The sequence below is a fragment of the Platalea leucorodia genome (assembly GCF_965183815.1).
Source record: "Platalea leucorodia genome assembly, chromosome: 7".
NCBI lineage: Eukaryota > Metazoa > Chordata > Aves > Pelecaniformes > Threskiornithidae > Platalea > Platalea leucorodia.
In genome coordinates, this window is record NC_138829.1 from 36,644,311 (window position 1) to 37,202,683 (window position 558,373).

Consider the following 558,373-nt stretch of genomic DNA (forward strand, 5'->3'; position numbering starts at 1 on the left):
GCAGAATTAAATAGAGTTCAATTTTTAGAACAATGAACAAAGACAGACTACAAAGTACCAAAATGTATGATGAGATTCTAGACCAAAATTCAAATGTGTTTTTTAAAAAATATGTTTTTTCTGAAGGAATAAATCCAATTTTGATGAATTTGGCTTGATGAAAGTTAACAACATTGCTGCAATAAAAAGCTGTCACATCATTTACAATACAATACAATTATTGGGATTCAGTTGCCTAAATGAATGTTAGATGCTGAAATTAATTTACCCCAGTCCACAAAGGTGTGGATCATTCCAGGTCAGATTTGCCAGCTCTATGCCTTGCCTCAGACACCCTAGGGCATCTAAAACTCTGCTCTTTCCATTCTGCACACTTTTGCATCCATTCCAAAGGTCTTGTGGAATAAGGAGGTAAGAGTAATTCAGAATTCCTTCTTTTCATTTGTGAAATGATCTTACAGGTACTTGCCCAGGGTATTGAAACAGGTGGCAGAGATCATTTCTTGTGAACAATCAAAGTTATGAGCTTTCTTCTTTCAAAAGTTACAGGTAGGAAAGCATAGAGTCACGTGAAGGAGAAAAGTAATAAGAATAAAGCAGAAGTGATGAAGGGGCTGTGGGAGTGTAGTAAGGATGATTGCTCAGTAAGAAAGCAAAGCAGTATGCTATACAGCTGGTTCATAAACACATCACCAAGAGGATGAGTGGAAATATTTCCATGACTATTGAAAGCCATGACTGTTTAAATATTAACATCATTAGATGTTGTTTTTAGCAGCCAAAGCTGCTAAAGCAGACCTGAATTCCAAGAAACCTTTCATTTGTTCTGCTGGAACACCCAGCTGTCAGCCCAATTTGCACATTTAACATCAATTTCAATGAGTGTTACACATAAGAAAACTCAACCCTCTGATGACAGAGCTGCAACTTACTTTACAAAGTTAATTGAACCTGCTTTTATGCTCTGTCTCATTGACCATCCACGTTATTAATGCCCCAAGCCCAGGCTATGTCACAGCCTTGTTTGTAGCCTGAAATCCCCTTTGAGCCTATAGTCACACCTAACCCACATGAAGAAAGCTTAAGGTCTTTGCTCTGTGCCACAAGGGTGGAATGACTGTAACTCATTGGGGTGAGAGAAGCTGTGTTATGCCAGCCCTGCCGTGAAGATTTTGATAGACGTATAAGCTCTGTGCAGACATACTTAGCAACTATAACTACGCAAGAATTGTTCAGGCTCAAGCTACTCTTTGAACTGCATGAGTATCCATCCAGCGAGTATCATAGACCAAACTGGAAAACCAGTGGGTTGCTAGCGTGGACCAGACATGCAACGCCAACACACCCTATGTGACTGCTCTCATACAAAGCATCTACATTACTCTAACTGAAATACGATTATGCAGAGGGGGAAAAAGGTAGGACTTGAAAGTAAATTAGTATGGTCAGAAATACCATGGAAGATAGGAAAAAAACCCTATCTAATTTCATTTTAAAAAAACAGACTTTTGCCTGTTATGGATAAAAAACATTTCATGTTGGAGCTGTTACAGAAGAAAGTAATCTCACTGGACTTAACTATCACAAAGGTAGCTCTTTAACAAAAGAGATAGATACCTCTCACTAAGTTCATGTCATCCTGGAAATCTGAAATAGCTTCAAACTATAGCCCATTTTGTGCTAACCTTTGAACAAAGCTTTTAAACTCAAAGTTCTTACTGGCCACCAAAATCTGAATCGAATGGAAACAAATCTTTTGTCTAGGTTGCAAGGTGAAATAGTTTAAATGTTATTCAACCACTTTGATGAAAAGGACTGCACAAACATTTAACGCCTGATGAGATGAAAAATATGGCTCTTTCGGCTAGTTAGGCTTGGCCTCTTTTGCTGATCCATAGACTGGAGAAAAAACCCTCAGGATGGATTAAGACTGTCAAACTAAGCAACAAAATCAGCAATATCTTTTTTTTCCATGACTTGGAAAAATAGAAGAAAAATATTGAAATGGAACACTGCCTCTCAGATTATAGATTAGATGACAAGATAGAAGACTGAAGGCTAAAAAGTACGAGATTTTTGAAGAAAGTGAAAAACTGAAGAAGTATGTGCTAACATTTTTCTTCCCCGCTTTGGATGACAAACATCTTTCATTTTTGCATAATTAAGTATAACTTGCATAAATAAGTATAAAAGTGGAATACAAATTAATCACAAGAAAGAAAGGTGCAAACCGTTCCTGGAATTTATATGGTGGTATTTATCTTAGTTATAATATTTAAAACTATAGTTTCATTGTGTGTCAGATTTAAAGAATAATCTGTTGTAGTAAACTAGTACAAAAATTATTAAGTCCATATCCCACAAAAGAACCATATGAGAGGAACTTAGGCTACAAAAGCATTATAAATAAATACTTAGGTCTTATAGATTATTCTGCCTATGCAAAAAGATGTATTACCAGTCAAAGCTGGTCTTTTGTTCTTGGTATATTAGCTGCGTTCTATTATTCACCTAGAAAATAATTTTCAGAAGGCTGCTATCTGGCTGATAAAAAAAATACTATTTTTTAAATTTTAATTTTATTTCTATAAAAGCCAGAATTTTCCCAAAAGAAGAAAAAACCTGACTGTCATGAATTAATATAGTTATCAAATATATGCTCAAGTTTAAATTGTAATGGCTATTTAAAATTTATACATAACTGTAACTTCATTTTAATATATACTTATTTAAAAATATATACTCTCCAAAATTGAATTTTTTTCATTTTAATGACATGTTTTCAATATATTTTTCTTACTTAACTACTTCAATTTCTTAAGACAAAACAAATCTCATTTTGAAGAATCAGAAATTAGTAAACATTTGCTCAAATTTACAACATATTGACAACTACATTACTGACAGGAATATATACTCTAGAAGAAACTTAGAGAAGATAACCTCTAGATTTTAATTATTGTGAGATGAAATGGCTCAATGCCAGCAGCTTTACAGGTTATATATACGTCTTAAGTTAAATACAATTAACACAGGAAAGCAAAAATCAAAACTTTTACCCTCTCCAAAGGACTAAACAAAGCTTTAGATTTCACTTTTATAACAACATTAATTATCAGACTCAAGTATATGTTAACAAAATGCTAGTCAAGGGGCTGCAAAAACACTGACTTCAGTACTGCATAAAGTAAAAGAATCCTTTTTTTTAGTAATTGCCCCAAATAACTTGGAATGACTTCTGCTGACTAGTACTCCTAATTTACCATAATATGCTCAAAAAATTCTGCAGCTTTTAGACAAGTCTGCCTTAGTGTCTGTAGTGTTCAGTTTCTCTGGACATGGAAATCAAGCTATTTGTTATAAATACACCAATAATATGAACCAGATCCCATATACGAATTATGTATATGGGGTAAGCGTGATTAACATCTTAGGTCACACAGAAGCACCTGGTATTTTGCAGATAATAACAGCTAAAGCTGTTGGGAGCAGGTTGGGAATGGAGGGTGTGCCCCTCCAGCCGGCAGGGCCTCCTGGGGCTGTCAGGGCTTCTAGCCTAGCTGCTGAAAGATGTGAAGCATTAGGGGTTAAAAGGAATGGGAACAACCAGTTTTAGGCTTTCTGCAACTTACCCCTCAAAAATAGTTAGTAAGTTCATATATTCATAGTAGTAATAACTTGTTATTGGCCAGACTCCCTTGTACTATAGTTTTGTTATTTTTACTGATATTTCCATAACAGAAACACTGAAGCTTAGAGAACAAGAACCAATCATCTACTTCAGTTTGTACACATAATAAGAATTGTTTTCTTTTCTATTCATAAATATTTAGTGGTTTTGGTGAGGTAAGGGGTTCCAGTTCACAGACGATGACAATCAGGAAATATTTTCTACTCATAAGGTAGACACACAAATACAGAAATCACTGAAGAAGTTATAGAATAGAAACACAAAATACCTTTCTCCATAAAGTCAGTCTTTTTAGTACACAAAAAGTTTTTCTGGCTTAATTTTCCAACATACTAAAGAGAAATGAGAGTAAACATGGTAACACGTTAGCTAAACCATTCATCAGTTATACTCTTAATCTTTGTAGTTTTGAATTATCCAAGTCAAAAATCATTAAATTGTGTACTGATAGCAAAGAAATGCTAAGTGATTGCTTAGGACTATTTCAGAGAACTTCATTGTATCCAAAATACAAAAGTGTCCCATATGTCCCTTCATTGTAATAGCAAACCTTATGAAAAAATAGCACTTTTCATTTTAACACTTCCAAAATGTAAAAAAAGGTGGAATATAACGAATCATCAAGATCTTTATCACACAGGACACAACAAGTGGCAGTATCTAGAGAATGTCACTCTGGTGAGGGACTGTGAATTATTTATATTTCCTTCCTTACCTCTTGTTCTGGTAAAGAGTAATTTCACTCAGCATTTAAAAGTCCTCCTGTAAAACACATCTCACAGTTCTTGACTTTTCTCTGTCCTATCTTCACCTCACTGATCCCAGCAACGTAAAACACAACCCTGAAGAGATCTTTGACTATGCTCTGGAAATCCTAAACACTTGGAGTGAATGAGAGGCCGCCATAATGTAAGGGTAGCCATAATCTAATCCCAAAGAAAAATTTCTCTGACACAAACAATTAAATACATCATTAAACCACTAGGTGCAGTATTTTAATGGTATGACTCCTAAATAATATTCACTACTTATAAGTATTATTTAAATGTGTTATTATAGATTTAATGTCACATCTAAATCATGAAATACTATTCATATTTATTTACTGGTACGATATACCACAAACACATAAATTTCACCTTTATTCATTTTCATTGCATGTATTTTAAAGTACATTTTTATCAGGGAATATGCAGAATTTTTTCACCGCTTTTACAAGTTGGATTTGGTGCAATGCCACTTTTTCAGAGACAAAATACCAAAGAGTAGCTACTACATAGCTTTTAAAAATTCCTGTTTACATTATTAATTTATACTTAGAGGTAAATACTTGAATTTGATCTCGGCTTATATATCATCCTGATCCAGCAAGGAAAATGTCAACTGAACCATTTCTATCAGCTTGCTTTAAATGGCCAACAGAATACATACAGATGTAATAAATGACAACTTCCACCTTATGCCAGTATTTTACTTCAAGAAATTCTTTTTATACTGATGCAAAAAGAAGTCCATTTCATTATGGTAAGTCTCTTAAACTGAGTGCACAAACTGTAAACCAGCATGAATGTTTTGGCCTTTTCTCCCTCCCATGAAACAGAAAATTGTTAATCTATGACCAGCATAAAACATTAAGCTGTCTCTGTTTTTTCATTCCAATTTAATTCACTTGGTTTCCCCTCACTGATTGCCTTTGACTGAAGAGTCACATGTTACAAAGAGAGATGAAAATATAACTGTTGCTTAAGTGTGTCATGCTGGGAAGTCATTCAACTAAAACAGGAGCTATTTGTTCACAGCATCTATCAAGGTCAGTCTTCAGAGGGTCTTTTTAACTCAGAGACTTTGTCTTGAACTTCCAGTCCTGTCTACATTCATTTCAAACTGCCATAAATCTACAGTTTCAATGCAGCATTGCCTTATAGTGTTTACACTACTATGAAAAAGATTTTGGCTTCACTGGGAAGAAGTATTAATGATCTTTTATCATTACCATGTGTCATAAAACTCAATAGAAAACATACAATGATGTCCTTGAAGGAAATCATAATAGACTGTACGATGACTAACTGCATTCAATGTAACAGGAAAATAAAGTTCCATTAAAGAGCTATATACTGACTGTGATTTTAGTTGGACGTACTATTAGCAAATTTTGCAAGATTACATATCTAGAAAGGACATGCAGACTTAACTGGAAAATTTTAGATACAGCCTGCAACTGTCTACAGAAGGAGCAATAGAAATTCCTGTCAAAAAGGATATCAATCTTACAGACCTAAGTGGCAGTCAGGATAGTTGTGTTATTCATTATGATTCAGAAAGTCAAAATCTGGAAGGATCTCAGAAACAATTACTTCCATTTTAGCCATGCTGAGTGTTTAGGTAACACAATTCCCATAAGGTATTAGAGACACATCCAGGTTTTAGATTGGGCAAAAAGAAACAAGTTTGAAAAAGAAGTTAATGGTATTGACAACACTGAGATGGTAATTGAAATTTGCAGAGATGATAATCCATAGGAAAAACACTGAGGGAAAATAGAGCTCATGACTGCTACCCCACAAGTGTGTATAGTACTGAATTGTATTGGTTCTATTAAGACACTAACAGATTTAACATAAAATTTCATTATTGTTTATACAGATTCTAATATGCAGAATCATTTAATAGTCAGAAAAGGAAGGCAATAACTTTAAATAATCAAAATAGATTAAAACAGTATCAAGGGCACAAATTAAAATGTATGTAATTCCACCTGAATGTAAGAAAACACTCTTTTACAGTGAGAGTGACCAAGCACTGGCACAGGTTACCTAGAGAGGTTGTTCAGTCACCATCCGTGGAGAAATTCAAAACGCTACTGAATGCAGGCCTGGGCAACCTGTTCTAGGTGACCCTGCTTGAGCAGAGGGTTGGACTAGAGGATCTCAAGAGGTCCCTTCCAACCTGAATGATTCTGAGATTCTGTGATTACTTCTCTTTTCTTTTTTTATGTAATTCTGTTCTTACCCCAGTCTCTTAATTCTTAACTCCTTTATAGCATCTTCAAAGAACATGCACTCTGAATAAGCTGTTTTTAGTGAAGCAACACACTCATGTATACTACTTTAATGTGAATTACCTGTGAGAAACTATGCATCATGTTTCCATGTGATCTATATGCAAATTTACCTCATGAAATGCATACTTGTTATGGACAGAATGCTATAGTGCTTTTAAAATGCTAATTAGCAATTCTCTGAACCACTTCAATTAGAGAAGGTATTTATAAACCCTTCCCTTCCTTATAAAAGGAACATCAAAAACAATATAATATCATCTGTCTCCTGTTAGAAGAGTCTTCAAACAGAGTTTTGTTTATATGAAACATCATTTTCCAAAACCATAGCTCAGGAACACATCATAAGGTCTTGTTATTGAATTTCTCTTAACTGACTTTATTTGTCCCTTTTCAACTTAAAGAGTTAGTTAAGTTAGGAAAAGACAAAATAAAATTCAAATAGTAACTTTATATTCATTATTTTTGCTAACTTCATTATATATCTAGGATAAGACATTGCCTGTATCCCATTTTTCAACTACAAGTATTCTAGCACTGGCACTGCAATAGATTAAATTTTTGTAGTTAATGATAATACACCCAAACAAATTCAAAACTAAGGCTTACTCACATGGATACTTCAACCTGATACTTCAATGCTGGAAATGTAAACAGATGTGTAGAACTAAGACTATATAACTGCTATATTTGTAGAATCAGACTATTCTTGTTCACATGGAAGTAAGCTATGTTTACATTGCAAACACAAAGAACCCAGGAAAACTGGGAAAACCCAGTTTTAACTGGCAGTTAAAAGCCCTAAGGAGTAGGGCAGCCTTCAGAGCACAGTTATGAAAACTGTTCCTCCAGTCACCAGCGAGTGAAATACCTAAATAAAAATATCATTTTGTGCTTTTCATTCTCTTAAAAACCTTTGAGGACTAAAATATGAAGATTCATGATCTTAGACCAATTTAAGAATAATACTTAGCCAAGTATTTATCCATATTATAGTAAACAGACCTTTATAGGTTGAAGTACTTTTATTATATTTTAAGACTGTAAAATGGATCTCCCAGAGATAGCCATTAGCAGTTGGCATGTTTTCAAATGGCAGTGCATAATTTTTGACAACCACACAGAATTACCAGAATGCTTGTTTTCAATTCTTTCTGATGGAAAATGAACAGCTGCCATGAAATTCTCTTTGGCAGCAACAATCAAACACCACATTCTCCATCTAATAATCAGCAGGGATAGGTGTAGCTACAATTATGTCCAGAATATATTACAAGGAACTCTTGGGTATATATCTTACTAGTCAATTAAACAAAATTATTTAAGAAATAATCTGAAGAATTGTATTCACCAACCTCTTCCAGCAGTTAAGACGCCTTCCCTACATCACAATAACCATTATAACTTCTAAGAGTTCAAAACTGAAACCCATTATCTCATCTTTCTTTGTCTTCCTCCCTTCTCTTCCCTGCCTCTCCAAAACTCCGTATGGTATTACACACTGACTTCATGGATCATCAGCAAGACTGTTAGGTTTTCATCCATGGTGTACATTCTAATGGTTACAGATCCTTTTGCACATTTTCCCACAAAAAAATAATTCTCTTAACTCTAATCTGCTGTGCTCCACTTGTTTTGTGATACTCTATTGCTATTCTCCATCCTAGCCAATGCCACAGTCCCTACCCAGTCCACTGGAGTTCCTCTTTCTTGATTCTCCACCCTCTCTTGTTCTTCCTGCTTCACTATTAATACCACCCACCTAAAAGATCACAGTCTCTCCGCATCCTCATCCAACTTCATTCACCTCTTATCTCCCACTCCCAACACCTTTTGTTTTAGCCAGTCCCAGCCAGGCTCCTGGGTTCCAGTTTTGGGATGCAACTGAGGTTTTGGAGGTCTAATGATTCCCTGCTGCCAGCAGGGGTGGTCTTGCTCACTTGTCCTTTCTCCCTCCTGGCAGCACACTTTCATGTCCTCCCTCACCCTAGCTTTGGTTTTCATCAGACCACTAGTGAACTGTTTAGCTCAATAAACTCGCAAAAGCTGCTCACCTCTCTCCTTGCTGGCTCAGTTTTAAACTAGCTTAGTGATCTGACTCAAATTACCAAAAAGCAAGAAAAACACCAAAGTTGTTCCAAAGAAGGGGAAGGATAGTGAGAGAGGAGGACGTTGCTGGGAAAAGGAAAGATAATAAGGAGAGAATGGATCCATCCCTTTCGGTGCCATAGGCTCAGCCATTTTACCTGGCACAAGCCTTAATCATACAGTTCTATCCCACGTTAGTTTCAGTTTCTCTACAGTCCTACTAACTTTGAATTCTGTGTTTGCTGGATATATTCTTCTTTCACTACTACTAGATATCAAAAAAGGAGCAATCTTCATTGCGGTGGGGTAGGGTAACACCATTCCACTCATTTGTTCTTTTTCCTGCTTTCACCGTTCCCCCTTGCCAGTTTTTTATTCTTTTTCCACAGCAGCACTAATATATAAAACAGAAAGTGTGGCGAATGACCCATCCCAGTCTCATCCTGACTCAAAGCACAGTCACCAGTCGCTGTCCTGGAATAATGGGATGTCTTGGCTGACTTGCCATAAGTCATAGAGGCTACATCATAAACAGAGATTTTTATTTTTAATTTTCCTGCTCTGAATCAAATTCACTTCAATAACTGCTAAAAATATCACTAATCTTCCTCTTTCAGATAAGACTTAGTAAAAGAGCATATTGGTGTCATTCCATACTAATTAAATAAAACCACTCTGAAATTTTTCTCCCTGTTTTTTTCTACCACTGTGAACAACTTGAGAGAGAAACACAGTCAGGAACTAAAAGGTCTCAGAAAATCTTTCCCTGAGACAGTTATTCAGATATATTGAGGATCGTTTCAAAAGCAAGCTTGGCTTCTCCAGGGCTATAAAAGCATAATGTATTTTATGTTAGAGTAGGAAGAACTTCCTACAGAAATGCAAGAAGTATGCTTCTGAGGACTTAATGAATTTCTTTTTATGAGAAATTTTAGTGTTTGTACTTTCGTTTTTGCTGCTTGAAGCTGAACAGTTTATTTCTTGAAAGTCTTAATTTATTCTGAAGCTTTTACTTAGAATTTTGATAATTCAAATGGAACTATCACATGCAAATATAGGAATGTTGATTCCCAGTCCCACTTACAGAGAAAATTGCTAATAATTATTGTCAAACTATAAATTCTTGCAAGTTTAAGTATTAACTTGCTAAGATAAAAGCTGTGGCCTGTTCCCATGGCCAGCAGTTGCACTTCAACAGGAAGATCCAGAAAACTGTACTTTCAAGTGAATTACTGATAGAACTTTGTGTAATGAAACTACAAGATTTGTGCCATAAATATTTGCTGTAAAAAAACTGAACTTGCAGCAAAAGTGGAAGTACAGAAATAAAGGCACTCTGCCTTAGCTAAATGTTTGAGTTTTGACTGCAGCAATATTCTCCAATTATCCAGAGAGTGAAGAATCATGATTTAAAACAATCAGAAAGGAGAATTAAAATTATGCATAGAGCTGTATGATGAGTCCAGTTCATTATTTAAACTAATAAATTAAAATATTTTAACGTATTCATGAAGTTTTCCAAATACAAAGTCACACAAGTAATAGAAGGCTCCAAATGTTTTGCAGTATGAAGTAGTACAAAGTGTGACAGCAATGTAACTTTGAAAAGACAGCAATTTTGACCAGCATTTTTGACATAAAATAAATCCTTCAACGAACCTGACTGATAGTCAACCAAAATTCTCCGTAATTCTTAGATTCATTGTAGATACTTACACAATTTAATAACAGACTAGATTTGAAAGAAATCATTTCACAATAGCACCCCATTAAAGACAAATCTGAACAACAGTCTTTAATTTTGCTCTTCACACATGGGAGGAATCTGATAAGGATCAAACCAGGACTGCAAATTTACAGATGTAAATTTTAACATCACTTACATTGCCTAAATTTGGAGATACATCATTTGCCCCACTGCACTATAGTCAGTTAGTTATTACTTATGTCTGTTTACAGAAGAGTGGTACTCGAAATGCTCTGTCAATAAGAATGATTCCACCCCTGGTTCAGAACAAAATGGAAAGTCATGTTATCCCAGATCCAGAGACATACCTACAGTGTTATATATGCCAGCAAGACAGGAAACTTTTCCTTAAAGTTACACATTGTCTGACACACCAGTAATAATACTGGCATGCAGTCATACATGAAAATGAAAAAAAAAACAAAAACCCAAACCCAACCAGAATAGTATTACATCTTTCAGAAAGTTGCAGTGATATTTTCTATCTGTATTAATGTTGCAAGATAACTGTAAATAAGAACTAAGGTCTTGTTTTGTCTGCACTTTGTCCTCTCCACAAAGATGTTTCTGCTTAATAGCCAGGATTTTCAGCCAACAGATGCTATCTCTGTGTATGTGTTGTGTTTTATTTCTTATAGAGCTGTTGTGGGTTAACCCCAGTGGGCAGATAAGCACCACATAGTTGCTCACTCACTTCCTCCCTTCCCCAAGTGGGACGGGGGAAGAGGAAAGGAAAAATAAAAATGAGAAAACTTGGGTGTCAAGATAAAACAAATGATCAAAGTTTGTTTAATAAGTGAAGGATGAGTGGAAGAGGAGGTAAGAAAACAAAACAAAACAAAAGTGATGCAAAAGCAATCACTCACTGGCTCCTGTGTGTAGACCAATGCCCTGCCAGTTCCTGAGCAAAAGATAGCTAACACCCCTAAAGTCCCCTCTTTCCGCTTTTATTCCTGAGCATAACGTTATACGGCAGGGAATATCTCTTTAGTTAGTTTGGATCATCTGCCTGGTTGTGTCCCCTCCCATCCTACTGCACACCCCCCAGTTTATTCACTGGGGGGGGGGGAGCGGGGGGCAGAGTGAGAAACAGAGAAGGGATTGATGCTGTGCAAACACTGCTCAGTACAAACTAGAACGTTAGTCTTACCAACACTTGTTTTCATCACAAATCCAAAACATAGCACCATACAAGCTACCATGAAGAAAATTATCCCAGGCAAAACCAGTACAAGAGCACAGCACAATAGGTACAGTTCCACATCCAACAATCCTAAATGATAAACTAATTAAAAAATACTAATGCAAAGCGGGGAGAAAAAGATTGGCTGTGCTACTTTAGTCATATAAAGGGGTGAAATTTTCTGCTGGTTTCATGAGCTAAACCAGCTCACCAAAAGGTATAAATGAGTACAAGAAGTAATGAGAGAGGCAGGACAACACAGCACAACAGGAACTGAGAAAGGAATGAAAGAACGAAAGCGTAGCACCCATCGTTTTTGCTGCCAATGAGTGTTTGCATCAGCTTTGTCAACTCATCAAACAACACACTAAATTTGATTTAGTCTTGAGTGGAACTAAAGCAACTTCTAGAAGCAGCAGGCATAAATGCAAGCCTCATATGCAGTATTCAGCACCCTTTGGCTAAGGTATTGGTTTCACATCCCTACACACCTCCCATTTTGGAAACCTCCTTTCCTTATGCCCATGTGTTCCTCCCTGGTTTAGACTGCAGAATCTTGTAACTCATCTTGCACTAGCTCTGGCAGTCGCTCATTGGGCCACCCTGTGAAGCAATTTAAGTAACTAAAATGGCAGACTACCCTCTGTCGCCCCCCTACACCCCCAAAAAAGAGAGAGAATATTTTTATGCAATTTTAGTGAGCTGAATCAGCCAAAGGTATGGCAAGAGACCCAAACACACTTTAAAGGGAAGCAGGGGTGGGAGTAGATGTGTCACACAAGAAGCTCAAGTCTAGGTAAATACTAAGAAATACAGATATCAACAGGTTTTTTTCCATTTTTTTTTTTTTTAGTTTCCCTTTTAATTTGAGACTATAGAAAATTATCCTACTTTCCATGAAAAGTGATAAGGCTGCAAATTAGCAACTCTTTCCCTTTTATAGTGAAATCATGTCATTTTGCACTGTCAGTCCTCTCTATAACACATAGGGACCAGTCTACGCCACATCTAGACCACTGTAGAATTAGGTTCTCCAGCCTTCCTGTTCTTTAGAGAAAAAATGAAGGGTAGAGATGTTGATGTTCTAGCTAACAAAGATGTTAGTATGCCATATATTTATGCATTTTTATATTCATAGTATATATTTATAAATAAGTCCATGCACTGTACTCAAATACATTGTAACATGACTCCTGCATGCAATCCTTTTAGAAACAAGCCTTTTGTTGTTACAGAATTTACATCAACCTCTTGTAGCTAAATGGTCAAAGCACCAGTCCTATACTTAAGGCAATGTAAATTACCTTGCCCAGACAATATTCTATCAGTTAAGCCAAACAAACTAAAAAGAACATTTTGGATAATAAATGTTATCATAACATTTTGACAGACTAGAACACAGCACATGAAAAGCAGGAAAATAAGCATGTAAACTTTTTTCATTTTATATAGAAAAATATTTAATTAACTTTGGTTATGAGGTCATTCAGTAACAACAGGACTGAATATAAGCTGACATAAAAAATGCATCTGAAAGGAAATCTTATATAGCTATAACTTTTGTTTAAAAAATTCAACAACTTTTCACTCAATCCTTAAGTAGTGAAAAATACTTTCATTGCAAACATACTATTTATTATCAAAGGCTAGTATTAAAAAAACACTCCAGTTCTTTCATGGTTGGTTGATTCTGTTAGTGTAAAAATGTAGGAAATAGGACTGACCTGGACAGAAATTCTGCTGTGTCTGAGTAGTTAATTTTTCTTGTACAGCACGCTTTTCAAAATGCCCTGTAGTTGCATTCTGATGTAGGCCTGTTTGTCTGGTGGCAAATCCCAGTTCTCCAGGTTCAGAAAACTTCAGATAAAACTGTGGCTCCAAATCACTGAAAGAGAAGTTTATAGCACCATGTCTCCCACTGCCATAGTCAGTGAACATAGATTCGTCCTCGGTGTTCTGTGTTGGTAATGGGAGAATCCGATGATGCAGCTGCGGGCTAGGCAGTCTCGAAGATAACGGAGAAGGAATAGGTGACATTTGTTTGTTTGTATTAGATAGCGGATATGAATTACTAAAAACATTACTCACTGCTACTAACGAGGGTGAATTCAGCCTTTTCTCTTCCAGTTTAAGATTATTACTTGTCTGAGAAATATCAGGATTTTCATTTACAGGCAGGTTCAAAAATAAATGCTTGCTGCTTCCCCGGGATACCGTGGTTCTTTTCTCATATATTGAGCCTGGCAGGTTTCTGTCTACTCTTGTAATTTGTTGCAGTCTCTTCCATTCTGCAGCTTCATCTAAACTGTCGCTCCGTATAACTTTCAGAAGAGCTTTATTGACTGCTCCCACAAGGTTGCATGACTCATCGGTAATGTGCACTCTCTCTGCTTTGTACTGCAAACCAGAGGCGTCTTGCTCCTTTTCCTGCAGCACAGTGTTTTTAGAGTCTCCAGCAGCTTCATCTACGGAGTATACATCAGTTCTTGATATAAACTCATTATGTACTGTTGTGAGAACAGGAGAAATGGTTTCTTTATCTCTGTGAAAATCAGGTAAAGACTCTGCAGGAGGCTTGGCAACTTTTTTAATACAAGCTTCTGAATCCTGTACTTCAGCAACAACTGTGATTCCTGGTTTCTCCTTGCATACTGGCTCGGTATACTTGCTACTTTTCAAGCTTTTAGCAGCTGCAGATTTACTTAATGTCTCAAGTTTGTTAGATCGACTGTCCTGAGATGACTTTAGCAAAGTGATACTCTGTTGTACCTTCGTAACTTCAGGAATGCATTCTCCATTATCCACTAGTTCAGCTGTGACCATGTCATTGTTTTCTTTTGAGCTAGAACGTGGAAAGTCAGCATCCAGTTTCACAGCTTTGTTGCTCTCAAGAAAATACCCCTCTTCTATCCACCTTTCTGGTCGTATACTTTTGTCTACCAGTAAATCATCCTTACCTTTTACTGTTAGCCAACTGGAGGCAGAAAAGGAACTGGGAAAAATCCTGCTAGGAAATCTTGTGGGGAGCACCTTCTTGTTTTCCAGTTTCATGTCTTGCGCACTCAGTGAAGAAAGATGTTGTTCATATACTTTTTTTCCCCCTTTCCGGTGTCCGAACTCCTCAAAGCTCTCTTTCCTTCTGTATTTCCTCATCTTTTTGTGATTCAAATTGTCTCTATTTGTGGAATCCAGAAAGAACTCCTGCTGATGTATAGAACTGCAGTAATCATCTCCTTTAAGTTTCAGGACTCCCGAAACATCCTGTTGCTTTCCCTCCTGATGTCCTGCGTTAAGGCCCAGAATATGATGTGATCTCAAAAGACTGGATAACAATTTTTCCTTTTCAGCAGTTAGTTTGTACAGTTCAATGAGAATGTCTTTAGTGGTAGTTTGCATGAAAATAATATCTCCAGAGTTTTCATATGGCTGTTCTCTCAGCTCCATCTCTAACCTCTCCCTTACTTTATAGCAGCTACAGAAACGTTTACTGGTTCTATCCAGAGTTACACAGCCCTTGTAAGTAAATCCTCTGACTTTTCCCTCTGGAAGATAGAAGCTGATGTAACAAAGCTCCATAATGGGTTTGTGCAATTGAAGGATAGTATGCGTGCCTTCCATTATGCTTGCCAAATTAGTCATTCGTTTAAATTATGTGCTAAGTCTTTCAAAGCTTGCATGACATAGCATGTGAGGCAGGGAATGGACGGAAGGCATCTGACTAATCTTCAACAATAATATTGTCTGCTGGAAAAAATAAAGAGAAGCCTGTCAAACTTGATTATGGCAAATTTAATATGACAAATAACAAGCCTGTAGAAGCACAATCTTCTCTCAGTATTTTCTGATACAAATCTTTTACCTTGAAAAATCTGACACAAAAAGGATGACATTGGTTACACTCATAGTTGGAGTCATAATCCTTCTCTCACACATCATCCCTCTGTCTCCAGAGTTCTCAGTTAATGCTGTTCTATAAGGTCACAAGATGTTCACTAAAACACCCATTTCAAACAGAATTTACTTTTTAATGCTGGAACCTAATGCCCTCTCTCTGTGAAAAGTTAACTTGCTGTTGAACATTTAGTCAAAAGAACCATTCAAGCATGCATGTTGCCTTTTTACTCAGTCAGCACAAACAGCAGCATAACACCATCACAATGTAATTAGCTCTCGCTGCTCTATTTACCAAGAAAACATTTAAAAAATAAAAAGGCCAAACATTTTCTTCTCATATTTATCTGTGAAACCTCCATGACATCAAGAAAACTTGCAAGAAGAAGAGAAAAAAAAAAGTTCTGTTTACTTGGCTAGCATATAGGTATTGTATAAATCTATTTTGAACCACCATGAAATAGTGTAATTGTACTACTACAGGAAGGTTGAGCTTTGTTATTTCCTTTTCTTTGCATCACATTGTATTTTCTTGCTACAGATTGGATATATTTACATTCTTTTGACACATCATGACAGAAGTTGGTTTACTCCTTTTGAGCACCAAATTGGCTTTTTATCCAGAAGGAACTCTGCTACCACAATTAAAGTGGAGAAGTCTGCAGTCACTAGGAGCTGGATAAGCACCAGGGAAAGACCTAAAGCTCAGCAGCAAATCCAGCAGCACGTAAAGCTGGAGAACAGCTGCTCCAAGGCTTTTCTTTGTTGAAAAAAGCAGGAAATTCATTTTTCAACTTTCAAAGCATAAATACAGCAGAACTTTCCATCATTTGAAAATAGTCAAACTTAGCCTCAGGCAACAATAATTAAAAGGAATCTGTCACATTACCATGTCACACATTTCCGTTTTACATATTTTTCAATATACAAGTATTGTATCAGTTTTCATAATGCAGGGAGTCAGATATAAAATGATGCCAATAAGTATCATAAGTAATTAGCGAATCATAATTCTAAGAAGCAAGCAGCATTTATGCAAAATACCCTATCCTACCAGCAAGTAGTCATTTATTGCAGTGATTTTGATCTAAATTTTGTTAAAGCATTGCATCTGCTTATAATGTTCCTTAAATAGTTTCAAACTTTCCATTTACTTTGAGTAGTATCACTCTTCATGCCAGCAAACCTCTTAATATGAACACATAATCCTTGATGACAGAGGAGAGATCTTAAGGAGAGAGACTAACAGTAAGAACAATCTTCCATCACAGCCAAATCAGCTTCTTAATTCTGTTCACCAGCAGTCAATAGTTACATGGTATGATTCAGAATCCCATGCAGGTATAGGAAGGGGTAGGAAAGGTGCAAAACCTTTAGTCAGTACTTCTGTTGAAGACTAGGCAGGGAAATACTTTGAAATTAAATGATATTAAAAGTGAGTTTTAGAGAAAACCAGTAATAGTAACACTAGCAGTAGCAGAAAGGACATTTTGTTAGTATTAGGCCAACAAAATATTCTGTATCAAAGTTTTCATTGATTCAAAAGATAATGTGGTACCATGCACTGCTGCATTGTTTAGTGGTATTTTGAAGCTTATTTCTATTAATAGCTACATTCTCTACTAAGAAAACCTTTTTCTCTTCAGTGCCTTCAGCACCTTATTCAGCCTTTTTATAATTCTCCATCAGAAAACAAAGAAAGAAGTGAACTACCTGCTCTATAAGCAGAAGCATTATAAGAAACTACCAATCAGGAGAATTATATTAAGGAAGGAAACTGGTTAAGGACTTTCGAACTTAATTACAACACTGGTTCCCCAACTCTTCTGTTCACCTTGCAATCTGTTTATAATCCTACTTCCATTTACAAACCTTACTACAAGGAGTGAATTTTTGTAAATTAAAGTCCCATTGAGGCAAACTTTACAGCTTAAGTATAATGCACATTAATCCATGAAAACTTAAAAGTTTAACTACAGAATGTAGAGCATGGAGCAATGAAAGCAATCTTCAGCATCATTCCTAACTGTTTCTCTCATGCAGCTTTCAAATGCATAGTACCAGAGCAGTGGGATTCAGGTTGTGAGAAATACTACTTTAAGGAGAAAAACAGCTACTCAAAGATAGTTAGCTAAAAATTGGAAAGAACAACTGAAATTGTTAAATAGGCGGCTGAGAAGCAAACTTGCTCTGCTGCTGGACTTTTTTTTTTTTACTTTAACAACAACAAAAAATGTCGCAGATTTAGTGCTTCTCAAAGTGTAGGGCCAAAACATCCATCCATTTTGCTCTTCAAAATGTGCTCTTAGAAAGCCAGGTCTCCATTGCTGCAGTTCCTTCTCTCTAGCAGGACACATCATTCACTGCTCAGCATGACAGATGGTCTTCCTCCTTTCCCTGATCTTTAAGTAAGCAAGAATTGGAACTCCTTGCTTTCCCAGCTCTCCCCAATGTCTGATTGTTATTAGGTGGCAATCTGTTCCTGCGTATGCTATGGCTAACTTTCTGTGCTGTGTTATATAGTTAATTAACACACCAAAACAGAAGAAGCATGGTAGAGGAAAGGTAGTAAAAACGTGGACAGAAGAAGGATCTATGTCACAAGCTAGAAAAAACTGAAATGAAACTGCAATAATATTTGTTTATTGAGCACAACTTGTTTGATAGAGACAAACTCCATCATTTTCTTCTCTTGCTTAAACTCTCATGTTTCTCTGAGGTTCTTTCAAACTATCATTTGACTTACAAATGTTATCATTAGAAAGATAAAAAGTGATTATCTCTCTGTGAAGACAAAAGGTTACAGCTCCTTGCAGCAGCTTAGACATAAATAAAAGAATTTCATAACAATAAGAACTTTCCAACTATAAGTCTACATTGTATTTACTGGATTGTGACAAAAAAAAAATCAAAATTAGAGTATTTAATTATTTGCGTAATAGTTTGAACAATACTGCATACTGTTAGCAACAGTAGTTTAAAATACCACTCTTCTCAACTTCACAAGTACTGAACTACACTAGCAAAGAGTTGTTAAGGAATAAGAAACAGAGTCTATGCCAGAAGATAACTGCTTTATTAAATTTCAGATCTCATGCAATGGCACAAGGAAAGTATTAAAGCATATTAGAGTCTTGCCAACAAATTCAGATGAAACATAAAGGGATAACACAGAACATAAGGTTGAAAGTTATTAAGTTAATCCACAATGCAGGGCTTTGTATAGCAAAAACATTTTTTAAGCATAAATGCAAAATGTAATAACTATACAAAAAAACAGATAAATAAAATGGAAATAACCAGAAAAGCATGTTAAAATGCCTTGGATCTTTTACAATCTTTGACTATGTCATTCTGTTCAAATTAATTCAACACAGGACTGAGTCCATGAAACAAAATAATCTGAAACCCAGCTCTGTGAATACACTGTCTTTGTGATCTGAAGATAAGGAAATGTAAACGTTTTGAAAACTAAAACCGTAACAAAAATATAACCTACACATGGCATGTAAAGTTAATTAAAATTGTTCTTAAAAGTTTCTATACAGACTGAACAATATGATGATGTCTCACTAGAAACAAATACATTCTCAGAAGCCAAACTGCCCCATGCTTGTTCCTCGTCCTTTATAGACCACTGTCTCATTTGAAATAGCTGTAAATAAGCATATTACCTTTTTAGTGCACAGGAGATGGAAAAAGTAATGATGATACTTTGGGCTTTAGAACTAATGCTCACCATTTATACTTAAAATTTATATTACATTTGACTAGTCAGGTTGGGAAACAAACATAAAATACATATATTACTCACACCACCTGGTCTCAAAAATTGTTTAAAAAAACCCTAGACCACAAAGCTAGAATTATATGGAAATTACTGACTTCACTAATAGTTTAGTTTCTGAAGTCATAAAAGTATTATTAAAACAGTGACCTTCTTCACTACAAAACATCACAATTCCTGATAAATATTTTCAGTTGTACTCTTACCAAGAAAGTCCCTTTATTCAGATTTTTGCTTCTATGGTTTGATCCAAGTGACCTCCAATACAATTTATCTAAGACAAATGCCTATTACAACCATGTAGTTCTAGTTCCAACTAGTTCCACCCATCTGCGCTAACTTGTTAGTGATCCCTTTGGGGTGGGGAGAAGCTATATAAGCCTTTCAACCAAGGAACAGGGAATTTTAAAAAATAGCTATTGTAAAGGCAGAAAAATTTAAAAAGGACGCCTCACAGGGTAGTAAATATCATAAGGGTATCTTTAGAAACTGTATTTTCAAAGACTTCAGAATGAGATGTATAGAATGTCAATGATATCCTTGAAACTGATCATTCCTCTTCAGGGCATTTCTTAATAATGGTTGCTTATACAATAGCTTAGCTCTCCACAGTATTCCTTCAATAAAAATTCTGACATGCCCTTGTGTTAGTAGCTTCCATTTTACAGTGGATGCATGATCCTAAAAAAGAAAAAAAGGTTTCCAGCACTATGCTTCCTGTAAAGATGTTTCTCCTGGTATTTTGTGTTGCAATCCCTGTTTAAAATCAACTATCTGCTATAAACTAAAAAAAAATATTTAAAATATACTCCTTAAAATCCATGTTTTAATGCTGACTCATTTCCTATATGCTTTTGGATTTGAAAGACAGAATGAGAGAAAATAGAAACTCAAAGGAGAAGACAGAAAAATGAGGAGGGAAGATGTTAAAATGGGCAGCAGAGTGAGGAAAAGAAAACACCCCTTCAAACTTCAAATGCCAGAAGTTAATCCAAGATTTCTGAAGATATAGATATGTGCTTGAAACCTCTCTTCTCAAATACAAAACAGTCAAATCATTATCCCTGTTTTCTATGCCAAGTGACAAAACCAATATTCCATCTAAACAATGTAAGATATTTTCCTGTAAGTGCCCCTCTAGCATGCCCGTCTTTCTGCAAAATTGAAAAAATTCCAGATCCCCAAACCAGAAACTAATTTTAAAGAATATATCTGTTACCATATCAATCTTTGTACCTACTTGCAGCAAAATATTGTGCCAAATAATTCTCCATCTTTCTTCCAACAGTCACAAAAATGAGCCAATACAGCTTTAAGAGAGTAACGCTTCTGTAGCAACATGTGTTAGCTTAAGCGGGACCAGCATGAAGAACTTCCTTCTGCTAGATCAGCCTTGACTGTAGGCAGGAAGGACAGATTTTAATGTTTTGTAAGGAACTTTCCCATTGCTTATGATTAAAAGGTATGCAAATATAAGACTTCATTTCAGATCTGTAGGAAATTATATTAGGCAGAATCTTTTGATTCACAAAGCGTTAAGAAGCTACAGCTAATTAGATGAACTAATGGTGCTCTTGCAACACTAATAGAAACCTCAGGTTATCTGGCACTCCTGATGCGTTAGAGCCAAATACATCTTCCAAGGTATACTTAAATGGCCACTAGCATGGTACAGATGGACCAGGCAGTTTATGCAGCATTTGAAACAACAAAATTTAATCCATAAAGAGGTAAACTATCCTCTTAATCATCCACTAATCAAACCACATTCATGGTTTCTTACTGATTTCCAAAGTACAATATCAACATATGACCAGACCAGGACATTTAAGCTCCACTACTACGAAGTCTCATTTTCACTCCACTGCTTCCTCATAAAAGCGGTATATGTGAAGAAGAACCACAAACAAATGCTTCTGGTTTCTCACAAGGCTGTCTGAGGCCACAAGACAGCCTTGGTAAATCACTTGGTAGCAACAGAAATGGTCTACACAACAGGAATCAAAGAAATGGATGTCGGACAAATTGATCGGACAAAATAACCCTTTCTGTATTACAACCACCATAACATGGATGAGAATAGGTGGAACACATATGAAAAGGAAATATAATCTCCAAGTAACATGCACTTTTACATTTGCTGTTAAATTTTGTCACCTAATCCATCTCAGAGTTCACAGAATGTTTTACCTGTCTTCCAATTAGACTAAGTATCTCACTGAAATCTCTTCTAATAACACACAAATAACATTCCAACTCTTTGCCCATGACATCTACGCCATGAAGACGTATTGGGGTTTTCACAAATTTGCTAATAAAATTATTTTTATCGCTCTCTTCACATTCTATAAGCAACAACTCATCACTGTTTATTAACAAAAGAAGAAACTATACACAAGATTATGGAGAACCATTATCTGGAAATGTGTGGTAACTATAAGCTTTATAATAGCTATATTTTATCTAAAAGGTGATGTACATATTAACAATGACGATGGAATGAAGATCACAGAACAGAAATCTCTCTTAAAATGCTATTTTCTGCTGATGGTTATAGTTGAAACAGAACATTACAATTTCACAGAAATATTAAGATGGTCAAAGTCTTGAACTGAATTTTGCTTGTTAATGCATTATTACAGAAGAGAGCACAGGAACGCGGAAAAAGAAGAACAAAAAAAAGCAGCATGGAGCATATCTAGAAACCTGATATGAAATATGTAAAATGTTATAGGATTATTTCCCTAATTCCTCAAACCCTTTTTCTGACATAGCTAAGTACAAAATTAATAAAAAAAGCTCTCCAGGCTGTTCCTACATTCTAATTGTTCCAAATATTCCCAACTTAAAATTATTATAGAATTTCACTGGATTATGTTTTTGCCATGGATTTTTCAACCCTAGGTAAAAATCGTACAGATAGAAAATAAACAAACAAACAAACAAACAAACAAACAAATTAAAAACCTGGATGGCACTCCTGTCTTTTACAGTAAAAAGGGGGGAAAGAAAGAAAAGAGCATGTAATAATTAAAATGTCTATTTTTTAAAATCCAGATAAGAGTTTAGTTATTATACTGAGCAAGGAATCTAATGTATCATTTCTTTCATACATAACTTTCAAAAGAAAATAATTTCCTGTGAGGTCTAGCTTTGAACTTGGAGTGCAAAGAAAGAAATAACTGCATGGAAGTACTAGTGATTCAAGGAAGACAAATAATTCTGCTTTTAAATAGCTTAGTTAGAGTATGAGTTGATTCTTGGAGAAGAAAACTGTATTATGACTAAGCAAACTGAAAAGGAAATGCACTGGAAGCACAGGCAGATATTAATGGAAACTCTGATAGCAAGTACCGTGTTTGTTTCTTCTACCCACAGTACTTTCTGAATATAACCTGCCATAATTTGGAAATACACAAAACAATTTGTAAAAGTGGATTTTTTTTCTGTTAATATTTTACCTGTGCTAATACATACACCTTTTGCAATTTTAGTGACAGAAAGCAATGAGACCTTTCCCCCCTAAAAGAGACTGACACGAAAGTTCTCATCCTTCTGTAGCTTACTTCAATTTAGCGAAGCAATATGTTGTTTTTTTCTGACACGACTGCATCAGCAAGTTAAAAAAAGAAAAAAAAGATGACACACAACATGTCCTCTTTACTACTGAAACTGTATTGGCAGAGTTCAACCACACCACAGGATGTATTTGTCCAAAATCAGTTTGAGAAAGGTGACTAATTTGCAATAAGTTACCAAATGAGATTTCCATCACAAGCTCCCATTCGACTGTTTAAGAGCTTGCTAATAAAAAATTCTGCAATGGATACTATAACTATGAAAAGTCTTTAATGTAATAAGTAGTAAACCAGCAGTCACTGAAGGAGAGAAAGAGCAAAGGCAATCTGCACACATATCCCGAAATCGCTCTTAACACAGTAACAGTCTATTTGAAACAGAGTATTTCAAGAAGTACAGCATTTAAACAAACAAACAAAATCCCTCTGCACTTCAGTCAGGTTTTTACATTCTCCACCTTGCTCCTGGGCAGGTAAAGAACCAAGAGAACAGATGAGTCAATCATCTTACTTCCAGTTTTTTGGACTGGAAAGGAGTTTTCTGACTGCTTAAGAGGCAAACTGCAAGGGAAGTATCACTAAAAACATTGCATTCCCGATAAAGATACATTCAGCATATAGGATTTGAAGCAAAATGTCATTCCCAAGATTCATAGCCTTATAAATAAGGGAGTTTTTTCTAAGTGATGGCAACAGCAACTCTTATAGAACTTAAAGATACTAAATGAGTTTAATGGATTATAACATGATCAAAATTATATTTGTCATTTCTCGCCCCACTCCTCCGGTTTTACTTACAAAAACAACTGCCTTAGCTTTTTACTGCGATTTTCCTAGGGAAAACATTTCAGGAGGCAACATCTGGCATGGAGAATTGCAGCTGAAATAATTCAAGTGTCACAAAGTTATAACTGAAAAGAGAGCCTGACAATGAAAAATGCCTGAACAACTTCAATATAGATGGTAGTAATCAGTCTTGACAATTTTTTAAATTGAAAAGCAGAAAAACAAGTTTATTTTACATGACAGATGAAACAGGAAGAAGCTCCATTTTGCATGATACATGAAATGCCAGCCAGACTCTGTTTCAAGCACCAACACTGACCCTCAGATCTTCTCTTCTAAAGGAAACTCTTGGAGCTAACAGATATCACAGTACTTCAGAGAATGAGGCTGCCCTCCTGGCCTAGGTCTGCCAGTCCAACCCAGCAACAGTTAATTTCCACCTTCCTCAATGAAGACCAACGACATCTTCACCATACTCCAGACCATCTTTTCTTCATTTCTTACCACATAAGGAAAATTAAAAACCTTTGAGTATATCTATCTAAAATTCAGAAAGGCTAAGGTAGTAGGTACAGTATTATCATAGCAACTTGACTTACTCTCTCACCATATCTAGAGGATACATGCACAAACTGTTATGATTCAAAGGGATTCAAAAGACATAGTTATAAACAAGCAAGCAAACAAATAATACCCCAAAGTCTCCTTGCAGGTAAGAAAAGAGTATTTTGCCAAATCTGGAAATCAAAATGAATGTTAGAATTATTTCATCTATCTTAAAATAAAGACAGGGTTTATTCCTCAACAACAGCATTACATGGTATTCTGTGCTTTAGTAATTACGCATTAATGTAATATATATACCTTATTCAAACAAATAACCCTTCCCCACAACTTTCTGTACCTAAGATGAATACTCACAATAAAATCTTATAACTCAAAACTGAAAACTCTTCCTGGATATGTGTACAGGGGCATGCAGCTAATATTCAGTTGAACTCCTATAGTGATGTAAAAATTAACTACAGGCAAGAAGAAAGATCTTTTGCCTCAGGATCCAGAGGTCTTAATGAAAACCTGTACTAGTTAATAGTCAGCTGATTTTCAAGTAATAAACAAAAACCAAGCCATACGAGACCAAAATAGCTTGTAGAGACCTCCATTCACATGTCTAAAATGTAATCTTTACATATTTCAATAGAAACATACTATATTATCAGGAAAAGTAAAACAAAAAAAATTTGCACTGGTAGTGAACAAAATAATATAAACTTTCAAGATAATATTTGTACATTTTAGACTTGGGTCATGAACTGCACATATGACTTTTTCCCAGTTTTAACCTAGCTAAATAATACCCCATAAAATAAAACATTTTTTATTTAATACTTTATCAATGGGTAAGTTTTACAGGATACACAGTAACTTGTTTCCACTTCTGGCAGCAAGTACAGGATATTTCTACAGAAAAACAACATGAATTAAAAAACTATTTTTTTAAATAAAATAATTGTCATCTTGTTAATCTTTGTCCAAAAGCTTTAATTTTGCTTGTCCGGACAGCAAACTCTTCAGGCAAAAGCTGCATCTTGTTCTGTTTTGTATTGTTTAGCATCTTTATTTTCACTAAACCAAGACATCGGATTTTTATTTATTTACTTATTGCATGTCTATGCTTGTTAGTGTCATGATGATATTTAAATGAAGCATTTAGTACACAGCCTTTCAGATCAAAGGTCTTTCGCCAAACATCACTTTCAGAGACACATCTGGCATACCTCTATATTCTGAACTTTAAACCCAATACAGTATTTAAGGAAAGCAAAGAAGAAAACTAAGAGGCTATGTTACAGCAGATCTTTGAGGTATTTCATGAGCAAGGAAAGTAATTCCAGCTGCAAAAAGTTTGGACCAACTGCAAAAGGAGGTGTAAATGCTAAGGAAGCTTCAGTTGTGGAGACAGAAGAGAAATGGGATTTAAAAGAATAATAACAGCAACTAAAAAACCCTCTCATACCAACATTTCATACCTTTAGAAGCACCCCTCTATAAAATCCAGCAAGCTTTGAATGTATCTTTCTGCAATTAAATGTCAAAGATGCTGTCCCACATTAAGTTCTTAGGGATCAAGAATAATTTTCTGAAATAATGTATTTGGCAAGTTAAAAAACGTATTTTAACTATGTATATTTTAAAATATTTCGAAAAACTATGCAAATTTTGAGAATAAACTCAGAAAGCTTTTTAACTTTTCCCCCTTCCCAGACTTTAGTGATCTTGGAATTACTTTAGCCTTAAGGAATTTTTGGGTTGCTTCAAAAATTATATGTATCATTCAAGTTTTGAAAACCTTGGCTGTACTGGATGAAATGGGATGTAATGACTTGTGATGATCATATTAACACTTTGCATTTCTTTTCTTCAGTGCAACTTTTTGCTAGCAGCATTTCATACATAGCTAAATGTTTTTGATATATGACTACAATTAAAAAATTATAAGCCCAATTGGTATCCATCTGAGAGGAGAGATTATAGGTTTTCCAAAGGCCTGTTAAACAAATAAGTATATTAAGTATTGGCATTTATATATACAACATTTAGTCTGTTTTATCTGTCCTAAGCGCAATTCAATTAACATTAAAAAAAGTCTTGAAAATGGTTAATTGCTTATACATAATTGTGATTTTCTTGGTCTGTGCCCTATCGTGGAAGACTGTACATGGAATTTTTATTAAATTCAGCAAGTCTGTCAACAGGCAAAAGCACTTCTACCAATAATAATGTTTAAAAATAGTTATAAAACTAAAATTGTTTTAAGATTAAACAGGTTGCATAGATCCCCCAAGGGGATTCTATCTTTAGCAACAAGACAACCCTCATAGGAAAAAAGCAAGAAGATTAAAACAAGAACACACAGTATTTCAGTGTAATAAGCTTAAAATACAGCAGGATAAAAAGAATGGCTTTGAGAAAAATATCAACTTAAATCTTGACGTAATAAATACCAATTTTACTTCAAGATTTCAGTAATACCATTTAAAATAATTGATAAGATTTAATGAGTTTTTAAATGGAGGACAGAAGCAATTCAACATTAAGAATTTACAGGTCTTATGTAATTTTCTAAGGGCCCAACCCAACAAAATATATGTGGTCTTGTGGAGATACTAAGCCCTCCATTATCACCACATAGAACTGGATTTAAAATCAAGCTGAATGTCCAAACTAATTATTAGAGGTTCAACCTTCCATGGAAAGGGAAGAAACGGGAGTATCTACATGACTAGGAGACAGTTACTTGGATAAGAATTCATGCAGCATATTTTGTGCACTTTCTTTCCCTGTCCTCAGGCAGAAGTGCTGAGACTTGCTATACATACTGTATCTCTACTCTAGCAACACTTACGGGGAAGTAAAATCACAAACATTAATCTCGAAAGATGTTATGAAATTGCATAAGGCTTTAAATGATCATGGCAAAAAGAAAAAAAAAACAAACAACTCTCCGATTCCCCGTTGCAGGCAGCTCTAGGCTCTACAGGCTCCTCTGTCACAGAGGAAGGCTGAACTAAACAGATCATTAGGCATACAATCAAATAAAAAAAAATCAACAAAAATCACAAGGACTGACTTGTTGTGCTTTGTCATTAAAATACTAATGCAGTCGTTGCTCCTACCGTCTGCAGGTATGTGCAAATAAACATGGATGGTCACAACTAGCAATGATATCAGTGATATGATTATTAATAATAAAAAGAGGGGTTGGGCATAAAGGAATAATGTATAAACGTATAAAACATGCTGAAACAGTAGAAACAATTTATACTCAGTTAAGGTTCAGATTCCATTGAGTTATATCTATTTGATCACTCCACGATGGACAGTTTCCTGCCTTTTTGGTGCTCTTCATGACACCTAAACGCTAATGGAATATACATTCAGATTATATATTTTAAAAGTCATATGAGATCAAAGCTAGAAGAAGAATTTATTTCATGCCAAAATAGCTAAAGCAAAATTAAAAGCTGACAAACATTCTCAGATGCCAGGAAGACTGGGTGGAGAAAGGGATGCAAACTGATTTTTGAAAACAGCAACACAGAGGCACATGAAATTTTTTTTCTCATTCAGTTCTTAAATAGTAAAGAGCAGAAGACTGTCCCACCCTAGAGCCTTAATGAAGACCTCTATGATTGTTCTTGCTTTCCTTTTCCTACTCTTGAGCACTCTAGAGAATATCATTTGGGGTCATTGACAGTGGCTGCCTTTGACTTTTGGTTGCACTTTCAAACATTTTATGTGTGCAAGTTAAAGTAGGATCAAAGCTTCAGAAAGGCTCACCTTGTTAAATGATATTGTAAAGGCCCAAGATTACATGCTTCTTTACATAGACAAATCATCAAGAGTTGTTTTTATATAAAGTGGAAAAAATATCTTTTTTTTTTTCTGCCAGAGAAAAAGTGGGATATTAGTCTTTTCCTAGTTAAAAAAAACCAAAACCAAAAAAAACCACTAAACAAACCTACAAAAAACCCGTAGTTCTTCATATCCCAGACAGAACTGGCTCTTCATCACATTTTTATATCCTGACAAATGTCAGTATAAAGTTGACATTCATTACCTTGGCATTTATTTTGAAAAGCAGCCATTTCTCAATTTTCTATTTGATATTTGCCTATGGCTTCCACAAAAGGAAAAGGTCTTCAGTTTCTAGTTGCTAAGCTTTCTCAGAGTGAGATTTTCTCCAATTTGTTGTCATCTTCTAGTAACACAGTATTTTCTTCTTTGAAAAGTATTTTTATTTTAAATTAAGTGAACAAGGTTTAATAGATGGATCTGTACACTCTACAGATGTGAAAAACTGAAAACAGAAATTGAAAGGAAAATTTCAAATTTTCTGGAAATACCTGTCTATGTAAGAAAACCTCTACAGATATAATATACTTTTACCCATGCCTCTACTTCAGTCTTATGCTAACAGGCTGCAAAATACTAGGGAAACATTCACGTGTTGTTCACTACTTACTACATGATTAAGTCACCTATGCCAATGTAGCTGTACACCTTAGACATACATCTATAAAAAACCACAAAGGAACATGCATGTTCATGACACTTGACTTTTAATGAGATAGGTTGCACTGAAGTCAAAACTGATTTCCATTGTTAAAAAGACACTTCACAAGATGGTTTAATTTCATAGCAAACTGCAACTCTCTATCCCTAGACATTCTGTCTACAGTCCTTCAAATTAAGTTAATGATGTTATGGGTTGACAGTTTCTTTTTTTAGTAATACTAAAAGCATTTCTTCTTTCTCTCTTCCACTCTCCATTTAATCCAAAGTGGCTGAACTGTTTCTGCTGAAACTTACCAACACAAGGTAATTCAACTGCAAGCACAGGCCAAGCTACCTGAAAGGTGAAAGTTTCAGAACATTATGTGTAAGTGATTTACCTGAACTTCATAGTAATACTACTGATATACTTGTAGAAATATCTTTTAATGTGTACATAATGGTTTAATGATAACACTTGCACAAGACATTTCTATAAGTAAAATGATCATTAAACCATCATGAACAATTCAAAGGATGGATGGAAATAAATAACTACAATTAGGAATGTAATCAAAACTTCTCTATAATTTCTCAGCAATTTTTTAATATTGATTAATTTTCTGTGAAGCTCCAAGAAAGTAAGGACCCATTATGATTCCTGCTACACTCTTGGGAAAAAAAATATCACAAGACAAGACAGTGGGACAGCTGGGAGGACTAAGCATATACAGTTCCCAGACCAACTCTCGTGTCAGTCGTATCATAATGTATCATAATTTAATGTTGCAGCTGAAGACAGGAGACTGTGCAAGACAGCAAGAGAAGGGTTTCTCCAGAACGTCAGTATGTGTCCTTTTCCTACGTGTGAAAGATATTTGCAAATGTCATTATACAAATGCATTCTAACTGAGGGTAACAGTTCAGTAGCCTCATCTGCAGTGGTGGCTTCCATAAGCTTTACAATATACAGATTGTCTGAACGCTGTAAATATTAATCACGTGTTTTCCACTCATCTGCCCTCCTGAGTGCATGAAGATATTTGCATCCATCAAATGCTACAGAATTATAACAATCTGCATTCCCCGCTTCACTGTACCTATGCCACACATTAGACTGGAAGAAAAAAAACATACAGTTTTAAGAGTCATTTTGGGGTGGGGGGAAGTAATCCAGTAACAACTTACATTAATAGCGCTGACAGGAAAGGCGGAGGGAGGAAAGCTACGGACTTTCTTAGTTCTGCAAGAGAAACTAAGAGATCCCAGCTTTTGTGATCCCGCAGAAGCTATCTATAAATAAACAGTGAGCGAGCAGACGAGATGCTAATGAGGACTAAATAGATCTCTGCAGTCTTGAGTTAGTGGGGTTTTTTTTAATCTCTTCGATTGCGACAGAAGCCACTGCGGGGAACTGAGCAGATGGGCAGAGCGGTCGACAAGCAAACGAAAGGGTATTACCTTGCGAGAAGCGGAGCCCTGGCTTCAGATGCTCCTGCTGCTGTTTCAGGAGCAGGGGAGGACACAGGATGCCGAGCGGCTGCGGGACCGCCGCCGCCCCGTGCCGTCCCCGGCCGCCTCCGCCTTCGCCTCTCGGCTCATTCCCGGCGCAGGAGCCCCTCGCTGCGCGCCCGCCGCAGCGCTCCCTCCCGGCGGGGGAGGCGACGGGGAAGGACTGACAGGGCGAGCGACCAATCCTCGGGCCGCGCAGCTCCCCGCCGCGGCGGAGCCGGGCGCGCGGCGGCGGAGCGGGGCGCGCGGCCGCCCGGGCGGGAGGGCGGGCGGCGGGGCCGGCGGAGCCCCCCGCAGCAGCGGCCCCCGCGGGCCGGCCGAGGCCGCGGGCGGGCGGGCGGCGTCCCTCGGCTGCCGGCCCCCTGCGGAAGGGTGTCGCTGGGCTGGAGGTGTCTTCTGGCGCTCTGGAAGGGCTGTCGCCGTGCCACTTATTCTTGCCGCCCGATGGGTCAGAAAACAGACTCTCCCGCAAGGTGTGGGTTTCCGGGGAGCTAACGCATCGAGGCTTCAGCCGCCTTATTTTTGTCAGAAACTGCCTTTGCATAATCCATCAAATCTGTTCTCCTCCTGGAAGAGCATCGCTGCCAATCACGCAGCTACCGCTTACCACAGTAATTGCAGTAAGGCCCTTAAGCAAACCAGACGGGACTCCGAACTGCAACATTAGAGGACGAGGAATCCTACCCTTTACTCCTAATGCTGCTTGAAGAGGCAGATCACAACACAAGCTGGTTTCCTAAACTACCTCATAAAATACCTGGCTATTTCAAGGGACAGAATTTTAGACGGAGCAAGAAAAGGACCTCGTTTATTGGTCTGAACGTTATTTTTCTACAAATAATCTTCCTGCTACTCTTCACTGAAAGTACTCTGTTCTGGAAGGCACCATAAAGGAAGCAAAAGGCCTTTGGAACAACTTACTTAGGTGAAAATAATAGAGACAATTCAGAAGTAACAGAGTTAAGGTTAAAATATTTCTAGTAACGGACACAGTTGGGAGAAAGAAATGGTCTTGTGATTCCCATTGGTGTTTAAGACCCTTCTCAATATTGAAACTTTGCAAAGAAATACCTTTTCTCACCATAACTTACAGCCTTCTGAAAATGTCACATTTGGTTCTACTGAGCTTCATTAATACGTGACACATTTATTAAATTCTTTATTAGCTCACTGTGCAGATTTTTCATAAACAAACGTGATCTTACTTCACTTAAACAGAAATCATCCACCTCTGTTTTAAACACTGGGGATCGTCAGAGTCCTATCACTTTAGGCCACTCGCAGCATCATTTCCTTTTGAAATCTTAACAAATTGGGTTTTCTCCTTTTTACCTGAAATTTTCTGGCCATCAACCAATTTCCTATACATAAGTACTAGCTCATACTCTGCATATTGCGGCATGTCTGCAGACTAGGGAATGGAAGAAACCCTGGCTGAAAGTAAGGCTTTCTCTTCTGATGTTTAATATTTTCAAAGAAAGATTAACAATTACTTTGTTAGCAACTTCCCTTTTTGCAAGCACGCGGTTTACATGGAGACAGAGTTCACAAAAAGCAACCAACATGAAACGATTATGTCAGGCTGCAATGTAGGGCACACTGAGAGCAAAACCTAATCTCCGAGAGGTTTCCACTTCATCTGCACTCATCTGCGTAATCAGCTTTTCATCTTGTCATAGGATAAATGCAACCTGCCTTCTGCTTCATTTACCCTATATAGAACACTAGTATAGATTTGTATGAAGCAAACGGTAAGAGCTTATGTAGAAATGTATTTGGAAAGGAACTTGAAACCATTCAGTTTTTAAAGGAACATTAAAGGTCGGAAGTCATCTCTTTGCTAAGTCAATACACTAATTAGAGTTGAAAGCTATTCAGTACATCTAGTATGCAAACTGACCCTGCTTTAGATGAAACAACCCTTACTTTCAGCTACCATTTTTCTCAGTCTGTGACTTTGTGGATGGTAAGCAACGATAGCTGTTGCTTAAACCTTTCAGGAGCTTTTATAAAGTGTTAAATTCCAGTGAATAAGCCAAGCTGTTGAGTGGAACTAGTATGATTATCACTCGATTTAGTCTCAGTTCAACTGAGTGTGGAAGACTCATACAAGTGAAGACCTTCATGGAACAAAGGAATGAGTAAGAGCCTCCTGTTGAGGCTGCTCCTGTATTTGGAAAAGTATGACCAGAAATCATAGCTAATCGTCAAATGAAACACTTCAACAAAAATGTTCTCAGAAGCAATGTCTGAATTGGAAAGGTACTGGCTGACTTTGATGTCTGGAAACCTAAGTCTAAACTAAGTTCTAAGGGCCAACAATGACGATACAGGCTGGCCAAGTGAATGTTTATGATTCTTTGTGATCTTCTCTCAAAGGATGAATATTTTTCTGTACTATTGTCAGAAAAATGTTCATAAAGATGTATGTGTAATCTCCCAGAAGTACATGAGGAAAACATGAACTGTATGATGCAAAAAGGGGAGTAGGAAAGGTATCTCAGCTTGCTGCCAAAGCAGTTGTTACCAGTCTGTTTGAACTTGAAGAACTAAAAAGCAAAAAGCCATCCTGTATAAGCCAGCTCCATTTTCCTTTTTTTTTTTCCATGCCTGAAGCAAATTCTCATCACTGAACAGGTGTTTCCATCTTTTAAAATGTTTATTTTCTTGTCTTAACATTGCACATCAGAGCTGACACTGCAGTATAACAGGGATATAAGAGTTCATATTTTCAACTTAAAATTAATACTTTTGATTTTCAATAAATTCAGGTCCATAATTCAACAATTCATTGTCTACTCATATTTGCATGGCCAGTTTTGAACCCAAAATAATTAAATTCTTTCCTGACTTGTTTAGATACATGAATTGAATAGTTTATGGCATAGTATATATGCCCAGAACTCTGTATTCTTCAATTCCTCCTCCCGTACCCCTTTAAATCCCCCTTGTGTCATCATCCCATATTCTTTAATCCACACCATCCCATGCCTTGGAACAGCAGTATGAGCTATGCTTATTTGCTTCATCATTCCAGGAATTCCATGCACTAACTACTACTTCAGATCGTGATCCTTTTTCTGTCCTCCCTGCCAGTTTTCTTTTCATGTCTAAAACTCAGTAGAGATTCTGCTAACAACACTGAGAATAAATTGTGAAATTTTACAGAGTCCTTAACAGGATCAATTACAATTCTGGCATAATTGATAGACAAAAAAAGAAATCATCTAGTTAAGTGTAAGACACCATCTGTTTTCTTAAAAATTCTTAAAATAAATAAAATTTTACTTGTAGGACCGAGATTACTCTGTATCTTCATACAGAAAAAGCAAGGCAATACCACCATTTATATGAACAACATAAATGCAAATATATTGGAATGCATTTATAAAATGGATTGGATTGATTTTTTTTGAGCAGATTGTTTTGGGTTTTTTTTTGTCTCTGCAACATATATTGTACTGCATTGTGTTAATTTGGTTTATTCATAAATTCTTGACCCCAAAACAGCTAATACAGAAATACTACAGTTTACATTAGCGATCCATTTGTCATGCATCAATATCAAAGATTTTATCCTAATGAGAAATACAGATTTGCCCATTTCAAATTATACCAAATCTAATTTTTCAATTCACCCAAACGATAAAGTTACTTAGGACAAAATGGCTTTCTGTACAATTAATAAATATGGAACTTCAAAAGACAGCAGAGGAGAATCTTTATAATTTTCAAAATCCTGAATGTATAAGACTTTGCAGTACTGCCAACTCTTGCTATTAAATGACCTGATTTTGGACAGGAGGGAAGCCAATCTTACAACAACAGCAAGTGTGTGTTTGCAAATTTCTGAGAGCAGGGTGAAAAATGACTTATCTTTAGGGGAAAGGAACATCATTGGGACTGCCGCAGAAAGCAGACAAGATGTTACAGAAAACTTAATGTGAAGGATCTCTCTGGAAATGAGCACCTATTTAAGTGACTAAACTATTTTAGTAGGACCAGTTTCGTCAGTAAATGGATACTGATGTATTCTCTGCCAGGCTGGAGTACAAGAAGGAAATCAAAGAAACTGTGGCAATTTAAATTTAAAAATAAATGAATAATACCACGAAAAAAAATCACTTCATTCATGTAGTGTAGTCTGAAAACACATGCATGGAAATTTCAAACATTCTCTAATGATTATAAATACAGATTATTTGTCTGTTATGATATTTTAAAAAGGAGGAATTTACTGTTCGGCATATACTACATACTAACAGATTACATAAAGCTATTACACCATCAAATCCTTATGAAATCAATAAAATTGGCATGACTACTTCTCATGCAAACTAAACACTCAGATTGTGAGAAAAGTGTGTGTGTGTATGGTATTAAATACTTTCTGGAAAAGACTAACAGCAACTGTAGATACAGCCATTTATTTAAGTGAGGCTAGTAGGAGAGTGCTGTGCCAAAAAAGAAAAAAAAAGGTAAAGAAGGTAGTATATAATGACATGATATACATATCAGTTATACTGGCTGAAAGATTGTGCAGACAAACTGCCCTCAGAAATGGTCTTAAGGAAAAAAAAGTCTTAGGACAGCAGAAACTGATCAGCACTCCTACCTGTCGCTCCCTCTCCTCCTCTCTTCCAGATACATATGCTACTTTACAGCAACTAGTGAATCGAGAATCAAACATGTAACATTACAGGTACATTTCCTGAAGCAGAAATGGATTCAGTTTGCACAGAGATGTTTAAAAAAAGTTATAACTAAAAGCCCAATTATTGTATACTGAAAGGTTACATTCAAAATAAAGACTAAATGAAAAACAGTGCAGAGCACTGATGGAGAGTCTCTTGGTTTCCACGTCACTCTCAGCACACTAAACTACATACTGATAAAAGCAGCTATAAAGCAGTTCAGACTTCTGTCTCCAGTATGCCACTGTAGCATTTTTTTACTCAATGCATATGCTAAAGTTTAATATTTAAAAAAGTCAGGAGAGAAAAATAAAGAGACTAAAATAATAACAAAAGCTTACTCAACAGATACACTGTCTCTTACAAATGCTTACTTAAGAAAAATACCAAATCCAGTGAACCAATGTTTTTAATACAAAACAGCAGCTGGTTCTGCATAATAAATAAAAATATGGGAAAATAAGCCATATTCTTTCTACCTGTATCAACGCCTTTAAACACATTTTAACCAGATGCAGTTTAGCAACAGTAACAAGTAGAATTAATTGGATGAAAAATTAGAATTTCTCAGGGCTAATAGTCTGAAAGAAAAGGTGGGGGAGAACAAGAAAAGTAATATATGGACAAACAAAAAACAGTTGTGCCTTTTCTAAAACGTGTATGTTCAGCAGAGTTGTAAGAAAATAATTAGGAAATAAATGCAGAACCATACAATGGCTCTTGCAACCTCCCTGAAAATAGCTGAATTTAATTCAAACTGGTTTTAGTAATCTGAAGGTGCATTACAAAATTTAACTAAATTATTACCTTGTGAGAATCTCAGTTTCACACTTTGGAGAATCAAGGAAGACACTAAGGGAAAGTTGGTGGTCTAGGGTCACCGCAAGTAAGTGGCCGAGATGAAAAACATCCAATTCTCTGCATATTTTGCAAAGATGCAGAAAAAAAAATGTTAGTCCAGTGACAGGAGACAATAATACTTCCAGATCACAATTAGCTATGAAGTCTAGAAATTATATTCTTTACAAAAAAGCCTTTATTCCAAACAAATTTCTCCTTATGTCTCTGTTTTGTTCTTTTTCTCAATTTATTCAGATTAAAAAAAAAAATCACACATTCAGCTGCTCTGCAAACACTATAAATATGTGGAAGAAGAAAAACACAGATAACTTTGCATGATTTAGTCACATGAGCTGCTTCATAAATTGATCATGTGAGTTTCACATATTTCTCATAAGAACATTTAGCTTAGAACAAAAGTAGCTTAATTTACTGAAAGTTACTAAGAAATATTTTATTTACAACAAACATTTATGTAATCTCACCAAAACAAAATCCCAGTTCAAATGCTTCAGACATTTAACAACTATATTTCTTAAAATTCTGTCTCTATCTAATTTGAACTTCTTGTAACTGTCTGATGCTGGCCAGACTTGGCATGCACACTGTCTACAAAAAAGCAGAGCATGCCAAGTCTAAGGCAACAGAGAGGAAAGCAATTAATACTCCCAATTATTCCAGGAAGAAGACTGATATGTAGCAGTGGTACTAGAATCAGAAATACTACTTATTTTACCTTCAAATTCTAAGCAGTTGGAAGCTTTGTAATCCTAACATTGATCCTAACAGATTTGAATGCAGTGGTCACAATGTTAAATAGGATAATCAGCTGATCAGTCATCAGACTGACTTTGTTACAAATGTAAATTTCACTTTAGCTTGTTGAATATTTTTGTTTTGCATATGAAAAATATGAATAAATGTAGAAAATAACACTCGGTCATAACTGACTGGTTTGCTTGCTAGTGCTTTTATGAGATATGGTGAGCCCCAGACCTCTGTAAATAGTAAAATCACCAACTGCACATTTCTTTTTTAATATACAGAGATTAATTGATGTTTTTCTTCTTAATTGAATAACTGCTGTAATTTTTACTTGGTCGTGAGAATTTTATTTTAAATTTCTGAAAGCATTATATAGGAGGAAGTTTATTATGGTTTCAGCAGTGAAATAATCTTTAAAGCTGCACCAATACTTACTGCTAGATTTCTAGCATAAACAAAAGCAGAAAAATAGTTTATTCCTTTGCTTCATGAAATTGTCAGCATCAAGGAAGAAAAGGTGGAAAAAAGAAGGCAGGGAAGGAGAACAGGAGAAGAAACGTAAGAAAGCGAGGTCAAAATACTTATTAATAACAAAAAGTAATTTGCTTCTGTGCTGGGAAAAAAATATATACAGCAGTAAGATGATTGGCCCTAAAATCTGGCTTCTCAATACTGAAGAGTCCAAAAGCAAAAATATGAGTGAACTCAGCATATGAAAGCTGCAGAGATAAAAAGTTGCACTTAAAAATTTCCGTAAGGAATTCTTCCATTCAAACTGAAACAAAGCAACAATATATAAAGCTATCACCGCAGATGGATCAGTCATGTCACTTGTGCATAACTTTGCATCTGTTTACACTTACTAGCAAGCAGTTTTTAGAGGAAAAATCTTTGTACTTCTCCAAATCCACAGTTCACTGCCTATTCATCAGCACTGAAAACTTTATCTTTAGAACTGCAAGCTGGAGATACATAGAACTGAGAGACATGACTTTTTACTACAGCCCTTTTGCTGTCATATGGGCTGATACCATATGACCACTTTTCTGCTGATCATGGTAAACCTAGCTTTATTTTTACCATTTTAAATCTAGCTCAGTTTTTAGTTTGCCTCAAGGGAAAAGACCATCACTAGTGTCAAGGCTCAAATTAGTCTTGGCTATGTCATACCACTTTGTTCTGGAGTGCACGCAAAATTTTACACATCCCAAGAACAGACAGCTTCATTTCTATTTTCAAGAAGGAACGTGGTGATACTTTATATTCGCTAAACTTTCTTTGGTAGGCATGGGATTGCTCCTGATTTCAAAACATGCTGATTTTGTCAAGTACTCAACATATTCAATTTTCTGGGACACTTCAAAGCAGTTGATTCTGAATCGGCAAGCTATCCAGATGTTTATCAAGATACCTAAAAAGATGTTGGATGTTTTCCAATAACATTGACTTAAAAGCTACCTAAATTTTTCACTGGCCAGGAAAGGCTATGTCTGAATGAATCAGTTTACAAGAAAGAAAGAAGAATATAATGTCTCAGTAAGCTGCAAAATTTCAGTGTAAATATTCATTACACTCCATACTTTGCTATGGTGTTTTCTTCCTTTTCGGTTTTGTAGAAATTACTCATATCGTAAAGAAGTGGAAAAAGTGTGGATTTTTTTAAGTCAAGGAAATTCATTCCAAAAGAAGAATTCTTAACTATTACTACCTTTAATTACATACTGTTTGCTTGACAAATTTTCTGTCAGTCCATGCTAAAATAAATGCTAGAATCTAAAAGTGATTTGAACTGTTTCACAGTTCAAATGTTTCACAGATTGATTAGTCACTGAAGCTACTAATGAATCTTTTTCCTATAAATTTTTTTAAACACTGCTCTCCAATTGAATAACCCATTTCATTCCATTATATCAGCTACTTCTACAATTCCTTCATCTGTATGCCAAGATGGATGCCAACAGTAGAGCATTTCAATTCAAATGAATATTTCTAATGAAATCTGAATTTGGTGGTGTTAGTACTTTCCTGATTACTACATGGAAGCATACAACTTTGGTAGCATTAATGTTTGGTAGCATTAATTAGAGATTTTAAAAGTAAGAAAATTTCTGATTTCCATTCTTTCAATGTAGACTCATTTTGCAATATGTTTAAAGCTGAATAATATGCAGGTCTATGGCATATTTTCTAGATATTTTATAAGCCCAGAAAAAGACAGCAAGCATATGTCTTCACAATGTCATTATTTCATTATGTTACTGTCAATTAAGTTGATCAAGAACAGACTAGCAGTTTCTTTGTAGCAAGTTCTTTGTATGTGTTGGACTTTTCAGTTTAAAAAGAAAATGGCAAAACTAGATCATTAGCTGACAATAACACACTAACTGCATGAAGATTAAAAGACTGGATACACAAATTGTCTGAACTATTAATATTCTTCTTCCAAAACATCCTCAGTTTTTCCTAAAGTAGTCTGACTTTGCAAACATTGTCACCAGCTCTTTAGTGTCAAAAACATGACAATCTAATATGAAAATTTTACTCTGCTCTCTACGGCCACTTGAGATACTTGTATGTAGATGGAGCAAGGGAAGTCTGCATTGACTTGTGTTTGAACACTACTTTCAAAATATTATCCTTATCCTGTGAAAAACAAAGTTCTGCAGAGATAGTGGTCTGGCTTCTCCATTCCATGGAAAGCTTTCTGTTCCTCAATGGAAACTAAAAAAGTGGATTATCTCGCACTCCCTGTGCTCTTTCATGCTGGACAATCCTAGAAAACTTTTCCACTTTATTATTTTCCATTCTCTTAGTTATTCCTTTACATCTCTCTTTGATGTTTTTCTTAAAAGCTTATGCTATTTCTTACCCCATTATAAATCTCACTTATTATCTGCAACTACTAAGCTGTATCTGCTGTTCTTATTTCAGCTGAAATAACTACTTCAGAATTGTCTTTGTGTAAATACATTGTTTTTCTCATCTTAAACACAGCCTTAGCCATTTCTATGGTTTCCCCAGGGAAAATAATTTAAAATTGGGAATTTAGTGTGATGTTAATATATTTGTTAATACTATACATGATGCCAATGCCTTGATGTTCTATCATTATAAGGAGTTATGATCTGAACTATGTGTCATAATCAGATTTATGGAATTCACCTGCTACTTCTGTTGCATGTGGGACCTTTACTTTCCAACTAGTAGTGAATAAATGAAATAATTTAGTGGAAAACAGAAATGAAAAAATAAGAATTAATTTAAAGTAAATTCCCTTTGAAAAAAGGCTGAGCATATGACTCAGATGATACACTGGGTTGTTAACACTTATTCCCATTCCCCCAGTTTTCTTGTAAGAAATATTTCTACTAAGTAGAAGATATATTGTTAAGTATAACGCATCTTCGAAAAGGAAGGAATAACGCATACATCACAAACCTGCATGTACAAGGGATTTCAGCATTTGCTTAGAAAACTAACCTTAAAGCAGATCTAATCTATAATGGGACAGAAAAAATTCTCGTGGAAGTTATATGTCCAGATGTGACTTCCAATTACTGTTCTTAATATTTCCATGGCCTTAAATGCCATGTTACCTTTCTAACTACCCATTGCCCCATCTATAGACTTGGATAAACCTTGTATCTTTTAGAAGTAATATTAATCTTTGGAGGTAGAAAGCATTGAAAGTGTATAGTTACTATGATTTAAATAACATTCTGATCTTAAAAAAAAGTCGTCTACATTTAAAATGTGAGCTTATAAACAATATTCCACTTGTCTATTCCAACTCTTGCTTATAAAACAAGATACTGACATCCCTTGTAATATGCTCAGTGATCAACAGATCTTTAAAAAAATGATTATTAAAAAGCTAAAAGGTTTATTTACACAATATTTGCATGGGGAAAAATATACTAAGAAGCCTTGCTTTGATGATTAGGGAAAGACAATTAGTGTAGAATTTATTCTCTGCAACAGGATTTAACTGTTGAGCTTTGAGGTAAGCTAAATCTGTAGATGGTTGGTAAGGGTATACTTTGTCTATGAGCAGTTAAAATTGGTTATTAATACCTGATATTTTATCAGAGATGAAATAAAAATTATTTTCTTCTCCCTTCTCTATGCACAAACATATTTTTACATATCAGAACAGAGTCAGTTGTCAAATAATGCTATCTAGAAAAATGACTGAACTAAATAGAGTTGGAACACTAGAATAGACAAGATATGACTGAACATTATCAGAATTCACTTTTTTAAGGTTAGAAGAGGACAATCTTGAAATGAAAGACATCACCAGATCATCTTAGAGACTGAGGAATTGCTCTGTATGGAAACAGACCTGGGAGAACAGAAAGCAAACCAAACTGCATTGAAGTTGGTCAAAATGTATTAAAGGCAAAGCTGGGAATTCCTGTAATACCCCATTTTTTCAGTATAAGAGACCCTTTCATATCAAAGAACACTTTTAGAAATAGAACTCTCAATAAACTTATTAATACTAATATGAGACTGAAATACATTTACCTCACATCACTTTTTTGAAAGAACAAATGGTGCCTTTACCCTCTTCATCAAATGTTGATAAAATAGTGATAACCAATGGACTCTTGTCTTTTTTTTGTTGGGGAGGTTGGTCTCAGTGGGGTGGGGAGCATCAAACACCACCACCACCAGACAGATCTGGAGGGTGGGAAAAAACAGATAATTTTTGCATCATCTCTTGTCTTTCCTTTGGTTTCTTTTTGCAAAGAGAAAAGTTGGGTGTAAAATTAAAGACCAAACTGGAAGTGCTGGAAATTAATTGTCATGAGCAAGTGGTCTCTCATTCAGAAACATTCCCAATACCTGCACTTTATTAAGAATTTGAAAAGTGCATAATGGATCATATGGATAAAAGGCACACACTGAAACAGAAAAAGGACCTATTTTACTTTTACGAGCCAGTTATTTCCTCAAATTTCACAGTGTAATATTTATGTACTCCAAAGCAGATCACAATGAGGGATTGGTCATTAGGTATATCTACTTAGCCGTAGTTTAATCATGTAAAAATACTAGAATGGTAAAATTTTGGGCCAAGATGTTCAACTTAATGGCCATAACATACAACCAGCCTGTGTAATACCAGCAATGTAGCTTCTTATCTGAAGTCACTCTCCAGCATAAAGCACAAACATGTCAAAACTGTGCATGTCATACAATCACTGGAAGACAGATCAAATAGTACTTACGGAGTGACAAAACACATCTTCGGCTATTAAAATCTACTACATAGTAACTTGTTTTCACTAAAGTCAACTTGCCAGGGAATGCCAGGGTTATCTATGGGCAAGCTTCCTAGATTAAGAAACAACTTGGAATATGTCCCCAAAAATGTGCCATAAGCTTTTAGGAGAATAAGCTATTGAAATTTTGAATGTATTTTTTTCTGCTCTAAGACAAATACATGCACAAAAAAAAGTTCTTCATGCATGTTTCAAAATATTTTCATTTATTAATTGCATAGTTGCAGTTTGATATTCTAGAAGATTCCACAAATTTGCCTCTGGGATAAAAATATTCAAATACTCATAGCAGAAGCAGTATGCCAAAGATGGTTATTTCTGTAAACACATTTTATAGATGTAAGATATCACAGTATGCAAGAGAAAGATCTTTACTACAAGGAAGTTCTGCATGGCATGGAATTAGACTGGCTGAATAAATAAGGTCCTTACAATTGACTGTGAGAATGGCACGTGGCAGGAGGGCATGCAAGGAAGATTGCTGAGATGTTATTCATTGGTTTCTTGTTCTACTGACAGTTACACGTTCCCTGAAAACTAGTCAGTCACCATCCAAAGAAAACAGGTACCAATTTGGCTATCAAGTATGTCTCAGTGAATTACATTTTGCAGGCTTTGGACATTGCAGTAAACAAACCACCTAGAAAGCGAGCTACTACTTGGAGGAGACCACTACAAATGACCTTCAAAAAACTCTGACTGGTTGTTTAAAGACAGTGTCGGGAGAAGGAGTATGCCAACAGATTTTAGCAGTATGGTGCTCAATTGCTCTAGTTACTGTTGAAATACACTTCATGGTCAACATAACATCAAACAATTTGGACAGCACCAAATACGACTTTGCTGAGGATGAAGCTACAGCTTGTAGCTTACCTTAGTTAAGAGAGAATAATCAACAATAATGAATGAAGGCTACATATGCTTTCAGTATTTGGTGATTGCTAGTTTTGTTGTGTTTTCCAGAGGTTTTCTGTTATTGAACTTCCTCTGCTGTGTCCTTGATTTTTTTTTTTTTTTTTTGTGGTTTTGAAAACAAAATCAATGGTATTGGCATACTGCATGCATGGATTCTAAGCAGATTCTTTCCAGCAGCTAAGAGTCAGGGGGATACTGTGCAGTGAAACCATCTGGTTGGAGGCAGACACCCCAGACTGGTGTTGCTTGCACCCAGACAATCTACTGGGCAGACTGAACAACCACAGTTTCATTTGGAACAATGGTAAAGACATGCTGTATGCTTTACACACCAGGTAAAAACGAATGGAAAAAATGCACTAATCCACTAATGCAAAATGAGGCAGGCTGTTGACAAGTCTGTATAACAGCTGTACCTAAGTCAAAGGTGCAAAGAATGTAGGAGACTTTCTTTCTTCTTCTAAGTACTCTACACTTGGGGTAATTTTCTTAAATTTTTCCTCACTCTCAGTTCAGATAAATTCCATGCTGGCCAAAGAGTTCGTACTATCTTAAATCACTAAACTTTCCAATTTCTTTTATTACTATTTTGCTTTCTAACCTATCTTTTAGCAGAAGCAAAAACACCAACTAAAGACAAGACCAATTTCATTCCTACAGCTAGTGAAAATAGAAGTGACAGTTGTTTGAATGAAACTGACACAGAGCCATTTTAAAATTATGAAATTCCATCTATCTATTACCAAAAGATGTACAGAATATAATAATTTGGTAGAATCACTGAGAAGATTCTCATGCCTTGTACTTATGCCCAAAAAAGCTAGTCTACTATTGCAAAACCTTCTCTTCATCTAAAAGCATGAAAATCATACTTCAAAAGTTTCTCTTACCTATACTTCTGAAAACTCTATATGGACACACTACAAAATAAGTATTCATCTAATTAACATAGAAACTCTATTCAAATATATTACATAGTACTCTTAATGGGCCTGGTACCTATTAGATGAGCGTGAAGAAAGGCAACTTGCACCCACCTCAAATTACAATATCAACAAAAGACAGAACATGTAGGATAGCAAATGATAGTCATAAAGTACAGAACAGGACATGACTTCAGAAGAGGGCATGACTTCCCTATAGAAAAATCCAACATCTGGTCATTATTAATCAGTTTAAGTAGTTACAAATAAGCTTTATTTTACAGTTTATAGCAATAAATACATAATATCAGGTTACAAATGCTTCTTCCTGCCCCAAATAACAATATGAGATAGCTCTATCCAAGCTACTAGAAACTTTACATGCTCTTTAGTGTATATGGGACACTGGAGGTATTAGGCGCTTACATGCACATTTCATGAGCTACCTCAAAGCTAGAGAAGTTCTCCAAGCTTCATCACTCTCTCTGTAGCGCTTTTAAGTAGCTGGTAACAAACTGCATCTACTTGGTTTCTAGAGATCACACACTATGCCCTTCCCTTTTCTGTCTCCTCTCTTCCTCTTTCTCTCTCTCCCTCCAAAAAGAAAAGAAAAAGAAAAAAAAAAGAAAAAGAAAAAAGAAAAAAAAAAAAGTTTGTCCTTTAATGAAAGTGAAACAACATCGTTTTGTTAAAATTTCAGCTGAAGTATGACAAAGATGAAATATCAGTTTGATTTTGATCATAGGCTTCTTTCATTGCTTCTCTGCAAAGTACTCTGGACTCTACAGTGTCAAGCTAACAGTATTCCTACTCTTCTTGTATATTGCATATAGAAGACAGTATCTATAACTGATCTCAGAAGTGTTACTGTCACATATTAAATCACCAATAGCACTAAATACAGCAGTCTTATCATAGGCCTGCAAGTTAAATGATTCAAATTACATTATTCCATCTTTAGAACATGGTGACTCAAAAGTCATAGCCAGAAGTAGAACAGTGCTTTAAAAAAAAAAAAAAAAAAAAAAAAAAAAAAAAAAATCAATCTTAAAGAAAGCTTTTTATTAGGAAAGAAGAAGAAAGTAAGATTTTTTTCCCCAGCTATTCATTTGAACAGACTTATAAATCTCTTCCCTGTTTGCACAATAGGTAGATTAACTGGATATCATGAAAGAGAAAGAGGATCTGAACACTTAAATTCCTAAATATCCCATTTGAATACAGAGCAAGAAGCATCAGTGAGTCTCAATTTACAGCAGCATACCAGCTGTTGTAAAGGAGGCCAAATCACAACAAAAGAGAGGGTATTTTAAATGTACATGTAATTAAGATTTTGCCAATTTGAAATGGAAGTTCAAGACTAAAATTTTATTCTTGAAGGCTGCAAATGCAGCTGAATTATCTCTTCACCTTATTGCCTCCATTAAGTTGGAGTACCAATACATATAATGAAGACAGAATAGATAGAACTTCAAAATTTAAACCTGCATTATAAAAGAGTTAGCAACTTCATAAAAATAAAGAGCTGAAAAAGATAGGTTCCCTATACTCTTTCAGAAAATAGTATGGTTATTCAGGCTTGTGTGATGTATTTCATCAGAAGTACAGCTGAGACAATCTAAGAAGTGGAATAATTTAAACCTAAAGTTTTCATGCTCCCAGAACCAGTTCTCAACAAGTAGTTGGAGTACCTTCAGATTTATTGTTGAAGACCCATAATAGAACTACTCAAACAAAAATTCACCTTCTGCAGAGAGATGTATGCAAAATTGACAAATATTCAGGACCAAAAAATTTTGGAGCAAAAGGTGTGATTGAATATTTGAAGTTGAATTGTGGCTTAAGGAAGCACATTTCAAGGTTGAATTGATACAAAGTTCTGGAAATAATGCTTATCAATGGTATGAAAATACAGCTAAGAAATAAGAAAAATACACTTATAGCTTCTTCATTCCATGGTGTGGTTCATGGTTATGAAGCTTCAGATCAAGCTGTTTTGTAGCCACATTGAACTACAAATTAGTACTAGGTTTTAACATTATAAATTCCTAAGTCCTTTTCTATTCAAACCACAAAGAATGTATTTACACTTTTCGAAATCAAATGTTACACTAACCTTCTTTCTGACAGTCTTTTTCCTTCATATTCATCCTAACTCAGTATGATTTGTGAATATTAATATGAAATGTAATCTCATTGCCAGAAACAATAATTAAGTTAAACAAACGCACAACACCAGTTTTCATGCTTTCCCATTAGAAACCACTTCCAGCCTACTTGATACTTTACCAAACCCTTTTAAAAGACAGACCCATAATGTATATACAGATTTCTGGGGTGGTGAATGGGAAAGAAGTGTTTTTAATGTGACACTTTGTCCAGAAAAACATTGGCAGGATAATTTAAATACGGTTTTAATAATACTTGTATGTATTAAGACAGAGAAATGTGTCCAGAAAACAAAGTGCTAGGGGGAAAAAAAAAAGAGCAGCTGTATTTTATGACAATACAGTTTAAAGCCATCAAATTATTTACGGAATAAATGGGAATATGGGAAACATAATAATAAATAATAACAATAAATAAATAACAAAATAAATGGGAACACAAGTCAGAACAAATTAAGATAATGTAAGACATTCAAAAATGATATTTAAATGTCTGTAATAGTATGTACATCTTTATGTAATTTAAAATTTGTACACATTCACATTTAATTGTTTTATTTTGTTAATCTTATATTAGAAGTATAACTTCATCTGATATTTCTTTTAATATTTTAAATGTAGCAGAATATGTAGGGAATTAATTTTATGCAATTTGATAACACAAGCGGAGTACTCCTTTCCATTAATTAGAGGAAGATAAAAATGCTCTTAGCTACTCTCTTGGGTTTCTGAGATATGTTAGCCACCTGTTCACTCTTGTAACTCTCAATGTCTATGCCTGCTGGGCTTTTCACCTACTTAACTGTTCCTTTTTCCTTCAAATCATTGACCCTTCTCTTTTCATCTCTTGGTATTTCTATTTCTCTATCTTTGTATGATGTGCAGGTTGTTATTTGTAATCTGCTTAGCAAAAATGGTGTTCCTCATTGTTGTGTGTGCAGCTTGTTCTGAATTTTAGACAATATTATCAGTAATTAGTAAAAAGAGCATAGCGGGGATTACAGTGCATTACTTACAGCACACTATTGATAGACCCTTATTGATGGGAATTGAATAGTACTGAAAAAATAATGTCATTTATTTCAGTTTAAGATACTAGGTCATTATTGTTTTTCATCTGACATGCAAATCTGGATGTTAGACCTTTTACAGCATTGTCCCATATATTAAAAGGAAAAGTTACACAGGAAAAGTATAGAAAGTGTAAGAACCTTCCAGTAGCCTTCTATTATATAAAATATGATGGATCTAATCTGAGTAGCACTGCTAATACTACTGAACAAGAGGTGACCACAAATATCTAGGTCTTCAGTCATTTAGGATTTTATGGATTAAAACTAACTGCATAAACTCAACCATAACCCAAGCAGGAAACAAGTACAGATGGTGTACTACTCAGGCTATAAACCTGTTTGAAAGCGGGTGTTCTACCACAATATCTCTTATTCAAATGATCTACTGAAGGGTATATGTAAAGGAACTAGATCTACAGAGAGATAAATATCATTTAACACTTTCATTCATTGTCGGACAGATTTGTTAATAAATTGTATACTGTAGGTAGAAATGAGGTATCTTGTTCATTTAAATATTTCTAATGATCCATGACCTGGGAAGAACTTAAACATGTGACAAAAGCAATACTAGGCAGGTGGTGTTATCGCTGTCTGAACAGAATAATTACAGTCAGTCAGTCTCTCGCTTTATCTCCTGCATTGCCTGGAAGCTAAAAACAAGGACTTCTGCTGTAATAATGTTTTGCAAATTACCACTATAAATAAGCATTCTAGGGTCAAAGTTAGCAAATTCCAGAAAGTGAGGTGGGTATAGAATATGAGAGAAAGCAAAAGAGAGAAACAGAGAAACAACCATGATAGATTCACATATGGTAGCTCGTGCAACTAACTACATTTTCCCAATTTGTTAATGTAGTATGGAATTTCTTAATAGGTATTTCTTAATAGGTAACCGTGGAATGCAGATATGTTAAAATAATAATATTCATCTGTTAAAATAATTACTCAGTATGTCTTTATTCTTCTCTAAGCTATAAATTTTTCAGTGCTACTGGCTACCAAGATACAGATCCTACAAATAAAGATGTACTATAACAAAAATCTAAAAGACAAAATTATAATTGAAATTGAAACATTTTCAAATAACACTTCAAGAATCCTTGAGAAACACAGGATGCTAACCCTAAGACTTTTGAAGTAACTGATAATATTAAAAAAATATTGCAGTTTAAAAAGGTAATTTGATGGGGCCACAGTAGATTTTTTTGGTTGTTTTTAAATTGGGGGAAGGATATTTTTACTGTAAAAGGGGCTAAAAATTTCAATCTTCTATAAAAATAAATTTGCAATTCTCATACAATATGAATCTAGAAACAGGGATATCAATCTAGAAATTGGGAAATGAAAGCAAATCAGTCTTAACCCCTTGATTAAAAAACACGTGATAATGCTAAAACTGAAATAGATATAAATCTAGCATCAGCGTAACAAAGAAAAACAGCAAATATTAAGATTAGGATATATTAGACAAAGACAAAACAGAAATATAAATGTTATAGAGATCTTAATGTCCAAATTCACAGGGTCAGGTGTACATGACCTTGCATATGTAACTATGGGAACATGCCAAAAGTTCCCAAATGGTTTGTAAATTTAAAGAGAGATGCATACTCAGGTCAAGAAGCAACAAGATAATGTCCACATCTTTGCAAATTCAAGTCTCTTGAACATATATTATTGAAAAAGGAATAATTAAAAACATTAAGACCAATACTGTGTGGCTCACTCTTTGACTGAGGACTTAAGTAGATTCAACATGGCAGTTTACAGTATTTAGCCATGACTTTCATTAACTCAAGAACGCGATTAATGTTTAATGTCTAGGTGAAACATTATCCTTCTTTACTGCTGTTTTTTTCACTCATGAAGAAATCTGCTACTGATTCTCCTTTCTCAACTTTTATCCTTCTGTCACAGTATGTTTTTAAACACCCACCATACTTTAAATGGTATCACAAAACAATCCAACCTAATTGAACTACCATCTTTCTTCCCCATCTATAATTAGTGTGTGTGTGTGGGAAAGGCAATAGAACTAGAAAAAATTTTCCTAATATTTATGAAATAAGTAATTTTTAATAATAGATCTAACTATGCATGCTATCAATTGACTACCATCAGTATCCTAGTTGTTTGATTTTTGTTGTTAACTTCCCTTTCACCAGAAAACAGGATTCTTGTTTGTTACTGCTTCATGAAGCAGTAAAGTGCTAATTGCTTTGGAACTGATTCACAGTTGGGATGAATTTTTTTTTAGAATTTGCAATGACAGCCAGAAACAATAGTTTTTTTGAAAAAGTAGTGATAACATTAATGAAACGTTACATGAATTTCATTGTAACTCCCTTCCTTTGTGAAGCTATACTTTGTTTACACTTGGGATACTTTTTTGTATTTTTATTAGAAGTATTTGTTGGAAACACTGTCTAAGGAAGAAAAGATGTTTATTATAACGTTCTACCTACACTATACAGCATCATGACTCACACACAATTCATGAAAAACCACAAAATTACCTCAGTATCGGTTTTCAGAACTCCGTGAAACTTCAGTACCTGCTAGTTAAGGTACTGAGGAGATAAAAGGTAAACACAGAACTATAAAATTAATTCCTCAATCCAAGTCACTCAATCACTCAACTTAAATACTTTCCTTATTTTGCATATGAAGGAGACCAGTCCATAATAACTTTAAAAAATGCAAACCAAGTTCAATCAAAGTTTAGAATCATATTCTCATCCCTCAAATTCTGATAAGCCTTACCACATTTTCAGGAAAAGAAGTTATAAAATATATTTTTGTTAATGAATGCTGTTATCTGCTATGTATATCCTTTACAAAGACTCTGCTTTGAAGACATATGAACAGCCTTACCGATATTCACAGCTTTACAGAAGTTATCTAAAAAGTGGTAGTTTACCTTTAATTTGCTCTTTCTCCTCAAGGTCCTCCTCTCTAAATGGGCTATTTAGCACTGGAAAATACATTCTTATGCCTCCATCATCCGCCTGTTTTATTTTCATCTAATAACAATAAATATTTATTGTCAGTGTTTAGTGGAACATTGAAGATCTAAGACAGGTCAGCAAGAGCTTGTCATCTTTGGGTTTGTTTTTTTCACTTTCCTAGTAAGAAGACACTCTGTACTAACAAGGTTTAATTCTTAGAGTGACACTTTACAATCACCATTTTCTGGACATGAAGGTCTGTATGAATAGTGGACATGAAGGTTTTATGCTAGCAGAAGGAAACAGTGTTTTTGCTAGTGCAGAGTACAAATATGTTTAGATTTCACAGTGACCAGACACCTTCTGCATATAATCAAGGACCTCACAACAGAAATATGTATTTATATTTTGCTTCTATTGCCTATGATATATTCACATAGAAAATTATTATGTATTTCTCAGTAATAGCACATGTTTCACAACAGGGTTCTTGGCAGGGCAAGACTGAACAAGAACAATTAGGTAAAAAGACCCTTTTTAAGAACAGTTCATACACAATTAGATATTAAAGAGAAGCTTTCAAAACCAGCTGGCTCAGAATTTGTTTTGGTTGTATCCAAAGCAAAGGGCAATTTGGCAAATCAAGTGGGCTACTTAAAACCCATTCATTTTGGAGGAAAAAAACCCAAACAAACCCACAAAACATAAAAAGCTTCTGCAGGATAAAAAAAACCAATCAGACTCATAATGCTTGACAATGATCAATAAAATGTTTTCAGAGACCTCTTATTATAAATGTTTCTAAGATAACCAGCAATAATGTATACTGCCTCTGTGTTTAAACTTGCTGGACTGGGACCTTAATATCGGTAATATTTATAATACACTTCTCTTTTACAATGAAATTTTATATTTCTCGTCTTATTATACCAGCTAGTTGAAGTATTTTCCAGAGGCACAATTACCCTAGGCCTTCTTTTAAATAAAGAAAACCTCTTGCAAATATAATGTATGCTTCCTGCCCTGTAAACATTTATATATTTAATTTATTGACTGTGGATGATCCCACTGTATGAATCTTTGAATGGCTGCCTCCTTTAAGTCATATGACCAGTATAATAATAAGAATTCCATTTTATTTTGAGATCTCTGTGGAATTATCTGGAGGACTGAGATAGAAACAACTAGCGGAGACTAATCCTCCAAGTACCGGTGAGGAATAAATTCACATCAAATATTTATAAATCCATGTGACTATCATACGTTTTTTAACAATTGCTGAATCACAACTTTTTTTTTAATTAAAAACTCCAGTTTCAAGAACTCCATATTTACTGAGAATTGTTTAAATTTTATTTTTGAACAGCACTTTAACTTGGGAGACGTGTTATTTTAAACACTTGTTGTCAATACTAAACTTTCTGTGAGAAGATACATAAGGCCTTTGAGCCTTGGACTGGAGGGTCACTCTGGGAAGCTACTACCCCAGTAGCAACCATAGAATCATAGAATCATTAAGGTTGGAAAAGACCCTTAAGATCATCGCGTCCAACCATTAACCTATCACTGCCAAGTCCACCACTAAACCATGTCCTCGAGCACCACATCTACCCTTCTTTTAAATACCTCCAGGGATGGAGACTCAACCACTTCCCTGGGCAGCCTGTTCCAGTGCCTGACCACCCTTTCAGTGAAGAAGTTTTTCCTAACATCCAACCTAAACTTCCCCTGGCGCAGCTTGAGGCCGTTTCCTCTTGTCCTATCGCTTGTAGGGAGAAGTAGACTGACCCCCACCTCGCTACAACCTCCTTTCAGGTAGTTGTAGAGAGCAATAAGGTCTCCCCTCAGCCTCCTCTTCTCCAGACTAAACAACCCCAGCTCCCTCAGCCGCTCCTCATAAGACTTGTGCTCTAGACCCTTCACCAACTTCACTGTCCTTCTTTGGACACGCTCCAGCACCTCGATGTCCTTCTTGTAGTGAGGGGCCCAAAACTGAACACAGTATTCGAGGTGCAGCCTCACCAGTGCTGAGTACAGGAGCACTATCACCTCTCTGGTCCTGCTGGCCACACTATTCCTGATACAAGCCAGGATGCCATTGGCCCTCTTGGCGACCTGAGCACACTGCTGGCTCATGTTCAGGAGGCTGTCAACCAACACCCCCAGGTCCTTTTCCGCCAGGCAGCTCTCCAGCCACTCCTCCCCAAGCCTGTAGCGTTGCATGGGGTTGTTGTGACCCAAGTGCAGGACCCGGCACTGAGCCTTGTTTATCTCATACAGTTGGTCCCGGCCCAACGATCCAGCCTGTCCAGGTCCCTCTGCAGGGCCTTCCTACCCTCTAGCAGATCAACACTTCTACCCAACTTGGTGTCATCTGCAAACTTACTGAGGGTGCCCTCGATCCCCTCATCCAGATCATCAGTGAAGATATTGAACAGGACCGGCCCCAACACTGAGCCCTGGGGAACACCACTCGTGACTGGCCACCAACCGATTTGACTCCGTTAACCACCACTCTCTGGGCTTGGCCGTTAATGATGAATTAGGGTATTTTAACTCTCCATTGTTATACCCAGTGTGCTAATAGAAAAAGAATACATATGATTAATTGCCAAGGGGAGATAAAGGGCAGTCTTGCACCGATAGCACGTGGTCAGGTTTACCTTTACAGTCTTTTACAGATTACAGCAACTGTCTTTATTTCATCTGCAAAAGCCATAACCTTTGTTTGGCTGCAGAGCTGATTCATGAGAGTCTGGGCCAAAGTTTGTGACATTTTGAAGACTCTTATTTCCCACCAGCCTCTTTTATTTCAGTGTGCAGTGATTTTGAACCTTTCTACACAGAGTTCAGAAGGAGCCTGAACCAAATTTGAGAAGAGTGAGGTCTCCTGTCCACTGAGGCAGCACAGCATCCGCTACCTCAGATTTGCTTCCTCTGTTCCCTCAGGCAGCTCATTGGGGAAGGCGGCATTTAACTACGCTCATAAGCGTCAAGTAACCAAGAATTGACTTATTTTTTTATTATTAAACATTTGTAGATGGCAGGTCAAGCTACCTCCTGTGAAGCCGCAGTGCTCGGAACAGTCTGGCCTGGCGGTCTTTCCCTCAGGAAGCAGGGGGCTGCCCGGATCTGTGGCTGGGTCACCCGCAAAATGGCACCCCCAGCACTGCTGCTGGGTCTCTGACAGCCCGGAACACCATTACTTTGAACATAACAGCAAGATATCTCTGTGCAATTAGGACCAAGTTGCCAAGACCAACGCTGTCTAATAGCACAGAGAGTTCACAAACTTAAGTAAATCTAATTAAGCATATGCTTCTTAAGCGTTTCTTCAGGGACCCGTTCGGACCTGCCTGTGGCCAGCACAGCCACCACTGGCAGCCTCGCCTCATGCTGGGCAGACAGAGCCGGTCCTGTGCCTTCCTCCGGGCCCGCCGGGCGCCCCGCGGGCGGCGGAGCCAGGGGAGAGCGGCGATCCGGCCTCCCTCAGTGCCCCCGCCACTCCGGCTGCCTCAGTGCCCCTGCTGCTCCGGCCTCCCTCAGTGCCCTGCCGCTGCGGCCTGGGAAAGCGCTGCGCTCTCGCTCCTGCGCCCTGCCCTCGAAACCTTTTTGCTTGGGGGAGGGGATGAGATCCCTGTATGCTTGATCTAGGAACTGAAGTGGTTCTGCTTTCCTGGAAAGAAGGGGAGGCGAGGGAAAAAGAGCGGTTTCTTTCACCGGTGCCCCAAAGCTGGTTACTCTGTTCAGATCGCGGGAGCACCCGGGTTCCCTCTGCCCGGTCACCACAAACCCGCTTAGTTACGTTTGCTTGTAACTCACCACGGGATCTGCTGAAGGTGAGGGGGGCCTTAGGAAAGCAGAACAAGGTTCAGCTGTAGAAGCTGGGGGAGTCAAGGGGCTGCACTTTTTAATGTCTTCTTAAAACAAATAAATACTTGTATATATAAGCTCCTTAAAACAGGCTTCCTCAGGGGTCCTGTAAAGCACTATGTGGTTTCATGAAGAGAAACAAAAATGAACTAGAAAATGTAGCAGAGAAAGGTGTGTGCAGTCCTGAAACAGCAACTGCAGTCTTGGGCAGAGCTCAGGGTCTCCAGGAATGCAATGAGTGAAAGGTGGGGGGAAAAGCAAACAAAGTTTGTCTGTACTATTTAGAAAATAGCTTTTTGGTTGTTGATGTTGTTTGTTGTTTTTTTTTTTTTTTCTCTGAGTCACTAGATTTACCTAATAATACTGTAAAGTTAGGTGAGATTATTTAACTTCTAAATAATTATAAAATTACAAACAGTTTTGAGGTGTACCAATTTAAACTAAGAATTAAGAAATAGGAATAAACTTTGGAGACACTTTGAACGTTTTGAATGGTTGAAGTAATCATGGACTGCTGGAATTTTGTGGAACTCTATATGAGACTGGATTGTAATGGGAGTGAGACCCAAAACAAGAGAATATTAGAACGCCCTGTTTTAAAATTAAAACAAACGCAGATCAGAGTGCAAATTTTGCCAGAGATGATGTAATGATAGGTGTCCCTCTGAGAAAATAGACTGATTTGGTTCTAGCAGTTAAGTAATAAAGGAATTTGGAGAGATCTCCCTTTCTTTTGCCTGTATATTGTTTAATCTGTTGTAAAAAAAAAACCAAAAACCAAAAAACTCTGACCTTATTTTATGACCTCTTAATTGGACATTCTTTTTAACTACCATCTAGTATAATGGATCTCGAAACATTCTGTGATCAAGTTGAGATACACTGAACCTAAGGGATTAACTTGACTTGGTAGAATAGCAAACTAATTGAAACAGGTCACAACATTTCTTTATCCTATTTTTTTTCTTTTGTCTCTTTATTAGATGCCTTAACGTACATTTTGAACAGTTTTCTTTGTTGAAGCTAGTTAGACCATCTAATAATCTGAGTGATGGTGGTCTTCTATACCTGGGCTGGTACCTGTTCTTACCTAAGCTCTGGCTTTAGCTAGGCACTGCTTGATCTAGAGGGCAATGTCTCTTTGTAATTGTTCAAGTTAATATATTCCTTTCCTCATATCCAATATATGAATGCAAATGATTAAATTACAAATTTCTAGAACAGCTCTTGAGCCTAAGTTAATCCAAAGTAGTAGATGAAAGCAGATTTTTTTTTTTTTTTCATTTTTAGCATCTTTCAGATTTTGACTCCTGTATCTTGGGAATATTTGGAAGAGTTAATTGTATAATTGGTTTCTACATTTTCCCAAGAGATCATATCTAATACTTTCAGAATCTCGTTACAAAAGTTAATTAAAGCATCTCCAGCACATTTTCATTTGCTGCAACACAAGTAAGATTACTAAATGTAAAATGCCTAAGCTACAAATGAGAAAAAACATTTATTGATAACTTGTGATAAAAGCTTTATATTTACCTATTTAATCACCTATTTAAAGTTGTGGAAAATTAACAACAAAACTTGAAAGTAAAACCCAGTAGACAAAAGAGGCGACATAAATTAGAATATGCGTAAAGGAGAAGTGAGAAAGACTACTTTTTTCTAAAGTACCCAGCAATTACTTATCAATAAGCTCATGCTGCACCAAAAGGCATGCAGTGCAGCACAAGTCACTTTCTCTATGGGAGAAACTTTTTAGGCTTCTTGGTTTTTCATCATTAAGAAGTAAGGGAGCACTTCCGTGAACTCTTTGCAGGAAATATAAGATTTACAATTGAACCAAAGGAAAGTATGAAAGAACCAGAGCAATTTTGGATGAAAATAGTTAGGAAATTTTGTTACAGTGATAGATATTTTTTTAAGGAGAAAGAATGAGAGAAAGTAGAGATAAGGATTAATTTGTGCTTAAAGGAGCTGTAAAACAGAATGTGGCCTTCTAATGGTTATTTAGAAGGGAGTTTAGTAGCTTAGAGAAATTGTTGAGAAGCTACCAGTTGGTAGAAATCTAGTTCAGGATATTCGTATGATGAATATACTGATGAAAAAAGGGCCATTAGCAATTGGTCAAGCGAAGTCTTCTAGGCCATTTCTCACAATATGTCACATGCAGCATTTGTCTTGCATATCTCTATCAGGTTTTCACATTTATTAGCAAATTGTTTCCCTACTACATATTTTCATTTTTTGTGTTTACTGAGCAGAATCTATGAGACTTGCACAGATCACACAGTGTAACTGTTTTTTTAATACAACTGAAGTAATAATAAGAAGAATCTGTGCAGGCAGTTCAAGGCTTGCATGCACTTGTTGAACAAATGTTGCCAGCAGACAGATCCTTTCATATGTAATTATGGAAATACAATTAAAGACAGGTAGAGGAGGAGACCTCTAGCGGAGGAAAAATACTGAAGAACAGGTTTGTTGCACTGGAAAATTAGGAGATGAAAAACAATAATGCAGAAGAAGCTGGATATTTTACAAGGCCTAGATATGGCTCATTTCAAGATACAGCTGTAAATCTTAGCTCCCATTAGCATTCCTTGGACTTACCCCATTTTTGTTGCTCTCTTGAAATAAGGCTGTCAAGATTTCTGATCCTGGAAGTCCAGAACAAGTTGAGACATGGAATAAAAAACATGCCTAGGAGACAAATTTGGTTTAGGTAATGTTACTATAAGGCTTTATAATTCTGAGACCCAAATATGATTTCTCTTTAATTTCTGTGCCAGTATCATATTATTTGCAATTCTTTTTTTTCTCAAATGCCAGGTCAGGTAGTTTGTTACATGGACAGCTGGCAATTTGATCAGTATGGAGATTTGTAACAGAAGTAAATGAAAGTGTTTGAAGGCACCATAAGAAATGGCAAAACAAGGGTTAAAAGAATGTCCTGAAATAATAACAGTAATAATAACAACAATAATAACAACTGTTCCCAGTGGTCCAATGATTTCAGAATAAAATTTTATATCAAGACCAGAAAGCCTGTTCTCTCATAAGAGGATAGCGCTTGTCAGCAGACCCTGCAGTCTAACAAGTGGGGCATGGTAACAAGGTTGCAGAATATGGCATGTGCTCTTCCTTGCCCTGTTTGCCTACCAGGAAAATAGACATTCAAACCTACTGTCTTGGTTTAACCCCAGTCAGCAACTAAGCACCATACAGTCACTTGCTCACTCCCCTCCGGGTGGGATGGGGGAGAGAATCAGAAGGGTAAAAGTGAGAAAACTTGTGGGTTGAGATAAAGACAGATTAATAAGTAAGCAAAAGCCATGCACGCAAGCAAAGCAAAACAAGGAATTCATTCACTACTTCCCATCGGCAGGCAGGTGTTCAGCCATCTCCAGGAAAGCAGGGCTCCATCACGCATAACTGTTACTTGGGAAGACAAACACCATCACTCTGAACGTCTCCTCCTTCCTTCTTCTTCCCCCAGCTTTACATGCTGAGCATGACGTCATATGGTGTGGGACAGCCCTTTGGTCAGTTGGGGTCAGCTGTCCCAGCTGTGTCCCCTCCCAGCTTCTTGTGCACCCCCAGCCTCCTCGCTGGTGGGGTGGGGTGAGAAGCAGAAAAGGCCTTGACTCTGTGTCAGCACTGCTCAGCAGTAACAAAAACATCCCTGTGTTATCAACACTGTTTTCAGCACAAATCCCAAACATAGCCCCATACTAGCTCCTGTGAAGAAAATTAACTCTATCCCAGACAAAACCTGCACACCTACTTTTCAGACAAACAGAAGAAAATACACAATGAACAGCAATCTTGCCTAAAAAGTCTGTTCATAACCTACTGCATTGTTGCTGATTAAGAACTTCAGGGGTGTGATAAAGACTTGATAGCTGGCATCCCTTGTACTCAGCAATATATGTAAGTGATTCTGGCCAGGTTGCTTGGGCACATGTATCTTGGAGCTTGTATGTAAGTGTGAGTGAATGAAATCTACCAGAGAGTAAGTGTGTTTATAAAACAAACTTTAGAGATTTCTGTAAATAAATAATGCTAAGTAAAAACTTAGCACTGAATATTGTTACACAGATTTTTCTGTGAGGAAAACAACCTCAACCCATTAGCAGAAACATAGAAAGAATAGGCAATGATTAAAAAATTATGTATGTCAAAACTAAATTTATTATCAAAGTTTTACGAAACATTACCTTTAGAAGCATTAAAGTTGGTAGGACTACTGAATGATGGTTTGTTGTGAAATTATTGTTAAGATTAATTCACACATAGCCATTTTCATCCTCATACCCGAATGGCCACCGTATTCAGATTCTTCAATTAAGATCTTCCCAGTTAAGGTACAAATAAAAACAAGTTTTCTGTTAAACAAATATGGAAGGAGTGTTGTGCAGAATGCCTAATATTTCTAGCTGCATTTCCAGTCTCTGCTACTGCCTCACAAGCGTGTAGAGTGCATTCCCAGAGTCAGAAAATAGCTTGTGGAAACATAATTCTGTTGAATGATCACGACAACTGGTGGTTGCAAACAGACTTCCACTCTGTAACTATATTTTTAGAATTTATTATGGACACTTTATCTGATTAGCAAAGCCAGTGGGGTGTAATTTCTTTGATGGAAACTGGTCTCTAACTTGTAAAAGTAATTAAGCTAGATGTTTATGCAAAGCTTTATAAAGAAATGCAAAGGTATATGTAAAAATACCCGTTACTTCTAAATGTAAAATTTTTGCAAACAAGCATTAGATCTTCTAGGAGCTATTCTGTAACCTTTGCACAAATACTCCACATGTTCTAAGTGTGAAGTGGGCCTCTAAGTACCCGCAGAATTTTAGCCTAGCTCCCGTAGATAGTACTGGGTCTGTGCATCCAGACCTGCTGCAGCTGGAGACGGGCATTCCCTCAGCTCGAGCGGGTTTGCAGCTGAGCTTTCAGCTACGCTTGTTTGAAAACAGGGGCTTTGCTCAAGGCCTCACACTTCTCCACACAGGTACAAACCCGAGGATGCTCTCAGAAACAAACGCAAGATGAGGGATACCGAAAGTAAGTACTCCTGCAAGACAGCATTGGGGTGGGTTTTTTTGCCTTTCTCCTACGTAGAAGAGCTCGAAAGACACCATACCGAAAACGAGCGCACAAGATGGCGGCCAGCCTTGCAGCGCCTCGCTCCGCCAGCAGGGGCCCTCGGCGCTCCTTGGCCGTAGCACAGGCCGGGGTAGCGGAGGGAGGCCGCTCCGGAGCCGGTGGCGGTGTTGGGACGGGGAGGGAGAGTCGTGGGAAGTCTCCAAACACGATGGGAACTGAATTGGCAAGGAGAGGGAAGGTGCTCCGACGAGGAAGGTGAGCGATAGCTGAGGTGATAGCTGAGGGACGCGAGCAGGGAGACAATACAAAGCAAAGGGGGTGAGGGGAGGGGGCTGCGGCAGCAGAGGCGGGGAGGGAGGCTGAGGGTGGCAAGGGCAAGTGGCAGAGAGAGGTACACAGAAGGGCAGGTTTGCCCCATGAAAGTCACCCTAGCAAAGATGAAGTGTGGAAGGGAAGGGTGGTGCAGGCTCACAGGTGCTGCAAGCTTTCAAGTAGTTTTGGAACATAAAAAAAAAAAAATAGCAAAAGGAGGCTCTAAGCAGTATATGTTAATAATGCCTCAGGAAAGACACCCAGGCTTTCCTTCCCTCTCCTGCCAGTTAGCAGCTAGCAATTCAGTGCATCCTTTGAGAAGAGGACGCAGGACCTGCAAAACAAGGGCCTATGGAAATACAGAGGGAGCAAAAATGAGATTTGTGGTAGAATTGCTGAGGTCTTAGGTAAGCCGGAGTAGGTAGCAAGTGGAAAACCAAACAGGGTATTGGCAGATAGTTGTGTGAAGGTGGGGAGAGGAGAGTGGGTATCGCACCTCAAGCTGGCTTCACACTACTTGTAACACGGGAGGGGCGCAAGGATGGAAAGGTGGTAGTACTCCCTTGTGGGAATTAAGAGGTGAGAAAAAGAAAGTTGTTTGAACCAGGTTGGATCAACAAAGGCTGTGACTGAGTTAATGGGAGCTAAAAGCCTCTGTTGTTCGTGGGCTGGGAAGTTAAGACTGAAAATGGAAAGTAAGCTGCAAGTATTTATGTTAGTATTTATGTTAGTTCACTTATGGGAGGGAATGATACTTGAAAAATTACGGGAAGCTTCCACGTAAATGATGTTGAAGACCTGGTTATGTAAAGGTTGTATAGTACTTTACACTATTTCCTTAGAATGACTTCTGTAGTACTTGAATTTAATTGTCGACCTATAGTAAGATTAAAAATACTGCACCATGGCTTTAGAAGAAAGCATTCACTACATTAAACTTAAAATTGCAGTCCTTTAGTGCCCCATGTTTAAAATGTTTTTTGATGTCACAATGGTGTTGCATAACATTTCCTTCATTTTTTTTATAGGCATTACTATGTATAAATTCTTATTTTTTACAGGTTCTTTTACTAGTGCATGTGAAGGAAAAGATGTGTTTTTTTTTTTAATTTGGTGTCTTAAAAAGTAGAAGTTGGAATTCTTTATTGAATGAAATACAAGTCTTGTTTAATTGATTTTTTTACATCTTTATATTATTAGTAATGCCAAGATCATTTTTAGAAAAGACTGTTTTCTACAACTGAATTGTAGTTACCACATACAACTGTTCAAATACAACTGTGAGGTTTTGAAATCCCATATTTGTTGGTTAGCAGGAGGTGGAAGGTTTTGTGAGGAGACCATTGCAGCAGATTTGCTCTGTTCTATTACTTTTTTTCTGAAGTATTCACAAATGGGCAGTGGCAGAAACAGGCAGCTGGGCTGAACGGGCCTTTATTTTGACTTAGCAGTCCTTATATAACTTTATAATTTTATTTGCAAATCTAATATGAATGTTTATCTACATTTTGAATTTATGTGGCTGTCCAATTTGAGTTAGGTCTACTTAGGACTGGCAAGATAAAGACCATTATGATTTGAATAAATAATGGTTGTATATTTGGTATACCCAGAAATTATACCGGTTTATATGATACACAGTCTAATTACTGTATGTCTAATAAGCTAGAGTAAGGTTATGGACACTTAAACTTTGTAAGACTGTACTGTCAGCATGATATATAAGGCAATTTTGATTGTATAGCAATACTCGGGATCCTTCTGACATGAACAAAGTTCAATATACAGTATATTCAAAATTGTTTTTGACTATTAATCCCTTCTTATGACCTTTCTAAAGAACCGTTGAACCAAGCTGGTAAAATGTCATTTGCAGACATTTTTCTCTTGAACCACATGAGTGATTCTAATTCACTTTGGGACCTGATTCCAGAAAAGTGAATTGATCAGACTTTGGAATAATGGTACTTAGTATGTCAGTGTGGCCTTACTTTTCAATCATTGGTTTTAGCATCTGCTGTATATAAATGAACACTGAGAATGCAGTCCTGCAGCTGGCTGCTTTCTTAAATATGCTAATTCTTTTTTTTTTTTATTACTGACAATTTTTTTTTCATATAATCTCCTTTAATCTTTTATGCATCAATTGCCGTAGTCAGTAGTCATAGACATCAGTACTAGCTCATTATCATCCGAATCTATGATGATTTCATAGAATATGAAAATTATCTAAACAGTAAGAATTCTGTTGTCACTTTTACTGAATTTTACTATTGATATCAAGGTTGTCATTCGTTACAGGAGGTGCTGTGCTTACTGAGTGTATCTGTGGCTTATTTTGGGCTTCTGTGTCTGTTGCACAGTTCTTTGCAATTGTGATGGACTCAACTTCATAAGTGTAAGAGCTGACTTCTCTTTATATTTAAAACAATTTATCTAGCATGGTTTGTGTAACTTATCTGCTGTCATGTATGGTTTCAGAATCTTATGTGTGGGTGGGTAGGTGTGTTTTTTCTTTATTTTACAAGCCCCCCCCCCCATCTTCCCCTCGCAAAATTGACTGAATGTTTTTTCTGTACCAAAAAAAAAAAATCTGGTGAATGCTACTGATGACAAGCTGTATAATTCATATTCTCCTTGTTTTAAAGACTTTCAAGGTAGGTGTTTTTTTTTTTTTTTTTTGATACAAAATGATGTATTCCTTCTAGGCACTCTGGTTCATAGGATAAAGATACTTCTTTTCCATAAAATATCTTAAATTTTTTGTAAAATAAGATATTGTGTATAAGGAATAAACTTTTTGGAGCTGTCTTTCTTTGCAATTCCTGGAAAATTAAAACAGAAAGAGCTTCCGATGCTTTACAAATAACAGCTTGTGCATGTTTTTCTACTGTACATAAGATTTTCTTCAGAAATGCTCTGCTTTAGTGTGTATTGCTATTTAAAAAAAAAAAAAGTGAAAAATTTTGCACTTTATTTTGATTTCATAACTAATGGGAGATTTTTTTCATTCCTTTTGCTTTGTCCTTTATAGGTCTTACTAATTAAGAGCTCTTTGTTCTTTGTATAGTTGTAAAATATATCTAGGAGAATTCATGTTACCACTGTGTCAGTTTAAGTCTTGTGCTTTATGCAAGTATGACATGGCATAAGACAGATCTGGAGTAAAGAGGTTAGAAACTCAGCCATGTATTGAATTGGAGTCAGCTCAGAAAACCAGACCTACTTATGCACGTGGAATTTACAATCTGTAACCATGCATAGAGGGTCTATTCTTTTCCATGTAGTTTCAAAGATTGAATTCGTATGTACTTTTTTTGAACAGAAAGTAGGTTTATATCAAAATATAATTCTATTCCTTTAAAGTCTAATAGATATATTTCATTATTAGCATCTTTTGGGCTAAGCACTTTCCCAAGCATGTGGATTACTCCACATAGTTTGTAAACTTTGTAATCTGAAATTTTTTGATGGTACAGAATAGATTAATAAAAGTGACTGTTGAGAGGTGGTTGAAATAACAGTAGAGACCCATCTGCTTGCATGAATTATTCACGTCCATCTCAGTAGTCACCGCTTGTGAAATTGTACCCCATAATGTCAGATTATATACTATGACATACAAAACTCATGGTTGGCTTTTGGTGAGGGCATGTTCTGAGAAAATTCAAACTAGGCAAGCCAGCAAAGCTACCAAGGCTTGGATCTGAAGCAAGCTGTCAGGGAATCAAGAGGACATTCATGTTGTGCATCCTAAAGTTCATTTTATCATATTAGTAATGTTTATATAACAAGGAAGTGATTGGTGTGTAATTTTGGTCACTGGGACCAACCAACCTAGCGTGGGGCATAGTGCTGCTCACTTCTTAATTATTAATTGAAATACTTCAGGATTGTTAGAAGATATTATTTTAAGTTGCAATATTTGGAAGTGGAACTTAAAGTACATTCTCTGAGGCTCCTTGGAAAACCAAAAGAGAACTACATCGCTGACTATTCTTGTACAATATACAATTCATAAGAAAGCAAGCCAGCCACAAATACAAGCATCAGTTAGTAAAAGGGGAGATGTATGAAATGGGCAGTAGGAGACCCAGAAACACAAGGGGTTAGAATGTAAGCCACAAAACAAAATACTACAGGTAAGTGTTAGTGTTGGGGAGTAGGGTACTATCAACTTACATTGTAAGTTTCTCTGGTTCCTGTCCCAGTCATAGCTGTCCTTTCTTCTGAGCATTTTTCTGGAATTGGTATTTGACTAGGATTAATTTGTGTTACAGTAAAAATTACTTTCAATAGAAACTATGTGTTTCTTACACTCTAATGCTTTCTATGCTACTGTGAGATCTCAAGCTGAACTGGCTTTATGTGGAGTCACGTCAGTGGAAAATACGAAAGGATTAAAGATGTTCAGTATTTTCAACAGGTGACCATAAGTTGTTTTCTCTGACTTACGAGTGTGTATTAACACACTGTTAATTCTCTTTAGAGGAGGAGTGAATATTGAAATATTCCATGGAGTTTAATAATACGGATTAATTTCTATATAATCATTTTATATACGGTAATTAAGCATTTATGTAGAAAAGCTGAGAAAAGGAAGGTAAATCAGAAACCACAGTAAATCCAATGGAGAGTGCTTGCACAATTTTCTCAGTGGAAGTCCAAAAACAGTATTGGGAGACTTATTTTACCAGTCAGAACTGAACAGCACAGGTGAATACAAAGCACTGTATATATAAAATCTATTCATATTTAGCTGTTCAGATTAGGAGAATTATAGTAAATGTATTGACAGCAATTACAATGGTCTTGCAGGTAGTTAGCAGCTACAAAGCATTGAGATTTGTAGCGAAATTAAAGTTAGTTTTATAGTTGCAGCCCTGTAATTAGCTGATACGGTCTTGGCATTTTATGGGGGTAATTCTTTAACTATGTGGTAGATGCAAGAGAAACTAACTACATGCTAACTCTTAATTCTGTCATGTTATACTTTGATAATTTTTCATTTGACTTATGTCAGTACTCTGTGTTTCGGACAGCCAGCTACTCAACATTGCTACTTCAGAACTTTGTTTCTGTCTCAGTTCTTTGGAAATGGTTAGTTGTGCTTTTATTGCAACCAATCTGAATTAGTGCAATTCTCTGATGGGCTGAAAATTTTTTGCATAAACTTCAGGTTGTTCGTAATGTGTTGCCATAGGTACTTCTGTAAAATCATAATTTAGTTTCAGTGAACTCTATTCAAAACATTGAAAATCCCTCATTAAAATTTCCTAATTGATCATTAAAACAGTCTCTATTCATATGCTTATAGAAGATTAATGCTGAAACTGTCATGTTTGATCTGTGCCAGATGGATAAGATTTTGGGAATGCATGGCAGGAAAATGCAGACATTTAAAGAATAAAATAAGCTTAAAAATACAGGTTTGTCCATATTATATATACAAGAAACTTGGTAGTTTGGAGCAGAAAAGTGAAATTTGGTATTGGTGTCATTTTGAGATCAGGAATGGATTTTGTTTTCCCAGAGGTAATCTCATCATATCTTGTAACTTTTTATAAGACACAAAACCAGCATTCATACTTAGTCTAATTAATTAAATTCTTATTCTGCTTAACCAAAATTCACAGTCCTAGTGTTTTACTCTAATGTAAAGTTTTACTCTAGTGTAAGCTCTAATTTATTTCCTATTCCAAGCGTTGGCTTTAAGGACTGTTGTGGTTTAATCCTAGCCAGCAACTAAGCATCACACAGCTGCTCGCTCCTCCCCGCTGGGATGGGGGAGAGAATCAGAAGAGCAAAAGTGAGAAAACTTGTGGGTTGAGATAAGAACAGTTTAATAATTGAAATAAAATAAAATAGTAGTAGTAATAATAATATACAAAGCAAGTGATACACGATGCAATCGCTCACCACCAGCCAACCGATGCCCATCCCATCCCCGAGCAGCGGTCACTGCCCCCTGGCCAACTTCTCACAGCTTATAGACTGAGCATGGTGTCATACGGTATGGAATAACCCTTTGGCTGGTTTGGGTCAGCTGTCCTGGCTGTGCTCCCTCCCAGCTTCTTGTGCACTTCGCACAGCATGGGAACCTGAAAAGTCCTTGACTTAGTGTAAACTCTACTTAGCAACAACTAAAACATCAGTGTGTTATCAACATTATTCTCCTACTAAATCCAAAACACTATACCAGCTACTAGGAAGAAAATTAACTCTATCCCAGCTGAAACCAAGACAAGAACCTAGTCTGAATTAAATCTATCTGTGAAGTTCAAGTGAAATATATTTTCCTGTTCAATCCTTGAGCCCCAGTTTCAAGGGGAAATATACTGAGCTGAATGAGTTTTTTAAAGTCTTGCCGTTTGGTGTGGGAATAGTGCCTTATGTACAAGAATGTGTTGTTGTTATATTGTGATGGGGAACTGAGGTGGAAATTATGGCCAAACAGTGAAGTATGTCTGCTAATGTTTGTGAGCTCTGCTTGGGCCATCTAGAACTGGAGATTTTTGAGAGATGTAGAAAATCTTTGTTTTGGCAGACTTAAGTCAACTGGGATTGAAGTAACTGTGTTTTTGGAAGCAAGAGAAAGTCCTACTCATGTATTGGCACTTTAGGTTTAAGAAGAAACTTGTGAGCATACTTCCCCCCCCCCCCCCCCCCCTTTTTGAAGAAAAATGAAGAAGATGAAATGTCAAAGTTCATAGCACTATAGTCTATAGTAAAAAATGTGTTGCATAATCTATAATAAAATTGGAAATGAGACTCCCAATGTCTTAGGTTAGAATAATGTGAATGGTTACGCTTACCAACTCAAGTCATAGGCAACTTGTTTTTCTTTTACTTTTACCACCAGATGGCAATCTAACATAAACTTTTGATCATTGGTGAAAGCATGAGTTTTGAGCATCTGTTCTGAGACACTGGCCTTTCCTCGTTTTGAATTAAGTAGTGGTGAAGTTGCTTTGAAAGTCACTGAATTAGGCCTTACAAGCAGTACTGATACTATGCTATGGATTCTGTGACACTATAATACACTTTATTCTTTCTGTATTTGTAAAGAATTGCATCAAAGATTGCCTCAACTTTTAAAAACAAAATGAAACTTTGTGTTATATAACAAAGCATTGACATAGGGTACACATAAAGCCCCAACAAAAGTAATTTTAAAAGGACAGGAAAAAATGTAGATGAAGTTTGGAAATACGTGTAAATTAATAAAACCATTCTCTCTTTAAATTACTCAAACTAGTAATCTTCTGATGAAGGTTTTCCTCAACTTGACTAAGATCCTACATTTTCCACTGTACATTGTAACTTACTTCCTCTAGAATAAATAAATATAAAACCCCAAGCAAACTAAAACTTGTTAAGTGCAAATTCACACTAGTTTTCTGTGAATGGAATGTTAACTTGTATTAGGTGCCTAGTGGTTGTGAACTGGACAAGTAGTTGACTGCCTTAATGCATGGGCTGAAAATAGCCAACATAAGGAATTTGAGTACTTTTGTGAAGTTTTTGTAAAGGAAGCAATGTGCTTCTTTTAATGGCTTTCTAAAAACTGTATTTATACATATTTTTGTACTTAATTGAGGCATAAAGAATGCAGAGACATGCCGGTCTTTTAAGCAGCATCTAAATTTTAGCACTTAGGCCTGGAATTATCAGTGAATACCATTTTGACTCCTCACCCAACAGAAACTTAAGTAACTGATATTACCTATTAGCCTGCCAAAAGCTAATGTAGAATCAAGAACTCATGTGAAGAGTCAGTCACTCTGGATCCTTTAGTAAGAGGGAAGAGCTTATGTTGGAGAATAGGCAGGCAGCATGTTTGTGCTGAAAACGGAAAGGAAGTTTTCCTTAAATTTGTTTTGTAGACAAGTTCTTTTGATAGCTTTAAAATACCATAAAGTCTGTCCAGAATGTATTCAGCAGCAAAAGTGCTAAATTATAGATTTACAATTGATTGGCATGAATATGATATCATAAAATACACCGTGGTCCCCATTCAGATTATTTGACCTGTGTGGCTTTCACAGTGGAATGCTGCACCTTACTTACAGTCATCTCCCGTAAAGCAGAGTCACTGTATATATATACACGCTGTGTGTGATATGTGATCATTTTGGATTTATTTACTGCAGTGACCTGATGTCATTTTCTTTCAATCATTACTTCAGTATTTTTTTTTCCAAAAAGAAAGAAAAAGATTTTTCAAGACAAGTTAATGTTAAGAAATTAGAAATGCAAGGCATTATACTTTGTGTAAATGAGACTTCTGATTAAGTGCGGTTCCATAAACAGCCAAATCTCAATCTTGGAGCAGTGGCAAGTCCTGGAAAAAAAACTACCTATGTCTTGAGGAGATGTACATTGCATTATGCTGTAGCAGCTGAATGTTTTTCTCATTAAACATATAGGCATAATATGAAGCAGAACAAAACTCTAAGGAATAGAAGTGCTGTGAAATGGCTTTGCAGTTCACTTGACATTTTTAAAAAGATGAAATCTAACCAAAGTATTTTGCTTACTGGGGCAGGAAATTGTTTCCCAAAACAATGCACAGGCTACTTTGTAAAGCTGAGTATCAAACAAAGAAAAATAGAGGGACTTACAAAGAGAAAAACAACCCTGCTGGTGAAATTTGACATGAGTCAGAATTTTAGATGTCTTATATGATCTCTGTTACAATGCTAGGGGTATTACCGATACTCATTTTTCCATGTGCTTTGTCTGTTGTTTGAAAATGCAAAGTGAGATCCTGGCGTGTTGACATCTGTTTAAAAAAAAATTGGTAACTTCTGTAGCTGTTTTATTAGAAGTTGTGGACGTAGGTGTCTATAGCTATATTAACTGATGTAAACATAATATTTTACTCAAGAAGTGTCTCAAAGTTTCGTAGGAAGTGTTTTGATAGAATACTCCAATACACAAAGAAAACACTTGAAAAGTTACTTCACCCCCGCCTTTCCATTTGATTCAGATGGATTCATCTCAGCTCTGCATGTTCAGAACTTAGTATCTGGAAGTCTTACTGCAGTAACTGAAATAAAACTTGGCCAACAGATGTACTGCATGACATTGATTTCTATTTGTGAAGGAAATAGAGCACTTGTACTTTTTATGAGTCTTATGACTTGCGGTTATTTTCTCAGGCTTTTAGGTATTTCTTGTTTACAATCTGTCAAAGTAAAGTAGTGTGCTTGAAAAGTTGTTTCATATAAGACATTGCAGAAAAGCTGTCCTTACATGTGTAGATTTTTCCATGCAATACATGTATCAGATCCATGCTAAATATAAATGTATGGATAAGCATGTATCATCAGTAGGCCTCTCTACCTGCTCTGTTTTTCAGTAAAAACACTAAGTGGCATGCTTTGACTTCAGGCAAGTTTTCCCCACTCCTCTGATTTTTTATCAGGAATAAGTATATTCCATACGGAAGATCTGTTAAGTTTTGTTCTTTGTATTGATGATTGAAAGAGATAAAACATTCATTCAAAGATGTCTGGAGTAAAAAAAGCCCACAAAACCCAAACACAAAACTGGATGTTCAAGACACCAACCAAATCAGTTTTCTAGCACTTCAGAGAAATATTTTTCTGTCACATTGCCTTTGTCTTGCACAAAGCTATCTTTTCCTTGCTCACAGCGGTGAACAAAAACAGGCCAACCTGTATGACTACGTCAGCTAGAGGCTTCTGAGTTGCTTTTGGCCTGAAATTGCCTGTTGCTGAGTTATGGGATTGTCATTATTTTTTGGACAGTTTCTCAGGGTAGTAAGGAGGAGTGAAATAAAACATTTTTCAAAGCATTTTGCCCTTCAAGGAGAGAAACTATTGGGCATCTCATGGTTTGACTTGTGTCTGTGTTTACTTCAGTTAGTGAAAAATCAGAATACTGTTATTGGGGGTTGGGGGGCGGGGGGGGAGTAGAGGGCAGTGTGCATTGGGTTCCATGCCCAGAGGACAGTTGTGTATAAACGTATTAGCTTGTGCACATAGAGAATCTAGTTTCAGTTTTCACGGTGCTACACTTGTCCTTGTGACCCCAACAAAGTTATTCTTCCCTTACTCTCATGCCTATGTTTCTCATTTGTAAAATAAAAACATGCTTTTACTGAGAAAAAGACTGTATACATGTGGTACTCTGTGAGGGTATATATCGGTGTAGATATGGACAGCACAAACTTTGGGTAATGCTTCTCAGGGGTGGAATGTATGGGTAGGCTGTGGTTGCAGCCTTACCACAAAATGCGAGATCGTATAGTGAATTGGCTGGCTAGAGCCTCCTCAGTGCTCTCCTCTCCTGTTTCCTTGTGTCCTTTCTTTTTTCCTCCCTTCACTCAAGTAAATTTTGTTCTAGAGTTGATCTATTTTTTCATTGCTCATTTGCTAATATTGAAGTAATAACTAGCAATTTTCATTAATTACAAAGTTCTTCATTATTTAACTAGAATTTAAAGTTATTTTATTTTAATATAACTGTGGTTTTTAGGTTTTGAAGTAAATTTGTACTATCCTCTATACTTATTCAGGTGCAGTTCTGAAAAGGTACAAATAAAAACCTTGCAGTCCTTAAGATATGTATAAAAATACCATTTAAAAGGGTAGCACAAATAACTACACATAGTAGGTTCAGATCATTAAGTCATCTTGGAAATCAGGTTTGCAGCTGCTTATGCAGAGAAGCAAGAAACGGAAGTTATTGTAAGCAGGCTGAAAATATCTGCTGTCAAAATCGGCTTGTCCTGTGATCATCTGATTTACATCCTTCTGCTGCACAAATCAGTAGGTTCAGAGTTGCTGAATTTGATACATTTCAGTGCAAAATTGGGTACCTTGATCTGTGAAAATGGAAGCACAAGCTCTCCTTTCATTAACACTTCACCATTATTGCTGTTTTGACCAGACAGTATCTAGGGGAAAAAAAAGCAACACCTAGTGATGCATACAATGCTTCCTGCGATACCTTAACAGTAGGGGGTTTTTACCTCTAGGGTAGAGAGAAAAGGAAAAGAATTGCTTGCTATGAGCTGGGAAGGCAGAGCAGTTGGCTCTGGCAGTGAGGGGGTTGACTGACAGTCTGCACTGCAGTGGAGTTAGCTGAGCTCCCTATATGGCTGTGGATTAGCTATATGCTAATACTGATAGGAGAAGAGGAGCTGTACCGAGTGCAGTGAGCTGACGGTGGAGGCGATCAGAGTCTCAGCAGAGCTGACTCCTCAAGAGCCATGGCTGAAGGGGGTGAAGGAGGGGAAGATGAAATACAGTTCCTACGAACTGTAAGTATCTGCTTTTTATAGGTCATGTAGTACATGATTTTATGTCTCGTGTCTATTCCTTTTCTGTTGTATTAAAAATAAAGTGTTATTTCTGTGCTGGGCTTTGCCAAATGGGAGAATTGATTTAGTCAGTGGAAAAAAATAAAGCAAGAATATGAGCTTTAATAGCATCAGGCAGTCTCAGTGTGTTCTTCCTTGAATCTGCTCAATAGCCAGTTTGGTATAAGGAGACCTATTTCCGCTATAATCCCCTGTGTTTGAGGCGTCCTCGTCAACTTTGTACTTGGGTTTCTAAATGTAGCATGCCAAATATCTGACCTCTGAAACTTCTGTCTGGGTTAGATTTCACTGACATTAACAGAAGCTTTGCAAATAGGAGAGCCTTAAAACGATGAATAAACCAAGCAAGCCCTTGATGACCTCTTCTGATAAACATGCACACAGAAACACACTTGTTTGTAGGGAATACCAACAGATGTTGAAGTTGGGGCTCTGCAAATATTTGGGGTCTTTTCTCTGCTTAAAAGAAGCTTATTTTAAAAGGAGATAAGGATTTCTTTGGGAAGGGGTGTTAATTAGTGAAATAGCCTTCACTTGGTGTAATTTTCTATAAAGAGCCCTCACACCATTCTTTCCTAAAGCTTTACACAAATCTAGTATGACAACCAATTTGGACTTTTAAGCAAGTAGTGTTCATGCACTAATTTTTGGGAGGAGGAGAAGATTCTTTTCATGTGTCATCTTGTGTCTCCCATTATTTTTACCCTGCATGACTAAGAGTGTGTTGTTGTGTAACTAGCATGAAAAAACTGCTATTGATGTGTGTATTCCCTCCTCTTTCCGTACTATCTTTACTTCACATTTATCACAAATAATGTTCCAGAAACAGTCTGCTCTAGAGTTGATACAACTTTAAAGGATGAGTCTCTAAAATAAAACATGCTAAGAGCCCAAAGTAGGAAATGACAATGCTGATTTCTGGGAGGCTGGGAATATTTATTTCTGGCAATTAAAGGTTGGAAAGTGGTGATGGCTGCTGCTGCTTATATAAATTGTTTAGGTGTGATGAAGTGTCATTAGCACTTTTAAGCCTGGGAGAATTTCATGGGGGGAGGGAAATGGATAATCACAATGAAGTATCCTTTCCAACATCCCTTCCCTCCACTCCACTTTTTGGAGGTATCTATATTACATAGTTTAGTAGATTACTCAGCCTTTAGGAGAAGGTGCTTTTATCCAAGACTGGAGCTTTAAATGAATGTCCTTCATCCTTCCACTTTCTAAGATGTTGCCTTGTTCCTCAGTGATGAAGTGAGAAGCTTTGCCTGCTCATAGATAGCCTGTGTGTGCTACATGAGAAAGCAATTTCTGCTGCTGTGACCCGTTCTCATGCTAGTAGAACTCTATTGCACTTCTTTCCAACAGGTAAAATAAAGCGCTAAATAGAGGTGAGGGCCAAAAATGGAAATAGCAAAAGTGAGATTATGCAGAAGTGTTCCTTCTGCTTGGTGTTAGGAGATCTTTTGCAGGGGAAAAAAGGGACTACATTTCTGTCTTGGAAGCTGCAGCTTCTCTTTGCTGTGAACAATCATGTCAGTTGCTGCTGTCTCCTCTCCATTATAACTGCCTTCACCTTTGTGGAGAAGGGATCAATTGTTGTTTTGTAATACACTGAGGAAGGAACCATTTATTAGGCACTGAGTGCTACAGTGATGTAAGCCTTCAGTGCTTATTACTTACAGCTTTTATTGCTGCCTAAGCACTGTTTGTACATACAAACGTGAAGTGCAGTAGCTCTTTAGAACTCTTCCAGTGAAATTGTTGATCAATCAGGATCTTCTCTAGGTCAAAATGTTTTCTGGGAATTTGGATTGCTAGTGAACGTTTTCCAGGCTTGTGAAGCTGAATCTTCCTTTGAAATTGTTGATCTCCGTATTCTTATTTTTGAGTCTGTAGACAGAAGTGCTCTAGGATGTTTTAGGCTCTCTGAGATAACTCTTTCTTGGTGAGATATAAAATAAGATTAGATCTCTTTTGATCTAAAAATATCCTACAGTATTTTTTGAAAGAGCAAAAGAATTAACTCTTAAAAGTATAGTAAGATTAATTTTTGCTTCCTTAAAGGGAAACTTTCCCTTTGTTCCCCATTTTTTGTTGGTATTATGGTTTTTTTTCTTCTGGATCTAAGTTATTGTATGGTTTTGTGCATCGTTTTTAGGCTCTCAGCTCGCATAGAAGGGCTAGAAGCTCAGTAATGCATAAAAACGATACCTGCCTTTGTTTCTAGGGAACAGCAAACTTGTGGGCATATTTATAAACTTTGTTGGAAAGCTTTTCACTATCACTTTCTGTTCCAAGACATTCCTTGTATTTGATTAATTTGGCAGCAATCGGAATAACAAAGACCGTAAGAACAAATTCCGGAGAGGAGAGGACAAGAACACTTTCATTGTCATCGTTGTTGTTGTAGTAGCAGTAGTAGTATGTCTTCAGTACTCGTTTCAAGTAAGTTCCAGTTCTTGTGTGAAGTCTTTATGTGCAATGATAGCATTTAAAGGAAGGCGTTACTAATACAGTGTAATTTCCTTTCTTAATTTTTCCCTGACTTGTAAGTTCATTATGAATATAAATAAACATATAAATACACACAGTTTTTTTCTTACACTGCTACCCTGCTGCTGCATCTGTGTTTTTGTTTCTGTAATAATGCTTGGAATTGTTTCTCTAGTTTTCTAGTTGGTGGCTTTCATCTGGATTTGACTCTGGATATCTGGTCTATGTGTGCCTACTTGTGTGTCGTGTATGGAAGGGAGAAGCAAAGCACTTGTTACATGAGTGTAACATGCAATACTGCTGTCTCTTAGTCCTGCCCTGGTAATGTTTGTTCTTTAGATGACTTCCCCCTATCTCTTTCTTTGTTACCCCTTCCTAAGGTATGAATACATGAGAAATTAATGAAGGTAATGTTTATGCAGCATTAGGTGAGAACAGATATGTTAACCTGTGCTGTTTTGAGATATCATGCTGAGGGATATAGCAGGAACCCTGTTGCCCTTGGCAATGTGGATAAGTGAGTGTAAAGCATTCTCATTCGAGCCTTTACTAGCTACTGGGACTTTACTACTGTGGCAAATTGACAAAGTCCTGTCCTCTCTGGAAATACTCCCAAGTTCTCTGTCATTCCGACTGCTGCCGAATTAATCAAATATGAGGTGATGCCTTGGAGCAGATAGCTTTTGTCTTCCTGCATCAAAAATACCTGTATAGTCACTTGCTAACACAGAGCATGATGCCCAAAGCATAAGGGCAGTTTAAATGTACTTGTAATGAAGCATGTCAAAGTTGTTTGCCATCTTTGAGTCCAAATTATTGTGGTAACTTTAGTTAATAGGTGTATTGCTTTGTTATTTTTCCTGAAATTCATCGTGTTAATGGAAAGTGTTTCCACTTATTTTAATACAAATAATTTTTTTTTTTGAGATGGCTCATAACACGTTAGTCAAGAAAGTTTTGCCTTGTTTTCCGTGTATCTGAACAGAGTGTGTGTTGGTGTATATGGATATTTGTGTGTGTATGCTTTTGTGCATGTCTCTCTGTATGTGTGACTCTTTCCCCAACTAGTTACAAATTCTTCATTTCTCTGAGTGACAAAAGCCTTAACAATTGAGTCTTCTTTGACTTTTCCTCCTTTAACAAATTATCTCAGTGACCTAATTTTACGTGTTCTGGTAAACCTCTCTAATCACTATGTAAAAATTTACAGATGGGAATGGGAAATTGTTTTCTGTCATAGACTGAGTGTAGTTGTCTGTTGTACTTAAATAGCAAAGTACTGTTTTTACAAAGACCTAGAACAGAATATTTGGATTTAATTTTTTTCAAGATCTAGTCCATGTAGATAGATTTACACAATGAGTTCACAGGTTTTTTTCAGGTGTGTTTTTGATTATTTGTATGTTAAATTGCTGCTCAGAATCAAGACAATTGAGTGTCTCATAGACATTTTTATGTGGATGCACTTTCCTATCTATATGGTTTGAAAAGGAGCTCTTCTACTGTTCAGATGTTACAGATGAGATGGGAAGTTATCTCAGTTTTACAATATGAATTGTCAGGTATAGTACAAGTTAGATTTTCTTTTCTTCAATCATTTTCACTGTTGCCAAATATAAATATAAAAAGTTATTTTATCAAGCCTTTTTTTATTATTTTAGGAGTTGTACTAAAGCACTTCAGTTTGCCCGGGATTAGTATGGCATAAAACCAGTTCTTCTTTAGATGCTTTTAATGCATGTTGTTTTATCAAATCTGTGTCCCTAGTGGTGTATCCCTAGTGACATAACGAAGAATGTGTGAAGTGGAAACATTAAAATAATTCATCCTTAGTAATCCAACTTAATATCTAATAGTTATGCTACTAACTGCATGCTGATATTCTCTAGCACAGATCTCTGTGGCTTGATTCAGTAAAATACGAATATCTGCTATATAATGGTCACCAGATAAATACTTGCAAATAAATATATTGGGCAAATGTCCAAATGTCAGACAATAGTGGAAGATATTTCTAGGGAGAAGTTTTTGGCAGTGGTTAATTAAAAACTAGGAAAATATGGAAATTGTTCTCAGTGAGTTGTGTATGAGATTATATAAAAGCGATATAGAAATTTATATATAGTAAAAGTCACAAAGGCTAAGGAATGCCTTAAGATCAAATCAGTGGAATTTTCTTGAAGCCCCTTTTAAGGGAGCTGGTGGAGCATGCTTCTTAAACAGCTGAGTGTGTTCCATGGTATTGTTTTCAAATTAGTTAGGACATTTTGCCTGTTGTCACCAAAATGTACTGCAATTCATGACACAGTAGTTGTCTATTAGTCAATTCGTTTTAGGAAAAGGGTAAAAGGAAAGGAAGAATAATGTTGTGTAAAACTTGAGTTGCTTCTGAGAACTGGTAAGTATTAGGAGCTTAAGTGATTTTTGAATTAAATGTTTATGTATCTGTGTATCTATCTCTGCGCATTAAGTCTCCCCCTTCTGATCCTGTTGCCACAATTTTTAACAATTGTATAGCAGTTCATAATTCTAAGTCTTCTAAGAAGAAGAACAAAAATTGTACAACAAAGAAAAACAAAAACTCCACCATGTCTCTTCCACTCCATTTAAAAAAAAAAAATCTTTCAAATAGATTTCTTTTTGTTTCTTAAACTTCAGGCTATATAGTTGCTTGCAATCACACTTCTTGGCATATTAGCCTTCAGTTTCTACCATGGAAATCATACATAAAAATTTTATTATTTTTTTATTAATTTATCCTGAGTTAAGTTTCTTAGAACTTGTAGTGTCCTTCTTTGTAAATAATGTTGCTCTGTTTATTTTTACCTGTTGAATTGCCACTTTTACTCCCTGCATGTGTCCTCAACTTTGTGAATAGGTTTGCCCAGTTTGTCACTATATGCAAAACAGATAGCTTACGCCCATTCTTTGCTTAGGACTATTTCTGTGCTGAAGGTCTGCATAATATTATAAGATAGATTTACAATACGACAAATTGTCCAGTACATTGTATGCTGTGATACGCTGTGAGCGTTTATTTTTGATGAAATGAAGACAAGGTCTTCTGCAATTAATTGCAACCCCTTTTCAAGGCAGAATTTTAAGCAGATGCTCTACTATACTGTAAACACAACAGTTGTGCCTTCAGACTGTATAGTGTGTCTGGTTTTTAGCTCTGAACACGCTGGAGTAGTGGCTTGATATCTATATCAGAGTTATTCAATTCATTTGTAACAATTTCTCTTTTGGAGTGAAATCATCTCATTTAAGTGGATATTTCAGGATCCTGGTAAGGAATAGTTCTTTGGGAAAATTGCACCATGTTTAGATGAAAAGGGAAACACTTAAGTAGTTTGTTATGTTTAATATAATGGAAGTTCTTCGAAGTTTATTTAATGGTTGGACTATTATAGCTGCTCTTGAGGAAAAGAGGGGTAAGTCATATAGCCACAACTGCATTACAGTTTTGGAGAACTTCGCGTGATTTGTCTTGATATACTTGGGTCTTTCTCATTCTCTGAGTTAGGATCTTGAGGTCTGTTCCCAGCTTGTGGTACAAATGCCGAATGAGTGGAATGTTTATGCCACCAAAAGCTTGCAATTAAAATAAGAGGAAAGATAACAGAGGAAGGCAAAAAGGGAATATGAGAAGGCAATGAAATGATATCCAGCATGTTGCTAGATAGTAATTTATATGTTCTAGTTACAGAAACAATTATAAAGTAGATTTACTTGTGTCATGAGGAAAAAAAAAAACCCACATTAATCAATATTCTGGGGAAAATGCATTTGCTAGGTAATAGTGTATTGAAAGACTATATCAGGTAAAGGAGGGCAGAAAGGAGAAAAGGCAAATAGGGTTTTTGCAGACATAACAGGTGGACAATGAAGACTTGCATTATGATTAGTCAGAGGTGAAGGCTGATTTCTCTCAATCAAATTGAAGGTGGTTGAGTTAGGGACATACTTCTAAAGGTCCCGATGTTACAGGCTGCTGTTGGAGACGCTACATTGTTTAATCTGTTTCCCTGATACCTTTCTTATATTTTGTTTAGTGTGGATCTATAGAATTGACTGTAAACCTAGGTTTTCCTCCAAGGACGTAGAGTAGTAATGTTCAGAGATGCATTGTACAACATTGCAGGTTGTATTATGTGTAATGATAGTACGTGTATGAATGATATATGTATGTATATATATGTCATATGACATACATATATATGGCATATATACACATATATGGGATATATGTAATCATATGTAATGAGTTGTACTTTTGCAAGCTGTTTCATATTGGCCCAGTCTACACCAGGTAAAAACAAAGCAACATCGCACTACATGAACTCAGCATCCTGCTTTACTACTGTTTCTTTCTACAGCTTAAATTAAAAAAAAAAAAAAAAAAAAAAAAAAGCTAATTCAAAAAGAAATCAGTGCATATATTACAATATTATAAATACAGTTTATTGTTACAAAATGCAAGATTGAATATAGTCATGATTGATTTAACTCCTAGGGTAGATCTAACTAACTCCTTGTCAGTTTCTTTTCCTTTTTTTCTTTTTCAGTTTTACTTTTTTTGGGTATCAGTGTCAATGCAGGTGTGCTGAAATAACATCAGATTTGGTACAATCAAGCAAAACTCTTCAGTCTCCCCTCGGAATGTTAGTGAATTAAAAGCCTTTTTGATAGGATTTGTGACCATAATAATCCTAAATTAATACTCCAAGCATATATTTTCCTATTTCCCCCTAACCCCACTGATAGCTGTTGTGGGGATTAGTCTTCTGCTCAAGCTCTGCTTTTTGGTGTCTGAAGGGGGGATTAATATCTTCAGTAATAAACAGTGAGCTTGCTAGTGGTGTTCCCACATTTTTATAGAATGCAGCAAGTGGGTTGCCTGGTCTCTGTGCCTTTTTTCTAATCCCCTGCCATGCTAACTGGGTATGATTCATATTGAAATCCAGCTGTGAATATTGCTTCTTTCTCAGTTCCCATGGCAGTGCTGTGACCACACAGCCTAATGCTGCCAGGTGCATTAGATACAGATTCCAAAAATTAAAACAGAGTTGCGGGCAGGGAGGAGAAGAAAAATAAATTTGGCACGCAGTTATTTAGGGTGTATTGAATTCAATCACAGGACACTAGTTTGAAGTCATGTATTTCTTGCCTTCATTCATAAAATATCTATCTTCCCAAATGGCACAAAACAACAGTGCAGATATATAAAAAGCACAGACCTCTATAGGCAGTAAAATTATCATCTCAATTTAGGAAAACAATTGCTAACATAAACACACTTTAAAAGATTCAGAAAGAAAACATGAGGCATTAATATATGCCTCAATGAATATTTTGGTTTATTTGTTCAGTGTAGAAATTTTAAATTTAACATCCTGTCTTTAATGTCATTAAAAAGTCACCAGACCATTCCTTATGTCTATGAGTTAGTAGGATATAGTGGTTTTGGTGCTGGAAGATTTAAAATTTTGTCCCAGACATTACTTAAAAAGAACGTATGTTATTCTAATTGCAGAAGACTTTTTCCTCCTAAATACTTAATTCGCTTGGGTAACTTTTGGGAACTTGTTTTATGAAAATTACAGCTTGTAATGTTCTGAGGCACAATTGGCAAATATGTGACATCCTCAGAGTGTGTCTAAAGTAGTTCAAGATTTGGGATATGCCTAGAAATTATAAAAACCCACAGGAAAATTGATTCCGCCCCCCCCCCCGATCTGCTTTTGGTAGTGTCTCACCTGCACTATGATGCATACATACATGTGTTTTTCAGCCATTGCACACCTGCTGTCAGTCAACTCTCAGTCTTAACAGATGTGGTTCAGCTGTCAATAGGAGCTAATGGCCAGTCTGTTGATAGGTAACCTCTCTTTTCCAGTTCCCTCTTCTGGCCCATCATGTCTATGGTGAGGAGTGGCAGCTTCAGTCAATAGAAGCAATGGCAGAGACAACAGCAACATAAGGTGAAAGATTCAGTAGTAACATCAGGTTTGTTCCTTCTACTGGGCTTTTATCCAAATAAGCAAGTGCTAGTTCCTCAGTAAGGCGAGTAGTCAGCACACGCCTGAGCTGTTTTTAGTCTGCAGCAAACATCTCTGTCAATCTTGAGCGTTTCAGCTACTTCAGCACTCAACCATGTTCTCCAGTACGTTGTACCAGAAAACCAACTTCCCTTGACCCAATTGCAACAACTTGAATTCTCTCGAATAACAATATAATACAAAAGAACTGCAACTTAAATAAAATCCTTTACAAATTACTTGTACAAACAGTAGAATTTCAACTCGGAGACTTGAAACAGCTGTTTAGCAGCAGACACAGAACTAATTTAAAACACTGAAGATTTAACATGCTTTCAGAGTGCATCAGCAGTACCGTGTACAAACGGGAGTACGAGGATCATCAAGCTTAGAATATATACTAAAATGCCTCAGATGATTCAGTAAAATGCTTAAGGCCAAATGACTTCCATCTCCCAAGACTCCTCTGAAGTTCATTGACTGCACTGTCTCATCTTTTCTGTATGTGGAAAATGCCCAGAAGACATATCCACCTGGTACATATTAAAGATACTTAATGTCAGTAGTTTGTAGAATTCAGAAGCTGTTTGATAATGTATAGAAATGTTGATACAGTCAATGCACAGTCAGTTAACATTTTGATTAAAAAAAAAAAAAATTAAAACCCGCCAAACTGTCAGTATTATACTCCAAGCTACTAGCATAACCTTCTTCTAAAATGCATATCCATTTCTGTTGCACTATGTTCCTATGTAGCCAAAGCTGGGAAAGGTAGACTTTAGAATTTGGAAGACCTCAATCTGATCATGTATGTCATGCCTGCATTTGTTGTTACCAGGTAACCTTTTCATGAAGAACATTCATAGGACAAGAGATTCTTTGCTGCATACATGTTGACCATCGCAGGAAAAAGTGCTAATAGGGATTAATAAGATTTCATTTCCTGATCAGTAACTATCTGTGGGAAGTAAATAGTGATTGTATTAATACTGTGTGCCAAACCTTCATTTAAAACTTTGCATTTTTTCCTTTATTTTATGTGCTGTTTACATACATTAGAATTACTAAGAAGTAAGGTTTTTGAAATGCATAGAACAATAGTAACTTTCTAATTTGTGGACCCTAAACCGTTTCTGTAAGAGCTGTGAGTTACTGTAGACCGAATTTAAGACTCCTTGCTTGCTTTCTTAGTAAAGTTTTGCAGATCTCTTGGAAATAGTCCCGCCTGAATAGTGTGGAATTCAGCCTTCATTATCTTTATTTATTTTAATTACTTTATTACCATGCCTGGAAATAGTTGTAAGTAGTCTGGTATAGGTGAAGTTACAGGGAGTGGCTGATGATAACTAGTACTTTTGATGGCTGAATCACCTGGGTGTTTCAACTGGTGTTTCATGTTAGATGCATTTTTTTTTTTTTTTTTTTTTTAACACAGTGTAACAAAAAATGTGAACTCAAAGCTTTCAAAAATGTCAAGAGTTTTCTTTACTTACTATACTGGATATTAGGTGACTGTCTTTGGTAATATTAAATTGGCCCCGTCTTTAACATAACTCCATCCCATGAGTGGGTAAAATAGTTGTGTGCTTGAATACTGAGTGTTAAATACTAGCACTTAAACAAAACCTTGATTCTAATGGACAGGTATTCTTACTGGAATCAGTGATCATTCATGATTAGTATAAAAGTTCCAATTAAGCCTGTTAAACTGAAATCTAGCAGTTTTAGTGAACCTTCTGCTGTTACAACCCTTTAAAGAAATTCTATCAATCAATATAAATCTGTTCCATCGGTCACTGGGAATGCCGATTATTCATGTTTGCTTTAGCTGTTTGGTTTTATTAATGATTTATTTATTGTATGTATTGTGGTTTTGCTCAAGATATCCATAAACTTTTAAAAATTGCTTCCATGAAATGGAAATAAGGTAAAATTTTGGATCTTGTACAGATCCAAAATCTTTCCACCTGTACAATTAAGTGACATTGCATCTCATACTGTACCAGATAATATGAATGTAGAATATTTGGATTATATGATTATCTTTGAATTTGTATCTAATCAAACCCATAACATTTTTTTTCCTCATATTTTTCTTTATCTTAATAAAGATGTTGATGTATTTTTGGTGTAATAATGACATTGATGTATTTCTTGTAGTGTTTAAGATTTTCTTTTTTAATATTTCGATTTTTATAAAGATGGGAAAAAAATGGTTGCTTTGTACATTTATAATGAAATCAACTATAATAGCACGTACCAAAAAAAGCTTCAATAGTAGAAGTGTGTTAATATAAATCTGTGTTTTACAAGAGAAGGAAAATTCAACAACTACTATAGGACTTTTTCCACCCTTATGGTTTTGAACCAATGATTGTATGCAGCACTGAACAGACAAACTTACTGGTCAAAGTTTGTTTCATAGAAATTAATATAATGATGTTACTGGAGAAGGGTATAGGATTATATTCTTCACCAGTGATGTGAACCTTCTTGCATTGTTACTTCAGTTTAATGTGTGAAATAGTAAGAGCTTAATATATCAAACTTGGCTTGATGAAGAAGTGCTTTGCTTTACTCACGCAAATCAGCCTGAGTTTCAGAACTGCTTCAGTTACGCATTTTACACCTCATCCCCTTTATGCACAAAATTAACTATGCTGTATGGTGTGCTCGTATGACTGTGAAAGTTAAGAGCAGCGTTTACCAGCTACTAAACAAGATAGACATAAACAAATGGTGAGGTCTAGAAGAAGAACTTGGTATGATATGTCATTCATTGTAAACATTGTTTAAACGGCCATATTGTTCTTCCCTTATAGAATATATTCTAATTGCTAAGTTGTTACATAATAATGGGTTTCCTCAAGGAGGAAAAAAGTAGGTTATCGCCTGCATTTAAACTTTGCACTTATGAAAATATATTGATAATGTAAAATAATTTACTTTATTAAGGAAGACAATTCTATCAGAAGATAAAATGTTTTTCTTACTCAGGCTTTTGCTCATTTTTGCTTTGAAATGCCACACTTTGGTGACTCCTTGTGAACGCCCTAGCTAGCCTAACTGCAGATAAGTTACAGAAGCTGTCGTTAATGACCTTTTACTGCTAACCAGAGTGTAGTTCCTATTTCTTGTCGTGCTGCTGCACAAGCAATAGGCTGTAAAGTTGCATCCACTTGTGCCTTGTTATTGAAAGAACACCAACTTTGAGAGAAACTGAATCAGGAAGTACAGACTCTCTGTGATTAATCTGAAATTCAGGAAGCTTGATGGTATGGAAGATTCTACATTCTTTCTGAGCATGTAACTTTCATTTCATGACAGAAGTTTGTTTTTGTCAGAAAGACTTATCCATTTTTATTTGCCAGAGATCTTCCCAAGTCAGCTTCTCTCAAGGTTGACCTTAGGCTTAAATAACATCATTATCTAAATAAGGGCCTGTATATAAGGCTTAACTTGCCAATTAGAGTGGTAAGATGACCTTTCCTATCCTTGCCAATATGAAGAACATTCAGAATCATAAATCACAGCATTCTAAAGGGTGAAATGCATTCACCACAACATAGAAAGTGAGGGACAAAATCTTCAAGGAAAAAAATGATGGCCAAAAGATGATAGTGGTGATGTTATAAGTAATCTGTGACATCAGTAGAATGTTTCTAGCACTGTTGAGAAAATTAAACATGTAATTGCTTAGCTCTGTCTTGTGTTCATGCAATCTAACTTTATTGTAATCCATTTACTACTTTTATCTTTCACATTTGTGTTTCTTTTCTTTGTCTAAACAACCAGACAATGGCAGTAATAACAGAAGTCAGTAACATGGGAGCTGATGGAAGATTATCCTGAGCTCAGGCTACTTCCAGGCAACATCAGTTAACAATATCCAACCTCTTTATTTTTGTGCATACCTTAAATCTCCAGCACCCATTGCTGTAGGGAAACACCCTATCAGCTAGCTGTGTAATTTAGCTATCTCAGAACACCAGATTCAGATACGAACTTCTGTGTACTCTGTTTTCTCTTCCAATTATTTCTTGAGCCAGGTGTTTTCACAGTAAACTGGAGCTTGCAGTTCTTATGATAGAAGTCACTGAGCTGTTCCTCTCAAGTGCAGCTGCAGAGGACAGAGGCAGAGACAGTTGTTATTTACTGAAAAGTAGGTGTATTGTATAAACATGGGAAAAGTAGTGAGCTTTCAGCAATGCTGAGTTAGCCCCCGTCAGACCATGTCACTGTCCAGGTGCTGTTTTCTTTGGTGGTTGAGGTGGTGTCTCAAAGGTAATTTCTGTCTCCTTTTGTTCAAGCAGAGATTTATGTAGTCAGGGTTCTTGGCACATGTGACCATCATTTGTTTTTTTTAAATGGTTGTGGGTTTTGTACTTTTTCATACTGATAGGATGCAAGGTTAGTGGTTAGATTGTAGGATAACTGCTCATTGAGCATGTAAGCATTTTGGGGGGATACACAAGGTGAAGAGTTACAATGTTTGCAGAAACGTCACCTTAGACAATGTTGGGCGATGTGCTGCTGTCCTAAAATAGTGGTCTGAAGCAATGGCAACACCTGCTTCTTCCCAAGTATTTCTTCTCCTGTTACAATATTATATATGTATAGCAATTGCTGTTCACTCTGGTTACTTTTTGTCTAGTACATGCATAGTTTGCATGGCTCTTGTGACTACTAGCTGTGCTTGGATCACTGGCTGTAGGCCTTGGCTTCAGTTGTTTGCAAGTTAGTGTAATGTTCGTATGTAGAACTTGATAAAATGTTACAGCTACGTGTAAGGGTCAGTCCTTGGTTGTTATGTGTGATGAAAGTGAACTGTTGCTGAATAGTAATTAGTTGGAAGGCAAATGTGCTAAACGTGAAAGCGTACAGTTTCATTAAGGGAGATGTAATCTGTATGTCGAACAACCAAAACTAATCAGAAATTTAATTTCTATGTTTATATAAACATTTGCTTGTGAAACAATGATTCAACATTAAACAAGTAGAACAACCACTCCTTATGATACATGGAGCAATAGTAATTTCAGTCCAGTGATCTAATGATGGCCAAACTTGAGAGAATTATCTTAAATCATCTCAAGTGAACCATGATTAAAACCTGGGTTTTAGCCTAATTAATATACTCCAAAGGACTCTATTAATGTTTGCAGCTGTTCTTCTTCAAGCTGTGGCGTTAATGTAAGTAAGGAAAATAATGTCTAGTGCCTGTGATTGAATACAAATATATAAACTATCTTGGCAAGCAATATTTTTTAAATATTTGTGTGGTTCTGATTTAAAAATTGGTAATATTGTTGCATCCAGGTAAGGGCTTGGGTCTACTAGGTGATGTACAAACATAAGAAAACAATACATATTCTGATACAAAGAGCTTACCTTGATCTGTGGATGGACAGGCTGCAGGTGAGTGCACAAGGAAAATGAGACTTTGGTCAGTATGAAAAGGAGTAAATCATAACACAATTGAAATGTTGTTACACTGCAAAATGAAGGTGTTAAATAAAATAAAGGAAAAAAAAAAAAAACACAACAAAAAAGAGGGAAAAGAGGTAGTGGCTTATGTCTGCAGGGAAGTTCCATCTGTGGGAGATGGTAGATGACCCCAAACTTGAATATTTTGTAGATGGGCATTTAGGATTAGTACCACAAATTTATCTGAAAAGTGAATTTGCCTGATTGAAGGGATGGCAGCTAAAGGAGAGACGCATTATAAAAGACTTAATTATTTAAGGTGATAAGAAGGAAAAGTAAAAAGACTAAGGTGCAATTATCCCACAGAGATGGATTTTCTTGGTGTGACAAGAAGGATAGTAATACCATAGTGAACAAAAAAAAAAAGGAAGTATGGGGGTAGACTTGTCTAGGGAGACAAAGAATCTTTATATTCAGTCACTGAGTATGCATTAATAGCGAATAGTCACAAGGAGAAATTGGAAAGAGAGAGAGGCTGAGTCACCAGTTCGTACACATTTCCGCTTCAGCTCTACCTGAGGATGTAAAAATCAGAGTGAGAACAACTGTCCTTTTGTCTCTTGTTGCTTGAGGTCATAAAAAATTCAAGAAATTATAAGAAATGGCAGGCTTTTTATTCATTTTGACATGTGTAGCTTGCCGAAAATGGGAGTCTTAAAAGGAGTTTGCTTGCTCTTAATGGAAAATTACAAATAAGTAGGTATTTTTTGTGGAAAAGAAAAACTTCAAAGTGGAATCTACATTAAAAAATGAGCAAGGCCTCATCTTTCTGAATACAGAAGGAATGCAACAAATAGATAAAGATACTTTGCTGAGAACACTGAAATTCTTCTGTCATTACTCCTCAAAGTTCATCTTCATGGGTTCTTTTTCAGACTTGTAAAGTCACTGAGACTTTCCAGTCTTTCCGTTTGTTTGCTGTCTCTGCCTTATTTTTACCACAGAGCATCCATATGAAGCATCCTTGCTTAGATTATTCTTGCATTTGCTTTCGTTTCATGTAGAAACATTTATTTACGTATCACAGGAACATAGAACTAGAAAGAACTCTTTAAGTCTTTGAATCCATTTTGAACTGTTAAGTTAAATTTTAAAGCTAATTATATCTTTTCCCCTGCTGCTTTTTTCAAGGTACCAATCCATTGATCTAGTAATCTTCCTTCAGTTTTTCAGCTTAAATGTATTTATATATTTATATATTTATAGATTTTTTTCATGTGTGCCAACAATGTCACCTATTAATATATTTATAAAGAAGAATTCTGTTCCCTCTCCAGTTTTACTTTTCTGGAATAAGTAACCTGAGTTTATTTAGCTTACTTTCATATGACTGGATCTTTGGTTTCCTCACAATTTTGTTATCTCTTGTTTATACTCCTGCTGGCTGAGTATTCCTTAAACATAGGTGCCAACCACTTCTTGGACAGTGACATAATACTTTCCTATTTCCTTTCATAGCAAGGTCATATTGACATATTTTAAAGAATATAAATTCAACCTAGAGACCAACTTAAAAAGAGACAAGCTGCACTTTTAACCCTTTTCTGAAGGCTGCAAAGTCTCTGACTATGCTAGTAAATGAAATAGCCACAGTCAATTCTCTAGGCTTGAGGCGAAGTGGAAGCGCACAGCTTACGTGCATACAGCTAAACTAATTCCCCAGGGCGACGTTATCTGTACTGCCTACTGGGAACAGTCCCTGGCCTGTTTGGTATCCCGAGTCATGCTAAGGTATTTTCTGGCAAGGATCTGGTAGGTGCAGGGCAGTATATTTCCCAGGTTCGTGCTGAGTTAAATGTCTGGTCTTGTGTCAGTGCAGTCACTCTCTGTAATGTTTTAGAGAAAGTACTGAAATGTCAGGTACTCAAGTAGTCACTAGTCTGTATATTGGCATCGGTTAAAGAGGAGCTTCATACTGCTTTTGATACACCAAAGGGTATTCTTTTTTGGTTACATTTCTGTTCAGTTTCACATTTTAGTTTTCAAGGAAATTTAACTTTAATTCAGAAAGAAGTAATTCCAGGAATATCCTTTCTCCTTACAGAATCATACGGAAGAATCATAGAGTCATTTAGGTTGGAAAAGACCTTTGAATCATCGAGTCCAACTGTAAACCTAACACTGCCAAGTCCACCACTAAACCATGTCCCTAAGCACCACGTCTACCCGTCTTGTAAATACCTCTGGGGGTGGGGACTCAACCACTTCCCTGGGCAGCCTGTTCCAGTGCTTGACAACCCTTTCAGTGAAGAAGTTTTTCCTAACATCCAATTTAAACCTCTCCTGGTGCAACTTGAGGCCATTTCCTCTCATTCTATCACTTCTTACTTGGCAGAAGAGACCAACCCCCGCCTCGCTACAACCTCCTTTCAGGTAGCTCTAGAGAGCAATAAGGTCTCCCCTCAGCCTTCTCTTCTCCAGGCTAAACAACCCCAGCTCCCTCAGCCACTCCTCATAAGACTTGCTCTCTAGACCGTTCAGCAACTTCGTTGCCCTTTGGACATGCTCCAGCACCTCGATGTCCTTCTTGTAGTGAGGGGCCCAAAACTGAACACAGTACTCAAGGTGCGGCCTCACCAGTGCTGACTGCAGGGGGATGATCACTTCCCTAGTGCTGCTGGCCACACTATTTCCGATACAAGCCAGGATGCCATTGGCCTTCTTGGCCCCCTGAGCACACTGCTGGCTCATATTCAGCCCACTGTTGACCAGCATCTCCAGGTCCTTTTCCGCCGGGTAGCTTTCCAGCCACTCCTCCCCAAGCCTATAGCGCTGCATGGGGTTGTTGTGACCCAAGTGCAGGACTCACACTTAGCCGTGTTGAATCTCATAGAGTTGGCCTTGGTCCATCGATCCAGCCTGTCCAGATCGCTCTGTAGGGCCTTCCTACCCTCCAGCAGATCAACACTCCCGGCCAACTTTGTGTCGTCTGCAAACTTAGTGAGGGTGCACTTGATCCTCTCATCCAAATGATTGATAAAGATATTAAACAGAACTGGCCCCAATACTGAGCCCTGGGGAACACCACTTGTGACCACCCACCAACTGGATTTAACTCCATTCACCACAAGTCTTTGGGCCTGGCCATTCGGCCAGTTTTTTACCCAGCAAAGAGTATGCCTGTCCAAGCTGTGAGCAGCCAGTTTCTGCAGGAGAACGCTGTGGGAAATGGTGTCAAAGGCTTTACTGAAGTCTAGGCAGACAACATTCACAGCCTTTCCCTCACCCACTAAGTGGGTCACCTTGTCAGAAGATGAAGAATTCTATGGATGAAAATCTCTGATGTTTTTTAGGCTGTTTGATAGGTATCCATTTTAGGACAACCACTTTCATAATTCTGTTCAGAAATGCCTGAAATCACATTCTTGAGATGTATAGCCATTTTTCACCATTAGTTATGAACTAATATCTTTTTTGAATATGTGGATAGAATTTCTACAGACCTTCAGATTCTGAAATACTTTGAGGGGAGGTATGCTCTGCTGTCTCTGGCTGTCTTCAGCGCACCCTGTTCGGAGACTTTTCTCATGAGAACCTGTTGCAACAGGTAGAAAGTTTAAAATGGTTGAAATTTCTCCTTGGTTTGAGACAGTGTATGTTTCATCTTTGTTATTTTTCTAATTCTTTACAGAAATAATCCTGGTTCCTGACCTTGGAGGTGTAAGAGTTTTTACTTAAGAGAAAAATGACAGCTTTGGCTTTGGCAAATTATTCTCTGGAACCACTGAGCTGCTTCATAACTCCAATACATATTTCATATGAAATATAAATAATTCTACAATCTCATGTTTTCAGTATAGCGTCTTACTGTTTGCCTTTTCATTGTGATGGTAATAGATAAGAGATGAATAACATGAGAGGCAAAAGTGAGTTAACATGGATGGAGCAGTCTGTTAACAGGTTACTTCTAACCACTGACTGACCTAGTTCTTCTAACAGTGTTTACTCACCCAGCTTTATATTGTACAAGGCACAAGACATTTCTGGAAGTGTACCCCCTGAGACAGAATAAAAAAAAAAGTCTTTAGTGCCAAGTCAGAAGGAAGAATTTAGGAATAGCTCTGTAGGTTATCTATAGGCCAAAACTCTCCCAATCAGGTTTACAGTCTTGGCTGAATTTCTGTCACTGAGAGAACCATCCTCGAGTAGCAGCATGGGCATTTCTGAGCATTGAGTGTTTATGAAGAATACAGTGTTAAAAGAAAATGTAAGCAAGTCTCTCACTTACAGGGATGTCAGTCTTTTAATATGTGTATCCTTGCTATATGAGATAGTGAAATATTTTTGCTCATGTAAAGTGCAGATCAAGGGTAGCCCTAAGTTTAAATGGCTTGTGCTCGTGATACACATGGTGAAAACTTGTATCCAAGCTAGAACAGGCAATCAGGGGGCATCAGGGCAGAACTAGAGCTAACTGCTATACCATCCTTCTCCATGAGTGCATGATAGTTTACTTCTGCAGATTATAGAATAGTTTATGCTAAAAATTTCCCAGAAAAATTGACTATGCCCTTATCACCGTGCCTTTAGAGCTGGCAAATCCTCTTTTCTTGGAGTATGTATTAATGAAGTCTGAGGCAAAAGACAAACACATTTCATGAAAGACAGCGTCTTGCCCAGCTACTGAGAGGTAATTTTTGTAGTTGTAATTCTTTCAGGCATGGGACGCCATTTATATTATCAAATTCAACAGTAGAAATGCAATTCCTAACAAAGAAGGAGAAAGACTGATGTCAGCATTCTTTTGTCCCTTTTTTTTTCCCCCCTTTTACATTCACAGTTAAACCATACCCCTCAGTTTACTTGGAACCATTATTGGCAATAAGTAATTATATTAATATGGTGGAGTCTTGCATTGCACAAGAAACTTATCTGCGGTTCTCAGGCAAAGATTTCTAAATTAGAAAGGCTATGGCTGAAATATTCGGTAAAAGCCTGTAAAAATCCCTCCCCTGAGCTTCCACTTGCAGGTAGAATTTGTGTGACCTAATAAAGCCTGAAAGTGGTGCAGTGTCATTTATTTGGCTGCCTGTGTGCTTCCAACAAATGTTTCAAAATGCTGTAATTTTTTTTCTGTGGGAGTCTTAGCTCCATGGTAACCATATCCAGTTTAACTCTTAAGGAATCTTGTCACTGCAGAGAAACCCTCTTATCTAATGATTAAATCTACTCCAGTCTCCTTTTAACAGTCTGCCTTTCCTTCCTACCTCTTCCCCTAAGCAAGGTTTTGTCAAGTGTGAATGCAATTGATCCTCTGGTTTAGGATGTCATGACTTCAGAATAATTCTTCATGTTTTCCTCCTGAAGAAGCAGAGAAAATCAGGGTAAGGACAAAGGAATGGTAAGATGATGAGTCAGACTGTAGTCTCACAATTTGCAGGAACAGTACCATTGCCACCTTTGAAGTTCAGGAGATGGGGAAAAAAGAGTATGATGACTATGGAAATACTTTTGCATGAAATGATGCTGAAATAATTGTGACCTTTACAAAAGAAACAGTGCAGTGACAGGGATAATCTATAAGTTACATAGGAGTGCCTTTCATTCTGTTTCATAGCATAAGATAAATTTTGAAGGTGAAAGGTAACAAATTCCTTTCTAAAGAATCGTATTGAAATAAAAGTCTCACATTGAGAAAGAATTAAACACGCTAGAGGATATAGGTTTTATAATAAGAAATGTACAAGGGTTTTGCAAGGAGTTCTGCACTCTAGTGCATGAGAAATAAAGTAACCGCTGTACATTTGGAGATTTAGGAGGAAGTTTCCAGAAGAATATTTTAAGATAACTGACTTTTTTCAGATTTGCATGGTAATTTGTGGAGTCTGCAGGGAAAGGGAAGGTTGTGAATATTTTCTACTTTCCTCACAACAGTGTTCACTATGAATCACAGTGGCATGTCAGTAGCTAGACCGCTGATCTGACTGCTTCTGAAATTATTTGATCCAAACCCTAATGATATATATTTTTGTCGATTTCAGTTATTTTCAGTCAGCTGTCTGTGTATAACCAAGGAGAGAAAGTTCTGTCTCATCTTGAAGTCTGATGCCTGGTGCATACTGAATATAGATTGAATTTTTTTTTTTTTTCTTGTTCTCTGAAGCAGGTACCATATAGGCAATCGACAAGGGCATTAAATTCAAATTATATTAGTCCTTCTGCCTACACTTCCATTTTACTATCATTGTACTATTGCTTAGTCGTTATAATGAAGCCATACTGATGACTTGCCTGAGACCTTCACATCATTCTGTGTTGAAATGAATCTGTATGATATTATTCTGATAGGAGTCACAATAGATGGAATTTTTTTACTCTTTTTTTCTAGTAATTATTCAGAATTACTGTTTTTTATACTTAGTAGAAGACATAGCTATAAAAATTTAGCACAGCTTGAAAACTATACACATTTTATTATAGCTGAAATTGTTTTGTTATTTGCTTGTATCGCCGGGGGCTTTAATGATACTACATGTAGTACTCTGGATACAGCGTTTTTAAAAAATGTCTCACTTCCGTGGACCTGAATCTTACTAAAACCAAAAATTTCTTTGAATTATTGGTTGTCTTTGTCCCACGTTGCTTACAAAATACTGTTAGAGAGCATGGAACCCCTTCTAGCTGAAACTCTAAGCTAGGAAAACATAGGATTAAATGCCCTCTAGAATGATAGCACCAACCATTTTGTTAGTAAAGTCAAATCTATTTCAAGTCCTACCAGACAAGCTGCATTAACTGATGAGCTCTCACTCCTCTCACGTCTGTTTGCCAGGAATAACACTTTTGAGGGAAGTTGTGGTTACAGGCCCAGGACCATGTGTATATATTTTTAACACTTAACATGTAAATTCAATTTATTTTATACTCTCTGTGGCCATCACTGATGAAAAATGTGCAGATTAACTTCACAGAATCAAGCCATACTTCTTTATTATTATTTTTTAAAATCTTTTAGGATCTTGCATTTCGAAGCCATGCCCTTATATTAACTAAAATATTTTTGTGCTAAAAACTCAGAGTATAGTCTCTTTTCTAAAACAGGAAAAGGCACAATTTTAAAGGCTGGTAGTAATTGGAAAGAGTCTGTTGTTGGGTGATCCAGGAGAGTCTTTTCCTTATTTTCAATATGCAGTTATATGATAAATGCTGATTGCTTATTTAAATAGTGTATTTTCAAACCAATATACAAATGACAATGAAAGTTTCACAGCTATGATCTTTATATTTTTGATGTGCTAAATTGTTTTTTAAGCCATCCTTTCAGACCTTTTCAAAAACTTGGTCTCTGGATTAAAATTTCAGTGTGACATGAAAAATTAAATTATAAATATTTCCCTGCCTCCTTTAGTCACCCTTACTGTTATTTCTACTGATTATATGCACTAGTTTGAGTTTAGTTTTCTCATTTCCTTTATATTTTTGGTGTAAACTTTTGCTAAGCAGAGCTCATTGGTTAAAAAATGAACATAATCAGAAATTGCTTCTATGCCACTGTGATTAGTCTTTATTCAGTCTTTTAACTGAGAGTGTGATGAGTTCTTAATGTGTGTGACAACACATAACTACTACTGTTCAGTGAGGCAAATTATCTTTTGTAAATATTTTCAGGCTTACAGGGAGAAAACTGAGACCAGCAGTTTTATTACCTCCCTTTTTTGGGGAGCTAACAAGTTGACTTGTTCTTTGTATCCTCAAATTGGGTATCTGTTACATCAGCATAGTAGAATAAATGATAAATGAACATTAGATTTATTGCAGTATTTTCTTACATTTGGTGAATGAAGCATCTTATTTAAAATTAAGATTATTAGAGCCTCAAAGAAGAGGAGGGAAGAAAAGGAGAATATTAAGTCTTCTGAGCAATAATTTTTTAATTCCCTTTAAGAAACCCCAAACATGCCTTTAAGAGATGCTGCTTAAATAAGACAGCTTTGCTGATTTTTTTTCTTTTACAATAGTTGAAGCACTAAGTAAATAATCTATCTAGCTACATCTCTATTTCTATAGAAAGGATTAGAATTAGATGGTTGTTTCTTCTATCTCAGATGACACATAATCCAAAATAGATTTGCAAATCGTATCACTTCCTGCCTCAACCTCAATTCACCAACTTCGTAATTCAGAACAGAAAATTCAGTTCTTATCCATATGTATTTTGTCAGCTGCTTATTTCTTTTTTTTATTTTTGTTTTTCCATGTAATGATGTCAAAGGGTTATAGCCTTGGAACAATATTTGATTATGTTTGCTGTGCTAGAATCTTAGACCACAAAGGTGGCCTTAATTCAAAAAGTCAATAATCTTTCACATCTGTCTGGCAAATAGCTTTTGTAACATTAATCAAACATCCCATGATAAAATTTAATATAATGCAAATACCATTATTATCTTGATTATGAAATCGATTTGAATATTTATCATCAGTTTTGTGCTTTATTTATTGTTAAAAGTTGTCTGTGAAAGGCAAGAGGAGACTGAGGTCTAGGAAATATATTACTTGGAAGGTAGGAAGCAGAAAAGAGTAGAACATTAGCATGCTTGACCAGTTCCAATATAAAAAAGAGCTTTAGTAATAAAAAGCATTGAATAAAATAAAATACTCAAATAAAAGCATTGGAATTAAAATATGAGATTAGCACTTAAACTGTGGAGAGATACAAAATTATGTACTTTCTGTACAAAAAGCAGAAAAGTGCCAACTGAGTCACTGAATTTGTGCTCTTAGAGAAATAAAACAAATTTAAGTAGGATATATTGGGAAGTTTCTCTGCAAGGAAGAAGGCAAAGAAAAACAGAAGCTTGTAGGAACAAGGGATGCAGGAGTCGCTTCAAATGCAGACCAGTACAGGCCTCTATCATTGCCAAGTTTGCTGGTCATATTGAGAACAGCCAGTTCAGTTCTGAGATGCTGAGGTTGAGATATTTAATAAAAACTCTGAAGGGAAGAACTTTATTTGGGAGGTGGGCTTTATTTTAAGTTCTTAGCATATGTTATCCAGTGCAGGGTGAAATCCATCTTTGAACAAAGTGTTTTATACTTTTTTTAAAATGAAGAAAGATTAACATGAAGGCTATCCTATGAAGGCTGCTGAAGTCATGAACAGCTGATCGATCTGAATGTGTTAAGATTCGTGGAATATATGTTTTTCCCAGATGTGGGGTTTAGAATAGGTTTATGTGAACAAATTATCTGTGAACGTTTATCTTAATAATCATATAATGTTCACTAGAGATACATATAATATTCTAGAGATACATATAAATAAAGATACTAGAGATACATATAATGTTCACTAGAGATACATACAGAATACAGAATACTTGAACTGTAGATTGTACTTTTACTGATGGTACTAATCTCCCTGAAGCATGCTACACTGCTCCAGGTGTTTAAATAAAAAGATAGTAAGATCTCTTAAGCAATTTCGGGCTTAGCAAACCTAAACGCCAGTTTTTCGTTATGGTTCTAAACTATCTCCAGTTAATGCAATATATTTAAAAATAAAACCTATTTTAGAAATTTGAGTCAGTTATTTATATAAATGACATATAATCACCATGAAATTATAGTGCTAGCAGTAAAAGATGACTCTGTAGTTACTTAAATATTTTTGTCTTTTAACAATGATGAGAGTTATTCCTTTAAATAGTTTTGTTTGGAGTTATTAAATGATTCTGAAATTATTGTATTCAGAAAATATTCTCTCACAACTCTTCTAGCATGTGGTAGAGCCATCAAAGAGTTTTTTACACTTGATGTTAAACAAGTGACAAGCCAGTCATGTGAAAAGAAACCTGATGTCCCAACTACCATGACATGGAATTGGAAAGTTCAGGAGGTCTCTGTAAGGGAGTTTTCTCAGGCTTGCATTAGAAGATTAGTCCAGATCTTTCCAACATTCACAGCTGTGTTATGTTCATGCTGATTTTACATGTTAATCCATGTCCAACCTTAATGGAATTTAAAGAAATATTTACATATTCTTATTGTCTGGGTGATCATGTAACCCTTTTCAAATTTTTCTGTGTATAAAAAATAGTTTATGTAATTCACTTAGTAAAGCACACTGCATTTTGAATCGCAGTTGGCTGAAAAACTTTAGCAGCAATTTTATGTTAATAGTGATTATTTTCTGCAGTAAAAAACTTCTATTCGTGCTTACCATATATTTTGGAGCTTCATTCACAGAACTGCTGCTTTCTGAACTCTGTTCTGATTTCTCTTGATGGCCTATAAAAACTATTGCTAATAAATTTAGTTTGATATGAAAATAATGTAACAGTGCATTGGCTAATGGATATCCCAGCTACTCTTGCAGCATAACCAGAAACGCTTGGAGGTTTTGCGTATATATGCTGTGTAGGATTTCCACTAAGGGCAAGGGAAAGGCTCAGTTTTGCACCAAGTTATAATCATCAAGCCTGTGATTGGTTTCAGTGTAAGTTAGCAATACCTGTCCTTCGTCACATGATGAAGGTATAGGATGTCAGGTCATCATATACCATTGTGTTTGATGATCATATGGTGTATGGTGCAAAGTTGCTATCTACCATAGTATTTCATAATGTCTCAACTCATCTGTGGAGAAAACACTAGGAACTAGGAGGTTCTAGCATAGTAACCTCTTTAAAGTATTCCTTGTTTATATAAGCTCTACTCTTCACTGTTTTATGTGATTTGGGGAAAAATGTAAATGATATTTTGGGATTTTAATTTAGGTTTTTCAATAAGTTGATCTAATGCTTTTGAGGTAGAATTTTGATACTGCCCCTACAGTGGTTTTCTGTCATATTTCAGTAGTTTTTTCAGTTAGCAAGGTATTGCATATGATATTCTGTAATACGAGAGAAGCATTTTATTCTGTGTGGACCAGAAGACATTAGGAAGGGGTAGTACCTTCTTACCTCTGAAATTAATGCACAGTGTCTTGCAAATATGCTAGAAGCTTTCTCAGGCTTAAGTTTTCACATTAAAAAAGTAAGTATGCTAACCAGTTTATTGTATAGGTGCTGCAAGTGCTTACGTTTTCTGATGTACTTCTTAAACTGGAAAAGAGATCTCAATTTTATCTAAATTATTTGTGCACTGGAAATGCATAGAGTGAAAAAGCTTGGTGATACAAGCCCTTCAAAAGTAGTTGAACCCATTGCTTATCCTATACATTTAATGAAATAACTACTTAAGAATACTTTTGTTTGATCACATTGTGCCTTGCTGCCTGTCAGGTTCTGTTATCTGCCTTTCTGTTTCTTTTTTATTTCTGATAAATTAAGATGGAATTTCATCTTTTTCTTCAATTTTCTTTAGATGGAAGAAATTAGAATCACAGATTGTGTTGAGGCAGGAGCTAATATCTTGGTAAAGGAGGAGAGATAGTAGAAGGGTAGGAAGTGCCAGTGCGAGAAGTGACTCGGTGAGGAATGTGATAGATGCATAACTTTTGAGATACAAAAAAGGGTGCTGCTCTATTGCAAATACATTATATTCACCCATTGGTGCTTCCCATGCACAACTGGGGAGATAAGAGGGGTAGAAATAAAGAGCTTGCTAAGCAGTAAGGGACTATATGATAAGGCAGAAGGAGGCACAGTGACAGAAAAGCAGAGAAAACTGGGACATTCTGTTCCTCTTGGCATTTGGGCTGGAGAAGGGGGTATGGAAGAGGTGGTAAAAGCCACTGTCCCTGACCTTCTTTGTCACTGGTGACCATGAGAATACACAGGCTGTTTGTGTTTAGTTATGTTTGTATGACATAGAGGTCTTTCAATTGGTGTCTGCCTCTTAAACAGATGCTCCCAGACTCTCGTAGACAAACTGAGAAAAGCTTGTGCTAGACAAGTCTCTAACCTGTTACATTTTGCAGATCCTGACAATTGGTGATCAAACAACTGCCTAGCATATGTGAAGTGAGCTTTGAACGGAATATATATGACGGCATACCTCAAAGAACAGACTTAGTGTAGGGATAAAGAGATCTGTGTCTTAGGTTTGGGTCTATTTACAGATAACGAGCAGTTTAATGCAATTCATGGAGCCCTATTAGCACTACCCAATACAGCACATAGTTACATATTTTTCAGTAGAGACTCAGTTTAGTAACAGACAGATCTGCATTTTCTCATGCTTAAAAAAAGTGTTTATAGCTCTGTTGTGTATTAAATTGGGCATATTTGTTTATATGCTCTACTGGGTTTGGCTGGGAGATTTGGCAACTATCAAACCACAAAACTAACAGCGATTTAGAGTTTCCAGCAACTTCTTTGATCGCATACTTTAAAACAATGTGTTTACTATTTTTTTTTTTAGCTGGATATAAAATTATCGCACAAGATGTGTCAGTTTGCATTGTGAAAGACAAGTTTTAAAAACAGTAGTTGGGCATTTGGTATGCACATGAGAAGTAGCCAGAACTCTCCTTTAACTGAAATAGAAACATCAGGTGTGGGGTCGAGAAGGCAGACAGAATACGCAAACAGAGAGAAGCAGTTATAAGATTGACATGGTAAATGAAGAGTGAAGAAAATCAATATATGACAAAGGTGAGGTGAGAGATGATGCAAGGAATGGACATGAGACGTGCAAAACTGAAAAAGAGGAATTGATAGCTAGGCTAGGTAGGTTCAACTTTTTGAAAGCATTCTTTTAGGATCTTCATGTAGAAGAGCAACTGTTAGAAACCCGCCTAAATTCATTAAGATTTTGCTGATTCTGTATAGAGTATAATTTATAATAATCTAGCGTCAGGTACGTTGCTGGGAATCTTTGGAGGCACCTTTTGAGTTCCCATTAAAACAAAGACCACGAGAAAATGATTGGTGTAGGCCTTAAGTTGATGTTCTGTGAACTTTGTAACTAGTGATGCAACCTTTTGAAAGAGAAAGAATGGCTGAAGTTAGTAGTGTTGCGGAAAACTTCATCTAGAAATAGGAGGATACTTCAGGAGTTTTATTGTTCACATAAGCATATTTTCCTTTGGTAGACATGGCTGAAAATACAAGAACAAAATAATTGTGTTGAGTTTCAGATGTCTTTGAGCCCTGTACTAATGAACAGATACAGAACCAAGAATGTAGAACTGGAGGTTTTGCTAAGTTTGGGTGTAGTAGATTTTAAGTTTTCTATTATTCTAGTCAATTTTAGTTTGAACTAATAAAACTGTGCTCTGTTGAAGAAGAAAACTGGATCATGGCAGAAAGCCCTTTTCCACTCTGCCATATAAAACACGATAGTTAACATCATTATTTTCATGCCTGCCTTTCTGCAAGTATATAACTCTCTTCGTACTTTAGCATATGACCTTTTTAGGGGACTAAAACAATTAAGCTTCCAAAAGGTCTGAAATATTTGTCTGTATGTGGGACAGTCAGTCTTATTTGAAATAGATTTTTTTTCTCTTACTATAATTAAAATCATGTCAGCAGTCTCATCTGAACATTTTGAAAAAAGATACTGAGTGGTGTCTTTGCAGTGTAATTGCTTTTTCCACAGTATATGTAAAATTTGTCTGTCTACAAATAATACATTATCTGACTGCATTAATAAACTGTAGATGTACATAAAGTATGAGGAATGAAATCCTGTAATTCCTGTCTTGCTTAGAAGAAATGTTAGTGGGAGACATGACTGATTCCAATCATGTCTCATTGAATCGTGCAGTAAATTTAAAAACTAACTCACCGCCTCACTGTACAATCTGATTTTATAGGTAACAGTATTTGGAAAATACTTAAAAAAAAAATTCTTTTTTGCAGATACAGCTCTAAGTAAAGTCCCCTTTTTTTTTTGAGTTCTCCTACAAAACTGCAGAGAAGTAATCATTAAGGATGGTTAGTATGTTTGTAATCTTTTTCATGAATGAAAGTGCAGAAAGGCTAATTTGTTTCATTCACTTAATTGTCAAAAGTGTCTGTCTTCTAATTGTTTCTTTTGAGATTTTAGCATTCAGCCCTATATACTTATGCATTTGCCTGCTGTGTTTATGATTCAATTATTTGGCTTCTTGTCCCTGTGAAGGAAATATTCCTAGCAATTAACTCAGGCTTATCCTTGGGGTTTTATCATAACAACCACACTCAAGGGATTTCATGCTGCCGAAGGTGACTAAAGATACTGTGTAGCCTACTATGGTGATCTGAAATTTCAGTTTTATTGGTAGATTTTTCTCATCTGAAATCTACTAGCTGACAGCTCGAACAGTCAGCATTTAGTAAATAACTGAAAAGTGAAAAGACTCCTTGTTATTGTATGCTCAATCATAACATGCTTAAGCACTGTATACTTACTTAAACAACTTAACAAAAGGTATGTATGTGGGGACTAAACAGCCCTATGCATACCTGTAATTTTCTTGGTGCATGTAATTATCTTGGTGCGGTCGTTTAAAGAGAACATGTATTTTACATGTTCAATTAATTACTAAACAGTCAAATAAGGTTAGAAGTTTTTCTGTGTCCAGTTATCCTACTGTTTTCTATTTCTGCCTAAAAATCTTGTCTGAGGGGAAAGAGATGTTCCAAAAGATCTTCAACATACATCCAGTTTTCACCACCATGCATACACATATACATATAAAATTTATCTAGAATTTATATGAAGACAAATAGGTTCAATTCTGTCCTTTTGTTGTGGCTTTAAAACAGTTTCTGGTGAATGTTGAAAAAATAATTTGTAAGGCAGAGTGCGTTATTGACTACAGAGAAGGAAGAATAATGTAAGGGTAATGTGGCTTGCTGGTGTTATATCAAATAATTTCTACTTTATTAATATCTCTGTAATGTCTTCTGTGACTGTAGGCAGAATATGCTCTAACATAATTTGGAGTGGGGGTGGGGTGTGTTTTTTTAGGTTTTCTGGTTTGTTTTTTTAACATTCAAATACCCAGCCATTGTTGAGTCATGGTTATAATTTTGGCTGCCAAGAATGGCAGGGCTGTTGCCACTTGCCAAGTATTTTCCACCTGTTGCTGGTGATACTGTAAATCTTTTGTAATGTCCTCTGTATTGTAAGTAATAGTAGAATAAACTAATGCAAATCTTGTCAAATATGAATGAGCTGTGCTTTTCTGAAGGTACTGTTGACATTTAGCAACTTCTCTCTGACTAGCTTTTTGGTTATCAGCCAAAACTTTCACCATTACAAAGAAATATACAGAGCAGTTCTCTGAAGTTCTTGTGTTAGGTGAAGTAAATGTTTACTTTTTGTTTTCCATGGAATATGATGTAAAACAAATTTTGTAACTTCTAGTGAATTTGATAACTACAGGAGCTGCCCTTTGCATTTGCGCTGAGTGGCAACTCATATTTCTTACTGGAGGCCAGGTGACTAAAAATCAAGAAACGTCAGTCTGAAAATATTTGGATTCTCCGTGGTAGTTTAAATTGATATCTCATCTCTTACTTTGTATTCATATTAGATTGAAATATCAGTGTTAACCAGTTAACATGAGATTCTGAATCTGGTTCAAGATCAACTCGGAGCCCACTGGGTCCCCAGATTATATTGAAGTCAAATATTCAACCAAGTTTATCCTTAGGTTAAAATGCATTTTACAGATTTCGCTATGTAAACAGAACTTTAAACTCCAAGTGTTTTCTGTCCAGAAGATTTCCTGCCCACCCCCAAATAATAATAGTAGAAAGTATCATGGCTCATTTTTCCATACAAATGGGCCAGAGGCAGGAAATTTAGATCCAGATTCAGATTTTCAGTAACTTTGTCTCAGGGATACAAGATAAGTGGACCTAAACAAGAGAGTTCAGGCAAGAATCTGTCTTTGCTTCCTAATATTTGTGTCTGACACACATCATGGTGTGTACCTTCAGTCCTGTGTTTTTGAAACTTGAATGAATGAAATCAAGTCCATTAAAGAGTTTGTTTGTATTTTGTAATTTTCAGAAGATGAGTATGACTGTTCAATGAGTGAGACTTTTCTGGAATTTTATTGTGACTTCCAGGTCAAACTACTTGTATTTTCTAGACAAAAGCTACCAAGATGACAGCGTCAGAGAACATGTTAATAATAACTGTTGAAACATCTCTGTATTATTTTACTTAGGAAGTCAAATTTTTGTGCCTTAGCATCAAAGCAAAAAAGTTGTATACTAATTTTGGTTTTGAGACAGTGTGGGGTTTGAAATAAATAAATAAATAAGCCTATATTGTTTATTTAATCATGAATGAGCATCTAAAAAACAGCCGAAAATTCCATGGCTACAAAAATGTGGTGGTAAAGTGTAGGTCAGCATTGAATTGGTAGAACTGAGAACAGAAGGTAGATGTGCAGATGTTATTTAAAAAAAAATAAATCTGATAACCTACTTTTAAAGATCTATGCTTTGTACTTCATTCTAATGATTACTGGACTTTTACAGGAATTACAGTTATTCTTTTCAGCTATATTCGGTGATACCATTTTTATTCATCTTCAACCTCCTGGCGTGTTTATGGCTCCAAGGTGATAATTTGAGATGATGTTTATATGGAGATAATAAAAAGTTTGTAGCAGAACCAGAATATTTTTTAATCCAGGGTAAGGTATGAAAGGAAGTGAGTACCAGATTTTACAGGAGGGAGGAGGTGGTACCAGGTGTGTTAGTTTGAAAAGATTTTTCTCTATACTAGTGTTGTAGAACTGTGTCTTCATTGTTTAAGTCAGTGGCTTGAATTCCTACTAACTTGTTTGTGTTTAGGAAATTGCTGTTGTGTTCTTTCCATACAACTTCTCAACAAATGGATGATTTGTTTGTATTGACGTTTTTGCCCTCAATTCACTGCCATTGAATAAGTTCTATGACTGATATTTTAAAGCACACTAGTCACTATATGAAATAGAAGGCATAGAAATAGAAAAACATAGTATCTGAGTATGTATAGAAACACTGAGGCTATAGCGGCTGTGATTTTTGCAGATTTCTGATCCTAGATTTAGTAACATCTCAGTATTGCAAATGTGAGTCACAAATGATTTGGCACTCACAAGAGTCACACTAGTTGCTCTAGTGGTTGTTTTTTTCCTAGCTTTTGGTCTTGTCTGGAGTCGGCTGTACAAAAGCTGGTTCTCATCCATTCTCTAACTTCAGACATCTGATTTATAACTGAATTAATTTTCAGTCTGATCTGAGTAAAGTCATAATTTCTTCACTAGCTTCCCTGATGTGAGTCTTAAAAAAGACTAGTAACAAAACTGACTGTGCTAGCGTGGCTTTTTTAGAACATACAGTTATTTCCTGAAAACCATCTTTGATAGGCAATGTTTGTTCACAGTTATTTTCTCTTAGGAATGGCTGAGTTGGGACTGGACAGATTGGGAAGGGAAGGATTGTTCCTTTCCTGCTACTGAGCTTGGGAGCAGCAAAGGGTGGGAAGATTCTGCTGTGGTGTAGAGTAACTTGGAAATAACATGCAAGTGGGATGCTACAGCTCAGGTAGCAGCTTCTGAAAGGAACCCGGTGCAGCCATTGAGACCTCAGTGAAGACAGAAAGAACTTTCTTAGCGCTTAGATTTGCAATCAGTCAAAAAAGTAATTGATCTTTGTAAAAGCAAACTTTGAAGCAAGGACCTGTATGCAGGAGCAAAATGGGCAGGCAAAAGTTGTTTATGCTCCTCAGTTTGTTGGGTCTTCCCTACTAATTTTTTTTTTTTTTTTTTTTTTCTATTTAGAACAGAATAGAATAGTTCAGTTGGAAGGGACTTACCAACGATCATCTAGTCCAACTGCCTGACCACTTCAGGGCTGACCGAAAGTTAAAGTATGTTTTTAAGGGCATTGTCCAAATGCCTCTTAAACACTGACAGGCTTGAGGCATCGACCACCTCTATAAGAAGCCTGTTCCAGTGTCTGACCACCCTCTCCATAAAGAAAAGCTTCCTAATGTCCAGTCTAAACCTCCCCTGGTGCAGCTTTGAACCATTCCCACGCGTCCTGTCACTGGGTACCAGGGAGAAGAGATCAGCACCTCCCTCTCCACTTCCTCTCCTCAGGAAGCTGTAGACAGCAATGAGGTCGCCCCTCAGCCTCCTTTTCTCCAAGCTAGACAAACCCAGAGTCCTTAGCCACTCCTCATGGGACATGCCTTCCAGACTTTTCACCAGCTCTGTTGCCCTCCCCTGGATGCATTCAAGTACCTTGACATCCCTTTTATTTTGTGGGACCCACACATTTTTCACTACTTAAATTTTACTATTTAAGATTATTCTGTTAAAATCTGAAATTTTATTTATCTGTCTATGTTTTGCTTTAAAGCCTCTCTGTTTTTCTTGTGAAAGTCACTATAAAGAGAAGGTCTAGCAGATACACTCCAAACCTCTGGCTGTCTCACCTCTACTTCCATTTGTTTTGAAGTATGAGTGGAACTGTTAAAGTAACTTCACTCACTGATCTACCCAGTGGTAATAAAATTAGAACGAGAGGTTTAGATGAAGAAAAAGTTATAGATCCTATATGAAGCAAAATGTGGATCTAGATTTGGGGGGCAAAGTCATAGAATACTTGATTCATAACTCTAAGTAATTTTCTTACCCCAGATGAGTTTCGTATACATTAACATTTTGAAATCATGGATGTCAAGCAGTAATTTCTGTGGCAGAAATCCACAGTGGGAATATAACAGTTCCCCTGCAAGACAGCCTGAAGTGGTGATAGATTTTGTAATTTCCTTTTTCTTCGTATGTCAAGAAAGATATGAATCCAACTTAGCACATGCAAGCATAAAATCAGCCTCAGTATTCCTGATTAGAAAATCTAATTTAGCTCTCCAGTGATAACTAAACTTTCATGGAAACAGACAGCATGATTGTGAATTTTGGAAGTTCAGGCACACAGTAACTTGTAAACTTGAGGAAGAAAATTTGTAACTCTGAAACAGAAGAGTGACTGCATTTGAAATAGGATATCAAAAGTAAAACTTTTTTCTGTTTTATCGCTTACATCTGTGTGCTGCGTTGTATCTGCACCAGCAATCAGTTGAACCAATGGTGTTTATGATGGTGCAGCATTAAAAAATCACTAATGTTCTGTACATCTTGGGTCATGTATTTTGATCATATGTAAAGCAAACATGCTGTGAAGTCTTTAGCTTTTTCTGCTGTAAAAAGTGCTCATCAAGGAGTGCACCTGTTGTAGCTGGTTTTGAAATGACAAATTTCGAGCATTTTATGCAGTCTTTTCCAACTCATTTCCTTCCCCAAGTAGCATTAAAATCTTTGCCGAATCTTTTTCCCTTTCATTCTTAAAACAAGGACTAAGTGGAGAAGAGGGAGTGGAGGGCGGGATTGGTAGATAAACAAAGCCACACAGATACAAACCTAGTAGACATGGGAAAATGGAGGCAATGACAAAGACCAAAGCTCTTCAGCTATTAATTGATGGTCCATTAAGAAGCTACAGCCAGCACTTTGGAGAGGGCCAGTCTGGACTTTGGTAAGAAGGCAAACATGAAGATTTTGAATACTTGAGGGGAGTCTGTAGGACTCTGCAAAACTTAGGAAAAGATGTTTAGGGGAAGGGAATTGGGGAAGAGCAAGGTAATGGTAGGGGATAGAGAGGAGGGGATATAAAAAAGGCTGGTTGTGTGTAAACCATGTCCAGTCAGTATGCTTGCCTGACAGCCCTGTGCCTATTCACTGCAATTTACCTTCCTATTAAATACTTTCTTAACTATCTTGCATGTAATCTCACTCTCTACCCTGTGCATGACTGCTGTAAGGAATGAGTGCTAGCAACTGGGGAAAGTAGAGGGAGTGAATTTGGAGCCAGCAACTGGAGTCAGACCTCAGGTGAAGCAGCCCCTGTGTCTGTGGTGCCAGCAACTCCAGCAACTGGAGTATCTCCATCAGTAGCTGGAGAGGCCATGGATCTTAGAAGGATTGACAGCTACTAGATGGACTGGGGTGAGTGGATTTGAGCCAGCAACTGCAATCAGACTTTGGGTGAAGGGACACTTGTGTCTGTACCAGCAACTGGAGCAAACGAGGGTTTCAGTGTCAGCTGCTGGTGTGGGACCGTGGGTCCTGTGTGTCCTAGGTGCAAGCTTTGGGGGCCTGGGGTGAGTGAAATTAAGTGAGGGTCTTAGCCTGAGCAGCTGGAGTGGGAACCATGGCTCATAGGGCCTATGTGCCTAAGCACCAACTGCTGGGGGGAATTAGAGTTTATATTTTCCCCTAACCTGGGGTACATGGGCACGTGTGTGTAACTTGCCTAGCAAACTACAAACTGGACTAGCTGGCAAGTATGAGGCCCAGGTATTAGACAGGTAGAGGGGTCTGTGCTGGTAGTTGAGGGAACTGCAAATTTTTGTATGCTTGTGAGTTTAGAGTGTTTCACTAACAAACTTCAATCCTGGTCCTGAAAATAAAATAATTTTTGCTATGGTGATGATGGTCAAACACTGGAACAGTCCAGAAAGGCTGTGGAGTCTCTGTCTCAGGAGATCTTCAAAACTTCAGGATACGGTCCTGAGCACCTCACTGCTGTTGACTGTGCTTTGAGCAGAGGGGTAGAGACTAGACAGTCTCTAAAGGTCACTTCCAACTCAACATCATTAGATATGATTCTGTGTGGTTAAAATTTGTAAAGTGCAAAGGATTTAAGTGACTATTAAATAGCAGTATAATTTTATGAGCTTCTCTGCTGAAAACTTATTAAGGTTTGGCTCTCTAATTTGCTAGTGAATGTGATGGCTGGTTTTTGGTAGAACAGATGCTACAGAGTTCGTAAGTGAAGCTTATGAAGTGATTTGCAAGTAAGCAAGCACTACTAACATCTTATCTGGGATAGAAGCAGTGGGAAATACATTGATACTGACTTTTCTATAGGAATCAACTTAATTAAAAAATTAAGTGGACTTTCCTTTGGTAGGGTCCACCATCTAATTTATGAAAAAAACAAAGCAAATTAACATGTCTATTACGCTTTGTAACATCAATTAGGTAGACACTGAGAAATATTTGTCTTAATTTTATGGGAAATCGTTCTATTCCCATTAATTGTAGTTGTTCTCAATTACAGATCCAGTGTAATGAGAGCACGGTTGACATAAGACATCTGTGGCTGAACATGTAGTTAGCTCACATATTTCCACTCTGTTTGCTAGAGAGTATTGATTGGTTGATCACTTTTTTTTTAAACACTGCTACTGCTTGCAGATTTGTAGGTATCTCCTACTGGAGTAGCAATAACTTTAAGACATCTGTAAAATCGCTATGCAGGGAGAACTGCCATGCAGCTGTTTGTTGGCAGTTTAATTTTTTTATTTTTGAGGATATATACGATCGATATGATTCATTTATGCTCTTTCAATATCTTGTCCCTGCCAATTCTGTCTAACCTTGAGTATTCCACTTCTATAGTCTAGCTTGAGTAATATGTGTAAATACTTGACATGGGATGGACAGCAGTTGAATGTACTTCAATTTTCACATTTTATTTTTGTGCCATCTTTTCTACTTTATTCTGTCCTTTTTCATATGTTTTGTACAAAGGCTGTTAAACTATCTGCTGTGTTTTTCAAATCCTGTTTGAAAGATTTCTGTTGGAATTTTGACTGCATCTGATGCCTTTTCTCTTTTAAACTGTAACAGATGTGGATGATTACGGAGTGTAGTGAGGTTTTTGTTTTAAAGAATTGCCAAAAATATCAGAGAGCGCTCTTCTGAAATAAATTTCCAGAAAGTCATCATTCAGGATTGTAACAGATAGTTAAGTTTAAATATACATGACAGTAATTTATGGTTTTCAGAATTTTTTATCGAAATAAGAGTATAATTCATCTTAGCAGACTCTTGTTTGAAAAGTTTTACTGATAGAAAACATGGTAAACTAACACGTATGTGCATATACATAGTGCAGTAGCAGCATAGCGGAGTATGGACTAAGAAATTGAAGATGTAGCTGGATTTCAAAGGCGTTATATCCTCATATTAAGCATATTATTTTAAAATAATTTGTAGGTGCTATAGCTCACTTTAAAAAGATTGTTTTAATTCTGCAGTTTAACATTGGGGAAGTAATTACGATTGATGATGAATAGTGTGTATATAGCCTCTAGGTCCACAGAATAGAATGTGCCATTGAAATATATTAATTTTCTGGTAAATTTTAAAAGCTTTGCCCAGAATTTATTATTTTTTGCTACCTAACATATACTACCGTATATATATGGTGGCATTATGTGCCATTCTGACATTCACTCAGTAAGGATATTATCAGAGAAGTTTAATTGTTTGAAGAGAAGCACTGTGTGTAAAATCTCTTTAATGTTCTTTGCATCTGTTAATATCTGTAGATTAACTGAATATACCCATATGTGGCTGTACCTTAATATACCTGCATATTCACTAGTATAGAATAACCATAGATACTGTAGTTCCTTTAGAATTGTTTCTCTGTATAATTTATGATCCTCCCTGTGCACATGTAAATATTTGAACCTCATTCATACCTATTCCATTCTTACCAACCCATGCAATCCTGGCAGCTTATTTGCTATATATTCACAGCCATATTTCAGTCTTGTCTATAGAAAGTTCAGGAAAGAAGCCTGGGATTTACTCTAAATCTCTGCTTTCATGATTGAAAACTCCTTTAAAACGTGTCATTGTTTTCCCCTAGATATAAAATAGTTACAGTTAAAAAGATGGGCATCAAGTAATTCTAGAGCCTGTGGTCCCCTGCATTTCCACTTCAGACCTATCTTTCCTCATTGTTGGATGTCATTCCATTATTGTGTCCTGGGCAAAAAACATTTTATTTATACAGTGACGTTCCAGCTCACGTGTCTTGTTTTTTTTCTTCCTCCTAAAAATTGGATAAGTAGTATTTAACTATTTATTGGCTATTTGCAGGCTTGCTCTGGTTCTGAGACCTGGTGCAAAGACCTGGGTCTTGTAAACACTCTGTATGTGTTTAAATGCTACTGCCTATTTTTCTGTGGTTCTGCTGCCTACACCTGACAAGGACAGGACTTAAATTCAGGTAACTGTGACACTGTAAAATCCGAATACTATTTGAAAAAAAATATTTAAAAAGGTTTCTCCTAGCTTCATGTTAGAAAGCAGCTAGCCTATAACTTCATATACATACTGAGCAAATGTCTGCTTTTTTTCATCTTTTTGTAGAACCTTTTCCAATTTGTTTTGAGATCTTAAAATTTAAGATAGATAATAGTTTGTCCCACTGTAGGTCCCTGATTTTCAAAGCTGTACCCTAAGTATCCCTGTTGCCAACAGTTGGTATAGACAATGCATAAAACCCTGATTGGTATTGGGTTCTTTAAAAAGATCCACAGGATTTTTGCCTCAAAGTCACCATTTAAGTTTCCTAGCAAAAACCGTTAGTCCAAAAGGGAAAGCATACATTCTTTTACAAACTGTGATGTTAAATAAATATCTGCGATATTTATAGTTGATGGTTTAGAGATAACAGTGATCTTATATACAGAATACATAATTTAAAGTATATGCTAAATACTGTGCACACCCATTCTCATTTGAAATAGATATGACCTAAATGTCTGTTGCTATTGGTATCTTTACTAATCTGGTAGTGGTCATGCACTAAGATTCCAAAAGGCTGACAGCTTCTTTTTGGATTCCTTCTTGCTGTTAGGTGCCAAGTTTTTTAAATTGGTTCATCTGTAATTGAGACAAGACACTGGCTATTCCATTAATATTTCTGATCATCTGTTAAACAGTAAAAATTTATAAGTTAAAACCTGCAGGGTGAGTTTGTTATGCCAAAATTTTTCTCTTATATTTGTGAACTCTGGTTACCAGTTAACTGCTGAAATGAAAATAAATTTGTTGTATATAGATGTCCTATGTTATATCTTTCTGTTGCTAACTGGTTGGTTTGCCAGTATATCACTTGCACCAGATGTAAAAGAAATGGGGGAAATAAACAAAATATGTGCAAGTATGTATGTGCGCAATAATGTTTTTTGCATTCATTTCTTTCTCCAAAAGGATGCTCCAACAAAATGAACTATAGTACCCTCCTTTCCTAATAAATCTTGTCATTTCTTCATTTGCTCATATGATATTATGCCAGAGGTCACGAATGTCAGAGGTGCAAAGCATGCCAATACTGACACCACAATTCATAGAATCATAGAATGTTTTGGGTCGGAAGGGACCTTTAAAGATCATCTTGTCCAGCCCCCTCCCACAGGCAGGGACATTTTTCACTGGATCAGGTTGCTCAGAGCCCCGTCCAACCTGACTTGAACAGTTCCAGTGATGGGGCATCCACAACTTCTCTGGACAATGTGTTCCAGTGTCCTGCCACCCTCATCCTAAAAAAATTCTTCCTTGTGTCCAATCTAAATCTACCCTCTTTCAGTTTACAACTGTTGCCCCTTGTCCCATCACTACAGGCCCTGGTAAAAAGTCTCTCTTCATCTTTCTTATAAGCCCCCTTTAAATATTGAAAGGCCCCAATAAGGTCTCTCTGGAGCCCTCTCTTCTCTAGGCTAAACAGCCCCAACTCTCTCAGCCTTTCTTGATAGCAGAGATGTTCGAATGCTCTGATCATTTCCATGGCCCTCCTTGGGACCCGCTCTAACAGGTCCCTTCAGTAGGTAATGATAAGGTACTTATGCAGGCTACACCTTTCTTGGCTGATTCCACTTCCTTGATCAGCACAGAATAGATCCTGATGCTTTTAGTCAATCTGCCATTCTGAGAATTAACACGCGTACTTAAACTCAATTTCTTAAAGCAAGACAGGACTCTGCCTGATAAGAAAGGACATATTTATTTTGCCACTGATTTGCATCAAGCCAGTCTGCATGGCTAGTTCACCCCAGCTCTGTTAATAAGGCTTCTTTTTCTCCGGCCTTACAGTTTAAAATCAAAGGAGTGATTTTAAAGAATATTTAGTACTCAGCTTTTATGACAGATAATGAATAAATATTTCGGATGTTACTTTTGGTCTTGGTATTTGATGTGGTTGTTCCTTTGTTGTCACTATCTCATGCTGTCTCATTTCTATGAAGAACTGGGCGAAGGGAGAGGTGGGGAAAGCTGTGATACGAAGGACAGCAAACTATGTAAATGCTTCAATAGCAAGTCTACAACCTAGAAGTTGTATTGAAAAAAGAAGCGAAGTGGTCAATACTGAAATACTTAACTTTCTGAAGCACTTTTTCATTCAGAAGGATTAATTTTTGTGAAAAGGACTGACTACGTTTTATTGCTGTCTAATGATTTGCTTACTCTGCCTTGCTGATGACCTGTTATAAGATATGGAAGTATGTTCCAGAGTTGAGATTAGGCTTTGATCCAACCACTGCTGAAGGAGTAGACTGACAACGGAAACCCCAACTCTATTTTTAAAATCTTCTGAGAACTGTCAGATGGTGGTGCGTGAATTTCCATCCAATAACTCTGCTGTCATCATAAGGATCCATTTGCAGTGAACTGGCTGTGTTTATTGGGAGAAATTCGTATACTTACTGGGGAAAGAAAGGCCTTGTTATGTTACTACCAAACAAATTAGGCTTTTAATTTATAAAAAGATGTTAAAACCAACTCATAACAAATAATGGAAGTAAAGCTAAATCTGCTGATAATACACCTCCCCACCACCACCACTGATTTAAGGTCTACTCTGGATATTGGTTTCCTTCATTTGTTTGTGGATTTTGTGATGATTTACAACATGACAGTTGTGTCTAAGCACACTTTTGTTTTAGAAATTAACACATACTGCTTGCCAGAAGATTTATTTATAGACATTTAAAGCAAAGGAAAGCCTAAGATGATATATTCATGTGACCTCTTCCTAATTCAATTGCATGACTCTGATGTCTGTATTTTGGGACCAAAATATTTGAGTAGTATGCACTTCTGTATGGAGGTCCTAAAATAAACTTTATCATATTGCAGCAGAGCTGTGCTGTATAAACTTTTTAAATTACAGGAATGAAAAACATAACTTGAATCTTTTATGAACCTTTTTTAGTTCATAAGCCTACTCTGATATTAAACTTTGATTTGGTACTTGGATACATGCTTTAGTAAACAATATTCCTAATATTAATTTATGTAGTAAGTAAATTAGAATTTATTGAAAAACGGGATCTTCAATAGTGTAAGTGTAAAGTGTGGGGAAAAAAGTGCTCTTGAGAGAAGTACAGAAGAGTCATGTCCTTTTGGCAGAATGGCAGAATGTAACTGTTGTGAGACAAAATTGGGAGTTTTGTAAGCAGGAAACATCTGCTTTACTGGCATGTATGTGAGGCAAAAACCAATACAAATGTTTTCATGACTGGCAATGTAGAATTTTTTAAAAATATTGGTAATAATTTAATTTATCCTGATAACTTGATTATCTTTCTTAGCAGCTTATGGTTGATTTTTAATTTTTTCCATTATTATTTTTGATTTATGTATTTTTTTGATGACCAGTTTGATATTTTTTTTTTTTTTTTCCCCTGCTGCCTGGCAATATGACTGGAACTCTTAAACACAGAAATACTGTATAAAATATGGCAGTGTGCGTGACTGTTATACAGCCTTTGAAGTTGAATAGAAATATAAAGTTACTTATAACAACATTTAAATTAGGTCAATTAAGTAGGTCCAAACATAAGGTTAAAAATAATTATTCAAATTTCAGAACTTTTTAAATGTTCACGCCTTCAATACGGATCATGTGTTGCATATTCCTTCCTTGTTCTGTTTGTTTCTATTTTTATGAGTAAGTATGGGATTAAAGTTCATATTATTTGAACTAACTTCCTTTCTTAAAGTAGCATTTTGTTTTAGCGGTACAAGTGAAGCAGGGAAAGGTCAGCATCAACTAGTTCCTGAAACAAACAAGAAGGACTCTTTACATTCCTTTTCACCGTTATTTATCCTATTTCATGTTCTTTTTTCCCCGAGGAGTTACTTAATGTTTTAATATTAATTGAACTGAGATTTCTTTACGTAGCTTGTCTCTTAATTTCCAAAGGAAACAGACTTCATACAAAATCTCTTTATGCCCATCTGTTTTTCAGTACTGTCTTGAACTTGTAAATGTTTCTGTTCAGTTTAGACTTCAGCCTGTGTAAGCTATATTGGCCAAAGGGGCCAAGAAATGGCAACCCTGATTTAAAAGCAAGGTATCAGGTCAAGACATATTACCAGTTTAAAAAACAAACAACCACTGCCCTTCCCCCATCCACACACGCATGCAAACACACACACAAACTAGGGAAGATAAACTTAGAGTAAACTCGGTCTTCCTTTACCTGAGAATGTATTTGTAAATGAAATTGGGGTTAGTCCTCCTCTAAGGAGGAGAGAAAAAAGAGAGACTTGACTTGTAAGTGAACCGGATGAATTGTCATCATTTTGATCTGAAGAAGGAAAGAGAATAGAAGAATACAAAAAAGAATCTGTCCTGGAAGACATAATAACTTCCTTTCCCTGTGTACATTCTTAGATTATGTCCAAAGAGGAGATTCAGATCACCCCCTCCATTTCTAAGTTGACAGACCAAAGGGTAATGGTTCCTGCTCCTTAACGTAACTATGTCAGTAATGTACCTTTTCTCATGCCCTTTATAAGGGAAAGCTTCTTCTAATAAGTAATCAATATTCAGTGAATCTCAGGATCCCAGGGGCATCTGCGGTCATTTTTGGAGACTGCTGATCAATGTGGAGTCATCGGTAAGGACATACTATACCTCACCAATATGTTGCATTTATAGTGACTACAGCTAAGTCTGTAAGCTTAGTTGGGTGTGGTTATTTTTTGTTTGGTTTTGTGCGTGTGTTTTGGGTTTGTATTTTTTTGAGGCTTAAAAGCCTTTTTTGAGGTTTTATTGGTTTCCTGTTTCTTCTTTTTCATGACTAGTCCAAAAAAAAATAAAATTAGTTTTTTAACTTGACAAAGAGTAAGAAAAGCAAAAAATCCATGTCATGCGCTAGTTTTGTATCCATAATAAACATTTTTTTTAAGTGAGTAATCTACAGTTTCAACAAAAACAATATGCAAAACTTCAATTAGTCAATTGTGTACTGCATACTATACATCAGTATCAATCATAACATTACAATAAACAATGTTTTTGTTTATTAAGAATGGAATTGCCCTTTGCACAATAAATAAATATATAGATAAATAAATACAGCAGAGCTTTTGGAAATTTCCCCAAGGACTTTTTTGTTGAGAGTCAGACCTTGGGGGGATTTGGCAGAGGAAAAGTAATATGACCATGCAGCGAGACTTCTGATGCAGATACATGCTTTGCTCTGAATCTAACTTCTGCATGGACATGTGATACATAATTACCAAACTATTGTTATTAATTACAGGAAAACTCCCTCTTTTCTCAGTACAGGAACCTAAACAAACTGAATTGTTTTAGCTAGATGGCAAGCGAATACATATAAGTTATTTTTCTGCATCATAGCCTCAAAAACAAAACAATCCAAGTAAAATTTAATCAAAGAAGCTTTTCATTTTTATGAGCTAATTAATTAGGAAGCCTAAATAGTTAATACTGTCTTGCCTTAGTAAATAATAAATTCAATAGCCAGAATTTTCCACATCCTTCATCTGAAGTAGAAAGGCAGTAGCAGAAATAAAAAGCCATACCAGACCTGTTTTCTGTAAGTTATATGCAAATTAATTTTTCACAATGTACAAGAGAGAAAGTATACAAATCTTGACTTACCAAGTGTTGCAATAATAATTACTGAAGTAAGAAATCCTCATAGTAATGTATGAGATTATAGGTTTTGAAAAGTTTTGTTCTTTTCAAATGTGGAAGTAATGGAATCTTTTAAAGTAACATTGTATGAAGCTTCTGTTTTAGAATGAGTGGAATGGTTGACTATATCCATTAAGAAGTTAGAAACTAAGTAATCTGATCTGAATTCTCTCAGTGCCAGGAGGCACACAAGGTGCGAACATCGTTCTTCCACTTCGATCGGTCCGCGGCTGCGTGCTCTGGAGTCACCCAAGGGCCACAGCGCAGTCTTCTGTTGGTTTTTTCCTCAAGACATGACCGATCCAGTTCCATCTCCTCCTCCTCACTTCATTACTGATTTTCTCCATCTCAAGTTGATGCTCGTCGTTTCTGCAACTTTTTATTTTTTTTTCCAGGAGGAGGTAGTTGGCCTCCTGCCCAACCCCCATGACTTGGAGGGCCAGTGGTTCTTCTGTCAGGGTGGCCTTCCCTTAGGCTGCGTTGGTTCGCAGCACCTTCTTCAATTTTATCTGGTGCACCCTCCAGAGAGGGTATTTATTTTAAAAATGGATCATTTGTTCGACAGAAACACATAAGTAATTTTATTTTTATACTAGTATTTAGGAAGCCTTGGTATGCTTCATCAGCTTGCTAACTTGAGTTAGCATTTTTCTTCTTTAAAGTAGCAAACTAAGGGATGTGTGTCATAATTTCATATACGTTGTTAGCCTTATACCAGAAGGTGTGAAATTCAACTACAGGAAAGTGATTTATCACTCTAATAAAAAAAAATTACTGTCAGATCAAGTGAAGAAGTACTTTGACTACTCACTTAATTCTATACTTTTCACTATCATCTGGTGATTTAGATTTGCTTCCTGCAAAACACTGTTTAGAAGTTGAGAGGTCTAACATACAAGTTTTATTAAAGCTGGTGTATTACCCATGATGAAGATGGATGTTGACTATATCTGATAAGCTACATGATCTTCCTTTTTCATAAAAGCTGGCTATGATACTTCGGGTTTTTTTGAAAATAATACTTAAATGCTTTATATAATTTTAATAGGCATCATTCATACAATTTTTTAACAGTTGTTTCCTGTATTTAAGTGAATTTGCAGTATATTTTCTAAAAGAAAAAATCTGATTTCTCACATGAATTTTAGCATTTGTTATTCTACTGATTTACTAGTTCTACAAAGTTTACAGTACTATACATGAAAATAGAATTAGACTCAATTTCTGTTTTCCCAACTTTTTAGGGTCATACTAAACCTGTTTGGAATCAAATATATTTTTTAATCACAGTTATGCCTTCTTATACAGCCTTATAGTATAGGTGAAAAGTGCTGGGCAAAAAGTATATGTTTTGCCCTATAGATCTTGAAATCTATAATCAGAAACAGAATTGCAAAAGGGCAAGTACAAAATACTTGCACCTGGGAACACCAGAATTAAGTTATCAGCAAATGTTTTGGCATGGAATGTCTCTATGAACACACATTGTTTTAAAATGCATATTGATTTTACTTTAGTTTAATTGTGGTGTTGCATTTCATTCCCTTGTTGAAATGAACAGTTGTCTTGGTTTATTCTCCCAGTCTTTGTCTTGTTTTTTCTCTTCAAAGAAAAGTCACTGTCAGAGTAGGGCTAGGTTTTGCTGGGAGAACTACCCTATGAGTAACAGAGAAAGAAGAAAGAAAAGGAGTTCTGTTATCAAGATATTCAAACATTAGCGTGACCAAAGTTTTAAAGTAGAAACTTCAGTTCTATATTCACATTTTGTAGTAGAGTAAATAAAGCCAGGATGTTTGTTGTCTGGAATTCAGCAGTAGGAAATTAGTGTGATTTCTGTTTTGTTAGCATCCTGACTGACGGTACATTTGGTAGAGAAGCTAATTGTGAGATGTAGTAGTAATCTTTTTGAGCATATTTATTGTAATTTGATTTATAATACAATGTTCAAATGTTGGTGGATAGAGAACATGAGCACCGATGAGGAAATAAAGCAGTTAGAAATTTAGAGTGCCTTGTTTCTTGCGTGCTCAAGTATTGTGGGAATAAAATCATAAAAATAAAACATATTCCAAATAAGATAGGGAGAAGAGAGAATAATAAAATATATTTGCTGTTCTAATGTCTTCCTTCAGGTTGTGCATTCCTTCTAATGAGACAAGATGAAAACATGTATATGTAGAAAACAGAGGGCAACATTACCTTTTTGAGTCAGGATCAACCCAGCATGAGGGTCTGTTGCAGAATTAAGTTGTGGATACTCTAATGTATATTATAAATCATATTCTGGCATGCACTAGCCATGAAGGATTATGTAGCAATTATGGGATCTTGAAAAAACAGAGCTTTAAAAGATCTCATGGCACATATATTCCCTTACCTGAGAAAAGACTGACTATACCCATGCAACAGCATACCCACAGATGTTAACATAACCTGTTTTTAAAGACCTGTGGTGACACAGGCTCTACAACATACCGAATTTTAGTGCCTTGCTATCCTTATCATGAGGAAAGAAGGAAGCCTTTTTTCTAATACACAGCCTGAATCTTGCTGCAGTTTGATTTATATTACTAGTTCTGTCTGTTACATGTGGGAAACATAATATGCCCTTCCATTTTAGAGCAGCCTCTTATATATGTTTTAAAACTGTTTATCATGGCCCTAATTAGGTGTTTTGTTTGTGGTTTGTTGTTTTGGTTTTTTTTTTTGTTTGTTTGTTTTTTTTTTAATTTATTTCACTAAACCACAGAGTCACTGAGATTGGAAGGGATCTCTGGAGCAGGTTGCTTATGACATTGTCCAGTTGGGTTTTGAGGTATCCAAAGATGGATACTCCACAACTAATCAGTGTGTTTGACCATGCTCATGGTGGGGGGAGTGGGGGTGAGGGACACAGGGATGACACAGGAGGGGAAGGGAAGGGGGGGGGGGCTGGGAAAAGGGATAAAAAGGTAGAGCACTCATGGTAGGAAGTTATTTAGAGTAGCAAGGATGTCAGCAAGCTGTGAACCATTCTAGAAGGACCTTCTGAAATTAAGTAACTGCAGTAAAATGGCAGATGAAATTCAAGCTAAATGTGAAATTACAGACATGAGGAAAAAAAATAGCAATCCAGCTTCATGTTTAAAATGATTGGCTCTGAACTGAAAAGTAAGATTCTGGTGTTACAGTAGCTCAATGAAAACATCAGCTTAATACTTGTTAATGGCCAAAAAAGGCATTCAAATATTAGAAATTACTAAGAACAGAATAAAGAACACAACAGAGATCATCTTTTGCTAAATATGTAAATTTTTCCATACTTTGTATAGTATTTGGAATTCTGGTTACCTCATTTTAAAAAGAAACAGAACTAGAAAATATTCAGGGAAAGGTCAGATGAGGATCAGGATGACTATCAGATGAGGAACAACTTATTAGGAGGCTAGGACTTTTCAGCCTGGAAAAGACAGGCTGGGTGTGACATAATGAGGATGGACAATAATCTTCATTGATTGTTGTGATGTGGGAGCTTGGTGATATTAAATGGAGCTTGTAGGAACCAGGTTCAAAATAAACACAAGAATTTGATTTTCCTGTAGTGGAGCTGTATCACTGCAGAGCGATGGAGGTTGTCAGTTAAAATTTTACGTGGAAGGCATATCCATTTCATGTTCAAAAACTATGTCTGGATCTGGAAATTTCCTGACCTGAGAATAATGGTGCTCAACCACCCTGAATCCTGGATGATTGAGAAGAAATCATAGGCAGCATAAGAAACTTATGTACTCCGAAGTCAAGACCTTTGCAAAACTAAGTTGCCAAACTCTAGCAAATGTAAAATTCTAGCAAGGATTTGTGTGTTCATCTATTGCGATTTCCACCATACTCTCCTCCCCCTCACTTCAAATTCTAATGGGGTCAAATTTAGGAAAGGTTTTTTTCCCTTAGGAAGAGGAAAATCTAGTTCCATATCCTAGGGCAACACTGTTGTTCAAGCTCCAGCTTAAAAGTAGAAATATTCTTCTCCTTCTCAATTAAAAGACTGTAAGATTGTTTTTAAAATGGGCCAAAGACTGTATGTTTCCTGTATGTGTTTTTAGATATGACAAAATATTTTGTGATAGCTGCCATGGACTGAAGCTATGCATTTTGGACAAAGTTCTGCAAAAAAAACGAAGTGCTTGGAGACAGCTTTGCATTGAGACCATTCATCCTTGTGAAAGGAAGTGGTGGGCACCCACAAATTTACCAAATCCGTCTTTGGTTAGAGCATTGTCAACTCTGCCTATAATTCCTTATTTTATTAAGAGTGCAGCCACTGTAGATGGCAGTTTCTGGTGAATTTTACTTGTTCTTCAAGATTATTCCAGAAAATTTGAAAGGAATGCAACCCTGTGGAAGAATCAGTTTGTAGCTAGTGTTGAAATGCTAATCAAGATGTTTGTTTGCTTATATCCTGTGCTTTGTGATACAGTAAGATACATGAGTAGGATGTTGTCTGTCAAAGAGTGAAGGCGGCTGTGGATTTTTACTTTGTACGTTTCTTTGCAACACTGATCTATAATCAGCAAGTGTCACAGTCTTACTGTAATCAGGCCTGTAAAGAGCATCAACTTGATATGCCTACTTGTTTTACAATAGAAAACAGGAGCTCTGAGTTTCTTTCTTTAATGGACATGGGGTTTTTTTCAAAGTAATACACATTTCTTCATGGAAAGGATATATTATCAAATAACACTTTTCCATGGTGTTACAGAAGAATGTACTTTCAAAACAATTCCGTATCTGTTTACATTAGTCATTCATGTGCAAGCACCCACTTGTATGTTTATGTGCAGCAGTGAGTAAAATATAAGCGAAATATGTATGATTTTGAGGAAACAGCTTCTCCTTATTACAATCCACAGGTTTAAGGACAAAGCTGATTCATTTTCTAAAATGGATTAGTTTTCAGTGTCATGTAATTTTATCTTATCAGTTCATTTTCAGTACTGAATATAACAGATAATATAGAGATTTGGTAGATCTTGAATCATTAGGTAACAAACTAAATCTAGGGTGTCATTTTCCATCAAAATTTGAATGTTTTATATGTATATGTAAATGTGCATGTATATATTTAGTGTCTTAATTGTTTTGTGCTTCTTAGTATGAAACATGCGGAAGTGTGTCTGTTGTTGAATACAACCTCTATACAGAATTAAATGTATAGTATAAATGACTATAATTCTGGGATATATATGCAACATAGATGAATAAGGAGTTTCATTAGCTGTTGGAATTTCTTTATTCTCAAATCCTGAGTTTAAAAACTAGTGAACTGAGCAGAAGCAAGGTCATGCCTCCAATACATTGATTCACCTTGACCATTGACTCACTTTGCAGCAAGTCAAGTCATTGACTAATTAAAATCAATTTTGTTTATATTTTGGCTCATTACTCCATCACAGGAATCTCAGTTTAAGTTCACCATCACTTTATTATGAAGCCTGAGGAGGAAGACAGCCTGAAGATCAAGACCAAATACTGTCTGGTAATGAGCCACTGGACTGTGGTTCATTAAAAACTCTCCTTTAAAATTAGATAGTATGCTGCTTAATGCTGTATTGCTGAAGGCTAGGAATCACAGTTTTCAGTTAAAGAAATTGCTTAGTATTAGACATACTTTTGCGAAGAGACAAGTACTATTTTGGTAACTTGTTCCATCTTAAAAGCAGAAGATACTGAGTGAGTGACTCTCATTTAGAAATACCTTTGTTTCTCAGCCTATGCAGACATTACTATGTAGTGCAAATTCAAACTGCAGATTCAGCTCTGGCCAAAGCAAATAGATATTTATGTTTTCAGTACACACAGTTATGCAGTTGCCTAATTTCAGAAAAAAAAGAAAACAAATCTCCAAATCTTTCTTTTTGCAAAAGTCATGCATTTGTGTGAATGGATGAATAATACTGGACAGAATTATGATACATTAGCTACTGGACACTTGGTAGATTCTGCAGGATTTCAGACTACCTGAAATTTATTTTAGCAATATCAATGTGTTTCTATGTATAAACATTCTTAGAATTGGGGTTGGAGTTACTTGATCTGTGTCCTTTTCCTAAAGAACTGATGGATGAATTCTAACCAGATAAGAGATTTCTGGACAGAAGGGGAGAATTTTCACTTCCTCTTCATGCAGAAAAAAGGTTAAAAATTGCTATTCATCTGTAGTTGTGAATAGATGTTAATTATGGTAGCACAAAATGAATCTCATGGTTAATTTCATGTAATTATTGATGATACTACTGGTGGAAACCAGTTATTAGTAATTGACACTTAGAATGTGTGTACTTTTTGAGGAACAATACTGAAGGCATTTTCTTGTGCGAAGCCTAGTGGTATGCAAATGTATTATTTTTACGTGTGCTCAGTAAATCATAGAAGTTTTTTGATCAACCTGAAATTAATCCCCTGATTGCTCACTGAAGCAAAACCTGGAAAAATTTAGAGAACCTTGATATGACTGTTGCATGTTACAGTTTTGATCTGAAGAGGTGTAACATATGGTGGAGAGGTGTGAATCTGTAACAATACTTCAAACTGGTCAGAACTTTGAAGTGGACTTTTTTCTTAAATTAAGCACATTAGATTACCTGAGAAACTTGATCTAAATTAGCCTTTCTCTAGTGAGATGTTGGATCATTGCTTTCAGAGGTCCTTTCCAGTCTGTGATTCCATGTACTCTAGACCTGTTTTATTAAAAAAAAACCAAACAACAAAAAAAACCAAAAAAACCCACCAAAACTAAAAGGCCTAGAAGAAATTAAATTTCTAAAATTAAATTTCTAAACACGGAAGTAAGAGCTGCTAGATGAGAAAGATTGCATTTAAAACACTTATTAAATTTAAAACATTTAAATTTGTTAAATTCTTGGTTGACAAACTGGATCTCAAGGAAGTTGTGTGGGTTTTTTTTTCTTTTGCTTTGCTTTTGGTTATCTTTGAGAATTGGCTGTATCTAACTTAACTAACAACTCATCACTGCTCATCGCATGAGTCTTCGCATCTCATTGGGCATGCAGGCTTCTCCTTGTCATACTGAAAAAGGTATATTGAAGTAAATGGATGAAATTCTGTATAAGAGAAGTGAAGATCAAGGTTAAATGGCTCTGCACCATGTATAGTTAAAAACTAATGGAAGAAGAAAATGAGTGTACCAGGAAAAAAGTTCTAGAATACCAGAATTTGTGTGAGAGAAGACTCAAGAAAACATGATGCTGCTGAGACATGGTCTGCAATTTCATTATAGGATAACAACTCCATAAAACTCATTTCTATTAGCTTCTTCAGGCCAGAAAAGCAATTTCAGACCTCAGCTAAAATGATCTTACCTTAGTAAGTACACTATAATACTGAGTCATCCTAACAGCAGTCATTGTCTTATTTGCAGATTATATAGATTCGACTAATTCCTTATGCTCAGTCCACCTGCACCTGAATGATAAACCCTTTAAAACTCTGCTCCAAAACATTCTGAAGTACACTATTATTGCCAGTTTTTAGAAACACTATTAAAGTTGTTCATCCTATGTAGCAAATAAATAGTTTGTTAACCGTTGTAGCACAAATGAAAGGGTACGTTGGAAATTTAGGGCAATAATGTAAAACATTGATGTTGAATGCTGCGTACAGTCCTTACTTAAGACATTATCGCTGTTTGTATTTTGGGGTTATGGCATGTAATGATTGATAAAGACTTTGTGATGCCAGTGTAAATTCTAAGAAGAAATGCTTATTTTTTCAATTCTAAAAAATTTAAATATTAATTTCATTATGGTAGAAACTCTTGCCCTTTTATATGGATGGATTTAAAAAGAAAATAGTTCATTTATTTGTGTAATTCTCATTTTAACTAAGTTTTTATGTATGTTGTCTGAAGGCATAATTTTATTTTTTAGAAAACTATGAATTACAATAGGTACTATATATATGTGGAATGATGAATAATGTACTAGGGAGAATAAATACAATTTCAGCTATATATAAGTAATTTAACATAATCCACTGATAAGTGCAAGCTAAGTGGCAAATCTCAATTTTATTCTAAATCTTGGTATTTATAAATTAAAGTTTTAGTATTTTATTCTTTTTAAATCTCTGAAATACATATGTTCAAAGATTGATAAAGGAATCAGAGGATGAAAAATATTTTAAATATCTTTCTTTTTATCTTACACATGTTCTGACTTTTGCCTGCAAATAGATATGCTTCTGATGCCAATTTTTAAAAATTCTCGAACAGAGGGATATAGTAATGAGTGCTTAATTGTATTGTTTATGATTTGCAACTTATTACACCAAAGTTTAAAAAGCAGAAATGGTTTTACTAATGAGTTTGAAAGCTGAGAATTTCAGAGAGAGTTTTACAGAAATGGAAGCAAAAGCAGCAGGGGAAAAAGAAAATGAATTTGTTTGGCATTAATTACCTAATTCTGCCTACCTCCTACTTGACTATACGTCTTAGAATTGTTTATAAAAATTTCTTGAATTCCCATTCGGTGCTGCTAAAAATGCTATTGATTGTTATGCAAGCTGGATAAGGAAAACACTGTAACTGCTGATTAGTCTGAAGTATAATAACTGTCCATTTTAGTAGTAGTAAGTAGGCAGTGAAGTGTCACCTAAAAGAAAGCCATATAACTTGCACACCCTTGCAAAATCACACAAGTGAAAAACCTGCTTTTGAATTCCCATTTTAAAGGGCGCGTCACTTAATTCCTTTGGCGAAAATCACTTTGTCACTCCCAGCTTTTATTTCAAGTGCCAGTAGCTGTGCTACTGTCATAGTATTGCAGTTGCATAAGGGGACTGGAAAAAGCAGTGCTGCTTTTAGAACATAATTGTTCAAGTGATCTCTGAGTTCAGTACAGGCGGCTGTTGTGTATCTGCTTTGACAATAATAATTGACACCAGTATAACTTCATAGCTGGATGGGACACTGACATATCATATCGCTCGTGTTTTGTCAGTTTCCACCCCCTTAAAAACTTCTAAGGCAGTGTCTTTTGGTGAACAGTTACATACTCGTATAAAAATAAGTTCTTCTACGTGCTAGTCTGCAAGTGGTGTTTTTCTTGGTTAGTGGACAAGTTTTGGAAAATAAAATTATTTTTAATTTTGTATATACCTTTGGCACAGTTGAACACTAAAAATAATCTGTTTTGGCTCGCTTATATCAGCTTTAGTATCACATGTTAAGAGGTGAATAAGGGCTTGGCACTTTGTAAGTGTGTCTTTGGCATTGCATTATGTAACAATTTGTAAAAGACCTTTTAGAATAATTAGGATAACTAAACAATAGGGATATTTCATGTCACTTTTCCAGAGTGTTCTTGTTCTTGGAAAGTGTCTTTTGAGGAGCGAGTTCTTACAACTTATTTGAACTGTCACTTGAAAAGTGCTTCTTGGATCTTTGGTTGTACTCAGAAGTTTCTAAATTAAATGAGACCTTAAAAGTTATGATTGTGCATTTAGAGGACTTGTGTTGAGGTCTTACTGTGCTAAAAAAATAAATTTGTTTATATTTAGGTTACTGTTCTTTGCAAAATCACAGTAACAGGTTTTTACTGTAAACATTGAACATGTTTTACTGAGTAAAACCGAGTAACAGTGTACTTACAGTTTTTTATGGCACCATAGCAATCCACAGCTAAAGCAACAGAAGGACACAACACTTGTGAAAGCCCTGGAGACAGTATGTAGTCTTTGTCACTTTGATATAGTCTTGAATATAAATCCATACGTAAACATCTGTTGACATACGTATCAAAAGAATCTCTGCATATGTACATGATATCGGTTATAGGAGTATAATGTGTTCATTTTCAACAGATTCCGTGTTCCAGGATTTTTTAGCATTATAATGTGTATGTAACTTCCAAATATTTACTTTTTTCTCCTACCTTGTTTTGTGACAGGATGACGAAGTAGTACTTCAGTGTGTTGCCAGTATTCACAAAGAACAAAGAAAGTTTTGCTTGGCAGCTGAGGGACTTGGGAATCGCCTGTGCTTTTTGGAACCAACATCAGAAGCTAAAGTAAGAAGTCAATACTCTCAACTGGTGTAACTGATCAATGAATGTTAACCTACTTATTATCGGAATACATTTAATCACAGTTTCTTTAATGTGATGGTAGATGCACCTTTTGTAAGCTTTTCTTTCTGTGACTGCAACGTGAGATTCTAACTATACTTTGAGGCATACCTGTTAACAGTCAAAAGCCACTATTTCGCTATCTAAAATAATTCCTGTGACTGAAATACTTCATATTTTCAAGATTAAGTCTTCAGGCTGTTATTAAAATTTAAGTTCACTGAAAAACTTATTCCTATTACTGCTGTAGGTTCAAATATCTTGATATGCTGGATTGATAATTTTAGAAGCATTGTCACCTGCTAGTTATTGGTGTTAAGTGTTGCTTCTAACTGTGTTGATTAATCAGCAAGTTGAGAGTACAGGGAACAGAATTATTAACTAATTGAAAAGTTTTAAAGATAACAAGTGGCAAATGTAAAAACGAAGCTGAAGAGCTGTGAAGAAAAAATAAAAGAAAATAGAGTAGTAAGAAGATCTTGAGAGGAGAAAGAAGAGATGAAACTTTAGACCTGTACTATAGCAGAATCTTAAAAATAAAGGCAAATGGAGGAGGACCTCCTCCCTCTCTTATTTGTTCTCTCTTCATAATTTTCTTTGTTTTGTGTCTTTATTTCTTTTCTCTTCTTCCTGATAATTTATTTCTCCCGTGATTTTTTTTTAGACAGGTCTTTGTATTTTTTCTCTTGAAATGTTCGTATGTGGTCCTATTTTTAGTCTAGGTATTACAACCATGTTACATCCACAGTGTTTATTTATGCAGTATGAGAGGTCCTTGTTCATCTCTAAGGTGAAAAATTGTGCTGCTTCTAAATTTGCATTTCTTTGCATTCCAAGAGTTCAGTCAGATAATTTATCTCCGGTGTCCTTTACAAATCACCAATAATCTTTTCACATGCTTAAGTAAAAGCAGTTAGTTTTCACGTATGTATTTTCAACTATTGTCTTAAAATATTCCACAGTGATCGGGAATTTTTTATTAATGGACAGCTTAACTGCAGTGTGGTCTATCTATTGACCATCTCAATCTGTAAGACAGCATGTTGCTCATCTTATTATAAGAAAAGCAAGAATGGTATGCATTATTGTAGAATGCCATAGATCTACTTTACATTTCATAAGTGTCTTTGTGGCAGATAATACTACAGAAGCTTCTGAAGTTTGTTAAAATTAAGAGGTTCAGAAAACTTGTATGTAACTGCTTTAAAAGAGCTTACTGAGGAGCTTTCTGAACTGCTGGTCTCTCTTCAATGAGAACAGTGAACAATTTTGGAAAGAGGCATGTAAATACATCTGTTGGAAAAATAAGAAGTGTAGAAGGTTGATCTGGATGATCAGAGAGTACAATACTTACCAACCACCCTTAGCAATGACACTTACTTTCCTTTACATTTGGACAAAATTTTGGCTATAAAATAAGAGAAAACCAAAATGGCACACATCCAGTGGATTAAAAAGTAGTTATTGAATAGATATGTTTCTAATCAAATCCTATAGGGTTCTGTTCTCACTGCTATGCAGTTGAGTATTTTTATCAATTAAGACATTATTTAAATCAACATATGCAATTTTTTCAGATGATAAAAACTTTGGGCAACTGGCAATTGATCAAGTCACGTCACACACAGGACGATCTGCAGTGCCTTGTATATTGATAGAAAGTAGAGGTCTGTTTCAGTGCTGCCATTGTAAAGTCTAATAACTGACCATGTAAATATGCTTACAAAATGGGAAACTATTCTTGTCCCCTGTAAGGAATATGAAGGTCATTGTGGATGTTACACAGTCATAAGTTCCTGGAGTGGTGATGTGCTCAAGGGAATCTAGCATAGTCTTTAGAGGTATGATCAAAAGAAACTTCACAGGAGATGGGAAGTTATCTTATCTCTGCAAATTTGGGGTTTTTTTTATTACCTCTGTGGCAATGCTGCTGGAATACAGAGTACAGTCATGGCATTCAAATTCATAAGAATGTCGATAAAATGGAGATTGCTCGAGGAAGTCTATGAGAATCATGATTGGAGGAGGACACAGTCTGTTTGGTTTAAAAAAGGAAAGTATGGACACTGCCCATAAGCTTCTAAAATGGGAACGTTGATAACAGAAGGCCTTTTATTTTAGACAGCAGAAGACTGTCTTCCCTGTTAAAATGGTACTATTTACCTGAGATGGATTCCTTATCCCTTCCTTATCCCTGGAAATTACTTTATAAAGAAGCCAGCATTTTTCTGTGTATTAAGAAATTGCATTATAGAAAGTTCAAGGCATGTGTATCAACAGAAGTCCAGAGCAGAAAATCACAGTGATACCTTCTACTACCTTCTCTTCTTCGACTGACCACTTTACTAGTAGACAGGAAAAAAACTCAGTGTATCTGTTAATTCCAGAATAAAAAGGTGTAACTTCATGATTAATTTTTTAATCTGAGTTGTAGTAAAAGTCAGAAGACAGAAGTACCTAAAAGGAAAGGGAGGCAAGGAAAGAGGAAGTATATTTCTTAAAAAAAAAAAAAAATCTTAGAAACTTAAAGAGGAAAGAAATGAGGTTTATGTGGTTGTGCATCAGCTGTTTTGGTAATTTTTGTGACATGCTGAAGGGAATAACAATTATGAGATACTTCTGTTCAAATTTTACTATAAATCCATAAGCAACTTGCATGTTATTTCTCTACAATTTATTAGTAAAGCTATTACAGTGTTGGTTCACTAATAATTTATATTATGGTGACTGGATTTTAAATGCACTTTTTAAAAGCACTTCTGCATTAATTCAGTAGTATGAAATTATGTTCCTCCTGCCTATATGGCTCCTTTTTAAATTATCAGAAGATGTTTGCCTAAATAATGTCTGATATTTAAAATGTAAGGGGAAAAATTTCGTTAACTAGAGGTGAAAAATTACATTTTTATACTAAACAAGAAATAGCAGAATTGTTGAACGACGTGATCTAAGTATATTACTTCACTGCTGTTTTCCTTGTTTTTAAAGTGATACTTTAAAAGATGATGTATTTCAAAGCTGATAGTCTAGTGCAGCAAGGCTAACTTCTACGAATACCTAAGAAAAATACACTTCAAAAGTAATTGCAATATACTAGCATCTCTTTTAGTAGCAAAATTGTCAAGTAAACTTAAACTCCTGAAGGGAATTGTAATGAATTAAGATTTTTGTTCTAATGACAGAACATAATAGTTTACAGTTCTGGTAAAAGTAAACCTAGTAAATCAGTAACCTGTACCAGCTTATGTCTGTTTTTCACACTGCAGACCAGAAGCTGTGGGAAAGATTTGGTTAGTAAGCATATCACCTGCAAGAATTTAATGTTATGATAGTGCCTGGAGGAATCCAGAAGACTGAATTGAATTCAAAGCATAATGTGGGAGCTGGGTTTTCCTATTAGCTATTTTATGGGCCTCCATTTCCCCCTATGAAACACAGCACAAACTTACCATAATTATATATAAAATGGTTGAAACTGCCCTACAGCTATTTGCACAGCTATTATTTTTATAATAAATAGTAATTATTGCATATGGAAATAATAGTAAGCTGACAAAATAGGCATAAAACTGAAGAGAAACAAATTTAAACTTCAGCATAAAACTTATCTCAGTGCTCCCTCCACTGCCAGTTTGTACTTGCCTAGCTGTGTCTCTCTGATGTAGAAAATATTTCCTTGAAATCTTTTGATATGAAGCTCTATTCATCAGAATGTGCTTGTAAGAATGTTTCAGCCAGCATTAACTATGTGCATTGAGTCAATCTGTTATCCACCCTGGGGTTGTATGTAGAAGCCTGATATTAGAAACTTCATTGCAGTTTACTTTTCACAGAATCACAGAATGGCTGAGGTTGGAAGTGACCTCTGGAGGTCATCTTGCCCAACCCCCCTGCTCAAGCAGGGCCACCTAGAACAGGTTGCCCAGGACTATGTCCAGGTAGCTTTTGAATATCTCCAAGGATGGAGACTCCACAACCTCTCTGGGCAACCTGTGCCAGTGCTCAGGCACCTGACAGTAAAAAAGTGTTTCCTTATGTTCAGATGGACCCTTCTGTGTTTCAGTATGTGCTCATTGCCTCTTGTCCTGTCACTGGGCACCACTGAGAAGAGCCTGGCTCCATCCTCTTTGCACCATCACTTCAGGTATTTATACACAATGATCATCATCTCATCTCTTCCTCTTATGAGAGACCCTTATCATCTTAGTGGCCCTTTACTGGACTCCCTCCAGTAACTTGATACCGCTTTTGTACTGAGGAGCCCAGATCTGGGCAAAGTACTCCAGGTGTGGCCTTACCAGTCGTTATTCTTGTGGCCTTATTTTTTGTCTTGCTGCATTTTGCTGTCTATTCTAAGAAACTACAAGTGAAAATTAGACTGCTGTGTGTTATTGGCTGGCTTAGGATGGGTAGCAATCCTTCACTACTGATAATTAGGTATGCACATACCTTTACAATGTTAATAAATAATAAAAATTGTGAAAATACTATGTTTTATCAGTAAATCACAGTGTACCTTACAGGAGAAAATATTTCTCCGGTGTCTCCCTTTTAAATGGAAAAATAAGATAAGTGTATCTATGGTCAGTCAGAAGTCTGTGAAAATGGTGGCTTGCTGTTCTATTCTGTATTTTCTATAAAGTATTTTGAGCTGTTTGAGAGAGGAATCCTACATACCGATAGATTTTTTTTTTTTTTTTTTAATTTATTACAAAGCGTGGCCCCTTTTCATTTCTGTAGGTCTTCAGTTTTTCTATAACTGCTTGTGTCACTCCTCTCTAGCTACTCTGTAGCTTGTATCTTTTTCTTCACATCACCTCTCCTATCAGCTTTGACCTATTGATATACTTCACCTGCTCTCTGCTCTTCCTCCAGAAATCAATTTAGATGAAAATAAAGTAATTTGACCTGGTCTCCAATTCATTTCTGTGAGAAGATAGAGTTATTTTAAGACTCAAGTTTTTTACAGATCTATTGAACATTTCCAGTTCAGTAGCTAGTTTTATTTATCTTAACACCTCATTCAGAAAAATTAGGTATATTCAGTGTTATGAGTGTGTTAATGGAAAACTGGTAACTCTACATGAAAGACCTGTTTGGAAATAATCTCAGAAATAAACATTTTCTTCTTATAAGAAGAGCAGTTCTCAGGGTAGAACTGTCAATTGTTTCTTTGGATTTACCTTGCAAATTTGTGTATGTTTCCTACATTAAATTTGTCTTTTTGTTTACCTTCCTGTATGTATGGACAAGACTGCGCAGAGATGTGCTGAAAGAACTCCCAAAAACTCTAATTGACTTTGAAGAACTATTTATTCCAAATTCCTGCTTTCTTTTATTGTATGTCTTACCAGTCTACTTATTCTGCTACACAAATTCACTTACAGTAATGCTTGCTGACCATATCTTTTAATGCCTGTAAAATAAAATACTTTATTCACCACTTGAATTTTTTTCTTTATTCATTATTCTTGAAAATGATGTTGTCTTGCTTCTGTATGTACATTCCAACTTCTATAGCCAGAAGGGTGATAAATACCTATGCCTATTGTTACTTTACAGCAGATTTCTAAAACCTTATCGTAGTACCTGAACAGATTTTGAATATTTCCCCATCTTCTACCTGTAGCTCTCACCTCTCAGTATTCTTGTTTCACTGAACATCCCTTATTGGCACTTTTTTTTTGTGAAATTCCATTACAATACAACATTGCTCAGAGTTGGGGGGAAAAAGCATAGATTAGCAGGTGGTCGAGATTTTATTAGACCCTTTATAGCTGTGTAGTTATTAAGAGTGTAAAATGGTCTGCCACACAGAGATTGTTGAATATCAAACTTACGAAACAGTATCATTTGCAAAAAGACCAGAAAACAAATGAGCCTTGACAGACTCAATAGTTAATTTTTTAATAAGTTTTAATTTTTTTTTGGAAGAAAGGAAGCAATCTAGATTAATTAAGGAGGTCAGTTCCTACTTAGGTCATATACCATCCACATAAATTAACTTTTGCTGGTATTTCTCAGGTCAGTGGAATGTAAAAAAGAATTTCTTGCCATCCAACTACAGAATTGGGGTATGTGATACCATGCGTGTGTTAGCTTATTGTGTAACACTGCAAGTTTGAAAGGGGAGTTAGCTGCTCAAGGTCGTGCGTGGAAAAATCATTAATTTCATAATTCTCAGTGTCAATATTCTTAAATAAAACTGAATGCTCCATAAGTTATGAAAAAGAATAAGAAGTGAAAAATTAATTGCGTTAACCTAAGATGTACATTTTGTACAAACTGTGACTAGGAGTACATTGTTTAGAGTGTGTCTTTCATTAATACAGCACTAAAGTAAAGGGCTGCAACAATTTTCAAATCAAAATGCAGCCTATGTTGCACAAGACCAGTGGCCAGAGAAACAGATGGGAGTTCTTTTGTTCAATTGGTCGGTGTTGGATCATACTGGTTATGCCATATTCAGTTTGGAGTGAGATTAAGTGCCAGAGGTAGTCTTATGCTGATTAAAACCATATTACCAGCTATGTTATTTTTTCCCAGAAAAAAATTCCAGTTCAGTTTCTGAATTTAAGTTCCATCTTGCAAATAGAAAGACATTATAAAGATAGTTTTTGGGTTTTTTTTTAAATTCAAATGTACTTCAAGGGCTTAATACGTACTCAGAACGTCTTAATAAAATGATGCTGCATAATCTGAAAGCTGCCACAGGATGACAACAGAAAAATATCTGGGGTTTTTATTTGGGTTTTTTTTTGTTTGTTTTGGGGTTTTTTTTAATAATGATGTGGCTTATTTACTTGCTAGGTGCAATTAAAGGCAGTAAAGTAATGGGTGAAGTATTACTCAAAGGTTTTGTTTACCTGTCTGGTTCATTGGGAAGTAGAGACTACTTAATGTTGTATAGATTTTTATGTTCATAGCAATAAAATATTCTAAGTAAGTCTTTCCAGACTTTTCTAACAAATAAGAGACACAAAAATCTAACCTAGTTTCATTTGTAATTCATTTCTCTGAGAAATGGCGTTATCTTTCTGTTTCTGGTTATATGAGAGGCCTTGAATGTAACCTATTAAAGAGTAAACTTCCAGTTACAATCTGTGTGCATGTGTGCATGTATATGGATGCTACATACACATGCACACACACATATATATGTATAGTATGAGCTTATATAACAGGGTATGTTGTGTGTGTGTGTATAATGAATGCTAAAAAAAATAGTACCCCATAGTGGAGATGAGTGATGACAAGTATTACAGTTTAAATTGTTCCTCTTACGGTTAATGAAATTAATGAACTACTTACTATTTAAAATTATTTAGTCACATAAGAAAAATGCAGGAGTTCACTTTACCTCAATAATATATGTAACAATTATATATGTATCTCTAATGTATGCAATTTCAATGTCAAGTCTTTGGCCTAAATGTCTTTTCCAAAATCTGTTTGAAAACACCCAAAAAAAAAAAAAAAATCAGTCTATAGTAGAGATCAAAAGGTGGGAATTCGAAGACTGTACTTGATCATCTTGCTATGAAGACTTTACTTCAGCAAGTTTAGAAATCTCTTAATTGTACCATTTCCCTTTTCACCACCTTAAAACTGAGCATTATCAAGTATTTTATTCTGTCACACTGATTTAAAAAAGAAAAAGGAGTGTATATCCACTTTAAAGCTCATTCATAGCCATGATATATATCATAAGTCCCAGAATACTGAATCGTTGAGGTTGGAAAGGACCTGCGGAGATCATCAAGTCCAACCCCTCTGCTCAGAGTAGGTTCAGCCAGAGCAGATTGCTCAGGACACCGTCCAGTCAGGGTTTGAATATCTCCAAGGATGGAGACTCCACAACCTCTCTGGGCAACCTGTTCCAGTGTTTACCATGCTCGCAGTAAAAAAGGGTTTTTTTCCTCACATTTAAACAGAATTTCCTGTATTTCAATTCGTGTCAATTTCCTCTTGTCCTCTTTGTACTTTGTACTTTCCTGTCACATATTTATATACATTGATGATTCCCCTTGAGACTTTTTTTCTTGGACACACCTTTCCTTGGACACATCAATGCCAATATATTGAAAAAGTTTGCTGTTCTTGAAGTGAATGTAATTTTCATATTTCAAAACTAGCAGACATATTGATCCAACAATTGAGAAGATCTCCTAAAATAGTTCATATTATTATATCACAAGATTCTGAATCTTTGCCATTTAGTGACAGCTATAAATATCTTCGGAGTTTCAATGTTATACGTCAAATAAGATCATATACCTTCTCTTCTGTTTTGTCAGTGACGTTAGAGAACAAATACAATGTTCATGGTGTCATTCTAAAAGACAGGAAAGCAATAATACATAGAAAAGAACCTTTTGCTTTTGAACCTGAAGATGTTTCATTTTACTGTGACGAATACAGCTCTAGGAAAAGTAGTTACTGCACTGACAAGTTATGAAGAATGGATTTATATTATTTTCATACAGGGAAATAGCATGTATCTCAAAAACAAATTAGTAAACATTAAGTATGGATTTTTAAAGTTAAAATCTATGTGTGTTCAAACACACTTTTCATCCTGTTTCACCTGCTTTGCTGATCTGTTCTTACACTGTTTAATTTGTTTTTACAGTATGTTCCTCCGGACCTTTGCATCTGTAATTTTGTCCTTGAACAGTCCCTATCTGTCAGAGCCCTTCAAGAAATGCTGGCCAACACAGGAGATAATGCTAGTGAAGGGGTAAGTAAATTGACATCAAAGAATATTGAATTTCTGAATATGGATTGTTCTCATGTCTTTCCTTGCTCCAGGATTTTCTGGGAGAGGGGCCTCATGCCATAGCATATTCTTCAGTGTTCCTCTTTTCCTGGGATGTTATTGCTCCACTACTATAATCATATTAATTTCTTTTTAGCATTGAGGAGCAGGTGCAGTTAGTCTTTTGAAAGATTTACAAAAAACAAACATCATCTTCAGAGATCATTTATTATCATCAGTCCAGAACTGGATACTGAAAAAGGAATAAGAGGACCCTTGGACTGAGTCTGGCTTTTATGAACCTGAGGAGAGTATATGAAATAGGTTTTGTCTGAAACATAAATCATTGCCATAAAAGCACTATTGTATTATAGTGCTATTTATTAATGGGGAAAGCAAAATGATTTTCTCATCATGTAAATATTCTATCTCATTTCACTGAGCTAAGAAAGTATTTCAGGTATTTGGATTTAATTTGATTTATCCTCACATGAAGTTAGTAGCTAGAAATTAAGTCCTTTCAATGAAACAAAGTGACAAATTTAAATCTATTTTAGTTCAGATATAAAAATACAATATTTTTCTTTGTAGTTGTGTAACTAAACTGTTTCAGTATAATTTCAAGTTATTTAATCAGTGGTAACAAGCAAGAACTGTTGGATAGAAATAGTTATTTCAGAATTCTCTTCTTTGCATTTCTTAATCTTTTACTATGTTAGCACAAGCATACTTACTGGAATGCTTACAGTATAGTGTAAAGTGACCTTGCAGTCAAACGAAATGTTGTAACTATGCTTGCATTTCATACTACTAAAGTTTCAATTGAATTATCACTTCAAATCTAAGGTATACTAAGAGTGACTGAAAGAGGAGCAATCAGGATGCCAAAAAAACCCCTGCACTTTATTATACATTATTTATTATTGACAAAGTTATTTAAGAACTGTATTTTTCATAGAACTTCTAAGCTATTTGTTTGGCAAAAGGTGATGCTGTTATAAGTAAAAATTAAGCCTAATCCAAACCCCAGGTACAGATTTGCCTGTATTTTCAACGATCTGCATGAACAATAATTTTTCAATGATCAGCTGAACCTCATTGCTAGTTGTTGAGATGAGACAGACTTACCTCTCATCTACGCACTAATATTTCTGGAAGTTTTAGAAGTTACACTTGCTGTTGCATCTGTGAATCACTTGTAAGTAGGTAATTTAGGTAAATTGTCTAGTGCTACGTACTTAGGTAGAGCTTGTACTCTGAAAGTAAATGAAATTGACCTATGGTCTCCACTCGCTTGGTTGCTGCTCTGTTATATGCATGTGTATAAGTTTTAGGAAATTAAAATAAAATGTGACATCACCTTTACTGCTTTCTTCTATTCAGTGAACAACCGAAATGTGAAAAAAACTGGAAATGCCACTTCTTAATGTATGGGGTGAAGTATTATTAACAAACTAATATTAAATAAGACTTTACAGTGTTTATTTGTTATGACAGATTCTGTAATTAAATTCTGGCACCATGAAAACCACAAAACTTGTGTAAATAAAAATCTTCTGCATTTCACTCTCACTTAGAGTTACATTTGGTAGTAGTCACATGTATGTCTCTTAAAGCTGACTAAACTTGAATTTGTGTTCTGCAACCTCAGTGCACTGATGTTTACCATACCTCTCAGATTTTTGCTGCCTGATCAGATCAGCTTGCTGTTATCTTCTATGATGCTGTGCTTTAACTGATTTCCCAGCATAGTCCAGAAGCCTGGGTGGAAGACTTAATTTGATTGCTTTGACCCTAACTCTCCAATTTCGGCTGAATCGAATTGAATTTAACTTTTATTCTCTCATGAACAGAGCATGATAAAACTCTATGGCTTTACTTATTTTATGAGACTAAATGGCAACTAATTACAATGCAAATAATCTGCAGAGCTAGATAGTCTGTCAGTTTTCATTTTTATTTTATGTAGAATGAGAAAACTGATATTTTCGAGTTGTAATTTTTCTTTTATTGTACTTACACACGGAGTTAAGACTGTCACATTAAGTAAAAGGAAAAATGGATGTCTGAGGAAGAAACAAAACATAAAAATACAAGTAATCTCAGTATTATCTAAAGAAGTTTACTTAAAGATAACATTACACTAATTTTTTGTGAAATATAAATTTATGCTGAATTTGTTTCATGATGAGAGATTTTTTTTTTTAATTTTTTTTCTGGGATTCATACTGTGCATGCAGTTTTAGTGTTTTCTTCCTTTTTTAGTACAATCCTAGAAAAGAAAATATGGGGGAGGAGGGGAATTTTATGATTTAAGTAAATATCCTAGAAGGTTGAATTTAAAGGGTGTTTTATTTACTTGAGGCTAATGTTTTGAATGTCATATCCATCTCTGCAGAAGTGATACATTCAAAATGCGTATTATTTTTCTAAAGATGAAAATAGCTATAGAATAACTTTTTGATATTTCTTCTCTTGAATTATAAATTGCCATTCATTCTACAGTCTCTTCATTGTTGTGCAACAATTCACCATTTTAAAACACTTTTCAATTTTATCTATTTGTTAATCAGATGAATCAAAGTGCTACTTAAGCATTTGTTACTCAACAGTGAGTTGTCTTTTTTGCAGGAAATGTAAGTGTAACTCTAGCTATGACTGGCTGTGCAATGATTGCTTATTGAAACTTTTAATGGACTGTATACTCTAGGTAATAAGGAAGGAAAAAAAATTGTTTTTGAAAACATTTTTATTTTTCAAAAAGATAAAAGTAAAGGTGGTCAAATATATATCTTAATTTATAAAATTTTCATTTGAATTAAAACAATTCGCCAAAGCTTTATATCATCCCAAAGAAACTAACACTGATGATGGAACTTGCTTTTTTTAAATTAATTAATTGCTTCAAGCATTCAGGGTGAGCTGTGGAGTCTCTTATTTCTGAAGGAAGAAATTACACCTTTCAAGATGGCTTCTCAGTTATATAAAATTATAAAGATGTTTAGAATGCTTCTGGATTAAAACTCCTCATGATTTCATGCAGATCAGTAAATATTAAATGACTCAAAACTAGGATTTGTTTTTATCTGAATAATGTGGCTGCAGAATTTAAATTTAAAAAAATTAAGGTTGCTATTTAAGAATGATTGACAAGAAAGAGTGAAACTTCACAGTTGCATGCTTTTGCAATTTTATAGTGCCATCTTCATTACCTACCTTTCACTCTATTAAAGAATATTTTTTTTTCTCTGTAAGCTTGTTTCTGTTGTGCTTTATGTGTGGAAATCATATCAGTTCAATTAGGATATATGTATTCAGGACATGTAGCACCAAGGTATGTAAACCATATTCATATAGAAATGTATGTACTGTATGCATAGAGAGAGCATTCTTACTGTATGTTTTATGCTCTTTCAATCCTCTAAGGTAGGGGCAGTTCAGCAGGCTAAAATCATGGCGTACTCATCACTGGTGAGGCCGCACCTGGAATACTGCTTTCAGTTTTGGGCGCCTCACTACAAGAAAGACATTGAGATGCAGGAGCATGCCCAAAGAAGGGCAATGAAGCTGGTGAAGGGTCTAGAGAGCAAGTCTTATGAGGAGCGGCTGAGGGAGCTGGGGTTGTTTAGTCTGGAGAAGAGGAGGCTGAGGGGAGACCTTATTGCTCTCTAGAGCTACCTGAAAGGAGGTTGTAGCGAGGCAGGGGTCGGTCTCTTCTCCCTAGTAACAAGCGACAGGACGAGAGGAAATGGACTCAAGTTGCACCAGAGAAAGTTTAAACTGGATATTAGGAAAAATTTCTTCACTGAAAGGGTAGTCGGGCGCTGGAACAGGCTGCCCAGGGAAGTGGCTGAGTCCCCATCCCTGGAGGTACTGAAAAGATGGGTAGATGTGGTGCTTAGGGACATGGTTTAGTGGTGGACTTGGCAGTGCTAGGTTAACTGTTGGATGTGATGATCTTAAGGGTCTTTTCCAACCTAAACTATTCCATGATTCTATGTTGTATTATAATTAATGGATAGTGGCTATAAGTCTATATGAGTGTAGTTTAGGATAAACTACAGAAAGTGTCTTAAAATGCCCTAAGATATTGTATACATTGTGAACACTGTTTGCGTAGTATACGTGGTGGAATAAAGTAATTTCTAATGAGAAATTTTCTTATGTGTTGAGAGAATTGTTGCAGATTCATACATTTAATACTCAAAACTTCAGTGATAGTCACCCAGTAGGTCTCCATCCGGTTGTTGTTTCATATGCATGAAACCAATGATTTATTGTTTTGTTTACTATTTTAAAAATTTCTTTCATAGTACAGTATTAAAATTAAGCTATGGTAGTAAGCGATACATAAGCATAAATAGCAAAATAGAGTAACTTTGTACAACTTGAACACATTTCAGGAATTAACTCTTTTGTACGAAATTGGGAAAGCATCTAAATAGTGTATAGACTAAATGATATAACCATGAAATTATTGGATACAAATTTTGGCCTTTAATATAATAAATAATTATTATTATAGTTTAGAAATCAAAATCCCTTAAATATTTTCTATCTTTTTATATCTTCCAAATTAAGAGAGAAATATGATAGTGAAATAACAAATATGGATTCTATATCAAAAATATGTCAACCTGAAAAGAGAAAGGGAAATAAATTGATGTCTTATAATCCCTTATTGTATTAATTCCATATTAATTTGTCATTCTTGTAGCCATCTTTCTTGTTTAGATTGCATGGAGATGAGACATATGCTGTAGAAAGATTGTGTATTATATGTACTCATAAAGACTTCAGTATTTCAGTTAACATTTTCTCATCATGTCCTGCTATTTGATTCACAGGTGTTAAATTCTTCCTTCATTTTTACTTTTTGAGGAGTGGAACCACTTTTATTTTTCTCTGTAACTTAGTGGCAGGATAACCACTACCTACTGGCTTATTCTGTACTCCAGATCTTTAACTGGCCCATGGCACAGCTCAGGGAAGCTCTGATCTTGCAATGTCAGCCATTGCATACACGGTTTTCAGACCTCATTGTTATTGACCTCTTGTTTTCCACTCTTTTCTCCAGTTTAAAGTGTAATTTTTGATTTTTGCAATTACATTGCTTTCTAGAAAATGGAACTCTTGATGAAAAAACCATTTGCTTAGGGAAAGTAAGATTCATTTAAACACTTCTTGGACTCCTAAGCAATAACACAATTTTTAGTATTTCAAAAATATTCACCCAAAAACTTAGCCAAAAGATTTAATCTGAGATTACTAGTAATATATGAATATTTATATTTGGGTTTGGCAGTAGAGGACAAATAATCTCTTCAGTAAAAATTATCATACTGTTGCTTTGGGGGCAGTGGACAATAAAAAAAGAACATGTAGTCTGTTGTACCATATTTATCTCAAAACTACCCTGCCCTGCATTTATTTTGAAGCTGGGTGCCATCCATTGGGGAAATTGTAATAGGAAAACAGCAGTTCACATAAATAGCAAGGATGAAATAAAAGAATGAAAGCCTGAACAATAACGCAAGAAACTTTCTTTCTGGACCTCAAGGATTTGTTACATTCAGGGAAGGTGGACTTTTAATTAGCTTCTGTCAACAAGCTCTTGGTAAAATGGATGGGTTATTTTTTAAGTTAAAATTAACTGATTCTGTTTGGAGACATATGTCAAATATTTTGTATTATGAGGCACTATGTTTAGCACCATGAAAGCAAATTGATATGGTAATAAGTAATTTCTAAACTAAATTTCAGAAAAAGCTGGTTTTGAGATGAATAATACAAAATGCTGTCTTTTAGTAGTTGTTATATATGTAGATAAAAATGACAGCATGAAATGTAGGAATGCACATCTTAAAATGTTCATTTACATTCTGTTCTCAATAAAAAGGCATTGCTAAGAATAGAATTTGGCCTCATATGATTAACCTTAATCTTTTATTGGTTCCACCAGTCTTGTCATTCCATTGAATGGTTTGCTTTCCATATTAAATTTAGTTTGGAATAGAGTTCTGCTGTTAGTTTCAGATTTTTCTAGAGGAAGAACATAGCTTATTCAGTTTTGGGGTTTTGTTGTTTTGTTGTGCTTTTCTTTTTTTTTTAATGAGTCAGCCTTAAAATCACAAGTGATTCACTTAAAAGCTTTCAGTAAAAAAAACAGCATGAGGTATTTTATTGCTTTTTCTCAGTATGCATATATTTCTTACAAACTGACTACATGGAATTTTCTTCTGACAACATGTCTGTAATTACAGTTGATTTTGCTGTTAAGATTTTCCTTGTTGATTTTAAAAAAAAAGTTGTAATTTATAAAAGAAGTATTATATACACTGTTACATGATGTTTTTCTGCTTTTCTTCCCCAAGCAGTGATAAGTTCCTGCAGGATATATTGTTAAAACCATTTTTTATGGACAACATATTTTGGAGGAGCTCTTGGAATTTTTTTATTTATTGTTTCTGATCAGCCTTTTATAATGATATCTAAAAATATGCTATGTTCTCTGAATGACCAGCAATAACTGTAATATTTGTCACCAATTTTTTCCAATAATCTAACACATTTTCTATGTGGGTCCAAAAATCATTATCCAGGAGTTTGGGGTTTTTTTAGGTTGCTACTGGGTGTACTGAGAAATTTTACATAATTATATGGATCATATTGTGAAAGAGATTATACATAGTATCCATATAATTCTGAGAAATTTCTCAATAAAATTTACTACATAAAATTACATAAGACTTTCTACTGTCTGTTAACAGCATTAAGTTCCAGTGTAACCAGGTCCCAAATCGCTGTTTGTTAATGTATTTGTTACTAGCTAGAAAAATAGAAGTAGGATTTTTATTTCATTGCAGTTGTAATAAAAGACCTCTGCTGAATTGCTTTTAGATTTTTATTCCTTCTGCTTGGACAAATAATATTTCATTTTTAATCCTTTTAATTAGTTTTAAGTATTCTATATGTTGAGCTACAGAATGTAGTAGTTTCCTTGTCTTCATGTCTTCTAAGTTGGGATTCTGTAGAACACAAGTTGTACATAGCTTGTAAACCTATTGACCTAATTGGTAATTTAACTCATGTATTGTTCATAGAGTGCAAAATCATTTGCCTACACATGTATAACCGTTATTTGAGTTCCTGGAACTACCTTTAATTGTCTTGGTCCCTTCCATGTGAATCCAAGGAAAGGAACTGCCCTTAAAGGGAGTCCTTTCTAGCAATGTGTAACATACTAGAGACGATCCCCGTTCTATTTTGGCAAATCATCTCATATTTAATGATTGCCTAAATACACCTGAAACAAGAAGACTGTAAAGTAAATGCTCTTTTAAATGGAAAAAAAGCTCTGTGTGTGTGTGAAAACATTTTCAAGCAGTTACGTGAGAAGTTAGATATTCTTAAATCAGCAATGTCTAGTTTGTTATCCGAATCCTGATGTTAGACCTTTTGTTATTACTCAAGACTTACCAGGTGCAAATGTTATGATCTGGACTGAGAGAAAAAAAATGAAGTATCATGTTGCCCACCATAATATAATTAGCATTAACATTAATCATGATAGACATAATTCTGCAAAATTTGGAGATCACTTTCCTAAAAAAGTGCTTCATACAATCTGGGATCGAGGATCTAAAAAAAAAAAAATAATTTCTTAGTTTCAGTGGAAAGCACCACAATAAATCAAGAATTTCATTTCTTGGTCATATGATTTATTTAAGTTTGAATAGGCTTGTTATTTATAAATAGCTAGGAAATAAGGTGGTAGATGCAGAAAAAGGCTGAGAGGCAGACTTGAAAACCTATAAAGGCTGTTGTCTGTTGCTCCATATGTAACCTTCTTGTTAAGATTCTTCTCTTGGAATTTATTTTCTTCTGGTCACCAAAAGGAGCTCAAAAGATGTGTATTAAATTCTCTGAAGGAAGCTTATGGAAAATCCAGTTTTGCCTCTCCCTGATCTTGTAATAAATTTCCATATTTGAAATTAATAACTGTGCTTGGTTGAAATTATGAATGCAGTTGCTTTAATGAATCTGGAAAATGCTTAAGATAACATGAATCCTAGCAAGTAGATATCCTTAGTATGTGCTTAAACTATTCTGAGCAATAGCTACATTTTTCCTCTTTCAGATTTCAGTTTGTGTATGTATATATATACTTATTTTATTATTTTTTTTAATGCCTCTGAGAAGTTTATAAGAAAGGTAAGTAGTATCTTATTTAATTTAAAACATTTGTTTTCAAAATGCTGTGTTTTTACTTAATTATAATAAAAATTGGGTTACAATGACTTTTGACCAAGAACAACATTTGTTCCCTTGGCAGATATTTGGTTATTGCTGTAGCTACTTCATTACTATAATTTTTCCCAGCATATACATTTCATAATTTACTTGAATATTTGCACTTATTATTTGAACTGTAGTAGCTCTTCATGTTGTTACGTAATTCTGCTCGTAGTCCGCACAGTGTAGTGGAGTTCTGATCTTCTCTGTCATGTTCTGCAGGCAGCTCAAGGGGGTGGTCACAGAACCCTGCTGTATGGCCATGCTATACTACTTCGACATTCGTTCAGTGAAATGGTAAGTCAAAGACCATTTGCACAGAATGAGTAACATGAAACTCAAATAAACGCCTTTTTATCAAAATAAAAAATATATAAATTTGAAATAATGTTCTAAGTTCTCTTCTCCGCTACATAAAAAATTTGAATAGCTTATGGTGTCTCAACATAATGGAAGTGGCCCTTATATTTTAAATTCAGATTCTTCAATCCATTTCACTCAGAAATGTAGCTGAAAAGCTCCTTTAGCCATGGATTATATCTGTGTCCTTAAGGAATCCATTTTAATGATAATTCCATTAGGAAGTTGCTACTATTGCAGCTGCATTTGTTGTGATACGTGTTATTTTTTCCATCATATTCTATAAGATAAGGTGTTCCTTTTAACATCCCATAGTTCCCAGAGACTATGCCCACAAACATGCTATCTTCAGGCTACCTTGTATAAATTTTGTTTCACTACATTGTACAACTGGAAAATTTTAACTGTTCTGGCTCTTTGACTTATTAAGGCTCATGCAAATATACCTAATAGGAGGCTGAAGAAATGAGAAGTCAAGAAAACATCTTCCTGCCTTTTTCCTGTGCTAGAACACTCTACATTAGGCTTTAAACTCTGTTACTTACGTTTATGAACCATACAAATTGTAGTTGCATTGACATACCAGAGTTGCAAGTATGTTTACTGCCTTTTGGTATGTTTGCTATGTTTTCATGAAGCAAACTTATTAGAGTAACACTGTAATAACATGTTTGCCTGTTCCTATCTGATGACCTAACTGAAACTTTGGAAGGTACGAGGTAAATTGCACAGAGAAATATGTGCTGAAGTGGAAAAGGATTTTGATGTTTTAGTCAGGAAGAGCTTGTATACAAATAACATCATGCTTAACTAATTTAAAAAAAATTAAGCACAAGCTGAGAGTAAGGTGGAGTAATCTGTATGTATTAATTTGGCAGGTATGTTAATGGATACTGTTGGTTTTTTGTTTTCAATAACTTCACTATTTTGCAGTATTTGACATGTTTAACATCATCAAGATCCCAGACAGATAAACTTGCATTTGATGTGGGACTACGAGAAAATGCAGCAGGTATCGCAAGTTATTTTTGAAGGAAAATGTGTTACACATTTCTGGTTTTAAAAGAGGCATTGAGATTAACGACACTGTAAGCTTATGAATGTCATGTTCATGTGTTCATTAGAAATAAGATGGTTGAAAGTAAATGATGACTGTCTATACTGATGACTTTCAGTAAATTTACTGACGTTGTAGAAGAATGTGAGAGTGTCCTGCAATTAAACTGAGTTACCACAACTGCAATAACACTGGTGATAATGGCCAAAGTAAAAAAATCCCATTGAATAAAATAAATTTGATGCATTTGCTTTCTATTTGTATGGCTTGGCACTTTCAATAGAATTAGAGTACAAAAAAGCCATATACTGGTGCATTCACAATATGCATTGTAACAATGCAACAAAAGAAGTATGCAACTTGTAATGCAGGAAAACAGAAAAAATGTAATGAGCACATTGCTAAAAGAGCTTGAGAAACATAAAAGCATAAAATGGAGCAAAATAATAATGCAATAGAGTGGAAGAGATACGACACAAACAAGAAATGACAAGAAAGCTTTAAAATCTGATTAATAGATTTCCAGGGGTACTGCCAGTAACAGTGCTGCTGACAGAAATATAGTAAAGAAAACCTGTGCTTCCGTGAAATCACATATAAATTATGAGATACCACTGGGAGCTATGTTAAAAGAATTTAAAAGCAACTCAGCCACAAAGAGACACAAATAAGTTTACGTGACACTGTACACATAGCGTTAATGGTTCCTGAAAGTGATGCGTACTCATCAGAAAGTAACAGGTGACCCTGTAGTACCCAGACCCAGACATGTACCTTGAAGGGAAAATCTAGGTTCCTATACACACACCTCATTAATGTGAAGCTTCAAATAAAAAAATGCCAGTTGTATTACTATAAACCTGTGCTTTCTATTGTTTTTTCATTATTTTGAAAAGAAATTAAAATGAAAATAGTCTAATTGATGATGGAGAGGAACTGCCAATGTAGATGTTAAAATGTTTGTCGGACATGATCTTTGAAACTTCCTTTTCAGGTGACTCTGCCTACCTGACCTCCTGTTTTGAATGAATGAAGTTTGTCTTTCAGTTGTTTGTAGCCATACAGAAAATGGTCTCAGACAGATATTAGCAACCTGTTACTTGATTATATCTTTGGTTGCTGCCTTAGATGGAGACCATTTTCTTTAGGCATGTTGATAAAAGGAATGTATGTGTTCTATCTCTCTGAAAATAGTTTCAGTGAAATCTGTCTTTATAATCTTATAGGTTTTTTTCAGAGTTGTTGTGCATGTGTCTGCTTGTGCCCATGAGGTTTTGCAATGAATATCTCTAGTTGTCTCATTGGTATTTGCTTAACTGTACATATACAAAAAGACTGTTGTATACATAGGTAAGGTATAAAAAACAACACATAAAAGGAATGCTTAGTTGTATTTCTGCACAGAGGATTTTGGTAACTACTGCATGCTTGTAAACCTCATAAACTCAACACCATAATATCACTTCCCCATGCCCTACTCCCCACCCATGAAACTGTCCTACTGAATCAATTTCAGCTGCAGGAAATATTCTTCACCTAGCAGGTACTGAGTGAAAAGCCACTGGATATTTAAAAGTATTATCTTTTAAAGATTTAGCACTTTACACTTTTAGGGATGTAACTTTTATTTAGTGTCTTCTTTATAATTAGTTTCATAACTCTCAAATTTTGTTTTAAGGAGGTTTTGCATGAAATTTCTTAGTTGATTAAATGGATTTTTGTGCTTTGTGTTAAGCTACCAATTTTACCTTTGTTTAATTTTCTCCCACTTTGCATTGCCCAGTGAGAAAGCTGTATTTAGCTCATTTTCTTCAGGGTCTTAACTAAACCATGAAAGGTGTGAAATTGTGGAATGAGTTAGGTAATCTTCTCAGAATTGTGTGTGTGTGTGTGTGTGTGCGCAAAGTAATCTGGAATCTTATATTTAATGTGTAGGAAATATTCTATGGTTGTCACCCTTAGGCTTGGCTATCCCATAATCATATGGTCTGTAGTGCTAATGGAACTGCTTCCAGAACTGACATTTGTAGTGTAGCAATGTTGTAAAGTCATGGAGTATTTGTTTCAAAATTCTGTATTCTACAAAATAAATGTGGCTTAGAGTGGAAATGATACAGAAGATTGTGAATTAAATATGAACATTAAGCAAAAAAACCACAAAAGGTGATAATTAAGGCTGAGGTAGTTGTCAGCAATTTACTGGAAGTGAGAGCCTCAAAGGGAGGGAGGGCAGTTCTGAACTGTTTTGTAAGTGATCATTGCTTTAAAAAAAAAAAAAAAAAAAAAAAAGAGAGAAATATCTGCTTCAGTGATGACAAAGATTGGTTGACAAAAATTTTCAAGGAAGTTTCAAGGAAAAAGTTTCAAGGAAAAAGAAAAAAATTCAAATTGATTAAAAAGAGGAATGAGGTGGTTTTATAAGGTGAATGTCTTATAAGACACAATTCTTTGTTATGTTATTTCAATGTTGTATAAATATATCCTTACATTTCTTGGGAGTTGTCTGTTTTCTGTACCCTTGATAAGTATCTGTGTCCTTTAGGTGAGGCATGCTGGTGGACAATACACCCTGCTTCTAAACAAAGATCAGAAGGAGAAAAAGTTCGAATAGGTGATGATCTTATCCTGGTCAGTGTGTCCTCTGAAAGATACCTGGTAGGTTTGTTTGTTTAGCAGGTGAACATGGTGGGAAAATACAAAGTGCTGTGAAGAGTTGGGGAAAATGGTTGCGGTTTCTTATGAATGAAATTTTTTTCTAATCTAGGAAATAATGCCTGGTTGTAGTGCACTTTTTTTCTCAGTGAAAGGTTTTCCCCCTGCCTAGAACAAGACTGTTTCCATGCCTTTTTCCCAAGGTGTACTTCAGCATTCTTCATCTTGGGAAGTTTTTATTTCTGTAACTGTGGAAGATTTCTAAGCTGCAGCTGGAGTCTGCTGATTAGATTTAAAAAAGAGTTAATTTTAAAAGCAAGTGACTACAAATTTTTAAAGAATATTTGTATATTTACTTTATTATGCATTCCTATTTTGTTGAGAAATTAATACACTAAATATTTTAAAGTGCATAAATTTCACTGCTTCCTGTTACTGTCATCTTATTGCAGCATCTCTCCATGTCAAATGGAAGTATTCAGGTGGATGCCTCCTTTATGCAGACGCTATGGAATGTACATCCTACATGCTCAGGAAGCAATATTACAGAAGGTTTGTCATTTTGTTTATTTAGAAATGTATATACTTTAGATGACTCTCTATTGCTTTTCATAAAAAGTGAAAATGGAAAAAAAAAACCACCCTCAGAACATCAAACCAAAGAGCTTAATGAAGATAAAGAAAATGAGCATAGGCGAGAAGAATAACAGAAGGGAAGATGGGGAAATACAGATACATCAGACGGATTAACTGAAGAAAATCTAAATAAGTGCTGTAACTTTAGAATAGCAAAGCGTAAAAAGCTGCATAAGAAATGAAGACAGAGAGCAACAGAAGAGTTTATTGTCTTCAGTTTAGTTTTTGGGAGTAGGAGCTGCAGAATAACTAAAGCCAGTATACTTAGATTTTGCACGGGATTTTTAATCACCCTGTAACAGAGATAACAGAAGAGAGATAAAGGTACATGCAAAATGGAAAGCAGGTTTCTGGTAACTCCTATTTCAGTCTCTTAGTTGTGTTTTTTAAGAATATTTGCCAAATATCCTTTCTGGATCTCACAGCCATGCTTCCTTATTGTCTGTCTGTAATAGTCAATGAAAATGAGCGCTCTAAACGCATCCTCTTAGTCAGCCTTAAATCCCACACCACAGGGTCAGGATTTCTTTCTAGGTACTTGACTGCACTTTGCAACCGTGTTTGAGAAGCATCACCTTATTCTGTTTGAGAACTGTCTTGTTCTGTAATGAAAGGCTCATCCACTCAATATTGCTTGTTATTTCAATGCTGTACTCTGTCATTAACACTGTCATAACAAACATTGTACTTTACCTCTGCTGGTCTCTGTTTGAAGTATCAGCCCTCCACATTCATGAATAGTAAATGTCTGTAAGTCAGGATCATTTTGTATCACCTGGCCCTAAATCTAGTCACTTACGATATAAAAATATACAGGATCATAGGAAAAAAAGGAGCTATAAGGGACGTGAAAGAGACATTGCATTTCCCTGGGATCAGCTATACTAAGTCTTGATAGAAGTAGAGTACCCTTAGTGCTAAAGACTAACAGTCACTAGGCTTACCTGAACTATGGTCGGGTCCTTCTAACCCCAAGTGATTTAAATCAGCATCCCACAGTGTTTCTGTGCATTGACCCATAAAAAGCTTGTCTCAGAGTGTTTGTAAGTTTTCATGGGATATGGATTTTCCTTGTAATACTTTCTGATTACTTTGTGTTGCAAGAAGTGTGTTATGTTGGAGCTGTGTATTTATAAGTGGCTGTCTGGTCCCCTGCCATCATGGGTCATAAACAGAATAGAGGTTAACTCTGGAAAAGTCCCTGTGTTCTCAGGTTTCACAGGTAAAACAAAACCAAGCAAGCAGAAAAGCCATCCTATAATAAAATTAAAAACTTGTAACAGATGACAAGCATAATGAGCTACACAGAGAGATCATGAAAGATCAGTGGTATATTTTAGATATCTGTAAGAGCAGGGATTTGACAGCTGAATTTCCTAAGTGCTTACAGAGTCACAGAGTGGTTGAGGTGGGAAAGGACCTGGTCCAATCCTCTGCTCAAGCAGGGCCACCTAGAACAGGTTGCCCAGGACTATGTCTAGACAGCTTTTGAGTATCTCCAAGGAGGGAGACTCCACAACCTCTCGGGGCAACCTGTGCCAGTGCTCAGGCACCCTCACAGTGAAAAAGTGTTTCCTGATGTTCAGATGGGCCCTTCTGTGTTTCAGTTTGTGCCTGTTGCCTCTGGCCCTGTCACTGGGCACCACTAAAGAGACCCTGACTCCGTCTGCTTCACATTGATGAGATCCCCAGAGCCTTCTCTTTTCTAGGTCAAACAGTCCCAGTTCTCTCAGCCTTTCCTCATGTGTGAGGTGCACCAGTCTCTTAATCATATTAGGGGCCCTTTGCTGTACTTGGAACCCTTGTACTGTGTAGCTCAGAATTGGACACATAATTCAATATTGCATAATCAAAAAAGAAAAAAAAAGAGGATAGGGTGAAGTAAGCAGAGAAGTGGGTTTTCTGTGTGTCAGTTTTTTCCCAGTTCCTTAGGCTTAGGTTTAGCTGTATATACACTTCTCAGAATGGTTTGCAAGAGCGATGATCTTATGTCAAAAGCCTTAGCAGCCTGGCTCAAGTTGAATGGACAGACTGAGAAAGTGGGATTTCCTGAGTCTAAAATTGGACTAGAAGTCAGACAACATACTTTTTGTGATGTTTGAAGCACTTTTGATGGAACATAAATAGCAGGAAAGTACATTTTTTTCACATCCTTTCTTTGCTTTGACCTTTGTATTAATTGGCAAGAGGATAATTGCCAGTTACTGTTTTCCTAATTTATAAATTTATACTGAATCAGCTGCACAGTATGAAGGTTTCCTTCTACCCTTCCTTCTTTATGTGTCTTTGTTCTTTTAAAAGGCATTAATTTCACTTACAAGGTCAGAACAGTGTGGACTGAGGGTCTGATGAATCATTCTCCTCCCACACCATTTTTTTTCTTTTCTTTTTTTCTGTGAGGCAAAGTGCCTGGTTTTGACCTGTAGTCTTTGTGTTAAATGGGTTGGAAAGTTAGCTTCCATTAAACTTAATCTTCAGAACTGCTAAGTGTTTTTCTGTCTTCTGTCTCCTGCTGCTGCTGTGCAGTTTTGATTTTGACACAAGATATAAATGCCAGAACAAACTGATGAACTTACCAAATAATTTTGTATTGAGAACATTTAAATTGTATTAAGGGGGAGGAAACTATGGTATATATTTGATATGGCTTTTACCTAAAGCATTCAATTTTCAAAACACTAATTGTTGCAGGAGTTTTTATTTTCCTTTTCCGTCCCAGAATCCTAATTTAATTTTTAAATGTTAAGAAGTTGCTTTCTTTTTGTCTTCATTTTCAGAATAAATATTTTTAACTGAAAAAGATAGTAAAAAATAATATGTTGTCATACTAACTTTGTTGTTCTTGTTTAATTTCAGTTATGAGTGAAAATTTGGAAAACAGGTTTCACCTGGGTCTTTTGAATTTTTTAAATTTTTTTTGAGGGTGTTATTTTCATATTGTCAGTGTTTAAGCTAATAAGTAAATGTGCTTCTTCTACAGGGTATCTTCTTGGTGGGCATGTAGTACGTTTTTTCCATGGCCATGATGAGTGTTTGACAATTCCATCTACAGATCAGAATGATTCACAGCACAAGTAAGTGGTGATGCCTTTTTATACATTTTCTTCTCTCAAAAAAAGAAATAGATTGTTGATTGTCAGTTGAATTTGAGGTTAGATAGGTTAAATATTCTTTACAGCAATCTTTAATTAGGCACTGACATTATTACAGGATGTTGAAACCTACGAAGAAAATCGGTCATCAGTTCTTTTATTGCTGAAATTCAAGTTGTTGATTTCCACTGAGATTTCAGCCTGTTATGTTGCATGTCTTTAATGTGTACTTTAATGTGTAATAAGCAGAGGTAAGCAAGCATTCACAGGGAAGATGGCAATTTGAAAAAAAAAAAGGCCCTAAAAGATCTCTGAAAGTTCAGCCTCTACAATGACTTTCATATTTTATATATTTTGCACCTTTTTGCAAGTTCTTGCTCTCTCAAATTTGATTAATACATTAAGATAATTAAAGCATATTGGCTATACTAAATCACTTGTGTATTAAACTTAAATCTACAGTTGTTATGTATTATGTTGATGTATTATTTGAATTTAACTTTGCATTTTGCTGATGATCAAAGGCGCAGCAAGCTAATCATTTTGATACACAAAACCCTCAGCATTAAAAATCATATTCAACACGTAAGATCTCTGCACCTGTTGTGGCAAATAAGTTATGCTTTAGGTAATATGATACCACAAGTAACAATCAGTTTTGTCAAGTAAACTTTTCAGCTCTAAATTTTCCATTTTTACATTTCTGTGGAGTAAAAATGTCTCCAAAGCCAAAAGGAAACCCAAACTGAATGTCAGAAAACTTCACTTCTTGGTGAATTTTTATTGCTGCCCTCTTAATACGTGCATAGAAAAAAAAGATGCAAGTTTGCACTGAGTGCGAAAATGTGCACACCTAGTATAAAAACACTAGCAAAGGTATTAGGATCTAGATACCTCGTGTGGAACAGGTGTCATATTCAGAATAATTTTATAAACAACCAGTCTTAATAAGGTTAGAATAGGTGCTGAGCCTTTTCAGTATGTTCAGAAATGCTGTACTTTGCTATTGCTCTTACTTATCTAGAAGTCAGATATAGTTAAAAACAAAAATAATTGTGGAGTCCTATTGCTCTGTATGTTCTTCTTAATACATGTTTGGTGTGTAGTTACTGCTTTAAACTCTGCTTCCATTTTTTTACAACTATGTAAATAAAAGGGTAAAATTAAAAAAGGTTTATTTTTTCTGAATGAAATCTGTGTATCTATATTCCTAAAATAGGAGAATAATGTTAAAGCTATATTGAACATTTTCAAATGTGTGATAGTGATACAGTGTGCTAAGACTGATGATTTGGAGTTGTCCTATCTTTTGGATTTGTGAACTGCAAAATAGACATAAGGCCAAGTTTGTACTGTGTCATAGTTGTAGGAGTCACGTTTACATTATACAAAACAAAATGAATACCTGGAAAAAAAAAAAAAAAAAACACAACCAAATAGCAATAGGAACAGGAGAAAGAGCTGTAGAAAATTGTTGTGTTTATTTCCATCTCTAATCAGTTCTATGCATTCCATTAGGACTATTAAATAAGTTAAGTTAGACAAGAGTGATAATTTCTCTTTTCATAGAACAGACATTTAATTTTCTGAAGGTTTCTGTAGAGAATGCTCCTTAACAATTCACACAGTGACTATTCTCTGCCAAGAATCTTAAGTTCTTTTATTACAGGCCAAGTGAAAATACAAGGGGTGGACTTATTGAACATCAAAAAGGCAGGCTTGGCAAAAACTGAGAATAAGATGGATGGATGGAATCAAGGAGAAGATGAAGAAAATGTTATGTGGATACTGTCATGAAAAAGCAGCAATTCTCTTTTACTTGCAGTTGTTTTACTGTAAGAGCAGGTTACTAATGCTAGTACAGTGTTGCATATAGAAAAAGCTGGAAAAGGGATAGAGAATTTAAGTAGCATATGAATTTAAAAAATATAAAAGGTGAACAGAGACATATCTGTAGTATTTCTTCAGTGAAGGAATGGTTGAGTTGGGCCAAGGAGAAATGAAGGAAGTCAAAGAGAATGGAAATGAATTATTAGTTTTGAGCTTAGTTAGGAAGAGGTCATTGGAGTCTGCCAAAAGCAGCATCAGTAAGGTGAATGGGACCAAAGAGGATCTAGGATGAAAACAGAAAAGAAAAACTCCAGACAGTTATTGTGTATTCAGTAGATTCATGGAATCATTGAGCAGCCCAGGTTGGAAGGGACCTCAAAAGATCATATTCATAGAGTCTGGAAATGAAGATGAATTGATTGCTAGGTTTTTTTGTTGTCATTTTGTATTTTGATTCTAGAGTATCAAAAGCATTATTGCGGAAGAAAAGATGTGTAGGAAATGCTACTACCTTTACTATGAGGAATATATATTCTTACTCTTATGGTGCACTATCATTTCAAAATTTTTGAAATTGCATGTGTGTTCTTAAATGTGACTCCTAAATACTGTACAGGTGTAGATCTACAAATCAATCATCTTATAAAGATACTGGATGCAAATGGTTTGTCACACTACAGTATACTTCATATTAATATATAGATTCTTCCTGGAATGTATTGGTGTTGATCAAGAAGCAGAATATCAGATAAATTAAAACCTTAAGTGTTCTCAATAAAAGAGAAGTTGTAGAAACACTTGCTCAGATAAAAACACAACTTTTATTTCACAAGTTGAGTTCCAGGTCCCATAGTTGCACAAAACAGTGCTAAACAGATATATATATTTTTTTCCTGTTCACTATTGAAAAAGGAAAAGAATTTGATAATCTGAAAAGCCAGTTAAAATTCTGCATTTCAAAATGCTACTTTAATTCGGAACAGACTGTATAACAGCTAGGTTGTGACATTTTATGTATGCATGTGCAGCATTCAATCAAGTTTGCCAGAGCAGGAAGGCAGATTTTAAATTCCCTCACTGCACATTTTTTGAGCTACATAAGTACAATAGAAGGTCCAGCTCCCGGAGGCATAAGGAGGTTGTGAGGTATAAACCAAATCCTTTCCTAACAAGCAGATCATCTTGAGTACCATTACACGGCATGTGTGGGACAACTGGGGAATCAGGCTCAGCCAGCATGGGTTTATGAAAGGGAGGTCCTGCTTCACTAACCTGATCTCCTTCTATGACAAGGTGACCCGCTTAGTGGATGAGGGGAAGGCTGTGGATGTTGTCTACTTGGACTTTAGTAAGGCCTTTGACACCATTTCCCACAGCATTCTCCTGGAGAAGCTGGCTGCTCACGGCTTGGATGGGTGCACTCTGCACTGGGTTAAAAACTGGCTGGACGGCCGAGCCCAGAGAGTGGTGGTGAATGGAGTCAAATCCAGTTGGCGGCCGGTCACGAGTGGTGTTCCCCAGGGCTCAGTGTTGGGGCCGTTCCTGTTCAATATCTTCATTGATGATCTGGATGAGGGGATCAAGTGCACCCTCAGTAAGTTTGCAGACGACACCAAGTTGGGTGGAAGTGTCAATCTGCTGGAGGGTAGGAAGGCCCTACAGAGGGACAGGACTGTTGGGAAGGAAGGCACTATTGTTGTAGGAAGGCCCTACAGGCTGGATTGTTGGGCCAGGACCAACTGTATGAGATTCAACAAGGCTCAGTGCCGGGTCCTGCACTTGGGTCACAACAACCCCATGCAATGCTGCAGGCTGGGGGAGGAGTGGCTGGAAAGCTGCCTGGCGGAAAAGGACCTGGGGGTGTTGGTTGACAGCTGGCTGAACATGAGCCACCAGTGTGCTCAGGTGGCCAAGGCCAATGGCATCCTGGCTTGTATCAGGAATAGTGTGGCCAGCAGGACCAGGGAGGTGATAGTGCCCCTGTACTCGGCACTGGTGAGTCCCCACCTCGAGTACTGTGTTCAGTTTTGGGCCCCTCACTACAAGAAGGACATTGAGGTGCTGGAGCGTGTCCAAAGAAGGGCAACAAAGCTGGTGAAGGGTCTAGAGCACAAGTCTTATGAGGAGCGGCTGAGGGAGCTGGGGTTGTTCAGTCTGGAGAAGAGGAGGCTGAGGGGAGACCTTATTGCTCTCTACAACTACCTGAAAGGAGGCTGTAGCGAGGTGGGGGTTGGTCTCCCTAGTAACAAGTGATAGGACGAGAGGAAATGGCCTCAAGCTGTGCCAGGGGAGGTTTAGGTTGGATATTAGGAAAAAATTCTTCACCGAAAGGGTAGTCAGGTACTGGAACAGGCTGCCCAGGGCAGTGGTTGAGTCCCCATCCCTGGAGGTATTTAAAAGATGGGTAGACGTGGTGCTCGAGGACATGGTTTAGTGGTGGACTTGGCAGTGATAGGTTAACAGTTGGACTTGATGATCTTAAGGGTCTTTTCCAACCTTAACGATTCTATGATTCTAAGCAAATTACAATTTGAAGGGGTTTTTTTGTACCTTAATCACATTATGATGCAGTCATTTTTCATTCTGCATTACTCTCCGTTTCTCAGTTTGACTGTCTTCATGGTTTGGGGTCAGTTCCAGTTATTTTAATTAAACAAGGAACAGAGAAACTGTTTTCTTTATCTTTCTTCACCCCTTCTTTCATTTGGGAAGGGGAAGAACAGGTTATATGAATTACCATTTTTACCTCTGACAAAAGTACAACAAAATTTATCATTAGAAATTGATGACAACATTTAGGAATAAGCGTGAATCAAATAATCTTGCTGAAAGGTTCAACCAACCTCTCCTTTAGGTATCAATAAATAAATATATGAACAGAAAGAACCACTGCCAGAAAAATTTAGAGATACAGAAAAGGCTGTCTGCTTATATTGCTCTAAGAAAAATAAATGAACCCAACAAACTTCTGGAAGTTTGCTGCACTTTGAAAAGAAGTTAGTGAATCAGTTTGTTTTGCATCTAGAATAATTTTGCTTTTATGTCTGAAATCTTCTCTCTTGCTCAAATTATGAAGGAATGTACTGCAGTATATTACAATTATTAAGAATATGATTTTCTTATTGGTATCTGCCTGGAGGCCTCAGTTTCTGACCACACTCAGAGTTTTATACATAGATGTTGTAATGTCACACTTTCAAATGAAGAAGTAGGCACAGAAAAAAATATGTGTGTCATCCTCTAGTACTGTTTTGCTGTGTGAACAGATTTCTGTTCAGTTAGAGTGTCCACTGAGCATTTGCTACCAGTAGCAGAAATTTCAATTTATTGTATAATGATGATGCAATAAACCCGTACATAGTACAGTATGGAGGACTGCTTGGGAGTCACATTGTGAAAGCAAGGTCTTCACTCTAATACAGTTTCCCAATAGCAGCAATATTGCAGATAGTAGCCTAAAAATGTGTAAAAGAAATTAAATTTACTTAGTTAAGAGATTCTTAAAGTATTTTAAAATAGATAAGGTGCACATCAAACTTCCTAAATTATTATTATAACTAAATAAAGTATTTGAAGTTTATTATTTCCTAAATTTTTACTGTTGCAGAATGTAACAAATACAATTATTATTTAAAATTATTATTAAAATTATTATTAAAAAAATTATTTTTTAAAAAAACGTTCTATGTATCCTGAGTTTCAGACCAAGACCTTTCCTATTATCCATTGTATTTCCTATCTCCATTATATATGAGAAAGGTTATACAAATTCTGGTGCTTGGATGACAAGACATGAATGATTAGTGAAAGATGAAAAACTTTCTTACATGTAGTCCTGTGAACAGGACTAATCCACCATAGTTTGTATTTGGTTATTGAGAAGAATGTTAGTTTCAGCACTAAAACATGTCACTAACCCCCAGACATTATATATAAGATTACATTAAAGGCTGAATCCTTTCACTTCCTGTTTTTATTTCTCTGAGTTTCCTAAAACTAATATATAATTTTATCTGTGTTATTTCTTTTGTAAGGATTATGATACAAAATTTTTGTTTTATCAGCACCATTTTTGTCTTTTAATAAGAATTTTGGAAGTAATTCTAGGACTGAAGTCTCATGCAGATAATTAATATATGCAAATGTGTATACTTATTTTAATATTGTGTTTGTATGTGTTTAAGAGCATTAGTAACTTAGATTAATCTCTTGGGAACTGTATGAATAACATATTTTTATGACTGATAAAGTAACAGCAAAAGCTTCTCAGCCTCTTTGAAGGCAAAATATTTTATCAACTCCTGAGAGAGAATGTAAATAGCCTAACTTACTTGGGACATTCGGATTGTGTATTCTGCTCTCACTGATGAACAGGAATTGTCTGCCTATTCAACTCCATCTGTTTAGCTGGGGAGAAGAAGCGAGTCCTATGCAGTTTACAGAGGAGTAAGATAAATACTGTGTAGCACAAATAAACACAAGAGGATGATCTTCTGAATCTTTTCTGTAGGAAAGTACTTTATGAAACCGGAGGAGCTGGTGTTCGAGCAAGGTCTTTGTGGAGAGTAGAACCGCTTCGAATAAGGTACTGATGTTTTTGAACTCTTTTGTTAGCAGCTCATATTATGTTAACAACAATTTGATTGTTACAGACCCTTAAGGCAGAACACGAGTAATATATTTGTCTTACTATATGATATATGTTAGTATGTTCATTGTCAATAATAAAAAGTTATCTACCATGATGTAATCATACAGGGAATGTCAGTATTTTAAGATTTTTTTTTATTTTTTTTTTTTTTCTCCACTTGGAATTTTAGAAGCATGAGTGGAAATCAGAACAGTAATATCCCTCATGGGTGTCTGTCTTTTTTTTTTTTTTTTTTTTTTTGGACTCTATGTCCCTCCTGGGTGATTAGTTTTCTGTTAACTTGTTGCAAGTGAAATTTCAATATATACCATAAGGGTGTTTGTAATTGCAAATGAAATACTCTCATAACTAACAGAGATCACCATATATAACACTCTAGTAAAACAGAGAGAGGGTGTAGAAACAAGGAAATTAAAGCTATACTCCTTTCCAAGGTTCCCTTTGCAAATTTATTAACAGTTTTGCATCTGTTTTAATGCAAATATCAAAATCAAAAGCAAAAATGAATATATATAGCACATTCTATTTTCTGAACATCCTTTAAAGCCCAAAATAGAAATATTAGTTTTACTTACTTCATAAATTATTTTTTGATGTCTCATATGTTTAGCTGGAGTGGAAGTAACATCAGATGGGGACAGCCTTTCCGTCTTCGACATATTACAACAGGAAAGTACTTGGCTCTGAATGAAGATGAAGGACTTGCAATGTTAGACAGAGAGAAGTCAGACACAACATCTACTGCCTTTTGTTTTAGAGCATCAAAGGTAAATAACATCAATGCAAATTTGTCTTAAATGTGGAGCACTCAAATACTAGATCTGAGTTGGTTCAGTGACTTTATAAATTATTTGTAATTTTCTAAATTGAAGCAATTGACAGGGATTATGCTTTTAAATACAAATGTAAACAGCCTTAGTCGAGAGTAAGAAAGGTTTCCTTGAGGAAAAATAGGGAAGATTAATAAATTTTAGAGTAAACTAAACTGTTAACAGGTTAAAAAAACAAGATTAAAAACTAATACAATGCAAGACACAGTGGTTTAATATGAATGCTTTAATCATTATAGAATCATTTTAGTTGGACAGAATCTCATTAGAATGTTATTCATTCCAGCTCTATCTGTCATAATTGAATTCAATTGAATTCAGTTCAGATGGGCAAAATTCTGCCCTTGCTATTCTTTGTGCAGTGTATTGATAGGTGAATTGCAAGGAAAATGTAGTCAGTGATTTCTAAACCATGTGTTTTCAAACTGTGCTCTTTAGTGAGCTGCTAATTGCATGTTACTATTGCAATCATTGTTTCCAGCTGAGAAAAACAGTACGAGAGAGAGAGGGAGAGGGAGAGAGAGAGAGAGAGAGTGAAGAATGGTTATGGAAGTAGGTGAAATTAGTAACACTTTTTCCAGAAAGTGAAAGGTTTTTATACCAAAGATGAGGAAAAGTTTTTGTGTGCTTTCATGATATTACTTATAAGTAGTTGCCATAGCTGCTACAATAGAGTTTTTTATTAAGTATGAGAAGTTAAATGTTCCATGTAATTCTGAATGCTGTATGGTCCCTGAAGGGCAGTGAAAAAGAATCTTTAAAGTTAGATATATACTAGATAAAATCTAGCATTAAGGGTCTAGACAGATGCTAGACTTTTGTTAGTATAATAAAGCAAATAATTCTTTTTAGCATGTTTAAAAAAACAATGTTCATTTTATTAGTGTGACTGCATAGGGTATGCTGAAAATTTTTATTTTAACCAATCAAAATAATTGAGAAACTATCAGGAAAATTCCTTAGGTTGATAGATGCTCGCCAAATAGTTTTTGGTTCTTTCTTCAGTGCAAAGGCTATGCAGTGTGGATTGTACATATGATGTTGTGCAGGGGCATTTATTACAGCTGTATTTTTTTCCCATTTTGGCAAATCACGGCACCCTGGTAAGGATGGTGAGTATGCCAGGAATGCTGCAGTTACTGGTTTAACATTGTGTTCAAATTCATATAACATACTGCCTAATTGGACACCAGCTGTCCTGCAATTTCTTAATATTCTAATCTATGCATATGAATGTGTACATTTTAAGTATATAAATTTTATGTTTATGTATGCATACTCATAAAGTAATTTCTGTTGCATTGAATAAACATACCCTATTTTCTTACTCCCTTTGTTGAGGTGTGCCTCAAAGGCACATTAGTGAAATTTGTTACAATCCCCAAAATGACTAAGGTGAAGTACAGTAGTAATTATGCAAAATTCAATAATGACTGTGTAATGCATTCATCCCATCTACTGTGTTTGTACATAATATGGTTGTTAATGTACATTTTTATATGAAATACAAGTTCAGTGTCTCATCATCCTAGGATTTGTGCTGTCCTATATAGAAAAGAATGTTTTTATCTCACAGTAGGTTATAAATTTGCTTTTGCCTGTGCCAAGAATAAAAATAGTTGTTTATTGTCTGGGCAGGTGAGAGCTGCACTGACCCATGGGTAGAGACATTAGTGTTTCCAAAGGTGAGAGGAACAAGCAGTGATAACTCTTCCTGAAGAAAGAAAAGTGAGGTTTTGGAAGCCAATAAACCCCAAAGATTGATCTGGACTGTAAGAAGGAAAGGACTTTTAAAGCCAAGTGCTTATTGCATACAGATTGAGGGGAAAAAGAACTGTAGAACTAATAGTTAGACTAGATACATCCAAGTGTGATTATCTTAATTTCTGCACCTATGTATTTGTAAAACTTTGTTTTCTCTTGTTCATTTTCTCAATGAAGAAATATTTTCACTTGCTGGGACCTTAATATGGCATGAATTAAGGGAAATTTCAAGATAACTGTCTAATACTTTCCTATCCAGCTGTGTACAGATCCTTAAAAATAGGGTGCTGGAATACCTGGCTGTTTACAGCACTGCTGTCCCTTAGAATCATAAAATAATTCTGATTGGAAAGGACCTTGGGAAATCATCTAGTCCAGCCTTCTGCTCCAGGTGGGGTCAACAATGAATTCAGACCAGATTGCTCAGAATATACATTGCTGTGGAGTATCCAAAAGGAAATAAAACATTTCTGCATTGAGGTATTCTTTCCAGTTTGGAAGTTAGCAAAAGGGGTTTTGTGGAAAAAAGAGATTTTCTTTGCCAGTAGACAGAGCTATGCAGAGTATACGAAATCCCCAAGGCTTCCCAGGAGCCTGTAACACATGACTTAAAGTCTTATTTTTCCAACAGTTGTTATAGAGAACCTTTTGTTGAAGAAAGCATCCTAGTATATATACTTCATCCTCAGTATTGTTACATACCACTTCAGCAGTCTTGTGTGTTCCGTGCTTTTCAAAACCTGTTATTGCATTCATAATGTATTTACTTTCACTGGTTTTTTTTTCCTTGTGCTGGGTAACACTGGAAATTGAAACAAATATTTTAAATTATAAAATTCAAATTAGAGTTTTCCTTAATATGTCCTTATATAAATAAGAATAGAAGGGAGCTTTTAAAAAAGTGAAAGAATATGCTAAAGAACATTATGGCGCTGTTTTCAATGAAAACAGCACATGCAATATATGTCTATTTACTGCCAGTTACTGCAAACTAAGCTGACAAGCATTGGAAATTGATGGAAACCCCCCAAATTATGCCTTTTCTTGGGTTTAATTTGGAGCTTACTTTTGACAAAGTTTTAAAATATCAACCTTTATATTTTAAGGCAATGGTTCTGTAATGCCTTGTGACCACAGCGACAGCAGTTTCCCTGCAGCAGATGGAATCCTGTTTTGAAATGGGATGTTCTCATTCCAGCACAGTACTTGGCTCAGTATACTCTGCTGAGCAGAACCCTGATTCTGCTTATAAATTTCTTTGAGAATAAACACGGTGAAGAACAATAGCATATTTTAAAATATTTGTTTATTTAAAAATTGTTGTAGTCCAGAATTAATATTTGAGATTTCATATTTTATTTTCATGATGGTATATACAATTGACAATGAAGAAATTATTGGTGTAGTCTGAGTAAGTAACATTCTGACACATTCAAAAGTCACAGATGACTCATGCAGAAAGATCTGATATCATTTTAATATTACTGCCAGCATGTATCTATCTTAGGGGCTCAACATGGCATTAGGATGTCGTAATAGTTTAGTAGTAATCATAAAGTTTAATTTGTTTTTGGAATAAGATGATGGGTATTACAGAGTCCTTTACCTACAATTGTCTCTAAAAGTTCAAGTATTTATTTTTAAGTTCATATTTTACAATTATCATTTCCCAGTAAGCACTGTATTTCAAATACAGTATTAAGCTTTTTTTTTCCTACTTATTTTATATGGGAGGAAAAAGTAGAAGGCAAAATTAAAATCACCTTTTTTTTTTTTTTTTCTTGTCTACTGGAGTGTAGAAGTGTATACAGCAAGGTATGTAAGTAAGCCCAATAGCAATATAGGTAGGCTCAATGTGTCGATCCTCTGCTCTTATATTTGTAGGCCTTTTATCTTTTTCTTTTCTTAAATTGGGGTAGCCTATGGCAGTACTTTTAATGCAATAACGCATGCAAACCCAAAAGATACAATTTTAATTAGCTCACGTAGGTTAGATTTAGTAAGAGTTCAGCAGTCAGGTTGTCTTACCATTCTTAGGGGTACATAAAGAAGCCCTTAAGTTATCAAGAGTTCTTTCCCTACTGTGTTTTTACAAGAAGACTGTTGAAAAATCATTGTAAAGACAGTTGGGTTTGTTTGTCCTGTTCACACTGCCATTCTTTACCTTCCTTCTATCACGTAGGAATCTATAATTCTATGAATTCTCTTGTTTTCTAAATCTTGTCCTTCTAGTACATTAAATATCTTGTGAAAATTACATCCTTGACAGCTTTGCCCTCAAGTTCCTTTTTTCATTCCTTCTTTCTTTTTTTTTAATTTTTTGTTACTGTTATTTTTCCTTTGCCATCTTCCAGACCCATGATGTGATTTGTTTTCTTCGACTTCATTCATTCATGGCCTGAGGGAATTAAACTGATAATAGGTTGTGAAGAGGGGGTTTTGAAGGAGAAAGTGTTTGGATATTTTGCTGCTAAGATATGTACAAATATCTAGATAAGAGATTTTTGTTGTCTCCTTTTCGCCTGATAATCTTTATCTGACTATACTATTCAGCTGTTAGAAAATACACCCTCTCTTTGCACACTGCTATCAAATGACTTGGCTGAAATCCTAGAGAAACTGGACAGAGCACAAAGAGCAAAACATCACGAAGAGGAATTTATGCTGTATTGCTTAAAGTGAGAACAGCCTTCAGGTCCCCAAAATCATTCTAAAGCTTTATTTCTTAAATACAAAAGGTCTTGGTTTTTTTATGTTTAGTGTCGTCAAAAAGGAACAGTATTGCTCATTTTTTTTCGAACAGTAACTTAGTTAGGATCACTTGTTACCACATAATAATTTCTTTCATTGAAATTTTCTTTGATGCTTGATTCTTGATGCAGACATAATACCTGAGGAAAACGTTTTAATCTTCAGGGTGCTACATAAAGTCAAATAATTAATTGCTGACAGTTAATGAATTTGTCTTATTTTATTGTATTTTTCATTTAATGGCCTCACTGTAAATGTGTATTGAAAGAGTTCGTCTTTATCTGTGCATTGATAGTGCAGTCCACATAAATATGATGTGACATGATTTCCCCATAGTCTTGATACTGTAGTGGTATCCCCAAGGAATGTCTTGTAATTTCATTCTACTTCATCTTGGCATTATAATGCTATCTGTTTCAACTAAAATTATTGTTGAAATGTGACAGCTAAATCCCATATAAATGAAAGTAGATTAGCATAGTTAAAATAGAACTTCACTTTACTCCACAGATGTTGAACATGCAGTAAACTGAGATGAAATAAGAAAACCTGTTACACATATAATAATTTAAACTGTGTATCAATGTCTTAACTTATTTTCCTTACTTACCAACAAATGAACAACTGTCTACGCTTAAGGTTAAGTCCATCAGCATTTGAAATCATAGAAAAATTATATAATCTAATTATGCTATTTACTTAGAGTTTTTTGTTTAATCACACACATGCACATGCATCCATAATTTGCTATTACAGAATTTGCTGCATAATTCTGTTCTTACTCCTGAATTCAATTTTGAAAGGAAAACTTTCATTTTAAAGAAAATTATACTTACTTTTGTGCCGGAGACAAAATCCTCTGGTTGTGAATGAAGAATAATGGGATTTTTCTTGCTCCAGTGAAAATGATGCTTCAGATTTGAAATGATTTGTAATCAGAATCTGACTAATTAATTGGATAGAAACAGAAATTATGTGAAATGAAATTTAGCTGCATCTTAACAACATAAGTAATGTAAACATTGTTCAGTGTTGGAATGTGTTTCAGTGAAGAATTCAATGGTTTATCCTGTTCCAGTACAGGGATTAAATGCCAGCTTTTATTTTATCTTCTTAGGAGCTAAAAGAAAAGCAAGATTCTAGTCTTAAACGTGACATTGATGGAATGGGAGTCCCAGAAATAAAGTACGGTGATTCAATCTGTTTTGTCCAACATGTGGCCAGTGCCTTATGGTTGACTTACAAAGCACAAGACGCTAAATCAGCACGTTTAGGTCCCTTGAAAAGAAAGGTAATGTTTGAGGGTTTTTTTTTTTTTTAATTACTTGTAAAATGAATGTTAGTTGCATAACAGTTTTGGTCTGTCCTGGTTTTTGCCATTCTACCAATGTGGCAATTGTGGATTTAATTGTTTTGTGCAGTTTTATTGAAAATGGTGTGAATGTTTAATTCTAAAAATGAAACCAGTGGTGGATATTAACATAACTATGCAACTGAATAAAAACTTTGCCACTAAGAAATGTATTTAGCTATTTATCTTGCCAGAAGAAATTATTAATTTGGGGTAATTTTTTTTATTTTTGACACTTCCATAAAATACGGAAATTCCTGATTTGGATTGTCAAATCACTTTTTTGAAAATCTGCATTTAACTGTTTAAGGGTGTAAGCTTGTAAGTCATCTTACATTCACTGGTGTTTTAGATTTTTTTAATTCAGTATATTGTATGAAATGGCAATTTAATTTGTTACTTAAGAAATGGCCCTAGAAAGTCCTCATGTTTCTTAAGGGATATTAACGAACAAGTTCCTGCCAAAATGTTAGATGTGATGTGGCATCAAGAAGGTCTTTCTCTCAGCCTTTTGGTAAGAGGTCACAAGTATATTCTTAATTAGGAGCATATGACCTGTTATCTCTTCAAATTATGTTTACATTTCATTCAGAATTAAGGGGCTTAGTACTAACTTTGCATAACTGCATCATTATTAAATGATTCTTTGATTCTGTATTCATAGGTTTTTACAACTTGAACCTATCATTAGCACATGAAAAAGGAAAAAAAAATTCATTATTGAATAGAAGTTGGAATTCTTCTTTAATTACTTGTATGTATGTACATTCACAAGAGGATAGTCGTACACAAGGACTGTAATATAAAAAATGAGGTCCTCAGCACACCCTTGGCACAATCTCATTTATTTATGCAACACACATGGTCATAAATGGGCAGTGAGTGCCCAACCCCTTCAATTCCCAGCATACTGGCTGATCAGAGAAATTCTTTGTGTGCTAGTCATTCAGTATTTTCTTTATAAGAGATTTAATCACACAATGATGGCCTCTTCTTTTCCCCTGTCAGTATTGGCTATGGGATTCTGTTTCTTCAGAGGGTCCAATTTTGCTTCTTGAAAAGGCAACATGTAGATTCTTCCTCTGCATTCAATGAAGAATTTTGCAATAGCTTCCTGTGAAGTTCAGTATTTATTTTCCCCCAGTTTTCTGCTCAGCAGCAAGGGACTAAAAGAACCTCTGTAATTGCCTGTCACTTTTATTTCATTCATGTTCAAAGACTCCAGAATCTTTTGTTGCCCTCTCACCTGGAGAATTCTCTCCTGTTAAGTGCATTCAAACAGAAGAAAACCCAAACTTTCTCACTTCCTGTAACTGATATTCCTGTGGAGGCAAGAAACAGTTTTTCATCCTCTGCAAAATATGGTACTAGACTATAATTTTGTGAGCAAGTTTAGATATATGCATCCCTTTAAATTTCATATAAAATTTATTTTTCTACAGTAAAAATGAAGTCGTAGCTTTGTATGCATCCTCCACCATCATTTTGTCAGGAGATTTTCACTTTCAGTCACTGTAATCATTCTCAAGCTGACCTGCACTTTTTGTAACATGCCCCAGTACCCCTAGGAGGATTGAGAAATACCTTATTTTTGCAAGAGACAAAGGGCGGGGATTTTCACATAACCTAGCTATTATCACTGACAGCTGCTGCAAATCTATAGAGAGGAGAAAACTATGGGATTAATTCTGTTATAAAATACCCAAAATGCCAAGTAAAAATTTCTGTTGTTTGGCTTTAGTATAGTTTCACTTATCTAGTTATCATGCTGTCTTTGCAAGACACAAATATGTAAGAAATTCTGGCATCATTTATGAGGCTTCTGTTGCATGATTTCTGCCAGAATTTTGATCTGTTGTATCTCTCTCTCTCTGTCTCTGAGATCTTGGTAACCAAGGGTTCCAGACTTTGCCAGGTAGTGATTATGTTTACACCAATATTCTATTCGACATTCCTCCACCATCCAGCGTGAATGATGGATGCCTGTCTTTTCAGTTTGAGAGCTTGCTTCTATGCAAGCTATGAACTCTTGCAGAGCTCCAGAATGCTAGAGCTCGGAGAACAGAGAAACATATGCTACATGTTTTGGATTCTTGTTGTGGAGACCATTGCTCAGGGTGTGGGTCAATACCAGTGCCCTGCTGTATCTCAACAAGCAAGGCAGTGCCAAATGCCCTTGTATATGCAGGGAAGTGGTTTATGTGAGGAATTGGAGTAGGCAGTGCTGGATGCGTCTGGCCACGATCTACTTACTGGAGTTCTAAATAGCGCTTTCCTGGCATTGTGGTGTTTCTGGATGATTTGGGTGAGGTTTGGGGATTTTTTTTTTTTTTTTTTTTGTCAGAGAAATAGGGAAGATTAGGTCCTTCTAAAAGACTTCTCTCTTCCCTGATCTACTGCATAATTAGGGAGAAGAGTGCATGTCAGCTACACAATGGTGAAGGTGCAATTACTTTGCAAGGCATGCCAGCTTGCATATCCTATCTGTTAAATGTTTTCATTCCTGTATCATTCCTGTAGCTCCAAAATCTGGAGTTAAATGCAATGGCCTGAGGAAACATTGTCTGATTGTCAAATGTTTTCATACTAGTTTTGTGATGGGAAGAACGGTTCTATAGTTATTGTTCAGTTAAGACACCCCAGAACCCTTCTTTATGGATACAGTTATATTTCAGCTAACAAAGTCACCCACAGTGTGACTCAGTATGAAGAAGTACTTGAACAAAGAGGGAAGATGACCAATATGTAAACTAGGCTTCTTTAAGATAATATTCTCAATATACTCATTCAAAAATGTCTTCCTAGTCTTCTCCATCACATTTCCATGGATTCTAGGGTCCAGATAAACTCATAGGGTGATGTTTGCCTCTTTTAAAAGCACTTCCTCAGCATGTTGGGAGGAACAGAGCACATGTGTACTTTGGATCCTGCCAAGTATAGAAAAACATCACTTTCCAATGCTTTGGTATACCTATATGCCAGTATGTACAAAAACCTATTGGTAAATAACTTTCCCATTTGTGGTAGTAACCACTTGTATAACATTATTAGTTTCTTTGTTAACTATTCAGTGCCTTCAGAATTATTCAGCTAACTGGGAATCTGGGCAGCAAATTTTTACTATCTCAGAGCTAAAAAATACATTTTTTAGTGGATAATTCAATAGCTTACATCTTGGGCAAAGAAGCAGGATAGCTCACATTTAATTCTTACAAAAGTGGTGTAGGATTTTAATGAGTCAAAATGATCAAGACTTGTTTTTGTGACTGAAAATTATGCTGGCATTTTGTGAAACTGGGTATTTATTTAAAGGGAAAAAATAAAAACCCACCAAAGGATCTCTGTTATTGCTTGAAGTTCATATGATGTTCACATCTGGTTCTGATAAGAATCCAACATAATGTGTAGAGAATAGTTAAATGAGTCAGAAGTAACTCATAAATGTTGTTGCTCCTTTAGCCGCATTGTAATTTTTATGATGTTTGTCACACCAGCTTGATTTTCTTGTCAGTAGTCTTTTCATGTGTGAATCCTTTAGTAAATGATGCTTAAGAGAGTGAAGATCCTCTTTCCCTGACAGCCAGAATATAGAAAGAACGACATTTTTTGTTTCATTTGGAAAATATTTCATAAGCGTATATGTTTAATGAATTGTCGAGGAATAAATGTACATTAAAATGTCTTCTGTGACTAACTTTTATGTGAGACTGACAAATTTGTAATTAATTAATAAACAGGTGTTCAGATAAAGTGATTAACAAGTAGTAGCTCAGTATATATGCAATTACTGTTTTCAGTGCAATATTAAAATAAGTTACAAAATATTTAAAAGCACAAAGGTTTTTTAAGTAATCATTGTGATAATTACTGACTTTCAATAGGTTATATTACACCAAGAAGGCCATATGGATGATGGTCTAACCTTACAAAGATGTCAGCACGAGGAATCCCAGGCTGCTCGAATCATTCGCAATACTACAAGCTTATTCAGCCAGTTTATAAGGTAGTTGTTACCATCTTATATACAATCATGTTTTGTTTGTTTGTTTTTTAAAGTATTCTGAAATGATAAGAATTTCTCTAACAGAATTCTTATTTCCTGCTTTCAAGTATTTGTATTTAGAAGCTATTAGCAATATATTTTTACTGACTTAAGTTTGTAATTTTGATAAGTAATGATGTTAAATAGATAAAACAGTTTATTTAAGATTATTTACATGAAATCTAATACCTTGACGCCAGAAGCAAACTGGATCATAATCCAGGTTGAAGAAAACATGCTAGATGATCTTAGTGTAACTCCATTAGGAAGTATTCCATAGTAGCTAGAATTTCACAATATTCATAAAAGGGTACTTATTTTTCTATTTTTCTTTGGTAGACCAAATATTATAGCTAACTCTATTCAAATTTGTCAAACTAATTGAAAGGAATATTGATGCCTAATACTGCTTATGTCAAAAATACAATGGGAAACCATAGCAGCCCCAAGTTCATGCAAATAAACAATAGAAGGAAGTACAAAATAGGTCTCTGCACATCTGGGAGGAGAATACCAATTTATTGTCTTCAGAATTTGGGCTGAAACATTTTACCTATACCTTTTTAATCACCCATCCTGTTGATCCTCCTACTTCTCTTTCACCTCTCTCATCATATCTGGAAGATTTAAAGATAAGAGGAAAGGCAATTCTCTCTGGTGTATGCAGTATAACAGATTATATGCAGTAACAACAATTAGGGCAGAAGGCTAACTATCAGCTGAGAAGGTAAAAGGAACAACTTCTTAACTTCTCTCTGTCAGCTAAATTATTATGTGAGCATTCCTAAATCTCCTGTTTAAACCAATGTGTTTATTTGCCGTGGAATGGGTTTACGGGTATTCAAAGTCAGAAACAGCATCTCAACAGAGAGACAGTGACTGTATCTGATTTTAAGGAATAATTCAAGTTGTGGTTCTAAGACTTTAGAATAGAATAAATAGAATTACCTTCCGAATAGTATTTATCTTCCAAATCTTTGCTGTACTAGAGGGCAATGCAGTTAGTAATTATACCTCAGTAAGAATTATCCAAGATTGGGCTGTTCCAGTAACTGTATACTAGAACTCAAAAACTAATGTGGAAACAGTGATGGCTATTTCCACAGATCAAAACACCAAAGCCCTTCGATACCTGGGCATTGTGAAACATGCAATATAGAGTACCCTAAGCATGGAGTCAATACTACAATGGATATTAGAAAGTCAGGGAATTTGAACAATTTAATATGATACCAGACTTGCTCTGTCATAATCTTGATTTATTAAGAAGGTTATTTGAAGAGCTGTACTTGTTAACTAGTTGCCTAATATCCTAGTGGCAACACAATACCTTTCTTTTAATGGAAAAATACAGTCTTGGCCAATAGCAAAACAAATGTGTTGGACATGAATATCATTTAAAGCAGTTTATCTAAATTTGTATGTTGCTGACTGAAGAGCCTTCGCATCCTCAGGAGATATTGAATCTTAATGAACCATCGACAAAATGAGCATGAAAAGATACTGTATTTATCACATTTCATCCCTAGTTTGGTTTTCTGGAATCAAGCCTGTATTTGAACGATATTATTTATGAAATAGATTTTCTGAATCAAAATTTGACTTGCTTTCACCATATTAATGCACTCGCTTCAGTTTAAATTATTCCAGTCCTCTTGAAGCATATGTTGTGCTTGAAAAGGTTTGTTCTACTGCTTTATATCATCTGGCTTGTCAGTTTGCACAAAACCGTTCAGAATGTTTTCTGTCACTTACCAGTTTAGCTTAATTTTGACAGACCTAAGTTACCAATAAGTTTGAGAATTTGCATGGAAATAGATGTAAACTGATTGTTCTGATGAGGGATTTAGTATTTGGTAGTGAAGGAAAGTATCATGAAAACTGTCTATGTGGTTGTATTTGACTTTTTGAATAATACCTTTAGCTATGTTAGTTTGAAAATATGGGGCAATTTGAAGCATAATTTTATTATGCTATTTCTTTTGTTACTTTTGTTCCCCTTCCCTCATTCTTTAGAGTAAATTTTTCGTGACATTTATCTTGCATTACTAAACTTACACAATAATAGGTCTTTGACGAGAGCAAGACAAAAGATTTTCAATTCGGTGAAAGTTCCATATTTCCTTCACTATAGCTCTTCCATACGATAGGCTTTTGTCTGAAGATCTTTAGGGTAAAATACAATTCTGTGTAAATGCATATTCATTTATAATTGCTGAGATCAATGTCTAAGAATACACAATGAAATCGGTAAGAATGTATGTAGTACTGAAGAAACTATTTTTTCATAGTGCTTGGCAGAAGTTTTAATTATGATAATCAAATGGTCATCCTTGTATTATTGCCTGATAGATGAAAAAATAAAGAAAAATGAGTTTATAATTAAGAATTTGCTTCCACAGTACCCAGCATATGAGACTGCATTTAAAACATCACTTCTTCAGTATCACAAGGGACTGCACTACTCCTTTGTGTTTCTTCTGCTGAGGATATAAAAAACAGAGCTACCTCTGCCAGCAATCAACTCCTCCTAGATTATACTTTTAAAAATAGTGAGTCAGACCCTGAAAAACTGGGTTGTCATCCGAGACAGAGCAAATGCTTGAAGAGGAAAGAGACATTATTTTACTGACAACTGAGATTCCTTGAAATCCTTCATATTTTTAAATCCCACCCTTCTTTATTTCTTATACAGAGTTGATACAGAAGACCTAATTGATGGTTAGGATTACCTGTTATTTTTGTGTTCTTTGTCTAGAAGACTGGGCATGTACAGCCTCAATAACTGCTACTATTTTAGTCCATCTGCATGTTACGCGTGTATCATCAATAGGATTTAAAGTATCTAAAGAAAATCAACTATTGTAAGAAAGAACTTCGGTACATCTTTCATCTCTGTTTCATCTTTTTGCTGATTTACATTGTTTCTTCTGCTCATTTTTTCAGTTTTTTTTTTAATCATTATCTCTCTTTACATCAGTGCAGAAAGGGAAATGTGATTCTACTTCAGGAAGCTCTGAGTGCTGGGCACCCAAACGGTATATGTCTGAATAATTTGCAATTCAGATCAGCTGTTGCTCATATACATATGTCATATGTATAACAAGACTTGATTTAGATACCAACAGAAAATAGGCTGCTGTATAATACTGTAAATTACAGTGGGAAAATGAATAATGCTGCCAGTCTTTCTCATTGTTTTCCATAGTGGAAACAACAGAACACTATCACACACTGCCCTGCCTATTGAGGAGATGGCTCAGACTCTGCAAGACCTGATAACTTACTTCCAGCTTCCCGAAGAAGACCTGGAACATGAAGATAAGCAAAGCAAGCTTCGGTCACTCAAAAACAGACAAAATCTATTCAAAGAAGAGGTACAGAGAGAAGAATTGTTACATTATTTTAATTTTAAGTGTATCATGTTGCAAACATTGAGAAGACCCTAAACATTATCATCTGGATACACACATATGATTTATAATGTAAAGTTCTGTAGCTGGAATATATAATAGACTGTAATACCATATGATAACTTGCTGTTACATATTTTTCACTTCCACACTTGTCACAGGCCACAAGATCTCTCTCACAAAATTTAGTCTTAATACTTCTGAGCATCTTTAAACAGATGCCATTTTAAAAAGAAATTATTGTGACAAGAAATTTCTTTTTCTCTCTATGAAGTTATACATTCTGGATACCCCAAATGAATAATAAAACTTGGATCAATGATAGATGTTATTTCTGATGTCTTTTCTGTCCACCGGGGTGTGAAACAGAAACTTTTTATCTCTAGAAACTGGAAGAATGCTGGTTTTAGAGAAGGATATGTATTACATAATTGTAGAATTGCTCCTCTCTGAAAATGGAATAATTACACTTCTGTATAAATAGGAAATATATTTTACAATGTTTTTAGACATGTTTGGATTGCTTGCAGGTTTTCAATACTATTTTAGTCTCCAATCAAACTGAAGTTAGAAATCTATTCTAGTATTTGAACTTGTTTGTTTTACAGATATTTTATTGGATAATAAAATTTCTGCCTTTTTTAATCAACAAAAATTCCTTTATGTATAAATTTAAAGTGTTTTTTTTCCTATGTAAGGAAGCTTTTATGTAAAAAAGAGCCTGTTTGCAAAAATTATAAAGTTCTTTGTTGTCAGCTTTGTTTATTCCTGACTTGTTATAATACTTAGCTGAGTAGTCAACTTTGTTTATTCCTTGCTTTATTTATTCCTTACTTTTTATAGTACTTAGCTGAGTAAGAAACAGTATAGAATCATTCTCTACAATTCTCATATAGAAAAATATATATTCAAATCTTGTAAGCACAATAGTTTTGTTTTGGTTTTTTTTTTAATCTAAGATGATGCAACTTTTAAATGTGTACAGGAAAAAATCTTTCAAAAGGACAACAACAAATGCTTTTTCATGTACAGTTCCCTTTCCTCTCTGTCATATGCATTTAGGGAATGCTGGCACTAGTTTTGAATTGCATTGATCGCTTAAATGACTACAACAGCGCAGCTCATTTTGCAGGAATTGCAAGAGAAGAACACGGTACAGCATGGAAAGAAATTTTGAATCTACTTTACAAATTGTTAGGTAAGTTCTTCAATAACCTGCTAATGTAAAAAAAGAGGCTATGTATTTTTTTATATTCTACTTGCTGCTTCACCACCAAATATTACTTTCTGTGTTATTCATTGCATCATGCAAATCACAGAATTTCTTTCATATACTTACTGATATTTATTACAGAGAACAGAGTTTATTGTGCAATGATACAGCAGAAAAATAAATCTCAGCTAGGAAAAAGACTGGTGCAGCATGTCAAATGCGTATCTTTTTTTACTGGAAAACAGTCTTTATATATGAAGCTGAAGAGAAGCCTAAAAGTTGTAGTCAGAACTTGTAGGTCTGCTGAATCTATGTTTGTCACTTGAGGCTTAGATTTAAATGTTAATAAAATTAATTACATAAAACAGAAATTAATTTTTTTTTTCAATTTCAATGCCATGCTTTCTAGAGTGAACTGCTTCTGTGTTGTAGTAGAGCCAAAATGATAGAGTAGGAGAAGTATATATATGTGTATTTCTTTAAATCACTAATTTGATAGCTTGGTTGCATAACTCCTCATACAGGAGAATCTTGTCTTCTGATGGAATTTAAATACATTCTAATTTCATTACAAAGAAAGTTAGTCCTGAACCATAGTAAAATATGCAAGTCAAGAGTTAGGACAAGAATAACAAAAAACAGGGGAAGTGCTTTGAAGCATGAGGTTATTCACATAGTGCAGACATGCAGATGCTTCTGGTGAAATCTTCTCATTGGTTTAGAAAGTAACAAGATACCATTGGCTGCATTTTACTACAGTCTTACGAGTTTAAAGAAAAGTAGGATGAAAAAAACCTCTTTAATGCTGTGTAGGCCTTTTCAGATTCTGTCTTGATTTTGTTCTGCAGGTATATCTTGAACACACTTGTTCTGATGTAATAAATATAAAGTTAATGCTTCATAATAAAAATACTTGACAATTGTATACAAAAGGCTTTTTTTGTTTTTCTAAGATCAGTATTAACTTCTGGAAGAAAAAAAATCAGCATTGCTTGAAATACTTGAATGCTGATAAACTTTCAAAGTGCAGTCAAATAACATTGTGTTTTGCGCTGCTGAAGACTAAAAGCTATCCATTCTATAACATATTTTAGTCAGAAAGTAGAGCTAAAGAGCAGTACACCCAAGCTGCACTTGAGCTTAAACTTCTACATGTGATCTTCCTGCTCATTGGTGGGAAGAAATGGAAAAAGAAGTCTCAGCTTTTGATAATGACAGTGCTTGACATTTCCATCAAACAAGGGCGGTGAATAATTTCTATTTAAATTTAACAATAAAATAAAACATAAATAAAACGTATTTTTTGCTGAAATTCTTGCTTATCTCGTAGACCACTGCCAACTTCAAAAACTACATGCTCTTTAGAAGTTATGTCAGTTGCTGATATTCAAATTAATGAAAATCTTAATTCTTTATTACCTTAACATATATATATTTAGGATTTGTCTGTTTATTATTTTGTGAAGTTGTTACAAAAATTGTGTTAAAATATAATATGATTAACATTGGTGATTTTAAAAGGAAATCTCCTGTTGTAAATTTATACCTTGTGGGTTTTTTTTTTTCCAGCTGCTCTCATTCGTGGCAACAGAAACAATTGTACTCAGTTTTCCACTAACCTCGATTGGCTAATAAGTAAATTGGACAGATTAGAATCTTCCTCAGGTGAGATTCACTTTTATCAATGTAAATTAACTATCAATACACCATACACAGCTGTCTTACATTCTAAATATCAGAGCAGTTTTCCTTGAAAACAACATGCATTAGAAAACAAATACACTGCATTTTTTTATAATTGAGCAAAGCATTACATTTAAACAGACATTTTTGTGGCATTTTTTGGTTCCATACATTTGGTATGTGCAATACCACATCCAATCAGTGTTGAATGTGACTTCGGTGAATTAATGGATTGGGTCAGACAATATCAAGGCTACTGTCCCATTGCTATCGAATAACACCAAGGCTGTTTGTGGGCACAAGTACAAATATATATACATATATATATATGTGTGTGTGTATGAGAGAGAAGTTTTTTTATACTATGGGGTGTTCAAGAAAATACTGAAATCCTATACAATGCTCCCTACTAAAATCTTTATCTCTCTCATTGAAAAGAAGGAGCTAAACTTGCATTTTTCTCAAGTGGTTTTAAAATTGTGGCTATTTCCAAAAGAAAACAGAAATTAACAGCTTCATAATGCATTTATGTCTAATGTGGTTCACATCATAGTCATATGAATACTCGTTAAAAAGTGTTTTCGTTCTATTTTTAAGGTTGGAGAAAAGATAGCATCTTTTAAGATACTCTGTTATTTACTGAGCTTTTAGATTGTGTTCTGTTGCACAGATGATTTAATGACAACATTATTTCTGTGGCCTTCATACAGGTATTTTGGAAGTGTTGCACTGCATCTTGATTGAAAGCCCAGAAGCTTTAAATATAATAGCTGAGGAGCACATCAAATCCATTATTTCATTGTTGGATAAACACGGGCGCAATTACAAGGTATGTTTGAAAAAACAAAGGATGTATTGATAATCTTAAAATGATTCATGGAAAAAAAACAGAGAAATGTCTACATGGAAATATGTGATTCTAGTACCTTTAAAGGAATAAAATAACCTTGAAGTACATCTGCAAAATTGCTTTGTTGAGATTAAAAAATGTGCAATATATAAATGCTTTTCAGTTTCAAATACAGCAAATATGTCTGACAATCAAATAGTTAAGAAATATTGATAACCAGTCAGAACTTTGGATTTGCTGAGAAAATGAAGCATTCTGGTGGCTGTAAGCATGTGGACAGAGTAGCTTTCCTTGTGATACAGGGCTCTGCAGAAGCAGAGTTGTACTTGCAGAAAGACAGAACTAAATCCTGCAAAGTCATTCCTAACTTGAGTAATAATAATAGTAGCAGAAAAGAACAAAATAAAATGAGAAATTGGAAAAATAATCCAAATATCTGAAAACACAGGTGTTCGGAAGAAAGAAAAAAACCCTGAGTTATACCAGAAGAAATAATGGTGGAAATTAATTTAGACATCAATGTGCAATTTATTATGACAGAAGAAGGGGAACACAGTTTCTGGCTGCGATCAGGATGACTTCACAACACAGAGGAGGATATAGTTTTATGTGTGATTTACTGCTGTGAGTTTCCTTCCTCAATTAAAATTTTATTTGAAAGACTGATAACCTGGAGGAAGAACAAATAAAGTCTTAGTGAGCTGAAATTACTGATTTACAAGAGAAGGTAATACAGAGAACCTAACCAACTACAGATATGGAAAAGGAGAGAAGTATTTTTAAACATGGTTAAGGAATATGAACTGATATAAGTAGGCATAAGAAAAAAGTTGAAATTACAGCAGTGAGGTTTGCTTACTATTTTTAGCTGTTAGCAAGATTATTGTGCTGTGCCAGTCACCTTCAAAGAGAACCTTTCAGCTGGAGTGTCTTAATGTAGACCTCATAGTTAGAACTTAAAGCAGAAAAGGAAAATGTTGTATACAGGAGAAGAATTAGACTGGGTAACAAATTTGTGCATTTCCATTTGTAATGTCTTTGACTAAACATCAGTAAGTAATGAAGTAATGTGAAGTAATGAATTTATTTGTTACTCTGAAAACAATGTATCTTGTTCTCCTGCCAGATTAGAAATTCTGTTGTGATTTAGGAAATAAGGAACAGTAATATTATTAATGAAAATTGTCTTGGAAATTATTGATTTGAAGGATTTTTTAAATGAAGAGCCTTGTGTCAGAAATATGGTCAGAGAGTGCATAGAGATTAATTAAACAGTTTATATGTAAATTTTGAGTTATTGATAATCATTAATGATATTAAGACACTTTACAGCTGATTACTGATCAGAGTTTCTGTGGTTATTTAAGTTACTACCTCTGTCCTTCTGCTAGAGGTTTCTAATGGAGATGGTAGAAAGGAAACTGCATGGGCTGGGACAAGCGAAGTTCACAATATATTAGCTTAAACTGCTGTTGAGGGTGGGTTTCTGCTAATCCACTGGGCAGAGGACAGGAGCAGCTAAAATGAATGTTCTGTTCTGCTGCTCCTTGTGTTGTACAACAGTTCTGAAAATGGTAATCAACAGCGTGAAGATGGTTCTTTGTCTTGGATATGGTCTGTAAGAGTTTAGACCATTTGGGCTCATTGCTCAATGATTGTTTGTCAGAGCTCAAGTGCATCTTTAAGCTTCTCTGTTTTTTGCAAAACTGTGCAGCTTTGTCCCTCAACATTAAACAACACTACGTTACTGTGTTCTCTCTTTCAAAACTTTTTGCTCCAGTAATCTGTGGGACAATTATGTCAACCTCTTTTTCGCTTTTCAGACTGTGACCAAAAAGAAGAAAGCTGAGATTTCAGAATAAGATCTTTCTGAAACTCTGTTTTGCTTTATAGTGAATTCTTTTAAATGTTTTTCATTTTTAAAATAAATGGATTACTTCTTATATTGAAAATATGCTTTCAGAACAGATTCATAAGCAGTCTGAGAATTGCAGTTGAGAATTGTCCACTAATTTTACTCAGAAAGTTTTTTGGGCTGCAGTAAATTTCTCAAAGGATTTCATTTACATTTCAAATTTTTAATGAGATTTAATTTAAAAAATTGTAAATAGTTGACATACAGCTGTTATAGCTTTGCTTTTTGCTAATCAAAATGAGAATAAGGAATCTCAAAGGAAGGGTTTTTGAGGCATTTTGCAAACCTTGTGTTCTGAATTTCTGTTCCGCGAATGTTTGATATCCTCTATCAGCAGTACAGACTACACTTGGTCCATATATGTGAAAAGTATTTAGAAAACAATAATGACAATGTGTATTATATTCCTGCCTTTAGGTCTATTCTGAATGTAAATTAAGCTAACAACTGATTAATAGTATATGCAGCTGCCTTTACCTGACTTTCTTCTGATTTTTTCTTTTTTTAAGGTTCTCGATGTGCTTTGCTCTCTCTGTGTCTGTAATGGAGTTGCAGTTCGTGCCAATCAAAATTTGATCTGTGACAATCTATTGCCTAGAAGAGACTTACTCTTGCAAACACGTTTGATCAATGATGTGACAAGGTATATTGACATGTTTTATTCTTATATTAGGAAAAATCGGAACTTGAATGTCTTCAATAATTGATTGAAGAAAATACTGTAACCTAAGAGATGTTCCACAGCTTTCAATATTGAGACGCACACTTTAGGAAGTGTTTATGTATTAACTTCTGAAAAACCCGTTTTTACTAACAATGCGTCAGTTCTAATGGAAACTGTGCTCAAATAGAAATTGCTAATTAATAGTAAGATCTATTCTGAAATGGAGAGATGAAAGTTGCTTGTTTCTCATTCAAAACAGAGCATGGCTGCATGGCTTTACCTAATAATTATTACAGAGTATGTAAACATACTGTGAAGCACTTGTGTATTTTAAGAGGGATTTGATTTCCTGGCAACCTCACTGCTGTTTTTTTTATTGATCTTGTTATTCCTCTTTTGACTATAAGTTTTTCAAAGCATGGAGCCTATACCTTAGAATATGATTCTACAGCAGCTTTATAGTCATAAAATGGATCACTATTTTAAATATTATAAGCAAAATGTGGACATCTACACTCTTATTGTATTTGCAAAGTGAATTTGACTATTATACAGTAATATAATCCATATGTTGCATTTTAGTTTTACACTAACTGGCTTATATTTTCTTTCTTAGCATAAGGCCAAACATATTTTTGGGTGTTGCTGAGGGCTCTGCACAATACAAGAAGTGGTACTTTGAGTTAATAATTGATCAGGTCGATCCATTCTTGACGGCAGAACCCACCCATTTACGAGTTGGATGGGCCTCTACTTCAGGTTATGCCCCCTATCCTGGAGGTGGAGAAGGATGGGGAGGCAATGGTGTTGGCGATGACCTGTACTCTTATGGTTTTGATGGCCTTCATCTGTGGTCTGGTAAGTACTTTGTTCACTTCCACTTAGTCTTACATTTAGGAGTTACATACCTTTACCTTCAGTACTTCTGCGTATACAGCATGCTGTTTTATAGTGAGCTACATTCAGAACTCCAGGATACCATGAAGTTATTTAGAACTTCAGATCAGACTTCTTGTCTGAGATTTTAGTCAATATTGAATTATACCAATTAGGCTTTTTAGCAGATAGCTTCTGTTTTCATAATTTTGATCAAAAAATGGCGTTTTCCAGATCTAGATCAATACTGACTGAAGTCTATCTGTTCAAAATCAATGGATCTCAGACAAATTCGTTGTATATGGATCTACATTTGCATTATTCTTTCACTTTGTATCTACAGTTAAAGTAAAATGACATTATTATCCTCACACCTATTGATAGATTTAATAAATTGAATTTAAATTTTGATAGATAGTTTCATAAAAGATAATTTTGGCAATTAGAAATAAGAATTGCTACACTATTACCAGCTTCAGTTGTTTTTAGAACCTAAATTTCTGTAGTGTAATATCAAACTGAAAACCTGTAGTTGCTACGCTGTTTCAAAAATTATTTTTCATATTATTATCTAAGATAGGCTTCACAGAAAAAATAGAGTTTTTCTAGGAATGCTTCTTAATGTGTGTAGTAATCTAGGAGACTCTCAATTAGTACTGCAGTGAAGTGGTTACAATTGCAGTTTATAAAGAAGAGAGTTAATGGATGCCAGCAAATGCATATTTTGTGGATACTTAAGAATCAGTGACAGTAAAATTGTGGTCTTATTAGCCATTCTTTGTTCAAGCAAATTGAGGATGTTAGTGGGCTAAGTTAATGAAAAAGTGGAAGTCACCGCCCATGCAGTCAGGTAGATTTGAGTAAGAGCTCTAGAAGAGTAAAAGAAGTTTACAGGAGGGCTCATCTGAAGTGTTGCAGTTCAAATAATTTTTGTAATGATGAGTGTGTTATAAAGAATAACCACCGAGGAAAAAGGAGAAAACAGAAGAATCTGATTAGGATGCTTTGGAGAGGGATTAGTGAGAGCCTTCTGGGGCACTTAGCTGGAAAGTAGCTTTGGAGCTATGAGCAAGGCTGTTGTTTTTTGTGTGTTTATCCTTCCCCCAATACTATATCCAGGGAAAGCGAACTAGAATATACTCCTTGTAAACAGACAGATTTGTCACAGAAGAATACGTTTTGACTGTGTCAATATATGTTCCAATAGAAACAACCAGCAAAGTGCTGTTGGCTAATTATAGGAATCAAATGGCAACACAGGAAATACTGATGGTTGGTTTTCGTTTCTTAAAGTTCCTGAACACTCTCTAAACAAGGAACATTTCAGAGAAGAAATAAGGCTTAAGGCTATAAAATAGGAAAATATTTAGGTAATTAGTTGTATACCCTTGATTACATCATCTGCTATCTTTGTAACATCATGCTTAATCGAACTACCAACAAGTAATGAAAGGAGAAAGAAAAGCAGCAGGAAGCGAAACAGTTGCTAAAATTTCTGGAAGATTTTACAAATGTATTCTACTTACATAAATATTTAAAACAGAGCTCTGGCAATTAGGTTTTTTACCTAAAATGTGTAACAATCTATCTTAATTGGTAAAGGTCTTTCATTCATGTAGAAGATTTTGTTAAGAATATAGATGAAACTGGAGGATCACCTTTTATTAACATTGTATTAATATGGTCCAAAATTGCATTTTCTCTGGCTTATATCTTTGTTAATCATAAATTGTTTGAGAGCAAATTTTATTGACTGGGTCTCTGCCTCAAAATAGAATTGAGTTGAAAACTGAGTTCATTTTCCGGAATGAGATGTGGACATTTTTTTCCAAAGTTAGACAGTTCGGGCCACCTTTTCTCGGAAATGTTCAAACAGTGAGTTGGGAATGTAACATTTTGTTGTAAAGGACTTTTGTAACAATTCGTTTCACCAGGAATTCAGCTTTCTATGTTTCCTGTAAAAGTCTTTTTAAATTTGTTCAAAAGACTTAGAAAAAACTTCAGTATCAGCACACTCTCTAGATCTGTCTTAATTTAACAGTTTTGTTTCTCAAGTGTGTAGCCATCCATGAGCATTCAGAATTTTGGGGGAAAAAAAATAAACATTATTTTAGTTCTTGTGTGTACAATCTTTAATTGTGAAATAGCATGTTATTTTTCGTTCCAGATCTCTCTTGCATACAGTAAATGATGGTTATTTTTCAGCTTGTTCAATTTGTGGCTTGTGCTTTATTTACTGTACATTATTCAAGGCATGTAAGCAAAATCACTAATTTCCCCAAATTTCTTAGTGCCTTGAAATGCCATATACAGCTAAGTACTCTTTAATTGCTCAGAAAAGAATAATGTGGGGCCATGCAATTAAAAGGTGTGTTGTAAATAAAGCATACATAAACGCACTGAATTCAATTTTATGGCCTTAATTCTAACATTTCCTAATTTGTGCCTGTTTGACTTTTCAATTATATTAGCATTGTTCTAGCATAGGATTTTGTATATAAAATATCTCTGTGTGTGTGCGCACACATAATTCAGTATTTTTTTTCAGCACTACTGAACAATTCTCAAATGACAGAGATAATGATTTTGGGGAGTAGGCTGGGAGACATCTGTAACATACTCGATTAGCAATGGCTGGATAAATCATTAATACAAATCTAAACACTAACTGAACCTCAGAAATACAGTGCTGGAAAGTCTCTTAAATCTAATCTCCTGCAGTAAGGGAAAACGCTACTTAAACTGTCCTGAACGATTGTCTTGACTTGTTCTTGAGAAGTTCCAACACAATAATTTGGAATAGTGTTTAACTGCTTAATCAGACTTGCTTTACAGTTAAAATACGATGTTTGCAAGAGAATTGTTTTGAAAGAGATTTGAAAGAATATCTGAAGAGATATTCCTTGGCTAAAAATATACTCAGAAACTCAAGTGTGATTGAAAAACTGCAGTTATCTGTAAATGTGTATAGTTAGATTACTTCAGATATATTACCTCTAGTTAATTGTTATTATAATTGCTGAGTCCTGTGCCTTGCTGTAAAGTTCCATCTTCCCAGGTAGGGGAAATGAAACTCCCTCTGTTTAGTGTATGTCTAGTTGATAAAGAAAACCTGGCCCGTTAAATTCTTGATCCATTTTTTGATAACTCGGTATACCACTCTGCCTCTTGATACTGTAAACCTGGATATTGGTCATAATCACAGCTCCAGTAGAATCACAGAAAGATAGAATGGTTTGGGTTGGAAGGGACCTTTAAAGATCATCTCGTCCAACCTCCAAGCAATGGGCAGGGACACCTTCCACTACATCAGGTTGCTCAAAGCCCCATCCAACCTGACCTTTAACACTTCCAGTGACAGGGCATCCACAACTTCTCTGGGGAACCTGTTCCACTGTCTCACCACTGAATATTCAGAGATATGTGAATCTGGTATTTCACAAATAACTAAAGTGAAAAAAAAAAAAGGATATATCAATGTTAGCTTCATAAAGAGGGCATCATTTACTGTGCCTCAGTGCTCTTGCATCAGGCTACAGTGTGAACTTGTGTGATCTCAGCTAAGCATGTTCTGTCATGCAAACGGTGTCAGAGATCTCAAGGGATTTGCTCGGTTTATGCAATTCTCTGCCACATATCAGTTTGAAGAATGTTGACTCACTGTCTCTAAAAGCAGAACTGTTCATAAAACAGATGAACACAAGATCATGTCTTCATGATGAGGAACAAAGAACTTGATGATGCTTTTGAGGAAATAATTCCATTGTTAAACCTGTGAGAGTCTGCTTAAAGCTTCTGATTACGGAATACTTTTATCCTAGGTCGAGTACCCAGAGCTGTAGCATCTGTCAATCAGCATTTATTAGCATCTGATGATGTGGTTAGCTGCTGCTTGGATTTAGGTGTACCCAGCATTTCATTCCGCATTAATGGACAGCCTGTACAAGGAATGTTTGAGAACTTCAGTACAGAAGGGTTTTTCTTCCCTGTTGTAAGCTTATCAGCAGGTGTGAAGTAAGTAAAACTTAATTTTAATTGTTGTTTTCTTTGCTGTCTTGTCACACAAAATATTGTCCGAATTCATGTATGAATTTTCTTTTTTTGTTGTTTCGGTTCTGCCCAGCCAGCAGGTGGGAGGGATCGGGGTGGGAAAGTACTGATTTGTTTAGTGATGATTTCACTTAAGGGTGAAATGTGAGCCTGTTAGCAATTTGACCAAGTCACAGTGTCTGAAAACTATCATTTTATTGGTATTTGGTCACCTAGGGGAAATTAATTTTGTCTCGTTCCAATTATCAGTGAAAAAAAGGCACGTTAGAAACACAGCACCACGTTTGGCACTAATTAAAATTCTCACTGGCTTTCTCAGCAGGAAGTAAAAAAACTAAATCATCATGAAAACTGATACTATATTCACGGTAGGAAACACAAAGAACTGATGAGAAGCAGTTTTGGAATCTTGTTCCTAATATTACCCGTTTCTTACCTGTTTTGTAGCTAAAATACTGAAACTTGAACTTACCATTTTCAGGCTTCTATTGTTATCTTACCTTTAATTCATTCCAAAAATCTTCTGCAAATGTCCGTCTAAAAGTGGCCAAAATACTTGTGTTAACTTTACAAAGCCGACACAACAACAAAAGAAAAGCTCTTGCACTGTTATAACATGACCAATCTCTGTTCAGTTCGTCTTAGAGCACCTTTATTGCTGGTATTGACAGGCAACAATTTTAGGAAGGAAACACACAAAGATAATCAAGGAGAATTCTTCAGTAAGAAAGGTTGGGATTTTTCTGTCTTTTGTAGGCTGAGCATGATTTCTGCATAAAATATGGATAAGTTCTGAAAATTTTTTGCTATGAAAAAATGCTAATAGTCTAGATGTCAGTAGCTGCCAGAAACTGCCAAACTTCGAAGAAAAAATGAGGAGTGGAGTAAGAGATTGTGGTGAAGGAGTGAAAAAATGCAAAGGGCTGGCTTTTATTTGAAGGGGGGTTTCTCTTAAGTGAAGTTTTGGTATGGCCAGAATAGACAGTATATAGCTTTCATAAGTGAAAGAAAGCTCAGGTTATAAATGGTTCATACCTTTAGCAATTAAGAAAAAAGAAATCTTTGTTTCTCTGGGGTGAAGTAAATCAGATAACTAGTTCTCTGTGGGCTTTTCCTTCTGCGATCAATACATAAATGTTTTGAGCATCTCATGCTTAAGAGAACCTCCCAGATGAGAATACTAGCAGAGACCAAACAGAATAAAGGAGGCCTGGGAAGGTCTTAACAAATCAATTTTCATTTGTTCTCTGGAAGTGACCCTACTACGTAGCTGCATTAGTACAAGAGCTTTTGAAAATGTTCATTACTTTTTTCTGTAAGAAATCTGCCTCAATCAATGTAATTATTTTTCTTGATTCTTATTTGATGTTGTTTGTGTGTTTTGTGAGGGCGTAATAGTAGCTGATGGCAGTAGCACGTTATATGTCATCTTCTGTGTCTGTTAGTATCAGAGAAATGGTATTACATGGGAATCCTGAGTGGAGGAGAGTGTTCTGCACTGGGCACAAACTCTTTAAGTTTCTGCTTCTGTTGTGGCTTATCTGCTTTTCCTCTGCTTTCTGTGACTTTCTCAGATTCTGGATCTGCTTCATCATTCCATCATCAGTTGTTCCTCTAAACCCTTGTCAGCACCTGCTTGCCTGCTCTGTCTCTTATTCTGTTTTTTACCGTAGGCATTTTCTCCCTATCTATCCATTTTTTTTTTTCCTCCTACCAATGGTGCTATGAGCTCTACTTGTAGTACTACAATATGGCCATTCAAATAATCAAGGAATTTAAACAGCAACTCTGTATTGAGAATTCATTTTCTTTTCTTCTATTTTTCTTTTCTTCTCTTCAGATCTATTTAACCTATTCTCAAAAAAGTGTGTAAATGCAGAGATAAAGAAATGAAATATGAGATTAACTTTAAATGAGCCATCCAACATGTTTTTAGGGAAGTTAGGGGTCTGGATGTATTGACATGAAAAGTTAACATCTTAAAAGTAAATGCCTGGTGCTTTTAGTAATGAAACATGAGGTACATTAAATACTGTTATCATGAGGGTCTTGTCTTTCACAGACAGCCTTTGTAGTAAGCAAAATACTATTTAGCATAGTCTTGTCGTTCATGCTATGAAAACTAAGTATAGATGCTAGCCAATTGCTAGAATGGTAGGCACAGTTGCCTATGTACATCCCAACTCAAAAATGAAGCAAAAGGAGTAGTAATTAACTGAAATAAATATCTTTAACTATTTCTAGCTGTCTTTTAGGACTTATATTGTTTTTTCAGGAGGGTTCTTTTTAAGGTTAAGGTCAGACAAATTAAAACAAGTTTTTCAAGTTGAAAGATCTGAATATTTCTTTTAAAATGCGACAAAAAGCCACAGCTTCTTGGAGTGTTTGGGTTTTTAAAAGAGAGTGTGCAGCATTAGGAGGATATAGCCTGTCTAGAGGTTTAGATACTGCAGTGAAGAGCAGGGAGAAAACAGGCCTCGGAAGGCATGAGAACATCATTAAGATCAGGTGAGGTTCAATGGCTTGCTACAACTCAGAAAACTTGACCAAGTTGGCAGGAAGCAAGGAACTATTTACTGGGGTGTGGTCAGCAAGGGAAGAACTGCATGAGAGTTTTTTCATTTTGATTCTTTCTTTGACTTTTGTCTATTTAAGAAGTTAGACTTCTATGTCTTAGAATAAAATTGACCTCCTATTTATTATTAAAGTATTTTGATCTGTATGGAGGCTTGCTGTAAAGAAAGGTCTAAGCTCAAAGTTGTCATCTCAAATATTTAGCTGCCTTGGGATCATTCAAATATTTTTAAACAATGTATTTTTAAAAAGAAATTAGGAAGTTCAAGCTTAATAGAAATAATCAATTATAATATATTTCCTGTGGACATTGAACAGTTCCAGATATTTGTGACTTGTGCTTACGTACATCCTGTTTGAGAAAACTGTGTCCTAATTTTTCTCCTCTTTTTATATTATTAATGTCTCTTGCTGTCAATGAAATATATTGATCTGATAGTTCTACTATTTCTAGAAGTGTAAGTAAAAAGTGGTATAGGCTTCTTCTGGTCACCCTATCACAACAAATGTATGGGCTGTTTCCTAGAGATAACAATTGTTTTTAATCTTCTGTGGTTGTTTACCTCTAGAGTTTGCCTACATGGGGACCAAAGTATGCAGCTGGATAGTTTTTGTCTTTGTTGTTTTTCCTGTTACACTCTTAAATTTATATGAAAAATATATATCTGAGGAGAAACAGAAAACTTTAGGGGTTTAATAGGAATCTTAGTTACACTTCTGAAATTCATTCCCAGTTGTAGTATTTGGTATAATTTTGTTTGCTTGATTTATGTATTATGATTACAGTGGGTTTTTTTCACCATATACTCTGGGTTTTTTCTCATGTGCCAACTGCCTGCATAGGTGCACTGAGAAGTTACTTTAAAACTTTTAAGTGGTATATAAATAGTCCTTACGGGATTTTTTGAGACTAACAGTCCAATTTAAATGAGATTTGTGTTTCCATATCATGTAAATGCATTAAAAATTTCACAATTTACAACCATTTGATTTTAAGTAAGAAACATTTTTTTTTAAAATACAATACTGCATTGAATAACTAGTTTTTCTTTGGCCAAAACACATTTTCAGAAAGTAGTGGGTAGATGATGGTGTTATTGATAGTATCTGCTAGTATGAATGCTTCGTAACTCTCTGGTGTTTATCAAAGCATGAAATACACCTGCATTTTTGTAAATCCTATTCAAATAAATGTTTCTAAATGAAAACTTTCTAAATTATTTATTTATAATGTTAGTATATGCTGACTATTTAAGAGTATAATTTCTTAATTGAAAATTGCACAGAGTTCGTTTCTTATTGGGTGGACGTCATGGAGAATTTAAATTTCTGCCTCCTGCTGGCTATGCTCCTTGTTATGAAGCATTGCTTCCAAAAGAGAAGATGAAACTTGAACCAGTGAAAGAATATAAGAGAGATTCTGATGGAGTGAGGGATTTGCTGGGTACAACACAATTCCTCTCCCAAGCTTCCTTTATCCCTTGTCCAATAGACACCAGTCAGGTATGTTAAGTATGCAATAATGGAATTATAAAATATGTCTTAACAAAATTTAAATTCACAATATAAGAGCTTGTCCCCTTTCTTAGCAATTCATCATTTGTGTGTTGTGGTGTATTTAACTGAACTAGATGATCTTGGATCTACAAAGTGTGGTAACTGGAACCTTTTCTTATTTGTGGAATTGTTATGCTCTTTTCTTAGATTGCTCTTCCTTTTCATCTTGAAAAGATCAGGGACAAACTAGCTGAAAATATCCATGAACTGTGGGGAATGAATAAAATAGAACTGGGCTGGACATATGGCAAGGTATGTTTTGAATGACCTGTCTGGGTACAGTCACCTCTATTAGGTTTAAGTTTCCTACCAGAAAACCTGGACTTGGAAGTTGAATGGAGTATTAATGGTGGTCTGTACATTGCTAACAATAGATGAATATGTGAGCTGGCAGGAGACAGTGATATTAACTAGTGATTAGAAGGCAAATTTGAAATATAGACCAGACACATATTTTAGCACTATAAGTAATTAACCATTTGAAAAAATATCTTAATTGAGAAACATACTAGCTATACCAAGATGGAATTCTACTGAAAATCATACCAATAGTGAATAACCCCTCAACTAACTCTTCTGTTGCTCTAGTGTTGGGGATCAAAGAGATAACAAGCAAAAAGTCCATTGTGGAAATTTGCTTCTGTTGATAATGGAGAAAGGGTTTTGGTGACTCTTGTAAACATTCAAATTCCTCAAAGCTCTTTTTTTTTATTTAATTAGTTACAGTTAAAACTTATCATTATAATGATACCTTATAATGTGGTACAACCTAACAACTTGAAGTGAGTAAGGCCATCTGGTCAACATTATTTAAATGCATATGACACAGCATTCTCTGCCCAATGGATGTCACCAAATGAAAAACAATTAAAAGGGTAGGCCAAGAATATTATACTCAGAATATTATATTAAATTCAACAATTATATTAAAATTGGTACCTTCCCGTAGTAATATAAAATTCTGAAGGCTGTATTCTGCCTTGAATTTAGATTATTTCATCTTGCTTCTTTTCAAATTCAGATTTACTGGGGTAGTCCTCCATGTGCCCATCACAACTGTATCGTACCTCAGAAGAATCTTTTTCATTCTCTTATCTTCTGATGTTTTTACTTATGGACTTGATTTACCTTTTTCTTCAATAACTCTATCATACTATCTGCTAAAATGTTGTTGCTGTTGAAATTCTGAGCTTTACTAACCTTTTTAATGTTTCTGAGCTTTGGCAATTGAAAAATGTTTTCATATGTGAAATGTTGTGACTCTTAGTTGCCATCAGGATAGAAGCACTTGGCATTGAGTGAAAGAGCTTATTTAATTAAGAGTCAGGTCTTTGAACACTTATCTATGTCGATATCAGAAAAAAAGAAAGCTCTGCTTTATTATTCCAGTAGAATTTGGAAAACATTACCAAATGATTCTTTAAGGTTTTTAAATCGTAGTGGGTACAACTGATCAGATTATGCTCTGTTGAGCATGTATTGCTCTGGCATTCAGCAGAAATGTTCATTGATTTTACAGGCTTGCTTTTTTGTGTTTCGTGTATTTATGCAGAACACATGAAATAGCTATATTTTTCTCTGATTTTACTGCTTATGAAGGAGTACTTACAGTGTACATTATAAATGAATCATGGGAAAGTTCATTTATATAATGATGAGTAACTGTCATTGAACAAAGATAAATGGTATTGTTTACAATGTCTTCATTATTGGAAAGAATTAACTGATTTTTTACTCTGATTCTGTCTTGAATCTGGTATCAGGAAAGTACTCTTTTCTGTTGCTTTATTACAGATTCGGGATGATAATAAAAGGCATCATCCTTGTCTTGTGGAATTCTCAAAATTACCTGAGACAGAGAAGAATTATAATCTACAAATGTCAACTGAAACCCTCAAGTGAGCTTTAAATTTAAAGAAAATAATTTTTTTTTATTATTTTTATTCAAGCACTTCATACTGTTGTAAGATATAAATACATTAGAAATATCTCATTCAAAATGTGTTCTGCTAACTTTGCTAGAAGTTCCAGGAACACATTCAGAGCAATTTAGAAAAATCTTGTCTCTACAGAGATATAAAGAAAAAAACAACACAAAATCCTGTTGGTTTTAATAAAGTGGCATAACTTTCAAGCCACAGATTTGCACCTTTTTAGACTTTGAAGATTTTAATTATTGTTTTTGATAAGTTAAAATCTTTGGGGTTTAAAATTCCATTATTTTGAATTACTTCCCTGGTTCTTAAATATCATTAGTTCTGCGTATTTATACTAAAACCAAAAGAAATTTATAAAATGGGTGAGCACTATAATGTTGTGTTTCACTACTGGCATTTTTTTATGTTGGCAGAACCCTTTTGGCCCTTGGATGTCACATTGTTCATGCTCATCCAGCAGCTGAGGAAGATCTTAAAAAAGTCAAACTTCCTAAAAAGTATGTATTTTATGATAACTATTATGTATTATTTGTAACTATAGGGTATTAATTAAACAAAAATATTGTAAGGTCATTTAAAAAATACTTGATATGAACCCCATACCCAATATGGACTGACAGAGCACATGGTTGGTCCATTACCTTGCTTGCAATGATGGTTGACTGTGAATACTGCTGCATTACATCTCTTTGTGGAGTGATTCACAGAGACACAAACAGTCATATACTTAAACCACATGCAATTATATCTGTGTAATATGATCTTAGAATAGATGCTCCAAAGTTAAAAGCAGTATTTCAGTGCTTTTCTATCACATAGCGAAGAACAGTATATGTATATGATGGTAAATTCATCTACTTGAAAGAGGGTATACCATTTTCCTGTAACTCCTGTTTCGATTTGCACCTCTCCTTCCCTCCCCTCGAAGAAAAGGTTTGTTCAACATGCACACATATCCAGAGACATTATTAATGCATTTCTTTAAAGAAGGTAAAAAATAGAAAATTACTGTTCTTATAATGTCGCACATTTCTAGGAAATATACATATATAAATTAATGCATAAAATACAATTGGGTTTTTGCCTTAATTTTTATTTGGTAGCTAAACTATGGCAGTCAGAGCTAAAATAGTTGAATGATCTTTTTTATTTAGACATCTTTAAGCCATTGGTAGTAATCGCCCCAAAAGTGGCAAAGATTAATCAAGGATTACATTTGTATTTTAGCCTTGTCTGTGGGGATTCTGTAGCCCTCCTGGGACAGATTAAAGCCCTGCCCTGCAACAAAACTTGAAGACAGATATAGTGATTTGGATACTTATCATTTCACATCAGTTTATCAACCCACAAGATGTCCTTTTTCCTGAAACAGTTTTATCCATGAGAAACAAAGTTAGGTTTTTAAAGAGAGCGGTAAAATGAATACATTTATGTTATGAGAGATGGTAATCTTGATCCAGTTGATGGCATTAATTAAAAAAAGGAAAAAAGAACCTTTCCCAAGGTTCATACTGCAGCAGCCTATCATAATACTCTTTTGATACTATTGTCTTTAATAACAGAACAAATAAATCTTAGTTTCTGACTCTTGTTAAAATATCTGCTGCCTACATGTATCGTCCTAACAAATGGAAATGATCTGATTTGAGCACGAGAGTGTCTGCATATGTCTAAAATAGCAGAGTAGTCTTTATACTATATGGAAGGGTTGCAGAGGGTAATACCCGCTACTAAAAAACTACTAAACTTATTATTCAAGGCAAAAGTGGGAAGAACAATAGTTAAAATATGTTTTCATCTGTTGGAAAAATGGTAACGCAATCTTTACAGCCTAGTATATAAAAAAACCCCATACTTAATAATGCATAAAAAATAATTTCATTAGAAGTCATCATGAAGATCTTTAAAACAGAAATTACTTTAAAGGTTTAAATGAAAAATATATATATAAAAAAAGAGTGCTTATTTAATAACAATTTGGTTTTTTTCGTAGCAACTATTTAGGGATGCATATACCGATCTGGGTCACATTTAATTAGACAGGATGGAAGTAGGTGGAAAATGAGACTCTCTGCTAGTATACAATTTATATACTAGTCAATGACCAAATGCAATGCAGGATTTTTGCAAAGAAATGGGAGAGTAGGAGATTGAAAAGTGGAGAGAGAAAGTGAACCCCACCCTATGAATGCCACATAGAAAACTTTAAATACCATCAGTGGGGTATCTTGACTCTATGTTTTCCTATGTTGACTTACAGTTACATGATGTCAAATGGGTATAAACCTGCCCCTCTTGATCTTTCTGAAGTGAAATTGTTACCTTCTCAAGAATTTCTAGTTGACAAACTAGCAGAAAATGCACATAATGTCTGGGCAAAAGACAGAATAAAGCAAGGATGGACCTATGGCATTCAGCAGGTAAGGACTTCTTTAGATGCATTTGGAATAAGTAAGGAACGTGAGATTTTGTTTTCTAGAACATCAGTTGTGACTGTTAAATAAGAGGATAAATACTGAATGCCGTGTAATGTCTGGAAAAGTTAGAGGGGGTGAGGAGCAGGAAAAGAAGCCTTGCCCATGCAAATCTGAGTAGATTGTCAGACCTGCATGGCTGCAGCTGCAGGATGTTTGAGAATATATTTCCATACTTTTTTCATTCTTTTGAGGTTTTTAATATTATTAACAACTGGGCTTGCACTCATAGAACTGTTCTTCATCAATATTGTTTCTCTCCTGTCACCTTAACATTATTTCAGAATACACTCTGTCTCATTATGTAATATCTTTGTGGTGTTTAAACACAGTTTTCTTCTTGTTCTTTTTTATAACCCCTTTTAGGATCTTAAGAACAAGCGTAATCCTCGGCTAGTGCCATATGCATTATTAGATGAACGTACTAAAAAATCAAACAGAGATAGCCTCCGTGAAGCTGTTAGAACATTTGCAGGCTATGGTTATAGTATTGAGCCACCTGACCAAGAGATAGGTATGTACTTTCAATAAGAATCATAGCCTTTTTTTTCCCTGGTGCTGGGAAAAAAAACCCAAAACCATAAAACACTGAAATAGATAGGAAAAACATATGAGATGAATTAATAGTAGTGTATTTTTGCAGTGGACTTTAATGAAAGGTGCAAATATACTTTGTAAATGACATATATTACTTAGATTTATTTTTTTTTTTTTTTAAAGATTGGTTGTAGTTAATCATATGATAATTCGAATTTCCGTGCTTTTTTGATTGGAGAAAGTCTGGAGTGTGAGTGGACATACCGGTTTCCGTTGGAAATAATGAAAGAAGGAAAATAATATGGGATTAATTTAAAAGATTTTTTTTTTTTTTTTTACATGGTATGCAGATTAGGTTTGACTACTTCAAGTCAAGCTCAGTTCTTCAGAAGTAGTCAAAGACGTACACCAAGTTCAATATTTTTTTTGTATTGAAATCAGGAGCAGAAATTTGTTTAGAAGTTTTTCTTCATATTTGCTATACCACTGTAATTTTTTGACAAAAATCCAAACTAAAACAAAACTTATTTTATAATTTTTTAAAAATGTTCTAAATGTATAGACTTGTATAGGAAAGTATTTTGTTGTGTTGTAATACTGCATTATTGCATTGGATTGTATTGCATGTAGTAATCTTACACTTCTGAGGTTTCCTGTAGTCAGTTTTGTGTTTGAGGCTCTGCACTGAGTCATACTTTGAAATATTCTCATTCTAAATAGTGGATGATCACTCATCCTGTGTAAAATTAGAATGTGCTAGCCTCTGTATGCTGATTATTGTTCCTTCTTTTTTAACATTTACTATGAAGGTTCTTAAACATGCAATGGCAGATAATGGCTGTTTTCAGAGATAGAAAATACTAAGGACAGATGAAAAGCTAAACAGTGGCATTTGTAGTTTCATCTAATTATAAAAGGTGGGGGTTGTTTTCTCTGTTTATTTTTACAGCTGACCAAACAGTGGAAAAAGTCAGCATCGACAAGATACGATTTTTCAGAGTAGAACAGTCTTATGCAGTGAAGTCTGGAAAGTGGTACTTTGAATTTGAAGCTGTGACAGGTGGAGATATGCGTGTTGGCTGGGCAAGGCCAGGCTGTCGACCTGACATAGAGTTGGGAGCTGATGACCAAGCATTTGTATTTGAAGGAAGCAAAGTCAGTACATCTTTATCTTTTTTTCACCTAAGAACAGGCTAGGCAGAGAACTACAGTATAGGTTTCCTCTGTATACTCCAGATCAACTACTAGAATATTTTTGATTCATATAAAGGTATCTCTGAGCTCTGTTTCATGCTGGATAGTATCTGCATTTCAGTTCTGGTCATTGAAATTATGCTAACCAAGGTGTATTGGTTTATACCTATCTTCCTATGATTATACCCAGCTGAGTAAAGAAATCTGTCATAAGCATAAACAAAATACAGCATTCACTTCCTTTTTTTATAAGTGATGTTTTACAAAAATAAAACAAAGTTTCTTCAATGACTGGAAGAGAGAACCACAGTTCTGTTTTCCCTTTTCTGTCTTTTCTGCTTTCTGCACATTCTTTCTTCCCAAACTTGACTCCTAAAAGACCAGAAGGATGATAATGACACTGCATGTGAGAAGTGGAATCCAGTGAACAGTGGTTATCATCCAGGTTCTAAATTGCTGTTTGCATATTACTGAAGTTAGGGTGCCTTAGTTTTCTCTATGTGAAATAACTGACATAGTAATTTAGTTAATTACCTGAAAGCCATGATCCGTACTGTTTGCAAATTACTTTGAGATCCTGGAAGGTGAAATATTTGTTTGTTTCACTTTATGTATTGTGTGTTTTATTTTTTAATTTTAGCATGGTGTTTATTTACTTTGTTTTTTTGTTTAGGGCCAGCGTTGGCATCAAGGCAGTGGATTCTTTGGACGAAGCTGGCAACCAGGAGATGTGGTTGGTTGTATGATAAACTTGGATGACAAATCAATTATCTTTACTCTGAATGGAGAGTTGCTTATAACCAGTAAAGGTTCAGAACTTGCATTTGCTGACTTTGGAATAGAAAGCGGTAATTTTCTTTTTACAGTTACATTGTTATGAGAAGACAAAGCAAAACCCAGAAAAACTAGTCTGTCATAATGGCTTAGTGAGCTGAGAAATCATGTTTCGTTGATCAGAGCCTTCAGATAGTGCTACACATTAACTTCATAAAAAATTATTTTAAGAGCGCTTAGATGGCACAACTTGATTTTCTTTTTTTCCTTTAACCACGAGTAGATATTAATGGGATTTCAGCAATCAGAATGGGGAAATTTTCTTTGAGCTTTGCTAGACTTACTCACAGGACTGAACTTCAGTGTTAAGAAGAAGTGGTAATAATAAGCACCTCGAAAAATTCTCCAAAGCTGAAAATGTAGTCTCTGATTATCTCCCTGGAGCATACACATATTATGTTCTTGTCTGTGAAGGACAAAATGAGTACTATGTGGTGAAAGGCTGCACCAAAAGAACAAATCTTTGCAACATAAATTGAGTCTGATTTGTAATTTTTTTTTTCTCTGTCTTATTCATAGTTTATCTGCATTTCTCCTTTTCCTGGGCTGTTTTTCCTCTTCTGTTTTTGGCCTTTGCTTTTTTGAACAGTAGTATCTACATGACTGTATTAAAGGAGGCAGGGAATGCTTTCAAACTGTTTTGTTTTATTTTTTAGTTGACATTTTCTTTAGAAGCACGTCTCCTCCGACCAGTAGTAGCTTCATGCACGTTAGTAATTGCAAGAAGACTCTGCAATTGCTCACTATACCTCTTTGGTCTGACTGTTGATACAGTTTTTCTAATGTTGGAGAATGAGGGACTGCTTTAAGAGAGCTTTTCTGACGGCATAAAGTTGAAGTGTAGGAGAGAAAATTTCCCCTTTAGAGGTTGAACTGTTGGCTTTACCCTGAAGTTGCTCCGAGATCTGTTTCTTGAGAGATGGAGAAATAATTCAACAGTCTTTTGTCCCTGTCAGTTGGCTGCTACAGGTATATGGAGACCAAAAAAGTTCAGTCATAGAAAGTGCCAGCATTAAACAAGTGTGTATTTGTCCATCATGAATGATGGAGGGATGAAGGCTGGCAACAAATTTATAGCTACTGATGACAAACTAATTTTAAACAGATGTACCGAGATACCTGAACCTCATCTCAAAGTGCTTTTGAAACTTCACTGCCCTCAGAGACCATACTTAATATTTATTAATAACTTCGATCTAGCCAAGGTTGTGTTGGTCAGTGTCCAACTCATTGTATAAAGGCATGTTTATTAGTCTAAAAATGATGAAGATAACTGATTCTTATAATAAATGAATAACTGAGTTGAGCAAATCTTGTTTTTTAAATCTGATTGTCCACAAAACTACCTCTTGACTTGACATTTTTTGTTCGTTTCTCACACAAATCTACTACTAGTTACTAATAACAATTGTTAAACTGGTTTAGTGTTTAACTAAATGGGATAATGTGTGTAATGTCCATTCATTGGCTAAGTCCGCAGCGTTTTTGATAGCAATTATATTGAACTTAGACATTAGTATTTAAGGTGGCTTTAAATCCTTGCTACTGTCATCACTTCATGTGCCTTACTAATAGGAGCTAAAGTTTAGTTCATGCTAGATGGATCCAAAATAGAATGCATGTGTTCTCCAAATAAATTACTGTTGTTTTTTTTGTTGTTGTTGTTGTATCGTTCTCTTAGGTTTTGTTCCAATTTGTGCACTGGGTCTATCTCAGATTGGTCGTATGAACCTTGGAATGGATGCCAGTACATTCAAGTATTATACAATGTGTGGCCTTCAAGAAGGTTTTGAACCTTTTGCTGTCAACATGAACCGAGATGTTGCTATGTGGTTTAGTAAACGCTTACCAACATTTGTCAATGTGCCAAAAAATCATCCTCACATTGAGGTAACATTACATGTTAGGGAGACACCTGTTTATCAACTGTTTGTTTAGCAAGCTGAGACATTAAACCCTTACTAATACTTACTGTCATCAGATAGTTTGTCATATAAATCTATTAAGTCAGTCTTAGATATTTCCAGATGATCTTGTCTATCTCCAGCTTCATTTATGGTAGTATTACCATTCATATGGATATACCTATCTGTTCTATTATATGTCTTACTAATTTATGTTGTTGTGGTTAGCTACTTGAAACATGTCAGTTGTGATTTCTTAGAACCATTTTTTATATTCTATCTTACATTCGCTGTCATTTTTTTAAACCCCCTCTACTATGCATTTTTCTTAAATATCTAAAAATTGTTCAACTGAATTCAGCATCACTTAAGGTAATGGAAGTGTGAGCTAAACAGAGACTGATTTAGTCCACTTGGCTGATCTGAGGGACATTTAAGTGCACTTGTGGTGTCACTGAGTGATATCTGTTTCATTCATTCTTAGGATGCACCGGTAATAGGAATTCCACAACTCCCTAACTAATCTACTCTAGAACAGAATAATATATCCTATGTTTTGTATAAAATATTCCATGTTAATATATTCCACAATGATATATTTGAATTCCTGATCAATTTTTTTACTATAATCCCTAGGCCATTTACTTTAATTTAGGTGTTTAGCCAATTATTCCCTAATACTTGTCTTTGAACATTTCCTTTTTTAATAAAATACATTTCACTGAATTCCAACTAAATGATCTGAGCATTTTTTTCAGTTTATCAGGATCATTTCAACTGTATTCCTGTCTTTTTGAAATGTTCCTATCACTGAGTTTAAAAACATAGTCACTTTTTCAGCACAAGGGACAATAATAATATCAGACTCGGACTTCATAATGGTCATCTGAAGGATTCTAATTGATATTTCTTCTCATTGTGGCAGAAAACTACTGATTCTTATGAAGCAATTTTTCAATGATTTGTGCACTCGAAGTGAATTAATTTAATAAAATTTGTACTTTTTTTTTTTTTAAATGCTGTATGGAAAATGAAAATATTTACTGTAGTCAGGATATACTGAATCTGTTGCTTCCCTTGCTCTTTAGGCTAGGTTGCCTGTCAGAGAAGAAAGTTGCATAGTTTTGAAATTAATTCATTTTGAAAAATTTAAGTTGACTCTTTCAGTTATCTCATCCTCTGGTTGCTTAATGAAAGTTTTCAGCATTTTTCTTGGAATAGTATTATTTTAAAATGACTTCTATTTTTTTTAGATATGGAGAATTGATGGAACCATTGAGACGCCACCCCGGTTAAAAGTTACTCACAAAACATTTGGCACGCAGAACAGCAATTCAGACATGATATATTGTCGTTTGAGTATGCCCATTGAGTTCCGCTCATCATTCCACTTTGGCATGGGTATGGAAAATGCCTCATCTGATGTTTTCCAAAAAAGGTTAGGCTTGGTTTTAGTTATCCTATTTCATGCTCTCAATGTAAATGTAATATGTTCTATTATTCTTTATTATTGTACACTCAAGATTTCATACTTGTTTTTGCACTGAGCACACACTAGCATAGGATGCATGTTACTGAGATTTTTTTGTTCTTGATGGTTTTAATAAATTTATAGCACAACTTTGCTGCACAATGCTATACCCAGACAAGAGAACTGTTTCTGAAGACGTGCATCACAAGGTTTATAGTTATTCATTGCTGAGCAGCTGCCATCCTTTCAAAATCATTAGGATTTGCAAAGCTCTTCAGCCAGGCTGGAAAACCAGCTCAGAATCTTTTGCCCACTGGATTAATGCTCATCTACGTTATTGTTCAATAGCTCATTGTTATTGGGAAAGTGACTAATCCATGCAGAGAAAAAAAAAGATTGTGGGACAGATTTTTAAAGATACCAGGTACTACTGAGTTCAGCATCTTCCACCATTGCCTTTATCTTTAGTTAACGGCTGTAAATCTCTCTCTTCCCCTCCTCTCCATCTTAACTGCAATCAATTATTTTAGGTGTATATTTGTATCCTGTACAGTCTTTGCATACTTGATTTACTCATGCGTACTCAGTACCCAGCAAACACGAGTTAGCTTGTTAAGTACACTTCGTTTAATAATGAGTACTTTTTTAACTACTTTTCTTTTTTTTTTTTTAAACTAATTTACTGATGTTCCTTTATCTTTAGAAAGCATAGCCAAGAAATTGCTGCTGCTTCTACAACGGTGAGTAAATACATTGAGATGCTTAGTTCTTCATACTTTTTGAAGTAGATTTAGTCGTGGCAGCAAGTTCATTGGAAATTGATGTGTTGAAAGAAGCCTTTTTAATCATTTGCTGTGATGTAATACTGTGTATAAATAATAATGCCCAGAGTTGTATGACTTGAGGCATAAACCTCACTATCTTAAGCCAGTAGTCTGTTTTGTTTTTTTTTTTTAATTTATGAGCATTTTAAATGACTTATTAAGAGAATGTGAATTACTATTATTAATGTTTGATATATAGGAGGGTTTTTTTAATCACTAGTTGTGTTTTCCTTGATAAAATAATTTAGATTTCTATTACTAATATGTTCTTTTCCTCTTTTCAGTATTTTTATTCACTACGGATATTTGCTGGCCAAGACCCATCCTCTGTCTGGGTTGGCTGGGTAACACCAGACTATCATTTTTACAGTGAGAATTTTGACCTAAATAAAAATTGTACAGTGACAGTTACTTTAGGTGATGAGAGAGGCAGGGTTCATGAAAGGTATGGATTTATTTATCAGTTATTAAAGCTTGTATTTTAATAGTGTTGTTCAAAGGTGAATTATTCACAAGCTTGATGATATTTTAAACATTAATTTAAACTAATAAGAAAATGGATTGTGGAGTAGGCGTGTTCTGTGCTCATTTATATATGAATGTGTTTTACATAGACTTGTTAAAGTGAGTATATTTATCATTAATGTTCTGTTTGAAAGAAAGCTTTGTGATGCTTCTTTCTTTTAACATCCATATGTGGTCACTGTGGATGAACCTGTTATTTGTTTTAATGTATCTTACAGAAGCACGCAGAAGCATGTGAAATTGCTTTGTAATTATAAAAAAGGAAAAAAAAAAAAGGTGCACTTAGTCTGATCCCTTACCCATGATGCTTACATTATTTTAAAAAGGGGGGGTTGTTAATGAGAAAACAAACCTAATAGCACCACTAGCAGCTTTGAGGATCTCTAACTGTTACTCGATTGAAAAGTACGTCTTCACCGAATACTTAGTCAAGTTCACTGTGACCTATGATTTGTTTTCTTTGTTCTTGCTGTTCTTACAGTGTGAAGCGCAGCAATTGCTATATGGTTTGGGGAGGAGATGTAATTGCTAATTCCCAGAGATCAGGTCGCAGTAATGTTGATTTAGAAATTGGATGCTTTGTTGACCTGGCTACTGGAATGTTGTCATTCACAGCCAATGGGAAAGAGCTTGGCACTTGTTATCAGGTATTATCAGATTTTCAGGAAGCTATCTAGTAGGCTGGTCGTTTTGATGCTCTTATAAATTTTTTTTTTCTTGTTGTGAAATCTAACTGAACACTATTCATGTGACAATAACATGTTTTCCTATATTATTCTGTTTTATCCTGTTTTTTTTTTCTCTCGTATGCTACATTTTTCTAAATTCTTGCAGTTGTTTCAAATGTTGAAGAAGCGCAATTGGTAGATATGTTCAGAAAAATATTTTTTTATCTCTCAATTCTTGTGGTTCAGAATCTTGATTTATAACATTAATTATTCTTTAAAATATTTTTTGTCAACTAAATCTGTTACATGATATAGGGGAAATAATTATTTATATTAGCATAAGATAAAAATTAGACTTTAGATATAGTAATTTTTGGTATGGATTGATAAAATAAATTTACTCTATTATTACCAGGGTTTGTGTCTTCTGCAGATAGCTATGATTTGGAAAGTTTCAAAACACAAAATTCAAATATGCATTAATGTGCAAAGCCAAACTAAATGGGGTGGGCCCTAAATGCTGTTAATGTTCTCTAAACATGGAGTCGTTATGCGAATAGATCAGTAGTTGACAGAAGTTTTCAGCACCAGATTGATGAGATTTGCTCTTAGTAAGATCAATTATCCATAGTAGAGCATCCACTGTGGCAGCAAGTTCATTGGAAATTGATGTGTTGAAAGATCATCCACGAAAATATACGAAAATCACAGCTGCTAGGTCATCTCCCACCCTCATTTACAGTCTGTGTGCAACCTGCCACATTAATTTTCAATGGAGTCAGTATACAAAGCTCCATTAAATTTAGTTCAATAACATTTAAGTTTTATCTATATTACAAATTTGTGGGGTTTTTGTTGACATAGAAGAAAGCGATGCATTGTTCCATGGTGATATTCAGAAAAAAACCCACTGTCTACAACAGAAAAGTAAATGAAAGAGAGAGAGAGAGAGAGAGAGTGTGTGTGTGTGTGTGTGTGTATTTGAGATTTTGTCATTAATTATTAGACCAATGTTAAGGTATTCGTAGTAGAAAGGAGATGTTAAATAGTGGTTTACAAGACATTTTATTTTGTTCTGAGTTAGTAATGGTTTTCTGACCTTCAAACAAGATTAGAAATTACAAATTCAATTATTATTTCTAGGAAATATTTATCTTTGGCCAGAGTCTGAGAGTTATATTGTTACTTTCAGGCTTTAATTAATTAAAAGACAAATTTTATTAGTAGGGCCTTTCAGTCCAGGATACCTTTCGTTTCTGGATTTGGGTTTGTGGTTTTCTTCCTTATCAAAAATGTTAGAATATACATACCTGGCCCTACTTTGTTTTGTCTGTCCCAATAGTCATAGCTCTGAAATAACTTTATTCTGCATACAGAGTTTTCAGTATATGGTATTTTACATTTCGTTTAAGTTCTATTGTGTTTTGGAGCAGTTTTCTCATCTAAAAGAACATGGATTTTTTTTATTTCTGTTTTGTGACTCTCAGTTTATTGTTTTGCAGTTTTTGATAGTTTGCTATCCTCAAAGTTAGGAGTTGCACTCCTTCACAGCACAAGTATTTTAATTGTACTTAGTATGTGTAATGTATATGCATAGTACATGAAATACACGATGATGTGATTAAAATATTTAATTGAACTGAAACTTTGAATTGATTGTGTAGAGTGTACCTCTTTTCAGCCACCCTGGAGCACTGAAATCTTTTTTAATAATATACTATTCTATAAGTACCTTTTTAATTCTTTTTTTCATGGCAGTAGGGGTGGGTGATCTTGTAGAGAATTCTTCAGAATAAACTGGTATTTCTACTCTGATATGTACTTTGAGTCCAACTATAATGGGGAAATGAGGATAATGTAGCTGTCAAAAAACTCTCAAACCCAACCAGACACTTTAAAACTGCAGCACTGTGATTCAGTGTGATTCACTGTGATTTTATAAGACTGGAGACAAATGCTAAGCCTGGAAATAAAGAGATCTTTGAGATCTTTAAAAAAATTACATTCTTCTGCTTTTGGAGTATGGATCAGAAATTCACTAATCTTAATAGGAAATAAAGATTTGCTTTGTCCTGATCAAATGATGCGCTCTCACCCTCTTCTTATCCCCCTCTGGTTCCTTCTCTCTTAGAAATTTGGTTTTGAGCTTTTTTGGTAGTGAATTATTTTGTCCAGCATAAAATGTGAAAGAACTCTAAAAGATGTCTGGTGGTCTAAAAAGCTGTATTTTACCCTCAGTCTGTGTTGGGGGTGCTTTTCCAAGAGCAAGAGCCAAAGTACGTAGCTGAAAATGAGGTGGGCCTATAAAGATAACTCAGCAAAAACTTTACTATGCTAGAAATAAACTACAGGTAGACACTAATCAACACTTTAATAAGTGTCTGCAGTTATTTGATAATGAAGTGTAAGCTATATAGTATTTATTTTATATCATATCATATGTTCTGGGAGGAGATTCTTGTTGCTTTTTTAGTTTTTGAAATTTTTTGATCTTATTTCTCTTCTAGGTTGAACCAAACACAAAGCTTTTTCCAGCAACTTTTGTACAGCCTACAAGCACTAACTTGGTTCAATTTGAACTTGGTAAATTAAAGGTACAAAATATTTTCTATAAAGGTGCTCTTTTAAATCTGTCTATTTCCACAGAAATTCCCGCTCAGTTGAATTTGCTTAGGAAGATTGAATCAATGGCATGGCTTTTTATTTGACTTCTACATTTACTTCTGTAAATGTACTTATTATATGAAGTTAATTGTTCAACAAATCTAAACTGCATTTCTCAACATAAACTAAAGTTATTCGGGGAGAACACACTTACTGTTGGGGTTTTTTTTAATGAATTTTGTTCATTGCAATAACATATATTTCTATGAGTTCTTTGTTATCAATAAATTATACTTTCTTTTGGTATTATAGGTTTATTCATAAATAGATGGTACAAAAGTAATTTTAATACACTTATTTGTTTCAGAATACCATGCCCTTATCAGCTGCAATTTTTAAAAGTGAAGAAAGAAATCCTGTTCCTCAGTGCCCTCCTCGCCTTGATGTGCAAACAATTACACCTGTTCTATGGAGCAGGATGCCAAACAGCTTTCTAAAAGTAGAAACTGAGCGTGTCAGTGAACGTCATGGCTGGGTTGTGCAGTGTTTGGAACCTCTGCAGATGATGGCACTTCATATCCCAGAAGAAAACAGGTACATTTGGAAGGAACTACAGTAACTTTATGTGGACAAAATGTATTGAAAGCTGGTATCTGGGTATTGGTTAAACCTGCCTTGGAGAATATTTACACTAGAGTTGTTTAGAATTTCTTATGTTATCTGCTATAATATCATATTTGTGAAACTTAAGTAGATCCAAGAGGCTGAATAACTGTAATGCCATGTGATGACATTTGCATACATAAGAGAAAACATGACTATTTGATTTTATTTACATTATAAAATAATATCTCTTAAATCTCTAGGTCTTTAAATATAGAGATTTTCTCAGCTTGAAAAAAACAAATATAAAGAACATGCAAGTACTATTTTGCTGATTTTTTTTTTTTCTGTAATGAAAACATGTAATCCGTTCCTGTTTCATCTGCTCTGAATTTACATTAATTAGGTTTTTATGTTCTTATTGACAAGATCCTGGTTTTCTTAGGTATTCATTAGGTTTTATCTTTAGAGTGAGGATAGTAAAGATGTGTCCAAATATCAAATATCGTAACCAGTGACAAATCAAACTACAAGCAAAAGGGTAGCAGAAAGAATTTAACTGCTGTACTTTTATCAGTTATTTTGCAGCTTCCTTTTATAATTCAATAACCAATTTTATTTATCATTAATGAAACTAAATTCAAGAAAAGAGTAAAAAATACTGTGTTTGTGAAAAAATTGAACAGTAATCCTCAATAAACTATAAAGGCACTGTTCAGTGACAGTATTACTGCAGAGTTTCAGCATTCCAAATACATTTCTTTTAAAAACAAGCGCTAATGTACCAGAGCTTCCAAAGAAGCTTCTCTGTCTTACGTTTTTCCTTTTTTTTTTCTATGGAGTACTAATTGTAAATAACCTCATCAAATTATTACCACCCTTTACTGTGGTTTAATGGTGCACGTTAAGATTAGTCGGTATCAACCTTAATATTAATGGTTTGAAGTGGAACTGACCAAAATGTGCAGAGATTATAAAACTTCTCTTTTACAAAATTATTATTCATGAAATTGACTGGTGTTCTGTTTCTCTATTTCATAACAGATGCGTTGATATTTTGGAACTATGTGAACAAGAAGATTTGATGAAGTTTCACTACCACACTTTAAAACTCTATAGCTCAGTTAGTGCTCTGGGTAACACTAGAGTTGCTTATGCACTTTGTAGCCATGTGGACATATCTCAGCTATTTTATACAATAGATAATCAATACTTACCTGGACTCCTACGTTCTGGATTCTATGACTTGCTTATTAGTATTCATTTGGAGCACGCCAAGCAAGCCAAGCTCATGATGAACAATGAATTTATTATTCCAGTTACAGATGAAACTCGAACTATTAAATTATATCCTGATGAAACAAAGAAGCATGGTTTACCTGGAGTAGGGCTTAGCACTTGTCTAAAACCAGGCTTTAATTTTTCTACTCCATGCTTTATTGTGACCAGTGAAGAACGTCAGATATCCAGCCCAGAGATACCCCTTGATATACTTAAATCCAAGGCTATTAGTATGTTAACAGAGGCAGTACAGTGCAGTGGTACTCATATACGAGACCCTGTTGGAGGACAGGTTGCATTCCAGTTCGTTCCTGTTCTTAAACTGATAGCAACATTGCTCATAATGGGCGTTTTTGATGACGATGATGTGAAGCAGGTATTACTCCTCATTGATCCTAATGTGTTTGGAGATCACAAGGAAGAAACAGAAGAGAGGACAGAGAAGGAAGAAGTTACACAAGTTGAAGAAAAAGCTGTAGAAGCTGGGGAGAAAGCAATAAAAGAAACGAAAGCTCCTGCAAAGGGCTTATTGCAGACAAGATTACCAGAATCTGTTAAGCTTCAGGTGACCACTTAATATATATGTATTACATATGTTCTACTATTGATGAAAGGAAGGTAGTGCTTTTTGTCTGTTTTCTAGTTTGTAAGATTTGAAATCCTGAAGATCTTTATTCCACTTTGCCTTATAACCTCACATTAATAACCAAATTGATGACGATGCAATTCTTTCTACATGTACCTACACTCAAAATAGACATGCAAATACTTACTTATTTCATAGGTGTATTTTACAAGGGGGAGGGTTGGACCAGGTGATCTTTAAAGGACCCTTCCAACCCAAACTATTCTATGATTCTATTATTTCTCCATGTTTTGAGTGCATGGAGTGAAAGACAGTGAATGCAATATAGTATTATCGATCAGATAATAAAACTGTATAAATTTGTCACCTTTACAGTGTTAAAAGAAAAATATGGGAAAAAAGTCTCTCATTTTTAGTCTGTTGCAGTGTATAGTATCCACGGTGGTTCTTACCCAATTAGAGTTGGTTAAACTGTTGAACTTAATGTCTTTTCTATCCTAGATGTGTCATTTACTCAATTATTTCTGTGACTGTGAGCTACAACATAGAGTGGAAGCAATTGTATCATTTGCAGACCGTTATGTATCAAAATTGCAATACAATCAGAAGTACAGGTACAATGAACTCATGCAAGCCTTGAACATGTCTGCTGCTTTGACTGCCAAGAAGACTAAAGAATTTCGGTCTCCTCCTCAAGAACAGGTAATATTAAACAAATGGTTGAATTTAAAGATAAAATTCTTTGTCATGATAAAATAGAGTTCTGACTTCTAAACTACGATTGAAACTGCTAGAGAACCAAAATTGAATTTGAAATAAAATTTATTAAGATGCCACAAAATACAGAATGTCAGAATGGTTATACCTGTACTCCGAAATTCAAGCTCTAAACCAAAGTTGACTTAGGATTTCTCAACAGTATAGAAAAATTGAACATTCCTGCTGAATGCTGAGGAGCTGAGATTCAGCCAGTTCTGCAAGATGATGATAATTTGATAATTTTAGTTGCTAAAAGTTAGCATGAAGTTAGTGTTGTGCTGACATCTCTATGTTGGAAATAGTCTTTTCTTCCTCCAGGAAATAGCTTTATTATTAAGTGTAACTGTATTTTGATGTTAATCATAATTAAAGCTTACAAAGTAGCATTGCTTTAGTATTTCCTTTAAGCTGTATTAGAAATCTATGTTTTATGTTAATTTGATTATAAATTCGATTATAGACAGGTAAATTATGGCTATATACTAGAATATGTATTAGGCTAGCTCCGTGTTTTAACTATGTTTTAATTCCATTAAAGATTAATATGTTGCTGAATTTTCAACTGGGAGAGGATTGTCCCTGTCCAGAGGAGATTCGGGATGAGTTATATGAATTTCATGATGATCTTCTAATTCACTGTGGTGAGTGGCAAGGTTTTCTTATGTTTGTTTGTTTTTTTGACACTTCACATGAAAAAAGAACAGATCAGTTAAAAAAAATACAAGTATGAGGGGTTTTTGTTAGATGTATTACTGTCTACATGGTGACTTTCCTGACAGACTTTGGTGCGTATTACAAAAATACTGGAAACCTGCGCAAGGTTTTAAGTTTTATTGTTATATATCTATTAAATATTATCCGTAATTTATTCTCTTTATATATCAATTTTAGACTTAATTAGAAAAAATAAAAATTATCCAAACAAGAAGATTGGATTACCTTAAAATATTTATATAGGCGTGTGTATGTGTACAAGCAGATGAAAAGTATTGAAAGAACATTATTGCTGTGAAGCTGAACAGTAGAAAATTTAATAAAAAACACTAGATGAGGGGTGCTGCTGCTTAGTTTAGTTTTTTATTTAGTTTTTTAAGCTTTACCTTAGTTTCCTGGTGTATACGTAACTGTGATGGTCAGTCGTTATACAACACTATTGCACTGCAGATTACAGCTTGAGTTGCCCCAGTCATTGAATTTAAATTTCCTTAGGGTATCCTCAAGGGTGAGCTATATCAGATACGTTGTGGAATTTATGTGGGTCAAGGAATCGCATTTTATATGTGATGCCAAAAATTTTGTTAATCTATTGAGATCTTAGTCTAATCAAGACAATCATGGAATTATTAGTCCATTTACAATGATACTAACATTTTTAGTCTGAGTCATCCAGTTATTACTGCTCATTCCCAATAATCATGCAGTTAGAACTGATATACACAAGCTTTTTCATATCTGCCTACTTGGTAAATATATTGGTAGTCACTCTTCCAGTGCATTTCTTGGTCCTGTGGTTGATGGCACCCATCTTGTTCAAGAAGAAGGGGACAGGGATATTACAGTGAATTAGCAGCATCTCAAATTATTCCCCAGGAAGAGTATGGTAATCTTAATAGTTTCTTCCTCCTCCTTCTGTTTGCTTGAGATCACTTTTAAATGTTTACTAACACAGTCTGCTAGTTCTTTCACTGGTTATCCCTAAAACCAGTTTTACCCAGTTCATGGAATTGCATTCATTTAGTGACCTGTAATTAACACTTTGTGATTTCTGTTTGTAGCCATGGTGCCTCCCATACTCCCATGTGCTCGTATTGTTAAGGCTTCTGCTATTTCTGAGTACCCTATTAGAATCTCCAGCAACCATCAAGCTGTGATTTCATGATAAGTCAATTACCATTTTTCAACTGCCTCAGCCAAAGATGAATAGGTCAGTGGGTATCTAGGTTGTGTTTCATCAGCTTATTTCTGAGGATATTGTATAAGACAGTATTAGAAGTCCTTAAAATCAAGATTTGTATCTGTAAGGTTAGCTACATTATAGGTGGAAATTTAGTTGGTTTAAAGTAATTTGGTTTTGACAATCCTATGTTGATTGTTATTCATCGTTGCTTTGAAGTGCTTACCAAAAACTGTTTCTTTCATTCCAGCATTTTTCTTCCAAGCATTAAAGTGAATAGTTAATATCCTCATAGCTATTCCTCTTTCTCCCCATTTTTATTAAGATAGATACCATCATCTCTATTGTTCAGTCACTTCGCACTTGATCTGACCTCTGATTTTCAAAGATTTGGCATCAGAGAGTTCTCTGAGACTCCAGGATGAAGATAATGGAAGACTCCGACTTTCTTGGAAAAGTCTTAACTCTGCAATATATTTATTTTACTTTGAAATCTTGTTGCTGGTATTATTATTGAGTTAGCTTAGTTCCTGATCAGTCTTCATCTTTTCATGAGGTGAAACCCTACTAATTGTGGGGTATTTTTCTTTTTAGGGGTGTGCTTTTATTATTGTTTACTACACTATAAATATGTATGTTGAATGAGAGAGAAAATTGAAGATAGAGAAAGCACAGTCTCGTGATTAAAATAGTTTAATGATCCTCTGGATTCTAAACAAAACCATATACATTATTTTGTACAGATTTGTCATAGGTGGTCGCTGTGGATAAATGCTCCGCATTATGTGTCCTGACTTAGTCCTGAAAATCAGTACTAAGGAATCACAGCTGCAGATAAAATGAATAGGAGTTGTGCTTCGAATATTTAATCAGCTTTTTAATACTAAGTATACTTTGTGGTCTAAGTGGAAAAATATGCATGCAATCAAGTAATTAAAGGCTGCTTCATAATGTATATACTCAAATAGTCTGAATTAAAGTTACTCAGGCAGTCTTAATCCTAGCATGTCCTAACTCTGAGTGGTTAATTTTTCTAGCAAAATAATAGTCCTCTATCGTAATTTTTGTGTGTAATGTCTTGGTTATAAACAAACCAAACAAATTTACAACAGATTTTATTGCATAATATGAAATTGACACTGATCTGGGTTGGAACCATCTGTTCCAGTGCACAGATCTCTGCCAGTTGAATTGAGTGATTAGCCAGTAGCAACATGAGAGGGACAGCTTCTGAATGCAACTCTTAAGAAGATGCAGAATGAACAATTAATGATATGGAGCAGTGAATGAGACCCCGTCTGGAGCAGTCACAGACCCCATCTCCTCCAGTTCAACACTGTCTTAACTCATCATCCCAGTGCCTTTCTTCTTGTGTGTCTGTTTCAGCTTCTCAAGAGTTTTCCTTCCAGTGCCTATCTCTCGCTTCCAGGGCCTAGCTTTTTTTTCAATGCCAGACAGTTTCTTGCTTTCTTTAATATCCTTGTCTGCTTTCTCTTTCCTCTCCTTATTGGCTACATTTCCTGTTCTTAGTTTTTCCACACTCAGAGTGTAGCCTTCTTTCATTCTTAGCTTTTCATTTTGCCCAGCCAGTCTCACTTTTCCCATTCCTTAAATTACCTATGTAGTCTTCAATTTCTAGTTCTCTCATTCTCTCCCACTGCCTCTGAATTTTTTTTCTTCCTAGTCACTTAGTCACTCCTAGTCATAACTTCAACTCCTTCCCCTTAGTAGCTGCCAGCAGCAAAGTTTCTCCAACCTGATACCACATTTCAGTTCTTTTTTCCTTTCTTAGTTTCTTTTTTTAATACCAGTTTTAGCCTCTGAAGTTTATTCTTTTTCCTCTGCTCCAGCTTGTATTTTTTTAGTATTCTGTCTGGAAATCTTTTCCTTTCCTCAATTTCACTTTGACCAGCAGCCAAACAGCAAAACCTTACATTTCAGCTCAGCACAATTAGCTCTGTCTGAAGGGAACCTGCTTAGATGTTCTGTGCTTCTGCACGTAACACATGTAGTATCTGGTCATCACTAAGAGGTGAGAAAGATCTGAAAATGCTTTGAATGGTTGTGAAGCAATGTAGTGAACTGAACTGTATTAAACTACCTTGTAAAATGACATCCCATCTCATTGTAGACATTTTCATGATAAACATGTATCACTGGTATAATCTCTGAACATCTGCTTTCTTACAGCTTTAAATTCAGTTGATATGTTTGTTTATGACTGCTAAATATCTCGACCGAAAAATTGTACTATATTGTGAGATACAGCCATACATTTTATCTTTAACTTACATTCTGCAACATGAAACAAAGGATCACGTATTTAATCAACTATGACTCTGAGTCAAAATTAATTGCCATAGTAGAATCTTCAAAAAATACCCCCTCTTTGGTCATAATACTGAAAAAATAATACTATAAATCTGGATATAAGGAGTATGGGTACTGGAATAAACATAGTCTGAGGGGTGCTACTGTAGCTAACATGTTAAAGCTGCTGGCCTTACTACATTGTTTTTTTCCTGTATGAAATTTGCTGGTTAAAAAGAATTCCTGTAGATATTTTGGTATTGTTTAAATATTGAAGGAGTTAATCTTGAAAGGTTAAGTTTTGTTTCTAACCAGTTTTATTATTTGCTAAGGTATTCCACTAGAAGAGGAGGAAGAGGAAGAAGAAGATTCCTCATTGACTGGCAAACTCCGTTCATTAATATACAAAATCAAAGGTCCACCAAAAGCAGAAAAAGTAGAACCTAAGGAGGAAGAAGAGAAATCTCCTAGTAAGTTTTCTTTCCGCATAAATACTTCTGTGGTGCAAGCGTTAAAGGTGTACGCAGTCAACAAGAGTGTATTTTCTAATAAAACTTTATAGCGGACTGAAGAAGGCAACTACCTGTTTAAGTTCCTTCTGTCTCTTAGAACAATTATCCTACATACTGAACATCTTAGATGCGTTGTTAAACAAGAAATTAAAACGGGTGGAAGATTTTGGATCCAGATCATTAACTCTGGGATTGAAAATTTGCATATTCCTTACAAAGAAATGTAAAAAGTTAATTAGGGTGCAATAATCTAGACTCAAGCGTTCCAAACCTGAGAAGTTTCTATTTATATGGTTTTTTTTTTAAATACAAAAACTTTCTTCTTTACAGCTTAACTCCATTTCTTTTTTTTTGCTGCATGAGAAGCTCTATGCATCTCAGTACCAAGATACATGTGACAAAATGGTTCCACAGTTCTCGTTTTTTGTATAAAAAGGGATGGCTTTCACTTATTTCACTTGATGATGGTGAATATATGCATTCATTAAAAACTAATAACTTGTTCTGATTTATCCCAAGCATCGCATACATACACATATATATCCACACCATATCCTTTCTGACCATATAATTTCTGAATTTAAAGAAATATTCAATTTATTTGACTAATTAAACAGAAGGAATGTCTTTCTTTTCACAGGTACAAATTCTGTATTCATAAATGCTTGAGTTAACAGAATTTTCCAGAATGTAGTATTTCTATTTTTTATTCTGCTCTTTGCTTCTATAGATCTTTAACATGTGTGTCTAAAATCAGAGGGCAGAGAACAATACTGTCTAGATATCATCAGTTTGCCTGAAAACTTTTCTCTGTAGTTTATAAATCTCATTGCCTTTACAGTGAGATTTCATGTTGCTTAAATATACATGAGAACAGACATCATTTAGCAGAAATTTTTTTATGTTTCTTTCTGCAGCAAAATATTATAGAGGAGAAGGACTGGGATATCCCTGTGTGTTTGCTGAGTAATATTAAGCTATTAACATTTCTTAAAAATAGAACTCAAAACACTTGAAAAGTCTGTGTATATGTTTTGAAACTAATGAGATAAGAGAGACGATTTAATCCACAGACCTAGGAACAATATATATGGCAGAATATATATTACATCACTGAAAACAGTCCTTCCTCCTAGCACAGCTGAATAAGCACAACAGAGAACTGAGAGTAACTGTTGAAACAATGCAATAATTTATTTAAAGTTAGTTAGTTTAATGGTGTTTAAGAGTAAGCCAATAGATAGTCTTTATTCCTCTGTTTTCAGATCTGTAATGTCCTGTGGCAGTGATTCGTAGAACCACAGACTGGCTGAGGCTGGAAGGGACCTCTGGAGGTCATGTGGTCCAACCCCCCTGCTCAAGCAGGGCCAGCTAGAACAGGCAGCCCAGGACCATGTCCAGATGGCTTTTTAATATCTCCAAGGATGGAGAATCCACAAGCTCCTTGGTCAATGTGTGCCAGTGCTCAGTCACCCTCACAGTAGAAGTGTTTCATTTTGTTCAGGTCGACCCTCCTGTGTTTCCATGTGTACCCATTGCCTCTTGTCCTGTCACTGGGCTCAGAAAAGAGCCTGCCTCTGTTTTCTTTACATCCTCCCTTCAGGTATTTATATACATTGATGAGATTGCCCCTGAGCCTTCTCTTCTCTAGGCCAAACAGCCCAAGCTCTCTCTTGGTTGATGCTGAACAGATAGGTTGATGAACTTTCTTCTTAAAAAGGCCTGACACTACATGTTGCAAGGCACTGCGGAAGTTGGTTGGACTTGATTCATATGATGTATGTATCAGCTGATAACATATATATCCATTTTATATATTGTATTAAAAGAAAGCTGTGCAAAGCTTGACAGATGTTAATCAAAGTTTTTACGCTTGAATTAAAGTTAGTTCTTGTAAGAAACACAAATGTAGTTGAATCAAGGTTATTCTACACACAAAGGAATGATGGATAAACTTAGCACTGTAATTCATAGTTTTTGTAATAGAGAAAGATGGGAAGTTTGTCTTTTCTGTAGAAGAGTAAATTAAAATGACATTTGTTGTTATTTATACGCAAATGCCACATGCTTGCCGTATTTCATATCTGTCTTCTTATTACTTTACCATGCCTAATGGCATAAAGCAAGCAGAAAAGAAGACTAAGAATTTGTTTCATCAAGTTTTCTTCATATTCCTACAACTAGATTCAGAAGCATGATCCAGCAACTATTTGAACACTTACAGGGTAGAATATGTGTTTTTATATACCTCTATACAGCAGAAATAAATTAGTTTTTACTGCATTCAATCAATTTTAACTTGTAAATGCTGCCAGAGCTTATAGTAAGTGCTATACTCTATGTGAACTACTTCTGGTTCTCTGAAATGCTGGATTTTCAGAGAAACCAAGCATGTTTATAACCACAGAGGGCTGTCATATATAAACAGCTGGTCATTTCTTTATAATGCTTTGAAGAATATTATTTAGTTGGTTAACCAATTTAAGAAATAATGCATGTGCATTAAGTAATTGATAACTGCAGGCAGTCATTTTAGCAAAGGAAAGCTGAAAATAGACTATTGTGTGTACTACTGGTGTCTGAAAGATACACTGCTTTTAATTAAAGGAAGCACTGAAATAAAAAAATGTAACAGATACCTTCCTGTAATGTTCGTTACAGAGGTTAGTTCAACCTCTTTCCTACTTGAGAGCAACACAGAGCTTGTTTGTAAATGGAAGACAGGAAAGTCCTACACCCTGAAGTTATCTCAAGTCCTGTCTGCTTCAGTTGAGTAGCAATTTGTCATTATTATTTCATCTCTGCAATATTTCATGTTGCATTTTGAAGGTATATTGTTCTTTTGGCTCTACTTCCTCTAATAAATTATTTATTGTAGCTGGTTCTGTTACTGGCAGGGAAGGACTAGTAGCAAAACAAAGTGCTCATATTCCTTCCTACTACTACCTCTTCTTAGGGTACATATGCACACAAACATACATACATGCACATAAACACCCCGAAACACTAGAAATCACAGACTTTTTATTCTGAGCATTCCTCTACATGTACATTCTCATACCCTATTCCCTAACACAGGAGGAGCGTTCATCGTCTAAATAGGTGAAATGGGTTCTGTGCTTGCAGCTCCTCTACCATCTGCATGAGCATTTTGTTGAGTCTTTTTGAGCAACTCACCTGGTTTTCACTGCCATGTATTAGTCCCAGTGAGGCTGATATTTATTGTGAATCTCAGAAATTTTTTCTTTGCTGTCATATGTTTGTGAGTTTTCCGTCCTTAGTAGTGACTATGGATGGTGACGAATAAGTAAGGCAAAAAGCGAAATTCCTCCAGGTCTTTCTTTAGAACATAAATTTTTGCTGAGGTTTCTCATTGCCTTTGCAAATGAAGTTTGGGTTTTGCTAGCTCTAAGTTTCTATAACACCATCCAAATATCACGTGCAGAATTGTGCAAGTGGCTTGAGGCTAGTCTTCGAACCAATAATGGTAGTAAGTCCTACTCTTCTATTTCCAATTTGCTCAGCTTGGCAATACGTCCTTGTACAGACCCAGAACAGTTAATTTTATTTCAGACAATCATTTCATCAAGAGTTTTGTGACGTTATACAGCAATGCTATTTCATGACTCAGGACACCTCTTACATGATCTGCTTGTTCTGTAAAGCACCGGAGAGGGTTTATACTGCCCTGAAAGCATATTTTGGTCTGTTAAGTTTGATACTAGGTTGTAAATACATTAAATCTTATAATAATCTCATGTGCTGCATGAAAAAGGGTTTTATTCTCCAGTGACTCATCTGTTAGCATCTGCTTTCTCTTTAATGGTAATAGGCCCTACTCAGTATCTGGGAAGTATCATTTCTTCTTCAGGCTTCATGTGGATTTTGTTCTCATGAATCAGGAAGCATTCATGCCTAAAGCCTCAGGGCACATGGTGTTTTGTCCTTGGACCAGACTAGTTTATGTATTTCATATACTGGAGCTTTGGGTCACAAGAAATGCAGGCTGGAAAGTGATTCTACAGTGTCTGTTTTTCTAGAAATTTCAGATAATCACTCAGGCTTGGGCTTCTCCTTGGAGTGATGCATAGTACAAATATGCATATGGATGAAGTCATTCAAAGGACAATGAAAAATTATGTAATTATTATATTATATTATATACTTGACTGATATGTAGTCCATGTGTGCACTTCCCTTTTACCCACCTACCCCACCCCCCCCAGGAAATTTGGAACTCAGAGAGTGAAAGGAAATGGGTGCCTGAGGTACCGCAGTCCTCATGTGCATGAAGAGGGGTGGTGGTGTGCATGGTGTGTACCTATTGCCAAGGCTAAAAGTTTCTGGCTTGAGCGTCTGGTCATACATACTCGGGGTGTGAATATTCATAGGAAGGAACTATTTTCTACAAAGAAATCTTCCTTTCCTCTGAGCATGCATTTGTCTCTACTCACAAATGGACTTTTATCTTAGGAGAGGAATGCCAGCAATTTAAACTAGTGTTAATGATGAATTAGTAAAATTTGTTTTTAAAAACAAGCTGGAACTCGGAGAATAAACACATTGAGGCAATAAATTAGTGTTAGTTATGATGATAGGACTTTTGTAACTGTCAAGTAATAATTTAGATAAGGCATATATATGGGGGAGTCATCATGCAGCCTTGAAAGATTGTTAAGGCACTGCAATTTCTTGTTAAAATTTAAAAATTGGAAAAACATTACCAACTATTTTAGCTGGTTATCAAGGTCACCGTGCCCAGTATTCAGATTGCTCCCAGCTTCTGCTACAGGTTAATCTACTGGCCTGCCCTTCACGTCCTTCCCTAAGCCAGAGGCTTGTGGTGTGATAAAAGGGCTGGTACCCCTTACAAGAAATAGCAAAGATAGACTTTTTATTTAAGATACTCAGTGATTTGTCTACTCTTTATTTTTTCTGCAGGTAGAAATGAAAGGAGATCAATGATCTTGTTCATGCATTTTGGGAATAGAAACTATGGCTGTCAGCCTCACTTAACTATGGCTCTTCGGGTTCCTCTAACTTAGGGAGGGTATCTGCTATTATAATATGAATCTTTCACGTAGGACCGTATATTCTGAAGGTATACACTCGACTACTGGTCCTAGAACAGAAATCAGGAAATAGAATTTACTGGCTTGAACAAACGCCCTAATTCAGTTCTCACATTAAAACAATGAACCATGGATCTTTCAAAGTGATCTTAGTGTGGATATATGAGAATGTTTGTGTGAAAAGGTTAAGTCTCTGTTGAACAATATCCACTGCATGTCCAAGGGAAAAAAAAAGATGCAATTGTAGCATTAAGTTGAAGAATCATAGATGGTGTCCTTTGAGACTTTGTTCCTTAGAGTGCTACTTACACTGAAACCACGAAATGTTAACTTATTAGTTGTTACTTACAATAGCCTTCCCACTGGCTGTTAGCTCACTGAAACCACAAAATGTTAACTTATTAGTTGTTACTTACAGTAGACTTCCCACTGGCTGTTAGCTCAAATTTTTTTTGTTGCTTGTTTTTTAAATTTTGGCTACAGAATGTTTGATTGCAGTACAGTACATTTGTGATTTATTAGCAGTCAAAAAGAATATTGCTGACTATTATTGAGATCATGCTGGAGTCATCCCATTTGATTTTTTCTCATCTGTTCTCATCTTTTGGCTGAGTTGCAAGGTCTTTTTCCTCAAGTGCAACAAACACAGCAGCTTCTCCATTTCAGTATAGGGCAAAAAGAGGGTAGAAAGGGTTAGAGGGGAGGAAACAACAGATCACTGTCACAATACATCAGGTTAGAAAAAGAGACTCTAAGATGCACGGAGTGACCAAGAGCAGCCTATAAAGAGCTATATTCTTATTTCCTGAGAGTTTTAATTCTAATGCCTCTTAAGGGATTATTAATAAAGTGTTTGTTGAATTTTGCAAGTGTTTCTGGCTTTCTTCTTTGCAGGAGTTAAGCTAGAAGACCTGAGAGTGTACTGCTGTGCTTAGATGTGGGCAAGTAAATGTAAGCGGCTGGGAGCGCCAACTTGGGAAGTCTCTAGTTTTAGGCAGTAGAAACTGGACTGCAAAGTTCTGTATCTTTAAGAAATATTCAGATAAGAAATTAATCCTGGGAATGAGCTTTATACACTTGGAGCTAGAAGGACTAAGCAGACTCTACAGTTTTGGAATAATATGGTGCGTAACACAGGCTGTAATGATCCATCCAACCCAATACCTTGTTTCAAACAGTGACCACAAATGGTTATCTAGGGACAAGTAAGAATAAAACAATCAGATAAGATACTTAGAACTTTAATGCTGTCCCAGTCTCCAGTTATCTTCAGCGCAGGAGATTTTCTGAGTCTAAAGAGGTTTATCTTTTTATATACCCATTGTATCTTTCTGACAGATACTTGTGTAGTCTCCACTTGAGCAAATGTGAACTTTTAGCATCTGCCACACTTTTGGCAGGGATTTTCAGGGTTCTGTTGTCCATTATGTGAAGAAACACCTTTCTTTTTGGTTTAGCTCGTGCCTTGTGAATGGGCTTCATTTGATGGCCTCTTGTGTTGGATGAAAAGGTGTGACTGAACTATGGATTAACACAGTGGCATAATGTACTCTGCTTTAACCATTCCTTTCTTAATAAATCCTGGCTTTTGATTTTATCTTTTTGACTGCCAGAGGGTTTGAGTTGATACTGATAATTGAGCTGATATTTTTATAAGTTGATCAGGGAGGTCTCTCTCTTAGAGATACTCAGAAACCACCTAGGAACAGTCCTGGGCAACCTGTTTTAGGTGGCCCTGCTTGAGCATGGGGATTGGACCAGATGACCTCCAGAGGTCCCTTCCAGCCTCAACTATTCTGTGATTCTGTGATTTTCATGGATCTATCTGCCAGATCTTATGTCTGTTAACTTTTCATTGTTCTATTTATAAATGGGGACTGTATTTTCCTACCTCATTTTATTTACAGTGACTTATTTAAAGTGAATTTTATTGCCCAGTTTTGCCCTTTTAAGTTCTGCATTTTTTTTCAGTTACACTCATATTTGCTGTCCTTCATAACTTTGTATCATCAAACTTGCTTGCATCTGCTTATCCTCTTCTCAGGTCTTTTGGGGAAGGAAGGTGCTTAACATCACAGAACACAGCACAGATATATGCAGAACTTCACTGCTGTTTCTCCCTCTTTGTGATCACTACCATTTAGTTCTACCCTCTATTTCTTATCTTTCGACCAAAAATTCATCCATGCAAGGACATGGCTAATTGATTTCTCCAAGGCTATTTGCCATACTGCCTAAAAATAATTACATACGGCAATATGCTGTGTAAAAGCTTATCAGAAAAAAACCTCAAAACCTTCAAAGGTACTAAAACCTAAGAAACACTAACACTTCTTATGGAGAAACATTTTCAAAACTCCAGAGAGAAGCTCTAAAGAACACTTAGACATGGGAACATCTGCACAGACAGTTCAGTATCAGGGAAACAATTTGGCTTTCATTTGTTCATTTCATGAGAATGTGTTTCTTGTGGAATATTATGTTTGTAGTAAAAATTGTAATAATCTTTTAGTTATATGTATAAATATCTGACAGCTAACTCAAGTGTATAAAATCGCCCTCATAATTGACTCAGTGCAAATAATATTTTTATTGACAAAATGGAAAATATCTATTTGGAGTGAATCATATTGTATTTTCCCTCATCATACAAAAAAACCTCAAAATATCACATTATTTTGAAAGTAATATTCCTTTCAATCCAACAAAAATTATATATTTCTGACAGCACTAAGGAAATAAGGAACTAAATTTGTAAAACAAAAAGACAATAATTTGTGCACATTTTGTCCTGTAGACTTGTAAGAGGGGCCATCACCTAAGCTATCAAAGACCTAACATAATTTCACAGGAGGAAACCTTAGCTCCTCCTTGAGTTTACCACTTCAGGTTGCTCTTTATCCCATGTTTATCCCCTTCCCCCACAAGCAGAAAGCCAGAGTAAGTATATTCTTTAATACGATCATTGACTTTCTGACAGAAGAAGAGTGTTATAATTATGTAACCAGAAATCAGTGACACTCAATGAGTTGGAAAGGTATGGGAAATTATTAGTTATTCTAAGAAAGAAGAGTTTAGTGCAAGAATCAAAGAAGAGGAGATTGCCTTGTTGCACTGAAAGAAGAAATTGTTTTGATTGAAGAAAGTTATACAGTGTTTTGGAACAAAGCTTGTTTAATGTTTTCATTCATAACATGCCCCTAAGAATAGGACTGTCTTAATGCGATACAGAATCTGTCCCCACAGAAAAGAGCCTGTTTCTTGAACAAGATCTTAAAATTAATGATGGTTTTCTACAAATACATCATTAAGTACACTGTAAGGGAGAAGAGTTAGCAAGTGAAAGGATAGTGTAGACACAAAAATAAATGGATATACACTAGCTATAAACACTTCTGTGCTGGAAATTGGGAGGGGGCAGTTTTTGCCATTGGAAGAACTTTGGGAAAGTCAAGAGATAACTTTGCCGGAAATAGAGGAAAGAAACTTGTATTGGTTTAAGAGGAGAGGTGATTATTCATGTTCTACTTGATAACAAAAATGAACATTTGTTGGAACAAGGACTGGAACATGTGTTTAGTTTTCAGGTAAATTTACTAAACTCTGGGCTCAGAAAAAATTGTTTTCAGGGTCATTGAACATGCAATGTATACAACAGGACTGCTTCAAGCAATATGCATTTTGTAGTTCCAAACAATACAATTTTTTTAGAAAGTGTATTCCGAAGTGATAGTGACTTTCCCAAAACAGATGGGAAATACAGATTAAATTCCCCTATTCTAAGCCAGTTTGCATCTCCTACTCCTTAGTATGTTTGCATCTCATCATAAAATTCTGAGATGTTTCCAGGTAGATCATCTTTTTGAAGACAATGTAGATCCTTTGTTTGAACAACAAAATAGCTAAATATTCATCAAGTGAATGAGCAGCAAAAGCTGCTCAAGCCACCCTGGCTGGGCCTTGAACTGGATATTTGATTAAAAAGGCAGCTATCTTATCTTGCTTTTTGGCAGTTTTGTAAGTTCAGAACGGATTTTGTTTCCTCCTCCCCCCGGCAAAATTGATTGGCAAGCTGAGCTCACATTCATGAATATTTCTACTGTAATTGAATTTATACTTGTCAGCCAATAAACTGTTTACTGAAAACTTAATTACCAATTTCTGTATTCCAAACCTAGGCTGATGATCATCAAAAATACAATGTTTCTTTGGCATTATAAAATTAGATTTCAGTATTCTTAATGAAAAGGTGTTTGTGCTGCACTTAGTGCTATTTTATAAATCTTGATGTAGAAATGAAGGATAAATTAAAAGTTTAAATATAGCATTTAACTTACAAGGATGATTCTTGAAGTCATGATCAACTAAGAAGTTTTCATTACCAGCAATGCTGGTATTGACTTGAATGCTAAGTAGATGTTTCTTGTTTTCCATCTCTGAAGAGCATCACACTTAATCTTGAAAGATCTAAAAATTATTTTTCCAGTGAAAAATCCTGTTCAGTCTGCTTGTGTTCTGTTACCCTCTTACAACTGCCTCATTGTCTACTGTTATCTTTTACTATAATACATGGTTTTATCGTTTTTCATTGTTGTAATAGCTAGTAACATTTTATGTATTTTATTCTTTTAGCTACACTGAAAGAACTCATATCCCAGACTATGGTGCGCTGGTCCCAGGAAGATCAGATTCAAGATCCAGAATTAGTTCGGATTATGTACACCCTCCTTCGTAGGCAATATGACAGCATTGGTGAGCTACTGCAAGCTCTGAGGAAAGCATACACTATTAGTGCTGCCTCTGTGAAGGATACCATTAATCTGCTTGCAGCACTGGGCCAGATTCGCTCACTTCTCAGTGTCAGGATGGGAAAAGAGGAGGAATTGCTAATGATTAATGGATTAGGGTATGGAATTAACATAATTTTATTTTTAAGTTTGCGTAAAGCTTTTTGTTATTTTAGTAAATCCTTTCATTTTAGATCCTGGGTTAAAATTACTGCTGTACTAAAATGCAGATACGTACCAGAAATTTTCATTTTCACAGATATTTCCAAGATGGCTGCAGTTGCTATCTAGCAGTATCAAATGTGTCAAAGTTTCTGTGAACTAAAGTATTTTCTCATCTAAAGAAAATGAGCTCCTTTCACTATAGTTAAGCATAATGCTTAAAGCTTTGTCAAAGTACATGTTTTAGCAGCTCTGGAGCAAACAGATAACTTAAATCTTTATTGGTGTCAATACTACATCTTTCCCAAACGTAAAGCTCATGTTATATTTCATGCATGAGTGAATAAACTTGCTGGTGTCTTTTTAATTGGAAAGTTTGTGCAAGCAGTTAGGTAGAACCAGCAAAGTGTTGTTGTGATCTGAAATATTTCAAACTGGTTAGTATTTATTGTGTCATCATCAGTGGCAACTTAAAGTATTTGAACATGGAAGACTGCTTATTTTATCCTTTATAACATTAAAATTATAAGAAATTGAAGAAATTGCCTTTATGTAATGCCTGCTGATGTGAGAATATTTCTTCTGCATCTTTGCTATGAAATTACCACTGTTAAGCAGTGGTATTATGGTGCATGCCTGCATGTCTGTTACTCCTCTTACGTGAATAACTGCCGGATTAGGCCATTTAATGTTGGAAAGAAAAAAAAAATCACAGAAAATTAATTACTTCAATTAAAATGGTATATTTAAAAAGAGAGAAAATGATAGTACAGTTACCTGAGAACTGTATTTATTTGCCCTTCATCAAGAACATTGAACAATTTCTCTCTAGGGTTGAAAGGAACTTCCATTATTTCTACTATTTCACTCTAAAGTTTGCATTGTTTCTGTAAAAATTGTAAAGACTAATCTCTTCAATTGAATTGAGCAAGTCATGTTAACAACTCGTTAGTTAGTGTGTGACAGTATTACCTAATTTGTCCCTGATGCTGAGTTTGTAAAGTTGCCGAGAATTCTAGGAGGGATAAAGGGTAAATTTTGTCTAAACTCAGCATGTGTGTAGACCCCTTCCCAGAGGTGCTGTATTAGGAGTCATCTTCTGTTCCCAGTTTTCTGTATTTCTTTGAAGCAGGCATGGTGTGTTATTTGCCATTTGTTTTTAACAGGTTGACCTGAAATGTTAGAAATCCCTAGATTCCCTATCAAAACACATAAATTGTGTTCTGGATTATAAAACCAATACAGTGAATTCTAGAACACGTTGAGAGGATGGTGGGCAGAGTGAAAATGTTAAAATATTCCTATTTAAGGGGACTGTATGCCATTTTACATCTTCTGACAGATGGTCTTAATTTTGGAAATATTGATGAAACACATTTAACAGATAACCTTGAATATTAAGTCTATTTATTGTCTTCTGCTTTGTGAACTGAGAAAGTTAATTAAGGGATGTTACTGCAGAGGCAAGATTAGATTTAGATTTCTTGATCCCCATTCTCTATTTAAAATATAACAGAATATATTCTTTTCCACTTAGATCATCATAGAATATATATTTTTTTTTCTTTAAACAGACCAGATGGTAAAAGCAATTTAAAGATGAAGAAATGCCATTTTGAAATAATTTAAAAGTTTAGATACTTATTATATAGAATTCATGAAAATGAGAGTAATTACAGCATATTGAAATGTGAAGCCTTAAGTTGTCAGGTGGTTTTGTGTTATGCTGAAATCTAAGAATTTAAAATGATGTTACTACAGTAAATGCATATTTCTGAAATCTCTAATAATGCATCATTGATTTAAATTAAAATGGTGTTTCTGAAAAACATTGCTGCCTTTTCTTCCATTTTAGGGATATCATGAACAACAAGGTGTTTTATCAGCATCCTAACTTAATGAGAGTCTTGGGCATGCATGAGACTGTTATGGATGTGATGGTGAATGTGCTTGGAGGAGATAAATCTCAGGTAAATTCACCGTAATTTTATTATGTGTTTTGCATTTTAAACCTTTCCAAAAGTATACTAGAATGTTTAAGAAGAAGTATCCGAAGAAAAATAGATCTCCCTCATGTAAGATAGGTTTTCCTTGTCCAAATTGAAATACTGATTAATGTTAAAAATAGAACGGTTTTTATAGTACTAGAGGGAGAAGCCCAGCATTCTAGGACTTCATTTTTAAAAAGTGAGTGAGGGGTTATAGGTGTTTCATTTGTCTTTTAATAGGACTTTAAAAGGTTTTGTTCTTATTTTAAATTAAATATATACGTTAGCTGCATTTATAGGAGGTGTAGCTCTGCTAGGAAAATATGCCTCTTCATCTTAGATAAAGTGTTATTAGCAATAAATTATAACAAGAGACTAACACCAACTTAATTTTGAATGCTCAAATTCAAATACTTGAATTGAGCATTAATTTTCTTGCAGTGTTGTATTTTCCCATTTCTTAGCATTATGCTTGAATATATATGTGTTAGTTTAAATGCAGAGTGGCATAAATTTTGAGAAGCCTAACTGGACATTTAGGCTACTAAAGAAAGTCAGAAGTGGGCTTATCTTCTTTATTCTCTTTGCGTATGCCTGATGTTTTTATCCTATTGCCTCCCTCCCAAAAAGAGGGGTCTCCTCTGATCCCAGTACTGCTTATCTTGTTTTCTTTTGCCTGGCCACTCTTTCTTCGTATGTATTTGAAATGATTTTCAGCCCATTTTACTAGCTGGTGCTTATCTTGTTGCTGTCTGGCAACTTTTCATTACTTGAATGCCTTCTGTGTGCAGCTGCACCCCTCTTTCTTTGCCTCTTTGGTCACGTAGCTCATATATTTCAGTAAAATATTTACCTATTGTGTCTGGCTATACCATCACAGTGTTACAAAGTATTTTTATACTGAGTTTAGTTATTCTGTTTTAATATGCCCACATTTGAGTTCAAGGCAATCTACAATTAAGTATAAGATGATTAATACTTTGCTAATTTATAGGTGTCACACCCCTCTCTTTTTGCTACAACGTGTACATAGTCACAGGGCTACAGTCGTGTCATGAAATAACGCAGCAAGGCTTATTAACAAAGAGTTTTGCACACCATTAGCACAGATTTTAAATATTGCAGTGGGGAGATTTCACAGAACAAACCATTGGACAGGGAACCATACAGGCAGAGAAGTGTTGCTTCTGAGTTCCAAGCCTGAAGTTTCCTTCATAGGAATTGCAACCTTGCAGGGAGAGAAAGTACTGCTTTTAAAATTATTGTTATCTGCTGTTTGTTGATCTTCTAGTGGCATGCTTAACTTCTAATCTGGCAGAGAAGTCTCCCTTGAAAGGTTGTTGACCCTAGGTAGAACCACTAGGCTGTAATCTGGAAAAGGTACATGTTTGTGCATGCTGTGGATCTTTCACTCTGCCAGGTAATGTATTCTTCGGAATAAAAAGGAGTAGGGCCAGAAACAGTGAGCATGACTTGGTTAGCTATGATTTTATATACTCATTTGAAATTCTCTGGGGGTTTGTCCGGTGAGTCGCTTATATACACTTCAAGTATAGTGGTGGCATCAGGCACTAGAACACTGCTTTTCCTGCTCTCAAGCAAGTTCTTCACAGCTAGATTATTAGTATGTTCCCTTTGGTTTTCTCTTTCCAGCTTCATGGACACTTCTTTCTGTTCAGTGTTATAGCTTCAAGAGATGGAATGAGCAACCATGCAATGTAGTCTCTGGTTCAGGGACTGGGCATTTTCCTATGTTGTGGCAGCAGATGGTTTAAGCTAGATCTCCAGCTTCTTGGATTAAGTGATTTTATCATGAGGCTATATTGAGACTTGTAGTGAGAGTGTTACTGCTCACGCTTCTCTGAAGGAATGGTGAGAAGGTAAAAACTTGTCAGTTCAAACTGAAGAAAATTTATGCCAGGCTTCTTTCCAGCTGTGCTATTAATAAATGAGTCAGAAACAGATGAGGAGGTCAGTGGAATATGGTGTGGCTGAAAGTATCTCAGCACCTTAGAAGTATTTTGCTAGTACTAGCTAACAAAACCCTGGAAAGGTACTTCATTGGTGAAATGTATATCTCAGAAAACACTTGGGCAAGCATTCATCATTTCCATCACAGTTAGGTTTCAGTGTGTATCTTAATGCTTAAAATAGTTATTTTAAAGACTCTGTCTTTAGATCTTATAATTTTGGAATCTTTACTGTCATGTTCGTTTCTGCCATTGGTTGTTTATTCATTTTCAGAGAATCCTGAGCAACACCCTTTTTGGCTGTCGAAATTGAATCTTTTAACTTCAAAATTATTTCTTACTGATTGAAAGTTTTAGAATTCCATATTCATATGTATTCCTGTCAATAACGAGAAATTTCTAAAATGACAATTTTTAACTTTCTTTAGAAAATTACACCAACACCACCACTGTTATGTCATACATTCTGTTAAAATCCCTGTAAATTTGGGGGGGTGGAAGTTTTGTTGAATATTTTCATGAATGAATGAATGTTTTTCATTCATTTTCATCTACCCTGTGTTTAAGAACAGAAATCATCTATAATGCCGCTTGTACATAATATCTCCTTCATGACTGAAATAGACAAACGAGACACATATATTAGCAAAAAAACTGTGCTGAAGTAAAACTACAGTTAATCAAGTCTCTGGAAGTTAGGAAGTGCACCTGATGTCTTGAAAAGATAATACATGGCATATAGCTTTTAATTACATAATCACTTTTTTTGCAAGATTGTTGTCTCATTAAGTGAAAAGGGTGCACTTCTCAGAATGAATTAGAGTTGTGTTGTAAAGAAGGGAACATTTATTAGACTTTGTTATAATAAAGTATAAGCAATATTATTTATAGTTGAAAGGTATGAAGTGAAGGAGGCAGGATGTCATAGGAAGAAAAAAAAACATTATATTGTGATTAAAATGCTCATATACCACCTTTGATATTATAGAATATATACGTAATATATAGAATATATTCCTGCTTGTGCCTAAAGGGTGCTAGTCAGATTATTTAAAAAGGAATTCTCCCTGATGGTAATGAATTTTCTCATTAATTCTGTGAGTATCCTTAGGACATAGATCTGCAACTGAACTTGACATTTTTTAAAAAGTGCTATATAATGGTACATGTAATAAATCAGATAGAAAAACCTTTAAACAAATATAAAAAAATCTGTCCCATGATTTTTGATCTTGTTCTTTCAGCTCCTTTCAGTAAAATGTGAGAATGGCATAACTTGTTCATCTCAGAAGATGTTATGACTAATTGCAAATTGTGAAACATTCTTTCATGAGTGCTACAGATGAAATTATTTTATTTTCAGAGGAGAAATCCTTGCACATAATGTGCAGCAAGTAAAGCACTGGGGGTTTTTTGTTTGGTTTTGGTTTTAAAAGCATTGGATAGTTAATGCAATTTATTGTTTTGTTTTATATAATCAAGCCTATGCATTGAACAACATAGGAGTCTTCTAGAAAAGTTTCATATGAAGACTGTATATTCTTATTGTAATATGGGAGGATAAACTAAGTTTCTTGAATATTCTTTATTCTGCTATGACCTAGTACTGGGGGTTGAGCTTGTTATTGTAATGCTGCTAAGGTAGAGTTTTTGTATAATTACATTTGCTAGTCTGCAAATTGCTTTGATGAGAATTGTTTCTCTGTTTTTTTGCCTTATATAGTCCTCTGCAAAGTGATTTTTTAACATTTTAAACCTAATGGCCTAATGAATACAAAAGTTAAAAGGAATGTGTGTCCTTTCTTAAGTTAGAAGCAAAGCAACTGTCAGCTCCTTATCACCTTGGTAACTTCACTATACTTTCCTTGTTAGGAGTGCAGGAAGAAGAATTGGAACAGATTGGTAATTAACATATTTCACTGCTTTGTCAACTTTCTTCTTCAGCAGATCGTTTTTCCTAAGATGGTGGCAAGCTGTTGTCGATTCCTGTGCTACTTCTGCCGAATTAGCCGTCAAAACCAAAAGGCCATGTTTGAGCATCTTAGTTACTTACTGGAAAACAGCAGTGTTGGACTGGGTAGGTCATGTAGCTGTAAGAGCTAAAAGCAAGACCAGGAAGAACTGTGATATCACAAGACTAGTGTCTAATTTGTATAGCAAGTTGAAGCATGTGATGAAACCTCTCTGCAGCTTAAACTACTTTGTGGTTTTACCTCTAACTCATATTTTTTTTTTCCATTTTCCTTTCACCCTTATGTGTCTGTGAATTGTGTTAGAAACGTAATAGTCTAAATCTGTGTTTTTAAATACCTTGAAAAATTTAGGATTAAATCCATACAGTTTGACATTTTTTCCATTCAAAATAGTTGTGATTGGAAATCTGAGATTAAATTAACCCCTTATGGTGCTTGTCTTTTTCATGTGGTTTCATTTGCCTTCCCTCTAAAGTTCAGGCCACTGATGTGAATTTCATATTTTTCCGCTGGAACACTGAATGTATGTTTTTTAATGTGTGTGCATTAGGTTTTGTAACACATGGTTAATTGTTTTGGCTAGATAGATGGCTATATTAATAAGATATAGCAAGGCAAGATAGTGTGTGATGTCACAGTGCTTTAGCTGTTCATGGTGACCATTTCAATGCCTGCATTTGCCCATATTAAACACAGAAAATGGGATAAGACTAAAAGAAAGAAAACAGGTAGCACTGAAGCTTGAAAAGGTCTCTTTTAGCTGAATGTATTTTAAAATCTTGACTTGATAGGGTTGTGCAGAATTACATTGTTGATATGTTGCTCTGCTAAAGAAATGGTGTAATATTCCTCTGATTTGCTATGTTGTTAATACCGATTTCTTCATCTGCATTTAAAACCAGTGTGGTTGAGTCTGTTTATAGATATGGATGTCAAGTCAGAAAAAAAATTCAGCATTTATTTTAACATTGTTCAAAACATGTTAACCATGTTCTTCATTGAAGAACAGCCATACAACATACTAGTAATGTATTTAAGTTCTAGATTCCAGTGTGATTGCTGCCCTCTGCTGCATGACTGTGATTGCTGCAAACTGAATTTAATTATTGTATATTAACTTTCTTCTGCAGCATTTCCTTCAATGAGAGGTTCGACGCCACTAGATGTTGCAGCAGCCTCTGTAATGGACAACAATGAGCTTGCACTAGCATTGGAGGAGCCAGATCTTGATAAGGTAAGTGATCACTCTGACCTATTTACCTATTTATTAAATAGCGTACTTGTGCTAGAAGAGAAAAGGACAAGTTTGATCATAGTAATTTTTGAATATGATCTCCTCAGAAATACTTGCTCTAGGTATGTGCTGTCTCAAGGTAAGATTGTCTGAGCAGTATTTTCCCTGATTCTGCTTTACGCTTAGTGGAAATCACAGCAAAAGAGGTTTATTTCTATCTTCTGCATCCTTTCACTGCTGTTATCAGGTAGAAAGGATGACAAGAAAAAAGGTGTGAAACAGGAGAAAGGCATATCAAGAAACATTTCTGGGGAGGAGCAAATTTGAGAATTAACAGGAGAATGTGAAGAAAGGAAGCAGGTCTTTTGGCTTAAATAAATCATAGAGATTGATGGGGATGGAGGTAAGAGCTAAGAGAATGGAAGGGCAGATATTTGAAGAAGGGCAGTTGGAACAGGATTTTAAGGGTAGTTGCAGTAGGAAACTGAATCCAGGACTCAGATCACTGGCAATTGTTAAGAATAAAGGGAAATGTGAGGAGAGGCAGGATGAACTAGAAATGGTGGGTTAAAGGATACAAAAAATGGCATGAAAGTTCTTTATATATCCAGGAAGAAAAACAGATTAAGAGATGGAAGATGGGTGCACAGTCAGAAGAGGAGGAAAGCAGGGAAAGGAAGTTATATGTGCTAGCACAGCACTGGGGAACAGAAAACAGAAGACAGGGTTTAATATAAATGGAGGAGAAGAGTTAAGCACCTAAATGATAGCTTAGCACAGGGAAAGCCTCTATGCAGTATGGAAGAATCCTCTGATGAGAGTAGAACTGGTTATGAGGGTGTTTGTGATCAGCATATGCTGTAGGAGAGGAAAAGCTGGGAAATGGAAATAAATAGATGTATGATGGGGATAGCTAGGAGAAGACAGATGCAAGAATATGAACAAGAAGGGTGTGAGAACACACAGGAATATGTTAATTAGATAAAGGTAGCGTTGAGAACAATTACCAATTTTGTATCACCTGAAAATTTCTGGGAGTGCACTCTGTCCTGTCATTAATAAAGATACTAAACAGTATTGGCCCCAGTATCACCCCTTGGGATACACCACTAGTGACTGGAATGCTACCAGTGACTGCCTCATATCTTCATGGAAAGTACTGTAGGGCAAGTCACTTACTTAAACTGAATTTCATTGTTGACCATTAACTGCTGTTCCTCATTTACTGATTGCGTACCTTGGAATACTTGACACTGTACAAGTGCTGAATGTTCAAACAGTAACAGTTATCAGCTGCAACATACACAGTATTTTATGCTGAAAAATCAGGCCTTGTGTGTCTCGGACTGGACTTCCCAAACTCATCAGTCATTTTAGCTGTAAGAATGGTAATGTATTGGCTGTAATATATTAACTTTGGTGAGTCAATAACTTTATCTAGTGCATTATGTGGATGTTATTCAGTAAATAAATCTATATACTGAAAAACAAGAAAAAGCAAATACTGTATAGCTATCAGTTCGATGAACGTGGCATACATACCCTACTCATAGAATGACAGTGTTTTTCTGTGTGACAAAAATTTGTACCATAAAGCCTGTGTTCAAAGCAAATAAATTGCACATAGACAATTTAACTTGTGAACTTTTGCCATTGCAAATTTGATCTCTTTTTACTACAAATGTGTGAATGTGTGGAAGGAGGAGGATTGCACAAGAAAAGTATCCCATGGCCTGATGGCTTACTGTAGTAAACAATAGATTAAAATTATGGGGTTTGGTGGTAGCATTATAAAATCGGAAAAGAGATGGGAGAAGAGATTTATTCTACTGGTTTTCTCACATCCTATATGAGCTGCATCTGTAGACTCCTACAAGTGTGTATTCACTCATATCTTCTGAATGGATACTAGAAAACTATCGAGTCCTGTTACAAAATGCACACTTTTTCCACTGAGTGCACTGAGTAACTTCCTTACTGCATACTGTAATAAGCAAATTTTTCACATCAGCCCGTTTTTCCTCTGTTGCAGCCTTTTGGAGGTGTCCTGGTTTTGGCTGAAATAGAGTTAATTTTCCTCCTAGTAGCTGGCACAGTGCTGTGTTTTGGATTTAGTAGGAGAATAATGTTGGTAACACACTGATGTTTTAGTTGTTGCTAAGTAGTGCTTACACTAGTCAAGGACTTTTCAGCTTCCCATGCTCTGCCAGGTGCACAAGAAGCCGGGAGGGGGCACAGCCAGGACAGCTGATCCAAACTGGCCAAAGGGCTATGCCATACCGTATGACATCATGCTCAGTATATAAGCTGGGGAGAGTTGGCCGGGGGCAGCAATTGCTGCTCAGGGACTGGCTGGGCATTGGTCAGCGGGTGGTGAGCAGTTGCATCACTTGTTTTTCCAGGGTTTTGTTTCTTTCCCTCTCTCTCTTGTTGTTTTCCTTTTCATTACATTTTTTTTATTATTTATTATTATTGTTGTTGTTATTATTATTATATTTCAGTTATTAAACTGTTCTTATGAGAAAACCCATGAGTTTTCTTACTTTTGCTCTGCCGATTCTCTCCCCCATCCCACTGGGCTGGGGAGGGTGAGCAAGCGGCTGTGTGGTGCTTGGTTGCCAGCTGGGGTTAAACCATGACAGGACACAACTTGTATACTGTATCAGGAGAGGTATAATTCTTCTTCCTGAATTCATAACTAGTTTCTCTCTTAGGGCATTAGATAATGACTAAATATGATCTCATATAATCATTAAGGTTGGAAAAGACCTCTGAGATCATCGAGTCCAACCATTAACCTAACTGCCAGGTCCACCTCTAAACCATGTCCCTAAGCACCACATCCACATGTTTTTTGAACGCTTCCAGGGACTGTGATTGTACCACTTCCCTGGGCAGTCTGTTCCGATGCCTAACCACTCTCTCAGTGAAGAAATTTTTCCTAATATCTCATCTAAACCTCCCCTGGCACAACTTGAGGCCATTTCCTCTCGTCCTCTTGCTTGCTACCGTGGTGAAGACAGCGACCCCTGCCTCGCTACCACCTCCTTTCAGGCAGTTGCAGAGAGCAATAAGGTCTCCCTTCAGCCTCCTTTTCTCCAGGCTAAACAATCCCAGTTCCCTCAGCCGCTCCTCATAAGACTTGTGCTCTAGACCCTTCACCTACTTCGTTGCCCTTCTTTGGACACGCTCCAGCACCTCGATGTCCTTCTTGTAGTGAGGGGCCCAAAACTGAACACAGTATTCAAGGTGCGGCCTTACCAGTGCCGAGTACAGGGATGGTGGAATTGCTATAGGGCACTTAAGAATAACAGAATAACATATCTCCCTTTTCCAAATAGAAAAACCTATCTCCCGTTTGCCACCTGTTTTTGGCTGCCTTCCATTGTAAAAAAATGATAATTTGCATCTCTTTTTACAGGTTCATGAGAGGTTCCTGATGTTCATTACCTATTTCAAAATATATTTAAGTACTATAATCATGTTCATATGTTGTCCTTTGTGTATTTTAAGTAAAAACAAAAATCACATTTGTGCAGTTATCTGCAAATTTCCTTTTAGAGGAGAAATAATTCTGTCCATGTTTCAGAAATTCAGTTTACTATAATTTATGAAATTTGTCATAATTTCTCAAAGATTTCTCTTAAAGATATTCCTCTTGATAAGAAATACTGTGTTAGGAATTTACATATTACCAAAAATTTTACTCTTTCTGGTTTCAAACTCTTAAAACCATTCACTGATATTTATCAGTCTTCTGAAAAATGTGTTTACATATCTATTAAAATTAGAATTACAGTAAATAAACTTCTGATGCAATATTTATTTTGCTATTGTAGCAAATTAGCCATACATGGTTATTGATGTAATTTTTAAAGTTGTTAAATAGTTATTTAACTGTTGTTTATGTACTGTAAAAAAAAATCTGAATTCCACAATATTTTATTCCACTTTCTACATTCTGCATTTGTTCATGTTGTTGTATTGTTGTGTCATCATATAATTAGGTAACTTCAAAAATAAAGAGTGCTTGACTTTTTTCATCATCATCAAAAGCAAGAATTAGAACCTAAGACTGATGCAATAATGAGCTATGTTGGTAGTTTCTCAGGTGAAACACCTAGTATATAAAAACCTTGTTATTAAAAAAAAAATTATTATGTTCATTTTGTTTCATACATATTTTTAGAAATTTATTTCTAAGGACATGAATAAATGATTGCTTCTGTATTGTAGGTTGTTACTTACCTGGCGGGTTGTGGCCTGCAGAGTTGTCCAGTATTGCTGGCTAAAGGATATCCAGACATTGGATGGAATCCAATAGAGGGTGAACGTTACCTGTCATTCTTAAGATTTGCAGTTTTTGTTAACAGTAAGTGTAATTTCCTGGCATTCAAATTCCATCAAAAAGTTTCCTTAAAATTACTTTTCTAACCATAAAAATGTGTTAATGGATGAAGAGAGGTTAATGCATGCTGTTCTCCTTACAAATATAAGATTACTGGTATATGCTGCTTATTGTAATTTTTTGAATCTTCATAGTTAGTTGCATTTTTTCCGTACTCTTTTTGCAACCTGCATAATTTAATAAAGTAACCTGTTAAGGTAGCAAATGATGTTAGGAATTCTTTCAGTAAGTAAACTGTGGTATTTACATATACCACATATGCTGGTTATAAACATAACCAGTGAGCACTGATTTTAGACCTTTCTTGTCCGCTCTACCAGTGGGAGATTTAGACATTTTTAATTAAGCTATTTTGCATTACAAAAAGCACATTTCCAATACGTCACATTTACGTAGTTCTGAGGGATCAGTGTTTGTAAAGCACCCTGACTATGTACCTTAAATCCGATGTTCTAAAAAAAGAAAAAAATCTTCTCCTTTGATAACTATCTTATACTTGCTTCTGTGGGCAATTTCCTTTTGAAATTTATGAAACAAATATGCTAAAATCAAATTTAGATTATGTGAATACCACTAAACTAAAAGCGTCCTCCAGTTCATGTGGATTTTTTTCATCAAGCTAGTAATTTAGATTAGAGATTAGATGAGATCAAAAGATTTGTCTGTTTACCACCTATCTGGTCTGCCAATATGGAATGTGTTTTAAAGGACAACTAGGGACAGCCAGAAGGGAAATAATTTTAAACAGTCTGATTTTATAGATTTTTGCTGTTCTATTCACATTTCGTCTGAAATTAGGAAATGATACCCAAAATAGAAACAATAAACATATTTACTGTTCAGTTCAGTAAAGATATCTGAAGTATGTTCATTAGTTATAAGCCTGTAGCTATTGAGCGAGCTGCTAAACTAACTTGACAAACTGCTATGATATAAGAAATGTAGAACAGGTAGTCGTTGAGTTAATATAGTGTGTGTTTTTCATTGTTGATTTTATAAATAAATGTTAACAGTACTCTGTATAATTAGATGAAGATAACTTTGATTTTACTTGTGATAGTTTATTTGGCATGAAGAGTAAACTTTGCTGGATGGACTACCAGTCAGTAGAATTAAGTTTTAGTTTCAAGTTTCAGCTGCTTTTTTCTGAAAAACAGTTATGGTTAGGGTTTTGAACCTTCTCATTATGACAGTTTCGGAGACAGCACTTTTGAAAATCAGATTACTAATGTCTCTGCGTCCTCTGCTTGAGAGGACAATTACAAATATAAATTAGTAAAATATTTGGGTTGTTGAGATAAAAGCAACAAACACGCACATGTAAACACATGAATGAATTTTGATTCTGGCCTTGCAATAAGCAAAACTTCTTTCTTCAATCAAAATTCTTCACTAACTTGTCCTGTGAGGTAAATTAGAGCAGGCTGCAAGATATTAAAGCTATTTTCAGCAGTTTGGTATCCCATCAGAAGGGGTATGGAAAAGAAATGTATATACAGAGAAGGTCAGAATAAGACTCTAATGGCAAATGCAGTGTACAAAAAATTGTAAATTCAAAATGTAGACTAATTAATTCTTGATAAACTTTTATTGACTTAAGTAGAGCAACATTAAAGATTAATTTGATCTCTGTGCTTAAAATAAGTTTCTTTCCTGCATGTTTGAAATTAAAACTACCTGCAAGGGCCTTTGCTGATATGTGCTTCCTTTTACTGTAAATTGCACTCCTCACAAAGCTATCACTGGTGTGCTGAAAACTGCCCAAATTAAGATAAGTTTTTAACATCTAGATCTAAACTGTATTGGAAATGAGCCACTCAAAACAACATTGGTAGTGCTTTTATTAAACTAAAAATTAATTACATTTTATAAGTTTATTTGTATTTGCTATTTGATTCTGTAATATGGATTCAAACAGCCCCTTACAATTTTTAAGGGGGTTTTATATTAGCCTCCTCAAAAAATACATGAAACACGCAAGGATTGAGGAGCATCTGGTAACTGTAGCTGAATGTTGTGCATGTTTTGATGATCATTTTTATATCTACAGAAAGGTATGTAGTGAATTTTTTTGAGATTAGATTTCACTTAGTTATTTTAAAAATCTTCACTTAAAAGGTTTTAACCAAATGAAACTAAAATTGTTGAATTTAACATTTAAAATCCTGCTTTTTCCCTGCAGTATGAAAATAAGGTGAATGAAAAGGAGAAAGAAAGGAGAAAAAAAAAAAAGAATCTGCACAAAGTCATTAATTAGGGTATAGAATCATAGAATCATTTAGTTTGGAAAAGACACTTAAGATCATTGAGTCCAACTGTAAACTTAACCCTGCCAAGTCCACCAATAAACCATGTCCCTAAGTGCTACATCTACACGTCTTGTAAATACCTCCAGGGATGGGGACTCCACCACTTCCCTGGGCAGCCTGTTCCAATGCTTGACAACCCTTTCAGTGAAGAAATTTTTCCTAATATCTGATCTAAACCTCCCCTGGTGCAACTTAAGGCCATTTCCTCTCATCCTGTGTTCCATATCAAGATCATACCGGTGTTTAAGTGGGAAAAATACATGACTGCCATGTTTAACGTGTTTAGCTGCTCCTTCTAGAGCCAGTCAGTCCAGGTATCTCACCTACTGTTGCCTTCCATTGACTCTGACTTCCTGGTAGCACCACTGCTGCTCTCACCTAAACCACAGTTTCTAATTTTACTTTTCTGGTGGCTGCTAAATCTGTAACATTCAGTTTAATATAAACTTGCTACTTGCATTTCTGTACTGGTTTAGTATTGTAGCTTGCATGTAAAATATAGATAGATGATCCAAGCTGTAGACGTCACAAGTTCAGTGACTGTGAACTGTTTCTTTTCCTGTAATTTGTTTTCTTTCTAGATGTCCCATTAATTTCATATCTTCCTACAGATTATCAGTATTCTTATAAGGTAGCCACTGTGAATGTCTAAACAGTTGCATTTAACCATAAGCTGAGCTTTTGACCCAATTATTATTCCTATCATGCTTCCACGTGCCGCTAAGTGCAGTCCATGAAGCAGTTAGTTACATACAAAGAGTTCATTTATATGAAGGTTCCTTTTCCCTAATGACTTTTATTCAGCAAGCATCTAGATCACAACCTGTCTGCCTGTACTGAATTTATACAATAGTTAAACCCACTCTTTTCCCTTTTCAAATATGCATACATTTTTCCACACAAAGCTGTTATAAATAGGATTGTTTCAGGCAAGCCATGACCTTTAAAACTGATTTTAATGTGATTTTTGTATACAGAAAAGATGCGATATTCAATTTTAGGCTTTAAATAGCAAGCAGAAGATTTAACGAATAGTTAAACATGCAGTAGAGAGAATCAGGAGATTTTACTCTAGGTATATTTAACCTAAAATACAATTTGTTATTCTTTAGCCGTATTGAGAAGATTAAACTCGGAGATGAGTTTTCCACTGATGAAGTTCTAAGGATATAATGTTAAGCAACATTCCTTGCTTCAGTTGGCCCATTAATCAAATAACTCTCATGCCCTGTACTAAGTCTGGTGGGAATGGAGTTAACTTTCTTCATAGCGACCTATATAGTGCTGCACTTTTCATTTATGGCTAAAACAATGTTGATAACATACCAATGTTTTGACCGTTGCTGAGCAGTGCTTGTGCAGCATGAAGGCTTTCTCATTTTTTTTTTCCCACTCTGCCCCTTCTCCTCCTTCCCCAGCCCCAGTGAGTAGGTTCAGGGTGGACAAGAGGTTGGGAGGGGACGCAGCTGGGACAGCTGACCCAGACTGACCAAAGGGATATTCCATACTACCATGTTGTGCTCAGCAATAAAAGCTCAGGGAAAGGACGAGGAAGAAGGGGATGTTCGTGGTTGTGGTGCTTGTCTTCCCAAACAACCAATACTGCTGTGGCTGTGGCCACAGCTTTCTAGGAAATGGCTAAACATCTGCCTGGGAAGCAGTGAATGAATCTGTCTTTTTGCTTTGCTTGCATGCATAGCTTTTGCTTTCCCTACTAGACAGTCGTTATCTCAATCCATGAGTCATCACACCTTCCTTCTATTTTCTCCCTGTCCAGCAGGAGAGGGGAGAGAGTGAGAGGCTGGAGATTTGGCTGGAGCCAAAACTTACTTCCCGCCCTCCCCAATAGCAGACTTCTTGCCTCTTGGGACTGTTAGCCTTTATACCAGAGAGAGTAGTCTTTGCCGTAAAAAGAAAATTAATCTTCTAAAGGGAACCTTTCTAGATTGAGCGTAGTAAAACTTTTCAAGGCCAGTCTACACTGTCACTTTTAAACCTCGGTATGTTTTTGATAAAGCACATCCAATGCTGCCAACTTGATACATTTTTGTTTTCAAAAATAAGGATGAGGATTTGGTTTATATTTTGTAAAATTTAGGGGCAAATGCAGTTCTCTTCTGACTTAAGGATAGCTTTCAGGAGAAATACGTATAGTGCTTTTTGGTCCTTAGGTGAAAGTGTTGAGGAAAATGCAAGTGTTGTTGTCAAGCTCCTGATTCGACGGCCAGAGTGCTTTGGGCCAGACCTTAGGGGAGAAGGAGGAAATGGTTTGCTGGCAGCTATGCAGGAAGCTATCAGGATCTCAGAGAATCCTGCTCGTGACCTTCCCTCCCAGGCATATAAAAGAGAAGGGTAAGTAAATGTGAATGCTAATGATGATTTAATAGCTGGTTTGATCATGTTTGCAATATGTGGATCATAGGCCCTCTTGTGTAAGGCATTATACAAACATAGAGCATTAGAGATTCGCACCCACAAGCAGTTGTCATATGGAATTCATAAAGCATGAGCCAGATAAAAGTGGAATGAGAGTTACAGACGAGAAGAAGCCTGAAGGACAAAGCAAAGGAGAAGGCTGTTGTGGAATGAAGCGAAGGTAAAGTGAAGGAGGAAGATAGAAGGCTCATGTGAAGTCAGTTTTTACCGTTCAATTGCATGCTTACCGTAGGGATAAAAACCCTTGAATCCAAACCCAGAGGAAATTAATATATCTGATTAATAGTCTCTGGATCATGGACCTAGCTCCAGAGAGGAGCTATAAAATTACAATAGCAAAAATGCTCACTGTTATTGTTTACCTTTTAGTGATGAGGAAGAGGAGGAGGAAGAGATTGTGCACATGGGCAATGCAATTATGTCATTTTACTCAGCTCTCATAGATTTACTTGGACGCTGTGCACCAGAAATGCATGTAAGTTCATTTTGTCACTTGCTCAGAAAATGTAGGAGATTTGTAAATAGAACTGTACATGTCTAACTAAACTGTTCTCTATTCAAAGGCTTCTTCCCTTCAGAAGGTGGACTTTATTGCATTTCTTGCTGTATCTAGATAGATGTGTTCCCTGCAAGCTGTTTATAAAGAATCATGGCCTTTGATTCCTTGTGCTTTTTATTTATCTAAAATTTTGAGAATTTTTATACGAATATGGAATCAAAGCAAAGATGCACTACATGTTGCACATTTATACTACCAATGAAACTTCTGAAACTGGCCCTTTACTGTTCTCTAGAAAGCCATAAAAATAATTTTCATAAGAATGTGATACAGAGCTGCTTTTGTGTGCGCTGATGAAATATGGTATCTACACCACATGAATTCATGGAGAAATATGTAAAATAAATGTTTTGACTGTAATGCCTGTAACGGCCACCTGCAAGACTTGGTTTTAGTGAGACTGACTTTTGCTTGTCAGTATTTACAATTCTTTAGTAGCATAAATCCAGCTGAAAATGCAATATGTACCTCAATACAACAAGAAGCAAGAAATTTGGCTTGTAGCCTCCCTACTTACTATTACCAAAAGTATTAACTTTATTAGCTATAAAGCTGTATGTAACTGTCTGTTGCCAGAGATACTAGTGTCACATTAAGAAAATTACTGGAAGAGATTTTCAAAGACACAGGTTGTGAATACCTAATTTCTGCTAGAATTTGAAATCAGTTGGTCACCTTATTGTTGTTAATACCTTTTGAAATTTTTACTGCATAGAAATAATAGAAAAATGTGTAGATACATCAGACAGGTTTGCATCTGTTCATGGTATAAAGAGGCAAGCTCAAAACCTGGCACTGTAGGTTCTATAAGTAACATGAGTCTCTCAGAAATTTTCAGTTTCATCACTTTATCTGATTGGTTTAAGAATCTTATCCATGTGGGGGGTTTTTGTGTTATTGGGAATTTATAATATTGTGAAATTATTGATATGATATCAGAATTAGGACAGATTCAAAAGTAGGATCAGCTGAAAATTGGCAACTCCATTAGAGTGCTGGGATAAATTGAATCTCTGTGCACTTTTTCCAGTGTTTGGAAAAAAACCATATTAATATAAGTATTTTGAGGAAATTTTTCTTATGTCCTTCAGTACTAAACTTCTTAATTGATAAACTTTTTCTAACAGCTTATTCAAAGTGGAAAAGGGGAAGCTATTCGAATCAGGTCAATCCTTCGATCTCTAGTGCCAACTGAAGATTTGGTTGGGATTATAAGTATACCACTAAAGCTGTCAACAGTTAACAAAGGTAACTTCAGTACTTTTACTAGACCATCTTTTTATAAAAATCTTTCAGCATATAAGCCTTCAGGTGTAAAATAGGGCAGTTTTGTTAGAGTTGAGTACAGACAGAGAACTGTTCTTCAGATTTTAATTAGGTAAGTATCAATTAGAGGTGCTCCAGTAGAACAGATACTTCCTCCTATGGAGCAGAGGATGTAAGAACGTAAGAAATGCTTTACAGGATCACACTAATGGGCCATCCATCCCAGTACTTTGTCTCCAGCAGTGGCTGTAGAGATGCTCTCTCTTTAGGTAGAATGTGTAAGCTTGGACTCAGTCCCTTTGTATTTCCGCATCATCCAGTCATTTGTTTAGAAAGAGTAGAGCATACATCCCTGCCCATTAATATCTGTTTCTGGACCCGGTGTCCAAGAATGTATCTAATCCCTTTGGCATAATGTCTGTACTCACAAACTCCTGTGGCAATAAGTTCCATAACTTCACTATTTGCTACATAAAGAAGCATTTTAAGCATCTCTTTTTTTTTTTTTTTTTTTTTTTTTTAAACTTATACTCTACTAATTTTAATTAACACCCTTGTATTGTAGTATTTGGGGATTTGGTGTATAGCAGTTCTTCGTTCACCTTGTCAGCTGCATTAATCATTGTCTAAATCTCAGTTATATCCTTTCTCAGTCCTCATTTTGCCAAATCGAAGAATCTCAGCTTTTCTTAGTCTTTCATCCTAAGATAACTGCTCCATTGCATGAATCATTTTAGTTGCCCTTCTGTGTACCTTCACTACCTCTATTCTGCAGTCATGAGATATGGAAAACAGCTGTTCTGATTCTACTGATAGTGTGGGCACACAGTAGTTTGGTTTATGTATTAATTTTCTATTTTATATAGCAGCAAAATGATGCCCTCTCTCATATTCTGAATACTTGTTTCTGATGGTGCCCAGTATCTTGTTGACTTATTTGGTCACTGCTACACATTGAGCTGATGGTTTCACAGAATTTCAGTGATGGCCTTAGGATCGCTTTGTAATGTCAGTTCCAAGCTCAGCATTGTGTAGGCACGTCTTATTTTTCTGCAAATGCATTAGCTTAGAGTTGTCTACATTGAAGTGCAGCTGTCTCTACTTTGCACACTCAGTTTTGTTAATGATTTAACCATACAGAAGAATTTAGTGTTGTATACAGAATTTTAGACTCCTTTGCTTCTTTCTCCAGGTCACTGATGACTCAGTATAGAGTCCTGTTTGTCCTTGCTCGATTAAAATGTTGCACATGCACACTGCATTTTAATTGCCTTTCCTGTTTCTTGGAACTGTACTGTTTACTTCTTCTATGTCCCTTTCAGAGCAAGTGAAAATCAGACATACTCACTTTGGGATTGTCCCAGTCTGAAGAAGGTGCTCCTCCACACCTATTGTCTTTTCCCCATTTTCTAGGTATAATGTTCCACCCTGACTTCTAATGTTCAATCCTAGACGGCTGATTTCTTTTTTATTAAGGTGCAGGCTATTTCTATACTTGTTCATCTTGTCCCAAAAGAATTAGCCCTTTTATAAGCAATCTAAGTAAACCCCTTTTCTCTACACCACTATCTCAGCCATCCTTTGAGACCTGAGATCTCTGCCTGTCTCCCACAAGGTCCTCCCATAAGGTATAGCCAAGTTATCATGGAATCCTCTTACACATCATGAAGCCACCCAGCTCAGTGCCTCATACAGCAATCTCCCACTTCCACTGCCTGCTTCTTCATATCCGTGGAGATCCTGTTTACCACAGGAGAATCCTATGTGCAATAGGACATACTGACATAGGGTGGAGGAGCAGTTCTTCTCTTAAGAGATTAGATCCTTCTTTCCCAGGCAGATACACTCCTTCGCTAAGACTTATGTTCTCCTCAGTACCTCAAGGGTTGCTACTGTGGAGTTGAGGCTAAGCTGCTGTGTTCCTGGAGGACCTATCTGTTTCTCTTACTACTCTGATTCATCTATTCTCACCTCTGGGGAATAAGACTACTCTCTGAAGACCCAAACATTGTGTACTGTGTGTACACATAGAAAACCTGAACCCAGGGCGTGGCATGGACCTGCTGTGCTCTCTGCATCAAACTGCATAGCTCCCTATCTGTGCCTGGCTCCTTACCTGTGATTAAGGTTGAAATTGAGTTTTTGTCAGTGGAACTAACAGCCTTCTTAACACTACCTGTTAAAGGGAAGTCAGTGAAGACTCATGAGTTTTCACCCTCTTCGCCCTGGAACTCAAAAATAATTCAAAATCGGAGTTCAGATTGCAGAGGTGTATTGATGATGGTGTTCTTGCTTGTTATGTGACTGTTGATTTTTTCCTAGAAGTGGTCAATGTGGTTATCCAGAGTGGAATAATTTCGACAAAATAACTTTCAAGACAGCCATACAAACGGAAATTTTCTATAAAGCATAAACTTAACAGAGGATGAGGTTTTTATGTCTTATGATCTCCATGTTTCCTATTAATTTCTTCATGTTCCATGGGCTATAAACTACCAGTCTGTCATTTTCTTCTATGGCAAAATAACTTTATTCTCCTTCCCCTCCTTCTGTTGTCCTTTCTGTTTCACAAGAATTGTCTGTTCCCCATGACAGTCAGAGGGGGTTTATCTGATACCCAGTTAACTTCTGTGTTATTGTTGTCTTCCCCTTGGCTTCCATGTTCTTTCTAGTCTAGTTTACATAAGACAAAAATTAAAATTCTTAACCTTCTGTGACTTCACAGTTACTATATATTTTTAATATTTGCAGTGATATTTATCTTGAATTTTACCATATAAACATTCTCTGTAATAGTAATGAAAGAAGTAGAATACTGTTCATTCTTAAGCTTTCATTTAAGAGTGAAAGATTAATAAATTGCAAAATAATAGGGGTTTTGAAATAATAAAAACAGTATTCTTTTTCAGCATACAAGAAAACTGAACAAGAATATAATTTTCATTAAGCATGTGATTTTACACATTAAATGTAATTACAGTGTCTTTCATTGTCTTGGTGTTTCTTGCTTTATCAGTTATCTGCTATTAAAAATTGCATTATGTATTTGTGTAGATGGCACAGTAAATGAGCCAGACATGTCTGCAAATTTCTGTCCTGATCATAAAGCACCCATGGTACTCTTCTTGGACCGTGTCTATGGTATTAAAGACCAAAGCTTTCTCCTTCACCTACTGGAAGTTGGATTTTTACCAGATTTAAGAGCCTCTGCCTCTTTGGATACAGTAAGTATCTCGCTATGGAGTTTAGGTGCAGTGGCTGGATATAGTGGCTCTGTAAGTGTAAGAAACAGAACTTCAAGTCAAAACAGCTTTAAAAAAAAAAAGGTAGTATAGGCTTGCTGTAAACACAAACAGTAATAATTCAGTTGCTATTAATTTCTAGTGCTTAAGTCTGATCATAAGCATTCAATACCACCTTATGAAGCAACAGTGTAATGTAGTTTAAAAACTTTCAATACAAGCTTACATTAGTTATACAGTAAGTACATTGGATATACTGTAATAGGCCTAATTACTTTTATTTCATGTGTTCTTCCAAGAATTACACTGAAGATTCATATATGTGTAGGTATGAAGAAATTAAGTGAGATGAAAAGTGCTGCTTAATGCTTTGTGGTTTTTGCTAACCTGTTTAAAGAAAGAAGCTGTGTATTCTTTTTTGCTCCTGTTGGTTTAGAGTGCAGTGGGGCAAGAGATAGGAGATAAGTGGATGACTTGGATTTTCTCAAGTTAAAAAAAATAGCTTTTGTCCTCGTGTATACTGGGAATATCATGTTAGCACCCAGCGCTAAGGGAACTTAAGGGGTATTTCATTATTACGTTTTGTAGACTTCATATTTAGTAAGCTTTATTCCATATGATATTAACAATAGTTTACTACTTCATACAGGTTTCTCTAAGTACCACGGAGGCAGCTCTTGCACTAAATAGATATATTTGCTCAGCTGTGTTTCCATTACTCAAAAGATGTGCTCCCCTCTTTTCTGGAACAGAGCATCACGCCTCTCTGGTTGACTCCATGCTTCACACAATATATAGGTTATCCAAGGGACGTTCCCTTACAAAAGCACAAAGAGACACTATTGAAGAATGCCTGCTTGCTATTTGCCAGTATGTATGTTACCTGTGTACAAATTGATTTCTTTTGTGCAGTGTATGTATTTTAATAATTTCTTTCTTTGTGTATAATGTAGAACTAAGTTTATTTTATTCTTGCGTGAAATAAATGACCAGAGTGTATGATAGGATTTCTTTTTCCTAAGAGAAAATAATTTGATTTTTCCCTTACGGGTACTGCATTTTACAAGCTGTCATGTTGATATGAGCTTTATGGTGATGCAGGATAAATTCTGATTATTTGTAAAAACAAGCCTCCAGTAATTACCGAAAATGGTCTGGCAAGGCTGACAGTGAGAATGTGTTGGGGATTTAAGGGATCGACGTGTTTATATTTCTGATTTGGCTTTGAAGAACCTTGGCTGTAGTTTAAAAAAAAAAATTTAAAAAAAAAAAAAAGAAAAAGAAAAACTACTCCCCACTTTCCAAATGCTAAAACTGATCCTAAAACTGAACTGAATCATAATTCTTGATCTGTGTCATAAACAGTAGTGCTACTTGTCTGTGCGGTGGACTGTGAAATTAGTAATGCAGTGTGCATTTTCAGTTTGTGCGTAGCACTGGACCCCTGCCAAAAGAGGATATAGTAGAAATGGAAGACATTTGGAAAAGGCTAAAAAGAGGGATCAACATAAATAATTTCACTCCTTTGGAACAGCTTAGTAGACCAGGAATCTTCAGCCTGAAAAAGTGATGACTGAGGGGGGAATATGAAAGGAGCATTTTTACATAGATTTTGAGTCTACTGAAATTAAATAGCTAGAAAAGAAATGCTGGCTAATTTATTCAGTCTTCCAGTTGAGATTTATTTCTTATAGAATAATCATAATGTATTTCCCAGATCAGTTTCAGTTCGGAGTGTTTTGTTGCTTTTTCGTGTCATATCAGAAACCATTCTGTTAGGATAATATTCTGTTTCTTTTGCTTAGATTGTTCCCTCTGTGTATTCTGAAAAAAATGCAGCACCCTTCCCTCTGCTATCATATGGCACAATCATACATGTTGTCTATTCACTTAACAGAGTCCAGAAGTAGCACATCTTTCTATGAATATCCTTCTATATGTAGATGAGGCATAGTGAGATTCCTTAAGCACTTACCATTGATTTTTCAAAATACTTTTAGTGAGTGATTTGAATTCCAATGTGCAAATTTATTTCAATTTTTATTTCATTTTCACTGGACTGTATGAATTTTAGTAAGAACTTCTGGTTTTTTAAATTACAGCCACTTACGTCCCTCTATGCTACAACAGCTGTTGAGAAGGCTGGTTTTTGATGTGCCCCTACTCAATGAATACTGTAAAATGCCTCTCAAGGTAAATGCTTTACTTTCTGTACATGCATTCAGCGTAAGACTTACTTCACAGTAATCTGTCATCGTCATGTTTTTAAAAACAGAACGGGGCAGGGTGAAGCAATGTGAAATGACTTCTGAATTGAAAATAATGTTACTATTTTATAAAGTCTTTTGAATGGAATGTAATGATTAAAGGTTGTGAAATTTTCCCTAATGCAAGCTGATATATAGTTGATTGTGCAATTTTGTTCAGTGAACTGTTGACTTTTTCATTGCTTCAGCAAAAGAGTATTTGAAAGTATCAAATTAAATGTAGCTTTATCTTGATATTTCTTCTTCTGCTATATGAGCTATAATAAGTCTTGGCAGTCAGGAGTAAATTTTGAGTGAAGTCTACAGAGAATAGGATACAGGGAACAGGATTCACCTTTTATTTTTGAGCAATCTTTAACTTGCTTATCTGAATTCTTTTCTGTCTTCTTGTTCTGTAAATAGAGAATTACAATTGTGAGATGATAAATAACTTTTATTTAGAATTTTTCTGTCAAGTTTGCCTCTTGTTCCTGTTGAGATAAAAGGGCCTGATCTTAAGTCTGCAGGTCTTTTTATGACAGAATTGAAATTCTGTCATACTCTAAAGCAGAGCTGCCAGATTCACAGGCATATTCTGGAGCATCTGTAATTTTGGAGCAAAAGTGTGGTGAAGAGCAAGTGTTTGATTTGGGTTTTTTATTATTGTTTTCCCTTCCTAAACAGAATTGCAGGAAAAATTAAAATGTCAAGACTCTAGTCTGATGCTAAAATAAATTTTAGAATTTCCCATGGGGTAGGAATTTTTAGTTCTAAAGAAGAGATCAGTAGAAATTTGAAATGATGTGGAAAGTGCACCAATAGTCATGTATGCTGGCTCTTTAACCGGTGTTTTACAGATTGTCTGTACAATAGTTCTTTCCATAGGTTTTACCAGAGTTGAGCAGGCACGGCTAAAAGGGTGTACTGCACGTGTCTTTTGCAATGTTTTGAATAATACTGAGGCCATCAAATACAAATGACAGAAGTAAAATCAATTTGAATTTGTAAAACTTTTTACCAGAATCTGTCATGTCCTGTTTTATACCCATATCATTGTCTCTATTTTTATACTGTGAGCTAATCTGTACTCAGATGGTGACAGTCCTGAAATTTTGTAATTTTGCTACTCACTGTCATCACTGAGAATCCCACAGCAGCAGTTGGGGATAATACAGGCTTTATGCTTTCACAGCATGGACTCTACTGCTCTCCTAGAAAGAAAAAGAAGAAAAAAAGATCGTTTTTATGAGCCATTAGAAATGAAGAGACAGAAATAAATAATAATATTCATGTAACTGTTTAAACAGATACTGGCAATTCAGACTTCACTAACCAGTATGTTATTTTGTTAAATACCAGTGTTTTATGTGCATTTTTGTTTTCCTGAAAATCTAGCTTCTGACAAATCACTATGAGCAGTGCTGGAAATATTATTGTCTGCCTTCAGGAATGGGAAGCTATGGAATTGCAGCAGAAGAAGAATTACATTTAACTGAAAAACTTTTCTGGGGAATATTTGATTCCTTGTCTCATAAGGTAATAACTGTAATTCACATTACAGTATGGGATGACTATAAAAGCCTTACAACGGTAATTTGCCATGCCAAGTGCAGAAAGTTACTATTTTAACAATTCTTTCACCTAATATGGAAGATATGGCAATGAGTGCTTTTAATGAAGTAACTTTCTAATGAAAAATTGAATGCTGAATCTTGAAAGATTCTCTTCAAACTAATGAAATGTTAAATCTTTGTCTTGATATACCTATATAGCCTTACACTAGTAATGAGGCAGAATCCGTGCTGCACTAACAAGTCAGTGATGACTCCTCTCTTATCCTAGCTCTACTAAACTTTTTAAAATACTTTTTACTGATATAAATTTAATTTTAAGAAATGTATGTATATGCTTGTCAAATTGTTGGTGCATGCACAGTAAATTTACATTGTCTACTTTCAAACATACACTTGCATTTTGTTAGTTTTGTGTTATTGCCTAGCTTAAGAAATATGATGCGACATTCTTAGAAATAAACATTTTTCCATTTTCCTGTTCCAAAGTGTGATCTTGGGATTTTTTCTCTTACTCATTTTTTTTTCTCTGAGTAAGAAAAAGTTATATTTCTGATAGGAGAAATGCCTTACTGAGTAAATACTTTCTGTACTTGATTGGGCTCTAAAATCAGGTTCTCACTATGGGGATTTTTTTCATTTCATCTCACTGAATTTATGTTCCAATTCTAATCAACAGATTTAGATGATTGCTTCTCTCGGCATTCTGATTTATAGTATGGAAATGAATATGGTCTCTGCAGTATTCTAAAATGGCTTTTTAAGCATTATTTGTATTTGACTTCAGTGACATTTACCTCTCTCTAACTGCTGTCACAAGTGCAGAGTGTCAGGACGGCCTGACACAATGAAATGTTTCCAATTAGTGCATCTTAGCTTTTTACAGATAAATGAAGATGAATGTTTCTGCCAATATTGGTGGTCCTTTATAATAGCATTTTCATTTATCTGTAAATGGTTGTTAGTCCATTGAAAGGAGAGTTGTGTAAATCTGCTGAGCTACAGTATTCTCCATTATTCTGTTTTGTACTGAGATATATACAGGTTTGGTATTTTCCTGGCTTCCAGCTGTTTAGTGGAAGCAATTTATCCTGTGATCTCAATTCTTTTGTTTGTGCCATACATACTAAAGAATGTTGCAAGAAAACCGGAGGAAGTTAAAGCCTCAAAATTTTAGGCATTCTGCTTGCTGTGATATAAACATATGATTTTATCACCAAGTATTTTCAATGGACCTTAAAATTGTTCTTCAGCATTTTCTTGACACAAAGTGGTCATTCAGATTTATAGAAGCATATAGTCTTTCTATTTCTAACAATGAAGCAAGAGAAATATTTTTGCTGTGTAAATTTTTTTTCCTATAAATTCTTGATTGGTGCCTGTGTCGTAACATCAAAAAGATGCCTGTGCTACCTGAGTAAAACTTTATTTAATACATTATGATGGCATCAAACTCTTGCACCATAGTGTTCATCAGTAGATTCTAAAGCCTTGTAAAGCTATATGATTATGCCCATTTTACAGATGGGGAATCTGAAAGATAGACAAGTGATTTTTTTTTTTTTTTTTTTCCCCCTAAGCATACTAAGAATGTTGTTTGAGAGCTGGAAGGAGAACCTTGGCCTACAGTGATCTGCTGCTACTTCTTCTAGCACATGTTTTTTATAATTTAGTGTGTAACAATTGACCTCGAATGTGTTTCACAGCAAGTTACTAAGGATAGATTCTTCAAATGTAATTCCACCTTATATTTCTATATATCACATATTTCTATGTTTTCTCCAGAGCTAAAATGACTATTTAGAAGAGCAAATGTGCTAGTTCACCTCTTTGCAGGACAATTTTGAAAAATAATGAACTGACTTTGCTACAGTAAAATACAATTTCCTTTAACAAGCATGATTTAAAATGAAATAGGTTAGGGGAAAGGAAGGAGAAATGGCAATGGCTTCTGCAGTTAAGATAGGAATTAGTCATTTTAGAACTAAGGCAGTATTTTATAGGTGATTGTACTTCTATAACTAGTCAAACAACCCTTGACCCTTCCTACGTAGGCCTTAATGGCCCTAAGAAAGCTTAAGAGCCATACTTCTATTGATATACTTACACAGGTGTCAGCATACTCTTATGTTAATTTGAGTAGTCTTAAAAATGTATCAAGTTGATATCAAGAAAAATAGACGTCATGCGGCAATAATTTTGCTCTGTGCTTAATTTTTAAATGTTTTGCTGTTTGTTTGCATCTTCTAATATTTGTACATATGGCTGCTTGGTTTTCACTAACATTTTGCATGTTTTTCTATTGAATTTTCCAACCAGTTCCTATCTCTCCTGCAGAAGTATGATCCAGAGCTCTTTCGAATGGCTTTGCCTTGTCTAAGTGCTATAGCTGGTGCCTTGCCCCCTGATTATTTAGATACACGAATTAGGTCAACTTTGGAAAAGCAGACTTCACTGGATCCAGAAGGAAATTTTGATCCCAAACCTGTCAGCACAGCAAAGTGAGTCACATAAATCATAGTGATTTCCTTTCCTTAAATATTTTAATGCTATTCCTTATTAACATTTTTTTCTTCTCTGTAGGGGAAGTTGGCTGGTGACTGACTTTTTAATGATATTAGTACCTTTCAGAAGTAGTGTATGGCTTTTTGCTTCCTCCTGCCAAACATTTCACTGCAACATATCCTGTTTACCAGACATAAAACATATTTTTCTCAGAACTGTACAGATGTTAAATATTTTCTCATTATATCTGCAGAGTACATAGTAAATTCTATACTCATTATGTACCCTATTACCTAATAGTTCAAATGTTTGGGATATATACACCTGTAATACGTTTGATACTGTCATTAGTTAGAGTGTGCTTATGAAAAATGGTACAAGATCATCAAAATCTGGTAAGTGATTCAACTGGCCTATTGCCTGGTTTTTATGAAGTCTTCACTTAGTTTTAAGAATTGATGTGTAGCAACCTGATATGGCAAAATAAGCAGATCGTAGAGACTTGGCCTTCCTAGTAATCTTGTGCTTTTAAAATACATATTTCTAATACTTTCATATTCAAGAACTGAGGATCACTAGTCGATTCTTGCTATTAAAGTATTATGCCTCCATCATTATGCAGTGTGAAACATCCATACTAATATTATCCTTTATTAAGAATTACCAAGAAAAATACCTGTAGGTTTTGGTGAAGCAGGTTGTTTTTTTCTTGTGATTTCAGTTGCTAATAAGTGCAACTGTTATGTATTTCAAGATTCCCTGTAAATGCCATTATAGCTCTGCTTTGTTTTGTGGCATTTCTTCTAAAGAAAATGGAATTGCAAAGCCAAGTGTTTTGCCTTCATCTGGAGGTGAAGCATTTTGATTAGTGCTATATTATACTGACACTTTTTTCATAAATCAGACTGCAGTAACTTATGAGTGAATGACCATACTCCCCTTTGTTCACAGCCTTGTACTTCCTGAAAAGTTGGAGTATATTGTCAGCAAGTATGCTGAACATTCCCATGATAAATGGGCCTTTGATAAGGTAGGAATTATTTTAAGACTGGCAACTGTCAGAAAAGGACTAGTAAATAATACCTGGGGTGAATATTGAAAGAAAAACTGGACAGTTTAACTGATAGGCCCTTGTTTGGAGTGCATTAATGTCTGCGTATTTCTTTAGGGACATGTGCAAGGAAACTTTTGCTCAAGAAAACGCATTGAAATTTGTCACTTTTTCAAAGTGGCCAGAATTTATTAGGACAAAGATTTGAGGGGAATGAAAAAGGGGCACTTGGTTTGGTTTGGGTTTTCTTTTCTTCTCTCTCTTTTTTTTTTTTTTTTTTTTTTTTTTTGTTGTTGTTTAAGTAAGAATATATAGATCTTAGCTTCATTTTGCCTGTTAATGATGCTTTTTGACTGGGAGTCAGAGATTCAATTTTTACTGCAGCAGCTCTGTGATCTAAGAGAGTGCCTGGGAAGACTAATGTCCTTTTTTTCATTTCAGAAAATGTAGTTATAGCTTTTCTTTCTTCTTAGCTTTAAGGTGGCTGTTATTTATTGATTTCCTCTATAATGTTCCAAGTGCTGTCACTGTGTTGTGTTTCTGTTTCACTTCTTCAAAATAGCTATAAGAAAAGACAATACATACTAAGTGATTTTTTTTTTTTATATCTTTTTAGTGTTACAGTGAAACATTTAATCAAGGCCTTTTTAGTGTTGCATTTTGCAAATAGATTTTAATGTTAATAAATATAACTTTAGAGTTAAATTTGAGCAAAATAAAGTTTGATGGAGTTGTTGCAGTTTTTGATAACTATGTTTGAAGTGTTTGGATATGAGTAACTCGTTCAACCCAAGTATGAATTTTAAACCTCTTTCACTCAAGGAAAAACATAGAGGTGGAGTTAAGTCATTTATTATAACAATTAATAAAAAATTAATAGCAATTTTATAGAACAGTTATATAGAAATAACAATTCTGTTAATGTGTGGGGCTATGTATGCAAATTTGTAGAGAAATGTATACATGTATATATGGATATGTAAATATACACACATTAATCTCAAACAATACATTTCAGTTAATGTTGTTTAAGGTAAGGGATTCATTAAAGTTACATTCTTTAGTGCCTGATTTGTTAACATTACGTTTTCTTGTCTGTGTTGCTGACTTTAGCCTCCCAGGGAACAGAGACACTTTTTTGCCTTAGCCAGTATTGTCTCAGTGCATGAGTCCATTTGAAAGGAGCCAATGTATATTAGGCTCAGAACTGGTTGCATGAGACCTACTACTCACAGATAGCATCTAATCTGTCTGGGTCACGTTTTGTTCCAGTGTATCCACAGATCAATGCATATTCTTTTAACAGAAATTTCTGTGGCACTGAGTAGCTATTCAAGTAGATTAGCAGTTCAATATGACAAACTAAACTGGCCAATTTGCCATTACTCATCTATGTTGTCATCTTATTTCAGTACACTTATTTTTTTCAGACTAATAGTGGATGGAAATACGGTGTTTCACTGGATGAAAATATGAAGACTCACCCATTAATAAGACCTTTTAAAACTTTAACTGAAAAGGTAATAGAGGAAATTTCATCTGCATTAATACAAAGTAGATTGATTTGCATACTTTTTAAAGTCCATTTCAAATATATGCTATAAAAGGAAGAGAGACAAACTAGAATTCTTAACTGTAAAGAACAGCGACATCTATATGCTAAAGTGGTTGTTTAGTTAATCTTACACAGAGTCTTGTATAATTTGCTAGTTAGGCAGTCTTCATAGGCCTGGGCCAATTTGTATTCAAAGTATCAATAGCACAGGGTTTTCAGGCCCTCATGGATGAGGAATGACTGGCAGCAACTCCTGGGTTTTAGATGAAAGTGTAATTTAACATATTTGAAGGCGATTTTGTCTTCAAGAAAGATGGTAGAAAAATTTAAAGAAAGCGTAGGAGATGCTTCAGTTGAAAATGGAGAAAAACATTTAAACTATTTTGAATGCATTTTTTATTTTAATTTCTTGACTAGGCATGAATGTCTTCTAGTTGTCAGAACAGTGAACTGAATTTGAATTCTGTTACATATTTTTACAATGATTCATTGGGTGATGCAAATAAGTCAATTACATTTGTCCCTCTTTACCACACTTTTCCTGTTCAGAAAATGGAGATGACAAAAATTAAGAGGTTTGATTTCCCAAGGTTTGTAAATTGCTTTGAAATCTTTGGAGAGGAGCTGAAGAATTGTTGGCTGAGTCGTTATTAAAGCAGTTCAAAGAGAATTTTCTGAATTGTCTCAGATTAGAACTTTTGAACCTAAAAATCAGGTTTTTCCATAAAAACTGTCATGTTAAGTAACTGTCATAAAAATTCTTATTTATGGGTAAGAACTTAAATACTTTAATTAGGTTGATTTGAGAAGTCTTAATATGACAGAATTTTCTTTGCCACAACTTTTCAGATTTTCTAGAACACCTTTAATCTTCAAAGGAGTGTTGGAATACAGGCTGTTCCCTAATTTTTTTATCGATGGCTGTATTTATATGAAGAGCTGTATAGATCAGTAATGTTCTATATCTGTGAATGGATATAAATATAGGAAGACTAAAAAAAGGCCTTGTGCTGATGCATTCAAATGCACGTAGTTGACTAGCTAATTTCATAGCACTTGTAGTGCCATCAATTTTTTATTATTTTGGGCTGGAGGAATCAATGAATAAGTTTCCAGATACAAACTACATTATTGCTCCAGAGCTCACTTGAGCGCTGTTAGTTTGTAACACGTATCCCAGCAATAAATGCCACTAAGAATAAAAGCAAAAAATTTAAAGTATTTTAAAGCTTCTTTCTCGTGTAAGAAGAACTATATCATGTCTTCAGATATACAATTTTTGTTTACTTTTGTGGAATGTGAGAATTTATAAAGAAGGACAGAATATTTCTATTGAGTTTTTGCTCCTTGCTAAATACAGAGAAATTTTACATTTTTTTTTTTAAAGGAAAAGGAAATTTATCGTTGGCCTGCCAGAGAATCACTGAAAACCATGTTGGCCATGGGATGGAGCCTAGAAAGGACCAAGGAAGGAGGAGAAGCAATAATACATCAGCGTGAAAATGAAAAGCTCCGCAGCATATCTCAGTCTAGCCAGGTAAGGTGGAATTACTTAAATTTAGATAACAAAAAGCTTGTTTGTTAACTTACTAAGAAATTATACAAAATTATGTTAATTATATATTCTTCTTAATGAAAAAAAACTTTTAATGTTAGAATTCTGAGATTGGAAGTCATGTTACTATAATAAAAATTATGTTTACTATAATTTACTATTTACTAAATTTTATGTTTACTAAATTTACTATAATAAAAACTGTGCAGTGACACTAAAGAGGGGATTGCAAAAAGACAACAACTTTTAAGACGATAAAATTGGGGAATTTTTGTAGTACCAATTGAAGTGAATTAAACACACATTTGTGCTTACATATAGTGAGATTTAATGAGCAATGCACTGGGCAGAGTCCTACCACCATAAGCAGTTCTGCAAGGAATGTACAAAGATGTGTCACGAGCTGATTCCTTATATACACTTGCACCAGCACTGATCCTGTGAACATCAGCATCAGGCACCTTAAGCCTGTGTTGAGTTCATTCCCCAGCACCAGTTTTGCGTACCAAAAGCGGCCCCTGAGCACTCTGTTACAAGGCAATACTTCAGCATTTCTTATCTCTTCAGCAAACTTCACTCCCTTACAGGGAGTCTTTCTGTCTCCGACATCTCTGCTTCCAGCCAGTTGAACCTGTTCTGCAGTTGGGCCTTCTTGCCCAAGAAGATACACGATAAACACATGATTGAGTAGAGGATTTCAGCACATGTTTAACTTCAGTACGCGACTGAAATCACTGATTTATATGTGACCGTTCGCATTTAACATGTGCCTAATAGGTTTGTTGCACTGGAGCTTTCACACTTTAAACATTTAAAGACTGCATAAATATATCACACTCCTCCTTTTTCTTAGTCTGTAGATTCCATGAGACAATAACCTATTTTAACTTTTTGTTGTGATGTCTTTAGTATATTCATTCAGGCTGCTGACACACTGTTCTGTCATGTTTTGAAGGCACATATTGTATGCCTCATGACTGGTCTTCTCTCTTAGGCTGAAAAGCATAGTTCTTAGCAGCTTGCCATCTGTTGAGAATAGAGAGATCTAAGTATCTGCAGCAACCTTCTTATTTCCACATCAGCAGATGTATTCTGTTAATAATTTTGTGTGTCTTCAGCACGTTGCAAAACAAAAGGTGAACACAGTTTCTACAAGAAAGTTTGAAAATGTGAATGGTGTTACTCTAATCAGATCAACAACAGAGATGCAGTATGAGTATTTGATTCTTTTATCTGAAATACTTCTATCTGAAAATAATTCTCTTTTTTCCCACAGGGAAATGGGTATAGCCCAGCACCACTTGATCTCTCTAATGTGGTGCTTTCTAGGGAGCTTCAGGTTTGTATTTGCATTTTGCATATGTTGTGCTGAAAAGAATTAATAGATTTGATTTTTATTATTAATAAGTTGAATTTTGTCAGATTTTATGAGTGCATTTGTGACTGTGGTTGTAATATGCTGTTGTAGAAAGGTGCATACCCTACTATTTACAGAAATAATAGGAAGAGATTTATACTGTTTATCCTATTGATGCTTCCTGAGTTCCTAGAAAAAGTTATCATGAAGCTAGGGAAGGGGCTGTAAATAGCATGTGATATATATGCATCCTGTGCCTATGCTGACTTCAAAGAACGGCTGAACATAGAAATGATGCTTAACTGTGATGTTTCTTTACCACAAGAGTGTAGACTTCACTCAAGACTGTAAAACTATGTAGAATTACAGAATTTTTAATTGTCAGCTTTTAATTTTGCATCTTGTTTTTTCTGATGGTAATGTAGGGAATGGTTGAGGTAATGGCAGAAAACTACCATAATATATGGGCCAAAAAGAAGAAAATGGAGTTGGAAAGCAAAGGTAAGCAGAGTCCTATGAACCACACAAAAAAGACAAGGAAAATGAGGGAGAAGAAGCAGTCTGAAAGAAGACAGTGTGAGACTATCAAAATCAAATAGTTCCTTTTTGTACTTGAAGCAAAATAAACCTTACAGTAGAAACTTACAGTTCTTTCAACTTACTAAAGGTGGAGGTAGTCATCCTTTATTGGTACCTTACGACACGTTGACAGCCAAGGAGAAATCACGAGACCGTGAAAAGGCACAAGAGCTGTTTAAATTCCTTCAAGTCAATGGTATAATCATATCTCGGTAAGTTGCACATTTTTTTCAGATACTTGCGTATATTCAGTGCACAGATGACTGTCCTTATCTCACTGCAGTCTGTTATTTATTAACATAATTACCATTTGACATATCTGCTGTAAATCAGAGTCCTTGTTATTTTTATGTTCAGAAAGACCGTTCTGAAATAGTGTAACCAGGTTACATTTTTAGTATGTGATCATAGTAAATACAAAATGCATCAGTAGTGTAATTAAACAAGCAGATGATTCAAAACTTCTAAATTAGCAGCCAGCAGTGTCAGTGAGGATCATGGGAAAATAAATCTGACGTCCAATACTGAAACACCTCTATGTAAAAGTGCTTTTTAGTCCGGTTTTTAAGAAAGATGTTGGTTTGAATTCTGTGAAGCAGTAAGACAAAGTGGCTCTTTTGTGGGCATTTCATCCTTAACTTCTCAAGCAGAAGCACAGATTTAATTAGTTGTACTCTAACTTGAATTGCTATGTCTGGAAGTAAACTGGCCTGTGGAGACATACACTGTCAATGAAATTAAAATAACTTATTATACTGTATTTTTGGCTTTATATGACGGAATTGTGAGTTACTATACTATAAGTATCATCTTTTATTGTATGTGAAACAGCTGAGCACATAGGAAACTGCAATTTTGCTGGCTTTAAGCATTTTTGTAAACTAAACTATTAGTGAACAAATTTTTCTGTACATGCAGAGTCAGCTCTCACTTATTTTCATTTATTTCTGCTTTTCGAGTCTGTGTCTCTAGTGAAATTATACACTCAGAAATTTATACAAATTAATTATTAGGATTTGCAAAATGTAACTTTGTTGGCTTCAACAATTAATAACATTTCTTAAGATAGCAGAAGATGGCTCTAAATACACATTTCTGCATCACTGCAGAGAAAAATTCCTTCCTGCCATATATGTAGGCTCTCAGCCTGAAACCAAAATGTAGGTATGCCATCAACCATTTTTTGCTTAATAATCGCTTAAGAGCCATGGAATAAGAAAAGCAGGTTTGGTTCCTGCAAATGAATGGTCCTTTGAAACACCAATGGAATTGCTCAAATATTAGTTTTAATATCTCTTTGGAGCTGCATCTGTTCAGGTTAGGAAAACAATGTTTTCGGTGTTAACTGATGGGACAAGTCAACTTGAAAATGCCTGTTCAAACTCTTCTGGTGGGCTATGGGCAAACAGTTTGCAGTAACTGTCTATATCAGGGTGAAGATTATCAAGATTATCCTCTTCTCAGTGTTTTCTTCAGATGAATATGTGCATATTTTAAGTAGATATATAAAATCTTTTGAGGTACTGATTGCAGTTATCACATTTCCAGAGTATCATTCTTAAAAACGTTGGACTAATCATTAAAACATAGAAATTCTTTATAATTGGAAACATATAAGCGGCACAGTGTGTGTACTTTACATATACCATCTGCCTCTGTTTTGATTTTTGTTCCTCTTTCTTTGTTGAGAACACTTTGGAAGCACTTTTGAGTGTTTATGACATACAGATAAATCTCTCGGGCCTTCTCAAGTATATGTTAGAAACAACACGGTATTTTGTTAATCATCTTTAAACCTCTACAAGTTCTTTTGATGTTGCCTTTGTTATTTAACAGAACTACTAATGTCTTTCAATATTTAGGAAAGTACATGTAATCTTTTAGCAACCATGGCTTACTATAAACTCAAAAAGAGAATATTTACAGTGATCTCACTGAAAATACAGATAAATACTTGCATTATCCTCTGTGAGAGTGAGGCAGCAGGAGATGCCTGTCAACCATACATACCTGTTAATACATACTGAATCATTTGATTACACGTGTGATATATCAATTAACAGGAGGTCATAAAAGTATATAAACTATGACTCTTCAAAAGGATTTTTTTTTTCAAATGAAACTGTAAGATGGGAGGTTAGAGTCCTTTTGTGTTTATGTGTAAAATGGGATTGGAACGTAGTCCTTGGTTCGCTGGTTCTGTTCCCCCAGACTATAACTGTTCCTCTCCTCTTACCCATGTTCTGACCATGTTCTGACATGGTCAGGAATATACACTTTAGTATTAGATGGTTTTGTTGTTAAAATTTCTGCTGCATCAGCCTTCTCCCACAGAATTACTTTTCTCCTCGGATTCACCTCATAGCTGTTTTTCAACTGTTAGTCTAATCTTCCATTTATTCTCCCTAATTTACTGCTACACCAGTGCTAAGGAATCTCAGGACAAATGATCATTTCCTCCATACCACAACAGTGAGTCCAGCAACTTTCCTGCTTTCTTGTTCCTTTCTTGCTTTTGCCTCAGTGCCACAAACTGCCCGTTCCTCACTTCTTCCCTACTTCTGACACACTGTTCAACCGCTCTGTAGACTCTGCATCTCCTTTAGCCAGGTCATTTTCTCTAAATGAGAAAGGGAGAGTCTTCCTATCTACTACTATTTGAAGAATTTGTACAGAAGCAAATGAAGTAGTTATGGGTAACCAGAGGTTTCCCCTACTATTACTCAGTTACTTCCTCACTTGGCAAGCCAGTTAGATGTCCTGGGTGTAGGCCACCATCTATCAACTGAAAATCTCAAGTATAGTTTAGTCCTCTTAATGTTGGAATAAAGAGAATGTGAAGATGCTGCAAACTAAACAAACAAATGTACAAGAAAACCTCAAGGAAACAAAGGAGAAAGAATTAATGACTTGTAAAAACAAGTATGTTTGAAAACAGAATAAATTAAAAATCTATAGAGTTATGTGACTTCAAAAAGAAAAAGAAAAAAAATCACTGTTCACATCCTGGATGATGAGACAGAATGCATCCTTAGCAATTTTGTGAAATGAACCCTTAGCAATAAATTGGAGAGTTTGGCTGCCTTTCAGAGGACCTTTGATGGGCTGGAGAAATGGGCTGACAGAACTCCTGTGAGGCTGAGCAAAGGTACATGCAAAGTCCTATACCTGGGATGGAATAACTCCAGGAATAGGGAAATGGAGCCTGACAGCATCTATGCAGAAAAGCACTTTGAATTCTGCAAGTTGAACGTGAATCAGGAGTGTGTCCTTGTGATGATGAAGGCTGACTGCATACTAGGTTGTATTAGTAAGTGTAGTCTGCAAGGTTGATGGAGGTGATTTTTTTCTCCTTCCATTTTGTGATCATGAGACTGTATCAGGAGTATGTTGTTCAGGTTTTGGTTCACTACCGCTAAGGAAGACATTGACAAAAGAGTTAATCAAGTGGAAGGCCACCAAGATGCTGTGGGGATTGGCATACATGTCATGCCAGGAGAGACTCTGAGGAGAGGCTAGATTTTTTTCAGTATTAAAACAGAAGGATACAATGGGATTTTACCATTGTCTTCAACTACTTAATGCAAGGTTATAGAGATAATGAGGTCAAACACGATCTCCTCAAAAGTAACAAGTAGTTACAAGGGAAATTCCAGTTAGATATATGAAAAAATTTCACCCTTATTTTTTCACAGTGAGGGTGGCCAAACATTATAGTAGGCTCTCCAAAATCATTATGAGATGTCAATCCATGAAGATACTCTACATTATTGGACAAGGTTCTGAGCAATCTGATCTAACTTTGGATTTGGCTTTGCTTTGAGATGGGACTTGGATCAGATGACTTTCAGAGGTTTCTTCCAACATAAATTTTTCTGTGATCCTAAAGAATTTTAGAATTTCAGTGAGGTAGGTTTCATTTGTAGCTAAAATAAAATCTAATATTTTAAATCTAGGCACAGCCAACCACACACGTTTTTATTCCTCTTTAATATTGTGCATGCACCAGTCATGACTTAGGTCATGAATTTATCTCAAAGAATAAATAATACATGCCTCTTTAGAAAGTATCACATACTGTTGAAATTTTTCAAATACTTTGAATAGTATAGTAGTTTGTTACTTGCATTTAGGTTTTCATTTAGTAGCTTAAGTCATTTTGACTTCAGTCTTTCATAAAATTCAAGGGCAAAAATGAAGATGAATAGTGAGTAATGAAATGAAGTGCAGTACTTAGACTGATTTTGTAAAGCTGTAATTGCTGTCTTCCTAAACATTTGGCTCTTTAATTTGCCAGCAGTAGAAATTGAGTGGCCAATGCATTGCTTTGTTAGTTTCAAAGGTACCATGGCTTCATTTGTGCAGTAAGATAGCTCTCTGAAGTTCTTATCCTAAAATCCATATATTTTCGATACTTTAATCCAAAGCTATTATACCTCTCAAAGAAACATGAACTGATTTTAACATTTCTTGCTGTGTAGTTGATAACTAAGAGTTGCTATGGAAGGTCATTTTCTCCTTCTTATGAAAATTTACCATAATTAAAAGATAATAAGGAATGGAATGCTTCATAGTACTGTCATCATTTGTACTACTGTCATCATCAGTGCTATTTATCTTAATGTTTTCTAAAACAGGGGTCTGAATGACATGGAGTTGGATGCTTCATCCATGGAAAAGAGGTTTGCCTTTAAGTTTCTGAAGAAAATTTTAAAATACGTTGATTCTGCTCAAGAGTTTATTGCGCATTTGGGTAAGCTGCAGATTTTATTTTGAAAATAATTAAAATTGTTGATACTTAAATATTTGGATTGATATGTTTAAATTTATAGCAGCCACTATTTTTATTGCATTTAAGAAACTTAAATTCTGTCTTTTAATTTGCAGATTGAATTCTTGGACATCTGTAACTAGCTAAACTGTTTCTGCTATTTCATTTGTATTTCAACAAAACTAAGTTTGCAAGGCTATATCAAAGAGCTATTGTGTTATTTATTATTAGACTACTTCTTATTCATGTCTACCTTGATTGTATCCTTGCAGAAGCCATTGTAACCAGTGGAAAAACTGAAAAATCTCCACATGACCAAGAAATAAAGTTCTTTGCCAAAGTGAGTGATTTAGTATTTCAACTAATGTACATATACATTCCATTATACAGAACAGGGAAATTTATAATGTTAGACTGCTTTTCAGGTAATAGAAATATATCTTTCCCATTTTTTTCATGGTAAGTAATCAATTAAATGTTGTTAACAAATATTTGAAAATATCTTCAAAAATATTTCAATATATTTGCTAGATTCAAATACTTCAAAATATTTCAATATATCTGCTTCTACATGAGAAGGTACATAGAAATTAAAAGGCAGCTTGTTTATTACATGAAATTAAATACTCTCACTGAACATATAAATTATTTCTGAAAATTTTTGCCTTGATATATCACTGAAGTGCATAGTATCATTTAATTAACAGGAAGAAGTATTCCTGTGCATAGTAATGTCATACACATTTGTGTACCTAATAAGAAGAATGTTGTCAATAATCAGATTTGAAGTAAGGAACATTTAGGATTTAATTTAGGATCTTAAAAAAAAAAAAAAAGCCCTCTCCCTTCATATCTATACTGGACAGTTATGTAAATAGAGGAGAGGAAGAGTCCTCTTAGTTCAGTGATATTTATCACTGTTGAATGTGAGAAGAGTAAGCCTGCAATATTAGATCCAAAATAGATAGATCTATGTAACTCTGTTTATTATTTACGTAACTTTTAAGTAAAATTGTAAGACTTAAGGTTTTAATTTACATGACTTTGTGTCTGAAATGAGAAAATACAACTGTTACAGAACTTCTAAAATTCTTTGAGTGAACTGTGACCAATCAGAGCATTGTTGCTACAATTACCATTGTGCTCTGTGAAAAATACATTTTGTATCTGTATTTCTTAGGTTCTTTTACCATTAGTTGATCAGTACTTTACAAATCACTGCCTCTACTTCCTGTCTTCTCCAACAAAAACACTCAGTAGCAGTGGATATGCATCAAATAAGGAAAAGGAAATGGTAGCAAGGTAAGTAGAAAATTAAGATATACACAAGAGGGTTCTATATAGATAATTAAAGGTCTCTTCTTAGATTAAAAATAATTCAAAAGCTCAGTTTCCTCAGATAGAAAGTGAATAGTTTATTCTGTATCAGAATGGCAGTGAGTGAATAGAATTGCTCATTTGAGTATTCTTTAATATATAATTAAAGAATTAAGTCTATATACTAATTATATGTATTACAATATATAATTGTGGATGCTAACATCAAAAACATTAATAAATGATTCCGTGAGCAATGGAACTAATAAAACTTAGTTTCTGATGGGTTTGTGTTTCATTGTTGATGGCAGTTTCTGGTTGAAGCTTATCCCACTGATGGGTCATTTAAATGGTCTCACATTTAAATTTTCAGACATCAAAAAATGTGAAAATACCATGATGGAGCTTTTTAGGGGCAATTATGGATTCTCCCTTCTCTACAAAATTACTTCTGCCCCTGCACAAAAATTGGTGGAATTTAATAATTTTTAGATGTCTGTACTGTTTCAGATTTGGTTGGAATCAGCTATTTGACTCAAAGTTATTCTAGAAAACTCAATTAAAAGAGACAGTTGCCTTTTAATTTATAATGTGTTGCCTTTACAAAAATATGAATTGCATTTTTCTGCAATTAACATTTAAAAATTAATATTTAATTTGTTTTTAATGATGACTGTCATCTAATATTTTTGTTGCCAATTTTTTTCTCCCTCTTAAAGGTGTGCTGCCAGTTATTTTCTTTGGGAAATTTTGTATCATAATCTTTCAAACTGTATTTTACTCTCATGCTTTCTTACTTTATCTGTCTTTCTCAAATTTCTTTAGCTTTCCTTCACCATGTTGACCAGAGTCAACTACTTTTTCCAACAGAAGAGTAGATATAAAATTTGAAAATAAAGGTTACTTACTCATTGTTACATAAGATCAGGCCTAGCACTGAACTTCCTAGATTCCATTCTTCAGTTTATCTTCCAAAGTATTTTTGCATTTCTTTAAATTATTGTTACCCTTTGGTTTCCATCTTCTAGGCGGATGGTAGTCCTTATATAGCAGTTGCCCATAAGAGTGAGTGTTAAGTCCCTAAAAGTCTGCTTTATGAGCTTTCAGATATATTATATACAAATGTGCAAGGTGGTCCTCCAGTAGCTGGGGAAGTCAGCTCAGATTCAGGAGGACTGAAGTTTCACTTCATTTCATTTCAATTTCATTTCATTTCAATTTCATTTCATTTCAATTTCATTTCATTTCAATTTCATTTCAATTTCATTTCATTTCAATTTCATTTCATTTCAATTTCATTTCATTTCAATTTCATTTCAATTTCATGGTTCCTCTTTGAATACTCCTATTACTTCCCTAAAGCCAGTCCAGTCAGCTTAATAAAGGTAGAAAGACGCTTACTAGGGTTGTACAAAACACCTTTATGAAGGCACATGAACAAAGTTAGATGTCTGGCCTGCATATCTGCTATTATAAATTCAGAAATATCTTATACTTCTTTGTCCATTCTTCATTGAGAAAAATGACTGTCAGTTATTTTCATCTTACAGGAAGTATAGTATTTCCTTACTATTGTGAAGATAACAATGACAATCTGTTGTTAGTAAGAGACCCTACTAAGTACTAAGGTATATTTGCTTCATTTTGTTACATCCTAATTCCGTTTGTAAAGTACAGCACAGATGATAAACAAGTCTGCCGTGTTGTCTTTGCTTTCAGAAGTTAAAGGAGTCCCTTTAATCTTTAGAGAGTTCGTAATTTTTCCTTTCTCTTAATTATCCTATTATTTTGACAGATAGGTTAGATATGCAAGTTTCTGACATACGTGCTCTTCTAGTCTGTATACATTTCAGGATTCATCTTATCAGCAGTGGCTAAACACAGATTTATTTATTTACAAAGGTTATCTTCACAAATAGTTTTAAATAGTATGAAGATTTGTAACCTTCATTTGTTGCAGAATGCCAAGTAAAACACTACCATGTTACTCAGTTTTTCTTGTTCTTACCAAAAAAATTTCTTATTCAGAAATAATAGCCATAAAGAATGACTCAACCATATAATATGCCATAGTTGGAAACCACTGTAATCAAAAGAAAGTTTCCCATTTCAAGTCATCTCTCAAGTAGTGAAGCTTTGAAAATGAGAGAATTCAGAAGCTTCAAAAAGTTATTCTGCTTAAAGCAGTTATTTGACTGACTGTTATCATCATGTATGATTCAAAATACACTTTCCAGAAACTATGTTGTGTTCTCTCTTTCATATTCCTACTACCGTTTACCTCATATTCTAAATAAATCTTTAATCTTTGTCTTGTCTTGTCTTGCTCTTTCTGTTCTTTTCTACTTTAGCCTGTTCTGCAAACTAGCTGCTCTTGTTAGACATAGGATCTCACTTTTTGGTAAGTCGCTAAGAAAGATCTTGATAAAGTTGAAAATATAAAGAGTGTATAACCATTGCTTCTATTTTGCCTGAAGCTTTTCGCAAGCTATAGGCAAAATTCCATAAAATGATGCATAAACTTCCAGTACAATTAGTGAGTACATTGAACATGGCTCTGAAGCTAACAGTTTATTTACTAACCGAATATGTAAAGTGTTGGAGCAGGAAGAAATAGCAGCTTCTAGGATTTTCAGACACCTTTAAAAAAAATCTCATGCCTTTGCAGTTACTTTTAGCTTTTCCAAAGTCATCTTACACTAATTGTTTTGATTTATGTCACCCAGCTGTTGAATCCAGTAGATTAATTTCTCAATAGGTTAGGGGATGCAGGGAAAAATAACATACCTTTTTCAAAGGTATTGGTAATAAAATGATAAAAGAAATGTAGGTACTACAAGATACAAAGTTCGGGATGTTGCAGGGCCAAATGATGAAAATGAGTCATAAGTAGACACTAGTTATTCTGTTTAGTTCTTGTATGGAAATGGACTTAAGAAATTGAAAGTTAGTTCTAGAACCAGACCTAACTCTTCCGCCAGTGACCTAATGTGGGAGACTTATGTCATGTCTTGTTTAACCTGTGCGTCTCCAATAATGACATTTTGGATCATTAGATTATCCTGCATTTTCTATACTATTGTGCTCTCATAGTATCTCTTTCTAACCAGGTAGTGATTCTGCTACAATGGTGAACTGCCTGCACATTTTAGCTCAGTCTCTTGACACACGGTAAGTTTGCAACATTTGTACCAACTACAAACTATGTAGGTGTTGCAGAGCTTTTCAGGAGCAGTTGGATTGTTTCTGTATTTTTTTTATTCCTTATTTGTAAGTAGTGATATTAGCAGTATCAATAATTCAGATATTGACCTCCATATTAGCAGATTTCATCTAAAGGGTTTCATCTACATTTTTCTGTTCAATGCCTGTCATTAAAACATCAAAACCTTTTGTCACCCTGTCCAAGGGCATTTGAAGACTTTATTGGGAGATATAAATGACATAAACTTTGGGACTGCAAGTATTCATACCTGTAGATATTGAGACAGTTTAGTGCCTATTGGAAAATCTGGCATTAGAAGTATGCAGAATGTATTAATATATGGGCATAGGTACATTTGCTAACTTTTACTGTCTACCATTGAAATGCTTATGTAGATTAAAACACAGTCCAGGATAGTTTTCTAATTTGAGCTGTTTTCTGGCCTGGTTACATTATGCAGCAGCCTGACAATGAACTCACTGTGAATAAGAACACTAAGTTAAGAATAAGTTAAGAATAAGTGCACAAAACATTAAGGAATGGCACTGTGATGCTGGTATTGCAGTTGCATTTTCTAGTTTTAGGGTGCTTTGAAGATAAGTAAGCATGTATCCTGACTTGAATACCTAGTTACTGTCACTCCCATAAAAATTTAGGGATTAAGAGTTCTTATTCTTGAGCATATTATACGGAGGAGCTTTCTCACCACCTATGACATTCACTGAGAAGGCATTGTCTTATTTGAAAGCAGATCACAAAAACTGGAAAGACAGACTAAGGAAGCAAGTTCTGTGTTGCCATTATTTTATATTAAATACTCCAAGCTATTTGTTGCTTATACTGCTGTGTAGATGTTACTGTCCTTTTCAGTTCATAATGTAAAGTTCACTGATACATCTGTGTATCTTGAGAGACTGATAGAATGTAACTAACATGTACATATATATCTATACAACTACTAAAGATCAATGCAAAGTTAATATTTTTCCCTTACTATTTTTCAGAACTGTTATGAAATCAGGATCTGAGCTTGTTAAAGCTGGATTGCGTGCCTTTTTTGAAAATGCAGCTGAAGACCTGGAAAAAACTTCAGAAAATCTTAAACTTGGAAAATTTACCCATTCACGAACACAAATCAAAGGTGTTTCACAGAATATCAATTATACTACGGTAGCATTGTTACCGATCTTGACATCAATTTTTGAACATATTTCACAACATCAGTTTGGAATTGATTTACTTTGTAAGTCTTTTATTTTATTTTTGAAGTTTACTGAAGAGACTGCATGGATTCAAAGGATGAAATTCTGTTTTCAGTAACACACACTTTCCAGCATTAAATCTGAAATTAGCTGCACAGTACCTTATTTCTGTTGCATGTTTGAAAATAATACTCAGTAAGTTTCAAGTTAATTATGTACAATATTTCTTCAAACATTGAGAGAGAGAAATTAAAATTTCCCCTTAAATGCTCTCTTACCAACTGTGTGGATGAGACTAGTTTCCTATAGAAAATTAAATTATGCTTATTTTTGTTACATATTTTAATGTCATTAGGTTAAAGGAGATAACTCATTACTAATTCCTTGTGGCTTTTTTCTTACATCTGAAAACCGCTTTATTTCTTTTAAATTAAATTTTCCTTATTTTTAGCATCTTTTAGTTTAAAATTACTGAAATGCCTCCTTGAGATTCAGCAATATGCTGTTCCAAAATTTTGTATATATTTGGGTGATCACAGTTCCAAAGCAGAAGGTAATTAAAAGATTGATAGCCATGAAAAGACTTTCTTTAAAAGGCTGGGGAGCCTTCAGATCATGTTCCTGGAGGTTAGAAACACCGACTGATGTGGTTTAGCTTAAAATTGTACTCTGCAACTGTGATAACCTGCAATATCTTATTAGCAAGTATCTGCTGGCCTCTTGGAATTGTCTGATGATCTGTTAGGTTTTGGAATGAATGTAGATGACAAACCAGGTATCAGAGAAATTGAAGATAAATAACACATGTGGAGTATTGACAGCCTAGAATCTTCAGTGATACATATGCTAAAAGTTTTAGACACCATTTATCAGATTGCTTAAAACAGATGTGTAATATTTGGAAAGTAGTCTTTAGTTGAATAAATGCTGATAATCTGCTTCTTATTTTCCTCTAGTGGGTGATGTACAAGTTTCATGTTACAGAATTCTTTCTAGCCTCTATTCCCTTGGGACTGGGAAGAACATCTATGTGGAAAGGTATTGAGTGAAAAACTCAGCATGTAAAATTTTCTCCTCTTTAGGAGTGTGTTGTTTGGGTAATAAAGCAGTTTGAATGAAAGGTGAATCTGAAACAGTGTGAGCATATTTAAAATACACTTCAATTGGAATGTAGTTGCCTATATCTTAGATTTCAATTCCACACAAAAAAAAGCAACCCAAGACTAAATAAAAGCAAACAACTCATCCTGCATATGGCAGTGTATCTGCAGGGAGTTTATTTTTCCCATAGGGAAAGCCAAATTTTTCCATGGGTTGCCATTAAGGTTCCCAAAGTTTGGCTACTGCATGTTGCTGTGATAAGTAGGCTGAGTATTAAGTAGGCTGTGTCTGTCTCACGCCTAAGTCTATGCAGAGTTCTCAAAATAGTTGTCCTGAGCATAAAATCCTGAGCATATGTAGAGCATTCTGACAGCCTTTAACTCTACAAAGGAAACCACTTTACCAGTTAATTGCATTTTAAAAAGAGTAGAGTCTACAATTCCTTTAAGGAATCTAGCTGCTATGATATGTTCCAAGCCCTGGCTCTTAGATCCTCTTCCATTAAAAGATGCTCAAATCCATATCTGCTGCTTCAGAAAAGAGAACCCTAATTGTTAGTCTGTCTATCACAAGACAGGAGCCAAGGTAATCATAACACTTCCTTATGCTTCTGAAGGCTTTAGGTTAGGCACTTTTCATGATCTTTCTTATAATGAAAAGTTTAAGATCCACAGGGCCCGAGAGAGAGACTAAACTGGAAGAAATACAGCTCTGTAGTCTGGTTAGGAGACGCTTTGCCTAGTATGAGAAATTCCAGTCTCAACTTCCTTCCTTCCAGAGTTTGTTCAGTAATTCTTCCATGCAAAATGCAAGAGCAGTCTGGTGGACAGACTGTCTCTTTCCTCCTACTGTGCATGCATGTTCACACGTGCACAAGCTCATTCTTGTGTATGTCCATATTCAATCATTTATACATCCATCACTAAATTACAAAGCTATGCTCTTTCTTCTCTTTCTGGGCTTGAAAATGTTACATACTCTTTGACACAGATCTGATAGGCAAAATAGGAAGTGCCTTACCCCTGCTGTAACTAGCAGTCAGGGTCTTCTCACAGGAAATAAAAGGTGATTGTGTTTGAGTTGCCTTTTGATGAGAAGAGCTCGTAGCACAAGCCTCCACTTGATTGGCAAGAGCTATAAGCACTGGACAGTTACATTAAACGTTGATGTTACCAGCGTCGCCTTTTCCTACTGCAGTTGTCTTCTTAGAAGGGAAGAGTGATCAGATCAGATATATCCGAGGAAATGAATTTGTCTCCTAAGGCTGTGTGAGAGGTTTCCAACTGTGTATTTCATTTACTGGATTCAAAATGCAGTAGTCCTTGACAACTTTGAGCCTAATGCTTTACTGGCAAGTGTAGTATTATTGCTATAGGCATTCTAACCATGAATTCTATACTCAGGTACCCATTTCTTTTCATTCACTGCATCAGAAATTTAGGTCCTAAATTTGGAGTTGAAAACTCCCTTTTCTTACCCAGTACCCAAAAGTTGTATCTCCCTTTATGGTGTCTTGGTCTTTGGTAGATGCTCCATCCTTGGAAACATTCAAGGAGAGGCTGGATGGGGCTCTGAGCAGCCTGATCTAGTTGAAGATGTCCCTGCCAGTTGCAGGGGGGTTGGACTAGATGACCTTTAAAGGTCCCTTCCATCCCAAAGCATTCTATGATTCTATATTATGTGAATCATGTTACATGAAATACCCAAGTGAACAAAAATCCTTTTTTATAATGTTTTTCAAAGTATAGCCATTGCTTTTGCTACTTTCTTTTGTTTCTCCTGCAACAAAAGAAGTTGGAGGATATATAGTTGCATAGGAGAGGTGTTCCATCCCTCTGATCAATTTTTTTGGCCCTCCTCTGGACCGTCTCCAACAGGTCCATGCCCATTCCAAAAAAAACATGGAGCTTCAAAGGATGAAAGGTGTGTGCTAGCTTTATCCAATCTGTATGTCAAGTGTAACAAAATCTGTAAGGCATCTTGTATAAACAGTGCTTCAGAACTTCAAAAGGGTACCTTAGCTTTAGTTTTAAGCCAATGTGAGTCTGGACTTATGCTGAAAAGGACTGTCTGAGCATCTCTTACACCCTCATCTGTACATTTCCACCCCTTTCTTTTTTTCTGGTAAATAGTGTTTATGCAGCCAGATGATGAGCATGTTGTGTTGCTATTGGTTTGGCTTGGTTAGTTTTGTTTTCATGGTGAAGTTTATTTTTAGGTGGACCAGTTCCTTCATCCAGCTTATCAAGATGCTATCTGAGTGTTAGTGCTAGCACAGAACAGAAAAATAGGAACATGGGAAGGTTGTGTGGGAGAGTGCAGAATTGCCCCTTTCAGAATACACCACAGAATGCTATAAAGTCATAAAATCAGTCTTTCGTAAGTAGCAGTAGTGTTTCTCATCATTTGACTATGTAAATAGTATAATGTGTGAAGCAAAAGAAATATATATATATATATATACAGAAAAGAAGTGAAATCTTGAAAAAGGGCATGACTGCCAAAACAAATTCCTATCGATTATATGCATTTGCTCCTTGTTTAAGCAAACCGAAGGTATAATAAGAATATGCGGTTACTAATCTGTTCTTTGTGCATATTCTAGACATGTTTTCTATAGTTTGTAGTCGCACAGTTGCACTGTGGAGCAGTTTACCTTTAATATGCAATACTTGGTGGAGGTTGGTTTTTTTAAGAAATGTGTTTCTTATACCACTGTAATTTACAGTAATTTTGTTCATGTGAGAAACACAATTTTTCAAAATTGTCAAATAGTTCCTAATGTATTAAAAAGATAAACTAAATCAGCAGTAAATGTTAATGCTGCTTTGTAATGCCTGCTAGACATTGAAAGCCTAGTGAAAGACTTCCTCTCGGGTAACTTTTAGTGTCTCTCATATACAGGCAGCGTCCCGCACTTGGTGAGTGCTTAGCATCTCTTGCAGCAGCCATTCCAGTAGCATTCCTTGAACCTTCTCTCAACCATTACAACCCATTGTCTGTCTTCAACACAAAAAGTGCAAGAGAAAGAGCAAGTAAGTACTGTTCCTCATGCAAAAAAAAAAAAAAAAAAAAAGTGTTTGCTCCTCTCCAACTACTAGTAATAGGAAGAAAAAACCCCAGATGTATGCCTCAGTAGAGAACTCCCTACTATTGCTCTTTCATTACTTGTCATTTTAACCTTGGTCTTCTTTGTTGAGACTGTGTTAACATTGTTCCCTTTCTCCTAGCACATTTGGATATTTTTCTGAACATGATGTTTGAATTCTTTTCTGAAGCTGCATGCTGTAATATTTGAAGCTTACTTGAAGATCATATCTACATTACAAAAATTTTTAACAAATTGTACAGTTGTGTTCTTACTAGCAATATGCAAGAGGTGTAATATCTTATTTATGTGAACAGGAAAATTATCTATTTTTTTTTGTTGTTGTCTTATCAGTACTCCAATGCAGTTTGGTATAGGGAACTCCTGACAGAATATGACTTTGATTCCATGAAACCTTAATCAAGGGAGCATGAGTCCTTCTACAAAGGTTTTCTTTGCTTGCTTCTCTTCCGACTTACTCTTGATAGACTCTCCTATCTTAAAGTATTTTAGTATTTTCCTCCTTGATCTGTGTACAAGTCATTACCTGCCAAAATCATTCTTCCTTTAAACAAAAAAACAAACAAAAATGTAGGTAGATTGATTCCATATGCTTCATGAGTTTTTCCACATAAAAGCAGCTATGGAAAAGCTTGTGCTAGCCCTTCCTTCCTGTCAGCTCTACTTTATAGCAGCAACACTGGTGGAAGAATTTTGCTAGAGTGACTGGCATTAGATTATGATGGGTTGTTAATTGCTGAATAAGCACCTTTCAGTTTCTAATACAATCATCTGACAACTGAAATTCTTTCCTGGCATTTTTGTTGGGAGATAGATGTGCAGCGTTCCTGAACTAGGTACAGTTTAATTTTAATCTCACCCATAATTTTAAACTGTTTGTTTCCTTTTCCCTGAGGTGGATTTAATCTTTTGCAAATTGACATGAAAGTTGTGAATGATTATGGAAACAATGGTCAGAGTTTATCCAATATTGATAAAAGCTCTGTTCTGCTCTTTTACATAGCTGGGCTGCTCACCAGATAATTGCAGGACACCTTATGGTAAAGCTTTATGGCAGCTATTGTCTACATCAGTGCTATATGCACATAATCAGAAAGACATAATTTATGAAATGAGAGACCCGTGTATACCCCAAAGTCTTACTATAGTTATGTCTGCCGAAGATGGTGACAGAAAAAAAGCCTGAGTGACAATGTTATTTGTATTGAGGGTCTAAACATAGATGAACGTAGATGTTCTCTTTTATTTTGTTAATTAATCTTTTGCTTTTCTACCCTTACTTGCAGTTTTAGGTATGCCTGATAGAGTAGAAGAGATGTGTCCAGAGATCCCTCAGCTGGATGGACTAATAAAGGAAATTAATGATTTAGCAGAGTCTGGAGCAAGGTATACTGAAATGCCTCATGTAATTGAGGTTATCTTACCCATGCTATGCAACTATTTATCCTACTGGTGGGAAAAAGGGTCTGAGAGTGTTCCTCAAAGTGCTGGGCCTTGCTGTACAATGGTAACATCTGAGCATCTGAGCGTCATTCTTGGAAACATTCTGAAAATCATTAACAACAATCTGGGAATAGATGAAGCATCTTGGATGAAAAGAATTGCAGGTACCGTAAATATTTTTAAAGAGTAATTGTACCTAATAATATTTCGTTACTTTGCTACACTTTACCATGTTTCCCAGGCATATAATAAATTGTAATTAAAAACAGCAGGAAAGAAAGATAAAGAGTAGATAAGTGACAGTAAGAGAAAGATATTTTAATTTTTAAAAAAAAATTATTATTTTTATGCATGCATTTTAGCATCACTGTACGCATATACAACATAATGGATTATATTCTATACAACATAATGTAAGAGCCTTAACATTTAATTTGGAGTTGTGAATTCCACTGATCTTCAAGACACCTAAGAACTGAGTATAGCAGTAGAGGGTATAAGTCCTCTGAATTCTGTTCATGAAATATCAGGACAAAAGGGAAAGAAAGTGTATATGGTGAAATAATCCCAGGAGTAACCCGGATTCATAATTAGTTGCTTTGCCTGAGCTAAAGATTTCTCAAAATGTCCTGTAACATTTAGTAGCTAGCTAGCTAAAGAAATTTACTGTATCCAAATTTTATCATTCGTCTTTAACAGTGTAAGAGTATAATACGCAATGAGGTGGTTCAAGAAAATCTATGTAAAGGTAATAGTTTCCTGCTGAATTTTAATGCCCCATTGGTACTGGGTTTTCAGTACTATTTTAAATACTGGAAGGTCTTTAGTAATAATAATGATTCCATTAAAATTTATTAAGAAGTTTGCTGCTTAATTGTAGAGACCACTGCTTGCAGTTTTGTAGTGGCTGGTTATTTACATAAGGAGATAATGTACTAGCGTGGTTCTTGCAAGGATTTTTGGCTCAGGTGGTCTGCATTTTATTACTAATGCTTGTACAAAATAGATCTAGGATCTTGAACTAGTCATTCATTCTCTGCATTTTAGTTTGCCCAAGGCAAAAGAGGTAAAGGAATTCTTCCAGAACACTGTCTTCTGACTATTTTCTGACATTGTATACTAAAAAAACCACAGATGAAAAAAAATGCACCAGTATTTTTGTGAGGAGTTTGTGTCTCAATCCCTACTTTGTTCAGGTTCTAAACTAGAGACATGTGACTTGCCAAAACCACGGTAGTCTAATTGACATAAGACTGAAATATTTATAATCTGAATTCCCAGTAACTAGTTTTTAGTCTCTCAATACACACAGCTGTTACAAAGCTATATTCATAGTTTTATTAATAATTTTATGATGCTCCAGAAATATATGAAGCACTATGACCTTTATGTTTTCTAGAATTGCGGAGTTCATATTAATACGATCAAAAACATCAATTGTACATTAATCACAGGATTATCTATATTTTTATGTATAGTTTATGCTCAACCCATCATCAGCAAAGCCAGGCCTGATCTTCTCAAAACTCACTTTATTCCAACTCTGGAGAAATTGAAGAAGAAAGCTATAAAGATTGTGATGGAAGAGGAACAACTGAGAGCAGATAGTAAAACTGACACCCAAGAAGCTGAGCTACTCATTCTCGATGAGTTTGCTGTTCTTTGTAGAGACCTTTATGCCTTCTATCCAATGTTGATACGTTATGTAGACAACAACAGGTAAATAAAAACTAATAATTAAACTCATATTTATTAGTTAATCTACTGGAGTCCATGATCAGATAATCAGAAAGAACACAATGCATTTAATGTTATGCTGAGAATCAAATCCTGAGTATTTCAAGATTCTTAACTTATAGAATGATGTACCTTTAATTCACACCATTTTCTCACATGCATTTGGCTTATTTGGTTGTATTGTAACTGCACTATTACTGAGAACGCGTAAACTGACCAGATTTGTTATATATGCTACTGCAGCCCAACGATATTAGAAATGAATATGCCTTTCAAAAACTAAAAATGGCTAAAACCTGAACTGTTAATGAAAGGGTGAAAAACTACACTGAGAATTATTTGCTTTTTCTAGATGAACTCAAGGCTTTGCTATGTCAGATCTTATTGGCAAGGAAACACGTAAAATTTTTAAAAACCACAGATTTAACTGGGCTGTGGAGAAATCCAACTAGAAAGATAGAGTTAATAAGCATAAATAATGTAATAATTCCTTCCATGTCTGCTGTCAGATGCCCACTTTATGTATGGTCATATTAATGCATTTTAATTTAGAGATATTTAAGAGGGGTGCATCTGTTAGTACATTTGCCCAAGTTTTCTGAGCATCCTTGTGCAGACAGACCCAGACAGAAGTTGTATTAGTTCCTGGATTACAAAAATAAACCAGCTGAAGCAGTCAGTCCTTATAGCTCTATCCACTGATTGATCTCCCTGTACTCTTCCTCCTCTCCCCATTATAGTGTTCTCTTTTGGATCAACACAAAGTTTTGATAACAAAGTTTTATTATGGAAAAAAAAGAAGATAGAGAGAGCAGAAAGAGTTTTGCTTTTCAGCCAGGTCTGTTTTCTAGTCTGGTTCACAGAATAGGCACAAAAACATGTGTTGGCACCATGGGGAGGAGGAGCAGGCAGAAATAAGTAGCCAAGAATTAGGAATTTTGTTGGAGACAAGTTAAACTACCATGAAAAATGGTCTCTCTAACCATGGTCATGGAGAATTGAAGTGATTCTCATTAAGTTCCAAGATTAATTATACAAATGTAACCTGATCTATTAAATAAAGATTGTTATATTCAGTTATCTTATTTTAAATGTCTTATTTTAAATTTCTCTTGTTTTTGTAATTAGAGCTAACTGGCTAAAGAAACCAGATGCAGATTCTGATGAACTCTTTCGAATGGTAGCTGAAGTTTTTATCCTGTGGTGTAAATCACATGTAAGATAAGATGTATACTTTTTCTTCCATTTCATTCTGTCTTTAAATATAAATGTGGTACATGTGGATGAATTAACTTTCTGTTGATTTTTTTTTTTTTCATCTTTAGAATTTCAAAAGAGAAGAACAAAATTTTGTGATTCAGAATGAAATCAACAATTTGGCATTTTTAACAGGAGACACCAAGAGCAAGATGTCTAAAGTAAGTTAATAAAAATTTGTGGATCAGTTAAATCTTCAGCATCTGTTTAGTATGTAAGAAGGCTCTGAAAAATCTACTCAGATTGTAGCTGCTGTGCTGGTAGAAGACACGAAATATAGTTTTGCTTGTTGATGATAGACTTGGCAACTATGCAAAATATAGGCTATGTACCTTAGAGTTACTTATTAAATGTCTGCTAAGAAGCGAAAGACATAAGATTAAAATAAAGGTCTTGATTTGAAAAAGTTACACATGTAAGAGAATATGGGTTGTAACATATTATATGGGTTGTCAATCTTTCAGGAAAAAAAAAAAAAGGTAGACTATTTTATAAAAGCAAATAAAGAAACATTGGTTTCCTGATCTTTTTCTTGTAAACATCCATCAGTATTGTTCTGTCAACACTGATGGAGGAATGCTGTCTTTGCATATACCTCTTTATTCATACATATAGCGTGCCACATGTGCACTGTTTTTCTTGTTTCTTATTAATGACTACATTTATTTCTTTTTTGCTCATTATCAATATGACAAGATGCTGACATGATGGCTGGAAAGTACATTTGTTACCTGTATAATAGCGAAAATGCATGTTGTCAAGGTAAAAAATGCCGCGTTAGCTGAGGAAGATTGCCTTACTCAGCTAAAGCCAGTTGAAATCTAATTCCAAATTAGTGTTGGTAAATGCAGCAAAGAACCCTTTGGTTTTTTCATATTTGTAATGTGTTTGGAGTAATCCTATTTTGCAAGGGTTCCAGAGAAGTGGTGGGTTTACTGTTTTGTATTTACTCTATTTTGATTGTCTGTAACTTAGCTACTCTAAGTCCAACTTTAGATAATAGAGAGTCTGATAAAATGTGCCATTACATTTCTTAATTCTCTTAAAAAATGTTTGCTGCTTTTCTATTATAACTTTTTAAGTTCTGAAATTTGGTTAAGCCAAACCCTGATATTGGAAAGTTTACAAGCAAAAATAACAGATTTTCCGCTCATCATTAGTTAATGACTGGCACTGAACAGCAGTTTAAACTATATAGAGAATTCTGTATTTGGAGAAAAGGAAATTTTTAATGTGTGTTCTTGTTTTCAAGATGCAGCTCCTTGAAATTGTGTGATAGAATTGAAATGTTTGTATTATCCTCATTAGTGAGACGAGTAGTGGGCACAGTCCAGGCTATTTCATGATCAATTGCACAATAAGAGAGCCTAACACGTAGCTCTGTACTTTTATCATATGGCAATCACTATACATACATTTAATACGTATACTTCAACATTTATATGTTAGAGTTGGCCTGAGGAGCCAAGAATTAGGTGTACTTTTTTTAAAACGTGATAGATTAGAATCAGGTGATTCATATTTAATCTAAATTTTGTCTCACTGCAGTATTGATAATAGGATAATATGATGTAAACTGTTAATGTCATATTATTTTAGTCCGTCTGGCATGGCAGGAATGACAAAACAAATCTTTACAAAATAAAGAACAGGTATCCCTCATACTGCTCCAATTTGGATAAAATCACAGGAATTTAACATCGAGAATCTATATGTCCCAAGTTTGAAAGAGTTTGGTTTTGAGATCACATTTTCAAATGTCGGTTGTGTATATTTAAATATACAGATATGTTATGTATAAATACTTGTATAAATGTATTTATACATAACAGGAATGTAGATGCATACGTAAATGTGCTTTTCTTCATATGAGTATACAGTACAGGGAGATTATAATTTTTTATATGCATATAATTTTTTTGTAAGCATATTAATATCAAATAATAGCATTCAAGGACACTGTGCATGGTTATTGTTAATATAGGAAGAAATAAAAGATTGTATTGTTCATGACTGAATATTTTATTCATATGGTACCATGTCTGCAGGAGTGATTGCAGAACAGCTGATCATTTAAATAGGCAGTTGTTTTGTGATGACTTAATTACCGTGATACAATACATGAGGCATCTTTTAGAAGTGTTCTATTGGTTTTCTGTATATAGTTTCTAAGCAGGAAATTGATAACATTTCATAATATATAATGCAAGTGCTCTAAAACAAGTGCATTCATTAAAGCATACATTTAGATCTGAATAATTTTTTTTTTTAAGACTGCATAGTTCAGAATAAACAAGGAATTCTCTGAGTAACTGAATTTCAGGGTTTCTTACAAGTTTTGATACTTATTTATATCCTCAGAGAATAGTCAGTAGAGGACATTACATTAGGGAACATTATTTTTATAATTTCTTGCTTTAATATTAAAATTCAGCTCAGGAAGCAGTATGCTAACAGAATAATTAGCACTTTCCTCTTTATCACCAGTTCCTCTTTATTCACATTATTTTCAGTGGAAGCAATCATATCCAGTATTTATCAAGCGTGAGAATGTATAGATAACTGTGAATATGAACGTTGGCTATGAACAGTTGGCCCAAGACAGAACAGTTTGGGGTCCCTTAAAGGAGTAAGGCCCCATGCTGATCTCAGACTGCTTTAGACAACTGTCTGTCTTAAAACAGAGACTTAGTATTTTTCCTAAATACAAGATACTGTGACAGTACTGGTGTGTAAGGTGTGATACATCATGTATGGAAGGTTCTATATCTTTACATACTATATGCAGAAAAATATATGCAGAGGATGGTGGATTAGGATTACATTATTTATTGGTAGCTAATAGCAGTGGTAACAAATGATTCATCATTACAATCAATAAATTGATTAAGTACCCATTGTATTTTGATTATACAATATTAACTTTGTTAATATTTTCTCAAATAAATGTATTAACAGCTGAGCAAGTTTTTTAATTTTTCTTTTCTAAAAAAATGGCAGCAGATTGCTCGGAGGGGAATGGTAAGTTAGAGAACTTTCAGTCTGAGAGAGACTGGTGACTTAGATTGCATTGAAATAACAGATTTGTGATAGAAGTGTTGAAATGGAGAATTTAAACACATTCAACTGCACTAATCTGTTATTTTTGAACCCTTCATAGGTTTGTTGATAAAATAGCATTTTGATTAAGATGCAATCATATCCTATTGTGTTTTACAGTTAATTGGTATAAAAGACTAAATGTATACATTCACATGTACGTAATAAATGTGTAATACATATGTGGGCAATTTTTCTGTGTAAGTTTTGGAATCTAAATGACTGTGTGGCTGGATATATAACCTCAGTTGCTCAACACTTGCATATCCTAGTGAAGTTTTATTTGACTGGCCCTCATTATTAATTTTTTTTAATCTATTTTTTAAAAGCATTTGGATAGGCCTATTATAGAAGTTTGAGGCAGTCATGAAATTCAAGTTTGTATTACAAAACAACATTGTGGTTTGTGCCCATTTGTAATATGTAATACATATTATTTGCAAGCTTACAATAATTTGAGGATTTAATGTTAGTGTTTTCTGTAAGAATTTTAGATCTCTCTTTGAGACTATTTCAATTGCATAGAATGCGTTTCCTTTAGATATACTATGGTAAATCATGAGTGGATTACTTTTATGGTCATCTCTAATAAATGAAATATAATTAACGTTTTGTCTTTACTTACCTTCAGTGTGTATCTGCTGAGCCATGTCTGTGCGGCATCTACATATTACATGCAATTGAAATTTTCAAATAAATTTACTATTAGTCTGAATAAGGTATTGAAGGTTCTAAGATGCTTACCACAATTTGCTGATTAGTCTTTCAGTCTTTCTTGACTTGTACCTGATTTTCTTCACTATGTTATATAAATATAGTAGGATGTAAAATGAGTTTTTAATAATAGCTTGGTTTCAACATTTTGAGGCTAACTCAAGTATTACAAGAAAACAAAGATACTATTAGAGCTGTCACAGAAGGGGGGGCTTGTTTGTGTGTATTTTTTTTTTTTCTGTTTGTTTTTAACCAACAGTTTTCTATAGTATTTTCCCGTGCCTGGTCAAGGATTCTTTTGAGTAACACTTGAAACTTTTTGCTGTTTTACAATAACTACATGGTTTTGTTGTTATCTTCTTAAGATTGCCTGACACAATGATAATATAGTGTTGACTATAGAATACATGTTTATTTAAGTGTATTTATCGTATTAACATAATAAACAGGAAAAAAAACTGTGTACGTATGAGAGTTACAGTTGTGTTCATAATAGTGTTCACAAAATGGGTGCTGCTGAGAGATATGAGCTTAAGTCAAGTTTCTCTCAGGCTGTCTTCAAAACAGTGATGAGCTATGCAATGGGAAAATACATCTATAAATGAAATGCTGCATCTTCACAGTGATAGTTTGATTTCCTTTTCTAAACATAATTTTTCTCAATCATATTTTGATGGGGAAAAGAGGTAGTAATTAGTATATTGATGTGCTTACTTACTAGATGTACTTCCTTATGTGCTGAAGCAACAAATGGTAGTGCTGAATAGCAACAGATAAATTCAGAAGTTCAATCATTTAATAAGGATTAAGCAGAATAAAAATTATTTCACTAAGATCTCATTTGATAATATGCTTACAGTCTATTGTTTTAGCTACAAACTTATAATATTTTTATTGTCCTGGTAAAACTGAATAAGTTTATTACTGACTTGTAAAATTATCATCTTTTCATCTCTTTTACTTATGTTTTTTCCCTTTATTTTTCTTTCATACAGGCCATGCAAGTAAAGGTACAGGTCAAAGTGCATGATGTGTCTTTGTTTTAGATTTAGAGATGATCAGGCTCCAAGCATTCTTTCCATTGATCATAGCAGTGGCGTCACAAAGTGGAAGCCCAGCTTCCACCTACTATAAATTTTCTCTGAGTTTAAGTGGCAGTATTTGACCAGAGCAGCTGAAATTCCCTTTGACACTCCCACACGTTGCTTAATGTGAAAATGTAGTAAAGTTACCTTTTGTAATTATTTTGGATGTACATTCTGCCACTGCTGTCTTTCTGCATTCTGATTTTTTTGCTGATCTATTGAAGCAGACATTATAAAAGCAATGCCTAAGTAGAGTCATCAGAAACATGTATTTGGCTTATGATATTCAAGAAGAATGTATGGGAGAAATGTGCTATAACTTATACCCTGTCTGTAGATGAATAGAAGATTGTGTTAGAACCAGTAAGTTTAAATATGATATAGAGTTCAAATCCTACCTTTTTCCAAAATTAAAATGATCTTTACTAAAGATGTAAGGTATGACAAAGCTTTTGAATATTCCTTGTTTCTTTTACGTATTAGTGTATTCAAAGCTTTCTTTGTCTCCAGTGAACCATAGTTCACCTTCCTTTGCATCATTCATATTATCTTTTTTTAATATGAATTTCTAATATAGATGAGTACTTTTCAGCCTATGGTGTGTTCTTCGTTGATGACACAGAATGAACAGCAAAATGGAGCATAAAACCCTGTCATCTTTTCCTTCACCCTGTGTGCTGAGAAGCACGCGTGATGCTGTGAAGAGTTTTTAATCAATTAAATTGTAGGCATAAGTTTAAAAGTGAGCAGTTGTGTTAAACTAATAGACCTGATTTCATGCTTTGCTATTGTCAAACTTCCCCAGGTATATAAAGTAGGATTTAATGAATGCTCTCGTGATAATCTCAGAGAATTGAAAGTTACATGAGGGCTGGAAATACTAAAAATATTAATTCCGTCATCTTAACCAGCTGTAGCTGATTTTTTTTTAATATAAATAAATTCTTTCTTCTTTTTGATTGTGTATTGAATTATTATGAATCTACTGGAGAATCTGTAATTCTTTTTCTACATATATTTGTTGAAGGAATGTCCATTTGTGTGTTTAAATCCTCAGACAAGTAAGATCATTATGTGCTGTTAGGCAACAAGATTATATCATTCTTCTTGCTGAGGTCCTTTTAGCATGGTTAATTATTTAGGCAAAATATATCCAATTTAATGTTCTTTACATATGAAATGAAGGTATTGTGTTTACTTGTATAGGTGCATATTAGAACTGAAAGAGATATAATTTTCTTGTCATTTAGGTTTCTGTCTGTGACTCTACTTAGACATTTATCAGCAGGAGTTGTGAATTCACAGATAGCAGAATTTGATGGCAAAGGCAGAATGGATCTTCTTTTCATGTTTTAAAAATGTTCAGGTTTTAAGGTTCATCTGTCTTGTTCATACATAGTTATTAATCTTAAATGAAAATAAAGAAAATTGGATGTATAAAATGTCTTCAAGCATAAAGATACCGAAAAGTAAACCAGTATCTCTCCTTTTCCTTTTTTTTTTTTTAATATATCTATTATATATTTTGTTATTCCTTATTTAAGATGCATAGTGACGCCACTGGAATACAGTGATACATTGTGGGATTTGTTTGTCTGCTGTCAATGTAGAGTACAAATAATGTCATTATTATAGCCATTACATCACTGCTATTTCTAAGGCACTTCCAAAAGCAAAGCTTTGAGGCAAAGTACTCTCTTGCAATTGTTAGTTCCTTACGAAAGGAAGCCACATCCATTGTGTGTTCCCTCTGACCTGCAAAATGCTCAACACCAGCTACGTGCACAGAGATTCACCATCTAGAAGACAGAATTTGCCAAAATTTACCACTGAGTAGAATATGTATGGCTACCTTTTTTTTTTCCCAGTGATTACTGTGATAATAGTGTGGTAACAATTGGTAAATAATGAATTGCAATGGATTCTGCTGTATCCTTATGTGGAACTACACAATGTATTGTAAAAACAGTAGTCAGTAAAAACTGACAGAGGGAAAAGGATGTGGAGGGTTAAATGCAACCATTTGCTATTCTGTAGTGTATAAGCCTGGAGGCCTAGTCCTGAAATCTCATCTTAGGCAAAACTCCCCTGGAGGGTAGTAGGAGTTTAATCTAGGTACAGAATTCAGAACTGGGCTATTTTTATGTTGGTTTTGTTTACCATATGTTCATTAAATATATGGGTCTGTTCTAAAGATTTTGATTTGCTGTCTCATAAATGAAAAGTTGTGTGTGAAATATTGTTGTACAGTGTCTGTTTTAAGAAGATAGGGCAGATGTTATTCTGTTGTGCTGTTTACTTCTCTGTCTCTTTGTTTTCCTATTACTCATGATCTTCAAAGATGCAAAAGACTTAATTTTTCATTCCAGACTTACCTGTAATAGCCAAAGCCAAAGGGCAGTGATTTTCCCAGAGGCACAAATTCATTGGCATTTCCTTGCATTGAATCAAAGCCTTTTAGATACTGGTATTTTTCAGTAGAGACAAATCAGACAATATTCACGCATTCAGACCCTGGATAACTATGTTTATGTAAGCTTCTATCGAAAATGTAAACATCCTGAATTTGTCTCTGTAACACTGAGAACTAATAGTGTCCCCTGAGACCGACTCACCTTTTAATTTTAGGGTTGTTTCTCATTTGAGAGGTAAGATCCAGAAAATAGTTAGATTCATATGTATGAATGCACACAAAAGTATGTTACTGCTACTAAAATATTACTGTTCTTGCAATTTCTGCATTGGCGCACACCAAAAGTATTCCTTTACATTTCCTGCTCAAGACTGTACACCCTTCCTCTAATGCAGCATTTTTAATTAATTGTACTACATCAGGAACATAGTTTCCTTGGACCATTAGGGGAAGAGCGTGTTGGAAAAGTGTGTCATGAGAGAATTACAGTAATTTACTTTTCTATTTTTTTAATTATAGTCTGGAGGACAAGATCAAGAGAGAAAGAAATCAAAACGTAGAGGGGACTTGTACTCCATACAAACATCCTTGATTGTAGCTGCACTTAAAAAGATGCTTCCTATTGGTTTGAATATGTGTACTCCTGGAGATCAAGAGCTCATCTCTTTGGCTAAGACTAGATATAGCCATGTAAGTGTATACTTTGTAATAGTTTTTAATGCAAAAATAAGCAGAACTTTATAAACTGAACTTTGAGGCATAGATATCTAAGCAGTCAATATAATTCAATATATCAATGTACTGTAAGCAATTATAGCTGCTAATTGTGCTTTCACAAGAAAAAGTGGTGTATATAGACAGCTGCCATCATTTCCATGTCCTTTTCCATTTGTATACAATGTACATTTTTACATATGCATAATTATTTGGAGCAAATACTGAAATACTATTATTTAGCTTTAATTCTCTTTGATGTTTAATCCTTGTTTTGTGGTCAAATTTGAAGAAAGCCTTTGTCCCATGCCCTTCTGGTAACTTACATACTTTGAAAACAAAAGTGGTTAAGTTTCAATATTAAAATAGTAGCTGTTCTATGTTGTACGTGTTCTTATGAGATGAGTCATAATCTGAACTGAAAAATACTTCTACCTTTCTACAGAGGGACACTGATGATGAAGTCAAAGAACATTTACGTAACAACTTACATCTGCAGGAAAAGGTAATATAAAAAAAATCTGTCTTAAAGATGCTGGTGTGCACTTTTAAAACACAGAAGCCACAATTGTTTTGTCCATCGTGATACATAAAAAACAAAAAAAAAGAGTATGTGAAAAGCTATTAGAAAAATTACCATTTTAACATATTTCTTCATAATTTTTTCATGACAATAATTAGTTTATTTGTAGCTTTGGCTGGTATTTTCAAGTTTCAGGAAGTCCTGTAGAATGGGACAAGTGTAAAGAATTGAGATATTGGTAGTTTTAAAGCTATAATTACTTAGAATCAACTCGATCCAAGGAGAAAGTAAAATCTAAACTATAGTATTTTAGCTTCTCTTCTTGAACTTAACTTGCAATAATGATCAAATAGTGTTTCTAGAATATATGCATTTTAAAGTGACTATGATAAAATAAGAAAAGCTTGTGTAATCTTAACACTTAAGAGTTTTACAAGCATGTTTATATGCTGAATACAATGTCAAAGGTGATACTAAAATGGAGTCCTCATCATTCTGTAAATAATAAATAATTTAGATCATTGCCTACCATCTTTGAACATAATAGGAGTAACTCCCCTCTCATGGGAGATGATTGTCTGTTTGCTAGAAATTTGTGCTTACGTAAATTTAAATTGGACACACTAAGTAATTCGAATGTGTTTTTTCTATTTCTGTCTTGCAAACAAACCAAAACCTTTGGCTGTAACTCTTCAGCTACTGAAATTCCAGCTGTCTTTTATAGACTCCATAAAACAGCTTTCCAGAAGTGGTACAGAAGTCTTGCAAGGAGTTAAACTCAATCCCAGTACTAAATATGCTTCCTTAGTTTTAATGCAGTTAAATGGGATACAGAAGTTCCCAGGGTGCTTTATTTGGTTTCATGAAATAAAAATACAGAACCTTGCTTAAGAATTCAGTTCAGTTACCCAACAGAATCTAATGCCGTTTCTCTGAGCAGCTAGCAGATGGTAATTTTGAGTAAAAGAGGACAGATGAAGTGGGAGTATCTATAACATTCTTTATTAGACTGTGAGAATAGTAGTGGTGGTAGTAGTCAAATTCAGTATCTTCATTCAGCAGCTTACGTACGAAATATGTTGGTTTTTAGTCTGATGACCCAGCTGTGAAATGGCAGTTAAATCTGTACAAAGACATTTTGAAGAGTGATGAACCTACTGACCCTGAGAAAAACGTGGAACGTGTGCAGAGGATATCAGCTGCTCTGTATCATCTGGAACAGGTAAAAAGTTAAATGTCTGTGTTTGCTTTAAATTAGTGTGAGGTTTTTTCCTTGTAGAGATTATTTCGATATCTGTGAGTGTCGTTATTCAAGTTTCCAGATAAAAATTATTTTTGCAGATGCGTGAATGCGCACACACACACAGGGACGTATATATATGCAATGTTTTTAATGTAAGCTGTTAAAGTGCCTCAATTTAGCTTCAGGGAAAACTCAGAATGTATTTGCCTCTGCAGAACTTTGTGAACAGTTGCAAGAAATATAGTATACAAATCATCACCATTCAGTAGCTGAAAACTGTAATTTTAGGAAGAGATGTTTGCATCGTGCAAACGTGCATGTATTTTTAATATACTGGTTTTAGCCCGTCTCCTATTTCTGCACCTGAGGATGCTGTAGCAACTTTTGAATTGGTTGCCTGTTCATTCAAATTATATGATTTGAATACAAAAAGGCATTTCTACTCTCCCCACCTGAAGTTAATCCATTTCATTCACAAGTGATATGGCACAGAAATTTGTTCATGTGAACAACTGAATATGCATAGTTAGCAACAGACAAAATAACCATTTTGGGATTCTACCAAAGAGTCCCACACATTAGATACTCTGGCATCTTGAGCTTTTCTGTATAAACTGAGAGGTACTATATAAGGGCCCCAGTATTTTTCCTTACTAATTTAAAAACAAAAAACAAAATAAAGCCCCGCCAGAACTTTTTTTTTTTTTTTCAGATGTTGGGGAGTGTTTGTAACATTTTCTAATTTGATAATTACATTAACCACTAGCTAAAAAGAAAATTTTGAATAAAAGTTGAAGAGTTTCCATTGTATGTACTAGAAGGTATTTTCCCATAGGTTGAACAACCACTGAGATCAAAGAAAGCTGTTTGGCATAAACTCCTGTCAAAACAACGCAAAAGGGCTGTTGTTGCATGTTTCAGAATGGCACCATTATACAACCTGCCAAGGTAAATGGCTTAAAGGTTTATTTTTTTGTAACTTCTGTTTACATTTCTGAGTGCAAATATTGCTTGTGTGTATACCTACAAGTTTGTTGATTGTTAGGCCTATGTAATTTTGTTTAAGAGACAAAAGAGTTGGTTAGTTATCAGCTAATTCCTCACAGTAGCAATATACGTGTCTCATGACAAATAACCAGAGGGGGAAAAGACCATAGGAATTACATTGCTTCAAAACCAATATGCTTCATTTTTGTCAGCTGTTATTCTGTATAGTTACTCAAGTTATCTGTGAAAATTGTTAAAATGTTGCTGTTTCTGTCCCCTTTTTGCCTCTGATTGGTTGCTCTTTATTCTCCTGTGTTTGTATTCTTTTCTCTTTTTTTAACTTTGTGTGGCTGTTCCTCTCCTATTGCATGAATGCTTCATGCTCTTTAGCCTGTCTGAGGCAATCCTTAGCTACTACATCAGAATGTTACATGCATTAAGGCGGCTATTGGGGCAGAGCAGTACAGAATGATGTTTTGGACTTGTGTGTTGTTCTGCTGCTTATTCCAGTTGAATGTAGATACCACAAAGTCCCAGATAAAGTACATCCTGTGCCTGGATCCATCTACTGCTTTAAACAGAATATTAAGACCATTGGGGTCATTTCCTTTACCCTGTTCCTTCTCAACAAATCTGCTTTTTGTTCAGATACAGCCTAAGCACGTCTTTGATTAAGTTTGCTTCTCGCCTTCTTCTGCACTTTTTCACCTTTCACATTTAATATTTTTGTTCAAAGATTGTTTGCAAAGTATTTAACAGAAGAGTTGCATTGCATTTTTAAATGCCTTTATTAAAGCCAATCTACATGCTTGATGTCAGCTAAAGGTCTGTAGCTGTGCCACTAACATACTGGAAGAATATTAGGTTTACACAAGACAAATAAAAAGCCAGTTATACTGTAAAAAGCACCCATCCTTCCTTTGCAAAAAGTAGAGTATAATAACTTCTCTAAGTTGTCACACTACCACCAGGCAATCTTTAAAGAAAGGTTTAAGTACAACATAAGAACAAACTGGCTAGTGTCAACCATTTAATCTTCAAGAATTGTGTTTGGATAAACAAGACGAAGTGATATGAAGAGCACCCATTTCAGTATAACATTTTTGGGAGCGCTTTTTTTTTTTTTTTTTTACAACCATATTCTTGATTTATAAATTCTTAAAATGTTTGGAATATATATGAGCACCCAAATGATAAAAATGGTTCATCTTATTTTTGCCTTTAAAAAAAACACTTTTATTAATTATTTTTGAGGTTGATGGAACACTTGCCAGGGGCCAAAATGGGTATTTTCATTTTCAAGAAAGTATGGAGTAATACCCATTGAAGTAGAACATTTACATTATCTGTAATTTTCATTAAAATCTTTTCTGTGTTAAAAAGATTGAGGTTGGTTCTTCTCAAACTTTATGGTAGATTTTGTGGTGGAGTTTACTCCTAATTTAAATATGAATGTGAGGCAAGTCTGCCCAGTTATTTTCTCTTGTAGATTCTAAAAATGAACTGCCATAAAGCTATTTTAGCCAATTAATTGTGGTGTCTGCACTTCCAAACAGGCAAGAGTGAAAAAACACTTTGGACTTAGAATCATAAAATCAGAGAATGGTTTGAGTTGGAGGGACCCTTAAAGGACATCTAGTCCAACTCCCCTGCAATGAGCAGGGACTTCTAGGTGTATTGATAAGTGCAGAACAAAGTTTTAAAATTCATTAGTTTATAGACACACATTTTTCCTAGAAAAATCATAGGATTCTGACAGGAAAATAAGGCTATCACACTATTATACAACTATAACTATCTCCATCATTTAAATTGATTGTGTTGGTAAGACATCTCTGAACCCTAGGGAGATTATTTCAAGTGGGGTATGATTAATTCTAGGAGCCTTGTAAATCCCTTTGTACCAGAGTTCCAAATGCAGCTCTCCTTATCTTGTATATTTCCTCATTTTAGTTGCAGCTTTATATTAGGAGTGTTAGCTCTAAATTTGATGCTGGAATCAATTACTTTAAAGGGCAGTAAGTAAACGTTATGGTGGTACTCTTTCATTTATTCTAGAAAAGAGTGATACCTTCAGTGAATAATGAGCTCTTTCTTTTGAAATTTTCCTGGAGATTTCACTGGCTTTCAACATAATTTAATGTCAATCTCATATTTTAATCTAATTTTCTTCAAAATACGTTCTTATATGTATCAGTTTTTAGGAATTCCAGTAAGATATTTCAGAAATGGAAATGTCTGTTGATGTGCAGGTGTGTGTTAAATCATAGAAAAATTACTTTAACTTCTACCATAAATATTACAAGTACTCCCGTTTTTGAGAAGTGCCTGGAGATACAAAAGAAATAGTTGTATTTTAAAATATTTTTATTTTTCAAAGAAAAAACCATCAGTTAAGTTAGGAAATACTAATTCTTCATGTTCTGTGTTTAATGAATGTACATGGCTTTGAAAAAGCGTCTTATGTGATAAATGTTTTTTCTGAGATGTGTGTATTTGTGTTTGATGTTTTAAGGAAATTAATTTGTAAAAAAATTTGTCTTATTGTCTGTCATCTGTATATGCACATAGATACAGCAAAGTTGTACATGGCATTTTTTCATACACAGTTTACGAATACATTCTTTCTGACTACTTTATTGAATTTAACTTGTGTCTTTCTTCAATGAAAACCTATATGCTTTTCTTCAGACACAAAATTAGCAATTTCTTCCTGAGCACCTTTCAACGTGTTTGGCTGGAAAAAGTACATGAAAAAACTCAGTATGACAGGCTTATACTCAAGTTAACGGTAATGTAACTTGTGGAGAGCCTCTTCCTTATGCACACACTTATTCCTTCCCAGCCATGATTTGATGTTATCATAAAACATGAATTTGTACAATTTTCAGAGGGCATTCTGATTGGTCAGTTTTTGAAATTTGATAATAAAATGGCACCAGTGCCAGCAGGAGAGCCTGGAAAGTTGGCTCAATAGCTATTCCATTATTAAATAATAATTCATGTTCACAGCGTATTTAAACAAGTCATAGTACATACAGGCAATTTGTATAGCTTTTGTTAGGGGTGCAGGATAAAAGTAAATGAAAAGGCTGTGAGGAACAACCTTTGTAACCTCATGGAGTGCACCTCAAAATTTTCCCCCAAATATAATGTAAAGATGGAATGGTTTGTCCATTATTATGTGTAGTCTTATTGCCATGAGCTGTATTTTCTGTGGAAAGTGAAATTAATGAGTACTGTATAGTAGTAATTAATATGCCTAAGAGTTTTCTAAAATTGATCATTTTCTAGAGCAGGTTTTATATATTTCTAATCCAGCTTCTTTGAGGACACATTAATACTGCCTTGATTTGGAACTAAAAGAAAAGAAGCTGAGGTTAGGCTTCTCTATGGGGAAGAAGGCAATGATTGTCTTCAGATAACATGCTGGAAAGCACTTGATAATTATTTTGGTGTTGATGGCCAACTTCTGCTGTCTCAATGTCTCAATCTAGTAAATTAGATTTACATCTCATGGGGTAAATCCCACCCACCCATTCTTAGTCTGTTCAAGTGTGTATTTTTCCTATGCTTGCATTAAGGTTCCAGTCCTGCAGTTTTGCGTATAATATATATTAGCACTCCCAAAGCCTTCAGAACAAAAAGTGTATACATAGGTGTATACATATGTGTATAAAAAAAATAGTAAGAATGTTCAAAAGGACATGCAGGTTTGTCACTGAATGTTAGTTATGTTTTGCATTTTGTTTCACTGACCAATCAGAGGATCAGAATTGTACAAATACGTATCCTTACTAATCATTAACCACCTGAGCTGTTATACTATGTTCCGTTACCCCTCTTGATCTCACTTTCACAACCCCCCCAGGCACCGTTCTATTAACCTCTTCCTCCATGGCTATCAGAACTATTGGATAGAAACAGAGGAATATTCATTTGAGGAGAAACTAGTTCAGGATTTGGCTGTAAGTACTGACGTAATTGGGCATATTTTTCAGTGCCCACTTTAGTGTCTATTTTATGTATCTATTATAACCTATACTTAATTTTTGTGTACTGTATGCATATGCATAAACTTATAAAATATTAATCCTTATGCTTCAGGGCATAAGGTAATTTTCTGCTGTGGTCGAAAAGACATTCGTCCTGTGATGGACACTGAAGTGCATTAAGGTGGTTTATGCCTTCAGATGAACTACGTGATACTCATTCTTGGGAAGAGAAATGGATTAGATGAACTGTCAGACTATTTTTGTCATTATGGTAATTCCTATGTTCCTATATTTTATCTACTGGTTTTTAAAAGCTTGACACAATTGATCCTTTTCCCCTTTTTAAAATTTTTGTTGATGCATAATATTTAATTTTAACATTTTCAGCTTTGATACAAATTAATTTTGCTGTTTTCTTGTTGATACATCATAAGGAGAAGTAAATATATGCAGCCATATTCAGCAAAAATTTGGTTTACATGTGTACTTGATAAAAGTGATTGGTAAACTTCAGCATTTTGTTACTGAATATTGATTCAGAAAGCCTACTGCTTTTTCTCTTCCCTCTCTATAGTTAGTTTGTCTAAAATACTTCCAAGGGGCCTATCTCCATAGTATGTAAACACCATGAAAATGAATATATAGCTTCATGGATCACATGAAGATGTATCAGGAGATGCTTCAGTGTTAACAAAAGCAGTCATGTTGTGATTTTAAAGACCCACTGGTATAGAAGGTTGTATGATTTTTCAAAATTACAGCTAATATATTCTTCCCGTACTCTGGTCAATTATATGATCATAGTCTTTGTTTGACTTCGTTGTGTCTTTCTAAAGGAAGGAATGAGGCCATTAATCAAAGCAGTGATTACAATTCTTTCAGATTTACTAGAGAAGTAAATTGAACTTCTGTAATTACAATGATTACTATAATTACAATAATTTTACAATAGTTACAAACCCTAGAAAGGGGGTGATAATACAAGTAAGGTAAAGGTGATACCTGCTCTTTTGCCAGTGCTGGCTACGTTACATTTCAAACTGCCAAAAAAAGTTTGAAGTTAACAATAAGAGCAGTCCTTACATTTGTTGAATCAAGGTTACCTAGAAATGATATATGAAAGTATTGTAGCAAACAGTAGTCCAAATAGGAAATATCTGATGATATTATTAAAAATAGTTCTGATTACCAGTAATTCTCCTGCTAAATAATTGAGCTGGGACTTTCTTTTAATTCTGTTCCACTGGAAATACATAATTTCTGCTGAATAAGGCTTCCCTAAGATTTTCACTGTCTCATTCTCGGTACTTTGCAAATGAGAAACTTCTAATGTTACTATCAAATATGAATAACAATCAGATACTCTTAACTCCTTCTGAGGCACATAATATTGCAGGTTATGCTGTAAGCTGCCGAATAAGATGTATACTGGAAGTTAATACAAATTGGACAGAATAAAATTACTGAGATCCTTTCCTAAGCTTAATTACTCAATTTTTTTCTTACTCATGAAGCTTAATTTGTATATTCTGATATAAATCTTGAGACAGACGCCTCCAAAAAAAGATGAAGAAGAAGAGGAAGAGACTGAGAAAAAACAGCCTGATCCACTTCATCAGATTATCCTCTATTTTAGTCGCAGTGCTCTCACAGAGAGAAGGTAAAAAGAGCTATGTTGAAAAGCACATTGAGTAAAAGCACACAGTAATTGAATTTCTAATAATATGACAGAATTGATTTAACACAACTGCAGTTCATCATTGAGCATGGTGAATACTTTCTTGCTTCTCAGTTTCATTAGTGTTTTCATGTATTTAAATTCAGTATAACCTTTATATTGAGACAAATGTTGACTATTTTTGACATTTTAAAAGCTTGGTAAATACCTAATACAGAAATAACCGAGCATGAATTCTCATAGAAACATAAAGTCTACAGGAACTGCTGGTTCATTCAGAGTACCCTCCCCTGGTGTCTGCTGGTAATAGATGTGTATTCTTGTTGTTGGTATTCGTTGAATTTTATTCAGTATGTCAGAAGAGGTTTCACTGATGATTAGCATGAATCTCAGTGCCAGTTTCTGTTTTGAATTTAGACTGTTAATTAGAATATGTATTTCATACGAGTAGAGTACTCCAGTGCTTCATATACTTTTTCTGTATGACTAACGTAATATTGCCATCTGACAGTTATAATTATTCTAACTTTTATCTCCATAATACTTTTCTGCACCTGCAACAGCCAGTCATCCTTACTTATCCAACATGACTAAGTTGGATGTCCAAATATTCCTCTAAATTGTTTTTAATTAAAAAGTTACAGAGACTTGGTTTGAGATAAGAAAATAGATTTATAATATGATTTTCAAGTGTAATAGCATTTCAAGTAGACATGTGTATCTACTTTAATAAAATACCCTTGAATAAAAATGGTATTTAAATATTAGTGGGGGTATGACATCTTTTTATTACTACATCCTAAAATAAATTTAAATATTTTTTACTCTTTATAGCAAACTAGATGATGATCCTTTATATATTGCCTATTCCGCCATGATGGCAAAGGTAAATATATCATTTCAAGCTCCATCCCTCACTCCACTAGGGTCCTTTCCTTCAATTTTTGATGCTTTTTAAACCTTTTCTTTCTGTTTCTTGCGTGGACTGCTTGGTACTAGTAATTTCTATATTTTTAATGAAGCAAATGCTGTTCAGACTTATATATATATAATCAGAAATTTCCAACATTAAAATATTATTATAAACTTCCAGTATGTGCAATCCTGTTGATATCACTTGGCACAGGATTAACTCATGAGCAGTCTTAACATGTTAGTTATCTTTATTCTTGGGTAATTATTCTGGAGTTAATATTTGATGTCTGTCAAAAATGAGTTGACAATCAGTTCTTGCAACATATTGATTACAGCTGACACATGTGAGGATAGTTTGACTGTGAAGTTAAATATTATGGATATAAATAGAGAAATGACACAAGAACACATAGCCTGCAGTTACAGGGTGTATATGTAGTTGGATGAATACCCTAAAGTCTCATACATTAGGGAATATCAGCTTCTTAGTGTGGATGAGCACAAGTAGTTACGATTACAGGGATTTTAAATCTTCTTAATGCCTTTAATTATTGCTTGAGAAAATTTCTTTGGTCATTTTTGTAGAAATACTATAGAAAAAATAGCCGTTATGTTCCATAATAAGCAAAATCTTGTGATTTCTGTTTCTAACATAAAAAGAGCTGTCAGGAAGAAGAAGAGGAGGAAGAAGAAGAAAAAGAAAAGACGTTTGAGGTGAGAGTTTAAATAACATTTCTTTCTCATTGCCTAATGTGCAAGTATTTTAAATATGTCTACTAGAACAAATGCAAGAATAACACAGTGTGTATTGAGCTGTTTTACTATATTATTCATATAAAAAAAAAGACCGTGTGTTCTGAAGTTTTGGAATCAAACAACCCGTGAATTGTAGAGGCAGATGGCCTTCAACAACTTCAGTTTTCTCATCTTCCTATTTTTCCTGAATCAGTTCCAGTCTGTATTCTGTTCTCATTTTTGTTCCCAAACCCAGGAGAAAGAAATGGAAAAACAGAGAACTCTCTATCAGCAAGCTCGCTTACATGATCGTGGAGCTGCTGAGATGGTCCTTCAGATGATTAGTGCAAGCAAAGGTAATGTTCTGTGAAGTATTAAAAATATGCATGATATACATATCATAGGTATAATGCTATACATATATATGGTGTATTATGTCATTATAGCTATGATATGTGTATCATATACAACTTATGTATGGTATATAATGAGGTAAAATAAATGTCAATTACAACTACACTAGGTAAAATTTCCAGGCTGCTTTTCTGATTGAATAGTTCATAATTGCAAGTTTTAATGACCGTACCCTTGTTTTGACAGGTCATACAGGACCCATGGTTGTTGAAACACTAAAACTTGGTATTGCTATTCTAAATGGTGGGAATACCATAGTTCAACAGGTAATGCTTTTCTAACTACTGTGAGTCTTGCTTATATAAAGGAGGCAAGTAATTTTGAGAATATTAGTGTTCTGTCGAGTTTTTATTTTGGTGCATTTAATTTTAAGCTAATCAATGAAGAAATATCAGTGTATTTTTGGTATAATAACAATGATATTATTGCTTGCCAGTGATTTGCATTTTGAATGGTAATTCAGGAAGTTGTTAATTCATGTAATTTTAATATAATGTTTGGTTTTTTCCCCCCAAAACATATACCCTCTAGAAAATGCTAGACTACCTGAAGGAGAAAAAGGATGCTGGATTTTTTCAAAGTCTCTCTGGCTTGATGCAGTCCTGCAGGTAAAAGCATAAATCATATTATTACAGTTTCGTCTTTATTCAGGTTGGTGGCTTATTGCTCAGTGCAGGTGGATTTGTTAGATTTAAATTACAGCAGTCACAGACTGTAGAACTCTTGTGGGAAATTTTTGGGAATCAGAGGAATAGTATGTTAATCTTTTAGAGTATTCTTCCAAAGGGGAAAATAAAGCAAAGACTGTGTATGCCTTTGAGGGCTTAGTTTGGAGAGGCAGAAAAGTAAAATGTAATGGCTCCTTTACGGGTCCTAGAACCCTCAAGTTTTCTGTCTGAGTGGTTCTAAGGATGGAGAAAAGCCATCACTGAAGGAGAGACAGGCCAGTGAAGCTTTACTAAGCTTTCAGTTTCTGCACATCTCTGATGAGTTACATAATCTCTGTCTCTTCATCTGACTCCTCTGCATGTGCATCAGGTTTGTTAGAGATGGCATGTGGCCAGTGAGACTATAGTAGTCCATTCCCTTGATAAACCAGAAGTTCAAATTAGTTAAGGTAAAGGACTCCCATAAAGAGGATGGAAAACTGTTGGTGTTTCTGATTACTCTTACAGTAGACAATCTCCTTTTCTCAGCCTTTTAAAGCAACAGAAGGGTTCTGAAAGAGTAGACTGGGAATTAGTAGTGGAGAAGCTGTATGAAGACAGGAAAAAATGTGGAAAGAATGGCGACCTGCACTGCAGAAATTATTGCTGAGTAGTTGCAGCCTAATTAAATAAGATATATCATGTAATTTTTTCCATTTATGTAGAACAATTCAGCAAGGACTTGCTCAAACAGGACCTGCAGTGATGGTATTACCAGTTGTGTATGTGTATTGTTCAGGCCTTCATTAAAAACGTTTTGATGGAATGACTTCAACACTGACAAGAACATGATGCTTTAAAAGTGCTTTTGATTTTAATGATGTCACTAGATGGGAGAATATGTGACTGCATTGCTGTTTAACTGAAAAAAATCAGATAATCGTAGAATTATATTTGGACTGTTTGAATGAAAATATTCTGACTGGATGGTGAGAAGAATCATCATCTGCTATTCCACATGCTGTGCTATGCCAAGGTAGCAAAAGAAAATTCAGATATCCGTGTATTTTGACCTTGGAAGATATGGAATCTCTGATTTCGTATATGTCTTCTGAATATGGAATCAGTGTTTCCATACATCTTCTGGATAACATAATAATGCATAATATATACAGTAACAGTGTAATAGAAATAATATTGATAACTTAGTGGAAAACAGTGTGACTGAGAAATAACGGTAGTAATATCCTTTTGGCAGGCAGGTTTAAGTCAGTATAAAGAGTACTATTTCAGGTTCCTTTTTCACTTTTCATTTATACATGAAACCATGAATGATGTTACTGGAAGTGAAGTTAGGTAAGTGGTGAGACCTGACCTGAGACTCATTTCTTTTCAGAAATGGACACTGGACCCTTATTTTCATCCCAAGCTTTTTTATTTAATATTCATATTAAATAAAATATGAGGCAATGCATGTCATAGTGGGTCAAGACTAGCAGTTGAAGGCCTCCAGAGATTTCCTAGAAGAAAATAATTTTCCATTGTGTACTATAGTACTTTTTCCTGTTTGTTTTTTTTTTTTTTTTCAATATAAGTGTTCTTGACTTGAATGCGTTTGAGAGACAAAATAAAGCAGAAGGCCTGGGAATGGTTACTGAAGAAGGAACTCGTAAGTAGAATGAAATTGATTCCAGTAGTGCTTAAAACATTTGTGCTTCCTTCTTCAACTAGAATTGTTATTTACTGTGGCTTGAGGTTTCTGTTGATAAACTTACTAGAAGTAATTCTAGGCTTTGAGTTCTGAATATGCTTTATATTTATAAAATCTTTAGCAATAATTTTTAAGAAAAACATTGTAACTTCCAATATTCTTATCCTGTATTCTTGTTATTTTTCTTTGATTCACAGTCATCGTTCGTGAGCGTGGTATGTTTGGGTTTACAGTTTTCAATACTATTGTTGCAAAAATGTGTTGCAAATACAGAGAGAAATCTTTCATTGCATCTTCCCAGCTACCTTTAGGTTTAGCTTTATGGTCTGCAGCAGGTTGTGTGTTCAGCTTGGATAAACAGTTTGATGCTTATTAAAGAAGTGTCATTCATATTTACGGCATGATTTTAGTTATGACTAACCATTTACTTATTAGATATATATCCTGTTGCTTTCTTTTTTTTTTATTTTTTTTTTTTTTTTTTTTAACCATGGATGCATTGGAGTGCTAAATATTTTGGCTTTGCTTTTTCTGTCTCAGTTTTTCTTTTCATTATTATCAGTCTGGGTTTTTTAAATTGCTTTAATGCTTTTATAATACTGTTTTTATTAGAATTCCAGTTTAAAAGATTGCTGTAAGATTATGTGTTCTGCATATTTAATCATAACAGTAGTCACATAATCATTGTATTTATTATTTTAAAGGTGAAAAAGTGTTGCAGCATGATGAATTTACTCGAGATCTATTTAGATTTTTACAGCTGCTCTGTGAAGGGCATAACAATGGTAAGTGAACTGAATTAATTTTGGGGAATATGCGTGATGAGTCTGCTCTTAAATAGAGTTGAATAGAACTGATTCTAATGGGTTTTTTCCTCTAATTCATTTAGTTTTCTGGGGGGAAACTTGCATGTCAACAATTTGAATTGTGGATTTCAATTTGAATTTTTAAATCTTAATGTAATTTGAGTTTTTATGCCAATTGTTAATAGTAAAGCTGATTGCGAGTCATATGGGTATCAATTCTTCAGTTGTATTTACCTTGTGATCTACTGTAGTTCAATTTGCACCACATAAGCATCTGAACCCAACAAGGTACTTAAAAGAGTGTATTCTCCACATCTCCATGAAAATATGAAAATAACATTGTATTTTTTATTTCTATATATACTAAGTAATCACAATTCACTTCTTATTTCAGATTTTCAAAATTATCTACGTACTCAGATGGGCAACACCACAACAGTGAATATTATCATTAGTACAGTTGACTATCTCTTGCGTCTTCAGGTGAGGAAAAAACAGAGGAATATGGAGTATAACATATTTGCCTTTCCTTCATTTTTATAAATTCAGATTTTACTGGACTAAAATGTGAAAATCCTCTCTTCAGGGATATCTAAAATAAAGAATTCTGGTTTAATTTATTTCATCTCTTCTTTCCTTTTAAAATAGATGACCTTTCAGAATTATGTGTGAAACTAGATGTTTATTAATTTATTTCATTGTTCACTTCTGCAGGGAGCATAGTTAGATAAAAATGCAAAAAAAGTTATTGTCATGAGAAATAGATGGACACAGAAGTACTAAATTTCATCTGCTGCTGATTCACCTTTTGGTGATACAAATGCAGCCAGTAAATACTGCATACAGAATCCAAAACTAGAAAATATAACATTGTTGGGTTTTTTCCTTAGGAATCAATCAGTGACTTCTATTGGTACTATTCAGGAAAGGATGTCATTGATGAATCAGGACAACGTAACTTCTCTAAAGCTTTGGCTGTCACCAAACAAATATTCAATTCCCTTACAGAATATATCCAGGTAAACAAAATGTTTTGCTCAAGGTACTAACAGTGAAGTTCTGTGATTACATGGCCTGACCATGTCCTGTCATAAATTTGTAAATACTTTGACTTTATTTTTCTTAATTTTGATAAAGTTTCATGGAATCACTGGCCCAGTGTAAAGTTAATACTAAAACATGTAAATGGCTGTATATTTAACATGATATGATCTAGTATTTATGCACTAGATACCAAAGAGACCTTGGGAAGCTTTCTCATGTAGTTTCATGGAAGCCTGAAGTTTCTTTTTATTTTTTCAGGGACAAATCTTAGGAAAGCAAATTGGTTTATTTGTTTTGGTTTATTTTACTTTATATAAATAAAAAAGGCATTTTTCTTAATTTTTTAGGGCCCTTGCATAGGTAATCAACAGAGTCTGGCTCATAGCAGGCTGTGGGATGCAGTTGTTGGCTTTCTTCATGTCTTTGCCAATATGCAGATGAAGCTTTCACAGGTATTTCCATTAGTCAAGTAATCCTTCTTTGCATATGTTTATAAATTACAGTCAAGTGAATGTTGAAAGCTGTAAAGCAATTAATGTGCTGATACTCATTGGTTGTGCATGGGCCTATTATCATGTAGAGGTCCAAGACTGAATCTCAGGACTGGCGTTTTCGTATCACTCCTTATAGTGTTAATCATCACTGTGCACTCACCTTTTCTAATATCAAACTCACTGCTTCCAACTCAGTTATACCTTTCTGATAATGAAGGTGGCAATTTGGTCCCTTCCTCCCATGTTGCCAAAACCTGATGATCTGTCAGAGCACAAGCACCATTAAAAGCATGGTTCCCATGCTACAGCTAAGTAGGGCAAGAGGAAAGCTAGGAAAAATTCAAAGAGGGAGGGAATGTGACAGTCAATCAACTTGTCCAGTTAATTCATCACCAGCACTGAGCAGGAGGGCAACAGGCAGTGTTTATTTCGCTGTGCAGGGCATTGTGGAGTCCCACCCCTCTTCACAGTTTCGGGCTTCTATGTTCTTTTGCAGCTTCTGCTTAATGTACCCGTACACTCAAGCCACTAGGCACTGAATGCAACAGTGCAGAGAGTCATTTCCTCACTCTTGTTCAGTGTCTCTGCTACCCTCTGACTTACTCGTAAGATTTCTTCCTACCCTACAGAAGTATATCAGAATTTTGAGGATACTTAACAGTTTTTAGGTCCTTAATGTTAGTCACAAATCCATGTTAGATTTATCATGTTCTGTAGTTTAACAAAACAGTTCTAGTTCTGTTTGAGTGGTAATGCATTATGCCATTAAATACTCCCTGTGAAGTGAGAAAGGATGGATTCTTTCTGAGACGAATATTGCCAGATCTGTGGAGTAGCCAGTTTTGTGAGTTTCTGCTGTCCCTTATCTGCACTTCGGTAATCCTTAATGCTTTATTAAAGCTTATCTTTGTGGTATTAATACCTCTGCTGTAGTAAGTTACCCTCATATTGTGTGACTATCATAATAAAATGACAATGAAATGTTGCTGAAGAATGCGAACTACATTTAGATGACCACCCTGCATACTGCTTTTTTCCAAATGTATTTAGTTTTCCAGATAAATACAAAGAAAAAACAACCTTATACTCCATTTTTTCCAGGACTCTGCTCAGATTGAATTGCTTAAAGAACTGCTAGATCTGCTAAAGGATATGGTAGTGATGCTCTTGTCACTGCTTGAAGGTAGGACCTGATTTTCTTTATGGTCAAATACGATTATGCCAGCTTCATAATGTAAAGTATGATAATTATGTTAATCTTTCTAAACTGTTTTTAATTGCCTTTATGTAATGCCAGGAAAAACCTATTTCATATTTATTTAACAATTATTCTGGAATATACATAGTCATGAAAAAGAGGGCTGCTACAGAAAAGCACTTTGAAAGAAAAATTACAAAGATTTAAGAACATTTTTGTTCTGTTCTCAGCATGAATATGAAATTTATTTATTTAAAATGTAGTGATGCCAAATAACTTCCTGTTTTAACACACTACTTAGGTAACGTTGTGAATGGAACTATTGGAAAACAAATGGTAGACACGCTTGTAGAATCATCTAGCAACGTAGAAATGATTTTGAAGTTCTTTGACATGTTCCTCAAGTTAAAAGATCTGACTAACTCAGATGCTTTCAAAGAGCATGACCCAGATGGTAAAGGCATCATTTCAAAGAAGGAATTCCAGAAATCAATGGAGGCTCAAAAACAATACATACAGTCAGAGATTGAATTCCTGCTGTCCTGTGCAGAAGCTGATGAAAATGATATGTTTAACTATGTTGATTTTGTGGAAAGGTTCCATGAACCAGCCAAAGACATTGGATTTAATGTAGCAGTATTGCTAACAAACCTTTCAGAGCACATGCCTAATGATTCACGCCTTCAGAGCTTACTTGAACCTGCGGAAAGTGTTCTTAATTACTTTGAACCATACCTTGGCCGTATTGAAATAATGGGTGGAGCCAAGAAAATAGAAAGAGTTTACTTTGAAATCAGTGAATCCAGTAGAATGCAGTGGGAGAAGCCACAGGTGAAGGAATCCAAAAGGCAGTTCATATTTGATGTTGTAAATGAAGGTGGAGAGCAAGAAAAAATGGAACTCTTTGTGAATTTCTGTGAAGACACGATCTTTGAAATGCAGTTAGCATCCCAGATCTCTGAAACAGATTCATCTGAGAGGCCTGAGGAAGAGGAAGAGGCCGAGCCTTGTTACGTAGTGGATATTGGAGATGATGAGGAAGAAGAAAAGTCCCTGGAATCTGCTTCAGCTTTTTCAATGGCCTGTGTTGCAGTGAAGAAGAATGTTGCGAACTTTTTTAAAATGATCACTGTGAAGAACCTAAGGAAACAATATAGGAAAGTTAGAAAGATGACAGTAAAAGAGATGGTGAAAGTGTTTTTCTCCTTTTTCTGGATCCTATTTGTAGGGATGTTCCAACTGTTCTTTACTGTAGTGTGGGGAATTTTCCAGATTCTTTGGAGCACTGTATTTGGGGGTGGCCTGGTTGAAGGAGCCAAAAACATTAAAGTTACTAAAATATTAGGGGACATGCCTGACCCAACACAGTTTGGAATCCATGATGATGTTATGGAAGCAGAAAAAGCTGAAGGTGCTGAGCATGGCATCAGAGCTGAACTTGTGCAGTTTGTGAAGGGTGAAAAGGGAGAAACTGACATAATCTCAGACATTTTTGGCATTCATACAAAGAAAGAAGGTGGCTCAAAACATGGTCACGATGCTGGACTTGGAGATATTGCAGAAATCCTTGGTACTGATATCGAGTCATCTTTGGAAAACACAGTTCGTAAGAAAAAAGGATTACAGGTATGTTAAAGAGATTTTGTATTTCTTTCCAGAAAATAATAATAATACAAATATATTACTCAATTTTCTATCAGTAACTGAATTATTTGCCAGTTAACTGATTAATAAATGTTCTCGATGAGAACATACTTTATAATCTGTACTCTTTCAAAAACAAACAGGAGAGTTTACATGGCAAAAAAATTCAGCCCAGTGTGTTTACATTTCACTGAAGTAAATTGTTGTTATTGTTCACTTGGACTTTATTCAAAACAAAAATTGCTAGCAGCCTTCTAGGCAGTTTTTGCTTTAAGTGGTTTACAGTCTTGTTTATTCTGCATGCCCCATTTTTTCACAGTATATTTCAATTACTTTTACAATCTAATTTCTTCATAATAATGCCATATCATTATTGTCTTTCTACATGCTTTACTGATCACATACAATAAAATATCCTTTTTTCTTATTATTTGAAATAATTTTGCCTGAATTTATTGTTACTTTGATGTTTATCATATAAACATTCTTTACTTTTATTCTGTTCTATAAACAATATATTTTGTTCCACTCAGCTGAGCTAAATATAGTTTATAATTCTGTTTAAAAATGGATTGAACTAAATATCAAAACCTAAATGCATTTTTCATATTTGGAAGGCATTATGTTTCACCCTACACTTCAGATCTGTTTCTACTTGTTATTCAAATATATCTTTCCTCTCATCATTAATTCACCTCTTTATGGTGTGCTTTTCCAGATATTTTCAAGATAAACCTCCATTGTACAACTTCTTAGTTCATTATTTCCTCTTCATTTGTATGTTTTTCTCCCAAGATTTGTTTATTGCCTAGATCAAACTATATTTTTCCATTTTTTTTATTTATTTATTAATTCTTTTTTATGTTTATACTTAAAAATTACAGTCTTTTAAAATCCTATCTCATTTAGCATAAATGTAATGTGGTTGGTATTTAAAAATACTATTTTAACTTAAGGATCTTAGCAGGTCTGAGTAAATATTTTAGAATTTTCTTCAACAATGGTTGAAGTAAATATTTTACTTCAGATCTGAGTAAATATTTTACAATTTTCCTTGCTTTACTTTGATTTATACATTTCTCTCAGATTTGTTACTGTTGATAAAAATGCTCAGTAATTTAGGCAGATACTTTGAGTCATTAATGTGAAGTCAACCATGCAATTTATCCAGCTTTTACCTTTAATATGTTATCTAGTGAAACGTACCAAAATAACCTCTACACTAATTCTGTATTACAGAAATTGCTATTCACATTGTGTATATGAATGGCTCAAGTAATCCAGTTAGAGCACTGCATGCAACTATTAAGTAGAGCTCAAAGAAGAAACAGCAATGTAAGAATCAAAAATTCCCTTCAGGAAGTCACTATGTCTTTCTTAAGCATTTACAACAATAAAACTTACACAAATGGATAGAAACAGAAATTCACCTCTATATACTGGAAAAGCAATTGTGTAGTGATAAGGCCAATGACATTACCATAGAGCCAGAGAAACTGCAAAATCATCTTTATATGAAGATTGTTAGGACTTAGTTTTTACTGTGAAGTTCCAAAAGAATCTGTGCTGAGAGCCATGTGGTTTCACAAACAAGAAAAGGAGTAGTGAGCTAACCAAGTTTGCTGATAAATCCAAGTTATTCATAGCAGTAAAATCAAGATCTTACTGCAAATTTGCCTTAAAATAGCAGATGAAAATCAGTGAAGTGATGTAAATGTGAGGAAAAGTTATAATTTTACATGTAAACTGTTGGATTTTGAGTTCATTGTTACTGCTTGGGTATGAAGTCTTGGGAATATAATAGAGTTGTACAGAAGTATCAGTTCAATGAAAATGTCAATCAACACAGATCAAAAAAGCAAACTGAAATGTTGAATTGTTGATAAAGGAACAGAGAGAGGAAAACCCCAGAATATTACTATGCTCCAGTATATGTGTATCTTGAAGACCAGGTTCCCCTGTTTCAAAGAGAATGTGATAAAACTGAAAAGGTTCAGTGAAGATCAAAAAGTTATCAGAACTCAATATGGAAGAAATCTTGTGTATGGAATTAAGTAGGTTAAGTCTCTTCAGCCTGGAAAAGAGACAACTGAGAGAGCATATGATGGAGGGTTGGAGAGGATGGATAGGGATTTATTCATTCTTCTCCCACCCTACCCCTTAGAAGAACTATGCGTCATCAAATGATCTCTGAATTACCCTCCACCAGCTTGAGATCTTAGGGGAGACTCTGTGGAAGAGTTACACATGCTTCCATCACGTGTACTAGATGAGGTTTCTTCCATCACATGTGCTAGATGAGGTTCCACAGATAAGAGGTGAGATAAGCAAGGCAAGATCGATTTAGTAAATTCTTTTGTAAATTCTTTCACTACTTATATGCAAGAGAGAGGCATCCAGGTGAGTAGTGGGGGAAAAGTTTAGATAACTGTATTTATGTATTAACCAGAAATGTAGAGTACACCAATAGACAATTGGTATGTAAGCACTTTGAGAGAATACGGAAGAGGGTAAAGAGTTAAGATAGGTTTTTGCAAAAGTGAATGGTAACAAATTTAGGCACTTTAGATTCCTTTGTGAATCTAGGACTTAGGAGCCTGCATCTCTGATTTCCAGTGGAGCTTAGATACTCAAACTGCGTTTGAAATGAGTCTTGCAACACTGAGCCTAAAGGTGTTTGAAATCCAGGCCGCAGCTTCTTTGCTGCAGTTAGCCATCTGTAAAATTGTATATTGGTTTTTCCTTATCTCAAGGGAATGTTGTAAACACATACTTAGATGGTTGTGAGGTGTGCCAGTAAAGGTTTAATGAACCATCAACCCATTTAAGATAAATAGTTTGAAGAAAACATTACGTAAGTAAAAGTTGTTTAAATATTTGTCTGTTTTCAACTGCATCAGTTGATCTTGACAAAGTAATTGGGTTTTGTAATATCTGATAATTACACAGACCTTTTTCAGATTTTTGATCCTTTCATTCATACATTATTCCTCATTTCGTATTTGAAATGTGGCAAACTGATGCTCATTTTCCACATAATCAGTAACTGCGCTGAGTTTTTATAAGTGATTTTTGTATTGGGGTATGATCTGGATATGGTTACCTTCATCCTCAACTGGTCACATAATCTGTCTGATAACCATGTCTAATTACTTTAAGTTGTTCAATCAACCGGGCTAGTTGCAGTATTGATAACACTATACTGAAAAAGGCTGTCAGAAGAATTTCTGCAGTTTTCACTGTTAAAATCTAGTCTGAGCTGTCTATTTTTAAAAATCTAATACTTTAAAAGTGCAAAGTGGTATAAAAAATATAGTGTGGTAATTGTTTTATTTCTTTCTTAGTAAACAGTAACTAAAGTTAAAAAATTTTATTTGACTGACTGGATCCATGTTGACAGTTAAAATACTTTTTGCAGATATCTGAAATTGCAAAAGAAGCTGAAGCAGAAAGAAAAGCAGAAGCTGAGAAGGCTGAGTAAGTTATTTTTACACAATTCCTGTTTAATTCCTTGCTACTTCCTAATGCTAGATAATTTGGCCAGAGAGAATCCAAGCAATGCTCAGTATTCAAAGCACTTTGTGTACACTTTGTCTCATCAGTATTTTGAAAAGCAGCACAGTCCCCAAGAGGTGGCAAACCATCTCAGTAGGCAACAAAATGGTAATCTGATTATTGTGGCCCTTGACAGTCCTGCATATATAAATCTGTGGCCATTGTCTTTTTAAAAATTCTCATAACTATCTTTAAAAATGAGCACCAGTCTTGAAAAAAACTCTGCAACTTGTCATTACTGCTATGTACACTTTCCTTACTACCCACTGTAATTTTCAGGCAACAATAGTCAATCATTGAAACACAATATTTGATTAATCCAATAATTTTTATTATTGCTGTTTTATCTGTTCTCAAATTGTGAAATTAACAGCAGATACATATGACTGCCTTATAAGCAACTTTTTAAATGCTTACCTTGCTTTAGCTTGCTTACCTTGCTTTTCCCTACTTTTAAGGGGCATGCTGTCTTTCTGGACCTGCAGCCTGATGAATGCCCTTAAAATATTTGTAGACACACACAAAAAATCTCCTAGAGATTCTTACATATTCAAAAGCTATACATCATTTTTTTTCTTTGTTTTCTATTTTGCTTCATGTTTAAAATGTTTACTTCAGCCTCATTTATCTTTCTCCTCATATCTGCCAAAGTTATTTTTTTTCTGTGTGCCATTGGGGTCAGTATTTTAGGACTGGATACACTTCATATAGCTTCTCTGAAAAGTATCTTTTTTTTTCCCTCTGTATATATATGTTTCTATGTGTGTGTGTATGCATACATATAAGTACATATGTATGTCTTACATGGACAAGAATGTGTACACATATACGTATGCTCACACATCTGTGCATTTAAATATTTTTTTTTTTCTGTTATTAAAGTATGCCATCAACACTATCTATGATGGTTCAGTGTATTTTCATTTCTGTTATATCTGTTACCTTTCAGGCTGTGTCTAACATACTTCTTCAATTAAAAATCCTCTTCTTTCATTTTATTGTCACAGAATTATTTTGATACGATTTGTCTCTCTCTTCAATCCCTGCAGGGATGTTAAGCCTGGTATTTTCATTGTTTAGAGCACTTCCGGTAATTAAAAAGTGCACTTAAACTCTTCGATGGTTTTTTTGGTACCATGTGTCCAAAGAACCTGTTGATGAGTGAGTGTTACTCAGTATGAAGACGGTAACTTCAAAATAAACAGTTTCAGAAACTGTTGTTTTATCTAGACCATGTTACAATATACTATTAAGTTGGTTAATATTTATTTGGTCAAATGACCACTTTTAAAAGTTTTGTTAAATCATATCACTGCTGGGCTTTTTTCTTTGTTGACTGGTTTTGGTCTCCTGATTTAGCCACTGGTAGCATATTCACCAGTGCTTCAGTGAAGCAATTTATAAATATCTAGGAATACGCCCAAAATCTCCTGTGCCACTCATACTCTTATTTTAGGCTTTTTCACCTCTTACTTTCTATAAGCATGATCTGTTTCTACCTCTATTGTTTTATTTGACTTATTTTCCCTATTCCATGTTGTCTTCTCTTGTCTGCCATGCTTAATTCTCCTCTCAAGTACTTTCCAGCCTTCAGCTTAAAAATTTGAGTTTAAATGGCTTACATTTCTGAGGCTGCAACAGGGACTTTTTTTGGTAGAAGGCAAACAGATTCTTAGACACCCATCATATGATTCCTACTGCAGTAGTAGTGTGATAAAGTGAGCCACATGCTGCATTTCTTTATCCTCATGCCTAAAACTTTCCACCACTTCGATGCCTCAACATTCTTTTACACATATGCAAATTTAGCTTTTTTTTAATTTTAGTAACTAAATTCCCCTATTACTACATACAGTCTTGATACTTAATTTTCATAAAGGCAGTTCAGTGTTGCAGGAGGAATGATTGTCATCATCTTCATACTTTGTAAGGTGTGACCTTCTGAAGCAAACTTCCTTGTTATTACTCATTCATCTCTGTAACAACAGTGATTGCCTCAACTGAAATGAATTCATGTTATGATACTGAGATTCAATTATGATACTACGTACCGAATCACAAAAGTTTTCTTTCTCTTCATCAGCCCCAGGCTCAAGAAAGTACACATGAACTCTTAAAATTTTTATGTTGCTTGTATTGAGTATATATGTACATCACTGGTTTTGGCAAACATTATCCACATTTGGTGCAGTAACTTCTGCCTGCTTTTTGGCTTTTTACCCTTTTGATCTCCCCTCAACAACTCTATTCTTGCATATCATTTGCAACTAAGGTCACTTTTTTTACTCTGGGTTTACTGTCTGCCTCAAGTCTTTTACTTAGAATAATTTTTTTCCCAGTGTCAAAACTAACTTTCAAAGCCAAACTTTCTGAATTAGAATTCCTTCTAAATGAATGCATTTACAATACAGAAGTTTGGCTAGGTATGTTTGTTCATAACACCTTTATTCTAGCATGGAAGATGGTGAGAAACAAGATAAAGCAAAGGAAGTACAATCTGAGCAGCTAGAAGAGGGAAAAACGAAGAAAAAGAAGCGAAGGCATGGGCAAAAAATTGAGAAACCAGAGGCTGTTATGGCTAACTTCTTCAAAGCTTTGGAAATTTATCAAACAAAAATGCTTGTAAGTTTTTCTTAAATTCTTTTAGTAATTTTTTTTTTAATGTAATATAGAACACTTCTTTGATATTGAAGAGAGAAATCTAATTATAAAAGGAACATTGGCATGAGTTTTTCAAATGACTGGCTGTATTCAGTCTTTCATGATTTTTGTAATACTTCATAGAATTACATTAATCAAGTGTTTGTGTGAGCAGTTCTCCTATCTTGGTCTAACAGGACAGATTAACCTCTTGAGCTCCTTGTTAGGAGCTCCCTATTTTCCATAATCTAACTTCTAGGATCTGTAATTCTATTTTCTATAAGATTTTTCATTGTTCTTAAAAACATCAAATGATGAACGCTCTGAAACCTTCTCATGTAGTTTATTTCAGTATTCTAGCATTTCTTTTCCAGACTTCTTTCTAGAAAGTTTTCCTTAATATTCTATTTCAGTCTTCCCTGTTGCAATTTTAAGCCCATTATTTTTAATCCTGCTTACCACGAAATGGAAGAACAGGCTGCCAAGAAATGCCCTTGCTCATTATAACTGGTGCATGAAGGCAACACAATTATTTATTTACTTTCTTAGAGACCTTGCTGTCTACTTTTCTTATCTTGCTATTAGCTACAGGCCACCTCTAATTTTTTGGTTTTTTGGTTTTTTTACTTTCAGCACTACTTGGCAAGAAATTTTTATAACCTAAGGTTTCTTGCTCTATTTGTTGCATTTGCCATCAACTTTATTCTTCTGTTTTACAAGGTAAGATTATGCATTGTTCTTTAAATGTTTTTGGTTACTTCCAGAGGAATATTTAATGATGGTTTCAAGGCTTGTTTAATAAAGCCATTATTACAAGCCCTTCAGACATGAACTAAAGCATTTAGATATGAAGTATTTAAAATAATATTTTAAATTTTATAACTAAACTTTGTGACATTAAACCTATTCTGTTTTTCATTTACTCAGGCTGAATGAAAACAGATTTATTTCATTCGTCCATTATAGATGAGCTTGTGTTTCTAGGCATTTTTTCATTTACTCACATAAGTTTGTTATTGTTTGGATTGTTCATCTTGTCATGGGAAATTTGAATCCAGCTAAAATAACTCAAATGTCAAAACTGTTGCATTTTTCTTCTCATTTGTTTTAAAAATACTGAGAGACTTCAATTCACCTGATTATTCTCAATGATTATATTTTTGCTTTTTCTAAAGAACCTTACTGACTGCATTCATTTTTGACTGGGAAATAGTTTATACATAATTTCAGAATCTGATTAATGTCTCAATTTAACTAGATGAGCTCATATGTTCTAGTTATACTTAATTTATTCATAATTTTTTTCCTGCCTTTCAGGTCTGGGGTTTGGTGTTTTGGGAGGAGTGCTTGCTTTATTTAATTTCTTTTTTCATACATTTTCATGAATTTAGTAATCTCTAATGAAAATCAAATGTATATTTTTTTTCCCATTCTGTGTTTCTATGTGAGAGTATAATTCAGTTTTCATACTTATTTGCTCCATTTTCTTTGTTGTCATTGCCAATATGGTTGTTAGTGACTGTTGTTATGAAGATATTTCTATACTGGGATTGGGACTTTAATTGATTAGTATGAGCAGGCAGAAGAAATATAAAGCAAGAGAAGCCTTTTCATAGTAAGCTACAGTTCCTTTTTTATATCATTGATGAAGAAGGTTATAAATTTATACTTTAAACTTAATCTTAGGATTTTACCTGAATCTAATGAGTTGTTTCAGGTTCTGGTGTATAACCCAATCATACAAAGTAGAACATCTTCAGCAGCCTTCCCTAATTTTATTCCTGAATCTTCACAACCTCTATCTATGAAAAGGAGTAGAATTCACTAAAGAGAACTCCCATCCATAAAAGCCTCATTTTTTTAACTTTCCTTACAGATTTGAAGTCCATAAGAAAAGTCCTCATTTATCTCTATCCTGGAATCCGGCCCTTTTGATTTTCCCCTTCTAGATATAGGGTACAAGTTGCAATAAGCTGATGAATCTTGTGTTTTCCAATATTATATTTTCTAGTTCTGTTGTTTACAACCAAAAACTTCAGAGAAGCCAAAGCAGCTGGCCAAACATTGAGTCTAGAAGTAACTGAATCCTGATCTCAAATATCTTGAAAAGCAACTCCTACAACACAGTTACAGTCTCAGAGACAGGGTAGGTAAAGACGCAACAGGCTCTTGAAAACTGGGTAGAATGTATGTGCACCATTCCAGGAGAAAGACCGGCAGGGCTATTTAAGGCTCCCTTCTTGCCTCTCTCTTTCCATCCCGTATGGTTAGAGAAGATGGTCTTCCAAGTATATGCAGAAGTCTGCTTTTGTCTATGCCAGTGCTTTTCTCCCCACTGTCTTCTGCTTTTCACTGGGTCTTGTGGGTCAGCCAACAACCCATTCTATTGCAGAGCGAGGACAGAAGTTTGTGTTTATCAGTACAAGTCCATCTGTCATAGATAGGAAAGGGTCAGTGGGAGCCAGACAGGATTGAACAGGACTTCAGCTTTCAGATAAAGCTGTCAAAAGAAGGGCACTTAGGGCTTCTATTTTAAAGGCCAGGTTTTTAAAGTCACTGGAAGAATTTAGGGCAGTATGTCAGCTTTATAGCTTGGGGTATTTACAAAAGGCTGATTAAATACTGTATTAATTTGTAATTCTAAACTAAATCATGAAATAAAAATTTATGGACAATGTACAAGTTGATAACATGAGAACTTTCTTTCTTTCTAGACTCTAGTAATCAGGAACAACATAGATTACAAAACAATCCCAAAGTCAGTTATATTAGATAACCCTGTCATTGCTTGGTTCTTCCAAGAAAACATTTTTGCATAACTTTTTCATTGTTTGTTTTGGTTTTGCTATGGCACTGTTAAAGGAGAAATTTGTAAACTGTCATATGCCTATACTTGCTTTTTCTAGATTCTCTTTCCAGTGACATGAGATGATGTGGAGACTTCTGCTGTGAAAATGAAGGACATTACTGTTCAAAGCTAATGCTCTATCATCTTCCCATGAGCAGGCTTTGCAAACATCATTTGTCATTATAGTAAAGGAAAAGCTTTTTAGTTTGTGTGTTTTCAATGTACGTGAATTTCTCTCAGGTGACAGAAGAGCCACTTGATGACGTAGAGGAAGACTCTAATCTCTGGAACTCTTTTGATGAAGAGGAAGAGGAGGACGGCATGGTGTTTTTTGTTTTAGAAGAAAGTACAGGTTACATGGCACCTGCTCTCAGAGCATTGGCAGTTATTCACACTATCATCTCCTTTGTCTGTGTGATTGGATACTATTGCTTAAAGGCAAGTTCTGAATCTTATTACTAATCTATTATTTGTTAAAGAACATCGGCTATGTCCCGAAGTGATTTTTGGAGCTAATACTGGAATACCTATTTGTACCTAGTTGTTTACAGATTCTCACTATTCAATATGTAGCTGTTTTCCTCACGTACTCAGTCTGGCAGAGATGGAGTTAACTTTCTTCATAGCAGTGTGTGTGTTTTGGATTTGTGGTTAAAGCAGTGTTGGCAACACACCTGCCTTTTGGTTATTGCTGAACAGTGCTTGCACAGTGTGAAGGCCTTCTCTTTGCTTTACCCACTCTGTGCATCCCCCAGCGAGTATGTTGGGAGGATGTGGGGACGCAGCTGGGACAGCTGACCTGAACGGACCCAAGGGATATTCCATGCCATGTAACGTCACGCTCAGCAATAAAAACTTGGTGGCGGGGGAGCGCTTGACTTCCAGGGTGGCTGTTGCTCAGAGACTGGCTAGGCATCGAACTGCTTGTGGGAGGTGCTAGTGTGATGTTTGGTCTTATATAGTGTCATAAAGAGTACTTAATACTGTAGTTAGATATCATGGTTTCTAAAAATATATAAACCATGACAAAAATGTCCACTGTCATTTTCATAGGTCCCTCTGGTTGTATTCAAGAGAGAAAAGGAGGTAGCTAGAAAGCTGGAATTTGACGGACTATACATAACTGAACAGCCATCTGAAGATGATATTAAAGGACAGTGGGATCGCCTGGTTATCAATACTCCGTATGTAAAATTAAATGGTTATATGTAAACTGTTGATAAATATTATAGCTCATTAAGCCACCGATGCAGAACCTTCCCTGTCCAGCTGCCACCTAGTTCATCTAAAAGAAAGGCACTTTTCACCTTATATTGGATGCTACGTAGTAGATTCTAATGTGAAACCCTGCATTATCTGTTCATTTAATAAATACTATCATAACATGTATATTCCACTTCCTTTTCATTTTTCTAGGGTTTGCAAGGATTGTGCATCTTACCTCACAAGCTCTCTCCAAAACATTTCACATATTAGTCACTATTGAGAAAGTTTTAAAAAGATAACTTCCATCCTTTTCAGTGACTCAATTTCACATTTGTATTGTATAACAGTATTGTCCTACCTTTCTTTCCCACTTCTTGCTAATAAAATTTGTATATGACAAGAGAAGTAAATCTAGTGTAAAATAACAACCCCAGAATTTGAGTAGGTCTGACAGGAATTACTGTCAGGTTGTATGCATTAGCAAATACTGTAGTAGTCATACACTGATTCTGGGAGACTCACCTGCTGTTCTGTGAGTGAATGATACAAGTGTAGGAAGAAAAATATCAGTAAGCTGCAGTAGTCTGTAGGAGTGACACAGAGAAATATAGCAAGTCAACTCTTTTCTCTTGAAACAATGCCTTGTCTACAGGCTATTTTTCAGAATTTACTCTACCAAAACAACTAGAATGATGTTTTGGTGCTAGTATACCTCGGCATAGATTCCCGTCTTTCCCAATAGTATCATAATTTAAGGATGGTAACAGAAAGCTGGAAAAGAACAAAATTATTTACAAGTCACAAAGTAGTTGTGGCTAGTAAGTGCAGGCATAAGTAAGTATTTGATAAAAACAAGCCAGCAAAAATAATCAACTAAATGCATCAGAGTGACAATATGCTGCCAAATACCCAAAATATCTATCTTATCAGTCACACTCAATTTTTGTGCATTATAAATAGTGCCCTTAGTACTTTCATTAAAATTAGAATGTCTAAAATATCAGAAATTCTTGAAAGCTTTTTCTACACCTGAATTTTAAGAACTTACCTTAATTTCAGTTAGAAATACAGACTAGCACATACTATTAAAGTTACCATAGGAGGTAATAGGGAAACTGGAGAGCTTGCTTAATTTCCAACTCATTTCTTTAACTATTGATAGCAAGCTATCTAGACATCCAGTAAGTTTATCCTCAGCAAAACCAAGCATGAATTAATGAGATATATTGTCAGCTTATCCCAAACGGCATGCTGTACAGCCTCTTCTCTGCATGTTGCACTGTCTACTGAAGTTGAATGAAAGATTAAGGCTAATTTAAACAAACTAATCCTTCCCTCTGATGTGAACTATCGAGGTTTAGTGCAGGTATTGTACCGTCAGGATAACCACTACTGGAGGGTACCCAGTGCTGTGTATATACTGAAATGTGCTTTCTATAAGTGAAAAAAAAAAGTAATTAAAAACGCAGAAGAGGTACCCTGATAAATCCAGTACCGTTAGATGTTTGTGGTAAAAGACACAAGCTGGCTCCATTGGAGACATACGTTGCTTAAAAGTCTAAGAAATCAAGGAAAGAAATAATATAGAGCATTGGACCAGAATATACCATCTGAGTCACTGGAACCATTTGCCTTTATCTGGAGCAATTTCATTCAGAACTTCGATTCAGAAAAATAAAAAATCGAGCACTAGTTGGGAAGTTTGCCTCACATCCCAACAGAACAGTGTTCTGGAATCTCATTCTTCTGATGTTAACACTTGCTTTATTTTACCAATACTGTCCTTTAGTTTAAGCAGGTTTTGGTTTTGTTTTTTTTTTACCTTGCTGCATATTTGCTCAACTCAGTGTTACACCCAGGAAATGGGGAGAGAAAAACCTTAAATTTTGTCGTGTTTTCTGCTAATTGGCATTCTTCAAAACTTGACATAATATACAGTACGACTGTCAGAATGAGGAATTCCTGGGCACTGCTATTCATAAGACAGTTCAAGAACAATAGTTTTTATGATTAAGTTGAAGATCAGGGAAAAGTCACTGATAAGAGAGAACACTATCTTTTTCTTGCAGGTCAAAGCTGATCTATTTCCTAGTGTCTGTTGTAAGATCTCCCCTGGAAAAACTGGTTGCTTATTGAAGCATCATGGTTGCTCACTACTAATTATAAAAGTTTTACCTTGTCTTGTTCTGGGATGTCAGATCCAGTAACAACAATATGATACAGCTGAGAACAAGATTACCACTAACCCCTGCCAAGTGATCCTTGCAATTTTCTGTTTTTTTTTTTTAATATTTTTTGAATTATAATTTTATGTTGGCAAACTGTCCACTGGTTCCCAAGTGTTCAGCCTCTATTTGAAATGTAATCTGGTGACATTAAAAATTATTTATGCTACAAGACTTTCTTATTTTCCTCTGAAAATCATTGTCCGTATTGATTTTATGATTAGGAGCAATAAAGTAGGAGATGAGTGATATTACAGTGACTACCCTGCTATTAGTGTTAGGCTCATTAGGTGATAATATTTAGCCTGCTCTCCTTTTGTAGCCAATCATATTTGTGGATGTGAAAAAGAAGGGGGGGGGGGGAAGATGATATTGCAGCGAATGATGGTTAATAACAGCTGTTGTCCACATGAAAAGAAATTGTTCTTGTCATTCGAAGTGGAGTGAATGAAATTGTACCAGAATCTGCAGTGATCAGGAACATGGTATTTTCTCTTTTTTGGTTGTTTTTTCTTTCCCCTAACAAGTTAAATAACTTGAAAATATCTTTGCCTTATCTATGTAGGTCCTTTCCTAACAATTACTGGGACAAATTTGTAAAACGGAAGGTAGGCTTTTTATATTTCTATTATGTTAGTCATAGCAATAATCAACTATTCAGTTAATTCAGATATCTATGTGTAATATACTTCTGGAAACATAAACATACAAATAATTGAGAACTGAAATTTGTTTTATGGAAGTCATTGTTGTGGTAAATGTCTTGGCGAACAGGCAGCTGCAGCGTAGGTGGGAGGAGGGAGGAAGACAGAAGGCTGTGGTTTCCTTCCTAGACTCAGGCGTTCGAAATAACTTCGTGCTGTCAGTCAGCCACACAGGTCTAATTTACAGTCATTGTCATCTTTAGGATACAAAGCCCCCTCATCCCCCTAAAAAAGAAAAACATGCCAGCTTAAATGATGGCAAATTATACATAAGCTTTCAGATAATAGCCTTTAATGCTTCTATTTTTCTTTTTTATGCTCTCCCCACCTGGCTTCCTGGGAGTTCTGACTGTTCTAGTAGTGTTAATTGTGAAAGAGTTTGTTGGGGTTTTTTTTGTTTTTTTTTTTTTAATAAGTTTCTGACAACTGTTGACTTAAAGTAGGGTGAATGTCACCGAGGTCTTTCTCTGAGCAAAAGCTTCTCTTCTTCTATTTTTAGGTTATTAACAAGTACGGAGACTTATATGGAGCAGAGCGCATAGCAGAACTTTTGGGTTTGGACAAAAGTGCCCTTGACTTTAGTCCAGTGGAAGAGAGCGAACCAGAAGAGGCATCTCTTGTATCATGGTATGACTTCTGAGCTTGACAGACAAATTATGTGTTGGCATAACTTCACTGTCAAAGATAAAAATGGATTTTATACTGAAACTGTAAGTGATGTTTTCCTTGGCATGGAAAATTCAAATGGACACATCTTCCTAGTGTGGAAGTAAAGTAAAAAAGGTCTTCGTTTGTTCTAAACCATACTTATACTTGTGTTATAAAAGTAAGAAGAGAAATTGCACAAATTGATGCTGACTCATATAGTTGAGCACTCTATTTTAAACAATAATCAATGCAGCATTTAAAAGTTCTTTAGGTGTTAAAACAGAGTTAGTTTATAAACCAAAGGACAGAAAAAGTATTGGTAACAAATATCTAGATGCCAGGTATCTAGAAAAACTTCAGAGAGGTTTTCCTGACTTAATCCATCAGTGAAGATGAGAGTGTGAAAGTATCCAAGTCCCAAATGATTTAGGCTCCTACAAGAGTTTGGTTTCCTTCATACTTAAGGCACGCAAGAAGAAAGATTTCCATTCGCATGTCATCTAATGGCTAATAAAATATTTAGAATCTTGCAGAAGGCATTACCTTTTCTCTTAGTAATTTTGGCAACATTTTACACTAGATGGAACACATCTGTCTTGAATTCAAGCAATTCAGGTTCCACATTTCACTACTTTTAACACACATTTTAATTTTTGCAAGTCTGGAATACGGCAGTATCACTCCTACTGAAATTGTTCCACCAGGTTTAATGGTTTAGAAACTGTTTATGGGTGCTCAGAGTTAATGAGTACTCTCTGAGAAATGAAGCACCTACATCACTCAAAAAATAAACAGCTAATGTATATCACCACCTTCAGCAAACAAATGTGAAGTGCGAAACCTAGTTTGTTGTTTATACTTACGGAATTCAATACTTAATTTTGACATTGATGCATTTCAAAAATGTTGTATTTCCTAGGTTAAGCTCCATTGATACAAAGTACCACATTTGGAAGCTCGGAGTTGTTTTCACTGATAATGTGAGTATGTTAGCCTTAGAAGAATATGCTTTGATTTACTCTAAACATGATTGTATGTCTTCCACCATCTGCTTTTATTTTAAACAAACATACAAAAATAATATTGCATTACAGAGCCATTTCAAAATATTTTTTTCTGTCTTTTGTGGTAGCAAAGTGCTTTAATTTATGTTAGAATTTTCTTTTTGATTGTAAAGGGCAATATGCACCTCCTCACCATTAATACAATGTCAGCAGTTTGGAAGTTAATGGTACATTCATTTAATTTTGTAGAAATCAATCTAGCAACCAAAGGTGTCTTTTCAAACATCAAGCACAGTCTACAGAAAGTTATCCTTTTTTATTCTTGAATCATCTGTTTGACACGGTTGGTTAATTCTTTACTTTCATACCTTCTCCTTTGAAAGGACCACGCTTATATCAAAATTCCTTTTTTTTTTGTGAATCCTCTTTTTGCATCCTCTTGAGCATTCCCAAAGAAACAAGGCGGCCAGGGTGAATCAAGTGAAGATGTATAAATTCGTTGTGCACTAAAATCACACTGGGCCATTGTTCTTCAATAAGAGCTTTCAGGTCAAAGCGGCTTCAGGTTCACTGCTTGTTAAAAGAATAAGCTGCATTATGTGCCTTAGGTTTTCTGGGTGTCCTGGTTGACTTGGTCTGAGACTTAAACAGAGTAGAGTGTCTCAAGAGTAGTACAATGCATTTTCTCTCCTCCAGAATCAGTATTAAAATTTAAAGTACTGTGTAACAAACTCCCCGGCCAAAACAGTTTTAAGGTAGGGGATTTTGATGTTAATAACATATATGCTGAAGACTGCATTTAAATATGTAAAGATAGAGGTGCCATTAGCATAACTAAGCAATAAACACTCCTTAAATGAACAGTGGAGAGATGGTAAGAGACAGAGTAATACAGTCTTTTTGAACATTTAAAAATTTGTGATTCAAATCAGATCATGGTAGTATTACTTTATTTCATAACGAGTGACTAAAAGAAAGCTATATTCTGGATCCGATAACCCACATTAGCACCTGCTAACATTCTGCCACTTTTCACTTTCTCTGCAGTCGTTTTTATACTTAGCATGGTACACGACTATGTCTATCCTTGGGCACTACAACAACTTCTTCTTTGCTGCTCATCTGCTGGATATTGCTATGGGTTTCAAGACATTGCGAACCATTTTGTCTTCAGTCACTCACAACGGCAAACAGGTTAGTGCTACATGCAAAGGTTTGAAAGTGAATGCGTTTTGTAACAGTACTGCAAAAAATCTTGTGGTACCTAGGAAATGTTGGAATGCAATCCGTTTTGGTCATGATTGGATTAAAGAATAGATCCCATTGTGTCTTCTGCAGCACATTTAATACATGTTAAAACCTATGAAATTATAATAATCTATAACCACGGAGTGCTGATAGCTAAGGAAGTTTTGTATGCAATAGAAAAATGCATCACCGTAGAAAAATACAAGAATATGAATTATGACCTAACCAGCTCCTTCTCTACGCTCAATGATGAACTGATTGGTGGTAACTAATAAGAACTCACAATCTCTCCTTAGCTACAGCAGTAATAATGATCTGGGCGCTGAGATGTCAATACTTAGCTAGTAAGAATGTGCTTACAGGTGTGGTTGTTCTGCACTGTGGAATGTATATATCACTTTGTCATGCTAAAATCACATTCATGAAATCTACTTCCAAAACTAATTGTTGAAACTTATGCAGGGAATCATTCTCTGATCTCTAAAGGCTCTATGTTCCTAGCTAGCATACCAACAAAACCGAGCTTTTCACTAGCACTTTTTAACTTACATTTAAGAAATCTAACAGAACTTCCCCAAAATTTAATGTCAAACATACACATTCCATTCCTTCTCAAATGCAGTAACACATATTCTAAGCCCACTCTTACGCCCTGTTAGACTTGTGAAAACATTTTAAACCACATAACATTTTGGAAGAGGCATAAGAATATCCCCTTAGCTTAACTCTGATATATCCTTTGTGTTTGCATAATCTTTTCTGTCAGCAGAAATTCACTAATGGAAGTTTCTTCCTTTATCAGGAAAGGAAGTTTCTAAAACAGTACGTAGGAGAATGTTTTCAGTATCATCACACAAACAAATGAAATCTCTGGTTTTATCCCCTTCATTTTCCTCCAGGATGACCAAAGTCATATTACTTCTAATTTAATGATTGATGTATTTTCTTTATGAGTTTTTTCTAAATGTAATATTCAAAACTGAGCATAATTGACAGAACTGTTTCAACTCAAGACCACAGCTTTTAGTATACATTCTTAACAAGCGAAGGTTAGTTTTTTCTAATCCGGTTGCTTTTCTTGCTAGTAGATATGAACACTGAAAGACAGCTGCAAATTTTTCAATTGAAATGTTCACTTTGGGAGCATACTTGCAGATATGCAGAAAGTGATAAGCTGACAATCAGCTCGTTGTTCAATACTCTTACATGTCTTTTAGAAGAGTAATACCAATTGTTGCACTTATTAAAATATGTAGCCTTCAGTAACTCCTCTCCAGACCTGCATCTTCTAATGCCAGCTCCAACAAACAATATAATCTAGTATCATTAACTGCTAAACTTTTTCACCTAAGGATTTTATTTGCTTAAAAGCAGGACCTGGAAATTACGCTTTGGTTATCTAAAAAATTTTCTATTCACTTTATTGATGACTTTGCTAACCAGCTTTTGAACAGAAAATAGACTATGATAAGTCATAGTAAGTCCCAGTTTAAATTATTTATCAAATTAACTAAAGGGGTTTATTTTTTATCATTTAATTTTCACTGTATATCCAGTTTTTCAAGACACTAGAATTTAACTTTTAAATTAAATAGTGGAAACATTGCTTCAGTAATATATAGTTTGTATGCGTATAGCTCGGAAAGGTGGAAAAACTTCAGTTTCTTGATACTGTTTTTCCCTTTGATTTTCATGTGAGAGCAGGGTAAAGTAACACCTCTACACTGATCCAAGGGAGACCTCAAAGCTATCATAACTGCTGTCTTTAGTTTCCTTATTGGGAAAGGTACAATAGGATACATCTTCAATGTATTAAGGCAATACAGTGAGCTAGCGTATCTCTTCTGACAGAATCAAATTGAAACCTACTTTCATGTCATGTCTCCATACACAGCTGGTGCTTACTGTAGGACTCCTCGCTGTAGTAGTATATCTTTACACTGTTGTGGCGTTCAACTTCTTCCGCAAATTCTACAACAAAAGTGAAGATGAAGATGAACCAGACATGAAATGTGATGACATGATGACGGTAACTAAAACATCACTAGCATGCTTCAAATTTCATCCTGAATTTTGAAATGGATACTTAAAATGATAAGCAAGGAGGGATGTTTTTGTTGTTAAATCCATGGGTCTCTTTTTCTTGCTATATGTCATTTTGAAAATGTGAGTGGTCTTGAAATTCCCTCTGCATTCTCCAGTGGTCTAAACTCAACAGTAGATAGATGACACCAGTATAGTAAGATATTCTGGATTTTTCAACTAAATACTTTGGTATATGATTTGCTGCCACTCTTTTACATGTGAAGATGGCAAACCCTTAAAGTATATGGAAGAAATTTCATGGCAAACTGGTCAGCCCTGCAAAAAGAAGCTGTGTTTGCACAGCACAAATAAACCCAATTTGTTACCAATGTTTGCAAGTGTGCAAGCTCCTCCTATCCTTATTTAGGTTATATGAAGTATATGATGTTATTAGGACTAGTTGCTGCTTACAATTAGTAATTTAGTCATGAAGTAAGAAGTCAAGGGTGAGTAGAAAAGGGGGAAATTAAATCTTATTATGGGTGATAATCTAATGCTACTAATTTGATTTCCACCTGTTGCCACAGAATGTTACGTCATATTTAAAGATACTCTACAGCTATGTATTATGGTTTGAAAAGGATTTGATTTTCTTACTGTATACAGAAAACAGCACAAATTCAGGTATTAAAAACATAATATTCTGAGTTTGTGACCAGCTCGTTTCTTCTATGGAATAGTCACTCTCTGCCCTGTGTTATACACCAAAGATAGAACAAAATACCTCAGAACAGAGGTGTGCTGTTCTTGAACTTTATTTCAAACACTTGGTGCAAGTCAGATGTGCAAATGATAGAAATTATGAAAACTGCCCAAGCAGTGTTATTTAACTGGTCCCTCTGCAAGCTGGATACAATGGTCTGGTCATAAAATAGGAGTAATTGGAATAATGAAACTATATTACATTTTAAACCACTCTACCAAGTGAGGTAAATCAATTCCAAGTTACATTTTTAAGTCTGATTAAACTAGTACCAGCATCTTACATCAACAGTAAAGTTGCATTATAAAAATGGATGTATAGTTCTGTTTAGTGTTTGCTTATGAAAGACCAGATTTGTTGGGTTTTATGCCGATTATTTAACACCAGCATTGCTGTCTAATGTGACTTCAGAACACTGGCTGGGCTTAGAGATTTCGGGTGTTTTTAACCCACATTCTGTGACTGAAGGTGGGTTACAAGATTCTGCAGCTGATTCGTACAGGAACATCAGCAGTATATCGCTCCAGGAGAAGATTCCATTCTGATATACTTACATAGCTTAAATATCCAGATTTTTAAAGATTTTTTCACAAAGACTTACATGATCAAAAAATATGGCACACAGCATCATTTTTGTAAAGTGATTTCTTCTGCATCAAACTGAACACAGGCTATGTTTCCCTGATCATAAATAATTTACAATATACTAAACCAGACACCTTGTATTGTAAAATTAAATTATCCAGAAAACACCTGAACACAGATAGATCTACCTGTTGCGAATATGTCACTATTTATTTTGTAGCAATATTTGCCAACATTTCTAAACTTCATTACAAGATTTGAAAAGACGTCCTCTGCTTACTCAGAGCAAGCTAGAACCTTAGGAATTAATATAATATAGTTGAATACAGTAACAAATACAAGAAAAATGTCCCCCACATAGTCTTAGTCTGTAAGAGCTAGGGAGTAAGGAGAGGGTAACAGCTGATGCTGACTCCCCCTCTTAGTAAGCGTATTTGAAGATGTAATCACCTTAGTTAAGACAATAACAGATTTTTGGTGCAGCGTGTGTGACACATGAGGCATGATGTGTTCTTTGTTACTATAAGTTGTGAAGAGAATTAGTAGAGCAGAATCATTTTAGAAAAAGAAAAAAACCCAAATGGAATAATTCATGGTAAATATATCTGTGATTTTCCTCTCTCTTTTTTAGTGTTACCTGTTCCACATGTATGTGGGTGTAAGAGCTGGTGGTGGCATTGGAGATGAAATTGAGGATCCTGCTGGAGACCCTTATGAAATGTATCGAATTGTTTTTGACATCACATTTTTCTTCTTCGTCATTGTTATCCTGCTGGCCATTATTCAAGGTACCGTCACTTACCTTAGTAGAGACTGTTAGAATTTTGTTTACTTAAGTTCTGCAATGTATTGAACAGACGTAAGGACACTAAACTCCAAAGACAGTGGAGGATGTCTGACAGACACTACTTGAGATATGAATATTGCTAAGTACTGAAGTGTTGCTACTTTTCCATTTGAAATAGGTCTTATTATTGATGCTTTTGGCGAATTAAGAGACCAGCAAGAACAAGTGAGAGAAGATATGGAGGTATGAGTCAGCACACCACATTTTTCATTACTCTTATTCATCTACATTGTCACCAGTTAAAACAGTGTCTCTGAGTTAAAATCCATTTGTAACCACAACTTGTGTTTCTAGACCAAATGTTTTATTTGTGGAATCGGCAATGACTATTTTGACACAACCCCTCATGGCTTTGAAACACATACTCTGCAAGAACACAACTTGGCAAACTATCTGTAAGTATATTTTACTACTGGAATTACGATAAAGAGGCCTTTCAGCTCCAGAGTAATTTAGGTGCACACACTGCTGACAATCCTAAGACAGAATTCTGTAGAACTGAGGAATATCTCCATTCCTTTCTGCTCTCTCCTCCTCTGCTCCACACTGCTGGTTATCTTTAAAGTGCTCACCTTACACACGAGCTACCTTAGTGGAATGAGACCTGAAGGCACACCAGCTCCTTATTGCTCTGGAAGGAAACTCGGATATGTGGAATGACAGGGAACAACAGTTTAATAAGTTGCTGTAGTTTGGAAGTTTTGATTGTGACTGCTGGGGGCTTGGTAACGTTGATGAGACCATTGAAAATTAGCCTCACTTTGACAAAAAGAAAACCCAAACCAAACCAAAACTGCATTTCTGGAAGATTCCTGAAAGATAAGCTACAAAAAATAGTGTACAAGTCTGATCCTATAGTTCTTTAGTGACAGAGCAGCTTTCCAAAACCTCGAAGCAATCGGGAGTTGTATGTGTTTAGACTATTGCCCAGACTCCCAAGACAGTGCTCTTCTACTTTCATTAGTAAATACAGAGCAGATCAAAGAGGATATTTAAAAAGTTAATGTGGTGGCATTAGTTACGCGTACAACAATGATAATTATATGAGCGTTGTGCCAGCAGAACCAAAGGAGCTGAACTGGTGGTATCTTATAGAAGCCTGGCTTTGGAATACTGCACCTGAACTTCTTGAATTAAAAAAAAAAAAAAAAAAAAAAAGTGTGCCTCCTGGAGCGGAGGCTGCGTTATTCCTTGCACAGCAACTGACACTGCAAAATCAACGCACATTACTTTTGTGAGGGAAATTTCCATTAATATCCATAGTTTTACCAGTCTACAACCTCCAAGCTTTTCTTACTCTACTGAACTGCTTAATTGGTATATGGGAACCTGTAATTCACAGTAAATGAAAAATTTAGGAATAAAAAAATAAGGAAAGGCCATTTCCTTAATATTAGAATATATAGTGAACAATCTTTCTAACCAGGTTGCCCTTTAATCAGACAAATGAGAGTTGCGTTAGATATAAACAGAGCATTGTCAGTACTCTACAGCCTTCCTCATTAGTTCAAGCTCTCGACATCTGAGTGAGCACAGGTATCTGAGATAGACAGGCTCAGCTTATCAGCTGTATGGCATCAGCGTTTGGAAATCTTGGTGCAGCTGAATATTTGCCACACTTCTAACTTCTTGCATAGTAGCCATAGTAACTTCTTCCAAGGTGAGATGTTGGAGCATATGTATATAGGAGCTGGCATATGCCTAATTCAGGTATTGCTCCTAGCACTGAAGTGAAGAAAAATGTTAAACGGTGTTTTTCTGCTTCTACAGATTTTACATCTGTTAGCACTTCCACAGGAGAAGTGCTGGAGGATAGGATAGAATTTTCTTCTTTAACATAAGCAATAGCATTGCTTTGCTGGTTGGCACAATCCCCCTCACATATTCCAGTCTAGGAAAGGTTAGGCAGAGATGTTATGTTTTCTGCATTAATAGCCAACTTTATGTGCTTGTTTCAGGTTCTTTTTAATGTATCTCATTAACAAGGATGAAACTGAGCATACTGGCCAGGTGAGTAGAAAATAAAACAATGTTGTTTTTTTTTTTCTTAAGATTATCTTTCAGCATTTTTATCTTCTCCAGCCTTGTAGCTGTGTACCACCAGGTGGAACTGATGTACCACCAAGGAGTGGAGATGATGCCACCCTCCCTGAGAGTCTTCTGCAAGTGAAAGAAAAGGAAGGGTTAAAAAAAAGAGAGGGGGTGGGCTGCAGCAGTGTGCTATTCTGCCCAGCACTGAACTCTGTCAGAAGTCACTTACAGTAATCTTGTCTCTGAAATGAAACCCTGGTATATACCAGGTGTAGTTTATTCCCAAAAGATTAAGTAGTTAAGCTACTGTATTTATAGTCTAAATCCATATATATACACACATATATAGGTATATAGATCTGTGTATGTATGTTTAGTGTTGTTTAAATGTAAATAAATAAGAAAATAAAGAGGATTTAATTCTATCTTATCTCAAATAAGAAGCTCTTATGGAAAACACTTCAATGTTTTCCAAGCAAACTAAAACATGTTTTATATATACAGATTGTGTACAGGTTTGCTCTGATATAACTAGATTTACACTTACGCAGTTTTTCTAATAGGGCTTAAATTTCAGCAGTACTGAGTCAAGAAAAGCACAGAACAATACTTTTACAAATGTTCTTGAATTATGATCTTTGAGTTTCAATGTCTTCACAGTTCTGCTCCATGGCAACAGGCACAGTACCTGGTTATTGTTAAAAGTTTATCTAGAGCAGTAACGGCAAGGTGTCTGCTAAAATAAATACTCTTTATCATTTTCAGGAGTCATTTGTGTGGAAGATGTACCAAGAAAGATGTTGGGATTTTTTCCCAGCAGGGGACTGCTTCCGGAAACAGTATGAGGATCAACTTGGCTAATATCACAAAAAGAAACTATTTATTCATGAACTGTTAAAAGATCCACTATACAAAAAAAATTTCTTTTCTTTTCATGGTGTAATTTCACAGCTTGTGTTTGCTTTCAATGTCTTTAAACTTCAAGACATACATAAAATTTGACACTTTCATAGGCTTTTTGTACCTACCACTTATGAAACAGGTCTTTTGTTGGAATTTTCATTAGAAAAGAGAAAAGTATGCCAGATTAACTTAAACCTTCCAGTTCAAACATGGTCTGAAACTATAACAACTTTTTAACCACATCATTAACCTAGTGTTTGGCAGTACAGTTGAAAGGGCTAAAAGGTGTCTTAATTGCACAACATCTGACATGTAATAACTTGAACATCAGAGGCCACGCCTCAGAAAAAATATTTTGACTAACTGCTGTCCACTTTTTCTCCCCAGTATTTGCTAGTGAATGTATTAAGATACAGCTTGAAAAGCTTTAAGCAGTTAAAAAGAAAACATTTTCAAACACTTTGTTGACCTTGAAACATTAAGTGCCTTAAAACCTCTGTAGACATAGCTATGCAAACTTTTTATTTATGTTAGTGTTCTAGATGAACAGATCCATTAACTGTATTGCTTTCCTGTCTTTCTGTATGAAATCGCACTTGAAGTTTGTTTATATACTACCTTCAATAACAGCTTATTAGATGCTGCTGTTAAAAGACATACACTGTATCAAAATGAATACAATTTAAATCTTAGGCCAAACTAGAACACTGCTCTATGGTCACCTGCAAGTAGAAGCTGCTAGGATTATGCATTTTTTTTTTCTTCTAATACAAAGTGCCCACTGCAATAAAGTATTAGAAACCAAATATTACCTTTGCTGTCGTCTTTCTCGTTTTTCTACAATATGGAGATGTGGCGTGAGGATGGTGACTAAAACCACACATATTCATTGTTCATTCATAGCTTTATTTAAGGACTACACAGAGCAAGTACAAGCTGAAATAACTGTTCTCTCAGTCGCTGTACCCTGCATCTTTAGCAAAGAAAATCCTAATTTCATCACAAATTTTAGACCTTTCTAATAATATTAGTCTTTCTTAGACAATTTTCAATTGCAGTTTTGGTTGCACAGAATTATAGGTGCCAGCAAAGAAAACCGAGCATTTGGCATACCAAATAAAGTGAAACAGATAAAGGAAATATCAAGGAGATAAAGGTAGATTCAACTTTCTGTGTAATGTTTGCTATATTCAGTTATTCACATAAGCAAATTTGAGCTTCAGGAAATCATGCTGTCCAGCCAATCTTCAAGCTCTTCCTCAGTAACATTTTTAGATGTACTTTGCTGTTGCTGTGACGCTGCACTCTTCTCTTCAGGCATGTCTAGTTTTAAAGGGTCTAAAAAGTGAAAAGAACAGACTTGAAAATCTGGAAACAATTCCATACCAGCTCTTTGTCCCAGATGATTTTGCTTTTCAATGCACAACTATTTGAACACAATCTATCTTTCTTGAAGAACAGCAAGTCATATTCCAAAAATAGTAGCAACAATAAAAAAAAAAAAAAAAGAGGCAGCTTAATAAGCATAACCAGAGCAGCATGGCTTCCATCTGATCCAAGGGGGACAGGGCCTGTTCTACAGCAGAGAGATTAAAGTGATCCCCCTACTGCGATCTGTTCACAATCCTGTCCAATGCAGAGTTGAGTTTAATGTAGGAGAGGAGTAGGAAGCCACAACAGCAGATCGCCCTGCATGATGATTACAGCATGATGTGGTTCCATATTCTGATGGCATTCTTTTCCTGAGGGATTTATGCTGTGCTTTGGAGTGGAAAGCATGACACACCACTGAAATGGAAGAGCAGTTCAGGACTGTCTTCAGTAACAAGGCTTGCTATGTTGCTTGTGGTGACATCTTACATGTTCAACCATCTTGGACTTAATTTTTAAGATAGCAAGAAAATCATACACAAAAAATCAGAAATGCTAAAAATTCTTTTACAGCGCTGTGGACTGGGGAGGAGCAGCAACCCGTCTCCATCAAAACTAACAAACGGTAGTATAACTTCTAGGAATGCAAAGAAAAGGAAGGGTTTGCCAATTTTTCTGAAATACAAAAATTTTTGTATATGTTCTGTTTCCATACTAAACTTAATTTTGTAAAATCAATGCTAGTAAAGTCTGAAAATACCATTTATAACAAGCCATCAGAAATAGCTGACAATTCTTCTGTATACTATTAGCACAGTGAACTGAGGGCTGATAATGTTACATAAAAACTTTATCTTCCTCTCACTAAAATTCGCTAGCAGTAAATTAATTTTTTTTAATTTAAAATTTTGCTGAATCATAAGACCAATGCTGTTCTGCAGAAGAATTTCTGTTAATGCTTAAAATGAACTGATGATGGTGAAACTTTAGTTCAATGGGGAGTTAAAATTGAAAAGGAACAAATGGGTCAGAACATAGCCCCAGATAAATGAAATGCAGTATGACAGAGATGATGACAGCAGTACTGTTGACTGGCTAATCAAGAGCTCAAAAACATCACCAAAACAGAGACCAATGGAAATTAAATAAGGGCACACTGGGGAGAAGAGAAATCTTACCGTTTTCCTTACAATCCATTTTCAAATCTTTCTCAGTTGATATGTTGTAGGATAATGCACCTGACACAGGTCTGTTTTCTTTATCAATGGGAGCATCTAGATTTAGGAGACGATCTAGTTCTTCATCCAAGTGGTCAGTCTCTTGCTTTGATAGTGGATGGGCTCTCTGAAATGGTTCTGCTGCACTTGCCCTAGGACCATTTTTACTTCCAGGCTCTGATGGAGCAACAGAATCACCAATGGGATGGGAGACCAACGCCATTTCACTTTGAGCCGGAGACTGTCGGAACAGCAGCTCTCTCCTCTTACCATCTTCACTAATTTTAGATTTCATCTGTGGGAGCTCTACAGGTGTTGATGCCTAAGAGTACAAGAAAGGACTTGAGTCTTTCTAAAGATGAACTCCATTTTTACTCTGTCTAATTTGAGAATATGAGATTGTATGCTAAATCAGCAAGTTCCATTGTTTCACAAATACTTCCTGGAGAGTTACTTTTCTTTAATTCTTCTGTAATGAAATCCCATCAATACTCTGAATTTTGGGATGACTGATGTAAGTATTTGGCTAGAAACATTATCCCATGTTAGGCCTTCCCTCCAAAATTCCAGTCTTGAAAGCAAATCATACTACAGTTCGCTGAAAATCATTTAGCAAAAGTTATAGTGTATAGCTGTATATATTGAAAAATGAAACCAAATTACAAAACTTTATCAAAGAACGAAACAAGAAATGGCAACTCATTATTTAACACATCGGAACACAGATTCTGCTTTTATCAGAATGCCCTGGCATTAATAACACTGCAGCATATCTGATGACCACATCACCAGTCAGAATCACAAGACAAAGATTAAATGTCATAACCCACACGCTTTATAACCCTGATTGATAAAAGTTAAAGACCGTGACTAGAACTCTTCAGAAGAAAATTGTATTTGAAAGTAACATTTACTTGCAGATTGCCTTAGACATCACATCTGCAGACATCTTTGAGCTCCCTTAAGAAAAGCAGAGTTGTGTCAGTCACAGAAGCACTTCATGCAACTCCAAACAGAAGTAATATTTCTTCTGTAAGGGTCATGTTTCTCTTACCTTGCTTGAGCAGAGGGATTTTTTTTTTAAGAATTTTGTTTTTATATTTGAGTCTCATTGGTTCTTTTGCCCTTACATTTTTTTTCACAGCCTAAAGAAACATTTTTTCCTAATATTCTGTTGTTTCTCACCAGAGCATAAATGACATTTTCTTCACCTGTTTGATTGACAGTTCTACCTGTTCTAACACAGATGTAAGTTTTATTCATGGAATAAACATGTATGTTGATATTAGCTATGTAAAGAGTAAATCACAATTAAAATGATTAACAGAAAAGAATGTGCAAGCACTTTCAAAATTTCGGTGCAAGCTTTTAACAGCTGCTAACAAGAGAAGCAAATACAAAACCAGTGCAATCATTCCGTGTCAAACACACTGATATCTGCTTTCAAACTTAACGTGCTGCACATCGAAGCATTTTGTTTACAGCCAACAAAGCATAAAAAGTGCTGATAGAGGCGTATCCTGCATTCCATGCCATTTGACATGCTAGTCTCAATGTATTTACTTGTAAAATACATTCTGCTTATGTTTCAAGACCAAGTTTAAAGTAATCATTCTTGCATAGATTGTTTCACTTAAAATATTTGCGTTTTCTTGTGAAAATTCACAGCATTACCTGCACAAGTTCAGCAGCTACATTCAACCTCAGATGTAGAGGCAATTCCTGAAGGGCCTGGACCAAAGACTGGCAGTCAACAGAAAGTGCAGCTAACTGAAACATAATTCAACACACAGTACACTTGTATTAAAAAAAAAATGAACTAATAATGACTTTCATTACATTCCCCTGTTCCACACATTCAAGGATTGTGAAGAACAGTCTAACGAAATACAGGAATTCATAGTTTTAAATTACACATGTACAAGCAGTTTGGCTAAATTACCCTATATACACCTACAATGCAAACAATCAAAGGTTTAAAAACAAGGTATAAATGGAATGCTCCTTAGGCAATGCCTTGAAAATCCAAAGTAGGAAATAGTTCTGCAAGCTGACAATGTCGTAAGGGGCTTTTCCAACTCAAACATCTTTTAATCTGTGAAGCTTTCTATGCAGCGGGAATCGCCATTCTTTAATGAGTTGCTACTATTTTCTAAGCAATCAAACCACGTAGCTTCTGTGTAGCCTAAACAATGTGGCCCTTTTTATACTTCCCTATCTTTTAAAATGTTGTTTTGATGCTTACAAAAGCAACAAACTATAGTTACATATACTTCTAAAATTATATTCAAGATATTCAAGAAAGATTACTGCTGCCTAGTCGCTTAAAAGGTGTAACTGTCACTTATTAACATGACGGTTATTGAAGTTTCCTTTTCTCTTGACCCTCTTTTTTTGGGGGGCTGTAAACTATTAAAAACAGATTTACACAAAATGGACCAGCAATATTCGATGGTTTTACAGAACACCCTGGACTTTGGCAGACTTAAACAGATTTCGAGCTCACGGTACAGCAGAACATTCTGAGCACGTTCACCACCACTGAAAAAGATAATTTGATATCCATCACATATTTTAAAATCTGACAACGTAATGCATAAGTTCAGTCTGTACTCTCATTTTCATGGAAGCAGAGAAGGTGATTCTAAATCTAGCCTAAAGAGACAAAAATTTGTCCCTCTCAGTATGGTATAGACTGACAGAGACATTTAGAAGTCCAAATACTCATAAATTAGGAGAGAGTGGTTTGGGCCATGTCGCAGGAGATTTGTCAAAGGAATTCACACTGCTCTCAAAAGCCAGTCAACAGGATGGCTTTTGACACCTGCACACACAGCAAGAATGAACATCAAAGACAGTGTGTTCCGATAGCATATTTACAAAACTAAAATAAATTTTAAAAAGAAACAATGTAGTTGGTTTAACAGTTTCTTGTATCCAAATTCTGGTTCTGGTATTCAGTAATGAGAGTAAAAGGAACAAACAACTTAAATATCTGAGGGTTAGAATTTTTCTTCTTTACTAACAACTTTATTTTACAATGGATTAGTGATCACCATCAAAGATGATTCACTAGTAGAAGTAACCTCAAAAAGTCTTCAATAAGCAATTCCTGTTGCCCAGCAATGAACTACAACTTCAGAAAACCCAGTTCTTTTGACAGATATTGAAGATGAAATATGGCTTCTGCACATTTGCAAAGGACAGGAAAATTGTATGAATCCAGTAACATAAAAATTTGTAAAAAGTCAAGTATCATTGAATAACATTTAAGTGCATTTGTGTAGAGTTAAGTACACTTGCAAAAAGATTAATGTGAATGAACATTGCAAATGAAGGTGAAGATGGAGGCAGGGAAGAGGAGGAAAGGCTGAGGTTGAAGGAAAAGAGGAATTTGGAGAAATAACATAATGGAAGAAGAAATTCAATATCCAAGTAGAGATTTCACTAGAAGTGGTGTTTGAATAAAAAACAAACAAAGGGATCAAAGCTGTATTGAATAAACTATAAACACTTCATGGCATGTAGTTATTTGTTCAAGAAACTAAGTAGAGGCATACTTTGTTGCTGGAATTGCCATTTTTTTACTGAAAAATCCAAATAACTATTACCTGTTTGATTTTTAAATTGCAGGCCATGTTCTGAAACATTTTAATTGCATTTTATCAATACAATTTTATACAATAAGGCAAATCCAGGTCTACTTTTTGTAACAATGAATGATAGCATTCTCAATAAACTGAAAATTCGTTATTGTTGATGTCGCTGTTACATTTCCATTCTACATTTGAAACTGATGCTTTGCCATTACTTTCTACAAATAATAGGGAATGGGAAATATCTAGTCATTCTGCAACTATTTTTATGCCTTTTCTGATTTATTTTGTTCCATCGTAATCACTTCAGTTTATAATTCTCTAATCTTGTACATAATGTACAAACAGGCAAAGTACTAGAAACAGGTGAGCTAAGGGGCAAAGACAAGGAATTTGGCAAAGTGGATCTAGGTTGATAATTAGACCCGGATGCAGCTTTCAGGGAGAAGAAAGATGGGCCAGAAACAAAAAGGAGATAGCAGGCTGAAGACCAGAGTCTATGTGAAAAATGAGATAATGCTATGAAACCATCTGGGCCAGGATTCTGGACTAAAATAAATAAGAAATCTAAGGAAGGGCAATGGTGACTACTGCAGTAAACTATTTCAAACTGACATAAGAACAGTGAAAGACGGGAAACAGTTTGAAACAACGAATTTGGATGGGGCAGGACGAATGACTACAGTTTGGCAGGGACAGAGGCAGAGGAAGGTGCCCACCACAGCACACTTCACAATGAGTGAGAGCATGGGACTGGCTCCAGAACTGTGCAGTCACATCACTGGTGGCCAGGAGAATATTTGTGAAATCCACTGGCAACGTGCAACTTCACTCTGCTCACAGTGGCTTTAGCCATTCAGAAATTAACTAGTGTGTTCAAATCACCTGAATCCTATAATGCTATAATGACAAGCCTATGAGGAAATAATGAAGAAATTAATATTCTGGATACTGACATCCTGCACACTAGGAGCGGGAGGAACTGATAAGAAAAAAAATACCCAGTCATTGAAAGACTGTATCCCACTGAACAAACATATGATGATTTAAACAAATGCTGCACTTGGCTTTATTTCCTCATTTTAATTTGACATTGCAACTTCTATGTACCTTTAAATATCACTTCCCAGGGAATAATTATTGTCAATATTTTAGGAAACAAATAGCAAACTTTTAAAATCTGAATATATATGTATGTTTCAAGAAACACTCAAGCACAGTTTAGCAGCAATTTTAAGAAAAGCTTGGAAGACAAAAGCATTTATCTTGCCATAATTTAAATTACTTACATGAGGAAGACAGCTGCAGAGTTTAAGACACTTTCCAGTATCCTGATATAGAAAACAGCAGACTCCTATTGCTCTGCCCCTTTTTATTCCAGCATAAAGAATCCACATACAAATAATCTAAAACGTAGTTGACCCCATAGTCATTTTTGGGGTGAAGTTTTAAGCAGAGGATATGAACTGTCTATTTGAAAGAACTAGAACAAGCTTCATAGTCAAATACATGAATACAACCCTATAGGGTTTTTTATATTCATTTTACTTAACTATTTTCTCTTGAATACAGCTGAAAAAGGAAGGCTAACTTAGTATCTCAGTAAAGCAAAGTTACAGTCCCTTATTTTCCCTTCACTGGATGGATTTGCTTGTTTTTTTCTTCCAACATTACTTAAAAACCTAGCCTGCTGCTTTGATTAGTCTTCAACAGAAAAAAAAGGACAAGACCCAAGAGCCTCCAGCATCAGAGACAAATTAATAAAAATATACAGAATAAAGAGTGCTATTATTGTCAAACTCATTTGAATGTTAATTCTGTTACCTGCTTATGGCATATGCTTTCTCTATCCCATTCTTTCTCGTCAGCAAATCGGAACTGTGTAAAGGAATCTCCTACAGAAAAGAAATAAAAAAATTATTTACTCCTCAAAAAAATAACAAGCTGTCTCCAAAGTTCCCAACCCTAGAGAAGTAAATTCAATCAATAAATGTCACGTCTTCAACAAATTTGCATTTAATTTTAATGCTGCTTGCATTCACAATATTAAACTTCTTTAAGCCAAAGTTCTATAGAAAGATCTTGTAATCTCTTATTTGCAAAACAGTACTGAAAAAGGCGCAACAAATTCAAGACTGAATGAGGAGGTGCTAGGTTCCATGTCAACAAGCAAGATTTTCATTGAAAAGTCCAATTTGGACAACATGCTAGGAATACATACAGTATTCACAGAGTGCATTTTTTATGAACAGCTTTGAATGTGTGGCAGATAGACCTTCTCTTATCAACATGCAAATCTCTCTTATAATGCATTATAAATGTCCTAAAAATAAGTTTGTACAGGCCAAGTAAAGACTTCTTGTTGTCTGGTAGCTAAATTCTCCAGACTCCCTCTTCCTTGAACTAGTCCCTACTCTAGCATGTCATCAAAAAAAAGACACTGAAGCCTGAACTCCAATTCATATGCATAAGGGACTGAATTTGAAAAATCCTTAAATAGGGCTAATTAAGCTACATATGTAACCTTAGTTATAGGATCTTCTAACCTCATCCCACATTCCTCCAAGACAGAAGGAACTTCCTCTTACTATAGGGGGGCTTAGGTTATTATTTTGGTTTAGATGCAATATTTCTATTGCAGTACCATGTTGGGTTGCAAAAGACAGTCCTATAAATTTATTCACTGAAAAAACACACAAAAATTCCAGGACTAAAAAAATTAGTAAGGTCTGTGATAGAGGAAACATGAAAGATTGCAAGATGATGGCCAAAGGTCTTGAGTAACAGAAAGCAAAGATGTTACTGATGCAGAGTATGGGACATATGCCTTCTTAGACCACGCAGTTCGAGAACAAGCAGCTGTTCAGGAGCTCTATTGGAAAAAAAAAACAACACCCTGTTGAATTATTGTGTGAAGGAGATGAAATTTGATCCCAAAAATTGCAGATCACCTATAAATCACCAGAATTTAGTCCAGAGTTGAGAAGCAACAGCTTATTCTTTCCCAACCTCTAACAGAGAATGAATGTGCTAGAGGAAGTTTTCAATGGCATTAGCAACAACTGAGCATCTAACTTCCATTTGGCTCTCAATATCCAAACGGGCATTCATACCTTTGACAATTCCTGAATCATGCCCTTAATCCTGCATATAAAATCCAAACCTATAATGTGCTGTTCCCAAAATTGGCTTCTTTTCCATTGTCTGCCTCTCCCAAAACGTAGGGGAGTTCAGCCTTTCAGCAATTTTACTCAATAGTGCAACCATCAGCCAGCTTCTGTTTTGCAAACAGAATGAATAAGCAGCAAAATGGCATAGTAATTGACATATTTCTTGCCAAACAATGAAAAAGGGAGACCTAACCATCTCCCAGTTGGAATGTAAAATTTATCGGCCATGGCTTTTTTTGTTATATCTGAAGTGCATTTCTAATTCATTGCACTTCACGTATGCTCATTGGGTATGCAATGTACTGATATAATAATCACACTGTGTACCTGGCATGTCCGTCATCGTCATCTTCAGAACCATTCTAGCAAGAAAGTGACCTTCTCAGCTGAGTATTTATATAGATATTTATGAATGTTACCATGTGGAACCTGAATTTGCATCTCCCTGTTTTCATTAGCCTGTTTAGGAGCCTGATTGACAAAGTCCCTTGGGAGGCAGCCCTGAAGGGCAAAGGCGTCCAGGAAGGCTGGACATTCTTCAAGAAGGAAGTCTTAAAGGCACAGAAGCAGGCTGTCCCCATGTGCTGAAAGACGAGCCAGCAGGGAAGACCACCGGCCTGGCTGAACAGGGAGCTTTGGCTGCAACTCAGGAAAAAAAGGGAAGTTTATGACCTTTGTAAGAAAGGGCTGGCAACTCAGGACTACAAGGATGTCGTGAGGTTACGCAGGGAGAAAATCAGAAGGAACAAAGCCCAGCTAGAATTTAATCTGGCTACTGCAGTAAAAGACAACAAAAAATGTTTCTACAAATACATTAGCAACAAAAGAAGGGCTAAGGAGAACCTCCATCCTTTATTGGATGCGGGGTGAAACATAGTGACCAAGGACGAGGAAAAGGCTGAGGTACTTAATGCCTTCTTTGCCTTAGTCTTTAATAGTCAGACCAGTTGTTCTTGGGGTACCCAGCCCCCTGAGCTGGGAGACAGGGATGGGGAGCAGAATGAAGCCCCATAACCCAAAGGGAAATGGTCAGCAACCTGCTACACCACGTAGACACACACAAGTCTATGGGGCCAGGTGGGATCCACCCAAGGGTACTGAGGGAGCTGGCAGAAATGCTCACCAAGCCGCTTTCCATCATTTATCAGCAGTCCTGGCTAACCAGGGAGGTCCCAGTTGACTGAAGGTTAGCAAATGTGACGCCCATCTACAAGAAGGGTCGGAAGGAGGGTCCAGGGAACTACAGGTTTGTCAGTCTGACCTCAGTGCCAAGGAAGGTCATAGAGCAGATCATCCTGAGTGCCATCACACGGCACGTACAGGACAACCAGGGGATCTGGCCCAGTCAGCATGGGTTCATGAAGGGCAGGTCCTGCTTCACCAACCTGGTCTCCTTCTGTGACAAGGTGACCCGCTTAGCAGATGAGCGAAAGGCTGTGGATGTTGTCTGCCTGGATTTTAGTAAGGCCTTTGACGCCATTTCCCATAGCATTCTTCTGAAGAAACTGGCTGGTCATGGCTTGGATGGGCATACTCTTTGCTGGGTAAAAAACTGGCTGAATGGCCAGGCCCAAAGAATTGTGGTGAATGGAGTTAAATCCAGTTGGCGGCCAGCCACAAGTGGTGTTCCCCAGGGCTCAGTACTGGGGCCAGTTCTGTTCAATATCTGTACTGATGACCTTGACGAGGGCATTGAGTGCACCCTCAGTAAGTTTGCAGATGACACCAAGTTGGCTGGGAGTGTTGATCTGCTGGAGGGTAGGAAGGCCCTACAGAGGGACCTGGACAGGCTGGATGAATGGGCTGAGGCCAACTGTATGAGGTTCCACAAGGCCAAGTGCTGGGTCCTGCACTTGGGTCACAACAGCCCCATGCAACACTACAGGCTTGGGGAATTGTGGCCTGAAAGCTGCCTGGCGGAAAAGGACCCGGGGGTGTTGGTCAACAGCTGGCTGAATATGAGCCAGTAATGTGCCCAGGTGGCCAAGAAGACCAATAGCATCCTGGCTTGTCTCAGAAATAGTGTGGCCAGCAGGACCAGGGAAGTGATCGCCCCCCTATACTCGGCACTGGTGAGACCGCACCTCGAGTACTGTGTTCAGTTTTGGGCCCCTCACTATAAGAAGGACATTGAGGTGCTGGAGCATGTCCAGAGAAGGGCAACGAAGCTGGTGAAGGGTCTGGAGCACAAGTCTTATGAGGAGCGGCTGAGGGAGCTGGGGTTGTTTAGCCTGGAGAAAAGGAGTCTGAGGGGAGACCTTATTGCTCTCTACAACTACCTGAAAGGAGGCTGTAGCGAGGTGGGGGTCAGTCTCTTCTCCCTAGTAACAAGCAATAGGACGAGAGGAAATGGCCTCAAGCTGTGCCAGGGGAGGTTTAGGTTGGATATTAGGAAAAACTTCTTCACTGAAAGGGTTGTCAGGCACTGGAACAGGCTGCCCAGGGAAGTGGTTGAGTTCCCATTCCTGGGGGTATTTAAAAGACAGGCAGATGTGGTGCTTAGGGACATGGTTTAGTGGTGGACTTGGCAGTGCTAGGTTAACGGTTGGACTTGATGATCTTAGAGGTCTTTTCCAACCTAAACAATTCTATTCTATTAGGTTTATCCAACATTGTTCAGCATTACTGGGCTGACACAGAATCTTGCCTGATCAGCTAGGCTTTGGTTTACATTCAAAGTCTCCAGATACTACTATTTTGAAAACAACCAGTGTCAAACAGTACAAGTGCAAATAATTAAAATTAAGCACTGAAATTAACATTTAGATATCTAAGAAGAAGCCTAATTTTATAAATCTCTAGTTCATACAATTCACAAGCACCAGGTTCCATGACAGCTAGGTATGCTCAGCAGTATGGTAAAACAAGATCCTGTCTTTAGGTATCTATCTGCAGATGCAAACACAGTTGACTCACTGCTGACAAAGGTGCCTTCCTCTTCATTGTACACAGCACAACAGTAAATAAATCCCTCTGTTTCAAAATATCTAGAATACTGCTACTAAGTAACAACACATGCTGAAAATTAAAGAAATCCAAATTCATTCTTCAGTCTCATGATTTTAAAATGGGTATGAAAATATGCAAACTAATTTATGTTTTAACAGCTCATATTTTAAAGGCTCAATTTAGTTACATATGTAAAGAAGTTTTATTGAAAAATAATTAAACCAAGTGATCCTCAAAGTCTTCATACTATTAGAACAAAGGCATAACTATTTTCTTCCAGTATCCCCAAGACTCCTTCAGTTATTTCTCATGCTGTGTCACAGAGGAAATAGTTTCCTCTGCTCTTATAAACGAGTAAAATTAAACTAAAGGATAAGTCGAATGCTTTCAGTATATGAGAATGACTAGATGTAAAGCAGCTAAACAAACCTACTTCATGAGGAAAATCCACTGGGATTAAGAACTGGTTTATGATTCTCCACAGTCACAAAGTTGGTAATAACAGATCCTCAGTTTGATATTGTATTGCTGAATTAAAGGGTATGACTTAAACTGTAGTTTAACTAGGCTCTTTAAATAAGTTAACAAAGCATGCCTTTCAAATGGAAAAGCAATAACTACAATTCAAAGTATCATATTTAATGCAAATTAGGTTAATGAGAATGTTGGTCTAACCAATTATCTTTTCACAAATTCCTTCACCCTGAAAATAACTTCCCTTTATGCCATGAATACTAATCAAATGTCTTACAATGACTCCGACTTCCTTCCAACATAAAAAACCCACTTTTCTTCATGTGAATAGTTTTAATGTTACTTACAAATATCACTTGGCCTTCAGATACAGAGTAGCTAAAAATAATGCATTCAAGTAAACCTCACAGACTGTCTTTGGTAACATTCATAATAAGTCTTAATATTCTTTATTGTGTAAAATATAACTTCATTATGAAAGAACAGCAGATCTAAACCACCATGCTTTCCTACCACTTGAACGTATTTTAAAGCTAAATCAATTTATTTAAATAGAGCACATTTCATAGTCTCATTAGCCCAATGATCTCTTCATACAAATATTCATTGAATAGCAGAATCGAAAAAATCCTACCTGTAATCTGTAATAAATATTTTCCAATCTGTGAAATTATGAGTCTAAAAGTTGAAAAAACTGAAGAAAAAGAGTTTTCAGTAGGAAAACTGACATATCAGTGGAACGATTTTATTCATTTTAACTCTCTAATTCATTAAAAACAAAAGACATAAAACATTACTGAAGACAGAGGAAAAATATTCTATAGACTTAGAGATTTTCAAATTGGAAGGGAGGAACAAACAATGTAACAGGATCCTTCTAAGCCTGCCATGACTGTAAAGAAGCACTGCAAGGGCAAATATAAGACTCTCAACCCATTTTTTTAATCAGAATTTACCTTCTCCTAAATAAGCACCAATGATTTTGATAAACTTTTTGGGGTTTTCCAACCTTTGTTCATCTCCCATTTATTTTATTTTGGGAATTCAAGCCTCTGCCTACAAGTTTGTTTAGTCAGCTAAATAATATGCAATAATTTATGACAGCAGTATGCAGCTGAACCAAATAAACCACAAATGAAAACTACAACTTAGCTACATTTGCGAAATTAACAATGAGACCTAAAATACCTCAAAAAGCACTACACTATCTACTACACTAGTCAAAGTTCTTCCTGAGTTACTAAATCGAGAAGATTCTCTCCACAGAAAGTCTATCTTTAGAATAGATTTTCAGCAATTTTGCAAGTTTCACTTGCAAGAGACCCCTTTCTCTCCATATTGATCCCCAGTTCATCAATATTTATGAGGATTATAACATCAAAACAAGCTACCTGCCTGTTCCACCAGTCTTCTTCATGGGTTGCAATAATGTAGGAGGAAACAGATGTTATTTTTAAGGTGAAAAAAAGAACCAGATCCTCCAATCTAACACTTTTCTGCAGGGAAAAACAATCTGAATTGCAGAGTTTAGGCATGAATGATGCTTGAAATCTTATCCAACATCAATGGTTCGCATAAGAGTGACCAACTCTCTTGAGGAGTCGGGGGGAAGATAAGCAATATATTCTTTCCCTTTTAATAGTGCAAGACTTCATGTAGAAGGTCCAAGAGAAGACAAAATCTGTAGATCAACGAAAAGGTGAGCAAATACTAAGTCATTAATTTTGAGCTAATTTATGAGCTCAAAGAGAAAACTAAAGCTTACCAGTCCTTTGGGATGAATTACGTGTGAATTAATCTTTCTCAAACTGGAGGAAATAGCATGAGGAAGAATTCCCATCCATCCATGCCATGGCTTGCTCTAACTACAAGATTTTGAAAACAGCAGGGAAACAGCAAGAACCACAGACTGGGTGCTTTGGAACATCATTGGAATGAAAAGATGTCTTTTCTCCTTACACAGTGTTTCCACATAGTGCGATATATATATATATTCTAGATATATAGCGATATTTATATATATATAATATATATATTAATTAAACAATTAATGCTCATTTGATATAAAAATCTCTTCGGATAAATACTACCAAAGATTTTCTTTTATAGGACACCTAATGGTTTTCCTTTTTCTCTCCTACAAAAGGAGATTTACATATATACAAATTCATAATAAATATTCTTCCAACACTAGGAAATATATGTTCTGAAAAGGTTTTATATGAATAATTTTATACACATCATAAACAGATAATCACCCAGATATGGTAATTTTCCCACAATGAGGTAGCATATGATACTGAGAAACAGACTTCTGGAACACAGATAGCTTGCAAAGACTCTTCACGGCAGTTCTAATAACATCACTAATTTCTATTTCTGCTTTTTTAATTTCTCTACTTCAGTAAAGTACACACTGTAACTATTATCTTTTACTATGACTAAGGCTGCAATGTACTACTTATGCAATTTGCCACGAGCATAGACTGAGTAATAGCAATTTTCAGAATGTGAGAATACAAAAACAACAGATAAAGACTCTGTAAGAACTCAACATCTATTAATTTTCTTCAGATACTATTAAGATCAGTAATATTGCAAGTCACTGCAAAGTCTGTCTTTTAGCAAGAACACGACAGGTATTTCCAGACAACATGTTTCACCACAAATACTTAGCACAACCTACATTTTTCCCTGGTTCTGCTGCTCACCAGTAGGTTGCACAGCCATGTATTACAAACTCCAGAAGGCTTATGCAACAGCTCAGCATAAAAATTCTAACTACCAGCAAAATACACATCCCAAAGAAAGTATTTTAAATAACATTCTTCTACTGTTACCAGCAGAAGTTCTTCAGCTCTGTGCAAACGTACTCATGTCAAGAATATTTGTAGCCTGCACTGCAAACTATAAAGCTTATTTATAACCAGATTCAAAAAGAACAATCTAAATTAATTCCCCGGCACAACTACACAGCACTACTAGTCACAATTTAAAAAATAAATACGTGAATTTCACCAAACATCAAGATCATCCGATCAAGGCTAAATGATGTCCTCAAAATTTAAAACGTGTTGCAGATAAAGGAGTGAGAAGGAAGGATCTTTGGAAACTAGTGCTGCTTCTGGAACAAAGAGTGTCTATTCAGGAAGAACAGAACTAATTTAACATATAGAGGGACTGCAGCATATTGAAATCAAGGTCAGATGCCAGGTTTTCAAATGAGGAGAAGAGTAAAGCCAACAAATGCCAAAGAACATAATGGTTTTAAAAAAAAAAACAAAGCCGAAAACAAAGCCCCAAGATTTTATTTTTTTATTAAAAGCTAAAGCAGAGGTTAACAAGAATCAAAACAGGAAAACAGAACAAATAAAATTATATTCAAAGAGGTTTAGAAAAACAAACAGTAGTACACATGCTTCTGCGTGAACACCACGACTAAGAAATAAAACAGAAGAAACTGGAATGTCTTTAAGCCTTTAAAGCTTCAAAAAGCTAAATGGCAACACAGGAATACTGGGAGCAGTGAAAGGAAGACTGAGGAGGACAGTGCAATACCAGCTCGATGTGTTTGATGGACAAATTAGTAGAAACTATTAGAAATTTAATGCATATGTGGATAAACATAATATTTGAGGGAAAAGTCAACATGGCATTTGGAAAGGAAAGTTCTGCTGCATGATCTAAGACAATTTCTTGAAAGAAGCAAAAAAATCATGCACGTAAGCAGGATCTAGTTCATATAATTTACATGTGTTTCCAAAAGCTCTCACTGACATCCCACTCCCTTTCCCACCCAAGACTTCAGAGCAGCAAAAAGAGGAGGCTCTGTATGAATAAATAATTGCCTGAAAGTAGGAAGAGAAAGAGTAAATTGTCAATTTTCACATTCAAAGAAACCACCAGTACAGTTCTCTGGGGTCGTGTCTGTTTAACCTCTTCACTCAATTAAAATAGAAGAGAAAAAAAGATGAGAAAAATGAAGTAACATAGTTTGCTGATGATACCAAGCTTCTCATGGTAGTGCAGATAAAGGTAGGCTGTGGAGAATGACGTAAGAGCTTCACAAGATTGAGAAAGTAGCTTTTAAAATGGCAGATGAAACTCAATACAAAAAATGCAAAATCCTGCAATTCTAACTTCACATACAAAATAAATTCAGAGCTGACCAACACCATTCAGAATGAGAACCTCAGTGCTCTGCAGTGCTCAAAGAAACAACCTTTTTGGAATTATTAAAAAAGCAATAGTGAACAACACAGAGAACATCATTACACCCCTAGCATATATTATCCTGAATACTGCGCGCAGTCTTGGTTTCCCAAGATCAATCTCATAAAATAATACAGCATTAGAAAAGGCATGGAATAATTCCTGTATGAGAAACAATTTAGTAACTTAAGCCAAGGGAACACGACAGAGATCTAAAAACCACAAAAGGCATAAAAAAGGCAGAATCACTCACTGCTCTTCTCACAGAAGACCTAGAGGCATCAAATGAAGCCAGCAGGGAATGCACTCAAAACAAATAAGAAGTGGCAAATCTTTATGAAGTTGAAGCTAGGTTGTGGGACTCGATGCCATCAGATAGTGCAGATGCCATGAGTTTCCACAGATGCAAGGAAGGATATAAGGTAACTATTTTTACATACAAAGATTCCACACCTGGCTCAGGAAGTGCCTGGGACATAAATTGTTGCAGGTCAAGAAAGTATTTGGGAAAGTTGCATATCATATAGCATGTTCAGGTGCCTTACCTCAGGTGTCTGCAGATGGACCTTGGGTCTAATGCAATAGAACCAACCTTAAATTAAAGCAAATAGGTATTTTTTTTTACTTGTAAAGCTCTAGCTTTCTCTTAGTTTTCTTTCTGCAGGAAAAATAGGAAGGAAAAGTAGGTAATCAACAAATTTATTTTTAATCTGTAGCTAAGAGTTTTTTCAATTCAATGCACATTTTACATCTTCAGGGTGTATAAGGAGACAACAGACAACACTACTGTACAGGAAATTGTATAAACAGCATTAAGCAGATTCTCTCTGCTTTCTAATTAACTTTTCCACATTTTCTTAAATGTAATACTATTTTTCATATGCAATTTTTATTAAATATTTAATGATTATAGGTCTTAGAATGCAGCAAAAATGCAAAATATTAAAACAAAACGCATTGAAAAAAAAAGTGTAAAATTTCACCCAAATACAGTAGCCTGATGTGGTTATTCATAAGTACCAATCCCATCTTCTCCGTTATTCACTTTTTTACTGAATAAACAATAAAATGATATTTAAGCGTGAAGTTACTGATTTCCCCATAGGTTAAGCTTAAACCTTTCATTAAGTTTAAGCTAGTCACCTTAAATATTTACATTTTTCCTGATGCTTTATGACATTTCCTAGTGTCATTTTTTTCAGGTCACTAATTTATAACATACTTAGTGATTTTTAAATGTCACTGCAACCAGCTTGCAAGATTAGACAAAGTAAAAAAATCCATAGAGCATACTGTTTTTTGAGCAATATCATTCAAGAGAAAGGCTGAAAAAAAAGGCAAGATTGTCGCATAACTTCATGCATAAATACTCAGGACCAAAGATTTTTTTTTTTTTTGTAGCATCAGTTTGACATAGCAGGAAGTGAAATTTGTGATTCTCCCTAGGGACAGGGGCAGACAACTCTCCTTTGGGCAAAAGGGAGAGGACTCATGTATTTTCATAAACCTGGACCCAACAGAGGAAAAAGTAGCTTAATAGTAGAGTTTTTGATCCCTGCAGACCAACAGGTTAAGGAACCTAATTATCTGGCCCTTCGTGAAGACCCTGTTTTCTCCAAGACAATGTAAGCAGCTCATATCAGTACAGCACGTGTCCATAGCAGGAAGTACTGCTGAAATTCAACACTGGAATAAATGAAGAAATGGCAAGGTTCCCACCCACAAAGGAAGATTTGCATAACGTCAAACTGCAGGACTCAAAAGAGGAATCCGTTTGCATGTGCTGGCACAAGGTACTCTTGTCAGATTCTGGCTTGTCAGTGAGGAAAGAAGAGACAGAATGAAAAGAAGAGAATCCAAAACAAGAGGAACAAGGTTCAAGCAGAATGGAAGCCCGTCATCCAAAAAGATCCCAGGTTTGCCTTGACTATTGGCAGGAACCACTGTGCAGCATCCACAGTGAATGGGCATCCGAGGATGAGGAAGAGGAGAGAAGGATGCATTCCTATGGATTCTACTAAGCAAAAATACTGCCTTGAGACCTTGGGGCACACGGTACCTCTAAGCTTACACAACCACTTTGAAGAGGAAATGAGAGCTTTGATGAACAGTTCAATTTTTTTTACAGAAAAGAGACACATAGCTCTAAGGTTAAAGCTGAAAACAGCACCCTTCATTCATACCTTAGACAGTACAGCTTGTAAGTAATTCAACATCCTACACTTCTGAGCTCTGATATTGTAAGAAGTTAAAAAACTATTCCGTAATGGATGAGGTAACTTATGCAGTTTATTCAGGAAGTTTTCATTTTTTCTAAATTACACACAAAGACCAACTTTTACAATGTTTCCAAATCCAAATATAATGAATGTCCTAATGTATAAAACCAAATGAGATTTCAAACTTTGCCAAATGCTAGCTAGATCTCTCGTTATTAGAAAGCTCAGATTCAAAACTCAGTTGCTGGTCTAAACTTGGCAGAATGCTCTACCCACTAAACCACTGCTTTTTTTGTAGATGACTCTTTCTCAGTTCTATTAGGAACCTGAAAGTTCTTCCCAATTAAAGTTTAAGTAAAACATATGTATTTCAAAAATGCAATAAAACTTCTACTGTTGTTTAGATACTTCATGACATGCTAGCTACAAGAAAGAACATCAGAAACGGCATGTTAATATATTCTGGTAAGTCATGGAACAGCACTCACTGGCCTAGGTTCTTTACCTTGTCCTGTTTAAGCAAAGTTCCTCCTAATTATTCTTTATTTAGATTATTGTTCGTTCTACCTCCTGTGTAAACAGTTCATGCAAGGCTATTGCTGTATTGTATCTGGGAGGTGAGAAAGTCACACAATTCATTAGATCAGATTTATTCTTACACCTTTTCATCTAAGAGAACTTTATACCTAACTGGTGTGCTTAACTAAGAGCAGTTGCATTGCATAAATTTACACTAGGATAACCACTGCTTTCTGTAAGTAGGCTGCCAGAATATTTGGTCTGAAAACTTCAAAATTCATGAAATATCTTTCTTATCCACAAACAGCAGGAGTATACAAAATAAGTCTCCTTTATTCTACATTGTACCTCCATCCAAAAAACTTCTACATTAAAAAAAAAGACAGTAATCTTAGAGCAAACAAGTGGACAAACTTAAGAAATACTTTATTTTAAGCAGCTTGCTATCTTTATTCCAATAATAGCCACTAACTTGACACAATTAGAGAAAGAAGTCTGCTATCAGTAGTTCTTACATGCCACACAAACACTGGAAAACTTCCCTTTCTCTCTCTCCCCCTTCCCTCCAATTTCTATAGCAGACAAGTCATGAAGGTTTACAATAGTTTTGACAGTTGACTATTCAAGCTTCCATTTTAAGCATTTAAAGCCAGACTTAATTTTTGATGATGATACACACATTATTTGACAGCCCTTGCATTATTAGAATTTCATAACCCAAAAAAACTATTCTAAATTTTTCTTAGTGTTATAGTTTCATTCCTTACTCTGTATTTGATAGTACACTTACAGCAAAAAATGCAATTATATAATCAATAAATATTCTTTATGCTGCTGTGCTGGGTATTTTTAATATCATCACATCCAAATTAGTACCATTCTTCCCTAAAGCAGAATTCACTATTCATGCAAGTGGTACAGTATGCTGTGTCTATGTGACCATCTTTCAAAAGTATTCATAAATTATACATAAAGGTGCAGGCCTAAAAATATTCGAGCAGTTTGATATAGTGAGTACGAGGCTTGGCTTTCTTGCATTTATGAAGGGTTCTGCAGGATATGACAAGTCATAGTACCAACATAAGCTTGCAAGATTTTTTTGTTTAATGTAGTGAAACAAGAAAAGAGAAGTACCTTTAGCAAACAAGACAGGAGGATTTTCTTCTGATATGTTAATAAAATGACAAGGATTACAATAGGCAGAGTAAATCTAGTAAAGCTCCAGTTCTATAAGCATGCAAAAGCTTGGAAAGTATTTCTCTGCATATGCAAGTTACTCACAACTCTCTAAAGATAGTAGTGTAATGGCTTATCAGAGAGTTCTGAACATCAACTTAAAATCAACAGGAGATCGGTAAGCATTTACTTCAGATCAAAAATACAAGCAAGTAGCATACTGGATTTGTCTTACTGGATTTGTAGTGGCTTAGAAAGCCACTACATTCTGGGTCCAACTTACACTTGTAAGAAAAATAATCTATCAGCAAGAAGCTCATGTTTCTTTTTCAAGAAATGTGCTTTTTAAAAAGTTACAATTATCTACAGTGGAGTTTTCCCATTGCTACAGATGAATTGGTCAATGCAGAGTTTCAAAACTTGTATTAATAGATGTTAAGAGTTCTTCTGTAAAGTGAAAAGGAGAAAAATAATTACTTACTATCTGCAATTCTTTGGATCATGTTAAAAAGCAAGCTGTAGCCACATACAAGCTTGTGCTCATCTTTTGTATCAGGTACCTTAAGGGTTCTTCTACCAAATTTCTCGTAAGTAAATAAAGCTTGTGTTAGCTCAAGAGAAAACACCAATATCCCCCGTGTTGACCCCTGTGCTTGCTCCTTTGCGCTGAACACACTACAACATTCCACATTCTATAGCTTACAACACTTCTTAGCAACACATCCCGTAGCCGCCTTACGCAAGTTCTCCTTGTATGGTAGTGACAAGAACTAGAGCTCTCCAACAAATTAAAAAACATGAAGAGATGATACGGAATGGAGAATTACAGTTTTCTGGATGACAAACACCATCTGGGCTACGTATTCACTGCTGATACACAGCAGTATAATGAATAATGAAAAAGTATTGATTTTTATTTAATTATCTTCTGTATTCAAACAGCACAGAATTGAAATGTGCACTCTAGTGTTCATTTTTAAATATTCATTTGGAGAATTTATTTTCCATCACAGTATTGAAATACTATTAAATATCATCATAGCAATATCAAAATTCAGGTTTTAAGATACTGAAGACAGTGGCATATCTAGTAATAATAAGGCTAAAATGAAAAATCATCTGTATCATAGCTATTCACTAGACATATTTACTTTCTGTTGTTGTTTACTTGTAGATTTTTCTATGATCTAGTTCTATACAGTCCAAAAAAAGTGGCTCACACAACTTTGTCCCTCAAGGACATTACTTCAGGATATATTTTTATGTTGTGCCGAAGCCTTCCCTGCCTATTCTTTCATCCATCACCCTGCTTGTTCTAGCCCTGTTTATTAGGTTTATTTTAGCTTTTTACCTTGTTTGAATAAATTCTTCCAGATTTCTGACCATGACTATGGCACTGTAAGTTCCTCTAGCCTACTTAGAACATAATAAGCAGGTGCCGATCAATGAATTTTTTACTTTAGCAGCAAATGACCTGTGAATCATGTAGAAAGTACTGCCTCTGCTCTGCCTTTTCAAATTGCATTGCTTTGTGGTAAACATGTCACTGTGCACAGAAATATGCAAGGCATCTATCAAACATCATTCACATTGCTTGTTTTCATTTTGAATGTGGTGAGAAAATAGTATTTCAAAACAAAAAGGTTTTCTTTTGTTTACAGGAATGTCGAAATGTTTTTTTCTTTTTTTTTTTTTTTTTAAGAAAAAAGATCAGTACTGAGCATGTATTTCTACTATTTAATATAAATATTTTTGTTTTATTTAACCATCATAAGGAAATACTTTCAGTCAGCCTTGCCTTATTGGGCATATTAATTTTGATTGTCATTTAGCATGTCAACAGTGAAGTTACTGCGTAGTACATACCAAGTCAGTATAGAACTTGATTAAGGATTAGCATTTAAGCAATGAAGGCACAGGACTCAGTGAAAAACTTAAATTTTTCAGAAACTGCATTCGTCATTGGAAAAAATAATTCAAGTAGAATTTTCCTGAGTAGCTCAAATTGTCTAATTCTTAATCTAATCAAAATTTATTTTAAAAAGCAGTATCAGGGATACTGAGATTTGCAGCAAGTTTTTGGATTTCTTCCACAAAATCATCAACTGACTCTCACTTTCCTTCAGCTATCATACAGGGAAAGGTTTCACAACACATCTTTCCCACTGAATCAACTCAAACCTGCAATAACACAGAGCCAAAACTCATTCAGTAATCTGAGAACGTGGATTAGCAGACAATGAAAATGTGCTTAGAACAAATAAAAGATGCTTGAGTTAACAGTTACAAATCTTAGCCATATATATGTAAAAAGGAAAAATAATAGTCTTCATAGCATAAGAGAAAAAAGCTTTCACCAAGATGCTGCTCTCTTGCACATGCTTCCCTACAGATGAAAAATGAATGACCTTTTCTCTAAACACACAGTCGCAGTTTTTTTAATACCTCTTCTGGTTCTGGTCAGCATTTTTTTTTTTTAATTAACATTTGTAAAAGTACCTTTCTTAATTTCGTTTTTAAGCTTCAGAGACTAGAAAAGAAGTGGAATCTACAAAAAGTTTTAGGATGACAAGAAGGTCACTCATGACTCTACCGATAGCCTAATACACAACCTCAGAGATATCATCTCTTTCCCTGGGCCAGAGGATTTTTTCCACAGGCTTCAGTTAGTAAACAGTTTTGTTGCACATCTGAAGGTCAACCCAAAAATGGCAATGATCTTCTCAGCTGGGAAGGAATGTACTGGGAGAGGACGGAAGGGAAAAAAACCTCTCTCCATCATTACCAAGAAAACTATCCATGGTACTACAGTGCCAGTTCTCACATTTGTGGAATGCAGCCCATTTACTGACTTAAACCGTTCTTTATTACACGCAAGTGCTAAGATCTAACACCAGTATTTGTTGCCAGTCCTGCTAGCACCAAAATAGCATCTTCCTGCTGAAGCCTGATACTTAAGCAATCATTTCAATATCACTTAAAGATTATGGCTACTGCAGAAGCAAAAAGAGATAAAATACTTGGATGAAGGACAGTCTGGTTAATGAATTACTCAAATTCTAACAAATCAAGCATCTGAGCTCAACTTTAAAAACATCTCTGCTTTACTACAATCCACAGCTCTCAAAGGGAGGAAGTCAGTTTTGCTTATGTTTTTCACATCACACAGCCTGCTTTTGCTAAGTGCAGATACACAAGGCAGGCGTTCTACTAATGGTTCCCAATTTTTCCAAAACTGAGTTTGCTAGGCTTTTAACTCTTTCAGAAGTGAATTAAGAGATTGATCATATCTCAGATAAATGGCAAACCACAAAGTCTTCCAGAGTATTGCATACCCATTGAGTACTTTTCAGTTTTCAAGGGACAGGCTTCAAAGTATTCCGAGGTTCAACATAACTGTCCCGTAATACCATGGAGAGGTTTACAGGAGAAACAGTCACCTGACGTGTACTTTGCTTCCACAATACTTTTTTGTACATGTTTTCAAAGTCACAAAAGTGATAGTGAAATGAGTACTTCTCATAAAAACTTCTACAGATCCTTCAGTTTGAGAGTACAGAACAGCACACACAGGAAACTGCAGAGTTAGGTATCTGAGCCTTCTCAGGAGACAATACTTCATCACACTGACTAGAAAATACTCAGAATACAGCAGAAGTTCAATTCATTAACAAAAAGTGACAAAACAAAGGTTAGAACGATGTATCAATCAAAATATATATAAAAAATTAAGATTTAAGCTTAAGAAAACAAAAATGAAATTTCAAGGTCGTGTTTCAATTCAAGTAAACGCATTTTTATCCATTCCCAATTCCTTTACTCAGAGAACTCTGTATCCGTGGTTTTCAACCATATGTCCTATGCACTGCTCCTCAGGGAACCTGTAAAAGGTGACCAAAGCAACAAGAGACCATGATACTTTCACCACAGGATTCCACACCCCATCAAAAAAAACCCAAAAAAAACCCCCAAAACAAAACAAAAACACAAACAAAAAAACCAAAAAAACCAAACCACTAAAGGTCTGCAAGTACAAAAAAAGATTAAAGTCTATTCAGGTCAGTTTAACTAATGCAATAATTCCATTTTATATTACATATGGGGTCATCTAGGGTTCTCTGAAAGTCGAATTAAAAATATACTTGAACTGTCAAAGCTCACTTGCACTTTATTCATATACGGTTTTGAGACATGAACTGCTCTAACCTGCCAGCTGCAGTTTCCTTGCCTACATCAAATCCATGATGAGTCATTGCAGAAGCTAAACGTACTGCAAGGCCAGTTTTACTGGATGACTCAGAACTAGGGATTAGCAACCATTGGAGGGAAAAGCAAAGTCAAGGAGAATTTGGGAAGATCACATATTTCTTGTCAAATACACATTTCAAACTAAAACTTAACTATCCCTATACCCTCAGAGGTGGTGGTGGGGAACCTATCACAGGACTCCTGGATTAATGTCAGGAGGAAATAAGGTACAATGGGTTGTCATCCTATTGTACTTAGTTATCAAAAAACAGATTCCTGTGCTTTTAGAAGTGTTTTTCATTACATTGTAGAGTAGCACAACATCCAAGATTAGTAATTTATTGGTACTGGACCTAAAAGAAAAAAAAAAAAAGGTAAATAAATGCAAACAAACACCCTTAAACACTGAAAAGCCATGCAACTGTCTGGTTCTAGAAAAATGAAGACACAACAGCTGAAAATTACTCGCACTTAAAATATACTTATGAAAAATATTGTCAGGCTCAATTGAATTTATTAAGTTCAGAATACTAAAAAATGGTTTGGCAACTGATAATCTTAGAAACAAGCTCTCTTTCTATGACTGTCAAAATGCACACCGGGAAATTCTGGAAAATGCCACCTACTGAATTCATGAGCAATCTTTCTGTTTATCATGTCTGCATTTCACTGCAGACTTTCCAAGCAGGGTAATAAAAAGGAGATAGAAGTCATCAGCCTAGTATAAAGCCAGACTTACCCTCACTATTGGTTGAGCCTGCAAACGGGAAAGCAGCAGCCACATCCAGCAGCCTGAGCTGGAGAGACCCCAGGTGCTCTGGGCTGAACAGAAGGAATCCCCAGGAGCTGCTGGAGGTGGTGGCTGCTTATAACACCCCTTAACAAAAAAAACAATCAAGGAACTTGCTCTAAAATTTTTGTTCTGAATAAAAATGGCAAACCTCTTCATAATCATCACAGGATGTATGGAAGAAAACTAACGCTATATCTCAATAATTCAATTAACACCAATTTCTTTCAGTAGATGAGTTCACTGTGGTTGAGAAAGACTTTTTTTCCTCATGGCTATAAGGAAAGCATCCTTCATGAAAAGGTGTAGAAGTGAATATGGCTACCAGATGAATGAGATGTCATTAGAGAAGAGCCAGATTCATGACTCTCATCATTTTGGTATAATGAGTATAATGAGAAATGTTATATCCTCTGTACAATGTAAGTGAACATGAAAATGTCAAGAGACTGTCAACTGAAGAGTACTATACATATATGCTAGATGCAGTCAAACTGTGGAAGACGTTCTCTAACTACATGGAGAAAGCATAATCCAATGTATTTGATAATGTTAAGTACAAAGAGAAATGTGACGCTGATTACATTATCATTTAAATCTTTCCATTTGAAAACATGCCTTCTTGTGTGATTTCTTTCTACAATTAGAGAAGATGAGTTTAAAAGGTGTAATAAAATCTTTCTAATTCAGACAGTCATGAACATTTTGTTGGGTATAAAACAAATTACTTCCTCCAGCTTTTGTCATCAGGTGTGTCCTAAGAGTCAAGCATATAGATTGTACATGTTTCAAATAATTAGGAAAAACAAAATTGCTGGGCCTACTTTGAGTTATAAGTAGGTTATTTGACAGTAATAGTTCAAGGTAGAAAAGCATGTATGAGCTGATTCAGTCATAAAAACATTACTCCATACTAAGCCTATCTTCCAAAATTCCAGAAAGTTTTGCTCTCTCAAAAAAAAAACCTCTACGCAGTTTCTCTACAATGCACTTATCTGGACTGTAGATTCATTTTGCTTCTTCCATGTCTATAAATAAATAATGAAAAGAGCTATCGCATGAGGTGCTACATGTCTGTAAGAGGTCACATGACCTAAAAGGTGACCAAGTTCATACTGGAAACTGCAAACTTGATTTCACAGTGCAGTCTGGCATCCATTAACAGTGCATTTACTCATGCTTCTATGAGCCCAGAACTGTGTCCATAAATTTTATAGGGCAGACATAGTAAAAAGGTCTACTGTGTACTTTTTCAGGGGTACCCCTTCATAAGAGGCTACTCAAAAGAAGAAAAGAAGCCGTCTTCTTTAGCTACATATTGTTTGCAGGCTTCCTTTGATACCTTTTATATTCTTGTACCAGACCAATGACTGCATCTGGTAGCCTTTGAATTTGTTCACAAGAAACATCTTTTGTAAGTCAGACATCTTCATATATGAACAACTGCACAGTCTGGCAGCATACCTAGGTCATTATCACTGCAGTGTTTTCCTAAATGTTCTCATTGCTACTGAAAGGTCAATGCAGCACCCTATACAGGTGCTTAATACAGGAATATAATATATTCTAAGTGAGGGTCTCAGAAGCTTTATGTTGGCTGGATGGATACTTACAAAAGGAGGTACCTTTGCTATTGCTTTTAATCTGGTAATGAAAATAAAAAAGTGACCAATGTGAATATAACACAGCAGCTGAAATCATTCAATTCCCTTAACTGAATTCACCTCCTTTCTTCTTTGGAAGCAGGAAGTAATAAAGTCTCCTCCTCTGAGATAAGAAGACACAAATCCCATGCCTCCAGCGATGATAAGGGCTTACTGTCTCTTTGAATAGTTTTTCAACGAGACACATTCCTGAGAGTAGAAAAAGGACAGCTGGAAACAGACAGCATGTGCATTTTGCAGATTGTTTACCTCTTTGATCTTCATCGGTGTTCTCTATGATACAAAAAATTAATAGAGGCACTTTTCTTATGAGTAGAGGATTATGAAGAACAGATATGGTGAAGATCAAACATCCAGTCAGAAAGTGTGCTTACTCTGCCAACTGATCTGCTGTGATCTTCCTGGGTTTCTTTGCAGGTTTTAAACACTGACAGAACGTAGTCCCAAAAATCTGATAATTAATATCCCCGTAGTAAAGGTTCATCAGATAATTTTATACTGACACATTTTAAATTTGTTTCTCTGGACAGGTACTGTTAAATTTTGGAGTTATGCAAGAACAAGAAATACCGCTGTTTTATAAAACTTCCTACAAATTTCATGTTTAAGACTTTTATTAAAGTAGCTAATGTTTTATTCCATCAGCAGCCCAAACAAGACTGCTCTATGTACAGATGTTATAGCTACCCAGAAATAAAAAGAACAGTCGGTTATATAAAAATTCTCAATGCATTTTTCATTCCATCAGTTGGTGAATGCAATATTAGTGGCTTCTGTTTTACTGAAAAAACAATAGTACAGGCTCTGTTTTACTGAAAAAATATTTCTGGTTGTTAAATAGATCCTGGTGGAATCAGAAGTTTTAATAGCATCTATTTCTATTTCTGAAGCATGTGACATCTAAGTATAAGCTGTAATTTTCATCTAAAATCTAGCAATAACATAGAGAACTAGTGTATCTGGTAAAAGGGTAGTTTTGATCTCAGGGTACTATGTCCTCGGAGAGGACCATGAAAAATGAATGAGGGATCAGAGAATTTAGTTCACGTGCTGTTTTCACTGAAGTGACAGCCAAAGAGAAGTTAATTTTCAGAATAGAAATCTGAACTTCACGGTCTGAGAATATGACAACTAACCTTATGGTGACACTTGATTTCTTCTCCCTATGGGCCAGTAGCTCTCAGCTCCTAAGGCCAGACCCTCTAAGCAGCTCTAAAGGGTTTTTTATGTATGAAAAACATCATACGATACTCTAGTTCTTCCTTATAAGATTTTTGAAAATCACCTAAGACAAAATGCAAATACTTTTTTTTAAAGCATGAAAAAAGAATTGCTGTATTACTGCATTCTCATTTTAAAATACCTCATATGTAAATCTACCATCAATAAGTAAGCATTCCCCTACTTGGAAATATGTTTCTTCTTTGCATCTTTTTGCTGTAACCCACAACACTCCTCAGCAGATATTAAAAAAAAAAAAAAAAAAAAGGTATTCTTTAATTTATAAATAGACTAATGATGAAAGACTACATTAACTAGTCTTAATCAAAAACTTGAAGATCCTGAAACAGAAGCCGTTGTACTCTGATCTTTACTGCCAGAAAAGTACACTTTCTCTTGCAAGTTTTCAGAGAAAAGGAAAGTAATAGTCATTATATGGTACATGTATGAAATAAAATCACAAGTTTTAAACTTCAGCTCCAACAAGAAGTTCCTTTAAAACAATACCTTAAAACAAGATTCAGTTATTACTGAAGACCTATGAAGTACTGCCAAAGCAAAAATATTTCCTGTAGCCAGAACTTAAGGATAGGAGTAAAACTGTCAGTTATGTGCCAGAATCTCATCATCTCTCCCCTCTACTTTTTCAACTGCATATTTTGCAATACTTGGCTCAAGTTAATATAAAAATGAAAACTTTTACTAATAATTTTTTTATATCTTTTGAAACACCTACTAAGCTGCAGAAATACAATGAAAGTTTCAATAAAGGTTAAAAACAAACAAAACCAGACAGCCAAACATACGTAAAGCAGAAACGCAAAAAGAAAATCTGGAATTGAGAGTCACATTCCAAACACACACACTAGTTAAAAGTTAAAACAGACTGTTTCAGAAACTGCAATTAAGGAACAACATCAAAAAATAAAAAATCTTATTTTAAAATGAGTGAGATGTTTCTGCAAGGCAGCTGCATTTAAAAGTGCACAGAAATGTATAAGGATCTACTTCTACCAAAACAGTGTTCAATCAATCCAGAAGTTTCATTTCCACAACTAAACAAATCCCCAGCAACCTGTACTCTGACCAACCTCTACCCCTCAGCTCCATTATCTTTAGATAACATTCTTAGGCACATAAAATGGAAATTTTGTTTAGCAAAATATGAACAAAGCAATCAGGCAATACAAAATAATTAGGAAATTTTTACTTCAAGCTACCAGCAAAAAAATCAGACCACTTCATTCTCGGAAGTACACAGTCATATCTATGATCCTGCATTTCCATTCTAAAAAAATACCAGGTAACTTCCCATATGACAAAGGTTTACTGTGCGAAGTTTATTGTAAAGGGCATTTTATGCTAACGTATGCTGTCATTCTTAACACCTAGCGTAAGTATATAGATTGCAGTGTTCAGCATAGCAGTGGCTAACATACAGGTAGTACTTGTAAGCACTGGGCTTCTGGCACAGAATCTACCACTCAGTCACGTCAGAAACAAGACTGTCCCACTCACCCCTCCTTCCACCCACACCCTAGCTATATAATATACCTTCTCCCTTCCACTGGCTCTGGGGGCTCTTCCACTCACACCTCCTCTTGCTCAGGTCCTAGCTGTGTAGCTGTACATCCTCCCTCATGCTGAACCCTTACTGAGCTGACTCACCTTGCTAAACCATCAGAATAGTATTGCTTTTTTGTTTGTCCCATTAAACTTTCTGCCATTTTAGCAAGCAGATTCCAAGAAGCATCAGAGCCAGCACAGCAGAAAAAATGGATACATGCTGCCAGGAGCAGTGAAGAGAAATGATAAACTAGGGTAAAGCAGGACTCTAGCTCCATTCAAGATCAGGGCATTACATGAGTCCCTACAACTATGTGTCTAAAATTGAAGAAATAAAATTGCAACAAGCTCAATTACTTTGAAATTAATGTCTGAAAATAACATTAATTGCTAATGTTAAAGAATCCAGTCACTTTGAAACTGAACATAATATTCAGAATGAAAATATTTTCCCAAGAAAGTATGTACAATGTTTACAAAGCTGAAGATGTAATATAAAGGCACAAGTAAGAAATATCCTGCATGTGATGAAGTCAGCATAACACAACAGCAGAACTAGTGGCAATCACTTCTCTCTTACTAACACTTTTTCCTCAGCCTTAGAGAAAAGCATTCAGTTGTGAATCCTCAGTGAGAGCAACATAAATATTTCAGAACATATTTTTCTGACAAAACTGGGGCAGAGTAGCCATGGACTGGAATTTGAACTGTTAAATAAAATTTCTTGATGTATGTTCAGGGATGAAGGGAAGGAAAAAGGACACAAAAAATATTGTAAGGAGAGCACAGCAACTGTTACAAAGAGCTGTAACAAGAACAGCTACTAAGCCTAAAGAAAATGCACCATTTTCATCAGAAAAGCATTACACGAACCATGCTTTACTACATTCAAACTATAAATAACTATTTTTTTTCTTCTGTAATCAGAACAAAAACTTCAGATGGGTGACCACATTAATTTTAAAGACAATTAAATGAAAAATCCAGCCCAGTAATTTTAACAAAAACAACTTATCTGGCTTTAGTTACAGGAAAGTTAAGCAACGTGAAGTTTTCAGATGACACACGTTTTGCCTGAAGGACACTCATGCATTTTAGCATGAAAATGTAGCATGTCTTTACTAAAAGAACTCTCAGGAAATGTCCTCCTGGGTAGAGCCATTTAATTTCTTTTCAAATTAGGATTATATAGTCACAATATTTAGAGAGAGATATATACATACATATCTGTGGTATCAGTTTGCTACTAGAGACATTTATCCTGTAGTAAGAGGGGAAAAAAAACAAATACCTTGTACCTTGGTCTCACTAATGCTAATTTTCAATTTAAAGAATAAAACACTTTAATCTGTGAAAAAAATTACTTTGCACGTAAGTGCCGTTTTGGAAAATTTTGGATAAATGCACATAAAACCTTTGTTTTCAGCACATGCACAACTGATCTGTAAATAGAGTTACTGTCTGGAATGCTATCTAACTTGTTTTGCTTGTTAATCCTCCATTCTGCAGAAACTGTTTTTCCTTTTTCAATTAAACTTGTTTCTCAACAGCTTTCTGTCCCCACAACTAACTTAAGAAGCTCTGTGTCTCAACCAAAACAATGAATTATTAAAAAACAACTATCTCATACTTCTTATAAATTAACCTAGAACACCCTCACTATATTATTATTCTTCTTCTCCTATTAAAAATCAACATTGATGCAGTATTCCTTATATTTCACTTCAAAATACAGTAAAGATAAGATCATCATATCAAAATGATTGGAACTTGCACAGAAAGTCTGCAAAGTCACTAGTACACTGTTTAGAGCTGAAATGAAAGAGAAAACAACATAAAACCAGTTCACTAAGAAGCTTGAAACCTTATGATAGATGGCAAGTAAAAATAATTTAAAATATCCTCCACCAATCAGTCTATATTCTTGTAATCATCTTTATGATGCCTCATACATTTCTGTGATGCCAAACTGCTTAATTTTTATTTTGTTTAATTTGTAAGAATTTTCCATCATAAAATATGCTAATAAAATATCAGTCACTCACCCTGAAATTAAATAATAAATAAAATTATACAGGCAGGCATCCTATTATAGTCAAGAGAGTCTTGTTTTTAAAGCGAATCATCTTTTTTAAAAAGACAGCTTGAGATGTCAACTAAGGTGAAAGTCCACTCCTAGAAAAAGAATAGATTTAAGCCAACTGTCTACATGTGGAAAAGGCAAGCAGCTTTGGTTTAAAAATGATGCAGCTGAAGAAAGTAAACATCACATCTCTCTATAAGACACAACTAGATAACTAACAAAAGTTGCATAACTCTATAGATAAGTCTCATACAAAACCAAAACAAAGCACAAACTTCCTGAGATATGTAAACAAAATACAGTAAACCTGTTGAAATTAGTACATCCTGAAACCTAAAAGCAAGTACATCAGATTTGGGAACACCATGCCTACACCAATTTTTCTCACAAATAGTTTCTATCTGTTAGGCTAAACACACTGGAAATATAAGCTTGATAACTTTCAAAACAATTTTAAGTTTTCTTCAGAAGTCTACAGTGAAGGGCTGTCTGTGAATAGGGGAATATTTCTAAAGGGAAAAAAATTCATACTAACCAAACGATCACATGTGGTATGAACCAAACCACAGTAAGGTGGGATGACTAAGGTTCACTTAAAAGCTGCATTTCTTTACCCAAACTAAAGCACCAGCATAGATGCATCCAGAGCATGCAAATAAGAGAGCTCAGAGATCTTTTTCTATATATATCTGTAGTGAGCATAGTAGTATGTGATCATATGAACGATGTCCACCAAATGAAAAAGTAGGTTTATCCTGTAAATTGAAACAACGTAAGTAAAACCATCAACAAACATTCATTTAATGCGGCTTTGTTAACTGTTAAGTATTTTTTATTTCTCTGTTATTCCTCTGATTTATGCCTCAGATTAAAATAAACTATCAATTAGATTCAGTGTTATTTAAAGTAAAAATTCAGATGAAGCAGTCAGCTGACAAAAAAGTTGACAGCAAAGCAATAACAACACTCACACTGAACATGGGGTCAACATAATTCATTTGCTCACATGGCTTCGGGAGTGCAGCTGGCTACACCCGGACCACTTGGAACCTGTCCATAGGCAACCACGTGCATGGATGTAACCACCTCCAACACCTGCCTTTTGTTACTGGTGCTTTAGTGAGATGCCTACAGTTTACACCTTTCCTATTTTGTACAACTAAGGAAGTAGGCTGCACTTCTGCTTCACAAGAAGCATTGCTCATGAAGTTACAAGACTTAAGACTCAAAGTACTCACCCTTATTTTTGAGCACCTTGCAGAAAAAGTATGTTAGTTTTCAAAGTTTACGGGTCAAATTTAAGATTTAAATTGACATCCAACAATAAGATGAAAGCTTAGATAGTCTGAGGAATATAAGGTGAATAATTTGTGTATCAAGAAAAAACATGGCATTTCATACAATTTAATGACATGCAGAGTCTTTCTAGTCCATTAAATTACAGCAGCCTTTTAATAATTGAACATTTTTCTAAATAGCATGAAGCTGAATGATTAAAAAGAGGTCTTTCATTTTAGTAAGAAATTAATCTATTTGTTTTAATGAGGGTTAACCATGCTGGTTCTTATTTCAGTGCCAAGGAGCCTCATGGGAGAAAGCAATTATTAAACAGCTCTAAGTATCTGTGTGTAGGCTGGCACAGACACTTGTTCTAAAAGGAAGACACATTCTAAAAACACTTTACCCTGAAGTCTTCCACTTCCATAGTACAAATACTCCACACCTGGAAAATCAAAGGCCTTATTACAATATTATGTTCTTTAGTAGGTAAATTAAATTGCATAATATCAGCTATGGTGCTGCAGAAGTTACATGGCTATGCATGGATAAAACTATTTATAACTGAAAGTACTATAAAGTGCTTGTCCTGTCACACAGTAGTCTTGCCCTAATATTTACAAAGCCTACCTAATAAAGTCTGTATTACAAGGCCTACCAACTCTTAAAATACCAGAAGCTCTATAAAATACTTGCTAAGGACAGCAGTGTTTCTGTAACTGTGGCAGGACTCTCCCTTAAAATTAACTTTTACCCTGAATTTTTAGTATTTTGTGGTTTTCATTCTCTGCACTGTCTGTAATTCCTCTCCTCAAAATACATGAGATGTGCATGTGCAGTTTTAAGACAGTTAAATTGGAATTGTATCCTTTTTCTAGCTTGTTCCATGTCTAAAGGTCCAGTTACCTCATTGACCATAGTCAGGACTTCAAAGACATTATTTCATTAACTAAACAGGTGTTCACTGACTCTGACATCCAAAACAAAGCCCCTGGAGAGATCGAGTACGCCTCTTCAACTTCAGTAGTAAGGGAAGCAGTCATAACTGGCTACACAGCACTGGATTAAGTTTAAGTTCTAATCCATACAAAACAAAGGTTGGAGGTGAGTAATCATCTCCAAAGTCAAATTTGTCAAAACATGCAAAACAAGGATGTAAAGCTCATGTCCTCCAGTGAGGGACAGATATCACAAACAATCCTGTTTCATCACTAAAAGAGTGAAAGATGTGCTGTCCCCTTCTAAATAAACCTTTTGTTTCAGCTTTTTAAATTTCTCTCTCTCTAAAAATCCTAGACAGCACATCTCACTTTCACTACAGTAACACGAATTTCTTGTGCAATTCCCTTGCCGCTCCCTGTTCTTCTAATTGCATTCTCAAACACAAATTGTCAAGACTGTGCTCCCCCCAGAATAACTCTCTCTCTTCATTTTCAACCATAGGAATAACTTTGTATTTTCCTCTGCACTGACATAGGTGTTAGCCTGGTCTCCCAAAGAAATGAAGCTTACAGTAGGAATATGCATATGTGTGTGTCTATTTGTCACTACATAAGAACTGTATACAAAGTCCAATATCAACTGAATTTAAAAGGCAGATAGCAATCTATGCTCCTCTCTAATATAAATCTACTCAAAAAAACCCAAACTCCCACTAAGAGTCAATGCATCAATATATGTACAAACACATCAAGATTTTTTAAAAAACACCAAAACACCCTACGGCACCTGGGTAGGAGAAAAGGATTAAAATGTTTTGCCTAACAAACAAAAAAAAACCAAACAAACAAAACAAAACAAGCCCTTGGGACTTTTTATAGCGGCAAACGTGATAGTTTTCTGTATCTGAATTGAAGAGCCCTCAGCCTTGCCATTTCTTGCACTGCTCATCAGAAATCAAGCTCAACAGCAATTCTATCAAAAAAGAGGACAGCAATTAGTGAAAGTAACTAAGTGCTTCTGTTTTCATAAGTGATATAATGGCTGACTCGGAAGGACAGTTAACCAGAAAATTAGAATTGAACATGACAACAAGGTTGTTCTATATTGAAAAAAAAAAAAAAAAATCAGGATCATGATGTTTACAGTTTTCATTTGCACTGTAGTGCTATCCTTATTAGTTACCAGCATTCTGTATCTTTATACTAAGTACCAATGATCTAGTTTATTAACTGCTGGCAGAGGAAAACCTAAGGCAAAACGTAAACCTTCTTATGCCTTAATTTCTGTCGTACATCACAACAGCCTCAAAACAGAGTATTAAAAATCTAGAATTAAGTATTCCAGTATTTATTAACATATAACAAATTTTTTTCAATTATTTTATAGTAATACAGGATGAGGGCTGGAAATAATAATTGCACTTTTAAATAGAAATTTATTGAATTGAGTCATGTATTTTTCATTTTACTCCACCAGCATATTGTGTCATGCCTATCCTCTCCCAAAATTCAAGTCCTATTAAGTGGTTTCTTAAAAGCTGGCAAGAATCTAGCATTTTCAGTTGCTGATGCTAGCAAAGTAAGTAATTAAAGCATCCTTCACTGCTGTATCCTCATCCATCTCTAGTAACAGAACAACAAAAGCTTTCAGTAATTTATAAATGCTATTCTATTAAATCATAAAAAGGTGACCCTTCAAATGACATTCTAATCCAGACAGAAAAATTCCAACATAGCCATTCTTTTGGGGCCTTTTTTAAAGTTGTGTTTTCTTCCCTCCCTGCCCCTAAGCCCCACGTGTCTTAACTGGAGGAATCAAGAGTAGTCAAAAGTAAAAACATCTAACTAAGCATTTGGAGGACAAAATAACTACAAAATATATTTAAGAACATTCTGTTGATATTAGTTCTGCATTTGAACAGAACAAGGCTATGGCATGCAGCTGCCTCATATAACGTGGCCGTCTCAGTATCTCAATCTTTGCAGAGAAATTACGATAGATGGGTTCTTTTCTCTCATCACGAGCCTGTGCATTATTTCTAGGACAACATTAGCTAATGAGTGTGAAAAATACCTGTCCATAAATATGACTGACATCCTCCTAAGTTTATCCTCATACAAAAGAATGAAAACTACATGGAATCTATAAACAATCAGAAGAGTTGAAATTGTTACAGGACTGAAGTGAGATGTGAAAGAAAGGGAGAGTATTTTCTACCAATCCCAGGTAAAAGGAAAGTATCTTTTTCTATAATTAACTGCATCTGTGTCTGGAATAGCTTGCTGTACTAATGATATGATTAGGACCATACTCCCTACTATTCCTAAAATACTTGTTGAGCATTTTCTTCCTTACAACCTTTGTGATAGTTTAAGTAACTAAAACAACTTACACTGCTTTCAATAAGCAATAACCAATTTATATAAAGATTTGTTTTCAGAGGGCATTGATCTTCCAGCAAGAAATTATTTTAAAGAAATATGACATTTACCATATTAAAAATGTATGTGCAACATATTTAACAACCACACAAAAATGTAAGAATAAAAACCCCACCAAATGCATAAAAGAACATGCACTGAGTTAGTTCATTTTGGGACATATTTAGTTACTTAAAAGAACAATTCTTAAGGCAACATGGTTTATGAGATATACCATTTGTCTACCTACCCATAACTTTTGGTCTATTTGGTAAATTTCAATTAAATATAACAGCAGGTGAAGCTTTTGAACATATGAAGGTCCAAGTTTTGTGACCAACACTCATCAGGTAAAGAAGAGCCCTTGAATGTATTTATCAAAGGAATGACAATTAAAATTCAACCTCTTATTCTTTCAAAAAACTGCATCAACAAGCAGGGCAATCAGCAAATCAGCAAGTCTAAACCAGTAACAGCATGGACTGACAATTGTCCAGACAAAAGAACAGAGAAAAGGGCATGTAGAAACAAACTATAAAGAAAATAAACTTATTGGTTCTCTTGCCCATGGGAAAACCTGTTTTTAAGAACAGCTTTCAGAAAAGACCCTTTTTGTTATCAGGGTATTATCTTAGGGCATTATTAAAAAATTTCCTTGTCACTGTCAAATCTTGGGCTGACTACACAGTCTTCTGCTTACTTTGATTCATGTTAATGACTTTCCAAAATGAAATCATTAAGATATGACAGACAGAAGGCTATAACCTTCACAAAAATTTTCATTTAAATCACAGAAAAACAACTGAATTTTTCTGACACCTTAATGCCCATTTACTTTCTAATTTAATTGTTATATATTGTGTTTCCTGGTTACTAGATGAGTTTGGTAGGAACTTCGACATATTACATTCTGAATACCTAGTTTATAAGGTCTTCAGGGAAAGGAATTTATCTTCCAGTGAATCTTACTGTGAAGCATATAGATGTTATTATAAAACAAACAATGAATAAAATACGGGAAGAAGGGCTAGAAAATGTGCTATTATTGCCTTACTTGACTGATTTACAGTTCATACCTGACTGTTTAATAACCCTCTTTTACCTCTTTCAGATTCTTTTACTGTCAAGGCTTTTTGACACACATATTCTATTCCTCTACATGTAAATGAAGAAACAGAGTATCTACTGGGGAGAAAGACAGAGGACGGAAGCAAGCTGAAAGGCAATCTCAGAAAATGAGATTATTATATTTTCTAAGAAACTCACACTTCCATTAATTATAGACAGCTACTTATATGAGAGAGCATAAAACGGTACAATGAATTTAAAACTATGCAACTAAATCCCAAGGGAAACACAAACAGGTTCCACTTCAGTGGAATTCTACCCTTACGGTCGTCCTATTAAAACCAAAAGAATTGCTTGCAAAACAGGGCATAACGTAATATGAATGAAGGTAGCAGAATCTGTCCTTTAATCTATAATGCTATTTAAATGATTATTTGTACTACTGCATCTAGTAAATTAGTTTGCAAAATGCATTATACAAACAAATTAGTGACATAGATTTTTCTTAAGCTTGTAAAGGGGACAGAGGAAATGGCACTGATTATTTCCGCTATTACCATCATTAATATTGAAATTAAGGGCTGCAGAAGGGAGCATTTAATTTTAAATCACTCTACTTCAGTCTTTAAAAGGAGCCTTTAATATATAAGCCATCTTAGAAATAGAAAACTTAATCTATACCAGGGGAATTTCACTGATACCCAGTTAGACATGTACAAAATACCAAGTGCAGGTAATACAAACTTAGACTCACCAGGAAACATTTTAAAAATAACAGAGTAGCATAGACAAGGCTTGTTCTACGTGGTCTTTAGGATACAGTCACTCATAAGCATGATCAGCCATGCAAAAATGTTCAAAAACCTCAAGATAAAGCTAGCATTAAAAATTAATACCAGAACTACAATGTGAATTTCCTATTTCTCCAGTTTCATTAAGATCAAAATTTCAGTCGACTGTTTACCCGAACACAGATGACAACACTGAAACTAAACTGAGAACTGGAGGAAAGAAAGAAGCCTTTATGTTCACTTCAGCCTCTCCCCTGCCTTCAGGCTAACTGTTCTTCACTCTGCTGAGTTGGCATTTTTTAAAGCAACATTCTGCCTTCCACTGTTGAAAACCACTGGAGACAGCATTTCAAGACCTCTAAGAACTGCAAAGTAAGGAACTCTAAATAAAAGCTTAAATCATCTCAAGCTACTATTACTGAGGGTTTTTTTTATCTTATTGCTCTTATTAAATAGGCTTAACTTCGTTCATTTAGAAAATCTGCACCATTTTCTTGAGCAAATTCCCCTCAAAATTTAATATGATAGAAATAGTATATTGGGATAGGATTAGTCATAAGCAATCATTTGGTTTGTAATTGAATAAACAACAGCAATTAAAGAACAGCAGATGTCAATACATGTTTAGACAGCCGTAAAGCTCCAAATCAATACCTGCCTCCAGCTCCATTAGTGAAGACACATTCCCATTCTTAAATGGGTACTGAAAGTGACATAAGAGGACATATTTGCAATTTTTGTAGACACTTTCAAGTATTTGACTTTTTAGTACCAAACTAGTTTATGAAGGAAAAAGATTAAAAAAGACTAATGAAAGATTATTCATGTTTTAAGATTAAAAGTTACATAGCCTTTCAGGCACAATTTTTAAGTAGGCCATGCTCCTAGGAAAGAAGATGCTTCCCCACTGCTTCCCCACTACTGCTTCTCCCGTTGGGGTGACCAGCAGTGACGGCCCATGCGTCTCTTCAGGCCTGCACAGAAGGCACATACTACCTGAACTGCTTCTGATCTCCTCTGGAAAAACATGCAAGTTAGGTAATTTTTAGTTTTTAAACATCATCTTGAGGCAGTTTCCATGTCATTTGACATGCATACAAACAGACGTCATGGTTTGGAAACTTATTTAGACTACCGGAGAAACCATCAGAAGCTAGTAATAATGCTGGAAACCTCTGGTGTGGAGAGACTGGGCAGATGAGAGGATTAAAACTTGAAAGTGAATGTTTCACCTCCAGATTTCTTATGACTGTATATACAAGACCAGACATCCCACAACTGCCACTACCTAAATTGTACAAGAACACATACTTAAATAAGCCACAGAGTCTCAGTCTAATTCACAAAAAGACAAATAACTCCAACATACAAACCACCAAGCAGTAGCTGTCTTAGTCTTGATTGACACAGACCCTGAGCAAAGGAGCTTACCCAAAGTGAATAGTGCTAGGAAGGGGCCAAATAAGCTAACAAATAGTACTATTACACATGCTCCCGATTTTCAATACACTTCATTTAATACCATTTCATTTTATTGCAAGTTACTTTCTTTCCCTGGAGAGTCATCTGTCTGTGTTTTTATATACTACAAAAAGAAAGCAACAGATTTTTTTCTGTGCCCTTCATTTTCATAGATCATAAAACCGCTCACACTATTTGACACTATGGACAGCTTCTTAAGAAACAGTAAATAGACGCATTCCACATGTGTTTGTATATAGTTTAGTTAGCACGATATACAAGAAGTCTACTGTGTCAATTAAATAATTTCAGAGTTTTACTACTGGTGTTATCTTTAGAATGTAAAGAGTTTAAACTGGATTTATTGAAACAGAGACATAACTGAATTTCATTGAAAAGTAGAAACTGATATTTGTGTAGTTCAATTTAAGAATTTTTTTCTCCCTTTATTAAGGCAGTTAATTGCAATAATCCAAAAATCAGAATGATCCTGGTAGCTCCTAAAGAAGTTATCAGATTACAGGCACAGTTCATCTATTATACACATAATCTTCCAGAAAGAAAGAGAAGTCACTTTATAAAATAATTAACTACCTCACAAAGAAGCATTTTAAAAACTTTAACCTATACATTTATCTAGATCAGATTTTTCAATGCTAACATTTTCAGTGCTAACATTAAAGCTGATGCCTAAAATATGGGGGGAGAAAAAAGCAGAAGGAAGCAGAATCAGACTTGACCTGCACTGAGTACCTAAACTCACTTACTATATTTATTCTCTTTTTCTGAAAATATTATCTAAATCTAAAAATGTCAAAGAAGTAGCAATACAATGAATTTTATTCTTGCCTCAGTAACAATACAAGTTATGGGAAGAGTATTTTTTATTCTACGTAAAATTTTAACATCATGCAGTACGAATTCACAATATGAGTAGTATTTTTCACACTTTTGCAGAAGCCATATTTCCTTTTCTCCAAAAACCATCCTACATTACTTTATCCTAGAAAGAATGTAGAAGGGAGTTTAAGAATTAAATGACAGCAGCTCCATTATGCTGGAGCGTGTCCAAAGAAGGGCAACGAAGCTGGTGAAGGGTCTGGAGCACAAGTCTTATGAGGAGCGGCTGAGGGAGCTGGGGTTGTTTAGCCTGGAGAAGAGGAGGCTGAGGGGAGACCTTATCGCCCTCTACAACTACCTGAAAGGAGGCTGTAGCGAGGTGGGGGTCGGTCTCTTCTCCCTAGTAACAAGAGACAGGACAAGAGAAAACGGCCTCAAGCTGCGCCAGGGGAGGTTTAGGTTGGATATTAGGAAAAATTCCTTCACTGAAAGGGACTGGTTGAGTCCCCATCCCTGGGGGTATTTAAAAGACAGGCAGATGTGGTGGTTAGGGACATGGTTTAGTGGTGGACTTGGCAGTGCTAGGTTAATGGTTGGATTTGAAGATCTTAGAGGTCTTTTCCAACCTAAACAATTCTATGATTCTATTCTTTCATTTTATTTTAGAGAATTTCCTAACTTTCCTGATCCACTTTAAGGAGAAAAGGCAACCTTTTATGTTGCATGGCAATGAAACTACATAATCCTAATCCACTTGTGCATTCTGGAATGCTTTGGGTTCTTGAATGCATATCATTTTTCACTAAAGATAAGTAGAAAACCCAAGAAAATAAGTTTGTCCACTGGGCGAGTACTGCTTCATGCTTGTGACAAATTGTCGTCCACTCTGGAAGCCCTAAGTAGGGATTCTTTTTTATGGTCCTAGGCTAATACATGTAACCATAAGAAAAGTAGAACAGTAACAGTATAAGGTTTAGCCTAAGAAAAGTTCAACTTGTTTTAGCTGTTGAAGAAACACTTTTATAAAAAAGAGAGAGAAAGAAGAAAAATTAAGGAAAACAAGAAAATGCACTTAATAGAAACTTATTATATTCTGTTTCTCCTAAAACGATTAGTGACCTTTTGCATACATTTTTTCAAGCACTTTACAAATGCAAATTTTTTACTGTGTAGTGTCTATGAAAGCATCTGGCAGATTTAGCAAGAAGTGTACCTTTTAAGAAGATATTTTGAGAGTCTGAAAAGTTGTTTTTCCCCCATTCACTTTTCTACTGCCGTTACTTCAGTATATCTAAGTATTTAGGGGATGAAAGATGAGGGGGAGCGCACCTTTGAAAATGAAATTGGAAAAGAACAGTAAGTTATCAGGTTTTTTGAAAGTCTCAAGAGGGGACATTGCTGAAAGCAGTGTCATAAACACATCTGCATTAACACCTTCAAAATTGAAATAAGGGAGCTCTTAGAGTTTATCATTTGGAAAACATCACAGGTCTAATAACTATTGGCAAGTAAAGTGTAGTTCAGCTTTTAAGTATTTTTTACATATGCCCAGGTTCATGTACATAATTTAACCATATAAGGCAGATAAAACATTTACAGATTTCTTTACACTTTTATAAGAGATGTACTAATACTCAATGACTTGTCAAAAATAGGTTGGAATATTAAGATCTACAACTCTTTCCTTTATACCAAAATACACTTTGACATTGCCTTTTTTAAATTACTAAAAAGTTTGTACTCTAAAGTTAAATATGCAATCTTATCTGAATGTATTTTTCATTAGTGAACATCTATTTCAGAAAACATCACTATGGCATTACTCTTCCAACATCTGATACCCCAAGCCATACTCACTACAAAAATTACTGTAAAATGGCACATTTGTAACATGTATCAGTTAACATTCACCAAATTATAAAACGGCTACCTATATGTACAGAAAAAAATATTTAAGAAAGCACAATGCAATGAATTGAAGACTGATTTTAAAAGTCTGGACTTCTCAAGTTATAATAATTTTATTAACACACCTTCAACTGACATTAAAGAATTTTCTCAATTTGATTACGTCTTTGCTTTTTTGACTCAGGTACACTATTTACAAATCAAATATGAATTTTTTTGGGGGGGTGGGGGGGATTGGGTGGAGACGAGATGAGGGGACATGACCATGCTTGTGTTCATCTGTTCAATGATGAGCCATTAATTCAGCTTCCTACTTCCATGGCTACCCATGGATAATATGAGGAAAAAATGAAAAACAGGCAGTTAAATAAATAAATCTAATAACATATATTAACTTGCATTCTTTAACCCCTTACTCCACTTAGTTGAACGCTAGAAAGCTACTAGGTACCATGGTGACAAATAGGATAGAAATACCTAAAATACTACATGTCATTCTGTAGTTATCCTGACAATAACAATATACTGTGGATAAGTTAGAGGAGACATGGCAAAGACCACCATCATTGGGAAAGGTAATGATGACAGTTTACAGTAAGTCATTCAGTTCTTTCATTGCACCTAGTAAAGAATGGCTATAGGTGAAATGAAAGAAGAGGGGTGCATAGGCTGCATATTGACAGTTACAAGAAACGTAGTTACATCTTTACCAAGGATAGAATTCCCAAAAGCAGAAAATCTCAGCGTAGATCTCAACATAGCTTTTGAAAGCTCTAGCACGTGGGAAATTAGTCCAATATGGGTGCACACCTTCTAGGCATGACCTGTCACACCAACAAAAATTCCTATCTAGGAAAGTAATGCAGTGTCTAGCCATCTTGTATGGATTCAACTGAACATGAAAATATCTTTTCAAACAAGCACAGAGGTAAGAAACATGACTAAACCATTCATATTTTGCAGGATAGCACCAATTTACTTCATCTATTTAACCACATCCAGAACAAAGACACACACTTAAAAAAAGGGGGGGAGGGGTGTGTGATATAACAACATAGAGGGACGAAATTATTTGTCTGTTCTGGTCAGTGTGTAGGTCCGAACACAAATTAACACACACATTTTAAAAAGGAAAGAAAACATTTTAAAGTACGGACACATGGTCAAATTGATAAAACTTAACAGCTATACCTTTGTCAATAAAAACTCTGCAAAAATTGTAGCAACTTCATTAAATGATATGCAAGAGTATATTTTTGTACCTAAGTCAGGAGGAATCTACAAATAGAAAAGCAACTATCCTGAAATTATAGTATTGTGAGAGATTAAAATCAGAAAGAACAGAATTCTCTTTTGACTGTGCAAGTGTAGAAAAAACCAATTAGTAATTTTAAGACTTTATTCTAGTTTTACTCTTTCACCATCCCCAATGTATTTTATTATTTTTATGAACCATTTAAACACCGAAATGGCAGAAGTGATAATATGCAAAAGTCCTCATCCCTAAGGTTTTCTCTGATTTCTTTATATTAAAAAAACCACAAAACCCACAACCCACAACAAAAGCCTGAAAGACTCATACATATATAGTGGAACATCCTATTCTTCCATACGAAGTCAATAAATTATGCATAATTACTTTTAAGTCTTCTAGGACAATAAGCCATTTAACCCTTAACAGCTAGATACAGAGAAATAAAAACATAAATTTTGATCACGTATCTTCTCATTAAAGCTCAAAGTGTGAAGACAGAAGAATAAGCTAATATCTTGCATCTATGTGTGGCAAAGTACTGGTAACCAAGCAACCAGCAGGAAACATGTCAGAGAGAAAAAGCATATTTACAGTCCTAACAGTCTCTCATTTATACACAGCTATAGATACTAGTTGCAACAGGAAAGGATCAGAAAGCAGCAGAAAGCAATCATTGCACCTTTTTTTATTCTTTTTGCTTTACTACAGATATTCTCTGGTTTTAATCAGATTAATCTCACATCACAATAGCTGCCTTAATTCCATACTTTATCGTATTAAAATAAGTAATATGCCTAAATTCTGCATGAATAGACGCATAAATAGAGAATGCATCCTGAACTTATTTCCTACTTGTTTGGTTTTGTATTTTAATAAGATTCTGTATTAATATTGGATGTGAATTATTTACTTTTTCTGTAACATCAACAGACACGCAGGTGAATAAATATATAACATTAAACAAACATAAATATATAGTATATCTATTCAGCAAGATTATTCATGCAAAGACAATTATTCATGTACTAGCATATTTATGGAGTTACACCTTTAGCCTTGAAGTTCTTAAGATTTAGTGCAAAGTACAGAAGTTTATTAAATCTCCAAAAGCAGAAATTATATTTTTTTATTAATTTACTTGTCCCTTTTAAACATACAAATGGCAAATAGGAAAGTTTTCAGATATATTCATACTAAACTGTTTCTGAAAACACAGTATAGCAGAAGCAATGTCAATGTTTCTTCAAACTAAAGGGTTCTCAAGACTTTGGAAAAAAAAATCTTGTATTGATTAACTTGAATGATTTATTTGTGGAGCAGAGGAAGGAATGAGGTGTTAAATACATTTTTATTATTATGTTCCATTTTTATTATTTTGATATTGCTATCTAATGTTACCTAAATACAACCATTAATGCATGTACTTTGATCAAGCAGTGAAAGCAGTAGCGAGCCTGGTCCTCACTACACCTAACCCATACTTGCCAAACACACCACAACACATACATACATGGGACAGATGCCTTTCGATTTGGGTTTTGGTTGGGGCTACAGGGGGAAAAGCAGTCTTTCCAGGGCAGATTTCTGCTTCCTCAGAGACAAACACCATGTTGAAGTATCACTCCTACATAGCATATATAATTTCTAGTTTTGATAAAAATATCAGTGCTAAATAATCTAAAGTCTATCACTTAAATGGACACAAATGACAAGAGGGATTGCTCCTAATTTCTAATAAAGATTTCTAATAAAGTTTATTTATTGTTATGTAGTCAAAATTTAAAAATACAGTAATTACACAGTCATCTAGAAGCCCAGTATGTAATTTAATTTTATTTGATCACCATGATACTTGTACTCTTTATTATAATCATGTGTACAATTTAAATCATGCTCACTGCATTACAGGTTATTAACTCAAAGAAGATTTAATAAGGTGACAATATAACCAATCTGATTCTGAAATAAATCTTTAAAAGGCAGATCATGAAGAGAAACAGCGAAGAAGTACAAGTGGTAATTTCTAGGACTGCCAGTGGCATCAGCCGTTTCTTCTTTCAACTCAGTGATATGGTAACACTTTATATACCATAATCAAAGAACAAAGAACAATATAACAATAATCGAAGACAGAAACAATATAATTAACTCTGAGAAATATAAAAGGGTACTGCTAAACAAACCTTGCATGAGAACTGAACTTTAATACTTCATCAGTTTAAGATACACAGATTGAAGTGGCATGTAGAAGAGAAATAGTGACACATATACTCATGTATTTTCCTCTGCTTTCATTTCTACAGCTTATGGTATGTAGGGCTATGTTCATTCATATGAACATAATTTTATTTCATGCAATGTTAGCTTACACAGCTACTAATATTTAGAAAGAAATGGGGCAGGGTTGTGTTCCTGTTCAGACTATTGTGAAATCAGAGGACTTGAAGAAGCTTCATGTGATCATCTACAACCTTTTTCCTTCCCAAGCAGGCTCCTCTATTCCTACATCATTCCTGGAAGATGTTTTTCTAACTTGTCATAGAAGATCTACAGTAACAGATACTCCCCAGTGTCTTTAGAGAGTTTACTCAAAGTGTTTGGCTGTTTTCATGAGAATTTTTTTTTTTTCCCCACATTTAACCTAAAACGTATCTCACTGCAATGTACTTGCTACATTACTTTTGGTCTACACCACGAAGATGAGTCCAGGCTGCAACTGACTGGCTGCAGCTGGGGCCTTGCCAGGCAGCAAGCTGCACAGGAGCCAGCAGGGCTCCCTCAGAGCTTGTCGGATCACACCAGGAATACTGCACTCTGGTTTAGGCCCCCAGTACAGACAGGGGTAAACTGCAGCGAGTTCAGCAGAGAGCCACCAAGATGGCTGAGGGCTGGAGCACTTGCCCTGCGAGGAGAGGCTGAGGGAACCAGGCTTATTCAGCCTGCACAAGAGATGGCTTTGGGGGAACCTAACAGCAGCCTGCCAGTACCTACAGCGAGGTTATCAAGATGATGGAGCCAGACTGTCCAATGCACATGGAGGAAGGACAAGAAACAACAGGGATAAATTGAAATGAGAGGTTCAGACTGGATATAAGGAAAAAACGTTTCACCATGAGTCAGGCAGTGGAGCAGGTTGCACCATTGCCAACCTTTGAGATTCCTACTGGATAAAGCCCTGAGCAACTGTGTCTGACCACAGCTGACCTTGCTTTGTTCAAGAGGCTGGACTAGAAACCTCCCGAGGACTCTGCCAACCTGAATTATCCTGTGATCCTATAACATCCATACAGCTTTTCCTTTGCAACATAAGAATGGTTGTACTTATTCAGACTGATGGTCATCACACAGTATCTCACCTCCATGAGTGGTCACAACAGCTGCCTAGGGCAAAGTAAAACAACAGGAGGAGGATACTCTCTCCTCCCTAACAGTTCAACCAAGTGGACTTTTGAACCTGACGACATTTCCAGAATTCTCTAATAGACCCCTCTTCCAAGTGCTGTCAAATATGTTAGTTATCCGTCAGAGGGGATCTAGTTAGTGTGGATTTATGCAAAAAAAAGACATTCAAAGCTTCCATTTTCATGCTTTCACCTGTTGACAACTTTCCTCTCTGCTCAGCAGCAGGACAATTCCTTCCTTATTTTCTTCGCTCATATTTGTTCAAAAACCTACAGCACAACTAGTAGCAGAGATAATTAAAAAACAATGGCATCTTTAATTACTCTTATGCCAGAGCCTTTGCATGCTTCTACTCTGCTTCTTTGCCACAGCAAACTCTCGCTTTGTTCCTTGATGACACCCGGATCACCTCCTTCCTTCTACTCCTATCAAAAGTATCAAAAATGTATGTACATGGTTTACAAACTGCTGAGTGATCTCTTTTTACCAGGCCAAATTCAGAGTTTCTGTAGTTTGTTTTTTTGTTTTTTAAAAAGGGTCCATTTTCTTTTTCTATTTTTCTGCAGTCTTCACTTTCTCAAATTATTTTCCTGGGTTTTCTACCAAAATGACAGCTATGGATCAGTAGTGCAAAAATGGGAAGATCAACATAAGTATGGCAAAAACTCTCCTGTCATCTGATTTTTCATCACGATAAACAGAATGACAATAAATGTCTACCTGGACAGTAAGTTAATACATCCCATTTTTAAAGACACAACCCCAACGAAATAATATATTACAATTTAATACAAGCATTCTACAATAGCTCACTTTTCTGTGTTGAGTGCCAAAGTTTCTAAGTAAGAGATTTATTATTTAATCATAAATGTTGAGAAAACTCAGTGCCAAACTCACAAAAAAATATAAATACATGTTATATCTAGTTACAGTTTGTTAGAACAGTGTGTTCCAATATGGGCTTCAGTAAACCAAAATTATACAACTTCCAGTATCATTTGAAGCATTTATAACTTTTAGTGCACTGAACTTGCCAAGAAACCCTGAGAAGCAGATGGGCATTACTGCTGTTAAAATGCAACCAGTTACACCAGAAAAGAATTGGGTCTGTCATACTTACAGACAAAGTGTTTGATATAACAGCTTTGTATTATTTAATTTCTTATTTTTATTAAAAAAAAGCATAAATGAACTTCATTTTAAAAAAATCTGATATCCTTAGAAGATTCTACTAGTGGCTTCACTATTTCTATTCTATTTAAGAACATGATCATAAAAATAAGTAAATAAATAAATAAATAATCACTATCTGGGCAACGGTCACATTCACAGAATTCCCAGCAGCAATCCACCTGAACCTCTGCCTGTATCTAAAGCTTTTCTTACTGAGTGCCATAAAACAAAGCTTGATTAAAATCTTAATTTGTTTAAAAAATAAAAAAACCAACAGCTTCAAGACAAGAACTAAGTGCTAGCATTTACTTCCAGCTTTCAAGACATTTCTTCTTTAATTTCTATTAAAAACATGTCATCACTCATTATTTTTCACTAAAGAAGCAGCCCTCACATCTACTACAAGGTTATAGTTCTTATGAAAGTATAAATTCAAGTATAAGTTATAAAAATTTATGAGAAATTCCTATTTCAGATCAAAAATTATTATTTCAAAGTCACTATCAGTAATATAAAGTTAAGGTTTATCTGAGACAAGCCTTCTATGTTTGATTACTCCAATGTCATTTTTCTGAATATCATTCTCACCAAAGAAGGTGCTTGCTTACTCCAAGAACATCCAATAAAGGACTTTCAAATGGCCTTGATATTTTGTTTCCACTCTTTAATTGAGGTCTAATTTAACATTTTTGAATGTATATCCTATGGATTATCTCAAAATGCTACAATAAATGTTGAGGCTGTCCTACCAGCATGATCTGCATAAAAGATTACAGTGATTTGGAATGCACACAGAAAATCAAATGTCTAAATCAACATGCTCAACATACATCTTTAATGACTCTCATTCGAATTACAGAACTATGTTCTGTTATACTAACAGAACATTCATCATCTCTTTTACTTTCAGAAGTAGATCACCTGATCAAAAGAAACCATGCTTTATAACAGAAGGTACGTTTTGTACTCAGCCATCCTCATTTGGACTAGCTTCAAAGCTGAGATTGCTCACCAAGGTGTTTCTACAGATAGCAGTATCTCTTAGGCTGTTGGAGGTAAATGTCATCTTTAATTAGTAAAACAAACAGCACTTCTTTTCTCCTAGGCAGAAAACACTGTCAGCCATAATATATTTAAGATATTTTTTAATATATTTAAGATTCTTTTTGCAGGTTTTGTTACTGAGATAACAGGAAAGTAGATGATGGAGAGGGAGGTCTCTGAAGCATGAACATCTCTCCATAGATCCAATGAATGATATTTAAAAAAAAAAAAAAAAAAGGCACTCAAATGTCTTTTAACTGACTCAACTAATATACAAAATAGTCTCAAAATATTCTTAGTATCTCACTGATTGATAAAGTGTGTGAAATTGCTCTCATTCCTCTGGTCTGTTCCTAAAGATACTGAAAGTGCATGCAGCTGTCTCATAGGTCCATTTGCTTCTAGAAGGTGGTTCTTTTACATTTCCTGGATCAGCCAAACAAAAGCTGAAGCACACAGATAGCATTCAACTTCTATATTCTAAGATTTAATTTCTTATTTTTATGTCTTTCTGTTAAACTGTGCTTTACGATACTGTAATACCCTTCCCATTTCCCTAACCCCAGAGGAAAATAAAAAAGCCTCTTGGCTAGCTACCCCAGAAAAAGTAAATCAAATTGTAAAGAACAGGTGACTGGGAAGACGCGCCATCCTGAAAAGGCAGGTCAAAGAAACCTCCTAGGGAGACAAAGGACGGAACAACAAAACTGCCACCTGCGTACAGCCAGTTCCGTCTGAGGGCAGAGCTTCATGGAACCCGCCTCCATTCGAATACCCAGCAGGAAGCGAAGCCTGACAATTCTGAAGGTACTCGACGGCTCCGGATGAACAGAATCACAGCTTAACTTCCTGTTTCTTCTCATCACGCAGTTGGTCATGTCTCCGTCAGAGACATTTTAACTGAATAGATGTATTATTTTGCAAGTGTTGAATTTTAATGTTCGGCTCTAATTTAAAGTGGCAATCAACAAGACAGGCTTTCCTAAAAAGCGGTTCTCTGAAGCATACTAGAAACAAATGTAGAAGGTGTATGCATTAGGCAAAACAATAGGAATGGGCAATCCAGTTCAGTGATAACGCAGGCATACATCTGTATCAGCTCATGTAAGGCGCATGTCCCTGTCCTACAGGTACCGCAACTGCAAGATGTGGCTTTCTCTGTGTTTCTGCACAGCCCTGTTGCCTCTCGCCCAGCTCTTGATGCCCATGCCTCTTCAGTCTGCAAACCTTCCATTTTCTACCCAAGTATGCTTCACACGTGGGCTGACAGAACAGTACTGAGATAGCAGTCTTTTGCTGCCAGTATGCAGGATGCTCGCAGTGTGGCAGGAGATCATTTGATGAATAACAGAAGCATGAGTCTTGTGCTCCCCTCTGAGACTTGAGACTTGTGTAATTGAAAGAAAATACAAAGATTCCTTTAAAAATAAGGCTGAGATAAGGCATAAAGCATGATATTCATAATCCAGCTGACAAATGCATTCATACATTGAGTCACTCAAAAAAGCACAGAATGAAAAAAACAAAGTCAAATATTTTCATAATTCCCCAGTTGAATGGAAATAGAAGAGAATTAGACTCAAGTACCATTTAATAACTAGATAACTATTAAAAATTATTCGGTCTTTCCTACTGTACTTTCCCAGTCCAGACATAGAAAGGAGCACTGGCCACTAATCAACAGCTAAAGGTATAAGGAACACTTTTTGACCTGTAGTTTCAGTGACAAAACCAGAGTTGCACGCCCAAATAGATGTCTGAAGATGCTATTTGCATTACGCCAGCACTACTCACCAAGAGACTAATTCTGTCCTCGGACATCTTTATTGACAAACTTTTAAAAATGTAATTCAAAAAATTGTAACTGAGCATAATTAAAACACACAGCATGTAAACAGATAAGTAATGCATTATATATAAGTTAGTTTGTCCTCCTTTTGCTTACTCAAATGTTGAAGTGTAGACAGTTACTTGATGGACTATGGTGCAAACAATATCCATTATAATCTATTTTTCCTTCCTTCCCTTAGTTCCCGCAAACATAGCATCCTTAAAATCATAAAGATACATCTGGTACCAAAATACAATCTTTCTCAAAATTCTAAAATAATTTTAAAACAGTTCATTAATTGAGAGTTACAATTTGGAATCTGTCTAGAAGAGGCATCTCTTCTATGTGTTTTTTTTCCTCCTCCTCCTGAGAAAGAATCCTGGTTCCTCCTCCACAAGTGGGCAAAGATGATGAAGCTCAACTCCCAGGATTCATTAATAAAATACTAAAGTGTTGACTAAAATGCAAAAGACCCAAGCTATCAACAAAGAACACCCCTTCATCCACACAAAACTGCACGACAATGTACGTCATGATGCAGGGACACATGGAAGTTTCTCATCTTTTCTGATTTTTTGGCCTTTCAATATGCACTCTCAATGGTGCCTTATTCATTGATACTCCCTTTCGAAATGAGAACAGTTCTGGATTTCTTTCTCCTTTAGACTTTCTTGATCTATTGTTAGAAGTGTTTTTTAACTAGCCTGTGACAACCGAACTCATTGTTTTATTCTTCTTATCTCTTGCAAAGGCTCCAGTAGCTGTTTTTAAACTGGCAAAATTGTAGGATTAAAATGTATAAACCAGAAGAGGTTACTTAATAGCCTGGAGAGTTACATACATGATTAGCAAGAGTAAACTAAAATGCCAATATTTTTTAATACTAATTTATGAATTCATTGCATAATGAGCTAGATTTCAAACTGTACCACTGCAGTAGTCCTTAATTGTTTCTGTCCTAATTATCAGACAGCCCAAATTATATTTTTTGTGCGCTGATTTCACTTCAAAATCGCCAAGCTTATAAAATGAGTCTTTAGAAAATCCTGCATACAGTCTGAAAGCAAGAAGAAAGGATTTCTTTTCCCACACAATACATATACGAAAGCAGCCATAGAGCAGGAAGATTACAGAGGTTCTTGAACAAGACCTGTTTTTCTACCTCTGCTGGAAGACTTCAAGAAATCATTCCTTATTCACTGGGAAACTGGCAAATTTTGTTTGTGTCCTTTGCAGGATAACCCTGCTCATTTGCAGAATATAAACATCTAGCCCATTTGTCACATCACAAGATAGAGAACGAGGACCACACAACACCACTATAAAACCACCTGAATTACGGGCATGTGTTTTTCAGATATATGACTATCTGCTGGGTCAGACCTACATGCATGGCTCACAGAGAACATTCTTAACACTAGAAAAAAAAAAAAATACAGGAAACTAATAACCTTTCAGATAAGGCTGAAACTTAACAAAACTTGAGCCTAAGCTCAACTGAAGGCTGAGCAATATCATTTCAGTGAAATGAATGTTTATCTATTAGAAAGCAAAGACAAAATTTTACATTAGTGAATGTCCAAAAAGTTCTTTTAATCTCAGGAATTTTGCAACCATGCAGTATTTTTGAAGGGAATTGTTTTCAAAATTATATAAGACATGAAGTAAGAAGAGAAGGGATCTATAGCTGATTGCTTTCTGGAAACAAGCTGTACCTAGGCATTTATGGATAACTCTTTTTACAATTTGGAAAAAAAAAAAATCCCTGATTTCTGTAATTCTATTTAATTCTTCCCTTCATAAATATATGATACTTCCACTACCTAATTTCTAATACTTTAAAGATCAATGTATCACATATCCTTGAAAAAAGAATTTAAGAGCTTTTGGAACAACTTAGCCCAACAACCCAGACTTTACTAGTTCTATTAGTTCTATACCGCTGTTCCAAAATGCAACTGACATCAAACCTCATCTTTTACCCCAGTTTTCATTGACAGAAGAGAGAGATCTTTGGTACAGAGAATTTCTAGCAAACCTTTTTAACTAATGTAAGTTTAATAGCTCCCCAGAGTTGCATTACAAATTTCAAAATAAATGCAGACAGACTATAGTTTACCCACAGCCTGCAACATTAAGCTATTCCTTTCAATATTCCCTCTCATCCAAAGCGTACTATGAAGAAAAGTACTAAGCTAATATTAAGCTAGGATTCTCTTCGGGTATTTACTCAAAAGAAGGAAGTTGCAGGGATGAGACACTATCACTTCTGATAGCTATGAAATCTGCAGAGGATGCAAATCTTTCCATGAATTCTTACTTATTAGAGAGAGGCCAAAATCTTTTAAAATTAAAATCAAAACAGAATACAGAACCTAGAAAACAACTAAGGTGAATAAACCTCATGCTAAGGTTTAAAATTAATCATCCCGGTAAAAGAACTCTCTGAAATTCAAAGCTCCATAAATTCACGGAGTGGGGAGGGAGTAAAAGTAGAAACTAACAGAAGATGATAGGAGAACAAACGCAGACTTCTGTAAAACCCAGAAACAGAGATGCAATTTGCAACTACCATCATGATGTAGCTTTTAAGAAGTAATTTCTTTATTCAGGAGTTAAGTGTTTTTTCTTGTAACATTTACAGGTTTTTGGCTGTAAAATCTAATACTCAGTTGGAAACAAAACACTCCAAAATCAATTTTGTGAATATGATTTCCAAAACATAATATAAAATGGCTAAAAATTAATCAGATTCTTGAAGGGAAGGGGAAAATACATTAAAAAGTGAAGCAATAAAAGGACGGTAAAGTGTCTGGACATAGGAAGTCCAGCTTGAATATTTCACTTGTTTAGAATCAAACAGAAAGTCTGTGACAAAGACGTCAATAAGCTTTTAAAAAACTATTTGTATTTTTCAGATGAGAAGTACCCACAATCTTTCTTCAGTGTAGGATATACTTAAGCAAATATTTTCTAAATAGGATGATTAAATTAGATTTAATATATTCGAAGTTTAAACTTTAAAAATAAAATCAAAGAAACTGGCCTTTGAAATAAATAGCTACATTTACTACGTTCCATTAAAATCAAATCAAATGAGTCTTTCTTTTAAAGTTACATGTTGTTGCTGAAGTTTTTCAAACATCAATCAACTGAAGGGATACAAATTGCGGTGAAGAAGTTACACAGATGAATTAAAAAGAACATACATACTTCACATGTAAATAATTTTATGTAAATGAAGACTTTAAGTCAAAGAAAAACAATAATGGATTAAAAAGTAGAAGAAAGTTTGTTCCCTTCTAATTTATGAGTGAAAATACTACAGAGCAGTTTCCAAAACTGTATGACATACTGTCATAGTGTTGTTTCCTACAGCAAAAGGCATCATGTATTTGTAACTGCTTAGATGGGTTTTCCAGGTTAAACAATCTCCAGATTTCAGAAAGCTGCATTAAAGTTATGCACAATTCCTTGCTAAAACTCTACAACAGGAACTGTATCTACAATGAATAACTGACTTTTTTCAATACTAGCTTTTTTTCATAGACCCCCCTCTACTTCTTGCATTTCAAAAATCATTCATCATCTAATATAGCTAGTCTTTATTTAACATAAAATTAATTATAAAAGTATTGAAGATGTCAAATGCTTATTTCTTCATGAGATATGAAATTCTCTTATTAAAAAGGTTATATTTTTCTTACTTCCCAGAAAAGCACCATGTTCACACTAACCTTTTAACTAACAGGAACAGATGGGTCTAACTGGATACAGGCGTGACAGAGCAGAGCATTGTGGTAGAGCAAAAGAACATGTTGATTCTCATACCTCTGGCAGATGGGAACCAGTCAAAATTAGTTTTAGACTAAAAATATTTTGCTACTTCTTGGTAAAAAAGAAAAAAACTCTTGAAACAATATGCTATTTTATTCATGCCATCAGAGACCAGACAATAGCAGCTTTCAAAAAGTTAGTACTGTACATTAAAACTAATTACATAGGCTTACTGTATGTCATTTTTAAGCCTGTGGATAAATTACAAATTCCTGAAAACAGTAGCTTATAATGGAAGTGCTGACACAACCTTAACTACAGCAGCAAATGTGCTGCTATTATGAAGTTGTTATGGCAACTAGAATGATCAAGTTGGGAGAGAAAGAGGAAGAATGCGCATAAGCACAACTTAAAAATCTTGGACACCACCCCCCACAAACTCTTCTAAAATTTGTGGTCACAGTGTTATCACTCCTTACCTTTACAACAAAAAATTCAATTGCAAAACTTCCCTTTAACAGAGGTGAGGGGGGAGAGGTTCCACATTAGTGTAAAACCTAAGACAAATTAAATTCAAGGTCATAATCCATGAGGTGCATGCACGTATCAATAGTCTACAAAAATAGAGTCAATGGAAAGATATCTGGACAGCATCTGCTGAGCCCATATTAATCAGATATCACAAGTTAACAAACCACAATTATGCAAAACTGTTCAATCTTCAATACAGTTTCATAATTTGTCACTAATCTGAATAGTTTAGTAACAGCACCCTGCTGTAATCTGACTAAATTAAACAGACAGCACATTCACAAATACTGATCCATTAATTAAAACGTGATTAAAAATATAATTGAAGCTCATATATTTGTGACACAGTCATTACTTATCCTTCCTAATACTGTGTTAGACAAAAGTAGAAATCTTTGGGTGTTTCCAATACTAAAATAATGGGAAAAAAAAACATAGCAAGGCAGTCAAATTTTAATACACAAAAATGCACAAAGTATAATTTATAAAACATATTAATTAAAACCTGTGCCAGCACGCTAGTTACCTTTCTCAAGAAAACATTTTACAGTTTAATTGCAAGTATTATTCTAGTAAAATTTCACTGAATAAAATTTCCAACAAAATGTTAATAGCAATGAACAGTCCTAGATAAAATGTTAAATCATCATTATTATACATTTTTATTGAAGCATTCTGTCCAAATACATCTACTAGCAACACTTCCACTAGAAAAGTGGAAAACAAATTATTTGTCTTTCTTCTCAAAGGATTTCATATTAAAGCCACGTTGTCTCAAGTCTAAACTTGACTGCCATAACTAAAATCTAGGAACCACAAAAGCCCTCAGATGTCTGACATGATAAGAGTTGTACTAAGTACTTATACTCACTCATTTCCTAGGTAACAAAAACTCCTTTTCTTCTAAGCTATCTCAATCCATTTCTCTTTTGAGTTTGCTGTTCTAAACCAGTTTTCAGACTACAGGGAAGACCCATTTTATGAAGAGCAGTCTCATTTTAAGAAATGCAAAAGTGCCTATTTTCACTGAGAGCTAGCAGATATTCCTGCTAAATTCAAAATAATTTTAAGATTCAGGTTGTCATGTTTTTAAGCTTAAGTCAAAAATTACTCAGTCTTAATTATCTGATTGATTGCAAAATTTTAAAACTTTGAAGACTGCTTTCATTTATATAGACATTTATTGATTTTTTTTTTTTTTAGAAATGTACAATGTATTCTATATTGATCCCTGAAAATTACAGTTTGGCAGATGAATTTAATTTAGCTGGATGATAATCACATATTCTACTGACAAAACAGAACTATTTTATCTGCAATAACAAATAATTATTAATATGAGGTCACAACAACTCCCTTCAAAAAAAAAAAAAGTGAAAAAAGAATAAGGTTGAAGAGTAAGTAGGAAAATAATTTTGTTCACAAAAGCAAGAGCTACTTGCAGGCAACAAAAGAAGCAGCAATAATGATGACATTTTCTTCAGAACATTAGCTCTTCAGCAATTTAAAAATTCTGATAAATGCACCGCTTTTCTCTGAAAAGGAACCACTACAGTTATCAACTCACTTGAAACAGGTAATCATACAAATCTAGAAAAGCTGAATGACAACATTTAGAAAAAAGGTAAAAATGGGATTTCCATGCGCATAGTTGTTTGTTAAGATAAAAGATAAATACTTGATAAAATTCTGAAAAAGGAAAATGCTTAGAAGTGTTCTCTAACACTATGTCTTCTTTTAATTTTTTTCAAATTTATTTGCAGTACTAACATTAGTGGTTACCACACACATTTATAATTTGTAGAAACATTTCATTGAGATATGGCTTCACTGATCACTCAGTTTTATTAGAAAAATGTTTTTCCCGATATATTTGACGAATTACTTTCATACAGTAGGGGGAACACTTGGCCTTTCAGACTTGAAGAATCCATAATTATTAATCATGAATGGACTAACACAGACAGTAGTACATGGTTTAATACTATTTGCAAAGCTATCAGCTTTGATATTGTAAATATCAAATCTCACTAGATTGCAATGAGCTTTCACCTCGAACGCTCACGCACTTAAAATGTAAAACATTTTTAAAGAAAGCTGACTTCTGTGCTCATTTCTTATGCAACTTTTAAAAAGCAATCTTCTTAAAACAGCTAAGTGCATTATTCACCCTAGATCTGATTTTCAGGTGCAGAGTTTCCATACATTGTTAATCAAAGCTACATAGTAGTTATTTTGAGTTTTTTGGCTATAACATGTACATGCATAACACCACTCAAAAAACAGAGGGAACTGAAACAGAAGTCCATCCAAGAAGTACAGGACTTTTTCCTCACTACAAATTAACTTTTCTGTTATCAGAAAGTAATGCAGAAGAAAACATGTCTGTGAACCAAATGAAACGAAGCAGAAGGATGTAGCCAGTCCCCTGTGATTCCTTACTCCTTGTTCAAAGGTATGAAAACTTCATGTCAACTGACGTTATTTAGGGACGTGGAATCCCTCATCACACCACTCTGCGAGTGCAAGATAACCAAACTCTGCAAGAATTAATCACAACTACAGTGCTGACTGTCACATAGTAGACATCCAGTCACAAGACTGACTATAGGCCCTATGGAGTTTACAGTTGTGCATGCTTGAAGCTTTTGCTACCTCAGACATGCCAGCAGCATTCTCCACTGGAGATGTTATTTATCCCCTTTAGTTAAGCAGCTTATATGTAGAGCTTATTCGTGTTGTAGCTTGACTGAACAGAAAGGATGTTCAGAACACCATGCTAAAAATACAATTCCTCTTCTTTGTGCTATATTCAAGGTTGAAAATTTTAACCAGCTTCATCTTCAGTTTGAATTCTTAACACCAATCACGTCCTTACCTTAGACTCAGGTTGCACACCAAGATGTTGTGATCACTGTCATCCCCTAAACTTTAACATGCTGTTTTATCCAAGTTTACCCTCATCTCCAGGCTTGAGACAGCAGAATACTTCTGATACTAACATACAAATAGCTCAGCTTACCTAGTTCTGAAGAGGGAAAAAAGTGGGGTTTGTACATATACATGTATGTGTGTGCTCACGCACATGTGTGTATAAAAAAAAGGCTCAATTATTTTGTGCTTCAGGACTTCTTTTGAGGATAATCACAGAGTAGATATTTGAGTGCCCTGTTTTGGGATTTGCAAGGGGGAAGCAGACTGGGGCTAGTGTTTGTTCTTTGTCTCCTGAAAGATTATTTGAGACTACAAACTGTATGAAGTTATCTCATTGCTATACACAAAGATTGTGCCTTGTCAGATTCCAATTACTTGGTTTCATAAGAATCAGCACCTTTATGAAATATCCTAATAAATTTAGGACACTTTCAGTTCAGGTTAGGCTACCAACTCCAGATATGCATTGTGTGCTTGAGGACAGAAATCATGAGACAGAAAGTGTTAATATAATTTCAGAAAGTATGCCTCATTCCAGTACTTTCAGCATGGACTTTACATCATGTACCCATTGTATCCTTGGCAACTCAACTTCCTATCTAAAGAGACAAGATTGACAACTTAGATTTAAAGTTACAGTCATCATATGCTACTAGGCTTGGATTTGGTCTGGAGCTAGATAGAATGCAAGCTAGAGGCCAAAGGTATTCCAAAATTTATTTGATGTGATATAAGGGCATAACTGTGCTCATCGTTATTGACTGGATAAACCAAAAAAGCTTTATCCAGATGTTATCCATCGTTTCATAACAAGGAAGATGAAGATAACTTTGCTATTTCAATGAAACAAGATTAGGGCAAATTATGAGAGAGGTTCTTTATACTTATAGTAAACAAGTATAAACCTGTAGAAGTAGACCCTTCTCCCACCATCTTTTTGGTGTGGTTCATGTTTCACCCCAGTTCTGAAGTAAATAGTCTATTTTCTTTCTCTCATCATTTTATCTCTTCTTCACCTTCAACGTACAGAAGACAAAAAAAAGAAATGAATTGATTGTAAACATTTTCTTATCAATAAATTAAAAGGAAAAGTTACAGTAAATACGGTTCCAAGGGGAAAAAAATGAAACTATATTTTAAGGAAAAGTTCCCAGTGTTGCATTATTTTCCCCACAATCAGTATACGTTGCCGCTAACAACATCGGTACAGTGAACGAAGATTTTACCCATAGTATTTTAGGACAGATTTATGAAGGGCTTATGGTACATTAAAGCTAGTTTTTCAATATATATTATTTCCTCCATATTAACCTCAAGAGAGTGGTTAATTAACATTAAATCAGACAATTTAAATTTCTAAATTAGTTAGAAATGGATTTGTGAGTCAGAAAGCCTTTGATACAAAGTGTGTAATGAGTTTGAACACCAACTTCATACACAGAGTCCTTTGAAAAACATTTTTTTAAAACATTAAGGTTTCTTTTTGCGGGGGGGGGAAGACAAAACCCCCATGAATGTGTAGGCTTAATCTGCACATTAAGTTATAAATGAAAAACCACAAGACTACAGCCAGGTTCCCCAAATGAAAGGCTACATGAAGCAATAACGCAAAACACAAACCACAATTTTTAAAGCAAATCTTTTGGAACATCTTTCTGATCAAAAGCTAGCTATGAATAGACCTTAACCTGAACGGAGTTTTTAACCCTATACATGACATCTACTATGTCAAAACAACTCTGGTCCATTTTACCTGATTACATCCCAAAACAGCAGGTTTTTCGTGGATTTGTTTCTTGATGACAAGCTGTTCAAACACAGAGCACCTATCAAACCTACTATTATCATCTGCTGCTTTTTTCTTCTAGTAGACACTGCTGTCCATCAGAAGAAATAATTAATGGGTCTATTATGTATGAAAGCGTCATCCTGTCAGTTCAGTGACTGGTTTGAATAGCTCATATCTGCTACTCATTGATGCCGTGCGTGCTCACTGTCCTGAGAGATGACAAAACACTACACCCTTTGGGATTTTTTTTCCCTCTGTTCTAAAGCAGCATTTCACATCTGTGCCTGACAGAAGCATAAGGAGCTGAGAGAGGCAGACCTTCATCATCCTTCACAGAATAATGTTGCATGGGTTAAAAGTTAAGACCTGATGTCTACTGATCCTACATATTTCCTACAAAAATCTAAAACGTGGAGGCTACCAAAATGTGTAGGAAAATAACTTTTCAGTGTTGGAATAGCTACAGAAAACAGATGGAATCTACTGGATACTAAATCTTTAAATGATTTTTTAAATAGGTGCTGAATACTTGAGTTAACTGGGGTCAGTGCTTTTGCCTTTTTTTTTTTGCCTTTTTTTGGGGGGCAGGGGGGAAGATGCAAAGTTCACACGTTCTTTTCTGTTACCTGATTAGGGCAGAATAAACAAAAATGCTGAATGTGGAAGAAATCAGATATTGGAGATACCTGGAAATAAACTGGAAACAACCAATACCACAAGACGAAGCAGCAGTGAACAACAAGACGCTGTGGAAAAAGAAATCACAAGACGAGAGTGCACAATGCATTTCAAATAGAAAAAAGCTTCCTATCTGCTGAGTGAATCTCAGTATATTCTGACAGAGCACAGATAAAGCTACAATCAAGTATCTCCTAGGTAAGTTTTTATTTCATATACTGCTTTAATTGTTTATCACATCAATATATACTTTAATGTATGGACAATAACCCAGTGCATTTAAATTTCTTTATACTGATACTGAAGTTTAAATCCTTCTATGACAAATATTTGATGTTCTTACGAGTTCCTGTACTGCTCAAATAACAGCTCTCTTTTGATATTAAGGTTATTCAAACGAAAAATATTAAATACTTTCTCTCTTGACTTATACTAGAGTGAAATATTTCCTAAGATTTAAATCCTTCAAAATATTTTAATACATATTTCCATGCATGGCTGTTTAAGAAAAAATAAATTAATAAAAAGCCATGCTTCTGTTAATATTACCAAAAAACATTTACTGTACTTCATTATCTATTTAATATGGCAAAGCAAACATTTTGCACCACAGCAGTAAATGCAAAAGGATATCTTTTATTACAGGATAATGAATGTTTGTTTATATAAAAGGATATTAAATAAAGCTAGAAGTGTTGATTAGTTATTTATGAAAGGTAAACTACAGCACAGTAAGGGAACAGCATCATGTTAATACACTCCAAGGTACTGTGTACAGAGTTTCAATAAGAAGATTGGACATCAGTGCCCCAGTAAAACTATAAAAAAGAAGGTGCAGGTCACCTCAGTTATTTCACTCATTTGAAGCATCCACTACATAAGCCACATAGACATGAATTCTACATGGAAATAACATGCAAAAGATTTTAGAATGAGATTCTAATATCTAATAGGGCTTGAAAAATAAATACACTATCTGTTAGTCAAAAAAACTACACTTACAAGTTATGGAGAAAGGTACCTGTGCTCACACACACAAAAGACCCCACACCCCTTGAAAGTGAAAAAGCATAACTAGTCGTATATCATTTAATACACCATTTTATAGTATTGCATTGATCAATTTTGTATGTAATATTAGCTTTGAAAACCTACATCTTTTCTCCTACTGTCTTTTACTGGTTTCACACCATTTTTTCTATTTACTAAGATGCAATATTTCTTTTTCCAGCATTGTTTTAAATACCTTTCCTTCTCTCTATATCACTTCCCTCATTTCTGTTTAGAACGTCTTTCTTATTTAACGTATCCATCAATCCTTTTCCTGTTTTTTTTTCTTTTTATGTTTTGCCGACTTACTAAAATAAGCTCTCTCTTGCCTGATGCTTGCTAAAGACAGACTAATTTGCCATTCACAAATACCACTTTTGAACCTTTCACTTGTGCACAAAGGGTTTATGAATTCTACCAAGTGCTAGAAGACTAAACTTACTTGCCAAAGACTAATAGAATACCATGAGATTAAAAACCAGAAGTTGATACTATGCTGAGCCTTGTCTCATATCAAGAGTCAACAACATACTCCCAAAATAATGGAATTCCTACCAGGAAAGATATGTGAAACGACTTCTGCAGGAGAGCGGTCATCTCATGCATATTACTGTAGAATACTTTATGTATCTGAAATTCCTCCTACAAGATCCCACTCTTGAGTGCTATTGGGGGGGGGGGGGGGGGGGAACATTTCATATTCTCTAAACATTCATGCTTAAGTCTTCTGCTTAATAGAGGCTAAGAAGCTTCCATTATTCTAACCCTTTTCCACTTTCCCACTTGCTGTATTTGATGAGAACTTGATGAGAATTTTTGCTAGAGCACCTATTACTCAGCCATTTTGTTGCTGACAGGTTCCAGCACACTCTACATTTCCCCAATTTCTGTCCTTTTCTTTTCTAAGTAGCTCCAACTGCTCTCTTCACAACTGTTCCATCAAACATCTCTCAATCTTTTTTTCCTATGCCTCACTTCACATACTACATCGATCCAGTACAAATTCTTCCTGCCTCCTCACTGCTCCTATACAACACGCACTGATACTTTTTCTCTGATCTAACAGACCGGGAAAAAATGATCAGTTAAGAAGCAGGTTCTGTACAACACAAAACAAAACAATATGGCTATAAGTTTCAATGGCACCAGTTCAAGATTTCCATAACTTAAACCATCAAAGCCTACTACAACTCGATAACAGTTGTAACAAGCAGCAGATGTAATACAGCTTTTGTCAACTGATTTCAGAAGACAGCTTTGTATCTGTTGAATCTGGCTCAGAGTTGGAAGTAAAAGAGAGAAAAATAAGAATTGTAATTCAAGTTTTGACTCTCCAGTTACTACTCTCAACTGGAGAAGTTTTCTTACCTTGGACGTTGTGTGTGAGTTTTTTGCCTCCTCTTTTGTTAAAGGTATTGTTTCTCACGGCTTAAAAAAAACAACAAAAAACCCACCCAAAACCCCAAACATAGCAGCTAGCCAACATGCCTATTTAAGAAAAATCAGGTTATTATTCAATGAAGCTCTCAAAAAGCTTATTCAAAACTTAGTGCTTCAGAAACTTCTAAACTGAGAGTTGCAGTTAAGACTTTTTAAGCTCTGTGGAAAATATGAGAGGGCTAAGAACAAGTGGAAAGCTTGCTTGTAGGAAGGAGAATTGCATACAACTAATATTTTTTAAATGATTGGACACAACTATCTAATATTTTTAAAAGAAAAGGTAGAATTTTTTTCATATATATTAATCAATAATTTTTAATTTAAGTCATCAAGATGTTATTTTTAAGTGCATTAATCCTCTCACTTATCTTCAAAGAATTCAGAGGCATTAACATAAGTGAACAGTTCACTATCAAGTTCCAAAACTTAAACCGCTGTGCAACCAGAAATAAATATATCCCAGAATGTTTTTCCAAAATGTGTAATTCTGTAAAATCACCTCACCTGAAAGCAACGAGTCAATATTTATTTTCCACCTTCATCGTAATCAGTTGTTCAAGGATCACTAAGCATCTGACAAGGCTATCTTGTCATTTCCTCTCTGTATTAAGTTGCTCGTCTACGTGAAATGAGTAAACCACATCACAAAATAACTACAGTCAATTGCCTAAAGAGAGTACATCTGCTCAGCAAAACGGCATGCATGGTACATACAAATGGGACCCTCTTCCCAACTAATTCAGCAGGTAACAAACATTAAAGTGGCTCAGCGTAGTTTAATGAGCCTTTTAGAAATGACGCAAATGAGACACCGACCAAAAGCTCAAACTGCCCCTTCTGGGGCAGTTATCAGCTAAAAGAAATCAACAAGTAGCAGCACAGACTTGTAGGTATACATATTCCTAAACTGTTGGCCTATCTTCTGCATTCACTTCCATGGGTACTCAAGATTATTACGTTACAGGTAAAACATGAGATACTTTCACACTTCCATCTTTTTGTGAAGAGATATAACTTACAGAACCTAATAGAAAGCAAGGAGTGAAATCCAGAACTTCTGCTCCTGTAGTTAAATCACTGGCCCAATATGTCCATTTCACCTTGAATTACAGATGGAACACAAAATTCACCACAGCCATTTGCACCTCTCTCAAGCCCCTTCATTAAATAAACCCCCACCTCCAAGAGTTATTGTAATGACAAAAAAAGGCACTAAACCAGTTTGGGACCATTTGCACTGTAAATAGATGCAGGTAATATCATGCAGTATTTCCAATGACATGTAAAGAGACATCTCCTAGAAAACCAAACTGACCAATATTAGTTATATTCATATCCTTTTGTCGTGGAATAAACAGGCAGAGCCAGGTCAGGCAAAACCAGTTTATAGCTACAGGAGAGAATGCACAGCGACAGATGCTCAGCCCTCTATCAATACAAACTCTGGCTTAAAAGCACGAGGGCTTATATACGTTTACAGCAGATATAAACTCCTTTGTGAAGGGACCTGATATGGCACAGCAGCACCTGCATAGAAGGAAGCTTTGTTACAGCAGATGTAACTGTGTGCTCCTGGTAACTCAAAATCTGCAGCCCTACAGCCTCAACTTGCATCTGTTCAGCTCATCCCTCTCTTTTGCTTGTGATGCTGCTGGTCCTTGACCAACTTTTGGGTCCAGTGAAGCCTGCCTCCAAACTTTAAATCTTAATTAACCAAATCCTGTATCAGCTTTTCCATTCTTTTTTTCCAGGACCGATGCGAAGCACATAGGCCTATATTTACCCAACTCATTCCACTTGATAGCATTTTTTCAGTATTCAGGAAAGGCATTCTTCGGTCTTCTTCACTACTCCTGCAGTTATGAGACATTAAAAATACCCATTTGTATAGTCTGTCCTGTTGAGTGGTATTGATTCTTTACAAAGAATTCAACTTGCTACCCCCCTACTATATGCTTATATATTAGTGGTGAAGTCAGCAAGGTTGCTGAAAATATTAAACTTACAGAAAAGTGAATCTTTTACAGGATGTCAGTACCTTTCAACAGCTTTGAACTGACACCACCTCAAACTTTAAATATTCATTTATTGATTCTGCCGATTACAAACAGGGAAGAAAGCAGCACATCACTTGGGAAAGGTCACACCGGATCGAATCAGAGTCTCCATATAGCCCCAAATTCTGCACAACAGTGCCCAAGAGCATAAGTCTAAGGAAGCCTGAGAACAGGGCACATACACAGGGACACTTCCCCAGAAATATTCTGCCAGCCTATCGCTATTTGTAGTTCACGGCTTTCTTGAGCCAGAGATGATGCCCTATTTGTAAGATAACCTTCAAAGTATTTTTCCAGTTGTTTTTTGAACCTGCACAAAATTTAAGCTTCCACAAGATCCTGTAACAAACTTACATATTTATTTATGAGTTACATCAAAAAATACCTTCTTTCTTTGCTTTGAATTTACTGCCAGCCAGCTTCATTCAATACTCCCTACTTCTTGCACTAGAAGAGACAATGATAATTTCTTATTCACGATATCCATCCTTCCATGATTTTACAGACAGCTACACCATACTGTTCTCAGTCATCTGTCTTTGAGGCTGAAGACCTCTGTTCTACTCTACTCATACCATCCTCAGCCATGCCTCATATGTAAATTCTTCCATACTGTTAGTCATCCTGCTGCCCTTTGCTGTACCTTTTCAGTACTACTGTTTCCTTGTGGAACCTCTGGGATCCAAATCAGAAAAATATGCCTGTATCACTGATTTATATAGTAACACCATGACATGTTTTGTGATTTGTTCTCTGTTCTTTTCCTAATCTCTAGGGTTCATTTGCTTTCAATTAGTGTGTAGTAACAATCGCCTCAGATTACTTTAAATGTGATGGGGGACCATCTCCCCACACACACACACCACATACATCACTTCATCTTCATCTGCACTGGGTTTAAGCTGTCATTTGTGTGTTTTTTCTGCAACTCTCTGCAGTCCTCAGGCTATACAGAATTAGATGGGAATTAAGATGCACACTTTTAACAGCGAAGGTAACAGCATATCGGATGAATCCAAGAGCCCAGTGGGACAACCTTCCAAGAGCTCTGGGGCATTCTCTGTCACTGAAATTGTTTAAATGAAGACTGACAATAGCTTTTGACAGTAGCTATACTATGAGATATGACCTAATTCAACCAATAACTAGTTCACAACTTTCTTTGTTATGACTGCCCATGTTATCCAGAAAAGTTCATCTGATCACAAATGGTTTCTTTGGCTTTGTAATCTATGAATTTTACTGGCTATGCTGGGGTTAGCTTTCCATGTACAATTACTTACTAGAGAGAACCTGGTCCACTGTTCTTCAAGTCAGTAAGGGATTTGAGTTAAGGAAAGAAACAACCCCAAGTTTCACTTCCTCAAATTTTCCCCAAACCTTACTGAAATACGTTTTGCAAGTTAAAAAATGAAGGAACTGTAATTCAAAGATGTTTGTTGGTTCTATTTTACCTCTACATCTAAAAGCAAATAATGGCAAATATTACATCACCTAACTATTAAAATTATATATGTTTTTAAAAGTGTTGCAAGGAGAGAAGGAAATGTAACCATTTCCAAGTTCAGTAGTGCCAAGCTGTCAGAACTCAGATACAGAAAAAAAGAGTCTAGAAAAAGTCATTGTCTTAAACACCTATACATACTCTCCTTAATAGGCTGTTCAAGAATTCTTTCACCTATTGTAATGTAAATTAGATAAATCATCCCTAATGCCATTATGTGGACGTCATCTCCTCCTGACTGATATCGTAGGTGTACACTATCACTGTCACCAAAATATACCTTGTCCGTATTATATTCTCCCTGGATTAATCTACTGTGCTTTCCTTTCAAGATTAAATGAATTCTAGTCACATGAAATTACATTTTCAGTGTAGTTGTTCAATGCCTCAGTTCTCAAAAATGCATTACAGCAGCTTTTTATCATATAGTATAGCTTGCTCAGTGAGTTATTTTTGTAACAGAACAAACTTATTTCAGTAGTCTTTTTTGAATGAAATAATTTCAATTTACAACCAGTCTGGGAGATTGACAGACTTCAGGAATATAGCTCAGATTATTTTATTCTAGATACTTAGAAAAAAACATTGTCTATGGCATCTGACACCACTGTAAAGCATTTGCAATTGTGACGTAAAAATTATTACATCTCTCTGCAGCTTTTTTTAAATTAAAAAAATGTCCTCCAGGGTTTTTTTATTCATGCTAAAATTTAGACCATAAATACTCTTTCTCTTCACCGAGCAAGTCTGTAAACACAGATCTTTAATTCATACTCCAATTTTGCTTCACAAAGGGGTTCCACTGTTTGCTTCCTCAGTTTCCTATAATCACTGCAGCAGTCGAAAATGGTAGTATGTTAAAATACTTTAAATTAGAAAGGTTTGCAAAAAGACAACCCCCAAGAACTATTATAGGATGCTACTATTAATAAATGAACAGCGAAAAGAAAATTGTTAAAGTTCAGATGAACAGATAAACTATTTAGAAGTACGGGCACTAAACACAAATAATCACTAAGGGTTTTTTTGTTGTTGTTTTGTTGTTGGTTTTTTTTTAACATTAAGATAACATGACCAAATCAAACACCTTGGAAATTTTAAAATGCTTTGTCTCCAGTTAAATGTTACACAGAGATATTTATAAAGATCAATTTTCTTTGACAAGTTAAAGTGTGCTTGTAAGTTACAGGTATGAGATCTCATGCTTTCAAATTACATTTCTACAAGTTAATTTAGTCATCTCATACTTGTAGGCAATTTTCCTCTAAGTGACTAGATTGTTCTTCTCGGAGATTTCTACTCCTTCTTTCTCTCCCTCCTCCTCTTTTTTCATATTCAAATACAACTCAGAGAAATAAAGTTGTCTGTGGGACAGAAAGAGGATGTATAAAAATAAGAGTAAGCGAACACTTAATATGGCATTATGAAATGAACAACAGAAAAAAGGTAAAAGAAGGGGCAGACAGAATCATGTGGAGTTACAGAATAGAAAATTTAAAGCAAGAGAGACCATATTCTCTTATTTGCATTAGAAAATTTACTTGCTGTCAATATTCTAACTGCAAATGTGTATTAAGATAAATCAGCAGTAGGCATTTGGATTTAATCCAATTTAATCCAATACACATGCATGCTACCACCAAAAAAGGAGCTCTTGATTCTTCCCTTACTACTACCACCAATACCAATCCTAGTATTTCCCCAGTTCCTCAAGATCTTTCCCTTCTCACCAGCTGTTCCATTTCATGTTCCTGCCAACTCTTTTGCACCATTCATGCAGTCAAATCAGGCAACTAGATCCATATCTGGTGATGGGCCAAATCCATAATATCACTGAAGTATCTTTCAAACTCATTTCTTCAGAAGAGGGGAGGTGATCTTAATTTATTATCAAGAGCAGAAGCAAAATATAAAGCAACTTCCAATTCATTACGTTTTTATTGAGAAGAATTCCACAGCTGCATAACAAACAGAACAACAAAACCAAACACTCCATAAAAGCAAGAGAAGTAGAGACATGCAAGAAACAAAACACAGACATCCACTAGGTTCCTTCTAAGAATGTACAAAAGGAAGAGAAAATCCAAAATAAATTATAGCCACTTTAATCAGAATTCATGTTTTAGTAGTGACTGACACGACAACTAAATCAATTAATAATTACATATACAATTACTTAGAGATTAAAAACGTCATCAAACGAAGCCAATTCACAAATGTGACTGGTAACAGCTACAGATTTTTTTTCCTCTGGTATTTAATGTATGGGAGCAGGGGAAGCCAATACGAGTCCACTTTTTGCAGCTGGAACAAGCAGTGTTAGCCAGCCCGTTTTTGCGCAAATGAAAGTATTTTGTTACTTGGGGTAACAGTCAGTTTTTCCACTTACACAGAAGTAAGTTATTTTTTGCACCTACTCCCATCTGAAGTGACAGGTGGCACCATAAGATGAAAGGGAATGTGCAAACACCTTCCACTCTCACTGTTGTGCCAGTGGCACCATGTCCCTTTCAAACACAGATTAAACAAAACCACTAGTAAATGCTGGATATAATTCTTTATCAGTGTTTGTCCTAGGGGTAATGTAGTCCTGAAAAGGGCACCTGAAAGGTGCAGCAAACATATTGTTGTTTTCCTTAAAAGGAAAAGCATGCTTTTCAAGACAAGAAGGTAAAAGGAAAGTGTACAAAAATGAACCACATCTGAGACAGGAGAGAGAGAGAGAGAGTAAGAGATGGAGAGAGAATGAATGCTCCAGGCCTTAAGAAAGACTTCTGGAATAATTAACCAGCACCTATGACTTGCTCCCTGCGTATAACAGAAGTTGACAAGAAACAGGGTTCGTTGATTTTTCAGGACACAGATCAAGTTAGCAGTCTCTGAAATAACGTGCAGAGACCTGTGACAGTTGGCAACGCTGAAGGTCCCAGACTATAAGGACTATAAGGATCCTATTTGCATTTTCAATTTTTTTTCCAGGTTGATGGATGACTAATCCCCCCAAATGAAGCATAGTATTATGTGGAAAACCTGGATAATGAACAAAGGACAGTAATGATGCCTTTGGAATGACCTAGTATTATGGGGTTGGGTAAGCTGTTTCAATTCCCAATCAGTCTTTTTTAAGCTAATTGCTCCTCCCACCCCTGGGCCCACAGACACATCGTGACAAAGCCCTGTGCAGACAGCAAGATAGTCAGGTGAGATGTAGTTACTGGCTTTCAGAATGAGTCTGTCTTCCAATTGGTCAGATAGGGTAGCAACATACATAAATATATCTACACGAGAAATTCAAAACCTCTTTTTTGAATGTTCTTTGCCTTTGAAGGCTGTTTGCCTCTTCGGTTAAGCGTAACTTCTGTCTTGCTAGTGTCAGTTATTTCTGTGTCTAAGGATTTCAGTCAAGAAGTGGGTTAGCCCAAGGCAAATCTTATGTTATAAAAGCCAATCAGCATTTGTCATCTGTCATGCTGAACTCTATCTTCTAACAACTTCAGAAACATAAAGTACACCTAGAGGAAAAAAAATAACTCTAACAAGACTCCATCAGTAAAGAAGCCAGGGCAAAATTGCTGTTTTCCATTATAACCACTTTGGTACACTTCCTTGGGCATCAGAAGGGTGACGATGAAGACGGCAAACAGGGTGTCTTTTCCTGAAAGAGTACAAATTGTATAGACTTTCTCTCCGGGACTATTACTCTTGCACCCCTAGCACTTTATTTACTCATAAAAATCTAACGCAGTTTATCTCCTATTACCACTGAACTGTCAATTTAAAATACTTAGCTTTCCCATACTTCCATTCTGCCAGCTTTTTCCCAGCAGAAAGTTAATCAAGTGTCTCGAATGAAAATTTGCTATAAATATCTGCAATTATAGCCTCTAGCTTTTATGACACAAAAGTCAGTAGAATGATATCATCCTATTAAAGCACTCCCATCTTGAATGAGTTCTTCCACCTTGCCCCCTTACATTTTGTAGATAGCTGATACACACTTCTCAGTGACACATTTTCTGCATGTTGAAGCACACACACATATTCAAGAAGAAAATACCACATTATCACAGGCTGTTTTCAATCAAGAGCTTAAAAAGAAATAGAGAGAGTATGATCAGTTTCACAATCCAAATTATCTGCAGCAGATTCAGAAATACCACGCTTTATAAACTGAGATGATGAGTGTGTACTGTCAAAGGAAGGTCATCTGATTCACATTCCAGTAAAGGTTGAAAATGAGTCAGAACCAAAGAAAACAGAATTCCTCCCCACTCGCATCCTATTCTGTCCCCCAAACATGCATTTTATTAAGAGTTTCTATTTCACAATTTTACACATGCAGAGGGTTTGGTTTGCAAGAAATGACAACAACAGGATGGAAGAGTTCCGTTGAGGGTGGAACAGACAGTTAATACAACTCTTGTTTTGAAACAAAGACTTTGGCAAGGCTCAATATGCCTTTGACATTCTTCAAGAAAATTACCCAAATCTAGAAAAAAAATAAGCCCTTTGGGAAAAAAAAACCAAATCTTTTAAGTGCTCAGAAGAGCCATCTTCCTATACAACAGCCAGAAATGCCAAAGATGCCACTCCCAGGAGAGCTAAGAGTGAACAACAGGCAAGAGAAGACAAAACATATGAGGAGCCAACATGTGATTTGAACAGGTACAAAAATGTGGGGCAGGAGAAGGATCAAGAGAAAGTGTAGACTAGAAGTTGGATGTTGGAACTGGGAGCTCTTGAGCAACAGGATGAGATCAGGAAAAGAACAATGACAAAATGAAGAGGTGTGACTCAGAAAGCATTAAAAGGAGAAAAGGAGTAGGTGAGCCCAAGCCATCAGTAGCAAATGTAAGGAGGAATTTCAGGACCACAAATGGGATAAGAAGAGAAGAGGAGCTGCAACTGAGATTAAGGAAGAAATAGGCACTCTGTGTCCTTTAGAGCACTGCCTACTTCACAGCCCTTCTTTCACTCCAAAACCAATATGTTTAGAAATAGCACTGTGCCCTGCAAACAAATTTCTGAGAATCTTGCTAGAAGGATAGGTGTGTCAGCCTCTTCTGATGGTGGTTCACACGCAGTTTGATCACAACACTGCTTTGGAGCATCCGTCAATGAACAAGGAAACATTCCTATCACAGTTACTGTATTTGTAAACTAATATTAGGAATAAATTTATCCTTATGAGAAACAGAACATTAAATTGTCTGGCTTCTGCAATTAAACCAATCTGCTACATCTGATACTCTTATCATCCTTATCATAAACAAAAAATTCTGGTTTTATAGAATTTTACAAAATTTCTACTTCTATTTTTTATTTCTTTCTCTAATGGAGGCTGCTGAAAGATGGGACAAAAGTATTACAATTAAAACAAACACAGCTCCTCCAAATCAATCAACATCTTTTAATATTACCATAGAAGTATTATCTACTAACGTCATTATTGGAAAAGAACCAATACTTTATGGGCAAGCAAAAGAAAGTCCCTGCTCTAAAAAGATTACAGTCTAACTCAGGTGATTTAACAGTGGTTCAGAATCAGAAGTCTAAAGAGGAATCCAAAAGAAAACATTAAAATCAATCAAAAGTAATATACGGCAACAAGGAAAATCACAAAGTTCATGGAGTAAAAGGAAAATTCAAAGGAAGGGGGAAAGGCAGAAAATAAGTAAAAAGAAGTAAAAATAGGAGAAAGAGAACAGGAATGTAGTGGCAATAACATACTGAATTTTGAAAACAAAGACTGGAATACTAAATCTACTGAGTACAAGAGTCAGAGTAATTCACTTTTGGTTAGGGAACTTCACTGGCAGGAAACTTAGAGATGATGATGTGGCAGAAACCATGATGGCCAACATGAGGCCTGGTCAGACAGAACTGGTTTCAGGGGTATTATAAAAACAAAGGAACAATTAAACAAGAGAAACAGTGAACTGAGTGAGTAGACATTCTTATCTAGCTCTCAAGCCCACAAACTCAAGTAGTGGACATTACAACAGGAATAAGGACAAATTGTTCCACATTTAAACTTACTGATTTGTGATTTCTTAACCAAAACATACTTAAACACAATTCAACAGAAATACCGTCAATATATAGTAGCAGCAAAAGATTAAGGCCTAATTAGAGAAGGATTAGAAAAGGAAACTTTTTCAATCCAGAAATCTGAAACTCAACAAATAAATGAGTGCATCAAGATGTGAAAAATTAAAAGAATGGGAAAAAGTGTACCACGCTGATTTTAATGGAAACAAAATTTAACCTCTTTAGTCTGTGAATCTTACTCTATTCAATTCTAAATCATAAAGCATACAAATCTCTCTGAAACATTGAAACTTTTCAGATTTTTCTTTTTATTACTTACCGTTAGTTTTGCCGTCCTATCATTGACACATACATGGTCACATAGTTCTAAGACATCAGAATGTTAAAATGAAAATAAGAAATGTTATCCTACATTCAAGTCATGGAATCACATCATACTTCTATACTTTGCTCATACAGTTTTGGTTACATTTTACATAAAACTTACGAGGAAAAAAGGCATAGATATGAAAGCAGATATAACGAGCACAGACTACCTATTACAGGAGAATACATTTATCAAGAAAATGTAATTAATACTTAAAATCTGGCACTTCCTAATTTTAGTTCAGACCAAAAAAAAAAAAAGGACAGCTTGTCTGATTAGAACAAAAAAGATGAATTTCTGTAATGTTCAGGAGGAAGCACTGAGCAGATGGAGAACCAGCTTCCACTGATGCCAAGTCCTGTGATTTTACTGCAAATCTTTATTGTGGAAGGCTTTTTTTCTGTTTGTTTGGGAAAGTTACTTTGGCTAGGGAAGAGAGAGGGAGAGGGGGAGAGGCTGAATTTTTGTTGATTTCGGATACCTACAGGTATATAAACCAGCAGTATATCTCAGGTCTGTCAACAAGTCCACAGTTGCAGACTGCCCAGGGCATAACTGTCACAACGAAAACCTTTGTGAGTGGAAATGAGACCACTTGGATAAAAAGCCTCCACAGATGGGAAATGGTATCTACCACAAAAAGGAAAGGAAAGTTCTGATGTGCTGGAATGGGGCTAGGAGAAGCAGGAGAGGAGAGCATGTCAGAGAAGCTCAGAGAACATTTATGGAATGAGGTAGCAAAAAAAGGAGAACACAAGGAAAGACACAAGTAAAGCACATGCCCTTAACCGTTTATTTCAGGAGCACATATTCTAGGAATACTCAAGTGACCTATTACCAATCCTTAGCTGCAACAGCGTAATCTTCTTTCAAGACCAGTAACCTGGTACTAATATCTTAAAGCTGTTGGTACGTAATAAGTAACCAATACCTCTATGTTCTACAGAGAGCTCATGTCACCTGATGAACAGCAAGGACAAAGTTTTGCATCTGTTGAATTTCCGACCAAATAAGATGCACTAGCTGAAAACACATCTGTTCCACACACAGTCATAAAGACATGCAAAAAAGAATTAAAAAATACTTTTTGCTATTTTTTGCACAGAGCAATAATGCTTTCAGAGCTGATAGACAACAATTCTTCATTAGTCTAGATATCTCAATGGTACAGGAAACAGGTGCAGAAACAGAGTTCTATGGAGACATATGGACATAAATAATTTCACAGAACCGGCACACAAAACAAGAAGTAGTAGAAGTTGGCAATCAAATACCACTGGAAAGTGGGACACCTGATATATACCATAATCCAAATCAACAATGAGTTAAGCAGTTCTGTAAAGAAAACTGATTTTCAGCTATTCTCTACAATTTTAAAACTCAAAGGATTATTTTTTAGCATCTGAACCATGCCCTGCTATTGCCATTCTTTTTGTTTGAGCAGAATTATCATCAAAAATAAGAAAACTCATTTACTCTTCACTCTACTTTTTTTTTTTCCAAATCTCTGTCAGTATATACTTAAGATAGAAAGTTTGAAAGAAAACCTAGCTTGCTCCAAGCAAGCCTTGGAGCCTTGCTCCACAACTTTATCTGTTCAGCTTTTCCAAGACAGCCAACGGTCTTCTGTATACTGCTAATTCTTATGTATGTATCAACCATGAAAATAACAAAAATGCAGCAATATATTGCAATAGACGCGTCAAAATTAAACAGAGGGGGCCAAAAGCAAGAGGTTAAAAAACCAAAAGAACAGGGCTTTAGGGAACGGAAAGTAACTGCTACCTCACATTCCTATACTTACTGTTCATTACTATTATGCTCCAGTGACTGCTCTTCTGATTTTTATTCCATATTTCCTATTGTATTCAAGTGCTAGGTACCTACAGAAGTTATATATATTCTTACAATATCAAAACCATTCTGCCAGTTTTGTTTGAACTACACAGCATTTCTCTTTCTCACCCTTTAAGGCCATCAGAACTATTTGGCCATGGCCAAAAAAATAAATGGGAAAAAAATTAATGTCCAAAATTATATTTTTTCATCTTCATAATCATCACATCCTGCAACTCAGCACACTGTTATTGAGGCATGTATGTTGGCAGCTTTTGGCTGCTGTACTGGTAATGCCTACCATGTTTAAAGGAAAGTGATCAGGTCGCTGGATACATTTTGATCAGCTCTGTAATGAGATTTTAAAAGCATATTTTTAAACCTAAAGCATCTATTCACAGCCAAAAACCTAATGAAGGACTTAAATGTATTTTGGCACACTTAACCCTCATCAGTCAAAAAATGAGGACAGCTCTTCAAACATGGCAAGATTCTTCTAGCAAAGTAAGGTTATCCTATCACTTTCACTTCTCTTGTTCTTTACGCTTCAACAGCATTTTTACTAAATTGATTCAAGACATATTCCCTGAAGGCTTCAGAATGGACTTGTAGTTTACATCAGCTAGACATCAAAAGCAATACAGAAAAGTTTGCCTTGCTATATTCAAGGTTAATTAAAAAAAAAAAAAAAATTGTAAAATGAAAAAAAGGAAAGAAACAGACTTAAAAACTAAAGTTATCACTCTACTTTACACACAAATATAATAAGCTCTAACAAAGAAGCTCTGTCAGGCTAGTGACATCAGCTGTTATCAAAACTACCTGGCAGTTCTTACTTAAGACTATTTTCAGCTGCTTTTTTAACTATTCAGTCTGAAATTTTCCACGTCAATTGTCTGCTTCAGGTAGTTTTTTCTCACCTTCCCTTCACTACCACCTTTTAAAAAAAGTCAGAAAATGGCTGGAACATTTTTCTACCTTGAAAGGACCTGGGAAAAAAGCCCTTGTAAGCTCTTCCTTTGAAAAACTGTAACCGCTTTCTTGCCCTGAATCAGTAACTTGAAATCAGGCTAGACAATGTTTTTGTATGAGAGAGAGGCACACTCTGCTCATTTTGTGAAAAATCTGACCTGATTTAGCCAAGCTACAAGCTTCTACAAATCAGAGTTTGTACATATTTTTTGGCAAGATCTGCTGGAGCTTAACAACCCATCACCAAACAGTCCATCCTCAGTGCCCTTCTGTATGTCATCTCAATGTGCAAGGCAACCGAGTTAAGTTTCCTCTAACCTCTGGTTACGAGTGAAGAGCCGGATTTTCACTGTAAGAGAAGCCTGCATTTAACAGGCATTAGGTAAAACAATGAACAAAAAGTGTTGTTTTGCATATTTCTGCAACCTCACCTATGCCGATATCCCTACCATAGTTGAAAACAGTGGCCTGTCGCTTCACATTGTTGGGTAACTGTGTAGCATTTAGGGTATACTGACAGAGCGTGTGGAGGGAAGATGGAGAAAATAGCTTGTAGTGGAGACTAGAACTGGAAGCTTGAAAGAATAAACTGGGATTGACTAGAGAAGGAAAGAAACTAAGAGGAATGTAAGAAGAAGATGTGGTAGCGGATGAGAGAAAAATTAAGCCAAATGAGCAAGCCCAGGCAGAACAACTCAGAACCGGGAATCACCAGGACTGGATAGAGCAAGGGAGAGAATATATCTTACAGAGCTGGATTTTAGTGAATATAGGTGGAAGGGAGCTGGCTCACAACAAAAGACTGAGAAAAGACCGACCACCAGGAATGAGAAACATAGACAAGAAAAATCAACAGAAGCAAGGGAGAGTGAGAAGAATTAGTAGGCAGGCCAAGGGTGACAGCAGAGAGACAAGGTGCAGTCAGAGACAGTCTGGGACTAGTCAGGGCTGAACATCTGATTGAAAAGACAGAATCACTGCTGCACTGGGGATTGGCTTGAGGCAGGGACAAGCTGAAGTATAGGCAAAAAGCTAAAAAAAGTGTGTGTCTTCAGAAGCTATTGAAAAATGTAAAATAAAATCCCCTAAAGACTTATCATCCTCTGCAAATATCTGCAAACCCTTTCCTCCCCCTCTCAGAAAAAACATCCCACTTTCCTCTACTACTGATAAAAACACAGTATAACAACCTGTAACTGTTACTTTCTTAATTTAAGCAACAGTAATGTTCATGTACTAGATTTAAAAGCTCCAATCCTGCTAATTATCAACATGACACCCATGTCACAGAATATTAGTCTTCTCATTTTGCTATTTTTTGGTTGATATTAACTAGAAAATTACATGTAGAAGCACGTTTACAAAATATCAAACAAATACCAAGCTTGGAATTTTAATTCCTTGTACGTCAGGAATTCCTCCATTTCAGTTTGTCTACTAGCATTAATTCTGCCTTTATTATTACATTATCCCAAACTATTTTTTCTACCCTATCTCATTCAATTAACAGGGTATTTTCTGGGAATAAATCCAAATTGTATATTGAAGGATGGCACTCTTTAAGACCCTGCTTTCAATATTATGGAACCTAAATGTTACATAGGAGAACAGGTTTTTAATCTGAGCTTTTGCCAAAGGGTTCTTAACAGGCTGCATTAATTATATTGTTGTGTATTAATAGTAAATTGCAAGACGTTTCTAAGCTTTTGCATTCATGAAAAATGGCACTTTAACTCCATTCCCTCTCCTAACTGCTTATTGCAATTGAATTGGATCCACTGTGCAACTTCAGAATGCTAAACAGCAATATACTAACAGAAGTCAAAATTATCAAATAAAGCAGAGATGCAAGCTTCTTCTCAGACCACTAGAAATAAAGATGACTGCATTCTCAGTTTTCATACATAAGCCAAAGAAACCATACAAAGAAACACCCTGACACACACTGCTTTTTATGTGACTCCAAGAAATCTGCATTATTGTTTAGAAGGTACTTTCTTCTGCCCCTGAAAGAAAGTACTTTATGTCATTGCTGTTTCTTATCAATTTATTTTAATGTCAAGAACAGTCACAATATATCCTAAAATAAAGTAAAGCACTCTTTAAATGAAAGATATAGAATTAATAACTAGTAAGAATACTAACTAACAAGATTTTAATTTTAGGCATTAAGAGACTCTACAGAGTAAAATAAATAGGCTGGTAATAACTGTATGGGATTATAACCCAGCAAAAATACAAATTTGTAGAAATATATAGTATTTCCTTATATCCTCAGTTCAAAAGTACTATTCATCAGAACATTTTAAAGACATTATGAAGGCTAAGTATAAAGTTCGAGATATTAAAGTTTGCTTTAAAAAGCTGAACCATGGCACCATGCAGCTCAGGGTAGGTCTCTTGATTTAAAAAGTATTGAGTTGTGATATCTACTTTGCTCTCCAGGCTGTGTTACCTATCCAGTTCTGAGGTCGATACCAGGCATCTTGACTTCAACACTGTTTAACATGCAACATACCATTCAGAGAAGTCAATACTCATCACATGATCCTATGATTAAAACTGGCAACTTAGGCCCAATTCTGCAATGTTCATGCAAAACTGAACTTCAGAAATTGGTTCTGGCACAGAGAAAGAAAGCTCTGGTCCTTGTTTCTTTACTGTAGATAATTTCTAACTTACCCCTCCAAGCTATGGCTAAAAAATCCATTTATTTAGATTTGAGACATTTCAGAGCTTCCAAGTTGCTCAAAAAAATCCATAATACATTGTTTGCAGCTTTTTACTGAATGGTAAACACAACAGCATATCAAGAGTTTCTAAAATAAATTTAAGTAACTGGTTTTTTTTGTACAACTGCCCATACTATTCATGTATAGCTAAAAAAAAAAAAGGGATCTAGTACAACCTGTCCCTCCACCACATCCTTCTGTTATCTCCTTTAAAGAGGGGAAAACAGCTGATCTTTATTTTCAAGGAGAGTAACACTTGCTATTCATGCACACATCTGTACAGTGCTGATTACAAATCTTTGTCAAAACAAACAACAGCAAGCAGCTGCTTGACTGCTTTGCTGTGTTTAGTCATACCAGCAACCTTTTTTGTTTTCTGGAAAGCAACCCAATGACCAAGATAGGTAAGAAATTCATTGTCAGCAAGAATAGCTTCAAAGTAACTGGATGCTGCACACACTCAGGCCCCTGCGTAATTTCATGAGAAGGCTGTAATTGCAGCAACCCTCTTTTACCCCCCATCTGCCATGGCTCAGTGCAGCCTGTATGCTAAGGCTGCTCCCATGGAGACTTTGAACACTCCTAAATACATCAGTGGCAGACTTACTGAGGCAGATAGGAATGGTGTTCTAGGGTTCTGTTTCATCATCAAGGACAACAGCCAGAAAAGTAGTAACGTTTCAAAACGCAAAACTAGGAAACTCTCTACAGAGTAGAAAATGCTTACCTGCTGAGCTAAGCAAAACACTGAAGTCTGTTCCTCTCTGCGATTCCCCACGTTCACTCTGTCCCTCTTTTTCTGTATCCTCATAGCGGCTCCAGTTGGAAAAAATCTTTCTTCTGGAATAGTTTTTCAGTTCTTCCTTCTCTTCTTCCTCTCGTGATTCAGTATCATCATCCTCCTCTACCTGTGACATTTAAATGGACAGTTAAGCCATTGCAACTCAGTATTAGTCATTCATACAAACAACTCCAACCATAGAATTACAACCCAGAAAGACAAATCAGCCTGGGTCCCTGTCAAAATTTTAGATCAGGTGCTATCATCTTCCTGATCTGTATGTAATTTATCAACAGTATAACTAAAAGCACCTAGTGAGGCTTCAGTTCTTATAGGGGTCAAGCAGTGACACTGGTGCAAGTTCCACTGGTTTCCCTCCTATTCCGGAAGCCCCTAACAGACAGCTTCCTTCCTGAAACTGAGAGCAATATGTAGGGAGCAGAACTAAGAATTTAATCACAGTATCTCTATCCAAGCATTGCAGTAATAAAGATGATAACTGAAAGAACTGATGTTTGTAGAGCAGAATAGGAAAAAGATAACATAACAAATACTGCAGAAAAACATCCAGAAAGGGTGATCTATGTAAGAACTTCCATTATAACTAACTACAGGCAGGGTCTTAACTCAAGTAATATGGAATAATTAATCAAATTAATTTCCTTCATAAAAGCCACTTTATGGAAATACACATAGAAAAACTAGACAGACTGCTGGCAGTCAATCTACTAGCCAAACTCTTAGAAAGCTCTAGCGTCAAAATGAGAACTCATTGCAGAGTCAGCTTAAGATGCAAGAAAAATACGCATTTGCCACAAGTACTCAACAGCCATGGAAAACTCTCCCCTCCCTTGAATCCTCTATATCAACAGAGCTCTCCTCTCCCAGGGCTTGCAGTTCAGCTGGAATGACTATTGGTTCACAAACAGAAAGATTTGCTTCCTGGAGGAAGGAGCAGTCAACAGGCAAGAGGAAAACTGAGAGTAACCACAAAAGTTCTGTACAAGATACGTTCTGCAGAGGTCTCAAGCTCTGAAGAGGCGAAGTAAGGGAGTCAAGGAAGAAGAGATTCCCACCTTGTCTGCTCCCAAACATTCCTGCTGACAGCTCCACTCTCTCTTCTCTCCTTTCACAAACTACAGCGTGCTGCTGCCGTAAGATTAAATTTTGCTGTCCCAACAGTAAGTACATTCTTCATGACCAGGGCAGTGAAATTCAAGTTTATCTATACTGCTGTAAATCTTAACGCCATCTCCATTCAGTATAAAATAATTTAAAAAGCAAGCTACCTTTTGGTAAATCATCATATATCCATAAGCCAAAACACCCTTAGATCTCACCATCAGACACTGGCTTTAAGGACAACCTTGGCTTTGATAGTTTAAACCAAATGTAATCCTGAAATAATTGTGAAGAGCAATTATTTATGTTTAAAAAAAGCTCTTGTAAGTGAAGAGCTGCAACATCTTGTGCAGAGAGATTACTAAAATCTCTAGTAGTTACTGTGTTTCTAAAATTATACTAGGGTTTTTGTAAGCACATTCTGTGGACTTACATACTGGTACAACATTGGACAACCTGGTAAAAACAACTGCACAAAGCCACTATCAGGAACAAACCACCATCACTTCAACTTGTTTCGTAATCGATGAGTTACTTTCATAGCTCAAGAAAGGACATAGAGCAATGCAACACATGTTTTAGACTGATTTTAGAAATCCATCGTGAAGAAGGCTTAACTACTCTGCAGAAAATTTTTTAGTTACATTTTGGCTCAGCTAGACAAGGACAAACTGTTTGATATTTTCATGTTCCTTTAGTGTCCAATTACACAACAGAAAAACCTCTATCAACACCAAATAAATTGCTGTTGCATACTAAATACTATATTTATATGCAAGTACATCATCATAAAAAGAAGAGTGACACACACAAAAAAGCTGGAAGTAGCAGTTTGTGGACAGTGGAGCATTACTACTCCATAGTTCTGAAAATATATTAAAAATGACCAAAAGTAGCAGTGAAGCTTGTTTCACGGCTTTTACACAAATGTCCACTGAAAGGCAAAGCATCTCCAAACACAATCGTGAGCGTTTAAATTCACCCATGTTTGATGTCTTAAAAATGACTGCCCAGCATATCATACAAGTAGCAAAATCAGAACTAGAATAATGACTTCCCAAGAAAAACAATCCACCAGTCTTCATAAACAAGCTTCTTTCAGCACTGTTTGAGAAATCGGGTTAGGAACAGCATGAAGGAACGGTAAAATCATCAAAGAGCTTAAGAACAGAGTAAAAGCTGTCGTAATTATACAAATATATTCCCAGTTGTCAAACAGCTGACAAGAAGGAAAATATTCTGTGCATTGTCACTGGGTCCGTGCAATTTTTAAGTAAATTCTCTTTTCTTTCTATTCATCAGATAAATACACTAAAATGGTTGTTGTGGACAAACGGTTGTTTGCGTGAGCAAGGTGATGAAGCTGTAACTCTGTTTACCAGGGACTGGTCCAGAGCTATAGTTTCCACAGAACAAAGGCCAAACCCACTTATATCGAGATAAGAATCAACTTATTTCTCTTCTGTTCTTCTCATATAAATTGAATGATTTGCTATAATCCAGCAAACCTAATGAAATTCAGTGCCCAAAGTAACTTGAAGTTGATACAATTCACAAGTCAAAGCAAGAATAGTGCTACACAGATAGATCTGTGTTGTACTTTGGTTTTGTTTTCAAGAAAAGATCAGAATCACCTTAGGCAACTATGACATTATATATAATTACTTACTACAGACCTGTTTAAAGGATTCTCTCCTTTCAGCTGTCAACATAAACAAAAGAAGAGTATTACCTTCTTATTTTAACAAGCTTCCAGTAAACTAATATGGATTTAATGTTTTCTCTTAAACTGGACTAAATTCTTTTTCACATTCTGTTATTAGCTATGTTATACAGCACACCTCAAGGAAATTTCATTTCTCAGAATTGTTAACTTGACCTTTAAGAAATAAACCACAAATGTTGAGGTTAATAGCAGGAGTGTTAATAGCAGTTGTGCAGCCTGGTTCCCCAAGTACTGTCCTGAGGTTTACTTTTGAAATGAATAAACTTCAAATACAAACCTACTTACATTTCCAATAAATATTTAACGGAAAATTTTGCATTATGCACTGCCATGCTACAAGATAAAACTGCAAATAATCACATTTGAATATTCAACATTCAAACAACTTAAAGATGCATCTTCACCATTAAAATTATCAAATACATAAAAAAACTCTGATCAGTGAAGCTTCAGAAAATAATTTGCTTCTACCCTCTCACATAAGACAGCTATCATCTGAAGTAACAACCTCAGAAACACATAAACATAAATCTTTATTACTTTCCTCTTAGCTGCCTATTCAGCTAGACTATATGCTGCTACCATTGTCATCATACCTTACTGAAAATGAGTCTTAATCAGTACAGAGCAAGCATCTGTCCTGTGTGTATGAAATAAAATAACTTCCCTCCTGCCGCATCCTCAAATAACAAATGATACAAGCTGAAACAAATTCTAGAAGCCAACTCAAATATAACCTTTAAAACAGTATTACTCAGGTAAGGAGAAAAACTTATGCCTTTAAACAGTATTGAACTACATTCACGCGTTCTTGCTCAGTGCTATAATGCACGGTGATACTACAGGAGGTATAATATTTATCTGCTGTGCCTCTGTTTCAGCTAGTATTACATGCAGTACCATTTGCACATTTCATTGAAATTTTGAAAGTGGCTAAAGTATGCAAAAGCCCAGTTGAACAAACCAGGAAACCTTCAGACTGTTTTGCATATCAGAAGAACAAAAAAAACATACACAGTGTTCTGCCTAAACACTAAGTTCATAAAAGTCATTCAAACAACAGTGAAAAAGCCAAGCTCCCCTGCAGAGGATCATGATTTGGAGTCTTCCACCAGGGAAGATATTTTCATCCTTTACCAGAGCCTACGACACCACTTTCCTTCTGAAGGAAGGCAAAATGCATAGCACGCATGACCCCAGTCTACAGCCTCTACCACAGCAAAAAGATATTTTAGTACACCTTCCTTTATACACTAATTTTGCAGACAGGGTTGGGGATGGTATGGTATTGACAAAAAATAGGAAAGCAGGCTTTCCGTTTGACTTTTCTTATGGACAAGAACATGTTGATGCACACGGTTCAGGAATGAAGGTGTCAAAATGAAGTAAACATTGCTCTGAACAGGCAGCTTCCCCTGGGGTCATCCTTCTGCACTTCTGTAGTTTGGAGCAAACCAAGGCTGAAGTACACAATGCAGAAAGTGCAACAGTGACCTCTTACACCCTGCTTCAATTACTCAACTGCTCTTCACTGTAAGTGCAGTCAGTCCAAGCATGTTAAGCACACGTGTGCAAACACTCAACAAGAATTGTTGAACTCACAGCCCTTTAAAAATCTAAAAGTACATTAAAAGTCAGAGCTTCCATTAAGACTTTCTAAAACTGTATTTATTACCCTCAGGAAGCCACAGGAGTTAAGGCTTATAGCCCTCTTCCCGTTCAGTTTTATTAACTCTGTAAGAAAAGTTTAAAACATTTAATCTTTGTTAGTACTTAGAACACCCTACAGTGACTGGGAGGAACATAGAAACAACATGTTCAGCTTGCCTTTCTTTGAGCCAACTGCCCTTCCCCATTACATAGGCATCATGCATTATTAGAGTTCCATTCTCATTTATTTTGTAGTATTTCTCCCAATTCTCTTCCTGAGAATGTCACTTTACAGAACGTATGAAAACATAGTTTGAGCTTTTTTGTTCATCTCTTAGAAAGAGCATAGCTATTTCTCTCCTTGACCTTCTTCCCAAATTTATACAATAATCTTTTCATTTTATCTTTAGAAACTCTTTACAATTATATTGATCAAGTGCTACTTTTCTCCTTTGTTACTGTAACTTCTGTATTACTGTTTTGAATGTTACACCTCTCAAAAACATACATATTTCCTTAATCTTTTCCATTCTTTGTTAGGGACACTTACCTACAATACCCCAGACTTCTTATATATCCACACAGAGTCCACGATAAATAGTTAGCCACTGCCATGCATGGACACTTGCACATTCATGGACAGTGATAACCACTGTCTACGCCCTACATTTGCTGCTCTCGCGACCAGCAACAGCACACACCAACTCCTGGAGTAAACTTCTGTCTTGATTTCGTCTTCCCTTCTTGGAAACTGCTGTAAGGCTGTGGCCAAGTGTGATGACATTCAGGCTTATCTGTCTCAATCCCAATTTCTCTTCTCATCAGGGGAAAAGGATAGCAAGACAAAATGAAAATATCCTATCGGTTGAATTTGACCTAGACTATCAGCTGTGTCATGAATGGGCATATCTCTTTTCTTCATTTGTATTTCAAATAGTAAGGTGCCTGCGCAGAGACAATTTCTCCTCTCTTCATCCCAATTTGAGCAGCATGTGTTACAGTCAAATTCTCACAGATGGAACTTGTAAGTCATAGGGCCAAAAAAACATATCTAATTAAGCAACAAAGCAGTTCACGATCTCTACACTTTAAATTGTTTTGAAGAATAAAAGTCTGTACACAGAGACTTGTATGAGTGACAATAAGTAAGGTAGCTTGGCTGATATTACCTACTGAGTGGTTCCTCTAGGCAGACATAAGTGGAAATGTGGAAGACTTACAGTTACACTTTAATGACTTAAATTGCTCTTGGAAAGACATACCTGCTTTTAGTTTCATGGTTCAAAGTCATTGCTGGTGTAACCAAACAGGAGCAATGAGATTACACCAGGAATTATCTTAGCACAATATGAATACAATGCAATCTCAAAAATATTTCAGTTTTTTGTAACAGTGCTCATTAAATGCACCTTTTTTTACCTTGAATCCAGAAAGGTACAGGAGAATCCCCTGACAGCTTAATTTTCTCTATTACAATGATTGATAGGCTTATACCCTATGATAGTTATATATAGTATAATAATCTTCAAAAAAGTTGTTCTGATTTTCCACATTTACCTAATTATAACCCCTAGATATATGTCCCTCTTCTCTGTCTTGTAAGCAATTAGAGATTGATTAACATTAAATCTAAAGTTCGCAAAGGAATACATTACCTGATTTATTGTGGTGGAAATTTAATGGGCTCTCTAAAATACGAACTGTATAGTATATTAAAGAAAAACAGAATATATATTCAGAGTTATGGCAAACAAAAGCAGAACTGCATTTTTAAATGCAATTCTTCGATTAATTTTAAAAAAATTATTTTTGCTATTATTTTACAAAAGACAAAGTACTAGTGCAATTTTATTGATACTGATGCAAGTTTGTACGTGTCTAGAATCAAGATGTCTTTGCCTACAAGAAATAACACAGAACATTGTCTTTATGAAGTTACCTAGACAGACAACTGAAATTCAATGACAGAATTTGAAATGCAATTCACAATGATATAGACAAACAGGAATTTAGTTTTAAAAATAAAAAATAAAAAAATAAAATAGTGAATGAACAATGTAAACATGTCTGTCAGTATAGTATATTCATACTCCACTATCTGGGATAATCCCATGAAGCATGCCAACACATTGTTCTGTCTACCCAGGAATATTAATGATGAATTTCTGTACAGAGAAAAAAAGAGCAAGTTAGAACAGTATAAAAAGGTCAGTATGAAATAGGAGTGGAATACAATCTCCCAAACTATTCTTATTTAGTACTCTTAATCCAGATTTTAGAAAAGTAAATGAAAGATAAGATTTGTAAATTTACCTGCAAAATAAGATTTTCCTAATGCAGTGATACCGTAAGATACCAAAGCTTCTTTCAGAGACAGAAAATAATATTTTGTAATAATACTCAGCAACACCTGCCAAAAACCTGAGAGCTGTTAGCTTATCTATACTGAATTGTTTTCAATAGATATCATATTCACAAGTCTGACCACAATAACAATGAAAAAGTAAATATAATAATCTTGTCCACCAAACTATTTTGCTTCAAAGTTCCTGTTTATTCTATCTATGAGATGCAAATAACTGGAACTGATTAAAAACTTCAAATGAAAGAGACTGTTTTCTCATTACTGTTTAACTGAAAAAAACACCTCCAAAAATATTTTTTGCACTCAGTAAAGTTATAACATTATCAAGCGCCAGAAGGCTACAAGTCATACTTCACCTTTCTCACAGATCATTATTAATATTTCCACAAGCTATAGCCATATTTTGTACAAATCTTATGCCTCACTGAATTGGAACAACAGCTTCTATTAGGAGCTAAACCTCTCTCTTAGACTCACTGAGCCAGAAAAAAAAGAAAAAAAGCCCCACAGGCAAACAGCTTGGTTATTTTGTTTGTAACTACTGATTTAAATGGTACGCTATCTTCCCTTTCAAAAAACTAGAAAAGAAACCATAAATTCTGATGTTCACTTTCCCCTTCTATCTCAGAAATACCTCTGTAACCTGGTAGCACATGGTTAGCTGCACGGTCCTTCAAATAGGTGGTTTACAGGGGCAAAATGAACCAACCTCTACTACACACCGCTGAAGTTTTGCACTGCAGCTTCTAAAGACACAATTTGAAAACTATTGACTCATAGATAAAATAAACTTAATAACCATGCAATGTACATTCATGGGAAGAAAGCTGCAAAAGCTCTATTTTCTAACATTAGAAGTAGACTTGGGAACTTTGTAAAGCCTGTCAAGTAAATATTTATTTCAGAAACTGCATATTTCAAGACTTTGCTCATTAGATACAGAATTTTCCAAACTACAAAGCCATCAGCTAAAATTTAGCTCTACTCATTTAGATTAAAACTCCAAACTGAAGTATATTTGTTGGGGTGTGTTGTGAGAATGGTATCATTATAATTTCAGCACTCATTCTGCACTAATTGGGAAACTCAGTACAAGCTGCATTAACTATAAAAGCAGTCCTTTGCCTCCCTTCCCCAAGGCTGAGCCATGCTGTGAGCAAAGAGCCTATAGGAAGCTTGTCCAGCTGCTGTCTATAGATAAAGAGACTTTTGATTTTCTAAGCTTGCCAAGCCAATACATTTCTACCAACAGAAAATCAACTGTATTTTTTCTTTAATTCACCAGAAATGATTATATGAAAGTTACTGGCAACTATGCAAACTCATCAAGCAATTTATACAAAATTGCCACATGGACCTGCACAAAACCTGGCAGCTCTATTACTTTCAAATTGACAGTAACTTAAGAAAGCTGAATGTTTTTCTTACAAACATTCAGTCAAAAATACGAGTGCAAACATAAAATAGGAGCCTCTGCCTTGACAGAAATAACAGGTTTCAAGAAAACCTTACAAAGCAAGTATATTGCCACAAAGGTTATAGCATATTCATTTGTCAAAGTCAGGGGGTTTATATATTGCATACATATGGATCCACATATGTGCATGTTGTATGTCACATTCTAAAACCAAATTATACTTAGTATTCTGGATAGGTTAAGGAAAATTTCTACAGAAAGTTATTTGTTCTTACCAAATGTGCTGTTCCTAAATACAAGTATCCTGAGTTGCACTAGAGATTGACTGTATTCAGAAATGGACTCAATTCCTATGTGTTAATGTCACAGTATTATAGATTAATCCAAGCTGAAAGGGATTGCAAGAGGTCATCTTGTCCAACCACCTACTCAAAAGAAGGTCAAAACTGAAATCAGACCAAGCAGGTTGGGACTTTGTCCATTCAGGGCTTGAAAACCTCCAATAGTATACCTAATTCTTAGTGTTTCATTTTGTTGTTTTATTCTAGCACTTCTAAAATTGCAAAAGCAGTTCTATTAACAGCTTTAACAGTAACTTGTAAAGAACAAGCATGAGGAGTTCTGTAACATCAAGGAATCAAAGTTTACTGAGGGTATATATTCACTTCAACAGTTCAATAACAGACTTTTTAAAGGATATTGCTATTTTGCTAGTCTTCATGAGTCAATGAGTACGACAGCCTCTCTCAATAAACATATCTGTTATAAACCGATATGTATTGAAAGGCTTTGTACTTTTGCAACCATATCAATGATGAAGTAAAAGTATGACGAATTATGTAAAACGCTCACTCAAAGCGGCATCCATCTGCAGAACAGAGAAAAATTTGAGTCTTCATCCTAACCCACAAAGGTTATTTCATGAACTTAACAAAGTCTGCTCAAAAGAGTAAAGTTTAAAGAACACCTCAGTTATACAGACAAGTCTAATGTTTATTTAACACCCCCTACATGCACACAGTTTTAGAACAAAAACAACACAAATTCAGCAACTCTCTACCAAGATCAAAACCAACATGTTGAATAAGCTTCAGGGTTTCTCATGCAAGGAAAAAATATGTGACAAAGTTTCTCAATAAATAAATTTCTTGCCGCAATGAAAAAAAAGAAAAAAAACCACCTTTCAAAAGATTTCAGCTGTGCTATATTAAGAATGAAAAGAGTTCTCCAAAACTTGTGTTACATTTGAATAACAAGATAACTATTTCCTACCTTTAAATTCAAAAATATTTGATAATATTTAGTACCAAGTTGAAAGTTTAGGGGTTTTTCAAATGCATCTATTTTGTAAAAAAGAAAGCACATACGGAGTAAGACATTATTCTTCTACGGATTTCAAAACATGAAAATAACTAGTGATATTCACCCACACTGTTCTATTTTCAATTGGCACAGCACTAAAGAAGAAAAAATTCTGAAAGACACCAAGCAGAACAGTATTCTTTGAAATTGTACACCTAAACTGTCAGAAAAATAATCAATAGTTTTCCTCTCTTTCCTACTGTTAACCTTCTGCCAGCTTAATTTCCTTCTATCAGTTCACAGCAGAATCAGACAAGCACAAATAATGGTTAGATAGGCTGGAAGCATGCTGTGAAACATGGGATCTGGGAAGCAGGTCCTTCCTTCATATTTGGCAGCAGTTATCTGCTAGATTGGCTAAGTGTACTGGTAAGCCATATCATTGGCTTTAATTTCCTGCAATGTTAAACTTGTTTTTCTAAAGTCAATTTTGTACTCTCTTTCCATTAAAGACTTGCAGATTCTCCATTACTATTCCTGTTCCACGTAATACACATGGACACACAGGTGTTCTTTGTCAAATTCACATATTTTTAAAATAAAAATTAAAAAAAGATACTCTGCTACAAATATTTATGTTGATTGGTAAAACTTTCAACATGAACTTTACAACATTTGCAACTGTTTTTAGTCCCCTTTTTCAGTTACTGCTTTAAGATAGTCACTGAGACGTATAATGCATAGAGTTTCAGTATACAAGTATTGATGTTTGGTTCACAGTGGGAAATTCTATCTTCAATTTAAATTAAAACACCCAACATCTGTCACTTTTTCAGATCAACTATCACATAATAACAGCATATTGCAAACACAAAAAATATTCACAGAACGAAAATTAAAGCTGTAAAAGGGGACACTACTAATTTGAAACCCTAAAAAGGCACTATATAAGACATTCAAAAGGACAGCATTCTGCTTTCCTCTCCCCTTTCGCTATGTCTGCAACACTGTCAGTAGCATAGTCCCTAAGTTTTTCATCTTTCATTACTAATATGCTGCCATTTCCTAATTATAATTTCACATGCTACTGAAAAACCTCATATCTCTACTATCCTTCTATCAACAAACTGGCAGATCCAGCCATCATGCATTTTTGAAATTAAGTTGCATTATTACATTTATGGTGTGGCACGACTAAGCAGTAAGACTTCAGTTACAAATAGCCTCGTTTGACAATATTTTCAGAAAGGGGGGTCAAAAAGGGATAATTTTTAGGACCAATACACAGCCACATAGTAAATCAATGAACAATATATAAAAGATACTAAGGATAAAATATAGATTGCCTAACATGCAAACAAAATGCATACCTATAAAGCTGAATGCAAAACCACGTATCAAGGAACAAGCAAGCAGGATATATATATTGAATGACACTGATTAAAAAAAGAATCAAGTCACACTAGACAAAATAACCACATATTACAGTAATGCTACATCAAAAAGATACTATCCTCAACTCCCAGGTCTTTAAACAGCATTTCTGAGACCAATACTAAAAGTAATTTCTTTCCTTAGATGGCAGAAAAACAGAAAAGACACAGAGAGTACTAACTATCCACTTGATAAACAGACACCAAAACCCTTCTTCTTCCTTGTCTTTTCAATGATGTGAGAAACGTATGGGCTGCCAGTGAGGAAGCCCAGTTTTTCTCCTTTCCATTTTCATAGATGTCTGCAAACCACACAGTGAACATAGTCATGCCAGGAAAGGGGAAATAAGCAAAGAAGTAATTCATCAAGGACACACTTCCAAACTTAGAGATTGCAAACCCTGCCTCATAAACAAGGGAGGATTTCCCTGACAGTATACCCAAGCGGTGCAAAAAAGCAGCCACTCACACCTTCCATTTTCAACTTTCCTTGTGCAAGTCAGTAACCCCCTTCCCAGCACAAACTCAGCAAAAAAGAGGAACTAATCAGCTGGAGCTCCCCCAGGCACCGTGCAATGTGCTGTCCCCTAATGCAGCAAATTACTGCCAAACATCTGATTTGTGGTGGGTTTGCCTCCGAGAGAGACAGGCTTGTGTTGAATCCACATGCACTGTAATTCAAAATATAGCTGTATGATGGATAATGGGTCTCTATGATGCTCCTCCAAAACAAAAGGCAGCAACACACCACACTCCCCATTTTCACGCTCTTCTAGTAGTGCAACTCAAAGATAGTACAGGTAGTAGCATAGCTCCCAGAGCAGCATGTCTTCCAACTGCTACATTATGGATTGAGAATTAATGATGAACATGTTTGGGGATTCTGTCTATATCAAAATATCAGCATAACACAGATGAAAAAAAAGGTGTAGAGACATCACACTGTCCTGACTCAGGTAAGTCAGAAGCAGAATTTGATACCACCAATGTGTGGCATGCACTTGGTCTCAAAGCAGTCACCCACTGCAGGCAACAGATACATGAGAATTTACCAAAAACCTCTAACAGCTACGTCACCACTGTACACTTTTGACAGAAACATAAAACTTTCTCCAGCAAAAATAGTCCTGTTTGTCCTGAAATGACCTGAGAACAGACGGGGACTGGCGCATAAGAGAGGGGAGTGCCAAAACAAAGCATCTCAGAGAGATAGTGTAAATAAATACAATCCATGTTTATTCAGCCACTGCAGAACTACAGCATTTTATCCAGAAAGTGGAAATAAATTCAACTCCCTTCTCTGCACAAATGCATTTCAAGTTGTATCTCCCACATCCCATGAGAATGCAGCGACTCTACATACTCTGAAATGGGTGATCTAGCCTGTTTTCTCAGCCAGGCCTATTCTACTTAGTACAGCAACCACGCACTCCCGTCAGGAGAACTCAAGAAGCTGGTGGCCTATGTACCATGCAGATGCCCAACCACTACACACACGCAAGAAAAAAAAGAAACAAAAAAGCCGTAACACTTCACGTCATTCTTTCTTCCATTCCTGCTCTATCTTTATGACAATATCATGTTTTTACATGAAGTACAAAGGGACTGAAAAAAAGGAATTGAGAGAAATTAAATTCAAAAAGTATTTCAAGTCCAATGGCAGGTCACCTATCTGAGAAGTGAAAAAAAAACTGACTGCACTTTGTATTTGAAACTGGGAAGAAAACAGACCACAGTTTGAACTTGTTCCTTTTCTCCATATTCTCCAAATCCTTCACTTCATTACTTACTGCAGATTGAAACCTTGTCATCATGCACTCTCTGTATCTACAACAGGCTCTGTGTGTCCACTGACTGCCTTTTTACAAAAAAGCATCTGTGCTAATGGCTCTGTAACCTTATGCACAAGCTGTTTCTAATGTAAGCTGGCAGACACAAGGATGATTTTCCTATATATTTTGAGAAAGAGCTGAAAATAATACATTACTTCATTAAGAGACATTTTTTGCCTGAATCATAAACAGCATTTTCAGTAGCTAACAAAGGATATAATAAGGCAAGAAAATAAACAATTATTATTGACAAGCGCATCAATCTGCTTTGCTGTCTCATGGAAAATAATGAAAACACTTTTCACTATACTTCCTCCTTCAGAGTTTCACATAATTTAGATAAGATTTTTTTTTCCCCTTCCAATTATTCAACAGAAAACAAGCATTTGTAAAAGTTGCTTAATTGTAATTCTTGGCAGCCAGCTTAGACAAGTCAGTACAGGTATTTGCAAATCCTTGTGCTTTTATGCTTTATTTTTTTCCACACTACACCTAATGAAATGCAAAGACAAAAAAAAAAAAAAATCTTGTTATTTAATATTTTGTGCATTGCACTTTATGACTTTTCAACAGTATTAATAAGACTAAATAGTATTGCCAAATGTTAAATCTATTCCATGATTACAGTGACACACATGACAGAGTAAGTTAAAAATTATTTCTTCAAAAGTATTAATGGGGATGAGCTCATACACATATGTTCATATGTCCACAGTCTTCTCATACTGGCCTGTTTACCTGTTGATGAATTTGTAGTGAGCTTCCAGTGATTTTTAAGCAATTGCCTCTCATTAACAGAAACAATTTACTTCCTTATTGCTCACCTTCCTTATTGCTCTTCCAGTACAAGTTTCTATTATATTTTTTCAACTTGAGGGGAAAAGGAAAAAGCTAATGATTTTTTTTCCTTTAGACTAAGGAAGGAAGAGCCTCGAGAGAGGTTCTTTCATGAAAAGACAAAAAATATCCCTGCAAAGAATAATCCTCTTCACTAGTTTGCTCTATTGGTGACCTTTAGAGAGATCTACCAAAGCTAGAGAGAAGCTTAATTAGCAGAAAGGGCAGCTGAGAGAACAGGTAGCATGAAGAAAAAAGCTTTTAGTCTTTATTGTACAGGATGAGAATTTTTGAAAGAGGGATGAAATCCTAAGACTGCTTCATAAATGTTGGATACTGGAACTCATCACTATGGGTTGGCTAAAGATAGAATTAGCCAAGGGAGACATCCTATTCTGAAACCTATGTTTTGCATAACAGGAATGATGCTCCAGTTAAAGAGAAAAACATCTCATGAAGCACACAAGATGAGAGACTTGATCTTGAAGTTTTTACATAAAACTGTTACTGCTCCAACGCTCACCAAGTATGGTTCTAGAAGCTAACTAACTTCAATAGCAAAAAATATTTCTCTCCCCTTGATTTTTAAAATGTTTTATGGGTAATTCAAACAGATTAATCATGTGACTATGACCTGGCGTGAACTATAGTCCTCAACAATATGTAACTTGTAGATAAAGAAACCAAAGTCTCCTTCCTGAAAAGCATCATTGCAGTTGCAGAAAACCAACCTGAAATAACAGGAAAAAAAAAGCCTAGATCCTGACAAGTTCTTATGTTCAAACCTATTTACAGCTGAAGAAAAAAACATGACTCCTATCTAGACAGAACATCATAAAAAGCCTGTCATTAAACAAGGCTCAAATAATTCTATACAGATGTAAACCTATCAAGTGCTCATGAAAAACTCCACTGCGTATCATATCTCCACGTTTATTCTGTGACTATCAGCCTCTTGAGAGGCTCAAGAAGCAGTAATGTTGTTTCACTTTTAAGTCATCTTTATGAAATTGTTTTAGAACTACACCAGGGTGGTATAGTACCATGGATGTTTTCAAATATCTGTCTTTGCATTCACTCAAAAAAACCCTTTGTTATTTCTATGTCAAATCTGAATGCAACTTAACTGCAGACATTGTAGAGATCACCACTCAAACCTCAGACACCCCTTCCTCATTCATGTCCAATATTTTTTTGGAGGGGGGTGGGGAGGAAATCCTCTGAAAGATATTTTTCCAAATAGCCTTAAAGAACTTGCTTCCCTAAACCCAACATGCAACATGAGATAAAATAGCGAAGAATCATTGTCCAAGGTCCTCAATGCCCTAATGCCATACTTATAAAAGCAACATGTTAAAATGCCATTTTATTTTGCCATTGGTCTAGAGTATAAGTCTAAAGTAAGAGCTACTGCACAATGATGCTCTGGTCCTGCAGTTAACACTACTGTGAAGAAGCTCTAAGAATCATTTAGAACTTGCTGCGAGTACAGACACATCCAAATTACCAACAAGGTAAAGGAAGACTGGGCTGTACTTGTTGGGATGCACTATGATCCCAGGATTTTATGTGCACATCACATCTTTACCTGCAACAGTTTGCACTGGTTGCCAGCCCTAGGTGCATACAGAACACTAACTGCAGGAGAACTTTGCACCCATTTTGCAGTGGTGAGCTCTAGACAGTGCTCAACCGTCTAGACAACTGGTGGACAACTTCAACTGTGGTTCCATCAGGAGGGAAACCACTTTGAGTCCACCAGTATTACACTCAAGTGTATTCCACAAGGCAAATTTGCACCAAGAAACCCATCCTTGACAGTAACTTGAACTAAGTACAAAGAGCCATGCCAAAAACACTGAAGGAACTAACGTTTCTCATTAGCACAATTCATTTTCTAATTTTACCTCTACAAATAAATTTCACTCTGAGACAATAATCTTTTAACATCCTTGCTAACAATTAGGGTGAAGTGGAAGGAAAAGAAATAAGGAGCATGGGATCATTGGAGCTTCTTTTGCTTCCATGGGCATGCCACTTACTGTTACAAATTAACAGGAACATGGCAAGTCAATGAAGCCAGCAAAGCAGCATAACCTAAGTAATACAGCCTGCAAGAGAACACAGAAAGGAAAAAAAAAAACCAAAACAAAACCATAAAAAAAACACACCAAAAACCAAACTCTTAGTTTGTCAGGCAATCAGAAAAAGCTCAAGGCCTCACAACATGCCAGTGATAGAGCAGTAACCTAGGAAGAGCTGTGGCCCAGGATCATCACTCTGTTCTCTACAAGACAGAGATCCTGGGTATTCCAGGGTTAAAGAGAGAGTCTGTACAGTCTGTAACTGTATGGATATCCTCTGGGAAAAATGAAGCAGGAATAGAAACAGGACCTTGAGGCAAGGTTCTCACACACTCCAGCAGAATTACGGGTTTTACCAGCAGGATGTATTATTAAGTCTACCTGCAGAAGAGTTAAAGTCTTATTTAAAAAAAAAAAAAAAAAAAAAGAAAACCCACATGCACATAAAAATACAGAGGAATTGCATACATGAAAGAGAACAGTGGTAAATGGACCCCCTCTATGCCTTACCATAGAACACCAAATCACACAGGCTTGAAATCCTTTGATTATGAAAACCTGTAAGAAATATTCCTCTTTATTTGTTACAAGGCTCTAAATCACCACTGAATCAATAATCAGCAATTTTTTGGTTCTTTAAAATACAGTGAAACCTTCTGATAAATACGAAAAGCTATGGAGCACCGTTAGACTGGCTGGAAACCCGTAACAGGGCTCCTGAAACTACCCAGTTACTTTTGTGAGGAAAACAGAAGCAGTACTGTATGGAATAATTTTTTAATCAAATTTCATCACTTCTACAATTTTTTTTATTCTTCAGCATAAATACCTACTATCTCTCACTTGATGTACCCATAGAGGGTTTTGTATGATGTTCTCTGGGACCAACTACTCATCCCAGTAGCACAACAACATTTTTAGCTCAGAATTACTAAGTGTTCCCTTCCTACACATAACTTTCTTTCAGAATTGCGTTTGGAACAAACAGCCAGTAGCAAGTCCTAATAATTCATACGTACGTGTCATTTTCATGCGTTCCGCTGTATGTTCAGAAAACATCACCCTGAGATGAGAAAAACGTCCCCACCCCACGATGTGCAGACACCCTTACTCTTCGTCATTTAATTCGGGCGCTCTCTGTGCCCGAGGCAGCGCGGCCGTGCCGTGCAGCGGCACCGGCAGCCACCGGGGCGAGCGGGTAGGCTGCCTGCCCCACCTGCTGGTGGCTACCGGCATTGTGCCATCGCCAACCTGGGTTTTAAGATGGATGGATGGATGGATGGATGATTAAATCCGTAGTTTTACTTCTTACCCAAATTCGAAAATGTTTAGTTAAATATGACGGGTGAGTTCTTGGGAGAGCTTCTCCAATATTCAAGGTATTACCATTCTACATTTCCTCTGAATAAAATCCACTCCATTTTATGGGATAATTAAACCTAAATAAGGTAATGACTGAAAGTTGTGTTTCATACAATTAACAAAATATGGAGCTGATAAAGTTATTTGTTTAAGCTAGCAAATTTTTGGGACAGTTTTTGTTTGAAAGTTACCAAATTACTACGCCAGAGACTTGATGGAAAAAAAAGGAACATAAGCATTTAAGTAGGTGAGGACAGAAACGCACAGCCATCCAAAGTATGAAAAACCCAAGCTCTTTCCAAGAAAGTTACCAAAAAAAAAAAAAGTCAGACATGAAGCTGTTATGCAGCAATGATGCTGCATGTTCACCTGTGTAATGAGATGCTTTCAGTGCAAAAGTTAAATCAACAGGGAAATAGGTAAAATGCGATGAAGGAATAACAATAAATATCACTAAACCATGCCACGCTAAACAATCAGAGATTATTACAAAACACTGCAGTCCCCAGCACTGTGAAAAGCAGGTTTCTCTATGGTCTAGAAACTGAAAGAATAAATTAACTTTGGCTGGATAAAAAGCATTTATCTTTTTCCATTGCAAAGACAGCCTTGAAAAAATAAAAGAAAAAAATAGGGCTGTGACAAGTGGTTACACAGCAGCTCTACTGAGTAGGCTCAGTACCCTTCACCATGCTCTTAAAACCTCTGACTATTTTTCTGTACTGATCTCCGTATACTTCCTACACAATGCATTACCCAATCTATCTACCCTTTCAGTCACAATTTTTATTCTCAGTGCCCAGATTAAACCTCCTCCTTCTTAATAATGTTTTTTCTTCTTGTCCTGCCTAAAATGGATCTGTTTGCAGCAACCTTTCTACTTAATGGAACATTGCTATCCAGGCTTCCCCAAAGTGTCCTCTTTGCCAGACCGGAAAAAAAAAAAAAAAAAAAAAAAGAAGGAAAAAAGAAGGGCAGGGGGGAGGGAAGAGAACCAGGTCCTTCAACCCTTCCTCCTAGGTCATATCTTCTAGACTTCACATCTTTCTTCATTCCTTCCCTCTGAACTTTCCCCAGCTGGTCCAAATCTTGCAGAAGTAGAACCAGTTCCTCAGTGTGACTGCATTGCTAATTGGTACTTTCTCATCCATTAAGCTGCCAGTTCCCTTCTATAAAATTGCAGCTTAACCAGTCACACACCTCTGCAGATTTTTCCTACACAAATGTACTTGTGTTGTATTTGACCTTGAATTACACCTTACTGCAGGCTGTTTCTTCCCATTTGTTGAGACTGTGTTCTGTGCTCCACCCTCCTGCCTACCCTTCCAGTTTAGCACTGTCTGCAAATTTTAACACTGTATATTTTACTCCTTCATCAGAATTATTAATAGAAACACCGAATAGGAGCAGATACAGAACGATGCCTTGCAGAATCCCATTTAACAAACACCAGTTTGACACTAAACCAACCCTAAAGAAGTTTACAAGCCCTTGTTCACACACTTTTCAAGAGGCTTAATCTAAATCAATACACTCAAAATAATCCACACTTCATTCACAATCAGTTAGTGCCTCTTCACACCTCATCACAGTAGATAAACTCCTCAAAAAGGAAGCTCTTCGCACCTCATTAGTAATTAAGTACAGCTCACAAATTGATGTACATTAATCTAAGTTTTTCCTAGTTGCTTTTGAGAACATTAGCATAAACCATCAAAAGATTTATTGTGTTCAATATCCAGAAATCTATTCTTCTCCTATCTGCACAAGCTCTGTTACAGTGTTCTAAAGGAAATCAAATGTATCTGTATTTGAAAAATCCAAGCTTTTGTTATCGTGCCTGCGAACAGATTGCTTTTTGCAGTGGCTTAGACTGTAAAGATTTAGCTTGTACTAATTAGGAAAAAATTATCTGATGCTGACAGCATTAGAAGTTCTCTTAGATCAGTTCTACATGTGCATGGACCACAATAATGAAGATATAATAAACACTAAATAAATGTGATGTCATCTTGAAACTAACCGTAAGTAAGAAAGACTGCACTAAAATAGGTCTGTTAACCTCCATTCTTTAACAAGAAAATGTTTACTGCAACCAATGCCCAAAGCCAGAAAAGGAACACTGAAACAGACCTGCCAATTCCAACAAGTAATAGCATGCATCAGTGTATCACTGAAAAGAAGAGTTAAAAGAATACTTTGTAAATTGCACATGTAATAAACAGAGGACAAAAGAAAGTCCCCTTAAACCACCCACAAAAGGATGTGGTCAAGGACCTTCAAATAAAACCCAGTATCATGACCACAATTTCAGAAAGTTTTTTTGTTTTAATAGATTATATTTCATAGAGAGAGCAATTTAAAAATTCTGACAGTACATGAAATATGAATTCCGAGCAAGTTAGAGGAGTTAGAATGAAAGTGGGAGATAATATTGGGCCAGTGTCAATCGGACCTTTTACTTTAAGCATTATAAGTCCGCATTATTTTACTAAAAATGAATAATTGCAAATGTGTTCTATTTATTTAACATAGAACAGATGAGTTAAAGCAGATAAAAACAACGGAAAATTATTCAAGATGACAGATCTACAAAGTAATCTGCCATTTGGTGAACCAGCTGGTCGTAATTAGACTCAGATTCATTTTTGAAGGGAAGACACAAAATCTTCAGTAATCAAGCCAGTTAAATCAACACGCACACTAGTTACAAAAAGACCTAACAAGCGCAAGATCCTTTTCCCTCTTCACAAGGAATAAAACCACTTTTCCTCACAGTTTCTAAATCAATTCCCTGTCTGAGAGAGGCAGCATCTTGTTTCAAGAGCAGAGCTGGGGAGCTCCTCAGAGAACTATCTCCTCAACAGCTGACAGAAATCATGCAAGCTTTCATCTTCACGACTCTGACCCACAGCTGGATCTGCCATGCAGGGTGTAAGTCATTTATAAACAAATAGCACCCTGATCTCCTTCTACATTAGCACCCAGCACAGGAGGAGAGAACTGACTCAGCAAGTATTGGGTTTTGACAGGCTTTGCAAGTAGTACAGCTGATCACCCATTACTAAAACCAAAGAATTGCAGTACACTTACAGTAGTGTAGAACATGTTAAAGTGGTGTCCAGCCTTCACTGGGCCACAAAAAAAAACTGAGAACTGAATGGGCCACCACTACACTTCCAACTGACCCTGTTGTACAGGTCAGACATAACGCCTTCCTGTAGCTTCAAACACAAACTTAGGAAACATTAAATTAAAACATCCAAACCACAAAAACTGAAGATGAATAGTGATTTTAAACAAATGCAATTCACTAAGAAATATTGCTGCCAAAATATTATGCAATTTAATGCCAATTTCTACTTCACTGTAAAAATTCTTAAGTATTTCCAAGAGTTTTTAATGAGGTTTTGTCGTATTAATACTCTTATTACACTTCACTGAACCCATTCACCTAGAATTTTACTTGCATTTTACTGCTCTGTCCATAGCAGGCTCAACAAATCCAAATCCAGTTACTTTAATACAATTTGATGTAGATTTTGTCGTAAAGCTTTTCATAATTGAAGACACAACAAAGAAGAAACTTCTCAGGCAACAACTAAAGCTCCAGCAATAAACAATTACTTAAATATCAAGCTTAGCAGCAATAGTTTTATAAAAAAATGGGGTATAAAAAAAATACAATTATAAATTTAGCATAGCTGTAAAACTATAGAAGAACTTAGACTTAAAATAATTTTCAAGAACTAATACCAGGTCATCTAAACCCTGATTATACAATGCTAGAATGATGCCAATCTAGTAGGAAAATTCCTCCATAATGCCAAGTTGACACCAGCAGTGTGGAAATGCAGAGTGTAATCCTCCACAATTTTTACCCTAGAAAGCAAAAGGGCTAGAGTTGCCCTTGGAAATCCTATATATTACAATTACAGTGTTCCTAGCCTCCCTTGTCCAGGGGATTTCAAGGTCCATTTGAAAAAAAGAAAGGAGATTTTCAGAGAAGTCTCCAGCTTCTCAGCACACAGTAAGGGAAGTGATGTGATAAGACCACTCACATCCCCCATAACACTAGCCGGCTCTCCAGGTTTGCAATTTGCACATCACCACTTAAGAAGATCTGACCCCTGTTGCTGAAAAGACAGCGGGGTCTCCCCTCAGACAAACCACTTACTCTGGGCCAAGCACGCCCTCACTGAGCTGGTGCACTTGTGTAAAACAAGACACTTTGCTGAACACACAGAACAGTAAGGAACTGGGAATAAAAGGGGGTAATTTCCTGCCAGGTAAGAGCTGAATCTGTTTGGGAAACATGGTCTAGCACACATCAAAGACAGTACAAGGGAGCTTGTCTAACCACACACACTGAAGAAAGAAGAGGAAGAAAGAGGTCCTCCCTGTTTCAGAAGTGGTAAATTATGAGATTGGCTCAGAGGTAACACTAGACATGAGCAGCTGCAGGCTGGCACAGCTGTTGACGCTATGGCTGAATTGCTGGAAGCCAGTTCTCTCCCTGCTGCTAAAAACAAGATTTGTGGCAGGTGTGCTAAGAGACCATACCATACTTAATATCAGAAGCCTCCAGTGCAGGAAGAGCATTACGCTTAAACACTCTTTAGTAGAGTTCTGGGAAAATCTTAGCTACTGCTTCACTTTTCAAGATGCAACCCCTATTAGCCTTGGCCACAAACAGATAAAGTCACTGTCCTAAACTAAGATGAAGAGCATATCAAAGTCAATAACACAGTGATCAGGAAAAACATATTGTAAGCTGTCACAGAAGCAAATTTTTTACCTGCTTCGTGAAATACTTCGAACAACAATCCAGACAAAACCGCATACATATAACATGATTCCCTTTCTGAGTGCACCTTTTAAATTATGAAATGGGTCCTGCTGGGCCAACCGTACCAGAGAGAACACAGATATAAATGTATTTCAACTTAGTAAGAAATGGTTGAATGACTTGAAAAAAAATCAGTCCACGATAGAGGTTTCCTCAGCTAATACAGGTGCTGAATTTCTCCCCTGTGCCTCTGTGGCTTATGAGGGAGCACTATTGTTTCACATCCAGAATTCAAACCTGTCTGCACACATCAGTATGAACTCAGCAATTTATATCACTTACAAGTGAAATTACCGACCAGCGCTCTAGGTAACAGTACCAGTCCAGCTGCATCTTTTATCTCCCAAAACACAAGTGCTAAAATGTATCTAAATACGACAAGAGGGATGAATATTTTACATTTTTTAAATCCACCAGCAACCATGGGAGTTCTGCTATAGATAAAACACTGGCTGGATCCAATTGAAGCCATGGCATCATAAAAGTCAAAATTAATCTAATCAGCGTGATGCTGAAAATGGGGTAGCAGCTGGTCCATCTACATTAGGACTCCCAGTGCTGCCAACACCAATCAGTATTAGACCGTCATTGTAATCTTTTTGCCAATCCAGGGACAACCATGATTTCTATGCTGCAACAACGCTAACGGAAGCAAGACAATCTGAATGTAGTACTGTCAAAGCATTTATAAATGAAAACTGGTTTTAAAGGCACAGTGTTGATCTCATACCACGGTGGGTTGTAGAAAGCATTTTAACATCTCCACAGGGAACTGAAGGTGTAGTTGTGGTACATTGAGGCACGTCTGTGCTACTTTTAATCTGCCAGAACACTTTGTAATTGGTCAAAGCACAACCATCAACTTGCGTTAATGACAAATACACGTTCCATCCACAGATGCCAATTCTGTAAGATGAGCTGTTACCACGTCTTCATTGCTAGTACCACAGGCTGGACAAGACACGCGCTCATTTCAAATTCTAATCAACTGTGCCAAAATATTCAGCAATTCTTCATCTCTATTTGCAAACAGAGATATATTTTTTTCAGATGCATTTTTCAAACGAGACTTGCATTTTGCAGCACAAAATTATAAACGTATTTCGGCCAGAAAATCCCTATCCCTGTTTCCACTAGAGCACGCAGGCGCCGGCTGCTGCTGTTTCAGGGGAGGACGAGGGGGCAGAGGGCGGGCGCAGGTGCCGCGCTGACCCGGGAGGCAACGCCGCCAGGCCCGGCGCCCCCGCGCCCCTTCCCGCCCCCTCGGGCTCCCGGGAGAGGCCGCGGGCTGCGGCGGCCAGCCTGGCTCCACCTCGGGAAGGGGCGGAGCAGGGGAGGAGAGGGAAGGGTGGTGCCCCCGCCCCGGCGGCCGCCCCGGGGCCCGGCCGCGCTCGGCCCCGCCGCGCTCAGCTCCGCCTCCCCCCGCTCCGGCGGAGGGCGGGCTCTGCTCCTGCTTACCCGCCGCTGGTGGTGGGCGGCGGGCGGCGGCGCTGCCCCGCGACCTCGAGGCTCTCGCCTGCCCCGGCCCCCGCCTCCGCTTCCTCGGTGCCCGTGAGCGCCGCCTCTTCCCCGGCCCCCGCCTCCTCCGCGGCCGTGGCCGTCCCCGCCGCCTCCGTCGGTCGCCGCCTCGGCCGCCCTCTCCGCGCCGCCGGGCGGCCGCCGCCGGCCGTGGCGGCCACCTTCCCTGCGGGGCCGGCTGCCGCCGCGCTCAGGCTGCATGGCCGGGCTGCGCCCTTCCCCCGCGCCGCCTGTGGCCGGGCCGGCCTGTGCCGCGCCGGTCCCCGCCTCCTCCCGGAAAGAGGCCGCCCGCCGAGGGCGAGAGGGAAATGGCGGCGGCCGCGCCCTCAGCAGCCCCCCCTGCCTGCGGCCCCGGCGGCTCGCGCAGGCCCGCGCAGCGCAGCCCCCGCGGCCGCGGCGGGAGCGCAGCTGCGGGCGGCGGGGAGCCGCGGCCGGGCCCGCTCCTCCCGGGGAGAGCCCGGGCCGGCGCCCCGGGAGCCCTTGCCCGTGTACCCTCTGCAAATCTCAACGAGCAAGGAGTGAAAAACAAATAGCTTTCCACGTGTATTTCAAACAAACAAATGCACTTAATGTTTAGAAAAGAGTGCTCTTAGCTAAAGCCATATGAATCATAGAATCGTTTAGGTTGGAAAAGACCCTTAAGATCACCGAGTTCAACCTTACACCTATCACTGCCAAGTCCACCACTAAACCATGTCCTCGAGCACCACGTCTACCCGTCCTTTAAATACCTCCAGGGATGGAGACTCCACCACTTCCCTGGGCAGCCTGTTCCAGCGCCCGACTACCCTTTCAGTGAACTTTTTCCTAATATCCAAACTAAACCTCCCCTGGCGCAACTTGAGGCCATTTCTTCTCGTCCTATCGCTTGTTACTTGGGAGAAGAGACCAACCCCCACCTCCCTACAACCTCCTTTCAGGTAGCTCTAGAGAGCAATAAGGTCTCCCCTCAGCCTCCTCCAGACTAAACAACCCCCGCTCCCTCAGCCGCTCCTCATAAGACTTGCTCTCTAGACCCTTCACCAGCTTCGTTGCCCTTCTTTGGACACGCTCCAGCACCGTGGTGTCCTTCTTGGAGGGGCCCAAAACTGAACACAGTATTTGAGGTGTGGCGTCACCAGTGCCAAGTACAGGGGGACGATCACCTCCCTGGTCCTGCTGGCCACACTATTCCTGATACAAGCCAGGATGCTATTGGCCTTCTTGGCCACCTGGGCACACTGCTGGCTCATACTCAGCCACCTGCTGACCAATACTCCCATGTCCTTTTCCATCAAGCAGCTCTCCAGCCACTCTTCCCCAAGCCTGTAGCATTGCATGGAGTTGTTGTGACCCACGTGCAGGACCTCAAGTTAGCTTTCTGTAGCAAATGAGGGAAAAAGCCACCGACCCCTGGCTGACAGGGTGTTCCACAGAAGCCTGCGCTACGTGAAGCGCATGAGGTGACTCTGCAGCCTCTTGAGGAGCATCTTGCTCTGAGGACACAGAGCAGGGACACAGGAACAGCTTTGTGCCATAGATCTAGGCTGGTTTGTCCTGCTCTGCTTGAACTAGGCAGGCACCCTTTCCTGAGGAAAGCTCACCAGTTATCTAACAGCAGGCTTGCCCGATCACACTTGAGCACACAGGCTGTCATTTGACAACACAGATTAAAACATCAATCTGGTTTTGAAGGGTTTTTAAACCCAGTAGTCCTTACAGCAAAATGTGACCAAAACTCCCATACTGTGAAATCATGGGCTGTAGTGTCTTTGCACTACTGCCTGTGGTAAGGGCTGCCTAGTTCTGGGGCATAGTGTGCAGCAAATCAGTAAATTAGCTTAGCATGACTCCAATGCAACACAAGCAAATAAATCAAGTAACAGGGAGCAGCACTGGCCAGCTCGTTGCAAAGACATCTAAACAATTCCTTGTGCCGCCAGCACAGGTCTGGCAGACCCAGTGCTGAGCTAGAGCTAATGAAACCTGGCGAACCCAAGCTGTGCCTGCATCTGTGGTGCAATTAATCTGTGACATGAACAATCTGCCTGCAGATAACTGTAAGCTGACTATATGTACAAATTTAACAACTCACATTAATTAATACTTACAGCTAGATTGGAAAAAATATCACTAATATTTGGCAACAAATAGCAAATATCATTACAACTCACAAGTGTGAAGTTCATGCATCAATAATTATGAGACAGATAGCAAAGTCATGATACTGTACATGTGCATTTTGATTTTGTAATTTAATTTTGATCTCCCTATTATTATCATCTCTTATGATAGACAATTAACATAAATTATGTTACCATAGCACACAGAAGTCCCACTCACAGGCACTATTGCCTTGAGTGATACACAAATAGAGAACAAAAGGTAACACTGCAACGTGTTAACACAGACCTATGACACAAAAGATGATAGAGTATGAAGAGATGATGAGAACGGTCAACATGCCAAGGAGAGATCTTTGTGTACTAGCAGCTTAGCTACTGTCAATTTTTATAGGCATCACTGTAAAACAGTCCATTAGGGATGGAAGGCTTTGCATGATTATAATGAGAGTGCTTTTTATTTAGAAATTAATTGTAGTTTCTATACCGTATTACCAGTGTTCTTCCTGCCCATTTCAGTTCAAACCGAGAACAACTGTGTCAGGACAACAATTTCTGCTTCTCCTGTTGTGCTGAAGTCTGCAATCCACACGGGGTAGCTTCAGCAGTCTTTCCTCCTAAATCCTAATGTTAAGGAGGGTAAGTGACCTAAGAGGGGGACACACTTGCTAATTATGGCAAAAGACAAAGCATTACAGGCCACAGCATCTAGGCAATTTCTCCCCTCTTCTGAGAAAAGTGTCATCTCCTGGCAAAAAAAGGCAGAAAGTTCAAACAATCTCCTATAATCATCCTAAGTGGCTGCTCACCCCCAGCTGTTAGGCAGATGTAGAAGTTAGTAGAGGTTTATCCATGTGCCTGACATTCATAGCTGGTGCCCTTTTAAGATCATCTCTAGCTTTTGCTGAAGTCTTGCAACTTGCAAAAAAGTCATGAGCAGTGTTTCAGGTACATGAGCTGTCAAGGCCCAGAGCACAGCCCCCTTCTAGGAGCGCCGTTGCCTGTGTTAGAGTTTAGCTGGCTGAGTCCAAGGTCAGCTGCTCTGCTGATAAGACCTGTTGTGAAGAAAGCTAGAAGCAAGGGCATCCCTGTCCTATCCCTTGGGAATGCTTTTAAGCTGAGGGTGTACTGCTGGCCCTCGCCTGTGCTACATCGCAGCTGGGCAGCAGCTACATCTAGACCTGGTCTCCTACCTCCTCGATCCTGACTCTGATCCTGACTTGGACCTGCTGGCTGGGCTTCCTGGCTTGGTCTCGGACCTGCCTCGTCACTACGGCCTTGCTGTGTGATCACCGGATTATGTCTGACCCTGATCACTGTCTCTGGCCCTGATCATGAACCAAAGATGCTGCTCCACATCCTGCTCCTTCTTGGTGAGGTCTCTGCTCCCACCTGCCTTGATATCGTGCTCCACCCATGGGTCACCTTCCCTTGCAGAGCAGCCAGCCCTCGCTGCCCCCGACATATTGCTGCACTAAGCCCATTACCACAGTTCCACGCTTAAAAATTTAATCACACGGAGCTGTTGATGTGCAGAACAACTGTGCTGACTGTCCACAGAAAAAGAAGCATAAGCCACGTGAGGTAGCAGAGACACACAGATTCATCTCTCACAGCTCAGCTACCTATCACAGCCATGCAGCTGCTACACACACCTTTGTTTCACGTTAAATGAATTCCTACACTTCAAGGTTGTGTAAAGATTTGTAAAGCCAGCGCGCCCAGCCATCGGGATAGCTCTGACTTGGGGGAAGTCTGCAGAATGCAGAACCAGGATGAAATTTCTTTCCTTGCATGGGGCTCGTTAGGACTGCTGTGGCACTTCAGCTATTCTGGGCTAGACTGGCTCTGGAGGCTGTAGAAACCCAAGCGTACAGATGGTCAACATGCATATATCATAATTATTACTAGGCTGCAAGGCCGATACATGAACTAGAATCCTGTTGAGTTTAGGTTCAATATACGTTGTCTATAAACAGAATACAGATGCACAAACATCTAAATATAAGACAGGAGATGACAGACACACACAGATGGAGGAGAACGATTTTTAGTACGACAGACAGTGGTCTTGGTACACCAGGAAACTTACCATTATCGAATTTCATCACAACAAGAGGTAATCATTAGGGAGGGTTTGAAGAAGAAAGATAATACACTTCTGTGGATATTTAGGAGAACTGGGACAAAAATGAAGGAAACAATGACAGCAAATAAGAGGACAATGAAAGAAAATAAGATGCTTTTCTGAAAATTCAACAAGTGGCTATAAAATATTGATGTATTCAGCTGACGAGAGAAAGGACCCAACTACTTGGTACAAAAGATAGATTATGACAAGTGGGAAAGAGATAGACTGTGAAAGCTTGCAGTTAATAAAAGATACTTGCCAAGACCAATGAAAATAATGTTCTGAGAGTTAAGATGAAAGATGAAAACACAGAGAAGTGGTGTGGGTGGACAGGGAGAACCATATAATAGAGATCTGACACAGAGAGAATGCTAAAGACTTAGAGTTGGACTTTAATAGGTGATTTATGTGATAATTTTAGCTGAACCTGTGTCTGCTTTGAAAAAAGAGATCGTCTTACCAATTTTATACTGTCTAGATGCCCAATCAACAAACTGTTAATAATGTATCTTTCATTTATGATTTAAAAAACTAACTACTATTTGACTATTCCAAAATTACACAGTCTAGCAAGATTAAGCATCGAACCAGAGATTAGCCTCATCTGATGTGATGGAATGACTCAAAAAACACCAGGTATCTGTGAAAGAACCAAATTGCCTAATTCAGGCATGTATTCACTGGGACAAGAAAACAGCAGTGAAGAATGTAGGAAGGGATGGACATCAGAGGCATGTGTGCATTAATAGAGTGGCAGTGGTGCCATTTCCATCTTTTGCTGCTTATGCAAGTATTAAATTGGTTTTGTTGCATTGTTTGTCACTGTGGTCATCCATTGCTGCTTCCTCTTCAGTTTACTCCTTTCTATCCTCAACCCTACCATTCACTCACCCAAACTACCCAAACTGCACTTCCATGCCTCACCCAGCCAGTCTGCTCTGTCCCGAGATCTCCCAACAGAGAAAAGTCTTTCCTGCCTAACTTATTTTTCCAAAAACCTCTTCTTGGCCTTGCCTGCTTCCTTAACTCAAAGATTGCCCCTCAATTGCCCCAAGCACTTCTGACATCTAATTGTTTCCCGCTGCCACCATGCCAGCGTGGTTCCTAACTCCCCATGCATCCTCATTTTCCTCTTACTCTCTTTCTGTTGCTGGTGACTTCTCCAAATTTTCCAAAGATAATTTCTGAAATCTTGATGTAGTACTGTAGGAAACAACACAGTGACTCACTGTCTTATTGCACTGCAAAACTTTAAATGTCTGTCTTTAAGAATATGTAGAGTGTATCCTAAGGTATTCAAAATATAAGAGCTGGTGTAATTGACTGTCTTAAGAAACAATAGTTGTTTTGTTTGCATTTAGAAATGTCATAAGATGCCAGAGTACCTTGTCCTAGAATGTACATTTGCATGTTTTAGTTATGTTCACAATGGTAGAAACAATAATCAAAATGCAAACAGAGAGCACAAATAATTTGATAGATTGTTTTACAAGTATTTTATGGTAACTCTAATGGAAGTCTGTGCTATTTAATGAGCTGCTTTCTTTTTCTGTTTTTTCATTTGATCTTTACAGCTGTCTCCAAAAGTACAGAAAACAATATGCAACAGTGCTGAGATCCTGATGACAATACACCAAGAACAAGAATGGAAGTAAATCTATTCAGCAATTCTACTGTTGTAAACAGTTCATCCATCAACCATAAGCAGTTAGAAGGGCATAGCCTCTGGGAAGTCATTACTATTGCCACTGTAACTGCAATTGTAAGCTTAATAACCATAGTGGGAAATATTCTTGTAATGATATCCTTCAAGGTTAACAGTCAGCTCAAAACTGTCAACAATTATTACTTGCTCAGCCTTGCTTGTGCAGATCTCATCATTGGAATATTTTCTATGAACCTTTATACGTCCTATATACTCATAGGCCATTGGTCTCTTGGAAGCCTTGCCTGTGACCTGTGGCTAGCACTGGACTATGTAGCTAGCAATGCCTCAGTAATGAACCTCCTAGTCATCAGTTTTGACAGATATTTTTCCATCACAAGGCCTTTAACTTACAGGGCCAAACGCACACCCAAAAGAGCTGGCATCATGATTGGTCTGGCTTGGCTAATTTCCTTTGTGTTGTGGGCACCCGTAATCTTGTGCTGGCAGTATTTTGTGGGTGAACGAACAGTACCACCTGAAGAGTGCCAGATACAGTTTTTATATGAGCCGATTATCACCTTTGGTACTGCAATTGCTGCTTTTTACATTCCAGTGTCTGTGATGACGATCCTGTATTGCCGCATCTATAAAGAGACGGAGAAACGTACCAAGGACCTTGCTGAACTGCAGGGTTCGGAGTCTGTGGCAGAGTTTGAGATGATAAAGCCTCAGAAAGCTCTCCTGAAGTCTTGCTTCAGTTGCAAGCAACAAAACTTAGTCAAAAGAGAGAGGTGTCAGGCTTCCTGGTCTTCGTCTAGTCGAAGTACATCAGCTACGGTGAAAGCCTCTCAGGCAACGAGTACTTGTAATGACTGGGCTAAGGCTGACCAGTTAACCACGTGCAGCAGCTACGCATCTTCAGAAGAGGAGGATAAACCTGCCGCTGTTTCAGTTTTCCAAGTAACTTACAAAAGTCCATCTAAAGGTAAGGCAGAAGAGTTTAATGAGAGTACGGATGTTGTTGTCAAAGACCAAGCTGAAGAAAATGATTTTGAGAACCAGAAATACTTTTTGTCACCTGCCAAAGGCCACGTACAAAAAAGTAAAAAATGTGTGGCCTATAAATTCCGGTTGGTGGTTAAAGCTGATGGCACCCAGGAAGCCAACAATGGTTGCCGTAAGGTAAAAATAACTCCTTGTTCTGCTGCTCTGTCAAAGGATCCTTCCATCAAAAGCATGGATCCAAATATAAATAGCCAAATCACCAAAAGGAAACGGATGGTTCTTATAAAGGAACGCAAAGCAGCACAGACTTTAAGTGCCATTCTTTTGGCTTTTATCATCACATGGACTCCCTACAATATCATGGTTTTGATCTCCACATTCTGCTCTGACTGCATTCCCCTGACACTGTGGCACCTTGGATATTGGCTATGCTATGTGAACAGCACTGTTAACCCCATTTGTTATGCCCTCTGTAACAAAACTTTCAGGAAAACTTTTAAGATGCTGCTTTTCTGCCAGTGGAAAAAGAAAAAAGTGGAAGAGAAACTATACTGGCAGGGCAATACCAGACTGCCATAATTGCTCTTATATAAGGGATAAAGGGGAAAATAGATATTGATGTAACCTAGTAAATTGACTGTAATTCTGTCTTTTCAAAGCTGTTGCTTTAAATGTCTAGCGGTTAAAAAAATTCTGCAGAAAAGTAAAATTTTGCATTAAAGTAGTGTGCTTGGGATAAAGAAGTCAGTGGCTGCTGTGAGCAACACAGGGTGTTTTTGATTATGCAGTAGATCTGCATTAAAGTTGTTATGTTTGGGTCTTCTGTCCTTTCTTTCAGCGTTAGAATATGTAGAGTAAATTATAAACTACTAGAAATTAGAGTGGGATGGTCATCCAGTCATCAGGTCAGGTCATCCCATCTAATCTCCCTGTAGTGCGAAGTGTTTCTTCCTATAGTTCCTTTCTAGTGTATTGTCTATTTAGTTTTCAATGTACCAAGCAATGGAGCTGGTACTATTTGTTTTGAGACTTTTCCACCTACTGTTGGAATGAAACAAGGACTACTTAAAGGGGGAAATGCTGTTATCCCCAATAGTAAACGGTTAGGGAGATTCATAATACTCCAAATGAACACACTTGTTATAGGAGAATGTAATACTGAGAAAATTTCCGCTTTAAGGATGACTTTTGTGGAGACATAGGAAGGGCTCATAGTGGAGGAAACAGTTAATGTATTTGGTATATGAAGAAGCCAGTCCCAATCCCAGTTCCATCACGCAAGTCACTGTCTTGGTGATAGTTAGCAGATACCTCCAAATTTCTCCATTTCCCAGTGCCTCTGAAGGAAATTTTGAAATTTTAAAATTTTATGTGATAGTGACAATGGTAGAAATCAGAACTGACTGTAAAGCATAATGGACATAGTCTATCTACTTTACAACACAAGGAAGGTCTTTCTTGCAATCTCCTTTGTTGCGCTTCTCCTTGCCCCACAAGTTTCCATTACTGATGGAATGATGCAGAACAAGAGAAAGATATGTATTGATGCCCTGTGCATTTACATATATATTATGAAATTATTATAAACAGTGACAGAATCGGCATCTCTGAAAAAAGAAAGACTTTTTAAGTAATTTTTGAATATTTCTATAAAGTTATTAAGGACACTTGCACTTTCTTAGCACTTTTTTATCTTTAAATAGCTTTACAAATACTAGTCAGCGTCAGGTGTTTGGAAACATAAGTTATCTCCAGTCACTATCTTTTGGTCCAGCAGAACCATATCTGCTCCTGTAGTGGGGGCTGAAGTCAACCCCTCTGATGGCTGTGGCTTCTGGGACTGGGCTGTACTGGCGTAGTTACAGTGAGCTGAGACTCTGGCCACTAGCTGAGGTTTGCCAGGGCTTTGGGTTTGTGGGGAGGACACTTCCGTGGCAGGGATGAACTGCATGTACCTGTCTGATGTCTGCGTTAGATTGGCAGGAGTCCTGCAGCATAGACCGAGTGCACAAGCGAGGGGCTGCCTTCAGCAGAAGGCCATTGGAACGGAGCTGGTGACCTGGCTCCTTGTGGTGGGAACAAACAAGAAGCCTCAGAAGAGGCCACAAGAAAACAAACTTAATGGTGACAGGAGTCATACGGAATGAAGTCCTACAGTAAATGTTTATCAATAAATGAGAAAGAACTCCATGTACACAAAGTTCAGATTCAGTTCTAGCCTTACTATCAAAATTCTGGGTGAGATGCTCTGGAATATTAGTTTGGGCCAATCTTCATATTCTATCTACTATAGGCTTTAGTGGGGCATTGCAATGGTGACATGACGCAGTTGCACATTTCAGGGATTGTATTAGTCATCTGGAATGTACATTGCTTTCAGTGAAATTGTTCGTATAATTTATTAAATTATCATACCATCCAAATGTTTCCCTACAGATAAATAATTCCTCCATGTCAAGAACCACAGTACAAGTAATTAATATTTTTTATCCCCAGTCTCCAGAGGGGAAAATTGTGTCGGTGAAAGATTAGCAGTGTAGTAATGTAAAAATATGTTCTCTAAATTCACGATTGATTTTGTAACACACCATACTGTGCCTATTATTTTTTGTGCATTAGCATATGATTGCTTATTAAAGGAAAGTATGGGTCTTTATAAAGGCCCTTCCATCAACTTTCCTCTGTCACTATCCAGAGCTTTTCCTGTGTACAGTAGTTATGTACAAGTTGGTTATTATAGTGGGTTTATTTTATATTACATTGGATCAGACATTCAGTAAACTGTGTTTGATTTTTAGCAAATGAATGTGTCCCTCTGCGGCACAAGCTGTAGTTAAAAGGCGAAATTTATGAGGTAGTAAGAGTTCCTGCTAGCTGCAGTGTTGTTGCTAAAGTAAAGCATTGGCTTCTACTGAAATTAAATGGGATGTTTTTTGTTCGTTTTGGCTTCTGTTGAACAAGAGTGTTCTGTAAATGTTTATGGACTCTGTGCTCAGTAAATGTATTAGAATACACGGTGATGGATGCAACAATGTTGGTTCGATGTAATTGTGAAATACGTGCTCAAACTATGCTGCTAGCACTTCACCATGTGAGACATTACATGGCCAAACATGGGTACATTGTAAATACCTAGAATTATATAGAGGTGTGTGTTGCTTTATTGTTACGTAGGATGTTTATTCTTAAAAAAAATCAAAACCACAAAAAGAAAAACGTGATCCTCATCAGCATATCAGTATATTTTGTTTTCAAATTATATTTCATACCTTTAAGAAGTGGTGTGGGGCTTTTACAGTGTAGAACAATCTTATTATCTGTATTTTTGTCCTTTTAATGAACCTTTTACTGATCCTATAATTGATTATGGTTATGGTCATGGACTGGTGAAAAGATCTTTTTTTGTAAAATTACATTTTATTTATACATAATTACATACACATACATATATAGAGATATGTATGTACATATTATCAATATAGATGCATAAATATACATCCCTAACTAAGCTTGAGGCCCAGCACACTTTAATATTTTTTAATATTGAATTTTCCCACAAACTGGGGGTATCGTTTTTGTCTCTCCCTTTTCATACATATCAGCCTCCCTACATATTCCAGATCCCCATAAATTATCAAGTAACATTCATTTTCTGTAAATATAATTTATGTTTGTAGATAAATACTTGGAAGAGTTCCCAGAATTTTTAAATGGGTATAGAATACCTAGTTACAGTTGTGCACTTTCTGTCACTACTTAGCACAGAGTGAAGAGCTTTGCAAAGGACGGAAAGTCAAGATAGAATGTAAATGCAGGGGTTTTCTTGATAGAAAAATCCTGTTGAATTGAGGAAGGATGAAATCAAAAGGGTTATAGAGAAAATACTGTAAGAACCTGTAAAATATGATAGAGCATATTTTGCCATTAATTATATAATTCAATTGCTAATCATGCTTATCCTACTCAACTATGCATGTCAATTAGTAACTGCTATTAACTGTTGAAAGTTATTTTTATATCAATGTGGAAGATGCTGCTTTGTCATAGAACACAGTTGTTATGAAACTGGATACCCAGTCTGAAACTCAAGTGAATATCTGTGGACTTTTTCCAGATTCTGGATTTTGAATAGAATTTTGTAAGATGCTTCTTTTCTTGTGGTAGGAAACACAGTTTCCAAATCGCCCCTTCATAGTTTGGGATTCACAAAATCTTCATACTGAAGGAGAATTTTTGGAAGCTTCTTTTTTAAAGTTACTCTGTCATTTTTAGGGGATGTGCGCTTCTGCCTTCTCTGGATTCTTTGCTCTAGGAAAACAAACAGACAAACAAATGGTGTAACTTTCCTCTGAAATTAGTTTTCTTTGCTTTCTATAGAGATAGAAATAATATGAAGGAATCAGTTGGGCATAGTGAGAAACAAATACCTGTTTCCTCAGTTGTACATAACAATCAAGCTGGAGTTACCGTTTCCTGCGACCTGTACATCTGGGTGCCCCTCTGTTGGAAAGGACGCTGCCCAAAAAACTCCATACTGCTTACTCCTTTTTGAAGTTACAGAAGGGTTTTTTTTTAAAAAAAAACACCACCCCACATTCACACTTTTATGAGCTACGGACCATTACAGGTCAGAACTTCCCTCTGAAAGGCTCCCCCACAGTGTTTGCCTTGGGGACTCCAAGGGCTCCATCAGCTCCTGAAATGCTCCCGCAGCTGCTGCGTAGTCAGTGGCTTCTCGATTTTGAAATGCCCTTCCAAATCTGAACTCCAAAAACAGATACTATATCTTTTCACTTAAATACTTGGCTTTCCTTCTACCAAATCAGAAAGAGGCCATTTATTTCTTATGTGGTCATCCCAAATCTTCTTCTTTTGTACCCACTAAGAAGTTTTCTTCCACATACAGTTGACGGCTGGGTGTCATAAGACCTTAAACTTTGATCATTCAGATAAACTTCTTGTTTATGATTTTATTAATAGTTACTCCATATCTATATCTAGTTTAAAAAAAAAAGAAAAATTGATAGCAGTGTGTTGTAAAACTAGAGATAATCTATGACTATTAGGGGTTTCAGAAAGGGATGGTGTTGCAATTGTTTTTTCCATCTTGGTGAATATATTTCTTCAGGTTTAATAGGCACTGCTGGGCTGTGTATCAGATTAGGAACTTCAGTTTTCATTACACTCAGTAAAACCACTGCCTTTTATTCAATACTTATGCCATTAGCTACTAAATGCCATTAGTTTCTTCATGTATCTGCTGATATATCAAACAAGTCAGTCTTCCTCAAACAACTAGACATTTAAAATCCTTCAAAAGTTTTCTTCTCAACAAGAACTTCTCCAAACCCTGGTCGCTGATGGCTCCTGTTTCAGTGAACCTCTGAAGTTTGGGGATTTTTACTGAATTCCTGGATTAAAATGCCAAGATATGAGCTGGAATATCTTTTACTCCTCACATGAGGCAGCCTTCGAGACATAGTGGAGGTCAGACAGTTGTTTTTACTGTATGCTATATGTAAGGCCTCCTTAGATGTGCAGTTCGTCAGGTAGCTATAAGACGAAGAGTGGAGAGAGGGTACGGGGGAGGATACCAGCTGCGGGTTGTGGCTGGATTCAGCTCTGTACCCCACCACTCTGCCTGGGTCCTGATGCCTTCTGAAGTGAAGAAGATGTGAGAGTGACTAAAGGACTCTTTGTTTTGTTAATTATAGGAGAAAAAATGAGCCCAGGCAGGTAATGTTGCTAATTTATTGATGCACAGTATTCAATGCTCGGTCCTAAAATGACTTTGTCATGCTTTTAAGCCTATGGTTAACATGTAAAAAAAGGTTATGTGGAGGTCTGGAAATTTATTGTTTAGGTTATGTATATGAAAATCAGAAACAAAAGCAAGCACTTTCTCATATGAAAGTTGAATGATTTTTAAAGACAAATAATAATAAATCAGTGGTTTTGCTAGAAAGAGGTCATCAGGCTCTCTTATTTTGTCAGTTGATGCTTTTTTAGGAAGAATTATTCCTTCTGCTAAATTCTGAGTTGATTAATGTGATATTGTATGTGAGAATGTGCTTACCTTTCCTGCAGTTGAGAAAACAGTATGGGGAGAAATACAAAGTAGCAAAGAGATGAAGAAACCTATTTTTCTGCTATTGTTAGGAGATTGCATGTTTAAAGTGGAACATGCCTCCCATTCAGGGGTGCTTGGAGCTGGAAGTCAGTCATATACCTATTGCTCTAGACCTTGTCATGCTTCCTCATTTTGGAAAGATATTTATTTGACCATCAGATTTAATTTTTTCCATCAGATATTCTTGGGAGGTCCCACCTCCTTTCTTCAGGTCTGTACAGGACGCAGCATAATCAGGAAAGGCTAAGAGAGAGAGAGGATAGCAGAAGTGTGATAGGGAAAAGAAAACAGACAGAATAGAAACCCCCATGTTTCAGGCTGTGATTTTGCTGATTCAGTGTTGACGGCCAGCTGCTCTCAGCATTGTTTTGGATATCTGGTGATTAAGGTTCAGGGATGGAGAAAAGAAATCTGTTCAGTTAAGAAAGCCTTTTGCTAAGGAATCACGAAGTAGAATTTAGTCCACTTTCTAAGGCTCTATGTCCTTCTCTTCAAGAGCTCTAGAAAGAAGTGCTGGTGGGTGTATTGGAATATTCTTACTTATTTTCATCCACTACTTAGTCCCAAATCCAGCTCCAGTAGTCATGTCCATCCATACTTTGTTTAGAAGTGTGGAACATACCTCAGTCCCTGAGTTCCACTAAATGTCTTTGAACTGGATTAACCTTTCTGTCTTGTTTTTGCTTGGAAACTTGTTATAAGTTATTATTACATTTTAGTCTAATTCCCATACTGGAATTCAATGTCAGCATAGGTTTGTAGGGCTCCAGTTAATACTAGAGAGTGTCTCTGAAACTGGGCAGCTGGATTTGGGCTGCTGGTGCCCGAGTCATTCATACAGCTTATTTGCACAGTCCTTTCCCCCAAAACCCTCCAAAACAGGCCAAGGGTGGGCTGCAGAGCAGGTTACCTGCCTTTGAGGATCAGGTGCAGCCTGCTGGCTTTCAGCTGTGTGCTTCCATGTAAAGATTATTCAAAACACATTTGTAGAAGGTGTGTGAGAGTCTGGCTGTATGGCCAGGAATTCGAACAGAAGCTATGAGAGACTGGCAGCACTCAGGTGGTCTTCTTGTATCCTCACTACAACTTTGGAGGTGTTGTGGTAGAGTTACAGCAGAACCGACATTAAATTGACTCAATAACATAAACTCAATTCAGTTACTGTCCATTTCTTCCCCTATCACACTTCTGTCTTTGAACACAATTTCAGGGGAAAAAAAATCAGATGCTGCAAAATAGATATGTCTGCTCTGTTGGCCTCACCACGTAACATAACTGTATCTCTTTCTGAAAATGTTGCACTGCATTGTAAAAAATAAAAATTACTTTCTTGGCTTTTTCACTTCCCAATTAATTTCTCTTCTTAAGTAACTCTGGCAGTCTTGGTCCTCTCAAAACACAATACAATTTATTTTCTGCAAAGTAATTTTCATGGAAATTATGAGATTCCATTTTTAAATTAAAAAGCAGGAGTTTGCCAGTATTTGTTCGTTGAGTTTCTGTAATTGAAATATCTAAGAAAACATACAAGGTATTCTAATTATTATCCTGACGTTTTGTATAATGCAACAATGAAAACTCTGCAGTTGTCATTCAGCTATTCCAATGACATAGAAAAGTGTAAAGTAACCCAAACATCTGTAAAAGCAAACAAGGTCTTCAGGGTTATCAAAACTGAAATCCTTTTATTTATTATTTTAAAACAGATTAATTTATCATGAAATTTAAAGGTTCTCTCTTTATTTTATAACCAGAAAAAAGGCACTGTTTAAATAACGTCAAGGTTGAGTGCCAAAACAATTGAAGCTAGCAAATGTGAAATAAAGCCAACACTCTCTTTTTTTCTCTCAGTGGTATTAAAAAAAGAGAAATCTGAAGCACATCATGGAACAGGGAGAAGCAACAGTCAAAACATGGTAAACAAAGTGAAGTAGTATTCAGGAAAAAAATGGAGCAATAAGTAAACAATTGCAAAATCAATTTGATCGTTTAAAAATGTGTTCACTGAGTTTCTTGGGGAAAAATTCAGAGGAGTTGTAAGCTTTGGATTAGTAGCTTTAAATGGGAAAGCTGATGATCCCATTAGTTCTGGATGCTGTAAAAAGAAGGAAGAAAAGAAAAGCCTATGCTGAATACTTCATTGTGTATGGGATCACTAAAAAGTAGAGATAAAAAGAAGAGTCAATGAAGGGGAAAAGAAGCTATGGGAGATGAGGCTAATTCCAATTTTATATATTAAAATACCTTTCACTAAAGGTAAAAAGGAAAGGCCTGATGCTGCCCTAGTACACAATACTCTCTAATACGCATTTTGTAAATATAGGTACTTCACTGGAAATTTCCTTCCTGCATGATATGTGAAGATGTGAAATTATAGGAGATCAACCATGAACATTCATACTGGAGCAAAACCTTCTGAAATGCATGTATTTTCATGTATATCGCATATAAGACATCATATCCTGGACTTCATACCTGACTCCTCTTACGGCTAAAATACTATAAAATTAATTATTTAAATCTTCTGGTAGAGGCGTCGGTTTCTGACAGTGACTTCTCACTTGTGTGGTTGGTAGAAGTCTGTGTCCTGGTCCAGTCCTGGAAGATATGCTATCATAAAGCCCTTGCAGAGGCCCAAATTAAATTTTCAATCGTGATTATTTAGAGTGATTATTCAGTCAATGTGAGTTCACTTCAGTCACTGAATCCATGTTCCTTTCAAAGTACACATAGTTTATCTACAGTTCAACTTTCTGACATGGACAGGACTTGGCTGGATATGACAGGCTGTGGTCAATGGGTTTGATCATCATCCATGCAAACTTGCACATGTGTTTCTTGTTGCAGTCCTTTTGCCAGTATATCACGTTCCTACGGTTTAGATTTGCTCCGGCACACGCGTCGTACCACCAGCCTCCCCCGGGAACACCATTGTGTTCCAATTTAGCACAATTCTGAAAGTAATTGTCATTGTCTCTGTCCTTGGTGGTGAACTTCTGGTTGTCATGGAGATAAGCTTCTGTGTCCAGGGTCAGAGCATCAGTGGCGTTGCCTTTGTATAGACCAACCCTGATTCGGTATTGAGACTCTTCATCTTCAATAAGGAATGGTTCGTACTGTCCCCATTTGATTTCAGCGTTTAGGTTTACAAGTTTAACTCCAAGTATATATCGCACGGAGCTGCTAGTTAACTGATGCATATATTCGTTTCCTAACCAGTGGTTGTCATGAACGGAACCAAATCCGTATTTGTAATCCTGCCAGGTCCTATCAAAGTCGACAGTACTGTTGGCTGTAATGTGCTGGATTACTGTCCAGCCACCATCCTGCATGTTACAAGAGACAACAATTGGGTCATCCCGTGGTTGGATGATGTAAAGACCATCTCTGGAATTTCCTTTGGAGCGCTGCAAGATCTCAAAACAATCCCTTGGATAGTCTGAATAGGAAAAAAAAAAATTAAAGTAAATTTCTGTTCAAATAGTAAATTTTAGATATTGAACTCTGTCCTTTAGAGTTGAGTGAATGATTGCCATCTGACTGGAAGCTGACTCTGACTTCATCCCAGCTGTTGGGCACCTACTCAGCTAAAGGGGGAAGATTTCAGGGCAGAACATGCAGGAAACGTTCAAAAATTCAAAAAAAGGGTTTCTTATCCTGTCATACAACAGAAGTGTGACTTTGCATTTATGACAGAAATATGGTTGAAAAGCCAAAAGTTATGTACAGACCATTCATTTTCCCCCTGTTTTCATCCAGTTTGAGTTGTCAGCAAGTTTGCAATTCCCTGTGCCATATCTTGGACCATTGTGTTTAATTATTAGAGCTAGCCTTATCCTCAACAAATAAATGTAATTTCTCTTTAACCAATTTATACTTCAGGCATCTGTAACATCCTTGCATTAAATTGCAATAAGTATTATTCCATGTGTTCATTGATAAAAGAGAGATATTAAAGCACTTTTCTTTCTAATACAAAACTTAAAAACATCTGAGGATTTTCTTAGGAACAGTTCTTGTCACACAAATTCCAGGCTAAATCTTACCACTGACTTGCAGGTAGAACTACAGTGCTGTGCAGTGCTGAACACCAATATCAGGAAAATAGGTGAAAGTGCTTTTCCACTTTATTGCTTATCCAGTAGACTCAGAGGGTGATAAAAATTACATATAAGGCTTAGGATGACCCTCTCTATTGGGCTGAAATATATATACTGCGTTTTTTAAATGTAACTTGCTTATAAGGTATCTTGCTATAGTATAGTATCAAGCATCTCTGAGACTAAGGCACAATGCTCTGCTTTGTAGAGAAGGATCTTATTAAATGTCTGTTCCATTACCCAGAAACATGTTTATGAATTGAAATAACTCACTTCTCCATAGAGTAGAAAGGTGTGTCATTATGTCATTATACTATGGAATATTTGTAATTTATATTTAATAAAAACTTGACAATTTTAATATCTCTATGAGAAAAAATCCTACAGACCACCTGTGATGTAAAATGACAGTTCTTCAGACCTGTGAAATCCTATGTTCTGTCCTGACAATGACTGATAGGAATTTAGATACTATATTTAGAACTTAATTTTTTCTTCTGGGAAGCTGGGATAATTCAGGAAAAGTAAGGCAAGATGTCCTAATTTTTTTTCCAAAATTTGCAAAAATTTGAAAAATTTGAAAAAAAAAATTGAAAAATATTTCCAAAGATAAAAATTTAAAATAAAAGCTCAGAAAAAAACTCTTATCTGCCCAAATCACTGACCAGAGAGCCCCTGCTGATCCTTTTATTGAACACGTTGTTTTTCTTTTCCTGAACAGAAGAAGAGAGCCTGAAAGGAGTCAACCTCATTGTATGGTCTTGTGACCAACACATCAAAAGTACACTGAACAGTTTGGTTAGTGTCAAAAAAAAAAAAAAAAAAAAAGCCCCCAACATTCTGGAAAGAGAAAGGGACCATGAATTACTATTTTATCTACCTCTGGTCTTGCAGGGAATTATATCATGAAGTCTTCTTCACAGAATTATTAAATTTCTTCTCTTCCAACTGGAAAGCATTGTAGACTTGAATAACTGTCACTACTCTGTTAGAACTACTCATCTGGTTCCCAATCTAATTTTATTAATGTCCACTGTCCATCTTTTTCTTTCTTGTGTCATGTTGTCCTTTAGTTAAATAGTGCTTCTTCCTGGGTAATAAGCCCCAATGTACCGCAAGGACAACTATATTTTTAATCAGCCTTTGTTTTGTTAGGGTAAATTCTGTTAGGATAAATAAATTCTTTTATTATTTAGTGTAAGATAAATCTTCTGTTCTTTCATTGTCTTAGTAGCTTTTCTGCACCTCTTCACTGCAAATTAATCTCCTAGAATGTGGGTAAAATTTTTATGCAGTATTGCAGATGGCCTTATATAGTGCCACTGATTCTTCCAAGTCTTATTAAAAACATCTTTGCTGATATATCCTAGGATTGCATTTGTATTGCTTAGTTTCTTTTAATCTAGAGTTTGGCCTTTGGATCTTTGTAACTGGTAAGGTCCTCACCTTGCAGTAAAACCTAGAATTTTGTACTTTATTTTTCATCCCAATGGTATTACTTAAGAACATCTGATTTTTTTTCTGTGTAATATTCTGATTCTTTGTATTGGCACTTCTCTACTTCATGTTATCATTAAAATTTATCAGCATATTCCTATTTTTGCCTCAGTATACTTAGTAAGAATACTGAAAAGATCACTTATAAGCAAATACTTCCAGTCTTCCCTTGACTTTATGGTTTACTTTTCTACCCAAGTCATTGTCATTTTCTTTCCAGTCTCTACTGAAATTATAATGTAACCCTACCTTCTCTGATTTAATATTGTATGAAGTATTGTATCATAGGCTTTGTAGAAATCCAGATGGACTAAACCTGTTAAATAGTATTATTCATAGCATCAGTATTGTGTTAAATATAGTCTTTTATATTTGATATTAAGAAGTTTATTGGTACTTCTAAGCCATTCAGGACAGATTTACAGGAGTATATAGGCTTTCCAAGGTCTTACTTTTATGCCTTTCATTGCCTAATAGAATCTACAGCCATGAATAGAATACTTTAAATCTCAATACTATCTGAATGACATTATTAAATATCCTGAAAGAGCAGACCTGCGTACATGATTCTGTACCCTAGTTGTTAGAACATTTGCCTGGTAGACATAGCCTGACTCCAAACCTGATCCCATGATTTTATAGAATGATTATTTAAGTGATTTATACAGTGATGTCCAAGCCAGCGATATATACAGTGACACTTGTATTTGCCCTTCTCAGTGAGTATTATTCATGCAAAATAGAACAACTTCTATAGACAGATGAGAAAATAATTTAGGCTGATTCTTACAGGATACACTTGGCAAGTGAATTTTATAAACCCTCAAGTGCCATCAGTCAGAGGAGGAAAATTAATCAATCCCACTACTCTTTTTGTGTACATTTCTTGTGGGATCTGCTCTGGTAAATGTATTAGAAAAACCTACCAAGCTGGACCTTGCAAGCTAGATAGGCAGAGGGATGTCTCAGTTATAGGTACCAATGGGATTTAGGTACTGAGGTATCAGATGTAATCTAGATATGATTGTCCTAAGAATAAGTCTTCAAATGCCACAAAATATTTTTTTACAAAAATCCTGTTAATTTCTCTTGAATTAGATGGCAGCTGAGCAAGGGTTATAAAGATTCTGGACTTCAGGGCAGGACATGTTCACGTTGCAAAGTATTTTTGCAGGGCTAACTTTCAAATACATTGGCTGAAAATGTTACAGCAAAGCAATAAAGTAAAACACAGCATGCATCCAAATCACTCTCTGTCTTCATGAGTACCTTTTTCATTGGTGTTACCCAGTCTCTCATAGCCTCTTTGGGGGAGGAGGTGGGCATTAGCCAAGACCACTGCCTCTTTGGTGCTCACGGACACAGTGCAATGAGAGAGCAAGAACAGAATAAATCCCGCTGAGCTCGTCAACAGCATCTTCCTTCTGAGTCAGTCCTCCTGCAGCAATACAGAACTGTAACACAGACTGGAATTGAAAATGGAAAGATTTATGACTTTTAGTATGAAAGTCCTGAAGGAGAAAGGTATTGAAATACCTAGGTTCAATATAGTGAGCCTCTGCCAAAATTGGCTTCTCCCATCTTTCAAGGACCTCTCCTTTTCCTGATGTCTCACACCCTATTTCTGACTGGTCATTCCTCCGACACAGAGCACTGTGACACTTAAAATGTCTCTCACCTCTGTCACCTTGTACCATGCTGGGCAATGAAATATAATGTAATTTTGTGTGTGACAAAAAGCACATCCTGTATTCATCAGGATTGAATTTTGCTTATTCCCAGAGTCCAAACTGTAGTGAAACAGAGGCACCAATTGTTGCACTGGCAGAAACAGTAACACTGGCGCTGATGACTGACTGCAGTTCAAACAGTACTCGAAGACATGGCTTTCTGAGTGCTGGGAATATTTCCATGCACTGGAGAACTCACTTCAGCACATCTGGACTATGCTTTTTATGAATTTCTGTCTACAGCTTTAAATAATAGGTCACAGGTTTAAATCAGATAAAAAAAAAAAAAAAGCTCAATAAACAAAGCAAAAAGAACTTTTCTTCAGCTTCTTCAAAACCCACAAGGGTTCAATATATTGAATCAAAACAGTTTTGAGCCTCATTTTGTCCTCCTTTTGGTTACACATCTAGTAACCCTCCATCCAACGTAGCAAGAAGGCTTAGGCTATTACTGGACTAAATCCCGGGGTCCTCACTTAAGCAAATCCTAGCTTGACTGTAGAGGAATTTCTATGTCAACGACAGCTTAGACTGAATCAGGATAACAAATGTTTCCCATACCTTCAAAGGACACATTTACTTAGACTCTAGCCAAACTCTTTTAATTTTTTTTTTTAAGGACTGAGCTCCCCACAGTGGCTTTGATGAAGAAAGAAAATAGATCTAGCCCGCAGCTCTTCGGTCAGAGCTTATTTCCTGCCAGCGTCAGCACAGAGTCTGCAGAGGCCAGGACCCTTCTCCACAGTGGTTGTGCTGATTTTGGCTGGGATAGAGTTAATTTTCTTCACAGTAGCTAGTATGGAGCTATATTTTGGATTTGTGCTGAAAACAGGGTTGATAATACAAGGATGTTTTAGTTATTGCTGAGCAGTGCTTACACAGAGTCAAGGCCTTTTCTGCTTCTCACCCCACCCCACCAGCGAGGAGGCTGGGGGTGCACAAGAAGCTGGGAGGGGACAGAGCTGGGACAGCTGACCCCAACTGACCAAAGGGCTGTCCCACACCATATGATGTCATGCCCAGCATATAAAGCTGGGGGAAGAAGAAGGATGGGGGGGACGTTCATAATTATGGCATTTGTCTTCCCAAGTACCTGTTGTGCGTGATGGAGCCCTGCTTTCCTGGAGATGGCTGAACACCTGCCTGCCGATGGGAAGTAGGGAATTAATTCCTTGTTTTGTTTTGCTTCTGTGCACGGCTTTTGCTTTATCTATTAAACTGTCTTTATCTCAACCCACGAGTTTTCTCACTTTTAACCTTCCAGTTCTCTCCCCCATCCCACCAGGGAGGGGAGTGAGCGAGTGGCTGTGTGGTGCGTAGTTGCTGGCTGGGGTTAAACCACGACAGTATTTTATGTTGCAACAGAGCCACATTCCTTATAAATCTAATGACTTAGCAGCAGAGTCAGCAAACAGTTTTCCAGAGTGAAAAAATATTCAGCACATTTTTTAAAAAAAGTCCAAAATAAATCATTGTAATAAAGTTCAGGTTTGAGAGTTAATTTTTATAACTACCATACAGAAAACTAGCAAAACAGAATTTGCTACTCTACCTGAAACTATTCAGTAACAACTCTGATTTACTATTAACATACAATTTCCTATTTTATGCAAAGCTGGTCATTTGACATTGGGATCATAACAAACTGGAAGATTACATTCCATGAAATTTGACACAGGGTTTCCCTTAAAGCGTTTAAGTTCTGCTGTGCCTGCATTTCCCACTGTCATGTATCCTTTTCCCTGAAAGCTTCTATTATTGTTGCTATTGCTATTATTACATTATAAATGACTTAAAATCAAAACCTAACCCACAAGCATCGCTAAACTTCAGGAAATCTGTACTTGGATCTGGTGTTATTTTTTTAGCTGTTTTGTTTTTCTTTTAGCATTTTTGAGTGAGTCAGTCTTTTTTCTTCCCTCATATTTACACATGAAAATGATTTACAGATCCATTTAATGCCAGAATAGAACTTGCTATTATAAATTATTAAGAAAGCAACTGAAGAAAACAGCGCTAGGCAGGCACCTTACCTTTTTCAAGTGAAGCTTGGCAAAGAACAGCGCACACAAATGAATGAGCTCATTCTCTACAGTTGTACTTTGCCTGCTACTTAAGTCCAGGTGAATAAATCAGCTCCAACATGCTATCTCAAATGCAGCAAAATTGCATCTTCATTATTTCACATTATGTGCTTACTCTGCTGGACTTTGCTCTGACATATTACACTTGCAAGTGTGTATGAATTATAAAGTACAAAGTTCTTCCATAAGGATTAAAACAACATAGTAACTAAATTAAATTTCCTTGATTAATAAATAGACACAGTGATGGAGAACCACGACGAGATTTTAGTTCAGAAAATTACCAATGTTTCTTAAATACACACAGGCAGATGCTCAAATTTACTATGTCATTTTGCATTGGTGAATTAACTAGATGCTATACTGCTAGTCACATTTAAAATTGCATAGAGACAAATTGATTTTTAAGTATTAGGAACAAACCAACCATAAACCTTGTTGTTACTTCATGCTTTAATGTGAATGAATCAGAAGCAGTGTCTTAGAGCTATAAAACCGGAAAAAAACAAAAGCAGAGCAGGCTGGTCAACAGGTTTCTATTTTAGTTCCTTTGGATTTACAAGAGTTAATTAACATTAATTCAGGTCAAAACTGTAATGAATTAGATGAATTAATTGCTGCTATATATCTGAAAGTTGTACTGTCTATCTGCATGGCCTTTAGATGACGTCTCATCTAGCATTTACCCTTTTCAACATGACCCAACACTTTAGTTTTTGTGCTCCCTGATCCAGCCTGTAACCCACTTTGTCAGATTCCATTCCTGAAACAAGCCACAGTTAAAACTGATGGAGCATTTAAATCCTGTGCAAGCTCTACTTGAGGATTTGTACCATGCATAATTTCTGTTCTTCAATAATTCATCCTCAGTGAAAGCACAACACGAGTATTTGTATTTCATGCACAATTCATGCATGTGACGAATGTTTTAGGGAAGATTTGCTTGTAACATTTAAAACTCAGTGATATTTCTCTTCATTTTTAAAGTACAAGCAACACTTTATTATACATGAGGATGGCCACAGGGAGTCAGAACAGTATCTTTTCCCTGACACTGGTCAGTAGCAGAGCTACAGGGAAAATTTTAAGAACACATTCTCTCTGCTTTTAGCATTATGCAGCTCCGGGAATTTCTGATATCTCTGTGTTTGACATATCTAATTTCTGGTTAGTAGCGAGCTTTATAATCCTTGGCTAAGGCATGAGAATACTGCATTGTAGCTTATGAAATAATAAAAGTGTTTTGAACAGATACAGATCTTGCTGAAATAGTATGCTAAGAAAGGGCAGGAGAAGGTACCTTTCCACTCTGTCCATATTGATACATCCTAGAAAACACCATTGACTTTAGCGGTATTTATTGATAGGTCTCATGTCATCCTGATATAAATTTGGGTACATCTTTGTTTTGTGCATTTGATTCCTATATTTTCCATTACTGTTTATCTCCTCCCCCATCTTTCCACTTCTCTTTACTTTCTTGCTGTTTGCTTCTCTTTGTTGATTTCCAAAGTTTCATTTGAGCTGGCAGAGCAGAAGTGAAGTGGGAAGTGTTTAATTAGAAGAGAGAAGAAAGGGCAAGAGCATTCATTCACTCATGCTCAGAAAGGCATCTGTTTCTGTAGATGATAACTTTGAAAAACAACAAAAATCATTACATGTCTCTCTCTGGTCTCGATCAAGTATTTTGAGAATAATTTTTCAGAAAATTACATAATGATCTTAAGGTAGGACTACTTTACATTGGTATGGTATGGTCGTATACAGATTTCAAAATAATGCATTACTATAATGACTTATGTTAGCCATGTTAATTAAGATACTTAGTTTATCGGCCCAATGGCTGCATATTCCTTCTCCACAATAAGCTGAAGTTTTAATTATGCCTCTGATTCTGCTTAACTTTAACTGGCAAGCATTCATTTGAATTTTTCCAGTGCAGCCTCTCCTATGTGGAAAGCCTCTTTACAAGTTCTCTATATTTTAACAACTCATGGCACACCCTTGCAAAGGAAGAATTTGACTGAGATTGACCAACTTTCTACTTCATCAAGCTCTGAAGTTAGTTGCAAAAACAACCTGGCTACTACATTGCAACTAATCGGACTCTCTGTGTAAGGGATATGAAAAATATCCGTATCTAACCCACATAATGAAGTTATCAATTCTGGCAAGGGCCAAGTAGTGTTAATTTAACCTTAGTAGTCTGGATAATGATGTCTGTAAGTGCCAGTAAGTATTATAGAATCATAGAATCGTTTAGGTTGGAAAAGACCTTTAAGATCATTGAGTCCAACTGTAAACTTAACACTGCCAAGTCCACCACTAAACCATGTCCTCGAGCACCACGTCTACCCATCTTTTCAATACCTCCAGGGATGAGGAATCAACCACTTCCCTGGGCAGCCTGTTCCAGTGTTTGATAACCCTTTTGGTGAAGAAGTTTTTCCTAATATCAAGTCTAAACTTCCCCTGGTGCAACTTGAGGCCGTTTCCTCTCGTCCTATCACTTGTTACCTGGGAGAAGAGACCGACCCCCACCTCGCTACATCCTCCTTTCAGGTAGTTGTAGAGAGCAATAAGGTCTCCCCTCAGACTCCTTTCCTCCAGGCTAAACAATCCCAGCTCCCTCAGCTGCTCCTCATAAGACTTGTGCTCTAGACCCTTCAGCAACTTCACTGTCCTTCTTTGGACACGCTCCAGCACCTCAATGTCCTTCTTGTAGTGAGGGGCCCAAAACTGAACACAGTACTCGAGGTGCAGCCTCACCAGTGCAGAGTACAGGGGTGCTATCACCTCTTTGGTCCTGCTGGCCACACTATTCTTGATACAGGCCAGGATGCCATTGGCCCTCTTGGCCAGCTGGGCACACTGCTGGCTCATATTCAGGTGGCTGTCAACCAACACCCCCAGGTCCTTTTCCGTCAAGCAGCTCTCCAGCCACTCCTCCCCTAGCCTGTAGCGTTGCATGGGGTTGTTGTGACCCAAGTGCAGGACCTGGCGCTTGGCCTTGTGGAACCTCATACAGTTGGCCTCAGCCCATTCATCCAGTCTGTCCAGATCCCTCTGTAGGGCCTTCCTACCTTCAGGTAGATCAGCACTTCCACCCAACTTGGTGTCATCTGCAAACTTACTGAGGGTGCACTCAATCCCCTCATCCAGGTCATTGATAAAGATGTTAAACAGAACAGGTGAGCACTTCTTCCAGCTCCCTCAGTACCCTTGGGTGGATCCCACCCAGCCCCATAGACTTGTGTGTGTCTAAGTGGCGTAGCAGGTCGCTAACCATTTCCCTTTGGATTATGGGGGCTTCATTCTGCTCCCTGTCACTGCCTTCTAGCTCAGGGGGCTGGGTACCCAGAGAACAACTGGTCTGACTATTAAAGACTAAGGCAAAGAAGGCATTAAGTACCTTAGCCTTTTCCTCGTCCTTGGTCACTATGTTTTCCCCCGCATCCAATAAAGGGTGGAGATTCTCCTTAGCCCTTCCTTTTGTTGTTAATGTATTTATAGAAACATTTTTTATTGTCTTTTATGGCAGTAGCCAGATTAAGATCCAATTTTGCTTTGGCCCTTCTAATTTTCTCCCTGCGTAACCTCACGACATCCTTGTAGTCCTCCTGAGTTGTCCGCCCTTTCTTACAAAGGTCATAGACTCTCCTTTTTTTCCTGAGTTGCAGCCAAAGCTCCCTGTTCAGCCAGGCCGGTGGTCTTCCCCGCCAGCTCATCTTTCAGCACATGGGGACGGCCTGCTCCTGCGCCTAAGATTTCCTTCTTGAAGAATGTCCAGCCTTCCTGGACGCCTTTGCCCTTCAGGGCTGCCTCCCAAGGGACTCTGTCAACTAGGCTCCTAAACAGGCCAAAGTCTGCCCTCTGGAAGTCCAAGACAGCAGTTCTGCTGACCCCCCTCCTTACTTCTCTGAGAATCGTTTTGTGATTGCTATGCTCAAGATGGCCTCTGTCATTATGGGAAAGGCTTTGACACAGGCTAGCAACTTGCGTACCCAGGGTCTTTAAAAGGCTTGAGATGGGTGATTTATGGCTTTGTATTGTTGCCAGAAACATGTAAAAATGCTAACTTTCATGCAATAATCTTGTTCAGCATACCAAGGAACTCAAGAGACACAGTTCTAACAAGGCAAAACACATAAACCATATGAAAAAAGGCTCACCGTTTCTTTCCTGAACGGAGTTTTGTGGGTGCGCAGCACAAGTGATTGCTTTGGGGAAAAAAAAAAAACAAATACAACCAAAACCCACAAACAACAAAACCAGGCCATAGAAGTACTTCTGCAACTTTGAGTGACTTTGAATTGCTTTGCAACCTTGGCTAAATGCACTTTGGTATCTTTGTATAAGATCGGTAACAAAAAAAAAAATGTTCATAACAGTTTTCACTTGTTCTTGAACTTCTGAGCTGGCAATGGCATATGAAGTGTGTGTTTTGTCTGACAATGCAGAAAGCAGTTATTAACTGCTGAAACACATTGCACATAAGACTATTTTCAATACAGCTTCTAAATATCTTTTTTACACATTCATTATTTGTGAGATGAACCATTATGTGGGAAGTGAACCAAGGTATATATTTTTGACTGAACGTAAAACAAAACAAATGCTTCCCTCTTTGAAATATTTAACTTTTTAAATGTTCAGCAACTTTTTTTTTCCAGATTTCCTTATGAAAATATTCCAAGGTCTGAAGTAAACACTAAAAACATATTCTTCATGTCTTCCTGTTGAACCATAGACTAAATTCTAAAGGTGTAGAAACTTAACTGAATTGAAAATGGTTCATTTTCAACAAAAACACTGAAGTAGGACCTAACTTGGAAAAAAAAATCCAAATCCATCATCATGGGAGTCATTGGAAAATAATTGGTTAGCTGACAGACAGGACTAGTGGTAATGAGAAACTTAAGTTACTCAGGTAGCTTTGCAAGAGAGTATGATAGGACATATCTTGTAAATGACTTTTTTATTCTAAAGGTGGCAGAAATTACCAGATACAGTCATTGCAGGTGAAAACTGTTGGAGAGTATTTGTGTGGAATGCAATTTAGGTGACACCTATCTTAATATGGTAGAATTTGTGATTCTGAGGAAAGGAAAAGTACGTGCAGCACTGTAAAGACAATGTATTTAAAAAAAAAAAAAAAAAAGGGCAGACCAAGAAACTTAGGCAACCATTTTCTATCCTCTCTTGCTAAGAATCTGAGAGAGAAAGGCTCTTTAAGGGGGCTGGCAATTAATAAAAGGTACTATAATGAAGAAGAAATGACAAACTATTTCTAATGAAGAAAGACAGGGACCATACTAAGAGCTCAAAAGGTCTGCTTCAAGAGTTCTTTAAAAATTTGAAAGTCAGAAAGAAGCTGTGCAAACATGTGGAATAAAAGAACAAATTCCTAAGAGGGACTATATAGGAATAACACAAAAACAGACTAGGATAAAATTAGACGTTAAGATTAAAAAGGTTACTGTTAGCAAGGGACATAAAAACCAGACAAATATTCTGCAAATGCATTGGAAATGAAAAGAAGTCAAAACCAAAAATCCATTATTTAATGAGCAAGGAGGGCAAATGGCACAGATTTGATGCCTTTTTTTGTTGCAGACTTCATAAACAGTGATCAGATACTTAATGAAATTAACTTTAATGAAGGAGTAGGACTGGAAGCCAGAAAAACATCTCAAAGATACTGAAGAAGTTACGTATTTTCAAAGTGGCAAGGACAGATTAAATTCTACAGGCACCTTATGAACTAGCAAAAGTCCTCTCTGAACCATTTACAATTATCTTTTAGAAGTCACGGAGGTCCCAGAGGACTTCAGTGGGCATAGTAGACGCCTATCTTTTAAAAAGGAGAAAAACTAAGAGAAATAAAGTAAGCTACATTTCAAAACTCAGAAAATAAGAAAACTGAAAAAAACAGGGGATGATAAGGTGACGAAAAGCAGCCAGTGTAGACTGGTCAAGAAAGAAATCAAACCAGGCTCGTTCCTCCCTGCTACACGGATCCCTCCCTTTCTCAACATTTGGTCCTTCCTCTAAACATTCCATAGAAAGTTTCACACATTCCCACAAACCCATTAAAAGCATCCCATAATAGCCTTTAAACAATTCCAAAGTGCCCTTCCTCCTGCATCCCATAGCGAGTCCCCTGTAAGCAATACTTCACTCTGCAAGGAGTTGTGGGATAGTTTCCTGGGGTTTCACACCAGGGACAATGATCTAATCATTCTCCGTTGGTAGTCTTAGGAGCAGTCAAGTCTGTGTCTTCCAGTTTTCACTGATTAGGTTAACTAGGGTTCCTCTGCCTGTCACGATTCATCTGAACCTCACCAGGCTTTTGTGTTTACCATGATTAATCACATAGTCTAGCAATAACATGGTGCAATGACCATAACCTGTGACTTGGGAGGTTCAGATTGGACATTAGGGAAAGCTTGTTCACCAGGAGTAGTGCAGCATGGGAACAGCTTTCCCAGACGGGCTGTGAAACCTCCATTCTTGGGGGTTTTTAATACTGGCTAGACACAGCATGACTGAACTGAACTAGTGTTGCTGATAATCCTGCTCAAAGTGAGGTTGACTAGAGACTACCAAAACAACCAACACTTCCACCATCAACTGTCTGGACTTCAGAGATAATAAACCTTGAAAGTATCTAGCATTTCAGGTTTGATCCAGATTTGGCATATTGCAAAATATGATTCAAACCCAGAGTCATATTTTAAATACTACTTATCTAGATATCAATCAGATTTCAGTATAATTTCTAGTACAAAAAAGACATTTAGTAAAATCAGCAAGATGAAAATATTTTCCATCTCAATGTACCAGTTTTACCTCAAGGATCTCATCAAAAACAAATAGCAAAAAATATTTGATAAGTACCTGAACAAATATGATTCAACAATGTTAGCTGATTATCAGCCCAAAGATTTTTAACAAGCAATGTGTTGATCTTTGATGTGAATCAACTAGCTGTACTGTTTAGTTTAAAACATTGTAGCCTAACCTTGTAATATAGGAGTCTAAAAATGATTTTCTCATCTGGGACAAGAAGCAGCTGGCAGCATTGTCACGGCAACCATCTCATTTCCAAAGAGAGATTCTGTGACTTCTGTTGCTCTCTAGCAACCTCACAGCTGAAGTAGCATTGCTAAAAAATAAAACAAGAAAAAAGAGGGGCTTTTCATATAGAGCAATATACCATCACAAGAAGTGCTTGGAAGGATCATAAAAAGAATGCTTCAGAACATAAGGCAGGCTTTAAATAAACAAATTAAATTCTCAGATTGATGATGAGCCCAGGGAAAAAACAAACCAGAAAACCAAACCCAAAACACATATATCCCACCACACTAATGTGTGTCTGTGCAGCTGACTATGGAATCAGTCTCTCCTGGAAACGATGGTTCTCACACATCTCACTGTCTCACGCTAACTGCAAGACTTAGTTTCTTGATCCTGCTCTTGTTTAAGGAAAATGGATAGCAACGTGAATAATACACAGGGGGTGGACAGGGTGGGAGCGGAAAAATTTCTACCAAAACAAGACATTTCACTGCCCACGTTTCTCCCCAGGAGAGAGGCTGAGATCACATCATAAGAATTAGTCAGATTGCTCAATGACTACTGAAAGGTTTTAAGGAACTGTGGTGTTAAGAACCTATAGTCTAAGAACCTATACAGGCTAGAAAACCTGTAATACCTCTTTAACACACCGATTCTGAAACGTAACCGACAGAATTTAGAAATCAAGGGAAGTTCATGCACAGATCTCAGGGTAATGGTTTAAACTCTTGTTTATTTACCCTTGCTTCAGTTTGGTTAGCTTAATGACCCTTCCTGACTACTGCATTTTAAGCATTCCTGGTTATGGCACAGAATCATTAAGGCTGGAAAAGACCTCTGAGATCACTGAGTCCAACCATTAACCTAACTTCCAGGTCCACCTCTAAACCATGTCCCTAAGCACCACATCCACACGTTTTTTGAACATTTCCAGGGACTGTGATTGCACCACTTCCCTGGGCAGTCTGTTCCAATGCCTAATCACTCCCTCTGTGAACAATTTTTTCCTAGTATCTCATCTAAATCTCCCCTGGCACAACTTGAGGCCATTTCCTCTCATCCTGTTGCTTGCTACCTGGGAGAAGAGACCGACCCCCACCTCGCTACATCCTCCTTTCAGGTAGTTGTAGAGAGCAATAAGGTCTCCCCTCAGACTCCTTTTCTCCAGACTAAACAACCCCAGCTTCCTCAGCTGCTCCTCATAAGACTTGCTCTCTAGTCCCTTCCCCAGCTTCGTTGCCCTTCTTTGGACACGCTCCAGCACCTCAATGTCCTTCTTATAGTGAGGGGCCCAAAACTGAACACAATATTTGAGGTGCGGCCTCACCAGTGCCAAGTACAGGGGGACGATCACCTCCCTGGTCTTGCTGGCCACACTATTTCTGAGACAAGCCAGGATGCTATTGGTCTTCTTGGCCACCTGGGCACATTACTGGCTCATATTCAGCCAGCTGTTGACCAACACCCCCGGGTCCTTTTCCGCCAGGCAGCTTTCAGGCCACAATTCCCCAAGCCTGTAATGTTGCATGGGGCTGTTGTGACCCAAGTGCAGGACCCAGCACTTGGCCTTGTGGAACCTCATACAGTTGGCCTCAGCCCATTCATCCAGCCTGTCCAGGTCCCTCTGTAGGGCCTTCCTACCCTCCAGCAGATCAACACTCCCAGCCAACTTAGTGTCATCTGCAAACTTACTGAGGGTGCACTCAGTGCCCTCATCCAGATCACTCACATCGATATTGAACAGAACTGGCCCCAATACTGAGCCCTGGGGAACACCACTTGTGGCTGGCCGCCAACTGGATTTAACTCCATTCACCACAATTCTTTGGGCCTGGCCATTCAGCCAGTTTTTTACCTAGTGAAGAGTGCACATATCCAAGCCATGAGCAGCCAGTTTCTGCAGGAGAATGCTGTGGGAAATGGTCAAAGGCTTTACTAAAGTCTTTGTAGACAACATCCACAGCCTTTCCCTCATCCACCAAGTGGGCCATCTTGTCATAGAAGATCAGGTTGGTCAAGCAGGACCTGCCCTTCATGAACCCATGCTGGCTGGGCCTGATCACCTGATTGTCCTGCACGTGCTGCGTGATGGCACTCAGGATGATCTGCTCCATGACCTTCCTCGGTACCGCGGTGAGGCTGACAGGCCTGTAGTTCCCTGGATCCTCCTTCTGGCCCTTCTTGTAGATGGGTGTCACGTTAGCTAACTTCCAGTCAGTTGGGACCTCCCTGGTTAGCCAGGACTGCTGGTAAATGATGGAAAGTGGCTTGGCAAGCTCCTCCACCAGCTCCCTCAGCATCCTTGGGTGGATCCCATCTGGCCCCATAGACTTGTGGGCATCCAGGTGGAGTAGCAGGTCGCTAACTGTTACCTCTTGGATTATTGGGGCTTTATTCTGCTTCCCATCTCCGTCTCCCAGCTCAGGGAGCTGAATACCCTGAGGATAACTAATCTGACTATTAAAGACTGAGGCAAAGAAGGCATTAAGTACCTCAGCCTTCTCATCCTTTGTAGCAATGTTTCCCTCCGCATCCAATAAAGGATGGAGATTCTTCTTGACCCTCCTTTTGTTGCTGATATATTTGTAAAAGCATTTTTTGTTATCTTTAACTGCAGTGGCCAGTTTAAGTTCTAGCTGGGCCTTCGCCTTTCTAATCTTCTCCCTGCATAACCTAACAATATCCTTGTAGCCTCCCTGAGTTGCCTGCCCCTTCTTCCAAAGATGGTACACTCGTTTTTTTCCTGAGTTCCAGCCAAAGCTCCCTGTTCAGCCAGGCCGGTCTTCTCCTCTACCTGGTCGTCTTTCGGCACATGGGGATGGCCTGCTCCTGTGCCTTTAAGTTTTCCTTCTTGAAAAACGTCCAGCCTTCCTGGACTCCTTTGCCCTTCAGGACCACCTCCCAAGGGACTCTCTCAACCAGACTCCTAAAAAGGCCAAAGTCTGCCTTTCTAAAGTCCGGGGTGGTGGTTTTGCTAACGCCCCTCTTCTTACTTCTCCAAGAATCAAAAACTCTATCATTTCATGCTCTCTGTGCCCAAGATGGCCTCCAACCACCACATCACCCACCAGGCCCTCTCTGTTCATAAAACAGCATACTTGGGCCACAGATGATGGTCAATCAGAGTCTAACTGGAAGTGCTACAGCAGTACGAGGCCATAGACATATGAAAAGTACATTCCTACAGTGTAGGCTAGGAGTTTTTCATCATCTACTATCTGCAGTCATTATGTGGAATAGCCATAATGCCGTGTTCAACAGCTGAGACCAATACGCCTTCCACTGGTTGGAGAAAGAATACTAAACTTCCCTTCAAAAGTAACATTGTATGGCTGAGCAAGATCTTCAGATTTACATATTTTTCCACAGGTATTCACATAAGCTGGCTGCACTGCTAATTTTGGTCCATGTTTTGTTCATAAAGGAGCTAACTGAAGCAAGTAAGCACTGCTAAAAATAGAAAACACTGCAGAGCCCATTTCATGCTTTGGACTTCTGTTGATAAACTGTATTAATATTCTCAGTAACACATGTTGTTATTGCAGAAATACCTGCTTATTCAAATTCCTAACTTGGAACATAGAAGAATTATTAGGCAGTAAAAGTATGTAAACACAAACTATATGTAAAGTATTAAAAATATATGAAAAAAGGCATTGTGAGGACCATTTAAAGAAAAAAACCCCAACAAACAGTGCTTAAATCAAGTTAGAAAATTTAAATCTTTATAGCCGTAATCACTTCCTACAAAGAAGCACATTTGAGAAAGTGGAAGTTTATCTAGTTTAAAAAAGGCTATCCAATTTGAACAATGTACAAAAGATTAAAAAAAGCTAACAAGGTACTGCAAAGCTATAAAGGCACTTGATGCGCTTCAGAGGGCAAGTTTAGTCCATCATATATAAAAGGTGCATAAACAGCTACCATGTATGAAAGAGAGCATGCAGATTTTTTGTAATACAGATTTAAGATTGAAAGAGGCAGAATTCTTCCAAGTGTGCTTCTTTCTTACGTGATACTAATGAAGTGGGCTGAAAGCAGCAGGTGACTTTCAGTGTTAGGTACTGGGATTTAAGTTGACATTTTTCATGAGGAGCTACCCAGGCCCTCTGGATATTTTCTTCATTTTTTTTTTTTCCCCAAAGGAAAAACTGTAAACAGTGCATTTTATTAAACTGTTCTATTTTTAGTGAACTGTGGCTGACTCTGTACAATCTTTCCGATACTCTCCTCAGGGTACACTTAAAGGGTCTGAAAAAAAGTCTACAATAAAATAAATCTCAAACGTATTACAAAGAAAGCACAGCAATTTGATCAGATCTTTCCAGGACAAATGACCTCTCCACCATTAGCTAGCTACCTGGTGATAGAAATAATTGGTTCCTACCACTGAAACACATGAAAGCACAAGTGATGTATACAATTATTTCTGCCAGCACCAGCTGAACAGATTTTGCTACAGCAATTCCAACAAGACCCTTGTAGTCTTCATAAAAACAAAGGGCAAATAGAAGTGAAAAAACTCCATGTAAATACCACGTGACTAGAATTAGCAGGAAAACAAACCAAAACAAAAAAAGGGAGTATCAACTCTACAATTCCAATCCAAAAATGAGAGGATTACAAGATAAGGTTTCTCAAGGAATCTCTACCAACTGTCTATAGATTCACATGCCTAACACGTGGGGGACCCTTACAAAGCTACAGGTAGAAGTATTATTTTTTTATGAAAAGACCATCTGGATCCTTTAACCACATACCTGGTAACACCACCATGGTTCAGTTCTCATCACTGTTGGTAAATATGAAGATGGATGCTGCACTTACTCCACTATAAGCCTGTCTTTTAGTAACTGCTCCACCTCTTATCTGAGCTCCTCTTTGTAAGAGAGAACGTTTAGCACTGCAAAAATACAACTTCATTAGGAGGCTTAATCTTGATGTCCAATTTCTTTAGATACTTTTCCCCCTCAGGGTGTTCTACTACCACAGTCAAGAAATTAAATCTTTATTAATACAGCTTGTACATTTCCCACCTGCCAAGCTGAAGCAATCTGAACCACATCTATGGATGGCTGAGAAAACCAACTAGTAGGAAAAAGAAACACTCCTCCCCACTCCCAAAGATTAGTTCAAAGGCTTATTCTTTTCTGATCCCAGGAATGGGAAGTATTACTCTGAGTATTTAACTGGATTCTCCTTGCATCTGCACAGTAAACAGCAGTCCTGTGCCCTGCACGCCAGACTATGAGCTTGGGTGTCCTATTCTCCATTCTGAAACACAAAGGGAAATGGTACACCTGTGTGTACCAGACAGCAAGAAGATCCTTAAAGAAGCCAGAGAGCTTCTGAGGAGAACATTCTAGTATTTCAAACTGAAAATATCCCTTTAAAAACTTTTACTTTTTTACTTGCTTTGTTTCCAAATCAGTTTCACCACCTTTTATATTACTTTCTGATGTTTGTATTCAGCTGGAAAGAATCAGTTCAAAATCCAGTTTTTGTCAAAAAATGCCACGAAAGGTTTTCTTGCTGTTGTATATTCACTACCATTTGCCCTTGACTGAATGACAGTCTTTAATTGATTTTTATTCTTATCAGCCATGCAGAACCAAATACATAATAAAAATGAGCTCAGCTGTAATCTGGTTTTGTGCATCATCAATAAAAGAGCTAACTAGCTAAGTTCCACTTGCACAGAAAATTATATTGTCATTAAATCTTCATAACCTTATTGGAAACAAAATATTACACAAGGGTCACTGTCAGCATAATTTGAAGGAATAACCTTATAATTTCAAAACTAGACAGGTTTTCCTGAAGAATCAATATTTATTATGACAGAGGATTCATAATCCTTTATGGATTTTGAAACAACAGGAATAAAAAAAATTAAAAAAAACCCTATTTGTGACCTCAAGAAGCTTTCACTAGCTTAACCTGAAAATAGACTAAAACTCAATACTATTCCTACAGACAATTTTGTGACTAAAAGCTTCCTGAACGTTGTATTATTTTATGGTCCGAATCACCAGATTTCACACACAGCATCGAGTTCAAAATAGTCATGAAGATCTAAGGTCCTGTCTTTACAGATACTGAAATGATGAAAGCAGTAAGATTTTTGAAGTTCTGTGTTTTTCACAATGGATACTGCTTGCTTTTTGGCACTTAAAGTGTCATAATGTTTTGTATTTAGTCAGTCCCTTGGCAGCCTATCACACAGAATGAAGCCTACACTAATAGTGGGGGAAAGGTGGATTGCTTGGCTAGATTATACCATTTAGGGAAGAGCCTTCAATGGGTGCCCAGTTTTTATGTAGTGACTGAGGGAAAGACTGATGAGCTCAATCTCTTGAATGGCATAGCAATCTTAGCCAGCTAGAAAGAAACACAGGATCACTGCTTTTTCTTCACTCACATGGGTAAATACATAAATAGGCAAATACAGAAGTGTCTGCTCTCCGAAAAGCTGTGACTACAGTTATGACATACAGACATATGAGTCATGAAGTAGCCAGACATCTTCATTTGCTCTCTTATAATCATTTTGTCCATATATGCCAGCATTACTGCCAATGTTAAAATCACCTAGAAGAGAATGTCTATAGAATATCATGAAAACATTTTTTGTCTACTTTTTTTTTTATTTTTTGAAAATCTTAGTATTTGGGTCAAAACTGCCGTGACAGCAATCCTTAAAATTTCTTCAGTCTTTTTCATGTCCTTACATAACCTTGGGGGCCTTTCTCCAAATTTTTCTCCTATCATCTATAGCTTCAAGTATCTTCCCAAATGAAACACTGCCAGAGAACTTCCCCGGACACGGGAATGTGCCCGATTCATAGTATTAAGCTTGTGCAATAGTTGTCGATACGCTTTTGGATATGCCAAATAACAACACTCTCCCTCCACTCCCAGTAATTCCTGGGCACGGTAGGGAAGTTAGCATGGGCAAGGAACAACTCCTGAGACGCAGTGTCTATGCACTCTGTTTTGGAGAGTACAGCATGCACAGTTGCTGTTCCAGGCAAGCTGCCCTCTTCAGTAACTGGCCTTTGGAGATATTGATCACAATTAAGCCTATTAAATAGGATCTTCCCAATGCCCTGTGCACCACAGGTGGATCTTGTGCTTTTCCTGCCCAAGAACGTGCAAAATGTGCATATATGTGTTTTTAACCTTTCAACAGACTTTCTTCAGTAAATCTGCTTTTCCGCTGATTTGAAGTTAAAAATTTTAAGTTCTTTCTGTATTCTTAGCCCATCAACTGTAGATGTAAACACTTCTATTCTCCTTCAGTTCAATAAATAAGCATAATATATAGCCATATATATTCGTATTTCATTCTGACACATCAGAATGAAAAATATGCATTGCCACTAAGGATTTACTATTATTTATATTTCATATTGGCTGTTTTCCTAAAAGAAATACGTTTCAAATGAAACAAAAAATCATAGGAATACAAATTCACTATCCACTAACTATCAGTAGCAACAGGATTAAGGTCAGACATAATGTCTTAAGAATGAAAGTGAAGCCATTTTAGTACCTTAAGGTACTGCTATCACTGTTAGCCTGTAAAAATAGGGTCCTTTTATTAAACTGTAAAACAAACTTTTTACCTGTTGGAGCTACTGATCACAGACAACTTTATGCAATTAAAGGTGCATTAACACTCAAGTGGAGATGTTTAAATGGATCTTAGTGATTTAATACACTTTTCGCTAAATTGGAAAAGAATATGTACTTAAATTGCCTGGATTGCTTTGGAAATCTTGACGTGGTTACTTAAAAGTGTTGCTCTAATAAATACGTACAAAGAACTACATATAAATGCTTAATAAAGGTGCTCTTTTAAGAAGATTACTTACTGGATTTTCTTCAGTAAGCTCGTAGCCATACTATTTGAGTACCTGATATTCATTGCTAAATTTATCCTTACAATTACTTTTGTGGGACAAGCTTCTGGAAGGAAATTGAAACAGAAATCATAAATGATTTGCACAAAGCCCGACAGCTGCATCAGAACCCAAGGCACTTGATTCTAGAGTTTTAAGTCCTCTTCACAAATACAAATCTTAACCACAAGCCAACCTTTCTCTTTGAAGCAATACACACCCCATTTACAGAGACATTATCATCCCCACTTCATCAAAAAGATAAAGAGCATCAACAAATATTTCCTTTGTTTAAAACAGTTAGGTGAGATATCTATACATTAAATTTCTTCCTTACATGTGAAGAAGGGAAGCATCTTCGATGAAGTAATTGATAAAATTATTTCAAACTGTTGTAAACACTTTCCAGGCCACCTTAAATGACTAACAGTTGAAACAGACTTCAGCAAAATATGTCTCCTCTCCCTTCTACACAGCCTGTCATAAACTCAGCTGCCCACTCATTCAGAGCATGGCTAAATGAGCTCTCACGCTACAAATCCTTAAGATGCAGTGAGCCGATTGTATTACTCACGCTCACTGCCAGAAACAGAGAAGAGTTCCTGCTTCTGACTGCATGCCTCTGGTGCTTACTTTCTGCTGGCTCTGGTATTTCTTTGATCCTTCTGTGAGCTGATTTAACTCTCTAAAACATAACAGAAATCCAGCAGGAAAGATGGACAAATTTCTCTTGTTAAGTCAACGAATGGCAAAGCCAGAGAAGTACCAGAACTTGTAGGCAGAAGGCAGCAGGATTACCCCGTCCAAGCTGAAGGAGCAAGTCTTCCTCCTTTTGGCAGTGAGGAAATCAGCTTGTCTATAGTCCAAGCAGATTCTGTACATCTTTAATTTCTGTTCTGAGGTATCAGCTGCTTCAACTTACTGTCTGCCTTATCTCAAGTAGCTTCACTAAAAGGCAGCTATGTTTTTTTGGGAAAACAGAGATGTCAGACCTAACACAGAAGAAAGACTACTAAAAATCTGTAAATAAGGACAAGGAATTAAAACTGAACTATAGAAAATATCTACTTTCTGCAGAAAGACTACCTTGCATTATACTAGTAACTGCAATAGGAAAGCTATCAAGTAAGCTTTGCCTAGTGGCATTTATGATAGCCCAAGACTAAGTGACCAAGTGACTTTAAATGACCGGGGCACTCTGGCTGGAACCTCTTTTCTCAAGGACACACAGATTCCAGCTCTAAATTAAAAAAAAAAAAAAAAAAAAAAAAGTTGGTACCATTGTAACTAGCATTAGTTCAGCAGCAGACCAATACACTTTTACAAATCACTTCATCACAAATGTGTCTGAAAAGGAGAGCAGTAACATACATGATTAAGGGAATAACATTAGGTAACAAGATTTTTGGGCTTGGATTGTTCAGGTAACCGGTTTCTGGGGGTGGGACAGAGTTTTCTGTTGAGGAAGGCAGAGGAGTGGTACACTGCATCTGATCCTGACGCACAAAGAAATTGCCTGGACCTTGCTGTATCAGTTCTACGAAAAAGAGAAGTGTTGAATACTCCATATGCTCCTTCCAAAGTTTTATTTGGATCCTTACAATTCCTGTCAATTTTTTTACTCTGAACTCTTAACAAAGACTCTCATCTTTTCATGGCCTGAATTCTCCATTCTCCCTTAAAGACAGATCAAGACCATGAACAGACACAATGAAAGAAGGCAGAAATATAGCTGTTCTTACCTTTGTAACAAGGAAAAATGCATCAGTATGATTAATTACCAAACAAACTGTGATTAAAACAAGTTAATGCAATTTAATTGTCATTCCAATTACTGTTAAACAAAAGTAACTCGTGGCTTGTACTTTCCAGGACAGCACAGTAACAAAGCTAATTGCTCCATCTTCAAAGAACTGCTCCCTGGTTTTGCTATGAATTTTTCAGTAAGATGCTGCTGAAAGAGGAGTTTTTTTGAGGCTTTCAGGTGGGTTTTTTAGTGCGTTTGGTTTGTTGCGGGTTTTTTTTGTTTGTTTTGTTTTGTTTTTTTTAAACAAAGGCAACATGACACTCATTTCAGTAAATCCTTCCAGCAAGAATATCCAAATATCCTCTTGTCACTATTGGATATATTTTACTTAATATACAAAACAAAAAGGCCATTCAAGCAAAACAAAAACAAGACCAAAAACGTGCAGCTTACTTTGCAAAACCCAAAATCTTTCATTGTCCAAAAAAATTGGTTTATTTCTTCTCCAACATCTTAAAAGCTCACTTAATCCTATGAACAAGTAGTCTTTTGCAGCTTTTATGATTCACAGCATACTTCCAAGTATGTGTTCTAAAACAATTTATAGCCCTCGTAAGTGTTTGGTGGAACAAATAAATGCATTAGAATTGATTTTGCTTCAGGTGTACTTTAGGTGAATGTTAAATACCATTTCTGGAATTAGTTATCCATTACCCATACTGCATGGATATTGTTACCTAAGAAGGTAGCAATTGTAAAAATGGAAAAGAACAGCATTTATGCTAGCTACAAAAAAAAAAAAAAACCCAAAAAGAGAAAGAAGATTTACAGACATTAGCTAATGGGGTTTGGCAGGTATTGCTGTCATTTTAATCTGCAAATGTTCATCTAGTGGAAAACAATAGTTTTTTTCAATTTTTCTCTTAAGTTACTGGGTAGCTTGAAAAGATACTGCAGTACAGACACACAGGCATGCTCAAAGAACAAAGTTTTGCCAGTGACTTAGCATACCTTGAGACAGCCATATACTTTGGAAGATTATTTAAAAGATGAGTGGGATTTACCTTCCTACTATACTTTTAGGTGTTTTCTTTCATTTTAAAAATTTTGTTCTGTATTTGGCCTCAAATCATACCACTGATAAGATGAATGCACAGCACATAGGTGAAAACCACAAGTGTTGCAGAATTGATGCATGTGATTTAGAAAGGACAGATCCAAGATAAATGTTCATCATGTTATATATAGATACCTTGGATTCAAAATTAACTTGACAGAACTTAAAAGACTTTGTGATACAGGATGCTTTGCTTTTTCCCCCCACCAAAGAGGTTTTAGCAGAAAGTCGATCAGAATAAAATTGGGCAATAAAAAGTGGAAAGTCCTTAAACTAAAGCGTACAGACAGCAAACAATGTAAACCAAAATCATTTTATATGTAACACGTATGACAAGCTGATACAGCAAATTGCTTACTCAGTAAACCCACAACTCAATTTTGAAAGGAGGATTTGTTCACTTCAGAGCAAACAGCAAGTATAAAACATTAAAGCCATCTTAAGACTGAACTCCACTTCTATTATCTTTGAAATTTTTTTTGTACACTGTCTTATGATTAAGACATTCGTTACTGTTTAGCACATCATATAATTTATAATAATTCTCTACAGAACAATATAGTTAATTCAGTATCATTAATAACTTTATACAGATACAGTATTGAAGCCATGTCCTCTTTTGCTTACTGTCAAGTACAAAACAGCTTATATAGACTAAAAAAAGCTACACACCACAGTTGTAGCATACCGTACTTTGTGTCTGATTAAAGTTTACAGTAGTGGCTTTTTGATCTTTCAAGACAAATAAACATGATACCACAAAACAAACAGTTGTGCAAACTCAGGCTTAGGAGGAAGACTTAACTACCTCCTTTTTCCAGAACTACTTTTCCCTGCTTTACTGCTGCTACTACCCGACTTGCTGGAAGATTTTGAAGAGAAAAGTCTTGTCATGAATTCAGAGACATCTGGCAGCTCATGGTTGGAATTCAGCATGTTCATTGACTGCTCCATTTCCTGCATGCAAAGATTAGATAACCTTAATAGCTCGTAACAATTCTGGCTGTTTCTAAGGCATCAGTTGTAAGATCGTATCAGGAAGATGTCAGATTTTCCCAAATACTGTTTTACTATTTGTAGTCTTCCAGGGTACATATTGCTACGTATTTTTATGCAACCACAGCCAAATGCCCAGCTACACACAGAAACATAAAACCCCAAAACTAAAAGCACTGGTGTATGGAAAAAGGTAACCATGTCTTAAGCAGCCTTACAGGGCAACCACCTGATTAAAAAAAAAAAAATCTAAAAGAAAAAATTGCCATTACTTATTTTCAGCATTACTTTCCTCCATTTTAAACTTCAAGCTTTTGTTTAGGTTTTCAGAACTGTGTTCACATAGATTTCACATACTTTTGTGTTTTCAAATTAGTATTATTTATGCTAAATCTAACACATTTTTGAAGATGTTTCAAAGGATTAGGTATTTTTATTGCCCTACTTTGTAACATCAAACTATTAGTGTATAGCAGCTAAGTTTTCTTTGTTTCATGAGAGGAAGGATTTTAATATGAGACCATATATCCAGCTAAGCTTAACGTAACTTTAGAGTTTAGCATAGTGGCTCTATGACACAAATTAGTACTGTTTAAAACAAACAAACCCTGAAGTACTTTTAATGCACACAGCAGCTGAACTGCACATCCACAATGTGAAAAATGCTTATAGTAATTGCCAATTGTCACCTTGCTCTTCTAGTTACCATTCAGAATGATACAGCTTTAACTGTTTTCAAGGTACAAATGAAGCAAAAGCTGTTATGGCAGCCTTTGTTACTATTGTATCTATACTATGCCTGTACTTAATGCTTCTACAACAAGCACAGTTACTAAATCATTAACTTTCTCCACAAACTAGTACTGTGCTGATTCCCGAAAGAAGAAACAAGCTAACTTGAAAAATGTAATACAAGCTCCATACCCTCAACAAGCAAACTAAAGCTGGCTATACACTTAAGAATTTACTACATTCTCATCTAGAGAATGCCATTACAACTGAGTTCTTAAAAACTACCTTATCCTATTCTTTAAAGATAATTTAAATTACAAGCAAGATTCCTTCAATTTAAAATTTCTCCTTAACAAGTCATATCAGTCAGCTAATAAGAACTAAATCATCAGAAGTTCTGATGGTCTACCATCAAAACAGCCTGTCTGTAAGCAGTGTCAGATCAGTGAGAAAAGTAAGGATTAAGTGATCTTTTTAAAATTCAACTTCCAAAGTTCAGCTTGGTTTGAAGAACATGCCATGAATATCTAGCATATCTTCATATCCTGTTTTTAATCAACATTAAAGCCAAGAGAGCATTACATAGCTCTGATATGCTTTTTTATAGGTATTACTTTTAAAAAAAAAAAAAAAAAAAAAAGACTCAGTCACCTATAAAGTACTACTGAAGACAGTGGTCATTTAGAGGAAAAGGAGTTTAAATCAACCAAACCCTTAAAAAGCCGCCACCCAAGACAGACAAGGAATACTTCTAAAAATAAGAAAAGATTTAGCAAACACCTTGAATCTCCATTTTGTCCTAGCCTTCTGCTATTCGGCATTTTGCATGATGAAAGGACAATAAATCAGATAATTTAATGAGTACATTAAGACTCCATATCATATACACTGTTGTGACATCTGGATTTAACAGTCTTGTAAACTATGTGGTTTAGGCTAATAGATAAGAGAACCCCACGTCATACTCAACACACTTGATACTTATTAAATGGTATCTAAAAATGAAGTGCTAGATTTAAACATAGTGCAGAAATACATTGGAAATTTATAGAAAAAAGAGCCTTTGCGAAATTATATTTATTGCTCTAAAGAAACTCTGGAAAACACCATTCATACTGTAATACTTTCAAAGCTGTGCCAAACAATTTAATTGTGTTGTGCAGCAAATTCATGAGATGGAAATGTTAGAATTCATTGTTAGAACAGCAACACTGTATTAACTGAATAAATGATGCCCATTAAGACTTCTTTAAAAGTCCAGTTTTGTTTTTATTACTTTTCTGTACCTTAAAATCTCATTACCTTTGTTCTCTATGTCTGCATCAATTGAACATACTTACCCGTCTCATATCAGGATCGCTGGTGTTGACAACTTTAGGCAAAAGCACAAATATCAGTAATGGAAGAACCATCATCATCACCTATACAGAAAACAGCAAATATTTCTTCAGCTTATTTGGTGTTCCAGACATTTTTAGACATACTGACATGAAGCTTTTAGCTAAACAGCCAGATTCTAGAACTACTGCATTCTGAGTCAGCCACCCTGTAACAGTAATCCTCTTGTCAGGAAAGAAACCTGATAGGGAAGTATTATGTTTTAAATAACACATTTCAAAGTTGGACCATTAAAGTAAATGCTTGTTATCTCTTTCAACTGTTAGAATTATAATCCTGCAACATGTTGATCTCCACACTACTTGACAACAACATGTTGTTCAAAGGAACAAAGGAACCAGACTATGGGCTATTTTCAGAGGACATACATTAACCGAGTGGCTATATAGGGGAGGAGAGGTCATAGAAAAACTTCCTATTTGTAAACAAGTAAAAACCAAAGAAATAAAACAATCCTCTCAGAAGAGCAAAGTGTGCGCATCTTTTCTCAATTATTCTATTCTCAGTATGCTGAAGAATAGCTATATTTGGATCCTTAGCATACCTTTAACCTTTGTGCGTTGCTTGTACGTACCATAGGGTTCATGAGGAAATCTGTCCATCCCCAAGATTCTCTCTTTATAAAGTATGAAGGAGGTCCAGAAGACTTCATCTGGAGTGGGTATGGCAGCCTGACAACTTCAGAGGTTTTGATGTAATTCACGTATCTTGCTCTAATAAGCAAAATGTAAATAGTTAAAAACATAAATACAATCTTTACCAAAAAAAAAATATTTAATACTCCTCCAAACAAAGTTTTAATAATAGACTACAAACAAAACTGTCTGCTAGGCAGTGTCAGGCTTCACTTTTCAGAAGCTAATTTCTCTCAGCAGCATACTTAGGGAATCAAATGATACTTTACCTTTTTTTCCAGGCTAGCTATTAAGCATGCTGAAAAACTTGATATGGAAAACAGACCTGCAGATCAGAAACATCAGAACTATTTGCTCAAATGTGACTCCTGCGAAGTATTTTTTCCAACCTTGGTAACAAGCATGAAAAACTACAATGTTTAAAGAGAAGGTACAGCTTTGAACAGTGTAGTGTAGCTTAAACAGAGTTTGCTTGGGGCAACAATTATTTATACATGAAGTTAATACTACCTTTTCCCTAAGTGCATTACTTTGCATTTATCAATACTGAATCTCAGTCTTTATTACTTTATAAGGTCTTTCCATAGTTCTTCACTAGTATTCTTCACTTAGTACTAAGTAATTATCTAAATACTAGGCCTATCATCTAACTTTGTCACTCTTGCCCCATTTTTCATGGTTTATGAATATTTACCCGCCTTGTGCAACTCCAAGGATGACTTCTGCCCATTACAAGACAAATCATTTATTCCTTCTGAATTTTTCACCAAATATTCATCCATAGAATGTCTTTCCCTCCTACCTTATGACTACGTATTTTCTTCAAAAGCTTTTGAGATTTTTCAAGTAGATTTTATCAAACATATCCGTTAGCCACATGCTGTTTCCTCTTTCTAAGAATTTCAGTATTTTTTTTTTAAGGCAGAACTTCCCTTTGAAAAGTCCAGTTGACATCTTCACCGTGTATCAAATTTTTTCATGCATCTCCCAACTGTATTCCTCATTATAGTTTCTACCTGTTTGACTAGTAGAGATGTCAAGCCTACTGGTACTTCGCTCTGCAGACATATCCTAGCAATTTACCTAACGTCAAATTTGTTACCTCTAGTCCTCAGATACCAAAACACTGCTAAGTGAGAGGTTATACACACTATTGTGTCTATTTCACTGAATTCCTTCCGTATTTATTACGTATTAATTATTGCCAATGAGATACTGCCTAATAAAGTATAAAAATAAAAATTTCATAAAGTTTGGAAAAAAAATCTAAGCACAACTTGTACTATTATTATTATAAACAGACTGTTTGCACTGTTTTCAGTTTGAGATTTCAATTTTCAACCTCCCCTAGAAATACTGCTGCAGTGTTTATACTGATGTTTGTACTCCTAAAATGTAATGGCATCTTTTATAAGATACTGTAAAAAGACAAACTTGAAGTTAAGATACTAGATGTGTGCCTGTACAAAGAAAAATGAACTACAAACATGTTCACTTAAACAAAAATCACCTTATTAGATAGGAGAGCCGTTTTTCTGTATTACTTACTGAATAGTGTGCAGTTACGGATGTACAATTATAGTTGTTAGGGATAACATATCTGGCCATAACATAAAAAAGCTAACGATGCTACAGAAATACTGCAGGCTGGCAACTACTAGCATTTGACAGTAACTGTAAGGAGTATCTTATGGAGATGTAAAAGAAATATTTTAGAATTTAGAATTAGAATTTCATTGTGCCAAGTCTTGACAGAACATTCACCAAAAAAGAAAGGAAAGAGGGAAGAAGGGGGGGGTGGGGGGGGGAAGGTATTGGCAAAAGATAAAGCACGTAGATGATTTATGTCCAGATTTTATTTCAGGATAGATGCATAAGAAAATAACAAAAGTAAACAACTAGAAGGACTCTCTTTATCCATTTCCTCTTATTTAAGGCCATATATATGAAAGGAAAAAAGAAATCAAGACTTTAAATTTTAAGAAATGTGCTCCTAGAAGTGATGTTAAAAGAAGCTGAAACATATGATCTGGATTGGAACATCAGATCTACAGTACTGTTTACATTACTCCTTATACTGTGCTGTCAGGCATACTTAATAGATCAATGCAGAAGCAAATCAGGAAAGGCTCACCTCATTTTGCCTTTTGAAGTTATGTCAACTCGCACGGGCTCAAATTTATGAGCAGGGGATATAACTTCCACTACATAAGATCCCGAAGGTACATCATGAACCACAAAACTTCCATCTGTCCTGAAAAAACAGTAAATTCCACTACATTACAATATGCTGCAGTACACAAGAGAGGGTGCTTTATTTTTTTAAAGAAGAAACTGTAATAGTATAATTTTATATTATACATCTTAATATAATGACCAAAAGGAAAATCTGAATCGCTCAGCACTCATAATAGCAAGCCCCGTAAGGTCATCAATGTGTGTCACCACAGTAGCAGAAATTACCAGTTATGTTCAAGACTCTCTGATGCCCTCAAGCTATTGTCTTGCTGGAGGAATAGTTTAACAGCCTAAGTAAGATTTGAAATGGTTAGATTTCATGTACTCAAATGATGGCAGAATTAACTTACCCCTTCCTTCCTCTGTCCAAAATACACACACTGAAGTTTACTTTGCTTCAGTACTTCTGCTGGAAGCAAAAAAAACAAAACCTGACATCCTACATAGCGTGGGTAGATATTAGAGGTGACTTGGAACGCACAAAAAATTGCTGTTTGTGCCTTTATTGCAAAATAGAGGTTTTTACTTTTAATTGCTCCCTTTAGGACTAGCCCACGCTGGAAAGCTCTATCACAACAATAAGGAAGCTAAGAGCTCTGAACATATACACAGAATGGATTTTTAGACAGACTGCTTTTATCTTAAAATATGAAACTTCAATATTCGGTGAAAATATTAGTAAAAGAATACTTGAAAGCTTCAGCACCAATTGCCATGAAACTGAAGTACGGAAGCTCGTAGTTTTCCTCCTACATGCTTCCAAAGGTTTCCAGGAAGAAAAACTTAGTGTTCTCTACCCTATTTGAAATTAATATAAAAGATAGCTCTCCTAAAAATAAGACCCAAATTTAAGACAAAAAAAGTGACTGAAAGGGGGGAAAAAAAAGTAGTGAAGCCTGATACATTAGAAACTTGCACCAGGAAAACAAATAAATGAACCCTCTTCAAAGCGAACCCTCAAAAAGAATTTTGTCCTTATGCCCTTCACACAAGTTCTCTCTTTCAAAGACATACATCACTGAAGGACCTTCCCACCATGAAGACAGAAGCATATAAACAGTACTGTGTAGGTGGGTTTCACACTTTATGTGATTATTTGAACCCCTAAGAATGCTTACAGTATCTTATACTGCAACTGCTGTAAGGCTGTTTCCCTAGGAATTTCCTTTTAATTTTTCATTCTTTACAGTATTATTTTGATGAAGTTCAATTACAGTTTTTTCTAAAGATTTATTTATATGACAAAGCAAATTCTCTCTTCATATACTGGTATCCCATACTGCCTTTTTAAAAGAAAAAAAGTTTCATTTTTATTACAGTGGGGAAACTAATCAGATTTATAAAAATGCTTGTACTAGAGAATGACTTTTGAAATACTCGAAAAAGCAGCTTTGCGATGTCAAATATTTTCCTCTTTTTGATAACTGAAATGACATCCATGTAACATATAATCAAAACCTGCCTGAGAGATGGTGACAAATATATCTTCTGATCTGCGAAATACATTTAAATCTGTCACTGAAAGCGAAGGATCTTTCTACTGAGCCTGAAATACCACTGTTATTTAAGAAAACTGTTCTTTCTTCTAACACAGTTTTTACTAAAATTATACTGCCATCCAGTACCGTGCTCATTAAAAGTGACAAAAAAAAATCCCAACCAACATTAAAGCATTGTTGATAAAATGTACGATGCTTATGGTAGCGCAACATCTACAAAAATGGTTATCAAACTGAATAACTTGTACAATGTTAATTGCTTGTCTTTAAGTTATATCAATATAATCTGATACATCTATAAATAGACGTAGCAAATTAATGTAATCAATAGAGCTTGATATCTAGGTTACAGTGTCATATATATGGTATGCTCTTAGCTAAGATTATTTCCTCATATTTCAGACAACTCCAGTTCCAAGCAAGCATTTGGAAACTTACCAACTCCATGGTATTTATTAAATCAGCTCCTAAATATGATGTCAGGCTCCCACAACTTGGTTGTACTGGCTTATCAGGTGCTACACTGACAAGATTCTGCAAATTTTGCAGAGTAAAATCTGTTGTGTTAACCTATCAACAGTTCCCAGAGTCAAAGTTCAGTTCAACTTTTACTGCAGAGGAAATAATTTAAAATTATTGGTATTTATGAGATAGTGTATCTTAATTCCACATAAACTTTCTCATTTTAATACATAATTTTAAAAGCAATGTATTATACTGTATTAAAAATAATAAAAAGGACTTTAAAATTAGCTTCTACTATAGAAACTATGAAACTAGTTCAATTCTTAATTCTGAGGACATTTTCTATGTCTTAATATCTCTAGATCCTTTGCTGACCTGAATACACCCACGTGAGACTGAATAAGCTAATGTGATTCTTTACTGCTTCCAAACGCATTTGCATGATCGTGTGTGAAGGAATAAAGCCATGTCCCTTGAAATAGCTTTCACTGTTACAGTGAAACAGTTTTTCACAGGTACTGTAACAGATAACTACAACTGTAACCTTCTGTGCCACAAACAAACATTTCTCCAGAACGGGTAAATTCTTAGCTAAGGAGAGAGTCTTAAAAAAGAAGTGACAGGATTTGCACCCACAAAAGCTTAGAACACACACTGTACTCCAGAATTCAATGCAAACGTTTTTGCCCTTTTTTTTTTAATTAAAACTCAGTTGCAATTTTTTAATCGCTAAAAAGCCAACAGCCTTAGTCATGCATGTGGTTACATCCGCAGGAGGCTGAGAACAACGCTACCTAGTGCACTGCAGGTTCCCACTACAGCCCTGGCCGTTCCTAACGCCTTACAGGGTAAGGTGCAAGTGCACCAGCAAGGCCACAGTCGGACGCGGGACGTTCACCACAGCCGTGCGCTGCGAAGCGGGACAAGGCCGCTGACTGCCGGGAGCTGCGCTGCTCTGCCACAGCTGGCCGCCATCTTACGGCCGCGGCCGGGACGCCAGGCCTGCCAGGGGCGCGCAGGCTGCCTCCCCGCGGCGCCCGCGGCACAGGGCGACGGCGGCCCAAGCCCGGCGAGGGACGCTTACTTCCCCGCCGGGACCAAGCCCCCCGCCCCGCCCGCCGCTCACTTCAGGAAGCCGACGTGCTCCTCCCCGTCCACCAGCACCCGGGCCCCCGCGATCCAGTCCTGCGGCTTCACCCCGGGCACCACGGCCCGGCCCTCGATCTTAAACCGCTCCCCGGGGCCGGCGCCGCCCGGCGACTCCGCTGTGCCAACCGCCTCCGAGCCACGGGCGCCATCGGGCAGCGAGGACGCAGAAAGCCAGAGCAGCAGCAGGCACAGGGCCCCGCTCCGCGCCGCCATCGCGCCGCCGCCTCCGTCGCGGGACGGGGCCGTCGCCTTCGCGCATGCGCCGAGAGCCGGGCGTGCGCACCGGGCAGGCGGAAAGGGCTCGGGCGCCGTGCGCGTGCGCACCTGAGAGCGTGGCGCGCCGTCAGGTGACGTACCGAGCACTGGCGAATCGGAGCGAGGAGCTGTTCGGCCATGACGTGTGGCGAGGCGGAAGCGCTCCGGCGGTTTCCCTCGGGTGAGGCGCCGCAGCGCCCGAGCGCCAGGGGGCGGTGGCTGCCCGGGTCGGGGAGGCGCGGCGCCGCGGGGAGGGCGCTTCCCTCGGCGCTGGGCCGGCCGCTTCGGCCCGCGGCGGCACAGGGCGGGCTGCGGGGAAGCCCCTCACCTCGGGCCGGGCACCAGCAAGGCCGCCGCGGCACCTGGCCCGCGCTAGGGCCGGTACGGATGCTCCGGGGGTGGCTGTTCGTGCCATCTTTCAGCCCTTGCAGCTGGTGCTCTTGGGCCCTAAAAGCGGTAGAGTTGCTAAAAATGTTTTGCGGAGCTTGCTCTGACTCTGTGGCACGGATAATCTGTCCCTCTACGAAATTTTTCAACACTTCGCTTATTCCAAGATGAGAAATGGAGTGGGTGTTGGAAGGGCAGGGAGGGCTCCTTTGTTTTTCAGTTTGTGGGTAAAAACAAAGGATAATTTGCTACTTCAAATGTGGAAGGACACAAATGCAAACCTGAAGAACATAAATATGTAAGAAGTAGATGTATATTCCTTGGTAAGAGATCCATTTAGAATTAAGGCAGTTTAACTTAAAATCCTAATAGTTACCATGCAAATAATAATAATCAAGCTTCTTCTAGAAAAAGTTACAAAAAAAACTTACAAAAGAAAACAAATTAAAATTGGTCATTAAATGAAGGCCTAAAGTGTCATCTTTTAACCTAATGATTTATAGTGCTGCAGTTTGTTTCTGATGAATAACTAGAACTTGTTGACAGTACAGTGGTATGAAAAGCTGTTAGTGGGCAGGCACAGAGTTATAGGAGAAACCAAGGGGGCTGTAACACCTTCCCTACCCCTATTTTCCCTTTAAACAGCATGTCCTGTTATGTCATACGTGTTCATTGTCACGTTTTGGCTACGCTTGCTTCCTTTTTACCTCTCTTACTCATGTCAGAGTTAATTACTGAACACGTTGAAAACATTTAATTATTAAGCATGATTATGTTAGAGATGATGAACCTGGTCATCAGCTGATCTCAATAAAAACACTATATTATACTAGGCATGATTTTGAAAGCGTACGTCACCCCATGTGAGTGGGATAACGTGAATTATTTCTCTGATAGTATTTTTGAGATTCTCTACTTTTGAGACAACCAGGAAGACAATCAATGAGGTGGTTCTGTCACATAGACTCACAAAAGCAAGAAACTTCAGCAGTTTTGGGGGTGGAAACCTAAGAATGCTAGAACTGAAGAGTCAGAAAGTAGCTTCTCTGAATTGAACAACTTTGAGCATCACTTTTTTCAGTTTTTATTAATGAAGCAGGTACTTACCAATAGAATCTCTAAATAGTAGGACTTCCGTTAAAGCCAGAGATACAACACTGTTTCCAGTATAACACCACAGAAAGACATTGTCTTCATAGTGACATCTCACGTTACTAGTTTTCATATGCATTTAGTGTAAAAATGCTATTTATTATTTAAATATCCTCAAAGAACTGTATTAGGATGCTGTCAGACCACATAGAATGGTCATGACCTCCAGTTTTAAGGATTCCCTCAACCAAAGAATTTATTTTTATAACCTAGATAATACAGTTACTTGGTTTAAAGCCTTGTGAACCCAAAGAAAAGAAAACCTCATTTGTTCTTTCATACTCTAATCCAAGAAGGTTCTCTCTCTGTATCATCCTGCTAACAAACTGACAAGTTACTTAAACAGCCTCTTGGCTAGAATTCCATCCTCACGTAGAAACCCTGACTGTAGGTGCAGCTTTCATTGCAGAAACATATCTTTATATATGCGAAGTTTCTAATACCTCCATTGGCATGCAACCATTTTAATATTAGGTAAATGGTTCCCTTCTCCTCTCACTAACTTCTTTACATATTAATAGCTCTATTTCATACAAACAGATAAGTCAGTTACCATATTTTTAAGTGTACACAACTAAGAAAATAATTAATTTGCTGATTACTGCCTTTTGATTAAGACTAGCTATAACAGTATCTCATTTGAGTGTATTGCACAATGCTATTTGTGAGTTTTGATATCATGCTGGGGGTGTTTGCCTTCTAGGTAAAAAGAACAAAACCCAAACCAAAAGTAGTACAAATGGAAACAAAGAAATAAAAATGTCCAGGTATAAATTTATCAAAATACAACCAAATACAAGCAACTACTCATTTTCTTAGTACATCATCTGGGAGATGCACCTGTTTTTTTCTGGAAGGAATTTCACTATTAGCAAAGTTATGTCTGCAGCTTGATGTCAAGTGGATCCCTGATCACAAAAGACGGATAAAACTGCCAAGCAACAGTTTCAGTTCCATTGAAACAACCGAACAATTCCATCAACCTGGAAGTGCAATCAGGGATGACCTTTTTTTTTTTTTAGCTGTCTCCTCATTGATGGATTCATTCCCTGAGTAACAGCTATATAGAAACTGGCAAGTTTCTGAAAAGTCCTACCCTGCTCACAAGCAAATTCTTGGTTTTGTCTGAGTTATTTCAACCAGTTGTTGCTTATGCTACAGAACTGTCAGCCGGATGGATGAGAGCTGGCAGTCCCTAACGGGATGAACAAAGAGGAGGTCTAGACTAACGTAATGCCATCACGCTGATAACACTGAAATCTGTATCTCCAGATTCTTGTCACTTTTGGTTTCATGTACAAACTGAAAAAGCAGAGGAGACCCATTAACTCCCCCTGAGCTCTCCGAGTGCAAGATCAAAATCCATGAGCATCATAGCTGTTTACAGAGAATCATGTAGTCTGGGAGACTGCTGGATACTCTTAAGTAGCAAGAGAGTTTTTTTTTTTTTTTTTACCCTCAGCAGAGGGTAAAAGGAGCTAACAAAAATGTAGCAGAACTTAATTTTGTGCTGAATCCTTTTCATGGTCTGAATGCTAGCAAAACTTGCTGTATACATTTTTTGCTTATAGCTCACCATTAGTAAAGCATTTTCATAAACTTTAATTCACCTTTGAACATATCAGTGCAATTGCTCTGAAAACTTTTCTTTTATAGAAAGCTGTTAGTACTCTGGGTAGTATTTAAATATTTTGCTTTTGAAAATGTACATGATCCTGTCATTGATATTGATTTACTTTAATACACTAGACCACAAGCAACAGCAGCCCACAGTCTGTTTCGTGTGTGATTCAGGCTGTGATATGCAGAGCTGTTGACTTTCAGCAGACAAGCAGAGAGCAGCTTCAGCCATCTGCCTCTAATCTTGGTGTAGTCTTTGACTCAGTCCCCCAATATAGATATACAGGTAACACCCAGTGCACCAGATGAGCAATGCAGGTTCACAAACGTTCAGTGGAAGCAAAGACACAGACCTGGCTGATACAAAGAATAAATAGGAATTAGATGTGCATCAGGATACTTATACCTACATCCTTTTTTTTTTTTTTGAGAAACTAATTGGAGGTGAGTAGAAATCAAAATGCCTACCCAAGCAAGCAGATCTATGAGAATACACAAACTAAAGGTAGATGGAAGAATTCAGCATAAAGGTACTGTAAAAGGCCGCAGCCAGTTAACTCATTTACTGAGCGCTCTCCTTCACAAGGAGCTTTACTATGATTAAACATAGAATTAACAAAAATTGTGCAGCATATTTCCTTCAGCACTGATTTTCCTTTTTTTAAAAATAAATTTCTTGTAGCATGGAATCATTATGCCATCTACTGGCAATTTACAGTGCTACACCAGAAACGTTTACTTAGTTTAACACAAGAACATGGACAGAACAAGTCAGCATTGCAGCCTGGATTTTGTGACAGTCTTTGTGCTGTCCTGAATATAAGATGCCCTGAGAGGGTCCTGCTTCTGACTTGAGGAGAAAAGTACACAGGCCACCATCTTGACTTGCTCCAGAATACCAGTCTGCTTCAAAAAGGTTGCCTGTCAGTACTCTGGATATTATCCTACACTCCACCTCTGACAGAGTGTTGCATGGTGGGGCAGAAAACCTCATCCTCTGTAAACTCAGTAGCTCTCAGAATAACCTCGTGCATCCATCCCCACAGTGTGGAGTCAGCACGTACAATTGAAGACTTTTCTGTCTCAGAGAGCTAACCATCTACCCTCTTGTTTGCTTTCACCTTGAGTTAACCGGACAAACTTAATTGGAAATCATTGAGATTCAGATGCCTTCCTCAAGGTTTTGCTGCATGCTGAAGAACATCCAACAAAAGCTAAGTCATGAAACAGGTTTCTTGTACCCTGACACTCTGCATTATCAATTCCCACACTGTACAGCTTCAGGAAGAAATCTCTTTGCCTTTTCCTTAAAGATGTTACTGGCCAGGCGGGCACTGCAAGATCCAGTGTTCCAGTACTCAGGATTGTCCTGCCTCCTTGCTCCAACAGCAGTCATCCTTGATACTTCTCTCTCAGGCTTACCTTACCTCCATTTTCCACCTCCAACTTCAGGACTTTTTTTTCCAAGAATGAGTTGTTTCTACCTTTCTGATAATATATGTCCAAAACCATAAACAGGATACTACTATAGTACACTCTTCATAGGAGTTAGCAAGTGATGACATTGAGATTGCCAGATGATAGCTAGTTTTGTCTGGTTGCAATTGACTGAAATGATCTTTACTGAACTCAAATTTCATTCTTTGGTGGAGGAAATTTAATTATTAGTTTAAGTGCAGGGAAAAGTAGCATAATTTTCCTGCTGTAAAAATTTCCAGACCCCCTCTTGCACGCAGAAGAAATAAAAGAGTGTAACATGATGATAACGTGGAAGTTGGTTTTACAGTGCTTTGACTGCAATCCTCATCTGCTCCTGTTCACTGTAAAATTTGTCCCTACATCTCTGTTAAGCAGCAATTGTGCGTAAACCACGCAAGCAGCGTGTTTCAAGAACTACAGCATCCATTAAGCTGACTATGTAAGAAGCAATGCCACACAGGATGGAGCTACACATGTCCTCAGATTCCTGTGTTGTTGCCTGCACAGCCACCACCTGTAATCATTCACTTAAGGCTAGAATGACACATCACTGTGACATTTGATTTCCAAAAATATAAGCAGTTTAAAATCCTTATTTCTTCATATGCAGTCTAAATGCTGTGTTGTTTTACATCTGGATTCTACTTCCATAATGCCACAAGGTGGCCTGCACATAACACAGCATTATCACATCCTTTACAGAATGACATATGAAAGTACTTTTTTTGCTTTACTGCAGTATTGGTAACAGACCACCATAAAACAACATTCCTTTCTTTGTATTTCAAGCTCAAGAAGTTCACATGTGTAGCATTGGTTCGTATCAGACAGGAGGTCAGAGCAACACAAGGCAGCTGCAAGTGTTTTGGTAGGGTGGTCTACCAGAGTTCTACCTATGTGAAACATTCACAGTCAGAGCAGGTCTGCAAGTTGTCCACCCTGCAGAGTCTGGGAAATCCTGTGTCCAACATGCAAAGGGCTGCTGTAATTCAGCCAGCCTTAAGCAGTTGCTTAAACTATGCTACAGTTGCTTCTGTGCTAGGAGAAGCCCAAGAAAGGCCAAAAGCAGCACAGAGCCTTTTTCTGGCTGAAAATTTAGGCATTTCTGGCATACCATGAAACTTTATGCTGGTTTTCAAGGGAGTGATTGACCAAAGGCCACTAAAGGTTGATTTGTACCATTTCTAAGCCCACCTTTCCTTAATTTTTTTGGGGGGGTCTTTATTTTACACAATTTATAGTGGGACTTAGAAGTAAAACAATGCAATTGTAACTGGAGCAGCATTTTCTAGATGATAAACATTCTCTTTGGTGTATTAAATATGCTGTTACAAAAACTATTACAGCTTGTACTATTAGCAAATCTGGATTCAGACCAAATATGAAAGGAGTAAAACCTGTGCATTTGTATTATTTGACAAAGCAAAAGAAACAAAGCTGGGCCTTCAACTCATTCTCTTATTTATAGAAAATTACAGTGGCTCTGAACTCAGTTGGCTATTTCTTGATCTCAGAAATGAACAGATGTTTCTGCAGTGCTTTGGTTTTTTCTGAAGCTTTAGCTACTCCTACTGCTTGTCATCTTCAGCAGTAGCTGTAGAAACTTTTTTTTTTTTTTTAAATAACACATTCTGGCTGTTCTTGAGAAGCTGAGAACTGTAACTCTCCTTGGATTTAAGTTCCTCTGTACATACCTTTCTTGTACAAGACTGGCATTTGATACATATAACCTTACAAGTGCACAGCTGATACCTGAGGGAGGTTACCACCTGCTGCTTCTTTGAAATTCAACACTTAGAAGAATAACTGCTGATAGCCTTTTCCTATTGTCTTGTTTCACTGTATTGGCCTGTGATTCTTCTGTAACTATTTTCACGCTATTATTGAAATAAGCCACTTTTGTTCTTCTACCCTTAAATCTTTGCCTTGTCTATCCGAATGAAATAATTTGGAGGTGCATTACACCTTTATTACACTGTAAGAAAGCTAAATATGAATCCCATTTTTATGTTTAATGTGCATTCCTATTTGTGTGGGCTTTTATGCTGAATCATCAGACTGTGCAAGTAAAGACTTGCCTTGATGAGCCCAACTTAGTACATCACAGAGAACTGCTCAAATGAACTACCATGGTGAATTGCACACATTATCTATCATTAATCAATGGCAAACAAGCTAATTTTCTATGCGTTGTTACATTGCTATTCAATGTATTAAACAGCTTCATTAAAGCAACATGATTAGCAGCTTTGCAATAAGTAGTAGTATTTCCTGTTTGACTCAAATATAATTTATGTCAACCTTAGACTAGAGGTAAATAAGTGTCCTGTGGGAGTACAGTGATTCTTTCTATAGCATAGTCATACTTTTTGACTTTAGCCTGAAGCAGGATTTGCCATTTCTCAGATCAGCACTGTGGGATTAAATTAAGTAATTTTTACATTCATAATACAAGCTTTATCATATAAAAGCTTCCCAAATGCAGCATGAAGTCTTGTACTTGCCATATAATTCATGAATTTGAACGCTTATGTTTTTTCCTCAATTTTTTGAGCTATGTAAGAATAGGTCATTTTTATATTTCTCATATAACAGTTTCATAGAATCATAGAATGTCCTGAGCTGGAAGGGACCCACAAGGACCATCAAGTCCAACTCCTGCCCCTGCATAGGACAACCCCAAAATTCACACCATACGTCTGAGGGTGTTGTCCAAATGCTTCTTGAATATTGTCAGGCTTGGCGCTGTGACTGCCTCCTGGGGGAGCCTGTTCCAGTGCTCCACCACCCTCTGGGTGGAGAACCTTTTCCTAATGTCCAACCTAAACCTCCCCGGCATATCCTCCTGCCGTTCCCTCGGGTTCCATCATTGGTCATCAGCGAGAAGAGATCAGCGCCTGCCCCTCCTTCTTCCCTTGTGAGGAAGCTGTAGACTGCTATGAGGTCTCCCCTCAGTCTCCTCCAGGCTGAACAGACCAAGTGACTTCAGCCACTCCTCATACAGCTTCCCCTCTAAACCCTTCACCATCTTCATGGCTCCCCTCTGGACACTCTCTAGTAGCTTCGTGTCCTTTCTGTACTGTGGGGCCCAGAACTGCACGCAGCACTCAAGAGGAGGCCGCACCAGTGCGGAGTAGAGCGGGACAATCCCCTCCCTCGACCGGCTAGCCACGCAGTGCTTGATGCGCCCCAGGGCACGGTTGGCCCTCCTGGCTGCCAGGGCACGCTGTTGGCTCATGGTCAACTTGCTGTCAACCAGAACCCCAGATCCCTCTCCGTGGGGCTGCTCTCCAGCCTCTCGTTCCCCAGTCTGTATGTACATCCAGGGTTGCCCTGTCCCAGGTGCAAAATCCGGCACTTGCCCTTGTTAAACTTCATCTGGTTGGTGATTGCCCAGCTCTCTAACTTGTCCAGATCTCCCTGCAGGGCCTCTCTGCCCTTGAGAGTGTCAATGGCTCCTCCCAGTTTTGTGTCATCAGCAAACTTTGATAACAAGCCTTCCAGTCCTGCATGCAAGTCATTTATGAAGATATTAAAGAGCACTCGCCTTAAGATGGATCCCTGCGGAACCCCACTAGTGACTGGTCACCAGTTTGTTAAGTTTTTGGAAAAAAAATAGTAGCATAAGTCAGCTTCAAATGCCTCTTCTCCGCCTCTAGCTACTTGCTTTCATTATTTGTAAGTGTATTTGACAGCAGGCTCCTCTGGGAAGCTCTGTATAATGCCTGGTGAAATCCAGCGCCCACTGGAAGCAGTATCTTTGCTGTGGATAGCAGGAGTCCTGAATTTAATTTTGTGTTTTGCTTTTAGATCTTTTATTTTAGGGAAATAAAACAATGATCCACAGAAAAATTATTACAGGATTTAATTTATAAGCTTTTACTGTCTCCTGCAAGCCTAAAGAATTCAGCAAAGCATCTTAAAAGTGGTGTTTGCTCCAGGTGACAGACTCTAGCGTCTAGTTTAGAATTACTTTTTGCAAGGATAAAGATGTGCCTTTAGATATTGACATATCTAAGTAAGAAGTATTGGAAAGGGAAAGCAAAAACAAATAACTGCCAGGGCTACTTTGCATTCATGCAAGAGTTGGGGGGCAGCAGGGGAAGAAATAAAGTGCATAAACTCTTAAAAATATACATAACAAACTGAGGGCCCAGGTAATATCTGTTTAGGAAAGAAGGAAAAAAATACCCAACAAACCAAACCACACAAACTAAATAAAAACCACCAACCTGCTCATCTCTGGAACAGATAATCTTATTATACATGATATTCCTTTCTCCATAAAATAGCATGATGCTTGATGAAAAACCAACTGGACCTTTTAATGGCTGCAGTGTAGGTATCTGGAATAGAAGGATTCTTCAGCAAGGCCACAGAGAGATTGAGCTCAGGTAGACCACCAGCAAGTCCCACTGCAGGCTTTTACACAGCCGATTATCTGGCTGGACAGTCTCTGTGGCAGACAAAACATGGGGAGATTAAAAAGTCTGAGCTTGTGCATTTAAAATGAGAAGATTCTCCTGGCATACAAAGCAGCATCTTGACCTAGAAAAGGCACATACAGGAAAGAAAAACAGGTACTTTTATAACTGAATCATGGACACATCTTTAGATAGGAGTTTGGAACATCTTCTAAGGGAAGTTCTGCTAGGAAAGAATCCTACTAAGGGCTCAGCAAAAGGGTATCCTCCTTTCTTAGCAGAGGCCATGCTGTGTCTGAAGCTCCCACGGAGCAGCAGACCAGGGAGCAGTGCTGCAGACGCTCCACACATGCCACAACTCTGCATGACTGACTGCTGGTGCTGCCATGAGGAGAAAAAGCAATATATAGACAGTAGCTGTGGTTAAGACTGGGTTCAAACACTCCCTAAAGCAGTAATTACTGCTTACATTCCTGTTGCTCCCACATCCAGCGGTGAGATAAAAGGTAGGGCTTGCTGGACCCATCTGACTCAAATTAGTTCTTCCTCTCACTCAAGTCTCTCATTGTGGAGATGGTAAAATTCAATTATACTACTGCAAAGCCACTGCAAATAATACTTTCATCAAAAGGTGCAACGCTCCTAAACACCTGTGAAGATACTATTTCAGACCATTAAAATCAGTTCAAGCCCTGAATTTGTTTCCTGGCCAAAAGACAACTTCAAATAAATGCCTGAAAAATCTGACAGTTATGCTGGACACCAGGAAACACATGGGCAGCAGTATCTTGGAGTTCTACCTCAGAGCTAACGGAGAGAACCTGCTCTATAAGGTATGAAAAATAGCATAAGGTTAATGATAATCAAATACTACAAAGGAACCACAGACCAATCCATTTTGTCAGAAAAAAGTGTTACTGAGGATACCAAGAACCATGGATAAACAGATTCCTCAATACAGAAGCCTACTGCGATAGGGGTTTAGATATGGTGAGTTTATGGAGGAAGAGAGAAGGTCCTGCAGTTCCTTCCACATAAGCAGAATTCTTGGTATGAGAACTGTTTAATCCAAATCAGACTTGAGCAAGTCACCAGAGGCTAAATTCTCATTTCCCAGAGCTCACAGAGAACTATTAAATGAGGAAGCACGTATCAGCAGTATGTACACCAAAGCCTGCATACAGAAATGCTGAAATACGCCTCGCTAGTCCCCAAGGTAAAGGTTGATGTTAGCAAGCTGCCAGTTGTGAAGCGAGCTCGAAGGGCGTTCTCCTATTTACAGCCCTTCTGAGGTCATGTACCAAATATTCAGACAATTGAGAAAGTAAACTGCTAAAACATAATGCACTAATCCTAAAAATCCGTAACATCAGAGACTCCTCATTCAGAGCGGCATTCTTGTGTACCCTTTTTAGTGAAAAATGGGTGGCAGCATTTGTTGTCATCTTGCCACAGCACTACTTTACTCTGGAGACAAGTGAATTCTAGTTTTTATGTTTGGGTTTTTTTTTTTTTGTTTGGGGGGGTGTGGGGGGGGGGATGCATGTCTTTTTTTTTCCTTCCTTCCACCCATCTCCAAGCAGCATGATTTCTCCCTAACTAGTCCCTGCCCCACCATTTCTAAATGTTCAAAACTGTGGGCAATTTTAATTAATACTTGGTAGACTATTTATGTTTAAAAATCATTTATATACATCCACACACAAATACAACAGCTTCATCTTAAACCTGGTAACTGAAATAGCCACTACATTGATGCGCATCATTCTGCTTCTCTAGCCTTAATGTAAGGGGTAGACAAAGTGGTAGCATCCACAGTTGCCATGTGTTATTCATCAGAGGTATAAGCCTCTAAGTTTTCACAGCTCAATGACACTAAGCTAGCAATTTTGTTTGTAGTGAGAAGCTGGAAGACTTGAGATACAAGACATCACTTGGGAAACCAGGTGTGCCAAATATGAAGGCATTTTATTCTCACTTGGATAAGTGACAAGGTTGATGTGGAGCTGGGAACTCAGCCAAGCAGATGTGCTCCAACACATCAGGGGGTGGAAAAGCAGCAACTGGGAGGAAACGTGACTGCTCTGCAAGCACCAAGTCTCTAACCTTCCTTTGCGAAGTGCCTCACTGTTGTGGATTTAGGCACACAGGACTGGAGAGGCTTCCTGCATCATCAAACCTGAATCTTCAATTATCACAGGCACTTTTCTCAGGTGGTGGGAATTTTTGTACCATATCTAAAACAAATACTTCCCCTTCCCTAGTTTTAATTTTATATAAGTCAACTCCCTACACCAACAGACAACTAGGGAGGCACACATCAGCCACCGTCCTGATGAGCGTTTGCCTGTGTTCAAGTCCTCAACCCTCTTTAAGGATTACTGATGCCACCACTCAGAAGGCAATATTTTTAGAGGGACCCCTTGCAGCACTCCCCCCCCCCCCCCCCCCAAAAAAAAAAAGGCAAATTCAGAGTTTTACTTAAAGTACCAAAATGTTCTTACTAGGAAAATTTATTCCAGAGGACAGTTGCTCTGGTGGGCAGGGTTCACTTCACAACCAGCTACCCAGCTTATCCTTATGCTAATGCTGGCTGTTGGCATAGAATCACTCCAGAATTAACACTTCCATCAGTCATCACTCATTTTAATTGATTAAAAAAAGCCAAGCTTTTAGACCTATTAGAACACAAGGCTGAGAACAGAACCTACCAGTTATTTAGTCCTGCTTTGGTTCACTACTTCACTAATGATAGCCAGAACCTTACAGTGTTGAAAATAAAGTTTTACCACTAATTATACACTGGTGGTTAATTGTATTTTTATAATTTTATTTACTTTTTTCTGCAGCTGGAACATGGGGTGGCACAGTCACCCAGAAATGAACTAATGCAGCAAGGTTTTTTTTTCCCCCCTTTCAGTCAGAAACTTAATGTTATTTTAAACAAACACATAAATGTCTATGCCTTTTAGCTTCAAGACAAAGTACTGTTAGCAGATGTAGAAAGAAGGAAGAAATTTCTGCTCTCCAAACCAAGCACACAGCAAATAGTTCCTTTCTACATTCATTGTAGCAGTTTTGTCAGCATGGAAATAGCATTTTTGGTTTCTTACAGCCAAGAGTTGTTAAGACTTCCAACTCCCCAATAATCCATCATTCCACTTTTATCTAGACTAAGTAGATAATAGCACAGCTAATTCGCATGCGATAAGACAACTCAACAGTAATGAAATATGCATTCTCCTAACAGCTGACTGTACTTGTGCAGCTTCTCCATTTAGAGCCAAACACGCCACAGGCTTCTTGGATGTGGCAATCCTCCTCTGAAATAGCGTCTCTAAAAATGATTTAACTCTGGCAGAAAACAAGTTTGTCTCATGCAGAAGAGAGTTGTAACGAAAGCCTGTGTCACAAACCCCCAAAAGGCTATTTTTCTGAAGCTGGAATGCTTACTTGACTAAGTCTTTCAATCCATGGAATATCTGAAACGAGTGAAGGTGGCAACTGCAAAATCCAAACATAGTTCAGACTTTTTGAAAGTGAAGCTCAGTAGATTAAATACAACTTGAAAAGGAGCTATCAACCTAAATTACAAGAGCAATAGCTTTCAAATATGAAACTGTCTGCGGGTCACTTTAAAGTATGATGCGAGGGTGTGTATGTATTCCAACACTTAAACCCACAAGAGCAGGAAGTCTTGGAATGTAACATTATCTTAACATTTAGATTTGGTTTAGTTGTTTCACAATACACATACTGCTTACCTAAAAAAAAAAAAATCAAGATAATGGTTGCAATCTAAGTAAAATCTACTAATTCTGTTTCTTTCAAGCCTATGCATATAGAAAGCAGCCTCCTTCCCAAATTCACAGAACACTATTATTCACAGAAGTGTACTAAAGCAAGTCATAAGCATATTTGTAAAAGCATTTTTACCACGTGTGTTTTGGCAGCTACCACTTCCCAAAGGGAATTTAAATGCCTTTAAGCACTGAAATTAAGGAATAAGGAAAAAAAAAAAGGTGGAAAACATCAACATGGCATCCTTGTATTTTGTTAAAGCGAAGCACAGGTGTTCAAGACCTCAATAGTCAGTTGTTCATCTACACGACAGTGCTCCAATTAATGACTGACCGAATTGAAGCAGTGATCTGTATGAATCGGAAACAACTACATACCACATTCAACCTGAAAGTAGATCTCATTTTATAGCAATATGATCAGCAGCTACAGTCTACATAGACATGTACTAAAAAAATCTAGTCAGCATGGAGACAAAAATATTCTGTCTGCAACAGTTGAAGTCTGTGTGATTATTTCTATTCTATCCCATTAAGAGGCAGTGCTATGCCTCCTGCCTCCCATACAGCAGGTTAATATCAGAGTCCAGCTTCGTAAGCAATAATAAAAAAAAAAATACTGCAGCTATTTAGAGTGAAAACATTTTATTTTTCTCCAGCCAAGTTCAAACTCAAACTTGTAGCCATGAGTGCCCACTTCAATTCATAAATATTAACAAAATTTGTATGAGAAATTTTAAAGAGGGAAAGCTTTCACAATTGCTTCAAAATGAATAGTGTTAAGTAGCTAGCCCTGCATTTTATCTAGAATTTTCATCCTCCCCTCCCTGCTTCTAACAATAGATACTCACAGTATATTTAAACCAGAAGAAGAAGAAATAACATCATTAAGTGCTGAAGAATGAATGCAGGGGAGGGGAAGAAAATAGAATGAGACTAAATGCAACTATTTAAGACAGCAAACAAGCCATTTAACTAATATGGAATAAAAATAAATTGTTTAACAAAGTATAATATAAGCAGTAACAACACAAGCATGCTCAATCTATTCTCTCAGTGAATCTTTATCTGTAGCCTACAATGATTACTGTGTGTAGGAAGGTAGACTGAAGACAAAAATTAAACTACACTGTCTGGCTTTTACCAAGGCTATTAAGAACTGCTTCATTTTTTTTCTCCTCTAATGCAGCATCAGTTCAATATAAGCTCCTCACACAAGAACCAACTGCTTTCATAAACTAAAGAATTTGCATTGTACAAAAGTTGGAATAACTTCACACCAGTAGCATGATTTGCATGGTTTTGTATTCTGAAATAGTTGACTATGAACCACCTGTTTCCCTTTGTATGAGAAAACTGGACACAAAATATAGCTGCAGATCTCCACACGAAGACGGACATTCAGTCTCCTGTAAAGCTGGAAGATTTGGCAAGATGAACTGGCAAATGCAACTAATTGCTAGTTTCAAAAATGTAAGCTTTGCACAAGATACTTTCAAGTTTCTACACACAAAAATGTCCACCCTTTCAAGAAAAAAAACCCCCAAACACCACACAAATCAGCTGTAGCATCTGTCTTCAAAACTTTTATCTCTTCAATGCAAAACACATAAAGACCTGTAACTCCACGCTTGCCTACTTCAGATACCAGAAAATGAAAATACAGCCTGCTTTAAGATGCATATGGTATAACACAGAGGGGCTGATGTCACTCCACACAGGGCATGAGTACCCTTTTTTGTCCTTTCCTATTCTCCCATCCCTCCTGCACCCCAAGTGTTAAAACTGCAGCCTCTCATAAGAATAAGGCAACCTACAGAAAGGGAAAGATCGGTTTAATTATATCTCAACTGCAGAAGGTAAGCTCCTGGAGGGCTGATGCTGATCTTTTTTAATACCAGTAACAATTTGTAAGCACTATTAAGTAGCCTGGAACTGCAGTACCTGGGTGATACAAGGGTGTTCCACTGCAGAGTACTTTGCTAAGAAACAGATGTAACTCCTTTAAAATGGAGCCATACACAATCATTAAGATATGCCAGCTTCTTTGTACCCAGTTAATTAATGGGGTAGCTTTTTCCATCTCCACTCTTCAGCAAGCTATCAGCAATACCTAAGCTTTGATTCTTACATTAACAGAATATTGGGGTTTTTTTTTAGCTCTGCAGAAAGAGGCAGTTTGCCAGAAGGCTTCTTTAATTTCAGTTTAGGGGATGCGTAAATCCTAGTTCACATTTCAAATAAAAACCCTTTCAGCAAAACAGCCTCAAGTACTCTCAGGAAACATTGAGGCAAAAGACATACTGTTTTTCAAAGACATTAATTTCATATCAAGCGGTATAACGTGAAGAACAGCTTTGCGGAGGCATCCTTCATCCTCAAGTACATACATGCTTCTGCATCACAAGAACATACAGGATAAAGGATTAATTCTGCCTGGATCTTTTGACGCATCCTAGAAACAACATTTTCAGAAAGTATCTATAAAGATTAGCATTTATACACGATTGTTCGTAAACTTAATTCTTAGATTCACTGAGACAACTACATGGATTCCATGGAGTTACACAGCTATTAAGACATTTTACTCATGTCATCTTTGAGCAGATATCATACATATACATTCTATTACAGCAAAACTGATTCCTAGCCATTTGAGAACTGAAGAGCATACAACAAGCTGAGCCTGAATGTCAGCATGAATACTTTAAATGAATTCTTTAAGATCATGATGGAAAAAATAATTTCATAATGGAGAGACCAGAATCCTGTTCTTAGTCTAGTAGCTGCCTGAAAACAGTAAAAAAAATTCATTTAAAATAAGGCACAGATACTAATGACAATGTTTAATACTGTATTATTGATGCTGTTAAAATACAACTTTTGGCAGTTAAAAATAATGCATTATTTTATTAGATATTTCTCAATAACGATCCTCAAGTCAATCTTACCTTGCCACTAGAACAAAAGCACCATCCACAGTTACGATTTGGTAGATCCATGGCCACATGCAAGATTCATTATAAGCCCATGTATTTACATCTACAGTCAAGCTAGATTTTTGAATACCAGAGTATTTCACTTTAATCAATTACAATGACAACTTCTTGTATTACCAGAAATAAATGGCCATAAGTTACTTCATTTTGTCTATTAAAAAAACCAGGAGAAAATAAGATCTGAGTTTCCATCACCTTTACAGTATTCTCATTGAGGAATAATCTAAGAGTTTCAGCAATTGCTACCCAAATTATCAAGCTAGTCTTTATGTTACTTTTACATTTAAGTGCTCAACAGAACAGTAAAGTAATAGAAGAGCGTCATCATACTGTAGTTCCTTTAAATTTTTAATTGACAGCAAGAACATTTGAAAAGTAGTAAGTTCTATCTCAAACTCTTTTGAGTGTGAAATATCTCTAATGGTACGTCACAATTCTATCAAAAAGAATTTGGCTATGTGCATATCTTGAGATTGTCCCACAGAGTTCTCAGTTTTGGGATGTCCCAGAAACTCTTCCCTGCAGCTGACTGCCCTGGGAACTGCAAAACCTTTGGTGGTTTGAAAAATATTCAAATAACCAAAAGCACCAAGTTCTGATGACAGATTTCTAGTTGGCCTTCAGAAGTCAGCAATAATGATATGTAAATTAAATACAAAATGAAGCAACAGGAGGCCTAAAGCTGTTGACCACTACAAGAGTTCAAAATTCATTTATTTCATCTCTAAAGCAAAAACCACTTGGGGCTATCAAAAGACTCTTCTCCTGCACGTCAATAAAAGTGCATATACTTAGTGCTAGGTATGAAAACCACCCTTGTAAGTTTTCTAAGGAAGTAGACTACTGGGTGATACATGCTATGCATGTATATTTATGTTTTAAGTGAACAGCTGGCACTTTGTAAGTTTTAATTGGAAAAGCATGCTTCCTAAACACAAAATAAAAAAAGGCAATAGCAAGCCTAAAATCAGAACTCCCTCAGAGCTATTCAGCTATAGTTTTTCGATTAAAATAGTACAGGATAGCAATAGGACAGTAAAAGAGAGTCTATAGCTGCATTTTCAATGCTGTTGTTGGTATAAATTTGCCATCATTGATCAGGCTAGAACTTGATTAATTTTGCAAAAGCTCTTTGTCAGTTTCTTAAAGGAGGTAGTATAAAAAGGGTGCGATTTGAATAACATGGCCTCATCTGGCTGTAAACATTTCAAACAACAGACATAAATATCTATGATAAAAAGTACTGTGGAAGAGATTATTCTAGAAATTATTTTTATGAACTTGAAAAGAAAAAAAACAGTAGATACATTTAATATATTTACTTATTTGCATGTAGTTTAAATGATACAGAACAAGATTACTGTGTTAGAAATCCACATACAATATAAAAACATTTGTTAAACATAAATTCACCATTCTGCTGACATTTGCAATAACTGTTTCTCCAAGCTTAACTTCAGTTATTTATAATATTTTTCATACATGAATTTTTGTATATGTGCAATGTTTCATTAACTACACAATGTGAAACCCTGATTTTTGTAGTTTTTCATCACAATCTGAACATAATAGCTATTTGCATCTTAACACATTGGCTTTTTGAAACACTAGTAATTAAGGCATCTTTACTGTATAGTTTCTCAATAGTGCAAACAAAAACTGTCTTTAATAATTTGATTAAAACATAGAAGTAATTGAATATTCTGAAGGTTTTTTTTAATGTAATTGGAAGATAGTTGTGCACTTTGGAGTTCTCTTGTGAAAGAAACATTTAAAAGCTCTTAATGCTGATTGCTTTTGTTGGTTCCTTATAACTGGTTCTGCTGTCTTGTCTTCGTGACAGTGTAATTCATCTTCTTTTATGCGATGTTGTAGTAAAATACAGTAGCGTTTAAATGAATACCTAGTAACTGAGTGAATCCCAAATGCAGCAAAGGCATACAGTTTTCATAGTGCACTTTCACCTCACTGAAGTAAAAGTTGCTCCTACTAGACATTTTTCCACTTCAATGTGAAGTAGATTGTTAGGATTTTGTTAGTGGTTTCATTAAACAGCTTGACAGTTCAGTTCTCTTCTGCCAGTATTTCTCAAAAGGCTTTCAGAAATAGTACATATTTCAGGGATACTTTAGGGGATTGTTTCACCACATAAGCACACATAGTTTCCCAATCATGTCAGTGTAGCTGTAATAAATAAGCATGTACATCCTAGAAGGAAAAAAAGGATAAAGGGTTTGTCATGTTACTTATAGCTGTAGTATCGACTGTGTGTCTGAAGCAGGGTAACCAGTCAGGACCATAGTACAAGAATAATTATGTTTAGGCCAAGTTTCAGAACAAGTTATCTTCAACTTGAAGATTACTTTCAATTAATGCTTTCAATGGCATTTCTTTATGTACTAAAGCCTGCAAGAACAGTGGGATTAGTTTCCAAAGCCATCAATTTAGTCTGTTTTTTCCTGTGCATGCAGGGAGCAGAGGAAAAGTCATCATCATGAGACATGTATTTGAAACATTTATTAAGAGTGACATTCCTTCACCCCATCCCTCCAACATTCTTATACTACCCCTTTTGCTCCTGACTTGTTCAGGTGGCCTCGGTCACAATCTGTCCTGATACACATTAAGAAGTAGGCAAATTAACAGAAAGGGAACCTGAATCCTAGAGAAACAAACTGACACTGGCTATAACCGCTATGTTGGTCTACCAGAAGAACTGGGCAGTCTACATTACAAGCTCCCATTGCTCTACCAGTTGGGAGTTAGAACTCGGTTCTTCTGCATCCCTGCTGACTGAAACTCTACAAGAAGTTTGTAACTATCCTTGTAGAGACATCAAAATTGAAGTTAGGGGTGCACAGCAGTCCCAGAAAAACAAGAAATAACTTGTTTGATGTATCAAAGTGACAAATTCTGTAGCTATAGTTATAGATTCCACAAAGCTCCTTCAGATATAAGTAAAGCATGCAGTCTCCAACTTCTTTTCAAGTTCACTCAAATCCTGCACAAAATGAAGTATCTGCTTTAAGTCCTTTCTCACTGTCTACCTTCATCAGGTCCTGCCATGTGGAGAGGTTTCTTAGTGTAACTCTTGGTGCCCAACCTCAGAAAGCCATGTTTATGGAGATGAGTATCATGAGCAGCAAATCATGCATTTACCAGACACTAAGGATTTCTAAGGATTAGGTCAGCAATAAGCTTCAGAATTGAGTATGTTGTCACTTGCCCCAGTCACTTGATGTAAATTGATGTCAATTGATGCAAATGCTAACAACATTGGTGGGCTAAGATTCTCCATGCTGCATTACACTTACAACAATGGGTACAGCAGATTTCAGAGAAAACACCTGTCCTTTCACAGTCTACCTACTCATCTGGGCCCTTTTTAACATCAATTTTAAGGCTTATTACTATTAGCTATTTTATTATTAAGGAAATGCTTTCTCTGTAAAGAGAGAGAAAAGGATAAAAAAATTGATTGTTAGCATTCTAAACCACACTACTATTAGCATAGGGAATACGCTCCAGACTCCTGTAAAAATTGTGCAATATACTTGAGCCTTAGTGGAAAATAAAGGTGTTTCTATCCATCAATAGTTTAGTGTAAATAACATCAAATGAGAGGAATACTGCAAGTGATACAGCTATGTTCACTAGTAAACGCAACTGGAACTAGATTACCTTAGCTATATTACCAGTATATCCTGGAACCAGAGTAAGATGATTCTCCTGTTCCCATAATCCACTTAATTGTTGTTTTAAAATATGAATATTTCTGAAAAAGAATGAACAACACTTTGTAACATATATACGACATTTCAGTAGACTTTTTGACTGAAACATGTGATTAATACTGCATATAGACAAGTCTATATGATAGATATTGCCATAATATCAGAAAAAAATTTGATCCAACTTCTACAGTATTTGTACAACCCCTGATATGACCATGTTCTACATGTATTAAAACTCCAGTTAAAAAAACAAAAACAAAAACATGACAATCCTTAAAGCAAGTTTCCAAACACCACCTGTGTCTTAAGAACAGAAGAACTTATTTTAAGTACTTTTAAGCTTTTACTTTCAAATTATATTTTTTCTCTTGTAGATAAAGTGTGGTCCTACTCAAAGTTAAAACAGATTTAGATGGAACAAGCTACAGAAATATTTAAATATTTCCCAATACTATACTCACCCATCCTCTGCCTTTTCTGTATGTGCAGATAGTTCTGACCACCATCTTTTAATGACAGCCTGAAGCCAGTTTAAACCAACTATCACATATCTGTAACAACATATTTTACACATTATGTTTTTTTCCCCCCCCCTCCAATATCTACAGGTCAGCTAAAGTGTCAAGACAAATTGGTAAGCAACTTGGAAAGCAACACTTTTTCTATTCTGGAAGAAAAAATCTAGACAAATTGGCAAGTTCAAATACTTGCCTATGTTTTCATTTCGAAGTGGTAAACTGAAGCTCTTGTTGAAAAACTAGAAATTTTTCAGGTACTTTGCCTGAAAACTTTGCCTTGATTTCATGTTATAAAGCACACTAAAACCTCGGCGCTATTCCGTTTTACTGTTTAGGATAAATAAATCTGCATAAGGGCAAAGTCAGTCCCTCCCCAGTCCTTAACCTTGCAGAAAAGTTTTTGCACCACTGTTTTTTTAAAGGAGAAAGGTTCACAGGAAAGCTCCCCTTCAGGTAGGTGTTCCCCGAGAAAGGCAGGGTTGGGAGAAGGAGCAGAGGGAACAAGAATCAGAGGAATAAACACCATAAATTTCTAGGGCACTACATAGCCAGGAAGTGTTTTGGAAACATCCAAAACTGATACTTACTCTTCATATTTGCTTTTAAGCAGTGATTTCACTAAAGGCAAAAGATCTACACAGCAGCCAACTGAGATATATGGTTTTTCTTCCTGTAAACTTAAAAAACAAGATGTTTCAGAAGTGCTTGAACTTCAGCGTGGTTATAGCAGATTCTTATCCCCCACTTTTTGTCTGTACCTGTTCGTAAGCACAGGAAGGCAGTCTACTACTACTCCAAGATCCTGTATCCTAGAAACATAAAGAATAAAATCAGAAATGTTACTAGTAGAGCATAGGTTGAAGTATACACTTCCACTATGATTTAAAGAAGTAGTATAACAAAACATTTAAGGAACCCCTAAAAATACTGCAACATATTTGGGACTGCTACCACTTTAAGAATATAAAAGAAGAGACACTCAGTTTACCTCACTAAGTAGGCTACCAGCTCACTTATACTTCTCCTTCTCCAAAAGGTTAAAGCTACGTTCAGCCTCAGATTCCTGCTGAAAAGAACCTGAGCCATAGTTTCATGGTCCTGAGAAACCTGTATATTTTTGAAAATATAAAAGAAATTTACCACAAGTTAAGTAGCCAGCAACAACACAATAAGCTGCTCTAATATAGTAATTTAGTATATGAAAAATATACTTTCCTACCTGTATGCTGATGAGTTTATTTTAAAAATTTAGCTAACAATGGCCTTAAAACCACAAATTTCCCTTAGAAGGGAGCATAAATAGATTAAGACTAATTTACCCAAAAGCGACAAGAATAAGACCCCTGAAGAGAGGTATCTAATAATTAAATAGAGCATTTATGAGCATCAACCTATAATTCTCACCAATTTTGACAACTTTTTACTTAGATGCTTATTAATTTTGAGAACTTTAACAATTTAGACACAAGTAATTACATATATTACTCTGAACTTTGACAGAAAAGGTTGATTTCTGAAAAAGCTTGTTCTTGGAATGAAGTTTAGGTATTTTATTAAAATCTTGGATTGGAATGAACACTGCAGAGCCACCTGCATCTCTCAAACCAGTTAAACAGTCATTGGTGGCCAGTGATCTGGTCTTTAGTTTCTCAGAAGATGAATCTTCCTCAGTCTTCATTCCTTTACCATTCTTTCCACAACCTCTTTATTCTAGCTAGTCTGCTGCTCTTTCCTTGAACCAGTCAAATTCAATGGAGTGCAAGAGTGCCACAGACTTGTACCTCCAGCCCACTGGTCTCTCAGGGCTCTCTTTATGGTAGCCCACACTTACAGTACCATGAAAAGACAGCATGGTGACAGCCTTCGATCGTATCTTCCCTGCCATGCCTCACTTTAAACACCTGCAAGCCTCAATGGGTAACAAACATTACGGTGACAGAAATGGAAACTTCAACGTTAAGGGACTTAAATGGCCTTCACTGTCACAAAACCTGTTTCATTTAAATATCTGACCTTTTAGCCACCTTCAGAAGCCCTGCAAGCATTCACTGGGTTTCATCAAGCAATCTTAAGAAATATAGTCTTCTACAAACACTTAAGTTAATTTCATGCACACTGAGCTGGTCCTCTCCTACCAAAAATGGTCCTCTCCTACCAAAAATGGTCCTCTCCTACCTCATCAGCTTATTCCCATCCATACACTAACACTTTCACACTTCCATAAACATGCGTCATGCCAGATCATGAAACCTAACTAGGTCAAAGCAATGTTTTCCTTCGGTGCTGGTATAATTTTAACCCAGGTTAGCCTGGCAGATCTGAGCTTCTGTGCTGACACAAACATGGGGAAAACTGGCAGGACTATTACCGTTGACAACTGCATCACTGTAAGCTGACAGATACAGACTGTAAATCACAAGACCTGAGCCAATCTATATGTTAAGAAAATTAATCCCTTTGAAAACTTTCACAGCTAACCACACAAAGAGACTACCAGGAATACTTTTATTTTAAATTAAAGTTTCTTTAAACTCTACTTACCTCTGAAAAAAATCCACTGTATTTGGATGAGGGGCCTTCTGTTTGAGACGAGCCAGAGTCACTAGAATTCAGCAAGTGCGTACGACTGTCGTGCAGTTTTGCTGGCAGATTCCCTGCACAAGCCAGTTCATTTTCTTTATTTGCCATGTCACAGCCCCTAGATTTAGGGATCTGTTTCTTTCTGTAACAAGGCTTTGGAGTATAACAATGAACTTTTCTTTTACAATATACTACTTTGAAAAGAGAGAGGGGACTGGTCACCGTTTTTCCAACTGTTATTCTGCAATAATAAAGCAGTATTTTAGTGAAGGTTGCTCTCAACCTAAGCAATACTTTGTGTTATTAAGTTAAAATATATCACAATGAATTCAGCAGTCAACTTGCAGGTTACTTAAAACATTTTATCCCCGAGATATACCCTCATGACATTTGGGTTATCAGAAGTAAGAGCTATCACCAATATTTTTGTCCTGCTTTTATTAATGCAGAGACTCATAATTATGAAAGTGAGCACAAGAACCAAGTATTGTCGGTAAAATTAAGACCTATCTTCCATTTGTGTCTGCTTGGGTGTTGTAATAGATTTAAATTGCGTCTTCCTCCCTGCTTCCCTCTCACTTGAAACTCAGACTCTACACAGCAGAGCCCTCTTACCTGTTTGTGTATGAAGCCAGCTGTTTTGGAGATTTCTTACCCTGAGAGAAAGGGTATAGAGAATAAAAAAGCTTTATTACTAAAAAGGCTCAAACACTCTCACAGTTTGTCAAAAAGAAGTCCTGCTTCACCATGGCCTAAGTTTACCACAGATTCCCTCCTTTCCACTCACTCTTCCTAATCTGCAGCTAAAGCACAGCTATGTTAACCTTCCTATAATCTTCAGGTATTTCACAGTGACCTATAGATGGACTAGCTCTGCCATAGCTGTCCTTGGAGCACCATAGTCAGCTATAGGCTCAGAGTATCTTTGGCAAGAGACAGGGTTGTGACATCAGAGACATTCTTTAGTTACTAGCAAACTAAAAACTGTGACTAATATAAAAAGCCTACTGGAATCTGATGACAAAATTGCATTACTTGTCTCACACATACATTTAAAGGCCCATAATACAGCAGATGTTAGTATTGGGAAGGATGACAGCAGAACACCTCCCCACCAAAGCCCAAAAACAAACAAACAAAAAAAAATCAAGACTCCTGTAGACAACACCAGCTTGATTATCCTGAATTCATTCACATGAAACAGATTAGCACCCTGACACCAATTAGGCTGCATAGAACAGTGATATCCCAGAGGAATCACAAAATTCATTCAAGGTTGTGCCTCACAGGTTAGCAAAACCTTTGAAAATTAAGCACCACAATTTGAAGATGAATTTCTAAAGACTTTTTTTATATAGTAATCTTCAATGTTTTAAAGCTTCATGTAATGAAGATGAATTGAATTGTGACATTCTGGTCTACTTTTTTTCATTAGTAAACGGATTATTAAAAATAAAAAAGCACCAAGATGCTCAAGTTAGAAATATGTATTTTCATATAAACAGGTACTACATTCATATACTGCAGGCATTTCAACTTAAAAATTTATACTACTGTTAACATTTACGTTGTGCACATCAGCAAAAAAATACTAATACCTTTTTTGATAACACCGAGTCATAAAATCATGTGGGTTTTAATACATAATTTCAGTAAACAGATATAGAGGATATTGGCATCTTCACCACTTTTTTAAGTGATCTTACACTAAGTTTACCTCCATAGTACTTCCTCTGTACTCCATTACCTGCCTTACTCTTCAGCCAGTAACACAGGTAAGAGGTGATGAGAAAGTGTTTCTGACTAGCAAGAATCCAGTGAAACTACACGTTACTAGACAATGTGGTAGATCAAGCTGTATGATAACAAGATGACAGGTCCATTTTGATGCAGGTATTTCACTTACCCCACCTCTCACTTGTGCTATGTAGCTCTCTTGGCAAGAGAGAACTTTCTGATGATAGAATTCCTCTACTGAAACAGTTCTTGGCTAGATTGCAAAAAAGTAGGTGAGTAAAACCATATCGGTACCTACTGCTCATGTGGATGATCTGATGCATGTATCTGTGTAGTCACTGCCTGTACCTATTATAATGCATAGTTTTCATAATATAATCGCTGTTCCAGCTGAAGTTCTACTGCACATCTAGACATAAAATGCCCAGTAGGACTGTGCTTCTAGTTTTAGACTGCTCAGAACTATGAACCTGTTTGAACATTTACTTCAGTTTCATCAGAGGACATGAAAAAATAAAACCCAAACAACTTACCTCCTTCATGATCTTTTTAGTGGAAGAAGAGATTCTTCTTCTGGGGAGATCAATGGGACGACCTTCAATATGCAATACTTTCCGTTTTCTAACATTGTGGGCTTCAGATGCCATAATCTCTCAAATCCCTGTTTTCAAGGGAAAGATATTTAATTATATTTTCTGAAAAACTCCCATCAACTTTCTTCAAATGCAGCTGGCAAAACCAGTTAAAACAGTTCAACTATTCAGAAGATGTTCCGTCATATAATCTAAGACATCCTTTAGCAAATGTTAGCTGGAGGCCTTATCATTAGTAACATGCTGATGAGCACTTCATAATTCCCATTTAGTTTTCTAAAAAAAGGAACAAAAACAATCCCCCTCAAAGAAACAGAGGGAGAGATCTTGTTTTTCAGACCAGCTTAGTACACCTGCACTGAGGGGTGCCATACAGACAAGAATAAGGCAATTTATGAGACTTTCCTCCACATCTCACTATGGACTTCATCTGCCACCTACAGAAAAATAATTGGTCCCACAACTGTTTCCAAGTGAGGAAATGCAGCTAAATAAAAAATAATCCCTGTCCTTCACGAAGAAGGCAAACTTCATCAAAATAGCAAAGGTAAAAAAAAAAAAAGGAAGTGAAAGATCTCCCCTTAATTTATTGGCAAATCCACCCCCACCCATTTTTCTCAGCATGTAACTTTGGCTATTTTTCATATTAAAAAAAAAATCTTTATTCCACAGTTAACCAGTAAGAAAATGTCAGAGTACTCTGTCTTGAAGTATGCCAATATTTCTACAAGAATCAAAACAAAGACTGATACAATTGTACGTATGGTTTTGCATTTTGTGTAAGTGAATCAGAAAATCCATTGCTTAAGACTGGATTCACAAACTACATCATCATGGAGCACTATTCTTAAAATGCTTTAGCAAGACATCCTACCTTACTTTTAAAACCCAACCATTTGCTCTAATTTTATTATTTTTCCCCTAAATGGCACTGGTCCCAGCGTAAGTGCCCCAATCTCTCCCGTCCACCTTTAGTACCAACAGTCCTGTCCCTTTTCCTCTATGTAGCAGATTGATCCCACATTAAGAACTTGAGTATTTAAAACACTAAGACACTGAGCACTGAAAAAGCCAGATGGGAAACAGCTTATTAGCCACAGAAGACCTTTCAATGCAGTAGCTAAAGGCCATCAAATAAAACAAACAGGTGGCAGGCTCAAAACAAAGTAGAAGGTGTATTCTCCACATAATGCATATTAAATTCCATATTGCAGGATACAGTAGAAGCAAAAAAAATTCTGCAAATGCTTCAGTTTTCTTTAGCACAGGATCAGCAGGGAAGAATCTCATTTGAGATCTCTATCTCAAAAAAAAAAAAAAAAAAAGGAAGATTTACTGACAGGAACCCTTACCCTGAAAGACGGGAATATCGAGCCCTTAGACCAACAACTTCAGCAAGCATTGCAAATGGCAGCATTGTTTAGGACAAGATCTCTACCAGTTGGTGGTCCATACTTTTCCAGATACAAGGCTGGCTTAAGACTGGTTCATTAGCTTGACTCTTTCCCTGCATACTATGGGATGGTGACAGAATAGTTGTCACCCTGTGAGCTCTCCATACTTGCAAGGCTTCCAGCCACCAAGCTTATAAATACATAGTAAAGTATTTTTCCCCTGAAGCTTAGAAGAAACCAGAAGAACAACAAACAACTTCCCCTCTGCTTATCAGAGTGGTTGAAACCACTATTTGGACTCAAAATGGGCTGTACATTAAAATTTGAACTTGGAGCACAACACAAAGGCAAACAACTGAACTTCTGAAGAAAAGCCCAACCCAACAACCCTAAAATACAAGCAAATCCAGCCTTATATTCAGGCTAATGATGAAGGCAGAAAGCTAAGAGGACTTGGAAAAAGTTTTGATTTTTTTTTTGCATCCCCTATTTGAGAATGTTGCTGAGGGAAAAGCAATAAACTCCAGAAGAATACGGAGGCCAACGTGCAACCACCAGAGCTAAACTCCATAGAATCATCCCATCAGATGCTAAGAAAATCCATGACCTGTGTTCCTGAAGAATCACTTTTGTGACTGCTCCCATGACACACTGACAGCTTACAACTCTTCATGCAGAAGTGACCCCTCCTTACTTGCTTGTTTAATAAATGATCTCAAACTACCCTTCTCTTTCAGGCTAAGGAGTTAGTGAGAATCTGATCTCCAACATATAAGACAGCACTGTTAAAGTAGAATGCTTTTTACTTAACAGAAGTGTAAAATATCAGAAGGCTAGAAAGAAATGTCATACTAAGGAAACTCAATTAGCATATCAGTGTTTAATAGTGGGCTTTAAAGAGCCTAAGGTAACATATTAAAATACCTGAATTGGAGAGAGATTATCCTGGAGGGAAAGAAGTTCCCTACAAAAAGTTGAACATGTCCAAGAGAAAAAAAAGTGAAGAGCATTACACACTTTGACAAATTTGATGTAAGAACATAATGCCCCCTAGCCCCCTAGTTGTAACAGGAAAAGACAACAAAACTATCAATTCTTTCTTTAAAAACTGGGAACAGAAATCCAAAAGGCCAACAAATGATCAGATGTAAAGGAACATCTGATGAAATGAAGTAAAATCCTTACATCTGTGTTCACTGTCCTACAGTTTAGAGAGGTTTCCATAGTTTAACCTGTTTTGTGAGGGTGTCTGATGATGCAGAAGCAGCAGTGAACATATAAGTAGTAATGAAATAGCTGTGTTGTTAACGGAGGTGCAGAACCTCTCCCTTAGAGCTGAAAAAGCACCTAAAGAAATCACAGGTAGAAAATACAGTCAGTATTAAAGACGGCCTCAAGGAAGATCCAGACTGTTTACTAATCTGCGCAACAGAGACGTCAATGTAACGAAGAACAGAATTAGTGGACACAAACAAGTAATATATTGGGAAAGATTCAACCTGGCTGTTGTGAAGGCAAGTCCTGCCCTGCAAAATTAATAGAATTCTTTGAGAGTATGAAGTAGTACAACATGGATAAAGGACAGCTAAATGATAGAGCCTACCTGTGATACCTGCAAATATAGATAGAAGCTCCTGAATATTCTCCTTTACCAAACAAAAGCAAATCTTTGTGAATAGTTAAGACACTTGTAAGATAAGAAGCTCCTGAATACTCCCCTTTAGACACCTAGGCCTTCGGAGAGGAGATACGCGCAGCCGTGAGGATAAGAAAGTGGCAAGATGACCATTAGACCAGAACAAATCAACCTTGAAGGACATAATATACGTGATCCCAGAACGGAGTTTGCGCAGAAGTAAAGGTCAGTCAGTGAACACAGTGAAGAAGACTACGAGCCTTCATCTGAAGGCCCCACAAAGACCACCTGAAGACCACCACGGAAGATGACTGCGCATGCGGATTGGACATTACGTTAATAAGTTCCAGGAAATCTCATGTTTATGTAGACGAATTCTCAGAAATCCTATGAATATGTATATTTTCATAGTATATAATTACTGAAAGTCTATCAAACCTTCAGAGCACTTATGGTGGAATTATCCCCAGTGCTGCCCAGCGCCACAACAAAGAATGCCTGCTTTCTGAAACTACAAAATTAAGTTTTAGAGACTGAATTATTTTGCTGCTTTCTGGTAACACCCGAGATTCCAAAAAGCTTACAGAAGTCCCCCACTTAAATCTCTTGAGGAAACTAAGCAACCAAGTGACAAGAGGGAAAGTTTTTGCATGGAGAAATAGGTAAGAAACAGTGATAAACTGTCTAAGCGGTTCCCACAGTGAAGAAGGCCACCACAGGAATCATGCAGAAGATCTGCTTATGCTGTTTGATATATTCGTAAGTTACCTCACAAAGGAGATGAGCAGTTAAATGACAAAGACTGTTGACAATACAAAGTTATACCAGACACTGAAGATGAGGGCTAACTGATGAATTAGAGGACTGTGATGTACAATAAGCAGAAGCAATGATTATAGATTAATGCAAAGCAAAGCATGTGTGTCTACAGGCATGAGGAAGTTTTGGGTTCCCACATCGAATCATAGGCTTAGAGCTAATAATTGCCACCCACAACAAGGTCTGGATATATGACAGTTTACTTTAGATCCTTTGGATTGCTCACATGGAGGAGTGCTCCACATGGATCAATAAATAGTTAGAAAAATAAACAGAACATTATTATGACAGCGTATAGAACTAATTTGTGCCTGTATTTCAAATACTGAGTGCAAGTTCAGCCTTCTTCCCTTCAAAAAAAAAAACCAACCCAAAAACAACCCCCCCAAAAACCAAGAGACTTCTGAGTAAAAAAGAGCTCAGGAAAAGACAAGTTAAAAAAAGTACGGAATACTTCCCATACAGTAAACAACTGAAGAGATCAGGCCTTTTCAGTCTGGAAAAGAGGCTACTTATAGCAGAGAGGGGAAATAAGACAAAGGCCTACAAAACAAATGGCTTGGAGAAGTTGCCTAGAGATTGTTCGCTGTCTTGCCCAAGATAAGAACGAAGGGGCAAAAGACACTAGCTGAAGGCAGGCTCAAAACTAACAAAAGAGGGCGACTCTTTGTGCAAATTATAATGAAGCTGAACTTGCCACAGGATGTTGTTGACCCAAATGTTGACATGGGTTCCAGGGTGGACTGTGCAAATTCATAAAAAGAGAAATACACTGAAAGTGATTAAATACAGAAACACAATCCAGATAGCATAGACAGAGCAGAACACAAGCAGAAGAATCTGGTATGTCCAAACCTAATACTGCTACAATAAACTTAGTCCACATCTCAAGAAACCTGCTTCCAAAGGCTTAGTAACACATGATAAAATGCTAGCTGGGCAGCAATTAAAAACACAAATGCTAGAGGATGAAAGGCACTTTACAGGGCTCTTTACAACTTTCATTTCCTATCTGCTATCAGATATCATCTAGGGATAGCTAATTAGACACTACCACCCACTGTTACTTTGGGATATATAGAGAGGATTTTTAAACTGGCATTAGTATCCAATTTATATGAGATCAAACAACTTCTACCTCAACTTCTTGAATTTTTGACTATTTCTTTGTGGTGAGTACAGCTAGTTATATTTGTTCAGAACAATCTGTTATACCACTTCATTAAGGCCAATGCAGCTCCTTTGCTTCACAGAATTTTGAAAATAAACTCAGGATAGAATGCAAGTCCCTTCAGCTCTGCCTTACTCCTTCATCATACAAGCCTAAACTGTTTTACAACTGTAACAAAGTAGATTGCAAATCTGAACAGAGATGCACGATTTCATTAAGATGATAGGCTCACAAGCCACCAGTTTCCCCCGTCCCATGGGTGACTTCTTGTGCCAGATACCAACCCTCCTTTCTCCCCCTTTTACTCTCCTCAGTTTTCAGGAAACAGAAGGACTAGAGTAACAGCAGCCATATATCCTGGTAAGTCAGCTCATTTCTCCCCACAGTCAATAGACAGTACCGGTGCAAATTTTTCTTGATGGCTCTACTGCTGTTTTCTAACTCTGATCTCTCCCGGATGCAATATGACTCTTCAAGTCATACCAGAATCGAGCAAAGAAAGTCAGCACTGAAAGGCTTTCAAGTGCATATCTATCAAAGGCAAGTATTAACAAACTCTGCCACTCCCTCCCATCATCCTATGTTCTGGGCACGGCCCCCAGAGAGGGACAAACTTTTCTTCACATGTTATGTAATCTACACATGTATTAACATAACATTAATTTCTTACAGAACACAGACCGGACTACTTTGCATCACAGCAAAGCAAATGTAAAATAGCTAGATTTCTTAAGTCATTAGTAAATACCCTTTAAAACACTCTTCCTGGCCTACTCTTTGCCCAAATTCTTAACAGCTATTTTTGCCTGTAGCATTCCACATACGCTATCCATCACAGACGTTCTTGTGATTCTCCCCCACTCCATATTAAATCAAGTGCAAGTTCAAGGATGACAATATTAGACTCCGATGAAAGAGTTAATTAATTGTTACTCCCCAAAGAGGGGAGTTTATGCTTTGAAAGCATTCAAAGTAGGTATACATCAGGGAACCAGTAATGGGCAACTAATTTCACTGATTATTAACAGATTTAAAATGCTCATGAGAAACTTCCAAGAATGGTTATTCCAAATTTACTTCCAAAAGGGTAACTTGTCTACAAAAATAAATTAGCACTATCTTATGATGTAGAAGCAATTCTGTAAGCTTGGCATAATTTCCCTTCATTTTAGCTCTGACAAATGTTATAGAATCCATCTGTCTCAGTTTTAGATGGCTTCCACATCCTTTGAATATGAAAGTTTTTTTTTTTTAAATTCCTGTTTTAGTAATTTATGCCCTGACAGCTCACCAGGTTTTAAATACTGAATTCTCTTAAAAAAGAAGGAGAGTTCAAGATTTTATGGAGTATGTTAATCCAAATCTTTTCTGCAACACTATAAAAAGTATGTCTTATATGCCAGCAAGACACAATTTTTTATTGTGCTATACCTGTCAGGCCATTTGCTCCAGTTTAAAGTTTCATGTGTGGACAAAAATTACACAAATTACATAAAATTGCAGTAAAGACAAATACTATTTGAGTAACTAGTTAATTAAATTAGCTTATTCCTACAATTTAAACTCATTTTCCTATTACTCTTACAGATGGAATTTGTATGTGGCCCACTGGCACAAGCATTCATAACGAATCTCCGAAAATGACCATACCTCAGAGTTTGGTTAAGTTTACTCAGGATGAATCCAGGTGTGAATTAGCTCTCCTTGTGGAGCTAACCTAAGAGTCTAATAGGTGAACCTTATTCACATTCTGGAAAAAAACATTTGCTAGAAGAAAGTCAAATAAACAAGTACCCAGTTTTCTGCATTTGGAGGGACCGTTTTCAGATATGTTAAGCTGCCATAAAGTATTATTACTTGTCAGTGTTTTAGTTCTTTCCAAAGTCATCCTTCACTAATGAAAAGATGCTTTTACCTGTTGATTTTCACTTATGAACACTCCAGGAATAATAAGGTTGGAAAAAGTTGTATTATTAAAATTATCTGGAGTTGTTATATTGGAAATAAAGTTCCAATACACTGAAGCTCCCACATTAATATTTTAAACAAGCTTTAAGAAATTACTCACAAAATTAAATACAGTAAGTTTTTTTCTATTCATTGCTCAACCCAAAGAGCATCAAAAACCTGCAACAAGAATTTTAAATTCAAACCCAGAGAAAGACATATTGGAAAATGCCTCAAGCTCCAAACTTAGCGGAGGCATAGGAACCCACCTCATTCCCACTTGGCTGAACATAGTCTGTGACTACATTTCACATAGCTTGGGATCACATGACTTCTTTTATGTTATGCTTAAATACACTTCTATTATCGAATGTGGTCTGTCTATAGTATTTAAAAAGCCTTCTTAATTCATACTCAAGCTCCTTATCCTGGGACCAACATACAAAATTAAAAAAAAAAAAGCTTATTTAAATGACTCCAATGGAAATATATTGAGAAGTTTCAAAACTGGGTTACAGAGAAAAAGCGCAAGTGTATACACACTACTGTAATGATACATATGTATCAGTATACTCACATATTTTTTTAATATATACATACAAAATACATTAATAATATTTCTAAGATATTATAATGAAGTTCTGAGTTATAAAGTTTAGGAATTCAAACCAATGGTAACTTGAGTTCAATGAAGTCTTGTTACAGACATTTTAATCAAAACTGTATGCACTGATAATAAGAAATTAAAGTGACAGCTTTTGACTAGAACAATTTGTTCTTTCCCATCAGCAAGGCCAAAGAGGCACTAACTTGCCTTCTGTTATGCTTTAATTCTACTAAACATGTGTAACTATCCTTTTTTTCATTCCCTGATTACAGCCAAAGAATAGAAGGAACAAAAAAAAAAAAGGGGGGGGGGGGGAGTGGGAAAAGCAAAATTCGTGTTCCAAGAAGAGACGGAAGAACACTGTTCTTAAGCAAACTGACTTAACCTTGCTCCAAAGGACAGCATGTTACAAAAACAGCAACAAAAAGTTTCTAAAACTACCTCCCAATCTCTCTCCTTAACAGATCTCACTATCCAGAATTTCTTTTATATCCACATTCATCAACATGCCAAACTACTCCAGCACAACAGCGGAAAAAAAAATCTGAAGGCCTTTTAACAAAGTATTTAATACAGGATCTGATCTTCAAGCATTTGAAGATTTCCCCGCCCCCCTCACCCCCCCCCCCCTTTTTCCCCAGTGGAATCTGTCACACCCAGGGAATAAAATCCGTCAGCAGGCCTCACACCCAGTTTGTTATCCTCCTTTTCGGTAGCACTAAAACTTTTTCTATTCTCCTTGCATTTATCTGCCACTGCACATGCTTGCTTTTGAGTTGTGCCCGATATCACCATTTTAGAAAAAGACAAAACCACCAGAACTCGCTCGCTGGAGACTGCAAGCACTGAGACAGCCGTGCCGCGGGCCGGCCGGTGGGCGTCCCCGCACCGGCGCGGCCGAGCTCTCCGCGGTGCCGGGCGGCGCAGGCGGGGGTGCCGGCCGGGGAGGCTCGGCGGGGGCCGCCGCGCAGTCCCACCGCGCGGGGAGCGGGAAGGAGGCAGCCCCGCTCCCCCACCGGCGGCGGCCCGCCCGCAGCCCCCGCCCCCGTCCCACAGGCCGGGCGGGGCGCCCCGCAGCCGCACCTGGCCCCGGCGAGGCAGAGCACGGCCCGGACGGCGCCGCCCGCCCCGCTCCCTCAGAGCCGGCAGCGAGGTGGGAGGCCTCCCCGAAGACCCCTCCCGCCCCCCGTTTCCCAGCGGCCGGAGACGCTCCCCGGGCCAACAGGGGGCCCCCGGCCACTACGGACCCCACCCGCCACCGGCCCAGAGCGCCAGCTTCTCGCCCGCGGCCCAGGGAGCCTTCACCCTCCCATCACTCACCCGCTGCTCATGGTACCGGGCCCGGCCACGCCGAGGGGGGGAGGAGGAGGAGAAAGAGGCACGGAGACCTACCGCCGGGGCCCACCGCCCGGAGCCTGCGCCATTCAAACGGCGCCGCGCTGCATGCTGGGCCGCGCCGCGCCACGCCCCACCGGCCGCGCTCGCGGCGCGGGCACACGGCGCCCTCTGGCGGCCGCGCCGCCGGCACCTCCCAGCGGCCGAGAGCGCCCCGGCCGCGGCGGCGGCGGCGGCGGCTGCTGCCTCACGCCCCGCCCCGCCGCCGCCCCCCGCCCCGCCCCGCCGCCCCCCGCCTGCCGGCTGCGGCGGGGCTGCGGGATAAGCCTCTTACGGCCGCTGCCTCCCTGCGTAGCGAGGTCGCCCCTCAGGGCAGGTCTGTCTCCGCCCTGGTGCCCAGGCTGCCGCAGCCGCCCTGCCTCAGGCGTCTTCCGTCCTTGCCGCCTGGCGGCACGCTCCGGCCCTCCGCAGGGCCGGGTGCGCTGCGGGGCCGCCGGCCCCCTGGCCGTGCCGTGCCGTGCCGTGCCTCACCTGTGCCGGTCGGGTCCAGCTTCTTGTTGGGAAAACCTCCTCGTCCTCCACCACCGCCCCGCCCGGAGCGGAGCCTGCTCAGGCCCAGGCTGGGTTCAGCCGGCCTCCTGGCCGCCCAGGTTGCGGCCAGCCTCGCAGGTCCCGGGCCCTCGCGCTGCCCGAGCACCTGCAGAGCAGGCGCGAAGGCGAAGGCAGGCGACCTCGTCAGCCGGCTCAACGGGCGTCATTGCGAACCGCGTCAGAACTGCAGCCGTCGCTGCTGCCGGTGGCGCGGAGTGCGGCGGTGCATTCCGGCTTGGAGCTGCTCAGCGCAAAGGAAGCTGGCTGATGTCTAATTATCCTTGACTATTTATATTGTATCGGGAACCTCGCAGCCCGCGCTCTCTGCTGTGTCTGCAGGCTACTAATGACAAAGCGTGGTCATGAGTGTGCAATGCTCACGCTGGCTGAGAAATCCATGCTAGCTCCAGATTATAGCTGAGTATGAGTAGCTTTCGTGTTCCTGAGGCTTGGGTGTTGCTAAGACTCTCTCTTTGATCTCGTATAACATCTCAGAACATACCTAAAGCCAGTGAGAAAAATGGCTTGTTTTAGTGTTAAACGGAGGGAAAGGTGAGATTTATTCCACCTCCCTTGTTTTTGTTGTTCTTTCGCATCATAAATTCTGACCTGAAGCGTGTTATTTTCTTAAGTAACCTCACAGCATCCCTGTAAAATAGAGACTTAATCTGTTCCTTTATAAGCATGAAAGTTTTGGCTTGGCTGAAATTTTTTTGCCTAGTGTACCATAGTCTCAGTTTTGGGGGACGAGAGGGCAGGCTTTGACGAATTACATCCTTTCTTCAATGAAGTTAACTGGGCATGACAATTTAAATTGTAATTTGGTTATTAAAGCATTTCCTCGGTGTCTGAACAATTCCAAGACTATCTGGATTTAATCAGAGGCTACGTTACCACTTTTTGTGACCTGCTTTTCCTCTTATGATATCATTAGACTTTAAAACAAAGTGATCCATAAGATACTAACTTATGACATAAAACTGCTACACAAAGAAGGCATTTGACAGCATTAAAAATGAGCTGCAAATATATAATCAAGTCCTTAGGTCAGGCAATGTTTCATCTCAAAAGTTTCATAACCGATCTTAAAAGGATAATGACCCTAACAGTCTTCCACCATCATCATTCTCCTTTTGACCCAAAACGCCCTGATGCTTAGGAATCCATTCTAATTTCCAGTCTAAATTTATTCATGTCCTGTTTATTCTTCTAGTGCCAATATTACCCTATAGTTTAAACAACTCTCACTTTCTATCATGTCTGTTTGCCATAAGAGAATAATTTTATCCTCTCAACGATTTCATTTTGCTAGCCTAACAGTCTTAGTCTCCTATTGCAGGATAGCCTTTCTGTTTGCTTAATCATCCTAATGTCACTTTTACCTTCATTCTTGCAGATGTTGCAGTTTCCGTGCAAGCTGTCCTGTGTGCGTAGTGTTTAATACGTACATGGTTCTTTACTCATCTGAGCACTTCAGCCATGGATATCCAGGTACATATGGTCAATAAGGGTTTTTAAAAATTATTTTCTTTGAGCTGTCTGTGCTGACAAAAAAATGTTATCAAAGGAAACAGATGATATGTTGTTTTAGAGAACGTGACAATTACCAGATGATGCACACTGAAAAATGCTTGGGCTTTCCAAAACAGACCTTTCCTGTGAAGTGTCTCAGGAGCACCTAGTTAGATACCAAATGGATTTTAGAAATTGCCAGCTAAATGTGGCTAAGTTGGATGCTGACACTAGACAGTGGCAGAAATGGCAGAAGTGCTTCTTCTGTGATGTGATCTTATGTTTAGCTTTTAAAGGGCAGAGCAACTGCTTTGTTCAGTCAAGGTTGCCAAACAGAATAATATTTTTGTTACTGAGCCTCGTTATTAAATACCTTTTCTGAAAAGAAGCTGTTCTGCAAGTCCACATAGGGGTCAAATTTTGTAATAGTAATGTAATTTCTGTCAAGGGCCCGGTTCTGTTTTCAGAAGCACACAAGCTATACCCTGTCTACTTAGCAATGACCATGGACCATCTAGCTGCTAATATTAACAGGTTAACCATCCTAGGGCTCAGCTGCAATAATTTCCATTAAGAATTCCCACTTCTTTTATGTATATTCCTTTGATTCTGTTTTTGATATGCATACTCTCACCTGTTTTACATTGCTATCTGGGCCTGGAAAAACAGTCCTCTTAGCTAAGCATCCTTATACCTTTTCTAAATACCTTCCTTAGCCTATTTTCTTTTAATTTACTTTTTGCTGCTGTCTTCTCTAAATTAAAGAAAAAATCAGAGTTTCTTGTATTAGCTGCAAGGTACTGAAAATTCATATTCTTTTTTGAAACTTTATTTTCCAGTTCCATGTTCCTTTTTATGGTTTTTTGATTTGTGTAAATTTGACCAGTAGACGAAAGATCTAACGTTGCTGCTTCTCCACAGTGCTAATAGAGGAGTGCCGGTATACCACACTTGCAGGATACTTTTAACATGTTTGAAGTTTTCATTAAGAAAATGGTACTTCGCTAACATTGCTTATTTTAATCCGCTTGAGCCAAATTTGCTACACTGGTATAAACGGGGTTTTGGCAGAAGAGCTATGTCAATCTTATTATTGAAGCTGAAGAAAGAAAATTTCATGCTTTTTAAATAATTATTTGCAATCAATTCAAACCTCAAACAACTTTATCTGCAGTTCTAATATAGAAAAATGTATACTTGAGGAATTTTTAATATTTTAAAATTTTTGGCAAGGCCTAATTATGTATTTTCAAGGAAAATACTTACCTGTGAGAGACTCCAGTTTATGTAATCTACCTTGAACACTGCTTTTTACTACTATTACTATGACACATAGTGTGATGTGATAGGGCAGCTTTATGGACAAAAGATGGGGTATTTTCAGTCCTTAGGAACATCATAGTTGTAAATGAATTAAGCAGGTTATCATAAATAAAACTGACGAAGCACTTATATATACTGCACAACTTTCTGTACCTGCCATAAGTGAAGCTGTATGGAATATGAAGTAAGGAATGAACACTAAGACATCTAAGATAGCACCAAAGAGCTATGCTTACCCTTTCCCCTCTCTCAAGGGCAGATTTTGTACAGTTACTTTCATGGGTCCCTTGTAGATGCATTCTTTGTGCACTGCTTGACAGATTTGAATAGTCAAATCTTCCAGAAGGATAAAAGAGTCTAACTAGACAAGGTAATTATGGTGTAATAGGATTTTATAAGATCATGATATGTAATCTGAGTCATGTTTTTCTGCAGGAGTGAAAGAATGTAGATCCAAATATATGCAGATCTAACATACAGAAATGTAAACATACCTACATATAAAAAATAACCTACTAGCTCCTTCCTCTTGTGTTCTCATATTTTCAAAATTTATATTGGCATTAAACACGTCTGCATTTTTAAAGAATTTCAGTGATTGTGTCTGCATATAGACAGGAATTCTTTGAATTGTTTCCTCTGCAGTTATCTTGAACTCCAAATAATATGTTTGGTGTCATCTTCACAAATGTAACAGTAGTTCCTCTGGCAATTTATGGTGGGAAATAGAAATTTTGGTAGTGATTTTGGATGCAACATAGAAGTCTAATGTATAAAAACTAAAAGCTTGAATGTGCAGCAGAGCAAAGTACTTGTGCAGAGGCAAAGAAAATTGTAAGGATAGGATGGATAATTTGACTGAAAAAATCTAGTTCTACCGTTCAGAACTGATTAAGGTGTTAAGACTGTGTAGTGTTATACTGATACTGTGATTTTTTTCTGAAACCTGCAAAAGGGAGCTGCATCTTAATATTTTCTGCCTTTTATTTGTTTGCATTTCCTTGTTATGATGCCCTTCCCCTTTGTTCGAGATTGCATTTCTCACAAACAGCCTACTTGTATTTTCTGTTTTTCCTGATATTTTATCTGCAGTAAACTTTTCTTTCCAGCAGTTGCATAAGTAGTACTGTCCCAATTGATGCTGTTACTTTACCAGCCTGGCTTCTTTTTTATTCCTAGCATAGGTAGAATTTAGATTCAATAAAGTGTACTGACATTTATGGATCTCCTTTTAGATCTACCCAGTAGATGCCTGGCATGTGTAGTAGATGAGATATTTGAGGGGGTGGTAGTTACTTCAAGACTATTAGCTGTTTAATCTTTAGCCTGCAGGTTGGAGACAGGATGGCTCAGGCAGTTGGTAATGGGATAAAGCTTTTCACCTCTGAATTGCCAAGTCTGGGCTAGATTAGCAGGAACAGAATATTTCCACCATCTGGTGTCTGGCCAGTGACCCATATGAGAGAAATCAGTAGTCATCCCTGCTACTGGTGAACAGGTTTACAATTAAAAAAAACCAACAAACCCACTGTGAGAGTGATTGCACCACAAACAGCTCCAAATGAACATGAGGACTAAAAATACCACTAGAAACCTAATGGTCAGGCCTCAGCACACTGAAAGAAGCACAGCAAAATTTGTCAGGGTGGGCTGTCAGGAGATGCTGTTTCACTGGGAATATTCAGTTTATAGAAAGCTAGTTTTTTAAAAAGCAAAAACCTGATAATTCTTGGCTGAAAATGACAGCAGCTCATGAGAAAAGTGGCTTGGTTTTTCTGTAATGCGGTAAAGCAGATATCAACATCCTCCAGAATCCTACCAGTCTTCAAAATGCAAATATCCAATAATAATATTTCTGGTTGCCATATGATGGCAATACTCGAACAGGACATAGTTCAGCTGAAAGAGATACTCTGTTCAAATGTCTAGAGTTTTTGCCTTATTGCAATCTGAGACAGGTTAGCTCAGGCTGACTTAATGAATAATAAGTTATGAATTAGTACACCATGTTGGAATTCTTGGTAACATAGCACTTCTGAACACTGCATCCATTTCCTATTTTAGAAATAAAGCCAGATATAATTACAGAATCTGTGAACTGGGCTAGTGTCTGAACTTCTGTAATCTTCTGAAGCAATTTGCTATCTGAACAAAAAAACCAAGTTAAATAGCCACTTAAGAGAGAAGGAAAAAAAAACCTACTGTAATATTCAAAAAAGGTTATATTGAAAATTATTATTTGTAACTATAATATTTTGTTTTAATATGGAAATCACGAACCAATACTAACCACTTTAGGGCTTTATTTAATTTTCCTGAAGCAAATCTGTGCTTTTAGGGTGATAATTTTGAGAGAAACTAAACACCTAGGCCTTAATAAAGAGATTTAAGAAAATGTATGAAGAATTTAGGACCTGATTTTCTGGGTTGCTAACACAGTTTTTGTTTGAAGTCAGACTTCTGAATGACAATTATCATAGTTTCAGACCCATAATTAATAATACGATGAGATAGTAATACAGTATGCATTCATCTTCGCATAAAAATTATGCTGTTACATGCTGTGTCCAGTAAAAATGAATCAAAAATTAGTTCTAAACGCTCGTTTTTTCCTGCTTTCCTGCCGCTGACCAGGAGGTGGTGCCAAGGCACCGGCCGTCCCCGCCCGGTCCCGCCTGGCCGGGGTGTATTTAGAAATTACACATTTTGTTCATTTGTTCTCTCTTGTTTTAGCTTTGTGTTTGCTTTCCTTTCTCCGGTTTCTTTTTGCATCTACATGCTTAATACTTTCCTCTTGCTTCATTTGATTCTCTTGCTCAGTAACTGATTCTTTCTTCTGCCTGCTCCTCCTTATCGTTTCACCCTTTTTCTTAGTCTCTTGAACTTCTCTCAGACATCCTTACTGAGATGCCCAGATGCTATCTAAAGATTATCAAAAAAAAGAAGAAAAGAGAGGTGTCATTAAGATATGCTGAAGTAACTCCAAATAAAAGTTGGTATCTATTTTTCAAACCTTATTCTCTTTGCATAGCTTTGCTGAAATTTATGTTCTCTTGCAATTGTGAGTGATGGTTTCATTAAAAAACCCCAAAACTTTATTCATTTATGTTTAGCATTGTATACCTATGGGTATCTTGTCATTGTTTTATCTTCTGGCAACTTCCTACCTCATGAGCTATGGATCACGCGGGCATCATAACCCTTGAATAATTTTTCTCATCCACAATATTTGAGAAACAGAGCCTGTAGATTTTCTTTGGAACAAATGTAGTGAGTTAATTCTCACTATTAATAGCTTACAAGGGCAGTAGGCTTTTAAAATAAACAAGATTTGCGAGCTTTGTAAAATGCTGTAACTCAGGGTGGCATAAGGTAAAGATTGGAATTCATTTTCTGTGTGTATGGCAAGAATCTTCAGATTTCAATAACAAGCTGTGGTGGGTGTGATCTCACCTATGGTTTGTATACTAGGATTTCACTTTCATAGCAGCTACAGAGTACATCATGACTTTACATTCTGGGATACGAAGAAGTTGGCTAAGACATTTCACCTCAAATATGTGCTTGTTTTGTTAGGTCTTTAACTCAGAAACATACAGATCTTTTTTTAAAAATATTTGTCTCTGCAGAGTCAGTTACTGAGTAGCAAACAAACAGAGCAAAATCATGTTGCCTTCAGTTGCAACTATTTTATTTAACAATTCTTGTTTCAAGAACTTTACAGAATGTAATACATTTTTTGTGCTGCCTTCTATACCTTCATTCTCTTCAATTTAATTTATTTATTTCTCCCTTTAATCCTTCCATGTCCTTAAATCTTTTGGTTCAGCCTAATCCTTCAAATCCTATAATTACTCAAACAAAGCATTTTAACCTTGTGGCCTTCCTGGACTCTTGCCTATTGCTTATGACGTGTAGGTCTTGCTTGACTAATGATGTTTACTGCTGCGTTTTCTTTCCTAGGATACTCATGGAATATTTCATGCCACATAGCTCCCATTTATAGCAGGGCTCAGTGTCACAGTATTACTATGAACATTGTAAAAATTGTAGTGGCTGCTTTCTACTATTAGAACAACTGCATCTTTTAGTCAGAACTTATAGTTGACCTTGGTGTAATCCCAAATAATAGAAGTCCAAAGCCTAGATTTTAATTTCAAGCAACTATTCCCAAGTTCTTTGTGTCTCTTCAACAAGTACTTTTTTACGTACTGTGTAGGGCGTATAACCAGTTTAATTCAGGCGTCTAAGAATGACAGCACTTTATGATACCATGTTGTGTTGCCTGAATATTTTTCTAAACACTTCATAAACACATTGTATTAATTTCCCTTAAGAAATTCTGAACACTAGGGTGAGGACACTGGTTTATGGTACTTATAATTTTTCATGTAAGGTATATTTGTAACAAGGTAGGTAGTCAAATGTTTACTTTTTTTTTTTAAATTTTTTGAAAGAGTAATGAGTAAGGCAGGCTCCAACTAAAATAAATCAGTGGTTTTGTTGATAGGAGTGATATTTAAAAAGACGAGGAGGAACAATTTTATATAATGCTATTAAGGGGAAAAGGAAATAAAGGTATGGCAGGAATTTTAGAAAAAGGTTATAAATTTTAATGACATACAGTACTGAAAGAAAATGACTTGTTGACAATGGTAAAAGCAAATGTTAATGTCTTAAGTGACTGGGTGATAGTAAGGGCTAAAAGGTGCAGAGAAGAAAAGAATATAGAGACACAAAGAGACTGGAAACATATCAGAGAGATATCAAGAAGAGGGTATCAAATTAAGCATGTGAAAGTACAGGAAAACAAATACCTGGAATGTGAGCAGTAGAAACAAATTGGCCTGAAAGAATAAAGGAAGTATATATGTGTATCTATAGGGTTTGTATGTAGTTGAAAATGGTCTATTAAATTTCATGATTCTAACTGAAAAAAAAAATCCTATTTTCAACACTAAGCACCTATGTTAGGGAAAAATTCTAAACTGTAATGAAAGTAATGAAATCTGCATCTGTATTCTGTGTTCAGCTGTTCAGAAGCTGTCATGGAGGGTATGTACACATGGTTATACAAAGATGTACATAGATAGTTTGAATCCTATAAGCTCAAATAGCAGGAGGCTGTGCTTGTTACTGTTTTTACGACCTGTGAGCAAAATTCTCTAACAAATGTTTGAGCCACAGCTTCTGGTCCTCAACTCTCTTCCTTTTATGTACAGTTTATACATCACATATTTACCAGATGTACATTGAGTGATTTTCTTGTAATGTACACGCATTACTTTAAACTGCCTAAACAAATCATGGAATCATTTATAAAAATAAGCTGGGATAACTTTTAGGCACCAGAGCCTTGCACATCTGGACCTGACACAGATTTATGGCCTTACCTTTTACAACATGTCTTTGAGAGAAGTTCTGCCTAAGAAAATATGAGTTTTCCTTATAATGCACACTAAGCCCAGCTGGAAACAACAGAATGCCTGGAACTATTTTCTCAATACGATTTCTTGGGAGAATATTTTTTCTGTGCTTGAGTAACTGAGCCTAAGCTATTGAAAATGAAAGGTTTGTAAACCAGCTGTTCCTTTTTTCTCTTTCCTTTTTTCGTATTTAGAATAACCAAACAGACTCCTAAATTCACTTTCCCATCCCATCCCAAAAAGGATGTAATTGTAGGTACCAGAAGGGGGAACAAACATGATAAGAGATAGGATGTGGGAGAAAAGGCATTTCCAGGGAAGAGACATTAAAAAGACCTGCACTGTACAATCTGTGGAGGAGTTGTATGAGCTTGGATTTCCTCCCAGTGAAGTCAATGAGAGCAGAGCTGTCTCATGAAAAAGCTTACTAATTAATGAAGAGCATTGAGAAAGACACAGTACCCAGCATACATTTCTTGTATTCCTAAATACAATGAGAAGATTAAAGAAACTATGAAGCAGCAACTAAAATGCAGATGCTGTGGCAAAATATGTGGGTAGAGATAATACAGTTTTTTAGACCAAGCTAATACTGTTGGAAAAATGGAGACCTTTTGGGACACACACAACTTTTGCGCATGTGAACCAAGCAAATGTCTGTATCGGCACAGGTTAACTAAGCAGTTGAGTTCACCTCTGCAGGATGTTACTTAGACAAACAGCACAATGTGATGTGATATAATATAAATGAGAACAGGATTTCAGTTAGACTAAAGTTAAAATATTACAAATACTGATAATTTAAGGGATAAGATTGTAATTGGTAGGAACATGAAAAAAATGGCACCATTTTAATACTGCTGTCAGACCCATTATTTTCCTCTTCCCTTTAGCATTTGTCACTGCTGATAAAAATACCCTAGATTTACTGAAAATATCCTAGGCTACTACATTGCATGACTGTTTAAGAGAACTCACGGTGACTGCAATATCTTTGAGCTTGCCATTGCTTGCATGAAATTATTACAGCTGTGAAGAGAAGCTATAAGTGAATTAAATGAATTTAAGGACCAGCCATACTTGTTCACAATAAGCAGTATTGAATCCCTGCAGCCTTTTTAGTAATAATCATAATAGGTATTATGCACAATGAACATCAGAAGTCTACCATTATTAGAGCAACAAAGCATCATCCTGGATTCTTCATTTTAGACCTGCTTCTTGCTGTTAATCAGGAGTAACTTGTTAAGTGAGCAACAAGTTCTAGGATATTTTCCTCTTTTCACTAAATGTTAGCCATGGTACCTTAACAAGCAAAATCCTTTGTGTCTGTTCTACAGCTTAATCTTGTACAGATCCTAGTCCTGTCTTCGTAGCTTTTTCTTGTTGGTTAGTTACCATCTTATTATCTTTGTTGAAGCCTGTCAAGACAAAAAAATGGTAATTCTTCAGGGAGTTTTGATTTGACCAGTTTTTAAACTTTTACTGGGTTTCTGCAAGTGTTAGCTGTGATATGATAAATGTTTTGCCACTTTTCTAAATGGTAAGGAGATATTAGGTTCTATTTTTATCCTTTTGAATCTGGCTCCATTTTTATCCTTTCTGTGGCTGTTTACTCTTCTGTATCTGTATTTTGCAATATTTCCTTTTTTGACTACAGTTTTTCCAATTTGGGTTTAAAAAAATTGTATGGATAACTTGCAGGCTGAGCTTTTTTCTTTAAGTAAGGGAAATAAGTCTTTAAGCAATTTGATTTAGTATTTTTACATTGTAGGCTACATATTCTGTTCTTTGCATGGTTCACTTAATGAGATATAGATTTGGAAGATCCATAAATAAAATTATTCTTCTTCCTGTCTCTTTTATTATCTTTTTTTTTTTTTTTTTTTTTCCCCTGTGTACCTGCTCCTGTGTATCTGCCATCCAGATTGTCCCTGCGAAAAGGGGAGGGAGAGCTGTGAAGGGGCTGTGTGGGAACCTCCAGACGTCATCTGCATCTTGTAGAATCCATCTATTTTGGTCTGTTTCTGTGGGATTCTTGGCATCTCTCTGCACTTAATATGGAGAGTTGCCTCCTCCTCATACACATTTTAGTAGTGTGTCTTATGGTGTATTTAATGGCAATGGAATTCTGACACTGTCACATTACTGGATCTCAGACGACATCTCCATTTTTATTTTGAATTATATTTTGCAATGCTGCCATTCTTAGAGAGCTTTTTAAACATAAATTTTGTGGCTATTGATTGAAGAGAAGCTTTGTGGAGACTTCTAGAACTATTTCTGTTATTTGCTCGTTTATTTAAAAACATAAGGATTCAAAGCAGATAGCTCCTGCCAATCTTTGTTAAAGATAAAGGGCTTTTTTCCATGCAGGGTTATCTACTTGATGCCCTGGGCTCTGTAGGAGACAATTTGTCATGACTTAAGTAAAACAGCTATTTTCAAAATCAGATTCAAATAGACTACGTAAGCTGTTTTTAAGCTGCAGTGGAATTAAAATGTGAAATACAGCCTAAAATGCTGTGGTTGAGACAGTCCCCATCCAACAGTGAGCAAAAATAGTATGCAGCTGTTAGGCTACAAATGTGTATCCAGGCCTGCAAAGAAAGAACAAGGTGAGGAAATGTCATTTTAACTGCAGTACTGCAGTACCATATCCTAACAATCTTATCTTATAATTCTCTGTTCTCCTGCGCCTGTACTGTCTTGGTTTCTATCTTCATTCAAAGTATAGAAAGTTTAATTCTGGGCCCAAATGGTCTCAGACATGTCAAAAAGAAGCTGGTTATAACTCTAGCTTTCATCGTACTTTACTTCTAAGCCTGTTATTCTGCATCACTCCACATGGTGTCTTCATGGACTGTAAATCCTTAAAAATAATTCAGAAGCCAGTTCCCTTCGAATCCAGCCTTTCATTCTTCTCTCCTTCTCTCCCGTGCACATGTGCATTAACACACAACTCGTGTCTGACCCACTTATGCACTTTACAAGATTTAAAGCTGTTTACTTTGAAGGCTAGATTTTTTTTTCTGAAGGAAGGCAACCTAGTAAATGAATAATTTGAAATTGCTTTAGGGAGTTAAGACTGTTAGGAGAAGCTGATTTTATTTTTGAAGGCTTTGAAGGGATTCTTCTTTATTCTCCAAATACATACATTCAGAAGCAATGTTGTTCAATATGCTACTGTAGGTGAGCTTCCCAAGTAAGTTAGTGGAAGGCAGCAGGTGAAGAATTCCCCTAGAAGAAAGGTCAGAGGAATGGAGTTTGCTCAGCCTGGAGAGGAGAAGGCTTGGGGGGATCCAGTTGCAGTCTTCCAGTACCTGAAAGGGCAGCTATGGTGGAGAAGGAGGTGCTCTCTTCTCAGGCATGCACAGTGACAGGACAAGAGGCAACAGGCACAAGTTGCTTCAGCGGAAATTCCTTCTGGATATAGGAAAGATTTTCTTCACCATGAGAACAACTAAACCCTGGAATAGGTTGCTCAGAGAAGTAGCGGAATGTCCCTCACAGGAATTACTCAAGACTTGTTTTGGCAGAGCCCTGGATAACCTAATCTAAGTCCCTGCTTTCAGAAGAAGTTTAGACCAGATCATCTCGAGAGCCACCTTTCAACCTGGACTATTCTATGACTGCATAGTTGTTCTTGTTACCTAACTTGTAAATTCAAAGGTCTGAAATAATCTGCCTTTAGGGAGAAAAATCAAATATTACTTTTAGTGTGCTGGTGAATTATTGTGATGAGGACCCAAAGCATAGTGGTATACAATATATAGAAAGATGAAAAGACATACAGAAAGACATGCAGAAAGACATAAGACATACAAAAAGAATATGATATATAAAAAATCATCCAGTCAGGCAAAGTGTTTCACAGGCATCTTCTCCCATTTTGTGACAGCATCAGTTGCAGTGAATGTCTTAGTTGCTGAGACTGTGGTAGGACAGAAATAAGCTTCTCAGACACTTCCCAGACTTTAGAAAACCAGAGTAGCCACTGTTCTCATTGGTATTGGAGAAAGTGTCAGAGTGCATGGGTTGTCTCTTCTGCTGAGAAAGCTGTGTCTTCCCACCTAATCTTATAATTCAAATATTTGCTGTTTATAAAGTAGTGACATCTTTTGGTTTTGCTTTATCAAGAATAAAATGATGATTTTCATAGGTACGAACTGCCTGGAGATCTGGGTCAGCTATTATACAAGCCAAAAATTATTTTGGCAGTTTTGTGGTTTTTGGTTGGTTTTTTTTTATTTTTTTCCAGAAGAATTTTAAGATGGAAACAAAGAGAAGGGAGGAGTTTTTAAAGACAGGTAGCTAAAATCATGACAGCTAGTATATGCAATTCTTTGTGTACACTGAGGTTAGAAAACGAGTACAAGAAAGCTTGGAAGTCCTCCAAAAATCAGGGTATAAAGGCAGTATTTCAAAAGATCAAGGTGAATGTAAATGAGAGGTTTCACTGAATTAGTATTCATTAATAGTAAATAAAGAGAAATGCCTACACTGCCTTTATTTGGTGTAGAGAAGGCTCTACGAAGCATGAAGCATAAAGCATAAAACTGCAAGTTAAAGGGAAATATATACATTTAAGAAATTACATCAGAGCAAATTGCCAAGGACAATAAAAGACTTGGAAGCCACAAAAAGCAGGTGTCATTATGCCTTTTATGTAGCCAGGCGTTGGCGTTCCAGATCCAGAACTGTGTGTTATATACCTCAGCTCCCTCTCCAGTGTATGGGAAAATCAGAACCTTTAAGAGATTACTTGAACATTTTTCATTCTCAATAGGGAGCCAACTCAGAAACAGTAAGTAGATGAATGTGCCTAAAATCCCGTGCCTTAGTGGAGCAAGAATACTTCATATATGTGGCAGGCGAGTTGTTCATGTATTTATCTCCAGTTTGTGTCTGCTGCTGTGAGTGAGTACTGTGACTGTAATGGTGATAGTGGTAGTGGGTTGATACTACACAGCCTTCCCTGCTGCGATAGGGCTCTGTGTCTCAATGGGTAGGCTGGGTAGGGGCTAAAGCTCTGTTAGCTGTCTCCACATTCCCCCATTGTTTGCCCTGCCTGCATCTAAATATTAAAATACTAGAGCATCTTGCACTATTTTATTTCAAAACCCTACTGCAAGAAGTGCCTATAATAGCTGCTAGTTCAGAGCATTTTTTCATCCAGAAAGTGGTAGACATAGATTTGGTGCACTTCTTATCTGAATGGAGTTGAAACCCACTTTACTGCTTTCCTGGAAAATGTCTTAGTCACCAAATTATTGGTTACGCTCTTGGAGGGCACTTTCTTGCTCCTCTGAAACTGTCCAACTGTGAAGAAAAAAGAAATTCCAGGCTCTGTTATAGAACGAGAAAGCCCAGAAGGAAATGCAATTATTTAGGGAGTATTCTGGCACTTGCAAAGTGTTGGGCCCTGTTTACATCAATGTTTCTGCTTTTTCTATTAAGCACGCGTTGACATTTAAAATGCAAATAAAAAGGTTAGGGAGCAAAGCATAGAATCGTGCCCCCCACCTCAACTGAACTCCCACTTTCCTGATAGTTTTCTCACCCTACGAGTATTACATTCCTTCCTGCATGGAATCATGCCACAGTTCCAGCAGGAAGGGAGGACATGGTAGTGTCTAACAGAGGAGGCAGAGCTCTGACTCAAAGCTTGTAAATATTCTTATTAAGCTTGTAAATAGTTTTATTATAATAAAGCATAAATGAACTTATATGCGAGAGAGCAACTTTTAAGGAGGGAGAGAGTTCTCTCTCCAGGTCTTTGTTGGGATGCAAAACTAGCTCCTGCTGCTTATAATGAAAATGTTCCAGTTTCTTTAGGGAAATAAGCCTACAGTTGTGCAAGATTCTTCCGCATGCTTCCTCCTTTCCAGGTACTTGTGGGATAAAGTCACAGCAAATGAAATGGTAATTTTGTCCATGAAGATCTTAAATACCGCAGGGAGCTTGAATAAAACACTGTCCATGGTGAAATAAATGACAAATCTTTCACTGTTGTTGTTCAATAGTAGGTTAGGATTTCATGCCTGGCATCTTTCATATTATGTTTTTGAAGTTTGGTCATCAGCTGGTGCAAAAGTTTATGTACAGACATCTCTTGTTCCCTTTGTTTCATGAATTTTGATATTATATGTCAATGTAAAGCCCTCTTAAAATCTTACCTGGTAATTTATCATTTTTTGTTCTCTTATCACTTCTTTATCACATGAGCAGACTTTTCTTCCAGCTGCTTCAAGTAAAGTTCTTGAGGATCTATAATATGATTTAAATGAAAGAAGATTTGAGGCAGAGACTCCCTTTTTCTCTATGGTTTTGAGAATTCCTAGGTCAACCTTGATAATATAGCAATAAGGTGTAAAGGGTATGAACCACTAATAGGTGCCACTGGTTCATAGCCATTATGTTTAAGTTAAAATAAGTTTGCAGATGCTCACAGAACCACCATTCCATGACTTCAGTCTCCAAAACAAGTTTATTCTTAAAAAACTCCACTTTAGCAATATCAGAAAGAAAGAGAAGCTAAATCCCAAATTCTGTTAAATGAATAAGTAAAGTGAGTGAGTGACGAGCAAGGGTTTAAGTACTATAGTAGTCAATTTACATTTTAGTGAATTGCAAATGTGATCAGTTTTTAAGAGAATTTTCACAGAAGACAACTTCTTGTGAAGCATAATGTAAAATAGTGCCCATTTCATTAGTCCTTGATAAAAAACAAAAATTCTCATTCAGTGAGAATAAAACAGTCCAGCACCACATACATTTCACATTGTTCAAATTCTGCTTTTCAGAGAAAGTGATTAATTCCCTCATCCACCTTTTCATTGCACCCATCAATAATACCTCAGAAGTGTACAGGTATGACTCATTTTCACCACAACTCTGCAAAAGAAGCAGACACTATTAACCTTATTTAATGAAGGGGAAACAAAGATTTAAAGGACTGTGTTCACACTATCTACTGACATCTCAATTAAAGATAACAATTAGTGGTTTAAGCCAATCACTCTTCAGGGCTGCTAGACCCTGGCTACCAATTTTGCCAGCAAAGGAAATTTTATTTTAAGTATTTTATGTAGCTTGGGACATTCCTGGTGTGATTTCTTCACTGAACTTGGCGTTAAACATTTCATACATTTAGACATGACTTACAATATATTTTAGGTATATTTGTGACTGATCGGTATTTTTGCACACCAGGCTGAAGGTAATAAGCTTGTCATCCAGAAGTATGCTCTACTGGCAGTCTGTGAAACATTCAGTTTAAATGACGTGTCAGCATTGCACAGGAATTCATAATAAGTGTGATATTGGACAAGGAGGAGCTGTGGAAAAAAGACTATGTAATTAAAGGCTATATCCTAATGCAGCCAGAAACAATGATAATTTAAGCAGTTCCTAACTTTTAAGTGATTGATTCTACACTCAAATAATATTTTCTTAATGTATTTTTGTGTGGATAATTTCTTAGCTTAAAAAAAAAGAGAACTCAAAGCCCCCAGAAACTCCCTAGTGCAGCATCACAGTGAAGCACAGATTCAAAGAATAGAAACCCTGCAAACTACTACACAAATGTATTGAGCTAACAGAATAATCAACAGAAAGTTGCAGTTTTCTCTGTGGAGTAACACTGAACAAGAATGAGATATGTAGCCAGTGGGTTTCACAGATATTTATTGGTAGCAGATGCATAGACAAATTTGGGCACTTCTGTTTAATTCCAAGTTCTGGAGAGCATTCTTTTTGCAGACACAGACAATTCTTTATTTTCTCAAACTGGTTTATTTTTAACAGTGACCAAATTTAGGTGAATTTTCCCAGAATGGTGAAGTGATCTTCCTGACAGAAGAACCAGTGTTTTTCTTCTTTCCTTTTTATAAAGCACAGAAGCATAAAGGTGACCAGCATTTAAGACTGAAAATCATGCATTTCTTCTTAGCTTTTTCTGAGAATGGATGGAATGCAATGGTTGAAATATAAAGAGAAACAACATGGAAAATTTGAGCTTAAGTGTCCAAAATTTGGCAAAACTTTAAGTAAATGTAAACATGTTTCTAAAAATCAGAAGCATTAGTTAATCTCAATACTAGCACAATCAGCCCTACATAAATTAAAATGCAGAAATGTAGATTTTTTTAAAAGAATTTACACCTCTAATTATTCTGAATTAGCAGAATTTATTTTATAGAAAATACTGGCTATCTATGTTCAGTTTGTGGCACTAAAAAAGTATCTTTTTTGTCTGTAAGTCCCTTTTCCTATATTTCTCCAAGTAACATTTGAACCCATTGGTAAATTTCAAGAAGGTTTCTCACAGGTGTAGACGTCTTAAGGATATCAAATGATTTTCAAGTATTGTGAAAATTTGTAGCAGAACAGAGGAAAATGACCCACATCAGTGCTACTATGGAGAGATATGGTAGAGCAGAAACTCTTCTTGGTTTGCCATGTGTCCTATATGCGTATCAGAATGAAGTATATCTGCCAGATAAGAAAAATAAATCCAAACAATTGCTGGATATAGTAAGTTGTTATTTTTAACAATTCCTTTATCTATGCAATCACATTTGCTAATCCAATTTTTATCTTTACTGATTGAATCTTATATCTACTAATCCCATCTTTATCTTTACTAACCCAATCTTATCCAGTTTCTTTACTTACACTAGCATTTCTGCATTTATGACTTTTACAAAACATATATTGCTATTTATGTTTTCTCCATAATGATTAATCTGGTTGACTGTGAATGTCATTTTCTTAGAATGCCGGCATAAATCCATGACTAAAAGGAAAACGGAATTTCTTATGCTCAGTGGCATGTCCAATAGTAATAGAAACATGAGACTGGTCATTGCATTTACACTACCTCTGTCACCCATTAGTTTAGCTTTCTGCTGGCTTTAAATAAGCAGAACATCCTGGGGAAGATCTCTCTTTTGAGCAATAAGAGGAATAAGCATTCCTAATGATTATTAGAGATGAAAGATTCTTCAGACAATACAAAACACCACAAGGCAACAATCTCTTAGGTCTGCTGCTTTTTCCTTTTCTTTTTGATTCATTGGTTGGAAAATTCCCAGGACTTCTGAAATGCTTGTGGTCACTTTGGCATTTCCTTATAATTTGTGTTTTATAGATTACTTGTCCAACCCATATGACAGGTACCTCTTTGAATGACAACAGACATCTGTGTAGCACTGTATTGTGGGAAGTCAATTGGGACTTAAAAAAATATAAAGTATATTATATTGATTTATAATGTGCAAGTAAACTCATCTTTTCTTCCCAATAGTTTTTTATGCAGCTTAACACAAAACTGTTTGAAGTGGACCTAACTTCATACGCTCTGGAAAAATGTAAGAATCAGTATGGAGCTTTTCATGTAGTCGTCAGAAAAGTAGTATTTATACAGTCTTCCTGTGTACTTAAGTCCCCATTTCCTAATACATACACACACATTCTCAAGAAACAGTATGGTTTACAGAATAGAGAGAGGAAGTTTTGTTATGTAATTTTTTATGTTTTTGATGTTATAAAATGGTTTGAGTTTACAAAGAAGGTACTGTAGTTTCAGCCTGCACAGCCTCTGAGCATAACCTGATGTCTTACATGGTATGTTCTTTGGAATAAAGCTTTAAATACCGTTTTCCTTTTATAAATACATATTGAGATTAAAGTACCACCAATTAATTGGTTTATTTGAATGCTTAGTTAGGAAAGAATCCATTTGAGGGGGATTTTATGTATTATATGCATCCAATCAACTCTATGAGAGAAGAATTTAACATTTAATTTAAAGATTTCTAGTTCTTCCCTTTCTCTCTTCCATCTGCCTTGCTTCTCTATTTATTTTGTGCTGACTTGTTCTAACTTGTCTTTTAAATTAACAGCAGTTCCAAGGTGGGTTATTGGGATGTTTGGCCAAGCGATTGCACTTTGACCCCTCCCCTTATAACTTGATACAATGCTTCTGCAAAGTAGAATGCATATCTGTGATACAATGAAGTGCACACAACATTTTAAAATTTTTTTAAATTCTGTAGCTTTTCTCATCTTTAAGTCTGCAAAATCCTTAAGGAATTTTTCTGTGCAAAACAAATCAAAGCAATGCTAAAGTCTTTTTTGATGACATTTGCTTTGGAAATGAAGTCATAAACACCGTTGCTAAACTTTGCTGTTTTAACACATCAGTTCACGTGGGATTTCATTTGGATTCCATGTGGCCAAAATAGTTTTTTTTAATAACAATGCAAGTTGATTATAGGTTTGTTTTGTCTATCAAGTAGCTGGCTATTTTCAGTCATGTTTTGTAGTTCAAATAAACTCTAGTGACTTGCCTCAGAAATTTTGAACACCTCTTTTAAGGCTAAAACTGTAGCAAACCCCCTGAAATAGTCTTTGATGTAAGTGATTTTTCAAACAGTGACAGGTCAAAGTGACAAAAGGGGACTTTCTTCTGAGAAGTTAACGAGTCTTTTCCCACTCTGCTCTCATTTACACTCTGCCTGAAATTCTAGGAATCCTACCTGTCCAGCTACTGCTTTTTCTGTGAGAAAGCCCCCATGGCTATAATCAGCATGGGTTTTATAAATCCCTTTCATAATGAGGTCTGTTGTGAAGTAGCAAAAATTTCTATTATGAACTTAGTGAACTTCTCTGCCAAACCCAAAAGACAGCAAACACAGGGAAAAAGCCAATGCTTCTGACCCCATTAAATTTCTTAAAATTGATATTCCACACAGGTTTTATGGGGATATTTTTATTTCTACTCATTAAATAAATCTTAGTGAAAATAGGAGGCTGTGATAACTGTCCATTCAGACTTTCCAATATAATTTTAATTTCCCTAATTTGGACCTGCATGTAAGTCCATATATGTATAAAAGAATAAAGGTACTATTAATGAATTTCAGATTAGATTAGTTATTAGGAAAAATTTCTTCATGGAGAGAGTGGTTAGGCATTGGAACAGACTGCCCAGGGAAGTGGTGCAATCACAGTCCCTGGAAGTGTTCAAAAAACATGTGGATGTGGTGCTTAGGGACATGGTTTAGAGGTGGACCTGGCAGTTACGTTAACAGTTGGACTCAATGATCTCAGAGGTCTTTTCCAACCTTAACGATTCTATGATTCTATTTCACAGCTCCTGGGTACAAAAAATTTTGATTTTTACAAAGGTAAGGACTGTTTTCCTTCCCTGTGTGTCTTCCTCTTGTGTGAAACATAGCAAAACAAAAGCACCTTTAACATCATCAGAGGGCTTGCACAAAGATCTAGGTTAGATTTTTCATTCATACTAAATGGCTTTCATGATGGGCCTGATATGGTCGTCTAGTTAGGTCTTCATTTATGTGGAAATTTTGAGTCAATACAGAAACCACCGGTAAAGTTGCTGTGAATGCTTTTGTCTGCATGTTTTGTGGTGGGTTTTGATACTTGATTTTGATGTGAAAGGATATTGTCCTTTAAAAATCCTTGTTGCTCTGCCCCTTTCGTGACATTCAAAGAAAGTCAAAAGCCCTCTTCTTCTATGCTAGTATTCTTCTCTACCACAAAACACAAATAACCTTTCCTGCAATGTTTCCTTCTAAGTAGCTGAGAGGGCTAGACTTCTTTCCTTTCTAATAGCATGTTTTATGGAGAATGCTTACAGGAAGGAACATGTCTTCTTTCCATTTGATTTTCATTCCTGAAGCAAAGATTTTAGCCTCTTTATCTACTTCACTGCATTTTCAGACAAGTAGAATGGTTCGTTCTTTGTCTAAGACCCCTTAACCTCATTTTTTTCAAGTGAAGTCAGCTTGTGTTTCGGCACTGAGGCTGAAGAATAGATTAAATCCTTTGTGATGTATGTACATCTTTTGTAATATGTGTTGGAATTTGTGTTTATGTATTGTATGCATTATCCTCCAACTGGTTTGATAACTTACTGAAATATATGGTAGTTTTCAAAGGGAAGAGAAAAACAAAAGTTTTTTATTAAACTGAGAAAAGATGTATTCTTTATATAGACATTATAATAGCTGCCAAAACATAATCTGAGCAGAATTACACTTTACAATTAATTTTTTGAGTAATTTTCAAGCACAAAGTGCTTGTCTTCTTCTACTGCCTTTGAAATTATCACTAAAACACACACATCGTTAGTACAGGAAACATGAAAATCATACCTTTACAGTTTATGTTTTAATATAGGAGCCTTTCGTAAAAGCTCTCTGTATTTATTATGTGTATAAGGAGAAACTTGTGATGAAAAGAGTTCTTAACATTTTCTGAAATGCTACATATAATTTTTATAACTCTGGAAAATGTTCTGTTTTGAAAATTCCTGAGGGACAAGTACTGCAATGGTCTTAATTTAGTTTTATAACACCTGCCCTTTGAACAGTTATGAAGTAAAACAGATGTTGTCCCCTAGCTTATCAGCATGAAACAGAATTCTAAGAAATTGTATATCTTTTCACATTCTTGTAGGCACCATGATTTTCAAATTTATATTCAAAGAAATTGCACATATCATTTTGACATTCTAATTTACTGAAACTTTTCAGATAGTACCAAAACATCTTTTGTGAGCACACAGTTCTCATTTTGTACAGAACGATGAGTCATTTTAGCCTACTGCAATTGTAAACAAGAAGAAATTGTTCTAAGAGCACACATGCCTTCCTGCTACTGTTCATTTTAACATTTATGTAGGACAGGGTGGAGCAGCCACAGAATTTTCACTGATAAATCTTTTCAATTGTTGGACTTCTATCTTATTTTACATGTTTTTAATCCAAAATTTACACCTGTAAGATAAACTAAGTTTTAAAGAAATATAATCCAAATATTTTGTGTTCCAAATATTCTGTTCATCTTGTGTCTTTCTTTTATTTAAAGAGATCGAGACTGACCTTAGGCAGGAAAGTATATCTGAGTCTGCACTAGCTCATTTAAGTACTAATTAATGCAGCTTTATTTCTATGCTGGCAATATCTCGATAATTTGCCTTTGATGTTTTTATTTGGTAATGAGAAAAAAAAGAAGTTAAAGGCCAGATTCAGTAAAGTTTGACACCATAACATTTAGACTTTTAGGCACTTTACCCCTGGATTAGACTTCAGAACCCAGTTTTTATTATTACACTCCCTCAACAGTGGGTTTGAAGTGGAAGATTTGTAAAGGTCAACTGCTAAGAAGGAATCTAGGCCAATAGTTAAACTGAGGTGAGGGGCAATCTCAGTCCCATTCCTTAGACTCTTTGCTCCAGTCTACAGGGATACATCCACTTACACAGGATCTGCAGCACTAAATTACCTCCTGGAGGTAGTCGCTGATGTCCTTTTTTTCCTCAAAGCGCAAGTTAGGCTTATTCTTTCTTTTGTGAATACAGAGTGGTAGCTGGAGCATATTCTGAATTTAATTCTCAACTTTTCTGGAAGGTATTCACACCCACATCCAACAGAATTTCCCAATCAGTCGGCTAGAGATTCTGCCTGGGCACTTGCTACCTTTCATGAAGAAGTTGTGCAAAAAAATTATCTGAGGTTAGTCAGGGCCACCCAGCTGAGAGATGGGTGATTGCTGAATTCCTGATTCAAAGCATGCTTTCTGTTGTAGCTTGAAAGAGGATACAGAAACAGACAAGACTGAGAGTATCACAAATGTACTTATTGCAGTTTATTCCTATTTGAATATCCTGCGTTGGTCGCACAACACATTGCCACTTGAAGGAACACAAACATCACCATTTTTTCCTATGAAAATAGGAATATTTATATAAAGTTATAAGACAGAGTTCCTCCAGAAATTTAGGGCAACAGCAATCTTTGCTTATGCTTGACTGGATTCAGTGCATTAGGTTGTAAGATTTTCTGTGGTGCGGGTACCATTCCGGCAGAAGAGGCAGAGCCATAATAGGCCAAAGGCATATGGAGTGTAAAGGCATATTTTTCTTGCTCTCCTCTAAAGAATGTCCCAAAAATATATCATGATTCCAAATGACATTGTCTTTCTCAGAAAATCTCATTCTGAGAATTATTAGAGAAGCCTTGTCCAAGAAAAAGTCCTGCTGCAAAGTCAGTGCTTGCTTTCGGGAGCCAGAACTATTGTGATGATTCAGTCTCTGCTCAGATGCAGTGTGATGGAGGGGACAGTCTCCTTTAGGTGATCTATGGATGTTTCTGGCTATAGCCTCCTCCTGGAAATTTCACAGGTGTGGATCTACTCCTATTCCCTGGCTTCAGGAAAGGCTGGATTTTCACTGCTGTTATTAAGAACAATTTTTGGGCTTGTGACGGTAGCTATAATTACTTAGTGAGTAAGGTCAAGAGTTGTAGTGAGAATAACAATACAATGTTAGCCAAGCCTTTAATTTGTGATAAACCTGAGGTTGTTTTCATACTTCAGGTAAATCAAATTCAGAACTTAGTCATTCTCCACTTGAAATCGAGAGCAAGATACCCATTGCCTTCATATGTGCATAATCAAGCCTTGAGGAAAGTAATAGATGGCCCAAGAAACTGTAGCATAATATAGAAGGAACTGAGGACAGTGCCTGGAAAATGGTAAAAAATTTAGTATACATATTTGTTACTGTAAAGCTAGTTTACATTGCAGCTGATTTAGTCAGGACCTATTACACTAGCATGTATTCCAGTATCTGCCCGCCCAAAAGTCCAGACAAGTGATCAGTCATTTCAGGAGCAACTGGTTTTTGGTGTACTTGTTTTTCATGAAGTTTTCTTAATCTTGGGATATTTATTTCCTTCTCATTCATTTAAGAACAAAAGACAGTTTATGTAACTGCCTGATTTTTCATAGCTTCCTATCTGCTTCTGGAATAAATGTTAGATTATTTAATTTACAGCTGAAAGCATCCAACTTCATATTCAAATGACCCTGTTAAGATGTGTGAGGAAGCTGTTTTAGTTCTTTCTTCAAAATACTTTTGTTTTGACACTTCCCACCGTAATAATGAAATGCATAAACTTAGATCTTTTCAAGTATTTTGCTTTACAATGTCTGAGAGTTGTGTACAACTCAGAGAAAACATTCGTGAGTTTGAGAAGCACTACATATATATTAGATATTTGATAGTAATTTTTTTCTCAAGGAATATAGACTAAATCTCACCAATTGAAAAAGTAATAAATTTAGAAAACATTACTCATTTTAATAAGGAAGAAAACTGTTAATAAGCCAAATCTTACTAAATGTGAAGATGTAAGTAGTTGTATTGGATTTTTTAATTATTGTTACGATTGCTTCTGGACTATAAGCAGCAATACTAAACAAGTACCACTCTGTTGGAACATGACATTTTTTATAGTATCATGTGAGTTGGAAGAGACTTCCGGAGGTCGTCTAGTTCAGTCTCCTGCTCAAAGCCTCTCTAGGGTCAGCATTACCTCTCTTACTGCTTGCGGTGTGAAAAGTGGTAGAGGTTCTTGTGTGGAAAGTGTTACTTGTGAGCCACAGTTAGGACACCACTGGCTTGGTAATAAGAAGAGCATATTTGTTCTTTAATTAGTCTTTGCTTCTCTAGTTTCCATGGTCCTTTGAAGCTCTGGTGGGTAACCTCATGCATACCTGTGATCTTGACCAAAGTCATGCAGAAAATAACCAGTTGAGCTGCATATAAACTTCAGAAAGCTGACTCTAAATCCTTTGCTCAAACCCTACTCTCTCCGGACTGCTTTGAAATTCTTATCTGAGAAGATCCTTATGGAATTGTGTCTGAGACTTATGCTGAGGCATCAAACAGGAAAAACTGTGTGTATCATGGAAATAATTGCTGCATGATGGCACTGCACCATATGCAGCAACATGTTCAGCTCTGTATTTATCCATAGCATTCATAAAACATGAAGAAGAGATATTTTCTATTGTCGTCCTACCATTGTTAGTGATCTGGAAAAAATGAAGTCAAAGAAAAAATAGATGATCACATTTAGATACTGTTTTTTGATTTTGTTCCCAACACAGGCCCCACAGTATTAATAAATGTTAATCTGAGCAAAGTTTTACATTGGCAGATGGTCAAAATAGAGGATTATTATTGCTTGCTCAACAAGTCTTAGTTAGAATTAGTTTTATCATGTAGTAATTGGATAAAACATAATTTTCTGATAGACTGAGAAAAGTTCAATTTTAGTACTTTCATTATATAAAAAAAATTAATTTCCTAACTGCTGAACTTAATAGTTTGTTAGCTAATGGTTAGTTCAGCAGTTTTATTGCTGTTTGCAATGTTTGGTCACAAAGCATCTCCTAAGGAAAGGACATTCGGATGGTTTTTTTTTTCTGTTGACTCTGCAGAATGTGAGATGAGGTGTGGGTATGGATTAAGGGAGCAGCAGCTTTCTGTGAAGACTTTTGATGGGGTTGTGGGATGTGCACCTTACAGGGTTCTGTTCCAGCTCCTGCGTGGTACTGGAAGAGCTGGCATCCAGTGTGGGTTATTTACTCCTCAGGAATAATGCATACCATCACACTGTATTTCAAGTGCTATCCTTATTAACTGTTTTGTGAGAGGATATTTATTAGCAAAAGCAAAGTGGAGATTCTAATGTACAAATCACTATTTTTATACAATCTTTATCCAGCACAAAATTTTACAGTGTTTATAAACAGGGATGACAATACAAGCTCCATGTAAGGAAAGGCTGGATTAAATGTGTTCCTCACCTGACTGTTGGGTATACAGTAGCAGGATTCAGGATAAAAGAAGATGGCATTGCAACTTTTGATTGCTATCTCCCTTTGATGTGAATGGCATCCCAGTAATGGCTGAAAAGCTGTATGATGCTCTTCCAGTTAGGAGAAGAAACTAATGGTGCAGTCCATGCCGTTGAAAGAAGGTTGAAATACAGTAAGAACTTTTGTTTCCCTCATTCAGACAGTAATAGATAAGAGGAAGAATGTGCTGGTTTTGGCTGGGATAGAGTTAATTTTCTTCGTAGGAGCTAGTATGGGGCTATGTTTTGGATTTGTGCTGAAAAAGGTGTCGATAACACAGGGATGTTTTAGTTACTGCTGAGCAGTGCTTACACAGAGTCAAGGCCTTTTCTGGTTCTCACCCCACCCCACCAGTGAGGAGGCTGGGGGTGCACAAGAAGCTGGGAGGGGACACAGCCGGGACAGCTGACCCCAACTGACCAAAGGGCTGTCCCACACCGTATGACATCATGCTCAGCATATAAAGCTGGGGGAAAAAGAGGGAAAGGGGGGACATTTGGAGTGATGGCATTTGTCTTCCCAAGTACCTGTTGTGCGTGATGGAGCCCTGCTTTCCTGGGGATGGCTGAACACCTGCCTGCCGATGGGAAGTAGTGAATTAATTCCTTGCTTTGCTTTGCTTGTGCGTGCAGCTTTTGCTTTACCTATTAAACTGTCTTTATCTCAACCCACGAGTTTTCTCACTTTTACCCTACTGATTCTCTCCCCCATCCCACCAGGGAGGGGAGTGAGCGAGTGGCTGTGTGGTGCTTAGTAGCTGGCTGGGGTTAAACCACAACATTGCCCAAAGCTCTATAACCTTTTCAGTCATCCTGAGCCACAAAAAACTCTTCCCATCTTTTTTCTTGGCACCTTACTAAAGGAGCCTGTCCCTGGGATACCTTGCTGTTTCGGCTTTCAAGGCCATCTGCTTTGCTTTGCTAGATGCTTAAGCCTTCACAGTATAGTTACCATCTGTTTAAATGTAGTTGTGTTTGAATCGGAGGCTTTACTTCTTTTGGCTCTCTGGTTCCTTCCATAAAGAGATTTTGCTTTCTCTATCCTTATTTCCAAGGATGTGTGCTGAACATAATCTCATCCCCAGTCTCACTTAAGTTTCCCTGTTCACAATGGTATGAAAGAGAGAAGCTGGTGAAGAGTTGAGTTTTGAATTGCTTCAAAAAAGTGGGTGGAATTAATTTTTGTTTGTTTGTGTTACGGTGGTAATGCAGGTAGTCTTTGATGGAGTAGGAAGAGGAAGTCAGTCTGCTTGTATAAGTAAATACGTACTGAGTTTGGTGGAACACATAGGATGTTCAGCTGGAGACTGTTAAAAGCCATCCCAAAAGAGACTTCCTTCACCATGTGAACCAGTGGAGATTGAGAAAAATGCAAGCAGTCCCTTTCCTTTATTAATATATGCATTCTACTAATCTTTACCAGGAAGGGTCTGTTTTTCTATTAGAATGTTTTCCCAAAATATCTTTTCAAGGTATTTCCCTCTTAGAATAACACATTCTTGCTTTTTTTTTTCAACCCCAATTGAGGAAGTGGGCAAAAACATATCACTGTCAGGATTCTTTGCACAATCAATCTAGACACCTGATACTAAATGTGTATTTTTTAACTATTCTGTTTCCTTTGAGGAGATTCTCATGTGAGGTATTGCACTGAAGAAAACTGTGAGGGCTCTACTTAATACGAAGAGCATGGTGAGCCCTTCACGTTTCCACACTTCATATTTTTAGAGTCTTTCATCTTTAGCCAAAGTCTGAAAGTTCTACTCACATCTCTTAAAAATCCTGGGAGGAGAGGTGGGCACAATTCCAGCATCCCTTCTAATCATACCTCAATGTAATCTCTAGTAACATCAAAGCGGTTGGAGGATGATGACAGAAAAAAAAAAGAGTCAGCTAAAGTTCAGTCTCTGAATAGGCTGTGTTTGCCTTTAGATTTGTGTGTGAGGAGTAAAGGGGTGCTGGTGTCAAACTACTCACATCGAAGTTAGCTTTTCCTGGAATTAAGTCTGTATATGTCTGGATAATCAACTTTTCAATAACGATTTGCCTCCATTAATGTGAGGGGAAACAGTTCATGTAGGAATTCAGGCTAGTGATTTTTATCCTTTAAATATTAGACACCTGAGTTTCATTTCTAGAAGCAATGTCTGACTTGCTATGTGGCAGTTTTAGACAAATTTGCAGTTGATAAATCACTTGAATTGCATTTCTAGTTATAGCACTTCCCTGCTTCTGCATGGAGCCAAGCATAGGCTGTATATATTTAATTGATTTGCAGAACTAGAAAGAAACTGATGCTGGATTGCACTTGCACTAACATTTTGAAAAACAATCACAAACCATTTACTATATCCAGTTAGGGCAGGTAGGAGAGTACATTATCCCTTGCATAAAAGCAGTAAGCTTTAATAGAAGTCCCTTTCAAGAAACAGCCAATGAATGCTGAGACTGTAAGAATATAGACTTCTCACCATGTCTGTTTTATTCACTTTAACTCCTGGTAAATTATTTACACAAGTACTGCTTGTTTTTGCAGAAGACTTGTTAACAAAGTTATCACTTCTAACTCTTCAGCTCCTGCAAAATATTTTCTCGTGATCATTTCTTGGGTTTTTGCTGCTTTCTTGGAAGGAACATACCTATTAAAACATCATCAATGATTGCCTTGTAGATCATAGCCCAACAAAGAACTTTCTAGCTTGGACTTTTCTCTTGTCAAATATCTCTTTCTTATCATGTCAGATGGTCTTCCTCCACTGAGGTATCCTGACCAATATCACAGTTAGTGTTCCCGGACATCTGGTTACTTAAATAAATGTTATTTATCACAGGAAAAGGCTCAGGTTCAAAAGAAAGATATGTGAGGTGTCTTACTGCTGTGTTTTCTTCCCACTGTGATACTTGGCAAATTCTGATCCTCCTGATGATAGTTAAACTTACGAAAACTTTTTGCCCTTTTCTGTGTACAAATCTCAGACAGTGGAAAATATCACGAATGTTTGAGTAAGAATCAGTTCAGATGCACTCAGAATGACTTATTTTGCTCTGTATAAGCCTATTACTGTAGAAATTCACAGAAAGATACAGTTTTCCACTACAGCAATTTAATTGAAATTTATTGAAAAAATTGTGTCTGAACACCTTCACCAACTTTTTGTTTCTCTCTTGCATGTAGTATGTGTGACTGAGAAAAAGCTAATAATTTCCTATTTATCATCTGCACATTCATTTGCATGTATCCAAGTACCAGCTATGTAGGATTAAAGTTGTCTTAATCACAGACATGACCTGAACACAGTATGTTTTCTTTCCTCCGTAATTGCTTCTTATGGCAATTCTTTTCTTCTAATTGTTGACTTTGTAATTGTTTTCCCTAAAAGTGCAGTAATGATCTGTTTATGTCACTTGACATAGCTGTGATGGATTAAGACTAAGGAGAATTTAACTTTAGGCCAAATGAAGGGTCTTAGAACTTCAAGCAAATCAAATAGACTCGTATGTTGTCTAATACAATACATTAATGATTTCATAGGTTTCATTGTAGGTTAGTCTATGGCTCCCTTTGTCCTACCTCATCATATCCCTATACAAATCAGATGTCTCATTCAACTTGCTAATGCACAAGTGCATACAAATGTGAGGTGGCTCCAAGTGCAGTGTAAGCTTTTCACAGGGTACAAGTAGAGTTCTGTGAGGAAGCAGTTAGTGAAAAGTGACCAAACATTTTCAGAGCATAGATTTTTACTTATGTAGAAAAAGAAAAGGCCAAAAGGCAGCAAATGACCCATGACATGCAAAGACTTTTACATAGAGAGAAATGTAAAAGATTAATGTTTAAAAACAGATGAATGAGGAATGTTGCAAAAATCTAAAATGAGAAATATGGAATAAACCCATTGAGCTCTCCCAATTATAATTTTTTTATAGCAGAACAGTCCCACATTCAGTTAAACTAAAAGTTAGCTTATTAGAAAATTAAAGAGTAAATGCATGCATAGCATCTGAAACTTATTGCCAGGGTTTGTCATGGACACCGAGAGATTAATAGGCTGGCTACAAAACTAACTAGAATATGGAGTTTTAACAGAAAATAAAGGAAAATACAAGGAAAAAAGTACTGATGGTTATTAAGCTATTTAATGCTGAGATCTAGAAAGAAGTTTCTTTTATTATAATATTTAATGAATTTTATTAGAAATTGTAGGGGTTTGTCCCCTCCTAGCCATTGTTAGAGAAAAGCCACTGCTCTACCTACATTGTTTGTCTGACACCATGTGGCATTTCATATATCAATACATATGTGCATTGCACTAAATTTTCTACATATCTTAAAAAATTGTTAGAGGGTGGCTTTGAATTGTCTTGACTATTTATGCTTCCAATTTTAAGCTTGCGAAGGTGGTGTAACCTTAAGTAGAGAAGGTTTGCAAGAGAAAGCAAAGTTTCTCTTCTGTTTATTGCAATTTGAAAACATTTCAGCAAGCTTGGATTACTCTTAGGTGGTATGCATCGCATATGGAGCAAACCTGTGAAAACTGGTAGCTTACAGTGGATACCATAATGGCTGCAAGAATATGAATCAAATCCAAACAAACAATCAGATTTAACTCCTACTTGAACTATTGGTCAAACTATTTGATTTAGGTCCATAACAATGAATTGCCATGCCATTCTTTTAAGCAAACATTAGTCCAATCAACAGTCATGGCTATAATGCACATTTAATGTTCTAAGTGTTCAGGGCTTGGCAGCTTCACTTGAAATAGATATTTGTGAAATAACAAGGCAATTCAGTGCTTTCCTTTTGCAAATAGCTTTTCCATAAAGAAAACTGACCACAAGGAAATCAAGGTCTTATGGAGCATTCCCTTATGGAAACATTGCTTTACATTTCAAGGGTATAAAGTAGACAAAGGATAGACTCTGAACCTACAGCTTCCATTGCTTGAAGACAATGCACTGTTTAGAAAAGCATATTGGGAGACGGTATCCCAGTTTTACATGGCGTTTAATAAGGCTTAGTGTGCATTCATAAATGTTTACACTTGGTCACATTCATGTAGACAACGTTAATAAAGTTGGACATGGCCATTTTTATCTTATTTAGCTTGAACTAAAATCCTTAGTTCTTTTCAGTGAACATCATTAACCAGTACTGGAATCGCTGGTATTCATCCTGGCATATGCAAGGAAAGTCTATTTCAGACTGACAAATATCTTTCTGAACTGAAATATTAAAAATAATAGCTATTTTTTGGCAAATTCTGCAGTTTGTGTTAGGAGAGTGCAAACTTCCAGGGCCAGCTGTTACAACATTTCTTAAGTGTTAGGGAAGTTGTAAACTTCTTGTATATACATCTGTATTTCTGGTTTGGTCAAATCTCCATGCTTGATTTGTCCTGAAAATTGCAAATTTATTCTTAGGATAGTGGAATATTGCATTACATGTAGCCCATTCCTCAACTATATAAAACATTTCTAAATTATGAGGAAGCATAATATTGGCATTTTTTGTTTTGTTTTATAAAAATTGTGTAGTTTACTAATAATGTTTCCTGTTTGAAAGGTAATAAGATCACTTGATCATAACACTCATCTTTGTGCAACTTTGGAACTCATTGACCAAATTTGGTCAAAATAGACAAAAAACAGAGGTATCTGGTTTTAAAGGCACTTCAGAAACAGTGAAGTTCCTACAACTTTGTAAAAATATTGTAAGGTGTACCTCCTGCCTGTCTGGGAAGACTGTGAAGGAGTGCAGTAACTCCAGTACCTTGAAGTAACAAATGGTGGTAGGAAATCACCATGTTGTTACATAAAAATGTTTGAAAGTGCTATTGTTAAGTACTATTTTCTGATCTCTCATGCTGCAACAAACTACCAGAGGATCTTGTGATACAGTAGCATTAAGGGTTTATAACACATCCAAACAAATTTATGTTAGAGAAAAAGCTCCATCTTTTACCCATTTCCTTCTTTACTGGAGTTTTTATATCTTTTAATGTTTCCATTCTCCAAATATTTGCAGTAAAAATAACATGAAATCAGCATTCATAGGTCACATAAACAAATGTTTTGCAATAACATAACGTAACATAACATCTGTGCCACTGTACATATTGGATTTTAGTACCTTTTCTTACTTTTTAAAGAAAATGTTAAAAATAATTGAGTCACACAAAATAAAGTCATATACAGAGCAAGGACATTTGGTTCCAAATAAAGAATTTGTAGGATTTGCATAGTCTTTAAATAGTAGGAACTCTATCATAGCGTGTGATATATATTGAACACGGCAACAATTAGAATGGCATTACGTCCCTCAGTATCATTTGCTTGCCTTTTGAATTTGTGGTATGCCTTTTATATTTCAGTCATTTGTTTTCTGAATCTAACGTTCATCAAATCATTCAATGTATGATTGAGAAACCATAATTGTTTCCAAGATCAGTACTCTTCAATGATTCATACTTCGTTATTTTTTTGTAAGGCAAGTGCAGAAAGATATGATTTCATATGGAAGTTCTTCATACGGAGCAAGAATAAAATAAAAAATGTCATTCCTGAGTGAAGTGTTGAAGAGAAAATTATTTTTTTTATTCAGTTTGTATGGCTATAAAAGCCTTCACAGATAATATGAAATGGAGAGTAATGGCAATTTACACTTCAGCAAAAGGAATGGATAAAATTTTTGAATTCTAACTTAGCCAGATGTCCACAGAATCAAGGGTCTGGTTTAATTAAAAAAATATTGTATTTTGATCCTATCAAAACCGGTTGGCCTTAGGGCTTATTGCATAAGAAATTGAATGAACATAACCTTCTGAGCCAGAAGACAAATATAATCTTTTCTTCTTAATAATAGATTATAGGGGGCCATATCATTCTTAAGGAAATCAACAGTACTTCATCCACAATTTCCTATCATCTGCTAACAACACACGGTAATAAAAACCTTGGAATTAAATGACCAAAGAGAGATTCGTATGAGATTATGAGGATTTTTCACACTGTAGAGAGAGAGAATTCAACATCTGACCTCTTAATTGCAGCCTCACAAAAGTAATTTTCAGTATTCTCGGGCTTGTAACAAGGAGAGTTGAAAATCCAGGCTAGACAGATAGTTGTTACCTTGGCTGTGGATAGTATCTGTAGTCACTTAGATAACATGCCAGGTAGACAACCTCATAAAAGAGGCATGATGTCAACCCCACTATTAATTAAAAATGTAAATGATGGATGAAAAATACTGGAGATTCATATTACATTTTGTAATTTTCTTTATATAACAACATTTGATTTCCTTTAGCAACGTAAATATATTATTATTTTAATATCAACTCATATGAACTGTAGTTTGAGGTAAACCTTGAAATTAAAGAAACCCAGCAAGACGACTGAAACTAAGAATGTACGTAATAAAGTATTTATGAATGTGTAGTAGATTTTCATAGCCCTCACTCAGTTGAGAGAGGAAGAAACAGGAAAAGATTTCTGACGAAAAGGTCAATAAATTTGTTCACTCTGACTAGCTGTAAAAATTCGAGATCCTTTTGAAGGTTTGATACCATTTTCGAATGTGAACTCACTTGCATGTCCCAAAATTGCCTTTGTAGATGGAAACTGTTATTCAGTAATCCTGTAGTTTTCACAGCTTGTATATACTTTTGAGGTTCACTTGGGCTCAAAAGACCTCAAAGTTTGGTGAACTGTATGCCATTGCTGGCCATTCCACTGCAGCAAAGGAAAGTGAAATATTAGGTTAAGATGATACTTTGGGCAATAATGACTATAAGTATAAAAGCACACTTTGATATCAGATTTTAAAAAGTATCAGAGTTGCAAGCTTGCAATCCAAGTATCTGGATTTCAAGGTTTTAAAATGAACAGAAGATTGGGGAATAGAAAAACATTATTTGTTTACTACTCTATATTTGTTATTGTGGGAATATGATTATCTTCTAATACTATGAGTTTATTTCCTATAATAGTTAAATGTTGTAAAATAAACCTGATATTCCAGAGCTGTTAGACTTCAAAACTAAATTGTGTCCTTCCTTGTTGTTAAATCTTTAAATGGACCTTTGCCAAACAAAGCAGCATTTGCTAACTTCTATTTCAATACTTTTTAACAAAGATACACTGAATCCAAAAATCCTGTCCTAACACAAGGAGATGGTGTGAAAGTTTGGAAATTTCTTAATAGAATTCAGAGGCCTAGTTTAAAAGTATAAACTCTTTTTTTCCTATGAGTCCTATTTAAATCAATGAGGAAAAAAGTTTAACACCTGGAAAGCTGAACTTACGCCTCACCAGATGTAATTTGTACACTATGATTTCTTAGTTTCTTTCCTCCTTTATGTACAACTAGATGATCATACCAGCTTGTTCCAATGTTCATATGAACTTGTTGATCTGGACTTTCTAGGACGTAGCATAGTCTTACTCATCCTCATGGGTAAACACGTAATGCTTGATAAGGCAGCATGCTTGAAGATACGGATTTATGAGGGAAGAATTTTTTTCATGTTAGGCAGTTGAAGAAAAACAAACTCTGAGCCAGTCTGGACAGTTGTCAAGCCCAATCAACATAGCTGCACATTATCCTCAAAATCAGTATCAAGAAAAGTGGCTCTGTGGCTTGGACAACGACATATTTTAATGCTGTGAGACTGCTTTCAGTATGAAAGCAAGTCTGTGGCTTTCAGTCTATATGCATAGCTGTTGGGCATCTGTCCAGCCATTTAATTCATGAAGTGGCCTTCCCTCTGCTTCAGGTGAGGAGCTCTAATGCCTTGGTTGGCACAGGATGCGTGCAGTCCCAACAAAAAAATTCCAGTTGTCTGACACTTGATTTTTTGCCTTTGAATAGCAATTGAAACACATCTCCTGTTAAACAACCTTCTGTTCATTCCTCTTACCGCAGTGATGGATTATTGAATAAACTAAACGAATGACATCACTTGATGAGTTAAAGGTACTCAGCACCAAACCATTCAGGAAATACTCAGACTATTGCAGAATCAGGCCCCTAATTACAAACTTATGTGCAGTGTTCTGGTTCCTTTCTGCTACTGATCTCCCATTTCAGTGGCAAATATTTTTTTTCTCAGTAATCCACCTCTGTGACTCTAAATATGCTCCAGGGATGAATAAGGCTCCTGCAGAATGTGGGCCAAGGTTCCATAGTTGAATTTGAAGCACAACTTATATTATGAGGGTGTCGCAGAAACAATGTCTGTCTTGTAAAATGCTGTTGTTGTCTCTATGAATTAGGATCAATAGATTAAAAACTCATTTTTATGCTAGTCTGCAGAGTAATAGGCCTGGCAGTCTAGAGATCTGCAAGCAGCCTCTTGGGAATTATTACACAGAAAACAAATTTTTTGATAGTAAAACACAATATTATTTTCTTGATTAAAATTCTGGATTAAGCAATTCCCAAATTGTTGGTACTTTTATCAGATAGTTTCTAAGAAGCATATAAGACTGATGCAAATTGATTTGCCACTGTACCTCTAGAATATCTACCCCAGAAGTTAGAAATGCTGTGTAACTAAATAGAATCATAGAATCATTAAGGTTGGAAAAGACCCTTAAGATCATCGAGTCCAACCGTTAACCTATCACTGCCAAGTCCACCGCTAAACCATGTCCTTGAGCACCATGTCTACCCTTCTTTTAAATACCTCTAGGGATGGAGACTCAACCACTTCCCTGGGCAGCCTGTAATAATAAGAATTTTAAACTAGGTGACTGATGCCTTATAATCTTGATGTAGGAAGACAGAGGGTTGGTCAGCTATTACTATATTATTTTCAACTTCACAAACACATTTTCTCTAGGAGCAGCAGTAACGAGACTGTGACTTTTGTTTTGGCTTCCTTCAGAACTGTACTGGCCCTATCTCTTACAGACTATGATTTCTGGCATAAGTCTGGTAGTCTGTGCACCAAGGAGAGGAATGAGCAATGGCTCTGTTAATTCTCCATAGAATCCTACTCCCATTTACTGACCACACGGAGTTCTGTCTAAAAGTAGGTGATCTGACTAGAGGTAAAGAATAGAACTGTGGCCTCGTGTAAAGTCTGCAGAAGTGGAAAAGAAAGAGGCTTGTCATGGAATGCCATATTGGCCTCTACAGACCTGGCATTTACATACCTTTTAAGGCTTAATTAAGCAGCTGAAATCTCTAGATACCACTGTAGAAAACTGTACACATGGATAGTCCATGCGTCTATATGATTGTACTCTGATATGTTTTAAACAGCACCAAATTCTTTGTTATATCTTTTTTAAAGAGTTGCCCAGTTTTATTTATTTCTCTACCTATCTATCTATCTATCTATCTCTCTATTTACTTATTTATTTATTTTTCAAGGCTTTGTGTAGTGTGGGCTTGATTTGTATTGAAGTTGCATTGGATTCTGTTAATGTGAATAGTAGAAACTGAAGGTTCTGCCAGTTAAACGTAGTATTTGAAAACTACATACGCTCCTCTCTTTTTCACTGTAATCATAGAATCATTGAATCCTTTAGGTTGGAAAAGACCTTTAAGATCATCGAGTCCAATCATAAACCTAACATTGCCAAGTCCTTCTGTAAACACATATTTGAAAGTAAAACTCCTCATAATATAAATATATATTCCTGATACCCATTTTCTACTTACAGTCAGAAGCCAGCAAGTACTTCAGCTAAAAACTTCAACTAAAATGGTGCAAATATGAATACTTCAGTTCCCATTACATGGTATTGAAGTACTGATGGCTCTACATATATATTGAAGTACAGATGGCTCTGCTACACATCTTACAGCAGCTGAGGAACAGCATGGCTTCAGGGGTGCTGTATTTATTTATATATTTAGCTGTATTGCCCCTATATTCTTGAAAGATGCACAAAAAGAGTTTTTCAAGGAGTATGAGATACAAAATACTGCATGAAAATTTTGTCCTGAATCCTTTCCTTGACACTAATTCTTCAAGCTCCTGTTAGAAGCTGTTAGTAGGTCCAAAGTTTTATATTCTGTCTTCTGTGATGACATGTTATGTTGATAAAGAAATTTCTGTACACAAAGAGCAGAACACAGCTCTTCCTCTGGTTCAGTCTATCCCATGCTGCCTGTTTTGGGGAATGGAATGCCTGCAGTTGACAGTGTTATATATTTTTATCATGCTATTGCTTTATTAAGTATTGTTTAGGGATATCTTAAGCCTAATCATGTTCCTAAATCCAAGGAATTATTGTGCAAATGGGAAAATAAGTGGCAGAAACAAAAACCTGTTTTATGAAGCAATCATCCTATTTTCATTCCAAAGTTCAAAGGACTGAAACTGTCAAGGAATAAAAATACGGAGAATATGTGATATATAAAAATTGCTTCTGAGCAGAATGTTTTTTAGGAGAGTTCATTTGTTTTTTTAAATGATTGAGCAAGGGACAGCTGTAGACACTTAAGGGAAACACAAAAAATATCTCTGAAAGTAATTAAAAACATTATGTTCTGTCAACCTTTTCTTTAGAAAAATAGAAAATGTTTCAAAGGACCCTTCTAATTCATGAAGCAGATCCATCCTTTTTTGTTTTGTAGCCGTGAGTCTTGTCAGTTCCTACTACCGAAAGTAAACAGAGTAACTCATAACAGCTTTGTCATCTTCTGTTAGTTTTCTCAGAAAAAAGATCTGTCTGGCTTCTGCCTCTTTATTCTCTGAATTGTTTATCTGTCAGAGTGAAATGACTTCATTTAGCTATACGACATTTCAAATCAAATATTGTGCCCGGTTGCCTGGCGAGTATTAGGTCAATTATTTTCCAGTGCGCAGTGTCTACTTGATATGCATCTGTCTATTATCCTAGAAAAAGCTTTAATTTTAATTTGGAAACTGTATCTAAAAATGACCCTGACCACTCACTTTCATTAAAATTGCTTATCACTGGGGGCATAGAATGGCCCGTTTTCTTCCACCATAGTTGCATTTCACTGGTGAGTGATCAGTAGGTATCACTTTGTATTTCTCACCTAAGCTTTAGAGTTTTTCAAAATGAGCCATTTTAAAAACAATGGGAGTATGGGACAAGATCACACTTATACACACGTGAAGCTAAGCTTCTCAAGTTACCTTTCTGCCCTAACAAATATTCCACCTATCTTCTCTATGAGGCTCTTGCTGTTACCTAGCTGCTTACAAGCAATGGTCCAAAATTATCTCTTTTTTATTGCCGTAGAAGCCTTGCATTTCAGTGCCAGTAAAATGCCAATCTGTCTGTGATAGAGACTTCAGGTTTAGTCACCTCGATTATAAGCCCATAGGTTATTCTAAATAAACTTTCAGTTAAAAACATTGAACGTGTATTTTTGTCTGATAGGCCATTATTTGATAATTATAACTATATTACTATAAAGAATGATTGTAATTTAATACCATTAGATCTTGTTCCAGTTGCATGTCTCTGCTTTCTCCTACAAGAACATAAAAAGTCTTAATTTAAATTTTAGATTTTCTGGTATTTCTCCGTTTTAAAGGGCTAGAGAAAAACTAAACCAGTAGTTTTTATTTAACCTATTTGGGTCTTTATACACATAGACTGGCAAGTTAAAGGTAATTTCTTAAGTTCTGCAGTCACATATTAGTTCAAAAAAACCCCAGGACAAAACAGTATCTTTGTCAAATTTAAACCTTGTATAAGTCCTGCTAGCCTTTCTGGCTTGGTATTAAATAAATAGTGATAGGGTTTTGTATTTCTGCAGTGCTTTTCATCCCAGAGAATGGGGATGAACAAAAACCTGGGTGAATACACACAGCAAGCTCTTGAGTTTAGCAGGTGCTACTGAGAGCTTTGATAGCAGAGTGAGTTCTGCTACACTAGGACTAGGATTAGCTCTTGCACCAAATACAGCATCCCCTTACCGACTGAATGCACAAAGATCCTAACACATAAAGTGTAATTACAAATGCTGAAAGCCATAAGGCTAAAGGACTGAATTTACTGAGTATCCTTTGATGGGACTGCTGAGGTTTTGTATATTTCATCCTGGATTGTATCCAGTGTCAAAGTACGCTTATTTGGAACAGTGCATCTTGTAAGCGAGCTAGAACTCTTGATGTCCAAAATACAAATCAACAATATAAAATTCTGGAAAAAGCATAGTCACATTAAGAAAGGATGTTTGAAAAAAGAACAAACTGGAACAGAGGAATAAACAGATTCAGCAGAACCAATGAGAAAGTTCAGCATTTTCCTGAAGTGATCATGCTAAAGGTCCAATGACCTCCCAAGCAGCTAGTTAAACTTTTTGTGTGCATATGCATGGTCCAATTCACCTAAATGCAGATCTGGGCTGAAATTTTCCATTATGAATCTTGCCTGTTTTCCCCACTTGTGAAAATGGGCAGATCCTAACTATGTACAACTCTCTCTAGGAGGCTCCTAGGACACTTCAGAGCATAAATAATATTTTTATCTGAAAATGACTTAAGTTCAGACAGCTGTGTGTAGATGTTCCCAGCCTGTTCCTGAGCGAGGAATAAAAATGAGAGGAGTTCCTTGTAAATTATTATTGCATACTGTTAATAAATTCCAGGCCACAGCAATCAGAGTTAGTATATATTTTAGCAGTTATGGGCTGGGGCACATGTATAAGAAAACCTTGTCCAGAGTGAAACAGTAAACAGCTTTATTACAGCTCTGAATTCCACTCAATGATAGTTGATGTATGGCCACAGAAGTTGTTTTTAAGAGAGAGAGTGCTGGACAGGAGCGAGGAACGATCCTCGGCTATTTTCAAGAAATTCCATGGCTGTTTGATTTCCATGTAAACAACTATTAAAGATGAACTGCAAGACCGTAGCTTCTATAATACCCTCAAGACTGACAAAATTCAAAGCCTTTGATGTCTACAGTGCAGTTCTACTGGGACTAGCCATGGCAGAAACTGGATTAAAAACGTGGTATAAAAATAGATCAGGTAATATGCCTTAGCTTTACAGCAGTATCTCCTTTCCTGCAACCCCTGCAGAAGATGGTATCTATCTATTTTCTGCTGTTACCCTTGCCTGACAGAGCAGGGCAACCCTAAAGGGTGCAAGGCTTCATTTTGAGCTTTGGGAATGAGTCCATACATTGTGATTGTCAGAAAAATTGTGCCAATACATCTACAACAACAGACATTTTAGAAGAAACTCTACTAGTCCCTTTCCTTTATCTTCTAAATCTGATAGCAGTGTCACAGATAAGTGGAAGGACCATTTCCCACATTGCCTGGCCAACATGTCTGTAAAGTGACTTGGAAATAGCGCCTTTGAATGTATTTTAGTATTCCTTGTTCTCTCTGCAGAGGCTGCCAGCCAGTCTACCAGTAATGCCAGCTAAGGACACTACGTTTTTGACATTTTTTGCTTCTCTCTACAAACAAAACTAATTGTGCATTGATTTTTTTATATTTTGCTATGTCAAATTTGCAACAAGCCATGCCATTGTAATGGAGTGGAGATATCACCTTTATTTTTCAGTGACAAGCAGTTGCTGCCTTAGGTAAACAAGGCTTTCTGTTCCTTCTGTTTAGTCCTAGATGGTCCTAGGCTGGAAGGTTGCAATGCAGGATGAAACCACAGAACCCTTGTTTTATGTTAAGAAAACATTTCCATGAATAGATGAGACTCATGCCCTCAAGGTCACTATTTTGGCAAAGAACATTTTAAACCAAATGCCTTAACGATTCTATGATTCTATGTGAGAAATTATGTTTATTCTAGAAGAAATGACAGGAAATGTATAACTTTATTATATTTCTTAAATACTGACATTTAAAAAACATAGTATTTTAAAACTGGACTTTAGGAATATCCTGGACTGGAAGAGAACTTAACCATAGGTTTGGAAGAAACAAAAAGCAAAGAGATTTGAACCACTGAAGTAGCAAGACACAAAAGAAGGCAAAACTAAGAATAGCCCTGGCAGCACTCTGTGTGCGGATTTCGTGGGGCATAAGGCCTTCTGAACACTCCTTTTGGAAGGCAGCTGAAGCTCTTGTCACTTTCCAGTATTCGTCCTTTTGCTCAGAGATACTACAGAGCAGTCAAGAATTTCCTTCAGGATGGCCACTGAGCCAATTTGTCCTCTTTGTCTGATGCTGAAAATGTTGTTATATCTAGTCTGTACTGCCGTGGTTTGGTATTACATTTTTGACTTCTGAACTAGATTTTTCAGTCTGCAGTCTGATCACTTTAGCAGAGTTTATTTTGTGAAACTGGCATTTTTATACCTCTTTTGGGCAGAAAAATTTTTCACTTCCTAGAGTCTGAAACTTCTCTCCAAGCTTCCTTCAAGTGTCTCTGGCAGTGAAATCATAAGGATTAATTTATGAATTTTTGACTAATATTAAATACTCAACTTTACAGGAAATGTTTCAAATATGTGAAAATTTTTCTCTCTGACAGACTATATGAAAAAATATTTATATCCTTTTCCTAACCTTTGTGTACTTGTCAGTTTGCCACGTAGTCACCTAAGGACAGGGACTGGCCATTTGTGAATTTCTGGAAAGAGTCTAACATATCACAGTTGTTGCTCAAAACAAATGATCTAGCAATCTATAACATTTATAGTGCTGCTTTATTTTTTGAATAGTATGTTAATGTCATATTCAAATTATTCAATCATTATAAAAGTGATCTAGATAATTTATCATTGACTTTTTGTTAGCTTGATATATGTGGGTTTTTTTAATATACATATGTGTGTCTATATGTGTGTGTGTGCAAATGCATATTTTTGTCTTTACATCTGTATAAGTAATACAAATATATTTACCATCTCTCCTTATGGCAAATCTCAAAGTGCATTACAAACTATAGATCCTCTCCTTTTCTGCTGAAATCGCTGCCTCACTAAAATGTTTAACAACTAAAATGTTTAACAATGTTTATAGCAATAGAGTAAGGCAGAGCAGACAGTTTTGAGAGCACCACAAGATTATACTTAAAACACTGTCATATAACACGTATCTTTTATACAGCACATGAATGCATATGCACTTCACATCTTACTGCAACGCAAATCATTTGGCAATACTACGTCTGTGGAGCAGAAATGTCTATGGAAGCTCTTGGAGATTCCTTTGGGACAACATTATTTATGATCTGTGGTTCATGTACATTTACTTCCAAGATTCTGCTTTTTAATTTCTTCAGAGATCGTTCTTAGTGCTTCTGTCAGATGTTGAGATCAATTCTGTGCATGCTGGGAAGGCAAGATATTGGAACTGCAATCTACTGTTGCCCCTGAAAAAAGAATTTTACGTCAACTGAAGGACTTGTCAGTGCCAATGAAGGAGAACAGGTATTGTGAAATAACATAACTTGTACCTATAGCTATTCTTTCATAGTTAGAATGTAATTTAAGCTGAAAGCAATGGTCAGAAGGATCAGAAGCTTTTCTCTGCATCCATCAGCCAGGCACAGACTCATTCCCTGTAGGCAGCTTTCTCTGTTTTGTTGGCTTTATCCAGGTGTGTACGAAAGAGGTGTTCTTTCACCTTTTCCAGGTTGCATCTTGCAGCCTGGTTTATGAATGGGGTAATTTTTCTCCAAGTCAATTCACTTGCACAAAGGCAGTGCATCCACAAAATCAGTGGAATTATTAATGTTAGAAATGCTCCTCTACTATGGCTACCTGCAATAGAGAAAAGATAGGTCAGTTCCAAGTTGTCCTTTAGATAAAGCTTAATGCTACCCCAGTCCCTTGTGTTATATCTTCACTGAGTGCAAATAAGCTTTGCCAGAAGATCTTCACCAGAATGCAAGAGAAATTCTTTTACAGAATACACTAGCTGTAATAGCTTTGCTGAAGTGACTGGCTGAAAATAATGAAGGGTTTTTTTTCTAATTAGAAGCATTTAAAATGATATTTTATATATATAAAATTAAAAAATTAAGATTCTTGGTCACACTAGACAGTTTACTTATGTCTACCAAGGTACAATCATACAAGGCACAAAGATTTATCTACGTGCATCTGTGCAAATTCAAGTACACAAATCCAGAGCCAGTTCTCATAACACTCCTTTCTGATAAGCCATGCACCACCCTCTCTAGACCATTTCTTGCCAACAAGAGATAGGCATTCAGCGTTCATTCTGCTTGCAAGTTTATTGCATGCTTGTTATTGGCCAGACTTGGGTCCCTACGTGATTCTGCTAGGTGAGTCTCTTCATAAAAATCTCTAGGGACTTAGATCCCTAGGTGAGTCTCTTCGTAAAAATCAATCTCCACCGTGACACATGAGCTGTGTAGTAAAAAACACCCACTGGGAAACAATCTCTTTCCCTACTGCCTCCTTGAGAATTCAGCATTGTTGTGAATCCATCTGAGAAGCCGTGGTAATGGAAACGTTAACAGAAACCAGACAGCAGTGTTTAGAGAGCTATTATGAAATTTAGCTTCAGTTCACAGAGTTCTCAGAAAAAACAAAACTTCCAGTTGCTGAAACTGAAGGGTGAAAGGGGTGAATGTTTACCAGATTCTTTGTTGTCAGCCAAAGAATCCATAGAAAGCATATTCCATCATATGTTTACAAAGCAAATCACATCCGCATACAAATGCTGCTTTCATCAGTTGAACTCCACTGGAGACACACAGCTGAAAAGGCTTGAACTAAAGCGTATTGAAGTCAGTGGAAATTTTCACATGGACTGCAGCAAGCTTTCTTTCGATCAAGGTTCTAGCTCCACCTTTACCAGTTAAGTTAAAGAAGTAACTCCATAAGCTATAAGCTCGTAGCAGGTTGCTATCTGTGCCAGACTCAGCCTCGTGACATGATTATCCATTATTATGCTGCAGTAAAACAATGGTGAATATCACGCATTTTCTGATGATAAAATCTTATGACTGCATTCACTGGAGAATAAGCCTTTGCATATTTAAACCACTCCATAGAGATGAAGGGTCCTCTTAATACGCACCAATTGTCCTGCTTAGAAAGGATGGTTTCATTGAGCTTCAAAGGACATATGGATTATTAACCAGGCCTGTGGCAATTTCTTTCATAAAGATACATTTTTTGGAGCTCTACTATACAAGGACAAACAATGTAAATGGTTAGGGTATGGCCTGCAGTTCAGCTCCTATGTCTATTCTGTATTTTTTTGGAGTCTGGTTTGGGATGGCAATTTGAACAAGGAAATTACTTCAACTCATAGTGAAGAGCAGCCGCTGTACAGTCTTGTGCTGAGTTCCTGTGACATGTATTTCTTGCCTTTCTCTGTAGTGATCCTGGAAGGTTTTTTTTTTCAGTTTGAGCCATGAATATTTTACTACATGAAGCTAACAAAAGCCAAGCTTCCAGTAGTGAGTACTTTATTATTAGATGGGATTGCTGAGGACTGACATTGTAAGTCAACAAATCATAGAATCATAGAATGGTTTGGGTTGCAAGGGACCTTTAAAGATCATCTAGTCCAACCCCCATACCATGGGCAGGGACATCTTTCACTGGACCAGATTGCTCAAAGCCCCATCCAACCTGACCTTGAACACTTCCAGGGATGGGGCATCCACAACTTCTCTGGGCAACCCCAGTGTATGTAATACATATCCTTCTCTCTGATGACTGAATGGGTAAATGGAGATTGCTTGGTGTTAAGTCCCAGTCTGATTGTCAGGCTCGGGGAAGGTTTGTAATGATCCCAAGGGCGAAATTAAGACACAAACGAGGTCATATGCCGCCAATCAGACGTTTTATTGGGTAAATATAAAAGAGTAAAGTGATAGGAAAGGCAGGAAATATTAGGAGGAAATTAAGCAAGCATCCAGAGAGAGAGAAGCAAAGGATAGTCACCACCATGGATCCAGCGGCGTCCCGTTGGTCCTGTCTTCAGTTTTTCGGTGGTGGATGGCCACACTCAGGTTTCGTTGTGCCGTCTTTTATCTGGTGTTGGAGAGGGAGTTTGCCCTCTCGTTTCCGTTTGGTTACCCAGGGCAACATCACGTACCCAACACATGCACATCTACTGGTGGGGCAAGCGGCCTGACCAGATACCAGTTGGTGTCCTATTCTTGGTGGTGCCCGATAAGCCGAAGAATGGCCTGCTGCTTCAGCAAGTTTGCACAGGTTTCCTTGCAAGACGGTGCTACCTGATAAGCCAAACAATGGCCTGCTGCTTCAGCAAGTTTGCAAAAGTTTCCTTGCCAGATGGTGGTACTTGATAAGCCAAAGAGTGGTCTGCCCTCGGGTCTTGTCAGACAAAAGAGTGGTCTACTGTCCGGTCTTATCAGATAAACACACAAGCAAGCTTTGAGACAATTGTTCTTAACGCTTCAGTCTCTTACACTTGGATACTAAGATCAATGAATCTGTGGCAGTGCAGACTTCAGGGAAAGTCAACAGAAAGCGCTGAGAGCTGTTGGCTGACCCAAGCAGTTAGTGGTGTTACTGAGCTACCATCTATTCACTGATCCTGTTATTCAAAATTTCTCACTGTGTCCATAGGAAATTCTCACCTTCATGCATGTATGAAATAACATGTCAGGGCAATGCATAAAGAAACGTAGGTTCATACCCAAAGGACTGGACCAGGGAAGACTGAGGAGGGCAATGGAAAATGCTTCTCTTTTCCTAAGAATTTGTGAGGTTTTAAAAGATCTTTTTAATCTTTAAAGGTTAGCACAAGTCAGTTGCAAGAACTTTTGAAAATAAAAAATCCTATCTTTTTGCAGCTAGCTCAAGTCAAAGGATGTGTTTCATTTAAACAGCTTATCTTTGAATATATGAGTAATTCAAATTCAGACAAAGTATAACAGTCATAGAGTGTTTCTATCTATAAAATTTTTTAAATCCTTGTAGGTATAAAAGACAGAACATGACTTCAGAAAAACAGTCTGCTAACAGGCTGCTTGGGGCTGAACTTTGTTCGGAGCATGCTCTAGGGAACATGATGACACACAGTGACCTTAGTTACAGAAAAACATAGAATACATTTTTTCAAAACAAGAAATAGTGGTAGCTCTGCTGTCAGTTTCTATAAATCTGGGAACAGAAGCTGTGAACCAGCCTTCTGTCAAAACAATCTCCTAATAAGCCACAAAGTGCATGTTTTTTTGTTATTCCATTTTAAATATTCACTTAACTTTTTAGCCTACCAAACTTGACACAGTACTTGGACTTGCCATAGGCCTCCGTTTCTGTGCCATATCACTTTTCTTCAAAACATGAACACTAAACTATAAATCTAAGCTTCTACCTCACAGCTTAGGTAAAATTAAGGATAGAATCAAAAACCTAGGATCAGACTCCCCTGAAACTGAAATGTTAAAGTAAAACCAGATCCAATTTTATAATGGCTTTCTTTTTCCTTAAATTAGGCTTGTTTTGAATATCTGCTTTTTATTTCGGTATTTTTGTTTTAAGTCAGAAGTGAGGTTGGGTGCTGGATTTAAAAAATCTTAGTCCATATCTGAGTTTTGTCACTGATCTAGCACAGGGTGGCATGTCAGTTCCGATATTTCAATAAGGTTCCCCTAGTTAGGTTCAGAGAGTTGTCTTATAAATCTATAATCCATCTCTTTTGCACCCAGAGACCAGTTTAGATAGGAGATCCCTCCCTAAAAAAGTTGTTGGGGAAACAAAACACATTGTATAACAGGATTAGGATCACTTTGAAAGTTTGAGCTGTTAGTTAGTGGTTACTTAAAAATAACCTTGTGGACTTGCAATTGAAAATTCCAGTTTTATTTTTAACAGTAGGGGTTGCTGTAGGAAAAGAGAACAAAGCACGCAAAGCAAACTGAATTCACAGGAACAGCACGTTAGTGAAGCAAAAGGCCAGCCAGAATGCTTTACTGAGAACTACTTAAAAAAAGGACTGATTGCACTTTCTGTGATTTAAAATCTGAGATTATGGCCTTTTCCCAGTTAGTTCTGAATAACTGCTTGTTAAAAATAATTACAAAATTTTGCATTTTTATTTTTTCATCTGATTATAAAAATACCAATAAGAATGAAACCTTCCTCCTCTCACTAAAATTTACGTTGATACTCTGTCCGCATGAAAACTGAATCACAGACATATATGCACTTCTCCTGCTGAACTGGCTGGTATTTCAACCTGATGATGTAGGCAGATCAGAACAAAGGATAGGATTTATATTAAATATTTATAGTGCGCTGCTTACCCTTGTGTCTAGATAGGAGATACTTCTGGCAAAGCTCAGAAAGTCCCTTTAGGTACCCGTTTGGCATGTTGAGTTAGTAGCTAGATATGGCTGGAGGATGCCAGCATTTTCCAATATGCTGATATCATTTATTCATTTGTGTTGCAGTAGTTCCAGACCCTGATCAGAGAGAACTCAGTATGCATATACTGTATGCACAGCAAAAAGCAACGTCTGTCCCGTAAGCCTCTGCCCTTGATATTGAGGTCATTGGTACTGAGATAAACGCTGCAGCACCTGAGAAGCAGCACAGCACAGGAGAAAAATAAGCACGCTTATTAAATTTGGGATCTAAGAGCAAGTGGCTGGAGGGATTGCGAGGAGGCTGTGGTGGAAGCAGCTTTGGTTAGACAAGGAGGCAAAAGAATGCACAGCCGTGCTAGTGCCAAGTGTCACCTAATGCAAGAGCATGCTCCGCTCCAGCCAGTGCTAACAGGGGGAGGACAGCCCCTCTTTTAATATGGGCTTTTTCTTTTGAGTGTTTTCGCTCCCTCACTTAAATTACAGTTCAGAACTTCAGAAGAGAAAAACTGTTGCCTTTTGATGTTTGGCAGGTTCAGGTGAAGGATACGTGGTGTCAAACAGGTCTGTAAAGGAGCGCTGCATGAGTGAGCACAAGCTGACCACCTGCTGAAAGCCCAGGGGACAGGGTTTCCTTGTACATTGTGCTCAGTTTATAGTGTCATTAGTATTCCAGCTATCTGCTAACAGGGAGGAACAGAGAGCTTCATTTCTTACTCTGTCTGTGGAGGTATATAGAAGTCAGGATCTCAGCTGTTGCTTCTTACTAACAACATTGTTATACTGTCAGCAATGAGAGCTCTCGGTTTGCTGAACATAAATAATTCACTGCGATATGAAAGCTTTATAGAAAAAGCAATGATTTCAAGTGAACCAAGATGCCTTATAGGGACATAATTGTAAACACCAGAGCCTGAGCCTGCTCCCAGATCAGAGTACTAGACCCATCGGACTCTGCCAAACTGCAGCAATGACTCAGTAAAGCTACAGATTCCACGGATTTCATCAAGCTAATAAAAAGTTAGGAATATAGCAGAAAGATGCCTCCTTTGATATACCTAGTTGGAGATTTCAGCACTGATATCTGCTGAGGAGTAGTCAGAGGTGATGAAGTGAAAATTGCAACATAGTTGGAAGTCATTTGAAGGTCTCTTTCTATGGCATGAGAGATTTTACTATGCTGAGAATTTACTGATGTAAAGTCATTTTGCACCATTCCTAAGCTATGCTTAAAACTGTGTAAAGTTTATACATGTGCTGTTCAGGGTCCAAAATAAGTAAGTGAATGGATCAATTAATTGTTGTATGGGAGTACTTTCCAGTTGTCCCTTACCCATGCTATGCAAATTTGAAGAAGTGAGAGGGTAAGCATGGTTTAATTACTAATGCCTTTCTTCATGTTTTTGGTGCTATTAAGGTATGAGGTATTGTTCTCAGAAGAAATTGCAATAAATATTTACTAGGAACAGATAAAAAATATAGAATTTATTGGAGAGCAAAAGAGGGCCGAGGGCCAATTCCCAACCCAGGGAGCAAACGTTAATAGCAGTAGCAGATTTAGCAATGAAAGATCTCATCAGTTAAATTTTTAATAATATTGATAGCAGAAAGGATCAACAAGTATTGCAACACTAATAAATATTTTGGCCAAAGAGTTAAAGATGTGATGGGGGGCTGTGGATGGGATTGAATTCTTACTCTAACCTTCCATGGGTCTGTTCTTTCAGGGGTATCTTGGCACCCACATGGTAGAGGAAATGAGATTTTTTTCTCCTTTTATCTTTAGGGTATGTAACCCCCACCTATTTTGTGCTCCTCACAGCACCCACAGATTGCCACTAATTCCACACATGCAGCAGCAGCATCCTGCCTTGCGCTCTGCTGAGGGGAGGAGCACCTCTAGCTGAGGTGCAAAGCAGAGCTGCCTCTTGCTTCTCATCCTTTTTGTTCAGGCAGCACTAGGAGACCTGATGAAGTAGAAACATTAATACAGAAAGCGGTGGAAGACTAGCATCACAGGTCAGTTGTTAGCATTAACATGTCATAGTTTTGATCTGATTTTGCATACCTTTACATACTGCTTCTGCATTATCTGTAGGTTATACTCCACAATACCTGCAACCATAAAAAGCATGTAGATAGAATAAGAGGGCATCTTTATGTGAGTTAGGACACATAAGAATTTTTTTCAAAAGAAGGAACAGGATTTTTTTTTCTGTTTACTGAAGTCATGCAGCCCTGATATTGTAAATTTTGGCTATGTGTAAAAGAATGTAGTATGGCATAAAGTCTGACAGAGCTGAGATACTGACTGCCAGCCTACAGTGAAGTTCCTTGTTCCAGTGAGTTTCTCCTGGTATATTTTGAAATACTGCATACAGAAACCAATGTTTTATACTTATTAACAGCTCTGTTACACATCACCCTTTGCTTACGGCTTGATTTTTTCAACATTGCAGTGAGACTGTGCCTCTGCTGATAGGTCATTCTCAAGCTCAGCTAAATCATTTCTATCACACCTGCTTTGCTTTAGAACTGGGAAATACTGCTGGATGCTGCAGTATTAGGTGTCTCCTGTCATCGCTGGTTCTTCTAAGCCAGGTTCTTCTGCAATAAGTTTGGAACTCAGCCACGAGCCACTAGATTTGATCACAGGCAATTTACCACGACAGTCATGGAGCCCCTTGCTCCTGGCTCTTGGCTTCTGGACTTTGTATATTTTTGGTTTGCTGCACGCCTGAAAACATACCATGCCTGGAAGGGAACCACGACAGAAACGTATATCAGAAAGACTCAGTTTTGCATAATGTAAGATAAATTAGAGTACATTCCCATGCTGTGCTTGATTTTAGAAGCATAATGTGGACACCTGTGCTGTGGGCTGCAAGATATATTTGAATAGGTTGCTCAAGGTTTTACTCCCGTATCTGCTATGATCTTTTGAGTAAATCCTGTAATTAGTTTTCATGTAAAATCATACACAAGTATATACATAATTATTCCTTCTAACACATTTTACTCACCATCTCAAAAGACGTAACTCCCTGTGAGAAGCAGGGAGCTGGACTTGATGATCCCTATGGGTCCCTTACAACTTGAGATATTCTATGATTCTGTGATTCTAATTTTCTGGAGTCTGAAGGAGCTGTGTTTGAAAAGAATTCTGAGGTCCAGATTGTGAAGAGCATTTGTTTGCTTTGTTTTGTTTAGGCCTAATAAAATGGGAGAAGCAATATATTTATATATTCATATAGATATAGAAGTTGAAGGTGCCCTGCTCTTTGGCAAAGTGTAATACATCTTGCTAGCTTCCCTGGCAGCTACTGTCAATTTTCCAGCATGGTGATACACTATGGAAAAGTCTTGAGTGGGTGGGAGGAGTGAAGAGTGTGCTTGGGGAGTATAAGTGGTAAATTAAAGTGGCTGGATCATATTAAGAAAAAAGGGAGAAAATCAGTGGGGAGACCAGGGGCTGCAACAAGTCATGCTATTCTTGTAAAGAGAAGATGAAGGGAGTAGAGAGGTAATATCAGACCTCAGCAGATTCAGACTCAGGTCTGTGCCAGCGAAGGTCTGCATGAGACTGTAAGGAAAAAAGTCCATCAATCAGGACTGTTGTTTCTTCTATTTTCCTCCTTGTCCCCTCAAGAAGTCTTCATTGCAGGTGTGCTTGATGGTGTGGACCTGGTAGGCAGTACTGACCTCCTGTTTCTGCCACTGTAGGTCCCCAAGACAAATATTTAAGCAGGAGAATGGAAAGGAAATGGATAACCTCCTCCTTGCTATGCATCACTTCCCATGAGCTCTCCCTCCATCAAGAAACAAATCTCACTGTTTGAGAGTCCTTATTACTGGTGCTGTCCATACATGCTGTTGAAGAAACCCTTCTCCCTTTCCAAAACTAGCAGTGGAAGTGAAAAGTGAGAGAAGGGGGAGAGTAAAAAGATGTGCCCAGATTCTCACAACAGACCAAAGATAGAGCAGAGAACATCTTGCTCTTTCCAAGCCTCTGTATACTATTGACTCACAAATTCTCTCAAATGCCTCCTTTCAAGCAGTAGTAGAACCTAAAAAGAAGTAAAACTGATGAGAGATTGAAAGATCACCTTTATGACAGTGCTCAGGTCTCATTATGAAAGGTACTATATAAGAATATAAAGGGCCTAAACCTTTTCTCCACACTGATAATAGCAATTCATGAATTTGAAAGAACCATTTTTTATTAATTTACTTACTTGACCCTGTACCCAGTAAGACAAATTCACAAGTATTTAAAGTTCTTCCATACAAGGATCGAATTCCTTTGAAATTAAATGATATAAAAATATGAAAACAGCCTGCCGTTGAATCATTCTTTTTTTTTAATATAGGTTTATTCAGTAAATTGGCTACCATTTGAGGGCAGTGGTTTCCATACTACGATTTGTGGTGTATTTAAAACAGATGGAAGCATCTCAAAGCCTGCTTTGTCCAAAGCCAAGAACATTTTTTCAGCAAGAAGTCTGAACTTGTTGCCACATAAACAAAATGAGTAATTTAACTTAGTGTCTACATATTTTGGATT

The 558,373-nt window shown here is 36.3% G+C and overlaps 6 protein-coding genes across 9 annotated transcripts; 2 read left to right on the forward strand and 4 right to left on the reverse strand.

The window, feature by feature from the left end:
* Positions 1–70,535: 70,535 nt before the first annotated feature.
* RYR3 (ryanodine receptor 3) lies at positions 70,536–320,330 on the forward strand (the record flags this gene model as incomplete). The annotated part of the gene is made up of 104 exons (XM_082318667.1): positions 70,536–70,586; positions 123,309–123,428; positions 132,118–132,225; positions 140,761–140,835; positions 141,832–141,910; positions 144,498–144,610; positions 145,060–145,159; positions 148,224–148,317; positions 154,676–154,750; positions 155,427–155,583; positions 161,279–161,452; positions 165,394–165,515; positions 168,763–168,931; positions 170,030–170,165; positions 171,750–171,845; positions 172,574–172,692; positions 175,138–175,271; positions 175,909–176,150; positions 179,990–180,182; positions 184,079–184,295; positions 184,497–184,601; positions 186,144–186,247; positions 186,700–186,783; positions 188,547–188,706; positions 189,127–189,274; positions 190,247–190,452; positions 191,165–191,339; positions 193,007–193,215; positions 194,483–194,667; positions 195,404–195,440; positions 195,809–195,969; positions 196,531–196,696; positions 199,225–199,311; positions 199,689–199,915; positions 200,969–201,770; positions 202,293–202,493; positions 203,089–203,191; positions 207,087–207,224; positions 216,971–217,244; positions 219,143–219,257; positions 223,193–223,322; positions 224,349–224,452; positions 228,689–228,824; positions 233,341–233,521; positions 233,975–234,080; positions 235,292–235,412; positions 238,485–238,654; positions 239,322–239,542; positions 240,775–240,865; positions 242,314–242,454; positions 244,827–244,990; positions 245,946–246,024; positions 247,476–247,565; positions 248,988–249,137; positions 250,432–250,494; positions 250,938–251,013; positions 251,180–251,303; positions 255,729–255,844; positions 256,135–256,202; positions 257,043–257,164; positions 259,531–259,580; positions 260,290–260,350; positions 261,389–261,627; positions 262,543–262,624; positions 265,592–265,722; positions 267,083–267,403; positions 268,718–268,958; positions 270,105–270,192; positions 270,302–270,394; positions 275,042–275,056; positions 278,064–278,234; positions 278,704–278,763; positions 279,872–280,003; positions 280,860–280,972; positions 284,883–284,979; positions 286,557–286,666; positions 287,519–287,570; positions 288,260–288,313; positions 288,591–288,690; positions 288,935–289,014; positions 289,280–289,356; positions 290,991–291,064; positions 291,304–291,321; positions 291,811–291,891; positions 292,307–292,395; positions 292,803–292,931; positions 293,304–293,408; positions 294,552–294,633; positions 294,950–296,274; positions 299,711–299,769; positions 302,301–302,469; positions 303,121–303,207; positions 305,576–305,773; positions 306,389–306,519; positions 309,332–309,374; positions 309,970–310,097; positions 311,038–311,098; positions 312,170–312,316; positions 314,265–314,399; positions 316,375–316,531; positions 316,709–316,773; positions 316,885–316,985; positions 318,549–318,600; positions 319,387–320,330. 104 exons carry the CDS (start codon positions 70,536–70,538, stop codon positions 319,480–319,482), a joined length of 14,613 nt encoding a protein of 4,870 aa, XP_082174793.1. The 3' UTR covers positions 319,483–320,330.
* Positions 320,331–320,438: 108 nt separating this feature from the next.
* AVEN (apoptosis and caspase activation inhibitor) lies at positions 320,439–423,609 on the reverse strand (the record flags this gene model as incomplete). Its single annotated transcript, XM_082317420.1, has 6 exons — positions 320,439–320,862; positions 322,074–322,434; positions 323,787–323,882; positions 327,533–327,603; positions 399,858–400,038; positions 423,349–423,609. 6 exons carry the CDS (start codon positions 423,607–423,609, stop codon positions 320,744–320,746), a joined length of 1,089 nt encoding a protein of 362 aa, XP_082173546.1. The 3' UTR covers positions 320,439–320,743.
* A 5,677-nt stretch (positions 423,610–429,286) lies between these two features.
* Positions 429,287–430,873, forward strand: CHRM5 (cholinergic receptor muscarinic 5; the record flags this gene model as incomplete). Its single annotated transcript, XM_082318953.1, has 1 exon — positions 429,287–430,873. The coding sequence occupies one exon, from the start codon at positions 429,287–429,289 to the stop codon at positions 430,871–430,873; it is 1,587 nt and encodes a 528-aa protein (XP_082175079.1).
* An 8,216-nt stretch (positions 430,874–439,089) lies between these two features.
* On the reverse strand, positions 439,090–443,456 carry LOC309593399 (fibrinogen-like protein 1-like protein). The gene is made up of 2 exons (XM_082317871.1): positions 443,291–443,456; positions 439,090–439,863 (listed from the first exon to the last, which is right to left on the reverse strand). Exons 1-2 carry the CDS (start codon positions 443,436–443,438, stop codon positions 439,163–439,165), a joined length of 849 nt encoding a protein of 282 aa, XP_082173997.1. The 5' UTR covers positions 443,439–443,456; the 3' UTR covers positions 439,090–439,162.
* Positions 443,457–462,391: 18,935 nt separating this feature from the next.
* On the reverse strand, positions 462,392–473,049 carry EMC7 (ER membrane protein complex subunit 7). The gene is made up of 5 exons (XM_082316736.1): positions 472,776–473,049; positions 469,582–469,701; positions 467,387–467,525; positions 466,755–466,835; positions 462,392–464,643 (listed from the first exon to the last, which is right to left on the reverse strand). The coding sequence occupies exons 1-5, from the start codon at positions 473,009–473,011 to the stop codon at positions 464,491–464,493; spliced, it is 729 nt and encodes a 242-aa protein (XP_082172862.1). The 5' UTR covers positions 473,012–473,049; the 3' UTR covers positions 462,392–464,490.
* Positions 473,050–481,900: 8,851 nt separating this feature from the next.
* On the reverse strand, positions 481,901–507,071 carry KATNBL1 (katanin regulatory subunit B1 like 1). Of its 4 annotated transcripts, XR_014228776.1 has the most exons (11): positions 506,971–507,071; positions 498,017–498,144; positions 496,362–496,402; positions 495,708–495,987; positions 494,155–494,273; positions 493,925–493,975; positions 493,754–493,843; positions 493,110–493,199; positions 492,596–492,689; positions 488,867–491,122; positions 482,120–482,147 (listed from the first exon to the last, which is right to left on the reverse strand). XR_014228776.1 is itself a non-coding variant. In XM_082317699.1 (10 exons), the coding sequence occupies exons 2-10, from the start codon at positions 498,128–498,130 to the stop codon at positions 482,082–482,084; spliced, it is 945 nt and encodes a 314-aa protein (XP_082173825.1). In that variant the 5' UTR covers positions 498,131–498,144; positions 506,971–507,071; the 3' UTR covers positions 481,901–482,081. The 4 variants fall into 4 exon arrangements, 3 of the variants coding, with proteins under 3 accessions (XP_082173825.1, XP_082173827.1, XP_082173826.1); XM_082317699.1 differs by lacking the exon at positions 488,867–491,122 and having other exon boundaries at positions 481,901–482,147; XM_082317700.1 differs by lacking the exon at positions 482,120–482,147 and having other exon boundaries at positions 486,718–491,122.
* Positions 507,072–558,373: the final 51,302 nt, after the last annotated feature.

Excerpts from the sequence above, each read along its gene's own strand:
- LOC309593399 (XM_082317871.1), bottom strand. The coding sequence starts at position 443,438 with ATGCTGTTGACGAGCTCAGCGGGATTTATTCTGTTCTTGCTCTCTCAT. Across the intron at positions 439,864-443,290 it reads GGGTAACACCAATGAAAAAG|ACTATCCAAGGGATTGTTTT; the intron begins GTACTCATGAAG and ends TTTCCTATTCAG.
- KATNBL1 (XM_082317699.1), bottom strand. The coding sequence starts at position 498,130 with ATGGCATCTGAAGCCCACAATGTTAGAAAACGGAAAGTATTGCATATT. Across the intron at positions 495,988-496,361 it reads CTGGCTTCATACACAAACAG|AATAACAGTTGGAAAAACGG; the intron begins GTAAGAGGGCTC and ends TTATTATTGCAG. Across the intron at positions 493,844-493,924 it reads CTTCCTGTGCTTACGAACAG|TTTACAGGAAGAAAAACCAT; the intron begins GTACAGACAAAA and ends TTGTTTTTTAAG.
- EMC7 (XM_082316736.1), bottom strand. The coding sequence starts at position 473,011 with ATGGCGGCGCGGAGCGGGGCCCTGTGCCTGCTGCTGCTCTGGCTTTCT. Across the intron at positions 466,836-467,386 it reads ATTTCCTCATGAACCCTATG|GTGATGATGATGGTTCTTCC; the intron begins GTACGTACAAGC and ends TTTTCTGTATAG. Across the intron at positions 464,644-466,754 it reads GCGATCCTGATATGAGACGG|GAAATGGAGCAGTCAATGAA; the intron begins GTAAGTATGTTC and ends CTTTGCATGCAG.